Source organism: Heloderma suspectum, chromosome 2 (assembly GCF_057233095.1).
Source record: "Heloderma suspectum isolate Gila_16-S chromosome 2, 16-S_ref, whole genome shotgun sequence".
In the NCBI taxonomy this organism is placed as follows: Eukaryota; Metazoa; Chordata; class Lepidosauria; order Squamata; family Helodermatidae; genus Heloderma; species Heloderma suspectum.
The window spans coordinates 70,482,528-70,957,470 of NC_139459.1; the positions used below are offsets into that span (position 1 = coordinate 70,482,528).

The window sequence follows — 474,943 nt, forward strand, 5'->3', positions numbered from 1 at the left end:
GTTTTGTTCTGCGATTAATCGTCTTCTTTCCACCAAAGTCTTTTGCGTTGCCAAGCGGCGGCTCGGCTGTGGGGCTTTCGGATTAGTTTATTTACAAGGGCTTGTGATCACGAAATGGCCTGCCTGCCCCCCACGGTTGGAAACTGCCGGTAGGTATCGGCCCCCCGCGGAACCTCTGCCAGCACCGACTGAATGCGGCAAAGCGATTCACCTGAAGCCTGTCTCGCGCCTCATACATTTGCAACGAGAGCAGCGGCAGCAACGGATCCTTCCCGAGCCATATTTCATTAACTGCTCTCAAAGGGCGGGCATATCCCCCTCTGCCAGCAGCTGCATTTTTATGGTGCTCTACCAGTGACTCTCCCAGGTGACCTTTCTCCAGAAGGCACGGGAAAAGCGGCGTATTTACACACGAACCACACATCACCCTTTCACATAAAACCACACCCTGCTGAGGCCCAAAGTTTAGGAAAGGCAACTGAAAGGACCAGCCCAGTGGTGGTGTATGCAATCCATCGAAAGTAGCTCCAAGGGAGGATGGAAGTCTTCACTGGGGGATGCGGGTCCCTGGGTCCCTTTGAGTTAGTCTTTCAGCACCCTAAAACTTCGGAAGAGAGACGCACACATTTGGTGTCCCGAATCTTTGGGGCAGACAGAGGTTCCCTTCCCTCCTTTGAAACGGGAGAGTGACTTTTAGTTTGGGGCGAAATGTTTTCCAGGCATGATGTGGCTATATCTGCGGGGGGGGGGGGGTTGCAGCAGCAGCAAAAAAAAAAAAAAAAAAAACCCGCCTCATCATGTTCTGTAGTCTTTCATCCATTTGGATCCCTTCTCTGCGACTCTGCTTTGTCGTGGCTTGCTTAGTGCTTTTCAATCGTTTGAAAGTGCCCAGACTCCCTCTAGTGGCGAATTGAAAGGCCGCAGTTTATCTAGGTATTTCTTAATGAAACCAATAGGTAATTGCACGTCACCCACAAAAAACAGTTCATTTAAACCAGTTTGGAGGTCCGGGCTTTTCCAAACAGCAACAAAATCCTCATTCCTGGTCTCAGGACCACCATGTCTATATATAGAATGTTTTTTTGTTGTTGATTGTTGTTGAACCATATAAAATTAGGTGTTTCAATTGGCCTAAGTAAGCAAGCTGATGAGTTACTAACTACTGTAAGCAGTTAGGCACTACTTAAATCCCTATCTGTGGAAGTACAAGGAGTGAATGTGAATCGAGATCACAATAGGTGCATCTTGTGGTGATAAATATTTGTGTGTGTTTGGGGATGGGGGAGTCTATCATGATATGTTGCATTACGAGTTTCAGTATTACTGTCTGAAACAGATTACTTCTTCCATTCTAGTCAGCTCTAAAGTGGCCAGAGTAGTGTTAGGAAAGTACAAGTAATTCATTGTCAGTCTATTCCCACCATGCCTCATCTAACACCACTTATTGCATAAGAAAATAATGCAATAGTTAATTTGCTGGTGAGAGCTGTTACTCTCACAGCGGCTCCACAACAGCTCAGGTCAGCTCACCACAACACATTGTGACTATATCTGCACCACAATATGGTACAGATTCCACTATTACAACTGCAGAAATGATTCCCTGTGCACAGTGGAGATTGTACAAATTAGTTGCTCAGACTATACTTGATATCACATAAGATGCTTGTTAAGTATTTTTCATTGGCATCATTGGGATGGTCCAAGTTTGGAAACCATGTGCCAAGGGGCAAAAATATTGCTGTTTAATACTGGCATCCCCAACATGATTCTTGTGGGTGCTGCTGCCTGACAGGTTCTCACTACTTGCCTTTGCTTGTTAATCTTTTATAGAAGTGAATGGAATGGAGTGATTTCTCCATTCATTTGCCCAGAAAGTGGGAGCTGTAGTGCAGAAAAATGGCTGTTGGGGGTAGCCCAATCTTTGCCAAGAACCCTTTTAGAACTTTCCCTGTCACAAGCCTTTGGGGCAGTGCCACTCTCCCCCCCAAAAAAAGTAAGAGAATGGGGGGACCACTCCTTTGAGCTGCATAGGGAGAAAAATGCTGTATGTGTTTGTTTTCTTTGTGTAAGAGAGAAAACACAGAGAATGAGAGCAGGGATGCTCCCAAAATGTTTTGACTCATGGCAACCATTTTGTCACTAGCCACACTCACATACCCATTTTGAGGTAATGTCCATGACACCTTTCAAAAATTCCAAATGTACCCTGGTTTAATATTTAGAGGTACATCCTTAAAATATTTAAGGGAAGTGGGGCTTAATGTTCTTGTAATCATTGTGGTGTTCTTTCATTGTTATATTTTACACTGGTATAATATCCTGTTCATGTAGCTTATTCTTTCATTACATACAAAAGCATGTCCTGTATGTATAAAACCATCAAATAAGAATATCAGTGTAAAAATGTAATAGTAACTAACAGGTGTTAAAGCGAGTCAACTGTTGGTAAGAAAAAGAAACATGTGTCCCAGGCCTTATTTTGCAATCTGTAGGTAATTGTATTTGAATAATGTACAGATGCAGCAGACACAATAACTTTGGATCAACTACACTTGCTTTTTTAAAAGGAAAGTCAATAGTTATCAGCAGGACTATTGAATTAGCAAATGTCATAACAAAAACAATTCATAAGGGCACATTGACTATTACATCCAATCAGATAACAGCACATTTGATGTCCCCTTTCGTGGTGACATAATTAAACAATTATCGATGTCAAAGTTATAAACTACTTCTGCATGCCAATAAACACCTCTGACCTTGGTCTGTAATTAGTGGAATCATAAGGGATATGTACAAATGCCTTGTTCAGCATTAACATCCATTACAGAATTTGAAGTGAAGAATTTACACTGAGAATATACAAGCAAATATAATTGAATAGTCACACTGCTTCCTTCATAGACTTATTGCCTTTCTGTAGTCATTAACAAATATTACTATTCTGTATAGCATATTTCTTTTAAAAATGGCCATGTGATAGGATTGTTATAGCCAGGGCATTTCATAAGTGACACTGAAAATGGCTTGTCTGGAATGCATCACCTATGCATTGATAATGGAAAATAGAATGTGGAAGGCATCCATTTTAACACTGAATGTGCATTATAGCCAATATAGCTTGAATAATAAACAGAAGAAATGCCTTATACTGAGTTAGACTATTGGTCCATCTAGCCCATTATTACCTAAATCAGTATTTATCAACGTGTGGTCCACAAGTGTTGTTTCAAGTGGGCCATACTATTCCCACATACCTTCCCTCACAGAAAATTGTATGTGTTTCTAGGCACCAGCTGGTTTCTAGTCTAGCTGCCACAACTGCACTAGAGGAAGGGAGGGTGGAATAAGCAGAAGGGATGGAGAAGGAAAGATAGCAGGTGGTAGAAGCGAATGGCAGGCAGCCCAAGAGACAGCACAGATCACACAGCCACCCCCTTGGTGCAAGGAGAAGGCCTCCTCTGATATGGGACATGTTTCCAAGTCAAGGTAGTTTAGGACCTGCAGGTAGGTAGGTAGGTAGGTAGGTATTTCTATACTACCCAATAGCCAAAGCTCTCTGGGTAGTTCACAACAAAAGTTAGACTTCACTCTGCTTGTAAAGCAGCGTGTGTGAGAGATTCTGTTCTGTAGAGGACAAGCTGGAGAAGCACACAGAAAACCAGGGAAGCAATGTTGGTTTGGGTAGGCTCTCCTTTCAGACTTACCAAGGGAGAAGCCACAGGTGTCATTTGTGCAAGTGAGGCAGAACTGCAGGGGGAACACTAGGGTGCCTAGTGTTGGTAAGGACAATCCTGCCCGAATGTGGGCAGGAACAGAGCAGCTTGGTGAATTAGTAAAGGGAGGAGTTGTGCTTCAGATGAAACTTTGCCAAGATCTATAGCAGTAGAGCTGCCTGTTACTACTGATCTCTGAGTATGTTGTGCAACTCACTGTTAAGCATGCACAATCTAAGGTGGGTCTTATGTTTCAATATTTATTTTTCCTGAAGGTATTCTTCTACGAATCCAAGACAAACCATTCAACATCACAGTAATTCAAGTCTATGCCCCAACCACTGCGGCCAAAGAAGCTGAGGTTGATCGGTTCTATGAAGACCTACAACACCTTCTAGAACTAACACCAAAAAAAGATGTCCTCTTCATCATAGGGGATTGGAATGCTAAAGCAGGAAGTCAAGAAATCACTGGGATAACAGGCAAGCATGGCCTTGGTGTACAAAATGAAGCAGGACAAAGGCTAATAGAGTTTTGCCAAGAGAACACACTGATCATAACAAAACTCTTTCCCAACAGCTAGGGATGGCGGAGAATTCCACCATGGATTATAATGAGGCTGAATGCACTGGCATTCGGCCCCCCAAATCCCGTGGCAGAACGGCCTCCCACCCCCCGCCCCCCCACGGATTCCCCCCCAGGACGAAGCTTACCTGGGGAGGATGTTCCAGTGGCGGCAGCGGCTGGTCTTTCGATCGGCTGCTGCAGCTGCCATTTGCGTCTGCTGTTTGCCGTGATAGGCTACATAAATACTTACATAGCCTATCACGGCAAACAGCAGACTCAAATGGCGGCTGTGGCAGCTGGTCAAAAGACCAGCCGCTGCCACCGCAGCCGTAACATCTGCCCCAGGTAAGCTTCGTCCCGGGGGGGAATCCACGGGGGGCGGGGGGGGAGGCCATTCCGCCATGGGTTTCGGGGGGCCTATCACGGCAAGCAAAAAAACAGCGTACGCAAATGGCGGCGGCTACAGCAGTAGCCATTTGCGTTTCCTTTTTTTCACCAGTTTAGGCTATGTAAATATTTACGTAAGCTATTAAGGTGAAAAAAAAAGGGGAATGCAAATAGTGTAGTGGGCGCTATTTGCGTTCCTTTTTTTCTCCGTAATAGCTTACGTAAATATTTATGTAGGCTAAAACGGCAGGGGGGAAAGGAACGCAAATGGTGCCCACTAAGCTATTTGCATTCCCTTTTTTTTTCACCTTAATAGCTTACGTAAATATTTACATAGGATAAAACAGCGAAAAATAGGGAACGCAAATGGCGGCCGCCGTAGCTGCCACCATTTGCATACACTGGTGGGAGGGGGTTGGCCTGCCGTGATAGGCTACGTAAATACTTACGTAGCCTATCACGGCAGCCTGGCTGGACGCAAATGGCGGCCGCTATGGCAGCCGCCATTTGCATCCACAGCAGCCCGTCTGCGGCCGGAACTCTGGCTGTGGATGGCCCTGGTCCGCGGAGCCGGCCGGGCAGGTTTCCAGGGGGGAGGACCGGATCACCTTCCCCCCCCATCGAGGATTCCAGAGGGAGGGACGGAGCGCCTCCCCCATCACCATGAATCATATCCACGAAAAGGTAAGTGACTTTCGTACATCCCTACCAATAGCACAAGAGGCGACTCTACACATGGACATCACCAGATGGTCAATATCGAAATCAGATTGATTATGTACTTTGAAGCCAAAGATGGAGAGGCTCTATACAGTCAGTAAAAACAGGACCTGGAGCTGACTGTGGCTCAGATCATGAGCTTCTTGTTGCAAAATTTCGGCTTAAACTGAAAAATGTAGGGAAAACCACTAAACCATTCAGGTATGACCTAAATCATATCCCTTATGAATATACAGTGGAGGTGACAAATAGGTTTAAGGGATTAGACCTGATAGACAGAGTGCCTGAGGAACTATGGACGGAGGTCCGTAACATTGTTCAGGAGGCAGCAACTAAATCCATCCCAAAGAAAAAGAAATGCAAGAAAGCCAAGTGGCTGTCTGATGAGGCTTTACAAGTAGCTGAGGAAAGAAGGGAAGTGAAAAGGAAGGGAGAAAGGGGAAGATATATCCAACTCAATGCAGATTTCCAGAGAATAGCAAGGAGAGATAAGAAGGCCTTCTTAAATGAACAATGCAAAGAAATCGAGGAAAACAATAAAATGGGAAAGACTAGAGATCTTTTCAAGAAAATCAGAGATCTCAAGGGAACGTTTTGTGCAAAGATGGGCATGATAAAAGACCAAGAAGGCAGGGACCTAACAGAAGCAAATGAGATTAAGAAGAGGTGGAAAGAATACACAGGAGAACTATACAGGAAAGATCTGAATGTCCCTGATAGCCATGATAGTGCGCTCACTGAACTTGAGCCGGACATCCTAGAGAGTGAAGTCAAGTGGGCCTTACTAACAACAAAGCTAGTGGAGATGACAGTATTCCAGCTGAGCTATTTAAAATCCTAAAAGATGATGCTGTTAAAGTGCTACACTCAATATGCCAACAAATGTGGAACACTCAACAGTGGCCACAAGACTGGATAAGGTCAGTTTACATTCCAATTCCAAAGAAGGGCAGTGCCAAAGAGTGCTCAAACTACCGTACAATTGCGCTCATTTCACATGCCAGCAAGGTGATGCTCAAAATCCTACAAGCTAGGCTTCAGCAGTATGCGAACCGAGAACTAGCGGAAGTACAAGCTGGGTTTCGAAGAGGCAGAGGAACTAGAGATCAAATTGCTATGGCAAACCTAGACAGCATAGTAAGAAGCAGAGACATCACCTTGTCGACAAAGGTCCGTATAATCAAAGCTATGGTTTTCCCAGTAGCAACGTATGGCTGTGAGAGCTGGACTATAATTTATTTATTTATTTATTTATTGCATTTATACCCCGCCTTTCTCCCTCTCGCGAGGAACTCAAGGCGGCTTACATTATCCTCCTCCTCACCGTTGTATCCTCACAACAACAACCCTGTGAGGTAGGTTGGGCTGAGAGTCTGTGACTGGCCCAAAGTCACCCAGTGAGCTTCCATGGCCAAGTGGGGACTAGAACCCGGATCTCCCGGCTCCCAGTCCGTCACTCTCACCACTACACTACACTGGCTCACTGACTATAAGGAAGGCTGAGCGCCAAAGAATTGATGCTTTCGAACTGTGGTGCTGGAGAAGACTCTTACGAGTCCCCTGGACTGCAGGGAGGTCAAATCAGTCAGTCCTAAAGGAAATCAACCCTGAGTGCTCATTGGAAGGACAGATACTGAAGCTGAAGCACAAATATTTTGGCCACCTAATGCGAAGAGAAAACTCCCTGGAAAAGACCCTGATGCTGGGAAAGATCGAAGGCAAAAGGAGAAGGGGACGGCAGAGGATGAGATGGCTAGATAGCATCACCGATGCAATGAATATGAACTTGAGCACATTCCGGGAGGAAGCAGAGGACAGGAAGGTCTGGCGTGCTATGGTCCATGGGGTCACGAAGAGTCAGACACGACTGAACAACAACAAATTCTTCTTACTCTGTTCTAGACAAAATAGCAGAGACCTGTGGCTCCTTAAGGACTTATTATGCATTGGATGAAGTAGGCTTTTACTCCCTCTCGCCCACTCCACTTTCACGCTTTGCTTTTGGGCGGGGTGGGGGCAGCAAGTTCTCCAGACCCTTCTTGCCTCATGTCTTGCACCACCATGGCCAAACATATTGGATGTCCCCACACCTTGCTGCAGCACAAGAAGAGAAGAGGGAGTGGATGACACCAGCAGCAATAGCAGCACAATGCCTTGTTGCTGAGGCAGCAGCAGTAGGGAGACACAGTGGGGAGCTGCAGGGGACAGGGATGGAGAGAAAATAATTTCAAAGGCAGGTAGGGGGCTTGGGGGCGGTTCTCATTTTGTCCTCACAACAATCGTTAGAGCTTGGCTAGGCTGAGAGTGACTGATGTAAAATGACCCAATGAATCATCACTAAAGAGCAGCAGTTCCCATGTAGGCTTCCATTTTCCACTCACAGAAGATGCCTCCACCCAATTTCCAAGGATCCTCCCTTCTCCCTATGCACTACAGCACCCCGCTCAGCAGGGTTTCCAACCCTCTGTGTAGCATTTGGGGGGACTGGAAGAGCTGCCATGGGGAACAGGGGGCAGGGAAGTCCATTTCTGCCAACCCCACTACCTGCATCTACATTTAGGTTCAAACTATTTTATTGATGTGGTTAACTTCCTTGCAGAAAAATATTAATGAAGCTTTTGTTTAAAGGCTGTTTATTACTGGTATAGTTTTTATTGCTGCATATATACTTGGAATGTCTGTTTTAGGACTGCACAGACATCAGGACACCTTATGCTTTGACTTCTTTTTTTTGATCCCCTAAACTCATTGCTAAAAATGGCCTTTAGAAAGCAGTTTGAGAGCCATGGCTTGAACATTAACGATTGCATGGCATGGCTGATAGTTATAAATCCTCCCTTATTTTGTTTTTAATACCATACATGTTTAAGGTGTTTGTTTTTTTTTTAAGGAACAAAACACTAAACTTGTTGTTGGGGTCCATCAAGCAAAAGGCCTGTAAAAATGCTAACATTACTACAGTTTTCTTTAGAGAGAAGGATACACATGGCCCGATTCCGGAGCACACAAAGATTTGTGAGTTAAACGTGTTTCTCTGAATAGTTTCCACACATTCAGGATTTGCACGATGCAACTTGATGCTGAAGTGAAAGGCCAGAGGTTGATGATCCTGGATCCTCAGAAATCAATATAGGTCCATTTGAACACCAGAAGGACGGGTTATTTCAAGTGGTGTCATGGGAAATTTTGAAGGGCAGGTGCTCATCATGACAGAGGAGAGAGAGTCCAAAAGTTCAGGCAGCTGTGTTGTTCCATATCAACAAACCTGTTCTAGCAGTTTTCATTTCCTTCAGAAGCAGGTCTTTTTGTAAAGCTAATGGGTTTTAATTGCCCATTCCAAACCAAGCCACCCCAGAACACTTTGTATTACAACAGGGAACAGTATATCGCTGCTGGGAAAAATACTACCCCACTCCATCCCCGCTACTGTAAGGATTGCAGCTAAGCACAGAGGGACCAGGGAAATTATGTGTGGTGTGGAGAAAGCGGATAGGGAGACATTTTCTCTCTCTCTCCTAATACTAGAACCCTGGATCATCCCATGAAGCTCACTGGTGGGAGATTCAGGAAGTACTTCTTCACACAGCACATAGTTAAACTATGGAATTCGCTACAAGATGTAGTGATGGCCACCAATTTGGATGGATTTAAAAGGAGATTAGACAAATTCATGGAGGATAAGACTATCAGTAGCTACTAGTCCTGATGGCTATATGCTACCTCCAGTATCAGCGGCAGGATGCCTAGATATACCAGTTGCTGGGGAACATGGGTGGGAGGGTGGCTGTTGCCCTCTTGTCCTACTTGTGGGTTTCCCATGGGCAGCTGGTTGGCCACTGTGTGAACAGAATGCTGGACTAGATGGACCCTTGGTCTGATCCAGCAGGGCTCTCCTTATGTTCTCATGTAAACGTAAGGGGGGTGGCAGATGGTGGCAGGATCCCTGCTAATCAGAAAGTGCTGCCGCTGCACTATAAGCCTGGTTCCCCTAGATCACTACTTCTGTCAAGACAACAAAATAAAAAGATAAAAGAGCCTTCTACAGGCCTAACTCTGAGTGTCCTCCTGGAGTAAAAAGTATTATAAGTGGACACCAAGGCCCAAGGATCACGTCTGCCCATCCCTGGCACTGACAATGCACAGCAACATGACTTCAGCCTTGCTGTTCCCAAGCCATCGCATGAACCAGCATGTAACGAAAGCTGTATGATGCCCCTTTGCCTCTAGCTATTGCCTCTTAATAATGCCATCTCTTTTTCTCCTTGACATGCAACAGCGGTGCTGCTACTGTGAATTTAGCTGAGACAAGAGTAATACATAAATCATGCATCAATTTCCAGGGAACCTCTAGAAGGCAGCACATGATAGAGCTGCTCTCTCCTCGTGATTCCCAGTCTCCTGCTATCTTTAGAAATTCTGATGGAGGGAAGAACCATTCAGCCTGGCCCAAATTTCCATTGGTCAGAGAAACTATATATGGTACAACTCTGCTGGAGGCTGGCAGCCAAATCCAGCATTAGATTTTTAAAATGTATTATTGCATTTATATCCTGCCTTACACAGTCCTCCTCCTCTTCTGTTTTATCCTCGCAACAACCCAGTGAGGTAGGTTAGGATGAGAGTCAGTGACTGGCCCAAAGTCACCCAGTGAGCTGCATGGCTCAGTGAGAACTAGAACCTGGATCTCCCGAGTCCAGGTCCAACACTCTCACCACTACACCACACCGGCTTGAGTCTTCAAGATGAGCCATAGGTCAGGTACACGATACGAGTCCAGTTTCAAGGCATTGATGCTTATTACCAGATGAAAACAGACTTCTCACCGGACTGATTGGCAAAACACTCTATTGTGAAATGTGGTTGGGGACCAGGGGCATGCAGAGGCACTCAGACCTTAGTAGGCAGGACAGTTCAAGACACATCAGTAATACATCTTGTACCCACACCTCTCCAGATTTCCAGGCCTGTTTAGTATCTTGCCCTGATTCATCATAAGGTGGCCTGGTGTCCTCTTTTAAAGTCCTCTATTTGAAAGGCTTGCAGAGGACTGTCCTCTATTTTGAAAGTATCCTCTGTTGAAAGGCTGTCCAGTCCAATCCAAGTCAAGTGTGAAGATAAAAAACCATCCGAAGGAAGAGCTGGGCCTTGAAGTTGCCCATCAACAGCACCCGGTCAGCAAACTGAGCAAGGCACACAGGTAATCAGGTCACAGCTTTCCACACTATGGTGAGATATACTGTATTTCTATTTAAATTATCAAAATTTGCATCTATACACAGAATTATCAGAATTTACATCTATTCACATAAATTAAAGCATGCACATTTTATACAAAACTGTGAAAATTAGGTGCTGCTTTTCCTTTTTTTTGGCTATTCATACTTGGCCACCCAAATCTTTTATTGAGTCTAACTATATAAAGGTCTCAACTCTGCCAGATGCTGCATAACACTGAAGCTAATGAAACCAATCTGGGGGGGAGTGGGGGAGAGCTGGGTGTAATCATGCTAAAAGTCACTTTTGAACAGAGGCTGAGTAATTGCAGATTTGAAGTTCTCACACAGAGTCTCATTGGTGGTGGAGCAACATAATTTGTTTACTCATCTGCTGGGAGGATAGAGGGACACCCAAGCAGAAGCAAAGATGCCTTCTTCATTTGAATCTTGAAAGAGGTGCTTTACATCTTCACGCATCATTTCAAAGTGAAACAGTCATCAGAGCTTGTAGAACTGAAGTGCTGATTCAGAAAGAGTAATTCTGAGATACATGAACATTCTGAAGCTTCACAGAACATTAGAGCACAACAGTCAAAAGCTATATAATGACTGACAAACTGTAAAACAGAAAGTTAATTAAAGGAATTCACAAGGCAGGCATCTAAATGAGAACTGTAGTCACTTTTACAAAGCTGAGCGTTTATCTCCTTTATGAAAGCATGTATACATCATCTAAAGAAAGAGAATTCTCATTTTACCATTGCAAAATCCCTCATCAGAAGGAGATCTAGATGAAGCAGTCGGTAGAAAATAATTTCACTAAGAGGACATGGATGACATTAGGTAATCTTCTATCTCTTATTACAATATAGAGGTTTTTCATAAAACAACAACAAACTACTGATGTTATCTACTGTGCAAATATTAGCACATCTCCTGATAAAAGGAAGTATAACCATCCTTTCCACAATTTTATTAGAATCCATTTTTAAGAATAAGAACAGGATTTTTTTAAAGGTCGCATAACATTTTCAATATATATTTAAGTTCTCAATATTACAGTTCTTGCCTTCTACATATTAGGGTATGATTTATTACTACAGTTTTGCCAAGGGACATGGAAACTTGCATATTACAATGGTCTTGCTTCTCTTGTCCTTCATTCACATAGAAACATGGGAAGCTGGCTTATACTGACTCAGACCATTGGTCCATCTAGTACACTGTTTACACTGGGCGGGTTCATATGATCATGGAGAGAAAATAAACCATAGTGGCTAATTTTCCCTTCCCACATGTGCCTGTCGCAAGCCTCATAATTAGCATAAGTACCCTCATGGGGTCACGAAGAGTCGGACACGACTTAACGACTGAACAACAACAACAACCCTCTCTGGGCATGGGTTATCATGACATCTGAACCTGGCAAGGGTGGCTGGTTGGCATGGTTTATAAACCACCCTGCAAACCTAGAACAAGCCTTGGGTTTCAGGGTGGTTTGTAATCCACCCTAGCTACCCACCCTCACCAGGTTCGGACATCACGATAACACACACCCAGTGAGGGTAATTATGCTAATTAGGTGGCTCACAACCAGCAAGTGTGGCGAGGGAAAATAAGCTTATTTTCCCTTCATGATCGTGTGAACCCAGTCACTGACTGGCAGCAGCTCTCCAGGTTTTCAGGTAGGATTCTTTCCTAGCCCTACCTGAAGAAGACAGGGATTGAGCCTTGGACCTTTTGCATACAAAGCATGTGCTCTACCACTGAGCTACACCATGTTAAATTCTGCTACCAAGGATTACTCTAAGCATAATAAAAGTGAACTTTATTTTGATGTAGAGAAGAAAAAGTAATGTGGGCCCAGATTTTATTTGAAATGGTATTATTATATGCAACACTGAATAACTGAAATACAGAAGACACACAGTGAAATCCTATCCATGTCTATTCAGAATTAAGTCCCACTAAGTTGAACACGGTGGGATTTACCTCAGAGTAGAATGGATAGGATTGCACTGTCAGTTCTTCTAGCTACTGAACCTGCTGATATGTACTTAGTACCGCCAGTCCACAGCAATATTTGAAATTTTTCTGCAGGCACCTTTCATCCAAGAAGTTTAAACCTAGATTACATACATTTAGCGCCCTGTGAACTTGTTGAGCAGCAGGGTATAAATCCCTAAGGTATATAAATACCAATAAATAAATGTGACAGAGGAACATAGCTGAAAGAGTAAATATGTACCAAATGCATGCAAAGAAGCAACTAAAGAGGATTTGAATTCCTCATGAGAAAAACTCTGGCAACCAGGAAAAAGCAGTGGCAGCCCAACTATATCATACTGGTCTACAACAGAAAGACTTCTTGCAATTTAAGTATCTCACAGCATATGGTTAGTCACTGCTGTGCAGCTTTTTAAGCACTTCAGCAGTAATTTTGTTCTTGTACTCATGGTGTAAGTTACCGCATGTACAAACTAATTTTAATAAATATTACCACCCACTGCTGGCAATTATTGCGGCATTAATTTTTGTTTGTTTTGGAATCAAGCGTGTAGCATATAATATTTTAATAAGACAGGGCAGAGGAACAAAACATCGCAGAATAAAACAATAGACACAAGCCTGAGAATTTTTAGTTTGTAAGGATATAAGGTAATTTAGAACTACCAAATGATTAACAAGTTCAATTTTTAACTCTGAAACAGTTATTATGGCTCCCACGTCATCTCTTGGTTTAAGAGACTTTTAGATTTTATTTTTCAGCAATCAGTTCTTCATCTCTATCAGATAATCAGAAAAACAATGGGTCCAATGACAGACAAAAGTTAAATGTGTGTGCCTCAAGGAAGTCTGAAGCAACTAACAATAACATAGCAAAACAAACACAATAATATTTTTTAAACAATCAAACAATATGAAAAAAATACATTGTTATAAAGCAGATTCATTGAAGCCTCTCAGGTCTCCTACAAAGTGAAAGAATCTAAAGTTTGGATCCTTAATGTTTGCCAGCAACTGCTGACAGAATGACTGATTTAAAACAACAACAACAACAACAACCTTAAAAGTATGGTCCAGCTATTGCTTTTCACTTTTAAATCCCATTTATTGCAATGTGAAAGTTAAGCATATGTTTAAACACTTTCCACTAAGATCTTCCACTGTGGCTGGACTGGGTTTTTAATGTATAGTTTTTTCAACTTAGGGCACAATCCTATGCATATTTAGACAGAAAGAAGGCCTACAACTCTTGGGGGGAATGCTGGGAGTTGTAGGATTTTTTCTGCCTAAACATGCATAGGATTGCACCCTTAATGTAAATATGATGTAAATATGGTGATAGTGCTGAGAATTAGAGCTCCTTATTCCGCCTCATAGAACTATGGCTCCAGTTGAAATCTGTGGTCTAGATACGCCTATTAAATAACTGTGCTGTGCTTACTGAGTCATGTCACTAGATGTTGTTCCTCTTGTATGAGACTGAACTATTTGGATCTTTTTTAGTTCCCTTTTGATATTTTCATTACTGTATAAACAAATGTGGCTACCATATGGCAGGATGCATTTTTAAAATGTCAACATGAAACTTAAAATAAGCCACTGATAGTTTTGCTCACAAAGATACTATATACTCAAGTTTTCCATTGTTGGCATTTCAGTCTATATGGTAAAGCCAGTCCCAAAGATTTAAAACCATTTCTTTAGTGATCGTATTGTATTACATATGTTTTCTTTCTTTCTTTTTTCTTTTTTGTTTCCTGTATTTTTAACTTTATTTCAAAATAAAATAAAATTTCACAAGAAAAGCACATTGAATACACATTCATACATTCATCAATTTGACGTCTGTTTGATAATCGTACATTGTTCTCATAATGTTTGGAATATTGTTTTATTGCTTTCTAGCATTGCTATTGCTCAGTTCATGTTCCAAGTTGTTCTGCTTAAAGAAAGATGATGTCTTGACTTATGATTAAAAAATTCTGCCTTAGTATTTTTGCTCCTGACTTCAACAGACTCAAAATTTTGCCCCTTTTTTAAAGAGAGATAGTATGCCCTATCATGTCACCTCTAGAGTATTTCAATAGTTAGGTAAAAGTGGTTATGTCACTATTTTCAAAGTGACATCACATGCTCTAAGGGTTAGTTAAAGCCATCCCATCCATTGGGCATGTAGAACTTCAGTGTCATGGAATAGCCAGCTACCAGACAATTCGTTCACTACTGCCAATTCCAGCTCTGAAGCAGCCGGTGAGAGAGGAGGAGACACGGACTCCCTTGGGAAGAAAGGTAGATAATAATAATAATAATAATAATAATAATAATAATAATAATAATAATATCTTTGCAAGGAAGGGCAGGATATAAATAAAAAATATATTATTGAATTTGGAGAAGAGAGCCCTGGACTAGGGTTCTCATTGTATTCTGACCACCTTGAGGAAAATAACAAACATGGAGAGGCAAGGGAACTTAGGGAAATGAGGCCAGAAAAGGAAGCTAGCTAAAGGGGTGGGGGGTATACGTGGTTTGAGACCCTGAAATACCTCAGCACAATATCCTTGGCTCCTAGCTTCCCTATTCAAAACCCCAACAGGCTTAAAAGTCAGCAGCTCATAATGGTGACATTGCTTTCTCACCCACAGCAAAGCATGGCTCTCTGAGATTTGGACAGGCATTTGAAAGGTCAGTGGTCTCAAGACTGTTGTTGTGTATGTAGTACACAAGGCCTTGCATCCCCCAGGCAGATCTTTTGAGTTCACAGTGTGATTGGGCTGCACCAAACGGATGGAAGCTACTTGGAAAGCCACAGTGGCTGCTTCACAGACGCTAAAAGTCTATTTGGTTATACAAGATAATGGATCTATCTGGGCTTACAAGTCAACACAATATGGCCCTGGAAAAAGAACCCTCAGAGACTGAGTCCTCCAGCAGCACCTCAGAGGAGGAGTCAGACCCAGTCCCCAGCTCCGTTCAAGTTGGGCCCCCCACCATGGCTCCCTCTCTCCAGCCACTAAATCCTGGAGAAGTATTGCTGCCCTGTTATTCCAAAGAGTGGACCACAGACTATTCTGGTGAGCAGGAATCTTCTAGGGAGCATTCTTAAACAAATACGCGTACCTTAGACACTCACCACCACCAAAAGTAGCCAGTGACAGCAGAAATGGCTCTAGTCCTTTAAGAAACCCTGATGCAACACTTGAGAAGCTCCCAGAAGGATTATCTGACCCAGATTATAAAACAGGGGTGGGCAACTGCAGGAACTCCAGAGTCTATTTTCACTTCCTAGACTCTCTCCCCCCACACCTCAGCAGCCCCCTCCACTCTGTGGGGCACCATACAGTCTGCAGGATGCCCTGGGGAAAAATATTGACAGTTTGCCACCGAAATTCAGTGGCAAAGCATTCTATAGTCCTACAGAGTGCAACAAGGGTTAAAGTTAGCTTGTTTACAAAATAACTGTAACCCTTCTTGCAGTCCAAAGCAACTATGGAACATTAAAACAGTCAAATTTAGCTTTCAATCAAGCTAAAATTGACCTTTGTACTGCTCCATAGTGCTACAGCATATGTGTGTGTGTGTGTGGTCCCTGCTGTCCTTAAGGAGGCAGTAGTGTGGCCACTCCTGAAGAAGCCCACTCTGGACCCAATGGTATTAGACCACTACTGCCCAGTCGCAAATACCCCTTTCTTAGGGAACGTATTTGAGAGGGTTGTGGTGGAGGAACGGCAGGCACTCTTGGAGGATACTGAATATCTAGACCCATTCCAATCTGGGTTTTCATCTGGTTATGGGACTGAATCACCTTGGTCTCCCTAATGGATGACCTTTATTGAGAAAGGGACAGAGGGAGTGCAACCCTGTTAATTCTGCTCGACCTCTCGTCGACTTTTGATACAATCGAACATGGTATCCTCCTGGATTGACTCTGTGGGATGGGTATCAGGGGCTTTGTGTTACAATGCTTCTGGTCCTACCTACAGGGCTGATTTCAGAGAGTAACATTGAGTGACTATTCCTTGGTCCCTTGGCAATCAAGCTACGGGGTGCCGCAGGGTACCATCTTGTCCCCAATGTTGTTTAACGTCTATTTGGGAGCAGTCATTAGGGGATTTGGAGCCAAATGCAATCAGTATGCTGATGGCACACAGCTCTATCTCCCTGTCGAATTTGTCTTTTAAAAAAACATTCTAATTGTTTTAACCTCGTGTTTTATTCTTTTACCTTTGTTGTTCACTGCTCCAAAATCTTCTGATGTGGAGCGGTATATAAATTTTGTAAATTATATATATGTACACACACAGGCATATTCGCCGCCACCAAATTTGGTAGGGCTTGGCAGAGCCTGCACCAAGAGGCAGCAGGGGGCACACGTGTTGCACGCCCCTGCTATAAAACCTTGTAATTTCTCCAGGCCAATGATGCTGAAGGATTGCTAGCCATGGTAGTAAATCCAAGCGAATCATCTCTTGGGCCAAGTACTGCAGTACTGTCTATGGTCCTGAACCTGCTCTGCAGTCAGAGCAGAGTTCACCAGTCAGCTGCCTTGCCTCATGCCCTTGCATGAGCTGTTGCCTCACTGGGATTATGGAGTCTGTGGTGAAGCAGGATACAGCAAAGTGGTCCCAGTGAGGGAAGGTGAACTCTGGCCTTGGAAACTGTCAGGATTACTTTTTCTCCCACTGAACGTCAAACGCCAAATCAAACCCAAACAAGAGGCTTCAATCTACGGCTTGTAATCCATTTCTTCAAAGGGTCATACAGATGCAAATTCTCAGTGACTCTCAGACAACAAGAAAATGCCTTCAGGGGGTTCAAAAGATAGCTACAAAAGTTGCCCACGATTTGAAAGGAAAGCAGTCTCACTCACTAGCCTAACTTAAGGGGGGGGGAGGTCTCTCTCTCTCTCTCTTGTGAGGTCTCTAGGCGCAGCTGTTCACGCAAGGCCAATTGGGTAGACTAAGTTCCACCCCATCCTCCCTCTTTGCTCTGCATCTGCATCTGGCATCTATTAATTCAGACTCCCCAAGCCCCGCCTCTCCCTATTCGCTATCTCTCACAGGGTGTGTGTGAAGAGGGACCCTCCTCCTGCAGCTGGACCTTTGAAACCTAAGAAGCCTGCCTAGCCATGTCTGGACTAGCCTGGGAACATACCTCCCCCATGTCTGGTGGTTCTTCTTCAGAATCTGAGCTACTGTCCCGCTCCCTGCACTCAAAAACACTCCTGACAGAAACAGGGGACAGGCACCAGCGGAAGAGAGGGAGAGTGCTAGGAAGGATTATGAGGAATGGACTCTGCACTGGCTGAACTATGAGTGGATCTTGGAGCTGTGGGAGAGAAGGTGTGTCCATGCTGGGTCCTACAATGAAAAAGTGTGCTGGGTGCCTGAACTCAGAGACACACTTATAGACTTTAGGTTGGGAGCATAAAAGAGCAATAACTGTGGGTGGATTCAGGATGGGGAGAGAAGAAACAGCTCAGTAGATAGACTGTGGGGAATGAAAGGAAACCTTCTTTTGGATTCCTGGGTACTTGACTGAATTAAAGCTAACTAAGCATTACTAATGCCATGCTTCTGACAGAGAACTAGAGAGAGGTACATAGGAAAAAGTGTACCATAAAAGGAGCCCAGGAGGTGCTTTAACCTTCTAATCCATTTTGAGCTGAAGATGATCCAGGATGGAGCATATTTCCTGCCAAGGCTTTAGATTGGCCAATTTAAAGGTATTCTTGTGGGTTACTTGGCTAGGGTGCTGAACTGATAGATAGGAAGGCATTTACACTTATCTGGAGCTCCCAGACTTTACATATTACAGTAGGACAAATTTCATTTAACTCAATTAAGGTAGAGGACACACCGGTCATGAACTTCAAATACAATAAAGGTGAGTAGCCTAGCATACTATGGCCAGGATCCTCTTGCTCTTACGTAGATGCTATAAAGATCCCCATGGTTATGCAGCCTTACCAGAACAAAAGTCATATTAAACAAGATTCTAGGGCAGGGGCCTGTGGGCACTTTTGCCTGTGGTCCTGGAAAATAATGGTCACTTGTCTTTTTTTCTGGTGCGCGGACACAATTGACTTTTGTGGGGGACCTGCACACACATATTTTCTTGCCCTCCTTCCAGGATTCCACCTTTTCTTTCCCCCCTTATCCTTCTCCCCTGCCCCCTCCACCCTCCTTCCCATAGCACAGTTAAACTATGCTACCACAAGATGTTAGTGATGGCCACCAAAGGTGGTTAGACAAATTCCTAGATGAGAAGTCTATCAATGGATACTAGGCTTGAGGGCGATGTGCTACCTCCAGTACTGGAGGCAGTATGCCTATCTACACCAGTTGCTGGGGAACATGGGTGGGAGGGTGCTGTTGCACTCATGTCCTGCTTGTGGTTTGCTGGTTGACAGCTGGTTGTGTGAACAGAAGGCTGGACTACACGGACCCTTGGTCTGAATAAGCATGAGACGTAGAAAACACATAACAACACTTTTGTTTTCCAGATAGGAAAAAAACTATGTTAAGGGACTTGGAAAATATGTCCTCCTCTCTTCCTGTGCCAGACTATTCAACTTTGATAAATTATCTTATGCCTCAAATAATAAATACAGACCAAATTATGAGGGGTATTTTTTTATAGTCAGGTTATAATTGTGTTTTTAATGTCATCTTATTTCATTTCGTTCTTTGTATCAATACCAAAGGCAATCCATCTTCATCCGTGGTGTTTAAATGCTTGTTTTTTAATGTTATTCAGAGATGCTCTTCTAGGCCAAAGTGCTCCAATGTGGCATTGACTCTGTCTCATAAGGCTCCATTGATGTGACCTGGCCCTTGGTGATTATTGTTGTTAGTCTACAGAAGGATAAGAACAATTATATTAAGCTCTATGTACTTCAACTAATGCACTGGTGAGGTCATCAACAAAGAAATAGTGTAAGTGCATTTCTCTTACCATACCACATTGAGGAAACAACAAAGTCAAAACCTTAACAACAACAACAACAACAACCCTACATTCAGCCCAATTATTCTGCCCTGATTCTGAGTTTCTGAGAACACTGAGGTCAGGCATTTGCTACAGCCACAATGCATCTTAGTTGGAGAAACTAGTAATTGGCCTATATACACAATCATAACAATACTTGGCATTTACATATTGCCCTTTGAGTGTTCAAACCATTTCACAAATTCTCTGGGGAAAAATATATATCATTAAGCAAGGACTATTCTCATAGTGCAGAGAATAATGGCTTGCCTAAGGTTGGAAGCATACATTAATGACCACTGGATAACACAGTCAGAATGTGTGATGTGATGTCCTCTTGTTGTGAGTTTTCCTCCCCTGGCCCCATTTTGTTAACTTCTTCTGAGGATGTGGAAACTCACAACATGACTGCATCACTTTGCCTATTTTTCCTTACTAAACATTCAGAGGAAGAGAAGGAGACACAGGTTGCTGCTTTGTTTGTGATCATGCAGAAGCTGTAATGTGTAGTTTGTCAACCTAAGACCACCTAGTTCCTCCTTCCCCAACCTGGTGCCCTGCTGATGTGTTGGCTATTCTTGCTGGGGATGATAGGAGTTGAAGGCCAACACATCTGGAAAGCATGAGGTTGGGGAAGGCTGATCTCGCATGTTCATGGCAGAGGTATGATTTGAACCATCTGCTTTCCTGCTTACACTCTTCGCCATTATTCTCAACTGGATGTGGGTAGGGATAGTGCAGGCACCCGATTCCACCTGGGAATCTAGTGGAAGTGCCCCTGCCTGTACCCCCAAGCCCTGCTTGCTGAGCCCCGCCCCTGCTCACCCCCTGTCCATGCTTGGCAAACAGCCACACTCACCTTGGCAGCCTTGTCAAGCTTCACGATTGCCATTTTTTGAGAAATAAAATGGCAGTCACAAAAATGCACATATTCGCATGTGCCCCAAACTGCACATTTTTGTGAATGCACATTTTTACGCATATGTGAAAATAAGCATTTTCACGCATACACAAACATGCACATTTTGCGGTTGCCATTTTATTTCTCAAAAAATGGCGACCACGGAATTCAATGTGGCCGCCGGGGTGAGTGCGGGCTGCTCGTCGAGCATGGGAGGGGCTCAAGTGTGATCTGGGGACCGGCGAGCGGGTGCAGGGGCTGGGTGGGCACCCGGAGAACCTGGATGGGGGTGGGTTCACACAGCCCTACATGTGGGTACTGTCTACTTGGAAAGCAGTAGTGTGGCATTCTGGGAACCAGTATGATGCATTTTCAAGATATTTTCTAACACAGGAGTAACAATTTCACTCCTGCATCTTGAAATTTCAATGGAGGCAAGGACGTGTACCAATTATTTTTGTATCTAGGAGAAGAATGCATGCTGATCAACATAATTTTAAAGTCACTGAGGAATAACCAAGATCAGAGTCATTCATGAGCTCTTTTAAAAACTGGTGCAGGCATATAAAAAGCATCAAGTTTACCCTATTTTGCTATTTCTGCATATTAAAAATATACTTTTAAATCACAGATCAGACTTCTTTGTCTATCCACTAGCTTAAGGGCGAAAATGGGTTAAATCAAATGTTTGGGCTAGGATAGAGACTAGATTTTTTTGGCTTCTTTATTGAGTCCCATGCTGTTTGTTGTTTTGCATTATATTATATTTTATTCTTTTAAATATTTGTATTGTATTTTATATTTTTAACTGTTTCTATGGCATTCTAGTCTTTTAACTCTTTGTACTCCACCAGAAAACACTTGTTATTGGGCAAATTATTTATTACATTCCTAAATACACATTTCAACATAATAATAATGCCACTTTATTCCTATCAATTTGCCTTTTGTTTACTTAACTTTGAATCTTAACATATATTAACAATATATCATCTGTGAATAACTTATTTTCATAATTATTGTTGATATTTTAACAGTATAGTATACCAAAAATATCTCTTCTCTTCCATTACTGAATAAATGTTACCACTTAGGGGTAATTGATACACATCCATAGAAATCGACACATCCATCAACCACTGTGAATTAGCTCCCAGGATCCACACTGAATCTCATAGAGATTTGAACATCTATGTTCCACATCTGGTCCTTGAAGATCACTGACATATTGCTAGAAAGATTGTTCTGGTCTGCCTTGAACTCAGTTCTGCATTCTATCTGCTTTTGTCTTTAGGAAAAATAACAGTATATCTAGCAAAAGTTAGAAAGATCAGCAGACATTAACAACTCATAATGACCCCTATGAAAATGAGCATGTAAAAATCATTTAGACTTTTTTGACAGTCTGTCAAGTTTTTTGGCTACACCAATAAGAAATCTAGTGAGACAACAAGAATTCATCTCTGGGCCTTTCTCTTAAATGCAGTAACATTCGCAGAATCACGGTATCTGTCCCGAGTGGGAAGCCCCACACCAGACACATTCCAATAGTCCATCTTAGAAATTGCAAAAGCATGCACCAGTATTGCAAGGTCCCTTATCTCTTAAGAAGGATAATGTCTTTGCAGTTGTTGCAGTTGATGAGGCATTCTTAGCGGCCACTGCCACTATTTATCCAGGAGCAACATGGGATCTAGGAGCACCTGCTTGGATGAGGAAATAATAACCCCATCTGTCAAAGCCAGTTTATTTCCCTCCAGAGCACGGGCATCACCCAGCATCACCTCCATCTTGTCTGGATTAAATTTCAGTTTCTTTAACCTCATCCACCCAATCACAGCCTCCAGACACTCATTTAAAACTGAAACAGCTGCTTCTGGTGGTTTAGTTAATGAAATGTAGAGCTGGGTGTCATCAGAATTTTGATTAGGGAATCCAGATATATAAATGGAAGTAGTGGTTTCAATCCTCACTTGGTCTCAAATTGGGTGGGTAGTCATCTCTAGACCAGTGAGCTATAAAAGGAGACCATTAGCTGGGAAAGAGAAAGCTGCAGTGGCAGTAGCCACATGACTCATCAGAGGACCACAGCCCATAGAAAACTAATACAGGCTTTACTTCATCTGCCCAGTGGGTTGGAAGCTGCTCTGTATAGGCTTTAACATGACAACCAAATATAAATTTAGGCTGCAATCCTGAACTGAACCTGTGATGAGGTCACCCACTGAAACGTTGGGCTATACTTGCTTATATGTCACCCGTCCCGAAACTAAGCTAGAGAAGGAGGCAAAGTAACTAGCCCAGTGTCCAAAGAAGGAACATGCCTGTTTGGCAATTTTTGTTGTTGTTGTTCAGTCATTCAGTTGTGTCCGACTCTTCGTGACCCCATGGACCATAGCACGCCAGGCCTTCCTGTCCTGCGCTCTCTCCCGGAGCGTGCTCAAGTCCATATTCATTGCATCAGTGATGCTATCTAGCCATCTCATCCTCTGCCGTCCCCTTCTCCTTTTGCCTTCAGTCTTTCCCAGCATCAGGGTCTTTTCCAGAGAGTTTTCTCTTTGTATTAGGTGGCCAAAATATTTGAGCTTCAGCTTCAGTATCTGTCCTTCTAATGAGCAGTCAGGGTTGATTTCCTTTAGGATGGACTGATTTGACCTCCTTGCAGTCCAGGGGACTCATAAGAGTCTTCTCCAGCACCACGGTTCGAAAGCATCCATTCTTTGGCGCTCAGCCTTCCTTATAGTCCAGCTCTCACAGTCATACATTACTACTGGGAAAACCATAGCTTTGATTAGACAGACCTTTGTCGGCAAGGTGATGTCTCTGCTTCTTACTATGCTGTCTAGGTTTGCCATAGCTTTCCTCCCAAGGAGCAAGTGTCTTTTAATTTCATGGCTACAGTCACCATCTGCCGTGATCTTGCAGCCCAAGAAAATAAAATCTGTCACAGCTTCCATTTCTTCCCCTTCTAGATGCCAGGAAGTGATGGGGCCAGATGCCATGATCTTCGTTTTTTTACTGTTGAGTTTCAAACCAGCTTTTGCACTCTCCTCTTTCACCTTCAACAAGAGGCTCTTTAGATCCTCTTCGCTTTCTGCCATTAGGGTGGTATCGTCTGCATATCGGAGGTTGTTGATAATTCTCCCAGCAATCTTAATTCCGACCTGTGATTCATCCAACCCGGCGTTTCTCATGATGTACTCTGCATATAAGTTAAATAAGCAGGGTGACAATATGCAGCCTTGTCGTACTCCTTTCCCAAGTTTAAACCAATCGGTTGTTCCAACAGTTCCTACTGTTGCTTCTTGACCCTCGTACAGGTTTCTCAGGAGACAGGTAAGGTGGTCTGGTACTCCCATCACTTTAAGAATTTGCCACAGTTTGTTGTGATCCACACAATCAAAGGCTTTAGCGTAGTCAGTGAAGCAGACTGTTTGGCAATACTGTCATGTAAACAGCCAGCAAAACCCTGGTGGTCCTCCACTCCCCTGCATTCATGCGTCTTTGGATTCTGGCCCAAGAGTTTGGAACTCATCAGACAAATAGAGAAACAGCAATTAACATGCGTTAACACTATCACTTCCAGAGAATGATAATGAATGGACTGGAAAAGTCAGGCATGGCAATTTGTTTTATGATGAATCTTCAGATCACATGTTCAGTGAAGAATGCTGACAGCAGCACTTTGTGAAACAGATGGTCGTGAACACAGAAGAAACCCGGAGCTAACCTCCAAGAGAGATAATTAATAACTGGTATGTAAAATAAAGTAAACAGCTACAAAGGAAGTAAACCTGACACTCTTCAGAGGTTGCCCTAGCTCAGGAAAAGGAGCAGGGTACACAATGCTTTTCCTCTTTGCACAAGGAAGAAAGTCGATCTAGCACTCCAGGCAATGCTATATTAAATATTGATGGGAATTCACTGCATGTAAGTTATTTCACTTTTTCTTTCAAGGAATTGTTAAATAGTTGATGAGAACTTGGGAGGAACATTCCATTCCAAATGGAAAATTTCTTCAGAAGTATAATTCCACAGGATTTTTTTTTTAATTTACACATAAGAAATGTGCATTGATTGCTGAATACTAGGTGATCTGAACACCTGTGGAAACTTTTAACACCTCATCAATAAACAATGAATAAGGAATTAGCCTACACCCACCTAATGAGCTGTTGTATTGGGAAGTCACTGTCATAACAAGACAGTGATCATCTGCCATGTGCTAATCGAGGCCCATGTCTATGAATTTGCTTTTTCCGCTTGTGAAAGTAAAAGCACACTCAAACACAGGACAGGAAATATAACCATTTTACAGAAAATGAGTCTACACCTTTTACTTGAGCCAACTACTGTCAGTTTGGGGACTAAACATTTTTGTACCTGATGGTCAAATGTGTTGAAATAATACACAGAAATAAGAAGCCTGGAAGCAGGAAAGTGGCACAACACACAAACACACAAGGTTTTTTCCTTTTCACATGAAAATGTGAAAATGCAGGGGGTTGGACTCGATGGCCTTCCAACCCTACTATTCTCTGATTCTATGATCTGTGTGCATTTTCATGAATATTTTTCCAAATGTACACATCAATTGTGCACATCTTTGAAATGTACACATTCTTCTCCCATTGATTAAACCGTATTTGTGCACATTTTTCAAAAGTACACATTTTTTGTGTGCATTTTTCAAATGTACGCATGCTATTGAACATGGGTTTTTTGGTCCACAAATCACATTGCAAGCTCAGAAATGTATGGACTTTACAGATGGTGTCCAAGTCTGTGTTCTGCCCAGAAGGTGCAAATTGGGTAAATGCTTATCAAAAATGAACTGAAACACATTTCTCATACATCCCTACTTCTGAAAAGTTTGGTGTTTCCCCAAGCTGCTGCTTCCCTCTTGTGCATGTGTTGTGCCATTTTGACTACATAAGCAAGAACACTCCCAGCCTGAACATCAGTAATAGAGGGAATGATAATACAGCATTTCAATTTTTACACAGAACTTCTTTTCAGATTCAAGTAGACCAGCAGGGGCGGGGGCAGGGGTGGGGAGGAGAGGAGAGAAAAGAAATACATGTTTCTTTGTCAAGGCATGATCTCATACTAGCTTCTTCCATGTGTGTGTGTGTGTGTGTGTGTGTGTAGAAAATTATGGCAAACCACATGCAGCACAATCCTATGCATGTTTACTCAGAACTACTTCCCACTGTGTTCAATGGGTCTTACTCCCAGATAAGTATGTTTAGATCTGCAGCCTTAGGGCGCAATCCTATGGGGATAGGCAGCCACCTCCGAACTCAGAGGTGACCACCTATCCAATGCAGGGCAGGGGAAGCGCAGAGGGGGTCATCCCCTCCACGCTTCAGCCACCCTGCATTTGCGGCTAGACAGCCGATTTCAGCGGTCTAGCTGTGGGAAGGTGGAGAGGGGGAGGAGGCTCCCGGACAACACATAGGATGTGTCGTACCGGCATTTCTGCCTTCTCTGCCCCAGAACGCCCCCTGGAATGCCCCATTTTGGCTGCTCTGTGCTCCTCTTCTGAGCATGAAGTGCAGGGCTGTTCCACACTGCCTTGGTGGGGAAGGTTGGGGGGAACTGTAGAGAAGGTTAGTTCTCTGGGAACTGACCTCGGACCACAGGCTTTGAGGTCGGTTCCTGGAAAACCACATATCCTATGGCCGTCTAGCTGCTGACTAGTGGCCACAGGATTGCTCCCTCCATTGCTTTATTTTTATTTACTTTTTTATTATATGTTTAATCCACCATTACATTTTTAATCCCAACGTGTTCTCTAAGATGCCATACAAATAGTTAAAATATAAAGCACAATACAAAATTTCAAAAGAATAAAACAAGAAACAGCCCAGGAAGAGCCTTCAGAGCCAGAATGTAATAATTTTTCAGGTTCCACAAAATCTTCCTAGGACAGAGTGGTAAACTAATTTAGTGAAAATGATTGTGTGTTATCTCTAGCACTATTTGGAATTTACACATTTGGGGGCAGCAGAGAACATTTCTAAAAAGTAAAGTATTGTTGTTGCTATATCAGCAAAGTTGGAGATTATTGTTAAAAGTAAACTTGATACAAAGCCAAAGTAGATAGCATTATCTAATGATGTGAGAACTTGGTGCTATATTCTTTTAAAGTCACATATTCCCTACATTTTGAAAAAATGAAGATGGCAAACATATTGGACCTTCCTCACCCTGTTATACAACTCCCCTTTCATAATATCTCCCTTGGTAGGTCAGAGTATTAGAGTGCAATCCTATGGATAGCTCTACTGTTAGAAGGATGTGTCCAGTCTTGGAGGCTTCTGAGTATCCTATACCCTGCCGGGCTGCTGCTGACAGGACAGGAGGAGCAACGGAGGCAATTTTCACCACTCAAATTGTGTCCTCCTTTTTTTGTTATCCTCTAGACAGGCCTCTGTCTAGACCCCATATACAGGAGCCACATTTCCGGGAGGATGGCTAGGGTTGAAAAGGCCACAGGATTCAGCAGATCATGGCCTCTGCCCTTCCCTTCCCTCCCCTCCCTGCCCACCAGAATGCCCCCTTTTTCCTCTCCCCCAGGACATATTTGTGGCCTCAGGAAGCAGCCACATTGGTACAAGCAGGGAAGGGGTCAGAAGCCAGTGTCCCCCTCCTGAGGTGATAGCAGTGTCTACGGCCTTGGGAAGGGGACTCAAAAAACCCTGTGGACACTCTTGGCCACATTTTTAGCTAACTGAAATTTCCAAATGATCTTCAAAAGCAGCCTCATGTAACACATGTTCCACTCTAAACATTAGGGGAAAATGGTGACCAGATGATCCTTTCATAGGAGTAGCCATAGCTGGTGCACTAGCTGAAGTGTACTTCCATTCAGTATATTCATTTGTCACTATTCTCCTTTTCACATGATCTTGTTTAATGAAAAGGGATGTTTACAATCGCATCATTTAGAGTTATTCACACCAAGGTCTAGTCCTTGACAAGGAGTCTGAAATAAACACAACTTCCGTGAGTTTATATCCCAGTTATTCAACAAATTGAAGGTCCCATTAAGTGGGAATTCAGTGTCCACTGGGCTGCTTCAAGGCCAGTCCAATCATGTCCTTTTTGGATTTCTTCTCTCTCTTGAAGGCCACATCCATTGGATTCTTACATAATTCAAATTATTTAGTTTCCTTTGGCTGTTGGTGCCTGACTTAAAGCAACATCCTTTTCAATTTAAATAACTGCTTTACACGTCCAAACAATACTAGTAGTATACCAAATATTGATTTTTCTCTGGAGCCGGAACGGTGCAACAATGGTTGCATATTTAACATCCAAACACTGCAAATTCTTACTCCAAAAAGTAGATTCAGTTTGCACTAGTTTGTCCCAGTTCTTCCAAAACATGTAGACTTCTGTGTACTGTTACCTCATTTGTGCAGATAACCTTGAGTTCAGTGTTACTATGAGTAGGTCAGAAGATTAAGGAGGGAAATTAATTTCTAGCTCTAAACAAACCAAATATACTTTTTTCTGTACCAAGGCTTTTATCAGTCCTTGCTTTATTTAAAATCAATGAAACCCTTCAAAGTTTACTTTTCCTGGGGAAAAACTCTAGAGTTTGAAATGGTAAATATGTGGGAGAAATCACTATAATTGATCCATTCTATTATAAGCCTGCATTATTCATAACACAAACTTCTGTATTTTTATTTTATTGGAGAACTGAACATCTTTTTAATTCTATACATAATCTATTCATATGGGTGAAGTCCCTGACACTGATTTCCTAGGCATGCACTGAATGACTTTCAAAGACAGGGTGAAAATATTGTCAGAGAGTGAGAAGTTGTGCACACCTTCATTGCCATCACCATTTCCATAAGCAAATGACATACCCCTGCCCAAAGGGGCTTGCAAACTATATTTAGACAGTGCGGGCAGAAGGAAGAGGCTAGTGTAACAAGGAATGAATGTGAAGAAATGCAGTTTGATATATATTTAGGCTTCATTTCAGCTGGCAAAGAGGGTGTAGTAGCATTGCTTGGCCAGGAAAATGACAGAGGAAATGAAGGGTGGGGGGTGGGGGCATGAATGTAAAATGGATAGTCTCCTAAAGTTTTCAATTTCCGCCAGAGGCATTCAGCTTCCCAACAGCATAAGAACAACATAAGAACAACAGCAAAAAAGGCAAATGCTCTTTTGGGCTGTATTAATAGAAGCATAGCTTCTAAATACCAGGAAGTACTAGTCCCCCTCTACTCAGCACTGGTTAGGCCTCATCTGGAGTACTGTGTCCAGTTCTGGGCGCCGCACTTTAAGAAGGATGCAGACAAACTGGAGAGGGTTCAGAGGAGGGCAGCAAAGATGATCAGGGGACTGGAAACAAAGCCCTATGAGGAGAGACTGAAAGAACTGGGCATGTTTAGCCATGAGAAGAGAAGACTAAGGGGAGATATGATAGCGCTGTTCAAGTACCTGAAAGGTTGTCACAAAGAGGAAGGCCAGGATCTCTTCTCCATCATCCCAGAGGGCAGGACATGGAATAATGGGCTCAAGTTGCAGGAAGTCAGATTCCAGCTGAACATCAGGAAAAACTTCCTAAATGTTAGAGCAATACGACAATGGAACCAATTACTAAGGGAGGTAGTGGGCTCTCCCACACTGGAGGCATTCAAGATGAAGCTGGACAACCATCTGTCAAGGATACTTTGTCTTAGATTCCTGCACTGAGCAGGGGGTTGGACCCGATGGTCTTATAGGCCCCTTCCAACCCTACTAGTCTATGATTCTAAGAAGGAATATCAAAACAGAAGTCGTGAGCCAGGCCCCGTGACTACTGGGGGAAAAGACCCAATAACAGAAGACAGGGGAAAATTGAAGGTGGAAACTGGAGGGTCCACAGAATGGGCGGAAGCAACAGATGAGATTAGGGTGGGAGAACACTTCTGAGAAAGCCACAGCAAGAAATTACCATAGATCACAGAAGGAGAAAGAAGTAGAGCAGTGTACAATAGAGAGTGAGCAGTGCTGAAAGTGTCAAGGTTATATTTATTTATTTTATTACATTTCTGTACCACCCATTAGCCAAAGCTCTCCAGGCAGTCTACAATACAAAGCTAAAACCATAAAATACAATACCATAGTAAAACATAATATAAAACCATAAGTTTAAAACAGAATAAAACCAAAGTCGTAACCAAGATAAAACCAACCAACCAACCAACCAAACAGCAGTGCAAAGATCGAAAACTGCACTAACACATTTTTTACAACTGTAGGGATAAAAACTCCAGGAACAGTCCCACAAAGGGAATGCCACAGCAGAGAAGTCAGAGGTGGAACAGTTCTTAAAGGAGACAAGCTCAAGAGAGAACCCATGGCCGGGCCCACATATACATGGCACCGATTTCATTGTTTGCTCGGTAGGAGCTGCACAATATTAGTGCTGCGAATTAGCAACTGGGGCGGTAGATGGGAGGGTTAAAGTGGGCTTCCCAAGCTGGGAACAGCAGAGAGCGCAGAGCTGGGGAGGAGGGTGCACAACTAGCATGTAGGTCTTGCTTGCAAGTAGATGTTCCTAACAAACCCCGCATACACATTTCTGAGGCGGGCATGCAAGCAGGCAGCCACTGCCTCTGGAGACTGAGCCCATGCTGAGAGCACAGAGCACAGGGCTGGGTTAGCATGTAGTCTATTAACAGCCTAGTCAACACGCTCCCCCGCCTCCCCCCTCCAACACAAACACAGGCTCAATGAAGTGTTTCCGAGTACATGTTTATGAAAATAATCCGCCCTGGCACCCACCCTTTCTCAACTGCGCAGCTTCGAATCCACAGGCATCCAGCTTTTCTCAGCTGTGTTCCTTTGTAGCTGAACAAAGGAACTCTCAGGCTTGATACCTAAAGTGAGAGAGGCAGCGATGTGGAGCTGAAGGCAAGGAGTTCCTTCCCGGTAGACATGTTTGCCGCTCTGCTTTCCCCCCGCTCCCGCCCCAGGCTACTTTCCCTGCCGCCAATCAGCGCAGCTTCCACCAGCCCACTTCTTCATGCCTCTGTAACTGCGGAGCTGCGAAGGAGGAAGGGCATCACTGACGACGCGGTGATTTCAATCCGAGGAAGGGACAGCCAGCTCAGCCCCTGCAGTGAACCCGAAGCAGGTGGAAATTTCACAGCAAATGGACTCTGAGAAAACCCGGATTTCTCTGTGGAAACCACGACTGGGCGCGAAGCGGAGACTGCGTCATCTGTCGCAAAGATCTTCCCTTCGAAGCAGCACCGGGACAAATGGCTCGTGTAGATGGGGCCCATGAATGCGGGAGCTCAGAGAGTTCTGAGCTCAGAGAGTTATCAGCACTGGTGCTGAAATCACCAAGAAGGGTGAGAATACTGGCAGAGAGGAAGAAAGCAAGCCACGCATCACAACTGGAAATGAAAACTGAGATGGAGCCAAAGGGACAATATATCAAATCAATGTGGATAAGCAGAGGTGAATATGTAGAGAAACAGTGGTATGAGAGGATTAGCAGGGGAAGGTGTGTGAGAAGGAGACTGCAAAGGAGACGGCAGCATCACTGTTAATGTCTCGGGGGCACGTTTGAGGGGAACAAGTCTTGGAGGGAATGAGAGATAAAAGGCCATGGAGGGTGAGGAAGTAGTCATTCCAGAGGAAGAAGGGAAATGATGGCAAGTGGGGGGAGGGGAAGATGCAAGTGGTGCAGTGAATAGGAGTGAGGTTTGCGGAGAGAGATCATTAACCAACCATAGCAGCTGGAAATTCTGTATTTGAAAGAATGTGGTCTGATGTTCTGTACAGAACCCTATACTTGGTAGAATTTGAATTTCTGAAAATCTCAATTCTGTTTTTTAAAATTCAAGTTTCTAGCCCTCTTGGATGAGAAGATAAGTTGTTTCCTATCCACTAATGCCCACTCATCTTATTTTGTTCTACCATATGCAATGCATTGCATTTATAGCTATATCTCAGTACAATCTCTATAGAATCCCTTCCGACCTTGCCTTGCTACTGAACAGAGACACCTCTATGTCTATGTGCATTTTCTTAATTTATTTGATCTGCACTCAGCCCACACTACTGAGGAGAAGAAAGTGCATATGTATGAAATGTAGACTTAATACTTGGACCTCAAGAGACAAAGTGATATTAAATAAATGGGCTAAGATGGGGAGCTGACGCAGTCATATTCCAAGATGGGTATGCTGTCCACTTCTAATAAAGATTATAACTATAAGTACAAGTATAAGGAAGTATAAGTGCTATATCATTCGAGAAGGGAAAGGCAAGGGAAGTTTACCATGTTCTGTTGTCTTAATATCTTATAGTAACAAGACAGAAGGCATCAGGGACTGCTGGTGAGCAATTTCTATTCATTTCAATAAAAGAATCCGAAGTAAGACCCAGTAAGATGAATGGAGGTTGCACAGTTAGTGATTGGTGGATAGCACTGATTGACAGTATGCTAAGAAGCTGAAGAAAGCCCTCTATCTAAAATGACAACAATAAATAAAACATAACAGTGAATAGCAGATCAAAGTATGCTTTACTATGCTGGCTTATGCTACATTGGCAGGTTCACAATGCAATCCTATATATATATATCTACTCAGACATAAACACCATTGAATTCAACGGGACTTACTCCCAGGTAAATATGTTTAGAATTGCAGTCTCACAAATATGAAAATTATCCTACTTTCTGAATGACTTTTAAACAAATCAAAATGGAATGTATTGCTCTTATTTTTGTGGCCCTCTATACCATTAAACAAACATATCTATAACTAATTTTTACTAGTTTTGTGAAAGACTTTGGCTGCAGCCCTATGCAAACTCACCTGGGACATAGATCTAATGAACACTGTGGGTATTCTGAGTAAACGTGCAGTGGATTGCGCTGCAAATGGATTTGTGCATACTGAGCTGGAGGAATGACACATTCTGTTTACTTTACATACGGGGGTGGGGGTGGCAATGTGCCTTAGATTTATTTATTTATTTATTTATTTATTTGATGTATATCCTGCCTTTCCACTAAAATACTGCTTAAGGAAAGTTGCTAGGAGGAGGAGTAGTTGTGCCTAACTTTGGGCTAGTTCCTGTGCAGTAAATGAAAAAAGACAAACAAAAACATTCTTGACAATGGTTTCCAAACAAAACAAAAAGGGGCTGGGAACAGGAAGAGAAACAGATGCATTTCAGGCTTGTCCCTCCTCCCTAGTATAAATCCAGGGCAATTCCATAGGCATGATTTCCTACCAGTCATCAACAATCAACAACTGACTATACAAGGCCTTGACAGAAACAAGTTAACTTCTGCCCTTGGAAATGGGAGAGGATGGGATACCGAATCTGATGGCTGAAGTTTCAGGAGTAATTAAAAAAAAAATGGTTGCATGTGACATGCATCTTTTGTAAGCAACTTCAGTCAGAAAGGCATCCCAGAAACAATAGAGTGCCTTTGTTCATATATTATGCATGCACCTGCATGTTTGTGGGGGTTGATGGGAGGGCAAACAGGAACAGTAGTGCAAATAGACCCAAAGAAGCAAAAGCTATACCGGCAGGCAGAAAGCTTTCGTATCAGCCGCTGGAGCTGCTGGAACTGATACTTTGAGCTAAGGTTTCTTAACTTTGAGGCTTCTTTCCCCCTTCCTGAAGCCTGTTGTGTGAGCCAAGTTATAGGTTTAAAGTCATTTAAAATCCAGCCTGGTGTCACCTATTAAACTAACAGATGTAGCTACACAGCTGGATAAATTACTATCCCCTTCAACGATGCTTGATTCATCTACAGGGATTGAGGTGTTGTGTGATGGTTGGGTTTTTTTCTATCTCTCTCCCCCATTAGCGTTTTCACATAAGACACATTTTGCAAAGCACTAACTCTCTCGGCCTTTTGTCTCTGTCAGACATTTTCTATTAAAAATAAAAGATGATCCTAACAAGATGATACCAACTGGAGAGTCAGCACCAAGAGAGGAAAGTTTTGTGTGTCTGTGTGTGTTTTCAGGCTGATCTCTCACCATTTATATTGGACCTTTCAAAAAGAAAAGTGGTGCAAAATAAAATGACTACATCAAAGATTTGCAAGCTTTTAGAAAGTAAAATAATTCCAAGCAGGCATGTGAAGGTATTCTTATCACACAAAAGTCATAAGGAAACAATTCACACAAACTTGCCTTTTTTCAACAAAGTTTAGTCAGAAAATGGATTGACAATTGTGCATTGTAAACCTATGCATGTTTACTCAGAAGTAAGTTCAGTAGGACTTACTTCTAGGTAAGTACACATAGGATTGCAGCCTCACTTTCACAAAAGCTGAGAGGAACGGACCAAACTCCTTGTTCTCTCCTCATATTCACACCTTATCAGCTAGAGAAGTAAGGCCGCTGAGTCTAGTGAAACATTCATACTGCAAAAATGCCCTCTCTTTTCACAGGTGTTCACTTGGGAAACTCACAATCTTTCAGTTGAACCTACCTCACAGGATTGTCATGAGGCTAAAATTCTGCTTTGGAATCTTTGGGGGAATGGTAGGGTACAAATATAATGACAACTCACCAAATGACTCCAGTTTAGGTGGGTGCAGGAATAAACAGGGTGGGAAAGCAGGGGTAGGGCATTTGATCTGTTCTGACAGTCTGTCAACCATCCATGAAACTGAATTAAAAATGACCACAGTATAACTGGCTCCATCGCCCAACCTATTATTATAACTGTACTTCCCAATGTAGGACAGTTTGTGTGTGCAGGAGAATATTATATATTGAAAGAATGGTGGGGAAGGGGGCAAATTGACAGGAAGAGTCCTTTCTGGTTCCTTGACAGCTGCTTAAGTCTTAAAGGTAATCAACTGTAAACAACTAATGAAGGTATTACTCCTTTGCTGAGGGAACTGCACTGGTTGCCTATTCGCTACCGGGCCAGGTTTAAGATTTTGCTACTAGTGTATAAAGTCCTAAACAACTTGGGACCAGGATACCTGAGAGAGCGCCTTCTCCTCTATCAACCTGCTCGGTCACTGAGGTCAAAAGGAAGTACTTCTTCACGCAGCCCATAGATAAACTATGGAATTCACTACCACAGGATGTAGTGATGGCCACCAATTTGGATGGTTCTAAAAGGGGGTTAGAAAATTCCTAGAGGAAAAGGCTATCAATGGCTACTAGTCTTGGTGGCTATGTGCTACCTCCAGTACCAGAGGCAGTGAGCCTCTGTACACCAGTTGCAAGGGAACATGGGTGGGAGGGTGCTGTTGCGCTCATGCCCTGCTTGTGGGATCCTGGTCGACAGCTGGTTGGCCACTGTGTGAACAGAATGCTGGACTAGATGGACCCTTGGTCTGATCCAGCACGGCTCTTCATATCAGATGGCTTGCTCCTGATGGTTCCACATAGACCTATGGCCCAATTGGAGTCCACCTGGAGAACAGCCATCAGTGTGGTGGCCCCCTTTCTTTGGAACTCCCTGCCTCTGGAGGTCAGGCAGTGCCAACACTGTTGTTTCCGGAGCTTCCTAAAAACATCTTTATTCAGGAAGCCTTCCTTGAGCGGCCACGGTTTTATTTTTACTCTGTTTTTGAAAATAATACTTTAATATTGTGTTTTACCTCTTTTCTCTTCTTTATCATTTTATCTTCTATTGTTCACCACTCTGGAATCTGTATGGATGTGGGGTGGTATATAAATGCTGTAAAGAAATGAATGAATAAATAAAATATGGATTTTGATATTTTCTATATGCCAATTGCTAGGGAACATGAAGAGGAGGGTGCTATTACCCTCATGTCCTGCCTGTGGGATTCCCATGGCCATCTGGCTGGGCACTGTGGAAAAGGAATGCTGGACTTGCATGACCTTTGGTTTTATCCAGCACAGTTCATATGTTCTGAATTTTTCTTCTGGAATTTTTATTTTGGCCAGTATGACTACCTTCACGTTTCTGTGACCTGAAGAATACCAAATTTAGCCATTCAACAGTGGAATCATACCCTGGAGGGAGATGATTTTATACTACCTGAAGCTGGATCTCTATTCTTGAGGCTACAGTCCCTCCAACTACTAGGTAAAGTTACCCAATTTGGCTTCCATTGATGTGTGTGTGTTTTTACCTAGTACATGATCTAAAATTATTTTTAGCTTTGTTAATATAAAAACTGCCTAGTTTCTCTCTACTTCTGTTTTCCACTACCAAGGAAACTGTGTGTTTTGTGTAAAGCTGGAGTAACCGCTGCATTGTATCTGTTCAAAAATGGAAGATCATCCATTTCTTTCTTCATTCCTTCATTCTTCCCAGCAAGCCTTGGGATGGTTCCAGGTTTGACCTGAAACCATCTCTGTACCTGGTACAGCCTCCTCTCACTTTCCATATCCAGGGCATTATTCTATACTGCCGCTGTGCCTCTGCAGGTTCTCTTGTGCAAGGGGAACCAACCGCTCGCACAATGGGAACTAGCAGTTCCCAAAATAACCCCGGAAACTATCACCAGTGCTAGTTTCCGGAACAGAGTAGGTCCGAGTAGGTACCAGAGCTCCGTTCTGTGAGCAGCACTGACCTGCCCTGTTCTGGAAACTAGTCGTGCTGCTCATTTCTGGATGTCCCTGAAACCTTGATTTCTCATTGCACTAGCCTTCGGTTCCACTAGTGGTCGGTTCCACTAGTGGTGAAACAGTATAGGATGCTGTTTTAACACTGTAACCAAATAGAGACTCCATAGCTTGGACATCAGCCACTCTGACCCACCACATTTGCTTTGTTTGCTATCTTGCCTGATGAAGAGTTCTGGAGAACTTGAATGCTTGCACAGTATTTTCTGGCCTTTACCTAGTAAAGGTATTACAGTGATATGGATTTTGGAAATTTTCTTTTGGAATCTCAGGTGAAGGCACCCTCCCATTTTGTATTTTGAGTATGAATTAAAGAGGAACTGCAAGTCTAAATGTCCCTAGTGCAAATTATCCAGTAGGATAAACAGTGCTTTTATGACATAAACAGTCCAGTGACTTAGCAAAACACAAAACTCTGCATGACAAAAAAAAATGGCCCACTTCAGCTGCCTTCCTTAGCCCCTGATAAACAAATCCTTCAAGACACTTGACTCTACACCCCCTCCCAACTGCCTTTCCTCACATAAAGCTTACTTAAAATTGCTTCGGTACGTTCTCTCACAATTATATATTCCTCTTTCATTTTAAAATATCCACATTTCCAGACTGTACCTGACTTGCATCTATATAACAGTCTGTGGAGGAAAATTACTTTCAATAAATGTCAGTACAAAGTGTCTGGTTGATTCTGCTGTGTAACATTTTGCCTCCACTAAGCAATTTTTAAAACGTTTGAAACTGGTAACAGCCTAGATTATTTTTATGCTGAAGCAAGTTCAGGGGCAAGTCAAAGGCCACTTGCACTGGGGTAGTCCTACTGTCATCCTCTAAGCTAACTTGATACCATTTTATATAGTGCAGAAGAGGCTCAGTTGGTTGCCATCTCAAGGGAACTCTGACTCATGGCATAGAGTAAAAGTGTTCAGACAGATACAATCACTCTCTCCAGTTACCACACAGGAGTGGGTGGGAAGAGTTGAAAAGAACCTGAGGAGAAAAATTCCTACTGTACATTCCCCAAACTAGGTAATTATCATATGTGGCCTGTGAAAGGTGCCTGCATAGACGTCATTATTTCTGTGATTACTGCATTGGGGCAAGGCGGGGAATACATTTCTACCAATCAGACTAATGGCCCATCTAAGCCCAGTAGCTCTTCAAGGTCTTGGGTTTGTCTCTAAAAAGCTTCTTCCTACTTACTATAGGCAGGGAACTGAAACATGCTCAGATTTAAAGCAGCCATAATGCACCCTGGAGTTATTTGGCTCACAGATTCTTTGACTGGAAATTGCAGGGCTTACGTGGCACCTATGCATTAGGTTATCAAAACTGCACGTGTGGAATCATAGGGCACTATCCAATGCTGTTTCAACTAATGATGTTGTCCTAGCATAAACAAACTCTCGCACAATAGCACTAGCACTTGCTAGGCAAAGTGGAAAATCAGCAAGTCGCTTTGCGACATGCCAACCTCACAGTTCAAAAAAATAATTTCAAAATCTTAAGAAACAAAATAAAAATCAGGAAGGTCAGGGAGCCCTGATAGGCACTAAGGGAGGTGTCCTGGGGCCCCACATTGAAGACCCCAGTATAGAGATTTATAAAATTATGCATGTTGTGGAGAAAGTGAAGAGAAATACTTTTTTTCTCCCTGACTTATAACATTAGAACCCCATGGGGTCAGCCAATGAAGCAGAATAGTGGGAGATTCAGGACAAACAACAGGAAGTACTTCTTTACATAGCACACAGTTAAACTATGGAATTTGCTATCACAGGATACAGTGATGGCTACCAACTTGGACTGCTTTAAAAGGGGATTAGAGAAATTCATAGAGCAGAAGGCTGTCAGTGGCTAGCTCCTAATCATAATGGCTACGTACTATGTCCAGAATCAGAGGCAGCATCTCTCTGCAATACCAGTTGCTGGGGAACAATAGTGGGACTGGGCTGTTGCCCTCATGTCCTGCTTGTGGGATTCCCATTGGGGTATCTGACCATGGCAGGTAACAGGATGCTGGGCTAGATAGGCCTTTGGTCTGATCCAGAGGGGCTCTTCTTTTGTTCTTATGACATTCAATAATAACTGAAGAATTTAGTGACTAGTTCAGATAAAAGGAACATCCTTGGTTCATTATTCTTTGTCTAATAGTGGCCACCCAGATGCCCACCTCAGCAGGGCATGAGGGCAACAGTGTTCCCTTGTTGGTTTTCCCCACCATCTGATAACCAGAGGTATACTGCTTCTGAATCCCATTTGGCTATCATAGCTTGTCACATTTGTTGTTTATTCACTCAGTCGCTTCCGACTCTTCATGACTTCATGGACCAGCCCATGCCAGAGCTTCCTGTCAGCCGTCGCCACCCCCAGCTCCCCCAAGGTTGAGTCTGTCACCTCCAGAATATCATCCATCAATCTTGCCCTTGGTTGGCCCCTCTTCCTTTTGCCTTCCACTTTCCCTAGCATCAGCATCTTCTCCAGGGTATCCTGTCTTCTCATGATGTGGCCAAAGTACTTCAGTTTTGCCTTTCATATCCTTCCCTCAAGTGAGCAGTCTGGCTTGATTTCCTGGAGTATGGACTGGTTTGATCTTCTTGCAGTCCAAGGCACTCCCAGAATTTTCCTCCAGCACCACAGTTCAAAAGCATCTATCTTCCTTCGCTCAGCCTTCCTTATGGTCCAGCTCTCGCAGCCATAGGTTACTACGGGGAATACCATTGCTTTAACTATGCGGACCTTTGTTGTCAGTGTGATGTCTCTGCTCTTCACTATTTTATCAAGATTTGTCATTGCTCTCCTCCCAAGAAGTAAACGTCTTCTGATTTCCTGGCTGCAGTCAGCGTCTACAGTAATCTTTGCGTCTAGAAATACAAAGTCTGTCACTGCCTCCACGTTTTCTCCCTCTATTTGCCAGTTCTCAATCAAGCTGGTTGCCATAATCTTGGTTTTTTTGAGGTTTAACTGCAACCCAGCTTTTGCACTTTCTTCTTTCACCTTCGTCATAAGGTTTCTCAGCTCCTGCTCGCTTTCAGCCATCAAAGTGGTATCATCTGCATATCTGAGATTGTTAATGTTTCTTCCAGCGATTTTAACTCCAGCCTTGGCTTCATCAAGCCAAGCACATCGCATGATGTGTCACATAGATAGGCCTATAATACATGTCTATATTTTTTTTACAAGAACATAGCCTCGTAGATATAGCATATAATTACAATTGCGAGTGGAGATGGGTTAAAGAAGACGCAGACAATAAGTTTTTGGGTTGAAAATCGGGCCACATTTATTGAAAATATCTGCAAAGGAGTAACTAGGACGGGCATCTAACTGTGTCAGTGACTAGCTGGCATTTCTTGGGCGAAAACACACCCAGCCTGAGGGGTGGCGGGAATCTTGCCATCCCTCCGGACTGCCCCTTCTGGGAGAGGTAGACCTTCCCCTGTCACCCCCTCCCGGTGCCGCATAACACCTGGGTGAGTGAGGAGGGTTGGTCTCCCAGGCAACCCTTTATCCCCACGCCGAGCTGCACAACCCATTCGGGGGGCCTCAGGCGTCACCTGCCACCATAAGGTGCCTCTGCATGCACACCATCCCTAATCTCTTTCAGCTTTTGCCCGTCCTAGCCGCCACAGGAGTCACAAGCCTATTGCTTGTGAAACTCCCCTCACCTGCAAAGAAGAATTTCCCACAGGCCCCTTTGTAGATCAGACAACAATATGTCGTTCCCTGCATCGGACAGGTGGACACCATCCTGCCTGTAAAGCTCCCTCCTTGTCCACAGAATTCCCCTGTGGGTGATGCACCCATCGCCATGTTCCGATAGCCCTCGTGCCAGTTCTTTGTTCGCCTTCCGCCGTGCCCATTCCATGGCAGCATTACTCTGCGCCCTCCAATTAATTCTCGGTAGCGTTGAGGACCACAATATGGTCACCCCCGGCCAACGATATCAGACCAATGCCTGCTCGATCAAGCCCTTTCCAAGCTTGCAGCCCAGATGCAGCACCAGGACCTGTGACCAAACCTCGATGAAACAGGGTGGGAAGAAGTGAATCCCATCGCATACCCTGCCTGCCAAGCCACTGTATCGACACCTGTTGGGGAAACTGCAGCTGGGATCCGAGGGCTGATGTAGAAGCCCTTCGAGCAGCCCAAAACACCATACTGTGCCCACAAATGAGCATCCATACCAGCGTAGGTCGAATCCAATCTAAAGAATAAAACATCGGGGAAGGCGGAGAAAAGCATTATGAAGTAGCGGGCAAATCGCAGATGTAGGACCAGAAAGCTCCAAAGTGCCATCTCCCTACAGCCATCACGTGCCTGGGTGAAAAACCTGCGGCGACTGCCGTAGAGGCCACCCCAATGCAGAAAGAGTGGATCCCAAAATGACAATGACGAGACCCAGCGTGGCTAAGGCCGACTTAGTGGCTGCCCAGAATTGAAACTTTGTCAATTTCAAAGTTTCTGCCATACTGGTGAACCATCAGTATGGCAGAATAGGGGACCACTGCTCGCCCCGTGGTGTGTCAGAAACACCTGCAAGGCCCTGAGGGGCATAACTCCTCGGCCTGGGCTCATCTGAGGGCCACCAACACACCCTTGCCAGACTGATCAGTCTTTGAGTGTCGAATGCGGAAGTGGATCTGGTTGGGATGGACCTGCACATCGGAGTACCTTAAGGCCCTCCTGGATGGGTCAGATTTGGAAGCCCAGGCCAATTATGAAATCCTAAGGGCCCCAAAGAAGGCTGTTAAGACTGCAGCATGGAAAAGGAAAGCCTCATATGCGGAGGAACAGATTGGTCGCCTTGGTAGATGATATGAGGAGGGCTCTGGATAGGGGTGAATGCTCCTTCCTTGTTCTCCTTGACCTCTCAGCGGCTTTTGATACCATTGACCACGGTATCCTCCTGGACCGCCTGGAGGGGTTGGGCATTGGGGACACCGTATTGCGGTGGTTCCGGTCCTTCCTCTCCGGCAGGTACCAGAGGGTAGCACTGGGAGAGGAGGTTTCGGACCCGTGGCCACTTACTTGTGGGGTGCCACAGAGTTCCATCCTCTCCCCGATGCTATTTAACATCTATGTGAAGCCGCTGGGGGCTATCATCAGGAGGTTTGGGGTGCAGTGTCATCAATATGCGGATGACACGCAGCTCTACCTCTCGTTCAAATCTTCACCAAGGTTGGCCGTAGAATCCCTGTCCAAATGTCTGGAGACAGTGAGTGGCTGGATGGGGAGGAATAAGCTGAAGCTGAACCCTGACAAGACCGAGGTACTTTTGGTGGGAGACAAGAGGAGGCTGGGGGATGTTGACCTGGTGTTGAATGGGGTACGGCTACCCTTGAAAGACCAGGTCCGCAGCCTGGGGGTCATTTTGGACTCCCAGCTGTCCATGGAGGCTCAGGTGTCAGCTGTGAGCCGGACAGCGCTGTATCAACTCCATCTGATACGGCGGCTGCGCCCCTTCCTTCCCGGCCATCTGCTCCCATCGGTAGTACATGCCCTGGTCTCCTCTCGTTTAGACTACTGTAATGCGCTCTACGTGGGGTTACCCTTGAAGATGGTTCAGAAACTGCAGCTGGTACAGAATGCGGCAGCTTGCCTGATTAAAGGCAGCCGCCGGCGAGATCACATCACTCCAGTGCTGAAGGAGTTGCACTGGTTACCAGTTGTTTTCCGGGCCAAATTCAAGGTGTTGGTTTTGACCTTTAAAACCCTATATGGTTCCGGCCCAGCCTATCTTAAGGAGCGCCTCCAGCAGCACCAGACAGGCCGCTTAACAAGATCAGCCTCGGATGGCCTTCTGTCTGTCCCATCAGCCAGGACAGCTAGACTGGTGGAGACGAGGAAGAGGGCCTTTTCTGTGGTGGCCCCCACTCTGTGGAACTCCCTCCCTAGGGAACTCCGTCATGCCCCCTCTTTAATGAGCTTCCATCGTGCATTAAAAACGTGGTTGTTCAGGCAGGCATTTGGGGTGGGTTAGGGTATTTTAGGAAATGTTTTTATTGTAGAATTTTATTGTTTTAAACTGTTTTATTGTATGTTGTACATCGCCTAGAGTGGCTGGGTGACCAGCCAGATGGGTGATTAATAAATTTAATAATAAATAAATAAAAAGTGGAGGGCCATAATCTCCAGAGCCAAAGAAGGATATCTGGAGACAAGAGGCACCTAGAATCTGGCAGAGTGGGTGACATCCAAGCCCAACCTTGAACCACCCACCTAACATGGAAATCCGAGGTGGAGTCGTCACCCCTCACACTTTGGCCCAGAAGGCCAAAGCGGCAAGCCTCCCAGTAATGGTCCTAGTGGATAGTCCGTTGTTACATAAATGTACACAGAATTGTAACAAATGGTCCGCAGGCAAGGGCCATGAGTCCTGTAGCTGAAGCCTGTTCCTGAAGGCACGAAACTCCCTACCTGCTCTGTCGTAGGCGGCCCTAGTGCTGGGGGCTATAGAATTCATGATAGCGTGTTCAACTTAAGAACACCAATATCCCATAGTCTGGCTGGCATGGGGTCTGGTAGTGGATGTGCCCACGAGGCTAATGCACAGAACCTGTCGATCTGGTTTTGCGACAAAGCATCGGCAATTGGGTTCCTCAAACCCAGTACATGGCGGGCACGGAACCAGATGTTGTGGCATAGGCATTGGAGGGTAAATGCTCTGACCAAAACCATGACCCGCTGGTTTCTAGAGGACAATGTGTTAATGACGTGCACAGTGGCCATGTTGTCGCACCAAAAGAGGGCGACGGAATTGGCCATCAGGTCGGCCCAAATGTGTACTGCTACATAAGCGGGGAAGAATTCCAGGAAGGTGAGGTCCTGACAAATACCGGTGGTGGCCCAGCTTTCCAGCCATTGGCCAAAGCGCCACCGATCCCACCATATTAGTCCGAAACCGAAGGCGCCAGCGGCATCCGAATGAATCTGCAGGTCAGCTTGAAGAAGCAACTTGTGCCTCCAGAAGGAGACGCCGTTAAAATCCCTCAGGAACTTACACAATACCTGCAGGTCCATGCGCATGACAGAGGTAACGCTCCAATGATGCGAGCGTCGAAGACCCCGCATTGCCCAGCAGAGCCATCGGAGGAAGGCGCAACCAGGGGCCACCACCCTACAAGCGAAGTTCAAATGCCCCACTGCTTCTTGCAGAACTCTGAGGGAGACCTTACGAAGCTGCAAGGTGGTCTGGAGCTTCTCCCTTAGGAGCTCTTCTCCCTTAGACCAGAAGTTTGTCCAGAGGGAGGCGAGAGCATTGTGTGAGGGTATCCAATTCGATCCCCAAGAATGTTAACATAACAGACAGGCCCACTGTCTTTTCATGGGCCAAAGCACCCAGGTCGGAGGAAAGGGATACAAATGCACTGATTAAGTCAGAGCATTAACTGCTGCCCCCAGGTCCGGCAAACAGGAAATCATCTAAATAATGAATCATGTTTCCGGAGCCCATCCTATCCCTCATGGCCCATTCAAGAAAGGTACTGAACCTCTCAAACATGGCACAAGAGATGGAGCATCCCATGGGGAGGGCGCGGTTGATACAAAATTTGTCCTGGAAACAGAATCCCAGCAAATCGAAGTCCGCAGGATTGATAGGCAAAATGCAAAAGGCAGATTTAATATCACACTTGCCCATCAATGCCCTGTGGCCGAGATCCCAGATCATGGCCACCGCCATATCAAAGGAGGTGTAACGCACGGAACACAGATAATCCGGGATCTTGTCATTAACAGACTGGCCATTGGGGTAAGAGAGGTCATGAATTAACCTGAACTCCCCAGGGAATTTCTTGGGGGCTATTCCCAAAGGGGAAATCTGAAGGTTGGGTATTGGGGGGGGCGGAAAAGGGGCCTATGACTCAACCCGCAAGAACTTCCTTGTTGATTTTATCCTGAACCAGGCACTGCATGACAAGGACGGACTGGTGATTACCAGTGAAACACTGCCTATGCTGACCCCTGAAGGGGATCCTAAAACCCTGCGTGAAACCACATTCCAAGTACCCTAACCCCACGGTTAGGGTAACGTCCTAAAAGCTGAAGGAGTGGAAAGATCTTAACTGGGCTGGGGCCCTTTGGGAGGGGGCTGATGCCCGCCACCCGGTTTCCTAACACCATGGCCCTCCTTTGGGGGACCCCTCCATCCTCTGGCCCTCGGGCAGGAGGTGCAGGAGTGCTGCCCGCCACAAAGGGAGCATTTGTGACAGAAGCAGCACGGGTTTCGGAAGCAGGAGCCCTTGGAGCTGAACTCCTGACACAGGCAGTGGTGTTAAACCCCTGGACCCGCAATAGGCCTGTAGGCCATTGCAGGAGACAGCTTGGTGAGAATGTGGCCACTGTCAGATCTATCGCTGAAGCCCAGCCTGGAAGGGGTCATAAACTGGAGCCAAAGGTCCTGGTCCTTCAGATCCCAGCACATGGAAGTGTCGATGGCAGCCCTCTGGCAGAAGGCCTCATCGTAGGCCAGCCATGCTCTCCCTTCATACTCAGTGTAAGTTCTGTATATTATGTCCAGGTATTTGGTGAGGACCTAACCCCTTTTGGGAAATCTCTGTTGGAGGATGCCAGTGTGAATTAAGAAACCTGGCAACCAGTTTGCCCAGGTGCATGGCACCTTACGACCCTTACTCCTATCAGGTTCCTTATCGCGGTTTGTATCTTTGACATTGGAGTCGGGCTCCCAAAAGAGCAGGGAAAAGACATCTATAAATTCTCCCATCAAAATCTTTTCCCTGGTGGCAACAGTCAGGTGGAAGCCAATAGGGGAAGAAATAGCACCAGTGGGCATGGCTCCCCTTCTGAGGTTAGCACATGGATCGGCCAGAGGGATCTGCGATGTCGGTAGTGGGGTGGCGGGGGGAGCAAGGGGTCCTGAGCCGATCTGGCGGGTCCCTGCCAAACGCTGGCACAAGCGACGTTAAGCGGCTGAGACTGGAGTGATGGTGTGGGTGTAAGGGAGGTGTCTCCCATAGACACAAGCAAGGGGGGTGAGGTGCAGAGCCCCACAGAAGTAGGGGAGTCAGGTGTGTGTGCAGTTAAATTGGGAATCGTGACTGGAGCCATGGGCTGAGGAAATGAGGACTGTGGGGGCCGCTGTGACTGAAGGCAGAGGAAATGGGGGGAACGGCCATCCCTGAGGGGTGAACCAAGGCATCCAGCCCCAGGGGCTGACACGCCCCATGCCCGACCAGGCGAATTGAGGTGCAAAGGCAGTCTCACCTGAACCCGATGTAGCCATGTTCTGATCCCCAACTGGCAAAGCAGATGGCGTCACTTGGGTTACAGGGGATGAGGAAGCCTCAGGAGGGAGGAGCTCCTCTGGGGGCGGTGGGCTCTCGAGAAGAGCTGGCGAGGAGGAGGTGGAAGCTTCAACGGCACCCAGACGTGCTGAAATAGAAAGTAGCAGTGAGCGTTGGGTCTGCTGTTGCGTTCTTTTGGGTTGGACGGCTGTGGTTTTCTTAGGCCTGGCTGGGGGAGGAGGAGGGATTCCTGAGGAACGCTCAGCAGCCTCCAGGCGAGCAAGAATTGATGCCAATACTGGGCCTGCTTCCTCCTCAGACTCGGGCCTAGGCTGTGGTCTCTTGGAGGGGAGACATGGGGCCCTACCCTTGCCCTTCTTTCCACCCTGCCCTTCTTGGGGGGCATGATGTAAGAAAGGTGGGGTTTAGGGGTCGGTGCTTGCCATCAGGCTACCTGAGGCCCAGCAGCAGGAAAGATAAACAAGGACCCAGGTCCCAATGCAACACTCCAACCACTACACAGGCCAATCCCTGTAAGCACAAATGCAGGCAGGGGCCTAAACCCACTGCAAGAGATCCTAGAGAGGGCTAACCAGCAGGACCCCCAGGTCAACCGAGGCGGCACCTATAGCCTTCTACTGTAGGGCGGGGGCAGGCCGAGGGTACGAGTGAGCCGGATGCCTGGCAAGCGCAGGCTGGTTACTGCCCACTACCCTCAGGCAAGGACAACGCCGAGGGTGAACGGCCGGGAGGGAGACTCCTTAGTCGTCAGTGAGGGGGCAGAGAAGGCACGCACCAAGTGCGTCACCCACCGGGATCGCCTATGCCCCGCAGCAGCGAGCGCAGCCGGAAGGAGCAGGGTCACCCACCGCATCCGCCAGCGGGCGGAGAGGCGAGGGGTGTGCGCGCCACCGAAGGAGAGCCGGCGCCCCCAGAGGCGCGGCAAGAACCGGCGAGAGGGCCGCGTCCCCCGGCGAGCTGGAGGCGAGGGGTGCACGCGCTGCAGAAACGAGCGCTGGTGCTCCTGGAGGTGCGGCAAGCGCCGGCGGCACCAAGACGGGCACGCCAGCTGTGCGCTGAATCCAGGTGGGAGCGACAAAGCAGGTCTCTGTCGAAAAGTCAGGAGTCAGTTGTCGCTTCCAGGTCAGTCGCATGAGCAAGAGAGCTGAGATTGGGAGGGGGACTGAGCTTAAGGCAACTCAGCCTGCCCCTCCTTGCATTGTGGTGCCACTGGGGCGCACCAATGACAGGCTCCTACATCCTCTCACCCCACCCACCCGCAATGCCCCCCCATCAGCCAGACAAGCTGGCGCCGGGGTTAGGGCATTATTTGGAAATTGATTCTAGAAGTTATTATGCATTGTGTGAAGGATGACTTCCTTTTGTTTTCCTAAACCTTCTGTCAGTCAATTTAATTGGATGACCTCAAGTTCTAGTACCTTGAGATGAAAGAATGCAGGAGTGTGAAATTTCTCATCCCTTGAGCCTTCTTTGTAGGGATGATGGTTTGATCATTCTAGTTGTCCCTTTTCTGTCCCTTTTCAGTGGGGCAACCAGAGCACCTCACAGGATTCTAAATGCAGGCGCACCATAGGTTTGTGTAATGGTTTTGCTATGCTTGCCATTTCATTTTAACTCATCTGATATTTTCCAGCACTGACAGCACAACCCTATGCATGTTTATTTGGAAGTAAATCCTACAGTTTTAAATAGGGCTTACTCCCAGGTAAGTCTGCATTGAGTTGCAGTTCATTGGACACAGTGGGACACAGTTCTAAGTAAATATGCATAGGATTGCATGGTGAATTTCCCACAGCATACTGAGCTTTGGTTTTAAGCAAGCTTTCCTCTATCACTCCAAGGTCATGGAGTGCAGATGAAACTTTCATTTTGCGATCGCCCTGACTCATTAATGGAACTTTTCAGGGGGTCCAGACAATACCATCTCTGATTTCTAACCTTCCTGTGTCCTCCCACTACTGCTTCAGTCTTTTATCTTACCAGAAAAAGAAAAAGAAAACTTTAAGGAAAAAGAAATGGAATAATTCCACAATGCCTTTGATTGGTAGGCTAGGAGCCCTCCACCTGGAAGCATGGGGCTTGGTCCTGGACAGTTGTAGCCTGTTTGGATCCCATTCGCATTTATGTGAAGTTGCTTTGCCCCAATTTGTTTGTTACATTTCTATTCCACTTTTTCCCCAATTGGTGCTCATTCGTTGAACACTTTCCACTTTGATGCTCATGCTCATCTGTAACGTATTTTGACCATGTGCCTAAACAATTTGTTTGACAAGGCTTTGGGATAGATTTTCAATGCTACTGACTTCTTAATATCTGATCTGGGTTTTTTAAATGTTATTTTGATGTTACTAGTATTTTTTATTGTATAGTTTTTTTACATTAAGCTGCTTTGTGGGTCCGTTTCAGACTGAAAGGGCAGGTTACATGTTACGCAACACATTTTATTGACTTCAGCCATCCCATCTGGATCTTTCTTGAGTTCTTAGTCTGTTTGGAATTTTGCTATCTTGAGTAATCAATTCCTGCACCCTCTTTCTGTCCTTTTTTTTAATATCCCAAGAGAAGGTTACCCATATGTCCCTTGATGTGAGGTGTATGAGTTTCACGGGCATCACATTTAGTGGCTGCATAGGAGTAGGAGTTTGTGGTTATCTATATATTTTCCTAAATGGTTTTTAAATGCTGTCACCTGCTATGAGACTTCAGAGATAAAGTAGGTAAAAAATGGAGTGGAAATAAATCAAGGCACCAGCTAAGGCAATGCAGAGCTTGTAAAGCCTATCTAGGGAATAATATATTGCCAATTTTAAAACCCCTTTGGGCAATTTTGTTCTAATAGTAGTGTCGTGGGCAACTCAGCAAAGAGGTCATAAGTACTTCTTGTAATTGCAGCCCTCATCAGAAAGAGGTAATTAGGCATGCGGATAAATTGTACAAGTAAAGGAAATGCACCAAGACCCAATTTTCTTGCACAAGTGACTGCATGCTTTCCTATTTGTTGTCAAAATATTTGCCTTTTTTTAAAGTAATGCTAAAAGGTGTCATGGTTTGAATTAAATAGTATGCAGAAAGTGTGTGTTGATGTCCACATTTTATGGAGACTTATACTAAAAGCTAATGATATATATTTACAGCACAATGCTATACATGTGTGCCCACAGCTTCACAACTTCAAATCTTCCACGATCATGCCTGAATTAGAAAAAAAAAACACACCGCGGAGAAGCCCCGATTCTGCGAGGATAACGCCTTAATTTTTTAAAAAACATCCGGAGCGGGGGATAGGAGGGGGTAAAACTTAGTCTCCTTTGAAGGGATAGATCAACCCCCTGCTCAATGCAGGAAGCCTGATTCCCAGGTGGTCGCCCATCCAACTACTGACCGGGGCCGACCCCGCTTAGCATCCGAGATCAGACAAGCGCGCGCAGGAAAACAGCACAGCGCTCAAGTGCGAACCGAGCTCGTGCATTCGATGAAGCTCTGCAATGGGGAAAATGGGTGAGTGTGAATAATCATGTTTTAATGCGAGAGCATTTAACCCGACGGGACACCGAATTCATTGCAACAGTGGGCGCGATATAGATCGGCCCCAGGTAATGTTTGGTGTTCTTAGGCATAAACAGAACACTCCAAATACAAGCAGAAGGAGTTGGAGAGGGTCTGACAATCTTAACAGTAGTTGTGGTGCCCTTTGTTCAGGAGTGTCACCTTTTTCCCAACACTGTATGTAATTTTTCATTGACTTCCAGTTGTAGCCACGTACTTTTTATTAACTTTCTATGAGAATCTGCCATGCATGCCTCAAAGAATATATTGCTCATGAGCTGAATGGAGAATGTGCACCACACACTGGCCATTGTGAATATTCACTAGACAAGACCCCGATGTCATGGGGAATGTACATAAACAAACAGAATCAGAGGTGAATTTGTATATTTCCCAGGGAATGTGCATGCTCTCCAAATGATGTTGGAGGAGGCAATGATTTCACATGTTGGCTGGTGAATGTGCATAACATCCAAGTGGATAATATGAATATTGACTAGGCAATGTATGGAATGCTCAGTTGATGCTGTCAAGTTGTGCAAGTTTCCCAGTGTAGATGGAGACTATACATATACACTGACAAAGTAACATGCAAAATCCTCTCTTTATGTTGATCATTTGTTTACTTTCTCCACAATGTCCAGTGAATATGCACATGGGCTGGTGTTTATATTCATTATCCATTCAACTCCCTAAACTTCAGCTATATGTATATACGTATTTGCATAATTTATTGGAATCCTATTTCCTACACTTATAAAAATGTGTCTAACATCTAGTTCAAGGGAAGTATTCCTCACAGTCTGGTGAAAGCATGCAAACAGGAAATGTATCATAGTCATGAAGATATAACAGTAGAAACAGTTTCTAGGATAGTTTAAAATGTATAAGAGGTACTGGGCTGAAGCCTGCTTAGAACTCAGAGGTGTCCAATCAGGGCAGGAGGAGTGGCAGAGGCAATCTTCACCTCCCCATCCTCGCATCCTGCAGATTTCACTAGACAGGTTTTTTAGCTGGCCTAGCAAGGGCTCTTCAGAAGGGGAGGGAAGGAGGCTGGAAGAGCCTCAGAATAAATCATATCCTGGCCTGTCCAGTCTCCTCCCCTCCCCACCCACCAGAACACCCCCTTTCCTCCTCCTCCTCCTCCTCCAAGGTCACGTTTCCGACCTCAGAGGACAGCCAGCATGGTTCTTTTTTGCACCCAACTGCGAGGGGGTGTAGGTGGATTTCCAACTCCTCCTTCCGAGGTCAGAGCACTGTCTCCAACCTCAGATAGGGTAATTTGAACAATCCTATGGTCCCTAAGACTCTTGCCCAGAGACCTTAGGATTGCTCTCAAACTCTCCCTTTCATTTGCTCTCTAAGTCCTAATGAACACACACACCCCTGATATAGCCACCAACTTTTTTCCCTGTCAGGGTTCCTGTAGTTTTAATAGCTGCTGCTTACATGTAGAAATTTAGTACAGCTTTTCCTAGCATGGAAATGAAGCTTTATTTCAAATGACCTGCTAAATATCTGTGTTATCACTGATAAAAGCGGAGAAGGAGCCCTGCCAGAAAAAACAGTGGCAGTCATACCCAGAATTTTTTTTACTAATGTTTCGTTCCAAGCATAATGAAACAAGAGGTGGAAATGGGAGAAACAAAGCAACAAAAATAGAAAATTAAACTAAGTTTTCAGACTCCTGTAAAGGCTGAAGATAATGTGCCACAAAAACAGGCTGCCCTCAAAAATGGATTCAGGTGAGTCTAATGTGTAAGTTTCTTTGCACCTTTTAACTTGAATTTCCTTGGAGCAGGAGGTTTGCTGCTGGTGCTTTAGAAATAAAGATCACCTGCACACAATAGCATATACACATAAGAAAGGTTAAAGAAGCAACAAAAATATCTTTATCTTTTATCTATGATTAGGAATAGAGCCTACACTGAACAATAATAATAACAATATATTTTTTAAAAATATCTCTAGGCAGCAGTCAGTGTTGTAGTCTTCAGAGAGGAATTGCTGGAATTGTGCTTTTAAACTGGCTGCTTGAAACCCCAGGGGCGCAAAGTGCTTAGAAGTGATTATCTCGGATTCTGTGAGAAGTTTGCCTTTCGGACATATTGGAGGGCAAAGGGCACTGAGAACAGCTCTGATCCGTTGTACCATGCTTGAAACATTCAGTGTCAGGGGTTAAAGGTTGGGATCTAGCCAGATTTTAAAAAGAAAGAAAGGAAACAATAGAAGATAAAAGGATGCTTCTCTGAATACGAGAGAACCTATTTAAAACTTCAGTTTACCGACATAGTTTGTAAAGCATTGGATATAATGAAGCAAACCATTTCTGCTGAGACCAATTTTCTATCTGAAACCATTATATATAAAATATAAAATACATGCATGCGTGCACACACACACACACAATCTTTAAACATCACTGACTAGCTGAGTTCACTGCAGTATGCAGTGCTTGAGAAGGCCACTTCCACAATTATAGCAGCTATGTGAAGGATTATGCTAATTACCTCTAATTTGTAGACCCATATATATGAAAGAATATTGCAGATTGCTTATATTTATTATATGAAGAAACATCAGTTAGGGGTTTTTTTAGTTGGAAAGGTCACCATAAAGATTAGGAGGATGAGGAACATATCAGATGCTACTATATCCTGCACATACTATATTACAATGAAGTTACCTCCCATTTCCAGTTTAATTTTACATCATATTATTAGGGCTGTAACATTGGGCAGAGCAATCCTAACCCCACTGGACAGCTATTCAAAGAGACTTAGGAGGCAATGGAGACATCCCTCTGCCAGCATAGAGAACTCTGCCAGTGTGAGGTTTGGATGTCAGAGAAATCTGCAACAGATTCAAATGAGTTGATTTCTGTGAATCCGACCTACGAATTCTGCAGTGGACTGGCTTTTTTCAAGTTGCATGGATTACAGTGGACTTGCAAATCCTGTTTTGTTTTTGTTTTACTTGGGGGGGGGGATTTGTGCAAATGCACATCTGTGCAAGTGTGCACTTCTGCAAATGAGCATTAATGCAAGTGCGGATTTGCAAATAGGAACACACCCCTACAAAATATATCCCTAAAAAAATCTCATTCTGTCAATGAGCAGATGACGGAACAAAAGATGCCTGACAATCCATGTAACACAGACAGAACTGATTTAACAAATCTGCACATCGCCTAGTGGGCGGCCACGTTTTCCCTGGAGGCCCACGTTACACCCACTGAAAGTTCTGCCAGCATAAAGCTACTGCCACCTGTATTCCCTCTACTGGTAGGCTACAAGATGGGGCATTCTGTTCCCCTAGGAAGAGGTTGAATCAGGATTCTTAACTATGTTGGCCTGCTGCAGCTGGTGTAGTTAATCCATCCCCCAATTCGTTTCAATGGGGGATTTTATTTTATTATTAAAATATGCTGCCAACCGCTGCTCCAAAATACAAGGTAAGTCCCCATCCCGCCAAAACATCCTACCCTGGCCAGTATGAGCTAGCAGGGCTTTTGAAGTGACTGGATCCACAACTTTGCTCCCCACACTGTCCTTGTCTGGCCCACTTAGGATTCCTCACTGGATGACTTTGGGCCAGTCACTCACTCTCAGCCCAGCCTGCCTCACAGACTTGTTGTAAGAATAAAATGGAGAAAAGGAGGATCATGTATTCTGCCTTGGGCTCCTTGGAGGAAAGGCAGGATATAAATCTAAGAAATTTAAACTAAATAAAATATTTTCCGGAGGGTTCCACTGCATGGACATCTTCTTGGTTTTGCCAGATGTCATTTTTTCAAGTGCATACAGGGTATGTGTGTTGGCTTGTCCTGTTCTCACTGTATTCTCCCCCAACCCCCCCCCCTTTTTTTAAGAGAGTGATTTTATACTCCCTTTGGGAAAGATTCAATTTAGGATGAGAAAGAATAGCGATACTGGTGCTCACTCAAACGATAACTCACCCAATTAAGCACCTGAGTAGAGTTAGACTATGAATATGTTATATATACAGCCAATTGCTATCAATCACTTCCTTTTTCAAGGTATCTTTGCCAAGACATGTCTGTCTAGGAGATGCTGCTCTTCACTTTCAGAGCGCTACAAAAAGCATCATTTGTCCCATTATGGCAATTCTGCACTGGCCTTTTGCATGGCTCTTGCATGACCTCATTTAACACACCCAGTTGTTGCAAACCACATGGGACCTGTTAAAATTTTCAAGATTATTTTTTTTTTTGCCCATCCCTGCTTCTGTGCTTTTAATAGCCACCAGAATGCTCTGGTTTCTCTTCCGATCATATCATAACAGCCACCTGATCTGAAGACACAGCAAATGATAACGCTTGACTCTATGCTACCTGCTGATTTCTGCAGATCAAACAGTTATTAAAGGCACAGGAGCAGCCTAGAAAAAGGTTTTGTTTTTGTTTTTCTCTGGTCATACAGAAAAAAAAAACTCATACAAACTGCACAGATCCTATATATACACATACAAATACACTCTCTCTCTCTCTCTCTCTCTCTCTCTCTATATATATATATATATATATATATATATTCATATAACGGACATGGGGAATAGAGAACAGAAGAACAGAGCCCTGCTGGACTGGACCAATAGTCCACATAATCCAGAGTTCAGTTTCTAAACGTAACTAGCAAGATATTTTTGGGAAAATTTATAATCAGGGACATGAGACCAACTGTATTTCATATTATCCGATCATGTCTCAACCTGGAGCTTCTATGCAGAGCACCACCCCCATGTGAAGTCCAGATGCTGATAAGTATTGTTAGTCAGGGCAGCCCAGAGGGCTTATGGGGCCTAGGGCAGGGGTGACGTTAGGGGCCCTGCTAGGGATGTACAAAACACTTACCTGTCTCTGCGCTGGAGCATCCACAGTGGGGGGGAGGTGCTCCGTCCCTCCCCCCAGAATCCTCCCCGGCCGGCTCCGCTCCGCAGCAGGTCCACAGAGCCACCAGCCGGGGCCAGCCGCAGCCAGAGTTCTGGCCACAGCTGGGCTGCTGTGGCCACAAATGGCGGCCGTTGTAGCGGCTGCCATTTGTGTCCTTCCAGGCTGCCATGATAGGCTACATAAGTATTTACGTAGCCTATCACAGTAAAGGCAGCCACGCAAACGGTGGCCGCTACGCCATTTGCGTGGCTACCTTTACCGTGATAGGCTATGTAAGTATTTACGTAGCCTATCAAAGCAAACAGCAGGGGCGCAAATGGCGTAGCAACCGCCATTTGCATCCCTGCTCTTTGCCATGATAGGCTACATAAATACTTACATAGCCTATCACGGCAGCCATTTGCGACCGCAGCAGCTGGCCGAGAGACCAGCCGCCGCCGCTGCCGGAGCCGCCTCCACCCCAGGTAAGCTTCGTCCCGGGTGGATTCTGCAGGATTGCGGGGGAGATTGGGGGGGGAGGCCGTTCCGCCATGGGTTTCGGGGGAGATCCGTGAGATCTGTGGTGGAATTCTCTGCCATCCCTAGGCCCTGCTACTGCTCCCCTCTTGACCCATTCATGCATGGCGTTCTGGTGAACAATGTGAGGGTGGGGAGGGCCAAAGGTATGCACAGGAGATGAGCTCCTCACGATGGGGGGGCATGGAGCAAATTACAGTTGCCTCCCACACGGCAGCCCTGCTGTTGGCTTATACACACACACACACCCCACTCTGTGAGTTCGATCAAGATTCAGTCATAGTTAAAGTAGACCCATTAGGATATAGGCATTGCATATTTATACAGCATTTTCTTGGAAATCAGTATTGCAACTATCTATGTATGATAAACTGTTGGACTGCTAATCTATTGTTTCAAACTTTGTATGAAATATTAGTTTTTATATTAAAATGTGTAATATGTTCTATATTTATATATATTTAAATATATATATAAATATATATAAATATATATAAATATAGAACATATTACACATTTTAATATAAAAACTAATATTTCATTTAATTTTCCTTAAAGTAGATCCATTGACTTCAATGGATTTTTAAGTCATGACTTTTAGGTCATGACTAACTTAAGTCTAATTGATTTCAATGGGTCTACTCTAAGTATGACTAAATCTAAATCCATCCCCGAATGTGCTTGTTGTCCATCAACAAGGACCCAGCATGTTGATGTCAATGGGTGTTCTCGAAGTATGATGAAATCTGGATCCAATTCTGTATTGAACCTTCCTCTTCCCCCCCCCCTCCAGTACTGTTTCTCTCTCTTTTGTGTTACAGCAGGGATGGGCAGAAGGTAGATAGGGATTCAGTGGTAGATCTCTGGGTGATTTGCAGTAGATCAGCAAGGATTTCTGACTCCCCTTTGGTTAACAATAAAAAGGTAAAGGTGTCCCCAACCAGTCGTGTCCGACTCTAGGGTGCGGTGCTCATCCCCGTTTCTAAGCTGAAGAGCCAGCGCTGTCCGAAGACGCTTCCATGGTCATGTGGCCGGCATGACTGAACACCGAGGTGCACGGAACGCTGTTAGCTTTCCCACTGAAGCGGTACCTATTTATCTACTTGCAATTTCTTGCTTTCGAACTGCTAGGTTGGCAGGAGCTGGGACTGAAGACGGGAGCTCACTCCGTCACGCAGCACTGGGGCCTTGAACTGCTGACCTGCCGACCTTCCAGTCTGCAGTTCAGCATCTTAACCACTAAGCCACCGCGGCCCCTTTGGTTAACAATAGCAACACCTTAACCGTCCCCTCGCCAAATATAATTGCTAAAAAAGAACAGCTGGGGAGAAATCAGGAGTGGATATTTGTGTGAAAGGACTTGTGAGGTTGTTTATGATACTGATCACCAAATCTTGGGCTGACCATAGGCTCAGAGGCAGCCTGGTCCTTAATTCTTAGTGAATGTCTGCCCTGCTAAGCCACTATTTTACACCTAGCTTTGGTTGGTGGATCTCAAGATTTTAGTAAAAAATGAAGTAGATCCTACAAGCCTGAAGTCTGCCAACTCCTGTGTTATAGGCAACTGCATGACAACAAGGAATGTGTGTGCTTACCCTTAACATCTATAATGAGGGAGGGAAAGGACCATAATTCAGTCGTAGGGCAACACCAGTCTTGCATGCAGAAGGACCCAGATTAACTCACTGGCATCTCCAGGTAGGTCTGGGAAAGACACCTGCCTGAAAATCTGGACAGCCACTGGCAATCAGTGTACGCCAGCCTTCTCCCACCTGGTGCCCTCCAGATATGTTTAATCATAGTGTCCATCATCCCCAGCATGTCTGGGAGTCATGGGAGTTGTAGTCCAATGCATCTGGAGGGCACCAGATTGTGGAAAGATTGGTGTAGCTTTCTGTGAGCACTTTAAAAAATGTCTTGCACTGCAAATACCACAGTTTTCAGCCTCTCCCATTGTTCTTACACACTAGAAAAAGGCAGGGATCTAATACCTGTAGTAAGATTCCACTTGTCATATGTTACTTGCACCCCACCCTTCTGTGTTAAGGACACTCCCATGAAACTGATTAATGCAAGCGAGGACATTTATGATTGTGCCTCAGTTCCTAGGTTCACGTTTTCAGCTTTTAACATTCTCACTCCGTGCATACTGATCACATTACCTCTGGGAAAGCTCTTATTAATCTCAGTGTCAGAGCTGTTTCAACAAATCTGCTGTAATAATTAAAAGTCATCTTATCACATTCTCTTCTCAGTAAATTTACTATTCTTTGATAAGGTTGCAAACAACTGGTAAGTAATTGATCTGTAATTAGTGTGGCAACTGCACAAGATAGACTGCATTGGGATTTCCTCATGTATCTGCTGGGTGCTGTGCATTCTGCCTGGTAATAAATTATGCAGCCTCTCCTTTAAATACAAATGGTTTCATGCAGTGCCCCGTTATTTAAGGCACTTTCTGGAGGTGGGAATATCATTTAAATTTCTGATTATCCGTCACCAATGGAATTCTTGCAGGAGAGATCTTTTTCACACACGACTCGCCACGCAATTACTTAGCATGCCATTCCCTGCCTGATTCTTTGAATGGAAGACCAAGAGGGGCTCTTTGATCTGTTCCCGGCTTGCCCCATTTATCACTTGGCTGAACTGAGCTTCTTGATAAATGTCATTTGTGGAGCTCAGTTCTTCCAGTGCTGCCCCAGCAAAGGAGAACAGCTACAGTCCCGTATGGTATTATCAGCAGAGATTTTTCCATTACTAGAAAAAATTTTTAAAGGTACATCAGTCACAATATTTTCTATAGGAATACGCTACACATCACAGCTCCAGTGCTGGCCCAGTGACCTAATGGCTTCAGGCCTCAAGGCTTTGATCACCATAAAAACAAATCAGCCACTTACAGCTGGCCTTTTTCAGAACTGAGGACGACTCCTTGACAGATATTTAAAGAATGACTATGGGTCATTTGACAAGTCATGCAATGCCCAGGGAAATGCTTTGCCAGTGTTGAGGGAATACCCCGCTAATGCCCGGTGAGATTTGGGGAGACAACAGGTGCTGGCGGGATGAGGACCTGCTACTTTCTTCTGGCAATGGGAGCCTGCGTTTCCCAGCAAGTACCAGCTGTTCACTGCCAACAGCTGATTCACAGGGATGCACACCGCTGGTACGTCCCCACAGGGACAACACTGAAGATGGTCTGGGAGATTATGGACTCTTTTAAATGTGACTCTTGCGTCTGTTTTGCATTCCCTCATGTCTGTAATACAAATGGAAAAACCTCAACCTTGGCTGGAATGCTATCTAAGATGGGCAGCTTTCTGCTTCCTGTCCTGAGTGAACAGTATTTACACCAAATGCCCTGAAAGACCTCAGAGGCTGTTTAAGCATCGCCTAAGAATGTAAGAATTGCTGGATCAGACCAAGGGTCCATCTAGTCCAGCATTCTGTTCACACAGTGGCCAACCTGCTGCCCATGGGAAACCCACAAGCAGGACATGAGTGCAACAGCACCCTCCCACCCATGTTCTCCAGAAACTAGTGTCCATAGGCATACTGCCTCTGATACAGGAGGTAGCATATAGCATCAGGACTAGTAGCCTTCTCCTCCAGGAATTTGTCTAACCCCTTTTAAAGCCATCCAAGTTGGTGGCCATCGCTATATCAGATTCAATAATTTAACTATGCTCTGTGTGAAGAAGTACTTCCTTTTATCAGTCCGGAATCTATCACCAGTCAGCTTCATGACATGACCCTATATGTTCGGTGTTTAAGGGAAAGTGTGTGGAATGTGAAAAAATTAACTCTGTAAATCACTCTTAGGGTGTTGTGGGTGCATATGAATTGGTGTGTGTGTGATTTGAGAGGTACACAATGTGGGGGTGTCTGTATAATGGGACTAAGAATGTTTGCAGCATACTTAGAGGATTATGAGGCAAAACAGTGCAGTCTTATTAATCTAGACCAAAGTTGGGCAACTTGTGGCCCTCCAGATGTTTTGACCTATAACTCCCATGATCCCTCACCATTGGCTATGCTAGCTAGGGCTGATGGGAGTTGTAGGCCAAAACATCAGGAGACCACATGCTGCCCACCCCTGATGACTTATGAGAAAGAGCAAAACATTGACTGACAGGACAATTTGGAAAGCGAAGGAGGGGGAACATATGAAAGGGAGGTTGCTTTATGTACAGTTCTTCCCTCCACCAAGTGATGACAGTTCATTTACAGAGTACCATCTCTAACTTTACTCGAGCTCCTTCCTACAATATTCCCAACTTGACCAGACACTTTATATCTGTTGCATGTATTGCCACCTCACTGTTCTATTCCTTTTTCCAGGTCATCATTATTAAATGTAATATGATTAGTTACACTTTGGTATCCCATGTGCATCAGTGTCAATCCTTTATTAAGTTTAAATAGCAATTTTTCTATATTAGTTTCCTGTATACTTGAGTCTGTGATAGCATTTGTTTATTATTATATCATGTTATTTGTTTAGACATCTCACCCATACATGTAGCTGAGATGAAAATGTAATATAAAAATTACTTTTGTGTGTAGGGTGGGTTTATCCCTTTCCCATTCTGAGCTCCTTTTACATTCACCATATGACAAATTACAACAGATCTTCCTGTAGCATATTATTTTTACTATTCTTATTATTACCCCACCTCTCTGTTTAAAGAATTCTCAAAGTAGCTTACAAAAACTTAGAAACAATTTAAAAGGAGTGCAAACCCATCTATAATAGGTTATATAACCTTACTTAGGTCACCAGGTTTCTTAACCAATGGTACCTCCAGATACTGGGACTGTTCACATAAAATGACAGCCCACCATGAGTTATTTAACTCATGAAGATCATGAATATGCAACCCTCACATATTGTTTAAACCTTGCATAACCCATGTTCTGTTTTAGGATTATGTGAGGGTTGTTTAACCCTCACATAACCCATGCTCACCAGGTTCACACAACATGACAACCCACAAGCGGGGGTTGCATATGCAACCTGGTGCCTGTAGGTGCCAAAGTTCATCATGGGTTAAAGCTCACCACAATGAGCTGCAACATGTTGTCTGAACCTGGTCATTGATTTGTCACCTCTACTGCCCTCCCTAGGATCAGATGTTCGGAAAAAGTGGTAGAACCAAGCATCATCAGCATACTGATGATATGGAAGCACCAGCCACAATGCCATGCTTCCATGTTTCCAACATGAACTTGCCCAGAATGAGAACCAGATGTACTATTACTGTGACAGACTTCAAGTATGAAACCAATAGAGTTAGGACCCAATATATGACTCAACAATCTCTTGGTGCAGTGTGGAATGAAGTGCAAGTGGGGGTGGGGTGAAACTTTAAGGAACTTTAATTTCTCAAGACTTGTTTCACAATATAGTGTAGTAAAGAGATACAGTTTGGAAGCTTAAGAACTGGTGAGATTTGAGTTAACACACACATCAGTGAGTTTCTTTAAAAGGGGAAATTAAATGAATGAAGCTCTAATGATATATACAGTAAATCTGTTACTGGGACCAAGATGCTTAGAATGTTGAATTAGACTAGGCGGGGGGAGGGAGGCTTTGAGGTTGAAATAGTTCAAGCTGCTTTGCCCTTTGCTGTTCCCATTAGAGTTAGCTGAGATCAATATATTTCAGATCTGGCTGCATAGAATATCTGCCCTTCTGTGACTTCTTTGGTGTTGCTTGTTCAGAATTCCATCTCAAAGTCAAACAGCTATAGAACCCCATTAATTGGTAGAAATGGGAAATGGCAAGGAGGAATCCCAGGGTGTTTCATGTAGGACTGAAAAACGTCCAGCAAACAGCCCTCTGTATGTGCCAACCATCACCTCCTGCCGCAGGAAGAGCAGTGGAATCTAACAGTGAGATATGACAGTAATCGTAGACACCTCTTGTGGCCAGCCAGGCTGGGCAGGACTATGAAAACTTCCTTCAGACTATACTTAAAACCACTAAGGAGCCAGAGCAAGAAGTGAATGAATGGGGTAAGGTTCTGTTCCTTGGCCTCAAGGGGAGTAAAGAACAATGAGCCATTCTCCAACTCTTTATTATAGGACTTTAAGTATTGTGTTGTATACCTATCATGGCCCTAACTAGCAAAATTTAGGCTATTACCCAACTTCCTGTTTGATGTGGTGATGGTTCTTGAACTTCCCTGCTGAGCTGAATTTGGCTAGGAATGGACATCACAGGTTTTAGGAGGAAAGACACGTTTCTGAGCAATGTTTACAGGCCTGAACTTTAATATATTCAAGTTTAAGTTCCAATAATAACATAAAAGTCAGCAGAATATTTTAGAGAGCATTTGTATGCTTCCTTTTTTTTAATTCCTCATCATCGCTATAGCAATGTAATCCCACATCAAACCACCACCCTTTTAAAAACAGAGGATTTGTGCCTTTGGGATGTATACCTCTGACTTAAACTGGGGCCTGGTGCACTCAGGCCCCACACTAACCAGATCTGAGGATACCAATATGACTCAAGTCCACCTGTGTGAAAGACTGACAGACTGTATTGATGGAAAATGGATGCAGAGGAAGCAAAAGCAAAGAAAGCTTACGCACACCCTTAACTCTCGGCTCAGTCGCTCTGGTTCCCAGGGGAATGATGGGTGCCATCCCATGAGGCTGACTATTTGAGCAGGTGGCATGCCTTCCTCCTCTCAGACGAGAACAGGTAGCAGGCCAATCTGCTCAGGGTTTTACAGCACCTGGACTCATCACTTAGTTCAAACTATCAGAAAACACACACATTTCTCACCCAAAAGGAGAAAGGGGGCCTTTCTCTCTTGGCAGCAAAATAAGTTTCTCACAGTACAGAAAGAGCATCCTTATCAGCTAGAAGTTACAAATTGTACAGCTACCACGCAAAGAAACTACGGTGCATTGTTTTAGCTTCTGTTAGTAGCAAAAAGTAAGGCCTTTACTATATGTGAATACAGCTATGAGAACTAACTCTAAAATCATGAAAATTGCCAACAGCTCTAGTAAATTAGTGTTTTTATGTTGTTAAACACTACATTAAATACTGCACATCTCTGGGTAAATTCACACCTGACTGTCCTCCATTCTTCTGAAACCAAATCCAATACAACGTCAAACATAAGAACCTTGCTGGATACATGGGGGAAGGTATGGCCGCTGTGTGGCAGGAACCACACAGACAGGTACGGAGTTGATCCCTGTGGTGGTCTTGCAGTCCACTCACAATGCACAGGATGGTTGTCTGAACCCCTATAGTGAACATTTATTGAGAGACTCTGCCCTGAGGTGAGTTCAGAGAAAAAAAACCTGGTGAGCTGTCCACCACCTAACTCCTGTTGTTCTACCAGAGGTGCCCTTCCCTTCCCTCAGGACTATTCAAGAACCATCTTGCTGGGAAGTGAGGAAAGAGAGAGAAGACCAATGGAAGGTAGTGGCTCCGATATCAGTGGGGCAATGAATCCACTCTGGGTTTCAGGCAGAACCAGGCAGAACTCTAAAGGAGCTACCTTGGAGAGCTCCTTTAGAGTTCTGACTGGTTCTGCCTGAAACTGTGAGCGGATTCATTGCCCCACTGACATCAGAGCCACCAGCCTCCAGTGGAGAAGACAGAGCTTGGTGGGAAAGCACTTGCTTTGCATGCAGAAGTTTCCAGATTCAGTCCCTGGCATCTCCAGATAGTGCTTTGCTCTGATCGCCTGGATAAGCCTTGTGAGCTGCCCGCCACCATCTAGCTCCAGCTGAAGTGGCTGTCCTGCCCCCAGATGCACAACAGAGCTGCTCAAAAACCGCCCTGCCTTGAGGGAAGGAGAGAGCCGCTTTCAAAACGTGTTTCCCCTTGTCTTTATTGTTTCCTTATATGTACCTTTTATTGATGTTTATTGTTTTAATGTTTTTATGTAAACTGCTTTGTGAGGAACGTAAATACCTTACATAACTAAACAGCACAATTTGATTGTTGGGAACAATAGTTACTCTTTGCAGAGACACAGTGCAGAGACCAGAAATTTAAGGAATAATCCTTAAATTATCCCTGAGGAATGATTAGGTGTAGTTTGAGATATTTGGGGGCAGGGAATATACACCCCTCCCTAAACAATATCCCTAGATATGTATATATAGATGTATGGGACCATGGAACTAGTAACTGGAATGTGAGACCAATCACATCATGATGACTGAAGCGTTTCCTTCACTTCCAACAGAAATTGTGGAGATGCTTTTACGACAAGTTCTGTTTCTGGGGTTGGATTCAGAAACATCCTTCCGCACGCAGAAGGCTACCATTTGCGGAATGGGACTTCTGCATCCTCTCTCCCCACCTGCAGTTCCTCACATGCCCTCCAAATCTCCTCCAGAGGGTTCCCCAACCCTCTAGACCAGACTTAGAGGTCGCTTGGGTGGCTACATGAAAGTACCCTTCCACTGGCAGAATGACAGTGCTAGATCCAAGCCACCATTTTTAGTATATTGTTGTATATTTTTAATTCGTATGTTTTAAATTTGTTATCTTGTGTTTTTACGTTTTCTAAGCTAGAATGTTATTGTCAAGGCATACATCCACCAAAATAAATATGTTTTCTTGTCTTGATATAGGAGGCTCAAGTACTGATTGGTATAATTAGCATTGTATCAAGAAATTGTTGTATTCTAACAGCACAATCCTAAACATGTCTACTCAGATGTTTCAATAGGACGTACTTCTAGGTAAGCGGATACAGGATCGCAGCCTAAGAGCACAAAAAATAAGATCCATCCTAACTTTCCTCATCTATATCCCCTTTCCTATCTCATCTTTCCTCATAGACTTTCCTCATCTATGATTGTTCCAGGCCCAGAGGACTAAAAGGAGTGATACACATCTTAAGATACAGCCATACAATGAAAGCAAGAGTAAACGTGCGCTAGCATTTGGGTGTTTCAGAAGCCAGATGCACAGAACTCTGTGAGACCCAGATGTAGATGGAGCTTCAGGTTAAAAAGAAATATACAAACAATTCTACAAAAAGCTATCAAGAATCTAGTGGAACATGAATTCGAGGACAGTTACTCCCTACCCTTATCTTAACAAGTCTGGGCATTCAGCCAAAATGCTATCTTGAAGGAAAGAAGAAGAAAGAAATGTCATTTTAAAAAGAGGTTTGAAAAAAGGGGGGATTTATAAATGAATAATTAAAATGAGTTAAGAATAAACTGTTGTTTAATATAAGTAAATAATAGATAATTTTCTTAAATACTTTTTCTCCCCTTATATTCTGGGAAAGACTAGTGGTGTCAAGAGAAAGATGCAGACTTTGGATCCAAAGTCCACCCCTTACTTCTGGTTCAAATCTGGCCTTGTGCCAAAGTAGCTTCTAAGAATTATCAGACTTCCCAGTTCAAATCTGGCCTTGCATGTAAAAATGACTACTGGAATAGTCCCAGATTAATAAAATACAATACTGGAGCCGTGCTGTCACCTTGGCATAATATCCAGAACAACAAATTTTGTTCTAGAGAAATAATTAGATTCAAAAAGCAGTATAACTTCCTCAGGTTTTAGGGAAAGTAGCTTCCACCCAACTCTGCTGCGCCAGAGGAAAGCTCTACTGACAGGCTGTGGGTAAGATCTTTTTGTATTGGCATTAGACAATATATTTGAACTCTAACTAGCAGATTTTCTATTAGAGTATCTTGCATGTCTTAAAATTGCTTATTCTGAGTATGTTGTATCTACTTTTCTTAACAGAGAATAGTCAGTTATAACTTAACTACATGAGTTGAGCCTTCTTCTATTTATTGTGTATCCAATACTAACTTTGATTAGTAGGCATCCTATAGCCGCTGGGAAAGATTGAAGGCAAAACGAGAAGGGGATGGCAGAGGATGAGATGGCTAGGTAGCATCACTGATGCAATGAATATGGACTTGAGCACACTCCGGGAGAGAGCGGAGGACAGGAAGGCCTGGCATGCTATGGTCCATGGGGTCACGAAGAGTCGGACACGACTGAACGACTGAACAACAACAACATCCTATATCCTCCTCTCTAGTGAGATATTGCAACACCTGTGTAGCAGAGGTGGCCAAGTCCCCAGTACAGCCACAGGGACAAAGGAAGTAGTGAGACTGTCACATGGTAAACATGCCCAGTTCCTTCTTCTCTTCCACTGTATCTTGCATTCTAAACACTTCATCACTTTGTCTGACTCCACCCAAAGGCATCTTAATTTGTGGCAACCCAAACTGAACATGATTGCCCAACAGAGACCCTAAGCAGTATTGAATGGAATGGTGGCATTATCTACTCCCCATTACACGCATGCCATTTTTGTGCTAATTTATCCCCAAATGGCATGTGTCTTTTTTGCAACACCATTAAACAATTCAGGGCACAACTGTCGCATCTATTTTTCAAAGAAAGATAATAGGCAGAGAAATGTGTATGTAGGTATACAAAAATGTTATATATTAGAAGAGTGAGGACTGGTAATAAAGGTATACAGTTCTTGGTGGCTAGGTCCCTAATTTCAATCCAACTCAGAAAAGGATGGACCACATTTTTCACTCCAAATCGTCTGGGAAGTCTATTGCAAAACACCCACACCTTTGTTTGGAAATCTCAACAGACAGGTTAAAGATGGACAGAGCATGGATCATAGAGATTCCCCTGGGGATGCTGTCAGTCAACAAAAAATGACTGTTAGGCAGTGTCAACTGCTTCTACAAGTGACTTGACTTCTCTACAGAAATAGAACGTATCAATCTAGCATCTTTCACTAGCAGAGAATTTGATTTACAGCCTATCTGTAGATAAATTCCACTGATTCCACTGTTACAGCTATATGGGAGTTTATTTTTCATTTTTTATGGTTTCTAAACTGTATGCCGGGGAAGGTTTGGGTTCCTCAGAAGCTTGTTGGGGTCCTTAGTGAGAAGATTAGTAATGGCAGACAAAGCTTGTGTCTGCCACTGCTGACATTCTCCTTCAACGTCCAGCCACAGGAACATGCTGAACTTTTCTGAAGCGCTCTTGGTTCAGGCAGGGTGACTCTCGGACCCAATAGGACTGGCAGTACCCCATGTGAACCTGAGAATATGCCCCATAATTGTTTGCATAGGGGGGTTATGTTTGAAAATCACTGTATCATTTACTATGGTCTTTCTGTAACCAGTATGGTTAAATTTTGTTTGTTTGTTTGTTTGTTTGTTTGATTCCTTAGCCGCCCATCTGGCTGGCTACCTGGCCACTCTAGGTAGCATACAGTACAAATAACAACACGAAATGTTCATACTCAACTGAACAAAACAACATTGTTCTAAAAAAAATCCTAGCCCACCCCAAATGCCTGCCTGAGCAGCCAGGTTTTCAAAGCCCGGCAGAAGCTCATCAAAGATGGGGCATGGTGGAGGTCACTAGGGAGGGAATTCAACAGAGTGGGGGCCACCACAAAAAAGGCCCTCTCCCTAGTCCTCACCAGCCTAGCTGTCCTGGCTGATGGGACAGACAGAAGGCCTTTCGTGGCTGATCTCCTTGAGCAGCATCCTTGGTGTTGTTGGAAGCGCTCCTTAAGATAGACTGGACAGGAACCATATAGGGTTTTAAAGGTCAATGCCAACACCTTGAATTGGGCCCAGAAAACAACTGGTAACCAGTGCAACTCCTTCAGCACTGGAGTGATGTGGTCTTGCTGATGGCTGCCTTTAATCAGGTAGGCCACCGTGTTCTTCACCAGCTGCAACTTCCGAACTGTCTTCAAGGGTAACCCCACAGAGAGCACATTACAGTAGTCTAGGCAAGAGGAGACCGGGGCATGAACTGCTGATGGGAGCAGGTGGCTAGGGAGATAGAGGCGCAGCTGCCGTATCAGATGGAGTTGGTACAGCGCTGCCCAGCTCACGGCTGACACCTGATCCTTCATGGACAGTTGGGAGTCTAAAATGACTCCCAGACTGGGGATCTGGTCCTTCATGGGCAGCTGCACCCCACTCAACACCAGGTCAACATTCCCCAAACTCCCCTTGTCTCCCACAAAAAGTACTTCAGTTTTTGTCAGGGTTCTGTTTCAGCTTAGTCCTTTCCATCCAGCCACACACCGACTCCAGACACTTAGGAAAGGGTTTCTACAGCCAACCTTGGTAAGGATTTAAATGAGAGGAAGAGTTGCATTGATCTGCATATTGGTGACACTGCACTCCAAACCTCCTGATGATAGCCCCCAGCAGCTTCGCATAGATGTTAAATAACATCGGGGAGAGATGTTATTTAAAACCCCACAAGCCAAGGGTCTGAAGTCTCCTCCCCGAGAGCTACCCTCTGGTACCTGTCAGAGAGGAAGGACCGGAACCACTGTCATACAGTGTCCCCTAGGCCCAACCCCCCCAGGCTGTCCAGGAGGATTCCGTGGTCAGCGGTATCAAAAGTCACTGAGAGAGCAAGGAGAACAAGGAAGGAGCATTTGCCCCTATCCAGAGCCCTCTCCATAGCATCCACCAAGGTGACCAAGGCCGTTTCTGTCCCATGCCCAGGCCTGAAGCCTGGCTGAAATGGATCCACATAATCGGCTTCTTCCAAGTGTGCCTGCAACTGTAACGTCACCACTCACTCAATCATCTTGCCCCAAAATGGCAGAGTCGAGACTGGGTGAAAGTTGTTCAAGTCTTAGGGATCCAAGGAGGGCTTCTTTAACAGTGGTCTTATCACTGCCTCCTTGAGGACTGATGGCATCACTCCCTCCTCAAGGGAGGCGTTCACCACCGCCTTGATCCCTTCCCTAAATCTCTCCCTGCAGCTCATAATGAGCCAAGATGGGCAAGGATCGAGTAAGCGGGTGGTCAGCCTTACAGGTGAAAGCACCTTGCCCACTTCCTCAGAAGGAAGAAGCTGGAACCGATCCCACACAGCCAGTCTGCTGCTGGCCGCCCCTTATTCAGTGCACGGAATAGTACTCCTGATCCAGTCGATTTTATCCACAAAGTGCTTTGCAAACTCATCACAGGAGGCCTTAGAAGGCTCCACTGGTTCTGGAACAACTGGACTAACCAGGTTCCGGACCACTTGGAACAGCCTCCTGGGACAGCACTCTGCAGACACGATAGAGGCAGCAAAAAAATTCTTTTTTGCTGCTCCTATTGCCATGTGGTAGGCTGAAGCTATAGCTCTAACCCATGTCCGATGGTCTTCGGAGTGAGATTTCTGCCACCAGCATGCTAGTCATCTCACCTCCTGCTTCAGAGCTCGCAACCATGGGGTGAACCATGGTGCAGTCTGAGCTCTGTTCATGGGGAGAGGGTGTCTCAGAGTCACCCGGTCTAATACCCCAGTGATTGCAGCATTCCAGCCATCCATCAGGGTCTCAGCCAAGCGGCCATTTGCATGCTCCAAAGAATCCCCAAGCCCAGTTAGGAATCCATTTGGATCCATAAGACGCCTGGGGCAGACCACCTTAATGACTCCCCCACCCCTGTGGAGGGGTTGTGGAACCAAGAAGTCCAACCCCCACCAGGTAGTGATCTTACCATGACAAGGGTGGTGGTGGTGGATATACCCCTGATTTCAAGATCACTCCCCACGTCTCCGGAAACAAACACAAGGTCTAATGCATGACTGGCTACATGGGTGGGTCCAGTTGGAATAGGGTGCAGCTCCAAGGAAGTCATGTTCTCCATGAAGTCCCAAGGCACCCCCACGAGGATGGCCTCCAAATGTAAACTGAAGTCCCCCAACACCAACAAGCTAGGGGACTGCACACGCACATCAGAGACCACCTCAAGCACCTCGGTGAGGGAGTCTGTCATGCAGTGGGATGGGTGGTACATGAGCAGAATCCCCAGACTGCTCTTTGGGCCCAACCTCCAGGACATGCAATCAGCAAACCCTGTTTGCCTGCTGTTAGCCATGTCACAGCTTAAGGCCAGCATGAGTGGGAGGGTGCTCCCTCTTCACTCTTCTGTTTGTTTCAATCACTTGAGCAGGATGAGCATTGATTGGTGAGGAGTCCATTTTGCTTGGCCACCTAGGGTTTTGTTTCATTGGGTGTCATTTAGCTGAGCTGAGGTAAGTTTGTGCTCAGTCAGTACCTCAACTGATTCTGCTTTAAGGGATTTTTCTTTTTAGAGAGATAGGCAAGAGTTATATCCATTAAGTGGCCATGGCATAATACCAAAGCCTACAGGCTCGATTTGTTGTTCATGAAAATCGTAAGCAAGGTTAAAAAAAAAAAAAAATGCCCGCAGTCTCATTTTGAAGGTGTCAGGGCTGAGCCCTTGGCAACTGTCAGAAGGGAGCTTAGGGATGGCACCAGGAGCTAGAAATTGTGCCAGGAGGTCAGAACTGAAGGCCAGGTCAAGAATCGGGGCTGAAGCACACAGAGAAACATGGATTCCAGCATCCTGGCTCACATGGAGAGCCTCCACAGAAATGGAAGCTCTCTTGTTCAGACAACTGCATGAGTACAGGGTGACAGAAATGTGCAAGGAGGGGGCAGGGCTAGCGTGTTCCCTCTCCTCACGTACTTCCTATGTAGACTGAACACTGGAACATAGCTACAGCCGAGCCAAGAAGACTATTGTTGCTCAGGTGAAGTTCCAGCCCAAAGAGGATTTTTTTTCTAATCCTTCCTGGCTAGCTTTACATTAAAGAAAAAATCCACAGTCCTACTATTGTGGAGCCTTTCCATGTTTACAAGGGGCTCCCAGATGGCAACGACAGGATTGCTGAGAGGGGAAGTTTTTAGTTTTCAAGGGTCCATAGAACATAATGAAATAGTGCTATCTAGTGGCTATTTTAATAGTGCAACAATCCAACGTATTTTAATTGTTGTTGTTGTTCAGTCGTTCAGTCGTGTCCGACTCTTCGTGACCCCATGGACCATAGCATGCCAGGCCTTCCTGTCCTGCGCTCTCTCCCGGAGCGTGCTCAAGAACGTATTTTAATACTTCATTATTTATGGATTTGTTTAACATGGAATAACCAGGAAATACCTCTGGGTGTGCCCTGGAGGTTGACAACATCATGAAAAGGACCTGCAAACTTCTGTGAGTGAGCAATCTCAATAGCAGGATAAAAGTTCCGTGTGAAGAAGCCCCCTATCTAGGAGTGCCCAATAGCCAGTCTAGGTGGTGGAGCCAGTCCAGAGCCCGAGAACATTTCCAGGAAGATGCTCCAAACTGTAGTTCTCTCAGCACAATACATGGGGCAGCTGTATAGATAGCCAAATATTCCAGGTTCAGAGGCTCATGACAGAAGGATAACCAAAGATTGTGACAGGATCAGATAAATTCCCCAGCTTGCTACATTGTTCTTTGGGTAGTGTATGTAATCCATCAGACAATGCGTACTTGGAGATTTATTACAGAACCTCACTATTCTGTTCAGCAGCCAGGTTTTGTAACAAAACGTATTTATAGTCCCCAGAGCACTGTCTGGAGAAGAGAGTTGGCTTTCCCCTACCAATGACATGAGAATACCAAGAAAAGTTCATTTCACACTAGAGTGTCTGCAGTAGAACCATATTTCTTATTTTTCCCCTCTTTTTTTGTTTGCTTAATCCAAAATAATAATTTTAATCTTGTGTTCATGTATGGCAAATGATGTGCACTATTATTCAACCACCACTTCATAATACACACATGAAGGTAATATACAACATTTTCTACTTCCGATTCCATGCTGGGGAAGCCACACCAGGGTTAATGACAGAGCACAATACTCTGGTTTATATTATATTAGAAATAGGAGGCACAAATAAGAGAGGATTGCAGCAGAAATAAGCAAGCATATGGACAGGATATTTTAGTGAGAGAGAAATGAAGCCAAATTCAATTAACTTTATTTTAATTTTCTTTAGCTCTGTGTCTTATGCATAGCCCAGGAAGTGGAATGTACCAATCTCACCAGCAGCAGCATCAAGAAAGGTATAAAATCTTCCCAAGCTGGCGGAATTGAATACAGCCAGTACTCCATTTAATCTTCCCCTCCTGCAACATCCTTCCAAATAAGACTCTTAACTCCTCTGATGCTTTGACAAGGACTAATAAATGAACAAGAAACATGCAATTCAGTAAAGCACTTAAAATGTGAATATTTGTGGCAGAAAGAGAAGTTCACTCAGCAGAGAATTGTGAAGCACTGGGGGGTACTTTTTTGTATTAACAAAAAGAAGCACTCTGCCTCTCCTGAATAAAAATATTTGCTTTATTGGAAAGCTTCTCAGTTCATTGTTATACCATTTGATGATATCCCCCTGCTGAATGATATGGGACTATTATTAGAAAGCTTAGAGGGTAGGGGATTTAACTGAGTTCCTAAGCAAAAAGGTCTGTTTCTGTTTTATGAGATAGTTATCTTGTGGATGCATAATTATAAATACTATTGGTGTCTTCTTAAATTTTCACACATAGAGTACTAATTTACACTTCTACTGCACCTTCCTTCTGAGAATCTCAAGATACTGTGCATATATTAATAAACAATATCCAATTGTAAACTCATGTATTTAACCCCATTTTACAAAATTGGAAACCAAGTACAGAAATGTAAAGTTTATTCTGAACTATGTTTTCTCTATAGAGTCTAGTAATCCTGACTCTTACTGTCAAGTCGAGATTAAGAGGCATTTATGTATGGACTACTCATAGCTAAGATAAATTTAGCAAACGACTTACATTTTCTCTCTCTTTTTTTGAGCTAGCCAGAACCCATTCTGCAAATTGGAAGCCAAACCAAAGGGCGGGAAATGTTGCCTCTTCCTCCTACTAAGTGCCACAGATAGACGTAGGTAGGTTTGGGTGAGAGACGACACTTGAAAGGGAAGCATACTCTGGCCTCTGCCTTCGAGGCAGTGCCCCTGCCTTGCAGGAACAACATTGCAGCAAGGGGGAACTGGCCTGGCCCTGTCCATGAGACAGAGAAGGAGCTGCTGTTTCAGGCATGCTTTCCTCTTCCCACCCTGTTCCTTTTTCCTTTTGTATCATGTCTATTGAATGGTGAGCCTATTGTCCAGGACTGTCTTATCTTTTCATCTCTGAAAATTTTAGGTCCTTTATCATCAGCAGCAACATTCAAAAAAGATATCTGTGTGAAGGGGCTTGCATAACTCAGTGAAGCCATAAGCTATGCCGTGCAGGGCCACCCAAGATGGACAGGTCATGGCAGAGAGTTCTGACAAAATGTGGTCCACTGGAGAAGGAAATGGCAACCCACTCCAGTATTCTTGCCATGAAAACCTCATGGAACACAAGGCTAAAAGATATGATGCCGGAAGATGAGCCCCTCAGGTCAGAAGGTGTCCAATATACTACTGGGGAAGAGCAGAGGGTATTTCCAAGTAGTGCCAGAAAGAGTGAAGCGGCTGGGCCAAAGCCGAAAGGACACTCAGCTGTGTGATGTGTCTGGTGGTGAAAAGAAAATCCGATGCTGTAAAGAACAATATTGTTTAGGAACCTGGAATGTCAGATCAATGAATCAAGGTAAGCTGGAGGTGGTCAAACATGAGATGGCAAGATTGAACATTGACATCTTGGGAATCAGCGAACTAAAATGGACAGGCATGGGCGAATTTAATTCAGGTGACCATCATATCTACTATTGTGGGCAAGAATCCCTTAGAAGAAATGGAGCAGCACTCATAGTCAACAAAAGGGTGGGAAAAGCAATACTGGGGTACAATCTTAAAAATGATAGAATGATCTCAGTACGAATCCAAGGCAAACCATTCAACATCACAGTAATTCAAGTCTATGCCCCAACCACTGATGCCAAAGAAGCTGAGGTTGATTGGTTCTATGAAGACCTACAACACCTTCTAGAACTAACACCAAAAAAAGATGTCCTCTTCATCATAGGGGACTGGAATGCTAAAGTAGGAAGTCAAGAAATCACCGGGATAACAGGCAGGCATGGCCTTGGTGTACAAAATGAAGCAGGACAAAAGCTAATAGAGTTTTGCCAAGAGAACACGCTGATCATAGCAAACACTCTTTTCCAACAGCACAAGAGACAACTCTACACATGGACATCACCAGATGGTCAATATCGAAATCAGATTGATTATGTCCTTTGCAGCCAAAGATGGAGAAGCTCTGTACAGTCAGTAAAAACAAGACCTGGAGCTGACTGTGGCTCAGATCATGAGCTTCTTGTTGCAAAATTCCAGCTTAAATTGAAGAACGTAGGGAAAAACACTAAACCATTCAGGTATGACCTAAATCATATCCCTTATGAATATACAGTGGAGGTGACGAATAGATTTCAGGGATTAGACCTGATAGACAGAGTGCCTGAGGAACTATGGACGGAGGTCCATAACATTGTTCAGGAGGCAGCAACGAAATCCATCCCAAAGAAAAAGAAATGCAAGAAAGCCAAGTGGCTGTCTGATGAGGCTTTACAATTAGCTGAGGAAAGAAGGGAAGCGAAAAGCAAGGGAGAAAGGGGAAGATATATCCAACTGAATGCAGATTTCCAGAGAATAGCATGGAGAGACAAGAAGGCCTTCTTAAATGAACAATGCAAAGAAATCGAGGAAAACAACAGAATGGGAAAGACTAGAGATCTCTTCAAGAAAATTGGAGACCTCAAGGGAACGTTTTGTGCAAAGACGGGCATGATAAAGGACCAAGAAGGCAGGGACCTAACAAAAGCAGATGAGATTAAGAAGAGGTGGAAGGAATACACAGAAGAACTATACAGGAAAGATCTGAATGTCTCTGATAGCCATGATAGTGTGGTCACTAAACTTGAGCCGGACATCCTTGAGAGTGAAGTCAAGTGGGCCTTAGGAAGCATTAGTAACAACAAAGCTAGCGGAGATGACAGTATTCCAGCTGAGCTATTTAAAATCCTAAAAGATGATGTTGTTAAAGTGCTGCATTCAATATGCTAACAAATTTGGAACACTCAACAATGGCCACAAGACTGGAAAAGGTCAGTTTACATTCCAATTCCAAAGAAGGGCAATGCCAAAGAGTGTTCAAACTACCGCACAATTGCGCTCATTTCACATGCCAGCAAGGTGATGCTCAAAATCATACAAGCTAGGCTTCAGCAGTATGCAAACCGAGAACTACCGGAAGTACAAGCTGGGTTTCGAAGAGGCAGAGGAACTAGAGATCTTATCGCCAACATTTGCTGGATCATGGAGAAAGCAAGAGAATTCCAGAAAAACGTCTATTTCTGCTTCATTGACTACGCTAAAGCCTTTGATTGTGTGGATCACAACAAACTGTGGCAAATTCTTAAAGTGATGGGAGTACCAGACCATCTTACCTGTCCCCTGAGAAACCTGTACGAGGGTCAAGAAGCAACAGTAAGTACCAGACATGGAACAACCGAGTGGTTCAAAATTGGGAAAGGAGTACGACAAGGCTGCATATTGTCACCCTGCTTATTTAACTTATATGCAGAGTACATCATGAGAAATGCCGGGTTGGATGAATCAGAGGTCGGAATTAAGATTGCTGGGAGAATTATCAACAATCTCCAATATGCAGACGATACCACCCTAATGGCAGAAAGCGAAGAGGATCTAAAGAGCCTCTTGTTGAGGGTGAAAGAGGAGAGTGCAAAAGCTGGTTTGAAACACAACATTAAAAAAACTAAGATCATGGCATCTGGCCCTATCACTTCCTGGCATCTAGAAGGGGAAGAAATGGAAGCAGTGACAGATTTTACTTTCTTGGGCTCCAAGATCACGGCAGACGGTGACTGTAGCCATGAAATTAAAAGATGCTTGCTCCTTGGGAGGAAAGCTATGGCAAACCCAGACAGCATAGTAAGAAGCAGAGACATCACCTTGCCGACAAAGGTCCGTCTAATCAAAGCTATGGTTTTCCCAGTAGTAATGTATGGCTGTGAGAGCTGGACTATAAGGAAGGCTGAGTGCCGAAGAATTGATGCTTTCGAACTGTGGTGCTGGAGAAGACTCTTACGAGTCCCCTGGACTTCAAGGAGGTCAAATCAGTCAATCCTAAAGGAAATCTGGGAGAGAGAGCGCAGGACAGGAAGGCCTGGCGTGCTATGGTCCATGGGGTCATGAAGAATCGGACACGACTGAATGACTGAACAACAACAAATCTCATTCTTACCCCAGAATGTATTTATTATTTATATTTGTTTGTCACCTCATAAAATACATTCTTCGGGCAATGAACAACAATTATCTTTGTAGATAGATTCAATGTACATGTTTAAGGGCGCAGTCCTATGAGTTGTGCCCTCAATGGTCGTAAGCCCCTGAACTTGGAGGCTTATGAGCATCCCATGCAGGGCAGGAGGAGTGGCGGAGGTGATCCGCTCTGCATTTTTGCTAGACAGGATTTTTTGCCCGTCTACCTGGGGCATCTTGGAGGGGGAGGGAAGGCGGCTGGAGAGGCCTCAGGCTAGCTTGTATCTTGACCTCTCCAGTCTCCTCCCATCCCTGCCCACCGAAATGCTCCCTGTTTCCTCTCTCTGAGGCCATGTTCCTGACCTTGGAGAGGTAGCTGCATGCTTCTTTCCGCACCGATGGGAAGCAGGGAGGGGGGTCAGAGCTCTGATACTCAGCTCCGAGGTCAGAGCACTGTCCCTGACATCGGAGCTGGGAATCCATAATATCCCATGGCCCCTCAGACACTGTCTAGGGGCACAGGATTGCTCTCTAAAGAGATTAAAACGTAACATACAATAATGTGACTAAATTCCACACTAAAATCCAACACCTTCACAGAGGATAAAGCAAACACCAAGCCCAGTCAAATAACCTGATCACATTAAAAAAAATAAAAAAGCTAAAACAATCTTATGTGGGCCAAAACCAAGCAACTGCTATGAAAACAGAGATTATTAATATTAATATCAATCTAAAGATAATAGAAGTAATGTTTAAAAGCTTTAAGAAGGCCTGGGAAAACAAGCAGCCTGGTGTTGGAATGGCATTAACGTAGGCACCATCATTAACTTTGTTCTGTTCAGTTTCCATGGCAATTTGTGAATTTAGTTTTTAAAAGTCCATGCAAAAATGTGTACACATTTTTGTGTGCATTTCTGCTAATACATATTTTTGTGCAGTTTTTAAAATCTATTTATTCCCTCCCCCCATTCCATATAGTGATTTTGTACGTGCATTTCCTTAATATGCACATTTTGTGCTCACTTTTTCCTAATACACAGTTTTTGTGTGCATTTTTAATTGACAAACTTGATAGCAACATTTGGAAATGTGCAGATTTCAGAGTGCAATTGCATTCCAGTTCATGTATAAACTCAGGAAGTGTGAATCTGGTACGTTTGCATCAAAATCCAAGCCGAATGAAATGCTCATCCATCCCTACTTTGAATGGGGTCCAGAAACAAATCAGAAGCCAGTGAAGCCAAGGAAGGAGTTTTCATGCCAGCAGTAGTAGATCCCAGCAGTGTGGAGCGCTGGCACAAAGACTTTCCATGCAGTTAGAGCAATTGACAAGTTGAATGGATTTCAAACTTGCTGCTGTCGCAAAGCGGTGTTTCCAGCAGCCTCTATGTGGTTACAGTAATATTTCATTGTCTGAAAAAATGAGTAACATCCAAGTTTTCTGGAAGTGTCACCAGAATATTTTTTCCCCCTAATTAAAAGACCCAAAGAAGGTAGCATTAACCTTATTAGCAGACTAGCAAGTTTAACATAAGGGGTTGGATCTAGATTTAATCATGCCACCCAGTCTTTTGAACAGAGGGGAAGAGAGAAGGGATTGTTCGTACATCTGCATGCTTGCTGTATATATTGTTGTTAGACCTAGAATTATTGTCTTTTGGTGGGGAGATGTGTTTCTAAAAGGTACAGAGAGAGGGAGGGATACAAGAAGCAGCCCTTGGAACAGTAGAGGGTAGAGGGAGATATGGGGGGCAGCTGAGTCATTATGGGGTTGGGGAACACAACAGGGTGTTAGTTGCTCCCAGCTGAGTAGTATTGGTGAAGTCCCCCTGGGTTGAAGACACTGCTGCTGAATGCTAGGTTGGTGAATGGGAAAACAAAAGTCATCCAGTAACTGAACCTAGATGAGTGTGCTGACTTGGCCTGTATCACAGAGACCTGGTTGGATGGGACTGAGGGAGTAAATCTCTCCCAGCTTTGCCCACCTAGGTTCTCCATGTTGTATCAGGCAAGACCTGGATGGGGGGAGGCAGTGTTGCAGTGGTCTGTCATGATTTATCCCCCAATCCAAGTGCCCCATCCTGTAATCTTCTAGTTTCAAGTGTGTGTATCTGAAGGTGGGCTACTGGTCTGTATCTGGGCAGAGTTCAAAGTGCTGGTTATGACCTATAAAGCCAGATACGGTGTGGACCAGGCTACCTGAAAGACTGCCTTCTCCCATACAAGCCTGCCCAGTTCTTAAGATCTTTGGGAGAGGCCCTTCTTTTGAAACCACTGCCGTCAGAGGTGGCTTGGTAGCTACGTGAAAGAGAGCCTTCTCAGTGGCCGCTCCCTGGCTGCAGAACGCCCTGCCAAAGGAGGCTAGGTTCGCTCCCTTCCTGTTGTCCTTCTGCCGGCAGGCAAAGATCACTTTATTCAAGTGGGTCTTTGGTGTGTAAGCGGATCTGTTGAGCTGGATGCTGTTTTTGTTCTGTTATTGTTGTGTTTTTAATTGTGTTTTAATGTATTTGCTTATTAGTGTTTTATCCAGTTTTATGAGTGATTGTAAGCCACCTTGAGTGCCATTTTTGGTAGAAAGGTATGGTACAAATCAAATAAATAAACGCTTAGAGGAGAACCATTGAAATCAGTGGGACTGAAGTTAATTATGACTACCTTACATTCTACTGATTTCAATGGATCTACTTTAAGCATTACTAAATCCATTTATAACCCAAGGAACTAGTGCCCATACCGCTGTACTCACCATTATGAATTACTTACATAGCATTTTTAGGCTGAAAACTCAAGCACACTTTCCTGGATGTAAACTTCGCTGAACATGGTGGAACTTCCTTCTGAATAAATGTGCTTAGGATCAAACTACACGTTATGTTAATTACGTAGCATCCCGGTGATACTCTTGTGTTTTGCTTTTGAAAGTAAGTGTGGGGCCCCTCAATCTGGATTAGAACCACCACAGATGGGGAAATGAGATTTAAAACCTCCCCCCACCCCAGCCACTTCCTTCCTGAAATGTTCTGTCATGCACAGGGGTTGTGTGTTTGTAGGGGGGGGGCTCCATTGAACCCCTGGACACATGTGTGTGGGGGGGAGTGTTGCAGAAAGTCCAAATAGTTGCAGATAGGCCAAAATTGTATGATGGATTTTAATCAACTACTTGATTTTGACCCATGTACATTCAATGTTATGCATACAGACCATATTCGAATGGAAGTCTGCCCATGTCAAGAGATGGAACTGGCATGTTGAGTGGGAGGGGAGGCCCTGTGTGCTCTTAATCTCTACTCAGTGGGCTGGATTGGAGAAGAATAGTCCTGACCGCTCTTCAGTTTAGCTTTGGGCTTGGAGTGCTGCAAAACAGCATTTTCTCTTGTTTCGAAGAGACCTTTGACATCAGAATTGAATTGAAATCATGGCAAAGCTTTGTACTACTCCTTTGCACAGAATTAATTTCAATTAGATTTTTTTATGGTGATCAAGATTCTAGCAGATATTTAGCACCATGATGTACTTCTTGCTTTTACAGTTTCTCCAGCCCAGCCCACCAACTCCCAACCTTACTCAGAGTACAAGTACTGTAAAGGATTTCCATATTCATACTTACTATTTTATGATATCTCATTAATGGCTTTTTACAGCTAAGATGTTTGCTTAACCTTCTTCCCACATGCTGTTAAATCCATGCTGTTTTAATAGCTGCAAGTCCACAATATCAGATCACTCCTTAGGAGTATTTATATGTATAGTAAGATTATCTAATTTGCCAACAGATGAGGTTACAGTGCCTAGTTAAGTCACTCATTTTGATGTGTATTTCTTCTAGAATTATTCCCAGGAGGTAGATCTCCTTTGCCCCAATCAGATCCTGCTTTTTCTTCCTGCAAGCTTTTCCACCCTCCTCTACCACTGATGTTTGGGGTTTAAAAGAGATTAATTAATGTTTCTCTTTACAATACAGCTAATGACAGAATGGCAGCTTTAAAAATGGTGTCTAAAACCATATTACAAGTAATAACAGGCTAAAATAAGCATTAAAATACAGGGCTGTGTAGTGGTCTTGAGTTTTAATTTGAGGGAAGAGTAATGAATGTCATATTGTGTATAGCAGGGCTTGAAAGAGGACAGATTGGGATTTATCGGTTGACTTCTGGGTGATTTGCAGTTGATCACCAAGGATTTCTGTCTCCTAATGGTTTAATAGTGAAAACAAATAGCCTCCCCCCCCCCCACATTAGGCTGCTAAAATCAAGAAAGATTGGAGAAAAACAAGGTTAGACTTGTGAGTGAAAGGATCTGTGTGTGAGCGTGAGCTCTGGTACTGAAACAAACTGCTGGGCTGAGCATGTGCTCAGAGGCACCTCCTTCCTCCTGCCTATGCCCACCTTTGTGAGCCTGGCTCTAGGTGGTAGACCTCAGGGTTCTAGTGAAAAACAAAGTAGATCTCACAAGCCTAACCTCCGCCCACCCCCATTGTATAGTTACTTTGCATGAATGGGGGCGAGGCACAATTTGGGTCCGGGTGCTAGTGTAGGATTACACAAGCAGTTCAGCAAAGGTGTACAGCTTTGTAATTTGGAGGTCTGTAATTTGGCATCTTCTGCATATTGTATAAATGGCAACCAAATCATAAAACATCTGTTTATTTCCCTGAGTCTTTAAAGGCTCTAACCTAATACGTGGCCTTTGCTTGGCAAGGATAGCTAATACTTTATTGAGCCCTTGTCTTATGGAGGGCTCCTGTTGCGATATCCATTTTGATAATGAACATAGGTTTTGTACAGAAGGGGCCGTAGGTCAGTGGTGAGCTCCTGATTTGCATGAAGTCGTCCCCAGGTTCAATCCCTGGCATCTCCCCGTAGCGCAGAAAAAATTCTTGTCTAGAACCCTGGAGAACCACTGCCAGTCAGTGTAGACAATAGTGGGCTAGAAGGACCAATGGGCTGATGGTATACAGCAACTTCCAATGTTCTCAGAGACCAACACGCTGTACAGCACTTCTCAGTGTAGGTATCCTGGGTCACAGTTATTTGATTTGACTACTTAGGGCAAGTTTAAGATTACAAGTTATTTGGCTACTAGTGATTTTCCTATCCCATATATATCCAGGTAGGACTGGGAAAGACCCCTGCCTGAAACCCTGGAAGTGCCAGTCAGCATTGACAATACTGGGTTAGATGGTCCAATGGGCTGACTCAGTAGAAGGCAGCTTCGTATGTTCCTATAGCGATGGATCATTTTTTCCAAAATGTTTATGCTGTGGGAGAGCCTACGACATGCAATGCAGTGCCTTCACACTGCCACTCCTTCCAAACTGTGGGCTGGTGCTTTTTACTGCATTTTGCAAGTCTCACATACCAGCACATAAATACTTTGCATTGGCAAGCCATTCTCAAATGCATGTGCATATGGACGTTGAAAGCTGAGATTGCAATATGCATTTCTCATCTTCCTTCTTCCTCTGTTTTCAAGGTCTGCCTGCTACAGATGCTATGCACGCACAACGCACTTCAGACTTGGCAAGTTTGGGATTATTTTTGTTTCCGGGTAACATATCATAGTTGCTGCCTGACACTTTGTTTTGTTGAGATTATCATCCAAGATGATCAGTTGATGTTTCATCAATGGGGCTAATGTCATGAGAAGGTCTTCTGATGGTTTGGAAGCTCAAGCATTTGAAATATATTACCCATCAAAGCTTGGAGACATTGATAATCCTGCACCTGGGGGGAAAGATCAGAGAAACAGGGCAAAACATTCATTTTGACCAAAAAAAATCATTTTGCCCTCTCCAGCCAATAGCAGATTTGGGGGAGGAATTATTAGCACTGGGAGTGTTGTAAAGGGTTATGCCCCATCACATGCTATGGCCCTGATCCAAAGTGAGAATCCCTGAGGGTTCTTTTAGAAGAAAAAAAATGGCATTGGGAGATCAATTCCAGGCTGTCCCATGCAACATCTAGTTAGGCTCTGAGATGTCTTGTTCTAGTTTTCTTATAATGCCAGTGGTGAATTAGATCAGTTCCCCATTCCACAGATCCTTAATCACACAGTGGGAGACTGTACACATTCAGCTGTGTGGTGAATTCTGCCTCCTTGCCAGCCAAAGAGGTGGCCGCCAGTGAACTGGATGCCTAGAAAGTAAAGTATGTTTAGAAAAGGGCCCCTGAATTCAAAACATTTGAGAAGCACTGATTTGAGGCCTTTATTGCATTGCTAAAAGAAACAGAAGATGTGAAGGAGGCCTGTTTAGAGAGCTTTGCGCATTTTCAATTCTTTTTGAAAGATCATGGAGATTTAAAGCTGTCATGCAGCGCAAGAGCAAAAGAAAAAAAGAAAGAAAGGAAAAATATTAATAAGGGTAAACCAAGGACTTGAGTGATAGAAACCAGTCCAAATGTGCATAATTAGATAGTCTCTGCCTTGTAACACTGAAGCTGTAAATAAACCCAGTGGGGGCACTGCCAGAAGGCTGAAGTGTTTACAAGACTCCAGATTTTTTCACCAAGTTCATCATTCCTGTTGCCACAACTATTGCTGTTATTGCTAGATGTGTTCATTAAAGCCAGAAAATAATTTGTTTCTGGATCTTTTTTGCTATCGCAGACAGTTCCTGAGAGGGGAGTGGGTGTGGAGCAACATGATTTTAATGCCAGTTTATTACACACTGTTTGACTGCCAAGTCAGAAGAGTTCTGAAGGGTATATTTATAAATTGCTAATGGTATCTCTACTGAGCTGCGAATGGCCACTTCTCAAAGCCATATTGAAGCATTTAGCAACAAGCATAATTCATGAGAAAGGAAATACATGAGGTAAGTGAAACTCTTCACTTCTTGCTGGAACTGTTTGGCCTTTCGGCTTCCAGGCAAAGAGTCTGTTTCGGGTATGTTAAGAGCAAAAGGTTGGATCCAGACTATGTCTGCTTAGAGCAGACCCACTGAAATCAATTATACTTGATTTGGTTGTGGATCACATATATGAGCCACAACCAACCAGGTGCTCCTGAGAGTTCCAATTGAATTGAGGGTGTGTGGCCTGAGTACTCCCAACAGCTGTGTGGGCAGAAAGTTTCAGTCTGTTTTCCACTGCCCAGCTGAGCACAGCAGCGCAGAGCAGAGCAGAGGAAGCTGCTCCAGCTGGTCTAGGGACTACAGAAGCAAGCAAGCTCCCAGAGAGAGAGAGCAATCAGAGCAGGCAAATGGGGAGAAAACAGGGGGAGAAAACAGGAGTTGGCCAGGGGAGTTCGGCAGGGGAGGTCAAGGGGGAGACCCCCTAACGTGTGTGTTTTTTCATTTCTTTTTCATTTTTAAAAATTTCTTTTTCTTGTAACACACACTTCTATACCAGTGGGCCAGTGTTTTTAACCTCCAGTGAGTAGAGGACCAGGCACAGGCTACTCTAGAACTATCAGAAAGCTAGACACAAAAAGGGAATAGAGGCTATGGAAGGACAGGACTCTCCAGTGGTGGTGACCTGCAATGTTTGTGCCATGTTTGTTTTCTTGCCTAAGAACAACATGGCCTACATGTGCAACAAGTGCAAGTTGATCACACTGTTGGAAGAAAAAATACAAGGACTGGAGTGGTGAGTGTCAACCCTCTAGGGAATAAGAGAACATGAAGAGTTCTTGGACAGAATGTGGAACTACAGCAGCAAAGTGAAGAACAGAAGCTAGAAGAGCAACAGCAAGCTGAGGCAAAGAGGAAACTACTGAGGTGAGGAAAAATGAAGTAGAGCATACTCCTTGGAAACAGATGACAGTTAGGAGAATAAGAACTAGAAGCCACTCTATACCAGTGGAAGCAGTGGAGCTATGAAACTGTTTCCAGGTACCTGAGGATGAGACAGCCTGCAGAGAAAGAATTACAAGGGAACCTGTGTGAGAGTGAGCAAGAGGCTGAAGGTCAGACAAGCAGAGGCGATGAAACCCAGGCCTACAACTACAAGAAGAGAAGAGCAGTAGTAGTGGGAGACTCCTTGCTGTGTGGGATCAAAACCCAAGTATGTCGCGAAGACCCGTGGACTTGCCAGATATGCTGTCTCCCAGGGGGATGTATTAGAGACATGACTGAAGGGTTGCCTACACTCATAAAGCCCACTGACAGGTATCCCTTTCTTCTCATCCATGTGGGAACAAATGATACCACCAAGCGGAGCTACAAAGAAATCACATCAGACTTTGAAGCTTTGGGAAGGAAACTCAAGAACTTTGGGGCCCAGATAGTTTTCTCATCCATCCTTCCAGTAGTTAGAAGAGGGACAGAAAGGGAAAGAAAAATACTCCAGGTGAATGACTGGCTACGAAGGTGGTGCCACTGTGAGAGATTTGGATTCTGGGACCATGGGCTATACTTCCTGGAAGATGGACTGTTGGCAAGGGATGGGTTGCACCTCACAAGGGCTCAGAAGAATGTGTTTGGCCACAGCATGAAGAACTTCATCAGGAGGGCTTTAAACTGAATCCTATGGGGGGGAGACATAAAGTTGGGGGTAACAATGGACAAAGGCTCATGCACCACAACGGAAGGACTAATAGTGCCCAATAATAGTCTTCAAAAACATGTAGGAAGAAAGCCAGACTATAAAGCACGTGGTCTTCAATGTCTATACACTAATGCCCAGAGTATGGGAAACAAACAGAACGAACTTGAACTCTTAATACAGGGGGGAAATTATGACCTGATAAGTGCAAACTGAAAATTGGTGGGATGACTCCCATGACTGGAATACCGCAATTGAAGGATATAACTTGTTCAAAAAGAACAGGAGGAACAGAAAGGAAGGTGAAGTTGCACTATATGTTAATAATACCTATATCTGCACAGAAATACAGGAGGATAAGTTTGGTAGCCCCATCGACAGCATCTGGGTTAAAATAAATGGAGCAAAGAATAAAAGGAACATGGTGGTCTGAGTCTACTACCAGCCACCCAATCAAGGAGAGGACGAGGATGAAACTTTTGAAAAGCAAATAGCCAATGTTTCAAGGAAGCATGATGTAGTAGTAATGGGGGACTTCAATTTCCCCAATATTTGTTGGAACACAAATTCTGCAAAACATGGCCCCTCCAAGAGATTCCTGACTGGTGTTGCTAATAATTTCCTCCTACAGAAAGTAGAGGAAGGAACTAGAGGATCCAGATTTAGAGCACAATTTAGTTAGGATTCTACACAAGCAATTTATTGCATGCTCATGACAGGCTATTCACGGACGTTTGTGGGTCCTTTACATGATGTTGTCTACCTCCAGGACATCTCCGGTGCTTTCCTCCTTTATCCCAGTTTCAAAAAGATCAAAGATAAAGCAACAAGGGATATTAATCCATTCTATCTGCTGTGTGTAATGACGGCAAAGCACTATTATCACAGCACCATCTAGTGGCTGTAAAATGAAACGTATAGAAACATATAGAATTTGCTCAGGAAGGGCTTCTCTCAATACAAACCATGTGTCCATCTGTGTAAAGGAGCCAGTTGTAATCCTGCAAAGAATCTGGAAGCAGAAAGCCCTGGTAAGAATGTGGGATTTCAGCCTTGTGTGATGAACCTCTTAGGCATGTATGACTGGGCTGGCAGAAGCAGATAACCCTGTCCCTTTGTTCCCATGGCAGCCCCTCCAGCCCCCTGAAAATGCTACATAGAGAGTCATGGGACCCTGCTGAATGAGAGGAGCTGTGGTGCGAGGGGGCTCACCAAAATTGGGAAGGGCACTTTCCACGAGCAGAGTGGAAAGAAGATCCTGAAGCCAGCCCTTTCTGTGGGAGCTAGGCCATAGGGGAGGTATTGTCTATGAGTACTGGCTTCCCTTTAGCCATGATTTATCATAAGGGGACTTGAAAGTCTTATTTAGCGCCACCATTAAGCTTTTCTTAGACTGGATTTGGATGCTACAAAGCAGTATCACCAGGTACTTTTTGTGGTCCCTTCTGCCATTGATAGATAGTGCTTGTTTGTAACAACACCCCAAGAGGGAACTTGTGTAGAATGATAATCTAATAATATTTTACGCCTTCTGGGGGTGGAGGTAGCTGTGTTAATCTGTTACAATAAAGAGTCTTGGAGCACCTGAAAGACCAACACATTTATTATGGCATAACCTTTCATGAACTAAACTCGTAGGAATATAAGAAGCTACCCATTTGTCAGACTTATCTCCTGTGTTGTTCCCATACTCTGTAATACACTCCCTGTGGAGTTTCGACTGATCCCCACTCGCTCTGCATTCAGGAAGGGAGTCAAGACATATCTTTTTAACTTGGCTTTTTAAATCATTGTTATGGTTTTTAGTGTTTTTCTAAATTCATAGAATCATAGTAGGGTTGGAAGGGGCCTATAAGACCATCAAGTGCAACCCCCTGCTCAGTGCAGGAATCTAAGACAAAGCATCCCTGACAGATGGCTTTCCAGCTTCATCTTGAATGCCTCCAGTGTGGGAGAGCCCACCACCTCCCTAGGTAATTGGTTCCATTGTCATATTTGCTTTAACAGTTAGGAAGTTTTTCCTGATGTCCAGCCGGAATCTGGCTTCCTATCACTTGAGCCCATTATTCCGTGTCCTGAGCTCTGGGATGATCGAGAAGAGATCCTGGCCTTCCTCTCTGTGACAACCTTTCAAGTACTTCAACAGTGCTATCATATCTCCCCTCAGTCTACTCTTCTCAAGGCTAAACATGCCCAGTTCTTTCAGCCTCTCCTCACAGGGCTTTTTTTTCAGTCCCCTGATCATCTTCGTTGCCCTCCTCTGAACCCTCTCCAGTTTGTCTGCATCCTTCTTAAAGTGTGGTGCCCAGAACTGGACACGGACCTTAGGGATGTTCAGCCAGAATCTAAAGTCTTGTAACTTCAGCTTATTATTCCATGTCCTGCACTCTGGGATGATCAAGAAGAGATCCTGGCCTTCCTCTCTGTGACAACCTTTTAAGTCCTTGAAGAGCACTATCATATCTCCCCTCAGTCTTCTCAAGGCTAATCATGCCCAGTTCTTTCAGTCTCTTTTCATAGGGCTTTGTTTCCAGTCCCCTGATCATCTTCATTGCCCTTCTCTGAACCCTCTCCAGTTTGTCTGCATCCTTCTTAAAGTGTGGTGCCCAGAACTGGACACAGTACTCCAAATGAGGCCTAACCAGTGCTGAGTAGAGGGGAACTAGTACTTCACGTGATTTGGAAGCTATACTTCTCTTAATGCAGCCCAAAAGAGCATTTGCCTTTTTTGCAGCCACATCACATTGTTGGCTCGTATTCAGCTTGCGACCCACAACAATTCCAAGATCCTTCTCACTTGTAGTATTGTTGAGCCAAGTATCACCCATTCTTAATATGTTTTTATTTGATTGTGGTTTTTATGTTCTGAACTTTTTGTAATCCCTTGGTTGGCCCCAGAAAGGTGGTACAGAAATACAATAAGTAAATTATACCTTATTCCAGGTGAGACAAATGGTCCTAAACTAGACAACCTTTCACATTTGAACATGGAGTGAATCTAAGAACTGCCCTCGGAGTTTTGCTGAAAATGCCTTTCACAATTCAACATGTTGAAATTTGAAGTGTTGGACTGGGACTCAGGAGATCCAGGTTCTAGTCCTCACTCAGCCTTGAAGCTCACTCGGGGATTTGGGGCCAGTCATTGACTCTCAGCCTAACTTAACTCACGGGGTTGTTGTGAGGATGAAATGGAGAAGAAGAAAACATGTAAGCCACCTTGGGCTCTTTGCAAGAAGAAAAAAAAGGCAAGATATAAATATAATAGTAAATAAGCCAATAAATACAATAGTATACAGGGGCAGCTTGCCCCTGTTGCAGGCTGTCGACAGGGTTTGTGCTGTCTTTGGAAAAGATCCATAAATCTGTGTTTAGGTTAAGAAAGCCTTTGAAGCCATTTGCCTCTTGTGTGTGAGCTGAGCCTGAAGGTTTCACTGTTGCTGTATGTAACACTGAGTGTGCTAAAGGCTCAATCTTATGCATGTTTAGTTGGAAGGACATCCTACAATTCCCAGCATTCCCCAGACAGCATGGTGACTGGGGAATGCTGAGAGTTGTAGGACTTCTTTCTGTCTAAACATGAATAGGATGGCTCCCGAAATGGCCCCGCCCCAAAACAGAGGCATCCCTGCTGGAGTTGTTCTGCTAACCTGGCATCAGTTATGCCAAAATAGTTTCCCATTAATTCTATCTGAAATGCAAAAAGGGTGCCTGGATTTAAAACACATTGTACCCTGAGCTCTGAAAGATGCTGCTTCAGGGTATCTGTGCCTTCACGCTGTTATTTTGGTGGGTGCAATCGCTTCCTAATTTCTAAAGCAAGCAAGCAAGCAAGAAAAAAAAAACCCCAAACAGCTGTGACAACTGAGAGTGTAGGGCAATAAAAAAAAAAATACACACCACACAATGAAAGATCAAAATTATCCACTCCTCATGGCGTTCACGATCAAAACCTGACCATACTTGATCACTACTTGGGGAAGGAATGCTAGGCCCTCCATAAATACCTTGTTTGTGATAGCTGCTATGGGAGCCATGGCTCCAGCTGACACAAATGAAATTCAATGAGAACTGCTGCTGTTTTGGCAATGAGGAATTAGAATGAATTCTAGAAAATAGAATAACCAATACTTTCAATTTTATAGCACTTCAGAGTGCTCAAAACCCTTGGTCCACAAGCATTATTTTAGGAAGAAATAAAGGTATGCACAAATTTATTTCTTTGTTTGAAGTATTCCTTCACCACTCTGGACAGTTGACAAAATCAAACAATAAAAACAACAAGATAATACAACAATATACATTTTTAAAGATCACAGCAGAGCAGAATAAAATGTCAGCATAAAAACTACTACCTACAAATTAAAAAGAACCTAAAAGATCTGGAGGGAAATTAAAGGATTAGACCTGGTGCTTAACAGGCAATGTGGCAACCTCCCTGGGGAGGCATTTCTCAAGTCAGGGTACCACAGCTGTCTCTGATCACCATCTACCTTATTTCAGAGGGTGGAAGGACCCAGAATTGGATGGTGTACATGGTCCTTTTTATCCTCCCAACAACCCACTGAGGTAAGCTAGGCTGATGGAGAGTGACTCTAGGACAGTGGCCCCAGAACAATCAATGAGCTTCATAGCTAAGTGGGAACAGAAACTTGGTCTCCCCAGTCTAAGGGCATAAGTATATGAAATGGTGATGGGGGAGTGTCAAGGTTCCACCAATGACCTGGACCCCCTGATCAACTTCTTAAGGATCTCTTGCCTCCTTAAGAGTCCCACCTTCCTTCTTTTTCCTTCCTTTCCCAATAACATGACTAGGGATATCAGAGAATTCCGCCACAGACTCCAGTGAGGTCGGATTCTTTAGAATCTGCCCCCCTGGAATCCGTGGTGGAATGGCCTCCCCCCTGCCACCCCGCGGAATCCCCCCGGGACGGAGCTTACCTGGCGGTGACTCTGGCGGTGACTCTGGTGGTGGCAGCTCCTCCGGCTGGTCTCCTGGCCACTGCCAGGCTGCTGCAGCCGCAAATGGTCGTAGCGGCCGCCATTTGCGTGGCTGCCTTTTTCGTGATAGGCTACATAAATACTTACGTAGCCTATCCTGGCAAAGAGCAGAGGCGCAAATGGCAGCTGCTACGTCATTTGTGCTCCTGCTCTTTGCCATGATAGGCTACATAAGTATTTACATAGCCTATCACGAAAAAGGCAGCCACGCAAATGGCGTAGCGGCTGCCATTTGCATGGCTGCCTTTTTTGTGATAGGCTACGTAATTACTTACGTAGCCTATCATGGCTGGAAGCCACGCAAATGGCAGCCGGTGTAGCGGCCGCCATTTGTGGCCGCAGCAGCCTGGCTGCGGCCAGAATTCCAGCTGCAGCCGGCCCCGGCTGGCAGCTCTACAGAGTTGCCGCAGAGCGGAGCTGGCAGGGAGGATTCCGGGGGGGGGGCGGTGCGCCTCCCTCCCACACAGATGACCTCAGTGGAACCACGTGTTTCGTACACCCCTAAACATGACTGTAGACATGGAGTGATTAGTATTTCAGAGACTTGGGTTTTAACCACAAAAGTTTACTGGTAAATTAAAGCAAGCAAATTACAAGTAAAGGTATTTACAGAATAGAGCTGAGTGATACAAAAGGCATTAAGGGAAAATAACCGTTGCAAAAGCACAAGTTCCTCCACCCTAATTGCACTTAAGCTTCTCCAGGCTGCTTCTTCCTGCTCCAGTCTTTCTGACTCTCTAGTCTTCCTGTCTCTAGTCCCCCTCTCACTGGCTTTCTCTCTCTCTCTGGTCCCCCTCTCTCTGGCTCTCTTCCACTTTATATCCCCTTTCCCCCTCTTTCCCCCAAACCGAAAGTACTATTTCAAGCCTGGAGAAATGAAACCGAAGTCAGGAAAATAAAACTGAATTGGGGAATTAAACTACTCTTCTCGGGGATACCGCCTCTCAACAGAAAACTCCAGGCCTCTAGGCCTGACTTTTTTCTTTTCCTTGCCTTTGTAGGCCTCAAACCTTCACAGGGAGACTACAGCATTTTTGTTTTATTTATTAAAGAGCAAATGCAGTCATGGAACACCTGCCTCCCTGATCCAGGTTGGAGCCACAACGGGAGGGAGGAAGCCTTTTCTGGCTGTGCCATTTCCCCAATCCAAATAATACACACAAGCACGGGAGCTGCTCTTTTCTACCTTTGAGCTGGGCAGCTCAGCAAGGTGATGCCCAGCATATCGTACTGCTTCCAAATGACACAGATGTAGTACCTTTTAAGGTACGTGACAAGGTACCTGAGGAAGGAGAGAACACGTGCCACCGCTGCCATATCACACCCCTTTCTGCTGCATCATGTCCACCTTTCCCTTTGCTGCCATGTCAGCAATATGAGGAACTGTGCAGCCAGAAGTGGCGGTGGGGCTCTCGCATGAGCCTGCCAGGTCTCACAATACCTCTTGTGCGAGCCCCAAAAGTGCACAGAGCTGACGCAGCAGCAAAAGTAAGGGGGGCACAATGAGGGAAACAAAGGGAGGGTCACTGCTCCAGAGGGGCCCACCAGCCGCTCTCTTGCTGTGGCAAACGCTGTGGCAGGAAAGCAGCTGGTGGAGCTCTCCAGAGCAACCGCTGGAAGCAGCGAGGCTTCCTGAGGGGAGCGGGGAGCAGCACAATTCGTCACTCCTCAAACTCCACCACCTGAGGTGGGTGCCTCACCCTGCTTCATGGGAGGGCTGGCCCTGGCTTAACATCAAAGGCCTAACAAAGCTATGGGCTCTATTTGAAACAGGGATAAAAAGATGCTTTATCCCTTCGCATCACCGTCTGATCAAACTTGAACCTGAGCTGTGAAGTGTTTTGGTAGAAGCTCACATTTTAACTGGAAGTGATGCTTTGAGCAAGCTTGGTAACAAACATACAACACGGGTTGTGCTCTGTTGCCGACGAATTGCTGCCAAGCACCCAACCAGGAGAGCTTTTGCTGCTGTTTGTAAGCTGCTGACAATTCTGCTCGGAAACGAGCATGTGGGGATGAGTCTCCTCATGAACCTTGTTTCTCAGAAGAACTGAGCTCCCACCAGCCCACCGGACAGCTATTTGGTGAGCTGGCAGGAGGAGAAATGGGAAATGGGTGTGTGAAGAGACTCATTCCCGTACTCCCTATTTCTGAGCAGAATTGGCTGATTCAGCTGAGAAACAGGAGATGCAGGTATTGTCCTCCCTGCACACTTACGTTCCAGCAGAACTGAGAGCACTGGGAAGGAGGCTGTGTAAGGAAAATCATCCCTACATGGCTTCTTTCCCACCACAATTGCTGGGAAGAGGGCAAGGGTAAAGTCTCTCTCTCCAGCCAGCAATCATGAGCAGCATCACTGGGGTGAGGACGAAGCTAAAGCCTCCCCCCAGCAATCTGGATATATGTGTGTGCGCATATGTGTAATGTATGCACACACATGCCCTTGGGTGTGCAGCCCCTGACTGTCCACCCAACACTGCACATGGCCTTCGAACTAAAGGAATTTGCCCAGCCTTGCACTAGACCATACTGGTGGTAACAGCATCTAGTAATAGTTTTTTCCTATCCATCTTGACTAAAGATACCTATATTTTGCCACCAAAATGTACTTTCTATATGTACATGTTCATGGGTTTTCGCATATCCCCATTTATACATCAGCCATCTTGGAAAATGGTAGCTACAGAATTCATGTAACAGAATAGGTCAAGCTAAATGTCTGCCTACATGTGCCTGAAATACATAGACACTTCAAGATTCTCTGCACTTCTCTTTTTTATGAGGTCTATGGCAGATCCTTTTCACCAACTGTCAAAATTGAGCTTCCAAACTCATTAGGGGAGAGCCCTGTATTTTTTGCTTATGTTACTCTGTAAAGTGTGAGTAACTTTATTGTGCGAGTTGCCCTGAGAACGTTTTGCTATAGACTGGCGTAAAAATTAAAGAAAGCAATTTTAAAAAGTGTCATGTACAATGATAAATCCCAGAGGGGTAGCTGTGTTTTCATTGCATTTCATTGCAATGAAAATAACAAAGACACTTTATCTATGGATTGGATGCAGATGGAGGGAGCAATCCTATGGCCCCTAGACCATAGGATTGGCTTTTATTGTTGTTTTATTGTTGTTTATATTGTATGACTTTTAATATTTTAATTATTTTAATGTATTTTATTGTTGTAAACTGCCTTGGGAGGGCTTCCGCCCTGAAATGTGGCCAATAAATATTTTAAATAAACAAACAAACAAACAAACAGAGTCTGGGGTCGGAGGCAGCGCTCCAACTTTGGAGCCAAGAGTCCAAGGTCCCGGCACCATCTCCCTTCCCCTCACAGCCGGCATAGAGAGGACCGCACTAGCTGCCTGCACTGGCTGCCTCTTCGAGGCCACAAATGCAACCTCAGGGAGGAGGGAAAGGAGGTGTGCTGGTGGGCAGGGAGGGGAGGAGACGTACACCATATCCCCAAGTTTCCCCAGCTAGATAGGCAAAAAAGCTCATTTAGCCAAAATAAAGAGCAGGAGATCGCCTCTGCCACTCCTTTCACTCTGCAATGGATGGCTTACGGGCATCCCAATAGGATTGCGCCCTGAGTTAGTCAGCTGGCCACAGGGCACCTGGTTAGAGATGCTGGAGAAATCCAGTGCAGGCCCAAATGAGGCTGGATTCCACAGTGGACCAGCACCCCCTTACCTCATGCATCCACTGCAGTTCATGGGGCAGTTCTCTGATTCCCTAAAAGGCGTGATACACTAATGGCAGTCGCCATTAGCCTATCATGGGAAAATTACAGCCGTAAATTGCGTAGTTTACAGCATGTGTGGTCATAAAGCACTTCCTTCTATGTAAATTGCAGTGTAAAAGGCTGCAATTTACATAAAGGGAAGTGTTTTACAGCAGCAAATGCCATAAACTACGCAATTTATTACCGTAATTTTCCCATGATAGGCTAATGGCAGCCACCATTAGCCTATTGCACCTTTTAGACAGCCAGAAAGCCACCCCACGAACTGCAGCGGATGCACCAGAGCTCTGGGGAAATCCACAGGGCCCTAAGCAGCCCAGATTTCCTTTCTGCGGATCCCTCCCCCCCCCCCGACATTGGGGGTTCGCCCATCTCTACACCCAGTGACCTATAGTGTTGATTTCAGTGGGATTAACACACGACTAAGTCTGGATCCAACACACTTTATCTATATCCTAAGGGAGCTCTTATCCGTGAAAAGTCATGTTACAATAAATCTGTCAGTCTTTAAAGTGCCATAAATCACTTTGTTGTTCAGGTACACTGCTGGTTGAGGAAATCTACAGTGACCTGGCTATGTAGTCACTGTAGCAACTGGATAAGAGCCTCACAGTGCGCTGAACTACAGTCCAGATGAAGTTGACCCATAGTTCGTCATGCAAAAAGAGTGGTCTGAACTAGGTCTAAGTCAGCTGAATAGCAGCTTGTTTGTGTTTGCTAGTAATTTGGTAATATGAAATAGGTCAAACATTTATGTTTGGGCACACAAGAAGTTAAAAAGGAAGAAAAGGCAAAAGGGAGGGAGAAGACAAAAGAACTGGCAAAGGGCTAAGCAGTTTACAAATTTGATGCTCTGCTGTGTGAAACAATTTGGCAATAAAAATCAAATGTGACAAGAAATTAATCCATATTGCATTTTAATTACTGTTTGAAAAATGGAGGAAGTGTAAGACGTCTGAGTTACTTAACTCTGAAAGATGACTATTACAGGAACTTTGTATTTACTACTTTGGGTAAGAACATTTACAACTCTTTGATGTAAATTGCTTTGGTTGTTTTTAAAATGGCAGCCACAGTGATACTGAATCTTGGCATGTAGTGTTTTCTGTTTTCTGCATTTCTTTCAGACTTCTCCCGTAAATTTTGTTCCCCTATGGCGAGATGTCTATGTTCTAGGAATAGACACAGAGCCTGCACCTCTCCATTTCAAAGGATAGAAAGAAGCATGAAAGACAGGAAGTAAGGTAAGGTAAATAATTCACCTTGTTAACTCCTGCTCTCCCATATTCTGAGGGTTGGATCCAGGATTTGCCTTCTGTGAGAGGAAGGGACCTTCCTTGAGTGCTCACAGAAGGTCCCTCCACCCAATTTTGTGGATGCCCCTCTTCCCCGCATTACAGTTCACCCCATTCATCAGGGGCTCCTGACTCTCTGTGTAGCGTTTTCTAGGGGCTGGAGGGAGGCAGGGAAGTCTCTTTTGCCAGCTTGAATCTGAATTCAAGCACATATGTCCAAAGCTGCTCAATCAAAGGCAAATGCTTTGTAAACCAAAAACCATTCATACATACCATGCCCCCACACATACACCCTAACAGAAATCCTAACGTTCAAATGCCACTTGTATCCTTGTGCTTACATGACAAGCTGTTACCGCAGACATGTCAACTCACCTGTGAGGTGCTCAAAAACAAAGCGATAAAAAGCACATCCAATTGAACGCACAAGGAGTGACATGAAGGTTATGAATCAGGTTGACAAACAGTCTGCTGACACCAGGAGTATCAAAGTGACCCAACACAGGACCTTGAGGAAATAACTTTGTAATTACGTGCTGAATGGCTCCAATACTAGGGCAAGTGCCTTTCACTCCCCTGCTCTTGGGCCTCCTGATGATTTTAGTGTTGTGAAACGAGAAGACTGGAAATGAAAAGTCAGCCTACAGCAATGTATGGATTAAACATCTTGAAATGGCTGTTTTCCGAAGCAGACATCAGCAGAGGAGGGAAGGGTTAAATTCCCCTTCCACACCCCTTGCAGTCCAGATCATTATCTGCCCACCCCTTACTATTTTCATTTGTGCATGTATGGAAAAACTGTTCTTTAAAAAATAAAACATGCCAGAACATTACATAGTGGCGCTCTGCCAAGTAGCACAGGCGTGTTACCAATGCAATGGACAAGGGAGTGGCTATCACATGTGAGGGATATAGTTAAGTCCAGGAGAGACCATTGGAGTCCTCTTTTTCTATGCAGGACAGAGGGATCAGAAGGGTGCAAAAGGTCAGTCAGTGATAGGTCAAGGGGTGGATATTCCATAAACACTAATTGGTCTTTTAATTAAAGGTGATGAACTATCAGTCTGCCAAGATGCAATTTTTGACTGGATGGGTTCATGTGTGGCTGGAATGAATAAAAAGCCAGACACAGGCCACTTGGTCAATGCTGAAGAGAGAGCCAGATTCGAGACGAATCCTAAGCTGAGCTGAGCTAGGCCAGAGCAGACAGTAGAGGCAGAGCCTGTTAGACTTGGCATTAATGAACTTATATGATTAGGCACAAGGAAACATTAAAACTACCACAGACTCATAGTCAACTATGGAAAGATTTGTTAGGATGGCAGGATATGAAGGGAGTAGGATAAATGCATAGAGTATAGGTGAGGCAATCTTTGTATTGTAAAAAGATATTGATGACAGATGGTAGTGAATGCATTCGCAAGTCGTCTTATTGTTTATTAATGTCTTACTTGTTAAAAATAAAAAAAAACTGTTAAAAAAGATAAGAAGTCAGAAGGGCAGCTGAGGGTTGAATTCATGTAAAAGCTGGGGAAGATGGAGCTGAAGGAAGAGGAAAACTTCTGAAGCAGCCCTTCAAGAGAGCCAAAGCTGTGCCTCTCAGCTATAAGAAGTTGAACACAAGAAGCTGCAGTTTTTTCAGAGAGTAGCAGCTTGTAAACACCTTCTGTTCTGAATCTTCATCAGTTTGACCCTGACCAGAAGGAAGCAGTGGTGGCTGAGGCCCACTGGGTCTGGTGGGGTGAAAGGCAGCATCAGCATAGGCAGACAGTAACACAGACAGAAAAACAGTCTTTCAAACCCAGTAGTAAGTCACTGCAAGCACTTGGTTGTAGGATATGTCCTGTTTAAAATTATGCATCATCTTGAGGGGCCTGGTGGGCAGGAAGGCAATCTATAAATACTTTTAATAAATAAACAAATAAATAAATAGGCTCAAATTCACTTAATTCTATTTTGCACTATGAACATTAAATGTATAAATGGTAACTTGTGTCTATGATGAGAGAAATGCTAAAGCTGCTGAGATGTTTCTTTAAAAATATATATAAGGGATAGTCAAATCACCATGATTCTCATCACAGTGAGAAGCAGTGGCTCATGATTTTAGGAGATGTCATGATAAAGTTGAAGATGTTAGAGATTTAGTTTGTAGCACATATGATGGTCCATCAATATTAATTTAAAATATTTGTCTGCTGCCTTTCCACAGTACAATCTACAAAGGAAAGGAAAGGTTCCTCCTGTGCAAGCACCGGGTCATTCCTGACCCCTAGAGGGACGCCTGCTTACGCTGGCGTTTTCATGGCAGACTATAGTGGGGTGGTTTGCCATTGCCTTCCCCAGTCGTGACTACCTTTCCCCCAACAATCTGGGTACTCATTTTACTGACCTTGGAAGGATGGAAGGCTGAGTTGACCTGAGCTGGCTACCTGGGACCCAGCTTCCGCTGAGATCGAACTCAGGTCGTGGGAAGAGTTTCAGTTGCAATACTGCCGCCTACCACTCTGCGCCACACAAGGCTCACAATCTACAAAGCAGCTAACATAAACATATAAAATACAATTCAGAAAAAAAAAACACTAAACACATTAAGGGCGCAATCCTATTCAGATAGGCGGCCACCTCCGAACTCGGAGGTGACCACCTATCCAATGCAGGGCAGGAGAAGCACGGAGGGGATCGTTCCCTCCACGCTTCTCCTGCCCTGCATTTTGGCTAGACAGCCAATTGCGGCTGTCTAGCCATGGGAGGGCTGAGCCGGGGAGGAGGCTGCCGTACAACACATTGGATGTGTTGCACAGGCAATTCCACCCTCCCCACCCCAGAATGCCCCTTTTTGGCTGCTCCGCACTCCTCTTGCAAGCACAGAGGACGGGGCTGTTCCACGCTGCCTCTGAGGCAGTGCAGAAGTGGTGGGAGGTCAGTTCTCTGGAAACCGACCTCAGAACGTGGGCTCCAAGGTTGGTTCCCAGAAAACCAGATATCCTATGGCCGTCTAGCTACTGGCTGGGGAGTGCTAGGAGTTGTAGGCCTTTTCTCTGTCTAAACATGCATAGGATTGTGCCCTAAAATAACTAAACCTATATAGACAGCAGCAGCAGCTAATAAATATAAGCAGGTAGAAGGATCCTTGTTAAAAGCTCTTTCAAATCAAACCGTTCTAAATAATGAGCAAAGAGCAGAGCCCTCTTCATAGATTCTTCTCCATGTGGGCAAGTCATGCTTTGAGAAGAGGAGAGTGGGATCACTCTACTGGCCCTGCCCCTAACATTGTGCTCATTGCTGGCCCCTTGAGTTATGCACATGCAGCACAACATCCACAAAGGGACACCTACTCATGTTCAGCTGGACATGCATGAGAAGAAACTCAGAGCCAACATGGATTTGTCAAGAACAAATCCTGCAAGATGAATCTGATCTCATTTTTTGATCAAGTAACCTCCCTTGTGGACTGTGGGAATGCTGTGGACATAATATACCTTGACCTCAGCAAAGCTTTCGACAAAGTGCCCCATGATATCCTGATGAGCAAACTAGCTCAAAGTGGGCTAGATGAAACAATGATCCGGTGGAGCCACAGCTGGCTACAGAATCGGACTCAAAGGGTGCTTATCAATGGGATCTTCTCAAACTGGGGAGAGGTAATGAGCAGGGTACTGCAGGGCTCAGTCCTGGGCCCAGTGCTCTTCAACATTTTTATGAATGACTTGGAGGAGGAGGTGCAGGGAATGCTGGTCAAATTTGCAGATGACACAAAATTGGGCGGGATAGCTAATACCCTGGAAGACAGAAACAAAATTCAAAGTGGTCTTGATTAACTGGAGTGCTGGGCAGAAAACAACAGAATGAAATTTAATAGGGATAAATGCCAAGTTCTGCACCTAGGAAAAAGAAACCAAATGCACAGTTACAAGACATGGCTCAACAACATTACAAGCGAGAAGGATCTTGGAATTGTTGTAGAACACAAGCTGATGTGATGTGATGTGGCTGCAAAAAAGGCCAATGCTATTTTGGGCTGCATTAATAGAAGCATAGCTTCCAAATCCCGGGAAGTACTAGTTGCCATCTACTCAGCACTGGTTAGGCCTCATCTGGAGTACTGTGTCCAGTTCTGAGTACCGCACTTTAAGAAGGATGCAGACAAACTGGAGAGGGTTCAGAGGAGGGCAACAAAGATGATCAGGGGACTGGAAACAAAGCCCTATGAAGAGAGACCAAAAGAACTGGGCATGTTTAGCCTTGAGAAGAGAAGACTGAGGGGAGATATGATAGCACTGTTCAAGTACTTGAAAGGTTGTCACAGAGAGGAAGGCCAGGATCTCTTCTCGATCATCCCGGAGTGCAGGACACAGAATCATGGGCTCAAGTTACAGGAAGCCAGATTCTGGCTGAACATCAGGAAAAACATCCTGACTGTTAGAGCAATACGACAATGGAACCAATTACCTGGGGAGGTGGTGGGCTCTCCCACACTGGAGGCGTTCAAGACGAGGCTGGACAGCCATCTGTCAGGGATGCTCTGACTTGGATTCCTGCATTGAGCAGGGGGTTGGACTCAATGGTCTTGTAGGCCCCTTCAAACCCTACTATTCTATGATTCTATGAAGACCCCTTTGCAGAAGTCACATTGAATCTGAATATTTTAAGGGATGGGGCCAGTGATGTTGGTTGACATCAGGGATGGTGCCAGTGACCCATTACCTGCCGATGCATTATTTGTATGAATGTATGAATTGGGCTTGAGTCACCAGCAAATGTTTCTATGGATGCCTTACCCAACCTAGGCACCACCCAGGTTGGGAAGAAGGCCATCTTTCCCTATGGGACAAGGCCTTTCCCCCATTATCTTGGCCCTAGGCTGTTTTGGGCTTTAGAGGTCACATGAGCCAGAGAGTCTCAGTCAATGAGCACACAACACCTTATTAAAAATTATCTAAGTATTCTCACACTGTTGTTCCTAAGGAGTATCATATTCCTTCATTCTTCTCCATTTCTCCTCTTGTGATCTCTTATCAACAGTGTCTTTTCCTAGCATACCATTATGGTACCTTTCAGAATTTACTGACGTTAGGGACAGTTCCAACACAGAAAGCGCTTCCATGTCAAAATTAACATAATAAAATCCACATGTAGATTGTAAAATGTGCCCAACCAGTACATGGGATATTATTCACTGCCTTCTCATACCTTGTGTGGGAACTGTGTAACATGCAAAGCAGTCCTTAGCCTAGGCTACATGCAAAGGTGAAAACAGGAGAGTTTGCTGGGGAATGAGCAGGCAAAGGACAATATAAGAAATGTCAGACAGCAGCTGACACAAGTCTCTGGATGTAAGGTCCCAGGCCTGTAAGCAAGCTAACAGTAGCTGAGAGAGGCTTAGATATCCATAACGCTCTCTGCTTTGGTTCATTATTAAGTGCAATTTCCTTGCAAGTGGGCTCCTTGGCTTGTAAGATGAGTCAAAGATCGATATGGCCACCTCAGCACATTCCATGCTAATGAGCTCTGGTACCATTTATCTTATCAGAGTCTCGGATAGTGGAGCTCTGTTTGTCTTAAAGCTATAGGTGTCTGTGCTGGGAACCAAGTACTGTTAGGCTATGCTGGGAAAGTTGCAGATGAACTCTAATTAACTCTTGCTGCTGTCATGCTGCATCAATGCTAACATGTATGGTATAAAACCCATCTTGCACCATACCTCTTGGTTCAGAGAAGCTGTCTGATCCAACCATTGGGTATGCCTGTGTGCTTCTTGTAAGTAAACCTGGATCTGGCTTATCACTTTCTCAGCACCTCCAAACCTTAGCAGCCCATGGCTGGGGCATACACTGGACTGGAGGCAAAGAGGTCAGCAAAGAGCAGACTTGGGAGAACAGCAGCTTGGTTTTACGCAGGCCAAGAACTGAGTGCAGTATATAGAGGCAGACAGCATGGAAGCTGGAGCATAGTATTCACTAGTGAATGAACTTTGAAAGCAACGATAGCCATGCTTCAAGAGGTATGACCAGGAACATGACAGGTGGCAAAGAGCTGAACACTCTGCAGTTCTAAACCTGCCAACATAATGAGAATAAGAAACATTGGAAGCCCACCCCATAAAGCTGCTCAGTTCTATGAAGTATGAGTAGTGACTGCAGCCAAAGCACAATCTAATGCCCGAGAGATGAGGCAGAAGCTGGCTAAGTCTGTCCAATTTTCCAGATGGTCTTATTGTTAGAACCTCTGGCAGCAACAAGAAATAAAGCTAAGTGCTTTTTGCGAGTTGAGTAGTGATTCCATTAGCCATCACTCTGGTCTCTGCACATTTTAGGACAATCTAATCCAGTCTTCCCCAACCCAGTGCCCTCCAGATATGTTGGACTATACCTCCCATAATTTCCAGCCAGTATGGCCAATGACCATGCTGGCTGGGAATTACAGGAGTTGTAGTCCAAGATATCTGGAGGGCACCAGGTTGTAGAAGGCAGATTTAATCTGTCCCATACCTTTCTTGACCCTTGTCTGTGTGATGGGTCCCAGAATTCACCATCACTCCTATATAACCTATCTGCATACTCAGTGACTGAGTTTGGATGACATGCCATGGCATGTTGTGGGTTATTTAACCCATGATGAGTCATGGCATCTATGGGTGACAAGTTGCATATCACCCCTTTGGGGGTTATTGTATCATGTGAACCTGGCAAGTATGCGTATGCGAGGATTAAACAAAACCCTCAAACAGACCATGGGTTATGCAAAGGTTGTCTAACCCTCCCATAACCCACGCTGAGTTCACACAATACCACAACCTCTGAGCAGGGGTTGCATACACCCCGCATGCACCACAGCCTCACCATGGATTAAATAACCTATGGTGGGCTGAATGTCATGCTCGATCAAAACTGCCCACCATGGATTGTTCAAGCTGCAGCGTATGCCATCATGTGCCAAGCAGGATTTGCATATTTAATGCCCAGCCATAGCTTGTCATGTCATATGAACCTGGAGCCCATGGGTTATGCGAGGGTTAAACAACCCTCACATAACCCAACAACAGACCATGGGTTATGTGAGGATTGTTTGAACTTTGCATAACCCATGGTCCCTAGGTTCTCATGACACAATAAACAACCATTGGGCACTGAATATTGAAAATGGCTGCTCACACATGCTGCAGCACACCATGGCTTGCTTAAATAAATAAAGAAATAAGCAAACCACGGTGGGCTCGTCAATCATGTGAATTGACCCAATGTGTGCAACAGAGCATACCCTGTGTGTTTGCTTCCAGTTCCCATTGGCCATTGGCTAGTTCCTACTCTTCCTGTCTCACCTTTGACTCAGATTTGCTTATTTGCATCTCCTATGCCTGCTTTAGTCCAGCCTGTTTGGGCTACTTGGAACTGATCCTTGCCTATTGGACTACAAGTTTATCTAGCCCAGCTTTCCCCAACCTGGTGCCCTCCAGATGTTTTGGACGACAACTCCCATAATCTCTGACCATTGGCCATATTGGCTGGTGATGATGGGAGTTGTCATCCAAAACATCTGGAGGGTACCAGGTTAGAGAAGGCTGATCTAGTCCCTTAGTCTACTCATACAAAGATATAACTGGGGGGGGGGGGGCTTGATCCTGAAAAACACCAATCCCAACTAGTATGGGCACATTCTCCTCATACTATTTTTTTTCTGACCTACATAGCTTATAGGGGACCCAGACCCTTCTTATCCAGAGTGGTGTGGTGGTCCTTGCTATCCTGTGAAAGTACTTTCTAGTAAGTTCAGATTATTAGTGCCAAAGCCTGCTGCTGCATCAGGCCTAAGTCCTGTGCTGGCTTGAGGGGGGAGCTGTACTCTTGTGCCAGTTCTAGGATCACTGTGGGTTCTGGAAGCAGTGTACGCATAAGAACATAACAACATGAGAAGAGCCATGCTGGATCAGACCAACGCTCCACCTGGTTCATGCAGTAGCCCATCAGCTGTCTGTGGGAAACCCACAAGTAGGACATGACTGCAATAGCACCATCCTGCTCATGTTCTCCATCAACTGGTATGCAGAGGCATACTGCCTCTGATACTGGAGGTAGCCTTCAGGACTAGTAGCTATTGACTGACTTATCCACCATGAATTTTTCTAATCCATTTTTAAAGCCATCCAAACTGGCCCCTATCTTGTGGAGCAAATTTCATAGTTTAACTATGTGCTGTGAGAAGAAGTACTTCCTGTTAACTGACCGGAATCTCCCACCAACCAGCTTCATGGGATGACCCTGGGTTCTACAATTGTCCGGTTCTAGTGTGCTGATTCAAAACATGGGAGCATAAGGAAATGTAAATTCTACATAGCAGAAAGGAAAAGCATCAAAACCTAAATCTCTTCTGTTACTCAGAATTTCTTGTAGCCCACATTGCGTCCTAGCAGTGTCTTTTGCGTCTTTTTTTTGTTTCCAAATTCTAGTAAATATTGTAACAGAAGAAACAATAGTCATTACAGTGGAGGAAGTAGATTGTAATGGGGGAAATCCTGTTAAGAGATTAGAATTCAATTTCCACTCAACCATTCAACTGATTTCCAATTTCCATTTCCTTGTACTAAGTAATAACCTAATTTGTGGTCCTGGAAATATACATTGTGGCTAATGTAATTTTTACTTCAAAAACATTGCATTATGAGATCTCTAGCTTTAGAAACACAAGCTCAAAACTACAAACAGAACCTTCCACATTTGGTAAAGAGTCCTTCATAACATTACATTATGTTCATAACCATGTTTGTTTTAGATCTTGTGTTCCTCTCCAAAGGGGCTCCTGTCACCTTGGCCCTGGTTACAAAGGATACCTACATTAGAGCCAAATATATGTAAAATGTGGCCTTTTGATCTGATCTTGAAACTGTACAAATGCCTTCACATTTGTTTAGCTGCATAACTGTAGCTGGGCAGCACAGCCAGAACACAACTTGGTACAGGGAAGATGGGGTTGCTTCAATGCCTATTCCAAAACAAAACACAAAATAAAACACAAATACCACCCGCAGGAAAATATTTTAAAAGCATTTTTCACTATACACGTGAGCTAAAATCTGTCTTTATTGTACTCTTTCCTCCTCATCACTTTCCCTTTTGTGCTTTTTGAAGCATCTTGCTTAATTTTGCTATAGCACCTAGTATATTTTAGATGCGATATGATGATGATGGTGTTTCATTGTTTCTCTCCCATCCTTTCAAAAGCTGAGCTAGTTGGCTCATATCACTTGGACACCATGGACTGAAATTATCATTTATAATTTCTTGAGCATTAAAGGTATGGATCTGCCGATGGTGCAGAACCTGGCTGTTAACAGTGCATCCTTTGATGGTTGCCAGTCTACTGACTAATAAGACTGTCAGTCTAATAAGAGTTGGGTTAGGTCCTTATGCAGCTGTATATTATAAGTAGCTCCACTGGTTTTGACTCTGCAGTCCGATGGACAAGCTCTGCTTTCTGTTATACTGCTGCATGTATGATGCAACTCCTCTGAAACCAATAAAGATACTCTGGATTTAGATTTGTTAATGGGTTTAAAGATATTTGATCATTAAGAGGTATGTTATCTCCTTGATCCATGCATGTAATTTTCCTTTACAACTCCTGGAGAGGTGGGGTCATTTCACCCTGACATGAAAATAGGCATTAATATGGTTTTATGTGACCTTTCAGGGGTACCATATTTTGTCATGGTGCTCTTTCATTAGGGCTGAAATTGTAAAGGAGAAAAATATACTCCGTCTTTATAACCAACACTATAGAGATTACTATATAAATCATTTCCCAAAAGTACAATGGAACAACAATTCTTGCCTGTTTACTCTACAAATATAAATCTTCTTTGGAAAAAAAAATCAACCCCCACCACAGGAAAAAAAACCCTGATGAACAAAATGTGCTACATGGTAAACACAGAGCTGTATTTCAGGAGTTTCATGGCTTGATTGATACTCTGAGATAAAAATCATTCCTCACACTTTGGGACAAAAGTAAATGGCAGTTTGCAATGTTAAGAACCCCTGTGGAAATAAGATGAAATGAGACGAAGCTTCCAGACCTGTGAGAAAAATCAATCTGATGGAAAATTGACAAACTTGTTCAACGTGTCGGCACAGGATCCGAGTGCTGACCCGTAGAGACCTCCACTTAGACACACTGTGAAGTTACTGTCAGTTCTCTTAATCTGTTCAATTACACAACAGGATCTCAAAGGGGAATTTTTACCAAACATCACTTTAAATTAACTTTTTCTCCTTTGTGTTTTAAACCTTCAGCCTTCTCTGCCATCTAAAATAATGCCTCTCCAGCATCTCAAATGAATTTTTTTTTAAAACAACAACAACAACACCCCAATTGCTTGTCAATGAAAATTTTACAGGAAGATCGATTTTATTTATCTATGTGGCTTTATTTTAAAAAGAACCAACACATCACAACAAAAACAGGAATTTCAATATTTCATGACAAGTTTACCCCTGGTGAACACCACTAACTCCTCAGCTATCACTATTCAAGGATGGGAAAATTATTAAGATTTACATTATTTCTCCAGTGTGAATAAAAGAAATATCCTTTGGCATAGCTACAAGGCAAAACCACAGAAGTGTCTGAGAGAGAAGGAAAATCTAGTCTAGGCTGCTATCAATTGCTTCTAAATACTCAACTTTTCTTACTTATTTTCCCCATGCCATGGGACAACTGAAGTTATGAAATGAGGGCTGTAATCCTAAGTGTACTAACTATAAGTCAAATCCTAATGAATTCAGTAAGACTCCTGAATAAACATTTTTGCAGATCAGGATGCATCAGGTATTGAAAGATCAAACGCTGTTAAGAGAAAGTAGCTATAAAAGTAGAGTATTGAAAAGAAACTGGCCTTGATTCAGAAGGACAAATTTCACAACCATATGTTAAATGAGAACACAGGAATGCTACATTAAATAACTAAATTGGTCTCTAAACATGGTCTATAATTGTAAAATAAACTACAAGGAATTACCATTTATAGCAAAAGCTTGGTAACCACTCTCTATTACTTTTTATTAATCTGTAAAGTTGTATGCATGAGTTTATTGTTCAAATGCAAATTGAAGTTGTGATGACAATTATATTGACCTAATAAAGCACGTAATGTATAAAAAGGCATATTTTATAGTCTATACACTAGCCGTTATCCATAAGAAGTGTGTGTCATTGCTGTTCTTGTGAAGATGGTCATTTTCAGCTAATTCAAAACTTCATCACAATCTTTGGAGACATATTCAGCAGATCAGTGCACAGGAATCATACATAGTAGCACCCAGGGAGTGTATGCGTGTGCGTGCATGTGTGCTGTGAGTGTGGTTTCTCAACCCATGATGGTACTGTTTTGAGTGATGATCTAAGTGGTGCAGTGTTCAGCTAGGTGCACAGAAAAGGTATCAGGAAAGACATAGACTTTTATATAAGGGACACCACTGCACTTTTTTGTGAGAAGCCAGCCAACTACAACCAAAATTGGTCCATTATGATTTGTAAACTGCATGGACAAGTGTAGGGCAATCCAGGACTAGAACGTATCTTGGGTCGGATCTAGACTTAGTCATACTTAGAGTAGGCCCACTAAAATCAATGGGACTGAAGTTATTCAGGGCTAATTTAAGTCTCATCGATTTCAATAGCTCTACTCTAAGCATGGCTAAATCTATATCCAACCCTCTAACTTACATGGATCAGGTGCTCTGAAACAGTTTGTCTGAAACAGTTACTTTTAAATCACGGTGGCTTGCATGTCTCCAAGACTGAAAGAACAGTTTCCTTACCGGGACAAGAAAGACAGACAGATGTATGATGACATATTGGCAACATATTAAACCACACTTTAAATCTTGAAGCAAAGGAACAGTTACAGAGTCTTTATAAAACTAGGACACAACTGAGCAAAAGAGAAATTATCAAATACCTGGATTATAAGGACTATTTCTAATGATGGCAATGGAACATGCTCCAGAGAACCAGTGATGACCGTAAAATCCGCCCATAAAGCTCTCTCCGCCTCCTCACTGAGCCTTAGAATCTCTCTCTCCCTCCCCACCCTCACATGCAAAGCAGCACTGAGATTTTCTCATCAAGCTCTTTCAAACTGCTGTATGCTGAGTGTCTGTCACTTGGTTGACAATCTTACATTGTTCGGATTATTTCAATTAACCTTGCATTTTATAATGTTTCACTTCAGAAAATATTGTTCGCTTTCAGCTATGTGATTTTGCCTGATGCTTATTCTGTGTATCAGGTAAGATGGAGGAAGGGATCAGTCAGCCCTGTGACAGAAGAAGCACAACATGGCTGGAACTGCTCTCCATTGGAACACTGAAAGATACAGATGGCCTTTACGTATTTCCTGAGCCACATGAGAACTGTTTTACCATAAGCAGCTCCCGTGTGGTTAGGATCACTTTTTAATCACCCAGACACGTAGGTGGGGATTGATTACATCAGGGGTTGGCAACTTTGGGAGGTCTGGGAACTAATCACACCCACACACACACACAGGTTGCAATATGCCAGGCAATCTGACAATGCATGTTTAAAAAAATTAAGGAAAAATGGCATCTGTAGCACTTCAGAACACCCCAAAGGTCAAATGTATCTTGTTTGCAAACTAAATTTGACACTTTTAGAGTTCTGTAGCAGCTACAGCACCATAAAAGGGTCAAATCTAGCTTGAAAACTATCTTACTATCATTACACCATGTAATCCAGGAGTGGGCAACATGTGGCCCCAGGAGCAACATGCAGTCCCACCCTACCCCTGGTGTTCCCCTTGCTGATCCCACAACCTCTCGTACCCCAAATTTTTAAGGGAAAAAATGGTGTCTGTAGCACCCAAAAGGTCAAATTTAGCTTTTTGGTGCCCATAATGCGATGAATGTCATTTTTAAGAACATATTTTCAATGTGGGGAACATGTTTTTTCTTGACATTTTGCTGTGTGGCAACATTTGATTTGTACAATGAAGCAAAAGCTGGAGTTATGGTTTTTTTCAGTGGGTGAGATAGTTGCTCATTCTTTCATATTATGGAATGCAAATTTGAATTCCTCACTCATTAGCCTGGTTACATCATCTGTTGCAGCATATTTTGTTTTCAAAAAGACCACCAGCGATGTTGCTATTATCAGGTTCTGCACACATTGTGAACACAACAAATCTCTAGAGTTACTCAGTGATTTTTTAACATCACTGAATCATGTGTCCATTGTGTGTGGGGGGCATTCAAGAAACTGCCATGGGCACCACCACAAAATGGCTGCCATGGGAGGCATAGATAGTCACAAAGTTACCTGCCCAAATGACTGTGTATAAGGCAGAGGTTGGATCTGAACTAAAACACACGAAGCTCATTTGAACTCACAGTTTTCAGCACCAACAGAAACCTATTTCACAGAGGGCAAATTCTTTTCCTCTGTCAGCCAACATATTCCCCCTGCCCCATCTCTTCTTCACTCTCACTCTGGATCACCACTCATAGATGCACTTTCTCTCCCTCTCACTTTCATTCATATATATATATATATATATACACACACACACACACACACACACACACACACCATCTATCCATCCCTACTTCATTTCCTAAGAATGTCTTTGAACTCCATCATGGAGCCTAAAGTGTTGATGGGAAATGAAGATCGAAGGAGCTGGCATTCTTCACTTTGCTTTGATGTAATCCCATCATTGCTTTGATGTAATCCCATCTCTTCTCGATCATCCCAGAGCGCAGGACACGGAATCATGAGCTCAAGTTACAGGAAGTCAGATTCAGCAGGAATCTGACTTCCTGTAACTTGAGCTCATGATTCCGTGTCCTGTGCTCTGGCATGATCGAGAAGAGATCCTGGCCTTCCTCTCTGTGACAACCTTTCAAGTACTTGAAGAGTGCTATCATATCTCCCCTCAGACTTCTCTTCTCAAGGCTAAACATGCCCAGCTCTTTCAGTCTCTCCTCTTAGGGCTTTTTTTCCAGTCCCCTGATCATCTTCATTGCCCTCCTCTGAACCCTCTCCAGTTTGTCTGCATCCTTCTTAAAGTGTGGCGCCCAGAACTGGACACAGTACTCCAGATGAGGCCTAACCAGTGCTGAGTAGAGGGGAACTAGTACTTCACGTGATTTGGAAGCTATGCTTCTCTTAATGCAGCCCAAAAGAGCATTTGCCTTTTTTTACAGCCACATCACATTGTAGGCTCATATTTAGCTTGTGATCTACAACAATTCCAAAATTCTTCTCACTTGTAGTATTGTTGAGCCAAGTATTCCTCATCAAGGAGCATTTATTTTTTACCCTCATGTAGAAAAGTGTTCTCCCCACACTAGATATGTGGAACTCCTGCTAAATGTGAACTGAGTATGTGCCCCATGTTCAATAAACACAAAAGCCCTATTATACAATCACATGACTTACTACAGAGAAATTAAAACTCTAGCCTTCATTGTACCTTAACCCAGAAGTTAAGTCAATGAGATTCACTTTAAACTAAACAAGCTTAGGATGGGCCTTAAGCTATCTACTTTTCAAACTTCCCACCCAAGTCTGGCTGTTATTATTCTAACAGAGAAGATTTGGGGGTCATCTTATGAACATAAGAAGAGCCATGCTGAATTAGACAAAAGGTCCCTCTGGTCTGGTATTCTGTTTCCAACAGCGGTCAGCCAGACTCTTCTTGGAAGATTAACATAGGGAGCTTGAAGGCAATAACTCTTCCCTGCTGTTTACCTCTCAGCAATTGGTATTCAAAGACATTCTAGCCCTATTCAATTATTTTAAAATGGAGGCTAGTAAACATGCAGGGAGGGAGAACATGCTAATCCCTCCATCTCTATTACCTTCTATCACTGGAGGATCCCCGCATAAACCCTGAATTCCCAGGACCACCTTCCCTATGTGTTCTGTAACTGTAACTGAAGCCAAGTTAGCTCTATGGGAGCTGCTAACCCAGTAAAGGTCTAGGAAAGATGGGCAACTTATATGCCAGCTGTCCCTGATTCACCAGTTGCAGCGGGGTTTGCCTCATCAGTAGGTACAGCTTGGTCTTCCTTCCCCTGAGTAAACCATTGCTCCTGAGTAGACACTTCCTCACAAGTATATCCTGAGCAAAAGGGTCTTCTGTCAGCCAGCCAGGCACTCCAGGCTCTTAGCATCCCACCTGGCCCATCACTGCCTGTACTCTGATAATCTGTGTGGCATGGGTGTGCTTAGAACAGGGTTGAAGGGGTTCTTGGGGACCTCCTGTGAGACATCCCTGCCACAGGATCCCTCTGGTTGCTCCAGGTCTACTGTAGGTGAGGGTGATGTTGGGAAATTGGGCTGCTGCTCCTCCCCCAAAGATCTATCCCCTGGGCTTGGGTCAGCCAGGAACCTGACAACATGTAGAAGGTGGCTGAAATGGAGGGAGAGGGGCGAGAGCACTCTCCTTCTATGTGTGTTTGTTATACTCCATCTTAGAATGCCTACATAAGGTTACTGCCTTTGAACGAAGAGGTTTCTTTTAGCTATCATGGCTAATAGCCATTGATAGCTTTGTCTACTGTCAATTTGTCAAATCTCCCTTTAAAGCTATCTACACTAATGGCCATCTTGTGGCAGTGAATGCCATCAATTAATTATGTGTTCTGTGAAGAAGTGCTTTCTCCTGTCTGTCCTGCATCTGCTACAATAAATTTCATGGGGTGACCCTGAATTCTGGTGTTATGAGAGACAGGGAAAAATCTCCCTCTATTCAGCCTTCATTTTATAAACCTATATCATGTTTTTTTTTTGGTCATCTTTTTTTCTAAACTTTTTTTTCTGTAAACCCACACACTTGCAGGAAGATGCTCCTGCTCCCTGATCATTTTAGGGCGCAATCCTATGCATGTTTAGACAGAAAAAAAAAAATCTTACAACTCCAAGCATTCCTCAACCAGCCATGCTGGCTGGGGGATGCTGGGAGTTGCAGGACTTTTTCCTGTCTAAATATGCATAGGATTGTGCCCTTTCTCCTCCTCCTTCTAGTGCTACGACATACGTAGTACATAGTAAAAGGTGGCTGCACCATACATTTTTATACAGGCATCATGTCATTGGCCATTTATTTCTAAACAATGTTATTTCCAGATCAAGAGCGATTTTTTCAAAGCTATATTCATGTCTGTGGGTGTTTTTGTTTTTTTTAAAGAAAGGCTGTCTTGTCATAAATGTATTCATCTCCATTCTTCCTTATTTGAATTATGCTTGTGAAGTGGAGAAAAAGGCAACTGAATGATCAAAGGATTGGAGGAACTCCACTTTGTGGAAAATGTACAATACTTGGGGCTTTTTAACTTAGAAAAATGGCCAAATATGGGAGTGGGGGGACATGACAGAGTTGTATAACATTATGTATGGTGTGGAGAAAAGTGGGGTCATCCAATAAGCTAAATGGTGGGAGATTCGGGACAGATAAAAAGTACTGCTTCACACAGTGCATAGCTAAACTGTGGAATTTGCTACCACATGATATAGTGATGGGTGTCAACCTGGATGGGTTTAAAAGGGGATAAGACAAGGCTATCAGTGGCTACTAGTCATGATGGCTATATGCTACCTCTGTTGTCAGAAGCAGCATGCCTACATATACCAGATGCTGAGGAACATGGGTAGGAGAGTGCTATTGTACTCATGTTCTGCTGGTGGGCTTCCCAGAAGTACCTGGCTTGCTCCTGTGGGAACAGAATGCTAGGCTAGATAGGCCTTTGATCTGATCCAGTAGGGCTCTTTATACGTACCTATGTTCTTGTCTAAGCAAATTGTAAAAGAAGGGGAATGGGGACAATAGCACAGGTCTTCCATCCACATTCTGTTTCATACGGATGGAAGACTTCAGTAATGGTACTGGAAAAGGACTTACAAAGAGTACTGTGCTAAGGATAAAATGCCATTAAGGTCCGCTTTGATTGATGAAGTGGACAAGCCCTTGGTTGGTGCCAACTGACAATAACTGCCCAATAATTCAATCATTGTCTTTTCTTGATTTTGTTCACGATGGAGATGCTTATTTCTAAAAATACTTACAAGACAATGACTTTTTTAAAAAGAAAGAAGACAAACACCAAAAAGAAATGCAAGTTGAAAAGAGTACATCACTCTTTGCCTTACCATAAAATGAACAACAACAACAACAACACTGAACTGGGGATGACTGAAAATATTTTAATATATCTCTTGGGGGAAGGGGGAGCATTGCACCAGCTGGCAACTGCTATAAAAATGCCAAGATATTAGTAGTGGATTTCCTAGGAAGGGAACAAAGCTGAGCAGAGCATCGATAACAAATGGCAGGATTTCAGTGGTGGCCAACGGCAAGCCACTAAATACAAAAAGGACGACAATCCCTGCTTCTGGTTTGCCTGTCAGGGAACTGATTGATTGTTGCACAGGCCCTTGAATCCCAATCTTGTTGTTATTTCCCTCATGTTTATTTAAAGCAGAATTCAAGTACTTTGAATGCACAGCAATCACAGTAGCATCAGGAGCTTTCAGTTAAAAAGGCAGGGAGCAGAGGTATTTAGTTGAAGATTACAGCCAAGCCTGTGAAACTTTGACTGTTCTTGTTTGGAAAACATAGAGCAATTCAGCTTCTCCCTCCTGCCACTTTGGGTATGCTTAAACATTACCCAAGTTTTGGGAAGCAAGAGAACACTGTAAGGTGCTTATTACTGTGGTATCAGATCCTGCAATCTAGGAGAGGGATGATGATTTTACCTCTCCTCCCATCCCGAACCCTGCCAAATTTTAAGCAAGGTATGCTGACAAGGTTTCCTGACATCTCCAAAGTAAAAGAAAGACCAGGTTTTAACAACTACATTGGTAACATCAGTGGTTAATAGCCAACTGTGCCCCAGCACCAGTGGCATTGAGCTCGTGTTAGCTAATGCTTGTGCAACATAAATAGCAGTTGTCAGGGCAATGGGCAAAGCAGCAACGTGGTGGCAAATCACTGCTTTTTTTATACCATTATCATAATCATGATCGTCATCATCACCATCACTAATTTATACTGCGCCCTATACCAGAAGGCATTCCAATTAACTCAAAAACATACAAGACAATAATATAACCAAAGTCAATCATTACACATTAAATAAATTACTAATCAAATTTTTAACTACTTACAACCAATCAGTTAAAACAACCAACCAACTTGAAACCCAATTACAAACTGATTGTTCCTCGCTCCATACACCAACGCCTACAGCTCTGACTCAAACAAATATGTTTTCAAGCCTTGTTTAAATTTGTCCAACTCTGGCTCCATATGAAGGTATAAAGGGAGAGAATTCCATGATTGCGGGGCAAGATGAGAAAATGCCCAGAGGCTAGAGTTTGCCACCTTAGTCTAAGAAACCACCAAGAGTCCGGAATCTGCGGACCAAGTTCCTCTAATGTGGCATATGCCCTGGCTCTGAGATTCTCTCAGACTGCATTGTCAGTGCGTTGGCAACCACTGATCACCTGTCTACTGTGTATAGAGTCAGATTTCTCTTACAACCAGATACCATCTAGAGCCAGTACTTACTTCACTCAGTGATACGGGTACTCTGATATGGGTAATACAGAATTCTAGTTCTTAAGAAACACTATCTCAGACAAGATTTGTCTTTTACTATAAAGTATTAGCATAACAGTAATAAATACAAGAGCTTATACATGCATAAATTCAAACACATGAAACATCTAACATCATTCTTCAACAAGGCTGCTAAGCAGAGTGAAGTACATTTGCTAGTTCTCAATGATAATCAGTATCAAGCTTACCAGGTTGATTCTACAGGCAACACGTTAAGGAAAGGTGATCCTAAAGGACAGCTTCCACTGTTGCATGTTCTGAATCTCCTTTATATATTTTTGGGATGCTATAAACTATGTCTAAACTATTTTTTACTACAGTTTATATTTCTTATCCAAGAATTCCGAAGATAACCTCTCTACTCTAAATCTTTATATGTCTAAATAAGACTATCACTTTTTGAAATTTCTTATCAAGATTAATGTGCGTATCAACATATTTTAGCTTTCTTTGACATGTTACAGGTATGTTTTTGACACAAATATATTTACTTGACATCATCATGTCTTGTGAGCATGTATTTCTTACATATTTACGGTCTCCAGTGAGGCCTCTTGGTCACTAATCTGATGGCCCATCTGACATAATAATTTTACGATACTCTACTAAGTGAAAGTCATAAACTATATTTAACATTGACACCTCCTTATCTGGATTCCTTTCTAAACAGTAAAAGGATAGTAATGATCTATTTCTAATGGCCTGGTACAATTGTCTCTCCTCTGGCAAACCTCAGAGATAAGACGTTTTAATTACTCTTGGGTGAGAAGACCATACTGGGTGGTATTAGGCATTGGAATCCCATTTTTAATTCCAGAATTCATGTGGAGGCATTTGATTATAGAATTTCCTAATCGAGCAGCAGGGGTAAGATCATGCAAACATGACAGATTTACTTGATCTGTCACACTAAGAGCAGCATGTCACACAACCAACTCTGCCAAATAACTGGGAACGGAAAGAAGCAGGGCCTTAAAAGTCAAGACAAGGAGTTTAAAATGTGTCCTTACCCTGACAGGCAACCAATGCAATGCCCTGCGACAGTGGGAAACATGGTAATGGGGCAAATCTAATACAGCATGTACAGCACTGTTCTGTATTAGAATAAGAGAACAGAGCAAAGAAAGAAGACCCGCCAGGAGACCAGGGGGGTGTCTCCATGGGCGATTTGCTGCGAGCTGGCTGAGTTTGGAGGTTGTTTGGGGCACATGACATCGTGGCCATCCTGCAGCCACCCCGGAGCTTATTGCAAAAAAAAAAAAAAAAAACCAAACAGATTTCCTGAGGCTTAGTCCGATTCCTTTCCTTAAGTCAGGTTCTCTACGCTATAGGTGTTGTGTACCCCAACTCCTGCATTTATTTTGGGTATGCTTGCCCTGCCCAAGGGTGTGCCTTTCACCATGACCCCAGTCAAGGGCTGTTTCCTGTCCCTGTGTTTCCCATCCCTGTCTTTCCCAGCACAAACATGTGTGTGTCTACTCAGAAGTAACTCCCATTGTAGTCAATGAGGCTTGTTCCCGAAATGCACACTCCCGAAGTTACTGAGATTCCCATGCATTGAAATAGGGCATTTAGGAGCCATAAAGTTATGTCGAAGCTGCGTGTCTTTGAGGTTTGCTTCCTTGCTCGTCAGAAGTAATTAATTTGCAGCTTCGACCCTTCGCAGCATTGGGAGCTTCAGGGGAGGGAGAAGGCTGCAGTTGTGTTTCTTTAATGTGGAAGTCGGACACGACTGAACGACTGAACAACAACACACTGCAGGACTGATGTAAGCTACTCCCCTACCCTCTTCAGCACTGCCTTCCAAACTGCAGTAGGGGTATGACTGAACTATAATGCAGGGTTGTTATAAACCACTCCCTCAGCTTCAGCCCAACTGTCAACCTGCAGTAAGGGTCTAATGTTTCCTCTGGGTAACACTGCAGGGTTCAGAGCCTGTCCTGCTGTATTCAGTCTGAACTATACTGCAGGGCTGTTATCAGTCACTCTCTTCCAAGCACAGTCCCTTCCATCTGTAGTATGAGGATACTGAACTGCTTTGGAATTTGCATCAGCATACATACATACATAACACTAAATAAGAACCAAGTTAGAAAGAGCAAGAACCTTTTTCTTTGTTGCTACCTTTGGTGAACATTTTGGGTGGGGTGTAGTGACACACTGGTCCCCAAGCCTAACTACATTAATACTACATTTCTTTTTATAACAATAAAGAAATACATAAATGCATAAACACTAAAATCATTCTATATACTACAATATGTCATGTAACTTACAAATTATTCAGCTTATAGCAATTTTCTTTTCAAAGTAATGGTATCTCTCTAAAATGAAAGGTGATGCATCGGCAGTCTTCACTTACATAGGATACAAATGGGAACCAAATTTCCATAAAGGAATCTTGTTTTGACAGCCCTCAAACTTGCTGTCTTGGTGCGTTAATTTCTCTAAGAAAGCAACCTGTCACACTTTAGATAGCTAGGGGTTTTAAAGGTGTAATCCTATGCATCTTTAGGCAGAAAAAAATCCTACAACTCCCAGCATTCCCCAGACAGCCATGGCTGGCTGGGGAATGCTGGAAGTTGTAGGGCTTTTCTTTGACTAAACATGCATAGGATTGCACCCTAAATCTGGTGCAGAGCCTCCATGGATAGAAGTGGCTCTTTGTTGCGGACAGTCACTCTCTACCTGTGAAGAGATGAGAACGGTAAAGAAACTTGCGTTTTGCAAATTTCATTGTCTTTTAATGCGTTTTGTATCACTCAGCTCTATTGAGTAAATACCTTTACTTGTAATTTGTTTTAAATCTACTAGAAAAGTGTCATCGTTATACCTTGTGGGGTGACTGACCCTCTAGACACATCCATTTTTAAAATTTATTTATTAATCGCCCATCTGGCTGGTCACCCAGCCACTCTACAGCCTAAACCCCACATTATGGGGAAGTTTAAAAGAAGGAAGGTGGGACTCTTGGGGGGCAATCCTATCTGGATAGGCAGCCGCCTCCGAACTTGGAGGAGACCGCCTATCCAATGCAAGCCAGGAGAAGCACGGAGGGGATCATCCCCTCTGCCCTTCAGCCGCCTTGCATTTACAGCTAGACAGCTGATTTTGGCTGTCTGGCCGCGGGAAGGCAGAACAGGGGAAGTGGCTGCCAGACGACACATTGGGTGTGTCATACTGGCATTTCCACATTCCTTGCCCCAGAATCCCCCCCCCCAAACGCCCTGTTTTCGCCGCTTTGCACTCTTATTCTGAGCGCGGAGCGCGGGGCCATTCTGAGTTGCCTGCTAGGCAGCACGGTGGTGGTGGGGAGGTTCTCAGGGAAACTAGGTCAAAGTGAACAACCATCAGGTGGATCCACAGTTGGCTACAGAATCGGACTCAAAGAGTGCTGATCAATGGGATCTTCTCAAACTGGGGAGAGGTAACGAGCGGGGTACCACAGGGCTCAGTCCTGGGCTCAGTGACCTTCAACGTTTTTATTAATGACTTGGAGGAGGTGGTGCAGGGAATGATCAGATTTGCAGATGACACAAAATTGGGCGGGATAGCTAATACTTTGGAAGACAGAAACAAAATTCAAAGTGGTCTTGATTAACTGGAGTGCTGGGCAGAAAACAACAGAATGAAATTTAATAGGGATAAATGCCAAGTTCTGCACCTAGGAAAAAGAAACCAAATGCACAGTTACAAGATGGGGGATACGTGGATCAACAAGTGAGAAGGATCTTGGGATTGTTGTAGATCACAAGCTGAATATGAGCCAACAATATTTTCTCTGTATATGCTTGTCACTGTAAAACCAAATGGTCAAAAGTTCGGTTATAGTTTTACTAAACTTCTGGGCCACCAAGTCTACAAAGCATGCAAGAGAACAGATGTTTAGAAAGATAAGGATCCTGCAGAAGGATTTTTATTTACACTGTGGTGCCTTAGGGGATTGCAGTTTTGCAAAAAGCAGTTTCAGTTTTACAGAAATGTGCGCAAAGAGCTCAGTAGGAGGAATTTAGGGTAAAAGTGAACCCTCCTGATTGGTCAGAGTTAGAACAGCATAGCCTAACTTTAACATATATAAAATGGTTGTCAAAAAGATAATTTTAGAGAGGACGGCTGGAACAAAGGAAAAGGATAAAGATAGCTGCTTGGGAAAGCTGAAAACTCTGACAGTATGATATTGCTGGGAAGATCTTGGATAAAATAGGGACCGTCTAATTAGTGTTAGATAGATGCATTCAACCCTGGTTATTTTCTTACCCCTTTGCTCTTATGGTTTTCTGTGTGTGTGTGTGTGTCTTTGTGAGTCTGTTGTAACCATTCAGATGTTAACATCCTTTTCCTAATAATATTTTTTCAGTAAACATTTAAAAGTTTGATATTCAAACTTTGCAGTCTTTTGTTGTTGTTGTTGGATTATTCACCCCACACCTAGAAGCCAAACCTCATACTACCTAAGAGTATTTACAAGAGACCCAGGAGATTTTTAAGGCTGTTTGGTGGAGGTAGCTGGGGAAAATAAAAAATTCCACCTGATGGCAGTGGAAAGGTCATAGGAAGGGAAGGGCAAACAGGAGTGGGACTCTATTTGGCCTGGTCTCCCTTCTATATGCAGTCCTGTGACAACGTTATGTCCAAATGTGGGGAACTGTGGTTGCTCTATCCAAAGTTAGTTTAAACAAACCAGTATCAAACTGTAGTTTCAGAGCCTGGGTTCATTAAGTAACTTTGGTAAGCATAGTTCCTAGAGTTCAGATATAATGCAGAATCATGATTTGTGTTGTGTGGAAGGGGGAAGAGATGGAAGCTCAAGGTTTCCCACAGCTTCTTCCCATCCCACAAACCATGGTTGATGTCAAGGATGGGGAACCAGATGGTGTTGGACACCAACTCCCATCAGCCCCAGCCAACAAGGTCACTGGTCAGGGATGATGGGAGAGTTGTAGTCCAACAATATCTGGAAGGCCAAAATTTCCCCACCCCTGGTGTATGTGATCATCTGAACCAGGCCAGAGACATGGACATTGTTTCACAGTTTCAATATGATTAGACACTGAGGGAAGTTTGTCATCTTGAAAAGAAAAAAGAAAAGTATGTGAGTTGTTTCTCTCAATGAGAGACAAGTGGATTATATTGTTGCAATATTGTTGCAAGGAGGTACAAGAAGCTCATAATCTAAAATGGAGAATTTCAGTAACTGATAATTGTGGCAATGATGCCCCAGAATCATTCAGTGAATTCTTGAACTCATCTTGGATATCCCTTATACAGGCCCTACACTAGATAAATCTAGCCCAGAATCTGTTGGAATCTTACTTAGAAAGGACTGTGAATGCTTTAAAATTTCCTCCTCTCTCTCACCTGTGATAACTACAGTAAATAAATATGCTGGAGAAGCTACTTGAGATTCATCTCAACTTTTGTCCTCAGAAGACAACGACCAGATATTCACCCATATTTATGATACTATATAAAAAAGGGAGGTATAGCTCATTCTTTAATACAAATATGTTTTGGCACCATTTCATTTTAAAACCTAATATGATTAATATGAGAATCTCAAAAGATGCTTATAGTTCTCTTCCAGTCAACATTCTCTGCTCTCAAACTATGTAGTGCTATACATAAAAATAAGATGTTACTCCAGAGTTGACATCAATCTCCATAAACAGTTGCTGATTCACCAACTATTTCCCATTGGTTCAGTCTATCCATGATGGGAAGACCCCAGAAGGAGAAAATTTTAGCACTATGCCTAAATTTTGTTTAGATTGCCATGTAAAATAGCTCCCACCTGACTTTTCCATATTCTATTGCATCCCCATGTTGGAATAAATGAACAGCACCTGGAGTTTTCAAATATGCATAGGTTATAAGGAACAGTGGCCCTATTTCTCACATCACTCAACCTGGGTTTATGCTGAAGTTATTTTGAGGACTGTGGCCTACACAGCCACATGAACTTAAGTCAGAAAAACAGTCACTGACGATGCCTGAGCTGTTTAATGCACCCTGAAAGATCCTGGGCCCACAAAGTAATGAATAGATTTCCCCCCTATTTATTTCTCTTTGTCTGGCTAACACAATTCTTCATGTACCAAACATCAAATGCTATGAGAAAAATGCCATACTTAGCTGTGTTGTTTCATCAATAATAGTTTTTAAAAAGCCATAGTAGGGTAATACCTTTATTAGGACCAGCTAGAGCAGCCCTCCTTCACTCTTCTCCCCTGGAAGGAAGCCTGCCACCCCAGCTCCAGATGGAAGTAAAGAGGAGGAAGATGAGGATAGAGAGGCCATACAGCCAGCAACTCCCTATGTGGTGGATGCATATTGCCACAAGGGACCACCAGAGGGCCCCATCCTGAAGGTACCCTCAAACCTGAAGCTGGTCCTGCAAAGGGTCCTGGTTTTATGGACTTTCCCTTCTTACCATCTGGATATAGTGTCTTTTCCATTTGTCACTTCCTTTTGCTTGCTTGATTGTTTTGATGATGTGGGGCTTACAATTACCTGGCTAGGGTGATACATTCCTTAGGTACATCATGTCTGGATTACTGCAATACACTCTACATAGCGCTAACTTTGAAGAGTATTCGGAAGCCACCGTGGGTTCATAATGCAGCGGCCCGGTTGTTAACAGGGTCCATGTATAGGAAGCATAGGATTCCCTTGTTGAAAGAACTGTACTGGCTTCTAATTTGGTTTTGGGTACAATTCAGTGACAGTGATGTCCTTTAAAGCTCTGAATGGTTTAGGATCAGGATATGTGAAGGACTGCCTTCTCCCATATGAGTCTGCCTGCCTACTGAGATTATCTTCTTGTATGTCCTGACAGCTCCAGAGAATACGCTAATTTGGGACTAGGGAAAGGGCATTTGCGGTGGCTGTGCCTAGTTTCTGGACCTCCCTTCCTCATTAATGACCTCCTAAGAAGGAACTGGTAAGTAGTTTTAATTGTAATGTCTTGGATTTTTTTTAGTTTTAAGGTTATATTTAATTCTTATATTCTTACATTTATCATTTTTGTTGTGGGTCGGTCACCTTCAGCTCCCAGGAGGAAACGCAGGTATACATGTTTTAAAATTATATAAATATACATATAGATATACTGTAGTTCCCTTCCAACTGGCGAACTCTCACCCAAGCCCTTTCTGTTAAGCCGATTGGAAGGATTAATCATAACTGAAGCAGCAGCAGAAATACAACAGGTAATAACATTGCCAATGCCACTAGATGTTACGTGCTGCTAAGTGGTCAGCTTTCAGGCAGTCTTGCCACATAAGCTGGAAATATCAGTGGCCATCGGTGGCCAAGGAAAAAAGGGTATCAAAATTTCTGGCTGTCCCTAGCAACAAGGTTTTTTTTATCATAGTGTTGAACCATTTACTTAAATGCTGATGTTCCTTACCTGGGCTTTACTTTTATCTGCAGTGCAGCTGGTCGGTGCAATTTAAGACATTAGAAAGGAACCAGTCAGTCTAATGCACCCATACTTGATTGACTGCAAAATACGTATTTCTTTCAGGAAATAGTCTTGCTACCTTGATCTTTGGTTGTGATACAAGACTTCACCTGTGTGTTCTTGGCTTTGCGTTAACCCATCAAAAAGCATATGTTTTTTTAATAGCCTTAGTTCCAAAATATCCAGGACTACCCAAATAGCTTTCTTCAATTCAGATTCCAGTGTCAAGCCGTTTGATGGGCAGTATCCAATGCTGCTACTGCACCTCTGGTGTTTGGGTTACACCAGCAGAACCAAATATTGGAACAAAAAGAAGCAAGCACATCCTAGAATAACCCTGGAAATGAGCTGAAATGCTAATTTCCACAATGGGACAGGTTAGTGAAGCTCCCTTTTGCTCATCCTGCTGACCTGTTCTGTTGCAGTAATGAGTGTTCCAGCAGAGAGGTCCTTGTGTGCGTCTAGTAGGGTATGCAAAACATGAGCTCACTGATGTTCTTTTATTTCCACCATGAAGTTTGTTCTGACTTGTATCAGATTGCAAGCTTTGACTTTAATTTTGCATGACAATTTGTGCATATTTTGTGCACATTTCCTCAAATGTATGCATCAATTCTGTACATTTTTCAAATGTACACATTTTCTCCCATTGACTTAAAGCATGTCTGTGCACATTTTTCAAATGCATGCTTTGTTGTGCGAATCACAATCTTGGAAATGTATGGACTTTAGACTGCAGATTGCATTTGTATTTGGTCCCGAGAGGTTCGAATTGGATATATTCTGATCAAAACGGAACTGAAACCAACTTCTTACACATTCTAGCATGTAGATGGTACAGATGCTGGTCAGCACTGAACTTGATGGATACACTGACATGGATGGCGATGCATACATTAACAAGGACCACTAGTTCCGCAGTATGACGAGAGCTGGATCGGGCCATTATTTGTTGTTCTGGGTTTTTTTTCCAAGTGAAAAGACTGTAAAAAAGATTTTTAAAAGGAGGGTGGAAGATTTATTGATCCATGCCTGTACATAAAGCTCTTTTTCCTCCTTCTCAGACTATACCTTGTCTTTAGCTCCATGCCAGTTCCCAGTGTGAAACTGTGCTGTAGAGAGGAGGTGATATAGTAACCAGAACATAGTTATAGTATGAAAGATGACAGGTGTGTATACTTAATTTTGACAGACTTTCTAATCACACCTATGTAAAGTTTACATATAAATAATTTTTAAAGGCACAGTTCAGCTCCAGAGTTTGTTATAAACATAACACTACACTGATGTTTTGTATGAGGCTGTATCCATTGGTATTCTGTATTCTGCTAGCACGAAACTTGTACCGCTTTCAGAAACCCTGTTTTCATAATTGCACAAGTGTCACATCCAATACTTGGATTCAGCTTGTCCAAGTGTTTGTGTAAGACATTGCACAAGTGCTTTCACAACTCATTCTGATTTCATTACACTAGGTGCTATTTGTGCTAGTTGTTCTGATAGCAATTGTACATCTGCTAACAGAAAACGTAACCACTAGCAGCACACCAGTTCTTGTACTTTTTCCACAAGTGCCACGTTGGATACAACCCTATGCTTGTTGACTAGATTTAGAGGCTGGGCTAAATTAGTCACGTAACTGCCCCAATTCCCCTTTTGTTACTTGTTTTCACACGTGGCTAACTCAAAAGCAAATCAGTTGACAGTGAACCCACATAAGACTCAAAGAGCAGATTAATACAGAAACTTTCAGAACTTTCCCTGAAACTTTGATTACAACAAGTTACTTCACTCTAAAGTCTCAAGAGCAGATGCAAGACTTCAGACAGCATTGTTTTTCTTACCAAGGGATTGCCTAAGTCATCTTAATATCTGTAGGTCCATACATGCACCCTTGGCAATATTGTTTTAAAAATAAAAAGGATAGAAAAACATGTTCCCTGCCTTGTTCAGTGCAAATTAGTAATTGCCAGCAATATATTTCTTAGACCATTTGTATTAAGCTTCAACAGACAGTTAAATTAAGACTTCAGGTTAAAGTGGTCTAAAAGTTGCCCATTTGGAAACTACTAAACTAGACTGTAGGCTGAGATAAGAATATTTTTTTTAAATGGCACAAAAAGCATATGTTGTATTAAATTGCAAGGGTGTTTGGAAGCAGTTAGTGAGGGCTAGGGGAAGCTGAGGTGTTTTGTTAGAGTAAGAATGCCAGTAATGACTGGGAGGTATTTTGAGGTATGCTGTGTCATTTACTGAATTTGTGAGGCTATCTCATGGATATTTGCGAAGGTGGTGTGTCTTCTATTGAGTGAGTGCTCTAAAAATGGGCTCATTTTGTTATAAAGACAGAACAACAATAGTTAGAATGATGGGATAGCTGGAATCATTTGAAGCTATGCAGAGACTATGAGTAGCTGAAATCTCTGCAGTCAATAATAGGGGGGTTGAAAGGCAGTGTGTGAATGTGTGTGTGTGTGTGTGTGTGTGTGAGAGAGAGAGAGAGAGAGAGAGGAGGGTGTATAATGAACTCAGGAACCACTATTAACATCCTTCCACCATCAGTTCTGAATAGGTTATGAAGCCTAACTTCTCCCTGCTTATTTTTAGGAAGAAAGTCTGCGGAAGCCAGACTGGGGAAACAGCAAAATAGTGATAGCTGTTGACTTAAAGGGAGGCTGAAGACACCATGGTAGGTAAATCAAGTAGGTTGGTGGATTAGCAAAAAGTACAAATAAAGGAAAAATATTAAAACAATAGGATTGAATATGGGTGTCCCATCCATAAAGTTTGATTCCTGATAGAATGGATTCAATAAATTATTTATCCTGAGTCTAGAATACATGAAAGGCATTTTTGTGGAGACGGCCTATGCATAGTTCAGTGGTAGACATATGGTTTACATACAAATGTCCCAGGTTCAATCCCAGGCATTTCCAGTTAAATGGATCAGGCAGGAGGAGATGAGAAAGGCCTTGTTTGAGCCCTGGGAAAGCTGCTCTCAGTCAGAGTAAGGCTATATTGGACTAAACTGATTCAGTATAAGGCAGCTGTATATGTTTTGAAGTTATGCATTAAAATAAAGCCAGCAACTTTAGTCTGTTTCTCCAGAAGATCTGTGGCAAATGTCTTTGCTTCCGTTCGTTATAAGCTTGTATAAAGATCCGATTGCAAGGGTCAGGGTAGGCAGCTGATCAAGACAATATATTGACTAAAACTCCTTCTTCATAAAGAATCATTTTTAGATTCTTTTATCACCTATCAAGGGGGAAAGCAGGTATTTTAAATGTCTGGATACATAACAGTTGTGGTTCCATATGCAACCCCCACCCCTCAATCCACAAGGGTAGCTCTTTAAAAATTCTGCTGCAGCCAGCTCACCTGTCTCAGCAACTTGTTTTGAGGGGGAGGGGAGGATGAGTGCATGTAAAAAATGAAACTATCAACATTGTGCTGAACCATGCCCGTCTACCAAATCTTTACACTGTGTCAATCTATAAAAAAATGCATACATAAGTCTGGAATGTCTTGTTTGTATGATTGCACTTTGAACAACAGACTCAGCAATTTGTGTTCTGAATTCACTGATAACCAAAAGGAAAACAAAACAATCTGTCTGTAATGTCAGTTATGTAAGTGGAGAAGTTGGAGAAGTTATTTCCTCATTTGTCAGGGATTTGGGGATTGAAACAGAAAAATTCAATAGTCCATTACATTCAGTATCATGAGAATTGAATGAGTTAAAATTCACCATCAAGCAAAATTTTAGGGAGACTTGGCTTTATTTTAAAGTTGTTTTTAATGCAGGGCTGCCCTCTTCCATAAGGACATCCAGAAGACGTAAAAAACTGTGCCAATTCTGCCTGCTTCCTTTTCCAGCTCATTCTTTGCATGCAACTAGATTGAACATGGTGGCAAAGGCTGCAGATGTGTGTCTTTTCAGCTGATGCTGTGTTGGATTTTGGAACTCTGAGGCCAATAGACCAACCACAACTTTTCACATGCTTTCTACTTTCTGCTTCCCTGGGTACCTCCCATGTAAATTACAAAGCACAGTTGTAGCCCATGCAATCATATTAACTCTTTTTCCTCTTCTCACCCATCTGTTCCTTGACCTGGTCTAAAAGAGACTGTCACCAGGTGAACTACTATTCTGTTAACTTTGGTACAGCTCCAAAGAATACGTATATCGCATATACTTCGGGGATGGGGGAATTGCTACATTTCTCTGTAGAACAGACATGGCACCTTCACAGTGCTATTTTTAAAAAAATACTCAGACAATCCCCACTCTTTAACAGTTCCATGGCCTTTATAAGAGTGAGAGCTGTATTAAACTGTGGAAGATATAACGTAGGAAGGAGATATTGTCATGTGTGATGGTTTTTAAAATGTTTGATACATAGTAACAGGGTCACAAAGAAGAATAACTGTTTATGGGACAAAGGGTTACAAGACACCCACAAAAGAGTTCCTAGTCTTATCTTTCAATGAAGGTAGGCCTTCACAGCAGGTGCTGAGAAAGTGCAAAAAGGCTTCATTCATGTAAGATATTCAAGTGAAATGTCCTTTCTGGGTTTGGAAGGGTTAGTAGCTTGTTTTGGGCATAACATTAAACCATAGTTTAGTACTATGTGAATGAGCAGAAGACAGTCTCTGGCTCACGTGTTACCCCTTCCATTCTCCTCCTCAGGCATGGCCACGAGGAGGTAGGAAGCATCTGCTTCCTGTTTAACCAGTGTTTTTTGTTACTTCTGAAGGAGTGTGTGTGTGTGTGTGTGTGTGTTACAACACTGGGTAGTTTATATTGAAAAAATCCAGGATCAAACCATTATGATCCTGGCTTGTTAACAAACTATAGTTTACACTAATTTCCAATTTGGATGTAACAATACACTCTGGTTAGTTTAAATAAGAATTGGGTGCTTCTGATCTTCTTGGGGCCATGGTGGAGAAGGGAAGGGACCTCCTGTAAACACGAGTTTCACTTCTACTTGTTATGTAGCATTAAACCATGGTTTAGCATTACATCCAAAATGGGCCACTGTATTGGAGATGGAGGAATTCTTCTTTGCAGTGCTCCATGTCCAATGCTGTGATAACACTTTTACAGGATATCCTGAATATCTGCAATGAGATTTTGGTAAATCCTTCACAGGATAAAGCAGCGAAGGAGTTCCTGTGCCTTGATTTTCTGCCTTATTTGGGAGAAAGCAATGTAGTTCTACCCTGTTTTCTTTCTTTTTTTCACACTAGAAAGAACGGAAATGATTTCAGTGTGATTACCTGAAGTTATTTAAATATGGATTTTGCATTGTGAGTTATTGAAAATTAGCTTTAGTCCTTGATTTTCGGCTTTTACTAGCTAGAACTGTATACTGATTCTAAGGTTTACTGCAGTCAACAAGTTTTCAGGAAATAGACAACTAGACTCTGACCTCTGAAACAGATAATAATACTGACAGATCTCAATGGCAGGCAGGAGGCAGGCTGATGAGCAGAAAATGTGAGAAAATGTGGAGTAATAGTGCAGTATGACTATTAAAGAAACCTAGGTAAATAAATAGCCATCTTGTTGTTTATTCGTTCAGTCGCTTCAGACTCTTCGTGACTTCATAGACCAGCCCACGCCAGAGCTTCCTGTCGGCTGTTGCTACCCCCAGCTCCCCCAAGGTCAAGTCCGTCACCTCCAGAATATCATCCATCCATCTTGCCCTTGGTTGGCCCCTCTTCCTTTTGCCTTCCACTTTCCCTAGCATCAGCATCTTCTCCAGGGTATCCTGTCTTCTCATGGTGTGGCCAAAGTACTTCAGTTTTGCCTTTCATATCCTTCCCTCAAGTGAGCAGTCTGGCTTGATTTCCTGGAGTATGGACTGGTTTGATCTTCTTGCAGTCCAAGGCACTCTCAGAATTTTCCTCCAGCACCACAGTTGAAAAGCATCTATCTTCCTTCGCTCAGCCTTCCTTATGGTCCAGCTCTCGCAGCCATAGGTTACTACCGGGAATATCACTGCTTTAACTATGCGGACCTTTGTTGTCAGTGTGATGCCTCTGCTCTTCACTATTTTATCAAGATTTGTCATTGCTCTCCTCCCAAGAAGTAAATATCTTCTGATTTCCTGGCTGCGGTCAGCGTCTGCAGTAATCTTTGCACCTAGAAAGACAAAGTCTGTCACTGCCTCCACGTTTTCTCCCTCTATTTGCCAGTTCTCAATCAAGCTGGTTGCCATAATCTTGGTTTTTTTGAGGTTTAACTGCAACCCAGCTTTTGCACTTTCTTCTTTCACCTTCGTCATGAGGCTCCTCACTCCTCCTCACTTTCAGCCATCAAAGTGGTATCATCTGCATATCTGAGATTGTTAATGTTTCTTCCAGCGATTTTAACTCAAGCCTTGGCTTCATCAAGCCCAGCACGTCGCATGATGTGTTCTGCATACAGGTTGAGTAGGTAGGGTGAGAGTATACAACCCTGCCGTACTCCTTTCCCAATCTTAAACCAGTCCGTTGATCTGTGGTCTGTTCTTACTGTTGCTACTTGGTCGTTATACAGATTCCTCAGGAGGCAGACAAGATGACTTGGTATCCCCATACCACCAAGAACTTGCCACAATTTGTGATGATCCACACAGTCAAAGGCTTTAGAATAGTCAATAAAACAGAAATAGATGTTTTTCTGAAACTCCCTGGCTTTCTCCATTATCCAGCAGATATTGGCAATTTGGTCTCTAGTTCCTCTGCCTTTTCTAAACCCAGCTTGTACATCTGGCAATTCTTGTTCCATGAACTGCTGGAGTCTACCTTGCAAGATCTTGAGCCATCTGGATGGGGTATAAATCCCTAAAGTAAAAACCACTAACAACTGATATTCTCAGACTCTGATTGCTCTGAGATAAATAATACAACAGGAGTTAGTAGTTACTACTGATAGTGTGCTTCATAGGTTTTGAACTAGCAGAAAAGTTAGAGTAACTTTATACAGTAACTTTAGAGTAACAAATTGTTATCATTCACAGCTGGGGAGCTGGCATAAAGAAAGGAATATGCACTCTCTGAAGAGTCTCAAGTTCCATGACATCATCACAGAAGAGACATTCTTTCTGGGAACCCCACGGTAGAAATACTTAAATGTAAGGAAATTAGAGATAGATAAGTGAGCACTGCCTTTCTTTTTCCAAACAATTAATTGGGCTGTTCAGTTGTTGAAGTTGAACACTTGACACACCTCAATGGATTTTTTGAGTGTTTGACTTGAATGCTCAAGCAGCCCAGTTGCCTCTTTCCCTGCTCCCCCACCCTCTCTGACAGTTCCTTCCTCCCCACAAGAAAAATATATCCTTATTTGAGGGAAGAGGTAACAGGAGTGGAAAGCAGGACAGTGAGCTGCAAATGACAGGGTCCATGTATCTTTTTCATGTGCAATTACTTGACTAAAAGCTCCATGTTTCTTAGCAGGCAATTATGCATGGAGACATTATTTGCAGCTGAAGAAAAGACCCACAAGGCCTCTTAGTGATAAAATTACACACTATGTGATTTTGTGCTGGCAGATCATGGGGTGTGTAGTCTAGACTGTGAATGATGCATGAAGTAAGTCATTTGCTACAAAGGAGAGGTCCCGCCTCTGAATGTAGGGGAGAGTCTAGCAGGGAGTGCAGAGGAGTGGATAAGGTTGGAAGTGAGTACCATTTTGAGTTTGGCTCAGCATGAAGGAGTTTGGGCTCTACTTGAAACAGGATCACCCTGAGTGGGTTTTTAATTTTATTTTCAAGTACCCCCTCTCTGTTTCTAATACTCACCTCATTCCTAAATGAAATGAGAGCAAAATTTCCTAGGTAGTCAAAAGAAAGTTTCCATTGTGTGCTTCTTTATTTTAGTGTACCTATTTACAACATCAAGATTATAGAGGAAAATGGAAATGTATTTATTATGGACATTGGTGTACTCCTAACAGTGAAAAATGCCTAGGCTTCTTTTTTATTCATTGTCTTTATTTGTGAAAATACTGCCACTATTCAAGTGGATAAAAAGCCCTGCATTATATGTATTCACATGTATTTGTGACATACCAAGCAAAATCCACTGTATAGTTTTTTCTTTTCTTTCGCAAAGGCTTTTAGTCTCAATGTGAAATATCTAATAAGAAAACATTCAAGGAACTGTCACAAAAATGACATAGCAAGCCCTTTCTGTCATTGTCAGAAATGGATGCTGTGTGACTGGACATGTGGTTTATACAAACATACTAATGCTGTTTTCCAAGTTATGCTGCCTAAAGTCTTCAAGATTAGCCAAACATTTTGACAATAATGGCAACTCTTCAGATCAAACCTGAACATTTGATATTTTGGATTAAAACACTTTAACCTTTAAAAAACAAATACACAGTGTTACATCTATAAAAAAAACTCCACAGAACACCCTTTATCAAATTGTTACATTCTAAAGGTTACCTACTGCCTTGACTGTTTTCAGTGTCTGCTTGTCAACCATCCTGAAATTTAACCCCTTACAATACAGTTCAACTCACATAAAATTGACACTTTTGTTAATATATTCTAGCAATTTTCTGAACATGTTCAATCTGTTTTGAATTACAAATCTTTTTACATTATAACAAATTCAGGTAGACTTCACCAGGAGGGATACAAATATGAAAAATATATAGTACAATTCAAAGAAATGAGGAATTCCCCCCCCCCCCCGTAAGTAACCTTATATAAAGACTGATTCTACAAAGAGAGTACTTTGTTGATGTTTCTCGTCAAATGACAATATGTCTAGCTCAGAGCCTTGTCCAACCTGGCACCTTCCAGATGTTTTGGAATGCAACTCATATAATTCCCCACCAGCATGCCCATAACAATGCTGGCTGCGAATTGTGGGAATTGCAGTCCGAGACATCCGGCGGGCACCAGGTTGGAGAAGGCTGAACTAGCTTCACCCTGAACGGGCCAGGTTTCAGTACTGGGTCTTTAGCTAGCTTAGCTAACAAAAACTTAAACTTTCTTTGCTTTAATTCAGCATTCAATGAAGATGTCAGAATAACAGTGCAATTCTATACACACCTACTCAGAAGTAAGTCTGACTTAGTTCAATGGGACTTGCTCAAAGATAAGTGTGTATAGGACTGCAGCCTAAGATAATTTTCTAGTAAGGGCCACTTTACGTGGGTACATGTCTCCATGTGTCTATGAACTCAGATACACAGAGAAAGATTAGTGTGCATAAAGAAAGAATGGTGTGGTGAACTAGCAGCCATTTTTTGGCTCTGGAAAAATATAGCTAAGATGGATACTGGTTTATTGTGTTCAGTTCACATAACACTTTTTCGACACAGTGTGAACCTTCATTCATGATTGCATGGAGGAATTTAACAATGTGAACCCACCGTAATGTGTTTGAATAAGCAGTTTTTAACTACATGTGTGTGTGTGTGCGCGTGTGTGTATATATATATAATCCAAGAACAATGCACATTGTTCCATGCACACTGGAGGTTTCATGCCTCTTCCCACTGCCATCTCCATGCATTCCAAAAAACTATGCAAGGTATGTGACCTACAGCTTGGCAGAAGAGATTTGGAAGCAACTGCTCCCCATGCCTTCCACTTGTGCACGTGGCACTTTGGATACAAGTCATAGGTTTGGACATAATGAGAGACTATAGATTCCTGCTATATGAACAAACCACAGTGAGCCTCAAGCTCACATGCTCAGGGAACATCAGAGAAGAAGGCTGGAAGCACTCACTTCCACTTTTAAATAAACCACAGCTCCTTGTTACATCCAAACTTGGGAAGCTGTGTTTTGTTTAAAATGAACTTTGGACTACAAGTCCCAGAATTCCTGACCACTGGCCATGCTGGCTGGGGCTGATGGATGTTGAAGTCGAAAACATCTGAAGGGCACCAGGTTGGGGAAGGCTGTCTTAAACTATGGGTAGCGAACAAGCCACAAACAGAAACCACAGTTTGATTCTGGCTTGTTTGTACCAACCATCATTTAAAATTTAAACTAACCACAGCTCCCCAAGTTCAGATGTAAAAGGGAGCTGTGGTTCATTTAAAGCAGAAGTGGATGCTTCCAATCTCATCCTTTGGCATGCATCAGAGGTAAAAAGGGGACTGTATAAGCCTGAGGCTCACCATGGTTTACTCACATAGTGGGAAACCATGGTTTATTGTTGCCCTCTAACCAGCCATTTACCTTTTACATATGCAGTTTTTCCACTGATTTATTTAGAGAAAATAGTTTAAAATGAAAATGAAAGCACTGTTTGTTCATATACTGCAAAATTGGAAGAGGCAAACACATAGAAACCCAATCAAGGGCAGAATCAGCAAGGAATGTCCACTACAGAAGCCCCTCTGAAAAAAAATAGCACATTCACAAGAGACTGCTACAGGGCAAAAATGTTACTTTGGCAGCACTAACAGAAACCAGCAGGATCACCTACTTAAATATATATTACATACATGTCCAACATTTATTAAAGATCCTAATCAAAATAAAGATTTGTCATCAAAATGTTATATTCTTGTATATCATTTGTGGATTTTCTTAACTGTGCATCTCAAAAACACACTCATGTAGGTAACATCAATTTAGATAATCTTCTTTAAGATTAGTCTCTAATTTAAGTGGAGTTGAGGAAAGGAGTTGCCACTTGTAATCTAAAAGGAAATATGCACAGCTAAAATAAAGAAATAACATGAAAGAAAAAAAGGCATAATATATTACACTGCTGAAACTACCCACAGAACTATCAGGAACCCACTTAAAGAAATTTGCTGAAGGCTTTAAAATGTTGGATTCATGTATACAAAAATCTTACAGTACATCTCTAAAGAGTTGTTTCTACCATGAACATGTAGTTGGAAAAAACATCCAAATAGTGTTTCTATTTTATGTAAACGTACAATTATATTGCATCAAGAAAAGTAGCCATCCCTCTGCAAAATTTTAAAAGACTTGCAGATGTTTAGGTTGACAAATAAACATTCAGAAAAATTAAATATATCTGACCATATTTCTCTTCCAATATTTCCATTAATAGACTGAACAGACATTTACCACTGCATTAAACAAACAAATATATATATATTTTCGGAATTGAAAGCCTTATACTAAAATGGAACATATATTTAATAAAAAGCAAAAATATTAATAAAAAACCTTAACGATGTTCAAATGTTCAGTCTAAGTCTGCTGACTATTTAATATCCTGTCATGAATTAAGAGGCGGTGGACATATTGGGTGTCCAGCCCATCTGGTATGCCCGTTCCAAGGTCCTCTTGCAATCTTGTAGTACAGTACTGAAGGTGATGTGTGGGTGCTGCTGTACTAGTTGTTCGACAGTCACTTCATTCACCTACATATAAGAGAAATAATTTTGTATTTTATTTATTTATAAAATTATTTATGAGTTGCCTCTTGGCCCAAAAGCCATCCCCAAGGCAACTTACAACTGGCCCACCTAAAAGTAAAGAAAGATGAAGCCTGTCTAATCTCCCTAGGGAGGAAGGTCCACAGTTGGGGTGCTGCCACAGAAAAGGCCCAGTCTTGTGTTCCTACCAGTCTAACCTCTAATGGTGGTGGGACATACAACAGAGCCTCCAAAACAGATCTTACGCTACAGGCAGGTTGATATGGAGGAGGCAGTCTTTTAAATATCTCCAGGATAGGGTGCAGCTTGAGGACCAGCTGAAGCTGGAGAAAGGCGCTCATGGCTACAAGAGCTGTATGCCCTTAAAGTAGTGATGCTAGGTTCAGGAGCACCCCCCAGGCAATGAACATGATCCTTCAAAGAATCCAGAACAGGCTGTACTCCCAATCTGTCACTCATACAATGGTCAAGAAAAAGCAAACTATGCATGTGAATATAATGTGGGTTATCTATGTTAACAAGAAACACATTGATCTTCTCAAGATGGCTTTGGTGGCAGCTTTTGTTTTAAATCACTCACTGAGAACTAACCCATATTTAAGGTCCTCCTTGGGTAACAGTTGAAATGGTGGCAATCAATAATTAAAATGTACAAGCCTAATAGTTCAGGAATATCCCTGCTAGCCCTTAACCAGAGATACCACCTTTATTCCTTGATCATGCAAAGCAATCAGAAAGGCCTAACTAAACTTCACACCTTTACAACTGCTATGCTGTGAGGGGATTAATTTGTCAATTATTTTTAAGCTGATTGTAGTTCATATCACAGAACCAGACAGCTTCCATCATCCTTTAGATAAATAAAAGATTAACCTAAGAACCACAACTTTTAGGTAGCTTTCTTTGGAATCTTTATTGAACATTGTAAAATACATCAATATTTAATTTAAATACTTAGCAGCCTATTCTGACAGTGTGCCCAATGTTACAACCACTCACTTTGTATTTCCATTTTAGTGCCCCATGTTCAACTAAATGAGATCACAACCCTAATAACCACAGTGCACCTTCTGTTCTTTCTACAAATAAGTAGTCACCTTTCTTAAAATTCTTATTGGAAAAAATGTTTTTAAGCACAACATATACACCTTGAATATCCATCTACTATCATCCTTCGCCCCCTGCCCTGAACTAACCCTCAGCTGAAACAATTGTGCTAGGCAGTGCAGAGAATGAACAGTGATTGCATTTTATGACAGGGATAAATGACGGGTTTAATCTACAGTTCTTCTGCTTTGATAATAGTAACACTCAATCTTCATTGGAAGATTTGTCACCTGAAGAGCAACTTGGATAGAAAATGGGTTTAACTTCTTTTCCAAGTATACAGAGATCTGCAAGCTCTAAACACTTCTGTAAACAGCTACATAATACAACTTTCATTCATATATCCTCATATTACATATATTTGTATTGTTACCTGACCCAAACCTGTGCAGCTTTAAAATATTAGCTATTAAAAATTAGCTATTTAAATATCTAAATCTGATTTATAACACCTAGAAGCTTGAACTCAATTCCTGAAGAAGTTGATGGGCAGAGCAATCCAACATGGAGCTCCAACATTAAGAGCGCTCTGAAAGTCCTATAGTCTGTTGGCAGACACCTGGCAGAACAGGAAGAGCAACGGAGGTGATCTTTACCTCTCTGTCCTCCTTTCTGTGGATATTCCACTCAAAGTACTTTTGAACACATCTAGTGGAGTCACACCAAACTGGGAATTCTGTATACATAATGTATACACATGTACACTTGAAATGTGAGATATTTCTTTCTCAAAAAAGGGGAACATCAAATGGAGTTTGTATGTGTATGGATGGGCGCTACCTGTTTTACATTACCTCATATGCACAGTGGAAGGAGTTTATGTCCACTGCACATACAGGATTCCCAGTTCAATGAGTATGTGATCTAGACCTGTAAGAGAAGGTTATTTTACACATCTTGCTTTTCCTACACAAAATGTCTTTTTGGAATGAAACAATATAGAGATTTAACTTTGTGCACACATGTTGGTAAGCCACAATAGACTACACCTTGTTAGAACTCATACACTGTACATACATGCAGTCATCATATATACCATGCAAGTTCTATCCACTACCTCACATGGAAGCATGTTCTATGTACAAAAATGTAAATGTAGAAAGCAGCCCTAAGAGAGAAATGCCATCTTTAAGTCTGAGAAATACTAAAAGGATTGATGACTAAATGCCGGTGCTGATTACTAGCCAATGAGAGCCCCATGGAAAACTTATCTTCAACAAAAATTATACTGACAAAGAACATTTTTGTCAACACAACTCAAGAATAACTATGTATGCCAGGATATGATATACAGAAAGCACTAGCAGCCATTCAGTCCATAGGCAGAAGTAAACCAGGTTCACCATGCAGGCTCTTGTGGTAATATTTGATTCTAATCAGCACCAAATATTCCTAGTGAACTCCTCTGAGAAATATGTCCCATGTCCAACATTTACAGGCTGGAGACCTTTTTTGCACTCACCACCTTTCCTTTGTTTACAATTAACGAACTAGACAGGTTCATGTTCTGCCCTGATGTTCTATATATTTTAAGTATTTCTCAATTCATTTTTAAAAGTATATTTAACAACAAATGTTTGACTTTTTTAACCTAATAGTTGAATTAATGACATTCTCAAGTGGCCCAATTATAATTCCTGCCTGTAGCTACAACACAATGAAAGGTTTGTGGAGTCATTCTGTATGAAGTGCTATGCACTTGATCTGCTAAGGCCGTTACGTTCCACAGTGTTTCAATGATTACCTCAGTGCTCACGGGCTTAGGACTAGTTGAATAACATACACAGAGCACAACATCTGCATCCTGGATTTCCTGAATGTTAAGGCAAACAATGTGCTTCGATTTAAATTATGGATTAAAAGCAACAATGGACTGGTAATGAATGCACCTGGCAAGGCCGGCATTCACAAGAATACTGATGCAGTATTCTTGTCAAAATGAATTACTTAGACCCAATTCCTACAGTATTCGTGTGGAGCAGAGCAGCTCTTGCATGATCTAGTCCCACACTGCACCTGTAGCACCTGGAAACAGGTTAATAAGTGAGATGGGCAACTTATGCGGTTATGTGTCACAACAGCTTTGCTCCTCTCCTCGTGGCTAGCAACCGTGGACCAGGATGTAACCAAGCCAGCCAACTGATCTACATGTCAGACTGTTTATAGACTTTAACAGCTGTGTGATGGGAACACCTACAAGTGGGTCCTATGTTGCAAGGGTAATGAAAGAATGGGGCTGAAATATCAAAATGACCTTAATAGCCATTAGCCAATGCACAGGAAATTCTGGATTAGCGAACGAGTAATAAAAACTGCACATGCGACTTTCTGTCTCAGCAGAATCAAATTAAATATATAAATATCACAGTAATTATCTGGACTCCTGTTCTGACATAGTAAAACCATCTACTGATAAAAGTGTTAGAAATCCAATTTTGTAATGTATGAGGCTTTTTATGCTTGATTAAGCTCAGACAGATATGCACTGAAAAGATGGGGGCCCTCTTATGAATTTTCTCATGCTTGTGCACAGTGTTGTTAAGAGCTCAGAATAACTATATCATTAAGTAAAAGGGAGACATTGGTGTCTCCAGCAGCAATTGTAATGTTTGGAGCTGCCGTAAGAGACACATAGATTGATACTAATGTCTATAGACAAACTTTTCTAAGATACTCTCTAAAGCACTGCATGTTTATGTAGGTCATTTTGTCATTATTAGGCTTGTGTATTTTCTCCACTTCACTTCTAATTTATGAAGTGGAATTTGTGAATTTCATCTCTAGTGAGAATTGGAAGCCTTAGGTGATTTCTAAAGTTTATGGATCTCCTCTGGCTGAGATTCACAAGTCCCTCTTCCCATGTTACAACAGAAGCAAGGAAACAAGGACAAGTCACGCACTAACATCTTGTTTCCTGCTTATAGGTAATGCATGAAGAGGTACTTCTTAAAAATTATCAGCAATATGGGAATGAATTAGTTAAATTGGAGACATAAAATAATCCATCTAAAATATTCCTGAGCAATTCAGCAAGTACTTTTCAGTCATAGGCTTAATAGAAAGCTTCTCAATTTCCCTTAAAGCATCTTTTGTTCTATCTTTTAAAAAGCTAATGTTGCAAATCTAAATTTAAAATAAGAGCATGTTGGATGGGGTTGGAGTGGAAGAAAGCAATGAAGTAAATTGTTTTCTAATAGGATTCTCTGAGTTAGAGGACCAGATATTCCTAAGATTACACATACCACTTCAAAAATTCAGAGAATCAAATATGAAACAACATGATTTGAACAAATTACAGTCATTTATGGGTTCTGGGGATAAATGCTACATACGTAAGAGCATGAGGAAAGATTAGGTTTTCTAATTCTCTTTAAAAATCACAAGCTGTCATTTCAGAGCTTTTAAAAAAGCCCACTTTGAAAGCCATTTCGGACATACTGTTTTATTTTAATATTTACCGCCTTTCTGAGGTAATATGAAGGAAAGTTTTGTACTATCTAGCATAAATGTCCTGATGACTTGATCATGACATCCTTACTATTTTTAATAGCTCTTTGGTCCTGTATCAGTAATATGGCAGAATTATAAAAATGGTCAGTGAATTATAAAAATAAGTCAGCTCAAGGCTGGTTCTGAGAACCTTTAAAGTTAAAGTTAAATTTGTTAAAGTTAAATTTGTTAAAGATAAAGATAGACATCCTCCACTGAATCAATGGGATACTTTTAATGCAGCTGGGAATGAACATCCCAATCCATGGCTACTAGTTTTTGCATATAACTGCAGTTATTTGGGGATCAAGCTTTTCTCAGGAGGCCTTGCTTAGAGTTCTACACTGGTGAGAGGTTTGAGCAGAGCCATCTCTGCTATGGTGATGCAGTTATGGAACTTGGCTTTCAGAGAGCACCAGTAAGGTTAATCTCTTTATAGCTTTGGATCTAAACACTGGATACAAAAATACCTTTATATGTTTGTTTCTAATTTTTGTCCTGCCAGGACTTTTCGGAAACTCTATATAGCTGCCTATTTTTGGATGAAGACTTTTTCAGGGTTTACTGGCATGAGTTTCTTTTTGCTGCCTATATATATTTATTTATGGTTTACTGTATTTATGATTGATTTTGTGGGCATTTTTATCTTGCTGTTCACTGCTTTGGGCATTCCATTGAAATAGCACAACATTTTTAAATAAAACAAAACAAAACAAAACAAAACATAAAGCTGTGTATCAGTTATAGTTTAGTGATGTCTGAAAATGTAGAGCAGAAAAGTCACTCTTTCAGAAATGACACATAGATGGATTCTTTTTTTCCCCAGAGGGGTAGCCATGTTAGTCTGTTGCAGCAAAAACAATGAAGATTCTTGTGATTCCTTAAAGGCTTTAATTTATTTAATTTATTTTAGCATAAGATTTTATGAACGCTGTCCATGTCATCAGATATATGGAAGACTTCCCAAGTAGCACGGAGGTCAACAGAATGCTTAGAAGTAGACACATGTAAATTCAGGTGCTTAACACTGCAATCCTATACACACTTTCCTGGAAATAAATCCCACTGAACTCAATGGGACTTACTTTTGTGTAGACATGCATGTAACTGTAAAATACAGTCTGAAGTATCTTCAGAAATAGTATACCTGGTGAGAGTAGCTGAAAGACTCTGGGTTTCTAACCATTTCTTTTCTGCACAGATTTTTGATAAGTATGTCAAATCAAGAGGTTTTCCTTTTATTGTTTAGACTTGCCACTTCCAGAGAGCTTTGGCTATTGGGCGGCACAGAAATAAATAAATAAATAAATACACAAATAAAAATAAATAAATAATAAAAAATACGTTCTTCTACAGTGTTCTTTCACGTATGCTTCATCTTAATGTTTGCAACTCTGAAACTGCCTGTTGCCCTTCACTGAGCTTGGGCTAAACAAAGGTCATGGGAAAACAGACAACCAGCCCGCAAACAAAAAGGGCCGATTAGGGCAACTTAAAACTATCCATACAGGAATTTTTTTAATCACAGTCACTCCAATCTTTCAATTTGCTGTGGGTCAATGTACACATGGGTTCTTCGGTTTACAAAGCCAGCCTCTTTCACCCGAGTGGTGAAGGGCAACTCCATAAATACCTCTCCTCCATCAGGGCAGTGTCAGTGTTGGGCAACTGTAAGGGCCCCAACAGGGTCCACTACTGGTGCCTGCTGTGGGCCTCCCTTTTCCAGTATTTTTTCCAGGCCTGGCACCCTGAGCAGTGCCAGGCAGTTATGTCTAACCATGTATCGCTCCTAGTTTTGCTCTGGGACACTGTAGGAAATCAAAACGGTGTCTGGACCCAGCTGCCTGGTGCTGCTTGCAGCACTGCTGCCCCCTGCTGCCACCATGCAAGCTCACCAGTGCCCATTGACAGAGGAGGGGGTCCAACAGAGGGCACTCTGCCCAGGCCCCCTTCAAACCTGGAGCCAGCCCGGCCCTCCATTGAAACTCAAGGAAAATGCACATACATGATTCCTTTATGCACACCAAAATGCAACTGAAGTGAAAGTCTCTCACATGTGTTAGTTGTAGGTTGGCAGTAAGGTTCATAACTCCCAATGATTTTGGCTGATTATTAATTTTAATTAATATTTTAACAATAGAAGCTTTATTAGTCAACTTGTCCTTTGGTTAATGATCTATTTATTTGTTTTAAAAATGTATATCTTGGCTTTTTGCCTGACAACAGCTGTTCAAGGTAGCTGACAATAAGATAAAATTAACATGCAATACACATAATAAAATTGGGGGTGGGGAGGGAAAGGCAATGGTGACTGATGAAGACTCTGGGGGGCAATAATGTAAAACTTCTCAGTCCTTAGATGTTACTACTACTGTTTCTGTTCCAAATGCTGCTTTTTGAAGGGGAGGAAATAGTGCTGGACATGTGCTCCCTAGCAACCAGTAACATGAGAGGTTTTCATTCCAGAAGCAGGACATCTCCTCACCCAGGGAACTGTGTGTGGCTCCTGGCTCTTTCCAGCAGCAGCAGTAGTGACTGATGCTCCTGTCCTGCCCAAGCACCACAATGACATAAAATGTCCACTCCTCAGTCCTTAGATGTTACTACTCTTAAGCAGAAGCCTGCAATTATATATCTTAATTGGAAATGATGCTTGGAAACCTTGGAAATGATTCCCACATTAACAGATAATGAAACCGGGTTTTGGGAACACTAGATTTAAATGGCTAAAACAACACGTAAAAGATTTCAGAGATGCAAGACTGCCATTTCTCATGATGCTAAGATTATTAAACTACTTTATTCCTTAAATTAGTGGATGTGTTGCTTCCACTTTGCACATGGAAATAAAAAAAACACCACAGGAATGGCAACTTGATGAGAAATGAATTAATTTGATTATTTTCATGGTGTGGATCAATAGCACAGCCACTAGTGACATCTATAGCCTACAGGCAGTTATATAATCGATGGAATCAAACAGAGCCTGCCTTTACCCAGCCCTGCAATTTCTCTGATCTTTTTTGGCAACGTCCTCGATGCTGTTGTAATTCTAAATTTATGTCAAGTACATATCAAAGAAATTCCAAAGAGAAGATGTCATGAAGAATATTTTGGTGGAAACTGCTGAAATCTATTGCTGTATGTTCCAGTATTTCTTTGTGTTTATGAGCTCCTTTCTTGTATGTCTAGCAATATTATGTAATGTGGGATGGCGACTTGATATGGCAACATTATACAACACTTTGGGAAAAGGCGGTGGCAGCAGGGGGGGCGGAATTGGGCCCCTGCCCAACTGTATGGAAGGACATTTTCTGTTACAGTGGCATTTGAAAGACCTTCTCTACTTGCCAAGATTTTTTCAGTAATGATGCTTTGGACACTGGTAGTTGGAAAAAGAAAATAGTTCTGCATGAAGTTAGAAAAGTGAAGGAAGTGGTTCTGTATCATAACTTCTCTATTCTCTAGCTGTGGAAGAGGGATAGAGCTCTTAGAGCTGCCAACATTGCATTTTAAAGATTTTAAATTCAGGATAGAGCTTCTGAAAATTTGTTCTTTTTATGTCTACTTTCCTCATTCCCTTGCACACAGAGGTTTAACAAGCAAGTTAAATGACCCCCAGTGGTACCCCTAATGCCACGCTTTACAGCATTCTCATCAAGATACCCAATATATTTTCCCCATTAATCAGGAACAGTTTTCCCCATTTGCTCTGCAGCTGTCTCACAGATTTTTATTCCTGCTAGCTCAGTTGTCTCCCCACACAGCATGCAGTCCCTTTGTAGGAAGTCAGGAAAGCATAAGCCAGCAATCAAAGGAATATAGACTATACAGTATGCATGGTTTAACTGATGTTGCACGAAACTCTGTTTTCAACATCAAGGTCATTGATTGTCTTTAGCAGCTCAAGACAGGACAAACATGGCTTTTTTGAAAGTCTTTTTTGATTGTACAAGCAATTTTAGCTGAACCCATAAAAGAAATATATGTAAAATTGATCAGGTGATTCAGGGTCTGATCTAAATCTCAGGGTCAAGTAACCCTTTGAACAGTCTAAGCAGATAATCTTAGCCCAATTCATCAAAGGGGATTTTTGCACATTTTTCTTCTCTTGGTTCTTACAAAACACTCAAGTTTATGGTATTATGTTCTGTCAGTTCACAAAATAGTGGTTCTTCAGCTTATTTTTAAAAATAGCTTCATCTTTAGAATTTGTTTTTGTAAACAGAAAATGCAGTAAGCAGGAGTTTCTTAAGGTGTTTTTGAATGGGCAAGATAATATATGGAAAATTAAATAATAAAGGCATTAGGGCTGAAATATTTCTCCTCTGAGTGAGCTTCTTGGTTCATGTGTTTTTACAATGAGGATTTGTAATCAAGGGAAGTGAGCTGAAAATTATTTCTTTGGAAAGGCACACTGCAGCGTTTTTACTATTACTGCACTTTGTGTTTTAAGACAAGGCAGAAAGCTATATTAATGTCATGACCCACTAAAGACAGCGATTATGAAATTTGAAAAGTATTTGCTGTTCAAAAAAACATGTTGGCATCACTGGCTCAGTATCAGAGTCAGATAAGGACAACATATGCATTTGCTATTTTCCTTAATAATTAATAATGTGAATGTAACATGTGGAATAAATGGACATAGTCTTTTACACAAAAGCTTCTTACCTTATCACATCTCATCAGTCCCAAGTATCTGAGTGATTTACTACTTTGAGCAATTTGGGTGGCTCCCTGATCTGTGATTTCTTTGCACCATCCCACATCCACAGTCTCTATTGTCATACTATATCGCCCAATGGCTATCAGTGCTGTAAAACATGAGAGAAACCAAGCATATGGGTGAAAGATAAATCAGAGGAGTATTTATTATTATATATTTCTTAACAAAAGCTTTATACATGCTGAAAATTTTAAACTGACAGGGAGAGCTCCCCCCCCCGCCCCATCCCACCCCTTGCTATTCCACTGATGGAAATATCTGCTGGATCTAACAGCATTCAGTCAGCAGAGTGACACCAATTGGATACAACCCGTAATAAAGAAAGTACACAATACAATTATTTTACCATTAGGCTACCTAGATTTTTCAGTCTACAATAGCAGTAACTGGGGAGAAATTTTGCTTAAATTAGAAGTTCTGTAAACAGAAGTCCATATAAAAGTCAGGATGCTCCTGGAGTAAAGAAGTTAAATGGCTTCATCAGTCTACATTACAGCAGAATTCATGTGAAATCAGAGCAATATAAAGCAGGAAGTCAGAAGAATTTTCTCCATAGGCTTTATGAGGTCTAAAACAAAGTAGTTTTCTTACTGGTTTGACTTCCTACACCACGATCTGAGCCAAGAGAAGCTCTGTGACTTATTGACTCAGTTTGCACATGAAGGCCAATTCCTGGGTTGCTTAACCCAGGAGTTGGTGAGGGCATGCAGAATCGAGTGAGTGTGCTGGCTCCTGCCTGCTCGCCGCTTCTGCTTTCCATTAACAACCCACGAATGCCTCATGAGAACCTGGAAACTCTGTGTTGTTTAGGGGTTAAATATCCTAGAGTTAACCCAACAACAAACCATGGTTAACTCTGGATTGTTTAACCCCTAAACATCCCAGAGTCTCCGGGTTCGCAACTTCACAAAACAACGCAGAAACAGGGTGTTCCTGGGTTGTTACGTGAAAGTCGAAGCAGGTGAGTGGCAGGTACCACCACTCTTGATTGCTCCCATGCATGAACAACCCATAGTTAACTAATAAGCTAGGGGTCCCCAACCTTTTTGAACCTGTGGGCACATTTGGAAATTTGAGAAACTGCTGTGTTTTCAAATTTTCTTAACCGCCACAACATGGCTCCCACAGAGGATGTGGCTAGTCACATAATGGCTGCCTTGGGGACATGGCTAGTCAAAGACAAGCAAACTGCATACAAGCAGAAGAAAGGTCAGAACTCCAAAGCAAATGCACATATTTGACCCCAGAGACACAAAAGCCGCATTTAAGGTTGCAATCCTACCCATGCTTACATGGAACTCAATGAGAATTACTTTTGAGTAGGCCTACATAGGATTACTCTGCTCATTCTATACACACAAGCACACACACACACACACCTTTCCTCAGCCCCAAAGGAAAGGAAACTGCCCTCAGCTCTAAAAGGAAAAAGTTTTTCCTACTTTGACCCCAGACTCAGCCACTCCATTTCCCACTTGATGACCCTACCTCCTCCTCTGCCATCAGAGTCACCACCTGGTGTGTGTGTGTGTGTGTGTGTGTGTGTGAGAGAGAGAGAGAGAGAGAGAGAGAGAGAGAGGAATGAGAGAAGGGGCTGGGAAGGAAGAGAAAGAGCAATGCTAGGGGCTTGGAGGGAGGGGGAAATAGTGAGAGGAAGAGCAAGGCTACAGGCCAGGAGTGGGGAAAAACAGGAAGGTAAAGAGGTGGTGATGGGGAAGTAGTGAAGAAACAGGCAGGGAGGGACGGGGAAATGGCAAGGCCGGGGGGGGGGAGAACAAGGCTGGAGGCTAGGATAGGGAAAAAACAGAGAGGTAAAGAGGTGGTGGTGGGGGAAATATCGAGGCTAGAGGCTGGGACTGGTGTGTGAGAGAGAGAACAAAGAGGAAAGGTCTGTGTGGGTAGAAGACTGGGCAGCATCAGGAAGCAATTCTTTCCTTCTCTTCATGCCCATCGAACAGGTGATCAGTGGCAGGTTCAGAGAACCTGAGGTCCTAATATTTTTCATGTTGTTTTTATTAATTTTTTCAAGGGGGCAGGGAGTGGAAAGCTTCATGGAGGCCATTGGAGGTCCCCGCGGGTGCACTGGTGCCCATGGGTGCCATGCTGGGGGCACCTGTAATAAGTAGTGACAGAGATACTGAAAGTTCCCCAGCAACCTCAGTGGAAGACAGTTGAAACAGATGAGTGGTTGTCAGCACATCATGCACAGTTCTTTGGGCTGCTAAAATTTATTGTGTCAGCAGTTTTTAGTACCTCGTTTTTTTGTTTTTTTTAATGTAAACAGTGTAAGGAAAGTACATGCTACTGCCTTTAAATCATTATACGTATTCTTACTAAAAATCTTCATAATATAACACTTAAATCACATTAAGCATGCTTTAATTCCCCCCCTCAAATGTTTCAGGTCAAATACTCGGGGTATATTAGGACAAAAACATTGTATGGGGTACTTTGTTCTTTACTAAATACAAATAAAACAAACATGCTAACTTCACTTTCTAAGGCATCTGGAAATTATCTAATACAAGGGACCCTATGCAAATTACCTTAATTCAAAATTTTCCAGAAACTCCACATCACTATTTATGAATTGCCAAAAAAGAGGAAATGCATCACCAAAAAAGAGGACAAAAGAAGACACTGATTTGCATAACCTTTGCATATGCTAATTCACATGTATAGATGCAAATTTAGAAATTATTATAATTTGAATAGAAATACAGTACATCTCACCACACTGTGGACTGTGGCCAGGTGATCTGTGTGCCTGCCTGTCCAGGTGCTCACTGTTGATGGGCAACAGTTCTTATGGTTTGTTATCTTTAATCTGGAATTGGACAGGACAGCCCTTCAAACAGAGGACAGTTCTCTGGCAGCCCTTCAAACTGTCCTCTATAAAAGAGGATATATGGCCATTCTATTTAGAATACTGAATTTGGGCAATCCATGAAAACAACTGAAATGGCATTTCATGACAAATATTCTGATACATTTTGTCAAAGGATACTACAAAAATCTGGACAATAAGCCACAGAATACACCTTTTGTACAATTTATTTTTACCTTCCTTAATTTGCACCATATTGCAAATTCTGTACCACAAGAATAAACTTTGTATTTTCTGGCAGAAAAGCAAGGTTTTGCAGTGGGTTTTTTGGGCCCAAATTCATGCCGCAAGCTTATAAAAAGTTCCTATTCTATTATGTAATGGTGTAATGTATGTTAATGGTGGTATATAATTAGTCATGGCAAGTATGAATTGCACTCCACAGATGGCTTTTCCATGTCTCAGTTTTCAAAATGAAACATGAGAAATGCATTTTCATTCTTATTGTGTTTGCTAGCCAGATACAGAAAGGTTCCTACTATGCCCTATGCCAGCCTTTCCCAACCTGGTGCCCTCCAGTTGTGTTGGACAACAACTCCAAGTCAGCACAGACCACCAGATTTGGGGAAGGCTGCCCTACACTACCCTGTTCAGGACCAGACATATCTAGAATTGCCCAACGCTTTACCTAGATGCAATGTAGATTTACAGACAGGCAAGGATGTTTAGAAATACTCTCCCTTCATCCCTCTTTAGATTCCCACTTTTTCAAATCATCTTTGGTTTTTAAACCAGCTGGTATTAACCTGTCTCCTCTCTACAGTTTCCTTAACCTTGGACAGTCCAACATGGTTGACCTTATTTGTAATGGAAAGCAGCCTACTATATTAATTACCAACAGCCTTCAACTAGGTATTAGGTATCAAGGGACCATTAATCTATTTAAAACTAGCCTGGATAACACTAGCATAAAATCTTTAATTTTTACTAAACACTATTCAAGTCTTCTCTGAATGATCATGGGAGGGACAGAGGGATGTGTCAGTCTCCAGGAGACTGAAAGACAAATTTTACTCTAAAGTAAACATAATTATAGTAGTTATATGTGACGCTGCCCCACAAAAAACATTTTCAGAAAAACAAATACATTTTCACAGCAACTCTTTTTCATTTAAATAAATGTTACCAATGGAGAAGTTCAAAGGTTTACCTAAATTAGTGTCTACAGATATGGTTCAATGTACGACATTGTAGTATTAAACCCCTTGTCATTTTCTGAATGAGAAAAATTACTAAAGCCCATCTAAAAGCCAATTTAACAATTAACTAGGATAAAACTCAGTTACTGTCTCAGGGCAAGAAAAATCCTTCGCAGTACCCATAGAGAAAATGTATATTTATCCTTGGTTTGGAACACACTGTCTCCTGGCTAACAGTTAATCTGTCTAGTAAGCCACTTCTACAACATTATGTTTTACAATGTGATGCCATGAATTGTTGTATGCAAGCTGAACCGTAGTACTCTATTATTTGACAATTATATATTTCAAACACATACAGTCACACATTCTTGAAGAAAATGCCATTAAAATCATTGATACTGTCTAAGATTTTTTTAACATGTCTGACTGTGTGTCTAACTGTATGCCTGCATGGATGAGCAAAACCAGAGAATTTTCCTAGCTAGAACAAATCAGTAACAGACAATCAGCAAGACTTTAAAGATGGGAGTGCTTGCTAAGAGAATTCACATGATAGGAGATAACCAGTGTTAAATGCCAAGTCTTACCATGGACTGCTTTACCAAGCATGTTAATATAGGAAACAAGGCTATGTTTATCTTTACCTGTTTAGTGTAACTCCCATCAAAATCTGGATCTGATATTTACATTGAGGATGGGGAGCCAAACACATGCTAGGTTCACAAGACATAGTTCCCTGTGGATATCAGAACCAAATGGTTGCATATATATTTTGAAACAGAAGAAAAACAGTCATGTGAGTCAACCTATATGTTGACCCAGAAGACCGTGTCAAAGAAATCTGAGGCTGTGAAGACTCAGGTTATTATTTCTGTGTAGACCGATAGGTAATTTCACCCTTACAACTGCAGCAGCACTAGCTTGATTCAGCATTGGTAGCTTAATAGCTGTACAAACATAACAGCTGAGGAAAAGGAGAAAAGGAAAATGTCTTGTGGGAGAAAATGTCTAACTGCAGTTGCTTGCGTTGGTCCCATACAAGTCAATGGAGTAGTGGAATTGACAACACCAGATAACAGACAGCTTCTGATTTAGATGATTTTATGCCTACAGAAAACCTTGGACCTTTTTTTTTTAAAGGGCTACATGAGTAGAGCACCCAAGTGATAAACACACCTCATTTCATGTATTAAAACACCTGCTCCATGCACCAAGGAAATGTGATATGATAATAGTTACAGACACAATTAATTAGGTGCATTCAAATTAAGACAAATTATAAGTGCAACACATCTATCCCAGCAGCAGCATTGGCCATACTTCTGGGGGCTAGTTTGAGCTTTTCCAGAGTGCAGTAACCACCGTTATTGCTTCTGAGGGAGGGTGAAGGAAGCGGCCAGGAGTTACTCTGCCTGCTTTATTACAATGAGACTCCCAAGGCAGGGAGAACAAAAGAAAGATTGTTTAAATGACACAAATCCTGAAGCTTATTGTTCCACAGGGCTCTAAGGAATAACACTTTTATCCTTCTTGGATGTGGCCTTATTGTGCCCAGTCTAAGGGGGATGAACACGATTAGCACCACCCTGCCTGTCCTTGTTGCCTCTGCTCTCACACTGCACTTCCTTCATCAGCCTCTTGTAAGGGGAAACTGGTGGCAGCTACGGTTCGGTGTGCCTGTGTCCACCAGGAAATAAGCCTAGTCGTAAGGGTATGGGTCATCTCCCGTGGGGCTGGTTCCCTCTCTGCTCTGCCTTTGTATGGCTTGCTGGGTTTCCTGTTTTGGGACTGCTGCTGCTGAGCCTGCTGCCGCCTCTGCTATCACCTCTCTGCTCTGTGAGACGGAGGTCTTTTAAAGCAGCTGTGCCAGAGGTGCTTGCGCTCGATTCTGCCACTGCTGCTGGCTCTTGCTGCCACTGCTGGCCACAAAATGCATACTTGATTCACAGCAGTGACCCCCACAGCTGAAGGGAGTTCTGGCACTGGTGGAGTTTGTTATTGGAGACCCCTCTTGTTGCTTCCTCCTGTTTGTCAGAGCTCGCTCCCAAGAGCCCTGTTATACTTCAGCCTGAAGATGAACTGCTGTAGGGAGATGATAATACACCTACATCTTGTTGGAGGATTACAGCTTATATTAATATGAGTCATTTTAATATAAGATGTAACCCTGTAACAAGATGTAGCCGTACTGCCATTCACTTCCTAGCAATAGCCAGAGCGTTTGCATTTGTTCGGTTACTGGTCAGGAGTATGGAATGTCTAAAAATAGCTAATTTACACTGAAATGGACTCATTATACATGTGTTTTTTTAACGGCAATATGGCCTCTGCAGTATTTTCTGTCATTGGCAAAAACCTTCAAGATGAAAGTCAGAATTTTGTAAAGTTATGCATCAACTAGAAATCATTCCTCCCACTAAACAGTACACAGTAACGGCTTTCTTCTTATGGCGCTTGTCATTAAATTTTATTTCATGTATTCACAGCTTGGCCAAGGAAATATAAAATGGCCTGTGATAACCACTTATGAGCAACTGCAATATTTTAGTACAAGGAAAACTGAAAATTGTTTAGGGAAGACCAGTGGGAATAACTGATGTAATAGAATTAAAATGAACAAAGGAAACTGTAGACTCAATATTAAGAACATTTTGTAAAGGATCAACTGGACAGTGGAATATTAATCTCTAGGGAAGTGGTAAAATTCTCACTGCTCAAGTCATTTAAAATATGCAGGGACAATACTCTGGAGATATTAGACAGAAAAAGGCCGTAGTAGCAGGTTCTGGACGAGATGATACAAAATAGCTTTCCATCTTTATTTCTGTTAAATGAAAAAAATGTGCACAAGGCAGATTCATACAATCTGGTTCTTGATGCGGGCTAAATGCTAAAAGGAAAGCTTTGCTTGTATGATTAAGAGGTACAGCTGTTTGTACTAGTAAGTCAGAATTAGATGCTACTTCTAAGTAGATCATAGCCTAGCTGATCAATGCAATGGAACAGTTAGGGTATAGATATAACATCCACACCTACTGCAGGTCTACCAAAAGTTATTGAGATGATCAGGCTGTTAAATCCTAGCCAGTTTATTTGAACCCTAGACAGTTTTAAATTAGCATTCCCTCTGTTTGTGAAGTTCAGGGGTGAGTGTTGATCCTTATGTAGTCAAATGGCACCATCTAAAAGCATAAGGATCAACACTAGCCATAAACAGAGGGAATTATCATTTAGGGTGCAATCCTATGGGGATAATCAGCCACCTCCAAACTTGGAGGTGGCTGACTATGCAATGCAAGGTGGGCGGGGCACAGACGGGATCTTCTCCTCTGTGCTCCAGCTGCCCTATATTTGTGGCTAGACAGCTGATTTTGGTTTTCTAGCCATGGTGCCTCGGAGCGGGGTGGTGGGAGGCCAGATGGTGCATAGGAAGCATTGTACTGGCACTTCCACGGTCTCCCTCTCCTTGCCCCCAGGAATGGCCCCTTTTCGGATGCTCCGTGCTGCTGTTACAAGTGTGGAGCTGGGGAGGACCCGTGCCTCCTACGAGGTGGTGGGGGAGGGGACTCAGATTTCTGGGAACCAAGCTCAGAGCACTGGCTCCAAGCTCGGTTCCCATAAACCGAAAAATCCTATGGCTGTCCAGACGCTGTCTAGCAGCCATAGTATTCTGCCCTTAAAGGGTTCATATAAGCTGGATAGGAGTTAACAGAAGTTTGTTTCCAGAATACAAATACTCTTTAGGGGAGGGGACTTAGCAGGGGAAAGCCCACCCTCCCAACAGCCCAATAAGTACTGAACATGCTCACTGAACCTGGAATGTTGACTCACTTGAAAAACAACATGGGAAAGACACTTGTAATCTGGATTGTTAAATCAATGCACAAATGTAAATTTCAATGCATTACAACTGATTTTGATATAACAGAGATAATTTGGGTATAGGAGAATATTGGGTAAAGAGCTCCTCTTCATCTTTGCAGCATTAGAGTGCCAGCCACTAGCCTCAACAAATCTTGTCCTTCAGTTTAACTAGCTAAAGGATTTCTGTGCTCCAGACTTAACTCATTTAAATTCCCATCTATGGACTATGAGAGAGTTATTCTGTTTAGCACTCCAATATAAACAAATCCTGGCTATTTATGTTCTAGTCTGTGTGAACATTCCAGAGAACTTAACCCAGCACAAAGCCCTGTGCATATGGTGTTGTACTCAGGCCTGAGGCCCACCTAGACCTAGAACTGTCAACTTCACAGGATGGAAGATTCACAGGATATGGAAATGGACTGACCAAAAATGTCAAATCACCCTGACCTAAATTAATGGTCTCCTTCAGACACACTTGCAGCTGTGTGGGAGCTGCTTCCCCAAGGTGCTGTCCTACGCAGCTGCAGTATTGGGTTTGAATACCGCAAATGTGTAGGTGGGGCCAACTGCATGTGTCTTTCCTATCTGATGGCTCCCATGAGGCTGTTGGGGCGTGTGAAGGGGACCCTATATTATCCCTGTCTTATGGCCCACATCACTTAGAGACATCAATTCACTATAGCAAGAATGTGCTTAGTCATTTTACAGCGCAATCCTATGCAGGCTTACTGAGAAGCATGTCCCATTATGTACAAAGAGACTTATCCCACATACATGTGTATAGGATGTGAAGACTTAACTAAAGATGCAATACACAGAAAAGAGTCACTGTGGACTTTCTGATTTGAAACCTAAATACAAAAGCTCAGTTATTATTTTGCGTATTAATGTAACTTATAATTGAAAAAGTGATATTTCTTACAAACTAAAAAGAACACAGAAGAGCTTAATATTTAAATGTTGTTTTACCATGAAAAAAAACTTAGGTAAATAGATGAGATATTTCCCCCTTTCTACATCCACTTTCATAGCAGAATTACCACCTTTGTTTTGAGATGGGAAGAATGCCTTTATAAGAAAAGCTGTATGTTTTTTTTACGCCACATACCTCAGGCTGCTGCGAGGTCTCCTGTGATAATTTTGTAGTTACACATTTGTGCATATGTGGATGTACCGCATTTTGTAAAAATGAAGTATGGGACCGCAGTGAAATGCAGAGGAATACAGGGGCACGACTATGCTTGGAGGCCAATATAATATGATGCCCTGAGGACATGAAAAGGAAGTGACTCACTCTGCATCCCTCCAGCAAGTCTGGTTTTTTGACGGCTTTAGCAAATCTAGTTAAATTCCCTCTATCTTAATACATACTTTGACTTTCACTGTAAAACTAGATGACAAACTTCTCAACTAGTGGGCAAGTAGCAATTTTAAAAAATTAAGTTTGCCTTGAAGAATAAAAAAAGCAACTTACACACCTGTAATATACAAAAATATACAGGCTCAGTAACCAGACATCTGTTGAAACTAGTATAGTAATTTCAACTGTAATTCCTTCAAATAACTCAAGATAACGATATTGTATAACTCATTCTATATTCTAGTTACAGAATGAAAAGACATAATATAGAAATCCTTTACAATGTATCTGTAGATCTTAGGCAAGTAAGAACAAATCATACGCCTTAATTTTTACATTTTCTTGCTTCTGACAGTATCACTCTAAGCCTCATCATGAGTTAATTTTAACAAGGCTTTGTATTTGTTCATAACCCCATGTTCAGTCAGTCAGTCAGTCAGTCACACACACACACACACACACACACACACCCCTCTAAATTGAGGGGCACAGCCAGTGACCATGGCATTGTATCTTGCCATTAAGTTAATTATGATTAACTAAACTTGAGTTGATCTCATTTGCTCATATAAATCAACATAAATGGATACTTAGACTGTGCATTATAGAAGCTCTGGGAAAATTGAACAAAATTAAAAAGGGCTTCACACTGTGACTCATCACAAGCAGATTTAAAAAGTAATGAAATAACTGCCTTCCAGACACCCCTTCCAGAGGTTCTCATTATTAAACCTTTCAGTTTTTGTCCCAGTTAAACCAGTAGAACTACTGAGGCCATGTTACCTATGACATATGAGGGAGAATTTACGCCACCGTATTTTCAGTGGACTCATCAAAATGGTTTCAAATAATGACAGTTACAACACATATCCCAGGATAAGGTGCAGCTGGATAGATATACCTTAATTGCATCTACTGTAGAATAATAATGCTTCCAACATTAATTAGCTGTCCAGTATAAAGAATGGGATAAAACTTTGTGAAAATAGTTGAGTGTAATCACCCCGGGAACTCTTTAAACAGTAATTAACATGATGGAAATGCAAATAAAAAATGTAGAGTCTTAAGGGTTTGAAAAAGGCTACTTTCCCCTCAAGTATTTTTCAGCACACTTCAAATTTAGCAGCATAATTTCAGCCTTCAAAATATTCACTAATAAGAATCATATCCTAGGGGAACATGCAGAAAAGCACTTTAACATGGAAAAATTATTCTTTAAGAAGAGAGACAGTAACAATGTAGCCAGTGATTTTATAATGCTTAAAGGACAGTCATTTGGCCAAACTTTGGTGGCAAGTGACAGGGCAGTAATACATACTAATTTATCATAGTTTATATAGTGTGGTGGTAGGAAATATACAGATCTTTGTAAGCCTTTTCAGCTGAAGTGAGGGGTGAAATACTTTAAATAAATACACAAACTAGATCACTATTCATTGTTTCAACCATTCGTCATAATACTTTCAACTAAAAAGAGAAATAAATGCATCATGTAATGCAGATAGGGAAGCATATCACCAGCTGGTACAAATAGCTGTTGCACATGACTATAAGAGGCGAGTGATATTAAAAATGTCATATCCAGGAAAAAGGGTACTATTCTCAATGCGAGAGGCATGTGGTTCATAAACAAGTTACAGTTTTAAAAGCATTAATTTGTACAAATTTACTAGTACACACACAGGAGAAAGATGCTCAATTTTATAATTTCTGAAGTACTGGTGGGGAATTCGGCTCATAGCCCTTTTCCTGCTTATTAACTGTTATACAAATATAGTGTTTACATTCACTGATCGTAGGCTAAAGTAAACTGTATACAAGTCAGCCTTTCCATTAAATGAATATGATGGACTAGTAAATCCATGCCTTCATAGGGATGAAGAACTGGAGAAGAACAATAAATGCAAAACTAGTGCCATGAAAATCTGAAGGCGCTTACCTTCTGCAATTCTTAGGGTTTAAAGTATTAATTAAGTTAGACAGCATCTTTAAAATGACCTTGCCCATTCCATAACCTAGCAGGTTTTCATAGACCAAATCTATTGTCAATGGATAAGTCACTAAAAATATTTTTCCACAGAACTTTTTCCATTCCCAAACTATTCTTATTGTCCTAGTTTAAAGATAATCTCCTGCTGTTACATTGTTAAAGCACTGCTCTCAATATAGCTGAAGTTAATCATGACTAAGGCCCTATATTATTTGTGACTAATTTCTTACACTGGTACAAAGGGGACTTAGTCCAACCTTCCTCAGCCTGGTGCCCTCCACATTTTTTGGACTTCAACTCCCATAAGCCCCAGACTGCATGGGCAATCATCAGGAATGGCAGGAATTGTAATTAGGGATGTACAAGAATTTCGTTTCAGTTCACAAATCACTAAAAAAAAAAAAGCCTATTTGCAACCCCAATCGTGAAAGGGAGTGCATGTTCTCCAAAAATGCTTGCAAATTTCTGAACTTTAAAAACACACACACATTGAAAAATACACAATTTTAAAATGCACAATTTAAAGTGTCCATTTTTAAATTGCATTTTTAAAACTGCACAGATTAAGAGATTCCCACTTTTAAAAATTCATAATTTACACTGTGCATGTTTAAAAGTGCATTTTTTAAATGCGCACTTTCATACTTCAGTCAATGGAGGAATAATGCATGCTTTTGAAAAATGCACATTTTCCCTGTTTAAAATGCTCATTGAACCGAAAAAACAGTTTGCAAATGAGAAGAGGAGCCAAACAGAGCTTTGAAGTGAAGTTCAAAGAATTCTGGCAAGCTCAAGAATCCCTGGTTCTCCCATGCCTAGCTGTAATCCAAAACTTCTGGAGGGCACCAGGCTGGGGAAGGCTGACTTAAGGGTGCAATCCTATGAAGACAGTCGGCAGTCTCCGAACTCAGAGGCTTCTGAGTATCCAGTGCAGGGTGTCTGGAGTTTTGAGGCGATATTTGCCTCCACTCTCCAACTGCCCTGCATTTCTCCTAGATGGGTGATTTTGCCTGTCTAACAGCAGTACTTCAGAGGGGGAGGGAAGGAGGTTGGGGCGGCCATAGGAAATGTTGTATGGCCACCTTCCTAGTCTCTTCCCCTCCCTGCCCCTGGGAACACCCCTCTTCCCATCTCTGCACTCCATTTCCGAGTGTGGAGAGGTAGCCAGCACCGCGCCAGATCCGAGGAGGACAGGTGGGGAGCACGGTTTTTGGGCTCCGAGGTTGGAGCCCTGTTTCCAGTCTTGCAGCCCAGTGTCAGGATTGATTCTGAGTGCAGGGAGATAGTTAGCAGCTCAGATTCAGAAGAGGAGCAGCCAGAACTGGGGGACGTTTTTTCACAGGCCAGTTGAGATATGGATAGGTGTGCTTCTCAGGTTACCAGCTCCCAGATGGCCGGACATGAAACCTCATCCTCATCCCCCCCTCTGTGAGAAACAGTAAGTAGTAGTAGTAGGAACTTGAGGTCTGTGACCTAAGGGACACCAGGCGGAGACGCAGAGCTAAGAGGGAAATGTCAGGGGCGGAGCTTAGACGTTTGAACCAGTCAGCAATGCTGTCCAGGGAACACAGGATTGTTCCTTAGTCACTGGTATGAAGGGAGCTTCAACAAACTTCACTGGACTTGGATCATTACTTTCTGGGACCCAGATATTTTTCTGAAGACACATGATGTTTCTACACTGTTAAAACTAAGCAGGTCTTGGCTTTGTTAGTGCTTAGATAGGAAACTGCCTAGGAGCCCCCTGTAAGCTAACTGAAGGAAGGGTATGATAAAGGTGAAATACACTAAAACATTCTTGTAATTCCCTCACTGTCTAGGCAAAGGAATAATTTATATTCTAATACCTTTGGACAAAATAGTGGTGTATTTAATTGAACTCTGAGATTAATAACTTCATATACCATATTAAAAGGATCAAATATTAATATGGAAAAAATCAAGACTTCTGTAAAGCATAAGATATCATCCATTCAAAGATTATTCAAACAGCTGTTAATTCTATTTAGTTGTTAATTCTGTTAGGATCAACTTTTGGACCCCAGAGACTTGTGGTGCCTACACTGAATTTGTTAAGGAAACAATTTTGCTTCAAATGGCTACCATGTTTTCCATTAAAATGAATAGGAATTTCTACCTATATAATGCAGGAAGACAGCTTGCCCTTTGCTCTGTAATATTCAAAAGTGATCAGGAGTTAAAAAAAAAACCCAAACACCTCACCATGAAATGTTCACAGAATGACTTCTTTTTACCTAACATATCAGAAATTGTACATTTTTTCAGCTTGTAGGATATTTGCAGAATGCTAGTGAGAATATGCCAGTGCCCTAAATTACGGAACATATGCTGTTCACTTGTGCTTCTCCCATTCTTTTCAAAAGGGCCTGTCTAGGACAATGTCCTTGTGAATTGTGACCATAGTCATTAAATGTAATTGCTGTACACATATGACTATTCTGAAATTAATGTAGATAAATGTAGATGTTATTACACCCAGGTTTTTATGAGAGCAAGACTAAATTATTATATAGGTGAAAATTTTGTTCCTCTTTACAAGGAGTAAAGACAGGCAAAAGCTCAGAAGGTGAGTAGACTTACTGCTTTAAACTTAAAACCCATGTATCAGTTTACATGGACAAAACATTTTTTTCCAAAGAGCTATAAAAGTAATTATTTTTACTCTGCTATTCTGGAGTTTCAGTGAACATTGCTCACCGACAGCAACTGTCCTGGTTCAGATAATTTTCAACACTGAGTGCACCTTTGTGCATGTAGTGTAAAAAAAATAATTTTGATTCTTGAGATGGATCAATACTTCTTTGTTTTTCTCAGCTGAAAGCATTGGTCTTGTTCTGGACATTTCTTCTATAGTACTATATTGTTGGAATTCTATCGCCAAACCTGAGATGGGCTTCCACTATGATTTATTGTTATTGCTGTATGTCTTAGTTAACCTCTCCTTCAGTTCTCAGTCACATTGATACAATAGTTCTCCAAAAGTTCAAACACCTTTTAACCTCAAACACCTGTTAACCTCTTTGCTACATCTGTATCTACTGGTTCCACATTATGCTGCAATTATTTCCATCATTTGCATCATTACTTCTTACAATTTTGGTCACTTAGGGCGCAATCCGATGCAGATAGGCGGCTACCTCCGAACTCGGAGGCCTATCCAATGAAGGGCAGGAAAAGCAGAGAGGGGATTCTTCCCTCCGCGCTCCTCCTGCCCTGCATTTTTGGCTAGACAGCCGATGGAGGCTGTCTAGCTGGGGGAGGGCTGAGCAGGGGAGGAGGCTGCCATACAACACATGGGATGTGTCGAACAGGCATTTCCGCCCTCCCTGCCCTGGAATGATCCCTGGGAATGCCTGATTTTGGCTGCTTCGCGCTCCTTTTGGGAGCGCGGAGCACAGGGCTTTTCTGCGCTGCCTACAAGGCAGCACGGAAGCAGGGGAAGGTCAGTTCTCCGAGTGCTATTTTTACTTTGGAAAATCCATTAACTAATATTCAGATGGAATGGTTGTTAGCTAACTATGAACTTTGAGTCTTTCTTCTTGTCCTATAAAGCAAACAATTTTGGATAAGAACAGAGCAATCCTACCAGTTTATACCAATCGTCCACTTAGCTCAACATTCCATCTTTCATAGACACACTGGGTGTGCAACTAATATACCAAGTTCCATTCTCTCTGCCCTCTTCCCACCACCCATTTTCCCAATATAGCCCTTGCAGTTGATCACACATCCTGGAAAACATGCTCAAAGGATAAGGAAATAGTAACGTATTTGAAACACAAATTCACTAAAACTACCAAATATGTTGCTAATGAGTATAAAACATATGTTATATGCTGATTTTTAAAAGAATGTAACTACAAATGATTCTCTGCATCTCTTGCTTGAGAATTGTGCATTTAAATTGGAATGGTCATCTCTAATAGATTGGAAAGGGAATATACACTCAAACTACACTTGCCTGTGCCTAGAAACTGTAGCTGCATTCAATTACATGCATTCAGAAAAAAATGGTTCCTTTGTAACTAGTAAGGTTGTCTCTTTCTTTTGTTTGTTTTTAAAATCTGGCACTAAGGATAAAATGGGCTGAACATGTGAAGAGGGTATTCCCCTCTGGAGAAAAGCAATTTACATTTAAGCCTACAGTTATTCTGAACATGCAAAGTGCCTACCCTACGAGAATGTACATCTGAAAAATAATCTCTGCCCACCCAGCTACATGCAGTTCAAATCCATATCTACAAGTACACTTGCATGCATATGCGACTGAATAACAGATCCACTGCTCGTTATAGGCAGCTTAGATGCAGGACTTGCCTCAATTTAAAAGCAACTTTTCCAGCTCTAAGGACAATGCTCAGTCAAATATTCAGACTTGGCTAAGTACATGTTCTTAAGGAGTGGGGATCACAATGGAAGAAAAGGGAAGGCCTGACATACTTTGAAAGGTCTATTCAGTTCCTTGCGGACACGGAATATTGGATTAAAAATAGATGGGATATTCCTGGCACTAATGGTTACCATTTCAAAAAACACATATTTTATGAGGTTTATCATACAAAGTAACATTATTTTTTCTTCCATTTTAATTTGATATTAATGAGGATACATTTCCTTCACATTATGCATATTTCACCGTATAGCAGCAATCAGATACAAGTTGCATCTTAGGCCAAGTTATAATGAATGCCTTAAACACTGACAACATGAATACTGTTGTGGCTAATGTATGCTATATTACTTAGCATATTACTTAGCATATATTAAGAGATCCTAACCAAGATCTCTTAAAAGCTGAACACAGGACCCCAGTTCATGGTCCTCTGTTCATCCTCAAAAACATTAGCTGAACTCAGAAGATACAAAAGTGGTCTGCCATTAGGATATCTATATATTTATTTAATATTCTGAGGGATCAGGAAGCCCAGAATATCTGATTTGAGCAAGTGACAGAAAAGCGTAAAACAGGTAAAGACAGAATTGATGCATCTGTTTGTGGACAGTAGACTAGCACTGAAGGAGCATCAGACAAGCATTTGCTGTCAGATAAATCTGTGAAGTCATTTTTCTGTGTTAGAGGGACATGTTTTACCTACCGTTGAATGATGAAACAAACACAGAAACAACCGATCCTATTTGTGTGTGAAGAATGCATTCTTCAGCATTGCTACTGTAGACTAAACTGAGAGCAGGTTCAGATGGCCTCCCCATGTTCATAACATAACATAACTAGTTACAGTCCTTGACTAAGGATAAATCAACTGCAAGGGAAGTGAAAGTTGGTTTAAGAATAATGAAAAGGGACAGTTTGGAAGAAGTATTCACCACTCCCTTTGAATTTCCATCCCCCAAAATAGCTAAGACAAGAGGAGTAGGTCTGGGAACAAAATCTAAACTTTGTAAAGGAAATCTAAACTTTTTAAAAGGACCATATTCTACAGTCTTAAACACGTTTAAGTCCAAACAGATAAAACAAGGAAAACCAATTTAATGTTTTCCCCAATATCATCAAGTGGATTAAAAATAAAATACAAACTCAATCAATCCAAGTACAATTTGAAAAGTTCTGTGTGACATGGAGAAGTATGGGTAGTGACATGTAATGGTCTACCGTGGAAGCCATGGGACTTCCCATTTCATGTCACACTGCAGCTTGGGGGTGTTTTTCATCAGGACATTGGCACAGAGGGAAAGTTGGCTATGTAGTGTACATAGTGGTACACTCCCAGTTGGCTATGTAGTGTACGGGGGGGAAAGCAAGCAAGAAAAGAGACACACAATTGCAAGTGATGCATACAGTGTCCCATGTACTTTACCCTCAATGGGAGTTTCCCTCCCAATATGAAAATAGCAACTGGGGGATTTTCATTAGGATTGTGAGGGGTAAGGGTTGACTCCTCCTCCTGTCCCTCACAGTCCCACTCCTGAATCTGCCCCTCCCTGTGGCTGGTATTTCCAGTTGTAAAAAGAGTCATACAACTTTATGTGACATGTCTAGTGTCACATGCACCTTGACCTGACATGTAATGGGTTGATATTTTCTGGAAAATAGCCAGGAGCAGCACTGAATTTGGACTAGTCCCAGTCACGACTACCACTTGTCTAGAGCACACTCGCCTTTCCTTTGGAGCTATTTCCAAACATGCTGGTGTAAAAATGTTGCCACGAGATTTGGGACAATTACTCTTCATGCCAGCATTGCCTTTTCAACCGCATAAGCCCAGTTTAACTTTCTTTCTGGGCAATAAATAAATAATTCTGTGAACTGTTCTTCACAATGATTACATCATAGAATATCAGTGTCACATGCTTCCCCTGTATGATAAATAAAATATTAAAATTGCTCCAGTAGCTGCTTTTCCCAGCAACATACTCAGAATTTAATCTCAGGGTGTTATCAAAGGTATATCACTAAATCATGCCTCCCTTTTCTACTAAGGATTAATTTACTTTTCAGTCACTTCTTATTGTGTCTTGTCAAGCTCATACTCTTCTCTCCAGATAATGAACAGAACATAACCTTGTAAAAATCAACAAGAGATGTCTCAAGCAGAATGTAATGTAATCTTCAGAATTTTTATATGCTTTGTGAAGAAAGTAGTGGATCAAATATGTTGTCTTATGCTAAATAGGCTATTACTCAACATCAAGTACAATTTACACAAATTAACAGTAATAAATGTTAATGATGAGTATGCACCATATATTGACTGAGTCTGAATAAGTCAAATAAGACTTTAGATCTGTAAACATTCCACGTATCAAAGATTCAAAAGTATGTTTTTTGAAAGTTTTTCAAGTGTAAAATCTTCTGAAGTAAGTGCCTAACAAAGCTATAAAACCCACTGAAAAGATAAATGTAGTGTTCACTAAGGAAAGGAGTTTAAAAGGTCTCCAAAGAAAGGTTTGTCAGTGCTAGAATATTCTATTCTGACTTTAGAGGCATGGAAATGTTTTCCATAGCTCCATTAGAAGCTTTGTAAGTTCATCATGATGGAATTACTCCTACAAGAAGCCCTCTTGTTTCCATAGGTTTCCAGCATACATTTTACACATCTTGACTCTGTTTCTCCCCTCAATAATATATTATACAGGCTATAAATGTAGATAGAAAGTTCAGATGAATCACCAGTTTTATCTGTTCAGCAGTTTGCAAAACGTTGCTCTTGGGATTATGAACTAGTCAAGCTAACAGATCCATTAACTATGCTACAAGGCTGATAGCTACAGAAGCCTCTTAGATACTGAGAAAAGATAAGGATCAACCTTTCACTGCAAACTATATATCCTATATTTGAACTTAAGTGATAAAAAGAGATTATCATATGGGTATGGTGCATTTGACATGAATTTGCCCCCAAAACAGTTAGAGGCAGGCAGCATATCTAAATATGGAGGTAGTGTGATGAAAGCATACAATGTTTTTTAAGGGTAAACAATAACAGACAAAATAGCAATCAAAATATTCAATAAACAGAAAACCTACTGTTTACAAAAAAACAGCTTTCAACCAATCACCCAACTGCAGAGGAACTGTGAGCTAAGACTCACAAGCCTTAACACCACATCCACCCTAAGGAGAAAGAAAGTGCAAGTGAAATTCTCATTCTTCCAAAGCAGATAATCCATGTGGACGGGATGGAGGATATGCAAAGCTGACTGTGGGGTTGTGGAAAACTGACGATGAGCACATAAGGAAGAATCCTCCTTGTCAGTCCACAACATCATATATCTAACATTTAATAAACAGAAAACCTATACCATGTATTGAGAACTGATTCTGGAGTCCATAGAACTGCTTTGGCGAATTCAAGATTTGTTAGTTGTCTCATTTGGTTTAAGATAGTCTATTTAAAGTGCTGCACCTGTTTTGAAATCCCTTGGTGGATCACATATGTTCTATCCTAATTCTGGTAAAGAGGATGCCAATGGCCATGGGAATGCTGGAAGTTGCAGTCCAACGCAGCTGGAAGGCATCAGGTTGGGGAAGGCTGCTCTAAAAAAAAAGAAGGGAAGTAGGTGGCCCTAAGTTGTTCATCATCAGTTTTCCACAAGCCCATAATCACCTCTACATATCATATTCTCCATCCTGTCCACTTGGTTTATCTGATTTGGGAGAATAAGAATTACACTTGCTGTTTTTGTGTCCTTAGGGAAGATGTGGTGTTAAGGCTTGTGAACCTTAGCTCACAATTTCCCTGCTTTTTGGTGCTTGGTTGAAAGCTGTATACCCTTAATTTTTTGCTTTGGTCAACTGTAGGCTTTTTTCTTATTGAATATCATGGCTTTGTGTAACAGACAAATTCAAGCCAGTGGCAGCCAGGACATTACACTATGTCAACATCTAATATAAAACTAAAGCCAGGGTTGTGAGTTCAAATCCATTTTTAAATTAATAAATGAGCTCCAGAAGTTATGCTCTCTCTGAGCTGCAACTTGATGATACTCATTTGAACTTTCCAGTAGCCAGTGTCAGAAGGAGATAAAAGCTCTTGAAGAATACCTCATGAGAAGGAACCATTTTGCCTTTTGTGTCTGTGTTTGGAGACTGCTTGAATGACTGTTGTATTAGAATTAGGAAATTCAGGATAAACTGCTTGGTTCTATGGCATGTGTCATCTTTATCTTCACAACAGCCCTCTGAGGTAGGTTAGGTTGAGAGTCTATGAGACACTTTTGACAGAAGGAGTTTGTTTTTGCTTTAAACTGCTCTTTCTCCCTTAAATTTTCACCAAACATTCTGAAATTTTCTGAGTGTGTAAAACCAACACTTCTTTCTGACACCTATACATTTCATGAAGATTGCTCAAACCATTTTGATTTTATAAAGGTTAGAGCACCCTTCCTACACATTATCATATAACAGCGCAGAAAGCTCAATTTATTGATGGGCCTTAACATTACTGTCACTGCTGTGACGGTAATAATAACATGGGTGGCTTGCAAAAATCAGAGTTACTTTGCAACTTCGTTATATTTAGTTTATTATATTAGCAGGAAAGCTACTGTAGCTCAGAACAGTTATAGTCTAGATGAGTTGAAAAAGAGACCTGTTGATCACTGGGGCCAAAGTCTTAGAGATCTAATTTTCATAGGAACAATTCTCAGCTATTGTTGGATGGCCAGGTGAAAAAGGACAAGGCTCTTTCAAGACGAAAGCGACACCTGCTGAATTTCCCTCCTCTACATAACTATTAGGACCACGGTGGCTTAGTGGTTAAGACGCTGAACTGCAGACTGGAAGGTCGGCAGGTCAGCAGTTCGAGACCCGAGTGCTGCGTGACAGAGTGAGCTCCCGTCTTCAGTCCCAGCTCCTGCCAACCTAGCAGTTCGAAAGCAAGAAATTGCAAGTAGATAAATAGGTACCGCCTCAACGGGAAAGGTAACAGCGTTCCGTGCACCTCGGTGTTCAGTCATGCCGGCCACATGACCATGGAAGTGTCTTTGGACAGCGCTGGCTCATCGGCTTAGAAACGGGGATGAGCACCGCACCCTAGAGTCGGACACGACTGGTTGGGGACACCTTTACCTTTTTTTTTTTTTACATAACTATTAAAGGTGTAGGGGCCCTGTCCTCTTTTTCACTGGGCCACCCTAATTACTATCTATTCAACAATCCTCTACCACACTGTTGTAGACAATCTTCAGGTAGAGGCAGGCATAATAAGAAAACATTTTATTAAGGTGGTTCTCTTCCAATATTGTTCACTTCAAACAACTTCAAGACCAAAAAAAAAAAATTGTTTTGGTCAGGATTAAAGGGCTGAAAAGTTTTCAGAAAAAGACAATCCCTTCTGTCCCACAGAATAGCTAAAAGGACCATCAGGCTGAACAGACTTTGATAGACAATCTTAGTACTGTGCAAAGCCCCAAGGATGTGTGGGATAAAAATGAAATATCAGTTGGTTGAATATTATGGAAAATAGCTCTGCCTACACTTTATTTCAATAAGATAAAATTGACACTACTTTGTATTTGTGTCAACACACACAGTTATGGTAAAAATGTTTGATAGTATTATAATGAAAACACTTCATCTTGTGAGAAACGTAAAGAAAAGTTTGACTAATATAAAGAAACATGGACATGTTTTGAAGATAATATAACAGCTCTTATTCAGACTAACTGGTGTCAACTTCAATACTGGCTGGAACAAAGAGACAATTTTGATACTGCCAAAGCTTCATTGAATGTATGAAAGTATTGTTTGATTGATTGTGCAGATCAGTAGTAACTGTAAGATCTGGTGAAGCACACTCAGAGCAAACCTTGATTTTAATTCAAAGAAAGGCAAGATATATAGATATATAGACATAACACATCCTATGGATGTTTACTCAGAAGTCAGTTCCTTAGTGTAAGCATGTAAACAGGTAAACATATACAAAACTGAACTGTAGTCTTTGACTGTAACCAAAGAACATTTACTAGGAACTAAATCCCATTCACCCCTTCATGGATCACTGCCTTGTTGTGGCGAAGGGGCTTGCGTAACTCAGTGAAGCCATAAGCTATGCCGTGCAGGGCCACCCAAGACGGACAGGTCATGGTGGAGAGTTCTGACAAAATGTGGTCCGCTGGAGAAGGGAATGGCAACCCACTCCAGTATTCTTGCCAAGAAAACCCCATGGAATGTATCACAAGGCTAAAAGATATGACGCCGGAAGATGAGCCCCTCAGGTCGGAAGGTGTCCAATATACTACTGGGGAAGAGCAGAGGGTATTTCCAAGTAGTGCCAGAGAGAGTGAAGCGGCTGGGCCAAAGCCGAAAGGACACTCAGCTGTGGATGTGTCTGGTGGTGAAAAGAAAATCCAATGCTGTAAAGAATAATATTGTCTAGGAACCTGGAATGTAAGATCAATGAATTAAGGTAAGCTGGAGGTGGTCAAACATGAGATGGCAAGACTGAACATCGACATCTTGGGAATCAGCGAACTAAAATGGACAAGCATGGGCGAATTTAATTCAGGTGACCATCATATCTACTACTGTGGGCAAGAATCCCTTAGAAGAAATGGAGTAGCACTCATAGTCAATGAAAGGGTGGGAAAAGCAGTACTGGAGTACAATCTCAAAAACGATAGAATGATCTCAGTACGAATCCAAGGCAAACCGTTCAACATCACAGTAATTCAAGTCTATGCCCCAACCACTGAGGCCGAAGAAGCTGAGGTTGATCAGTTTTATGAAGACCTACAATACCTTCTAGAATTAACACCAAACAAAGATGTCCTCTTCATCATAGGGGATTGGAATGCTAAAGTAGGAAGTCAAGAAATAACCGGGATAACAGGCAAGCATGGCCTTGGTGTACAAAATGAAGCAGGACAAAGGCTAATCGAGTTTTGCCAAGAGAACACGCTGATCATAGCAAACACTCTTTTCCAACAGCACAAGAGGTGACTCTACACATGGACATCACCAGATGGTCAATATCGAAATCAGATTGATTATGTCCTTTGCAGCCAAAGATGGAGAAGCTCTATACAGTCAGTAAAAACAAGACCTGGAGCTGACTGTGGTTCAGATCATGAGCTGCTTCTTGCAAAATTTCGGCTTAAATTGAAGAACGTAGGGAAAACCACTAATCCATTCAGGTATGACCTAAATCATATCCCTTATGAATATACAGTGGAGGTGAGGAATAGATTTCAGGGATTAGACCTGATAGACAGAGTGCCTGAGGAACTATGGACGGAGGTCCGTAACATTGTTCAGGTTGAACATTGTTCAACTAAATTCATCCCAAAGAAAAAGAAATTCAAGAAAGCAAAGTGGCTGTCTGATGAGGCTTTACAAGTAGCTGAGGAAAGAAGGGAAGCGAAAAGCAAGGGAGAAAGGGGAAGATATATCCAACTGAATGCAGAGTTCCAGACAATAGCAAGGAGAGACAAGAAGGACTTCTTAAATGAACAATGCAAAGAAATCGAGGAAAACAACAGAATGGGAAAGACTAGAGATCTCTTCAAAAAAATCGGAGATCTCAAGGGAACGTTTTGTGCAAAGACGGGCATGATAAAGGACAAAGAAGGCAGGGACCTAACAGAAGCAGATGAGATTAAGAAGAGGTGGCAAGAATACACAGAAGAACTATACCGGAAAGATCTGAATGTCCCTGATAGCCATGATAGTGCGGTCACTGAACTTGAGCCAGACATCCTCGAGAGTGAAGTCAAGTGGGCCTTAGGAAGCATTACTAACAACAAAGCTAGCGGAGATGACAGTCTTCCAGCTGAGCTATTTAAAATCCTAAAAGATGATGCTGTTAAAGTGCTGCACTCAATATGCCAAGACATTTGGAACACTCAACAGTGGCCACAAGACTGGAAAAGGTCAGTTGACATTCCAATTCCAAAGAAGGGCAATGCCAAAGAGTGTTCAAACTACCGCACAATTGCGCTCATTTCACATGCCAGCAAGGTGATGCTCAAAATTCTACAAGCTAGGCTTCAGCAGTATGCGAACCGAGAACTACCGGAAGTACAACCTGGGTTTCGAAGAGGCAGAGCAACTAGAGATCAAATCGCCAACTTTCACTGGATCATGGAGAAAGCAAGAGAATTCCAGAAAAACGTCTATTTCTGCTTCATTGACTACGCTAAAGCCTTTGATTGTGTGGATCACAACCAACTGTGGCAAATTTTGAAAGAGATGGGAGTACCAGACCACCTTACCTATCTCCTGAGAAACCTGTACGAGGGTCAAGAAGCAACAGTAAGAACCAGACATGGAACAACGGGTTGGTTCAAAATTGGGAAAGGAGTACGACAAGGCTGCATATTGTCGCCCTGCTTATTTAACTTATACGCAGAGTACATCATGAGAAACGCCGGGTTGGATGAATCACAGGTTGGAATTAAGATTGCCGGGAGAATTATCAACAACCTCAGATACGCAGATGATACCACCCTAATGGCAGAAAGCGAAGAGGATCTCAAGAGCCTCTTGTTGAGGGTGAAAGAGGAGAGTGCAAAAGCTGGTTTGAAACTCAACATTAAAAAAATGAAGATGATGGCATCTGGCCCCATCACTTCCTGGCATATAGAAGGGGAAGAAATGGAAGCAGTGACAGATTTTATTTTCTTGGGCTCCAAGATCACGGTAGACGGTGACTGTAGCCATGAAATTAAAAGACACTTGCTCCTTGGGAGGAAAGCTATGGCAAACCTAGACAGCATAGTAAGAAGCAGAGACATCACCTTGCCGACAAAGGTCCGTCTAATCAAAGCTATGGTTTTCCCAGTAGTAACGTATGGCTGTGAGAGCTGGACTATAAGGAAGGCTGAGCGCCGAAGAATGGATGCTTTCGAACTGTGGTGCTGGAGAAGACTCTTACGAGTCCCCTGGACTGCAAGGAGGTCAAATCAGTCAATCCTAAAGGAAATCAACCCTGACTGCTCATTGGAAGGACAGATACTGAAGGTGAAGCTCAAATATTTTGGCCACCTAATGCGAAGAGAAAACTCTCTGGAAAAGACCCTGATGCTGAGAAAGACTGAAGGCAAAAGGAGAAGGGGACGACAGAGGATGAGATGGCTAGATAGCATCACTGATGCAATGAATATGGACTTGAGCACGCTCCGGGAGAGAGCGCAGGACAGGAAGGCCTGGCGTGCTATGGTCCATGGGGTCACGAAGAGTCGGACACGACTGAACGACTGAACAACAACAACAACAACAGGAAAACTGTTATGCATCCCTAAACTAAATCTTTGTTTGGCAGTTTTTTTGACAATTGTGTAGGGAGAAGAAGCCATTGTGGCTTCTCCCCTGCCCCTGTGCACGTTACATGCGCAACCACCATTTAGATAATTATTTTGGTTGGTGTGTCGTCTGAATCCGGCATGGTGGGGGTGGCTTTGTACCCACCTTGCAACCTCTACTGCACATTGTGCAGTATGAAGCCAGCCCCGCTGCGCACTAGGTTCGGACAACATGCCAACCCACACTGTAGCATGGGTAATTATGTAAATGGTGGCTGGGCACACAGCACATGTGAGAGCAGAAGCCACTATGGCTTCTTTTCCCTATGCAATTGCCCAAACCCAGTCTTTCCGTGCATGCTGGCATCAGTTGCTTCAAAGTGGATTCAGATGGCTTGGTCAGAGTTTCAGTTTGGTGTTTTAATGAATGCGTGTATGTTTTGTCATATGAATTAGTAATAGGTATATCTTTTTCTACCAACTAATTGAGAAAGCACAAAAAAAATTATGGGACACAATCTGGTTTTTATGCAAGGGGCAAGATAAGAGTTTACACCTGCATGCCAAACAACTAGCCAGATAACATAATGGTTCCCCTACAGCTCCTATTGGGACCTTTGTGCTTACTGGGCTAGGGATGGAGAGCTGGGAGGACAGACAGAAGAGTCAACAGTATGAGTAACCACTCTGAATCAAGCCATCACAGTTCTCAGGGAACTTGAGCATGCTATCAGGCAACTTTCTCCTTTGTACCAGCAATCCTAATTCCAGCAAGGAAAATAGAGCAGAATCCCCAGACACATATCCTCAACCCTTTGGTAAAACCTACATCACTAGAAGCTTACTTTATCTGGGTTTTCCAAAAACTACAGCCATTAAGAATTCCATGTGCTGGAACGGAATAGTATATAAGATTGGATGTCTTGGGGGTGTGGAAAGCATCCTATTATGATACCACAGCTTGGTGCACAGTGGCACACCTGACTCACAGTGGCAATTGTACAACATGGTTTTTGCGCACATGTAGGCTGATGGGACTGGATGGAAATTTAGGCAGCATATATGTACAGGGCTGGGTGGTACTGGCTTTTATTCACATACAGAAGCTTCCACACATTGCTCTTTTCAACTGTTGACGTGGGCTGTATTGTCCTCATGATATTAAGTGCGCTGAAATGCACCCTATGTTCTTAGGAGAAAATGTTTCTGTGATATGAACACCCCCACTATTACTCTAATAGTGAATGTTATCCTAATAATGAGTGTCTCCTTCAAGCCATCAGAGTGCCTAGTACTACCATTTAAAATATTAAAAAAACCTAAGGAACCAATCTCAAACTCATTTTTCTTAACATTTGTGCATTTAGGATCATACTCCAGAAAATAAAGAGGTTAAATTAACCGTTCAAAGTCAAAGTCACTGACAGCAAAGTCATACACCAAGCCCTGGAAAGAATTACAGATAAAGTATAGGTATTCCCATTTATAGTTTTATGTAGACTTTTGAAGTGCTATCTTTCTTAAATGTGATACATATGCATTTACTTTCAACAAATTATGTTCATATTATGACATGCATTTCACAGTCTGAAATTCTTCATGATTTAGTATCCTTTGATTTTATGCTATGTCTTTGTCTTCAATACACTGTTGCTTTATAAGCTGCTGCAGAAGGCCAAAATAATATATTAAAAACCGTAACAATCACTTTGTCCCACTTTCAAGTGACTCATTGCTGTTTTACAACTTTTAGTACACTTTAAGGGTGGCAATGTGAATTATACATTTCACATATGATTTGAATCTAATCATATTGGTACTGAGGAGCATAAATATTAAGTACATATGAATTAATGGCTGCACCTTAAAGACCAAGTGCCTGCAGAGGACATGGAAGTAAATTTCAGCATTGTACTGGAAAAGCAGCTCTTGTGGCTATCTATATACCCATGGCAAAGGAGATTCTAAATAAGAAGAGGTGTGAGAAAATATTGTTTCTTTGACCACTGGTACAGAAAACTGTGGTATAAGAAGTCTGGTGCAGAAGACTCCCCTGGAGAAGTAAATAATGGAAAAACAGGACAGCTGTAGAGCACATTCAGCTCTATGGAGCTGCCTTTCTCTAAGGTTGAAAAGGGAAATGAAACAGAAATCTTTGACCAGCTTTGCAAGAAAATTATATACAGTAGCAATCCATTCCACCCTTGATACTAACCCTATATACTTTGAAATGTGCATTCATTTAGTGTAAATGTGATCCTAATGTGGAGATCAGTTAGCTGATCTTAAGGGTTAAAAACACACACACAATTCAAAAAGATTTAGGGACCAATTCTATGTGGATCGACAGTTGCCTCCAACCCCAGTGCAGGGCAGGAGGAATGGTGAGGAGCAGATCTCCTCCTCACTCTCCTCGCCTGATTTCAGGTGTCTAGCCATGGGACCTCAGAGCGCGGGAAGCTGCAGCCAGACAATACATAGGTTGTGTCATACCAGCATTTCCGACCTCCCTGCTCTGGCCTGCCCCCGGGAACTCCCCGTTTTCGCCGCTCTGCACTGCTGTTACAAGCGTGGAGCACGGGGCCAATCTGCGCTGCCTACAAGGTGGCGCGGGAGGGGGAACACGGGTTCCAAGGTCAGTTCCTAGGACCCAACCTATCCTATGGCCATCTAGCTGCTGACCAGCAGCCATAGGATTGTTAATCATTGAACAGTTTGCACTAGTATTAAACTACCTATAAGGCAGCATCCTCATGTTGCAATTAATCTGTAATAGTTATTTTTATTTAGTAATGGAGATTCCAAGAATTTTATTTTTAAAAAGTCAATGATCTGCCAAAATGTGACCTTACATTAGATGAGACTAATGGGTAAAATTCGTACCTCTCAAGTTCCCTATGACTTATCATAGATCAGATAATTCAAGTTCAATTGACATGAACAAACCACATGGTTTTGGGGTAGTAGTGACTATCCTAGGATTGTAGTAGTGACTATCCTAGGATCAAGCCCAAACGACGTTCTTCCTTTCCACAATGAAATAATTAACAGAAAAATATAAAAACCCCTGCTGGTTTGGGGGTAGAAATGTGAGGGAAAGCGGAAATGCATCTTCTACCACTGTCAGTCCTATTTAATTTTCTCAAAACTGTATCTATATAGATATAGGAAGTCACTGAAGTACTTTTAATATTTAAATACTGATGATATTTCATAGGGCACAACCTAGCAAAAATTTGTGAGGAGAAAACGTGGGGACCATATTCAGTGCCCTGAGCTCCTTGAGGAAGAGCTGGATAAGAATTAAATAATAGTTTTATTCAAATCTAGCTCTCCATAGGCCACATTTTATATTTTATCTCTATGCATTCAGTTCATTACAGAACAAAAAAGCCAAAACCGTGAAGAAGAACTCTCACTCTGTGCAGTATCTAAAAGAAAGTAGCAATATCAGTATAGAAACAAAGTTCAACTGTCAGTTCAACATAATGCAAAAACTAAACAGAGACACTGAAATATTTACACTTTTGAGACTGAACAATCTATTTTCAGTCTGCAGTCTTAGGTGTCCTTAAGCTTATACAGAATGTTAACTTGATATAAACGATATCACAGCTGGACAATTATTCATAGTTATTTTTTGGTGGGAATCATTCTTAACATTACACTTCACACATTTAGAATATATATGCTCAACCTCTGTTAAATAATTTGTCACATATGATACAACTCTTATAGAAAATTCAACTCTGTGTGTATTGCTTATATCTCGAACAACAGTTTATCAATTACATGCATGTGTGTACTTGCCCTGCCTTCCTCCACTGTGTCACAAGATTGGAAGCTTTCATTTCTGTTTCAACTAACTGGTTTGTTGTTATGTCCAAACCCAGAACTAGAGAAATAAGTGAGAATCAGAAACCATGGTTGAAGTTAAGACTAACCACAGTTTGTCTGGGTTCAGACATAAAGGCAAACTGTGCTTAATTGAAAATGGATGCAAAAGTTTTTGATCTTGCAGCTGCAATTGTAGAAAGAAAGGGAAGGGGGAGCTCCTAAGTATGAGGCTCATTCATCAATGCTAAACCACTGCTTAATGTTAAATCCAAACACAGCCATTTATACTCTTTAAGGCTCTTTAAGAAATGAGTCATCTCAGCAGATCCAGACCACTCCCTGCTATTTTTAAGTATTACTTCCTTTACAATGATGAACAATTATCTGAATATAAAAATGATGGCACCCAAGGATGGCCAATTCGAGGTGATGAGTGGCAGAATGAAGCAGCAACAGCACATGCTCATAGGCTGCTGAGAATGGAACAGATGAAGTTCTGGCTACCTTGCTCACTCACCCCACAACCACACGTTGTGGTAGCTGAGCAGCAGTGGCACTGTGAGGAGGGAGCACCAATCTAGGAGCTCTTGATGATCTGGATACTAAAGGAATGTTAATAAACCTGAATTGCAGTGGAAACTAGTGTAGTAGTGGCAAATAACCCCCCCACACACACACGGGGGGGGGGTACTGGCTTGTAGGGACACAATAGGCTGAAGAAAACAGAAGGAGGGAGGCTATGTCAGCCTGTAGTTGAGTGTGCAATGTTTACAAGACCCACAGCTTTGTGGTTGCCTGATACTGTGTTTGTGTTCATAGCTGGAGCCTTCTTTTTCACTAAGAAGGTTGTATGAGTTCATTTTGCAAATTATCAGCCCTCCTGAAGGGCTCTTTCTTTACATATGCACTAAAACACGTGGCTATATATGCCTAAATCATTTTAGGTATAGGAGTATGTGTATAGACATCTGTGCATTGGATCCAGCCCAGAAGCCTGGTCGTTGTTGAGCAAATAATGGGTTTCTAGTTTACTGGACAAATCAGGTGTATTTATTTTCATCTAATTTGGATCCATATTTTTGAGGGACTAAAATAATTCTTCTTTGCTGTGTATCCAAATTGTTGGAACTGTCATTTGTTGAATAGGGTGGGTATGCATATCTGCAATATTTCATTAATCTGTTTTTGTTGTTGCTGAATGCACACAAAGGTTGTGTCTATCTATTCAGTCTATCTTATGCTACACTTTTTTCTACCTTCCTCATCAATCTTTACACTATATTCTTCTCTTTCCCCATTATTCTGAATTTTAAAAAAACAGTCAGTTTGACCAGCCATTTCCTTGGCTCCACCCAGCCTCACATGACCCCTTCTTCCCCCTTCCCATTTCATGCTTATCTGCATCCTCTATAAAAATGCCTCCCTCCTTCAGTTAATGACCCCATTATCTTAAATCTACTCCTCTATCTGCCTCCCTTCTCATCCATTCATCTTCAGATCATACCTCCACTCATGTATCTTTTCTCATGCCTTCATCCTCCCCATTCTTGCCTCTTTACATCAGTCATATCTTACTTCTTTGAAGCAGGAGGTCATAAAACAAGACTGTACACCCCCATACGCACCCCTCTTACATGCAAACACCTGTTATTTCTACCACAGATTCAAGTGTGCATACATTACACTGCATACAGTTAGGAAAAACATGTAACCCCAGTCCTCACATCAACACATGGGGACAGGTTTAGCTGATGTTGGTATCTCCATATCCAAGCTCTTGGAAGCTATCATGAACAAGTGTGACAAGATTTCTCAACCTAAAAGCAGGAGCTGTGGCTATACATGTATAGGTCTTGTATACGGACAACCAGCTCACTGAGAACTGTGAGTTATAGATTTAGACCCAGTTACACTACTCATATTTTTAAAGAATTTTATACATTAAGTTAATCTCAAATTGTATGTATCTTGCATGCATCTTAGGTCTTAGTGAGGATAGAATTGGCAATAGACTGTGCTTATAATTGAAGAGATGTCCAAAATGCCATAAGCACTACCCATAATAATACCATCAGTGATGGCATCTGTCCAACCTGCTTGTATAGCAAATATATGCTTGATGAATATCCCAGTACTTCAGTCAGATCTCGGTGTTCAAGTGTATGTTATGAACAAAGGTATAAAAACAAACAAATAAACAAAACATAGCAAACAGGCAAGTTAAAACAAAGGCCTCACTTTATTAAACCAAATATTTATCTATATAATTTAAAAGAGTAGGGCATGGCAGTACAGGGGTACACACACAGAGCAAACAAAAGAAAGCAGGGGAAAGCACCCATAACCTACTTTGACAGAGAGTTTGACATGGTTGATAAAGACAGTAACTATGGTGTAGCGGATGATCCTAAGTATGCCGTGTAAGATTACACCCCATATCCCATATAATGTTGTTATTCCCATTCATCCCAGGTCTCATCCTGCAAGATAATTGATAATGATAAAAGCAATGAAACAACTGCAGGACACACAATATGTTATACGGTCACTATTTCTCCCATCTCAGTTTATGAGGATAACAACTTGGTTACTTACATGCTCCATTCCAAGTACTACTGACAAGGAGCCCACCCAAACCAGTGACATGGTGTGGGGAGAGGGAATGTTTATGTGGCTAATTAAATCTGCTCCTAATAGTCCAATTATAGAAATGGGAAGCAGAGATAAACTGCCATTACAAAACCCAGGTCAAATTTCAAAGAGATCTTTCATCGGCCACCATTATAAACATCAGTTGATGCTTCATAGCTAGTGTCTTTCTTTCATTCTCTGTTCCCACTCCCCTGCTTCTTGTCACTGTCTACATCTTTCCCTCTCTCATTGGTAGGGATGGTGCAGGCGCCCAATTCTGTCCAGGAATCCGGCAGAACCCCCCCCCGCCTGCAACCCCGAGCTCTGCTTGCCGAGCCCCTGCCCCCGCTTGCCCCCTGCCAGCACTCACCCTGGTGGCCTTGTCAAGCTCTGTGGTGGCCATTTTTTGAAAAATAAAATGGCAATTGCAAAAATGTGCATATTTGCATATGCAAAAATGCGCATTTTCATGCATATGCGAATATGTGCATTTGCAAAATACTCATTTTCATGCATATGCAAATATGTGCATTTTTGCGATCAACATTTTATTTTTCAAAAAATGGTGAACACAGAGCTTGACAAGGCTGCCGGGGTAAGTGCGGGCTGCTCACCAAGCACAGGAGGGGCTCGAGCGCAGTCCAGGGGCTGGTGAGCAGGGAGAGGGGCTGGGTGGGCCGTCTGGAGAATCCGGTCGGGGGTGGGTTCACACATTCCTACTGACTGGGCATGGAGAAGCACAGAGAACTGGCCCATAGTAAAAACATGTAATTTGCATTTAGCACTGTTGCTATGAGGAGGAAAGGAACTACCCAATCAGTATTTTGGGTAGTTTCTTTGCTTGAGCCTCAGCAGGTGGTGGTTATATATATATGGTATATATCACAATTGCAGAAGGTTTTATATAAAATTTCAGTATACAGTTCCTATGTGATGCCTATTCCCAGGTCTTCAACTTTAGCTATGACATGCATGTGTCATACTAAAAGAAGAAGAAGAAGAAGAAACAGCATATAGGAGACAATGATGCCCCTTTCCCATTTTATCTTTTGCTTTGTGCATCTGTCATCTACAGAATTTTTATTACTTCAGTATAATTCATATTCATTCCTGAAATTATATTAATATATATATTTGTGGAGCATGCATTCTCTTGTAGAGTCTTTTACTCTAGGAAAGGGATCTGTAAATTGGGATTGTCACAGAAAACTATGTACTGTTAGACTAAGAATAAGAAACCGCATTTTGAATTTTATGGTTATAGTGATTTTTTTTTTTGTCCAGTAGCGTGTCATCTTATGTAAAAAGCATTACAAAGCGTAACAGAAGAGCCTGTAGCTTAGCGCTATTATTGTACAATGTGACAACGGGCTGCTTAAGAGATGAATGAGACTATCCTATTGATAAGGTCACAATCGATCTGAAGCAGGCTTTTTAAAATTAGCAAAAAGTTGCAGCACTTTAGTAAGTGTCACCAACAGCTCTCCTTTGTGAAAAATGTCCTGGCTTGTAAGAAAACTGTAATTTATAATTTTAAAATAAAAATTCTCCTCATAATGGCAGTGTTGTCTTTCACCTTGGAATTACAGCTAGGTCTTGCATTTTCTTTTGTTTGTTAGCAAAGCTAAACTTGAATTATACTCTCCTGAGATTATTTTCATATTCTTGCTTTTTAAATCTTTCTTCTCTAAGCAAGACTCTATGGAGAGTGCGCCTGCCCCAAGGGTGGGTATATTAGGAAATACGATTTCAGGAACCAATACTAACTACATTGAAGTAATAAAAATCCTGTAGATTACTGCTGTACATAGGAAAAAAGAAAAGTGGGAATGGAGCACCATTGTCTCCTATCACCTAGAGTACAAATATGATGGTCACCTTTAAGCTTTTCAAATATATGACGGCTGGTGCAACTAAGAAAGCATATTTACTACAGCCTTTTATGCATTCAGTAGTGATGGTGACTAATGTTATAACCAGTATTATAAAGATGTTTACATAGATGTTGGAAAAATCTAGGTTCCTTAATGAAGGATTAAGATACAAAGAAAAAGAAAGCTTGCCTCTCACAATGGGGCTGAATCAAGGCCATGATGGGCTCGGGGCTAGCTATCTTTAGTGGGCCCCCTACTTTTCCCCCAATACTGAACACACACCCAACATTTGCACGCACACACACACAAACGTACACACACAGTCAGCAATGCACAATAATAATGGAAAAAACATTTTTCACAACATACTTTAGTGGAAATAATCTTCCATGCTTTCCTGGAAGCAAAAGACTGATATCTATTCTATGGGAGAGAACTTAAATACAAACACAAGCTTCCCCTTCTACAGCACACATTACATAGACACAGAAAACATAAACACACATCAAAGCTCTCTCTCTCTCTCTCACACACACACACACATAACACACACTCTCACACACACACATGCGCACACTCAAGGAAGACACAGACTGACTCATTTAGGTACAACAGCCAAACAGGACACACATGCACAGCCAGGGCTGGACCAGGACATTTTGCTGCCTGGGGAACACAAGTAAATGTCTCCTATTTCTCACTGAATGATCTGGGCCAGTCACTACTTCTCGGTCTAACCTACCTCACAAGATTGTTGTGAGGAAAAAAATGGGGAGATCTTTAGCTCCTGAAGGAAAGACAGAACAGAAACATAATAAAGTCAATAACTCTATACTAGAAAAACACTATGTTCATAATAAGCCTCCCTAGCATGTAAAATGGCCACCTGTGCATCGCATTATTGTGTGCACTCATTTACACGTATGTACACCTGAGACGGATGGATGATATTCTGGAGGTGACGAACTTGACCTTGGGGGAGCTGGGGGTGGCGACGGCTGACAGGAAGCTCTGGGGTGGGCTGGTCCATGAAGTCATGAAGAGTTGGAAGCGACTGACCGAATAAACAACAACAAAACAACCCCAGAGACAAGATGCACTGAGTTTCCCACTTGGAAGTTTATTTTATAGAGATCCTGAGGAGGGAACCTGAAGACTGACATCAACTCTAATAACTCATTTTAAACATTCAACATTCGAAAAACATCCTCTTGCTTCTGATATGCCTCACTTGTATGCCCCCATCTCCTGCATGAACATCAACTCAAAGAAACTTTATTCACAGCAAAAACAAAAAGTTTTTTGGCATGTTGAAGACTTAACACATTCATTTTGGCATATGTTTTCATGGACTGTAGCACACTTCATCAGATGCGCAGAGTATTATGGAGATTTTCAGGTTTATATATAGTTCATATGGTGAGGGGTGGGGGAGAACTGTAAAAGTGAGGTTTTGAAAAGTGAAATTCTGAAAAAATGATTTCAGAAGGAAATCAAATGTAAGAAGTATTTAATGAAGGAAACGAAGGCAAGTATCCTTCTGACCTCACTGTTTGCAATTCTTCCCCACCTCTCACCATATGTACTGTATATAAACATGAAAATCCTATAACATTCCATGCATCTGATGAAGTGAGCTGTAGTCCACAAAAAATTATGCCAGAATAAATTTGTTATTCTTTAAGGCAGGGGTCCCCAACCTTTTTGGACCTGTGGGCAGATCTGGGAATTTGAGAAACTGCTGTGGGCACCATCACAAAATGGCTAATCAGTGGATTGCCACTTTGGTGTCTACCTGTTGCCTCTACGGATCTTAGGCTGAATCTTATTCACCAAAAACTTTTGTTTCATGTCTACTGGACAACACAATGTCTCTTTAATAAGGGATTGTCTAATTCAGCTAATTGCTGGCAATGCAACACAGCTAATGCTTCTTTTAAACGTATGTTTTGGTAATGTCCATTAGTTGCTTCTGGGGGGCGGGGGGAGTTTATTACACAGACAAATTTTGTACTGGAAGAGTCTTTAATATTTACTGACGTACAAGTTCTTTTGCTTCATGGAAATTAACAAACGGTCAGCGTAAATGGATTCTCTATACCCTGTTGACAGTTAAAAGAATATTACAACATTGGATATTACAACATATTACAACACCTCCTACAATGCAATGGATTGAGGACCTTACAACACTTTTCATATTTGAATGGGTGGCATATAGGCGCCACTTTCAAATAGATACTTATATCTGGTCTGCTTTTGTTGAAGCCTATGTATAATTGCTAGAAAGTTGTACAAATTTCATACAAATTCATGTATGTTTATTAAAAAACCGGGGAAATAAATATTTTTCTGGGTGCCCATGGGCAGCATGTTGAAGACCCCTTTGTAGGCACCACTGGAATGCCCCTGGGTCCCATGGCACCTGTGGGCACTGTGTTGGGGACTCCTACTTTAAGGTGCCACAAAATTATTTTGTTATTGATTATGATGCAATGAACTAGCACAGTTTACCCTATGGAGTTTATTAACAGTGCAACTGTACAAATGTCTACTTAGAATCAAGTACCACTGTGTTCAATGGGGTTTACTCCTAGGTAAGTTATGTATAGGACTGCAACCTTACAACACAATCCTATGCATGTCTACTTAGAAAAAAGTCCCATAGTGTTCAATAACACTTATTCTCAGGTAAGTGTGGATAGAATTGCAGACTAAATATTTCCTTCCTTCAGGTTACTGTAAGACACAGAAAGAACTCAAGGGTAAAGAAACCTGGTCTGAAATACTGAACGCCCTTACTCACTGGGAAGCTGGTGTAATGGGTAGGGTGTGTGTGTACACAGACAGGTAGCTGACTAGGGAGAAGAATATCTGTCAGCAAAAAACTCAGAAAGACTACCATTTCAAATTGCCATGCACTCACACACAGCTTCCTGAGAAGGGAAGGCAAAGTTTCATGGCCAATGACAGTCTTAAACTGGGTGTCAGTAATGGGAGGAGGCAGTAAGATAGCCAGAGAATATTCTTAAGGTGGATTGTTTAAGGTGCAGCAGCTGAGCTGAGCTCAGGGGAACAAACAGGCAGTAAAAAGAATCCAGTCACTACATGTTTATTCAGAGATGCAAGATCTTGAGCTAAATGAGACTTACTCCCAGGTAAGAGGATATATTCTGTATCCTCTTGCTGTTGTTGTTTATTCGGTATCCTCTTACCTGGCACTAAATCCCATTTAGCTCAGTAGGGCTTACTACTCTGAGTTATATGGAGACGACTGCAATATTATTACAGTTTATGCAAACGTTCTTCTAGCCCTCAACGTCACAGCCACCCCAGACTGCATTTCCCTAAAAAGAAAAGCAAAAACACACACACACACAAAACCAACCCAGTAGCAGACTAGATAACACTGCAGTGGTGTCATACACTACTCTCTCTACCACCAATATGAATAGAACAACAATGGACTTTTTTGGTTATGATTACAAATGCAGTAAAAACATTCACACATGCACATTTGTGTGTGTGTGCATGAAATAAGACCTGAGCTAGAAAGAACATGAATTCCTGTCATTCTTGCTACCCATTGTTAGGAGCTGGATATGCTACTGCCCAATCACAGCTACACTAAAATCCTGGATTTCCCATTTATTTTCTATGGGTGGTAATCACTATTCCATGAGGGTAGACAAGAAAAAAGAGAGGGAGGGTTCAAAATGAACCAAGAAGACCATTCTTCAGACAAGTGGTCATTCTAAATTTATCTCTACGGCCAAGTGTTGATCAGAGCTGTGACTTCACTTACTGGCTAAACAGAGTGAAAGTGGTAGCAGGCTCATTTCTCACAAAATGACTGGACTGTGCCTGAGCATTTTGTCTTATATCTCATGTTCTACATGGGCTAGAGACTTGCTCTTTTTTAATGTGAAAGCTGGGAATCTGGACTAGCTATTGGGCTGTGAGCTGCGACCCCCTTGAATGTGTGGTTAATTGGGCTATGTCTCTCAGTGCAAATGCAGTCTTTGGTAGACCCCTCTGAAATGCTCTTTCTCTGGATAAGTGAATGCCTCTTAAATGTCCTTTAAAAAATGTTTTTTAAACACTGGAAACCTAATGGTCAAGTTGACCTTGACAGCACTATCCTGATTTCCTAATCATGTTGCCTTCTTTACTGCTCTATTTTTAAAAGCTTGATTTTTGTACTACTGTGTTGTTATTTTTTTGTTAGTCACTGAGAGGCAATAGCCTGAAGAGCAGGTTATATGTTTTCTAAATAAATAGATAAACATCTTGTGCCTATGCAATAAAATAAAATGCTGATTTCCCTTTCTCTTTTAGAAACCATGATCAATTAACGTGCAAGACTTTCCTTGAGCAACAATGCAAATTCTAGACTGTAATTAATTATTATATGTTACTTGTCTAAAACAAAGAAGGATGACTTAGTCACCAGCAACAGCCACACTGGAAATGTGGCAACAGTCTCCCAATTCATAATGCATTGTATTATTTATGTACAAGTCAGAGATTTGCAACGAAACTTCACATTTCATAAACAAAAAAAAGTCGGACAAACCATGCAGTTGTGTATTATGGCGTCATTTCAGTTGAGGATTATGGATGCAATCCTATGCATACTTACTGGATATATGCCCCCCTGGACACAGTTAGACTTATTTATTTACAATATTTATATACTGCTCCACATCAGAAGATTTCGGAGCAGTGAACAACATGGTAAAAGAATAAAACAGCAGGTTAAAAGAGTTAAAACATTTTTTAAAAAGACAAACCCCAACAAAGTGGAATTTAACAAACCACAGGTGGACATGCGAGTTAGTATTTATTTATTTATTTACTTACTTACTTACTTACTTACTTACAATATATGAATAAATATGTATAGGATTGTACTGTCACATATTAAACCAAAGGCCTTGTGGCTATGATTTGCCAGTAAATACCATTCCAAAGCTGATGGACAAATTGCAAGTCGACAGTACCATTTTTGCGGATGCTATAGAAATGCTGTCCCCAGGGTTTTGTCACTTGTTAATGTCCTACCAAGGCTTGCTTAATTCTCAGTGGCTCCATAGAATATAAATGTAGAAGAATATAAACATGCTATCTCAGACACAGTTGAGAAAGGGCAAAACTCAATGCTCATCTGTCAGGTGAAGCACTGGGGTCACCAGGGATTAGAGGCAAGTTTGGCCTCCAACTTAACTGTATCCCTGATTACAGCATTACTTTTCCATTCTACCATATAAGACAATTGGGAAAAATAGGGTGCTGTACATGGGGGGTCAAAACCCACCCTCTACTCCTGACATTGAGTGTGGTTTGTCTTCTACTAAGAGGGACTTCATGGGGTGGAACAAAGTCAATTCTGCATATGTCAAGTGTCTCTGTAATATACAGGTCTTCTCTCTCCACACACATACACTTGCCATAATAACATGCATTTTGCTAGTGTTCACAATTACTAACAGTAGGTTTCAGCAATGTAGATAGTGAGAAAAATTTTAAAATATAGCTGCAGTGAACTCTCTTGGTATTCATACATATAGCAAAAAGTGTCGCTGATACCAGGTGATGAAAGTGGATTACATTTTCCTGCAATTCACATAAATTTACATTGGAATTCTAAATAGTGATCAGTGATTTCTATTTATTCTGTACCTTCTGGTTCTTGGTCCACTTGCACCAATGGATGCACGTCTTTATTCTTGGAAAATTCCAACCGCATTCTTCATTGCTTGTCAAATTTTATCAAGCGTTTGTATAGGGTTTCATTTTAGGAAAGCCCATTCTGACCATCTAAGTCTTCTATCTAGATGAGGTAACCAAAGTAGCTTGATACTACTACATCCCAGTATTTAGAATAATGTCAGCCTTGGAAAATCAGAGGAATCCTGTGAGTTGCTGAGCTTTTAAATAATGTTGCACAGGAAATCTTGAAAGGATTAGGATTAGCAACTAACCCTTTGTAAAAAAAAACAAACCCTGCAAGTAATGGTAATTAATAGGATGCTATACAATCATGGCTCATACGTATATACCCTTGACCCTGCGCTAAACAAATGCTATGTGAGACACTATACCAGAGATGAGGAATCTCCAGCCTGTGGTATTCTTCATCCAGTCTGCAAGCTAATGCCGCAGGCCCTGCCCCTTCTCTCTCAAGCTCTGCGCAGGGAATCCCTGCTCTTATCTCTGATCACTGATCTGAGTCAATTGTTGGGATTACCCTGCTGTGTGCTGAAGATTAGAGATAAGAGCAGATTTAAAGGCATTTAAACTTTAAATATTCTGCCCTTTGAATACCTTTTAAATGAAAGAGAAAGGTATTTAAACCGGTCTTGTAAAGAGAAGGTGTGGAAACCTGACGCTTGTGTTTTAAAAGTCCGTTTCTATGGCTTATTTCTGAGTACACAATAATACAAATGAGTTGTACTTTGTATGCCTGACATCTGTTGCACTGGAGCTTACTCCTGAGTAGACTTGCCTAGAATTGAGCCGTGCTTTGTATGCCTGAAAGCTGTTGCACTGGAGCTTGGTCTTGAGTAGCCACTGAGCTGTGCTTTGTATGCCTGAAAGCAACTGCACTGGGGCTTACTTCTGAATAAAAGAAGCCTAGAGTTGAGCAATGCTTTGTAGGCTTGATGGGAAAATGTTCAAACTAGTATGAATTAAATCTGGTCCCACTCACTTTGCTTTGGCCCTGCCTACTTGGCTCCACCGCCTGTGCCCTTAGCCCCACTCACTGCTGGTATGCAGCCCTGGGCTGGAAAGGTTTCCCTACCCCACAAGAGGAACTATAGTGCCCAATCAAAGACAAAACAAGGCTTGTTTTGTGCTCCCAATCAGAGGCAAGCAGGCATGGCACAGAGAGGCCACATTGACTCAGAAATGCAGAATGACCAGAACATGCACAGAAAAGCCTTGTACATGCTGAGGCAGGTATGGGTCCTTCAGTTCCTTGTACAGGTGCCAGGAAAGCACTGATGGGAGCACCTTCATTTCATTTATTACATTTCTATGCCACCCAATAGCCAAAACACTCTGGGCAGTTTACAAAGATTAAGCCCTAAAAATACAATATGATAATATAATATAAAACCATTAACATACAAAAATATAAAAACAATATTAAACAATCAACAATAAAAATTCCAGGACATGTTAAAAAGCTTTAATATATGCTGTCAAAAGCCTGGGAGCAGAGGAAAGTCTTAACCTGGTGCCAAAAAGATGACAATATTGGCACCAGGCAGACCTCATTGGAGAGAACATTTCACCATTGGGGGACCACCACCGAGAAGGCCCTCTCCCTTGTTGCCATCCTCTGAACCTTCCTCACCAAGTTGGAGACCGCTGTTATAAACTATTGTCTTAAACAGGTCCCATGTTCTTTTCACAGGCAAGAGAGACTAAGCTATGAATCAGGAAATGCCTGGTTCAAATCTCACTTCTACCACGAACTCATGATGTGCCCTTAGGGAAGCTGCATTCTCTTAGCCTCAGTCCCAATACTAATCTATTTTACAGGGTTGTTGTAAGCATAACCAAAAAGATACTGCATGCAAAGCATGTTGAACAGTCAAAAGTGCTTGTGATGTACCCAGGATGTTTGAGAAAAGTCATTGGGTAAGCCAATTTAAATGGGCTTGGGGCTGCCTCAGTTTACTGCTGGGACAAAACCTAGCTTAAAATATCCCAACAAATTAGTAGATGCCACCATATACTGAAATAATAGAGCAGTAGGACTCTGAAGTATCTTGTGGGGAGAGATCTGACTGGAATACCGAGTCATGACCTTGCCAGTTCCGAGTCTCTGTCCTCTCAACTCTCTGAAGGGTTTATATATACCAGTTCAGTAGCTTGGCTGAGACGCCCAAGGCAACAACATGGGGTGACATATATGCCATAGCTGGTAGAATAGGCATAATCCAAGATGTTAATACAGGGCACACAGTTTTCACTTGAATAAAACTGCAAGATCTTCCTCCCTTACCATATAAACAGTCAGATTCTATGCATGCTTCCTTAGAACTAAATCCCACTGATTTAGATTGGACTTACTTTCAAGTAAGCATGCATAGGATTACAGCCTAGGGTTGAAACAACATGCAGACAAGGTCTTAACTCCATGTCTTGAGAGAGAATGAACTATTTTTTTCCTTCAAAAAAAATTCTTGAACATCCAGCCTGAAGAGTTCTGTGTACCTCAAAAGCTCACATACTGAATTGCTAATCCTAAAAGAAATATTATTTTACTGATCCTATGCAATCCATAATTATATATTTACACCAAAACCTAGCTGTAGCACCTATTTTCTCTCACCAAGTATATCACTTTGTAACTTATTTACTACACAGTTGAAATGTTTTCCCAATAGTCCTTCCTCCACACAACTAATTGTGACCTCTGAAGATCTCATTTTACATAAAAAGAAGGAACCACTGCTTTTGCTCAGGTAAACCAATGAACACTAAGCTGGCAAAAAGCTTTAAAAACACATAATCTCTTTTTATATGGATTTGGTCAGGGATGACTGGCTAATAAGGGGAACACATGAAAGCACATCACTATCCAATTAGCACTTCAGTGCAATTAAATGGAAGAGGCTTTGCTATTCTGTGGAGATATGGCTTTGATCTTGCAGTGAAAAATGTTCTTCTTTAAAGCTGCTGTTTTGATTTCTCTCTCTCTCCATAATTAGTGCTAATTGTGTGCCCAAGCCTGACCCGCCACAAACAGAGTGTTTTGCTGCATTTGACACAATGACCTTAGATCAGTGTTCCATTTTGTCTATATTGTACTTGCTTATTATATACACCCTGAACTACTGTGTTAATTGTTAAATGCACAGTATAAATGAAGATACTAAAGTCAGATGAAGCAGTTTCACTGGGTTTATGGACTCGGGTAGATATTTTTCACTAGTATTGTATACATTTAGGATTGTTCTAATGTTGAGATGCATTCTTTTTGGCTGCCCTCCTCTTGGGGACTTGCCAAAATCCAACACAGAGCACTACAAGACTGTTTTGGCTAGCCTTTACTGGCTTGCCTGAAATTAGTAGTAGAGGTAAGACCTAGGGTTTTTCCCCCTGTAGTGGTTTCATCATCTTGATTTAATGGCTAGAGGTTATATTTTTAAAAGGATTTATCTTTCTATTTTTTAAAAAAAATAGTATGACATAGCACATAGGACAATATGTAAGACATATCCAAATAAAAGTAGGTGTACATGAAAGAAGTATGCAATCCCAGCTTCCTTCAACGCAATGGCAAAGGAATACCTGCTGATTTATAGTTATCAGAATCATATCAGTCTTGCATCAGTGCATTATAAATACTTGCCATTGTATAAACCATGCCTTTGTTGATACACCCAGTATACTATGATGGGTGCAAAGGGAGCTATTATTGATGCCCTGTGCTGGATGCCTATGATCTCAAACCTGGTTTAAGGTGCTAGGTGAGAGATATACATCTAAACAGCCTAAGCCCTACATATGCAAATAATCAGTTTCTCCCCTCTGTGTCATCATGGCTTTTAAAACAAATTGAGAGTGCCCTCCTAAGTATACCATGCATAAACAAAGGGCATTTGAAATGGCATTTTTAGCATCTGTTCCCCTAAGATTATTTTCCTCTTGAGTTTTGGCAAAGCTCAAGCATATTCCACATTTATGGAACATTTTATGTTTTAGTTGGACAAATATTTAGCTGACAGACCTTTACACCTGTTAAGCAGTGCTTAGATAAAGAAAGCGGCCAGCCTTGATTGACAGTTCCTATCTACAGAAATTTGGGATGTTTTCACAATACAGCAACTAATTTGATCTAAGCACAGAACATAGATCAGATTCTTACTTTTGAATTCAACAGCATGTATGTGTGAAAACACAAACTTGAAAACAAAATCTGAGCTAATGCTAGTCAGGTTTAAGGCTGAAAAAGAATCATGCAGAATGCAAGGCAGTTGTAAGAATGTTATTGATATCATTTTTTGTTTTAATCTTGCTTTATGTGCTACCTTGGGGCTAAGGGAATAAGGTAGGATAAAGTATTACAAACAAATATGATCCCCCTCAACTTACAAGGATATTCTTTGGGACATTAGCTAAGGCATATTCAGAAATAAGTGCATTTACTAGTCTCTGAATGGTTGGCCAAATGCTAGTTTTGCCAGAGCTGGATATGTTGATTTCTCCCAAAGGCAAACCAATTAGGGCCTAATCCTGCAACAACTGACGTCAATGGGAGTTTTGCCATCAACTTCAGTGCAGAGAATAAAAGGCCATTAAAACATAATTTTACTTACTATCAGTCTTTATACAAATTGATGGAATGACTCACTCAAATATCCAATTCATTACCTTTTAAGCACTTATATATTTGACAAGGCTTTAAAATAATTAGGTTTTGGGAGTATCCTTTAAAACAATATTTACCCTGTTTGAATTGGAATTAATCCAGCACATCTCTTAGGCCTTAAGTCCTGGTGCATCAATGCTGGTGAAATATGAACATCATGGTTTGGTAAGAAATATATGTGCCATACTTCAATAAATTAGATTCCCAAATTTCTCTCTAATGTAATTCCAAGAATTCTATTGCATTAACATATGTACTATTCAGCTTACTGGATAATGCAAGTGTCAGAACATTGGGTTGGATCCAGACTTAGTCATGTTTAGAATGCACCCACTGAAGTCAATGGGATTTAAGTTAGTAATGAATTGTCCCATTGATTTCAATGGGTCTACTTTATGCATGACTACGTCTGGACCCAACCCAGTACTTGTAGAAACTAAGTCTGTACTGGCTTGGTTACACATCCGATTAAAAAAAGAGCTCACATGCCCTGTGTTGGCTTTGTGAGAACACACTTCACCGGTCTGTCCTTGGGATTGTTTTGACATCTCTGCAGGAAATGATTGTTGAGCAAAAACCTCAAGCAATGCATTTATTAATGGATACCATGATACTTTCCACTACAGCATTAGTTTCCATTGCACTGGGGTGAGAGAAGAGAGTCTGGAGGCATTTTACAGGAAAGATTTGTCTTTGGTAATACCTATCTATTCCAGATTGCTACTTCTCTATATTAATAACTATTCTTAGTTTTTGCATGTTGTGTTTAATATCATTCATATATTTGTAGATATTTTTAAAATGAAAATGGAATGTCTGCTCTCTACCTTCCTATACCTATCTAACCTTGCATCTATCCACTACTGTACTTGATGAAGGTTAAACCCAGTGAAGGCTGGTGGCTCTGATTTCAGTGGGGATGTGAATCCATTCTGTGTTTCAGTCAGAACCATCCAGAACTCTAAAGGAGCTATCCAAGGTGCTGAACCTAATTGGGGAATAGAGTTCAGCAACATGGACCCAGCACAGTTGCTTTCCAAGGGCAAATTCTAAAGTTATAAGCTGACCAAGAAAAGCCAGCGCAGCGCAATCCCTGTGACACAAGCAGCCTTGGGAAAATATTTTACCTCAATTTCACTGGCATATATTCTCTTCCAGCTGCTGGGACCACTTCATGGAGAAATAGAGTTCTTCTTACTACCTGGATGAACTTCTTTATTCTGTCTTAAATGGCAAAAATGAAATCTCATCCTAAGAAACAATCCTATTTTATCTTATAATTCAAATCTACCCTCCCCACTTTCATTAAGGGCAGATTCGGGTAATATAACATATCACAAAAGAAAATGAACCCTTCCTGTTTGGAAACATGCCTCCTCTGATATTGGGAACTAGTAATAGGAAATTAAGACCATGGGAACTTTTCTTTGGGTTCTGGCTTGTGACTTAGAGAACTAAGCTAAGAACCACCAATGTTCTAGATGATGTAGGAATTCTTACAATCTCAGGTAACAACTACAACTTCTGTGGAACACTTAATTGTTTGAAAATGCATTCAGCGAGATTCATCACATGCACACAATATTTTTGTCAATATGCAGATTAATAAATTATATCAGTGATGGGCAAAGAGTAAAACGTGTGAATTGTCTTTGAAGATGTATTTCCCACTTCTGATACAACTGTAGGAAACATTTCCAAATAATGGCTCCCAATCATATGTTTTCAGACTGAATTATCCCTTCATACACAATCCATCTACTCTTAGAATTGAAACAAATTGTCGATATTCTTACTGTTTTCACCAGATGAGGTTAGGGAATGGCTCCTTTACAGTGTCACAATTAAAATAGTTAATATTTGCTCTTTGGAAACATTGCTGCTGAATAACAGAGCAAGGGAAACAAAAAGAACTTGTGAGAACTGACTCATGCATCAAACACAGCTGATGCTATAAACATTAGACAGGAATGTGCACAGCACATGCTGCGTACAATGTAGAGGCAATGTAAAATATACATTTATATGTGTGAATGATAAATCAATTTATTCTAGAATCTGCATTCAAATGCTCTTGAGATAGCAAATCAGATAGCTTTGCAACTTGTGTAAGCAAATGTTTGGACCCCTTACTTCACATTCAAGAAGCAAATCACTTTCTTAAGGCACAGTGGCCAGACAGAATTGTTAAGATCCTCATGGTTTGATGATCTCAGCTTGACACCTACAGTTATTACTCAATGCGCTCAAAAGATAAAGTTATGAAAGCGAGGATGAAATTGCAACTATGAAAAGTCACAACAATAAAAAGAACCACAGTAGTTCCTTATAAATATATAAGGTTTACTGGTTTTTTACTATAAAAGTTAAAGTTCACATCTAAAACAAACTTCTTTTTTTAAATATCATTTTACACATAGTCATTTGGGTTCAGTTTGAATGTCTGCAATTAATTAGGTTGCAGGGGAGGGCCAATTGTGAGATTAATTGCAACTGGATCCATTTGCAAGATCGATCTATGCCTATCACATTCAGTTGGATTTGATCATGAAGGGATTGCTTACAATCAAGAATGTGATCATGTGAATTATTAGTTGATTTTCTTCTTGCAACAGGTAAGATCTACAAGTAATGCTTTATTTCTTTTTAATTGTGTAACCAGCCTTCCCCAATGTGGTGACCCTCAGATGTCTTGGACCTCAACTCCCATCAGCCCCAGCCAGCAGAACCAATGATCAGGAATGCTAGGGGTTATAGTCCAAAACATCTGGGGAAGATTGGTATAAAAGAATATTTAAGAAAATTACTGAAGTGTTCCCTTTATGCAGATTGAAGAATCTTGTAGGGAAAAAGACAGGAAGTCATTCCTGCTTAGGTTTTCATGACTCAGGATGTCTATGGTTCTATAGATCGGGGTAGGCAACGTAGTGACCCTGGGCACCAATGTGCCCCCAGACACCTTTCTTGGTGCCCACCAAGGTGTCCTACCCATTCCCCTGCCTTTTTTTATTAACACATTTTCTTACTGGCAGCTGGGATTGCTATGAAATAGGTTTCTGCTGGTGCTGCAAACCTTGGCTTTAAAGGAGTTTTTTGTATGTGTGCTGGGGCTCAGACCACACCTCTGCCTTGTTGTACTCAGTCTTTTGGGCACATGACTTGTCCTTTGCCATGCCTACCAGGACAGCCATTTTGTGGTGGTGCCCAAGACAGTTTATCAAATTGCCAAATGTGCCCACTGCACCAAAAGGTTGCCTACCCCTGCTATATATTAATGCATGCATCATCAGAAAAACCGGAAAACCCTAAATGTGTTTCATTTCTTCTTCTACAGATTCATCATGATTTATTCCTGGCGTTTAAAATCAAAATTAAATAAATGGACGAAGTTCTTAAAATGAATAGCATTCTACATAGAGGCATGGTGCGAGGAGGCTTTTTCCTGTAGTTTATTCATTATAACCCAGATTAGAAACACTATTTTGTCACCTTTAACTTGTGAAATAGAAAGGCATGCATGTTTCCATTGGAAATTTAATAGTAATTTGTATTGTTTTTTATAGTAACAGCAATAGGATATTCCACTAGTAAAGGATAAAGTAGATATGTACTGAATGCAGTACTACTTGGCTAACTGATGGATCTTGCAGACAACATTTCTATAAACTGCTCTTAATGAGGACATGTACCAATTATAATGTCATGCTAAAAAATAGGCCACAATTTGTCTTCCTGTCATATGCAATAGATTTTCAGCAAACAGCCTACAGGTAGTGCTTGTAACAGGCTATGAATAATAGTGATGCCCTGTAGCATCTTCATAGTTAAGATTCCATCAGCTTTTCCATTAAATTCATTGTATATCTAACTCAGATGTAAAATAGTCCATGCCATGGAAGGCCCCCCAATTCATAGGAATGACCACTTATTGAATAATATGCCACTCCAAATACATTTCACCCATGCTTTACCTCACACACCAGGATGAATGAAGTATGATCAAAAGGTGGAATTTTACCATTTTAAAAATGCAAATTTATATACTCATGCACTCTCAATTCCTGAACCATGCCAAATGGATCAGAAATATGTATGTTGTATGTTTTGTATGTTTTCTCCAGCCCCTCACTTGTCCATTGTGAATTCCCTCTTTTCCCCACCAGACTTAATAATGCTTAAGGCTTACATCAGCGCCAACCCTCACAATGTTTAATGCTCAATCCCGGGTTTCAGATCCTGATTAACAGTACACCGTAGTTAGCATTAACAATGGCTAATGTTGGCGTTGGCATAAATTTTAACCATGATAAACCCAGAGGGAGAATTTGTGCTAGAGAAAGGGGGAAGTATATGTTCCTGCAGGGTGCTCCTGATCACTTAACCCATGGCTTAAAAGATCAGGAGCATTACATGTACCCTACGTGTTCTGTGGTGAATTTAATTCATTCTAATGAATGCAACTTGATTGCTTTTAAACTATCAGACCAAATTAGAATCAAAATGGATACTGATCAGGTTTCATGTTGCACCATGAGAAAACAGCTGCTTAACAAACCAAGGACAACCACATCTTTCCTTTTAGCAAGCAAATGTGTTGTTGTTGTGCTCACAACTTGTCACACTAGATCCACCAACTGCAGTGATCCAAGCTTGTCAATGGACAGAGTGGATTCATTTAAATCAAGGTGATTTAAATCAATGATTTAAATCAAAAAGAAAAATGGTTCATTTAAATAAAATTTCCTATTAAAACGTTTTCATATATTTCCTGAACAATGGTGAAAATCTGAACACGAAGCCATGCTAATTTGCAACTAAACAGAACATTATTTACACTGTTTCATTCTTAGAAAAACACTTTGCATCTCTTTGTCTTTCCTTTTTTTTTACCTTTTATATTTTTTAAAATATTCCCATAGGTCTTTCTTATGACCATTACAGTTTGAGGTTAACAGCACAAAACATGTCTACTCAGAAATACGTTCCACTGAGTTCAATGGGGTTTACTCCCAGTAACTGGGTATGGGATTGCAGCCTTAGTATAGGAAATAAGAATACAGGAAGATGCACTCTTGACAGTTTTGTCTTCTCCTTTTCTTTCTAGTATTGTTCCTTTCTGCTTCATTCTATCAGGCCCAATCTCGCCATCACAAAAAAACAAGAAACAAAATTAAGTGGCCATGATTGATAGGTCAAAGGAAGGTTTGATAGTTACTGGGCAGAAAAAAACTAATTCACGTTTTTAAAAATCTGATTCTTTGATTTTAAATCATATTTTTATTCATCCTGATATATTATCTTTGTCTTAACTAACTCCTCTGGCTCAACTCCACCACCACATAAGCACAGAACAACCACCATCCTATCTAGTCTGTGTTTTTGTGCAAATGTGACTTTAGTCAAAGAAAATGAAAGCCCAGAACATTGAAGAAGCAAGAGCTGGTAGTTAGGCTGGACAGTGCCATTTTCATGAAATGAAAAACTAAAATGAATGGCCATGTTTGATTGATTGACAACTTCATTTTTATGAGATGGTTAGTGTAGGTTTCGCATGTTTGTGGTAAGATTTAATTATAACTGTTTGGGGGTTTTTTAGTGAGAGAGAAATTTAGTATTGTATCTATGATTTCAAAACACACACCAAAAAACCCATTTAAGGGCAAAATCCTATTGGATCCACACTGGGTACTCATAAGCCTCTGAATTCCGAGGCTTATGTGTATCCAATGCAGAGCGGGAAGCGTTTTTGTCTGTCTAGCAGAGACTTTGGAGAGGGGGAGGGAAGGAGGCTGGAGATGGCTGCGGATAGCTTGGATCTCTGCATCCCCAGTTTCCTCCCCTTCCTGCCCACCGATACCCCCTTTCACCCCTCTACAAGCTCCCGTTTGCGAGCTCATAGAAGCAGCTGGCATAGTTCTCTCCACGCTGGCTCCGAGGTGGCAGGGGAGGTGATGGTGAGCTCGGTTTCCTGGCTCCGAGGTCAGAACGCTGTCTCCGGCCTCAGGTCCAGGAATCTTAAATATCGTATGTTTTCCAGACGCTGTCTAGGGGATACAGGATTACTCCCTAATTTTTAAAAATCTGATTTTTACTTTTTTTTTAAAGGATTGATTTTAATCACCCTGTCAATTGATCATTCCTGCCATCAATACAGCTCAGATTGCATTGTCTTTCTTCCACCCAGTTTCTGGCAGAGCCCTACCATCTCTGACCCAGGTGGAAAAGAAAATCCATAAAAAAACCTCAGTTATAATCCCATCTAAAACTCAGTATGACAAAATGGCTTGAAACTAAGTCTATATAGACCTTTTCCCATTTAATAATCCATGTTCAAAAGGTCTAACAATCGTTATGTAACAGAACAAAGATCTCAGAGAAACTCTGACCAAATTAGTAATAACTGCCTCATTCTTGTGATACCTAGCACAGCTCTTGAAAGGCTGAGATGCAGTTTCATAGCAGTCTATGCATAAGGATAATTACCTGTTGTACTCCTGGCATCAGGTTGATTATATGGCATTGTGCCAAATGTCTTAAGAGGATGTTCAGTACAAGTAGTACAGACAGTGAAGCAATTCCACAATTACCTCTGAGAATACTCTGACTTTTCTGCTGAAGGCCTGTCATTTCTTGATTATATGCTAGAAACTACTGTTGCTGTATCTTGTAAAATTGGTCTCTCATCTCATTATATCATAAACTGATTAGAAATGCAGCAAGATCTCCATTTTTCTAATTGAATAACACCTCTGCTCATGAGTAGCCTCTATTTCAAGTGGCTTATGTATTTTACTCTAATAAATACTTTTAAAAGTTCAAATAAAATATGCCCTAAAGACATTTATAAGTGACTATTGCTTTGGAGTCCAAGTTCAAGAGGAATCAACTAAATAAAGTGAATTACCATTTGATTTCAAATAAGTGATAGGTAGGCATACCATCTACAAACTGTGGGCTTTCTTTCCAGCATTCAGGTTGATGCAGCCCTTTCCCCCCTGAAATTAGTATAAGCAACTCCACATAACCACTCAATGCAATAAGCAAGGTTTTCCTGCCTCAGTTTCCCCTGATTAAAATATTAGCATATTTTGAGCCTAGGGACCTTTTGGTGACCATCAGAAATACTTAGGATGTGCTTACTCAGCACATCCTAAGTCAAAGCAACCACCATTAGCTAGTTCATCTCAAAATCCCTTAAGCCACACAGTACTTTTAGAATTCAATTTATAGTGAAAGAGGGAAATAAAGATAAGAAGTATAATTTGAATAGAAAATAGATTATAGCAAGAGCATAGGTTATATATCTACAGTGCAAATTCCACGCACACACAACCTACAGTTTCTAACTTAACACTTCGGGTGCAATCCTATGGGTTCCACACTCATTAGACAAAATCCTCCAAACACGGAAGCTTCCATGGATCCAATGCCCTGCTGGGTTACAGATGGCAGGACAGAAGGAACGCCAAAGGCGATTTTCACCTCTCCGTGCTCCTGCTGTTTCGTTTTTACTCTAGACGGGCCTGGGAGCCCGTCTAAAGGAAGTGCATTGATGGGGGCAGGAAGGGGCTGGAGAGGACAGAGGCTTCTTTGTATCTTGGCCTTTCCTGCCCCCTTCCCTCCCCTCTAATTTCTGCCCACTAGCATGCCCCCTTTCAAACCTATCTGAGGTCACTTTTGCGATCTCAGAAAGCAGTGGGGGCAAGGAAGGGGGAGGGATAGGATGCCACTCTCCCAGGTTCATAGGATTGCTCTGTTAATCTATTGTTTTGGAGTTCCTGCAAGCAAACATCTATGCTGTGAGGGAGTGATAACATCAACTAGTACTGGCAGCAAGGGCTTTTCTACATGAAGCTTTTAACCTGTCACTTTACCAAAGTTTCTCCTTCCGGATTCTTACAGGATTAAGATCAGCTCCTTTACATGGTTTTTCTTTCTCTTCCTTTCTATATATTCCATTATACAACAACTAGGTGGTGCTGTGGTATAGCAGAATTGCACAATTACACAGGATTTCTATGGTCATTGAGAAAATAAAACCAGACTTTCCCCATTAAGGAAAAAACCTGTGGTAATGGTTGCAAAGCACAGGAGAGACCCTGGAGGATGACGATGTCGTGTAAAGGACCCTCAAACTACTATGAGTAAGTAATCGCAAGTGCACAACAAAAGCTTTGTGTAGAAAGGCTCCTGTTGTAGTGCACCACCCATGTAAAGAACTATTAATCTCTGTTATATCCACATCTTTATGGGATAACCTGTTAATAAATGCTACCCTTTATGAAGCCTACCTAACGTCTTTGTCTGAACCCCACTGAAGCCCTAGCTATGCCAGAGACTCTGTACCAGCGAAGAAACTGACCTAGTCTGAAGTTGAGACTAAATAACTGGCTACTAAACTGTATGGATAAATCACACCTGGACCTACTACAGAGGAAACAAAATCAGTTTCAGATTTGAAGGAAACCCCATATGGGATGTGAAAATTAACTGTGCAACTCAGGATTCATATAATATGAAGCAAGAAAGACAATGTGGGAGATATTGCATGCACAATCAAAGTCTGCAGCTTCCCACTGCTCTAAATATAAGAAAAGCAAGTAAGGTTATCCACATGCTTCAGAAAAAGCCACTGTGCTAAGATGGGAACCAGCAACTTGGAAGGGGATGCCAATACAGGAATGATGCATAAAAATGTGGTGCACATAAAACATGCCACTATCATCAGCCATTGTAAGCGGAAGTTTTATCTATTGCAACTGAAAGAAAATAGTTTAAAATTGAGAAAGGTATAAGAACAATTATTATGGATTTAATAGCAAGGTGCACACTGACAACAAAGGTCCGCATAGTTCAAGCAGTGGTATTCCCCATAGTAACCTATCGCTGTGAGAGCTGGACCATAAAGAAGGCTGAGCGAAGGAAGATAGATGCTTTTGAACTGCGGTGCTGGAGGAAAATTCTGAGAGTGCCTTGGACTGCAAGAAGATCAAACCAGTCCATACTCCAGGAAATCAAGCCAGACTGCTCACTTGAGGGAAGGATATGAAAGGCAAAACTGAAGTACTTTGGCCACATCATGAGAAGACAGGATACCCTGGAGAAGATGCTGATGCTAAGGAAAGTGGAAGGCAAAAGAAAGAGGGGCCGACCAAGGGCAAGGTGGATGGATGATATTCTGGAGGTGACAGACTCGACCTTGGGGAGCTGGGGGTGGCAACGGCCGACAGGAAGCTCTGGCGTGGGCTGGTCCATGAAGTCACAAAGAGTCGGAAGCGACTGACCGAATAAACAACAAACAACAAGCATGCTATTCTAAAAAACAGGTTCAAACTCCACTCCAGTTTCTAAAATTCCTTCAATCTTTGCTCAGTTTCTAGGCCTCTTCTACTGTGCAAGGAAGAAGTAGATGGAGTTTTATTTAAAATTGTCAAAGCATTTGCAAGGATTGTTTTCCAGAAGAGAAAGAAGAAATAGTCAGCCTGCAAAGTACTGAATGGTTCAGAGGCTACAGCAAGAAAGGAAGAAACAATAATGGGAGCACAGTCAATATTATTTTTGAAGGTAAACTGTACTGACTTTCCTTGACTGCTTTTGTTTTAGGGCCAGGAAGCAACATGTAAGGGCATTTGATCTGGATTTTTGGCTACTAGCAAACTGTTAGAATTTGGACATGGGCATCAATCTATGGTAAGCAAGAAGCTGGAAATTAGAGGCTACAGACAAAGCCAGTAGTCAGGACTAAAGAAAAGTCAGAACTAAAGGGCAAATCAGGAGGTAGGATCAAGAAAGAAGACAGAGGTCAGGACTGAAAGCACATCAGAATTCAAGGACAAACCAGAAGGCAAGATCAATGAGCAGGTCAGAAGTCAGACCAAACAGCAAGACAGGACTGAAGGATAAACCAGGAGGGCAAGATTGAGGAGTGAGCCAAACAGCAAAACCAAAGGATAAAGGAATGTGCCAGAGCTCTGGAAGATCTTGCTACTCGAGCAAGACACCCTTTTATAATCCTTTCCAGGAGGACCCAATGGCCAGCCTGAATGGCCAAGGCATGAGGATACTTCTCTGAGGAGCTGCCACCTGTAGTTCAGTGGTTCACCACATGGGGCAGCTGCCTACAGATCCCAATAGCTTCTGATACTGGTCACCATTTCCCAGTCAGCTTCAACTGTTGTCTTTAAGGTAGTTCCACTAGTCACAGAGCTAGTGAAAAGAACATAAATTAATGTGGTTGCCAAAGGCACTGCTTTTCTGTTCTGCTATATTGACAACTCCAGATTACTTATTTGATGCAATCATAATCAAATCCATCATATTAACGCTTCTGTTCTTCACTGAAATGGAGGATTCACTTCAGGAAAAGGAGCTGAAGTTAAAATTTGGACTGCTTTCCTTGCACCTATGCAGTCTTTTGGTCAGTCATTTCTTTCCATCTATTAAACTGTTTTTGCCCCACTGTCAATGGTTATGTTTTATTTTAAATCAGGAACTGTTCTGTTGTCTCAGGAGTATTTTCTGAGAAGCCTACAAATAAACCCAGCTATGATTTTAAATCAAAACTTCAGGAAGCTATTTTCTTTGAAGAATATAGAGTCCATCCCTCATTGCCCTCCAACAGCTTTACCATCTATGTAATTTCTCTCTGCAACTCTTTCCCCATTTTGCAGCCTCTATTCTGACAGTCCCTTCTCGTTAACTAATATATTCAGCAAAACTGTTTTACAATAGTTTGTTCTGACTGTTCTGCTTGGATCATACTATAAGTTGAATCCATTCTTCTTTCTAGATCAGATACTGGGCAGGTCAGCTCACCTAACTGGAATAGTCTAATGCAGAGATACCTTGAATGCATTGTCATTTTCCCTATTGTGTTTAAAAAAAATATTTCTCAGAGACTTACTCTGGGTCAGAGGAGTGTAGAAAAACTATCACTGTTGCCCAGTGGCTTTCTCCCCCATTGGAAGGCTTGAAAAATTGCTTTCATGGTTTCTTTACAACATTTTTGGGTTCAATGCTTTTGAACGTGCACCAAAGATCTGCATCTCTATTCAAACAGTACTTTATTTGCAGATCTAGTGAACATGCGGAGCTGCTTTTTTACCATTAGCTCTTTAGACAACTAGTGAAATAAACTATTTTGATAGTTTTCAGATTTCATTTAAGTATATAGTCAAGCATGCTTTTAGCATCCAAAAGTCAGGCCATATCTCTTCATTTATACTATTGCTTACCTGAAACCATAGATATTTTCCTATACAATTGACTTTATTGAGTTCTACTCAGTTTTCATTAAGAGCATGGAAGTAATGGATTGTTGAAAGCTCTAGACAAAGACTACACCCCTGCATTCTGCATATATGGAGTGGTCCAGTATAGCACGCCGCTTCCTGCCCCCGCACCTTTGCCAAGTGGTTGCTGTGCTGAGCCCACTACGGCTGTACTCTGACACAGTCAGACAATTCATATTAATAAAGGCTCTTCTGTACCTCACCAAGAAGCATTCAGAAGCCTATGTTTCTTAGGCACACGGGCTGGCAGCCACTAAGGATATTTATTTTAATGCTTGTCAGATGAATGTTGTTGAAACGTATACCATAGAGGTGCATGATAGGGGTAAATTAAAATTATATTTAACATTATTTACCTTTTCACTTCTATAGCAAGTTACAGAAAGTCTGATAAAGTGTACTATCCTAATGAAAAATCAAACCAAGTTCAATTTATTTCTGAAATCCATTTCATCATTGTTCATTTCTGAAATACCTAACTTGCACAGCTGTTGTGAAGAGCTCGAAAACAATCTCTCCAAACTGGGAAAATGGGCATCTAAATGGCAAATGTGGTTCAATGTAAGCAAGTGTAAAGTGATGCACGTTGGGGCAAAAAATCCCAACTTCAAGTATAGCCTGATGGGATCTGAGCTAGCAGTGACCGACCAAGAAAGAGAACTTGGGGTTGTGGTGGACAGTTCAATGAAGATGTCAACCTAGTGTGCAGATGCTGTAAAAAAAGGCGAACTTCATGTTAGGCATAATTAGAAAAGGAACTGAGAATAATAAAACTGCCAATATCATACTGCTCCTATACAAATCTATGGTGCGACCACACTTGGAATACTGTGTATAGTTCTGGTCACCACACCTAAAAAAAGATATTGTAGAGCTGGAAAAAGGGCAGAAAAGGGCAGCTAAAATGATCAGGGGGCTGGAGCATCTCCCCTATGAGAGAAGGTTACAACAGCTGGGATTGTTTAGCTTGGAAAAAAGGAAGGTAAAGGGAGACACGATAGAGATGTACAAAATTATGCATGGTGTGGAGAATGTGGATAGGGAGACATTTTTCTCCCTCTCTCAAAATACTAGAACCCGGGGTCATCCTATGAAGCTGATTGGTCAGAGATTCAAGAAAGAAAAAAAGAAGTTCTTCTTCACACAACACATAGTTGAACTATGGAACTTGCTACCATAGGATGTTGTGATGGCCACCAATTTGGATGGCTCTAAAAGGGGGTTGGATAAATTCCTGGAGGAAAAGATTTTAATTGGCTACTACTCTTGATGGCTATGTGCTACCTCCAATACCAGAGGCAGTGAGCCTATGTACACCAGTTGCTGGGGAACATGGGTGGGACGGTGCTGTTGCGCTCATGTCCTGCTTGTGGGTTCCTGGTCGACAGCTGATTGGCCACTGTGTGAACAGAATGCTGGACTAGATTGACTCCTGGTCTGATCTAGAATGGCACTTCTTATGTTCTTATGTTGAATTATGGAAGTGTGGGGGCTGCATAGAGGAGGGGGAATTGCTGAAAATTACCCTTTTTGTGGATTCTTCCCATGATTATTTTATTGAAAATTTACAGCATTCACATCCAGATAGTAAAACAAAGCTTGGGTGATTACTATACTAACATTGTAAAGAATAAACTGTGTGTATATGGGGTTGGGAAGGGGGTCGTCAATGTTTTTCTGCACATGTTCATACAATAAACACGGTCTAGTGAATTAAGGAACTGTTTCTCTCTGTTACTAGATAAATGGCTCTTGTGACAGAAAACAAACAAGCACACAACTGTACATGCCTATATATTAAAACATAATGTAAACTATGCAGCTAAAAGGACTTCAAGTAAGACCTAACCATGAAGCTGAAACACTGCTTAGAACAGATCTTGCTCATCAGATTTGAAAAATACAGATATTTAAGCTTTACTGAATCTTAATGTAAGCTGAGAAAATTAATATTGTGTTGTTTCATGAAACAATGTGAGGACAGTTGTAAAGCTGATAACATGAAAATGGCAATACTAATGGAGTAATCAAAAATCTTCAGGGACCTGGCAGGTTGAAAAATCCAGATAAATAAAAGTACTTGACACAATCATTACTTATATCCAGCATCTGTGAAACAGCTTATTGTATTCAGAGTTTTATTGACTTCAAACCTAGAAAAAACATCATGGTCTGATTCTATTAAGAAGTATCAGACTGCCTTGAGAAGCTTCTGCCCTCTGCAAACAAATGGTCAGAAGGTACTGGTGTTATTTCACCCTGAAGTGCAACATGTCTGGGGGTGGCCAGTTAGTTCATTGATGTACAACAGTGGTTATACAGGATTTAACAGGATTCTTCCACTGGATAAGATGTCTTCTCTGGATGGAAGGAGCCCTTCTCTCCACAGGAGGCATATTCTGAATCCAAACCATTATAAGTAAACAAATTACAAGAAAGAAAGAAAGAAAGAAAGAGAGAGAGGGAGAGAGGGAGAGACAGAAAAAACTCATCCTCACTAACACAACGGGCAGTATCCAACAGGGTGCTATGCCCCCACTGATTCTGTTGTGTTCTGCTGATTCTGTTCCCCAAGCGGTTCTCACCATTTGTGCAGTGGAGATTTAGCACTTTGGGGAGCAACTGGAAACAAGCAGAAATGCTCGTTTCTGGAATGAGGCAAGTCAGAGGAGCTTGCATAAAGGAGCTCCGCTGAAATTGCCCAAATCCCAAAACGAGCACTTCCGCTTGTTTTGGGGCTTCCACCAGCAAATGTTAAATTTCCATTGCGCATGTGGTGAGTCACACTTGCACAATGGAATTTGCAGGAGGGCTGCTCGTGGAACCAAACTGGTGGGGACATAGTTGAATCAACAGGGTCACAGTGTCCCATTGAATACTTCCCAATGAAAAACACCGTAAAAAGAGCCACCACCCGAAATCACAAGAAACTAACAGCATTCCAAATAAAATCACACTGGGAAGGACATCTGTGTTAATAGACCATTAGCAAAGCAGATTAAAATAGGGCAGTCAAATATAAAATCCAAATGCCTTTCTAAAAAGAAAGGTGTTTGCCATATGGGGAAAGGCCATAAGAGAGGAATAAGGAGGAAACTTGGGAAAGGACAGGATTCAAATGTACAAATAACTTTGGTTTCAACTGGCCAGTATCAATGGTCTCAACTTTTAAGATTTTCTATATCCCCTGGAAAAACTAAAACATTTCCTACAAGTAAATGCAGCTAACTTACTATAAGAACATAAGCCTTTTCAAGCAACAGATTGTTGTAGGCATGACTTCCTAATCTGCATACTGTTTGCCTAGGGGTGGTAAGGTACAGGCAAAAAAGGCAGCTACACCTGGTAGATATAAGGCATGAATTCTGTGCATGTCCCAATGAATTCAAGATGCCAGTACTACTTCAGATAATACCGGAGAATGGACATAACAGAACCTTATGCATTGACAACACTGCAAAAAAAAAAAAGAAAGAAAAAGATAATGATGTAAAAAATCTGTGGTGCTGCATGGTTCATTTCTGCATCACTGATACAGGACCTGGTTTGTATATGAGAAAATTGTCTGTTCTTCAGATTACTCTCCAGGAAAATTAAGTAATAAAGAAAACCAACATTTATTATTAGTCACATTTTTATCCTGCGCTTGTATAAATAAGTTCAGAGTAGCATACCTAGAGATGTGAAGGCCTAGAAAAAAAGATTTGGCGGGGGGTGGGGTGGAAACAGAGGCCCCTTTTCAATTTTTCCAAGGGAAAATTTGTGGAAAAATAAAACAAGAACCAACAACTTATGAACTATTTTCTCTTTTAGAATACTGCTGAAATGCTTTTAAAGCAAGATTTTAAAATATTGTGTTAGTTGCACTTTAGTACTTCAAAATGGTTTATAATATAATATACAGTACTAGGAAATTGCAGTTCCTGCATAATGTAGACATGTATAACTCAAATCTAATTTTGTAAGCTAGAGGGAGACAAATACTTCTTTTTAAGAGAGCTGGAAACAATTTGAGTGAGGGATCATTGCTTACTTTGTGTATATTTATACTTCATGGAGTTACAAGGATTTTTTTTTTTTTGTATTGTTTCTTCTGTTTCTGGATAATGCTGACTGTGGGGCTGTTTCTAAGCCCAAACAATTAAAAATGAATCTTCTTTTTCTTTACTACATTTTTTTTTTGCTACCTGGAAAAAACTAATATATATTTGATACCTAAGGCTGGAACCTTAGGAATCAATGCTTTCGAACTGTGGTGCTGGAGAAGACTCTTATGAGTCCCCTGGACTGCAAGGAGATCAAATCCCAATTCTAAAGGAAATCAACCCTGACTGCTCATTGGAAGGACAGATACGGAAGCTGAAGCTCAAATATTTTGGCCACCAAATGCGAAGAGAAAACTCTCTGGAAAAGACCCTGATGCGGGGAAAGATTGAAGGCAAAAGGAGAAGGGGACAGCAGAGGATGAGATGGCTAGATAGCATCACCGATGCAATGAATATGGACTTGAGCACACTCCGGGAAAGAGCGCAGGACAGGAAGGCCTGGCGTGCTATGGTCCATGGGGTCACGAAGAGTCGGACACGACTGAACGACAACAATGCTGGAACAGCTTGTCCTCCATCTCTAACACTGGATATATTTGCAATTATTGTTTAAATATAACAAGTACAATTATAACAAATACATTTAAAAAAAACACTGTTTTTTCATGGCTTCAAAATCTGATGAAATTTTAGATCTCTAACCATACCTGATGTGATCTCATTTTATCCTAACTACTCTGTGGGGTAGGCAGCTTAGGCAGCGAAAGAGTGACTGGCCCAAAGTCACCTAGCAAACATCATGGCCAAGAGAGTTTGAACCCAAGCCTCTCTGATCCAAGTCCTACACTTTCTCCACTTACGCTATACTAGCTTTCCATTTTCTCCCCACTATACTGTATTAAATTTCCATTTACTATACATTCACATGTAGTCAGAATTTAAAGACCGCTCAGGAAATGTCCAGTTTTACAAAGATCTCCCTTTTCAAAAGAAATCTACATTCTTATATTTTGTAATTTCCAGGCCAATATTCCCTCAAATCAGATACTGTTGAATCTATTTTCTTCATTACTGGAATTTCAAAATCTTCTGCTTGAGAAATTCTCCCTTTTGGTGTACTAAGGCCCAAGTGGTTACATATTTATAGAAGCATTTCATATGAGCTCTTGGCATTTTGTAATTAGATCCAATGGGTTTCAGTATGAACAGTTAATGAATAAGCAGGAATAGGGCACTGGATGAATGAGAATTGCAAATAAAGTAGGCCATTTACTTAGCTAGGTCAGAAAGATCCCTGACATTCCAGAAACTAGAACCATTCCACTTGACATATGGAAGAACTATAATACGTACATTTAAATTACTTTGGAAACAATTTTTTAAAGGCACTAAGTTGAGCTCTGTGGTTTCAGCTCAGGAAGATAAAAGTCAATTCACTGATAGTGCTTACACCTGAATGGTAGGATTTCTGAATCACAACAACTGAGAGGCCTCAGGGCCACTTCACATGTTGCAAGCAGCAGCAAAAAGCAGCCACACAAATGCACTTGTTTATGCCTGCTGTCACATATTGTAATATGCACAGAAGAAGTTTGCACTTTTCCCCATTTGGAGATCTACTGTAAACGAAAGGTTGTTATGATGAGTGATATCAGAGAGTGAATGTATTTTTAACAGTTGTAAATTATAAGATGAACAGGATCTGCTTTTATAAAACTCAGCTTTACTTTATATCTTATATTGTATCCATCTGTGTCTGTCCACCAGCAGAACGGACACTGCTGGAGGAACAGATTCCCCTCTCCCCTGTCCAGCCCCCAAATCTGTTCCAGAGGGTTGGTTGTCCCTCCAGATCAGATCTGGGGGTCATGCAGGGGTAGGAGTGGGGAAGAGGAGGAAGGAGAAGTCCCATTGCACGAGTGGAAGTCTGCTCACATGAAATTGGATTAAATATACATATTTATTTACTCTAGTTATGTCTTTGAAAGATTTATACGCTGCCTTTTAGGGTAAACCCTCCTGTAAACAAAACATAAAACCACAAAACATAATAAAACAATAAGAACAATAACACAATAAAATTAACAACTAAAACCAGTCAGCACCACATACACAACATCCCCAATATAATCCCAAATCAATTAAAGACAAAGGTAAACAAGTGAGTGTTTAGGGCCACTTGAAGGCCTCTTAACGACTTATGGCAGACATACGTTGGAACAGAGTTCTACAAGCAGGGGACCACTTCCAAGAAGGCCACATTCCTTGGGCCTGCCAGCCTTACTGATCTTACAGGCAGGTGCACAAGTAGGGCCCCCAATGCTGATCTCAGCGTGCCAGCAGGTTGGTTTGGGTAAAGGTTGCATCCTTCATAGCCTGGATCCAAACCATTTAGTGCTCTGAAGCCAATACTAGCATTTTAAATGGGCCCCAGAAATACACTGGCAACCAGTGCAACTGGTATACTATAGGCATAACATGATCTGAATGCTTAGCACCTACCAGTGCTCAAGCGGCTGCATTTTGTACCAGTTGAAATTTCCTTTTAATGGATTAAAACAACGTAATAAAGGGGTAGTTTGCAACATAATATAAATAAGCTGCTTTTGTGGGATGGCACTTTTGTCCTTAGCCAGCTATTTTCATTTGCAAGTCAAAGTATAAGTTGCCTTATACGTACTTAGACCATCGGTCCATCTAGCTCAGTATTGTCGACACCGACTGGCAGCAGCTCTCCAGGGTTTCAGGCAGGATTCTTTCCTAGCTCTACCTGGAAATGCCAGGTAACTGCTTCTGCCTCATCCCCTGAGTGATATCAGCTGTGAGGGGCCACAAGAAATTGCCACTCCCCTACACAACATATCCCTAATCATATTTTACCTTTTAATGGATTTGAACTATAAGTCATTTTGAGAGACAGATTTGACTGAACAGCAGCGTACAAAAAAAAAAAAAAGAAAATGACATAAAAAGGTTACTTTTTTCTGAGACAGAGCAGTTCCTCAGTTTTCATAGTAAAAATTCTTATTCTTTAAAAAAAACAAAAACAAGAGCTATTATACATTAACAATACTTCCATTTTGAAGAGGACAAAATGTCAAGTTAACATTTAATGCTGTATTTTGTATGTTTTCAACTATATGTTTTCCCATTTGCTATCCAGGAGGCAAAACAAACCCTTGGAGCAGAGCAAGAATTCACTTTAGAGGAACTGAAGGAAGGCAATGGATGCCTTTAAACAGAAAGGCACAAAGTGAAGCACAATATATCAAGAGTTCTGGAATGTGAATGAACACCTCAGAAATGATGGAGTACAAATCACAGGTGAGAGAGTAGTGGTCTGGTTTGCGCATGGTGAAGAGTTAGTATTTCTAAACACAGTTTCTTCTAACCAGCTATTTTGCAGTACACTGACTTGGTTGGGGAAGAGGGTGGTCATAATGGGTGCAGTACATCAATTTGCATGATATAAAAATTAAAAGTTTAGCTTACTGCCTTCCTCAAACAGAAAATCCCTCATTATGTACTATAGGGCAAAAGATTTGAAAGTCTATAGTGCTGGGGTATATGCTTTGCTGTAATTAAACTATCCGTATGGGGTTTTGAGATGCACAGTGGCTTTCCAAACTGAATTTTAAAGAAAATTGCCTGGAATTTTCATGACATTGGGGGTATTCTTAAAAGTTATTTAAAGAAAATTGATTTCTGATAGTTATGAATTACATATATAGCACTGACAGATGGTAGAAAATACTCTTTTTGCATGAGTCATGGTTAAGAATACTGTCAACAAAGTTTGAAAATAACTTTCTTTTTTAAGGGGTGATTTATATGATTTACGATCTGATTTAGATGAGCACGCTCCGGGAGAGAGCGCAGGACAGGAAGGCCTGGCGTGCTATGGTCCATGGGGTCACGAAGAGTCGGACACGACTGAACGACTGAACAACAACAACAACAATTTATTTGTCACACTCGTTACCTTCGAGTATGCTATGTTCCTGTCAGACCTTCACAGATTATTTCACTCTGACTGGGTTCACTATACATGGGGTCATTCATATTAGCACCATTCATGGCCAGTAGAATGTATATTGAAATTTCTAGTATGCATATCTCTGAATAAAGATACTATTTGGTTTTCTGACAGTCTGTCTGAAAACAAATGCCCAACTGGAAAGTGTGCAAACCAATCCAATGGGACTTGGGGCTGGTTCATACACACATGCACATCCTTTTTGGGTCAGTGGGCACATTTGGAATTTTGAGAGTGGTGTGGGTGCTCTCACAAAATGGCTGCCATGGAAGCATAAAATGGCTGCCACTGGTCACAAAGTACAAATTTCCCATAAGGCAAACTGGTGAGACCAAAAGAAAAGTAACTTGTCCAAGAACCTAATACAAGGTAGAGGTGGGGTCGGAGCTCCAAAACACAAAACCACTCTCTTGAACCCAAATAAAGGTGGTGCTGGAGGGCAGCCCTTTGCTCCGCAGCATGCCAGCTTCCCACTTTAAACAAAATAATTTTAAAATTCTTAAGAAATAAAATAAAAATAAGGAGAGGAAGGGAGCCTGGGAGGTACCAAGAAAAGTGGCCAAGGGCACATTGTTGGCAACAGGTACCAGGGTGGAGACCTGTTGTGCATCAAATTATAACTCACAACTGAACATGTGCGATATCTCCACTGAAAAGCATTAGGGTCTGAGGCTACATGAAATTCTTTTGATGCAGTTTGAACTATGATGGCTCATTATCACATTCCTATTCTCCGTGGAGGAAATTAAGTAAGAGCTCTCACTTAAGATCACTTAAAATTAAATCAATTACTCTGAAACATTCCTTGAACTACACAGATGTATTCATAATGCAATGCTCCCTTAATTATTTTATCATATTCAAAATCAATATAGTTAAATTCTTTCCGGCATCTCATGCATGCTTATGGATGATATAAGGATTCCAATATTTTTTTAAGCAATTATGAATATGGAAACAAAGAGTAGCATTTATTCTGTATTAATTACCACTGAGAACAAGGGTAATCTTCTATTTAAGAGATCTAGGATGGAGGTGGTGTTTAAGATCACAGGGGTCTAATCGAAAGGCAGTTGCAGAGACGTTCATGTTATAATAATATGAAGTAACTGTTACTAAATTGCTGGCACTCTTCTCAGCAATTCTAATGTGAGCATTTTTTTTGTTTTCTATATTTTTAAAACTGTCATAGCCTCAGTATATTCTTACACATTATTTCATTATTGTTTTAAATCATTTAATAGTGACAAGAATGACTTTGTTGTACAGGTGTTCACAACACAGATAAATTAATCTATATCTACTGCAACAACAACAAAAAGGAAATAATTTTGTCCACAAGTAGGTAGGTATCTAGAGCTGCTGGTCAAGCATTTAAATGCTTATGTATTGTACTGTTCTGTGCCATTACATGGTATAATATTCAGAATCATTAAAAAGTTGATACATACTTAGGGAGCAGTCCTATAGCCCTTAGTGTCTGGGGGGCCATAGGATTGTTAGGCTTACTGGCTCTGAGATCAGAGATGGGACTCTGACCTTGGAGCCAGTAAACTCTGTTCCTCTCACCCTCGTAGCTGGTGTGGAGAGAACCATGCCGATTGCCTCTCCACACTCAGACACCTGAGTGCGGAGATGGAGAAAAAGGAACAGTCATGGGGGTGAGGAGGAGAGGAGACTGGGGAAGCTGCCTTACGCAGCTTCCTATGCTTGCCTCAGCCTCCTTCCCTCCCGCTCCAAAGCACCATGGCTAGATTGGCAGAATCTCCTGTCTAGCAAAAATGCAAGGTGGCCAGAGCACAGAGGCAAGGATCATCTCCATGCTCCAGTTACCCTGCAGTAGGATACTTGGCAGCCTCCAACTTCAGAGGCTGCTGACTATCAACATAGGATTGCGCCCTTGTTTAAATAGAATAGCCTTAGAAACTGAACACAAGACCACCATGCGATATCACAACTGTTGCTGACAATTCAAAGTGCTATTCAGAAACATAAGCCCAAAGCTTCCTTGGGGTTGCACAGAACTAACTACAAATTTGAAACTATATAATTTGAAACTGATAATATTATCAATTTGAGTATTAGATTAAGTTTTACACTACTTATTTGAATATTTTCGACATGGGGAAGAGGGCAACAGACATATATTCTGATAGCTTGTATCAAAATACATTTTCATCATCACAATTTTGTTTGTTGTTGTTGTTGTTCAGTCGTTAAGTCGTGTCCGACTCTTCGTGACCCCATGGAGCATAGCACGCCAGGCCTTCCTGTCCTGTGCTCTCTCCCGGAGTGTGCTCAAATTCATATTCATTGCATCGGTGATGCTATCTAGCCATCTCATCCTCTGCCGTCCCCTTCTCCTTTTGTCTTCAATCTTTCCCCGCATCAGGGTCTTTTCCAGGGACTTTTCTCTTCGCATTAGGTGACCAAAATATTTGAGCTTCAGCTTCATTATCTGTCCTTCCAATGAGCACTCAGGGTTGATTTCCTTTAGGATTGATTTGACCTCCTTGAAGTCCAGGGGACTCGTAAGAGTCTTCTCCAGCACCACAGTTCGAAAGCATCAATTTTTCGGCACTCAGCCTTCCTTATAGTCCAGCTCTCACAGCCATATATTACTACTGAGAAAACCATAGCTTTGATTATACGAACCTTTGTCGGCAAGGTGATGTCTCTGCTTCTTACTATGCTGTCTAGGTTTGCCATAGCTTTCCTCCCAAGGAGCAAGCGTCTTTTAATTTCATGGCTACAGTCACCGTCTGCCGTGATCTTGGAGCCCAAGAAAGTAAAATCTGTCACTGCTTCCATTTCTTCCCCTTCTATATGCCAGGAAGTGATGGGGCCAGATGCCATGATCTTCGTTTTTTTAACGTTGAGTTTCAAACCAGCTTTTGCACTCTCCTCTTTCACCCTCAACAAGAGGCTCTTTAGATCCTCTTTGCTTTCTGCCATTAGGGTGGTATCGTCTGCGTATCTGAGGTTGTTGATAAGTCTCCCGGCAATCTTAATTCCGACCTGTGATTCATCCAACCCGGCGTTTCTCATGATGTAATCTGTATATAAGTTAAATAAGCAGGGTGACAATATACAGCCTTGTCATACTCTTTTCCCAATTTTGAACCAATCGGTTGTTCCATGTCCGGTTCTTACTGTTGCTTCTTGACCCTCGTACAGGTTTCTCAGGAGACAGGTAAGGTGGTCTGGTACTCCCATCTCTTTAAGCATTTGCCACAGTTTGTTGTGATCCACACAATCAAAGGATTTAGCGTAGTCAATGAAGCAGAAATAGACATTTTTCTGGAATTTTCTTGCTTTCTCTATGATCCAGCGAAAGTTGGTGATTTGATCTCTATTTCCTCTGCCTCTTTGAAACCCATCTTCTGTCATATAAGGTTACTTCTTGCTTTAATTTCATTAAAACGAGCCCCATTTCTAAATGCAGAACAGGTTCGGAAATTTCACAACCCGTTCTACATCCAGGAGAGCTTTGAACCTCTGTTTCTTGAACAATAAATCCCAATGCTGTTCAAGCTGTTTTTTGAAACTAAGTAGATTCTCAAAAGGAGTTTTGATATAACATGGAGGAGTGCTTAAAAAAAAAAAATGTAAAAATCCCACTGGACATACACTATTCCTTGGGGTCACATAAAATTGTTATTTGGATCCCTGGCATGATTTAGTTTGCTCCTTAGTCCTGAGAAATGTATGGCTGGGATACAAAGCGTTATGTTAGGCAGCCACAAAGGGTTAGGCATGCCTACTGGGATTTCTGCCTTTTTTTTTTTTTAAAGGACAGAAGAACACTATGATACTAGAATATGCTTTTGAAAGCCACCTCAATATCAAAAGTGGTTTGCTATGTGGCACACAGGGACTACTTTTTGAGCAACACAAGCTCAAAGCCTTCTTGACATACATAACCAGTCATGCAGTTCTCTGGATTCCAGCATATATCTATAAAAATAGATTACTACACATTTCATTAATTTTCTTAAGAACACATGTATTTTTTCATATAACCAACCTGTTCTAACTATAGGAAATAAATGCAACCTGGAAAACGAATTAGCAGCTTGACTCATTTTTCTCCTGTGAGTCAGGTTCAGTAAACTGAACATATCTGGGTCATATTCAGTTTAGACATAAACTTAATTTGGTTAGGCAGCAGCCCCCTGCCCCATTTTGTGTTCCAAGCTTGTTATTTGATGCTAGAAGCTGCCAAAATAAGAATTCCAAAGATTTACCTGCTTATGAAATTAACTGGGTTTTCTAGAACAATGGTTCAGTTCAGACCTTACACCAAATCATGGTTAAGGAAGCTTAGCTATGATTAAGACTGCTATCTGAATTGATAAACCAGTTATGGCTATTGTTCCATCCCTGGAGGTAATTGCATCTAGAGATAGATGCAGCTTTAAATTATGATTTACTTGTAAATTTGAACAGATCAAACCATCATCTGGCATGATGTCTGAACTGAGTAATCGTCATTGCTTTCCTTTAATTTTACCATGCTTCCAAAGACATACCATCTAAATCTCAAGAACATTTCAATATTTAATATTCACTATTCATTTCAGCAAGGATAGCATTATTGGGCTCATCTTTTAAAACTGTTTTAATTTAATACTTCATCCTGTAACTGCTTCCAAATCAGCTTTGAAGCTACAAATGTTTCAAATAATGAACATTCCGTCTACATTTTCAGAAAAGAGAAATCTAAAAAATTCAATTATAAATAACTTTTCTTGAAGGCAAAAATAGTTTGTAAAAGTAAGTATTACATACCATAGTCTGTGATCTTACATGACACCAAGTACAGTTCTTTCAAGTTCTGTCCTTCTTTAGCAATGACCTCCACACATCTGGAATACATACAAATTTGGATTTTAAAAGTGCTTATACACATTTTTATATTAATGAGATACGAATGGCTACTATACTTTTATAAAGTCATGGAGTAATTGATATAATTAAAATTTAAATTAATTGTGAACATATCCAAACCTATTTCAAAGTACATTAGATGCTTACTTTTCAATCTGAGTTTAATAATTTTAGGAAGCATCTTCGATAAAAAATAGATATTTAATAACATAAAGGACTTGTATTAATGCATCATGTCTCACTGTATTCTTAAATCGGAGATATTACAGAAGTAATAACTGACAAAATGCTGAATAGAAACACAACAGGACTTCAGATACTACACACAACAATTGTAAATCTGGGACCTTGATTCAATCCTGGATGTCCAAATTGATTATTACAGGTGTCAGCAAACATCAGAGCATGAAATATCATCTACCACTTGAGCACAAATATTTAGCTACAGAAACATGCATGCATTAGAATGGAGATTTCAGTTTTAATGTTTTTGTTGGTTTCTAACAGAATTATATGACTGCATTTTTAAAGAATGGATTCTTTTCCCTCAACATATCACAAATAAAAAAAAACAAAAGTAAACACAGACATTAAGTTTGTATAATATAAGCAATTTTCTTTGTTTTACACATTTTAGAAATTTAAACATTTGTGTATTTCAGAAGAAACATCGTAATTTTATTACCAAAATGATCAGATTGTAATTGGCAACATTTATCATTAATCACTTATTTTATCATCTTGTGAGTTCCCTGTACAGTTCTCATTACTGTATCCTGAAAACCACACAAGTGAGTCTGAGTATAATTGATGCCTGAACTGGCACAAGTAGAGAAACAAGCAGCATTGCTCTCAATGTCACAAGCCGAATGACATTCACATACCAAGATACTCACATATGCTCTTTGTTACTAAAATTATTCAGTGTAAAACAAAACACCAGCAGTATTTTAAGTTTTGCACAACACTGCTTTTCACCTGGATCATCAACCCTAATGATACCAATTGTAATCTAGTCACAGAATATAGTACAGTATATATTTACAAACAAACTATAACAAAAATGCACCTCAAATGCAGAGCAGTGAATACCACTATGTATTGTCACAGAAGAAAACAGAGCAATAAAATTAATTATATTGAGATTATCACACATATTTCTTTCTCTGGCAAATGTGTTGGTAAACATTTCGGATCAACACTTTCATTTTGTGTACATTTAAACACTTTAATAATTAGATTATTATTAACATAATAATTTAAATACTAAAGTAAGTTATTTAAAAATCAAATTTCCATTACAATTTGTTCACTTTTCCTAGGAAGTGTCTTCCTAATACTCTGTGTTGAATTCGGGTAAAGGTTAATTAATTAAACTGTGTAAACTACAAGCTATCAAGTGAGTTCAAAAGGACCATGAATTATGGAAAATAATTGTCTATTCTACATGCATACATCATTTTTATGTTTTTGGTCTACTTTGCAAAAGCCTGGAACATGGCATTAGTGACAATTGAAACGAACTAATGAGGAAATATGACTACACAGCTTGCAAGAAAAGTGGTCCTTGGAGACCTTGTTACTGTTTGTGATGCACTTGAGCTAATAGGAGCTGCCAGACATTAGTTTAGGATATCTCACTTTAAAGAACGGAGTTTCAATCACCTTAAGAAGTATGAAAGGAAATGACACCATTAGAGACACAGTCTGATCAGGATTCAATATCACAATGAATATCAGAATGTACTACCAGATCACTGTTGCATTTGAATGATATAAATATTTTTCTAAGCAGAAAAAATGTATCATCATTTAAAATGTAAAAAAGAAATCATGAAAAGATAACTGCAAAAAAGATTTAACTATAAAGATGCTGAAATGCATGAGCCAGGAACAGCTGCATAGTTTGAGAAGAATATATGTGCAGATGATTCACAGCAGATGACTGTAAAATTACTGAATAAAAGCTTAATGATGGAAGACATAACCACATTGAGAGCAATATGATTAGCATAAACAACATGTAGGTAGATAGTACAAAAGTATGAATATAACCAAGGCGTGAAAATATTATTCACAGTGGGCATGATCGAGACATAAGCACTTTTAAAATTCTACTGATTATAATGAGAAAGAGCAAAACCTGTGTGTAAAAAACCTGAACATTCTAATTGAAATGAATTATTTAAATGTGCTTAATTTTGGCTCATGTGCATAATATTTATTTATCACATGTTTATCCCATCATTTCTCCAATGGAATTCTAGGTGGCATACAGGGTATCTCTCTTCCCATTTTGTACTCATAAAAACCCTGTGAGGTAGGTTAAACTGAGAAATGGTGGCAGGCTTAAATTTGCAGAGTAAGGTTTATGGCCAAGCAAGATTTGAGCCCAGTTTTCCCCCAGTTCAAGTGATCACTATTCTTTATACCACACTAGCTCTCAAAAGAGAATTCAGTAGATAAACTGTATGAACAAGGATATGAATATTGTTGCTAATATTTGGACACATGATATGTATCCCCTCCCCCAACTGTGAATGGAATGAGTTAAAAAAAAAAAATCTAATCTGCATGACAAATAATGAAAAGCTCTGAATTGTGCTTAGTACTGAGAGTTGCCAGAAAACAAACAACAAAGAGAAAGCAACAAGCTAGGTTTGTTATTTACTGAAACTGATTTTTGAATTATATAAATGGTTCAGTGAATATAAATTCTACAAAGACTGTTACTTCCCTAAACACGTCTAGCACTGAAGATTTGTTTATGATTAGATCACATATGGAAACTGTTTGTCTTCACTTTACAATTATTTCACAACAATTCACAGGTAATTGTATCCAGACTTAGTCATGCTTAGAGAAGATCCATAAAAATCAATAGGACAAAAGAGTCATGACTCACTGATTTCAACGGGCCTATTCCAGTGGTATTAAACCTCAGGCCCACCATTCTGATCACCTCTCTATTTTTAATGCTGTTCTGTTTTTACACTTCCTACTTCTTCTGACTTGCTGTTTCTAATCTTCTTGTCAGATCATGTCTTCTGTCTGATCGATCCCATATCTTTCCCTTGGCAATTTACTTCGGCAATTCCACTCTCTAGATATCCACATTGTTTAAACTATAGCAATCTTTTTAAACTTCTTAAAATTTTCTTTTGTCTTTTATGTTTTTTTTTCTAATTCATCTCCCTTTTTTATGGCTCAGTGCTTCATTTCCTATTCTCAACTTTCCTCACTCTCTTACCTTTACTTTCCGCATATATAGTGCCTACTTCAGAATATAAACTAGCAGACAGGGACCGTTTCTAATTACTTGTTCTATCTATGTATGGCACCTGTAGGGGATTGATAAATATTAAGTAGTATTACATGTGAATGTAGTCTCTGTGTGTTACAGTATTAAAGTGGCCCACATACTCCTGAGTAACTTAACCTCCTTCATTTTTGATGGAATTACTGTTGTGGATCTTCAGCGCACAGCACTACTGCTATCTCTTCACTTTAAATTTAAAAAGAATACTGGGCTCAAGACTTCAAGTGAATTTTATAGAACATTTTTCAAGTTAAGATTTAGGAAAACCCGATACTGCTATTGGAGGTACTGATTTACATTGGGAAAGACTACTTCATTTATTAACTACAGCGACTTTGTTTGTTTGTTTGTTTCAAGTACAGACTTTTCACAATTCCCAGTGCTGGTTTATTCAAACAATTCATCAAAGCCATTTTTCTTTTCCCAAAAAGAGTCTTTTGCAGGAATTAGCCAGTTTTTTGAAGCTTTTTCTGAATCAAATTCCTCCAGCGAAGAACACACCACAAAATGCTTTCTGTACCTTTACACCTAGTGATTATGATTTTTTTAAAACCTATCAGCCAAATATCCATTTTTAAAATATATATATATATATATATATATATATATATATATATATATAAAAATAAAAATGATGAGGTAAAATAATCTTTTAGGGTGTAATCCTATGAATGTGATGACAGAAAAAGTCCTACAACTCCCAGCATTCTCCAGCCAGGTATATAGGATTTCTTTCTGTCTAAACATACATAGGATTGAGCCTTTAAAGATTTTACCTTGTCAAAAGTGAACCCAAAGAATCAGGCCAAAGTAAAAAGATGAATACATAGGATTTCTGCAAATAAGAGCACCATCAATTCCAATTACCACTGTCAGCTACTTTTACAGGAAATCCATTTCCCATAGGTGCCAAAAATTGTAAGTTACATCCAAAGAGATGCTTGTGCAAATGGTAGGTACTTCTGCTTATGCAAGGGCAGGGGTGCCCCTGATTTTTGCCAACTTACCCCTCCAGCTGCGACCCATCTCAGTTTCCCCAAGAATGACAGAAAAGTCTCAGTCTATGAGTGGAACTGTGCTCATAGTTCTTAGAATCCAACCAACTGCCTACTACTTGTATCATTCAGCTCCTAAAAGGTGTTTACAAAAATGGGTTTGGCTTAATGTGTTCAGTATAATAGCTTACGTTGTAGCTAATTTGAACCTAAGATGGAAAAACAGCAAAAGCATTTTTGACATGGAGATACTCATATTCAAATTCCTGCTCAGTTCTGTAGGTCAGCCATTGGATGTCTGTGTCAAGGCACTATCATTCCATCACAATCAGAATGTTGCAAGAAAAATATGAAATATGCTGTAAACACTCAATTCTGAATATTAGGTCCCTCTGTCTTACAGTCTTTTCAGCTTAAATATCCAAGTTTTATTTGACCTATAAAAGTATTAAGTGCTTAAGGGGTTATGGTCATTAGGACTGCGGGATCCTTCCTTTTCAGATGATAGGAAACTGAAACTCCCCTCCACCTCCCCCATCAAGAGCAAATGAATGCCTACCTACCATTGCAGGATGGATGAATTTCGTTAACAGTTTGTGTAAAATTATTTGCTCATGATCTCAACGAAGTGTTAAAATGGCAAAACGTATTTATTTGTAGGCAATTCTTTTTAACAGAATGAAAGGCAATGGATCACAAATCTTTAATCAGCTTTTGATTACAAGTCTGAGAGCGACATCCAATATGAACAGACTTCCGTTCATGTAATAAGTGTTCCCCTCCCTCTCCATCTCATCTCCACCCCATGCCCCCTACATTCCAGAGCAGATTTAGGGGAGACATAATCCGTTCCACCAACAGTGTCCATTCTACTTGCAGATACCATTAGAGTTCTCCCTGAGATTTAGACAAAAAGGTTAAACTGACTGTAAAAATTCTGAGGAATTATGCTAGAGCCTTTTGAAAGAATAGGCATGATGTAATTAAGATCTACTACCAGTCCCTTAGATCCTATTTACAGTATAATAGTATTGTATTTGCAGCTGGATTGTGGACATGGTGTAAATCCGGTGGGACTTTCCCATACTCTCTTTCCCCTGCAGCCCCCCACGACCTATAAATCTGCTCCAGAGGGTCCCCCAATCTTCCTGAGCAGATTTAGGGTGGACAGAGGGCTGCAGGTAGGAGGAAAGTTCATTCCACTAACTGGCAGAATGACACAGTTGGATCCAAGCCTAAGGCATTTTGAGATTAATTTCTATAAATGAAAAATTATTTTAATTTGATAATCACCAAATTGAACTCCAAAGGGTGAACAGATAAATGTTCTTTATTGGGCTCAGAATGTAGGGTCCTTTCTGTCTTGAGCACTCACCAGAGCCAAACCCTGAACGCAGCTCAGAAGAGGTGCAAGACGTTTCTATTTGGGAAGGAATATGGTACCGTTAAATGTATCTATTTAATATATCTCATAAATCAAAGTGGTTCACACTGCAACAATTACAAAAATATAAACTTGTACCATTAAAAAAAGAAACAATCTTTAATTAAAAACTCAGTAGAAGAGAGGGAGAGGGAGAGAGAGAGAGAGATGGAGGCTTTTATTCTGCTTTTTAACAATGAATGAATTCAGTTGTGGACACAAACACACAAAAACAAGGCTTAAAACTAGTCACAACATTTAATTATATAAATCCGCTGATCCAACTTCCAGTTCATATACACTCAATTTGAAATACTGAAATCATCATAATCAGACCCTTGAGACATACCTCTGGGAGAAACAACTTCATTTTTAGTTTCAAATCACTGGGGAGCAGTTTCCCTTAAGGAGTCCTAAAACATATCCTTCTGGCTATATTTTAATTCCTATGCTGGGACTGCCAGTTGCAACAAAAGCCAGCAAATGCCTGCCATAATATGTTGCTGAAAGGAAGGCAAGTCTAATACCCTTAGTCAATTTGAGAACATTTCTTTTCCAGCTCTGTCAACTACAGTTTATTTGTCTACTCTCAGTAAACAAACTTCAAGTGGGCTTTATATAGGTCATCCAGCAACAATCTACTTCCTACTGTGCCAATGACTTAGTTTTCACTAGAGATCCCTCATGTTTTTCAACATCTACACTGGGAGAGGTTACTGGGATGTGGCCATCAACATGTGGATAACACCCAGTGGGTGACATTCAGCTGATGACAGCTCTACCTCTCCCTTTCATCTAATACAGGTGAGGGAGTTGATGTGCTGAACCAGTGCTTGGGCAGGCCAATGGACTGGACGAGAGCCAATAAACTGAGACTCAATCCAGACAAGACGGAGATACTTGTTCTGGGTGGTTCATCAGTCCGGTTACATGGTGTTCAGTCTGTTCTGAAGGGGAATGCACTCTCCCTGAAGGAACAGGTTTGTAGTTTGGGGCTGCTCTTAGATCATCATTGTCAGTTGAGCCTTGATGGCTCAGAATGTCTTTTTATCAGTTTAGACTGATATACCAACTACATGGACTTGTGATAGTTACTCATGTTCTGATTATTGCAATATGTTATATGTGGAGCTGGCTTTGTAAATGGGCTGGAAAATTCAGTTAGTTCAAAATACAGCACCTAGACTGCCAACCAGTACTGGGAGATGTGATCATATTCTGCCACTATGTTAATTTTGTTAATACCCCATGTTAATTTTTTGTCCCAATACACTAGAAGTATTTGATGTGAAACATTTGAGGAAAAACATTAAAGAACACTTAGGACACAATCCTATGCATGTTTAGACATAAAAGAAGTCCCGCAACTCCCAGCATTCCCCAGACAGCTGGGGAATGTTGGGAGTTGTAGGACCTTTTTCTGTCTAAACATGCATAGGATTGCACTCTTAATGTGACCTCAATGTTCTATTATGTAGACATTTTTATTGTACTACTTGTACTAAAGACAATGGCACATAATTCTCTTACAACACTTTATTTTAAGGAAAAAAACCCCAAAGGTAATGAAAATGGTTGATACACTAATGAATTTTGGCAACCCAAAGAAATGTGCATGATATACTGACAACCATGCATCTATTGCAACAGATGTCCGCTCTCTTCCACTGATGTTTTTGGGGCACCTTCAGTTTCCCTCTACCTATCTATTAGTTCTACTTCACACGGAGACATATATGTATTTCAGTGACATTTATGTATTCTCTCACTTAGTTGCTAGGGAAAATCACATAAAAAACACTAATTACAACTTTGAAACCGCCAAGCTTACCAAATATTGTATTTGCAGTTAGCATCCATTCACTGTTATGCATGAACTTTTGAAATGGGAAATGTTCTGTGTAAAAACTAAGTACTGCAAAATTTCTATTTTGGAAAATTTTCCAACCCATATCACTGACTGCAACATTTTAAAAAGATTTCTTTTCTGTTATTAAAGCCATGTGTTTCTCTCTGTGTGTAAATGTACAATTAAAATCCTTTTTAGTTGCAACAAAATAATAATAAAGAGATGAATAATTAGGTTCTGCCAAATTCTGTCCACTGTGCTTTCTGAAACGATCTTTTTCCTGAGTCAGTATGATGCAACAGTAGCAACTTATTATGGTCTCTGCATCCTTGTGATGTAGGAGCTGGGGGCTAGATCTTTGCTAACAGTTCCTGTAATGGCCTTTGTGGACATTTGGGTTTGATCCAGACATAGTCATACTGAAGAGGAGGCATACTTTTTTGGGCTTGTCAACACATTGGGAATATCAAGAAAATGCCATGGACACCATTACAAAATGGTTGCCACTGGGGTTGTGGCAAATCACAAAATTTACTACTGCGACAAAAATATCTCTTTCACCAAAAGGCAAAACACAAAGCCACAGTTTCCTGCTCCAGCAGAACACCTATTTCACAGAAAGGCAATCTGAGGAGGCAAAAAGACAAGTTACTTGTCCAGGAACCTGAGAAAAAGGCAGAGTGGGAGTCTGGTCTCCAATTGGAAGACCACATATTTTTCCCCACAAAGCACAACAAAATATCCATTTCACAGCAGGAAAAATGATGATGCTCAAATAACCACACACAGGCAAAGCATTACCTCACAAAAAAATCCACAAGCACCCTAAAATCCCACAAACACACAACCCACAAAAACCAGACATATAGAAACAGAGAAGCAAAACACGCCCCCCAATGCTCCCTGCAACAAAGAAAAGCTTTCCCTCCCATACAAACACACAGGCAAAACACAAACGTACATTCCAAAACAAAATACAAAAGAACCCACAAGAACACCCACACCCAAAAAACAGGTAAAAGCACCGCATAGACCAAACACCCCAACTTGCTCTCCCCAGCCCTGTTTAAGGCAGTTTTAGCAAGTGGCTGGGCAATTTGAGAAAGGGAAAGCACCTTGCCTATGGATCTTTGGGTCTCTGAGGCAGGCTGGTCTCCTAAATGCTCCTGAGCACCAGTTTGGAGATCCACGTTACAAAATCTGAGTGATACACCTATCTTTTGGAGGAAGATGAATGGAAAAAACCCTCAAGGATACTCAATCCCCACCTGCTGAGCTTTGTTTTCAAAATGGAGCAGTTTTGCAGCCCACTGAAAAAAGGCACAAAACTTCCACATGTGGCTCAACGGCTCTGGAAACTGCCACTGAACCTCTCCTGTGCTAACATATAGCCACTCAGTATACTCCAGTGTTTTCCCTAGCAGGCTGCTCCAATGGCTAATCAGACAGAAGGGGAAGGTATGCCAAAGTCTTTGGACATGCCTAATTACCTCCTTGGATCTTACTTATGTTATTGTTAGAGATCTGAGTAATTGGTCCATTTTTATATATTCTGAAATATATAACTATCTGATAGATTGAGGAAAAATGTTCCGAGAGTAAATAAGACGGAAGGACCTGCAATTGGCCTACCCAGAAGTACAAATAAAGAAAAGTCCAAGATGTTACCAGTAGCAAGACACAACGGTAATAATTTAACTAATCATTGGGGAGTAATAGTGAGTACATACAGTCAATACTTCATCAATACAGGAAAAAGCTTTTCTGTCTATTGTTACAGTAAATTTCTAGGAACACAAGTACAAATTACAGAATGGGTTTCTTTTACGATATTCCTGCAGTTTATTGAAGTTCTCTGCCAGGAGTAGCAATTACAGCTTTGCAGAGTGTTGATATTTCTTTTATTAAAATGATACACAGGACTGTATACATACTTTTGAGATGTCCTTATAATGCAGCAATCATGTGCATGAGCATCTTTAGCAATATGCTGAAATTACGTTTTACATTTATTTTTAATTTTCATTTTGTTGTTCTGAATCTTTACAATATACATTGGCTTCTAACACAACCATGAAGGCTTATAAAACAAGTTTGCATATATAATCAAATATATTATTTGATTATATATTTCAAGAAAGTAAGTAACTCTTTCAATGGGTTCAATCTAGCTTTTATTCCATCAGTGGGATAAAAGTGGAGTTCTGCTCAGAATGCTCCTGCTGGAAGGGGGGCGCAGCAATCTTCAATTCCCCCCTCCCTCTGCAGCCCCCATCACTACCTCCCCCACTGTTCAAAGCATCCTCCAACCCTCTAAAGCTGATTTTCAGGGGGCAAAGCAGATTCCCCTGTTAGATCAGAAGTCCCTTGCAGATGGAAGGAGCACTTCTGTCTGTGGAAGGCTTATGCGGGATCAAAGCCAATGTCCTTATTTTTGAACCATTCTTTCAATGGCAGTTAACTTTGTCTCCTAAATAAATAGCCATATCTCAGTGAATATCTTAGTATTAAATGTTAGCAATTTTTAGGCAGGCAGCATTCTTTATGTGATGATTATAAAACACTTCTCCACCTCTGTGCCAACAAACATTTTGCAGCTCTTAACTGATTTCACCCTAGGTTTTTTTCACCATCGAAATAAGTATCCAACTGTCCTAACAAAATTACCAAAGAGTCGTGAGATATTGATTGGTGGATCATTAATGATATCATGGGACTCACTTCTTCCCCCAAAATGTTTGTTGTTGGCCACTCCCACCATGTAATCGGCTCTTAATGAACCACATCTCTAACATGGGGTTGGACTCGATGGCCTTGTAGGCCCCTTCTAACCCTACCATTCTATGATTCTACCATTCTATGATTCATTTATCTTCAATATCAGGGTAAATTTTACTTAAACAATAAGAAGTTAAATACCATTGGTACAAAAATTATAATTATTTTCTCTCATATTAATATGTGGCGATAATGTAAATTTTAGGGTATACATTTTCTGCCAGCCTGATCTGTAATTTGGGGATCTAAAATACCCTCCCATTTCCATTAAAAACTTATGCCTGGCTGTGTTTCTAGCAGCAATAAATATAAATTCTATTTGTACATTTATTTTTGTACATTAAAAGTCGAAATGCTATTAAAGTTTACTGAAGGGGGTGGATCCAGATTGAGACCATGATGTGGGAGAGCTGGCTTTCATTCTTAGTCCGTGTTGCAGTCCCAATCCAAATTAGCCCCCCCGCCCCGGTTGCTATTTGCTCCAGGAGGGAAGCTGCTATTGGCGCCAATGTCAGCTTCCCTCCTGGGGCAAATAACAATGTATGTGTTCCAACTGGGGCAGACTGGGAATGCAGAGAGGATGCTTTAAACCCATTTCCTTATGTTGCAGCCCCGATCCAGATTCTTTCCCCCCACAGGTAGTCTTTGTAAAGAAAAAAAAAACATGCAAGGATCAACCATGTGATTCCCACCACATCTAGTCAGATCTTAAGTCAACCCCGAGTTCAAATCAGAACACTGGAGGCAAACAGGGAAAGGTTTGCTATCTAATTAGTCATTAATTTCTCAACAAGAACCACCACCTTGGTTTCTTCATTACAAGACAGAAACGGAATCAATTTCTTAACTTAGTGTGTTGCAGTTAACTAGTTAAAAATAATCCACAATTCTATACACTGTGGCAAACACTGAGAGCCTAATTGGGGGTGCACAAAAAACCTCTTTAAAAAATCTGCCTGCAAAATTTAAATGTATAATTACAGGTTACCTAAGACTAAATGGCCAATGTGGCCATGTGGTTTCTACAGCTATTTTGTGTGTACAAGCACCGAGGTTTTAGAAATTATTGCATTGGGGTTTGTGAATTATCAAATGCCTCCTTGTTTATTACAATGAGCCTAATTTGCACAACAACTACTAAACAGAAACTATTTTGAAAAGTAGAGAGAGATTAATTGATTTGGCTCAAAGAATGCAATGTGGTACATATATATTGTTCACTTCAGCGTTAATGCCCCCTAGAGCATAAAGCCAATTAGCAAAGTAAAATAGGGATGCAGACATTTAGGAATGGATTTCTGCATTACACAGCATTTTCTCAGGCTGCGTATAAGCACCACGCATTCTATTTCCCTTCTATATCTTTGGAATATTGTGATTGAGAATGTGTTCTCATTTTATGCCATAGTATTTACAAAGTTGTGATCATCAAGGATGATGAATCACACTCACAAATGATTAGGAAGTGAATGCTTATTTTCCAATCTTGCTATTTGTGCTTCTATATTGTGTTTTATATCTTTAAATAGAGAAGGAGCTACAGGCCTGCTGACAGCTAAAATAACACCAATGGTGCCCCAACCTGTACATGAGTACCTTTGAAACAAGCATGCTACCTTGTAGAACAGAGTAGATGCTAGTGTCAATTTTAAAACCTAGAGGGGCATCAATAAGCTTTCTGTAGGCAGCAATATACTTGTGCTGAGGATTTAGAGCAACTCTGCCTTTAGCTCCCACAGGTGTCAATATTCTGACAGCTTGGAAGGTGTAGCATCTAGAGCCACTGCAAAAGGATCCTGGACTAGGAAACATGTTGTGGTGAAAAATTCATTTGGTATCACAGCACAGAAAATGAGTTGCTATGTTATCTAGGAAAGATTAAAAGATATCTCTGAGCTCTCTATAACTTCACCAGTGCTACAGTCACACTTAAACATTCTTCTTACCTCCTTTTGCCTCTGGAAACTGCTTTCTGTCATCACTATCCACATTTGCTTCCTTCCCTTGCTATCAGTATGCTGGCTCACATATTGGTGAACAAGAGTATGCACATATATAAACATTCGTAACTGACTTATCCGAAAAATTTGTTTAACAGTCAGAGGTTGAATAATGTATTTCTGAGTTGTAAAATAGCCAGAGAACTAACTGTCTGTTTTAAAGTATGGTATTAGGTCAGGGAAAAAAGGTACAAAACCTGGGCATATAATGGATGTCTGAGAAGTAGGTAATTATTAGGAATGAATCTGAGTGTGTAGAAATGTGTAGCACCTCAGATTCAGAATGGGAACTGCCAGAACAAAGAGAGGCAATCTCCCCAGTGAGCCCAGATATGGCAAGACTTTCTTCCCAGGCCTCTGACACACAGATGGCACAGCCTGAACGGCTCCCCCCGTTCTTCCACCATGAGAAGAATTCCCCACCATTGTGTGGGGGGGGCGAGGGTGTGACTTGAGGGACACGAGAGTCCATCGCGGACTGAAGCAGGAAAAGTTAGGGGCAGAGCTAAGACGCTCCGCTAGGTTGGCCGCTCCTGATAACCAACATAGGAGGGAGCCACCCTACGGGAGGGGCATCTCTGAGAAGCTAGTCTGGCGGTGAAGTTGTTGCCCAGACTGCTGGCAACTTTCCTAACTTCCACTTCCTATCCTCTATTGATATTTGTAGATGTGTGGATTAGCTAGTTCACTGTAGTCTGAGAGTTTCCTAGAGTTTGCATTTGTAATGAAGATAGTCATTAACCAATAAAGTAGTGTTAGCCTGGAGCTTTGTTTCCTGGAGTGTGCTGATTGCGAAGGAAGAGGCCAATCATAACCACATTCCGCTCACCTTTTTTTTAACATAAAAAGGGGATGAGATAAAATGGGAAGGGGGAAAAACAATGGTCGGGAGGAAAGGAATTTTAAAACACCTGACCAAATAACTCATAGTGCTAAGGAACATTGTATTAAAGTCAATACTTTTATTATTTAAAATCCTAATCTTAGATTTTAAAACTTAGATAAGGAAGTCTGATTGGGATAGGATATGGCATTTGCTGCACAAACTACTCATATTGTCTTCTGGAACACACCACATTATTGCTGGCCATTACAAACATATCTTTAGGACAAGCTCTCTCCACTACGAAATTTAGTAGTAGGAGCACTTATGGATTATTAACTTGTAAAAATAAGGCTAGTGCAAGCACAAAGTCAGAATGGACGTATGACCTGAGGATACACTGTCGTGGGTTCAATCCAGCAGCAAAAGGCTTTAGGATTAAATCTTCGCTCACAATGCTAAGCCTCTCGCCTGCATATTCTCTAGGGAGGTGTTGCATCTTCTGGCAGGACGGGAACGTCACTCCCCCCTGTGGCTCCCCAAATCCATCATATAGTACATTTCACTCAGACAGCTCACAGAACTCCTTCATATCACTCCCCCCTTCCTCCCTCTTTATAGCTAAGTTCCTGACTGTTTCCACCTAAACCAATGGCAGCCCAGACTTTCCCCAGCTCCTAATGGAGATGATGAGGCTTGTGGGCATACCAGTCTTTTTGCCTGTGGTCACTGATGCCGACCATCAACCTTTTGCAACCCCTATCACCATCGGATCCTTCTCAGTGGCCTCACCAGACCCCTTAAGAGGTCAAGGCTTCATCTGGACAGCCACTAATATCTATGTGAAACATCCACAACATGTCATAAATCCCCTCACAATCAAATTCAAAGTTGAATAACTGTCTGAATAGCAAATATTTTCCTATGAAGCTCCTAATATTATTAAAGGACTGATTAAGCATTTTACTCTGTTTCAGTGACAAAAGTTGATCAGGTAAACCAAAGAGACTACCTACACTTCCTTTTTACTGAAACATTCACACAATTCTGAGTGGGCCATACATCCTCAATATATCCCCAAATTGTTAAAACACTTGGCATACCAGTTAAGTATGCATTTCTCATACACTTTGTATAGAACAACACTTCACAGTATAGATTTGAAAACAATGAATTGCAAATGCTCTCAGGCCTTGTGCATTGACCACACACAAAAAATCTTTAAAGAGTTATGAAGTCTTTGTACTTCACTACTCAAATTGCCAGTGTCCAGACAGCAGGAGGTTCTTGAAATCATTAATATGGAACTCTTTAAACAGAATGTGGTGCTGAGAGCTAAAGAAGATGGTAAACATACCAGTTTTCATGTTGATCTTCACTGAAAAAAATCCTGAAAATTCATTGTTTCTGTCAGTTACTGCCAAGCAGAAAATTTATCTTTAATATTGTTTATAAAGTTGCTTTTTTTCTATGTTATCAGTAAAAACATTGACCTTCCTCTGAGAAGGTTAAACTTCCTGCTTTGTTTGAAACACCAGAATGCCTTTTCTCAGAAGAAATGCTACATGTTCATGCCGCAAGCAAAGAAGAAGAATACACTATCGTTCCAGCCCTTCATTAGTCAGAGGATCTTGGCAACAGCAATGCTGCTTGAATACGATCCCTGCATGAAAAACTGTTTTCAAACATAACCTTGCCAGAAGCTATGTTCTATCTTGGCAAAAGGAAGCAAACTTTACTTCTTTACCTATCGGCTCAGTCTGCATGAAAAACAGGTGTTGTGGTAGGAAATGGGGTTTGAACAGACAACAAAATAAAATTATGTACAAAAAATATTAGGAAAAAAAATGAGATAACACTGCAGGGCCCAAGTGTTTCTGCAAAATGCAAATCATGAAAACTGGTTAAGGGATTAAATGCTCTTTTGCAAAAAGTGACCATGGAGATTATAATCATTAATTAAAATCATGTAAATAATGTTCTTAAATAACCCTTTCTTTTATCTCACAGATTTCAAAAAGCCTATTGCTAAAAAGGTTTAGTCTCAGAAGAGCTCCTCTAATTAAAACTAAAACTCTAGTATAATTGATAAGTGTCAGAAGGATGGCAATCCCATTCACTAAACAAAGGCAAATTTTTGAGCGCTGAAGTCATGTATGAAACCCACAATTTTTCAAATTGTAGAGTGAAAGATACCTAATTTACATTTTCTATCTCTCTACCAAATATGTACCAGCAATCCTTAACTTTCTCATCTACCCAGCCTCAATGATCTGTTGTAGAAAACAAGCTGAAAACAATCATCTACATGTATTGTTTGTCCCTATATAATTCTACACAGTTAGGCTGCAATCCTATACACATTTATCTGGGAGTAAGTCCCAATGAACTCAGTGAAGATTACTGAGTAGACATGTATATAGGATTGCACTATTAAGCAATTAAATAGTTTGATTTCTTTTACAAAACCACACATTGATATTTCAGAAATTAAAGCTTAATTCAATATTTTTATGTCTACAATAGAATGGCTCATTAATTAGATTAGACTTACTTTTCATTTCTAAAGGACTCAATATGTATTTGTATTCCAGTACAGCTTTCTGAAATACTCGAAACAGTTTTAAGAAATTTTATTTTAATTTTTGTAGAGTTAAATGGATTAAAAGACAAAAGACGTACATCAAGACTTGGATCCAGACTTTGCTTCTCATGAATGGAAGGGCTCCTTCTGTCCATGGAAGGCTTTTGATCCAGCAGAGGAATCCCACTCACAGAATGCGGGAGAGGCGATTTTTCTTGATTCCCCCTCATCCTGCAGCTCCCCATGTTTCCCAGACATATGCTCCAGAAAGTTGGGTAACATTCCAGAACAGTATGAGAGGTGGCATTGGGAGTTGGTGGGGGAAGGGGAAATGGATGAAAATGCCCTTCTCCCTCACCCCCAGAAAAGAACTCTACCCTGAGGTGCTCCCACTGGTGGATATAAAGGGCAGTAACGAATGCAGGAGGTCCGTAACATTGTTCAGGAGGCAGCAACTCAATCCATCCCAAAGAAAAAGAAATGCAAGAAAGCCAAGTGGCTGTCTGATGAGGCTTTACAAGTAGCTCACGAAAGAAGGGAAGCGAAAAGCAAGGGAGAAAGGGGAAGATATACCCAACTGAATGCAGAGTTCCAGAGAATAGCAAGGAGAGACAAGAAGGCCTTCTTAATTGAACAATGCAAAGAAATCGAGGAAAACAATAGAATGGGAAAGACTAGAGATCTTTTCAAGAAAATTGGAGATCTCCAGGGAACGTTTGTGCAAAGACGGGCATGATAAAGGACCAAGAAGGCAGGGACCTAACAGAAGCAGATGAGATTAAGAAGAGGTGGCAAGAATACACAGAAGAACTATACAGGAAAGATCTGAATGTCCCTGATAGCCATGACAGTGTGGTCACAGAACTTGAGCCGGACATCCTCGAGAGTGAAGTCAAGTGGGCCTTAGGAAGCATTACTAACAACAAAGCTAGTGGAGATGACAGTCTTCCAGCTGAGCTATTTAAAATCCTAAAAGATGATGCTGTTAAAGTGCTGCACTCAATATGCCAAGACATTTGGAACACTCAACAGTGGCCACAAGACTGGAAAAGGTCAGTTGACATTCCAGTTCCAAAGAAGGGCAATGCCAAAGAGTGTTCCAACTACTGTACAACTGCGCTCATTTCACATGCCAGCAAGGTGATGCTCATAATCCTACAAGCTAGGCTTCAGCAGCATGTGAACTGAGAACTACCGGAAGTACAAGCTCGGTTCCGAAGAGGCAGAGCAACTAGAGATCAAATCGCCAACATTTGCTGGATCATGGAGAAAGCAAGAGAATTCCAGAAAAATGTCAATTTCTGCTTCATTGACTACACTAAAGCCTTTGATTGTGTGGATCACAACAAACTGTGGCAAATGCTTAAAGAGATGGGAGTACCAGACCACCTTACCTGTCTCCTGAGAAACCTGTACGAGGGTCAAGAAGCAACAGTAAGAACCGGACATTGAACAACCGATTGGTTCAAAATTGGGAAAGGAGTACGACAAGGCTGCATATTGTCATCCTGCTTATTTAATTTATATGCAGAGTACATCATGAGAAACGCCGGGTTGGATGAATCATAGGTCGGAATTAAGATTGCCGGGAGAATTATCAACAACCTCCGATATGCAGATGATACCACCCTAATGGCAGAAAGCGAAGAGGATCTAAAGAGCCTCTTGTTGAGGGTGAAAGAGGAGAGTGCAAAAGCTGGTCTGAAACTCAACATTAAAAAAAACTAAGATCATGGCATCTGGCCCCATCACTTCCTGGCATCTAGAAGGGGAAGAAATGGAAGCAGTGACAGATTTTATTTTCTTGGGCTCCAAGATCACCGCACATGGTGACTGTAGCCATGCTCCTTGGGAGGAAAGCTATAGCAAACCTAGACAGCATAGTAAGATGCAGAGACATCACCTTGCCGACAAAGGTTCGTATAATCAAAGCTATGGTTTTCCAAGTAGCAACGTATGGCTGTGAGAGCTGGACTATAAGGAAAGCTGAGTGCCGAAGAACTGTGGTGCTGGAGAAGACTCTTCTGAGTCCCCTGGACTGCAAGGAGGTCAAATCAGTCCATCCTAAAGGAAATCAACCCTGACTGCTCATTGGAAGGACAGATACTGAAGCTGAAGCTCAAATATTTTGGCCACCTAATGCAAAGAGAAAACTCTCTGGAAAAGACCCTGATGCTGGGAAAGATTGAAGGCAAAAGGAGAAGGGGACGGCAGAGGATGAGATGGCTAGATAGCATCACCGATGCAATGAATATGAACTTAAGCACACTCCAGGAGAGAGTGGAGGACAGGAACGCCTGGCGTGCTATGGTCCATTGGGTTACGAAGAGTCAGACACGACTTAACGACTAAACAACATTAATGAATGCAGGCCTTGCCCAGGTAGCCCAGAGCTGCCGGCAGCACATGCGCAACCCCTACCCCTACCTGGCAGTCTCAATGTCGTGCTTCTGGGGCAAGTACAGAAATGAGTGGAAATGCTAGTTTCTGGAAGGAGCCCTGGGCGGTCTTTGCAAGGCCCGCGTTGGATACTACCCAAAGTCTGGACCCAATCCCTTGTCTTTAATTTTATGAACTCTACATGTATTTTAAACTATGTTTTTCCCATTAAAAGGAAAATATCAAATTTCATTCAAAGTTTTTCTCTTTCCTGAAAATCCACATAAGAAACAATTATGTTCTCACCTCTGAACAAATACTTCCTTGCAATGTTTCAGAGTAACCAGGGAAATATTGGCAATACAGACACTGACAAGGAAAATTGCAGTTAACTGAAAGCAAAAATATTTAAAGCAAAACAGCCAGAGAGAAGAAAAAGGCCAACTTTAACTATTGCAAATTAATTCTCTCCTACTCTAAAGTACTGATATTCAGCGAACCAGTTGCTTGTTACATACGATTTAAACTTCCATATGCTACAGTTTTGAAGGGAGTTTATAAATATAATTTAAAAATATATTACATATTAGTGCTTCTTAAACCCAAAGTGGGATCCTCCTGTAAATTTAGTTCAACCTTTTGGGACCCACTTGTAAATTAACTCCACCTCTTGAGCCTCGCTTTCCCCTGTATAACAGAAAATGCAAGAATATAATATCAGTGGTTATCACTGAACAGGTTCACATTTCATTTTTCATGATAATATAGGCAGTATGTATTTGAATAGAATAAAAGTGTGAAATATACAGAGGATGGATGGAGCCATCTCTTAAATGGCTATGTTCCTGGATACAATGGAAAGAAAAAGGCACAAAGCACAATCTCTGGACCCCCCCCCCCCCCAAACAATCTAGCATGATTTTCTTTCAGTCATTATTTTATACAAATTAAGTGCTATGAGACCAAGCTAAACCACTGGGGTGAGACTCTGGCACACAAACAAGTTACAAAAGTCCCCAAGGTTTTTAATATACAAAATTAATTATATGACTATTTATATGCCTTGCATATAAACACTTTTAAAGAAATGTGGTACAAAACTATAACTTCTCATGCATTATATCTATCAAAAATTCTTTAAATGTTCTCATTTATGAATACCATGTAGAAAGTCTACATAAATATTTCTACTGTAGAATAAGTTGCTTTTTTCTTGACTAACAGAATTTATTTTAAAAATATAACAACACAGCAGACCACATTTAAGTCCTGTTACATCCTGCATGATGGAAATCACCTTCTGGATATAGGGCACCTTCAAAAGGGGCCCTATATTTGCATCCCAAGAGCCACAGCATACTGGGAGGCTCTGGATACATGGTGTGTATCTGTCTGGTTCTGCTCCTGGTGGCACAGTCAAACTGCAGGTGCAGGATCCCCTTAGCCCTGGCTAATGCCACTACTGTCTGAGCTAGACTCCCAATTTCTACATAATAATGTGCCCCTTAAGTCTACTTTCTGGAAATTCATGGAGAGTCACCCTCTGATTATGGAACATCAACCAAGTCTACTTGAGACAGAAAGAGGGCCATGGCAATCCATTGTGTTATTTTCAACTGGAATATGACATGTAATAGTGACCAAATAATGCTCTTGACAGATGATTGCACCAAATGAGGTTTGTTATCACCAGCAACTACAATTCTAACTGAAGAGCAGAACTGTTTCTGGCCCACGTTACATGAGTACCAGCAACATCTTTATAATATTTTGTGTGTGTGAACTGCCCAGGGAGCTTCAGCTATAGGGACGTATAGAAATGTTATAAATGAATAAATCTGATATCAGAGGCCAGACAAAGGCATTTTGGCATTGGGCACAACAGGCACATTTATTTATTATTATATTTATATCCCACATTTTTCCTCTTGCAAGGAACTCAAGGTGGCTTATAAGGCTCTCCTCCTCTCCCTTTTATCCTCACAACAACCCTGTGAGGTAGGTTAGGCTGAGAGTCAGAGACTGGCCCATAGTTACCCACTGAACGTCACGACCCTTTATTATCTGACAGCTTAAGGAATCCCTGAGAGAAAACCATAAAGTATGAAATCTGGAATCATTACCTGCTCGTGTAAAAAAAAAAAAAGTTGTTGCACTCTTAACATTCCTCCATATCCTCTGAGCTCCTTGATGAGAGTGAAAGTGATGGAGCATACCCCGATCCCACAAATAATTCCAAAATGGGCTCTCTAGCTCTGCTTTCTACACATAATGGTTCAGATGTAATGCTAAACTAATATTTAGTGTTATGGTTCAAGGCTCAAGCACTCTCCCATCTCCACTCTTTTCTAGGTTGGCTATGGGATTGAAGGCTTTCACTTCCATTTTGAATTAACTGTAGTTTATTGTTATGTCCTAACTTGGAACTGTGGTTAAACCTAATTAAGGTTTAAGGAAACAATCCATGATTGTAAGCCACTGTTATTTCCTAAACTACAGTTAAGACTAACCACAATTTGTCTAGGTTCGGTCATAAGAAGTAATATTGTGCGTGCTTTAAAAATCAATAAAAAACCAAATTTCTGTCTCATTTAAAAATATCATAATTAGAATTAAATCTCATCACATTCATGCTGAAGCAAACAATACTTACAGCATCATAAAAATGAAGTTACCTGCCAATCAACCACAAGAATTTATTTCATTTTTTCATCTTGTGAAAAGGCCTGTCTTGCTTCTTGAAAGTTCTGGGCTTTCAGTTTGTTTCTCTGACTAAAGTCACATGTGTAAAGGCACAGATTGGATAGGATCATTGTGTTTCGTGCTTACATGGTGGTGGAGCTGGGCCAAGCATGGCAGAGGAGTTAGTTAAGACAGAAACACAATATAGCAAAGGTTGTTTGAAGGCAGAGTAGAAAGAAACAGTAAAGTGGACTGGAAAGAAAAGGTACTGTAATTGTGTTAGTGCATGTAATTAGTTCTTACCATTCCTAATGTACTTACTGCCAATGCATCTACAATTTGACACAGGTAAGGAGTACTATGTACTGTTTCCTAAAGTAATAAAAACCAAGTTACCAAAAAAATTACACAAACTACCCTCCTTGATGTTGTAAAATGCTGTACTGAGGTGTTAGACTTAATTGGACTACGCCATGTTTAGTGCAAAAAAGAACTCAGTTTGCGCCAAAAGCTTCCCCCACCCCTGGAAAATAAAATCCCTTGGCTATTTCTTTCTTTCTCTAGCACTAATCAGAACACACAGATCCCTCGTGAGGCACTAGCTAGAGAATCAGTTTCCTTTTGCCTAGAGAGCAGACTCTAGCTCAGCCTTCCCCAATCTAGTACCCTCCAAATGTTTTGGACTGGAACTCCCAAGCTTCCTGTCCACTGGCTATGCTGGCTGGGGATGATGGGAACTGAAGTCCAAAACATCTGGAGGGCAACAAGCGTGGAAGGCTGCTCTAGGTTGTTGTTTTTGTTTTTTTTAAGATAGCTGATATTCTCAGGATGCTGCATTCTGGGTAAATATCATACCATCCACTTTCACAGAATCCACACTATCACAAGCTGACTTTCCATTCGAGGAATGGATGAACAGGGCTGCAAGATGAAGCAGACAGTAGAAGGTACAAATGAAGCTCCAAAAGAGTGAGCGTATAACAAACAGGCTGATAAAACAAAAAACAAAACAAAAAAATGCTTTGTCTTGAAGAATTATTTACACACTTAAGATACAGAGGTTACCGCAGGGCTAACATAACAATCCCTATTTATGCAAATCAGGGATCAGATGGATTCTGTGCAGACATAATTCTGCCCAATCTCTTAACCATGGTTAGGTTTTGGAAAGCTTTTGGAAAGCACCTTCTCCAGTGTTTCACCATACCACTTTAGTTATCTTGTGGTCCTTCACTGGCCATTTTATTTCTCTATGGAACTGAGGAAAAGCCTTGCTATTGTTTTCATAAGCCTTTATTTCAGGATGAAGGAGTGGTGAACAAGAGCCTGTGATCTTGCCAGGCATTGACTGGTTTTCAACTCTTTTCAGCCTCTGCCCATCCTTTAGACATACAGAATGAAGCAAATTCAGGAATCATTGTTAAGCCACAATATGAGTCCATCCAAAGGAGAGATTGACTTCTGATTTATTCTGAAACCAACAGAAGTGCCACTGAAAACTGAGGAGGCATTGGAGACATAGATGTGTCACAAAAGATGAATACTATTGTAAAAATCCTTTTTACAGCTATGATGCTAATTGCAAATAGCCAAAAAGTGCTTTGCTGCTTTCCATGTGTAACTATATCTAATATATGAATTTGCTCTTACAGCTTTTGATGTGAAGACAGGAATGTTATCAAATAAAATGGAGAGAGGCTATGTCATCCCTGCATCAAATACTTGTTTGAGGGCATATTTAGAGGCGGAGGCATTCAAGGACCTCTTTAGAACTTTGTTTGAAATGTTTAATTATGAATGGATACCACAGCAAACAGACAAAGAAATTCAATGTGTGTATACAGACCTAATGTTAGCCAGCCAAGATTTAATTTCCAAAATGACACAGAGGCTGCTCACTGAACAATGCCTATGTTTAGCTCATCATACTGAGACAGTACTTGTGCCAGCTCACTTAAGCTTTTTGCTGTTCTACTATTCATTACAACAGATATCAATATTCTTCAGTTCCTGCCAAGGTTGAGACAGAGCTCATTCAGCATAAGCTGAATGTTAGGCACAATCAAAGGCGTTGAAGGAAAACATGAAAAAGTGTTTTGTATGCAGACTTCAGCCTCTGGCAGGGTGCATTAATATAGTACTGTTTCCAGCTAATTCTATTCATTTAAAGAATGTGGCTTTTCAGCTAAATTGAGTTACCTCTCTTCTTGAAATTTTGTTATTAGTGGGGGAAAGTGTTTTTAAAAATTGAGTTCAAAATTCTATATTTACTTAATCCAAATATTTTCTTTACATTAATCTACACTAGTAGAAAAGTTGGATTCCCTCCCCCTTTTCACTATAAGATGTGTATGGGGGAGGGAATCCAACAAGTGAACTCAGTAGAGAAACTGATGGAAAAACAACAACTTTAAAACATATTATGCAGTGAAAAAAGATGAATAACCATCACAGTGCATTCAATTAATTATTGTTAAGAACAGATAATATATTAAGGAAAGGAAAGGTTCCTCCTGTGCAAGCACCGGATCATTACTGACCCCTAGAGGGACGCCGCTTGCGCTGGCGTTTTCATGGCAGACTATAGCGGGGTGGTTTGCCATTGCCTTCCCCAGTCGTGACTACCGTTTCCCCAGCAAGCTGGGCACTCATTTTACCGACCTCGGAAGGATGGAAGGCTGAGTCGACCTCAGCCGGCTACCCGAGACCCAGCTTCTGCTGGGATCGAACTCAGGTCATGGGGAGAGTTTCGGTTGCAATATTGCTGCCTACCACTCTCAGGCATTAAGGATTAAAACTGTGGTCGGGGTGAGGGGATGCACACAAGCCCCACCCCAACATCCCTGTGTGTTTTGCTCCTCTGTAGATCTTTGAACACAAAGATTTGCAGTGGTTATTTTATTAATTTATCTGAAGTATTTCTATGCCGCTCTTCAGCAAAAAAGGCTCCCCGAGTGGCTTACATCTAATCAATTAGATTAGACTGATTAGATGTAAGCCTTTTCTGCTGTGGCGCCCCGGCTGTGGAATCAGCTCCCTAGTGAGGTTCGCCTGGCACCTACATCATATTCCTTCCGGCGCCAGGTGAAGAACTTTTTATTTTCCCAGGCATTTTAGCATTTTAGGCTTCTAGACCTTTAGCTTTGCTGTTTTAAATCTGTATTTTAAATCTCTGCATTGCTGCTAGGTTTTACGCTGGTTTTATTCTGGTTGTATTATAATATTGTGGTTTTAAATGTTTTTATGTTTTATATTGTTTGACTATGTGCTTGTTGGTTTTAATTTCTGTGAACCGCCCAGAGAGCTTTGGCTATTGGGCAGTATAGAAATGAAATAAATTAAATGAGCTGTATCCAATGTTAGTCCTACTTAGAGTATATCCATTGAAGTGAATAGGGCTTAACTTAGGCTAAGACTGGATACAACACAATATGCTTATAAACTTTACCACATTTGGGAATGCTAATAAGGCAGGGTTACAAGTGGGGTGTGTGGACTTGTAAGCATGTTCAGCCTCTCTGCAGACCTTTGCACTAAATGCATGAATCTCTTTAGAGCTGCCCATATGGCTGGGGCCACTGCAGGCAGGATTCCCATGCACACCCTTCTCCACCCTTTTAGCCCTCATATGTGCAGGCTGAATACCTGCATTGAGTTAGAGAATCAAGAAAACTGGTCATTACAGAAATTGCAGAAAAAACTATTATTAATAATTATATTGGGTTGGACCCATACCAAGTGAGTTGCACATAGGCCCCACTGACATAAAAATGTTAAAACGTAATTATAATTTAACTTACATTCCAATGATTTCAACGGGGCTTACTAATTGAAACTAACTTAGTCTGGATCCTATTCTTTACAGATAATATTGAGTGACATGGACTCATATCAATAAATCATCATTTGGTTGTGAGCAAAAGAGTGTAACAATCTTGGAATTACAGCATTAATTCTTCAACCAAAAATATTAATCTAAGAAAGGTTTTCAGTAATTGTTATGAATCCAGCTTATGTTCATTTGTCATTGAATTTTTGTATTATTATATATTTAAAAACTAATAAACAAATATATTTTTAAAAATTCTAAGGAAGATTTTAATTCAGATTGCCCACTATCAGAAGATAGTGGATTAATATGTGCCTATCCATCTGCTTATTTCTGAAGTTCTTGCTTCAGCAGCTTCTCCCAAGAAACCATAAATGTGCTTTTAAACATTTGTCATCTGGCCCAAGGTTGTGGTATGGGGAAACTGCTGAAACAAAGATGACAGAAAAGATCAGGATGTGCACTCACCATTGAAGATCACAGCAATAGTCTGGCACACATGTCACAGTGTGCTCCAAGACTTACTTCGTATCTACTACTAGGCCAAATTGAAGGAACCACCTGGAAAAACTGCATTGGATTGTACTGTGAAGATGCAATAGTGATAAGAAAAAAATACTTCTTTGCCACCATCACCACCACAGAATAAACTCAGTAGTGAGATCTTACTTGTGTTTCATTGGACTCAACACAAGCTTTCCTCCACTTGCGTTCTAGGTGCCTCCCAACCTGCTTTGTTGCCTCAGTCCAGGTGAGGCAACAAAGAGCTGAAAGAGCTCTGCTCGACAGTAAAGGGTGCTTGGGAGTAGGGGTGGATGAAAGTCCCTTACCTGTCCTCGAAGGACGTTCGCGGTGGGGGGGAGGCGCTTCGCTGGTCCCCCCGCGAAGTTCCGGCCGGGGGGGGGGGAGGCTTCCCGCCTCGGCCCAGCCGAAATTCAGGCCGGGGGGGAGGCTTCCCGCCTCGGCCCGGCCGAAATTCAGGCCGGGGAGTAGGCTTCCCGCCTCGCCCGGCCGTGAACGCGAAAGTTTAAAAAAAAACAAAAACGCCCCCTGATAGGCTACGTGATGATTCACGTAGCCTATCACGGCTAGATCTGCAAAGACAGCCGTGATAGGCTACGTCAATCGTCACGTAGCCTATCACGGGTGACTTTAAAAAAAAAAAAAAAAAAAAGCGCGTACACTAATGGCGGCCCCCATAGGGAGCCGCCATTCGCGTTCCTTATTTAGTCGCTGTAGTCTACGTAAATGTTTACGTAGACTACGGCGAAAATAAGGGCAACGCAAATAGCGTTGCCCTTATTTTCGCCATAGTCTACGTAAATCTTTACGTAGACTACAGCGACTAAATAAGGAACGCGAATGGCGGCTCCCTATGGGGGCCGCCATTATCCGTACACACTTTTTTTTTTTAAAGTCACCCGTGATAGGCTACGTGACGATTGACGTAGCCTATCACGGCTGACTTTGCAGATCTAGCCGTGATAGGCTACGTGAATCGTCACGTAGCCTATCAGGGGGCGTTTTTGTTTTTTTTTCTTTCATTGCAATGGCGGCGGCGGCAGCCGGTTGAAAGACCGGCTGCCGCTCCCGCCCCGCTCGAACACCCGCCGAACCGCTGGCCGGACCCGCCGCCGGGAGGGACATTCGGCGAAAGTAAGTCCCGTCCCAGGGGGGGTGCGGGGTGCGGGGGGGTGCAGAGGATTTCTCCCCGAAACTTGTTCGGGGGGGCCGAACACGTTGGCACTCGGCCCCCCAAAGTTTCGGGGAGAAATTCTCCGCCAACCCTACTTGGGAGTAATTGTGTCAACTGTGCAAAACACCTCTGAGTTCCACAGAGCAGCCAGGCCTTTGACAACACCACCAGCTATACCTGAAGGAAAATCTTTCAGGGTCCTCAGAAATCCCTTAGATTCCATCAGTCTGCAAGAGCAGACAGTCTAATAGGTTCTCCACCCCTGGAAAGAGGCAAGGCCACTATAAGCTTAAATCTCAACAGAAAATGATGTATCTATAACAAGTGAGTAGATGTAAAACCCTCCACTTTCAGACCACCACCCTCCTGCTCAGTTGAGAAAACCAGATATTCTGCTCCATGTGTTTGGGCCAATTTTGGGACAGCCCCACGATTGGCATGGTAGCTAATCAAGGCAGTCCCAGCATGAAGTCCTCAGCAGTAAATCCAAGATCACCCCATCAGCTCAGACAAGGAGACTAATGGGTAGCAGGGTGGGTGGTACACCAACAGAATCCCTAATCTTTTGCAAATGCCCACCCAACACAAGATACAAACACTGAAGACTGGCATTCAAACTGAGAGGAAGCCTAATGAGGGAGAGGAAGTTTGTATGGTCCACAATAACCCTGAACCCCTGACCCTGATCTGTGGTGTTGCTGAACCCAATACCTGGGAGGGTACAGCTGGGAGAGAACTCACCCAGCTCACTCACCCAGGCCAGCTCCTTCATCAACAAAGGAGGAGGGAGATTTTATTTGAACCTGACATTCAACAGGAGTACCAACAGAGCCAAGGCCAGACTGGTTAGGCAACTTGGGACTGTGTTCTATGAAATATAAATGTTAGAGAAAGAAAAGAAGCTACCAGTTTGGAAAGGGAGCAGCCATACATCAAGTGATAGTCAAGCAAGCTTTATTCATGCTTTCTTTCACTATTGAGACTTATTTTTATCTTTGTATTTATTTATTCTGAGCTGAGAAAACATAGTGAAACATTTCTGAACTGTATAACAAAACCATGAAGTGTACAATAAAAATATGCATGGTCCTCTAATTCTAAGTCTATGCCAACTGTTACAAACTGGAAATGTACAGAAATGCTAGTACTGAAAAATAATGAAAGCCCATCTAGTTCTTTCTTAGTTCAACAGTATATATTTTGAAAGCATCACCTGTAATTAGCAGTTAATGCAGTTAAAAATTCAACTTGACTTTGCTAGGCAGAACTGACATTAAAAAGGAAAAGCAAACCTATGCATGAAGTACTGCTAAAAGCTAAGGCCACTTTATTGATTTTCTCTTATAGTAAATACTGCAGGATGAATAAATCTAACAGAAAAGTTAGCACTGTTGGCACTTCACAATGTGGTTTACAAATCTATGCATTTTTGCCAATCCCAGCTATAAAGAACTTTACAATCACCTATTGATTCATCATATGTAATAACCTTTACATATTTGCTTATCCTAAAACTATGTTTGATTTGTTAATAACTTAAGTCAATCATTTCATTAGGCTCCCCAGTTACATTTTCTGATTTTTCACAAATACTGCACAATATTCAATATAAATAATAATTTGCTTTATTATTACATATACACCCTTCCTCTTAATGACAGGGATTCATCCATGAGGTGGCTATTTATCTTAACTAAAGCATCTTAACTATCCTCCTCTTCAACATCAGCATATACATTATACGGGAGAAAAGGAGAGCAACTAGGGGTTTAAACATGATGTGGTTATCATAAATGTACAGTTTGAATATAAGAACATCTTCATTTCAACATAGATTCAACCACAGAAAGCTGTGTCAGTTGGACAAGTTTTACAATAGTCAGGTGCACATTCAATTCCTGTTGTCCAGGTTGTGCTTCTCTTCACTACAGAAAGTGGAAAGGTAACAGTTTGACTTCAGAGAGAGCAGCAGGCACAGTACAACTAACGGTGTAAGGAACTTATGAACCATTTTATTTCTTCCTTATGAGTTTGAATTTGAGAGGAATATTGAGGATACAAAGAAGCCACATATCAATGACAATTTAGAGGATTTATTAGAAGCTACAAAGTGAGCAGATGCTCAACTGTCATTCCTGGATAGAGGCCTGTTGGGGTAGCACGTATAAAAGACTTCTTAAAGATCCTCAGCTTTGCCATGTGTTTAATGAGAAGGGAAAGATTATTTTTTTGGTTAGTTTTCAGAGATGACTGCACCAAGGAAAGGAAGGAGGATAGCTATGGTATAATTTTGTCCCATAATGCAGCAAGAGGGAATTATGTGACATCAGACTGGGTGAAGGAATAGGAGAAGGGACCTGGTGTTTTACCAACAGCCCTGTTCAGTCGTTCAAAGCTTGTTTAACAAAGTATGTGTGTGTGTCGGGGGGGGGGGGCACTGCAATGACAGGCTCTACACCCATCTTTGCATATTCGCTGAAGCCTGAACAGAGCCACTACATACAACTGTACACACTGGGATTCTGTTCATGCATTCAAAAGCACATGCATATGTCAGGACAGAGTCTGGTGCATCTCTCCCACCAATGTATATTCAGTGAACGTACTTTGAACAACTGAATGAAGTGGACTCTAGATCATGAAAGCTTATGCCATAATAAATGTATTAGTCTTAATGGTGCCACAAGACTGTTGCTTTTGCTGCAACAGATTAACAGGACTATTGTCTCCTGCATCACAGCCAGAAGTGAGGCCCTTAAAAACATTTGGGTTTGATATCCTAAAGCAAGGTTGGGTTAACTAGCCTGGCATGGTCTACTTTTCTGTACTAGAGTATCCAATGTGTTTTAAATTTACAAAGCAAAAGTGCATACTAAATATATTTTTTAACAGTTAACACATAACAAACGTGTGCTAACAGTTTATGAATTAGGAATGTAATAAATGCCTTGTTGCATCAGACTACGGTTAAACTAGTCCAGTATTCTTTACAATAATTTCAGCACAAAGTGGTCCAGCACAAATTGGCCGGTCATCCACTGAAAAAAAAGAAAGAAAAAAAAAGTATACTTTCTGTCCCTCTCTGTTCAAAAGCACATGTCATTTGGGAGTACAATCAAAGCCAGAGCTCTCTGATTTCCTTACAAAAATCACTGTGCAGCTCTCACTTCCTGCATTATTACTGGTGTTAGGAGTGCCATTTCTAGAGCTCTTATGGAGGTAGAAAAACACTAGTAAATCATGATTTAAACACAATCTTAGCCCTTAGAAAAATATCAGAAATTAAATAAAACAGAAATGCAATAATTAGAACATTCATCCACAAACTCAGTAGTTCATGTCCTGTGGATTTTTGTCCAACCGACCCCAAGGGAAGTTACAATATAATATTACCTTAGTTTGTAATAACAAGCACCCTGTATGGTAGATTACAAATACAGACAGGGATAGTGACTTGCCTAAGGCTATCTATTCAGTTCAGAGCTGAGGTGTAGCAATTGTTATGGCAGTCACAAATAAGACATTTCTATAGACATGTTCCACACCATCCCAGGATACAAGTTGCTCATTCACAAATAATGTACAATACATACAGTTTCTTGGTACAATTTATTAGAAACAGAGTGGAAAAGTTTGTCCTAATTTCTCCACTACTGCTGTAATTGGACTACACTGCTACTTTTGTGACATACTGAAATATTTGGGGTGTGTGTGTGTAAATGTAAATAGTTTTTGCCATTCTCATGGGGAAATAGCTTTCTCAATTTCATCCTGGTATTCTATATAGATGTGCCAATTTATAGGAATATAAAATTCTAAATCTCTTCTTATGCATCAATTATAACTTGCACAGCTCCCTGAACAGCATTTAAAACACAAAGAACCGAAAACAATATTATATTTGCTGACAGTACAGAAAACTACCTTACAGCTTCAGAAGTTGGTTTGCTATTAAATATTGTAAATACCTGTTCCCCATAGGGCTGACTGGTTCAGGAAACTGTTTCAGCTCTCTGATTTTCAATCATGTGGAGGTGGTTCTAATCTCTTCCATGCTATGATTATCCTAAGACGGCACTTGTTAAAAGCTAAACATAGCATAAGATTCTTGGGGAGGTGGGGAGGTGAGGAGATATAGAAAATTACATTGTTCTTTTCATTTTTAAAAAAACAATTTGCATAGTTGTTCATTTCCTTTTTACAGTTTTTTTCTTAAATATTCCTCCACTTAATATACTTGATTTGTTGTTGTTCAGTCGTTAAGTCGTGTCTGACTCTTCGTGACCCCATGGACCATAGCATGCCAGGCCTTCCTGTCCTGCGCTCTCTCCCGGAGTGTGCTCAAGTTCATATTCATTGCATCGGTGATGCTATCTAGCCATCTCATCCTCTGCCGTCCCCTTCTCCTTTGGCCTTCAATCTTTCCCAGCATCAGGGTCTTTTCCAGAGAGTTTTCTCTTCGCATTAGGTGGCCAAAATATTTGAGCTTCAGCTTCAGTATCTGTCCTTCCAATGAGCACTCAGGGTTGATTTCCTGTAGGATTGATGGATTTGACCTCCTTGAAGTCCAGGGGACTCGTAAGAGTCTTCTCCAGCACCACAGTTCGAAAGCATCAATTCTTCGGCGCTCAGCCTTCCTTACAGTCCAGCTCTCACAGCCATACGTTGCTACTGGGAAAACCATAGCTTTGATTATACGAACCTTTGTTGGCAAGATCATGTCTCTGCATCTTACTATGCTGTCTAGGTTTGCCATAGCTTTCCTCCCAAGGAGCAAGCATCTTTTAATTTCATGGCTACAGTCACCGTCTGCCGTGATCTTGGAGCCCAAGAAAGTAAAATCTGTCACTGCTTCCATTTCTTCCCCTTCTATATGCCAGGAAGTGATGGGGCCACATGCCATGATCTTAGTTTTTTTTAATGTTGAGTTTCAGACCAGCTTTTGCACTCTCCACTTTCACCCTCAACAAGAGGCTCTTTAGATCCTCTTCGCTTTCTGCCATTAGGGTGGTATCATCTGCGTATCTGAGGTTGTTGATAATTCTCCCGGCAATCTTAATTCCGACCTCTGATTCATCCAACCCGACGTTTCTCATGATGTACTCTGCATATAAATTAAATAAGCAGGGCGACAATATACAGCCTTGTCGTACTCCTTTCCCAATTCTGAACCAATTGGTTGTTCCATGTCCGGTTCTTACTGTTGCTTCTTGACCCTCGTTTCTCAGGAGACAGGTAAGGTGGTCTGGTACTCCCATCTCTTTAAGCATTTGCCACAGTTTGTTGTGATCCACACAATCAAAGGCTTTAGCGTAGTCAATGAAGCAGAAATAGACGTTTTTCTGGAATTCCCTTGCTTTCTCCATGATCCAATGAATGTTGGCGATTTGATCTCTAGTTGCTCTGCCTCTCTGGAACCGAGCTTGTACTTCCGGTAGTTCTCGGTTCACATGCTCCTGAAGCCTAGCTTGTAGGATTTTGAGCATCGCCTTGCTGGCATGTGAAATGAGCGCAATTGTACGGTAGTTGGAACACTCTTTGGCATTGCCCTTCTTTGGAACTGGAATGTCAACTGACCTTTTCCAGTCTTGTGGCCACTGTTGAGTGTTCCAAATCTCTTGGCATATTGAGTGCAGCACTTTAACAGCATCATCTTTTAGGATTTTAAATAGCTCAGCTGGAAGACTGTCATCTCCGCTAGCTTTGTTGTTAGTAATGCTTCCTAAGGCCCACTTGACTTCACTCTCGAGGATGTCCGGCTCAAGTTCAGTGACCGCACTATCATGGCTATCAGGGACATTCAGATCTTTCCTGTATAGTTCTTCTGTGTATTCTTGCCACCTCTTCTTAATCTCATCTGCTTCTGTTAGGTCCCTGCCTTCTTGGTCCTTTATCATGCCCATCTTTGCACAAAACGTTCCCTTGAGATCTCCGATTTTCTTTAAGAGATCTCTAGTCTTTCCCATTTATTCTTTTCCTCGATTTCTTTGCATTGTTCATTTAAGAAGGCATTTTTGTCTCTCCTTGCTATTTTCTGGAACTGCATTCAGTTGGATATATTTTCCCCTTTCTCCCTTGCTTTTCGCTTCCCTTCTTTCCTCAGCTACTTGTAAACCCTCATCAGACAGCCACTTGGCTTTCTTGCATTTCTTTTTCTTTGGGATGGATTGAGTTGCTGCCTCCTGAACAATGTTACGGACCTCCGTCCATAGTTCCTCAGGCACTCTGTCAGTCAGGTCTAATCCCTGAAATCTATTCCTCACCTCCACTGTATATTCATAAGGGATATGATTTAGGTCATACCTGAATGGTTTAGTGGTTTTCCCTATGTTCTTCAATTTAAGCCGAAATTTTGCAACAAGAAGCTCATGATCTGAGCCACAGTCAGCTCCAGGTCTTGTTTTTACTGACTGTATAGAGCTTCTCCATCTTTGGCTGCAAAGGACATAATCAATCTGATTTCGATATTGACCATCTGGTGATATCCATGTGTAGAGTCACCTCTTGTGCTGTTGGAAAAGAGTGTTTGCTCTTGTGCTGTTGGAAAAGAGTGTTTGTTCTCTTGGCAACACTCTATTAGCCTTTGTCCTGCTTCATTTTGTATACCAAAGCCATGGTTGCCTGTTATCCCGGTGATTTCTTGACTTCGTACTTTAGCATTCCAATCCCCTATGATGAAGAGGGACATCTTTTTTTGGTGTTAGTTCTAGAAGGTGTTGTAGGTTTTCATAGAACTGACCAACCTCAACTTCTTCGGCCTCAGTGGTTGGGGCATAGACTTGAATTACTGTGATGTTGAATGGTTTGCCTTGTCGTACTGAGATCATTCTATCATTTTTGAGACTGTACCCCAGTACTGCTTTTCCCACCCTTTCGTTGACTATGAGTGCTACTCCATTTCTTCTAAAGGATTCTTGCCCACAGTAGTAGATATGATGGTCACCTGAATTAAATTCGCCCATGCTTGTCCATTTTAGTTCGCTGATTCCCAAGATGTCGATGTTCAATCTTGCCATCTCGTGTTTGACCACCTCCAGCTTACCTTGATACATTGATCTGACATTCCAAGTTCCTAAACAAAATTGTTCTTTACAGCATCAGGCTTTCTTTTCACCACCAGACACATCCACAGCTGAGTGTCCTTTCAGCTTTGGCCCAGCCGCTTCACTCTTTCTGGCACTACTTGGAAATTCCCTCTGCTCTTCCCCAGTAGTATATTGGACACCTTCCGACCTGAGGGGCTCATCTTCCGACGTCATATCTTTTAGCCTTGTGATACGTTCCATGGGGTTTTCTTGACAGGAATACTGGAGTGGGTTGCCATTTCCTTCTCCAGTGGACCACATTTTGTCAGAACTCTCCACCATGACCTGTCCGTCTTGGGTGGCCCTACACGGCATAGCTTATGGCTCCACTGAGTTACGCAAGCCCCTTCGCCACAACAAGGCAGTGATCCATGAAGGGGAATATACTTGATTACTGTTCTACAAAAACTGAAGAAATATTTACATAGGAAATACTCACATAGCACAATATTTGAAATAAAACTGGCCATTAATATTCATAGAAATTTAAACTGTTATGAAAATATGTGTGTCATGAACTAGTACCCCGAACCATCATCCTCAGAAGTTTCTGACCCTCATCTCCAGAAGAGGCTCTGGAGTCAACAGAAGACTCAGCCACGGAAAAATGTTGCAATGCTTCCATCTACTCAGGATCACCCTTTCCAGAGGAACCCCGGGAGCAGTTCCTCTGTATCCAGAGGAGGTGGCATTACCATTCTCATATTCTTGGGGACTCAGGTCATGAAGGCACTAGCATGCCATAACCACTCCCATGACGTCACACAATGGGTTGTCGTGACATGCGAATCAGGCCTATATCTACTACACTGAACCCATTTCCAGTCATAGACTGTAAATGGTTTTGGTGATTTATCCTCTGACACTCTATCATACACTCTCTTAAAATAAGGTTTCAAAGAGAGGTAATATCAGGCTTCTCTTGCAGGACTGTTTCTAATTATTTTTGTTTTATTGCTTATATACGTTTACAATTAAATACTGATGCAGTATCTTACAGTTTAATTGTTCAGTTAAGTAAGCAACCAATTCATGTCAATCGTAGTAAGGATGGAAAGGAACTATTAAAATAAAATAAAAAATCTTGTTTCCCCCCTAAAATTATGTTTACTTGTTCTGTCTTTTCATAATCCCCCCTATTTTGAAGCAAGCATAGCATACTAGTGTTGATCATTTGACTAGTCAAATATTGCTTAAGTATTTAAAGCATTACTGTATTAGAACTGTAACAAAGACATGCTAATTACATGCTAATTACAAAAACTACCAAGCTAATGAACTGTTACAAAACACATTATAAAACACTGTAATTGTTACTTAGAACCAGAAATTTATCAAAACATAAATGTACATAAATGTAAATCATATTCAAGTGTGAGGATTTGGCCCTGACCAGTAGGCCCTGTTGCTTATAAATCAAAGTTGGCTTCAGCTCTTAATAAGCATAATGTAGAATTCAGTGCAACCATGAGAAGGTGGCTGCCATGAAAATTTATCACTGTTCAACTTCTCAGCTAATTACAAGTGAAAGGAGGGGTAAAATCCTACAGAGTCAGTACGCCTAATCTAACAGCTGCATTTTGGACTTGAGCTGATTTCTGAAGCATTACCTAAGAATCTTCTATGGGAATTGGGCATGTGGGGAGAAGAATTGTTTAGGGGTGTATCTCAACTCATAGCATCAGCCCAAGAGGGCAGGGCAGAGATGCCCTGGTTTAACGTATTGATTGTCTGTAGGTCGAAGGCCCTGGCTGAGACAGAGTAATTATTAATGAGTTTAGCAGCCACACCCGTTTATAAGCTGTTGTACACACAAGAGAGCTTTGCGGGTGCCAACGTCTTTCCTGATCTAGAATTCTTCTTCCTCACCTACAATGGTTTTCCTTTTGGCTGAACATGTTCTGCTTGGTCTGTTCGTGCTTCCAGAGAAACTTGTAAGTAGAAAACTTATGCTGTCAAGGAATGCTACACCAGAACATTGGGACTCTGTCTGGCTTTCTGCAAAGGAATACTTGTTCTGACTTTTCCTGCCTGTGATACCTTCTGTCTGGACTTTGCATCAACTGGAGTAATGACGTGTTCTCTCCCCTGGACTTGTTATCTTCTCTAGGACTTTGTCATTTGAACCCTGGTACTGTTAAAAGCTTTTGTGGAATATAATGTCACTCTTCTCAGAGACCATGGGCTAACGTGTGCCAAGAACCGAGTACCTGTGTTTTGATGGCTCAGAATGTCTTCTGCTTTGGACTCTTAATGACTTTTAAGACTGTGGTTTTTCTTTGATGCCCGTACATCAAAGATTTCCAATGCAGACTCTGTTGTTGGACTTAATCTCTGCCCATTGGCGTGTATTTCAAGCCTTGTTTAATTCCAAGCCTCTCTCGAGAACTAAGATCTGCAAAGGGCCATTTTCAGTAGAAACTCCGGGGGAAAAACTTCCCTACTGCTTGGGAAATCCTTCTTGTCTAGTCTATTCCATAGGCCCAGTTAGACTTGGACTCTGTCAGGGTTGTATCTGAGCCCATAGAGTCCCAAAGCAGCTCTGATTCTGAGGAGGAGAGACAACTTGTGAGGGAGGAACTCTCTCAGATTTCAGAGGCGCAGCTGGAGGGGGAGCTCCCCCTGCTCACATCCCTGGGAGCAACAGTGAACCAGGCGTGAAAAGGGAGGGACAACCTGAACTTTTAGACGTGAGGCGCAGACGCAGGCACAAGCGAGAGATCACAGGGGCCGATCTTCAGTGCTCAGCCCAACTGGCTCGACGTCAACAGCTGTATCCAGAAGCATCATGGGAGAGGGGGAGATCTTCCCTTCCCACCCCTTAAGTTCAGAGAATTCCTGCGTTTTTCCCAAACAGAGATCAACTGACATCCTAACCCTTAGAAACCCCTAGATGGCTGTTCCTTTGTAGTTTCTCTGAGTCTCAAGCAATTAGCATCTGTATGCCTCATTAGGATAAATGGAATTAAAGCCATGGAAAGCAGCCCTTTTGTCTGAGTGTTGATTTTGGCTATTGGAGGATTCAGTAGGCAACAGGGGAACCTTGACAGACCCCTGCCACGCAAGATCCTGAAATATGGACCGTCTCCCAACAGGCCAGGACTATGCCTTGTCACAACTTAGTTCTTGTAACTTTGAACCCAAGTCAGCTTGGGGAGACCACATGGAAATCCTTCTTTGGGGTCTGTTTCCATCATCTATTTGTTCTTGAACCCCTGCACTTAGTTCATCTGGGAACCCCTGCCAAGTAGCAATCCTGTCAAAGGGGCTACCCCAAGAGCAGGGGTAGCTGTAACTATTCCTAACCCTGAACCCAAGTCAACTCAATCTCCTGCGCATGGAGATCCCACTGTTGGCAATCGTCTCAATTTTTGCCTGGTGCTCTCGCTGTAACTCCTCACAAACTGTGAACCATAGCCTGTTTTTGAATCTTGTATCATAAACCTGGGTCTATAAATGCTTTGAACTACTAATATAGTTCTAGGACTTAAGTCTTTGATGAGGACTATGTATTTGTTTCTGGAATGCTTCTTAACTTAAGCCTTGGGCAGTTAGCTTTTGAGTTAACTGATCTGTAGCTTCTAAGATTAAGTGCTGTGACTTCTGAACTGAGATCTGTGTTACCTGATTCGCGCTTGACTGAAGCGAAGCCACTGAATCTATGTTTCTGTCATTTGATTCTATGGTGAGGGAGCCAGGCTGAACCTGAAATCAAGAGATTAAGCAGTTCTGTGTGGCTTTCATCCTAGAACCTCAGAAATAGCACATTTTTAAATGAAACTAAACAAGTACAACATGTATAGCAACTATAAAAGACAAAGGTCAGTTTCTCAATGAGGTTATAGTTAAAGTGCCACGCAGGACATGCCTACTCTTAAAGAATGTTATGTGCCGTTCTGCAGAACTGGGGATCATGAAGACTTCTTTTTGTCCTTCACTATTGGATAATTAAAAAGACAGGTGACCATCTACACAGAGGCATTCATGGCTTCAAGGAATACTTGACAATATCTGACCAGAGTCAAATAATAAGTGGTCAACTGAAAATATTTGGCCTGTCAACTGACAACCATTCCAACCCTTCAGTTAAGAGACTTACAGCACAGTCCTATGTATGTCCATTCAGAAATCCCACTGAGTTCAGTGGGTGTTACTTCCAGATAGGTGTGTATATTGTTCACACCTAGTCACACACTTAAGTGTTCACACTTCTCATAACAGGTTATGCACTTCCAGTTTGGTCATGTTAAAGCAGGATGCTACATTTATAAAGGTCATTTGCGCCCCTAGTTACAGAAAATAAACTAATCTAATCTGGATGTAATTTTGCAACTATCCAAAAATAATTTAATGGGTTGGTATTATCTGGACAACTGAAAAGGGGAAGAAAAGCTCTGTAATCTACTTAATACCAGATAGAAAGGAAAGGAAGGCAGGTAGCTGGTTAACAACATTATGGTACAAACTAATGGTCTTTTAAAAAGCATAGAAAGAAAAACCTTTTCTCATGGTTTAGAGATAAATGGTTCATAATACATTCTAGTGCAATATGATCTCCAGTTGTGTCCAAACCTAGTTTAAAGTAACATAAAACATACAGCCGTAATGCTTTAGTGTTCACGTGTCTCACATTTCAGATAGCCAGAGGTAATTCCACAGCAGCCTGACAAAATTTTAGTTTTTAAAAATACCTTATGACAGAAATCCTATTATGCAGTTTTTCCTCTCCAAGACCACAGACAGAGCTCTCATCTCATAGAAGGAAAACTGAGTATGGACATTCTCTCTCAGCCTTCTCAGTCATCATACAAATGTCTGTGGTGGATTCCTTCTTGAGGTCAGAACTCCAACCCCAGGGAGGGAGAAAGGGGCATGTTGGGGGTGGGCAGGGAAGTTGCAGCTGTGGATCTGAAGGAACAGCTCTCCAAGTTCACAATCACACCCCCCAACATAAAGAGGAATTAATACCAGCTCTGAGGCTGGTCTAAATGGATTCCCTCCCATTTCAAGGAATTGTTGAAAGTAACTCCACAGAAGGTGAAAAGTAGGCAGGCGGCGTGAATGGGAGAGAACGGCTTCCACTGGTCCTTCCACCCTGTGAACAAGAGCCAGGCAGGGCTTTAGACAGATCAGAGCCTCTGAGATCAGAACTTCCATGATTGGCGCCTCCGATATCAGAGAACTTTATTCACTGGACACCCCTTCCTTTAGGATTGTGCTCTAAAGCAGGAGTCCCCAACCCCTGGGCCACAGACCAGTACCAGTCCGTGGCCTGTTAGGGACCGGGCCGCAGTAGGGGTGTGGGACCCCCCCCCCTTACCTTGGGTCCGCGGGAGGGGAGGCGATCCCCCCGCCCCAGAATCCTCACCGGCCCTGGCTGGCTCTGCTCCGCAGCAAGTCCGCAGAGCTGCCGGCCGGCTCCGGCCCTGTTCTTTGCAGTAATAGCCTATTACTGCAAAGAATAGGGATGTAAATGGCGTCTGCTACGCAGCTGCCATTTGTGGCCCAGCGGCCGGAAGTCCTCCCCCGGCCGGAGCCGGCTGGCAGCTCCACAGCGGGTCCAGGGCCGGCAGGATTTTGGGGAGTGGAGGGGACGGATGGATCCCCCCCCGCGGACCCAAGGTAAGGGGGGTTCCCACACCCCTACTATGGCCTGGTCCCATCCCCCCCCCGGTCCATGGAAAAATTGTCTTCCACGGACTGGTCCCTGGTCCCAAAAAGGTTGGGGACTGCTGCTCTAAAGGAAACAAGTTAAGAAAGGAAAAGAAATTGACCAAAAGAGCTAAAATCTTTGAGATGAAATTCACCTGTTTTGAGAGAGAACTACCACTGAAGAGTTCTGTACCGTGCAAGGCTAGTTTCTCTACACTAAGAGTGATTGGTCTGCAGACTGGCATATAGCTTTGGGAATCACAAATTTATTTATTATTTATTATTTTTATTTATTAAATTTATTAATCGCCCATCTGGCTGTTCACCCAGCCACTCTGTGCGATTTACAGAATATAATAAAACAGTTTAAAACAATAAAATTCTACAATAAAAACGTTTTCTAAAATACCCTAACCCACCCCAAATGCCTGCCTGAACAACCACATTTTTAATGCACGATGGAAGCTCATTAAAGAGGGGGCATGGTGGAGTTCCCTAGGGAGGGAGTTCCACAGATTGAGGGCCACCACAGAAAAGGCCCTCTCCCTCGTCCCCACCAGTCTAGCTGTCCTGGCTGATGGGACAGACAGAAGGCCATCCGAGGCTGATCTTGTTAAGCGGCCTGTCTGGTGTTGCTGGAGGTACTCCTTAAGATAGGCTGGGCCGGAACCATATAGGGTTTTAAAGGTCAAAACCAACACCTGGAATTTGGCCCGGAAAACAACTGGTAACCAGTGCAACTCCTTCAGCACTGGAGTGATGTGATCTCGCCGGCGGCTGCCTTTAATCAGGCGAGCCGCCGCGTTCTGTACCAGCTGCAGCTTCCGAACCATCTTCAGGGCTACCCCACGCAGAGCGCATTACAGTAGTCTAAACGAGAGGAGACCAGGGCATGTACTACCGCTGGGAGCAGATGGTCGGGAAGGAAGGGGCGCAGCCGCCGTATCAGATGGAGTTGATACAACACTGTCCGGCTCACAGCTGACACCTGAGCCTCCATGGACAGCTGGGAGTCCAAAATGACCCCCAGGCTGCGGACCTGGTCTTTCAAGGGTAGCCGTACCCCATTCAACACCAGGTCAACATCCCCCAGCCTCCTCTTGTCTCCCACCAAAAGTACCTCGGTCTTGTCAGGGTTCAGCTTCAGCTTATTCCTCCCCATCCAGCCACTCACCTTCTCCAGACATTTGGACAGGGATTCTACGGCCAACCTTGGTGAAGATTTGAACGAGAGGCAGAGCTGCGTGTCATCCGCATATTGATGACACCGCACCCCAAACCTCCTGATGATAGCCCCCAGCAGCTTCACATAGATGTTAAATATCATCGGGGAGAGGATGGAACCATGTGGCACATCACAAGTGAGTGGCCACGGGTCCGAAACCTCCTCTCCCAGTGCTACCCTCTGGTACCTGCCGGAAAGGAAGGACTGGAACCACCGCAATACAGTGTCTCCAATGCCCAACCCCTCCAGGCGGTCCAGGAGGATACCGTGGTCAACGGTATCAAAAGCCACTGAGAGGTCGAGGAGAACAAGGAAGGAGCATTCACCCCTATCCAGAGCTTATCCAAATTGGTGTATATATTGCCCTTCAGCAGGACAGTATACAAATTCAATATAAAATATATACATAAAATATAATAAATAATATGTTAAAAGAAATTATACATTTTAAAGCCTTGGAAAATGAAAATATATCTGCCTGACACTTAAAGGATAACAATGTTGGTGCTAGGCAGCTCCCTCACTCCCAGAAGGGAATTCCAGAAATGAGGGGTCATCACTAAGTTGGTTCTCTTTCTGGTTGCCACCTGCCTTATTTAGGATGATGGGGGCACCTGGATGCATGGGCAGTTAGTATGGAAGCAGACATTTTTTCAGGTACCTGGGTTGTAAGTTGTACAGGGCTTTGGAGGTAAGTAGCAGCACTCTGTATTGTGTTCAGAAATGGGCTGGTTAATGAAGTTCTTTCAACACTGGTGATAAATGTTCTCACCAACCAGTACTATTCAAAAGCCTGGCAGCTTTTATTCTGAACTTCAACAGCAGCCTCATACAATACATGACAGAAGTCAATACTACCTGTTAACACGAGTGTGGATAACTGCAGCCAGGCTACCTATGTCCATGAGAAGCCACAGCTGCACCCCAGCCTAAGCTGATGAAAAGCTCCACAGAGGTTAACTGGGTCTCCAGTGAGAAAGATGGATCTAGGGGTATCTCTGGACCACGAATGTGATCCTTTAGGTAAGCAACCTGGCCCCCTTCAGATGTTTTGAACTACAACTCCCATCATCTCTGACCACTGGCTATGCTGACTGGGGCATATGGGATTTGTAGTCCAAAACATCTGGGGGGGTGCCAGGTTGCCTACCCCAGCTTTAAGGGAAGTATAATCCCACGCAGAACAGGCTGAACACCATGACTCTGAATCTCTGCCTTATCAGGACTGAGTTTCAGTATATTGGCTCTCATCCAGCCCATTACTGATTATTGGAATGAGTTCAGTACTTCCACTAATTATAGCCTGGAGAATATATAAGAGATAGTAAGGGTGCTGAATAGCTAGGATAGATTGCTGGGAAAAAGAATTTTGTATTGCATGACAGTGATGAAAACATGACTATATCTATGGGATGAATTTACTAAGAATCAGCACACTAAAATAATGCATAAAGGGATATAAAAGCCATGGTGGCACAAGCAAGCATTCTGGACTTAACATTTACCTGATTTCAACAAGTTATAACTGAACAGAAAGTGGCCCAAATTTGAATATAACTCCAAACCATGGTTTTAGACTATGCAAACAATCCTGCTTGCACCACTCCACCCCACCCCACCCGGCTTCCTCCAGTGCTCACCAGAAGAAGATATTAGAAGTATTCCTTTTCTGGCTTGAACTAATTGAAATTTGTTGTTACAATATAGAAATGAAATAAATAAATAAAGATTTATTTGGAAAACAAGCCAGGATCAGAAACCATGGTTTGATCTTATCTTGTTTCAAAAAACTATATTTTAACCTAACCACAGTTTGCCCCGGCTAGGCATAATGATAAACTATGGTTAGTTAAACTTGGAAGCAAGAAGGTCCATCTTCCTCCTCTGGCATGCAGCACAGGAGGGAGGGAGGGGTAGGGCTCAAGCAAGTTTGTTCCCATAGCATGAAACTATGGTGTTACTGAGGAGCTCAGCCTTTCTGCCATTTGGAATATCACCCTATCACCTTGTCTCCAAAAATCTCCATTTTGTCTGGCATGGATAGACTATGCTTAAAAGAGGAAAAGAAAGCAGTCACAATTCTTAATGTTTCTGTTTAAAAGTTCTATAAGCCACATTTGACAGCAAACCCTCCCAAGACAGCATACAACAAAACTTAAAATCACAACACATACTAGAATGATAAATGACGATAAAACAATAATATATTAACATAGAGCACAGGAATGACTCTCACCCTAATATGTAAGGGGCCTGAGACCTCTGCAATATGCAAATGCCTTACAATCTACCAGGATCCTACCACAGTCAAGCCATCCAAGGAACGCCCTCATTTAATTGGCTATGCAATGGCTCAAGAAGGGAAAGCTCCATGCCTAAGGTATTGCCACCACCAGTAAACACCTTAGCACACATTAGTGTTCAGCAAGGTTACGAACCTGCACCCAAAGTATTTTTTTTAATATATATTTAGGAATGTATATACTGCTTTTCAAAACAAAAGTTCTTATGTCTCTCCTCTTGTACATTGTACTTTTGCACGCATCACCTATATCCCCTTTGTCTCTCTTTTGATCTAAGCAAATCCCTTCCTCATGTAACTAAAGCTTTAAGAAAGGATTCAGACTTCAGAAGTGAGCAGTCCTTTAGGAGTACTATCAAGTTCCATTTTACTCAGAACAGAAAAGGGATAAGCTTGCCCTTGCTCCTCAATCACAGGTTCACGAAGGAGAACCTAAGCAACTCTGGTGGCCTGGCAGCAAGGACAACATCCTGAACCACTGCATCCTCCCAAAGAAGGCCCCCCTTTTCCTCTTTGCTTTGGGGTTTATAACAAATGTACTCAGGTTTCCTTTTCCTGCCTGCTTCCACTTCCTTCCCACCTCTATATTTCCAGGTAGGTTAGCCATGCTGCCTCTAACAAAGCACGGAATATATTCCAGCTCCTTCTAATCAACAATATGGCCCCATGCATGTCTATCCAGTATCTATCACCCCCCCCACCCCCGCATCACCTTCTCTTTATAGGGTATCAGCCTCCTCCTGCTGCTTTTTGTATCAGAAGTATGCCGCTCTTCCTTCCTGATCTTTCTATCACTTACCTTCTCTCTACAAAATTAATCAAATCATTACTGGTCCAGTTGGAAAGCTAATCACGTACCTACTTTCTATATTCTGAAATAAACCATATATTCAATTTTTGTAATACTGGTTTCTTGCCTTGTTGCTAATTCACCCTATTTAAAAGGATTGGTTTCCTCATGGCGCACCATGACTCTTGGTTCAAGACCCAAACATGTATTCCCCCTGTATATGTGTGTAGTCACTGACACATGTAGCTTAGGATACATGGTAACAAGTGGTTACTGTTAAGTCTGAACTTGGCCAGTGCCTAACATATTGCATGGATTAATCTTACCTAATACACTAGTTTGTTTCATCAAAACTGAATAGTGAGCCCTGAGAACAGAAACTGTCAAAGAAATCCACTTGACAGCTATCAAACCTTGAAATGAAGGAAGTTTACAGAAAATTAAACTCTTTAAGATTAAAAAAACTTTTATCTCAGAATTTGAACAGAATTCTCTAGCATAATAGAGAAGAGAACATACTACCCAATAGCTAAAGCTCTCTAAAGTTCACAAAAATTAAAACCCTAAAATACAACATGATAAAACAAAATATAACACTTTTAAAATTTTATTTATTTTATTTATTTATTGCATTTATACCCCACCTTTTTTCCTCTTGCAAGGAACCCAAGGCGGCTTACATTCTCCTCCTCCTCCTCTCCATTTTATCCTCACAACAACAACCCTGTGAGGTGGGTTGGGCTGAGAGTCTGTGACTGGCCCAAAGTCACCCAGTGAGCTTCCATGGCCGAGTGGGGCTAGAACCCGGATCTCCCAGCTCCTAGTCCAACACTCTTGCCACTACACCACACTGGCTCTCAAAAGTTTAAAACAGAATAAAACCAAAGTAAAAACCAGAGTAAAAGCCAGCAGTGTAAAGATCTAAAAACACAGTGACATATTTAAAAACAAAGTGCAGGACTAAAAACAGCAATGAAGAAAAACATTGCTACAAACCAAAGATTAATCAACAAAAGGATCATGTTCTACAACTTACTCAGATGGGGCAAGAGAGTCCACAGGTAAATTCCAGGCCATTTTGAGTGCAAGAAACAATTCTCAAATCAAATAGATGAGGCCACCAGAATTTTGTGCAAATATATAATGTTGGATCCAAGAAAATGAATTTTCCCCAGTTGGGAGACCCCCTGGAGCAGATTTGGGGAGCACACTGCGGTCTGTAGGATGAGGCGAGAATGGGGAAGTACCATTGTGCAAGTGGCCATCTGTGTGCACAACACTGGATCCAATCCATAGGGTTATATCCAATAGTATTCTTTCACTGATGGAATGCTCTTTGATCCAGCAGAGGGTTCTGTCACCAGAATGGGGAGGGAGGCGGTTTTCACCAATTTCTTCTCTACCTGCAGCTCATCTGCCAAGCTTTTCTAAAGGATCCCCCAACCCTCTGGACCAGACTTGGTGAGGGGGAATCTGCAAAAATCACCGTCTTCCCCATTCCACTGACAGATGTTTCCACCAATCAAACAGCTTTCCGTCAGCGGAGGGAGTACGATCCATAACATGGGCTCTTTCCTTCTTATTTATGACACAGTTTTGTCATACTACTCTTTCTTATTACTCACTACAGAATGGGATGTGTTTTTTTTTTCTTTTTCCCAGTTGAAATTCAGATGCTGGCCAAACCTCCAGTTTTTCAATTGTGCTCATCATAGTGGCTCTGAAGACTTTGTAAGCATTAATTTATCTTCATAATATCCCTTGCAATAGAAATAGTAATATTTCAAACATGAAATGTAAATATAATGAGACTACGGTCAGAATCAAACGCCCTAATTTGAGAGGTTTGGAGCCTAATTTCATGGTGGTTTAAAAAATACAATCTAATATGATCATACAAGAGTAGGGGTATTTGAAACTATGAAAGCTTACAGCTTCTGAAACCAGACTTATTTATGCCAAGGAAGAAAGTCACAGAGAATAGGTGCCTGAACCAACAATAGTTAAATCTTTATGGTGACATTGTGTAGATAATACACTGATTATGTAGCTCTGGGAACATCAGTTAATCACCTTCATTCACCTGGGTAGTTCATCCTTTTGCCCAATTGAATGTATTATTTTATAGTTCTCTTTGACTAGCCCCTCCCAACAATCTACACAAACAGACTATGCATGCACTGAGCCACCAAGGCAAAGGGTCTCAAGTTGCCAGTAGGTTTTAGCATGTCCAGTACAGCCATATGGGAGAAAGGAGTGCTGTAAATAAATATTGTGATGGGCCTCTTTCTCCAGTCTTAGCATGTGAAGTGGCAGGTTTGTAGCTTAGGATTCTTATGGAACACCAAGCTAACAGCTTGTAACCCATGAGCAAATATGCAGACCTGGAATGTCCTGTATCTATGGGAAGATTTCTATGGTTGCCCACACAAATGAACTTTCTGATGAATATTCAGTAATTTGGAGGACAATTAATTATGAACTCTACACAACAGAATGGTGGGGGGAATTGCACAGAAAAGTGGAAGGGATATGGGTACTGTTAAAACTATCCTTTGTGGTTTGTCTGATCCTTACTGAATGGTGCAATTCCTATGTCAAATGAAGGAGATCAGGTGCATTTATTCTAATAATTAAACAATGACATAATCACGTAATTGTAAGGATCTTTGAGAGACAACTACTGCTCTGTTCAAGATGGGACACAATAAAGATCACACAAAACCATTCTTTGCTACATCATCTCTATAACAGAAACACTAAGACACAAATGATTTACTCTACCGTCTTTTTATACTGTATTTTACATCTTTAAAGTTTTGTTTCTACTCTGTCTATGAAGTGAAATACTATTTCTGTGAATACTTCTAAAACCAGTGTTTTGCCATTGCTTGTCATATCTTTTTAGTGTCATATTCTTTCATTAAAAAATCGAAATCTCAATATTTCACTGATCAGAGCTCCACCTACTGTTCAGTATGACCTTCTCCAATGCTGGCTGGTTTTCACAGTAGAATCCACCTATGTGAAATAGCATCTCATGTACAATAGGGCCCCTTGTCTCATTAAACATATGAAAAACAATTTTCTGTGGACCTACAATGATGAAGTGTTTTAAATGCCTAAAAAAGAACATTTTAGACAACTCAATATAATCAAGTACACATTGATGATATGCATACTGATATATATATGGTCAGCAGAACTATATATGCAATGTCATTATTATTCATAGCTTGCTTTTATCCTCAAATTTGAAACTTAGATGGCTATAAATAAATTTTAAAAACTGTCTCCTGTCACCAATAACAGCCTATTAGGAGGGAAACTGTTCAGTGTGTCTGAAAGGGGAAAATGTTGGGGGCTATCTTAGATTAACATTTGCTGAGGGGAAAATGTTGAATAAAAAGCTATATTGTGTGTCTTCATATATACTCTCTCTGGTTCTTCCTCTTTCTGCATTAATATAAGAAAATAGTTAGTTTTGTAATATGATACATTTTCCTTGATAATTTCTTCAAGGAATCTTTGTAAGAAATAGCCAAGTCTGATTTAAAATTAGATTGGGCACCAGACAACATAGCATCAGCATCATCACACACACAATCCTGTAAATTCCATGTGAATACATATGGGTATAATTCTACCTGTGCACATGCTATCTAGGAGTTCTCAACTGTTTCAAAAGTTTCAGTTTTCTTCTACAAAAGGTCCATAGGAAGCCTAGGGCCAAATACTGCTTATGACAGAAGGTACTGAGCAGGATTTGTGTGTAGCAGCGTCCATTTGCTATAAACAGAATAATCTGGACTAGTTTATAAACAAAGGAACACCACTGGTGAGAGGCTCCAGTTTCCTCCTGGCTGGCAGGATCTTCCATCCATGCCGATAACCTAGCTTAGTGGATTCTATGGGAAAAGATCACTAAAATGTCTGACTGCAGTGTTAGTTTCACTGGTATTGACAGGACTCATTCTACTATGACACAAGCTCAAGGTTTTCTTCGGAGCACAGAACTAGTTGAGCGCTTCACTAAAATCCCTGCCACAGCATAGAACAAGTGTCTATAGCCCCACCAAGAGGTGTCTGTAAGGAGTCAAATCCAGTTATTTTCAACAAGCAAGCTGTGCTTCCCATTACAGGAGAATGTAAAAGTCACAACAGTTAATGTGATCCAGGGAAAGTTGTTTTTCAACCACATATGATTTACGGCTATTAAACAATGGCTTATAGCATAACTCATTATTAAAGTCTCCAAGCCAAGCCTTATGCTATAAACGATGTCTCACAGGAAGGTTTAAAAAACAATAGCAACAGAAAAGCCAAGTTGAACAAGGATGAGCATTCTTTCTCGATTTCAGTATGTCATTCTGTAACCTTGCTGTTTTTCAGGAACATTCCAGTATTTTCTATCACACATTTAAAATGATTCACTACATCTAGTTTTGTACAGATTTTGGATGATCATGTTGGAATAATCTGAACAGAATTACATTATATAATTATTATGTAATAAACTTTGCATGTGCAATCACGTCTTTACCATATTGAGGCTTCCATGCAATAGCCTAGTTCAAGGTGAATGTTTCTAAAGACTAGATTACCACATCATAGAAACAGACACTGTTCATTGGAATACACATATTGTTTTTTAAAAGCCCAGTCCTATAGTGGAAATTCAGATGGCCTGTTGTATAACCAGCCCTAATAGCATACACTGTGCCCTGTGAAGGCAAATTAGAATCTTAACTACTTAACTTAATATATGAACTTAAATGTTCATATATAGAGATTTAGAATAAAACATCAACATTCCTTTTATATACATCTTATCACTTTTGTATGGGCACTCAAACTCTAAGAAGCTACACACTTGTTATAATTACTTTGCATACAATTTTTTTGCTTCCTTTGTAATCTTTTTGCAAACAGTAATTTTTCAAAGACTGTTTAGGGATTTTCCCCACTTTCAACTCCCAGCAGCAGGTGATTTTTTAAAGGGGATTTAATGAGCTCAATCTGTAGTCATACCCAGAATGATAAGGTAAAACTGTGAAATAATTTGTGTCTAAAACTTACAGATGCTCCACATTGTGTGTGTTTTCTTTCTTCTTCTTTTTTACAAAAAAGTCAGCTGAATCCAACAGTCTTTTGCCACTCCAGAGAAATAAACCACAAAATAACACACCATTATAAATAAATGCCAACTCCCCCCCCCCCGCACACACACAATAAGCTAATTACTTTTATCTCTGCAGTTTACATAAATAATGCTAATTGCAGTCTTTTGGAAAGTAATTGCAAGTTAAAAAACATAAAAGACAAAATGAACATTTAAACAAGTGTTTTTGTTTTGTTTTATCTGGCACTTCAGTGTTCTTTTAAAGAAGTAAAATCAAAACAGGAAGTGGAAACAACTCTTCACAAGTACTAGTTATCTCCTTTATTTTGAAAGGAGATGTTACAACTACAGTGGCCAATTTTCTGAAAATTGTTGTCAGTCCTCATGATGCTATGTGATAACTGATGTAGCAACGATTTAAAATATTTCCTTAAGTAAGTGATGGGCCACACAGATATGAAAACAATATAACAAGTATTTCTCAAAAGACTGACCTAAAGTAACCTTAATTATAAGTCTCATAAATGTGTGTTTTAGACACTTATTAACCTCATATTCAGGTTCACAATGTATCTGTGTAATTATTATAAAAGCCTTAGGGATATTAATGGTCCATTAAGCTGATCATGTTTTCCCCCATTTTACATATTGTTTAATAATTTTGTAATGACTTATAAAAAGAAATTGGCAGATATGAATAACCTAGGAGTTTTTAAGCGATACAAGTTGAGCTCAATCAGATAGCATGCATTCTTAATATTTCATCAGTTTTTGTGAAACGCTGGACTATGTCTTAAGCCAGTGGTATATTTAAATGTGAGCTCTAGTTTTAGTTTTTTCTTGCTTTTTTACAAATAGTTCTATGAGTTACGCAAAACATAACTGAGTTCTTTTAAATTATTCAATTATGGGTGCCCCCTCCACACCACTCAATCTTTCATTAAACTATGACTCATGAAAATAAGTGACCAGGATGGGGGCTATCTTAGATTAACATTTGCTGAGGGTAAAACCCATTGGAGGAGAGTAAACCCATCACTGAATTAGTCACACAAACATGTCCCCAGGGTGAGTATACCTGTGTGAATCTGTCACAAGCACTATTGACCCTGTAGCATGAGAAACATTTCTAATGGTTTCAAGCAAGTACAGGCAAGAGATGTTTACAATTAATAATTATATTAAATGGAGTTCCACGGGGAGATGAGGTTCCCTGGGAGATGAGGTTCCCTGCATCTTCCCTGGGAACAACACTTAAATGTTATTTTTAACAGATGTGTCATGGGACAAGGAAATTAAGGACAAAAGTAATAGTGCAACTTGTATTTTTATCTGGGCAGCAGCAAACAAATGCTTCCTTCAATATATATTAAACATTAAAACTAGTATACATATCAACCAGTGTTAAAGCAATCTTTAAAAAAGAACGAAGAGTCAAGACCGCAGAACATCATTCTTCACTCTATAGAATACATAACAATAGGAGGGTCAAACAGCCATCTGACACATCCATTTCTACTCATTATAGCTGCCAGGTTTTACAGTATATGAATCCTGAGAAGACACACACAATGAAACACCGTGCAATTAATAGATGTTGCTTAGGGTTATCTTTCTACTGCAGTACCAACTGTCTGTAATGGAGCGAGTCTGAACTAATACCCAAGATTAGATTTATATATCCTCGAAAATGTGTTATACGCTGATGCACAGCATAAAATTGACATAATGACTCTTCAAGGCCACAAATGTAGCTTTCCCCAGTTTAATTGGTGACGATTGGATTGACCTTTTCTCTATAACTGTAATGATAGTAGAGCAATTAGAGAAACCACCACCTCTACTGTTTCACACATATATTATACCAAAAGAAGGAAGAGATTCCCAGTTTCAAGCTTTGTATTGGAGTTGACATAAAACAGAACTGAACAGAGTCAATATACTCCTATATATGAGAAAACATTTTATTATACCATATACTTTAATTTAAAAAATCCGAACATTACTCTGTAACACTTATCACTGTGAACATCTCTTTATCCTGTCACAAATGTCTAACATTGTATAGAATTAAAGAGATGTTGTTATATTTTTCCAACAAACATTATGTCACTTCGTATAGCTGATACTTTAATTCTATAATTGTAACAACTAAAAATATTTGATATTTCAAATGGAGAACACTTTTATACACTTCTTATACCGATTCAGTATTTTTCAAGTTAACAAGCTGGATTGCAAAATAAAGGTAAAGGTAAAGGTGTCTCCAACCAGTCGTGTCCGACTCTAGGGTGTGGTGCTCATCCCCGTTTCTAAGCCGAAGAGCCAGCGCTGTCCGAAGATGCTTCCGTGGTCATGTGGCCGGCATAACTGAACACCGAGATGCATGGAACGCTGTTAGCTTTCCCGCCGAAGCAGTACCTATTTATCTACTTGCAATTTCTTGCTTTCGAACTGCTAGGTTGGCAGGAGCTGGGACTGAAGACGGGAGCTCACTCCGTCACGTGGCACTCAGGTCTCGAACTGCTGTCCTGCCGACCTTCCAGTCTGCAGTTCAGCATCTTAACCACTAAGCCACCGCGGAAGGATTGCAAAATACACACACACAAAAGTTGACAATAGAACTGACAATTATAGTTTTGTGCTTAGCAATGAATGCCTTGCTGAAATGATTTCAACATTTTGCTAGTTCCATGATTTCACAATTTTACATTATCCCAATTGTGAAAATAGTTACTACCACTGCATCTGTAGCAGAAATGGGGAATGCGTGGCCCTCCAGAGACTTTTGGACTGTAACTCCCATCAGTCCTAGCCAGAGTAGCCAATGGCAAGGGATAATGGGAGCTGCAGTCCAACAGCATCTGGACGGCCACACATTCCCAGCCCTGATATATAGTTATATACAACCCTCTTTCTTTCATGATCTTCAGAAGACGCATAAGATACTGAACTTTGTTAAGTAACCAGCATTGGGAGTTTTCATCCAAGAAAGGGGAATGAAATCTACCAGTCTAGTAAGCAAACATACTAAATAATGCCATTTCTAATACAGAGTTTTGGAAACCCGATACTTATTTCCTCCCTTTGCAAGAACTGTCCTTTACTCCTTCCTACCCTCAGCTTCCTGCTCTTCAACCTGTTACTGATCCAAAAGAGTATGGTCTTCTTGTTCAGCAACAAGTTCATCCCTGACAAGTGAACTCCCACATGCAGACATTATTGTTGTAGTTTACAGAGTGTTGGGCTGTCATTGAGAACACCCACATTTGAATCCTCCACTTAGTCATAAAGCTCACTAGTTGACCTTGGACCAGTCTCTATCTCTCAGCCTAACCTACAGCACAGGGCTGTTATAAGGATAAAATGGAATATGGGGAGGAAGAGAAAGATTCATATACGTTGTCTTGATTTCCTTGGAGAAAGGATGGCATTAAAACATAGGATAAATAATTAGCAAGAATACAAGGGTGAATACACACAAGAGAGAGTGGGGAGCTGGACTAAGGCATACATAGTTTTTATTATTGTGATTTTAATGTTATACATCTCTGTGGTATTTTTATGTTCCTTTTCATTGGAAATCTCCTTTTCATTGGACGGCATCTGCCCAACAGGCTTTCGAGGAACTTAAGAAGCTTTTTAGTTCTGAGCCGATCCTGTTACATTCTGACCCGAGGAAGCCTTTTGTGGTGCAAACTGATGCCTCTGACTTTGCGGTGGGGGTGGTGCTTTTTCAGCCAGATCGGGCGGGCGGCGGGTTGCAACCCTGCGCCTACCACTCCAGGAAGCTGAACATGTCTGAGAGGAATTATACCATCTGGGAGAAGGAACTGTTGGCCATCAAGTCCGCTTTGGAGACCTGGTGTCATCTGCTGGAGGGGGCACACCACCCAGTTGAAGTTAGAACCGACCATCGCAACCTGGAACATCTTCAGACAGCCCGTGCTTTAAATCAGAGGCAGATTAGGTGGTCACTTTTTTCCCCCCGGTTCCACCTTAAGATTTGCCATGTGAAGGGCTCCAACAACCTACAAGCAGATGCTCTTTCTCGTAAGCCAGACCTCCAGCCAGGGGGTGAGGGAAATCCCCCCCCCTCTGATTCTTCCCCCCCCCCCCCCAGAGCCTGGCAGCAGCTGTGGTGCCTCACTCTTGGGAGGAGCTCCTTCACTCTGCACAGGCTCAGGATGCTTTTGTTCACACAAAAGTGGAGGAATTGGGGCTAGCCTCTCCCCCCCCACTCTACCCCTTCTCTTTGCAAGGTGGCCTGCTTTACTATTCCGGTTGGGTCTATGTGCCTTCTAGACCCCTCCACGAGAAGGTCCTCCATCAGTGCCACGACTCCCCCACTGCTAGGCATTTTGGCTTCGCCAAGACCCTACACGGAGTGACGCAGGATTTTGGTGGCCTCGTGTGCGTCGGGACATCAAGACCTATGTTGCCTCCTGCCCAACCTGCCAGTGGGCGAAGGCCCCCTCAGGCAAGCCCACAGGCTTGCTTCACCCCCTGCCTACTCCCTCAGGACCGTGGAAACTGCTCTCCGTTGACTTCATCACTGGCTTGCCTGCCTCACACGGTAAGACCACCATTCTGGTGGTGGTGGATTTGTTTTCTAAGATGGCCCATTTCATCCCCTACTCTGGGTTGCCCACAGCCAGGGAGACGGCAGAGCTGTTTTTGGCGCATGTTTTCCGGCTCCACGGATGGCCCGAGGGTCTCATTTCGGATAGGGGGCCCCAATTCACTGCCCATTTCTGGAGGGAGCTACTTGCGTTGCTCCATGTGATGCTCCGACTTTCCTCCGCCCACCATCCACAGATGGACGGTCAGATTGAGCGCACCAATGCGACTCTGGAGCAATATTTGCGCTGTTATGTCAATTACCAGCAAGATGACTGGTTTTCCTTGCTGCCTCTTGCAGAATTTGCTTATGACAATGCCTGCCATGCTTCCACCCGCCAAACTCCATTTTTTGCCAATTCTGGTTACCCCAAGGCTTTCCCATCCACCTTAGCTTCCTATTCGGTGCCAGCGGCCCATGACTTTTTAGACGAGTTGCGAGCAGTACACCACCTCTTACGGGACTCCTTCGAGCAAGTCAAGACAGCCTACAAGGCCTCTGCAGACCGGCGGTGCCAGCCGGGTCCGTCTCTGCAACTGGGGGACTAGGTTTGGTTTCCACCCAATACCTCCCCTTTCACTCGTCTGCAAGGAAGCTTGCACCTCGCCACACGGGGCCTTTCCAGATTACGGCCCAGATTAACCCTGTTGCTTTTCACCTGGCTCTTCCCCCCTCCATGAAGATCCATCCTGTTTTTCATTGGTCCTTGCTGTTGCTCCTGGTTTCTGGCGACCCTCATAGCTCAGCCAGCTCCCCGCCGCCAGTGCTGGTGGAGGGGGAGGAGGAGTTTGAGGTCGCGGAGATTCTGGACTCCCGCCTTTCTCGCGGCCACCTGCAATATCTAGACGACTGGAAGGGGTACAGGCCAGATGAGCGAACCTGGAAACCCACGGAAAATGTGCATGCTCCGTTGCTGCTGAGGCATTTCCACCAGCTGTACCCCCACAAACCCGGGGCCCCAGGGGAGGAGCACAAGGGGGGGCCTCATGGAAGCGGAGATGATGTCAGGGTGGAAACTGAGCCAATAGAACCCCAGAGCAGTTCTGATTCTGAGGAGGATCACCAATCCATGCGAGAAGAGCCAGCTCATCCCTTACAGGCTCAGCACCTGGCAGAGATTCCTCCTGCCGGCATTCCTGAGATAGATAGTGATCCTAGCAGTGAGAAAGTGCAGGAGGGGGGCTTGCTAGACGCTCGACGCAGACGCAGGGAGCGATGAGCAATGGAGGGCATGGAAAGGAGGCATAGCACCCATTTGGCACGCAAGCAATGGCCGCCTCCCGTGGACCCAAGGGAAAGAGGGAGGATCTCTCCCTAGCCCATAAGTTCAAGGTCTTCAAGTGATTCTCCTTCAAACGGGGATCAACTGCCTACTCACAGCATAGGCGACTCTGCTGTTCCATCCTTATTCGCTGGTGATTAGCATCTGAAAGAGCCATTAAGTTGTAAAAGGATTAAAGCCTTGAAAAGAATCCTTTCGTCTGTGTCTTCAGTTGGCTATTGGAGTCTACTGAAAGAGGCCGCTAGGGCTCTCCTGATAGTCTGGTAAACAGCAAATACTGGCACCCAAATGAAGACAGGGAGGCGTGGCTGGATGGGATGAAGGGAGTTCAACAAACTGAGTCATTCTTGAACTTATGCAACTTATTGGCTGAAGCAGTGCACTGTCTCAAGTTCTGTGCATGAATCTCCTCCCAAACCTTTTCCCTGGGACTTTGTGGCCAGAGACTGAAACTGAGACCTCTTGTCTGCTAAACCTATGATGTTTCACTGAGCTACAGCTCCACATACCCCCCCCCTTCAATATCCAACTATACAAGCTGGAATCATCTCATATATGTGGAGGGTAGGCTGGAGGCAGCGTATCAGGTCATTACATTGGGAAATAGGAGATATGGCTTCTATTTCCACTTCCATGTGAACCTGACTGTTGATTAATGTTCTTGGTCCCACAACCTTGGTGGTAATTGGGATGGCAAGTGGGGATAGGGACTTTTCAGTGGTGGCACTGAAATTTTCTCCCCAGAAATACTTTGTTGACTTTTAGGTGCCAAGTGAAGAATATTTTATTCAGTCAAGTTTAGCCTACAAGGCTTGGGCAGAAATATAGCCCTGGAGGCAAAGAAGACAAAGTAATGGAGTCTTGCTGCTCGCTGGGAGCCACATCTTCAGGGACACCCCAAGCAGCTTACAAAAACAGAAGTACCTTCTTAAAAGAAAGAGTATTAGAATTCTGCATAATTTTTGCATTTCGGAAAGAGAAGGGCAATCAGAACTGGTTTGACATCAGAACTTGAATGCTTGAGTATGCAATCTATCCCTGCTATCACCTTTTCTCTTTATATGAAAAGTGTGGCACCCTCATATTTGATTTTCCATTTACATATAGATACACTACATTGTCACATAGCTGCTTATCTGGTTCCTTCCCTGACTTTCATCTTGTTCATGTAATGATGTTATCCTATGATGGATACCCTTAAATATAGTCAGTCTCAGCTTTCTTGTACAATCTGTTTTATCTAGAATTCAGATGCCATTCAATTGCTCTCAAATAATCTCTAAATCATAATTATAGTGAATTATACTAGTTTGGTTGCAATCATGTATATGTTTACAATGGGCAGTATTCAATGCTTCCCATCCACACATGGGGCCCACTGCCACTTTTGTTCTGCATGCCGCCAGCCTCCGCCAGCTTACCCTTTTCTAGAAATGAGCATTTACACTACTTTCAAGTTGCTCCTGAAAGCGCTAAATCTCTTTTCGGCAAGCAGCAGGTGCTGCTTGCATAACGGAATTGGTGGGGCTGGCCCTATATTTATAAATATGTATATCACATTTTGGCCATAATGGTTTTTAAAGTAGCTCACAATAATAGTAATGAAACAATTAAATCATAAAATCTACAATCAGGGATTAAGACAACATGAACAACAAATAAAATACCAGCAGAATGTAAAGCACCAGGTAAAATCAAACAGAAACGGCTCAACAAAATAAACTGACCTTTATTCTTCTCCAAAGGGAAAGGAGGGAATGTCCTAACCTGCCCTCAAAGGGGAGGGAATTTAACAGCAGTGGGGCCAAAACTGAAAAGGCCGTGCTCCCCGTTGCTGAACATCTAAACTCTACTCTATTGCTATTGTTTAAAATTACAACAGCCAGACCAACGTTTCTAAAATCTGAAGTTATACTATTGATGAGAGGCCACTGTTTATTTTAAGACAAAAAAGACAAAAGGCAATGTCCCCCACCTCTTTTTTAAGGCTGTCTTCTACTGACTCTGAACAGTTCATCTAGCTCAGCCCTATGTACTGTGTGACTAATACTGGGTCTCCAGACTTTAAGCAGAGGGCTTCCCCAGCCATGAAACCTGAGATCATTTAAGCAGAGATGTTTAGACAGAATTGATATTTACATTTTAAGTCACTTTTATACAACAGACCAATGCAAAGATGCTCAAACAATGAAACTGCTTAAGTAGATCTCTAGGGCTCAGAATTCAGAAAGTCAATGACAAAGAGAGGCAAGACAAGGAAAGGTGAAGTCTAATGTCATGGAATTTCTATTAGGCCCAAGTAGTTACTCTGTGTAGAGTGGGAGATCACAATGAAGATTTTATACTACCTAAATGAATGCTCAAGAATCACCTGACAAGCCTGGCTTGGGAATACTTCATTGAATTCTCAACCTACAAACTCACTACTAAGTTTGACTGATGGCTGGCTGCTACAATTCAAAACACAAAAGCAGTTCTTTACACATAATACTGTGCTTTGCAAATATGTTCTATCTGAGCAGATTTAAGCAAATAAATACACTGCAAGGGGATATTTTATTGGAAGGCTATAAATCACTAAAAGCTTGATTACAGCAAATCAGTTATAGCCCAGGTTATGCATATATAAAGCATTGCTTCTTAACATATGTAACCCTGTATCAATTTATATTTATGTAGAAAGACTTAAGGGTTTCTTTTTTTGGCTCAGCACTTGGACTAAAAGAGCCTTTAAGACAGAATATGTTCCTTATGTTGACATTCCATCAACTCCAATATTTCCTACAGTCTTAGGCTGTTATTTTTAAAAGGTAGTTCATAGCTTTCACACCTTTATTCTGATAAAGTGCAATTTTGTTGTTGTTGTTCAGTCGTTCAGTCGTGTCCGACTCTTCGTGACCCCATGGACCATAGCACGCCAATATCACATTACAAAAAACACTACTTTACAATAATATCAATGTTATCAAAAGCCATTAATAGCTCTAAATACATGGAACAATGTAAAGATGTTCGAGCAATCTAATTCATTTTAGAATAATAAAAAAGGAACAAGAAAAAAACATATCAATGTTTTATGGACACATTTGACAATGTGACAGGTTGGTCTCCTTATGGTGGCCAGTTGTTATGGGAGGTATGAGCAGAATATTCAATGTTTTTATTCGTTTAGGCTGCAGTCATATTCACACTTAACAAGGAATAAGCTCCACTGAATTCAATGAGACATAGTTCTGAGTAGACACACATGGGAGTGTGCAAGTTAGTATACACAATTATGAACTGTGATAGAAATTCTTGTGTTTCATATGTTTTCCATATAGTCCTAATGCTGTTTCTTTTTAAATATCTAACTGGTGAAAGTTGTATATTAGCAAATGGAAGCAAAGTAAGATTGTTAGGGATTTTAATAAACAGTTGGCTCAAGGCAAGGACTCCTTTGAAAATTGGCAGATCCACTACCTGTGCCATCAGCAAGACATTTGACAGTTCTGCCTGCTTTGCCCATTTTATTTTTCTCCATCCTTTAAATCCCTTTGTGTATTTCTTCCTTGCAGCCTCTTCTACTTCCCACTTCCTTTACTCTCATTCTCTCTCTTTGAGCTAAGCCTGCTGGCTGTATCTGATTTTCAGTTTGCCTGTAACCATATCCACAAATCACTATGACATATATTCAACTTATCTAGCATACATAATTTTTGATATTCATTTGGGAGCATAATTCTCAATATTAGACAACAGTTCCCTTCAACCAGGCCTTAGTAGTTAGCGTTATTTGATCAGTTTTAATTTGATATTGCTATCAAGGGCCAAAAGAGACATGATGCATAATATGCATAAACATTCCAGATACAGCTCATCAAGTTCAAATACAAATACCCAGACCATTTGCATGTAGAATTTACATGCCAATAGTGCCTGCCTGGGTCACTGATTGCTGGAATGTTAATGTTATATATGAATTGGCCAAGGTACTTAAGTACATGTGAAAGTGACATGCATGTGCTATGTTTACAGAGATAAGCAATCTACCCATGACCAATGTCACATCTGCTTTACCCCTTATTATCAATACCAAGCTGATGTTGCAAATTGAAACTGAACTGTTTGTCAACAACTGATCTGATTGAGATTACTAAATTTACTATGTGTTCTAGTCCACAAGCATATATACGTTTTGTATATATTGCGGAGGTTTATTACTCATTTGAACTGATCCCTTTTTTACTATTCTGAACCTGCCAGGAATTCTGAACATACAAGCATTCCACATACAAGCTTGCCATTAAAAAAAACACCACAAGATACAGGAGATACAGGGTTAGCATGTGCTATGTAAAAGATTCCCAGAAATGGAATCACAGGCATGATGTAAATCAGTGCCAAAGTGATTTAGTACTCCTGTTATGTTGTACTTCATCCAGCTTCTTCCCAGACTATGTTAGCTTCTAACCAATACTAATCCCTCATTTTTATGGAGAAGCACATTTCACATGTGCACACATATACACACATTACAAAATAATTTACATTTCAGCTGAAAACTCATGTGCCAAGAGAGCACCCAAGGCAAATTTAAAAGATGAGTTATGCAGCCTTCAAAAGTGTTGTTTATAATGGAAATACTGACAGACTCTAAACAATATAGTCAGTGCAGTAAATCATCACGACAGCCATCACTTTCTCTTTTTCTTTTTTAAACTGAACGTCCAGGCTAGCTGCACACTAAATTAGAGACGGTATCTTCAAAATATAAAATAATTACAATAAAGATTATATCTTGTTATCAGTGCCCTAGAAAAGCACGTTTAATAGTTTTGTACTACTTTAAAATGAGAAGACCATAAATGTTTTATCTATAGTAGAATGATTCATATGAAGACTTTTCAGTTTTTATTGTGTACTGAAAACTTCACTTTATAATGCACTATGTCATGCCGTCTATCACTGCTATCTTTCTTTAATTTCTGTATAGACTGTCATATAGAAAGTAACATGGAGCCTAAACTTATGCAGATTTCTCAGAAGTAAGTCCCATCCAGTTCAATCAGATTTACTTCTGAGTACATGTGTATATATATGATTGCAAGTCGCATTTGAGTCAAGTCTGCTATTTTTGATTACCACAATTGAGCCCAAGTAATTTCTGCTTTGATTTAACACCTACATACCTATCTTCCAAAAATATTTATGCCACAATTCATAAAACAGTGAAGGCTGATGCTAAATGCCCTGTAATAAATAACTAATCACAGGAGATATTTATCAGCTCAAGCTTCTGACATGAATATTGTCAGAATTAATCACCTTCCTCATATTTTCACTGTTTACAGTACTTCATTTATCAAACACTTTAGCAGTTGGACAACAGTGAATGATGTTAACTACCTTCCACAATTTGGGGGAATAAAAGACTCTCAATATTCAGTGGTGAAAAAAGGCATTCCTCTCTACCACCACTACCACCATCATCATACACCATACTCTCTTATGGTGTAGACTCCATATTGGAGGTATGACTGATGCCATTCTACTGTGTTTCCTTCAATAATTTTCAAATGGTTGCTCCTGCTGATAATGGGGTGTTTGGAGAAGTGCAAGCAATCACATGCATAGCTTGGGACTTGTATCTTGGGAACTTGCAAAGGCGGGATTGAATAGTCTGAAACCTTTGACATTACAGGTCATGCACACAAATTTAAATGAAAGACTAGCCCTATGCAGGCATTTAACCATGTTTCTTGCAGCAATATCAGTGCATATTTAGATAAATATTTCATCAGCTCAGTATCCTGGGCTCTAGCCTTCCAACCAGCTATATTCCATGACACGACTCCAACAGACTCATTGGAAAGCTTGTAATCATCCATTTTTGGCTTCAAGGAAATCCTCCTTTAATTTTCTCCTGCTGGTAAATCTGGGGTGGGGCCTTTCAGTTTATGATCCTGCTGTTCGAGTTTTCAATGTATATAACCCAGCTTTATCATCTGCACTTCAGATAGTTCTCCCTCCTCCTCCAGCTGTTCGATTACATCAGTTGTTGGACTCAACCTACTAACATTTGAAAGTGCTAGACACACGCCTTTTATTGGATATGGGTCAAATCTGATGTGTCTGTGGGGAGCCTAATTCTTCATCTTCCAGATATCTCATATTTGCCCATGTAGATGTTTTTAAATCCACAGAATTTGCAGTGGGTGCTAAACATCCTATTTCCCTCCTATGGCATCTCTGTTCAATCTTACTTAGTGGGTTAATTTCTACTGCCATGAGGCAAAGCAATCTGCCCTTCCCTATCCCAAGAGGCTCCTGCACATCTCCATCCATTCCATTATGACTATTGTCCTGCTGGGCTGAACTGTTGTCCTCCAATGGCCGGAATGCCGCTTCTTTATTATCTGTACATCTCCCATTCCCTGCCTGAATATTTTTCATCTGGTCTTTCAAGGAGTCAAATCTGAACAGACCCAGATGTAAGGGACTGAGCTGCAGGACCATCTGTATGTTCAAATTGGGGTTCAGCATTATCATACTTCTTTTCCTTTTCCTCACTTTTCTTCCCCAAGTTCTGTTTTTTGTTTAATGTTTTCATCCAACAGTTTGATGAGTTTTTTAAAACTCCATTTTCTTATAGGAGGGGTTCTTTGCATTTTGGATGTTTTTACACTTCCTTAATTTACACTTTCCTTCTTCCTGTTCTCCCTCATATAAATCTTTCTATCCATCATGTTTGGCTTTTTTATTTGAGACCTGCATTTGCTGATATCACTTCCTAAACCGAACTGGCCAGAACCTGAGCTAGCCTTTTTATGCATTTCCACAAATGTAGTCAGGAGCTCATTACATTCAGACAAATAGGATTTGACATGTTCAATGTTCTTCATAATCATAAACAAACATCCCTCAATTGGTAGGTTGTCCCCATTCATTGTCTCATTCTGGCTGGAAAACTCTTCCTTATTTGCTTTTGCACTGCGGGCTAGCTCAGAGATTTGTTTTAACATCAGCTCATTTAACATTTGTTCATTTGGCTGTTTGTCCTGTACCAGTGGCTTTATTTCCTCTCGGGTTGCCTTGGACTCAGCAAGTGCCAATTCTGGAGCAAGATTTACAAAGGATAAATGCTCTTCATAGTCTTGAATATCACTTTTGAAGTCCACAGACCAATTCTAAGATGGGATTTGGGTTTGTGAAGATTCAGCTTCCACCTTTTCATTTTTGTTTTCAGCCCTGGCTGTAAAAACCTGCAAATTTTCACCTGGCCTTTCTTTCCATTTAAAGGGGAACCCCCAGAAGTGGGTAAAATCCCCAAAGTTCTATATGCATTTCTGGTGAGCATCATTTCTGCCAGTTTATATACAATGCTGTAAAAAGTAAAATACTAACTCCCAGATAGTAATTAACACTGAAACTCCCAGCATCCACAAGTTTGTACTTAGTGCCTCAGGCCCGCCAGGCTTCACAGATGTCTCTTCAGAGTTTCACAAAACTCTCTTCCCCCCTCCCGTCAGAAGCCTTATCTCTTTCCTCTTCTCTTCTCTGTATTTGTTAAACTTCCCAGGTCTCTTCCTCCCTCCTCTCCTCTGTTGTGACTCCAGATAGAAATAGGAGTAATTCATGGAGGTATAATAAGGAATTAAAAAAATAGATACTAAGGAGGCTCATAGCTGCCAATAATTATGCAGAAAAAAAGGGGGGGAACAGTCCTGATGACTCCACTTTTCAAAAACAATGTAGAAAGAAGATAGTAGGCAAAGGAAATAAATGCAACTTGCTGAAAACATTCTTCTTAGCCAAAACACCAACAGTTAATTAATTAGCTGTAGCTGCGGAGCTCCAAACAAACATACCTTGTCAGGATGCCATCTTCCCCAGAAGTTCCTGCAGGGTGGGAAGAGGATCATTTAGCCTGCTCATGTGAGGACTAAGGGTGGGGAGGAGACATTGGCATGCATGTAACATCCCCATCCCCGCTACTCTGTTCCTGACTTTACTGTACTGAGAGAAAACCTCTTGCCCTATATCCAAACTCATATTTAAAAAGTAACTTTGGCCTTTTGCAGCTACTAAGCATATTTCTGTTTAATTAAAATTCTTTAACTGTTTTGGGCTATATCTGAGGGTTCCAGAATAAACTTAACTGTTCAGTCTCCTCGATATCATTCACTTTTATTTGCATATCTTGCTACTTCCAAATAATAATTAATTATAGGTCTTTAGGATTTAATTTCATTGCTCCATAATGATGGTGGGGTTGCACTGTATGTGAAAAATACATATCTCTGCACAGAAATACAGGAGGAGGAGCTTGGTAGCCCCATCGAGAGCATCTGGATCAAAATAAATGGAGCAAAGAATAAAAGGAACCTGGTGGTCGGAGTCTACTACTGGCGACCCAATCAAGGAGAAGACAAGGATGAAACTTTTGAAAAGCAAATAGCCAGTGTTTTAAGGAAGCATGATGTAGTAGTAATGGGGGACTTCAATTTCCCTGATATTTGTTGGGAGACAAATTCTGCAAAACATGGCCCCTCCAGGAAATTCCTGACTTGTGTAGTGGACAACTTCCTCCTACAGAAAGTAGAAGAAGGAACTAGAGGATCGGCTATCCTTGACTTGATTCCAACCAACAGAGATGGCTTAGTGGATAAAGTAGCAGTTACGGGAACTCTGGGGAAAAGCGACCATGTTGTACTTCAGTTCTTGTTTCTAAGGGAAGCAAAAGCTGAGCGTAGTCAAACGCGTACCCTGGATTTTAGGAAAGCTGATTTTAATAAACTCAGAACAATGATCAGGAAGGTCCCACGGCAAGCAACTCTAACGAGAAAAGGAGTCCAAGATGGGTGGGAGCTTTTAAAAGAGGAAATTCTCAAGGCACAATTACAAACAATTCCAACACAAAGAAAAGGCAGAAGACAACAGAAGAAGCCAATGTGGCTTCACAAACAGCTTAGAGATGACCTGAAAACAAAAAAGGACACATATAGGAAGTGGAAAGAAGGTCAACTAACAAAGGAAGAGTACAGGCAGGTAGCACAGAATTGCAGGGATGGCGTCAGGAAGGCTAAAGCTGAGAACGAGCTGAGGTTAGCAAGGGATGCTAAAAACAACAAAAAGGCTTTCTTCAGCTACGTGCATAGTAAAAGACAGAGGAAAGAAAGGGTTGTTCAGCTATTAAATAAGGATGGCAAAACGATAACAGATGACAAAGACAGAGGTGCTCAATTCCTACTTTGGCTCAGTCTTCTCCCAAAAGAGGATCTATGACTCCCCTGGCAAAGGCGAAGTACAGGCTGAAGGGGCAGGATTGCAGCTTGAGATCGATAGGCATATGGTCAAGGAACACCCTATTACTTTGAATGAGTTCAAATCTTCAGGGCCAGATGAATTGCATCCTAGAGTAATAAAGGAACTGGCAGAAGAACTCTCAGAACCGCTGTCTATTCTCTTTGAGAAATCATGGAGGATGGGGGAAGTGCCAGATGACTGGAGGAGGGCTAATGTTGTCCCTATCTTCAAAAAGGGTAAAAAGGAGGAACCTGGGAACTACAGACCAGTCAGTCTGACATCAATCTCTGGGAAAATTCTGGAGCAGATGATAAAGCAATCCATCTGGAAGCACCTTGAAAACAATACAGTGATTACTCGAAGCCAACATGGATTTGTCAAAAACAAATCCTGCCAAAAGAATCTGATCTCATTTTTTGATCAAGTAACCTCCCTTGTGGACCGTGGGAATGCTGTAGAAATAATATACCTCGACTTCAGCAAAGCTTTCGACAAAGTGCCCCATGATCTCCTGATGAGCAAACTAGCTCAAAGTGGGCTAGATGAAACAACGATCCAGTGGATCCACAGTTGGCTACAGAATCGGACTCAAAGAGTGCTGATCAATGGGACCTTCTCAAACTGGGGAGAGGTAACGAGTGGGGTGCCGCAGGGTTCAGTCCTGGGCCCAGTGCTCTTCAACATTTTTATTAATGACTTGGAGGAGGAGGTGCAGGGAATGCTGATCAAATTTGCAGATGACACAAAATTGGGCAGGATAGCTAATAGTTTGGAAGACAGAAACAGAATTCAAAGTGATCTTGATAGACTAGAACGCTGGGCAGAAAACAACAGAATGACATTTAATAGGGATAAATGCCAAGTTCTGCACCTAGGAAAAAGAATAAACCAAATGCATGGGTTTATAAACCAAATACTCGCTGCATGGGACAGACTTTGATAAGAAGTCTGAGTCATGAGCCTTTGTCTATATATATATATATATATATATATATGTGTGTGTGTGTGTTCGTAATAAGTGCAATTGTGTCTGCCAGTTCAGGATTAAACAGATTTATGAGAAACCTCAAAAGCTAGGGGCCCAAAGTAAACCCAGCTGTATATCCATCTGCCATAGCAGGCAGGCAGGCAGAGCTGTGTGTATGAGAGAGGGAGGGATACGGGCATGGCCATTATTTGGCAACATTTGACCAGTAAACTGATTATATATATATTTGTTGTTGTTCAGTCGTTTAGTCGTGTCCGACTCTTCGTGACCCCATGGACCATAGCATGCCAGGCCTTCCTGTCCTGCGCTCTCTCCCGGAGCGTACTCAAGTTCATATTCATTGCATCGGTGATGCTATCTAGCCATCTCATCCTCTGCCGTCCCCTTCTCCTTTTGCCTTCAGTCTTTCCCAGCATCAGGGTCTTTTCCAGAGAGTTTTCTCTTCGCATTAGGTGGCCAAAATATTTGAGCTCCAGCTTCAGTATCTGTCCTTCCAATGAGCAGTCGGGGTTGATTTCCTTAAGGATTGATTGATTTGACCTCCTTGCAGTCCAGGGGACTTGTAAGAGTCTTCTCCAGCACCACAGTTCGAAGGCATCAATTCTTCGGCACTCAGCCTTCCTTATAGTCCAGCTCTCACAGCCATACGTTACTACTGGGAAAACCATAGCTTTGATTAGACAGACCTTTGTTGGCAAGGTGATGTCTCTGCTTCTTACTACGCTGTCTAGGTTTTCCATAGCTTTCCTCCCAAGGAGCAAGCTTCTTTTAATTTCATGGCTAAAGTCACCGTCTGCAGTGATCTTGGAGCCCAAGAAAGTAAAATCTGTCACTGCTTCCATTTCTTCCCCTTCTATATGCCAGGAAGTGATAGGGCCAGATGCCATGATCTTCGTTTTTTTAATGTTGAGTTTCAAACCAGCTTTTGCACTCTCCTCTTTCACCCTCAACAAGAGGCTCTTTAGATCCTCTTCGCTTTCTGCCATTAGGGTGGTATCGTCTGCATATCGGAGGTTGTTGATAATTCTCCCAGCAATCTTAATTCCGACCTGTGATTCATCCAACCCGGCATTTCTCATGATGTACTCTGCATATAAGTTAAATAAGCAGGGTGACAATATGCAGCCTTGTCGTACTCCTTTCCCAATTTTGAACCACTCGGTTGTTCCATGTCTGGTTCTTACTGTTGCTTCTTGACCCTCGTACAGGTTTCTCAGGATATATAAATATTTAAATAACCAATCACTAATTGATAGTTAACTTGTGTCCTGTTTATTACCAAAATATTTTAGCAATGTTTATCATAGTATTATGAGTATATATTCACCATATTTATCCTTTAAAACCTATGTGAAGCTGGCAGGTCAAATCGTATGCAAATAACAATCATCTCTATTTTGCCTTTTCTACCCACGAACAGCAATCTCAAATGTGACCCAGTGCCTGCCATTGATGGCATCTTAGATGAGAGCTAACAAACTGAATCCTAAGAAAGAAGCAGAGGTTCACAGTACAGGTGATCATTTCCCCATTTGAAAGAAACAGGAATTACACATGATAATGGAGTTAGAAGAGTTGCATACATCAACTATTAAATCCAATTACATCAAAATCATAATTCCAAGAGAAGGTTAATTCATTTTATGCAATCTGCATCAACTGATGATTAATATAAACAATTATTTGCTTTTTATTCTGGTCTAGACTCCACATCGATGTCAATTCACTGAGTAGCATGTTTCCAAGACCATTTATTCTGCTATGTGTTCAGGAATTTATCCTATTTCATCCTTTTACAGTAACTGCTTCATGGCATCCATTTTTGTCCTATTTTGCTCACAAACAATTACTGGAATTTGACAGATGGTTCTTACCCTGCCTGCAGTTCTGGCAAAGACAAGGGTTTCTGTGGATTGCTCAATGGGGATTCTCTCTTCAGGAATACTGTTTTGAAGATGATACAGCCAAGGTTCTCTTGCTGGACCATATTCCGATCAGAGAATGTAAGGAATCCAGAGTACACAAGAATGAGTGTAGTGATGATTCTTAGCAAGCCAACATCAAATTTAACACTACAAAGTGGTATGAAACATTTCACAAAAGAAGCAATTAGCCAGTCATTCAAAGTCAAGAGTCACGGCAGAAATCAATTCCAAGCAAAAACGCCAGTGTAACTAGAATAAAGATGGCGAGCTTAAGTAGTCCTGCAGCCAAATGGGTGTCCAAACTCTGCCTTCTCAGAAAACTGCTTGGGCTTAAAGGTAAAAAAAGGTAAAGGTAAAGGTGTCCCCAACCAGTCGTGTCCAACTCTAGGGTGTGGTGCTCATCTCCATTTCTAAGCCGAAGAGCCAGCGCTGTCCGAAGACGCTTCCGTGGTCACGTGGCCGGCATGACTGAACACTGAGGTGCACGGAACGCTGTTACCTTTCCCGCCAAAGCGGTACCTATTTATCTACTTGCAATTTCTTGCTTTCAAACTGCTAGGTTGGCAGAAGCTGGGACTGAAGACGGGAGCTCACTCCGTCACGCAGCACTCGGGTCTCGAATTGCTGTCCTGCCGACCTTCCGGTCTGCAGTTCAGCATCTTAACCACTAAGCCATTGCGGCCCTGGGCTTAAACGGCTCATGCCCTATTCCAAAGCTACATGCTTGGGTGTGATTGGGAAGCCTCCTTCTGCCCCTGGATGCAGTGTGAGAGTGGAAGTGTGCCCTACTTAGCAGCAGGTGGTTCTGAGGACGAGTCCTCTCACTCGGAGGATGGGGGCAGTACTACCTCCTCAGGCACAGAGATAAAGGTATTATTGTCTGCTCATGTTCCTCCTCTGGAGGAGAATCTAGCAGGGTGGTTATTTCCATTGCTCTCTCCTGAGATTATTCCTAAATCCAGTCCTCCGAATCGTTTGTTTCACCAGACTCCTCCCCTCTGATAGCCCCCGCGCCTGGGGGGGATGGAGATTGAGTCCTGGGTTATGATATGGGGAAGTGTAGCATGAGATTTTTCACTATCATGGTAAGCCTTACAGACACATTCAATGACTAATAATGGAAAGTCAGGGAAATTATTTATATTTATTACATTCAAGATCCCATTTTTCTTGCATCATTGAACTCAAGGAGGTGTACACAGGATTCCCAAGCCATCTTCCATTCAGGCACTGACCAGATCCAGGCCTGCTTAGCTCCAGCAAGGGTACTACATCACGCAACTACAGACCCTGCTCTGATATCTACCAAGTAATTGCTTGCACAACAGAATATTAGGTCATCTCCTATGGATACATTAGGAAATGTTCACAACATCAGTGCAGCAATTCTCAACATGTAGTACAACAATTTTACACAGTGCCAGAGCCACAAATCCCCCCACTTACATTTGTCCCTAAAAGTCATCACTTTTAGGAATGCATTAAAAATTTCTAAAGAGAGTATTTGTAAAGATTTGTCACAGCTATTCCAATAAAGGTTCCCTACCAGATTTACAACCATTTTACATTGTTTCCAGATGTGAAGCAACAAATTGTTTTTGCAATTTTATTTACCAAAATGGTGCATATGCTCTTTGCATATTTAGAAGAATATAAACACCTGCTGAGACATTCAGCATAGTTTAGGCTGCCCTAATAAGCCATTTAAAAAATAAACTACATTAAGGATATTTTTTATTGCTCAACATCTGTGAAACATGTTTGCTCATCCTGATGAAAAACTAGTTTTCTTTGCCCATTAAAAATAATTCAAAGCTATCTTGCATGAACATGCTTTAGCTTTAGGTAAAAATAAATTAATTTTCACTACCCCACACTTGCCTTGAAGTCACAGATGTTTTAAAACAAAACAGCTTTTAATAAAACATGAAGTATCATCAATGGTTCTTTTATTAAAGAGAACTGCTTAGAGTCACAGTGGCAAAATGCAAGCATATGTATGACAAGCTAGAACCCAGCAGAGGTCAGCAGCTATTGAAAATGAGAAATTCAATGTGAGTAGCAGAGCACAATATGATGCTGTGCTGTAAAAATGCACAGGACATTGTGTGGATGAATTGCTCTAATGTAGAAATGTTAAGACAATTATTTAACTACAGTATCTAAAATGCAGTATAATAACTTTGGATTCAGTTTTGTGTGTAAATTCAAAGTTTACTTAATGTACCATTATGTTTTATTCATATAGGATAGAATGAACATAAACCACTTCCATGCATGCATAGGGGCTGTACCAATTTCCCTTTTTGCCTGCAGCCCTTTATGCAGTCAATTGCTACTCCAGAAGATGCCCTTATCTTCAGGATTGTTTCTTGGAGTGCACAGTGGAAAAGGAATCCTCAAAGGCCCTGGTGCACAAGTAGAAAGCTGTTTGAGGCCTTCTGGATTTAGGTCATTGTACAGATCAATAATCAAGCCACTGGCTTTCATTTTATGCTGTGCTGACATATTCAGCGTGCGAGTTACCAGCTCAAGATATTAATGGATCTTTTTAAAAACAGTAACATATATATGTAAATTAAAACAAAGAACAGCCCAGCAAAACTTCAATAATGTTTTGGTTCTGATATAAAACTGGTAATCTGACCCCAAGTTCTCCTAAGGCTCTATTCTGAACAAATCCATGTTTGCAGAACTTCATGTATTTTAAAATGAAGATGTAATGATTAAATGACAAACGTTGTTAGATTACTGTCTCACATGTTACCCTACTTACAAAATAGGTAAAACTATCTTTAGCAAGCCTTTCCATTGAATGTTTTAATTATATAAAGTTTGTAAATAGCCATTTCTCTGATTGCTTCTAGCAAGAATAGCCTCTTTATGAACAGGTAGGGAATATTCTTTCCTTTAGCTCTTAGTGTACAACATATGACAACTAGCATAGGTTTGTGCAGCCAAATGGGCTGTTATGGTGTTTTGGTGGCCTAGTAAGCTGGCATGATACATGTATCTGATACTAAAATCCTGAATATATTTACATTCAGTTTACTGCGTGCACATTATGTTTAAAATAATTTAACAAGAAAAAGGGACATAATTACAAGACATTAGCCGCTTGCCAGTTTAAATCAATACATTTCTGGTGTGTGTGTGTGTGTGTGTGTGTGTGTGAAATATACATGTACATACACCATTTGTACAATAAGTAGCCAATTTGTGGCAAATACTGAAAATGTAATTAAATCTATGAACAAATAGATCTATACCATTACAATTAAAATAATATTTCTTCTTGTAGTTAAACGGAAACTTAAAATACAATGAAAGAAAGTTTGATCTTAAGAAATAGGATTTCATCTTTGGAGCCTTGTGACTAAGAATACACCAATTAAAATGAATGGGACTTAACTCAGACTACCATTGGATACAACCCATTAGGACCAAAAGAAATCTGTCCAAATTTTTCCTTGTGTATTTTGCTCTTCCAGTAAGACATCAAAAATAAAATACAGTGAATCCTTAAGCTACAAGAAAAGCTATTAAAATTAAATGCAGTCAGGTTATATCAAGAATCTGTTGCCAGACTATCAGGAACATTTTACAGTTCAGTCTATCACACTGTTGTTTTTATTATTTTTATCACTTTTAATATTTTAATTGCTTTTATGTATTTTATTGTTGTAAGCCACCTTGGGAGGCCTTCTGCCCTGAAAGGCAGCCCAGAAATATTTTAAATAAATAAATAAACTATCTCAAATTTATTCTCATTATCCAGTCCTCAATATGTTACAGTATGCTGTACACTGAATAAATATTTCAGATTTGAACTTTAATAAATCCCACACACTATAAAATAAAAGGAGCACAGACAGAGTCACAGCTGCATTCCTGAGAAGTGGGGTTGGCTACTGTGACACATAATGGGGTGTTCGTGAGATGGGGCTAATATTTCTCACCGCAGCTATAACATCTAGGACTGTCACAAACAGGGAAAAGCAATCAAATAGGAAACATGTTAGTCCTTAATGTCAGGGTGGAAAGAGCCCATAGAGCCCCAGAGCAGTTCTGATTCTGAGAAAGAACAGCTATCTGTGGGAAAGGAGCTCGCTCATCTCTCACAAGCACAGCAGCTGGCAGAGATTCCTCCTGCCAGCATTCCTGAGAGAGATAGTGACCCTGGCAGTGAGAGAGTGGTGGAGGGGGACTTGCTGGACACTCGGTGCAGACGCAGGGAGAGGCGACAGATGGAGGGCGCCGAAAGGAGGTGCTCCGCTCGTTTGGCACTAAAACAATGGTCACGTCCCGAGGACCCAAGGGTAAGAGGGAGGCTCTCTCCATAGCCCATAAGTTCAGAGTCTTCCCGCGGTTCTCCTTCAAACGGGGACCAACTGCCTTACCTGGAGCTTAGGCTACTCTGCTATCTATCCCCAGTGCAGTTCCTTGCTTAGTTGCTAGTGATTAATATCTGTAAGAGTCATAAAGTAATAAAGGAATAAAGCGTTGGAAAGAATCCTCGTCGTCTGTGTCCTGAGTTGACTATTGGAGGGGACTGTAAGAGGCAGCTAGGGCGCTCCTGACACTTAAGATGCTACAAGACTCTTCGTTGTTTTTGCTACAGATTACACAGCTACTCCTCTGGAAGCAGGGACCAAGTAAGATTTACTTCAAGATGTACTCCTCTAATAATAGCTGCTTTACCATGATTTAGCAAACACATTGTGTGTTTGCTAAACAAAAAATTATTTTGTTTGGACTAACCTTTATGGCATAAATAAAGCTGGTATGGAGGCAGCAGGGAGTTTGCTGATTGGCACCTCAATTCTAAATATTTGCACTGGTGTATTTGCTTTGTGATTTTATTTGCTGGCATGCATCTTTGAATCAGCTAATTAGTACAGCTGGAACCAACAGGACTAAATTATTTTAACTCTGGATATTCAAATTATCTGTATATCCTAGGCTTTGTTTTCAGCCCTTATCTGAGCTTCCAATGTAACAACAACAACAACAACAACCCTCCTTGTTTCCACTCTGAGAACATGTTTTTAAGACTTCAACTAAGCCTATATCAGATCTTCTTTAAAAGTGGAAAGCCTTCTACCGTTTCACTTTATTGATTTTAAGTTATACTTTCATCTGATAAAATACCTTTCCCAAAGCAGTAGCACACAATCAATAGAAATAAAAAACCAATATTTAACACACCCAGCCAAATCCCTTCCCTCAAGACAAAACACTATGCAATTGCTGCTCCATTCCTATTGTTAGACTATTGTCCTAACCGAAGATCTAATGTCCAATCATTTAAACCCATTGCTTCTTGTTTACTTTTAGTGGATCAGATGAAAAATGGTTCCTCCTCTTGTTTCTGACATCATCCTTGTGAACACTACCTGTGTATATAGTCAAGCTAAACACAATTCCTTCAAGCTTTTCTTCATATGATATGGATTACTAACCTTTAAGCACAATTCTTCAATGACCACATATAAAACGTTACTGTGCAATGTTTACTTGGAGGCAAGTCCCGCTGTATTCAATGGAGCTTACACCTAATATGTATTTTTACGACTGCATCCTATGTAGGTTTTTTTCTACCCAGCCTCTGAACAGTGTTAAATAAATATCATGTAAGAGTAGACTGAAATCCTAAGTGAAGCTTATATATAACATAATTACCAACATTCTACCACATATTCAATAAGCTATTCTTGACATACAAACTCAATACATCTGGTATGATGTATGTTTAATAAAGCCATATTGCCTTCTACAGTCACTTAATTTTCCTCAAGGTGCCTACATATAATTTGGTTATTTTCTAGTATCTAATGTTGGTACTTCCTTGCTCTATTCCTTTTGTTTAGGATATCAAATTATTTCTTTCCTTGTTCTTATTCCAAAGTAGTTTCTACCTTCACATTCTTATTTTTTTTTTCTATTCAGCAAACCAAAAATCAGGGAGATGAGCCATTGGCTGTTTCAGTGTCCACTAAAAACCAGAATGGCATCAATCAAAGTAATGGATTCCCTTCCACCCTGCAGTCGTCTCCCCCAACTCTCCAAATCTGCTCCAAAGGATTGGGAGACCCCCTGGAGCCAATGGAGGGGGCACTGGGAGCTGAAAGAGGAGGAATAGAAGCGACAAGTCTGTTGGATGTCAACCTCACAAACAGATTGTGGTCACCAGTGCATACTAGGCACTTCGAGAATACTCTGCATTTTGCTGTGCTTTAATTCTGACAAATATAAAGATATTTAAAGACTACCTTTACCACTGGTCTTTTAGCTATTTTTATTATCTTCACAAATAATGTCCCAACTTCTGGTTCTGCATGATTGCATAGTCTGGTGCAAGCTTTCTCAAATTTCTATTTTCTCCATCTTGTCCTCAACCCCATACTCACAGGATTTTGGCATATCCATCATCACCAGAATGTAAATAGTGGTGTTTATTTTACAGGTCTTCATCCTTGCCTCTTTTCCTTTGTTATGTCTTTCTGGAATAATCAAAAAGCCTCAAGGCTAACATTTCAGCCATGAGAGTTTTCTAGTTGCAGTTTTCATGATGCCCACTAGGCCACCATTATGAACAGAGGGAACAACCTCTATTTCATCCTGCATGTTGCACATATTCCTTCTATTTGCATTCAAGCATAACATATGATTCACTCCAAAAAAATCCATTTCAAGTATGTTGGAAATAATTCCTATGAATCTTCACTGGGTTGGATCCAGATTTATGCTCAGTGGAGTTCTGCTGGCTCTGGAAGAAGGGGTGGGCTGGTTATTTTCTCCAATTCCCCCTTTCCCCTGCAGCCTCCAGCCCCACCTCCCACACTGTTCTGGAGTGTTTGGGGATTCAAGTTCCCTCCGTGAATGGAAGGAGCTTTTCAGTGAGTAGAAGGGCATGTCTCTGGATTCAACCCACTGTTTCCTATCCAGAAAATTTTTGTTTCCAGCAAGAACTATTGTGCTCTTCCTCATATATTAAAAGGCAGTTTTGAAGTTATAAATATCCAGCAGTAATAGCTAGATTAGCCTTCCCCAACCTGGTGCCATCTCAGCACAACTGACCATTTGCAATTCTGGATGGGGCTGATGGGAGTCAAAGTCCAAAACATCTGGAGGACACCAGGGGAAGGCTGATCTAGGCAATATATATGCAACTTGCCTTTTTGGCAAGAAAATTCAAAACAAGAAGCCTAAACTTAAAAACCAGACCTACAGCATGGATTTATCTACAATCAGGTTTACCAATATGCATATTTATTTTTAGGAAAGTATCTTCTTGCTCCAAAACAAGATAGCTAATGTCAAAATGCACTAAATGTAGATAGCTATATGCATCTAAAAACTACTTTGCTGACTTTTAAGATTCATTTTTCCCAAGCTTCTGAAAATTATCAGTTACTAATAATATTTAACACAATGGCTTGAGTTTGCTTTTCTATAATGAAGTTACCTGTCATTTATAATCCAGTTCAGACATAGATTGAGGGAGGTAAGGTTTTTGCATCTCTTTACTATCTCCATCACTGTTTCATTGTCCAGTTCTGTGATATGACGTAGATCCAAGCTGGAAAGGTTTCTTAGCTGTTAAGATAAATACAATGGCAAGTATTGTAATTCATATATAAATATTGAACTGTTTAAAGACTTATTTGCAATTATCTGCTTAAGCCTGTTTTTGTCCTATAATATATACTGACATGTTCTGTTATTCAAAAATGAAGCTGCAAAAAGAATAATTCGCATCTAAAAAATTCTCATTTCCATTGAAGATAAAACTTGTTTTTTATTTATTCTTTAAACAAGTATCTCCAATTGTCTTGTTCACCAATAATTGCAGTTTAGTTAATGTAAAGGTTAATCTTTTAAAAAATGTTTTTAAACTTTTGAAACCAAGTCACTAATTAAAATGTCTTGATAAAAACTGAAAACATTGGGTTGGATCCCACATTTGTCTCCCACAGATGGCATCTACCAGAATTTCTGGCGTTTCCACTGGCTGTATGGAGGAGATGATCTCCATTGATTCCCTATCCTTATGCAGTCCCATATGCCTCCCCTGAAAATCTGTTCCAGAGGGTTGGGGAACCCTCTGGAACAGTGGAGTTGGTGACACCAGGGGATGCATAGGGAGCAGGAACTGGCAAAAATTGCCTCTGCCTCCTTTCTGCCAACACAGCATTCTGGGTGGAACTCTACTCAGAGCATGCTACTGCAGTGGATTAGAATGCTGGATCCAGCCCACTGGGTTGGATCTAGATTTAGTCATACTTAGAATAGAGCCAGTGATATCAACGGGACTTATGTAAGTCATGACTAACTTAAGTACCACTGATTTCAGTGGGTCTACTCTAATTATGACTATGTCTAGATCGAACCCAATATTTTTTTTAGCCACAAAATTTAGAACAGCCTTTTCTAATATGCATGATACACAGTAATGGATGAGGGGGAACCCTCATCTCTCTTCCCATACCAGTGGTCAGTCATACCGTTAGACACCCCTGAAAAGTTAAAAGTTCTTGTGAAAAATTGTTATTCAAAAGTAATACACATACGCACCCCTAAAGAGAATGTGCTGGCAGTTTTATCACAAAGATATATAGTTGTGTACTAAAGGTTAATGCATTTAGTTGTGTACTAAAGGTTAATGCAATACAAAAGTCTGCTTTAAGATCCTTACTGAGTTGAATATACCATATGATTAGTTCTCTACCTAGATGACTCCACTTTGCTGCAAATGGTCACTTTTACACAGTAATTAAAGATGACTTGTGAATCAAAGACTTGTGAGTTTCTGCATTAATTCCTGTTTTTCCAAGTATGGATGGTAGTCATACTGCATGGATTAATACAAAGAATTTACACTATCAATTGTACAATATTACAAGAAACATGATGCAAATGAAAACTCTCTTAATTCCACTTTTCTAAATAAAGACCAATGAATGACATAGCTGGAAAATAATCAAATTTTTATACACCGCCATCAAATTTAGGCATCTACACTACAAGGAACATGATATTTTCCAACCAAGTAAAGGTATTCTTATTGTCGGCTTTTAAACACTATAGTTACTCTTCGGTTTTGTGCTAAAAACAATTACTTTGGCTGCTACCCTTTTTAATTTATAGCCTGTTTCTATTAATAATCTTCTATGTTTACAACAAGTTACCATTCAAATAAGATGCTAGGAACCAGTATTGTAAAGTATGCCACTTATTTTGAAATAACTTCATTGAACACAAAACATAAAATAAAAGGAAATAATTCCTTTATTTCAGAAATTGAGCCAATTCACTATGTATTTTATTTCACTCTAACAATTTTGAATACAGTTGTGGGCATGTAAGGTTTAAATGATGAGGGCTTAAGGAGGAAATCAGTTGGGAAATTAGAACAAAGATGTCTACCTCCAACTAGATGTAGGGTATAAGAGATGGTATGAAATTTGCATTCTCTCAAAAGAGACGCAGAGACCCATTACTACCAAAGTGGGGACAGCCAAATCCCAGGCTGCTGGCAGTGGTAGGGCAGGCAGATAAACTTGTTTATGTTGTTTCTTTGCCTCCTTCTTTTTCTTCCTTTTTTGCCCATCTAGGGATGTTTTATGCTCTCTATCTCTCTTGGAGATCTTTTTTGCTGTAGCAAGAGCCAAGGAATGACCTGATGTTGGGGGATCTATTCAACCCAACACCAGGGCTGAAGGTCCCAGGGAAGCTGGAGCAGGTGGAGACATTCTTTCTGATTGTAAAGGGTGAGCCTTGGCCTGCTGTTCAGCCATTTTGGTCATGTCCACTGCTTTCAGTACCCTTTTCTACAAGACGGCCTTGAGGCGATCCGCTCAGTTGCAGCAAGCTTGTTTTGAAAAACCTAAACAGTGCAGACAGGCCTCTATAACATGGGACTCGCCCAAACACAACAAACAGAGTGAATGCCCATCTGTTGGTGGAAGTTTACTGCCGCACTTTACACACTTTCTGAAGGGTGCCTTCAGGGCCAAATGCAGCCCACTCATGATCTCCAATCACCTCAAGAAGTGAAGAAAAAACATGAAAGCACTATTTCTTTTTTTTCTTCTGTAGACAAACAAGAAGAGAAAAAGATGAAGATAATGCAGAGCAGATTGAAAAAACTTCCCCACAAATACTAACAAGCACTCTATGAGAGAGAGAAGTTCCCTAAGAAGCAACCACTATGGCGGTTGAAAAGGAACTGAGGGAATGGGCAGGAACTCGCTAGGGCTTGCGCAGTGGACAATGGGGGAGAGTTCCCACCAAAATGCTCCTCTGCTATAGTAGTTTCCCAAAATGAGGCTTCATGCAGGTGTAGAACCCATGTGTGTTCTGCACAGAGATCATGAAGAAGAAGCAGGGTATAAGAGATGGTGTAAAATTTGCATTCTCTCAGAAGAGACTCAGAGACCCATTACTACCCAAGTGTTGACAGCCCTGGTCTAGGGCTGTCCCCACTCCAAATCCTTACCCCAGCCCATGTGCGGGCAACATGGAAAATACAGTTAGATGGATAAGGACCAGAGCTTCTCTTGTCTGTGATTCTACTGATTCACAACAAAAGGACTATATAAACTACTGGAACTGGGCTGTTGACATCCTGCTTCCCTAGCCACTTCCAATATTACAAGAAAGCAGCACAAACTGTTAACGTTTTTCTGACAGTAACATTTACCTAAATGAAAGCTGGTTACACAATGTAAACACAATCTTTCCAATCCTTAAAAAAATCCTTAAAAAAAAAAAGTTAAACCCAAGCTTCCTAAATTAATTTGGTTTCAGTTTTAAAACCCTTCCCTCCTTGAAATTATTCGTGGTATGCCTTGAAACCATTTATTGCATTTAAGTAGCACTGACATTTTAATTAAAATGCACTCTCTCAATATGAGAAAATAGTGATCCATTCAGTGATTTAAGCTTAAAATGATTAAGAAAAGGTTTGCTACTGAGATCATATCATTGGTCCACTTCAGTCACTTTAGTTGTTGTATATTTCACATAAAAATACGTTCTGCCAACTGGGGACATTGAATATAGGTCAATCTGTTTAGAATTAGTTTACTATTTTATTTCAAGAAGCAAAACTGCGTTATAAAAAAGCCTAACATTTCTAACATAACATTAGAAAAAACCCCACTGCATATAGTACTTCACTGTTAAGAACAGAACTGTAATACTAACGTCTCTGTTTCAGGGCTTACCAGCTCCCAGAACCAGAATCAGACGAGACCTCATAAGAGGAGAACCCTCCCATGAACCAGGACTAGGGGGAGATAGTGCATCCTGAGGGAACCCCAAGGCAATATGCTACCATGATAACTTAAACAGGGGAAAGAATCACTGAAACTCACATGCCTCAACTCTGGGCCCCCACAATAATTAGTGGAACCTCAAGCATCAAGTTGACAATGAGCCTGAATCAAAGTCTGGACGCAATGGTGCAGTTCTCACCTGGCAGTAAAGCCATGGCATTTCAGAACCCTATTCAGGAGGAGGAACCCTTACCTTAAGTATGGACAGAATCAGTGCCCCATCAGGAAGGGTGGGGTTGCAATACTAACTATACTACACAAATCTTTCGTTGCTGTCTGGAAGCTGCTGCTTCAAGAGCTCCATGGACAAAATCCTAGTTCTAGCTGCGTCCTGCTGTTAAGAGCTCAGTCCTCTGACTTTCTCTTAAACTTGCTGACAATGCTGGACAGCTCCTCAGTTAGTTGATTCCATGCCAACCAGTTCTTCACAGAATCTCACTAGCTTTGCTGGACCATTCCCCTGCTTTACCCAGAAGGTTGGGAACACTCTGAGATGTACCTTCTTGGTCAGGACCTATCAAAGCTTTCTTGATACTAATTCATTAACTGGTTTGGAGAAACTATCAGAAAGTTTTTTTTATCTTTAAGATGCTTTCTCTGACATTCTAAAGCACTTACTAAGTTTTATGAGAAATAAAAAAATACTAGTTGAATATGAGGAGTTGGATAATATGGCATAATGCAGATCCTTCTTGGGAAGGAAACGATCCCTTGTCTGGCTAACTTCTCTCTGCAATAATAGAGGCTAGAAACTTACCTTATTATATAAATAATAATAAGGACCGTACGCTTCATTTAAATGTAAAATGAAACAACCCTACGGGCACAAAAATCATATACATTTCTCACCAGTTCCACCCCATCACTGTATTCCAAAGCCCACTGCACACATTCAGAAGGAACATGATATAGCCCTCCTAGGACTACTCAATATCAGAATGTAGGTGGAAAATGCATATTTGAATGCACCCCAGCTACAAAGCTCCCTGCAAATAGAAAACTAGTTCATCTAGAAGGAAACAAAGTTCAAACCATTCATTCTAACATGCTAGCATTCCATATGCAGGGAATTCTTAAAGTAGATAAAGCAAAGTTTTGAAGCAACTTTCCTTGTGCTATGCAGCAGAAATTAGACTGTGTTGCTGCAGACCCTTGGTTTTAGATTCAGATTATTGAAAGTATTGAAAGTATTTTATGTCTTCTATAATACCAAAGCCAGATGATCCATCTAAAATAGTTGGGCATACTAGGACTCACACCTATGGTCAACCCACTGAAGGTAAATTATATTAATTTAAAGTGAACTTGAGCTTTAAATCAAAGCTGTAGACAGTGCCCAAGTCTGAAAGCTATACTTATTAACAAGAATCAAAATATCAGAGAGCAGAGAACAAATAATTGCTTTGTGGAAGCAATGCAATAAAACAAGGTATGACACACAGAAGTTAATCCTAAATGTACCCATCACACAAAAAGTAGATAGTAAAATTGTATTATATTAAAAGGTATGTTATAAAATATGGAATTATTCTGAATAACTATGTGGTGTTCTATTCTGGTCAGGGTTGCTGGAATGTGAACTGGGAGTGCTCTAGTCTGCATGCTGGTACCCTTTATGATGACCAACTCAAGACAGCAGTATGGAGCAAAAGGATGCTGTCTAGGGTCCAGAATGGCTCTGTCCCCAGATAGTCATGGCTTCTCCCTACCCCTCTGCCTACATATGCTTACAGGTAAGACCTGAGCCTTTCCTGAGCAAAAGTTAGCCTTGGCCTTGCGTGTATGGCTCTCTATCTTCTTCCTGCAACCTGGTCCCAGTCTCCTCAGACAGATACTTGAGCTTAATCCCAGCAACTAAGTAACACGGTTGCCATATTGTGGTTGAGCTAGTTAGGTGCCTACAGAAGTAGTGTAAGATATATATGACTAAAATAAATCTGAAAACTCTAGGCTGCCAATTCAAACAGGAAGAACTGTGAAACAGGTCCTTCTCACACAAAGGCAGCATCCAATTATGATTACTACAAAAGAATGGAAAACATCCTTGTCAAGGTGAACCAAGAACTTCTCTAGAAGTTATAATTAGAGGAAGCTGCTTTAAATGTCAATAAATATATATGTTAACTATATGGGGGGATCATTTGAGAGTGAAATGCACCTAGAAAGGGATTTTCTACCACAACTATTTAAACTGAGTAGAGAGAAGAGATTCTTCACGTGGGGGTTGTAAATAAGATTTTCAGAGGCCCATTAGGGTTTTGCAAAAAGAACACTCCTATGTTGATATTCACTTCAGATTGTCCCGTGAACTGCACTATGTCTGTGTTAGAGAACAGAGATTGTTTCACAAATTAGGAAGAATAGTTTAAGTGCAGCAACTGAAGACAGAGAGGCTTGGTTGAGAGCTGTTTGCCATCCAACTCCCAGTGGTTCCAGCTGCAGTGCTCCCACCCCCACCCCCAACTGCAACGATAAGGCTACTGAAGAACCACCATGCTCTGAGAGGAGAAAGAAGACAGAACAGTCTGTCAGATAACATTATTAAGCAGACCAGCATGAAAAGAGTAGGTTTAAGCAGGGATGGGCAGAAGGTAGTCAGGATCATAAGAAGCCGCCTTCTACTGAGTCAAACCTTTGGTCCATCAAGTCCAGTATTGTCGACGCTGACTGGCAGTAGCTCACCAGGGTTTCAGGCAGGAATTTTTCCAGCCCTACCTGGAGAAGCCAGATATTGAACCTGGGACATTCTGCATGCAAAGCATGTGCTCTACCACTGCGCTATGTCCCCCTTCCCAAACTTCAGCTCCCAGAAGCCACTGCCAGCATTGCCAATAGTCAGGAATGCTGGAAGTTGAAGTCCAAAAATCTGGAGATCTGCTTTCTGCTCATCCCTGAGCTAGAGTATATGTACTTCAACCACTGATTTAGCCTGTGAAAAATGGAAGACAGCTATGGCAAAAACAGTTTTCGTACCTGGTATTTTCATTGTACATTGCTACAAGCAGCTTTTTTTTAAAAATGGAGACACAACTATAAGTATAATCAGTCAGTCAACCAATCGAATACGGAGGTTATTAGGACAGCTATATTGTTTAAAAATGAGCTTGAGAGGGCTTTGATGCAAGTGGCTAAGTTGCAAGGAGTGTCTTGGCTATCTGCCACCAAAAATGAATCCCAACCTCCCCCTTCTGGCTCCAAAGGGGAAGGTTAGGGCTAGGTTTTATGGCAGTAGCCACCCATCACCAAAACAAACCCCTGCTAGTAATTTTATGATATCAGTACAAGTCAAATTGGGCAGTTTCAAAGTTGTAATTAACTCATTTCAGCTGACTATCCCTAGTGTGTGTGTGTGTGTGTGTGTATTAAAAAAATATATTACACACACACAGGTCTATGCATTTGTAAACAGACGGGAGAAAAGGGTAGTAAACCAGAAGGTGAATCCAAATATTCTAAAGCAGATCCCAATCAATTTAAGATATTAAAAGCACACCAAAATTTTCCAGAAAACCCACACAACAGTCTCCATATGCAACATTTCCTTGATGTGCTATATTTTCTAAGTATTGACAACCAATTAGTTCCAGAAGCGTCCTGTGTGAGCAGAAAAGCAATTCTGCTCAGCCAAGGTAGCCCCCCTGAATTCACAAATCTTCCACTGCCTGCTGAAGCCCCCACACTCCACCCCAGATGGTCACCTACCCTTGAAGAGCAAATGTTCAGTGAGTGTAGGGAGCTGCAGTAAGGAGTGGGAGTTAGAAAACCCTGTTATATGAAAATAACTCCTCTCAAGTTTCTCTGGATCTAACACCATATGTTTTATTCTGTTACCTTCTTTCTATCCTTCTTCAACGGATGCAGCATCTATTTTTTCACATTTTGATTACTGTGACATTGATGTTGTTCAGATGTAACAGTTACATCCAGCAGCAAATCATGGCTTTTTCTTGGGTTAACTTGGGGTTGTTTAACCCATGAACAACCCCAAGTGCCCCTGTTTGGATGTCATGGAAACAACCCTTGAAGGCGGCATTTGAGGGTTGTTAATGCCAACGGAAAGTGGTGCACATCAGTGCAATTCGTAGGTTAGTAAACCCATGATTTGCTGCTGGACACTGCCAAGACATCCGAACAGGGTCACTGACTATTTACCAGTTGATAAGTAACTTTGGGCAAGATCGAAAGTAACTTGGGGCAAGATCCAAAGAAGGAATTTATATTTGTGTGAAAGGACCATGAGCAAAATCTGTTCTTTCTCCTCACTTTTCTCCTTCTTCTCAAGTATGGATGCTATGTAGTTATCCTAATTAGACACATTTTTGTCTATATGTAAACTACCTTTTCTATATTACTTCTTCCCAAGTATTCCTATTATGTACAACTATCCCAATTGGAACTGTCAATCGGAAACCTTGTTACTGTACTTACATTGGTAAGGTGTATGACTCCTTTAGATGTAACAGAACAGCCCATAAACCCAACATACTGCAACTCAGGACAGTGTTCAGCAAATGCTTTAACAGATTGATCTGTCACCTGCACAAAGAGAGAAAAAAGCAATTGAAGGTGACACTGAATACTCAAGTACAACAAAGTCCAGGGGGCATCTCTGCAGTAGTGGCAAGTTGCAGGTTCAATAGTTTCTTCTGTCTTAACAGCATGAGAAAGAGTGTCTAAAAGGTCTTTGGATAAGAAAGAACAAGATTAAAAAGGTTCCTCTCCTCCAGCAAGTGCCTGGTAATGAAAACAAAAATTAAAAAGTATTGGCTATTTCTGCAGGGATTATTAAAAATCTATTCTTTGTTTTTATCGAAGCTTAAAACCATAACCAGAAGGTGCATCCTGCTTCTGTCCCCTGAGTATTGAAAAAGTACATGAACTAGGTTATATTTCAACTACTTTTTAGAATTCAAGACATTCTAAAAGCAATACACATAAAATGTTTTCACAAGAGTACAACCCAATTTCTAAATCAAGTAAAACATATGTACAAGCTAGCAACTGAAATGTTTTCTTCTGCATTTTGCACAAGAAAATAATATTGCAGAGAGGATTGTATCAAAAAGTTCCCTTTTCCAATGGAAGGAGTCCTTCCACTGATGGAAAGATTCATTTTATCAAGGATCTTCTGTTGGAGGAAGGAAATTTTTGGATTCAACCAAGATATAGTTTATTTTATTATGCTAGCTAGCACATATTTACTTTTAAGATTTATCTGTGCATATATTTATGTATACATAAATACATAGTATCTAAATATTAAAACAGCTTCAACAAAAACACCATTTTCACTTGATCCTTATTTTTACATAAATATGAGATGGATTCAAAAATGTAACAGAAGGAAAATAGCCATTAGAGTGGTTCTACAAATGCTCATACTACAGTTTGTCCAAGAGTCCATGCAGTACTATTATTGATAGGGATTTATAGCTGTTTTCGCAACCTTCCATTTGTTCAAGAAATTGAGCAAACTCTTGCACACGTAGAAGTTAGGTTTTGGGGTACATGGTTTCACTGAGTTTAGGGGGAATGGAGAAAATCACAACTCTGCTCTCTTACTCCAGTGCCAGCAGAGCTCTGCTGAGCACAGGTCTGGATCCTACCCATTATCTTGCAGCTTTCCTCCAATATTTAGAGATGCTGCTAACAAAGCCAATCTCAAGTATAACATATTGACAGGATAGTACAAAAGATACTTTAAAAATAAACAAACTTAATTTTCTAATAAAAAGAAACATCTTTCTATTGCCTAAACATAGTAAAACATAGCTTTAATGAGCTTCCGTCATGCATTAAAAACGTTGTTGTTCAGGCAGGCAGTTGGGGTGGGTTAGGGTATTTTAGAAAATGTTTTTATTGTAGAATTTTATTGTTTTAAACTGTTTTTATTGTATGTTGTACATCGCCCAGAGAGGCTGGGTGACCAGCCAGATGGGCGATTAATAAATTTAATAATAAATAATAATAAATAAATAACAGTGCATCTGAGTTTCTAGCAGACGTTTAATATCTGCAGCCTTCTGGCCATCAACATACAGCCACCAAATCCAAAACACATTTACCATTTGAGAGGCAAAAGAATTCAAAATACACCTGGATGCAATAACATCCATGAGGCAGAACTGCAGCAAATGGAAAATTCCTCACTCTGACATGCCTTTTCCTTCAAAAGACAAAGACCATTAATGGGCTTCATTTCCACTGTGACCAAATAACATGCACTCAGTTTCCCCTCCAAGGTCTTTCTGTTATACCACAATTCCCAAAACAGGTCACCTTAAATGCTGACCAGCAGCAAGCACAACTACCATCACACCCACTAGAATGTCAAGGTAAGCCCTCCATTCTTTTGGCAATTTGTCGTAAGTATTGTTGTCCTTGATCATACAAATTATTTGCAAACATTTACATTTTTACAAGGCATAATCACTGCATTTAGTTATGCAAAAATGGAGTATGTTTCTTGAACAGTGAGACAGGCCTTCCTCACTGTACTATTGTAACTGTACTGTTACAGCAGGCAGTGAAAGACTTGATTCTAGTTCATGCCCCAATCCATTTAGCAAAGTAAGTTATACCTACTTAGTTAATTTCTATGGCACCTTTCAATATAAATATTCCACCACAAGTTAAAAATACAATAGAAACCAAACACAACAGTATGACAATAATGATTAAAATGCCAAGAATTGATAAAACTGGCAGGGGTAAAATCACCAGTAAAAATCACTAGGAACAATAGCTTCCTAAGTATTACATAGTCTAATACACGTGAAAGTCAGTAGAACAATTCATTGCAACAAAAATGAAGTTTGTTCCTTTTCTTGGGTCCATTCTTGGGAGACAGCTTTTCTATTATCTGCTTGTCTGCTACATCTGAGGTTAAGATGACCTCTCCAATCCAATTTGTCCTTTTGTCAAAGCACCACTTCACATGTTGTGTTTTTAAGGTACAAACCTCATGTAGGTAAAAGTATAATATGCGTGTGAGACAAATTAATGCACCATACAGGTCCACCACCAAGTTTTTTGAGGTGTAATACTTCCAAATATAACTATGCAAAAATATGAGATTTTGGGCTCAGTTCTAAATTCTTTTGCTGCTAGCCAGCAGAAAAGATACAAACTGCATGTTTAGTAGAATCTGTAAAGAAAAATAGTGCAAAGTTTTCTCAGTCAGCACCTGCAGTCTCCTTGTCAGCATTTCTTACCACACTAATATAAAAAATTAATGTATTTTCACAGCACAAAGCAATGGATATTTTAACTCAGTAGTGTCTAGTGAAGTGCCCAGGGATTTCACTAGATATTCCAATGCATCATCATTCTATCCCGACTGTAGTTTGACAGTTTCCAAATTACTTGATTTATTTGTTTTAATTCCGAATTGTGTTAATGAAGACTGGGACTGTTATAAAGGAAAGCTAGTAATCTTCTACAAGACTAGAAGTTTCTGGTGTGGCAGAAGCTATATTGTGCTAAACACTGGAGTGATTCTTTTTGAAATCTGGCCATAATATTTCACTCCACTAATTTCAAGATTTTTTAATTCTTAAGCACCTGAAAAGATGTATTTATCATATTGTAATGGACAGCTGGTGACTTCATAGAAAACTGGTTTCAACACTGTCAAGAGGCGACATATTTAAGGGCACAATCCTATCTTGACAGTTGGCAGCCTCTGAAGTCCAAAGCAGGGCAGCCACCCTGCATTTTTGGCAATTTGGCCTGAGCTTTGGAAGGGGGGGTGGAGGGAGGCCACGTGGTGCATAGAAAGCTGTGTAAAGCAGCTTCTGTGGTCTCCTTCCCTCCCCCAAGACCACCCCCTTTTCCCTGCCTCCTTGCTCCATTTCCAAGCACAGAGACAGGGAAGAACCACACCAGCTACAAGGGGGCAGGGGAGGAGAGCACATGATCTGGGCTCCAAGGTCAGAGCCTGGGTTCCAATCTCAGATCCCAGAAATCGAAATATCCTACGTCCCACAGACACTGTCTAAGGGACATAGGATTGCACCCTTAGGCAGTTGTTTTTCTGCTCAAGCACAGCTCCTTTCTGCCAGCCAACGATCAGATTCACTCATTTTCACAAGGTCTTAAAAGGAGGAGAACAAGCTAATATATTTTTTAAAAATATAAATATAATATAAATATAAACATATAACGATTCCATTACTGCCTTTGCCAAGAAACAAAGCTATGTCCTTATGTGCATATCAGGTTTTGTTTTTTTGTTTATAGGATCTTACAAGTGGAAATCTGCAAAATACACATTTTTAAAAAGTATAACTTCTTTGTTCACACTCCATGTTGTCTCACATACACCACTCACATTACTTCCCAATTTACATATGCACATTAACCACAGAGCAAAAATTCACCCATCACAAACAGGGTCTACCAAACCCTGTTCACACATATAGGTACCACTAATTAAGACACGCAACAATCACACACACACACACAGAGATATCCCAAACCATTTGGGTAGGTTTCAGGTACGCCTGTTCATTCTTTTTCTAGTTTATGATCTGCTTCTCTATTTTTCTTGAAATTTAGGATATTGATGGTTCTTGCCAATAACATCTATGGAAGAAGAAAAGATTGGTACGGGAGAAGGTATGCATTTAAATAACTCGATCTCATGCTATACAGGGCTTTATAGGTAAGCACCAGTTCTTTAAATTGTACTTGGAAACAAACTGGCATCCAATTAAATTCTTTCAAGACTGGTGACATATGTTCCCACCAGGCTATCCCAATTAAAATGCTAGCCACTGCATTCTGTACCACCAATAATTTTCAGGCTGACTTTAAGGACAGCCCACATATAACATGTACACAGAAGTAGTCTAAATGGGAGATTATCAGAGGCAGTATGCCTTTGTACACCAGTTGCTGGGGAACATGGGCAGGAGGGTTGTTGCACCCGTGTCCTGCTTGTGGGTTCCTGGTCGTCAACTGGTTGGCCACTGTGTGAACAGAATGCTGGACTAGATGAGCCCTTGGTCTGATCCAGCATGGCTCTTCTTATGTTCTTATGTTACCATAGCATGGCTAGACTATCCATGTCCAAGAGAGGATGCAGCTGGCACACCAGTCTAAGATAGTCAAAATACATATTATAGCTCTATATTAAAGCGTTTATACCTCACTCTTCAGTCAGAAGGCTCCAGCATGGTTACACATCGATCATGCACATTTATGCTGCTGAAGTCACTCGGGCCACTAGAGAAAAAGATGAATCTAGGAGTACATCCAGATTGCAAACCTGATCTTTCAGAGAGATTGAAACCCCATCCAGAAGAGGATGGGGATACCTGGATTGAAGTACTACGTGAGAAAAGGATCTAGTCGATCACAAGCTGAATCTAAGTCAGCAGTGTGATGTGACCGCAAAAAAGGCAAATGCAATTTTAGGTTGCATCAGTAGAACTATAATTTCTAAATCATGGGGAGTAATAGTTCCACTTTGCACTGGTCAGACCTCATCTTGAATACTGTATTCGGTTCTGGACACCACACTTTAAGAAGATTTCAGATAAATTGGAACAAGTTCAGAGAAGGGCAACAAAGATGATCAGGGGACTAGAAACTAGGTCCTATGAGGAAAGACTGAAGTAACTGAGTATGTTTAGCCTTGAAAAGAGAAGACTGAGGGGGGATATGATAGCACTTTTCAAGTACCTAAAGGGTTGTTACACAGAAGAGGGCTGCAACTTGTTCTCTATCATCCAAGACCATCAGATATAAAATAATGGGCTTAAGTTACAGGAAGGCAGATTTCAGTTGAACATCAGGAAAAACTTCCTAATGGTCACAGCAGTCAAGACAATGGAACCAACTGCTTAGGGATGTGGTGGGCTCTCTGTCACTGAGGAAAAAACTGGAGAGCCATCTGTCAGGAATACTTTAAACTGGATTCCTGCACTGAGCAGGTACTTGGGCTTGATGACCTAAATGGTCCCTTCCAACTCTATGATTCTATGATCTTGCTGGACTCAGCAACCATCTACCCACAGAATCTCCATCTTGTCAGAATTAAGCTTTACTTTATTGTACTTCATCCACCCCATTACCAAATACGTGCACTTTTAGAGCAGTGTAAACTATCCTCACATTTTCATTCCTTGTTATCATCTAATGGACCAAACTAGCTTTGTATCATTTGTGCACTTTTCCCCACTTACAGTGGCATGTTTACTTTCTTTATTAAGATTAAGCCCAGTGGTAATCTGCTACCAGTGCATCATATAAAATAGGCATAAGATGAAAATGCTTCATGTTCTCTGAAAGTGAAACAGTATGGGTCAAAGGAAAAACTTAGCAGGACAAACTATGGGTAAAATCCAATTAAGTCCTACTTAGAAATGACCCACTGAAATGAACAGGACTTAAGTTAGTCATGATTAACTTAAGTTCCATTCATTACAATGGGTCTACTCTTAGTAGGACTTAACTGGATTTTACCCAATGTATTTGCAGGATAGAAATTAGGGGGTTACAGCTGCACAATTACCCCCTCCTTTCCACCCAATTTAAAGAACAGTTAACTTCCATATATACTTTACCTGTAGAACTGGTATTACTTAGTAGTAGTAGTAGTAGTTTATTAACAACGATCCACCAACCACATACATGGTGCTATTTAAAAGCATCACCACAGTACTGTCATGTCATGGAGATAATGGTAATTATTACTCATTAATAATTTAATAGACTACTATTATTGAAAATGAAACTTTAATATGGAATTTAGTCACCACACTTTACCCTGCACCACCTGGCTAAATCAATCCAAACTGAGCAAAGAATATACTATACTTGTATTAAAAATGAACCCTTGTTAATGTGAGCACAGATATTCACAACTAATCACATTCCAAAGGTCCATTAGTGTTCACTGAGAAATCTGTAATAATTTGATTGCCTGTTCGACCTTCAGCGACTTTCTTTCATTCTGCCTTATATTATGTTAGCCTTGCTTTGAAAAAGTCATATAGGCTGATGAAAAGAGATTTATAAGCTATGCACAAAAGCACTATGAGTAGGAAAGACATCAGCCTGGAACTAATGGCACATATATTAGACACCCAATAAAAAAGAAACTATCATGAGTTTGGCCATTTTTCTTAAGTGTTTTTGACTAGTTTGTTATTGCAATTTTGGATTACATTATTGAAGTTCAATATTCTGGGAATTGTGGACTTTTTTTCTTGTCTTCAAGTTAGCCCAAAGAACTGTGATTAAGTAAATGTAATTGTATAAACTAAGCTACCTTTTGACACTATCTATAAGCAATATAAAATTAAATGCAAGATTTTTCCAAGATAACTTTGTTGCATTACTCTACTGGTGAGTGTAGACAAACTGGAAAGCATCCACCACACATCTACAGAGAAAGAACGCATCCCAAGATGTTGGAAAATATAACATTATTTTCAATAAAGCCCAACGTGTTTTGGCCTTGATATTTTTAGGGTCTACAAAAGAGACAATACTCAAAATTAAATTTCTTAAAATGAATAATAAACAATAAGCAAATAAATCCAATACAAATTGTATACACCTTTGTACTTATTAGCTTTAAAATTGTTTTCTGCGAACTCAGAATGATATATCTCTTCAACACAGTAACTGGTAGGTAAAATTATTACTGAAGGCATCAGACCATATATCCTATACATGAGTGTTCGCAGTCCCTCACTTAGATGCTAGCAATTTCAGAGAGATAAGAATTCGGTGATTGTTCTGGTTATCTAACTACAGAGAAAAAAATAAAGGGACTGTCACCAAAGGAAAAAAGCCTCAATTATAGTAGAGGAAAGAAATCTAGTTCCTCATTAAGGCCTTGTGGAGCCAACATTTTTAGCCATAGAATCCACTCCATTTCCTTTCTGTATAGGAACTTACCATTTTCTGTGTTTAGTTTTTCTACTGCCCAGAACCTCATATCCAACACAGTATGATTTTTTCCTGTAAAATGACTGATTAGTGGGTACCCAACCTCTTGTTTCTGATGTTGCAAAGATGTTCTCCTATCCTTTTCTTGATGAGCCTTGATATTTTTTCAACATAAAATTTCTTACATGGACACTGGATAATATATACCACATTACTAGTGTTACATGTGGTGAAATGTCTCAATGAATATTGCTTACACAGTGCCCACAGGAATGACGACCCCTAGACATTAATACTCCTGGTAGAATGTACGGATGTGTCAACTGTTCTCACTAAATTCACTCCTGAACATTATGTCTCTCATATTTCTAGTTCTCTTAAAGGGGAACATTGGTTTTTCTTGACATCCAGATGTTTCTTCTAAAATGTGCCAATATGTTTTTACATTTGCCTGTAAACTGTTAGTAACATGATTGAATGTTAAGCTACAATTCAAATGGCGAGATGGTACCTTATTTTGTTTTTTAGAAGATCACCTCAAAAGCTACAAAAGTGGCTCGTCCCAAGCTATTAGACACCACTCTTTTCAGATATCCCCTATCAATGAGTTGTTTACTTAATATTCAAGATTCACACAAAACGCGGTTTTCAGAAGAACAATTGCATTTTCATCTGAGAAACTGTCCATAAGATAAAGTATGTTTTAGGGATTTGGAATGTGAGCTATCATACTTTAAGTGCATGTTTCTATCAAATGGTTTTCTGTAAACTGAAGTGCATAGATGATTTTTCTCTTTTTTAATAGTTAGATTCAAAAATATTTCATTAGGATTATGGTGGGTGTCAAATTGGATATTCTCATCTTTTAGATTCACCCACCCAAAGAATCTTTTTAGATCTGATTCACTTCCTCTCCAGATAAGAAACACATCATCAATATACCTCCACCAGCTTATAAGATATATAGAAAAGGAGTAAAACATTGTTTTCTCATCTGTTTCCATAAATAAACTGGCCACCTCAGGTGTCATGGGGCATCCCATAGCCACTACTTTGGTCTGCCAAAAAAACTGATTGTCAAGTTTGAAATAGTTTTTGCACAATTCCAACTCAGCTAGCCCTACAAGAAAGTGAGTTGGAGAGTGTCTGACTTCTCTCAACTGGGTTTTACTGAAAATAAGATTGTATTTACCACCAGCATCTTGAGATGCATTCTCTCTCTGTAGATCTCTACTGGTCTACTGCAAAGATAACTCCAAAATGCAAAATATTATGAGATCACCAGTTACAGAGAGTGACAAACAATCAGAGGCTGACAAACAAAAACTCATAGGATCTCTTTTTGCACTTGTTCGTAGTATGTCCAGTAGCCTTCAGTGGTATAGGAAAGGAACTATACAACTCTTCACAGGCCATGTCTTCTTGGTTACACTAACATGCTATATCTGTTCCTGGACAGAGTCCTAACACTGAAAACAAGTTCTGGGGCTGAACAATGGCTAACCTATCCCATGTAATATTTTGTTCTTATATAAACTATTTAACTTAACCTCAGCAGCTACACTGAATGTGGCTTTAGACATAAGACAGAGAAATGGCCAAAGTGAGATGGGTGGTCCTGGTTATCTTGAAGGAGGCTGTTGCTAGGCCACTCCTAAAGAAACCCTCCCTGGAAGTTTTTCACAATTATTGACTGGTATCTAGTATTCCGTTCCTGGACAAACTGTTTGAGTGAGTGCTTGCCATGCAGCCCTAGGGATCCCTGGAGGAGACTGGATTATCTGTTCCTAGTCTGCTTTTGACACAGAAACCACCTAAGTTGCCCTGATGCTTAGAAAGGGACAAGGAAGTGTTACCCTGTAAATTCTCTGGGACCTCTCAGCAGCTTTAAGTATCATAAATATTGGTATACTTCTGGATAAATTCTCCACATTGGGGATTGGGGGTATTCTGCTTCTGTGATTTTGTTCCTACTTGGATGGTCAAGTCCCCAACAGGAGATATAATGAAAAACAAATCAATGCCCTATACAGCTTTGCCTCACTGTTGGTTCAAACCTTTTCCCCTCTCCGCATATACACACATCCTAACAAAGTCATACATACACTTTTTTCCTAACCCTGTCACAGATCTTATTTAAATAAACATTTTAGTGCAGTCCACCCTCATGCAAGCTCCGCCCAGTTTATGCAGCCCGTTAATACTTAATATCCTAACAATCCCTTATCCCATCATTTTTATAGATATGACATTAAAACAGTGGGGAAAATCTTTATTATATCCAGTCCTAATCTGTTTTTGTGCCAGGATGCCAGACTGGAAGATTGCCTCTTTCCTGTTCTGCCAGCAGAAGTGCTTCACTGGGTCAAAAACCTTTCAATGACAAAAACAGCCTTTCTATCCACAAGAGGAATACTCTGGATACAAGCTATTATTAAGGAATCTTGTCTAAATATGGACACCCACTAATTCAAAAGTTTTCTTATATATACATACACACACACACACACAACCCCTGAGATTAGATCAAATCCTTATCTTTACTAACTAGAACTGTTATAAAAAGATTAGATAATTATGACTGATAACACATCAGCATGATTAATGTATTTTGGGGGAAAAAACAGTATATGAACAACCAGTAAATTTAGGGTGTCTCAAATAGCAAGTTTAATCCAAAATTAATCACAATGTAATACAGCAACACTGTAACACATCCCATTATATAATCCTATCATATCATCCTGAAGTATTTTATACATAAGATACAAAGTCTGACAACTAATTTAAGGGCATAATCCTATGCATGTTTAGAATGAAGTCCTATAACGTCCAGCATGCCTCTGCCAGCTCAAGTTGTAGGACCTTTATCTGTCTAAACATGCGTAGGATTGCACCCTAAAATATAGCTTTTGTGCCAAATTATTCATTGTCAAAAAATTGTTTATTGAGGATTTTTTAAAAAAATACTGCTTCAAAAGCATAATATTTAAAGTTCCCTTAGAGTACAATTATACAGAAACCTGCTAAGTTTTGGAACTGTAGGAAATTTGTTTTAAAATTAAATTGCAGGTGGCTGGCAGCAATGTGTTCAAAATGATCTGCAGAGATTTCCAAGCAAGGTACATGATTTATTCACTATGGACTTGGGGAATCTAATGTCTGCAAAGTGAATACCTTAGTTAACAAAAGTATTCTGTGTAGATATATTAACATAGTATACATTGTTTTGATTATTGTAAGCCATCGTTTTGCTTATGTAGACAAAACGTATAAGAATGTCAAGAATATGAAACATTCTCTAATGGTTGTTTTTCCCAAATTAATTCACCTCATGCTGACATATGTTGCCATGCACTTTGAGAATTCAAGTATTTTATACAAACAATTAAACATTTGTTAGAATCCCAGGAGTCTTATAGCCTGCCCACTCTGCAAATCTGAACAAAGCACTCTACATAAACTCTTCCCAAAGTCAAACTGTTACACTGGAATACAGGAGTACCATGCCTATATCCACTGAAACAGCCTCTTTAATGTTCAACATTCTAGGTCTGAAGAAAAAAAGCTGGCAACATTCAATCTGAGGGTTACAAACTGTCCAAAGCGGCCGAAGGAGCAGCAGCAGATGGAAGAGCTAAGACAGTACAGAAGCAGGGAGCATTACAGATACAGGACTGTGAAATTTTATTTATTTATTTATATTTCATTTCTATACCGCCCAATAGCTGAAGCTCTCTGGGCAGTACACAACAACTAAAACCACAAAGCGCAATGTAAAACAATATAAAATATGAAAGCTTAAAACCACAAAATAACAGTACAGACAGCAATGCAGCAGATTGAAAATACAAATTGAAAACACCAAAGCTAAAAGATTAGGAAGCTAAAATGCTAAAATACTGGAAGAATAAAAAGGTATTCACTTGGTGCCAGAAGGCATACAACATAGGCCCCAGGCGAAATTCTCTAGGGAGCTTATTCCACAGCCAGGGTGCCACAACAGAAGAGGCCCTCTTCCTTGTAGCCACCTACCTCACTTCCTTTGGCAGGAGCTCCCGGAGAATGTTGACGATGATCTTAGGGTCTGGGCAGGCACATATGGGAGGAGGCGATCCTTCATATAACCTGGCCCCAAGCCATTTAGTTCTTTGAATGTAGATACCAGCACTTTGAATCGGGCCCAGAAAAGGACTGGCAGCCAGTGCAGCTGGAAAAGTACTGACATAATGTTATCTCTTTGGCCAGTCCCTGCTAACAATCTTGCTGCCCTATTTTGGACTACCTGAAGTTTCTGGAGTGTTTTCAAAGGCAACCCCACATATAACACATTGCAATAATCCATGTACAGTCCTATATCTGTACATGAGAGGTAAGAAATATTCTGTCCATGAAAGGCAAATGAGAAACATTCAAGGATAATAGAAGCATTCAAAAGAAGATTCACTTTGGGACTGATGTTGCTACAAGCAGGAACAAATAATCCATCAGTGGTAAAGATATGAAGCCTTAAATTGGTTAGTTAGTCCCAGTTGCTTATTACCAAGGAAGTTCAAAAGAGAGCTGAATGAGCAGTCACAGTAAATAACTGAAGTTAGCTGCCTTGAGTGTCATAGCTGGGGTACAAATCAAATAATAAATAAATAAGTTTAAGTAACCCTGCACCCAAAACAAGCTACCTCATAAGCTTTTTCCATGACCGAAAAACTGTCCTGTCAAGATACATAAGAATTCTCTCCAATCCAACCTATCTTTTTGCACAATGCTCTTTAACATGAACATTCCATATGACAGAAATAAAGGAAACAGGGGAGGGTGTACCCCGTATTAACCTTTGGGCCACCACAAATCACACACATGCACATAAACAAGCCCAGAGAGTATCTTCTACGAGATGCCCTAGCATCACATCAGCAAGACCAACTCGTCATTCTGGCATGAAACTGTGAAGTGCACTACCTCCATGTCAGTACATGATGATGATGATGATGATGATAATGAGGAGGGGGAGGAGGAGGAACTAAGGGAAGCACATTTGACAGGGCCTTCCACCAAAATGAAGAGCTGAGCCAGACTTGATGCTAGGGTGCCTGATAAGGAACAGTATCCTGGTTACATCAGTGCAGGATTTTGGTTGGTCCGAAGTATATTCTGGGTCACACAACCCCAGTTCCTTATTCATTTATATGTATATTGGCTATTATTTGAAAAGGGTTAGTGCACTTGACAGTGACTTATGCCAAAACAAAGCATTGGGAAGGACATAATGCTGAGGTGTCTTTTAGAGGATACTCTGCTGGAGGTGTGAGTGTATGATTAGTTTGGGGTGCACACCCCCATTCTGTATTTATAAGCAATGTCTAAGGTCATCATGCATTAAGGAACATTGCTAGTGTACCTTGAGGTGACAGATAACTGATCATAGAGCCATATAATATGGGGTAATCTGAACCTTATGTTGGGTTGCAGGGACATATAAACGTCTGTTCCTTATTGAGGCTGTTAATTCACCTCTGATACAAACTTTTGTGAGAATAAGGAATAAGCATTTGGGGGGTAGTAACTAACTTCAGCCTCATGGTAAAAATAGGAATTCACAAGAGATTTCATCATCTAGAAAGTGCACCTAGAAAGCGTGTACACAGGTTTTCTGTGCGTGCACATGACACTAAGAAATTCTATTTGCTAAGCAGATCTATACTTGTAACGTTTCAAGACTTGATGCTAGAGTGCCTGATAAGTATCCTGGTTGCATCAGTTCAGGATCTTGATCTAATGGTCTTGATATATATATACAATTGCTATTATTTTCTAAAAATATTTCAAACAAAAATGAGTTACAGCCTCAATCTGAAATTAACTCTTTTTGAAGTTGTAAAGTGCCTGACAACTCTTTAGTATAGCAAAATTGTGGCTTGAGGCCTTTTCTTTCTAGTATCCCAATCAGAGCTTTTTGTACCTTTAAATCAGCATTCCCCTTCATGGATCACTGCCTTGTTGTGGAGAAGGGGCTTGCGTAACTCAGTGAAGCCATAAGCTATGCCGTGCAGGGCCACCCAAGACGGACAGGTCATGGTGGAGAGTTCTGACAAAATGTGGTCCACTGGAGAAGGAAATGGCAACCCACTCCAGTATTCTTGCCAAGAAAACCCCATGGAACGTATCACAAGGCTAAAAGAGATGACGCCGGAAGATGAGCCCCTCAGGTCGGAAGGTGTCCAATATACTACTGGGGAAGAGCAGAGGGAATTTCCAAGTAGCGCCAGAAAGAGTGAAGCGGCTGGGCCAAAGATGAAAGGACACTCAGCGGTGGATGTGTCTGGTGGTGAAAAGAATCAAGGTAAGCTGGAGGTGGTCAAACATGAGATGGCAAGACTGAACATCGACATCTTGGGAATCAGTGAACTAAAATGGACAGGCATGGGCGAATTTAATTCAGGTGACTATTATATCTACTACTGTGGGCAAGAATCCCTTAGAAGAAATGGAGTAGCACTCATAGTCAACAAAAGGGTGGGAAAAGCAGTACTGGGGTACAATCTCAAAAACAACAGAATGAACTCAGTACAAATCTAAGGCAAACCATTCAACATCACAGTAATTCAAGTCTATGCCCCAACCACTGAGGCCAAAGAAGCCGAGGTTGATCGGTTCTATGAAGACCTACAACACCTTCTAGAACTAACACCAAAAAAAGATGTCCTCTTCATCATAGGGGATTGGAATGCTAAAGTAGGAAGTCAAGAAATAACTGAGATAACAGGCAAGCAATCACCAGGATAACAGGCAAGCATGGCCTTGGTGTACAAAATGAAGCAGGACAAAGGCTAATAGAGTGTTGCCAAGAGAACACGCTGATCATAGCAAACACTCTTTTCCAACAGCACAAGAGGTGACTCTACACATGGACATCACCAGATGGTTAATATTGAAATCAGATTGATTATGTCCTTTGCAGCCAAAGATGAAGAAGCTCTATACAGTCAGTAAAAACAAGACCTGGAGCTGACTGTGGCTCAGATCATGAGCTGCTTCTTGCAAAATTGCGGCTTAAACTGAAGACTGTAGGGAAAACCACTAAACCATTCAGGTATGACCTAAATCATATCCCTTATGAATATACAGTGGAAGTGAGGAATAGATTTCAGGGATTAGACCTGATAGACAGAGTGCCTGAGGAACTATGAACGGAGGTCCGTAACATTGTTCAGGAGGCAGCAACGAAATCCATCCCAGAGAAAAAGAAATGCAAGAAAGCCAAGTGGCTGTCTGACAAGTACAAGTAGCTGAGGAAAGAAGGGAAGCGAAAAGCAAGGGAGAAAGGGGAAGATATATCCAACTGAATGCAGAGTTCCAGACAATAGCAAGGAGAGGCAAGAAGGCCTTCTTAAATGAACAATGCAAAGAAATTGAGGAAAACAATAGAATGGGAAAGACGAGAGATCTTTTCAAGAAAATCGGAGATCTCAAGGGAATGTTTTGTGCAAAGGCGGGCATGATAAAGGACAAAGAAGGCAGGGACCTAACAGAAGCAGCTGAGATTAAGAAGAGGTGGAAAGAATACACAGAAGAACTATACAGGAAAGATCTGAATGTCCCTGATAACCATGATAGTGCGGTCACTGAACTTGAGCCGGACATCCTGGAGAGTGAAATCAAGTGGGCCTTAGTTACTAAGTAACTAAGTAACATTACTAACAACAAAGCTAGCAGAGATGACGGTATTCCAGCTGAGCTATTTAAAATCCTAAAAGATGATGCTGTTAAAGTGCTGCACTCAATATGCCAACAAATTTGGAACACTCAACAATGGCCACAAGACTGGAAAAGGTCAGTTGACATTCCAATTCCAAAGAAGGGCAATGCCAAAGAGTGTTCAAACTACCGTACAATTGTGCTCATTTCACATGCCAGCAAGGTGATGCTCAAAATCCTACAAGCTAGGCTTCAGCAGCATGTGAACCGAGAACTACCGGAAGTACAAGCTGGGTTTCGAAGAGGCAGAGGAACTAGAGATCAAATCGCCAACATTAGCTGGATCATAGAGAAAGCAAGAGGATTCCAGAAAAATGTCTATTTCTGCTTCATTGACTACACTAAAGCCTTTGATTGTGTGGATCACAACCAACAGTGGCAAATTCTTAAAGTGATGGGAGTACCAGACCACCTTACCTGTCTCCTGAGAAACCTGCACGAGGGTCAAGAAGCAACAGTAAGAACCAGACATGGAACAACCGAGTGGTTCAAAATTGGGAAAGGAGTATGACAAGGCTGCATATTGTCGCCCTGCTTATTTAACTTATATGCAGAGTACATCATGAGAAACGCCGGGCTGGATAAATCACAGGTCGGAATTAAGATTGCTGGGAGAATTATCAACAACCTCAGATACGCAGACGATACCACCCTAATGGCAGAAAGCGAAGAGGATCTAAAGAGCCTCTTGTTGAGGGTGAAAGAGGAGAGTGCAAAAGCTGGTTTGAAACTCAACATTAAAAAAACTAAGATCATGGCATCTGGCCCTATCACTTCCTGGCAAAGAGAAGGGGAAGAAATGGAAGCAGTGACAGATTTTACTTTCTTGGGCTCCAAGATCACGGCAGATGGTGACTGCAGCCATGATATTAAAAGACACTTGCTCCTTGGGAGGAAAGCTATGGCAAACCTATACTAGACAGCATAGTAAGAAGCAGAGACATCACCTTGCTGACAAAGGTTCGTATAATCAAAGCTATGGTTTTCCCAGTAGCAACACATGGCGGTGAGAGCTGGACTATAAGGAAGGCTGAGTGCCGAAGAATTGATGCTTTCGAACTGTGGTGCTGGAGAAGACTCTTATGAGTCCCCTGGACTGCAAGGAGGTCAAATCAGTCAATCCTTAAGGAAATCAACCCTGACTGCTCATTGGAAGGACAGATACTGAAGCTGAAGCTCAACTATTTTGGCCACCTAATGCGAAGAGAAAACTCCCTGGAAAAGACCCTGATGCGGGGAAAGATTGAAGGCAAAAGGAGAAGGGGGCGGCAGAGGATGAGATGGCTAGATAGCATCACCGATGCAATGAGTATGAATTTGAGCACACTCCGGGAAAGGACGGAGGATGGGAAGGCCTGGCGTGCTATGGTCCATGGGGTCACGAAGAGTCGGACACAACTTAATGACTGAACAACAACAACAACAACAAATCAGCATTACTGAAGCAAAAATACAGAACTGTAAGAGCCAAATAATCAATTCTTAAGTTCTACACATTATCGAGCACATCTTGGGTGCTAAGAAACTGCTGAATAATGTTTCTAATAGAATGACTGTTTCAAATACCTTTAATCTCACTGTCTTGTTAATGATACAGTATAGTATTCGTTAAAAATTCTCATAAACATTTTTTCCTATTGAAAACATTTGTTTGTTTGTTTGTTTGCTGTGAGTGCCTTTATTCTGTAGCTGGACTTTTCAAACAACTGATCTTGATCTAATGGTCCTTAAACTTTGACCAAAATTAAGGTGGTCCTTGACATTTTTAATATAAAGGAAACATGAATATATCTATAGGCTTTTTATCTAGACTAGTTGTGGTGGTGCCAATTGGCTCCACTTTTTCATGTTTTCCTGTGTATCAATTTGTGATGTCTTAAGCATCTGGAGGGGGAAATCAAATATTGTGATGAGCTGATTACATCACAGCACACTAAAGCCTGCATACATCAAATGTTATATGCCTTAACATGCCAACAATTACCTTCTGCAGTCTACATACCACAAACAGGTCTGCTTCTATGTAAAAGAATAAACAAGCACAAACTAGACATTAAAAATTAAAATACTCAGAATCCAGTGGAAGAATTTCTGTGAACCCTGCCGCTAACCTGAAAATCAACTTTCATCAAAAACTTTAAATGGAGAAATTGCTAAATTAAAAAATATTAGTAATTTTTATTCTCTAGATTTAGGACTCAATCAACACCAAGGTGTTCTCTCACACTATGAATATGAAATTAGCATAGCTAAGATAGGAAGTCTATGTTATTGCCAGTTGCTATCATTATGAAAGTGAATGGTCATTAGACTTTTTTTGTAGAAGCTTTGCATCAAAAAGTCACAGACTTTATCTCTTGCATTTCATGGCCTTTTGGCTCCATTATTTACATTTTTTTCCATACCCGTGTGTGTGTGTGTGTGTGTGTGTGTGTGTGCACGCATGCGCACATGTCTGTATATGCAATCTGCCTACTGAGAACACACTATACATCTGATGAAGTGCCACAAGACTCCTTTTTGTTTTTGCTCGAACAGACTGCTGCAGCTACCCCACTAGCTCATACCCAATTATAGCTTACAGGATTTTTTAAAAGTAGAATCAGAATTTGTATTTAAAATATTTTTTCCAAATACTTTATCACAATACTAGTTATTATTTTAAAATCAGAGCTTTAATATAAAGTGTTGTTTCTCTAGTCTAAAACTGAATTAGAAGTATTGTTTGTTTTCTCCATTTCCTTTTTTATTAAAAACATTCTTACTCTAAATAGATCACTAAGCTGGGCATCTTTTTCTCTGGGGAAATACAACCTAAAAGGGAAAAAGACTAACCTCTCATAGACCCAGAACGACTGATTTATTTACTGTACATTACTAATGGATAAGGTTTAAGACTTTGATACACCCCTAGTACTCACTTTGATGTCAGCAGTGAAAAATAACAGCTCCTTTTTTTGCGCACTTTTAAAGAGCTACATATATTTTTAATGCCTTTTTGACAGCACCGGTATTAGTTATCAGTTTTCATTTTAGACAATGTTAAGTTATAGGATGCATGTAAAATTGTATTAGCTGCCATTGTTTGCTCTTCCTTGTTTCAAGATTTTAAAAAATTCATTCAACACATTTATCAAAATAATGAAAAGATGTGGTTCAGAATAGGTAGACCCAAACAATGGGAGCTTAACTTTTAAAATGCTTTAAGCTAATTGGAGATTATCATCAGATATATGGGAATGATGTTTAAAAGTTGCTGCTACTCTGTATACCTTGCCTCCTTGCAAGAAAATATAGAAGCAACAGAGCACACAGTTTTCTAACAGTACTGTTGGGCAGTATTACATTATACCACACCTGAGGGACAGTAATGCCTGGGCATTTGCCTTCATAAGCAAAAGGTTTCCAGAACTGAGAAGGTTTGTGGTAGGCCTTCATGTATGGCAGAGGAGTGGAGACGTCAAGCTTGTGGGATCTACTTTATATTTTACTAGAACCCCAAGATCCACCAACTAGAGGCAGATTGTTTTGGAATTACCTATGGAGCCAATTGCTAATTGTCATCAACTATATGGTTTCTGAAGAGTGTAACCATTAAGCTTTTACCATGGGATTGCTAAAATAAAAGAAACTCACTGATTTGGGGTGTGCTGTGTCAGAATCCCAGAGATATGTATGCCTTAGGGACTGGGCCCATCACAACCTTTACCTTTTATAAAAGTTGAATATCAGTACAATGATCTGGCCATGTCCCTCTACAGCAGGCGAACTTGGCAGAAGGCAGAAAAGAGATAATTTTTAAATGCAACTAAGGAAAAATGATGCCTTGGCATTGCATTTACAGTACAGAGCTTGCTACTTCCACTATTAGGAAGGTTTATGGTGAGGGCATATATGAATGCAGCAGGTGCATCATGATGAAAATGTTTGATATCTATAATATGAGGAAGAGGGTACAACTCATAAAAACAATGACTTGCAGCATTATGTACAGTCATGCTACAGGAAAACTACTGAAATTCAGAATTTAAGTTGTAATTATTATAGTCTCAGGAGAGAAAATTTGAACCTTATATCAAATTTATTCTTTGGTCTCTACCATTTCAATCATGGTTTGTGTCTAGGAGGTTTACTTTTAAATATGATTCTGAATAACAATAATTTTGGAAAAAAGGATTAATTTATATGATGTTGCTTACTTTATTTTAGTCTGAACCTATGAAGACATCTATTCATGTTAAGAACAACACTACAATCCTCCCTTAAATCCTCCATTCTGAAATTAAGGTTTGACCAAGATGTGTACCAGAGATGAAATACCTCAATTTCCATCTTTTCATAGGCTTTGTCAATTTGTAACTATGTTAAAAGTATTACATATGACAAAGGAGACACACTTTAAAGGACAATGAATGTCAGTAGTTTAAAGAAAAGTAAAGTGTGGAACACTGAACAGAACCTAAGTGGTGGCCAAAGATCTTTGAGTAATTTGTGAACAGGACTTCCCACAGTAAGCTGTCATATGGTTAGGCTCCAGTGGTTAGATAACAGAAAAACAGCATGAAGTGAAGGGTGAGAACTGACTAGGAGAAAGTGCAATTGCCTGGTTCTCCTACAGAATCACAGATTTGGCAGAAAAGATACAAACATCAAGATGGAAAGGAGAAGATCCCATCAGAGCATCCATAAATGGCCAGGGTCCACTGCCAGGTATGGGAAGACCATTCTATCCAACAGATAGTGAGGAATCTCTAGGAGGCATGATCATCTGAAAGGGGGCAAGGGCACTATGGGGAAGGGGAAGAAAAACATTTAAAACTTCTGTTCTGGAGCACGAAGAAAAAGGATGGCTATTGCATATTTCTCCACAATTCTGAGATGTCTGCCAAGTCACTTCTTTAGGATTCATGGTCAAGATCCAAAGAACAGCACAATGTCGTGTATTCCAAACAGCAGCCCACCATGCGACGTAGCACATCGCTTTTGAAACTGAGGTATGTTCCAAAAGCAGTTTGTGATATGGCAGGGCAATCTTCTGTTCAAAGTGGGGGGGGGGGTGTACAAACTCCTACTGAGCAAACTGAAGCCTTTCAGCACTCCTAAAGCAGCTCTTTGGATCCCACAGCCTGTGTCTTAGTGTCTCCTTAAGTAAAAAAAAAACCCAGTTGTTACCCCACTAACCTGCATTAACAACCAGAAAACAAATGCTCAAAGAGAAGCTGTGTTGGTCTGCAACAACAAAAGGAGAAAACGCCATGGTCCTTGGCTGGAGGCTAACTGGTTTACTATGACATAGAATATAAAGAACACAAGCAATGACCACGTCTTCCAAAGGAGCAGCCATAGCAACTCAAACCATAGAAGCCTGTGTTTCATGCAATTCTCCCATTGTTAAATTCTGATACCTCAAAGAGGATTAATTTATCAATATTTACACAGTGCTTTCAAAATATAAAGTATAACAACCCAGATTACTTCATAGAGGTCACACTGGGGTCACCCAGATTACTTCATAGAGGTCACAGTGGAGTCACAGAAATGGTGACCTTTCCTAACCATGAAATTGCCAGTCCTTTCATTTTCCAGATCTGGGCATGCTCAGGACCCCAAGAAAGCAGAAGTCTTTGGTCATACCACTAGGAGTTGTGTAACATAAGATGGTCAAGAAAGTAAATCTACCCTTATTCTCAGTTTTTTATCCTTCTTAAATTGTGTAATCTCTACCCACTCAATGAGGTAAATGGAAAATAGGGGGAAAGAAACTATGAATGGATGTCAGGGGAGGAAAAGAGCCCTTAGATTATGTGAAAAGAGGGACTAGAGAAATACTGTAACCTCTTCTTTATTACTCCTCTGATAATAAGGCAACAATCTTGGGATGCCACAAAATCATGGTTTTATACCATTTTGCATCAAAAGTCACTAAAACATATCGTGAAAAAACCTTGGTCTTCAATAGATTGGACATTAATCAAAATAAGCAAAGGTGTTCCTTCTTAGAACCTGAACTTTACTATAGGATGGCAATTTCTAGAAGCATGATATTGACACTTTTTTCATAATAATTATCGGAGCCTAACTGCAATGTTTTATAGATTCTGTAAAATGGAATACTACACTACAATTTAGATTGCAACCAACGTTAAACAAACCATTGGGCAGTATCCAGTGCTGCTGCCCTCCTTACACAATTGACGTAGCATTAGCATAAGCGACCTCTAGTGCAACACCAATAACACATGTTGCCATGAGTGGTTTTCCGGGTTTCCGGGTTTGTTTGAGAAGTTCTGCAACATATATGATTGTACATTAATGTCAATATCCCTTTCCAGAGGGTAGCCATGCTATTGCAGCAAAAGCAAGAAAAAATCTTGCAGCACCTTACAGAATAACCATTTTAATCCAGCATAAACTGTCCCACCTGATGTAATGTACATATACACCTGAAACTCTCGATAGTACTCCATGTATCTGATGAAGTAGCTATAGACCACTGAAGCTTAAGCTAGAATAAAGATATTAGTCTTTAAGGTGCCAGAATAATGTTCATTGTTTTCACTATGTTCAGTTATCTTTTTGATACTTATTTCATTTATAAGTGTATGCATCTATTTTTTATTTAACATACAACTAAAGCACCTAAAATTAGGAAACATTAGCATAAATTACCATTAAACAACAACACAGTTGATTTCCAAAATCGCCAATAAAATTGGAAATTAGTAACAAAAACTGGAGAAGGCCAGGCACCTTTCAAAAGTACAAAAACAAACAAGCTGGCATATCTATAATAACAAAAGAGGATCTGTGGCTTTCTGCGCCATAGCTCCAGGACCATGAAACCTAGACAGGTAAAACTTGGCATGCCTATTACAGGCATCCTAGGGGTGTGCACATCAAAGTTATTTCATCTTTAAAATGCATCACTTAATTTTATTGATTTTAAATGTGTCCTGAGATTTGAAGCCTGCAAGTACCATCTTCAGTAATTATGTGGCAGGTTTCCCTATCCAACATATAGCTTTGCAGTCAATGCTGTCTGAAGCCGGGAATAGTGAGAGGAGCAGACAGGCCCAGAATCAGGGGTTGGCATGGGTGGACAGCTGCTGAGAGCCAAGAGGCTCAAAAAGGCCCATCCCTGCCCCTGAGTCTATCATGCCTACCATAGCTGCTACCATCCTTCTCCTCGTTTGCTCACCCACTGTGAGAAAGCACCATGAGTGAGCCTGCAGTCCCTATACAGCTCCAGTCCAGGTTATCTGAAAGACCGTATCCTCCCTTATGAACCTGCCCGTGTCCTGAGATCTTCTGGGGAGGCCCTTCTCTCAGTCCCACCACTGTCACAAGCACGTTTAGTCGGAACCCGGGAGAGGGCCTTCTCAGTGGCTGCCCCACAGCTGTGGAACACTCTTCCCAGGGAGGCTAGGATGGCTCCCTCCTTGATGTGTTTCCGGAGGCAGACTAAAACATTCTTATTCCAACAGGCCTTTGGGACATAGTTGGAACCTGGGGGTAAGCTGCTAAAATGCTGTTTTAAAATGCTGTTTTAATGTTTTAATATAGTTTAATTGTATTGTTGTTTAATTATATTTTAACTTTTGTATACTGTCATATGTTTTAATTGTATATGTTTTAATGTTTGTAAGCCGCCTTGTGTCCCAGTACTGGGAAAAAGGTCGGGAATAATAATAACAACAACAATGGCACCCAATCTAAAATTTCTTCAGCAGCCAGTCCACAGGTGGGGTAGCAAGCCAGTTGGTAGATGGTGAGTGGTAGGTAGCTTCAGCAGCCTGCAGGCAGGCAGGAGGCTTCGGTAGCAATGGCAGACAGTGCAGCAGGGGGCTTTTGACAGTGGGGGGGGGGAGCCTCAGCGGCAGCAATATTTAGAGAGCCGCAGCCCTGGGGACATACAGCTGCCACTCCCCCCTGCTGTGGAGCAGCCCCTCCTAAGGGGAATGGAGTGGAGAGACCCTTCCCTCAGGGGGTCCATACCTAGGGCTGCCAGTGGCTGTGGCTTCACTCAGACAAGGCAAGCACAACGTGTCCAATTCTGACAGCTGCATAACTTTGCCTGAAGGCTTCTGTCAGGGATGAGTTCCAAAAATTGAGATGTCTGACAGCTCCAATTCTGAATCAGAGTTGAAACAGCTAGATCAGAGGCCAGGGAGGGACATTACCTAGAGCCACATGACACTGGGAGAGATACCTCTGAAGTCCTTGACAAACAGAAGGCCCAGGCTGAGTCACTGCCCCATCCCTCCACCTTCAGAACTCAAGTTTCTGAGGAGGAGGAGGAAGAGGGGCGTGACTTGAGAGACACTAGGGCGTGTCACAAAGCAAAGTGGGAAAAGTTAGGGACAGGGCTCAGACACTCCGCCAGGATAGTCACTTGTAGAAGCCAATATAGGAGAGAGCCACCCTAAGGGAGGGGCATCACTGCGAAGCAAGTTTGGCGGGGAGGTTCATGCCCAAACTGTCAGCAACCTCTCTACCCTTCTGGTTCATCTCCTATGATTAGAGATCACAGATCAGTTTTTTAGGGCCTGGGGTATTCTGACAGCTTCTTTGTATCTGCATTTTTAGAAAGGCTAGTCTTTAGCAAAATAAAGTCATATTAGCCCGAAGCTTTGTCTCTTTGTATTGTTGATTGAGAAGGGGAAGGATAATCCAAACCTGACAGCTTTGCAGTATTAAACTGAGGACTATTCCGTCCCACGCGAACCCACCATATATTTGAAAATCATTTGGTGATATCCAATGCTACACAAGTGCAAGTACACTAATGGAAGAGACATTCCCCACTGAAGCCCTCTGTGAACCTGAAAAGCCTTTCCTGAGCATTGGACAATCCTAAGGAAAGACTTAGCGGGGGGTGGGGGGTGCAGTATGGACAAGTGGTAGGGAATTCCTCTTCCATGACTGTCCTTGTAGTTACAAGGTTACAGTTTTTTAGTCCTTCTTCTTGGAAGAGCAGGAATTCACCCCACCTCTTTCCTTGGCTCCCCCAACTTGGTGTATTTTCCAAAATAAAAACTGTATGCCATGTTACTATATTAGACAGGTATATATTGACATAAGAAAATCATTTTTAAACAGCAACTGCTGTCTTGGTGAAAATTTTAATCATCTGCAAAAAGGACTGTCTTGAAAAGCTATTTATCAGCAATGAGAAAAAGAAACGAGTCATGATCCAGCCTATCTGCATATATGGAGAAGCATACATATGGAGGTGAATTCTTTGGCCCCCATGGTTGTTGCTATAATATTGGGGGAAGAGGAGGGGGGAAGTCACCAGATCATGTTCCAGAAGTTGGAAGAGAGCAGGAAGAGGCTGAGTAGGCCACCTTCTGCATTCTGGAACCAGGGAAAGGCCCAAATGCAGCTAATCTACTTAGCAACTTCATACCTTTGGCTAGTGGGCATTATATAGAGATATGAAGGCCCAGAAACCACCCACCCACCCTGGGAAAAACCCATTATTATAAAAAAAAAACTATTTTACACACACAAAAAATTGAACAGCTTTGGATTATGAATTTTTTATTTTCAAAATGATGAATAAAATATTTAAAACAAGGTGTTTATATACTGGTACCCACCCTTTACTTCCCCCCAAATTTTTCTAAAAATGAGGTAATAAGAAGACTTCTATAGAAAGACGAGGGATGTAAAAAGTCTGGAAATAATGAAGCCATGGTAGAATTTTTTTTTAAAACCTCTCTGTAATATTCCCTGCATAGTTATTTTCTCCATTCCTTATTAAAATTGTTGATCTAGTATTTCTTTTACTGATAGAAATTTAGGGATGTTCCAAGTCATGCTCAGTTTCCCAATGTGTGAGTAGAGACACCACAATATGGAAGAAAATATACGTTCTTGACAGTTTGGGTTTTGTTCTATAGAGTCCTGTGTTTCTGGGCTTATTCTGATTAGATGCTATAGCAGTCCATTAAAGTAGTTCTAATCTGAATCCCACATATGAAAGAAATACTGTAGGTTATCCTGCCACTGCCACCAGATGAGACAGAACAGTATGTGGGTTACCCTACTAATGATTTTTTTAAAAAAAAAATAACTTCGAGGTTTGGATCTATGGAACTCACTGCCACTGTTTTTAATGAAGTTCCAAATTACACCTTACCACTTGGGAATGCTGCCTTAGCTATAAAACCTTTCACTGCTGCCACTAGAATAAACCCTCTCTCTCTATCTAAAAGAAACCCAGTAGCCTGATTCCTATGGCATAGGCATGGGACTGACACCATAAGTACATAAGAGGAGCCATGCTGGATCAGAACAATGGTCCATCTAGTCCAGTGTTCTTTTCACACAGTGGCCAACCAGCTGTTGACCAGGAAGCCACAAGCAGGACACACGTGAAACAGCAACCTCCTGCCCATGTTCCCCAGCAATTGGTATACACAGGCATATTGCTTCTGATACCACCACTAGAAACAACCTTGGAAACAAACAAAAAATAAGATGTTTATTAACATAAATTATTCACAAACAAGAATAAAATGTCAGTCTTCAAACAATAGGCTGAGACTGCTTAAAGGTTCTTAAATTAAATATGGTTGCTTACCATTCCTAAGAGGTGAGTGAGTCTTTCCCAGCTAAATAAAATACCTATAGCTTTTCCTTACGACCAGATTTCTCTAAACTCCACCTCACGAACAGGAACAGGTTTAGGAATTTCCTTAAATTTCCTTACGAACAGAAAGAGATGCTGTATACCAGTTTTCCTCTGCCTCCAGTTCTTCTGGCTTCTAGGATGATCCAGAAGTTTCAGGGACTACTTACTGAAGTTCCCTCTGGTCATACATAAAATAGAAACCTAAAATGTATTATGTATAACTTGCTTTGCTCATAAAATATTTGGTATAATAAATGTAAAAGTATCGTTTATTCAGATAATAATTAGAAATTCAACGAGTTTCCTTTTTAAAATTTTTAATTTTAATGGTAATCTTATGAGCAAACAAAGTTATACGAATACATTTTATGTTCCTAAAGCAGCCTTCCCCAACCTGGTGCCTTCCAGATGTTTTGTAACTCCCAGCGTTCCTGACTTATTGGCCATGCTGCCTGGGAATGATGGGAGCTGAACTCCAAAATACATGGAGGGCACCATGTTGGTAAGGCTGTCCTAAATCAACAAAGTGATGTTAGATCTGTAAAGCTCTAAAACAATAAGTACTGCATATTATTCAATTTTCACCCACATTTCCATTTTTTTCTGGAAAAGAACTGTTTTTCCCCATGACTTCAACATCTATGGAAATTTACATCTCTAGCAGTATAAAAAAGTAATGAATAAATAAATAAATACCCCTGGGGCACATTCTGGTAAGTCTTCCAGCAAAGAGTGCAGAAAGCCTGCCCAATCCCATCTAGCAAGATATAGTCTCCATGCCTAGTCTCTGGATTGATTTTGTACACACCCCAAGCAGTACGAGACTGCCACAATATGGTGTGAAGATGCATGTCTGTCTCAACCGTGATGTATTTTTGACAGGGATTCTCAAAGTATTATGTATCCCACCCACCAAATGGTCAAAAAATCAGTCATAAGAATTCTCTACTCCTTGTTTACCTATGAGGTCTTTAGGCTCTTGAGATTAAATACTGCTGAAATGACAACCTGTCCAGTATTCACCTCTTGAATAATGCCATCTTGAAGGATATAAAAGTACGAGTTGAAAACAAGGTAATAAAAATGCAACATGAAATTTAAAAAATTCCTAATCCAAGTAATGCTAACAGAGATCTGGATGCAGAGAGAAAGTAGAGGAAGGTGTTTCTTTCAATTAACTTCCAAATGTCACGGAATCAAAGAACCACATCCAAGTTTTCAATCTGAGTAACAATGCCCATCTTCTGTATACTTTGAAGAACTAAGTGTGACAGAAGTAGCCTAACTCAAGGACATAATCGTTTAAAAGGTGCTCGTATAGATTTGTTACAACTGTCAAGAAAAAGCCATAAATCATTATGTACAAAATGGCAGATCTCACCAACGATCAATTCAAAATGATAGCAATTATTAATCATTTTGTGTGTGCTTTTCAAAGTGTGGATCATTAAAATTATGTGCAAAAATAAAATAAAACAAGGTGGTACTGAACTCAAAAGCCCAGTATTCTTATTAAGTGGCATGCCCCAAACACCTCACTAGCAGACAGTATTTTGAGCTTATTTTTTATTTTAATAAGACCTATGCTTATTAGTCAATTATTTAAATACTACTTAAAACTAATTGCTAAGAACTGCACAAAGTGTGCTCTCTCTTCTTTTACTTGATTATTCATAAAACCCATAGAAAGGCCACTGAAAAATAAATATCAACAAAAATTTAAAAACACGCTAGAGTTACTGCTATTAAATGGACTGGTTAGCATATACCAGGGAACTGAGAAGTTAATTTCACCCATTTAAAATTATTTTATATTTAAAAACTACTTATCGATATCTAATCCCCAGAATCTTGGAAAGGGGAGGGGAAGAGAAATGTTAAAGAGGAAGGGAGTGAATCACCACTGTGATTGCATAACTCCTACTTAAGAGTTTTCCTAGTGGAGAAAAAACATAAAACTATTTAAGCTCAGAACTTAGCTTAAAAATGTATTTGTTACAAAGTATTATAAAGAGAAGTTACAAGCCCACAAATAAGACAAAGAAAAAGACATTTTTAACACAGCCAAGGGTCAAAAAGGTGTCTGACCTGATAAGTAGCTGTCTCAGTTTTTCAATGCAGCTAACTACAATATAACAACCATGATATTTGAAATTCCTCATGTTATTTCCAGTATAATGGAATCCCAGGGTACATATTTTTGTAAATTAATCTATCCTAAACCAACTGGAATGCTATTACTGCTTTATTTTATTTTATTTTATTTGTGCTTTTTAGACTATTTCTTTGAGATGTGAAAATAAAAACAAATATATATTGTGTACCTGTCTCGCAAAATACCAACAATTCAAGACACAATGACAATAAAGATGCATACCCTAACATCCCACTGTAGCCATATAAAAATGCATAAACATGGTCTGAACATGCAAACACTTCTTCAGTTTCTAAGCAAACAAAAAAATCTGATTTGATAGTTTGGAAAGTGTATGTTCTGCACTGTTTAGGTATAAATACTGGTATCTCTTGATTCAGCCATCTACAGAAGTTTCAGCTGAACAAGTTTTTCAATTTAACAAAATTGCAGTATATAATACTAACGGGACAATAACAACATTTCAGCAACCCTACATTATTAACAGATTTTTTTAATGGGTATAATTCTCAAACTGTACTTTTTAAATCAGGTACAAGTTGTTTATTTCTCATGATCATGAACACCAAGTTTATTAATAGTAAAAGGCATTTTCATCAAGATATACATGTCTTTTATTTTAGCAAAGTCTAATACTTGAACTTATGTAGTATATACACTAAATCTTTGTCTGATGTTCAAGTGAGAAAGGTGTCCAATTTATAGAAATCATTTAATAAAAACATGACTACTGGGATTCTATATCTCGCTTAATTCCACTTCTCACTTCAATTCACCAACAGAAATACAAACCTTTCACATAAAAAAATGCCTGATGTTTAACATTCTTTAAAACAGATAAATAGTTACTGCTTAAAAGCATACAAATTAAACTGTTCAAGGAAATTCATATGTTGAAATATAAATCAGCATTCAGGCTGATTCAGAGTATTCTATGTGTATTCATTTGGACCACAATATATATAATCATTTGTTAACATCCTTGGAATGAAACCATGTGACATTATGAAAAGCACATATTTTGTGTCAAATAATAGATGATGCCAACATTCTAATATAAACAATATCTAATATAAAGAAATACGGATCAGGAGGAAATATTCCCTACATTATCATTATAGAATACAATAAGTTCTATTAGGAAGCAATCCTATTTCCCCTAGACAGCGTCTGGGGGACATAGGGTTTTTCGGTTCCCTGGCTCCACTAGACAGGGCTCCCAAGCTTGGAGCCAAGAAACTGTGCTCCCCTCCCTTTCCCCTTTATAGCCAGTGCAGAGAGAACTCCACTGGCTGCCTCTCGATGCTCAGTAAACGGAGCGTGGAGACAGGGGAAAGGAGGTGTTCTTGGGGGTAGGGCAGGGAACAGGCTGGGGCAGCTGGCTTATGCCTTTTCCTGTTGCTGCCTCAGCCTCCTTCCTTCCCCCTCCCCGAAGCCCCTGCTAGACAGGCAAAATTGCCTGTCTAGCTAAAACACAGCATGGGAAGCACAAGGCGCCTCCCTCTCTGCATAGGATACTTATCAGGGGCTTATGCGTACCCAGGGCACAAACCATAGGATTGCTCCCTTAATCTCAAACATTTAGAGCACAATCTTTTGCATGTTCAGACAGGAAAAATTCCTACAACTCCATGGCTGGCTGGGGAATGCTGGGAGCTGAAAGACTTTATTCTGTCTAAACATGCATAGGGTTGTATCCTTAATGTCTTCACCATCAACTTACATTCAAAAAATATTCAAACAAAATATTTTAGAGGATACTTTAATTATTAATATACTATTCAGGTCTTAAACTTTGTATTTTTTTCCTGGCATGGAGACTATCCCTTCTTCTTGGTAACAAACTTTATAATTCCTTCATGTTGTCCTGTAACTCAGTTTAAGAAAGTTATGCAGTAGCGAATGAGACAACTAGTTTACACAGTGTAATTCTTTATTCCTTTAGAAATAGCTTCTACATTACACCCCAAACGTTACATAAAATATTTAGGGTCAAAATGTTAAATAATGAAGAACAGGTAATAATATTCCCAAGACTTCAGAAATTCAGAAATACTTTAAAAAGATCAAAACACAAGAACCAAAACACTAAACACAGAAAATGACATTCTATGTCATAAAACCTCAAAAACCAATGGCCAAACATTGCAACATTGTTGGACCCTGTCTTTTTTTTAACTTAATTGTTAAGGAAACTGGCAAGACCATTTGTCTTTTTTAAAGTTATCTTAACATGCAGAACTAAGGCATGCTACTATGGAATCACATTTAGGTTCTATACAACAACAGTAAAAGGGAAAAAAACATTTTTGAATCATTATCTTTTGGGCAACTGTAGTAAGGCAGCACAACACAATTTCAAAAACATGCTTAGATGTTTTAAAAAAATGTTCAAAAATGAAGTTGGACTTGTTAAGTAAGGGCCCACATCCTTGCTGGTCCTTTAATATAACTATAATCTATGGGCACATAAAACATATTAGGAGTTTCAGAGGACTGGGCCTTCAGTTATAGTTGTATTCTAACAGAAATATTTTATTTTGTATTATCCCTGTGAATATTACCTTTTCTGGTAGAAAACAGTCACAACCTGAGAATTTCCATGTGCCCACACACAACAATACTAAAGGACATACTACTTGTATCTTCATTACTTTCATTCTTATGGACTAAAATAAAAGAAAATGCCTCCTTCAGTTGTTCACATTTGGTCCTACGAAGTGCTCAAAGCTAGAGATTTTGATGTCAAACTGCTGACCCTTTTTAAATTCCAACAACAGAATTCTACATTTATCTATGTTTAATATTCCTAAAACAACTGAAAGATCAGAATATACATTCTAAAAAAACCTCAGACATTAAAAAAAGAAAAGAAATATAAAATCTGCCTAGGTGGAAGATAAAAATGGGAATTCAGAACGAAGTTTAGGGGGAAACGGCCATAAGTTAAAAGAAAACTGTGGGGTAGGGAGAGCCAAAATGTGAAATCATGCATCCGAAACACAAATACTAAATGCATACTTTGCGTTAACATTGCCCATTGTAGTAAAAAAAAAAAAAAGTAAAATAATCCTGTAATTAAGAAATACAACAAAGCTCAGTTTCATCACAATTTGGCCATTTCTAGATCTCTTAATCATTTGACAGTACATCATCAAATGTCAGGTAACAAGAATAACATTTTAGTCAATAGACTAAAGTAATGATTTTTGTTATAAACAGTCAAGCATATCTTTTAAATAACAAATTATTTCATACTGGATTATGCTTGTGAAAGCAGGCACAAGTCAGAAACATGATGTACCATGAGAAATGGTGCTTTGTGAAGAAGAAGAAGAAGAAGAAGAAGAAGAAGAAGAAGAAGAAGAAGAAGAAGAAATTGTTCTTAAACCCAATTCTTAAACCCACGGCACTTACTGAATGTCCATTCTCCATTTCCCAAGGAATGCACAGTTACTACTTGGAGGGTAGGGAAAAAGAATACTGAAAATTGCAGACTTCAAGAAGTCAGCTGCAACCTAATTGCTGTCTTACACACATACATTACAATCTATTCTCTCCATTTACTGACAGCTCTAATTTTTAGTGAGTCTGCCCTGCTCTTCACCATTCAGTAGCTCTGAACTAATTTCAAATTGATCTACTCCTCTTTCTGATGTATGCTCTTGACACCATGTCTCCATGGTGAAAGAAGTGTTTTGATTCTACCAGATAATAAATATAAATCCATGGAAAGAGTTTACTTCTACACTGCAAAAGTATGTTTATGGCAGCAACGAACTGATAAGATAGCAAGTTTAAAGCAGTGAATCAATTACTTAAGAGTTTGTACCTCACAGAGCTTAGAGCTTTTCAGATTTAAAAAAAAATCCATGCCGAAAGCTATTTGAAAACTAAGTCGCTTTCCACAAAATACTAAGAGACAGAAATGAAATGACAGACAATGCTTTCCATTTAAAATATATTTTGTATAAAACATTTAAAAGCTTAAGCCTATGTCCTCAAAACAAGTGTTACGTAAGACCAACTAAAATGAGGGAAAGAGACACATTTGGTTTACAATTAAACTTCCTTAGCATGCAACACAAAATTATAGTAATATAAATAATGGATTTATAGAAAACAACTGACATTCAAACTTGCAAATTCACACCACTGTTTTCTGAACACGTAATCCCTTGATAGTTTTTGATTACACAATCAACATCCATGTTTACTGTTTAAGCATACAGACAAGTATAGATTTCCCTCTCTATCACTTGCAGCACATGAAGCTGCTAAACTGCAGCTACTCAGTCCCCATACCATTTTTATCTATACTTAAAAAGGATGAAATATCCATATATCAAATATATCCATTTGTGGCAAGATGTGAAAATTTCCATTCATCATGTGATCAGATGAAGCATGACCATGAACTAAGAAAAATCTGACAACTTTTTCTGTCTTTCTGATTTCTGGGATATATGCATTCTGGATTTTATGCATGTGGCCATGTATAAAATTGATGAATTACGTAAATCTTCCTTAAAATCCTTTTCCACTGAAGGGAGAGAAAAAGTCTGCTTCACATTAATATGGCCAAATATGAGATTCAACTATCTATATCTGTCTTACAATAATCCTTGCATTAATGTATGACAACATATTTGAATAACAAGAAACTTTAAAAGAACTGCAATAAACGTACGCAACATGTTTTTGAAGTTACATTAAAGGAAGCTAAATTAACAATGAGCTGAATATTTAGAATTATTAGCATTTACTGTTATAATGTACATTCAGTTGTAAACGCTAATAGAAAGCCACTTGATACATTATGGTTATTCATGTGTTGTATATAGAAATTTTCAGTATTAGGCATAGAAATAATGCAATAAAAAGATACAGATACAGATACGGATCTGCATGAATTTTAGAATGAAGTATTTTCAAAGTTTGGTAAAAAATATTCATATTTCCCTGCAGCTCAGTTACTTATAATTGAGATTATTATGTATATTGTGTACATAATATGCATCTGTGTACAAAGAACATATTTCATATATTTAATTACTACTATGACATTCTATATGCAAATGAAAAACACTAATTAAGAAACATAACCTACCAGAGACCATTATTTACTTTTGTTTTCATATACTCTATATTCCCCCCCCTTAAACTGCTTTCATTTGCTGCCTTCCTTCAGTTAACAGTACACAAGCTGACCATAAAGTGAATGGCCTATTAAGTCTGGTCAAAGAATGACAAGCTATTGTTATAAAATCTAGTTATGATCTGGGGGCGGGGGGGGGGGGAGGATTTTTTCCCCAAGAGGGAAGTATGCCAGCTACTGTAACATCTCATATGGATACACCCTTGAAACCAATCTGCTTCTCTCTCATTCATCCACTGTAGTCCATCCAGATAAAGAATTTAAACAGGACTCCAAACATTTGGTGCTTCTCTGGAATTCAACTGTTATAAATAGAGTCTTGAAGTAAGCTGACTACACACCAGAGCTTTCCTGAACCTTAAACCAAAAATTGTTTTTCCTCACTAGTTTATGAAGTTTTGGATAAGATCCATTTCTTCCATAATAGTCTGTTGTGTATATTCTAGCAGATTTGCTTTCTGCTTCTCTCTTATTGTCCTATAAAACTGTTTGCCAGTGCATAATTGCTGCCAGAGTGCTTTTTAACTTTTTTAGTTCAGTATTTATTACCTACAGTTTAAAAAAGAAAAAAGAAAAACTAACAAACTTAATTTAATGTTCCTGTATGCTGGAAATACAGGAAATCAAAAGCAGGCATTTAGAACTCATATCAGCTCTCTCTCTCTCTCTCTCTTAGAGACAGAGAGAGAGAGAATATCAAGACCAAAAAAAGGTGGAAATTGGAAAATTAATACCTAAACTGCAATTGCTTAAATCATTAAGAGTACACTGTTATATGGGAAAATTAAATTTAATGTTGCCACAATAGCTTACCTTGTGTGAAACAGATACAAGCTTATCTTGTGTGAAACACATGCTAATTTTCCACCATCATAAATATAATGGTGCCATCCAACAGTAGAGCAAGATGACATATCCCTTCCATATTAAAGTAACTACTTCTAAAGAAAAGATGTGTCACAGATAAATATTATTAAGAAGTAAAATAAAAGTAATTCCTTGGTTACATTCTGTCGAGTTTGCTCCTTCAGAGCCAAAGACCCTGATTAAGAGAAGCATTCCAGCTTTGGGAATTAATCCAGCTCAGCTCACAATTAATTGTATTATCTTCTGATTATCATTAAATTATCTAATCAGCACCATCAATTTTTCAGATACTGTATTACTCATCAGTTTCCTTTCTTTTTACCTATTTCTAGTTGCTGCTCCTATCCCCCTACAGCTAGCTTGTAATGTTACTCTGGTGGTGCAAGTGTCTCAGCAAAGCTGCTCCTTCCCACACCACTAGGTAATGGAAGCAGCCCACGAGCACATGCTACAGTTCCTCCCCCACATCAGTATTAACCTTGTTTCCTGAGAGTTGACATTGGCATAGGAAGGAGCTGCAATATGAATTCTTCTCATGTGGTCCCAAGACCAATGTAACATGAATATCAAGTTTTTCTTGTCCAAGGATCTGGCAAATATAACCATGTGAAAAGCTGACCATCTACAGATTCCCATTTCATGGTGAGTTGAGCATTATTATGTTCTCTGCTTCCCCACACTTGCAGAAGCATGGCAATACTCCACTAACTGCGAAACTTACATCCACAAGCACATACTTTTCCACATGGTTAGAGTTACCACATGGGACATTTAAACTGTGAACGCTCAGTGAGTGATCATGTATTTCCATCTGCCTGTGGCTGAGAGAAGAAAGGATAAGTTCAATCACGTCCTGCAGAATTTTTAAGAAAATATTATATGCCTGTAGAAATACTGTGGAAGTATTGCAGATAAGGTGAACAAAGAATGACTGCATTACAAGTTTTTTCTTAAGCATCCCCTGGCAAGTCTATGACTATTTGTCCTCCACTGCCCCAGGTCAATTCATTCCTAGTTTAGAAATCTCCAGATTTAAATAGAATATTTATTACATTTATAACTTGCTTTTTAGCCAAGATTTTCTCACACAGGCTTACAATTTCAATCCACAAAAAGGTGCAATTAGGGATACGTGGAGGTACCTATTTATAGCAGTCTCTCCTGGTTGCTGGAGGTTTATGATATAGTTCAGGTTCCAGGCTTTTCCCTCCAGATGTAAGGGCCAGAAGGAGGTAGCCACAAGTTCTCCTGCTGACAGAACTGCTTCCATCAGAGAAACAGGGAAAGGGGCAATTCCACTTCCACCTTGCAGCCCTTCATGTACACTCAAAATCGGCTCTACAGGGTTGGGGGGACTCCCCAAAGCAGATGGGGGGGCAGGGAAGAGGAGAAGAAAATCCCATCGCATAAGTGGCATAAGTGGACTTTCACTTACATGACATTGGATTTTGCCTAGAAGGAGCTACAGGGGTTGGCTGATGTAAAAATGCCAGCCCACAGAAACAGCCCTGACCTTCAAGTTGTCTAGAGACAGCAGTTCAAATGCCTACTCTGGATAAACATGCTAAAATAACATGTAAAAGTAGATGGTATATCATCCTTAATTTAAACATCTAATGAAAAGAATTCTTCAGAACAGCTTAGGTTGTAGAGGATGGGTGTGAAAGCACTCCAAAAAATGTAGATAGACCCCTTTCAGTTATAATTTTACATATGTATGCCCAGCCAAGAACAACCAGACAAGAGTATGTTTTTAGATGTCTGTAAACTCACAACTATGTACAATGGCAGCAATCTAAGCTAAATGGAGATCATAGGATATCCAAAGCAACACAGTATTTATACATTTACACAGGAAGTCTACAACACATATAAACAGGAGAGATTTCCATGAAATTCCCACTTGCCTATTATGCGAATCACAGTACTTAAGATGCCATGCCATCACCCTTTCAATACCACATAATGGCCTTCTGGTTACATGGATATGCCACTCGGGGCCCAAGAAGCAAGCACTGGACCAGCAGCACAAACATCTGCTGCATCCTGAAGCATGTCTGCCAGGTTCCCATGTTAGCACAAGATAGTAGATTCTCCCAAGGATCTGGGCATCAAATCCAGTGAACCACTGTGCTTTCAGCATCCCCAAAAATGTCACCTTACATAGGCAAAGGATATAAGCAAAACCTTAACCATGTTTTGCCAATGCCATAATAATCAATTTTCCTTATAATGAATTGAACCAGATGATATATATCTTAAATGTTTTGTTTTAAATAGTGAAAGAAAAAACTAAAATTGCTACACAAGTAACAGCAATTAATGGATACGATCCAGATGGGAGACACTGTGGGTAGGTGGTTCTCAGGCTAGGAGTCGGATATGCAACCTAATCTATAATGGGCTGCACTCCCTCTGAAAGAGCAGATTTGTCACATAGGGGTACTCCTTGATCCAGCTTTGTCACCTGAGGTCCAGGTAGTCTCTGTGGCTCAAAGTGTCTCTTACACACTCCAGCTGACCATTCATGGACAGGGATACCCTGGCCATGGTAGTCCATGCCCTGGTAACCTCCTGGTAGGACTACTGCAATGTACTGTATGTGCGGCTGACACAGAACATTCAGCTAGTGCCAAATGCAGCTGCTAGAACTTCAACTGCTATAGTGAGGCGGAATCCATTACACTGATTCTGAAGGAGCCGCTCTAACAATCTATTAGCTTCTGAGCCCAATTCAAGGTCCTGGTAATAATCTTTAAAGCCCAAAATGGCTTAGAGAGCAAGTATCGGAAACTGTATCTCTTCCTATATAAGCCAGAGATTGCCCTAAGATCATCAGGGGAGTTTCTTCTTTATCTGACAACAAGGGAGGGAGCCTTCACTGGTGGTCATCCTGATTGTGGAACACTCTCTCTTTACAGCAGGGATGGAGAACTTCCAGTCCACCAGATCCCACCATCCAGCCCATGAAGGCCTCAGGCAAGACCCCTCCCCTCACCCCCTCAGAGAAGGGAGGGGGCAGGAAAGCATCTCACAGCTGAGCCATAGTCTCAAGAACCACTGCTCAAGGCTGCAGCTCAGTCAGCTTCACTCCCTCTGCACCCTTCCCTGACTGGGAAAGGTGAGGGGGGAGTAAGGCCAGTTATCAACTGAGCCACTGGCTCTGTCAGAAGCCAGACTGGGTCCTCCCCCGCCCAGCTGCCATGATGGGAATGAAAATGCCCCCCTCCTCAGTTGATCTGCATAGATACATTCAGAAGCAGGGGCTGGAGGGTAGTCTGAATGGGATGAGTGAATGTGGGGGTAAATTAGGCCTTTGGGCTCAAAATGGTTCCACAACCCTGCTTTACAGTACGTCAGGCACTGACATTGCAATCCTTTGGGTGCCAGGTCAAAATTGTTCTGTTTGCCTGGGCATTTTAAGCTAGGTTGTTTCTTTTATTGTACTGGCTATGTCTTAATTATGCTGATGATCGTTTGTTTGTTTTTATTGTATTGGCTTCCACTCATTTGCTTTAATTGTGTTTTTTTCTTCTTCTTTTTTTGGATTTATAGACTCATTATAGTTATACACCATCCTGGTATCCGTAAAGATGATGGGTAGTTTATAAATTCTTTTAATAAATGTTTATTAATACATAAATACAAAAATAATGCTTGCAAAATGAAACCATGTAGCAAAAAAAAAAAGGCAAAAGGTAACAAAAATACCTATCAGTTTACAAATTCTGGCAATGACTTACAATTTATTCTGCCTTTCACTGATGAGTATTGAGATAGGTTAAGCAGGTCTGAGAATGCACAAATAATTTTTGTTTTAGATTTTCAGTAATGCTGTTTAAGGGCGTGATCCTATGGGGATAGTTGGCCACCTCCGAACCTGGCGACCGACTACCCAAAGCAGGGTGGGAGGAGCACAGAGATCTTCTCCTCTGCACTCCGGCCATCCTGCATTTGTGGCTAGACGGTAGATTTTGGCTGTCTAGCCAGGACACCTTAGAGCGGGGGCGGGGGAGGCCAGACAGCACACAGGAAGCATTGTAACAGCTCTTCCACCATCCCCTCTCCAAGGAATGCCCCCTTTTTGGCCGCTCCACACTGCTCTTGCAAAAGCGGAGCCGGGGACAACCCGCGCAGCCTACGAGGCGGCGGGGGAGACAGGGAGTCAGTTTTCTGGGAACTGACCTGCACTGGCTCCAAGGTTGGTTCCCAGAAAACAAAAACTCCTATAGCCGTCTAGACACTGTATAGAGGCCATAGGACTGCGTCCTAATTGTATGGAACAGTGAAAATTTAGTATTTCGTTACCATAAATGTTATTATATGCCTACTCTATCATAGTCCCTAATTAAGAAAAAAAATAAAGGCTTCAGTGTATGTACACAGAACATAGAACACAAATAGAACTCAACTTTACCCTCCAAAATATTATTTATCTGTTTACTAGCAAATGGACTCAGCTTCGCATGGGTTGAAAAGAGCCCTTAGCTTGATACAACAAAGCCTTATACACATGTCCGAGTTGAGACATTGTGCCGCCCCATCTGAGTGATGCTACGCCCAGTGAAGCCATACCCACTGGCACCCCTAGGCATGGCCTGTGCCATGGTGTACCCCAACAGTCCCCCGAGGGGGTCTGTGCATTCTATTCGGGGGGGGGGGCTTCCCCATAGCAGAGAGCAGAGGCAGGCCTGTAATTCTGTTCCTCAGTCTACTAATCTCCCCAGACATCAAACTGTGTGGACTGCAAAGCAACTGTGTGGTTGGGGGAAGTCTGCCCTTACTCACTGAAGATTTTACTGCAGGCTTCAACCATGTGGACATATTTAATTTACAGTGGACATACCTCAGGCATCCACATGGAGGGGGCACAGTAGATTCAAATGCTCCCTTTCTTCCTGGATGTCCGTGCTAAATTGTGAATTTAGTTTTAATGGAGATGGGTGAACAATATAAAAAAGGATTACAACTTGAAGTGGAAAAAGTTACCTGTGCATTGTATTTATATTAGTTTTCAGCCAATTTAAGTTTTTGTTTACTAAATGCTATTAATGTTATAGTGCTTTTTGTACAGTTAAAATTTGCTCACCAGTGCTGAATCATCATGCCAACTTTGGTTGAAATCAATCAAAGGGAACTTAAGGTATAAATATTTAAAAATTTCGATCGGCCATCCTTTTGTTTTAAGATGGCGGACAAATTTTGTATGGCTATAATCTGCTCACTGCAGTGCTGAATCATGATGTAAAGTTTGGCTGAAATCGATCAAATGGTATTGAAGCAGTAAAACTTAGGTTGATACACTGAAGTCTTCAAGCAAACTTATACAGCTGTAGAGTTGGACACAGTGTGCCTGCCCCATCTGAGTGAAGCCATGCCCACTGACACCCCTAGGCATAGCCCCTACCATGGTGCACCCCTACAGGCCTGAGGGTGGGGTCTGAGAGGGGCTGTCCCACAGCAGGGGGAGCATCAGGCGTATCACTGTGTCCCTCAGCCTACTAATTTGTTGCACCTTCAAACTGTATGGAGTGCAAACCTATGTGCTAGTTAGTGAAGTCTGTCCCTAGTGGCTGAAAATGTAACTGTAGGCTTCAACCATATGGACACACTTAAATTAATTAAAATTAATGCGTTTTTAAAACACAATAACCCTGAAGTTCACATTCCTAGAGTCACCTAGAGTCGTGCCACATTTCTGGTGCCTAGCTTTCATGGCCTTGCAGCTATGGCAATGATGGAAAGACAGACGGACAGAGACGCATCCTCTTTTATGATTCTACATAATCATATGGTTAAAATGTATGGTTAAAATTTGCTTGCTGCAGTGCTGAATCATGATGTGAAGTTTGGTTGAAATCAAATGGTATTGAAGGTGTAAATCTTTAAAAAAATTGATTAGCTGCCATTTTGTTTCAAGATGGCAGTCAAATTTCACTATGCCTAAAAGTATCTGAGATAGAGGTAGAACAAATCCTAAAAGTTTCATAACAGTTGGATGTACGGTTTTCAAATCCATCGAGGAAATACAAACAAACACTTCCTTTTATATATAGAGAGAGTGAAGCGATTATTATATTTCTATCTCACCTTTTTTCCTCTTGCAAGGAACCTAAGGCGGCTTATGTAGCTCTCTCCTCTCCATTTTATCCTTACAACAACCTTGTGAAGTAGGTTAGGCCAAGAGTCAGTGACCGGCCCAAAGTCACCCAGTGAGCTTCATGGCCAAGTGGGGACTAGAACCTGGATTCCCTGAGCCCCAGTTGAACTCTCTAACCACTACACCACACTATATACAGGTAGACATGAGCTTTCTTTTATCATACAGCACTGAACAAACAGACATGTACATAAACCAGTACTAATGTCTAAAGACTTACATATACACACACATCTTAATATGGTACTGATTAGGCAGGCAGTCACTTTCCACATACATAAATTATACCTTTCTGTTTAGAGCACTTGTAGGATTATGCTGAAACACATAATGAAAGCACTAGAACCAGAAGGAATTTAGTGGATTAAAACAAATTGGGCACAGGAGTGGATCCAAATACCCACCTGTGGATACGGGGCAGGCAGAAGCTGACTCTCCTACCCTCTCCTTTTCTTTTCAGCCCCCAGCGCACCCTGAAAATGTTCCCTTGAAGGTCAGGGGTCCTGATGAGTGGAGTGGGCTGTAGCACAGTGGGCTGAAGGGGAGATAGAGGAAAATCTGAGAGTATCACCTTCTGTGAGTGGAGGAGAATGTGCTCCATTTTCCAGAATCTCCCCCTTCCTTCTCAGTCCCATAGCCCAATCCATTCAGCAGGATACCCCAACCTTCGAGGGAGCACCGTAGGACTATTTTCCATGTGTTTGTTTTAATCCTGCCTGTTTTTTCCTATGGACAGTATCCAATACTGCCTGCACATGACAAGGACCCACCACTGGTGCAATGGGAAGCCAGCAGTGCCTAAAGTGACCAGAAACAAGCCAAAACACTTATTTCTTGAATGAAGCAGGGCAGCAGAGCTCATAGAAGGCAACTCCCCTGACATATCCCCTTCCTGAGAAAAGCATTTTGGCTCATATCCGGGTTTGCTTTAGGAAGTGCCAGCTTCCTATTGCACCGGTGGTAGGTCCTGCTGGCACAACATAATGAGTGGAGGCACAGCGGCACTTTGGATGCTGCCCTATGTGCTTGTTTAAATAACTTCTACTGTGGATGCTTTCTGTGTTTTTTGCAGTCCAATCTTATTTGTGGTTACTTGAGAGTAACTTAAAAGCTCTAACATGGACCTGCGGACATATAACCAAGAGTATGTCCAAAACCCAGGTCAGTCTTTGTATGATAATTCCACAACAGCTCTTCCTTTAAAAAAAATATTTCTCACAAAACAAGGATGTTAACTATAAGAGGAAATCTTCAAAATGTACAGACTGCATAATAATAATGTCCCTAGTAATAATATTGTGTGTACAGTTCCCATTTTATTTAGCAGTTCTCATTCACTTTACATATGCTGCCCAAGTCTGGCCATTTCACACTTCGTTGAAGAAATGTTTATACATCTTACAACAGGAGCAGAGCCAATGTCAGTGTCATATAGCAAAAGCACATTTAACTGCTGCAAAAGAAAAAGGAAATCAAAATCTCCAATTCATTTTCCATCTTTTCCCATTCACTGTACATCAATGAGAATCAGCTCCACCTGACACACAAGGCACATTTCCCCCTCTGATCAGGCAGGTGTCAAGGCCAGAAAGCAAGCCTATTTTCCACAGCCCCGTTACCTTGTTTGATCACTGGTTACTTTTGATCTGACATTGCCCTCACTCAAGTAATGACTTCCACCTCATAGAACTTACCTCACATCTGTCAGAAAGAATAAAGGATCTCAAACTGAGTCCTGACAAGGCCTATGGGGCATGAGTTGCACTGCCAATGGAACATTCCCCAGCTCCCACAATTTCCAATTCAGTTTCTTTTGTTCTGGTGGGTACAGGGGTTAGGGTACCATTGAGAGCATGAAGGATTATACACACACTGTGAAGCCAAGTCGTCATGAATTACTATCTTTTCATGTCAGCTTCTCCATCCTTTTAAATGCTGTGAACGTCATGGTCGTTACTATGAAACACAGATTCTACAAATACGGTTATGGAAAGTTTGTTTAAATCTTCTTTCAGATACTGAATGTCCTGTAGTTGAACTATGTATGGGGCTTTTTAAAAGTTTTCAAACAGTCATGATACTAGATCACTGGAAACCACCTGGTAGTTACTAGTGAATGGACCACTTTAAAGAACGCTATAAAATAAAAATACACCTTTAAAGTATTTCCCTTTTTAATTATGATTATGGTCAGTTTATAAAATGAGTAAGTTTAATGAAAAAGCAAATAGGCTAAGCCTATTATTTTGGCTTAGTAGCCTTTGTATTTCAAATAATTATTTAAGCTCAGGAACTATCACATAAAAAAAGGATAAACTTGCCATGTTTGTTTAGTTAGTTAAAATAAACTCTCCCAAAATTCATATATTACTTGGACAGAAGAAATAAGAAGGAAGCCAAGAGATACCAATGATAACTGCTTACAATGCAATTATGTTTTTTTAAATGTTAACACAGAAACTCTGTTATCAGTACAACGAATACTGCATTGAAACCATTCAAGCAGTAAATTAAGCACACTTCCTCTAATCTGCAAGAAAAATAAAATAAAAATCTCACTGAAATTATAATACTCTAGGCTTTACACATTTTTGTTTAATCATCTTTGAGATTTCAGTAGTAGAAGTTCATGCTTCTACTACTCTCATCCTCAAAGGCTATACATTTTCCAAGATAAATCCCAAAAGAAAGGTTAGTGAATGCCACTTTTTAAACTGCAGAATGGCTTGTCTTTTTGGCAGTGGGAGCTTCACGGAAAACACTGTAAGCAAATGTGCCACTGCAAAAAGCTCTGCCTCACATATATGTTTCCATTGGAATCACAGTCCTGGTGTACTATTAGCAATAGGGTGAAACATTTTTAAAATCTCTTTTAAGGCTGGAATCCTAAACACATCTCCTAAAGCATTAGATGCAATGAACAGAGACTTACTTCTGAGTAAACATGCATAGGATTCTCCTATATTATAGATGGTCAGCATAAGCCACAAATAAACATTAATTTGGTTTGGGTGCAAAATCTTGGACCACCAGCCCTTAATCTTTAATTTGTCCTTTATTTATGCATTCAAATGTATTTTCATTCAAAAATGTATTTCCTTAAAACATTAGCAGTCAAAACAATGTTTTAAAGTTTGATTCTAGAGGAACCATTAAAATAGCCATTTGAATGACTAGTAGAAAATAAAACAATTTTTAAATTCTACATCTTATTAAGAATATGGAATCCAACAGTGAGCCATTTTGAGACAGGTAATGAAGTGTTTAATATTTATCATCAATCTACATGCTAAAATTACTTCTGTTTAATTTATTACACTACAAAGCAACTGTAGTACAGCTAATACCATCTGTAGAAAGTAGACTGTATGATTTTCCTCACCAAAGTATTTAGCTCATTAAAAATACCAAGTAGTGTAGCTAGTACTAGGTTACTGCAGTAAAGTTATTTTTCTCTTTAATCTCAAAATTGACACATTAAACTATGGGAAGCCTTTGCCAAATCTGCAGTATCATCTTGCAATTTAGGAATAACAACACTGACCTTCCTGATGGGAATGTATTTATTTTATTTATTACTTTTTTTATAACACCCAATAGCTGAAGCTTTCTGAGTGGTTGTAAGGATTATTTGGTTAATAGATATAACATTATCTAAATGCTCAAAAATTGCTGTTTATTATCAGATGTATTATTCCCTGCTTTAAAATCTGTAGTAGAGTCCTACCTATTTATAATCCCTTACCGTTCTAATTTTCCAGTATAAATATGGTTTTATCTGCTGATTTTGTTGCATTTTACTGACTTTTTGTCAGTTTTAAATTTTCTTTGTAAACTGCTTTGAATGATGCAGCTGTTGAACTAGAAAGGTGGGATGTGTGTATTCTTAATAAATTAATAGTTGTGAATAAAAAGCCCTTTAAATTGTGATCTATGATTGTGTGATCAGCCCTTAATCTATGGCAAATGGCTATCTGTTCTTGTCTGGCAGAAGCAACTATTTGTATTACTGTTAAATGCACTAAATGGAGTGCAGTCTTCTGTGCCTTCTGTCGAAGGAGCAGCTGTTCAACTCTGGATACAGATGTAAAAGAGCTGGTACAGATGTAAAATTGCCCAAACTCGTTAATCTCCTCCCTTGTCTTTGCAGCATTACCCATGGTGCAAGACTAAATCTTCACCAACACTAACCATGGTTAGCTGGTTATCTCAGTTTGAAACTAGTTTGGAAACTATGGTTAAAAGATAACAATGGTTAGTATTAGCTTTTGTGCAAGCATAACATTGCCCCAGGTTTGTTTTTATAATGAAAGCACTCTTTATTATAGTATTTTGTTATTCAAAAACAATACTAAAATACCCTATTAGCCTTTTCCATTCAGCACACAAATGTTCCATTTATAAACACCTTGAAGCATGCGACAGACCAACAAATAACATGCAACAGCTACACATATCACACATGGGAGACACATTATCACGTGAATGCCATAAGCAACTGACACACATAAGAGAGATACACAAACCAGACATGTACTCATGCACATGACCCACCTAAAACACATGGAACACACAAGACATGCACAACATAAAACAAACAATACACTCCTATACTGTAATAGACATGCATGAGATGTGAAATCAAAGTATGCAACACACACAATGCAACAGAAGCAGATATGCATGACAGGCAAATGATGTGCACAAAGTGAACTTAAATGTAAAATGATGTATATGCAGTTATATTGATTAGTATTATTATTTATTAACAACATATACCGCTTCTCATTTGAAACAAATCCCAAAGCGGTTTACAAAAGAAAAACAAAACAAGCAAACTAAGAAGACTGCACGCGCATACACACACAACAATATCATGAAGCTGGTACAAAGTTAGCTCATAGATGGGGGAAAACCACAGCAAACAGATGTTTTCAATAAATGCTCAAAACACACCAGCACTGAAGCCTGACATACTTCAGATGGGAGACCATTACAGAGAGCTGGTGCCACTGCAGAGAAGCCCTGTTTGCTCTAGGCTGAGCTGCAATCCTTACAGTAGCTGCGGGATATGGATTTTCACACAATCAAAATAAGCCACCATGGTTTGTTGACTTGGAGATAAATTGTTTCTCCCTGGTGCTGGGAAAAGAAACTCCTGGAAAATCGTGAGCTGGTGGTCTGGCTGTTTGCGACATGTGCCACTCCAACACTGATACCTGCCACAGTTCCCTTTCCTAACTCAGTATTCTAGGACTGCCACCTGCTCCTCGTAAATTGGGTATTATGCTATGTGCTGCTGCTCTCTTCAGGGGGTGGACCAGTTATGTGTGTACACACAGAGATATAATATTTATACATATATGCATACACAGATGTATCAACTCAGCTGTCTGCATTTTTAGACTATCGTTGGGTCTGTGGCTATCAAGACTATCAAGAAGTGTGCTTGCACATCAAAATTTACCACTACGCCACTGCTTACCATTACATCTGCACCACTGTTAACCCCAACAAGGCTTCCTCTTAACCCAGGATTTGCAAACCGATTTCAAAACCTGGTTAGCTTCCTTGCAAATATATGCTAAACCATAGGTGAGGCCACCAATGGAAAGGAATTCACATGGTAGAATTAACATGCATGTTCCCAAGCTCTTGATGTGTTATGCTTACGATGAGCCACAGTTTTAGAAGCATACATGAATGCTATTTACGTTCTAAATCCACAAATGAATGGCCTATTGTGTATAACGTTACCAAGTCACACATGCCTCTGTTAGGGGTGACACTGCTGAAGTACAAACTTGAAAGTTCTGGGAGAAAAAAAGAGTAATGGGGAAAGTCAAAGCTAAATGCTATGGTCTTCCCATGTGCTCTTCAGTGTAAGATTCTCTTTACTACAAAACATGTTGTGCTGAAATGGCCCCTAAGACATAAAAAAGAAATCAGGTATTAGAAATGTAGTAATGTAGATGAGCCTAAAGGAGAGATGTTTGGCCCATCTACTCCCGCAATTTTAAGAGAGTGCAGTACGGTAACTCTAGAACTTTGACATAACCAGTATTAAAGACTGAACATCAAACACTTCAACAGCTGGAGCTATATATGCCCCACAGCAAAAAGCCAAGAATAACGTGATACTTTATTTAGCCTGTAGCAGTGATACAAGTAAAATAATTCTGAAAACATTGTTAGGAACAACAATAGCTAGGGACAAGCAAATACTCTATATCAAACATGGACAGTCTTTTGACTTGCAGGATCTATTTCCACCCACCCACCCGCACCTTATTATCTACTGGCCAGAGACTGTTGCAACTTGAAGGCAGAGCCAATCACAAAATGGTAGCTTGGAGGCACCCTCACCTGCTCATTATGACACTTGCTTTTCTTATCATTTGTTCTTTATGTTGTTCCTAAATAATTGGAAGATGCTAGGAATCTGGTCTAATTGTTTCACCTCTCAGGTTCTTGGTCCACAGATCAGGTGGGTCATATGGCAGAACAGTCTGCAGAGACTATATACCTGAAGCATCCTTTTATATTATTTTATTATTTATTTCATTTCTATACCGCCCAATAGCCGAAGCTCTCTAGGCAGTTCACAAAAATTAAAACCAAACGGCACACAATAAAACAATATAAAATATATAGAACATTAAAACCACAATATAACAATAAAACCACAATAAAACCTAGCAGCAGTGCAGGAATATAAAATACAGATTTAAGTCAACAAAGCTAAAAGTCTAGAAAGCTAAAATGCTAAAATGCCTGGGAAAATAAAAAGGTCTTCACTTGGCGCCAAAAGGAATACAATGTAGGTGCCAGGTGAACCTCACTAGAGAGCTCATTCCACAGCCAGGGTGCCACAGCAGAAAAAGCCCTCCTCCTAGTAGCCACCCACCTCACTTCCTTTGGCAGGGGCTCACGGAGAAGGGCTGCTGGGGATGATCTTAAGGTTCAGGCAGGCACATGTGGGAGGACGCGATCCTTCAGATAACCTGGCCCCAAGCCGTTAAGGGCTTTAAATGTTAATACCAGCACTTTGAATCGGGCCCGGAAATGGACTGGCAGCCAGTGCAGCTGGAAAAGTACTGGCTTAATATGAGTTTGTTGGCCAGTCCCTGTTAACAATCTTGCTGCCCTATTTTGGACCAGCTGAAGTTTCCGGACCGTTTTCAAAGGCAGCCCCACGTATAACGCATTGCAGTAATCCAGACGAGAAGTTATCAGAGCATGGATAACTGTAGCTAGGCTATCTCTGTCCAGATAAGGGCGTAGTTGGCATACCAGCTTAAGCTGATAAAAGGTGCTCTGTGCCACTGAGTTCACCTGTGCCTCAAGTGACAGTTGTGGATCCAAGAGCACCCCCAAACTACAAACCTGATCCTTTAGGGGGAGTGCAACCCCCTCCAGAATAGGTTGAATATCACCTAGCCGGGCAGATGAACCACCCACTAACAGTACCTCCGTCTTGTCTGGATTGAGTTTCAGTTTATTGGCCCTCATCCAGTCCATTACCACGCCCAGGCCCTGATTCAGAACAGCCACTGCCTCACCTGGGTTTGATGAAAAAGAGAGGCAGAGCTGGGTATCATCTGCATATTGATGGCACCTCATCCCTCACCTCCGGATAACCTCCCCCAGCAGTTTCATGTAGATGTTAAACAGCATAGGGCATAAAATAGAGCCCTGTGGGTCCCCATGGCACAATTGCCATGACACAGAGCAATAATCCCCCGGCACCACCTTCTGGAATCGGCCATCCAAGTAGGAGCGGAACCACTGCAGTGCAGTGCCTCCAGCTCCCAACCCAGACAACCTATCCAGAAGGATACCATGGTCAATGGTATTGAAAGCCGCTGAGAGGTCCAGGAAAATCAACAGGGTCGCACTCCCCATCCCTCTCCTGGCCGAGGTCATCCCACAGGGCGACCAAGGCAGTTTCCATTCCAAAACCAGGCCTGAAGCCCGACTGAAATGGATCTAGATAATCCATTTCATTCAACGGTGCCTGGAGCTGTCCTACAACCACCCGCTGAAGCACCTTGCCCAGGAAGGGGATGTTGGCCACTGGCTTATAATTGTTAACATCCTCCGGGACCAGGTTAGGCTTTTTTAGGAGTGGTCTGATTACCGCCTCTTTTAAAGCGGCGGGCACCACTTCCTCTCTCAAGGAGGAATTTACAACCTCCTGGACCCAGCCGGACATCCCCTCCTTGTTTGATTTAATAAGCCATGAAGGGCAAGGGTCAAGCACACAAGTGGTCAATCGGACTTGGCCAAGCACCTTGTCTGCATCCTCAGGCCTCAATAACTGAAACTCATCCAATAAAACTGGACCAGACGGTGCTCTGAACGCCTCTACCAATGGAACTACATTAATTGTGGTGTCCAATTCATGACGAATCTGAGTGACTTTATCTTCAAAGTGCCTTGCAAATTCATCACAACATGCCACCGAGGGTTCCACCATCTCTCTCCCTGGCCCAGAATGTAACCGGCCGTGAACCACTCGGAAAATCTCCGCTGGACGACACTGAGAAGACGCAATGCTGGTGGAAAAGAACTGTCTCTTTGCCACTCTCACCGCCACAGAGTAGGCTCGATAGTGAGCTCTTACCTGTGTTCAGTCAGACTCAGCATGAGTTTTACTCCACCTGCATTCTAGCTGTCTCCCCTCTTGCTTCATTGCCCTCAGCTCAGGTGTATACCAAAGAGCTGGTTGGGCTCTGCTCAGAGGGAGAGGGTGCTTGGGCGTGATCATGTCAACTGCCCGAGTCATCTCTGCATTCCACAGAGCGACCTGGGCTTCAACAGGAGCACCAGCCATACCAGCAGGAAAATCCCCCAGAGCCCTCTGGAATCCATCGGAATCCATTAGCCTCCAGGGGTGGACCATTTTAATAGGTCCCCTACCCTTGCAGAAGGGGAAGGCTGCCAAGGGTCTAAACCTCAACAGGAAGTGATCTGACCATGACAATGGGACAGTTGTTAATTCCTCTACATTCAGATCACCATCCTCCTGCCCAGTAAAGAAAACCAGATCAAGTGTGTGTCCTTTTATATGTGTTGGGCCAATGACATGTTGGGACAGCCCCGTGGTTGTCATGGCAGCCTTGAAATCCTAAGCCGCCCCGGATACAGCGGCCTCGGCATGGAAGTCGAGATCCCCCAGGACCATCAACCTAGGGGTCCTCAACTCCAAGTCCGAGACCACATCCGTCAGCTCAGGCAGGGAGTCTGATGGGCAGCGGGGTGGGCAGTACACCAACAGAATCCCTAATCTGTCCTGGGTACCCAACAAAAGGTATAAGCACTCAAGATCTGCACTCAAATGAGCAGGAAGCCTAGAGAGGGAGATTGAGTTCCTATAGACCATGGCAACCCCCCCTCCCCGACCCTCGAGTCGGTGTTGGTGCTGCACTGAGTACCCAGGACAGCACAGCTGGGAGTGACCCCTCCCAGTTCCCCCACCCAGATCTCAGTAATACATACCAGGTCAGCCCCCTCATCCACAATCAAATCATGGATGAGGGAGATTTTATTTTGGACTGACCTGGCATTCAGCAGCAGCACCACCAAAACCGAGGGCAGACTGGTAAGGCCGCCAGGAACCATCAGGTCGGGGAAAGAACCAGAAGAGGGGATAGCAATAAGGTGTCTAGCCCCGATTCTCCTCAGCTGGCCTGTTAATCCCCCAATGCCATACCTCCCACTGCCCATGACCACAGTTATGGTGGCACCTGCCCGACCCCCTGAATTGCTCAATGGTCCTCCCAGGAACATATTGAAATGTCAAGATATAAAATATACAACAGTATAATCCTTGGCAAACATGTATAGCTGTAACAGGAAATTATATGCACACTGAGTCTAAATGTTCCTTACATCACACTCCTATGCATATGTAGTTGAAAGTAAGCCCCGCTGAAAGGGAAGGACTGTAGCTCAGTGGTAGAGTGGCTGCTTTGCATGCAGAAGGTCCCTGGTTCAATCCCTGGCATCTTCAGGTAGGACTGGAAAATAAATCCTGCCTGAAACCCTGGAGAGCTGCTGCCAGTCAGTGTGGACAATAATGGGTTAGATGGACCAATGGTCTGACTCAGTATAAGCCTACTACCTATCTTCCTATCTAACACAGTGGTACTTCTTAGTTAACATGCATAGAATTCAGCTGTTGAAGTTTTCCATAGTAAGTCAGGGAGAGGAGTGGAGGGTCTATGGTATTTATGCTTGGGTTGGAGCCTAGGGAACAAGCCTGGCTGAAAGTATGTAGATGGGACAGGCAGTAATAGCATACTGGTGGCAGGAAGAGAGAAGTCAAAACTGTTCCCTACCCGCTCAGGTGCATCATTACACAAAACAAGCACAGAAGTGTCTTGAGGCAGTAGTTCCTAATAGAGATGTTTCCACCCATCTCCCTTCCGTCATGAAAGATGGGGAGAGAAAAGCATTGGAAGGAGGCATCTTGAGAAGGAAGCTCCTGACAGAGTGCAGTTTCCTCCCCTCACATTTCCATCAGGAATGACGAGGAGGTGAAAGCATTGGAAGCCAACACTTCAAGTGTGGAGGCAACTTATTTATTTTTGTTATTAATATTTCTATACCACCATTTTTGCCAAAAAGCCACCAAGGCTGTGCACAATCAGTCTAACATAAAAACAATCTAGCAATAACAATTCATTAATAAAACTATTAAAACTAAATGGTTTACTAAAAATATGTTTTTAGCACACTAAAAATATGTTAAAACGTTAGGTTAAACACATGCGTCTTAACACCTTTTCTGAAAGCCAAGAAAGTGGGGGCCAATCATAACTCTGGAAGGAATGCATACACAATTTGAGAGCAACACAGGAGACAGCCCTTTCCTGCACACTGCCAAATGGGCCTCTGTGGGCAGCTGTGTCCTCAGGAGGGCATCTCCTGCATATCTAAATAACTGCACAGGTTCACAACAAGACAGACAGCTCCTCAGACTCTAAGCTGTTTGGGGCTTTAAAGGTTAAAACCAACACTTTGAACTAAACCCAGAAAAGAACTGGCAACCAGTCTTTCAGTATTAGTATAATATGATCTCGATACTGTTCACTGGTTACCAACCTACCTGCTGCATTTTGCACCAAACTGATACTTCTAGACACTTTTCAAGGTAGTTTGCAGACCAATTTGGCCTGAGGGCTGGAGTTTCCTCATTGCCAAATTCCAGGAAGTTCAAGCCCATCCTCCACACCATCTCTATTCTGTTTTAGCCCAGCCGAAGCTCACTCACTCCATAGGTATATCCACTGTTCTCCATTACTCTGATGCTGCTTTCCATTCCTCCACTCTGCCTCCAGGGAGAACTGGTGCAGGGAAATTGAGATGGCTGGGAGGAAAGCTTATAGGAGGCAAGGGTGGGATTGGCTAAGTAGAACCATCGAAATCCATCTGGAATAGCCCTGTGATGGACTGATCAATGACGACAGACCTCCTGCCTACCCCTGGCCCAGAATAATCCCTATAATGTTCTAGACAAAAGTAACATATATTTGATTATGGTACTAGCAAAAATGTGCTATACACCAATAAGAAAATATTTGAAAAACATTTGTTACTTATGTTTACATTTGATGTTTGTACAACCATAATACTTTAGTAATTCTTAAATACATGAGCAGACACTGGCTATAAAATGCATTCAGTACCAAAATGAATACAAGGATCTTGTACCAAAATGAATACAAGAATGTATACAAGAATACTACAAAAGGTAACTCTGATCAAAGATTTGTTTAATTTAAGGAATTTTCAGTGCTTCCAAATCGGTAGCGATTACAGAGACAGTTTACACAGAGCTTTAAGGAGACATTTAATCAAAGAGTTTACATAGTAAACAAATATGGATCAAAGCCTGACTCAAGACCTACTTCCTTCATCTAAACAAGCAGACACTGACAATGCAAATCCACTCTGAACATACAGTTAGCAGATCTTATTCTTCATTTAATTGTTCCTATGTGATTTGAGGTGCATGCATCAGCAGTTCCTGGGTAATCGCCAACATTTGCTGGATCATGGAGAAAGCAAGAGAATTCCAGAAAAACATCTATTTCTGCTTCATTGACTACACTAAAGCCTTTGATTGTGTGGATCACAACCAACAGTGGCAAATTCTTAAACAGATGGGAGTACCAGACCACCTTACCTGTCTCCTGAGAAACCTGTACGAGGGTCAAGAAGCAACAGTAAGAACCGGACATGGAACAACCGATTGGTTCAAACTTGGGAAAGGAGTACGACAAGGCTGCATATTGTCGCCCTGCTTATTTAACTTATATGCAGAGTACATCATGAGAAACGCCGGGTTGGATGAATCACAGGTCGGAATTAAGATTGCTGGGAGAATTATCAACAACCTCAGATACGGAGACAATACCACCCTAATGGCAGAAAACGAAGAGGATCTAAAGAGCCTCTTGTTGAGGGTGAAAGTGGAGAGTGCAAAAGCTGGTTTGAAACTCAACATTAAAAAAACGAAGATCATGGCATCTGGCCCCATCACTTCCTGGCACAGAGAAGGGGAAGAAATGGAAGCAGTGTCAGATTTTATTTTCTTGGGCTCCAAGATCACCGCACACGGTGACTGTAGCCATGAAATTAAAAGACGCTTGCTCCTTGGGAGGAAAGCTATGGCAAACCTAGACAGCATTGTAAGAAGCAGATACATCACCTTGCCGACAAAGGTTCGTATAATCAAAGCTATGGTTTTCCCAGTAGTAACATATGGCTGTGAGAGCTGGACAATAAGGAAGGCTGAGCGCCAAAGAATTGATGCTTTCGAACTGTGGTGCTGGAGAAGACTCTTACGAGTCCCCTGGACTGCAAGGAGGTCAAATCAGTCCATCCTAAAGGAAATCAACCCTGAGTGCTCATTGGAAGGACAGATACTGAAGCTGAAGCTCAACTATTTTGGCCACCTAATGCGAAGAGAAAACTCTCTGGAAAAGACCCTGATGCGGGGAAAGATTGAAGACAAAAGGAGAAGGGGACAGCAGAGGATGAGATGGCTAGACAGCATCACCGATGCAATGAATATGAACTTGAGCACACTCCGGGAGAGAGCGGAGGACAGGAAGGCCTGGCGTGCTATGGTCCATGGGGTCACGAAGAATCGGATACGACTTATGACTGAACAACAACAACAACAATTGGCACACTCGATAAAACAAAATATTTCTTTCATATTATTGAGGGAAATTTCATGAAAATATCTCAGTTTTTAAGATGATGCTGGAAATCCAATACAATATGCAGCTGTTTTAAGTTTTTTAACCAGCAACATCCATAAACCCTAGAGAAATATCACTTAAAAAAATCTCACCTGATATGAACCATAAGTAGTTTTCAAACTCTGTTCCTTCAGGTTGGGCACTGGCCAGGCCTCTCGGTCGCCCCGTTTGAACTGAATATGTGACCTAAAATACATCTAACAGTCTCCGGTAGCTGTACATTTGCACAGGGAAGAGCAGCTGTGCTGGGCAAGCTGTCTTTAATGGACATGTCCACCATTACTGATTTACCCACTGAAGAACCATAGAGTAACCAGCAGCAGATTTTGAAACCCACCCTACCACACTATTTTATAGAATGGATTATGATTATGTATTTTTACAATTATATATCTTACTGTAAATCATCCTTATAATTTATGTGGAACAGCAATATAAATTTCCTCATGCTGTGATCACCATTTACACCAGCCTAAACAAAGTTCTTACAGTGCTTCCAGAAAACTCTCTGGTTTGGACTTGGTTCAACCTCCAGAAAAACACAGTCTTACACACCCATATCACACAGACATCATGCACACATGAAATAATAACTGGTATACTAAGGACACAATCCTATGCCTGTTTAGACAAAAAAAATCCTACAACTCCCAGCATTCCCCAGCCAGCATGGCTGGCTGGGGAATACTGGGGGTTGTAGGACTTTTTTCTTTTAATGTATTCTTTTAATGTAATGTAACCTTTTAATGTATTATTTTATATTGTTTTTACATTGGGTTTTTATATTGTATAATATGTATTGCTGTTGTAAACTGCTTAGAGATTTTAGGATATTAAGTGTTATAGTAATAATAGTATAAATAAATAATAAACAATGGTGAATTTTCGATGGAGGGGACTGCTAAACATAACACTGGGGCTAAAACAACCTCTGCAATATGACAGGCATGATGATCATATGATTTTAAGGATTCTGGAAAATGGCACAGCAGGAACACTTCAGCATTTTATTATAGGCCCCGCTCATTGGGGCCAGCAGGAGCTTTCCTCCCTAGTCAAGCAGCAGGTATAGAATCCCTAATCCACATCAGGACCCCAGTTGGGTAGTATAAAGAGTTACAGTTCTCCTACCACTACCACCCCCATCTCATGTGTGCATCTCCAAGAGCCACCAAATGCACTGGATTATACTCGTGTATTTTTCATTCATCTGGAATTATGAATGCCTCTTGTTTGCATTCATCATCATTTCCCACCTTACTTCAAGTGCAACAGGATTAAAGAATCCCCAAAATAACTGATCTGCACTGTGATCTTCGAGTATGCACTCTACAGTCACACTGGGGTTCACATCTACACTATGATTTTGAATACTGAGCATGGGTGTATTACTTATTTTTAGTTATCTAACACAGAACAAGAGTGTGATCTTATGGCTGCAGCATTACCCACTAAACAGTGAGATACTAGAATGAATATAACAAAATCTTCTAATGCCAATTCATTATTCCTTCATTCATCTAAGGTTGGATCCAGCATTTGGCTTCCACACATATAAGAGCTCCTTCTGTCTACAGAAGACTTCTGATCCATCAGAGTATTTCTAGTGGCAGAACAGGGGACACAATTCTTGTAATCTGCCCTATAGTCTCTCAGAACAGTGCAGTGCACCTTCCAAAGCAGGGGGGAAATTGGCACTGGGGGCTACAAAAGGGTGAATCAGTGAAAAGTGCTTCTTCCTCACCCCGTTTCTGCCACCAGGTGTGTTCTGAATGGAATTCTGCTCAGGGGATACTCCTGCCAGCAAATGAAATGACAGATCCAAGCCATAGACTTCATCTGAGATTTGGGACTCATAAATGCCTCAGTATGTGAGCACATGTTGCTAAGCCATGTAGGGCAGAGCCACAGCATATGGCGGGGGGGCACTATATTCTCAATATTTTCAGCCGTTAGAGCTGGACACGCTTATGCTGCTCACAGTGTGCACAGATATGCAGTCTTTCCCCCTTGCCTGCTGCATATACTGGGGGGTGGAGAGCAGTGTTGTGTCATGGTATGCACAAATAGGTGCTCATTGAAAGTGCCTACACACTTAAGTTCAACAAATTGTAATAATTTAATCCCCTTGATGTATAACTATCTTGAGGGGACAGGGGGAAATGCAGTTTATTACTGCTCTATATTACTAGGAAAACACCTAGGACAAAGTACAAATCAGGGCCAATATCCCTGCTTTGGAGATAATCAGACCACCTCTGAATATGAGACAACTCAAGTCCAAAGCAATCTAAAGCAAAGTGGGCTTGCTTTGGACTCACCTTAGAGCCTGAGGTGTGTGTTTTTTTTATCCCAATTCATTATACTTTTGAACCTCCCAGAAGCAATCCATAAAAGGAAAATGGCAGGTATGGGGAAGAGGGGAAGGGGGTGTAGTTTGTGACTGACAGCTCTAGCTTCCGATAAGCAAATGACTTTACCAGGGCTCTCCAATCACAGTTGGGAGAGATGCTGAAGGAATGTATCAGAAGCTGCTGGTGAATTCTCTGTTCTTTGCAAGTTGTAGCTGATACAACCCAGCTACAATTCACTGGGAGATGCTGCCTGTTAAGCAGATAGCTGCAACCAAACTCTGTCAACCTTTGCCACCTTCTGAATGACACTCTGCCTCTTGAGCAGCCTTCCCCAACTTGGCATCCTCCAGATGTGTTGGATATCAACTCCCATTATTCCAAGCATAGCTATTGCCTATGCTGACTGGGGAAGGTGGGTGTTGTAGTTCAACACATCTGGAGGGCAACATACTAGGGAAGTCTACTCTCGAGCATCAGGTATGCAGCATTCCAGTCCCTAATATCTTGAATCAAGTCCTGCCCACCAGAGCTCCAGCACTTTCTTCTTAGCTGCCATAAGGATAGGGAGGACACTAAAGGAACAGACGGGGTATCTGGGTGTGTCTGTTCATTATCAAGCTGTTACTGCCTCTTGATGGGGAAGCTTTACAGGCTACTGAAGAGCTTACCCCTCCCACAAGGAGTAAGAAAGACCAAAATCCCCTTTCTAGTACCACCTGAAAGAGGAAAAGGATTGGAGTCTGGGAGCTTCACAAGCAGGGAGGGAGAGCGTGCATGCACATGCGTATCAGAGGTTGCAATCCTATATCCACTTACCTGGAATGAAACCCCACTGAAAATGCAACTTTCTTCTGAGTAGATACTTATAGGATTGTGCTGTCAGTCACACAACACAGACACTGGGCCAGTTCATACGACCGCCACAGTGGACTGTGGCATATGCCAAGGGGCATTTTGAATACTCAAACCGTGGCATATGGTCACCATGGCTTATCAGGTCATCCAAAGCTGGCAAGGGTGGGTTGTTGCCATGGTTAACAAAATACCCACAACCCTAAAACAGCCCATAGGTTGGCTGTTAACAAGCCATGGTGAGCTGCAGTGATTATGTGAACCAGGTCACTAAGACTTACCCACCAACCAGTGTTCCAAGTGAACAGATGTTTTGCCTTGTGCCCAGATCCCGGTCTGTAATCAGGTTTTCACATGCAATGCAGGTTTGGTGTTAATTGAGCAGAAAACAGAACAAAAATAATTGCCTTAACGTTCAAATACTGCTTTTTTACTCCCTAACCCCTGCGCCTATCTTTCTGAAATTTTGCAAGAAATGTACAACACAGAGGTGCCCCTTGGTATGTCATATTCATAGAAACTGCACACAGGTAGGGCATCTTTTTTTAAAAACCTCAAACTTTAAAATCACCTAGAACAAAGCCCACTGCACCCATTTGTCTTAAATTTCTGGGCTTCATTATCCTGGAAGTGGCTACTATGCCTACAACTTGAATCCCAAAAATGTTGGTTTTCCCCATTATAGTCAATGGAGAAGACATTCAAGAATCCAGCCAAAGTGTAATGTCATTCTGAAGCTCCAAGTGGAGGCAGAGCCCTATCCAATCCAACAAGGCAGGTTCTGAGATTAATGTTTTCTCCTGTGCACAGCTGTAATTATTACTACTCATTTAAAAACTTTTCTAGTGCTTAGTTTAATTTTCAGTTGCCTAGAGGGCCTCTGGTGGACCAAAAAGGAAGAATATAAGGTGTGGGTTGGGGAAACCAACTGTCTATATTTGCCTACTCTATTTTTTCTGATTCTAGTTTTACCATGTTGCTCTGATATACAGGAATAGAACAGTTTAAAGCCACGTTAAAGACAAAAAGGGAAATGTCTAAGGCCACAATTCTATACTTGCTAGGGAGTAAAGAATTGCCAGGGAGCTCCATTGATTAGTGGGACTTGCTTCAGATTTTTAAAAATGTATTTTATTTTCCCATTTATCAGCTACCCCGTAACAAGAGTTCTCTGGGTGATGTACACAATAAAAATGCATAAGATTGCACGTCTTCGGAACTAGCTGTTCATCTGAAGATAAATTAGAAAGTATTTCCTGCAGTTACAAGGCACACTAAAGACTACTGCTATCCAGCTCTTTTGTTCTAGACATGTACTTTATACTTTCTTCCATTCTAGACTTGGTGGGCTATTCGAAATTTTCAGAGAATAATACCACTGTACGCTGCTCAATTTACTCATTAGTAGATGTACCACCTTGTGTGCTTTTATGTAACATAGTTCTATTAAACAACTTAAAGGGACAAGCACTACATTAGGACGACACTCAGCATCACCATATGAATGGGCAAAACCACTCATTAACTTGATATATCAAGAACAAGTTGAAAAGTGCCCATTTAGGGTGAACAAATTAAAGGGGAAAGTTTATTGCATGTTTCCATTTAAGAATCAAGATGCAGTTAACCCATGCAAAACATACAGTACCAAACATACACTTTATGAGTGACAATTTCCAGTTCGGATTTTTTTATTGCATTAAATGTTTCCAGCTGTCACATTACAGTTGCGTGCAGCAGTAACTGGCATCAGGAGACCTACACAGCGCTGCCTACCGGCCCCGTCCTCTACTATTTTCCTTCTAGTGATTCCAAGGAGTGCTTTAGCTTCAAGCACTTCAGACAAGAAGAGAAACTGCTAGATCCATGTGAGAGCTGTGCCACCAGTTTCTTACAATCTCCTTGCAGAAAGCTGAAGGCAATGCTGCATTTTCCTTGCAGTTTACTGAAAAAATGCATATATAATCCAAGCTGATTATTCCATTAAGGGTTCAAATGAGTACTTCACACACACATGTACCCTGCTATAACAATATTGTGTTACCTCATTTCATGGCAGAAAGTCTCATTGGGCCAGCAGAATCTGAAGAACTGAGAGTGTTAGGTCTTACCAGGTGTTTAATACAAAACTGAAAGCAGATACAAGGGTGCAGTTTAGTTTTAAGAGAGGATTTCAGCAATCCAAACTCTATTCAGAAGACAGAGAAATGTCCTATAAATTGGGAAGAGGGAAAATCTGATGTCAGGCTTGAAGGTAATGGGGAAATAAGGTCCTCACAGAACAGGAGAAGTGGTGAAATTTTATTAAGTCCGACTTTCAGGCTATAAAGCTTGCCAAACTCCATGTACGAGTACAGGGTGTTTCAAAAAGATGGACCCGATTTGAAATTGCTATATCTCTGCAACCACGAATCACCCATGAATGAAACTCTTACCACTTGAAAGGGTGGGGCATAGAGTTTCAAATGATTACCGCTAGATGCCTCTCTCAGCGCACAAACAGCCCCTGGCCTCAGTCATTCGCAAGATGGCGGCCCTGCAACACAAGGCATTTTGCGTTCTGCAGTTTAGCAAGACTGAATCCGCAATCACAGTGCAGTGTGCGTTTCAACAGCGTTTTGGCATTGATCCGCCAGTGCCAAAGAGCATTTGTCATTAGTACCGACAATTTGAGGAAACAGGCCGTTTATGTAAGGGGAAGAGCACAGGGCGACCACGCACTTCGGAGGAAAACGTGAGAAGAATTCAAGAGAGTTTTCAGCATAGCCCGCGCAAGTCCACTCGTCAAACTTGCGATCTCTCATATGACTGTCTGCCGTGTGTTAAGGTGACGTTTAATCATGAGGCCATACTGGTTGCAATTGGTACAGGCTCTTCGTGTAGGTGACAAAGGAAAGCGTGTAGAATTTAGTGATGCAATGTTACAGAACATGGAGGACGACAGCTTCTTACTGCATTTGATTTTTAGTGATGAAGCAACGTTTCATCTAAGCGGTAAAGTTAACCGTCACAATGTGTGCATATGGGGATTATGGAATCCACAAGAAACAATAGAGAATGAGCATAATTCCCCGAAAGTGAACGTGTTTTGTGCCGTTTCTCAAAAAAAGGTTTATGGCCCTTTCTTTCTCGAGGGAAACACTGTTACGGGGGAAACGTATCTCGAAATGCTGCAGAACTGGCTCTTTCTACAACTTAATGAAGATTCCGATGACTTCATTTTTCAGCAAGATAGAGCACCGCCATATTGGCACCTGCATTTTCTAAATGACACACTGCCTCAATGTTGGCTAGGCCGCACGGGATCCCAAGACTTGGCGCTACACTCTTGACCCCCAAGATTTCCAGACAGTACACCCTGCAACTTTTTCTTGTGGGGATATGTCAAAGAACGTGTTTTTGTGCCACCATTAGCGACTAATCTGGATGACCTCAAAAACAGAATCACGGCAGCGGTGACTTCAGTGGAAGAAGACACTCTGAGAGGCGTTTGGGACGAATTCAAGTATCGTCTCGATATTGTCCGTACAGCAGGTAGAGGGCACATAGAGCTTTTATAAAATGGTTAGTAAAACTTGATAACTCATTAAACCGTTTGTAACTTTTGGTGTAATTATAACATGTTGCCATCGTGAAATATACGGCTCTGAAATTGGGTCCATCATTTTGAAACACCCTGTATTATACAGATTGCAGAGCTCTTAAGATGCCTTCAGTTTAGTATTTTAGGGGCCCATCAGTAGTGTTCCTCAATTCTAGGCTACTTCCTTGCACTTCCACCAAATAAGCTCCACTATGTAGTACCATGTTCAAGCTAGGAGAGAAGCAACCTAAATTTGACCAGGAGTGGGCAACTTGTGGCCCTCCAGATGTTTTGGCCAACAACTCCCATCATCCCTCACCACTGGCTATGCTATCTACAATGCAAGTTGTAGGCCAAAACATCTGGTGGGCCACAGGTTGCCCAGCCCTGCTCTAGTCTATTCTGAAGTCATCCTACTACCCATATAAATACCAGAGAAACTGCTATATCATAAAGGCACTGAAATGCAAAACTAGAACAATTTGAAACAAGCAAATCCAATTACGATGTTCGCTAATGTTTGTTTTGCAGTAGCTTGCTCTCAAATGTAGTTTTTTGCTTAAAAGGTAGCAGGCAACATGCAATACTTACCAATCTGAAAGTCATACAATAAATTTACAATTAGTCTGACATATTGCTTAGTGAGAAATCTTAAAGCACAAGCAGCTAAGAGAAAGTAACCAAATAGCTGTGCACAATATACTTGAGTACTCTTTAATATATTATGAATCATGTTCTCTTTAGAAAGAGGAAGTCAGGTTTAAGAAGTTATATATACACAAGTACATGATAACATTCCATGGGTGAAACATTCTTTCCATACTCCATTAACATGAAAACAGCCATATTAATCTTGCAGACCTCAAGCATATAAAATAGACTTTAAACCTTGTATTATGTTACAATGCAATATTAAGAAGCTTGAACCAGCTATTACAGTGTTGGAATTTAGACTCAAAAGGCTGTATCTTGGGAGTTAATTCTGGCATAAATCCACAGACAAAAAAAAGGACCAACTATTTGACAGCTGTGTTCAGAAGAAGGGCTGAACTGATGATTACAGCCTGCTTTTTGAGGTCTGGGAAGGGCACATTTACCCACTATTGAACACGGGTGAAATCTCTCAAAGGTTCGACTCCAGGACTCTGGTTATAGCATTGTAGGTGGGGAGGCAATAGTCAAGCATGAAGGAGCTTGCACCGCAGTGGCTCATGTTCACATGATTAGTGAACTAACAAACGAAAAAGAATTAACTTTTCACTGAACTCAAACTGGGATATTTTGCAAAGAATATAAACCATCATTTTACACGGGATCAACCATATTCAGTGTAACTTTTCAGGTTGGTGTAAACCAGCAAATTAAAAGCTGCAAAAGATTGCAGTCATGATGCATCTCCTGTGCAAAAAGGAAATTTGCTTTAAACAAACTGAGACTGTTTCATGAGTTTTATAGTTCATGGCACTATATTAGATCTATAGACGCTGCTGTCCAAGTCATTTAGGAACTGCTCATTCCATCAAGTTAAAATGGCAGAAACTGCAGTCACACACATGTAGGCTGGCCATTACGGGGGGGCGGAGGGAATCTTCAAAAAACAGAAAAGCTTAGTTTTATGCCTTAAGAGTAGCTTCTGAGCATTAAAATCAGTAACTCACACACACTGATCCTTGTGAATAAGAAAATTATGGCTACATAGTATCACTGTTACTGTATTTGCAATCTGTTTCCAAGCTTTTCATTGTTGTACCAAGGACACAATGGTACGTTAGTAGCATCTCTAAAGTCAACACTGCCACCTAAAGGTCAATAGAAATTGATACATTTTTCCTACAATATTTACAGATAACAATTAACACTTAGCACTTTAAGGACTAATACCTTATATCTGTTGCCAAAATAGATAGAAAGACACAATGTATTAGTATTAGGGGAGGATGAAAGAAATTATAGAACTGACTGTTACTAATAGTACTGGTTTAACAAGATGCAATATCCAGCATACTTTTATAAGCATTCACTGGACTCCACTCCTATGATATTTTAAATAAGAGTAGTTGGATTCTTGTTTTAATTAAATTAAATCAGATTTCCAGGAAAATGGTTTCCATTTCAGTTTGGTGCAGTAGAACAACAAAACGTTAATGCAGCCAGCAAGCCTCCATAGATTTTGGGCAATAAAATAACTGTTACCCCCAGCGGTTCACTGTTTTCATTAAAACATTTCTTTTCCTAACATCGAAAAAGAACACCTTCTCAAATTCCTAACTCTTATTTTGCAGGAGCTGACTTCTGCAGTGAGAAGTACTACATAAGGTGTGTGTGGGGGGGTGGATGAGGAGAGCAGAAGGAGTCAGCTGGTTAAAGTGATACCATTTATTTGATTATTTAAAAGTGCTCATTATAACCCAAGCTGTGCAATTAAAGTTGCACAAAAAGTTCAAGTGCAATACTTTGGACAGAAACAAAACTAATTCTCAGGCTGATCATTCCTGGGGATAGGCAGGATTGTTCTGGTGATGAAACTAATCCCAGATGCCAGTCCAGCCCCTTCACGTTGCCACTGTCTACTTTGAATGTTTTAATCTCATTAGTTTCCAAGAGATTCTGTACAGTAAATGGCACTGGAATTGAGAAATGTTCTATACAATCTGAATAGCATAAGGCAGGGGTGGGCAGAAGGTAGATCTCCAGATGTTTTGGCATCAACCCCAAGAAGCCCCAGCTACTATGGCCAATGGTCAGGAATGGTAGAAGCTGAAGTCCAAAACATCTGCCCATCCCTGGTATAAGGGGTAAGAGGGAGAAGCGTACACAAATACAAACAAACCAAGAATACCCTAGGTAGCCAGTATCAGGAGTGTCCAACAAAAGTTAATAAAATGTGGGGAATATCATATTGGATTAAACATATCAAAAGATATCAAAGGCTAACCATGGCTAAAAGTGATCAGGGCAACACAGATTCATACGTTTTTTGACTTTCACATGTATTTGCTAGTATACAAACCTTGTCATAACTGCTTAATTAATGCATTATCACTCTCACTTTAAGTGAAGCAGAAGGACTTTCAAATGTAAGCTGAAGTCAAGACCAGACGGTGCCATAGGTCCTGTATCACCTTACACAGCAGTTTCTTCATGTGAGCTCAAATGGATCTGAAGAACTTGCTGGTAAGCCATGGAGGGAGCGATCCTACGGCCGCTAGTCAGCAGCTAGATAGTCATAGGATACGTGGTTTGCCGGGAACTGACATCGGAGCCCATGCTCAGAGGTCAGTTCCCTGAGAAACGACCTTCTCCCCATTCTGTGCTGCCTTGCAGGCAGTGTGGAATGGCCCTGTGCTCCACGCGTGGAAGAGGAGGGTGGAGTGGCCAAAACAGGGCATTCCAGGGCAGAGACGGTGGAAATGCCGGTACGACACATCCTGTGTGTCGTCTGGCAGCCTCCTCCCCCACTCCGCCTTCCCATGGCTAGACAGCCAAAATCGGCTGTCTAGCCACAAATGCAGGGCCGGAGATGCACGGAGGGATATGTCAGGGTGGAAACTGAGCCCCTAGAGCCCCAGAGCGGTTCTGATTCTGAGGAAGAACAGCAATCCATGGGAGAGGAGCTCGCTCATCTCTCACAAGCACAGCAGCTGGCAGAGATTCCAGCATTCCTGGGGCAGATAGTGACCCTGGCAGTGAGGGAGCGCTGGAGGGGGGCTTGCTGGACGCTCAGCGCAGACGCAGGGAGTGACGACAGATGGAGGGTGCGGAAAGGAGGCGTTGTGCTCGTTTGGCGCTCAAACAATGGTCACGTCCCAAGGACCCAAGGGAAAGAGGGAGGATCTCTCCGTAGCCCATACGTTCAGAGTCTTCCCGCGGTTCTCCTTCAAACAGGGACCAACTGCCTTACCCGGAGCTTAGGCTACTCTGCTATCTTTCCCCAGTGCTGTTCCTTGCTTAGTCGTTAGTGATTAGTATCTGAAAGAGTCATAAATGAATAAAGGAATAAAGCCTTGGAAAGAATCCTCATTGTCTGAGGCCTGAGTTGGCTATTGGAGGGGACTGCAAGAGGCAGCTAGGGCGCTCCTGACAGGATGATCCCCTCTGTGCTTCTCCTGCCCTGCATTGGATAGGCAGTCACCTCCGAGTTCGGAAGCAGCCACCTATCCCCATAGGATTGCGCCCTAAGAACATTTTAAAACAGTAAGGGCCTATACAGATGTAACAGTGGCAAAGCGTAGGTTAATTAATTAATGGTGCATGCCACCACCATTTTGAATATGCAACCTCTGATCAGCCCAATCAGAGGTTGCTCTGTAACATCTGAACCCAGACACTATGGGTTAATCTTGGGTTAAGCAACCCAAGGATAACCTAACTACTAATTGTAGGTTAATTGTAGGTTATTTAACCCACGATTAATCCATAATGTCCAGGTTCAGACATCACAAAGCAACCTCAAATTAGGCCAATAGGAAGTTGTGCATTTAAAGAGACAGTCCAGAGCACACTGCAACAAACTGTGGGTTAATTAACCCACAAATTGCCTCCATTATGTGCAAACCAGGTCAAAATATCTATTCTACAAAACTGTCACTTTAAAAATGGCAAATTATGTAAACAACTATTACATAACAAATTTGTGTTAACAAATACAAGATTTGTGTAATGGGACACACCAAGCTCAAACATTCTGCAATATTTTAGGGATGGTTAACAACCTGTACACATAGTTGCACAGTTGCTCCCCACTCCCAACCCCAGGATGTGCCTACAATGATCTGTGCATATATACAAGGGAAGGATGATTTTCTCCCTCAAAGCCTGGTTGGAGGTTAATTTTGTTCAGGAAACATAAGCAATAACTTTAATTTCTGTCTACTATAAACACTCACATTTCCAAGAAACACAATGGCTACTAGACTGGGCCACGCTTAAGCTCAAGGCACAATGACTGAAATCTGGGAAACAGAATTAGAGCACTGACAGGAACCTGTTGAAGCATTACAGAGATAAGATACAGCATGGGGTGGGGTGGGCTAGGATTGGAAAAACCCAGGTTTAAATGCCCTCACTAACGTTCAGTAACTGACCTAAGATCATCTAATATCTCCTAGCCAACTTATCTCAAAGGTTGTCATGAGGATAAAAATGGGGATGGAGTATAACTATGTACATCATTCTGAGTTCTTTGGACAAAGGTCGGGATATAAAAAAATAAAAAAGAATACTAACAAGGAGCAAAATAATGTCACAATAAGCTAAACATACATTTTCAAAATCCAATTTTTTTCGTGCTCTATGAATCTAGGCACACTTGTTTTATGTTTTACATCTAAACATTTTTCTTAATATAAACCTTACTTAAGATATAGAATTGTCTTCTAGATAGTCACTGCACTTGACTAATTGAGACTGCCTAACTTCTCTGCTAACATGCTATGCTGTGATACAAAATGACTCAGCTGGAGGATGTTGCTGAAGAAGAATGCCCTTAGGCTTGAAAGAAACTGATAAATCACTGCACGTACAGCACTCTTTCCTAGCAACTGGATATGAAGAATTGTTTTGTGACAATGATACCTTGGCAACCTCCAGGCTGAAAAACCTGAGAGCCTTCATGACATGTCAGCAACAAGCCACTGCATTTTTATTATACACACACTTTTCTACAGTGCAATGTACAAATACATATATATTCCAGCAGTGAACACATCAGTGCCAAGAAGAGGCAACATAGCACACACCTCTGATACAGAAAAGGGCCAAAGGCAAAATGGGTCATTATCTGTACATTAGAATACCAGAAAGGCAATGGGTCTCTCTCCCTAATCTTTAAAACAATCCTCAAAGCCAGGCCAGCATTATAATTCCATATTCATTCATAAGATTTCTATCCCACCCCATAGGCGAAGCTCTCTGGGTGGTTCACAAAAACCTGGGGTGGCAAACACTGATTGTGAGAAATAGTAATTTACCTAATCTAAAGGCTGGCAGGTTTGTGACTAAGGCAATATCTATCTGAACCACGTAATTCCAGAACTCAGCTCATATGTGGCCACTAAGGTAGCTCTCACTAGCAAGGAAATACATTTGTACAGAAACAGCAGCGTACCTAAATTTACTCCATGACCATAGTTCCCCATTAGGAGAACAAGCCTTTGACTCACATGCTTCCCTGCCCACTATTAACTTTGAATAAACCAATTTTCCCATTATGCCCCAAATAGGGGAAACTGTGGTTTATTCTGTGATTAGTTAAACCAGGATATCAAATAGATGTTAGCTAATCAGTTAGAATAAACCAGTTTCCCCTAATTGGGCATAACAAAGGAACTATAGTACATTCAAAAGCAAAGCTCATCACAGGAAGCTCACAGCAGTGCATTCTCATAACAAACCATTTTTTTGGTTATACCTATGCAACTTAACTGTAAAATTTGTGTTGATTACCATTTGGCACAGAATATGCACAACCTTTGTTTCTGCTCTATATAGTGTGGCAAAGTTATGGGAATGTTTTCAATAAGCTTAAGTAGTTAGGATGCTAACAGAGAAATGCTAAACATAAGCATTGGCCATCTAGCTCTCACAGGTTTGCTGCCTTTTTTATATGCAAGTATACGTAAGTACACATCTTGAACATCTGGGGCAGTTTCCAAGTCTGGCCTTGCAATTAAAACAAAATCCCTGCCACAGAAAACATTAACAGACTTGAAGTAGAACAGTCCAAGTGGAAGCCCATTAATTGCCAGTGCCTTTTCCTTAATCTGAAAGTGTTGTTATAGCCTTCAGAGTTTTAGTACTGAAAAGGGAAGAGGATCTAAAGAGCCTCTTGTTGAGGGTGAAAGTGGAGAGTGCAAAAGCTGGTTTGAAACTCAACATTAAAAAAACGAAGATCATGGCATCTGGCCCCATCACTTCCTGGCATATAGAAGGGGAAGAAATGGAAGCAGTGACAGATTTTACTTCCTTGGGCTCCAAGATCACCGCAGACGGTGACTGTAGCCATGAAATTAAAAGACGCTTGCTCCTTGGGGGGAAAGCTATGGCAAACCTAGACAGCTATGGTTTCCCCAGTAGTAACATATGGCTGTATGAGCTGGACTATAAGGAAGGCTGAGCGCCGAAGGATTGATGCTTTTGAACTGTGGTGCTGGAGAAGACTCTTACGAGTCCCCTGGACTGCAAGGAGGTCAAATCAGTCAATCCTAACGGAAATCAACCCCGAGTGCTCATTGGAAGGACAGATACTGAAGCTGAAGCTCAAATACTTTGGCCACCCAATGCGAAGAGAAAACTCCCTGGAAAAGACCCTGATGCTGGGAAAGATTGAAGGCAAAAGAAGAAGGGGACGGCAGAGGATGAGATGGCTAGATAGCATCACCGATGCAATGAATATGAACTTGAGCACACTGCGGGAGAGAGCGGAGGACAGGAAGGCCTGGCGTGCTATGGTCCATGGGGTCACGAAGAGTCGGACATGACTTAATGACTGAACAACATTTTGTGAAAGTTGAATACAAAGGTTAAGACTTCTAAAGTACAGCCACATAATTGGGTTGCTGTGGCCACTGCACAGCTCTTTAAAAATCCCAGCCAGTTCTTCTTAGCTAACAGAAGCTCTGAACTGGTACCCTTCGAATGCTACAACATGAGGACATGGTTTCAGTACTTGTATTTTTGTTATCTGTATCCTTTGGTGGTGGGGAATCAAGCATTCAAAATACTCGCAAAAATTAAGGTGCATGCACATTAGCTGGTTTCTCAGGATATACCCCAGGAACTACATTAGGAACGTAAGAATATGCTTTATATCAGGTGAGACCATTGGTCCATTAGTTCAGTATTGCCTGAACAATAGTGACAGGCAGTGGCTCTCGAGGGTTTCCTGAAAACGCCAGGGATTGAAACAATTTGCATACAAACAGTGGTGTAGTTGAGGCAGGGCTCTCAGGGCCAGCACTTTTTCATTAGCAGGGACTCTGATGTCATCTTCCACCCCCTTCAGAATCCCGTTCCCTCTGAACTTAGCTGCGATTCTCACTGTAGCTGTGGGGGGAATGAATTTTCCAAGCAACAATATATTGTTCCATGTTGGAATGCAAAGTATTTGGGATGACTTGGTCTGGAATGGGCAGTTAAGACCTATTGGCTTTACCAAAGAAGTGCTCCTGATGGAGATGAAAATTCCTAGTACTGGTTTGTTGATATGGATTGACACAGCTGCCTGAAATTTTTGGACTGCCCTTGGAGTCTGTCACAGTGATCCCCTGCATTTCCAAATTTACCACTACACCACTGTGTGTGTGTGTTTGTGTGCACGCATGTGTCTGTGTAGTTCAATCCAGCTGGGTGTGTGGCCATTTCTGTTGGAGGGGGAAGGGGGAGATATAATGAAGAAGCTTAGGGAAGGCTAATGGGTAATGTTGGGATGCTAAGGGGGTGTGCAAGGGGGCTGTTTAAACGAGAAGGGATTTGTCCATGAGGGCTGAGGTGAAGCTTCCACAGAGTATCATATTTTGAAAACCTAAAATGTTTGTGAATGAGTAGGTGAAAAAGATTTTAACACCCTTGCATTTTTTCTCAGATGTCCAATTGAAATACCACTGCTTTACTCTCAGCTGTACTGTTTTTGGATCCCAGTTGAAGGCTCTATATCTTACAAGGTTGTATAATCTTAGAAGGGGCATGGCTGTGACTGTCACGAAGGGACCCTGCACTTCTGAATTTGCCACTACACTACTGCATACAAAGCATGTGCCCTATTAATGAACTAAGGCCAATTGGTGCTTTTCAAACCACATCTGATGTGGCATCATGTTCACTCTGCTTCTGGGTTGGTTGCAAGGAATGTGGGTTTCTTGTTAGGGGAGGAGCTTTTTTCCCCTGCAGTGTTGGTCAAAATATCTGAACAGAGTGAGCAATTCTGAGGAAGCTCATAGCTCATTTCTCCTCCAAGAACAGAGGAGGAGAAGCACGCACAAGGCTTTAAGATGTTTATTTTGCAATGAGACACCAGTGAAGCCAAGTTTAATGTACTTCTTGAGTGCCTTGACAATTATACAGTGGTATTTACTAGGCTTTTTAGAGACTGGAACTTTAATGGCATAATAGAACATGGAACTGTCAGCCTCTCCAACATGGCCAATACAAAGCTTATTAACAAGACCGCTGAATAAACGCAGAGTGTGCATGCCATTGGCAATACACTTACTATGTATTAAGTGTATTAAGTAATAAACTTACTATGGAAAGAACATTGGATGAATACAAATTATAAATTTTCAAAGGTGTTCTAGCAACATTCTGCTTTTCTTCCTCAGATAAAGTCGTTCATTAACTCATACAAAATTATTTGAATAAAGTGTGTTTTGCCTGGTCAGCTGCAGTTTCTCATGAATAGATGCATCAAGTACACTGGAAAGAGCGGGTAACCCAAAAGCTTCTTCCACTGAAGTGCTGTTGAGGGACCCACCTGGAAAACTTTACATCAGAATCAGAAGTCCATGAGAGTTTTCCATTGCACATTATTTTTCCACTTCTTTTTAAAGGAATTAGTTCAAACAATGCCTGTGAAGGCAAAAGTGTGATGTCAGAACCAGACCTGATTGCAATAAGAAGAGCTGCAGCAAAATTTGTAGCTTATCATGAAGGAACAATTTCATGTAAAAGGGGAGAAGAAGTGGGGTAGTAGTTAAGAGTGTAGGACTGGGACTAGGGAGATCGGGGTTCAAGTCCCCACTCAGCCATGAAACTCACTGGGGGATTCTGGGCCAGGGTTGTTGTGAGGATAAAATGGAGATGAGGAGGATCAGGTACACTGACTTGGGCTCCTTGGAGGAAAAGGCAGGATATAAATGTAACAAATATAAATTTAACAAAATAATAATAAATCTTAGGGAAATGAGAAAATATTGCACATGAGAAAATATTAGATCTCCAGTTTCATTTGTTGACACTGGTACAAAAAGCATCTCATTTAAATGCGCCAAGTTTTACAACCAAGATCCATTATTGCCAGTCTCTTCAGAAATATCACAACGTTATAATAAGTCTTATTTATTTTGTAGAATTAATAAAAACACAATTGCCTTGCTGATTCAAACCAAAAGTCCATCTAACCCAGGATTCTGTGTTTAATAGTAGCTAGACAGATGTATTCAGGAAGCTCAAAAGAGAGTATGTCTGCGACTACCAGCCCTGTTTGGACCCAGTATCTTGTATTCAGAAATATACTGAATCTGTATGCTGAAGTTCTATTTAGCTATCATAAGACCTTTCCTCCATGAATGTATCTATTTTTTATTTATTTTTCTAAAACATCCAGTCAGTACTGACCAACATCAAGTATTGCGATCATATAAACCAAGCCATATAAACAATGCATTGCACTGTGGAAGTGCACAGAACTCTTCAGAGAATGTTGTGTGCCCACCAGGAACCCAGTTCAGAAATACTTGTACTGCCAGATTAGTTTCCAGCACTGCTTTGCTAGCAGTATTTGTTAAGTTTATATTGACTACTAAAACACACCAGACAAGAACAGTTCTTCAATTACCTTGAGCTAGCAGACCACCCTTAATGGTACCAATTAAGTATGGGCCATATCTTGAGACTCAGTTTTTAAATCACCATGCGCATTGTAGGCTAACATTATCAGAATGTGAACAAGTTTCTAACCAGAACACCCGCCAAAACTTAGTTAGCATACACTAATAAATCTTTGGAGTGGAGGAGCAGCTGAAAGAATGTGCAGGCATTTTTCATTTAAATACATGATAGCAAGTACTTACTAATTTGTTTTCCTGCATGTATATTCTCTGTAACTTCAGGCATCCTTTAGCTATAATGATCATTCCTTCATCTGAGATCTTGTAACACTGCCCCAAATGAATATCTTTCAGTTCTCTGCACTCTGAGCCCAGCTGCAAATGAAGTTAACATGTGCATAAATATAGCAACAGAGTTGTTATATATGCTTGTCTTCAAGCTACACGATACACACAATTATTTTGCTACAGAGTGATTTTAGATTTAACTATCGTTAGTTTAGAAGCAATACTGTTCACAAAATATGAAGTTTGTGGCAGTATAAATTTCAGCAGTTCAGATTGGTCATAATGCAAGCTAGCAACCTTGATTTATTTTCTGCTATTATAAAAACACAGGCTTATTAGATTTTAGCTATCTCGAACGTGTAGAAAACTAACAGAAACAAACTGTATTACATATTCTCAGGAGGTCAACTCCAGTTATCACCCCTACATTAATAAAGCCACTTTACCTTTAGAAGCTAAGAAACAGAAGTTGTAAGACAGTTTTAAGTTGGGAGACAAATTTATTTAAAGTACTTTTAAGCTGCCTTTTAGGGCTGTGCCCTCTCAAAGCAACATATAAAATGTTGCAAAAGACAAGTTAAAATTTAAAGGTGATCACATCAGATCAGTTGTCCAAAATTACCTTACAAAGCAGTTCATAAGTTACTGTATCAAAGGCAGCCTTGAAAAATCTTCAAAGCTACATAAATGCTAGTGTAGAAGGGGCACGGCATGGGTCTACTGGCAGGAAGTTGAGGGTTTTAATGCTTTTAAGACCATACTGGTAGCCAGTGCAACTGTCACAAGATTGGAGTTGTATTCAGATTTTCTAGCCCCCACCAGCATCCAGGTGGTCACAACCTGCACCAGCTATAGCTTCCAGACAGACCTCAGAAGGAGTCCCATGTAAAGCATATATTTATTTACAGTATTTTGCCCCGCTCTTCAGTCAAAACCAAGTCTCCCAGAGTGGTACCAGTCTAGTTTGGAGGTAATCAGAGCATGGGTGCCCTTGGCCAAGTCTGACTTCTCCAGATAGGGCTGCAGCTGATGTACAAGCCAGAGCTTTAAAAAAAAAAAAACCTCCTGACCACTGCCATCACTTGTGCCTCCACAGACAGCAACAATCCAGGAACATCTCCAAGCTGTGCACCTGGTCCTTCAGAAGGAGTGCAACATCATCCAGACCTGGTTGCACACTACTATCCAGATCAACCCACAGAACTGCCATCTTTCCAGGATTAAGTTTCAGTCTGTTCTCCCTCACTCATCCCAGAACTGAATCCAGACACCTGTTCAAAAGTTCCACAGCATCCCTGGGATCCTCAGGTGGAAAAGAGCAGAGCTGCCTAGCATGAGCTGACAGTTGACTAACAGTTAAGTGCCAAGGTAACCAATGGGGAGAAAGGGCAGGGCACGGGGGACAGAAAAGATGGCTGTTGAGTATAATGGCATGCTTATTGCAGACCTAGATTCCAAGTATACAAACACTGGCAAATGCAACCCAGCTTGTAATGGGACAGTTTGTCAAGAAAGGGTCAAGAAGTGTGCCAACTTTCCAGCATCATACTGTGGTTCACTAGAAAAGAATGTGAAATTATGCAACTACTTACAAAGTAAAATATCTACAAGGCACCCTTGCTAAATACAGGAGAGATACTCATCACTAAAAAAAAAAGCAAATGGAAGAAAATACAGACTTAAGCGGTAGATGGCAGAGTACAAACAATGAAAATAAAATGAAACAACCACTAGCTAAGGGAGCAATCGTATGGGGATAGGGGGCCACCTCCGAACTCGGAGGCAACTGCTTATCCAATGCACAGCGGGAGGAGCGCAGAGAGGATTGTCTCCTCCACACTCTAGCCACCCTGCATTCGCAGCTAGATGGCCAATTTGGGCTGTCTAGCCACAGGACATTGGAGTGTGGGGAGGGGAAGCTGGACAACACATTTCTGCACTCCCCACTCCCAGGAACACCCTTTTCCCCACACTGCTCTTATGAGTGTGGAGTCCAGGGATAATCTACGCTGCCTATGAGGCAGTGGGGGAGGGGTGGGGAGGCGGTTCTCTGGGAGCCAACCAATCCTATGGCCATCTAGCCACTGTCTGGCAGTCATAGGATTGCACTCTAAGTTGCTATGTCTTGACATGTTCAAACATAATGGGCAGTATCCTATTCAGCGCTAGCACTAACATAAATTAGTTATGCTTACCAGTGTAAGATACCTTTAGTGCAATGCCAATAGCATTTGCTGGCATGATGGGTTTCTCAGAAAAACCTGTCATACCAGCAAACACTATTGGTACTATGCTAGAGATAGGTTATGTTAGCACTATGTAATTTATGTTAGCGCTCCTGCCGAATAGGATACTGCACTTTAATTCCCAAGTAAACAGATGTCATTGAACACTGAAAATGTCCGTAGAGTAGCTGTGATGAGATGCAGGCAATTGTTTAACACAGATAAAAACTCAAAGGGGATACAAGGAAGTATGGATAACAACAGGCCAAGAAAAGAAGAATCTCATGTAAAACAATGGAGACCATTAGCTATTGACAGAAAAAATGACACAGAATAACGTGGTGGGATAAGAAGTTCACATTTAAATTAAAAATGACCTGCCAAAACTGCAGGCCTATAATTAGCATATATTGCTACTGCAATCTGGAAATTCAATACAGTGAATGCAGCAGAAGTAGGGATAGGCCGAGAAAACAGCCAAAAAGGAGCTTGCTTACACTATCTGCCACAAAAATCCCAGAAAACAGTTTATTTGGTGTTGTTGGGGTCCATGCAGGACACAGCTATACCTACTTTTGACTGACTGTACTTAAGAGCTATGTATGCACAGCTAAAGAACTGTGCACATAGACAAGGGTCTTTCTGGAGTTCTTGCCAGAACAGAAAATATTGACTAATTTTGTTTTAGCCCTTGCACTGTACTTAATATTGTACATCCCCTTGGATGCCTTTGGGTGCAGTGAAAAGTAATATAAAATATATTTTGTTTTGACACCAACAGCCCACTCCTATACACATTTATTCAGAAGTAGATACCACTGAGTTAGGGAAGGTTTACTCCCAATTAAGTAGATATAAGATTGCACCTTAAGGTTGCAGTCACATACTTATCTTGGAATAGGTCCCACTGAACTCAAAAGGACTTACTTCTGAATAGACATGTACAGGACTGCAGCATAAGTGATTTAAGGACAACTTTCTCTGTTATCAAAAATACCTTCACTAATATTTAAAGCTTACCTTCTTGAGTCCTTCATCAGTGAGCCGATCTTGGTTGCCCACATGTACTTTCTGCAGTTGAGGGCATTGTGAGGCCACTGCAATTATAGATGTATCAGACAGCTGTTTACATCTGTAGGCTGTATACCTTAGAAGTCCAGGACATTTAGATGCTAGCACACATACTCCTGTATCCGATACATTACGGCAATCTGAAATATTGATTTCAGTTATATTTTGGCTTCTTGATGCAATTCTTTCCAGTAACTCATCAGTGACCTGCCAAACAAAATCCAATATGTAATGTTAATATTCCCATAACTTCTTTTTTTTAATTTCATGAAAAAACCAAATGGAAGTATCAACAAGTCCGAGATACTTAAGATTTCACTACCAAAAAGCATTTGCACAAGCAAATACCTTCACTACAAGTTTGGCCTCTATGCCTTCCTGTCCTGTCCAACTTCAATTTTAGGCACCTCCTGTTGCTATTAATCCCGCATGCAGCACTATGTCTGCTCAACATATATGGAACCAACAGCCATTCTGGATCTAGTTCAATCCCTGTCTGTCTCTACCACATCCACCAAAAAACATCCCCTGCTCAACACAGCTACTGATGGCTGTTGCAGCACCTACACAGGGCCACAAACCCAACGCTAGCACAAACACATTGTTGTTCCTTTGCACTGGAACTGATACCTAATCCTGCGCATTGCTAGTTCAGTGTTCAGATAATCAGGCTCGAAGCTTCTTTAGTCTGTTAAGAGTGTTGTGCAGGTCACGCCTAATTGTCCATCATATAAATATGCATGTAGTACATCACAGTGAGCAGCAGGTCTGGGAAAGATTTCTGCCCATGTCATTGACTGGAATTGGTCTCCAAAGTAGACAGCACTGGGCCAGTGCTTTGACTCAGCATAAGTTTCATATGTTCAAGTATGTTCCACACAACTGTTTGGAGAGAGACCACCATAATCTAAGGGAGCAATCCTTACCACAATAAACTAAGGGAGCAATCCTATGTCCCCTAGACAGCATCTGGGAGACATAGGATTTTTTTTATTGGCTCCGCGCTTGAAGACAGGGACCAGGAAACTGCGCTCCCCTCCCCGTTGTAGCTGGTGCGGAGAGAATAGTAAATGGAGTGTGGAGATAGGGAAAAGGAGGTGTTCCTCAGGGTGGGGCAGAGAGGCAGTCAGTTTATGCTATTTCCTATCACTGCCCCAGCCACCTTCCCTCCCCGTCCCCGAAGCCTCCACTAATCAGGCAAAATCGCCCATCTAGCTAAAATGCAGCAAGAGAGGTACAAGGCACCTAGAAATACACCTCTCTGCATAGGATACTTGTAAGCCTCCAGGTCTAGGGGCTTGTGAGTACCCAGGGCACAACCCATAGGATTGTGCCCTAAGTAATTAGGAAAACACATTGCATTTCTTGTATGACAACTCAGCAGGATGAAAAGTAACCACAGGTATCACTTCCAGCATCTGGAAGACAAAGGAATTGTTTTGACATGGTCCAAGGTATTCATTTTGCAATGTGGCTTCCTTCATACCTGCTGACGACTACTGAGATCCAATTGCTTCCAGAACTGGAAATCTAAACAGAGGTCACGCCAATATTTACAAACCAACGATGCTGAAAGACATCGCTCATTCAAAGACAAGTTGGAAAATATCTATGAAAAGAAAAAAAAGGTGTAGTTAAGAGAAAGTCAATACCTCAAATTTCTTTCCTATTATCCTGACAATTTCTTGTTGTGATTCTTTTTGTAAGCTTTAAACAAGTATCTTTAAGGCAAACACATTTCCTCTAGCTATTCATTCATCACAGCTACTCCACTGATTTTTACCATTCCATTACATATTAGCCATAGTAAGCATTTAAGTGAAATAGCTGCAGTCAACCTGTATATTAATTATCTTTCCAGTCCCATGCAAATGAGCAGATCATGTTGTGTGAGAGGCTTAATGCCCTAGTGAGCAACTAGCTGTCCTGGACAGCCAACAGGCCAACACTTCTGTTGTCACAGACACCATTTTCTCATCTCATGTTCCTATAGTCTGGCAACTGAAAGGTTGGGCAGCATTCTTTGGAGGGGTGCTTAAGGGCTTTCTGTCTACCTCATCTATTTTAGGAATGGGGAGGGTGGGTGGGTGGGTGATTACTGCAGTATGTGTCAAAGAAAGGAAAAAATAAAGCTACTCCAGAAAATATTATGGATCTCCATTTGTAAATGTGTGTACTTCAACTACTGTGGGCACAAAAAAGCTTTAGGTTGGGCCCCTGAAACATTCTGGCTCTTCAACATTTAGATACTGTTAGTAGGTAACAGCCTTCCAAATTTCTCCTACCTGCTTTCCACAGTATCTTCCTCCATACTGTTTGGTTTTCTCATACTATTGTGAGCTAGTGCTGGGAAAACAGAGAGAAGACTGAAAACATCCCCAACAGGAAGCAATGTAGATGAATTTGTTGAAGAAAAAAAGTAGGAGAGCAACTTTCCACCTTGAGCCCCCATTCACAGCTCTTGAGAATACCTCTCAGAGTAAACCTCCACAGAAGTAGCTTATTATCTCGAATAAGCCATATCTGCAGAAGTTATTCTGTGTCAAAGATCCCAGCTACCTATTTTTATGAGAGATGTCTGCATTTTGATGCAAAACAGGCCTCTTAAAGAGCTTCAGGCACTGAAGCAGGATTTAATACTATTGGGAATATGTGCTGGAGGCTCTCTTTGCCTCTTTACTTTTTTATATTCTGTACAACACAGGACGCACCAACTCCCAACTTTTCAGACTTCCTCCTTCTTTACCTTCCAGTGTAACAGCATGATGTAATACTAATATGAATCCAGAGGAAGCTCTAAGCTACAATTTAAACCATAGCCCATAACATTTGCTAAATACCACTCAGCTATTCCCCTAACACTGATATCTTTCTTATTGTAAAGGAAGGGTTACTAGAAAGTGGAACTTCCTATAGGTTATTAATTGTCATTTGCATGTGGAACAATTCCCTGTGGTTGCAACCACTAATAATTATTCCAGATTAATTGATGTGAATATACTCTAAAAGCACTCTGTTCTCTCAAGGTAGAGACTCAGCCTCAATATGACTACTTGTGAACAATCAAGAATGGGAAGGGCCATAGTAGAGCACATACTTTGCATGAAGAAGGTCCCACCAATCCCCACCATCTCCAGATCACGATAGGAAACAATCCTGCCTGAAACTCTAGAGAGCTGGCTGCCAGTCATTGTCAACAATACTGAGCTAAATGTACTTGGTAGAAGGCAACTTCTTGTGTTCCTAAGAACTATTACTATTTTGTCTTCAACTGGGTTACAATGTGATTTCTTTAAAACACCCTCTATGCAAGGGCTTGCCTACATGACAGATTCCCACATTCCTGGTTCACTGCCGACTCCTCGCAGAAGAGAATAATCTGAAGAAACATTCTCACATCAGAAGCAACACTGCTGTCCCTAGATTACACTGACCTGACCCATATATGAGGAACAGGTACACTCAGCGAGTGCCACATCCAACAGAGGCACCTGAGAAACCCACAAAGATATCTCCTTGCAGACCCTCTGAGGGGGGGGGGGAGAAGAGAGAGAAAAGATCAGACTGACAGAAACTATGCAAGCACAGGTGTCAATAAGTGGGTATTCCCCACATACCTTGGGAGCCTCTGGATCGCAGTTACCTGACAGCACCACCTTTGACTGCCTGTACTCAGCAAACCCACCTTGAGTAGGATGGAGGGCGGCAGCTGGTTGATGTCCGGGGATGGTGGCTGTGGCTCCCGGCAACAGTCGCCGGGGTTCTCGGGGGGTTCCTCACAGTCTGGTTCGCGGAGCTCGTGCTTCTCTCTCCCGCCGAGCTCCGGCAGCTGCGACGGGGAGCCTACCGGCGTCAGCCCCTTCCCGTCTCCATTCTCTTCGGCGGGGTCTCTAGGCGAGCCTCCCCTGGCGCGCTCCGAGGCGCAGGGCAGGGGGCAGAGGAGTTGCTCGGGTAGGAAGCCCGGCGGGCAACCGGCGGCCTCGGGCGGCGGCGAAGGACTCCCGGTCCCCGCCGCCGCAGTCTCTGTGATGGTGGCGCAGCGAGGCAGCTTGCGGGGCGGGCAGGCGGGCAGCCCCACTCCTTTGCGTTTGCACACCATCTCCGGCGGAGCCTCGCCGCTCTCCAGCGCAGGCCCGAAGAAGCCCCGGCGCGCTGCAGGCGGCGGCGGCGAGAACAGCAGGCCGGAGAGCAGCAGGCGGCGGCGGCGGCGGCCCCGCTCTTCCCAGGCGGCCACGGGCGACAAGCGCAGCAGGCGGCGGGCGGCGCGCTCCTCGGGGGCCTGCAGAGCCGCGTAGAGAAGCGGCGGCGGAGAGGAGGAGTCCCGGCGAGCGGGAGGCTGCTCGCGCGCGGCGGGCGCGTTGGCGTTGCGCACCAGGAAGCAGAGCATGCAGGGCCCGCGCAGGAAGCAGCTCCGGTTCCGCGGCGGCACCTTCCCCCTCAGGGGGCGACTGCGGGGGCGGCGGGGGCGGCTCTTCTCCGCTTTCTGGCTGGTTCCCTTCCGCGAGAGAAAGTGGCCCATATAGGAGGCAGAACCGCCGCCGCCGCCCCCGTGCCCAGCAGGGCCTTCTCTGCGCGGCGTCAGCCCAGCCTCACGGCGACATGACTCCCCGGGCCCGTCACCGCGGCGGCGGCGGCGGCCGGCAAAACTCTGAGGCCGGTTCCTGCAGCACGGCTGGTTCCGGGACGCGGGCGGAAGCGGCCGCCTCTCTGACCCCTCACCTTGAGTTGATATCTATATCTATGCGCACGCGCGCATAACCAAAACAAACAAGAGGCGCCGTACAGCCCTCACTTCCGGTTCTGATTACCACGTTCCTAAGAGTGGCGGAAGCCTGGGGAATGCAGTGCTTTGCAAAAGTCATGCCCTCACCAACCCCAGCCCCAGTTATGGACTTGGGTAGAAGAGCTTGGAACAGGAGGAGGGATGTGTGTATGTGTTTTAAGTAGTTAGGCTGTTCGTGGGTGTGGGCGGGAGGATTTTTTTTTAATGGCATTCAGTGAATTCGTTTAATTTATTTTTGTTCATAAATAAAGGTGCAATGCATGTTTAGGCCGAAAAAAGCCCAACGACTCTCAGCATGTCCTAGCCAGCATAGCTGGCTGGGGCATCATGGGAGTTGTAGGACTTTTTTTCCTCTCTAAACATGCATAGGATTGCACCCTAACGGGACATACTAAAACAAATGACAGTACTTGCCCGTAGGAAAACTATGAATGCCCACAGGGAAACATAGGCTTCTACCTGCCCATAGGGAAATCCTGAATGTCCATAGGGAAACAGGCTTCTACCTGCCCATAGGTATATGCCCGTGTTTCCCTATGGGCATTCAGGGTTTCCCTATGGGCAGGTAGAAACCTAAGTTTCCGTATAGGCAGGTAGAAGCCTATGTTTCCCTATGGGCATCCAGGTTTCCCTGTGGGCAGGTAGAAACCTATGTTTCCCTATGGGTATTCAGGGTTTCCCTGTGGGCAGGTAGAAGCCTATGTTTCCCTATGGGGATTCAGGGTTTCCCTATTCCCTATTTCATTGTGCAGGGTTCCACCAATAAGAAAAAACAGTTACTCCTTCTGGACTACTTTTGTGATTAGAAGGCCTGATTATTTCAATTGCAAACTGCAACTGGGAACCGGGTGTCTTATTAGAGAGTCATTAAGGGAGCAATCCTATGGCCGCTAGTCAGTGGCTAGACAGCTGTAGGATACATCGGTTTCTGGGAACCGACCTCAGGGCCCACGCTCCGAGGTCGATTCCCTGAGAACCAGCCTCCCGCCCGCCCCCCGCGCTACCTTGCAGGCAGCTCAGAATGGCTCTGCGCTCAGGAGCGCAGAGCGGTGAAAATGGGGCATTCCAGGGGGCGTTCTGGGGTTTTATGTAAAAGCGGAAATGCTGGTACGACACATCCTATGTGTCACCCGGCAGCCACTTCCCCCACTCTGCGTTCTCACAGATAGACAGCTGAAATCGGCTGTCTAGCCACAAATGCTTGGCGGCTGAAGCGTGGAGGGGACCCCTCTGCGCTTCTCCTGCTCTGCATTGGATAGACGGCCGCCTCTGATCCCGATAGGATTGCGCCCTAAGACTCTAGCCTTGGATCCTCACAAACAGCAGGCGGAGCGATTGGAGGCTCGTTTCCTCTATGTAAGCGAGACGATCAACTCTGTTGCGGCGACATTGCCACAGTGCTGTCCCAGTGCGGCGTGGGAGAGAAACTGTGCCCTTCCCACTCTATCTTCAGCTGAGGCAAGGAGAAATTGGCCTAGATCCCATTCCTTTCAGAAAGGCACCTTGCACATTAGTTTCATCCTGTGCTGTTTTACCTTTTTTATATGTTTAATGTATATTTTATATTTTAAAATCTATTAGTAACCATCCAAAGAATTTTGGTTATTTGGTGGTTATAAAATGTAATAAATACATAAAACAGCATAAAATATAGTCATACTCTGACATATTTACTTAAATATCCCCATCTCAGTGGCACCAATCCAGCACAGAACGAGGCATGTTTTCCTTAAAGGCACCTAACTCAGTGCTAAATATTTGTGGCTGTATCATCTGAACAATATGCAAGCATTTGTCTTGTTCCTTGCATCCAGCCATCTACAGCCCCATGTGATCATTCTGATCCAGAATAAGAGCTTGGTATTTAATTGTGTTTTTCTAAGTTCTTGCAGTTTGGGCTTATGAAAAGAGCCAGGACGCCAGCAGGCTGCAATATATATTCACATTTTAAAATAAACTATACTCAAGATGATCAGGCTGAAGTTGATTCTTGGTTCCCAGTTACTTATTCAACACAGAGGTACAGGAACAGCTGCTCTCCAAAATAATGTTTGAGCCACCTCAAATTGTGTTTCACCACCACATTTCAAAGGGAGCGTTCCCCTGGTGCCAACAGGGTATTATTTCGCATAGCCCAAGGAAAGGCTTATTTCAGGATGCAACACACACACACACACACACACACACGCACACCCCTTTTCCCATCCTGGTAGATACAGTCAGGGGCAGAAATATTGGAACAAGGATAACTGTTTTGGCAGTTGGCCTCTGTACACCACCACATTGAAGTTGAAAGAAAAGACACCCAGACGGGAGCGAAGTCAGGACTTTCAGCTGTAATTCAAGGGGTTTGACAAAAGTGGGGCACTAACCATTCAGGAAGGACAGCTAGTGGCATACACACACACCTGTCGTTGGTGGTTCATAAGTAATGGAACAAACCAACATCATCTCAAACTTAAGGATCGCCTTTAATACCTGGATGAAAATCCTTTGCAGTCAATGACTGCCTGAAGTCTGGAACCCATGGACATGACCAAATGCTGAGTGTCTTCCCTAGAGATGCTCTGCCAGGCCTTTACTGCAGCTGCCTTCAGCTGCTGCTTGTTTGTGGATCTTTCTGCCTTCAGTCTTGTCTTCAGTAAGGGGAAAGCATGCTGTATTGGGTTGAGATCAGGTGACTGACTTGGCCATTGAAGAACATCCCACTTCTTTGCCTGGAGAAACTCTTGGGTAGCTTTTGCTGTATGTTTTGGGTCATTATCCATCTGCAATATGAAGTGGCGTCCTATCAATTTGGCAGCATTCAGCTGAACCTGAGCAGAAAGTATAGCCCTATACACTTCAGAATTCATCCTGCTGCTTTTATCAGCAGTCAGGTCATCAATAAACACCAGTGACCCGGTTCCATTGGCAGCCATACATGCCCATGTCATAACACTGCCTCCACCATGTTTGACAGATGGTGTGGCATGCTTTGGATCATGAGCTGTTCCTTTCTTTCTCCATACTTTTCTCTTCCCATCATTCTGGTACAAGTTAATCTTGGTTTCATCAGTCCAAAGAATCTTATTCCAGAACTGGGCAGGCTTTTTTAGGTGTTTGCTGGCAAAGGCTAATCTGGCTCCCGGTTCTTAAGCATTACCAGTGGTTTGCACCTTGTTGTGAAGCCTCTGTATTTACATTCATAAAGCCATCTCTTGACTGTAGATGATGACAATGACATGCCTACCTCCTCAAGAGCATTCTTGACCTGGCTAGATGTTGTGAAAGTGTTCCTCTTCACCATGAGCAGCATTCTGCGGTCATCCACTTTAGTTGACTTCCATAGTCTGCCAGGCCTTTTGCTGTTGCTGAGCTTGCCAGTTAATTCCTTCTTTTTCAGGATGTTCCAAACTGTTGTACTGACCACTCCCAATGTTTTTGCTATCTCTCTGATGGGTTTATTTTGTTTCCTCAGCCTAATGATGGCCTCCTTCACTCGCACTGACACCTCTTTGGACCTCATGTTGGGGGTTCCAGTGAACAGCTACCAAATGCAAATGTAACACTCAGAACCACCTCCAGGCCTTTTATCTGCTCGATTGGTCATGGGGTACCCAGGAAACAGGCCATACCTGGCCATGCAGCTGCTTGTCAGCCATTCGTTCCATTACTTATGAGCCAGCAACGATGGGTGTGTGTGTATGCCACTGGCTGTCCTTCCTGAATGGTTAGTGCCCCACTTTTGTCAAGCCCCTTGAATTACAGCTGAAAGTCCTGACTTCGCTCCCATCTGGGTGTGTTTCAACTTCAATGTGGTGGTATACAGAGACCAACTGCCAAAACAGTTATCCTTGTTCCAGTATTTCTGGCCCTGACTGTATATTGGCTTGGGGACATCATGGTTGAGAGCAGATTGTGCAAAAAGGAAACTTTGGGCCAGACATGATGCTACGACACCTCAAACGAGACCAGCTCCCATTGGTAGGCCTGTATGGTTTGGGGTGGCCTATGGCTCACTTTGGGCATAAAGACAATTCTTTATTCATATAATAGAATCACAGAGTTGGAAGGGACCTCCAACTCGATGTCCTGGTTGGGGGCATCTTAGGTGAATGCACCTTGCATTCCACAGAGCCGGTATGAGAGTAAGGCATCTCATAGGCTATGGAGACAATCTCCTAGAAGCAGACATGTGTGATTCGGCATGGCCCCAAAATGATGTTGGGAACAGAGATGTCAACATTCAGTTATCTATATTCAAACTGCTTCTGCGCCTCTGTATTAAGTAAGGGGATTGGGAATCTTCCTCCTTGTCTCAACAAGTGTAGTTTTCATTGGGGGTGGGGTGGATTGCCTTCAGCCTTCTGAATTCACCCTTGAGCTCACTTGCAAGTTAAAACTTGTGCTACCATGGCCACCTCTGACCTCTAATACAATGAGAAAATGATATATTTGCTGCACTAGAAGCTAGGAAAGGTTAAGTCAGTAAGGGCGTAATCCTATATTGATAGTCAGGAGCCTCCAAAATTGGAAGCTGCCAAGTATCCAATGCAGGGTGACTGAAGCACAGATGCAATCCTTGCCTCCGTGCTCCGGCCACCCTGCATTTTCCCTAGATGGGCAATTTCACCCATCTGGGCATGGCTTCAGGGATGGGGAGGGAAGGAGGCTGTGTGGCGCATAGGGGCCTGCTTAAAGCAGCTTCTGCGGTCTCCTCCCCTCCACAGGGATGCCCCCTTTCCCTTGTCTCTGCGCTCCATTTCCGAGCATGGAGACATAGCCAGCCTGGAGAGAACCACACCACCTATGAGGGGGCAGGGAGCACTGTTTCTGGGTTCTGAGGTAAAAGCCCTGGTTCCAACCGCGGATCCCAGAAACCAAAATATCCTATGTCCCCCAGATGCATGCTGGGAGTTGTAGTCCTTTTTTCAGTCTAAACATGCATAAGATTGTGCCTTAAGGTCTCCACAATCCGCAGGCTTGGGTTTTTTCAACTTGGCCTGTGTGATCATCTTCCTTTTCTCTCCCCCTCCACACCTTTTGTTTTTGTTGTTAATGTTTAACCTCTATCCTAATTCCGAGCTTTTTATGAACTCAAAAGTTTGCTCACTTCTTCGTGACCTTGCAGGTGATACTAATAAAGGCATTACCCTACCGCTGTTTTGGGATATATATTTTCCTAATCAGCGAACAGTTACCTGCAATTTCTGTGAAGTTTCTTGTATGAAGGACAAATGCGAGCCCATGGCTTGTAATGTATCTGCTTTGTCCCTAGATGGCAGCATTGTTCCAGGCAAAGTGAAAGCTTTTAGAAGAATGAGAGCCTGGAAGCAATCAAGGAGTCGTTTGCAGAAAAGTCTTCATTTTTTCATTATTTTAATTTCAGCAGCAAATTGTAACTAACAGTGCATTTCTACAGAATTATTAAATGTGTAGGATGGAACTGAAGACCATGCTCCAAAATCAAAGGCTGAGTAACTTTATCTTGGTCAGCAACATATACTGGCAGGACATTTAAACAAGTCATTATGTTCTGGCTGTATTCATAAAGGAAATTATTGGTTATACTGTTAAAGGAGGGCTGAGGAACCTTTTCTCTATGGATGGCTGTCGACCCATAGGAAAAATCAGTTGGGTAGGCAGAGCCGACTGCAGACGGACTCAGAGACAAAAGTGGGTAGTGCCACCTTTTCTCTTTTTCTCTTTGTGCCAACCCCTCCTCCCTCTCTCTCCCTTTCTGCCACTATCTCTCACACTATTTTCTGCCACCCTTTCTCTATTCCATCACCATCAACTGCCCTCTCCCTACCTACACACACAGCTGAATTGGTGGGATCTTCTCTCTGATCTCATGCTGCATCTTTGAAATGCATCATGGGGTCAGGGACTAAAGGAAGCACCGTTGCCATCCCCCTGCAGCCCAGAGATGGCAAGGAGCAATGGAGGCATGCTGGGGGAGTTTGCCTTCAACTGCCCAGCGGATGTAGAGATAAACCTCCGTGCCTCTGCCAGCCTTCTCCAGCTCAGAGCCAGGATGGTGGAGACGTGTCTCTCTGCCTGCCAGGTGATTGGTTCTCCAGTCACCCAGCAGGCATGTAGGCAGATAAAGCACCTTCAGGAGTGCCTTTAGGAATTGCTGACCAGTACTCCCCTCACTCAGCCTTTCTCAAAGGAAAGGCCAAGTGCGGGACAAGCTGTTGCACCTGTGATTACAACCCTGTGCACCTTCAGGAAGCAGCATCCAATGCTGCTCTCCAGCTGTCTATTGCCTGACACTTTGTCAGATTCAAAATGGATTGGGACAGATTACAGAAATCTGATGTCCAAACCCACCCATTTTTGGATTCTGTCCCATCATTATTTATCTAATTAATTAAAACACGTTTAGTTTTTCATTTAAAAATAACCAAAGCAGCTTACACCAGGCCCTCTAACCCATATGACGAGTTATAGCTGATAAAAGCCCTGTTCATATATTTATCTGAATGCATGAAGGGGGGGGGGTAGAATCACACATACCTAACCTCTGTGCATTCAGTGTAAAAGAGTTCCACTTGGAACACTGTAGATGTGGAGCCCTCCCTCTCACCACACAATCAAGATCCCAGAATTCCATGGAAAGAACATTCTGTGTGTACCGTTGTATGGGTGTGCAGTTTTTCAGTCATTATGCTAAATGTATATATTGTAATTTCATGTGTTGTAATCCTTGTAAGCCACCCAGAAAACTTCAATTATAAAGCAACCTGTAAATTGTATAAATTAATAAATAAAAACAAATATCATGTACATATGATCCTGCTCCCACATTTTGGAACACTTTGAAGATTATTGAATACAGTTTTGGTCAAATCTAATCTAACTATGTGGAATCCACACTGATTACGTATGATCCGGTCCAAATTTGTTTGTATTTAAAGTGTCCCAGAATTGCTACAACAAACTATCAAGTTACCCTTCTGGAATTTGTCACAGGGAATTATGTCGAACATGGACCCAGGCACCATCCCTCGGTCAAAAACCCTATCCCACCCTTTTGTTCCCATTCTCTCTCTCTCTCTTTTTTTTAAAGGATGTGTGCATCATCTTTCCACAAGAAGTATTCTATTCCCTTCTTTGTTTTTATACATACAAATGTAGAAACATCTTTAGGAACTCCACCCAGAATTGCTGATTAGAATACTTTTATAATTGGGTTTCAAAACGTTGAAGCTTTAAAAGAAATATTCAAGCCAATACACTGTTATTGGGATTAATGAAATGTTCTTAGGGCTTTGTCATGCCAAGTTGGTGAAACACTTTTCATCTTTGAAGATGGAAAGCAAACAGTTCCCAAATTGAGGAGCTTTTAGTTTGAGACCTTAGGTGATTTTCTTTTATGACCTGCCATACAATTTGTGAATTATCATCATGAAAGTTTCCAAACTATAAGGAAATGGAGTTCTAATTACAATACAGAAAGAAAATACTAAAATCCACCATAACTTCTTATCCCTTTTTTATTTGATTTGACATGATTCTAATAATAATCATAAAAAGAAAACATTCTACCAAGCTTTCAAGTTTGTCTAATTCTAATCTTAAATATAATCCACCTTCCACCCCTGCTTCAATAAATTTGGGAATCATAGAATCATAGAATAGTAGGGTTGGAAGGGGCCTACAAGGCCATCGAGTCCAACCCCCTGCTCAATGCAGGAATCCGAGTCAGAGCATCCCTGACAAATGGCTGTCCAGCCTCGTCTTGAACGCCTCCAGTGTGGGAGAGCCCACCACCTCCCCAGGTAATTGGTTCCATTGTCGTATTGCTCTTACAGTCAGGAAATTTTTCCTGATGTTCAGACGGAATCTGGCTTCTTGTAACTTGAGCCCATTATTCCGTGTCCTGAACTCTGGGATGATCAAGAAGAGATCCTGGCCTTCTTCTAGTAGGGAAGAACTACTAATGATGGAATGGATATTGCCAATGTATTCTATAGTCCCACCTCCTCTCAATACAGGAATCTCTCAATTTTCTTTTATAGAAAAACATATTTGCCTCTGGATTTTTGTCACAGAACTGTAAGAGTCTATTTGTAATAGCAGCTGATCCTGAAACTGAAGCAGCCTATTTCAAACAATAGTTTTCCCCTTATAATCTTTGACAGCAAAGTACTGAACTGAGCATATACACAATACAGTTTATAGGTATTAACTATAGTTCTGCTACATGCACTTTGTAAAGTTTGCATATGAACTAATATTTAGATTAGCCTGCTGATCGGAAAGAGGGTTAGCAAATTAAATCTGGAACCAGAAGGGAGACAGGAAATCTCCCAATTGATTCTGTAGAGATAGGGTTGGGTTATAGATGTACAACCCAATTGATTCTGTAGAGATAGGCAAGTCCAGCCTTAGGAGTGGGCGAGCTTTGTGCTCGCTTGCCCAGGCCACCAAGCTGAAGACGGTGCTGAGCTGAGCTTGGTGACTCGATGTTTGTTGAGTGTACTGTCTGCAGTGAACTAGGGCCAACAAAAACAGTAAAGGCACAAGCCTATCCATATTTAGGTGTGTTAGAAAAAGAGACTCCCTAACTGTTGGCGTCTCAAGTTACATAAAAGCCCAAGAGGTGAAAAAATGTAGGCAGAGCAAAAAGAAAATCATACTGACGTGCTCATGACTAACAGTTTGGTATGCTGATACTGACTGTTTATTGGCTATTGACTTGGTGAGCCGATGTACTAACTGTTTCATTGGTTACTGGTAAGAACAATAGAAGCAATATGGTATAAAAGGCTTTTGCACACATGTCTCGGGGTCCAGACTGCTCTGCACCCGTTTTGCAAAACGTTTCAATAAAATAGTGTTGGATCCACTGCTGCCTGCCTGGCATCCTTTCCTTCTAAACCGAAAGCAAGGACTATTTTTATCTAACAATTTGGTGCCGTGACTCGGATCCTGCTTCGGGGCGCGTCCCCTTCGCGCTGAGCCGAGGGGCCGCGGAGGAGAAGTGGCCACAGGCGGTTGTTTTACACTGCCTTCTCCTCACGATGGCGGCGGCGGAGGCGCTCGGGGACCAACGCCAGAGGAAGAGGGAGATGTGATCACTCCTTTTAGGCACCGGCAGTGGATCAATAAGCAGCTGGACGCAGCTGCGGGCAGGACAGAAGAGGCTTTTGGGGTAAGTGAAACAGCTTACATTAGGGGATAAACGCGGGATGGTGGTGTGTTTGTGATTGTGTGAGACGCCTTCGGGCGAAGCGAGTGGGGAGCCCCAATCTGCATTTCCCTACCCTGGAGACAGGCTGGGTCAGAGGAGGGCGAAGCGCAAGAATTGCTGATTGAAATTCCCACCGTCATGGGCGGGTCCCAATTTAAGTCTGCGAAGAAGTCCCATACGCCCTTGGAGTGTTGTTTGCGCAATTGGTCACGTTTTAAGCAAGATTATAGAACTAAGATGACAAAGGATCGTCTTGTCTTTTTTTGCACTCGGGAATGGCCAATATTAGAACCCAAATGGCCATCTGAGGGGTCTTTTGACCCAACCTTGGTATCTGATGTGCGAACAACAGTAGCACAGAGGGGAAGTTGGGACCAGTTCCCTTATATTGATTTGTGGGCAACTTGTGTACCCCTCGGCGGCAGGCCCGCCCCATGGGTAATTAAATGTATGTCCTTGGCCCTCCCTGTGATAATTAAGAAAAAATTGACCTTCCCTATTAGAGAGGTCCCCGACCCTACTGCCCAATATCCTCAAGGGACGTTGTTTGTTTATGTCCCATTCACGACATCTGACTTGTATAATTGGAAACAATTTAACCCCTCCTTTGAGGAGGACCCCAGTCCATTGTTGTCCTTAATAGAAAATGTGAGGCTCACACACAATCCTACCTGGAACGACACACAGATGTTATTAAACACTTATTTCCTTAGTCACAAACCGAGTATTCTTGCCGGCGCGCGCCAAACTTAGGGAGGAGCTCCCCCTTGTGACCGAAGATCAGATAGCAGCAGTGTTGCCTTTAAGACAGCCTGATCGGAGACTAGCCACCGCTGCACAAAGGCAGAGGCATGCCGTATTTTTGGCTCATTTTAGCAGGCATGAGACAAGCCGCGCGGAGGGCCCCCAATTTGCAAAAAGTCCTGACTTTAAAACAAGACAAAAACGAGCCTCCTGCCATGTTCCTCCGAAGGCTAAGGGAAGCCTTTACCAAGTATACTGATGTTGACTTGAATGACCCAAATAATTTAAAGATTCTCACGACTCAGTTCGTGAGAAATAGTTGCCAAGACATCAGAAAGAGAAACAGAAAAGGGCCTCCCTTAGGAAAAGATCAGTGCCTTCTATAAAAAGATTAGACACTGAAAGTGAGATTGTAAAGCCCTAAAACAGAAAGAGAAAGAAAGTAGAGGGGAGGAGCAGAGAGAGTTCTGTATAAACAAGAAAGAGATTAAGACAGATGGGGCCCGGCCCCCTCTTAGCCGTCTCTGAGGCAAGACGGGACCCCATGGTCAAAATAATGGTTGGGGGCCGCTCTTACAAAGCCCTTGTGGACACAGGGGCCACCCTGTCCGTCCTCCCCCTCAGTGAGCCCCCAACGGGAGGTGGGGGGTTCACCACCATAATGGGGGTCGAGGGAAGGGCAACCTAAGTGCCCCTCTCTCATCCCCTGTTCACCAAAGTTGGGAAAACACACCTAGAACATGCATTTGTCTGTACCCCCTCCTGTCCGGTGGCATTGCTAGGAAGGGACTTATTGACTAAACTCCAAATTGAGATTGCTTTTACTCCTGACGGAAGGATGGAGATACGGCTCCCTAAACAGCAGAGTAGTAACTACCAAATGGCTCTTTTAAAGGTTGCAGAAAAATCCACCCCAGAGGCCACCGAAGACTGGAGCCTAATAGAAAACAGAGTCAACCATCTAGGGGGGGGTTATAAAGTGTCAAAAGAAAAAGTACAGTTGGCCCAACCAACTGTAAAATTCCTAGGCTACCACTTAACTAAAGGGATTCAGAGCCTAGGGCAAGAAAGAGTTGAAGTCATCCGTGACACTCCTGTCCCTAAGTCCCCCCACGAATTGAGGGCCTACCTGGGGTTGACCAGATTCTGCCGACTATGGATAGCAAACTATGGGGAAACAGTGCGGCCGCTGTATGAGGCGCTGCAGAAAGATAGACTGGATAAATGGAAATGGACTAAGGAAATGAATAAGTCTTTCCTCAGTCTTAAAGCTGCTCTTGTGTCACCACCCGCACTGGCCGTACCAAATCCCAGCCAGCCATTTAGACTTTATGTGCATGAAAATAAGGGCATAGCTTCGGGAGTGCTTTGCCAGCGAAAAGGGCCCTCTTGGAGACCAGTGGGATATTATTCCAAAGTCCTAGATGTCGTAGCACGAGGATGGCCAAGTTGCCTAAGAGCAGTAGCGGCAGCAGCTCTGATCTGTACCGAGGCCGAGAAAATGACGATGGAAGGACCCATTAAAGTTTGGGTGCCGCATGGGGTGCCACAAATTTTGAGATCAAGAGGAGGAAGCAAATTTCTCAACCCGGCCCAGCATTCCCAATATGAAATAGGTTTACTAATGTTAGAAAAAGACTGTCCTCTTATTCTTTGGCTGTCAGCTCTTTGCTAGACCTTTGAGCTATTAGTCATAATTATGAGCCCACCGGACACATGTCCAGTGGCAGTGTACATCTGTTAAAAAGGGGAAGTCTGATGAGACAGTCACATAAGCATAATCAGAAATAAACATGTTGACACAGTCGTGCTCTAAGGAGTCAGCTAACAGCTCAGTCAGTTGACATGTCTTGTGGCTAACAGAAAATTGTAAAGGGGAGGGGGTATAAAAAGACTTATGCTTGCTTAGCTCGGGGTCCAGACTGCTAACTGCTCTGCACCCGTTTTGCAAAACGTTCAATAAAATAGTGTTGGATCCACTGCTGCCTGTCTGGCATCCTTTCTTTCAACCAGAAGCAAGAACTTTTTATCTAACAATTTGGTGCCGTGACTCGGATCCTGCTTCGGGGTGCGTCCCCTTTGCACTGAACCGAGGGGCCGTGGAGGAGAAGTGGCCACAGGCGGTTGTTTACACTGCCTTCTCCTCACGACGGCGGCGGCAAAAGCGCTTGGGGACCAACGCCAGAGGAAGAGGGAGACGTGATCACTCCTTTTAGGCACCGGCAGTGGATCAATAAAGCAGCTGGACGCAGCTGCGGGTGGGACAGAAGAGGCTTTTGGGGTAAGTGAAACAGCTTACATTAGGGGATAAATGCGGGACGGTGGTGTGTTTGTGATTGTGTGAGATGCCTACGGGCGAAGCGAGTGAGGAGCCCCGATCTGCATTTCCCTACCCCGGAGACGGGCTGGGTCAGAGGAGGGCGAAGCACGAGAATTGTTGATTGAAATCCCCACCGTCATGGGCGGGTCCCAATCTAGGCCTACAGGAGAGTCCCATATGCCCTTGGAGTGTTGTTTGCGCAACTGGTCACATTTTAAGCAAGTTTATAGAACTAAGATGACAAAGGATTGCCTTGTCCTTATTTGTGCCTGGGAATGGCCGGTAGTAGAACCCAAATGGCCACCCGAGGGGTCTTTTGACCCAACCCTGGTATCTGCTGTGCGTATAATAGTAACACAGAGGGGAAGTTGAGACCAGTTCCCCTATATCGATTCATGGGCGACCTGCGTACCCCTTGGCGGCAAGCCCACTCCGTGGGTTGTCAAATGCATGTCTCTGGCCCCTCCTGTGATGGTCAATAAGAAACCAACCATCCTTGCGGGGGCACGGGCCAGGTTTAGAGAGGAACACCCCCAGGCAACTGAGGATGAGACGGCAGCAGCTCTGCCCACAGGACGGCCCGATTGGGGGGTAGCCATGGCGGCACAGAGACAGCTACATGCTGAGTATTTTCGGTTCGTTTTAGCGGGCATGAAGCAAACTGCGCGGGGGGCCCCCAATTTGCAAAAAGTCCTGACTTTAAAACAAGACAAAAACGAACCTCCTGCCATGTTCCTCCAAAGGCTAAGGGAAGCCTTCGCCAAGTATAGTGATATTGACTTGAAGGACCCAAATAATTTAAGGATTCTCACGACTCAGTTTGTGGGAAATAGTTGCCAAGACATCAGAAAGAAGTTGCAGAAAGTTGAGAGAAGATTGGTGGCTGACCTAAGTGTTTTAGTAGAGCCCAGAAAGTTTATGAAAGACAAGAGGCAAGCGAAGCTCCTCGCTGCGGTTCTCAGACCCAACAAAGGAGGAGCTAAGAAGAGAGGAAAAGGAGGGAGGAAGGGGTCCTCCCTGAGAAGAGACCAGTGTGCCTTCTGTAAGAAAATTAGGCACTGGAAGCGTGACTGTGAAGCCTTGAAGCAAAAAGAGAGAGAGGAGGGTGTGGAGGGGGGGGGCAGAAAGGATTTTGCATGAACAAGAAAGAGACTAAGACAGACCGGGGCCCAGCCCCCTCTGAGCCGTCTCTGAGGCAAAGACGGGACCCCATAGTCAAAATTAAAGTTGGGGGCTGCTCCTACGATGCCCTTGTAGATACAGGGGCCGCCCTGTCCATCCTCCCCCCTTAGCCAACCACCAACGGGAAGTGGGGGATCTACCACCATAATGGGGGTCGAGGGAAGGGCAACCCGAGTGCCCCTTTCTTGTCCCTTGCTCACCAAGGTTGGGAAAACACACCTAGCACATGCATTTGTCTGTACCCCCTCCTGTCCGGTGGCATTGTTAAGAAGGGACTTATTGACTAAGCTCCAAATTGAGATTGCTTTCACTTCTGACGGAAGGATAGAAGTACAGCTCCCCAAGCAACAGAGCAGTAACTATCAAATGGCCCTTTCAAAGGTCGCAGAGGAGCCCGCCCCAGAGGCAGACGAGGACTGGTGCTTAATAGAAAACAGAGTCAATCCCCTAGTTTGGGCCAGGGTCGGAAGGGCCTCTCGTGCCAAGTTGGCAACACCGTCAGCTGAAGTCCCTACAAGATAAGGTCTCCAAGGAGGAGTTCATCCGCTTGGCACAGACCCTCAAGTATTACAGCTATCTCAAATTTGACCCCTGCATCACAGACTTCCCCGAAAAGGGCTGCCACATCATTGTGGGGGCTGAGAATAGTAAGCTGAACTTCCAGGTCAAGCTGCCCAATGACCAGATCAAGGAGGGACGTTTCAAGGTGACCCGAATGCGCTGCTGGCGGGTCACTTCCTCGGTCACTGTGCACAACGAGACATCAGGCCCTACCGCTGGCAAGTCAGAGGTGAAGCTAGAACTTGCCTTTAAGTACCTGATAAATAAAGACTGCCTACAGTGGGTCACAATCACCAGCCTGCAGGCCATAATGCTGAGCACCTGCCTGCAGTCTATGGTGGATGAACTGATGATGAGGAAAAAAAAAAAATCAAGAGGCAGCATCCGCAAGATGTTCCGCAGGCAAGTCAATAGAGCCCTGCAGCAGCCAGGCACCCAGCAAGCAGTAAAGGCTCCCCCTCTTTTGGATTCTCCTGATGCAAGCAGGGAGTCTATTGCAAAAGTCTCAAGCAAATTGGGCTCCGTCAGTCTGCGTGCCATTAGCCGTTCCAGCTCTTCTGCTGACATTGGGGCCAACTACACCTTTAAAAGCATTGGTGATAAAGACCTCTAGGGGCCCTGCCCTGACGCAACTCTGTGGGATATAAAATCTCCTCCTGGGTAGATCTCCATGTGCCTCAACCCCAGCCAGCTGCCCACCCTCTTGTCTACATAGATGGGGAGACGGCGCGACCGCTGTATGAGGCACTGCAAAAAGATAAATAAGTCTTTCCTCAGTCTCAAAGCTGCCCTTGTGTCGCCACCTGCCCTAGCCATACCAAATCCCAGTCGACCATTTAGACTCTATGTGCATAAAAATAAAGGCGTAGCCTCGAGAGTACTTTGCCAGCGAAAGGGCCCCTCCTGGAGGCCGGTGGGATATTACTCCAAGGTCCTTGATGTCGTGGCAAGAGGCTGGCCGAGTTGCTTAAGGACAAATGAGGCCGCAAAGAGGGCAGCCAAAGAAAGAATCCAAGAGACATTTCTTGTCTTACCCAGAAGAGAGGAGCCCCCACATACTCCCCTTCCGAGTTACAGATGGCACAAGAACACAGAGTAAGTCCCCGTGGCGACGGATGGATCCAGATGACAGATGGGAGACTGCTCCTACCGCAGACCCTGCAGGGAGCTATCTTAGAACAAGTGCATCACTCTCTTGGACATCCTGGGGCATCAGCTATGATTGACCATTGCAAGAGGCTGTTCGTCTCTCTTGGCCTAACTGTACGTGCCCATCGATTAGCAGCAACATGTGAGGTTTGCCAGAAAATTAATTTCCCCAGGGCACCCCCTCCACCAAAGGGAGGGCGACCATGGGCGTAATATCCCTTCCAGAGGGTGCAGATTAATTTTGCTGAAATGCCACCGTGTAGGGGTTGCAGATACTTGCTTGTAATAGTGTGTCAAATGACAGGGTGGGTAGAGGCGTTTCCATGCAGAAACTGTAGTTGCTAAGTTGTTACAGGAGGTGGTGCCCCGGTTCTCCCTGCCTGAGGTTCTAGAGTCCCACCAGGGCTCACATTTCACCTCAGCTGTTATGCAAGGGTTGGCACAAGCTCTGGGGGTAGAGTGGCACTCACACTGCCCTTAGAGACCCCAGGCGAGTAGGCAGGTTGAAAGAACTAATCGGAGTCTCAAGGAGACTCTAACCAAGCTCCAGCAAGGGGTAAGACTCACTTAGGTAGAGGCTCTGCCAATAGCTTTGACAAAGCTTCGAAAAATGCCAGGAAAAGACATAAAGCTGTCCCCCTTTGAGCTAATGTTTAGGTTCCTGCCTCGGGTACACTGCAGAAGGAGGGAGGAAGTCAAGTGGGAGATAGGTAATCAGATGCTAAGAGATCAGTTGACTTCTCTACAGTCTGTTCTTTCACAGCTACGAGCTTATTCCGTTCCGTTCCAGAGATTGCTGTTAGATGCACCTATCCATCTCTTCCAGACAAAAGACGAGGTGTTGCTGAAAAAGTAGAATAAAAAAGCTTTAAAGGAAGGGTGGGAGGGGCCTTATTTGGTGGGACCAACCAGCCACTCGTGTATAAAGCTTGTGGGTTCTAGCAAATGGACACATTGCAGCCGGATAAAGCCATTTAGGCGACCCTTGCTTCCTTCTGTCACCTGGAAAGAACAGGAGGACACGGGCAACGGTCCTCTGCTCCCTGGCACCCGACCGGAAGCTGCCAGGGACACAGGCGAAGAAACCATCCAAGAGCCACAATCGCCTCTTGTTTATAAATCCCAGCAGTTAATTGAAACTGCTCTGTCAAAACAAATGCTCTTGCTTTATTGTGCTGATAGAGAAACCCCGTTTTAAAACGCTTTAAGACATGAGTAAAGACTTAAAGGAGGGAATTGTTAGAAAAAGACTGTCCTCTTATTCTTTGGCTGTCAGCTCTTTGCTAGACCTTTGAGCTATTAGTCATAATTATGAGCCCACTGGACACATGTCCAGTGGCAGTGTACATCTGTTAAAAAGGGGAAGTCTGGTGAGACAGTCACATAAGCATAATCAGAAATAAACATGTTGACACAGTCGTGCTCTAAGGAGTCAGCTAACGGCTCAGTCAGTTGACATGTCTTGTGGCTAACAGAAAATTGTAAAGGGGAGGGGGTATAAAAAGACTTATGCTTGCTTAGCTCGGGGTCCAGACTGCTAACTGCTCTGCACCCGTTTTGCAAAACGTTCAATAAAATAGTGTTGGATCCACTGCTGCCTGTCTGGCATCCTTTCTTTCAACCAGAAGCAAGAACTTTTTATCTAACACTAACGAACGAAAACCTCACTTTTAAGGCTTGCTCTAGTTTTAATATCGCCACACTACTGCCAACATTACTGGGCACAAACAGATCGGGACTTCCAGATCATGACTGCCTTGAAGTATTAGACCTAAACACCAAAGGCCGACCAGACCTTGAGGACGAATCAATAGAGGGAGCCAAAGACCTGTTTGTAGATAGGTCTTATGCTAGATGGAAGGCGCTACACAGGAGCGGCCCTCGTTACTCTAGACGAGAATGTGCACGAGGAAAGGTTGCCTCCTCATTTCTCCACCCAATCCGCTAAGTTGGTAGCCTAAAAAGAGCCCTGCAGGCAAGCAAAAGGAAGCGAGTATACCGATAGCAAAAATGCCTTCGCCGTTGTGCACGCTCATGGGCAACTGTAGAAAGAGAAGGGATTCCTTACAGCAAACGGATCTCCAGTGGCTAATGGCGGCCTAATAGTGGATCTTCTAGATGCCCTCCAGCTACCCTCACAAGTGGGTGTTGTCCACGTCCGAGCCCATGGGAAAGAAAAAGAAGAAAAATGAAGACAGGGAAACCAGAAGGCAGATGAGGCCGCAAAAAGAGCAGCCAGAGAGGGAATCCAAGGAACATTCCTCATTCTACCCAAAAGAAAAGAGCGCCCCACATACTCCCCTGCTGAGTTACAGATGGCACAAGAACACAGAATAAGTCCCTGCGACAACAGATGGATCCAGATGACAGATGGAAGACTGCTTCTTCCACAGACCCTGCAGAGGGTTGTTCTAAAACAAGTTCACCATTCTCTTGGACACCCTAGAGCATCAGCCATGATTGACTATTGCAAGAGGCTGTTTGTCTCCCCTGGCATAACTGTATGTGCCCACCGACTGGCCGCAACCTGTAAAGTCTGCCAGAAAACCAACCCTCCCAGGGCACCCCCTCCTCCAAAAGGAGGGCGACCATGGGCCTACTATCCTTTCCAGAGGGCGCAGATTGATTTTGCTGAAATGCCACCATGTAGGGGTTACAGGTATTTACTTGTAATAGTGTGTCAAATGACAAGGTGGGTAGAGGCGTTTCCATGTAGAAACTGCCAAGCTAAAACTGTTGTTGCTAAATTGTTACAGGAGGTGGTGCCCCGGTTCCCCCTGCCCGAAGTTATAGAGTCCGATCAGGGCTCACACTTCACCTCAGTTATTACATGGGGACTGGCACAGACTCTAGGAGTAGAGTGGCATTTACATTGCCCCTGGAGGCCCCAGGCAAGTAGACAAGTTGAAAGAATCAATCGGAGCCTCAAGGAGACTTTAACCAAACTCCAACGAGGGGTGAAGCTCACTTAGGTTGAGGCTCTGCCAATAGCTTTAACAAAGCTTCGAAGGATGCCAAGAAAAGACATAAAATTGTCCTCCTTCGAACTGATGTTTAGGTTCCCGCCTCGGGTACACTGCAGAAGGGGGGAGGAAGTCAAGTGGGAGATGGGTAATCAGATGTTAAGAGATCAGTTGACTTCTCTACAGTCTGTTCTTTCACAGCTACGAGCTTATTCCGTTCCGTTCCAGAGACTGCCGTTAGATGCACCTATCCATCTCTTCCAGACGGGAGACGAGGTGTTGCTGAAAAAGTAGAGTAAAAAAGCTTTAAAGAAAAGGTGGGAGGGGCCTTATTTGGTGGGACCAACCAGCCACTCGTGTATAAAGCTTGTGGGTTCTAGCAAATGGACACATTGCAGCCGGATAAAGCCATTTAGGCGACCCTTGCTTCCTTCTGTCACCTGGAAAAAACAGAAGGACACGGGAACAGTCCTTTGCTCCCTGGCACCCCTCCGGAAGCTGCCAGGGACACAGGCGAAGAAGCCATCCAGGAGCCACAATCACCTGTAATATACAAGTCACAACATCTGGGAAAAGCTCGGGATCGAATTACAAAAAAACTTGTAATATGAAGCAAGTATTGTGGGTGGTGTTGGTAACGTTAGTCAAAAAAATATTAACATAGATAGTGATACCTCAAGGACTTGGGCTTGACAGCTTTAAGATAAAACCCCGAAATGTCACACCTACAGCCCTCAAACCACTTCTGGTACAGATCCCCAAGAAAGAGAGGCGTCCCTAAAAAACCAGGTTAGGAATCCCAATAACAGAGGAAACTAATAATGTGTGGTTAGAGTAGATAAAGTATACAGCCAAGTCCTTAAATAAGTCTGACTGTTTTGTTTGTGCCACAGAAAAATCAGTAGCAAAGGTGCTGCCTTTTCCTCTAAGGTGGGACACTCCTTCCCTCCTCATCTGTGTGATCCGTTTGTTCCAGCACCCTAACGCATGGGGAGAAAAAAGTGCCAGACTCTCAATAAACTATACCCGTGATGCTATAAAGGGATTGGCTGAGCAACTAGATGCCACTAGCCAAATGGCCTAGGAAAATCAGCATGTTCTTGATATGATGTTAGCGGAAAAAGGGGGGTTTGTGTCATGCTAAGTAGATGGTGTTGCACCTTCATCCCTAACAACACTGCCCCAAATGGCACAGTAACAAGGGCTTTGCAAGGTCTCAACGCCTTGTCTGAAGAATTAGCCGAGAATTCAGAGATTAACAACCCCGTGACCGCCTGGTTAAAAAAAAAAGTGGTTTAGAAAATAGAAACACCTAGCAGCCTCAATCCTTATCTTGCTTGTAGTGGTAATAAAAGTTCTAGTATTATTTGGTTGTTGCATTATCCCCTGTGTTAGAGGCTTATCCCAGCGATTGATAAAAACCGCTCTGTCAAAACAGATGCTCTTGCTTTATTGTACCAATAAAGAGGCTCCGTTTTAAATGCTTTAAGACATGAATAAAGACTTAAAGGAGGGAATTGTTAGAAAAAGAGACTCCGTAACTGTTGGCGTCTCAAGTTACATAAAAGCCCGAGTGGTGAAAAAATGTAGGCAGAGCAAAAAGAAAATCATACTGACGTGCTCATGACTAACAGTTTGGTAAGCTGATACTGACTGTTTATTGGCTATTGACTTGGTGAGCCGATGTACTAACTGTTTCATTGGTTACTGGTAAGAACAATATAAGCAATATGGTATAAAAGGCTTTTGCACACATGTCTCGGGGTCCAGACTGCTCTGCACCCGTTTTGCAAAACGTTTCAATAAAATAGTGTTGGATCCACTGCTGCCTGCCTGGCATCCTTTCCTTCTAAACCGAAAGCAAGGACTATTTTTATCTAACAGGTGGAAAAAAGTCCCATAACTCCCAGCATTCCCCAGCCAGCTAGGCTGGCTGGGGAATGCTGGGAGTTGTAGGGCTTTTCTCCATCTAAACACGCATAGGATGGTACCCTAAGTGTCTTTAACCTTTTTTACTCAAAGTCCTACAGGTTGTTTATAAGTCACTATAAAAATGAACTTCCGTCAATTAGTTTTAAAGTACGTTCCCTTTTCACTTTCCAGGTTAATGTCATTTGTTCTGGATTAAAAATCAGCAGCCCCTTCATGGATCACTGCCTTGTTGTGGCGAAGGGGCTTGCGTAACTCAGTGAAGCCATAAGCTATGCCGTGCAGGGCCACCCAAAATGGACAGGTCATGGTGGAGAGTTCTGACAAAGTGTGGTCCACTGGAGAAGGAAATGGCAACCCACTCCAGTATTCTTGCCAAGAAAACCCCATGGAACGTATCACCAGGCTAAAAGATATGACGCCGCAAGATGAGCCCCTCAGGTCAGAAGGTGTCCAATATACTACTGGGGAAGAGCAGAGGGAATTTCCAAGTAGCACCAGAAAGAGTGAAGCGGCTGAGCCAAAGCCGAAAGGACACTCAGCTGTGGATGTGTCTGGTGGTGAAAAGAAAGCCCGATGCTGTAAAGAACAATATTGTTTAGGAACCTGGAATGTCAGATCAATGAATCAAGGTAAGCTGGAGGTGGTCAAACATGAGATGACAAGACTGAACATCAACATCTTGGGAATCAGCGAACTAAAATGGACAAGCATGGGCGAATTTAATTCAGGTGACCATCATATCTACTACTATGGGCAAGAATCCCTTAGAAGAAATGGAGTAGCACTCATAGTCAACAAAAGGGTGGGAAAAGCAGTACTGGGGTACAATCTCAAAAACGACAGAATGATCTCAGTACGAATCCAAGGCAAACCATTCAACATCACAGTAATTCAAGTCTATGCCCCAACCACTGAGGCCAAAGAAGCTGAGGTTGATCGGTTCTATGAAGACCTACAACACCTTCTAGAACTAACACCAAAGAAAGATGTCCTCTTCATCATAGGGGATTGGAATGCTAAAGTAGGAAGTCAGGAAATCACCAGGATAACAGGCAAGCATGGCCTTGGTGTACAAAATGAAGCAGGACAAAGGCTAATAGAGTTTGGCCAAGAGAACACGCTGATCATAGCAAACACTCTTTTCCAACAACACAAGAGGCGACTCTACACATGGACATCACCAGATGGTCAATATCGAAATCAGATTGATTATGTACTTTGAAGCCAAAGATAGAGAAGCTCTATACTGTCAGTAAAAACAAGACCTGGAGCTGACTGTGGCTCAGATCATGAGCTGCTTCTTGCAAAATTCCGGCTTAAATTGAAGAACGTAGGGAAAACCACTAAACCATTCAGGTATGACCTAAATCATATCCCCTATGAATATACAGTGGAGGTGAGGAATAGATTTAAGGGATTAGACCTCATAGACAGAGTGCCTGAGGAACTATGGACGGAGGTCCATAACACTGTTCAGGAGGCAGCAACGAAATCCATCCCAAAGAAAAAGAAATGCAAGAAAGCCAAGTGGCTGTCTGATGAGGCTTTACAAGTAGCTGAGGAAAGAAGGGAAGTGAAAAGCAAGGGAGAAAGGGGAAGATATATCCAACTGAATGCAGAGTTCCAGAGAATAGCAAGGAGAGACAAGAAGGCCTTCTTAAATGAACAATGCAAAGAAATCAAGGAAAACAATAGAATGGGAAATACTAGAGATCTTTTCAAGGAAATCGGAGATCTCAAGGGAACGTTTTGTGCAAAGACGGGCATGATAAAGGGCAAAGAAGGCAGGGACCCAACAGAAGCAGATGAGATTAAGAAGAGGTGGAAAGAATACACAGAAGAACTATACAGGAAAGATCTTAATGTCCCCGATAATCATGATAGTGTGCTCACTGAACTTGAGCCGGACATCTTAGAGAGTGAAGTCAAGTGGGCCTTAGGAAGCATTACTAACAACAAAGCTAGCGGAGATGACAGTATTCCAGCTGAGCTATTTAAGATCCTAAAAGATGATGCTGTTAAAGTGCTGCACTCAATATGCCAACAAATCTGGAACACTCAACAGTGTCCACAAGACTGGAAAAGGTCAGTTTACATTCCAATTCCAAAGAAGGGCAATGCCAAAGAGTGTTCAAACTACCATACAATTGTGCTCATTTCACATGCCAGCAAGGCGATGCTCAAAATCCTACAAGCTAGGCTTCAGCAGCATGTGAACCAAGAACTACCGTAAGTAAAAGCTGGGTTTCAAAGAGGCAGAGGAACTAGAGATCAAATCGCCAACATTCGCTGGATCATGGAGAAAGCAAGAGAATTCCAGAAAAACATCTATTTCTGCTTCATTGACTATGCTAAAGCCTTTGATTGTGTGGATCACAACAAACTGTGGCAAATTCTGAAAGAGATGGGGGTACCAGACCACCTTACCTGTCTCCTGAGAAGCCTGTACGAGGGTCAAGAAGCAACAGTAAGAACCGGACATGGAACAACCGATTGGTTCCAAATTGGGAAAGGAGTACGACAAGGCTGTATATTGTCACCCTGCTTATTTAATTTATATGCAGAGTACATCATGAGAAATGCCGGGTTGGATGAATCAGAGGTCGGAATTAAGATTGCCGGGAGAATTATCAACAACCTCAGATATGCAGACGATACCACCCTAATGGCAGAAAGAGAAAAGGATCTAAGGAGCCTCTTGATGAGGGTGAAAGAGGAGAGTGCAAAAGCTGGTTTGAAACTCAACATTAAAAAAATGAAGATCATGGCATCTGGCCCCGTCACTTCCTGGCATATAGAAGGGGAAGAAATGGAAGCAGTGACAGATTTTACTTTCTTGGGCTCCAAGTTCACGGCAGACAGTGACTGTAGCCATGAAATTAAAAGACGCTTGCTCCTTGGGAGGAAAGCTATGGCAAACCTAGACAGCATAGTAAGAATCAGAGACATCACCTTGCCGACCAAGGTTCGTATAATCAAAGCTATGGTTTTCCCAGTAGCAATGTATGGCTGAGAGCTGGACTATAAAGGAAGGCTGAGCGCCGAAGAATTGATGCTTTCGAACTGTGGTGCTGGAGAAGACTCTTACGAGTCCCCTGGACTGCAAGGAGGTCAAATTAGTCCATCCTAAAGGACATCAACCCTGACTGCTCATTGGAAGGACAGATACTGAAGCTGAAGCTCAACTATTTTGGCCACCTAATGTGAAGAGAAAACTCTCTGGAAAAGACACTGATGCTGGGAAAGACTGAAGGCAAAAAGAGAAGGGGACGGCAGAGGATGAGATGGCTAGATAGCATCACCGATGCAATGAATATGGACTTGAGCACACTCCGGGAGAGAGCACAGGACAGGAAGGCCTGGCGTGCTATGGTCCATGGGGTCATGAAGAGTCGGACACGACTTACTGACTGAACAACAACAAAAATGAGCAGGACATATCTTTACTTTGAAACAACATTACCAAGTGGTATAAGAACCACAAATATTATTAATGTCGAAACCTGACTTCCCACAGCTGAGGCACAAGTCTCAGTAAAACCCTTTAATGCAGTAATTAGCTATAAGCCTTTACAGTCCCAATAAACGTCCACAGTTAACAGATTACAACGTAGTTCTTTGACAAGAATCAGTTCAATCAGCCCTGGATTCAGCACACAGAATAAATCCAAATAGGTTCACGGTTCTAGCGAAAGCTGGAAGCTTTCCAGGTTACCAATACGTTGCTTCTAGCAAAGTCTACTGCCAGTTCTCTGGTTTAAATATAGGAGTGCGGCCGCTAAACATCACTATGAGACATTCAGACCTGGCAGGGAAACCTGGCAGTTGCTACAGTTTTTGTGAACTGCCCAGAGAGCTTCGGCTATTGGGCGGTATAGAAATGAAATAAATAAATAAATAAATAAATACAGCTCACCGGATGCCTCAGAACTGCCCTCTTTCGATGACGACGCACCAAAGGAGACACCTCCGAAACTCCTTCTCCAGCAGAGACCTCCTGCTGCTGCCCTCTTCCCATGAAAGCCATCCCTGGTTGAGAAGCAGGGGCCTTTGTCAAAGTCAGGTCTCCCAGCTGTGGAAGATAGGCCGAATCAGCGGCCTGCATCTCACCCCCTCCCAGCTCATAAGCCAGTCAGAGGCCCAACAGAACTGAGTTCTGAGGTGCCTGGCTTCCCATGACTAGGCCTGACTCTACAGCTTCCCCATCTGACTCAGAATCGGTGTCACAGGCTATAGCTCCCCCTGGATTGGGGCACAATTAAGGGTTATAGGTAATAATAGAAGAAATGGTAAGCTATGGGGGGCCTCTTCACCCAGGGTGCTTTTTACCCTAGGACCGGCCCTATCAGATGGGAAATGAATGGAAATGGTAGAATGAGAGAAAGAGAGGAGCTAGCGGGCTTATGTAGTCCTAATGCGAGCACAGAAAATACAGGACAAAGTAAGAAGGTATATAGTTGCAGGGCACTTAAACCAGAATACATGAGAAGCTTTATTCCCTTGATACAAAACTGAAGAGAGCTTAGGCCTAGCTGAACTCAAGGGACTGAGCATATGTTGGGTGTAAACAGGGGAGGGGTATGTGACAGAAGCCAAAGCTCTCCTCCTTCCTGTCTCTTTAAGATTTATTGTGCCCGAGGACTCTTCCATAAGAGCAAAAGGGTGCAGTCACATCTCAACCAACCCCATTTCAGGTTATACAAAAAGGACATCTCTTTCTTGGTTAATCCAGGCTGGCAGGAAACAAAGAGGAGATTGCTCCCACTTACACCTCTTGGCTCCCCTCCCTGGATCATTGGCAGGTGCTGATGTCAGAGGCAGAACCCCCTATCTACTAGGATGTCCCTCAGGTGTCCCAAGGAAAGTTTACTCCTCTCCTGATTGGCTGGGTCCCCTTTCTCTCCCAGCCCCTCTCCTCAACCCCCAGAGGCAAAATTTTCATGGCAAACCGCAACAGACGCTGAAAAGGAACAGATTTAGCTTGTTTAGCAAAATTCGGCAGTACAGCAGAGGCTGCACCAGAGACCAGAGGGGCTGCGTGTGACTGGCCCGCCATACATTGCCCACCCGGCCTACCCTGACTGGGAGCAGTTCTCTGGGCTTTCAGGCTGGAGTATTTCCCAATTCTACTTAGAGACGTCTGTAATTTCAAGATTATAAAGTGAACCACAGAGACTGAATTATCAGGAATGAACTTTACTTAATAGTGAGCTGCTACCAAACTATATACATGATTGGAAGTAGTCAGATACCGCCAGGCAACCTGTTCCTGCAGGTGTCACCCAAAACTGATTCCCCCCATACAACCATTTCTAAATCACTTTAGTTCCTACTCACATTACACTGTCAAAGATCGAACCTGGGATGTTCTTTATGCAAAGCAAGCCCTGTTCCACTAAGCGATAGCCCCTCCAGTCTCCATAATCAGACCCTTGTAAATATCAGCAGCTAGGGATGACCAAGACAGGGTGGTTATTTCCATTATGACTTGTTTCTTAGCTTCCCAATGCTATCTCATTTGCCTCGGTTCGAATACTGGACTTGATAAACCTTTGGCATGAACCAGCAGATCAAAACTTACATTACATAAAATGTTGTATAGGCAATTGCTTTAAAATGTGGCAAGGTTTCAAATCGATCAACATTATACATTTCTTTCTTTCTGAAACAGTTTGGGAATGGTAGTCAAATAACCTGCATACAAGATAACATCTATCAAACAGAGGCAGGGGTGAGGGGTCAGTCTTTTTCCGCTAAGGAAAAAAATGCTTTGGGGGATAGACAAGTGCAGGCTGTAAACAGTGCATTAGTTGGTGTTTCTGTCTAATGGCCAGGAACACTGAAACTGACAAGGTAACAACTAGCCATTCTGCCAAAGGTGCCACATAATTTGTTGTAGCCCAGCAGCTTTTTCACTAGGAGACGAAATCCATTAGTAATGTTGATGTGGGGGAATAGAGGTCAGCGTATAACCGTCTCCTTTCCAAGTTCATGGTGCTTACTTAATGGGACAAGACAACCTCATTAAAACTTTTAATCTTTTTGAAAAACAAAATGTAGCAGCAATATAATCTGAGTCTCTATGCTATGGAAAATGCTGATTTCCCTAGTAAGATGTTTTAAAAGGTCCAAATAAAAATATAGTTAGCTAAAAGGATAAATATTTAACAATACAAATTCCAGTATGTGGTGGCTGTGTTGTATAGCATCCCAATTTTAAATCCTTGGAGAATCAAGACTTAAATTCAGAACAAGACTACAATTCCTGGTTTCCCCACCAAGAATTTAAGAGTATTAACAGCTTCTCCCATTGTTATTTCTCCTGCTGAAATGTTTTAACTCCCTTAGGACACAATGCTATGCATGTCCAGACAGAAAAAAAGTGCCATAACTTCCAATATTCCCCAGCCAGCTATGCTACAAATGAAGTTGTAGGACTTTTTTCCTGTCTAAGAGCTTCTCCACATGGAGGTCTTTTGTCCTGCGATTTTACCAAGGCCTCAGCTTCTGGAATCTTTCCTGGATAAAGATAAGCCCTTTACAGGCCCTTCCCTTTCCCCCCTTTATGCGCAAGTTCTATATGTTTCAATTCTACAGCTACTAGATGACGCTGTGGTCTAGCTCGTCTTATTGCGGGATTTCCTCTTTATATGTAGAAATGGAGAATGGATCTATTTGTTCCTGGACAGGTCCTGGATCTATGGTCCTGAACAGGAGGGAGTATAAGGGGGCTTCCTGTTCCAGTTGAGCCTGGCCAGAGCAATATGGTCTCCCTGAGCTTTGAAGTGTTCCTGTATCCTTTGGTTGCTCTTCTGTCCTGCCCCCTGGTTCCTTTCAGTCCTGCCATCTTAGGTCCTTTGGTTCTGGCTTTCTCCTTCACTTCCAATTCCTTGGCATGACTGCTGGCTCAACTCAGCCCCGACAGGGAGGTACACATGGGAGAGCATGCTGTCTTACATTTCCCAGACCAAGACCAGTGGTGGAGCTACGGCAGCCTTGGGGTCAAAGTCCAGGGCTTTGCAGCCCAGGAGGGCCCAAATAACCAGACAGAGAGTACCAGATGATGGGGCAGCAGCAAACATGTCCAACACCTGGGCCAGCAGGGGCATATTGGGGCCCACAGGGCCTGACACTGCTCACTGCAGCATCCTTTCTTCTTATTTTAAAAAAGTTGAGGTAACACATGGATATAGATGCTCATTGTCACATTAGAATTACATTATTCTTTACTACTATTCCCAAGTAAGTGCATCTAGCATCAGGGCTGCAGAAGCAAACTCCATTTTATTCCCGTAGTCATAATAGTGCTATAAGTAAATTAAAACTGCAGAACTGCACGTGCTCAGAGTTTAATCAGGGTTTGGGGTTGCATGTTTGGGGCTGTTGTTGGGGTTTTTTGTTTTTGCTCTAATGTATCAGGAATGTAGAACCAGTTGTGGTGCATGGAAGGGCAGAATGGGGAGAAGAGAAATGATAGTCGTGTATATCACAAGTAAAGTAATATACTTCGCCATCTAAATCCCTACCACCACTGCCGGTGGGGGTAAGACCATTGAGTCTAAGGTCTAAAATTACTTAGCTGCACCACTAACCTAGACTGGACAGGGCTTTAAATGTCAGCAGCAGCATTTGAATTTAATCTGGAAATGAATTGGCAGCCAGTGGAGTTCAAACAGGATGGGTGCTATATGTGTGAACATGGCTACAGGATAACTTAGGAAATGAGTTTAAAATGGTTTTCCATCCATGTATCCAGATCATGGCACCACCAATGAAAAGTTATTGGGTGGCATTTGGAAAAAGGCAGAAGCAATTCTGAGGGTCAACATGAATATGTGATGGAGGATTTTCACTCAACCAAACGTCGGCGTCATCGCCATATATCATGTTGAGATGGTTGGTGTAGTTTTTAATTTATTCAGTCAAGCTAAGCTACAGTGAATAATTACATACCCTGGAGTGCCTTCAGTCCAAAGAAGGATCAATCAAGCTCAGTCAAACATTTGCTGTAGAGGAACTGTGAGGAATGTGACATTAGTAAACGTATGTTCCTTACTGTGCATTTGATTTTAATGGTGTCAGCTGTGGGTGAATTCAGGCTACAAAACTGATGCTGGGCTGGACACTCTGCACTTTGTGACTGGTGAGGAGAGTTGGAGCTGGGGGAAGAGGACTGTTTCACTGCTTTACAACTACCCCCCTGCCCTCCAGGTAATTATCCCTTGTGTTGGGCTGACATCAATTGCTGAGTGGGAACACCTGCCAGAGAAACCACCAGGCCAAGGCAGAGTGCTATCTCTGAGGCATTTGAGACCTTTAGGTCCCTTAGAGATATAAGCAGTCCCACTGCAGGGCAGCGGCCACCACTGGCAGGGTGCCCCAAGAGGGGCATCCCCGAAGGAGGAAACACCAAAGGTGGGGCACCCCTTCGGTGCACCCCTTCAGGATGCCACAAGAGCAAGGGCACCCCCCCCTCTTTGTTTGCTTGTTCAGTTTAATACCTGTTGTGTCAGGGGAGATGTTCCTGGGTAAGAATAGGGACCACCTGATGATAATTGTATCTGTCTTCTGCCCTTGCAGGTTTATGAGCTATTGTCCACCCTGGGTGAGAGACCGGGGTTAGGGGCTTTGTATGCTAGAACTGCTTCTTCTTCCCAAGGTGGGAGCCTGTGGTGGCTAGAAGGGGGATTCCATCTGGCCAAAAGCCAGGGAGGAGAAGCATTTGCTGCACTCCAGGTGAGAGACGGAGTGAGCATGAACTAGCAGGAGTAGATTTGAATGGCTAGGAAATACGTGTTTTAGTTGTTCTCTGTGTTGCTTGGTGTATTGGCAAGCCTGAGATTCTATATGTGACCAGTGGCTGGTTATCACCACAAGCTATAATCTGTGATTGTGTCAGGTTGGCTGTGTATGATTGGCTTGATGAATGGAATGTATGAGGTTCTGAGTGTTTGTAGATATGCTTGAGTTGTGAGTGTGTGCTGAGAGTGTGTGGGAAGTTTTGGTGTGGTAAGGATGGACTTAAAAAACTCTGACACAGGGATCCATGGAGGTGGTACTGCTATTCCAGTGACTTGGGGCAGAAAGAGATATGACAAGAGGAAGGGGTCAGGACATCAGAGTACAATGGGTTGCAGATGTTTATACAGTGTCCCCCTTTGAGCCCCGTCCCGCAGTTCTCACATATCTGGTAGCTCATTCACTGAGCCCTCCTATTGTATGGTGCTGCTATTTAATGCCAGTTTGGTCTGTAATAAGATCGCACTTATTCATGATTTAATCATGGATGAGGCCAACCTGGTGTGTATTACTGAGAATTGGGTGGGTGAGCTGGGTGGGGCTGGGCTGACCTGACTCAGCTCTGCCTAGCTGGGTACTAGGTGCAGCACCAACATAGCCTGGAAGGCTGGTGTGGGGTGAGTCACCATGGTTTACAGAACTTCCATCTCTCTCACTAGGAAAGCACTCTGTCTTGGAATGGGCCTTCAGGAGTTGCACCTGGTGTTAGGCCATAGAAACAGACTGGGGATGCTGCTGGTGTACCTCCCATCCTAGCACTCTTCAAGTACTTGAAAGGTTGTCACAGAGAAGAAGGCCAGGATCTCTTCTTGATCATCCCAGAGTGCAGGACACGGAATAATGGGCTCAAGTTACAGGAAGCCAGATTCCGGCTGAGCATCAGGAAAAACTTCCTGACTGTTAGAGCAATACAACAATGGAACCAATTACCTGAGGAGGTGGTGGGCTCTCCCACACTGGAGGCCTTCAAGACGAGGCTGGACAGCCATTTGTCAGGGATGCTCTGACTTGGATTCCTGCATTGAGCAGGGGGTTGGACTCGATGGCCTTGTAGGCCCCTTTCAACCCTACTATTCTATGATCCTGCTCCCAGCGACCTCCCTGACTGAGCTGGCCGAGGTGGTGTTGGAGGAACCTAGGATGGTGGTTCTGAGTGACTTTAATTTCCACACTGAGGCTGTCTCTGGAGCTCCAGCTCGGGACTTCATGGCCTCCGTGACAACCATGGTGCTGTCTCAGTTTGTCATTGGCCTAACACATGAAGTGGGGCATACCCTTGATTTGGTCTTTGCTCCAGGCTATGAGATGAATAATCTGAAAAGTCAGGGGGCAGTAACCCCATTTTCATGGTCAGACCATTTCCTGGTGAGATTTGAACTCTCACCATTACCTCCCTCCTACAGGGGTCGGGTACCCATTCAGATGGTCTGCCCCAGAAGACTGATCGAATCCAATGGATTTCTAAATGCTCTTGAGGATTTTCCAGTGGAAAGAGCTGGTGATCCAGCGGAGGCCATAGTTTCACTGTGGAATGGTGAGATGTGGAGGCCCATCAGCTTGATTGCACCTGAGTACCCTCTCCAGCTCTGTAGAGCCTGCTCTGCTCTTTGGAATGCAGGAGAGCTGTGATCAGTGAAACAGGCTGGATGTTGGCTAGAGCACAAATGGTGTAGGACTCAAAGTTAAGATAACCAAGCATGCTCTAGAGCACATGATCGTGCTTATTGCAAGGAGGTGCAGGCAGCAAAGAAGGCTATCTTTGCTGCTTCCATTGCATCCTCAAGTAGTTGTGCAGCAGAGCTCTTTTGGGTGGTCTGGGGTCTGTTAACACTCTACCCAGTGGGGGCCCTGATCCCCTCAAGGACCCACTGTGACCTTTTTGCATCTCACTTTAAGGACAAAATTGCTTACCTCTGCAGAGAACTTGATGCTGTTGTTAGCACCACTCAGTCAAGGTGTCTGACTTCCACTATCTGCCCAATTTTGTGGGATCAATTTCAGTTGCTGCAGCCCAATGACATGGACCGACCACATGCCCTCTCAATTTTTGGCCCTTCTGGCTAATAAAAGATAGCTGATAGGATATGACTGGGTGGATCCAGGGAGTAGTAAATGCATCCTTGCATGACAGGGTGGTTCCTGCTGTCCTTAAGGAGACAATAGTGCTCCTGAAGAAACCCACTCTGGACCCAATAATATTTGACAACTACCGCCCAGTTGCAAATACCCCTTTCTTAGGGAAGATACTTGAAAGGATGATGGTGGAGCAACTACAGGCACTCTTGGAGAATACTGAATATCTAGAGCCATTCCAGACTGGGTTTTCATCTGGTTATGGGACTGAATCAGCTTGGTCGCCCTGATGGATGACCTTTATCAAGAAAGGGACAGAGGGAGTGCAACCATGTTAATTCTGTTCAATCTCTCATTGGCCTTTGATACTATCAACCATGTTATTCTCCTGGATCGACTCTGTGGTCTGGGCATTGGAGGCACTGTGTTACAGGGGTTCCAGTCCTACCTGTGGGGTCGATTTCAGAGAGCAACATTGTGCTTCAGAGAGGACCATTCCTCAGCCCCTTGGCAATTATGCTATGGGGTTCTATAGGGTACCATCTTGTCCCTAATGTTGTTCAACATCTATATGAAGCTGCTGGGAGCAGTCATTAAAAGATTTGGAGTCAAGTGCCATCAGTATGCTGATGACACACAGCTCTATGTCCCTGTTACATCTGAATCAGGTGAGGCTGTGCAAGTCCTGGATCAGTGCCTAGACTCAGTGATGGGCTGGAGGAGGGCCAATAAACTGAAGCGGAATCCAGGCAGGACAGAAGCCTTGTGGGTGAGTGGTTCCTGAGTCTGGTATATAGGCTCATTGCCTGTTCTGGATGGGGTTGCATTCCCTCTGAAAGGTCAGGTTCGTAGTCTAGGGGTACTCCTAGATGCATCACTGTCACTAGAGACCCAAGTGGCCGTAGTGGCTTGGTGCCTTTTATCAGCTTTGGCCTCTCCTGGACAGCTTGGCCACAGTGGTACAGGTGCTAGTAACCTCAAGACTGGATTACTGCAATGCGCTCTATGTGGGGCTGCCCTTGAGGCTGGTCTGGAAGCTGGAGCTAGTGCAGAATGCAGCAGCTCAGCTGTTGTCAGGAGCTGCCCCTTTTCAGCATGCAAATCCTTTGCTGAGGGAACTGCACTGGCTGCCTGTTTGCTACCAGGCCAGGTTTAAGGTTTTAGTACAAGTGTATAGAGCCCTAAACAACTTGGGACCAGGATATCTGAGAGAGTGCCTTCTTTACCAACCTGGCCACTCACTAAAGTTATCAGATGGCATAATCCTGATGGTTCTGTGTAGCGAGGAGCCTTCAGTGTGGTGGCCCCCTTTCTGTGGAACTCCCTGCCTCTGGAGGCCAGGCAGGCACCAATATTGTGCTGATTTTGGCATCTCCTGAAAACATCTCTATTTCAAGAAGCATTCCTTGACTGACCAGCCACGTTTTTTATTTGTCCTTTTTTAAAAACAATTTTTAATATTATGTTTTATAATTTTTATCTTGTATTGTTCACTGCTCCAGAATCTGTCTAGATGTGGAGCGGTATATAAACGTTGTAAATATAATAAATAAATAAAATAAAATATTTTTCTTGTGGTTCCAGTGACAGAGGGAAATGGGCCGGCATTTTCATTCCACACCGTTCCCATCCTTTGCGAAGCCCTGAGAAGGCACATGCAAAAGCCTGAACTAGATTTCGTGATGACAACAGGCTGTATCTCACAAGTCAGTGATTCCACCCTGCTCAATCAGAGGCTTGTTGTGAAAATGAACCCCACAACTCTATTTATTAAACAGCTTATTGATTGATTGATTTTTAAATCCCTGCAGTTGGAACCATCACACACACATAAAATATTTATGCAGTGGACAATAACTGCCTGCTTCTGTCTCTTAAGTAAACAAGGCAGATACTAAAATGTATAATACACAGGATATAGTCAACATTTTTATTATAGCTAATTAAGAGGAAAACATAGATCTATCAAGATAGCCAGCAGATCATATTGAATTTAATATGCATAATCATATTACGATTAGCTGCACCCAATTAGAGATCCAGTGTGATGTAGTGGACAGAATGTCTGGAGATTTAGACTGAGGAAATCTGGGTTCAAGTCTCCACTCAACTCTGAAGCTTTCTATGAAGATCTTGGATCAACCACGCTTTCTCAGCCTGACTTACCTCAGCTTTATTGTGGTGTGCATGTGCAATTCTTTGAAGGATTACTAGAAGTAATTTACACTGAGTTCAATGAGACTTACTCACCCGTAAGTGTACATAGGATTACAGCCCAACCCTGTGCACATTCCCTTAGACATCAGTCCCACTGTTTTCAATGGGGCTTCCTCCCTGGTAAGCATGTAGAGAGTTCCAATCTTTAAGATGATGTGGGAAACAAAATACAGGATCCCTTGCAGTTAAGTGTTAATAACTGGGGGAAAGGTGATTTAGATCAGGCCTGTGGCACAAGGGGAGGGGGGTTAATCATTTTGCTCATACTGTTTTCTCAATTAAAATTCCTCATGAAATTATTACATTTCTCTAATGTAATAAATGTCTATATATTTCTATGATACTATTCTATCATGTCGAATTTGGCCGTTTGTTCCCCAAAACTTGACCCTGACTCATTTTCTACCACCACCCCATTTTATACTCTCAAAAACCATTCCTTTCTCTGCAAGTGTGGAAGTGACTGATTAATCAAAATTCGCAGATACTGCTTAACAACTTTAGCCCAAGTGAGAACGGTTTGTATCAAATCAATATAAAATGGCTTGGAAGCTGACAACTTTGTTATCATAATTCAATCTTCCTGAACCTGGTGCCTTTCAGATGTTTTGGACTACAACGCGCAGCATTCCTGACCATCAGCCATGTTGCCTGGGGCTGATGGGAGTTGAAGCCCAAAACATCTGGAGGGCACCAGGTTAGGGAAGCCTGTTCTAATTCATAGTTTAATACATGAAGCTTGGTGAAATTTGGACTGCAGATATCTTGCCACATCAAAGCTCTATATCCTCCTAAACTTATTTGTTGCATCTCTATAAAGTCTTGGATAACAGTTTATGGTTTAGCCACAATAAAAGACTGTGAAAAAGCCTATTAATTTTGGTTGGCTTAGGGTGCAATCCTATGCATGTTTAGACAGAAAAAAAGTCCTACAACTCCCAGCATGCCCCAACCAGCATGGCTGGCTGGGGAATGCTGGGAGTTGTAGGACTTTTTTCTGTCTAAACATGCATAGGATTGCACCCTTACATGTGCATAACTTTGTCTTGGACAGTAGCCACACTGGCTGTGGTTCTCAAACTTTTTACTACCCGCTGCCCCTTGATTTCTTATTATTATTCAGTACTTACTTGTTGACTTTCCATGTATGTTTCATTTAGCCCCCTGCCTGGCATCAATTGCTAACAACCTACCCACAAGGCTTCCATGAATCATGGTTGAGTCTTTAGCCATTTCCAAATGGTGGGATAAGATGTTAGCGTCTTAAATTATCAATTTCCAAAAGGAGGATGAAGTTTTAAGAAGCCAACATCTTGACAATGTTTAGAATCAGTTTTGAAACTACTATAAGGTTAGAACTAAATATATGGGTTGTATCCAATGTTAGTCTAACTTACATTCCATTCTTTTCAATGGGTCTACGCTAAGTAGCAGTAACATTCGGATTAGACATTGTGTAAATAAGCCTGTGAATCCTCAACACTCCTTACAATAGGAGTGTACCACAACTATCACCGAGAGCAAAAGAACTAGCCTCAGAGCAGCAAGGAAGAGTAGGACCAGTGTGGGTTGTAGTTCTAGGGAAATTGTTTGAAATGGATGCCTGCAAAAATGCAGAGAAAATAAAATGGCTTTAAGCACTTCTATCAACTGCATTCCTTTAATTAAACTTCAACCCCAGTTTCCTGCATTTAAACCCACTATTGCAATTCTAGGTTAAAATGCATCCGAATTCATAACTTAGAAGAGATCAATCAAAAGGCCATCTCATCCAATCAACAGCTAGGAGGCAGGACCAACCACCTAGTTTTTATTCCATAGCAGCCCAGCATAAAAAATAGTGATATATATACAATCCTGTCAGTGGCTGGGTTCAACAACACAACAACTCACACTCAAGGTTGAGCATGGGTTGCCATTGAACCGTGGGTGGTTATTGAAACATGGGTTGTTGTGTTGTGTGAACTCAAGTGTGATGAGTTATTAACTGCGAACAACCCACAAAGAGAACCCAAGGTTTATTGTTGGGTTGTGAACTGTGGATTGTTTTTGGTTAAAAAAATATGGTTTGTTAGCATGGCTGGGTTCACACAGTACAACAACCCACGGTTCAGCAACAACCCATACTTAACCTTGAGTGTGGGTTGTCATGTTGTGTGAACCCAGACAGTGTCAGGCACTGGTAAGCCACTGGTTTCAAAGAGAGAGTTAGGCACATGTTTAATTCTGTCCCACTGATATCAATAGTACCCTATGTTGGGTTATGTCCAATGTTAATTATTTATTTAAGAGTATAAGCAGAAACTATCATTCAGGGTTGATAACCAAGATGTCTCTCTTGTATCCACAAAAAGATTACTTGGACTATGACTAAAACAGTTAATGGGAATCATGTTTGATATATCAACATGAATTTGAGTACAAGTCATAATTAAATTATTATTCTTCATGTTTCTGTATTGGTCCTGTATTGGATCATTTGAGGCAGGCTGCACCTAAATAGAAACATGATTCCTTTGCAGTAGTTCTTTTGAAGCCAGCAGGAAAACTCCTAAGTAATCTGAAGTAAGTGAACTGAAGCCCGACTGATTAAACTGGATTGTCCTGTTTACAGGAGTCAAGACTATCGCGTAAGCACTTTCTGGATAGTGGTGAAAGTTCTGGGGAAAACCAATTTGCTTGCAAACTAACCCGAGACTATGCATACATCCCTGGGTGTAAGTCCTGTTGAATTCAATGAGACTTACAGTACTTCCAAGTAGACATGCATAGGATGGGTTAAGATGTTTTCATGCCTGGTGATATGTGTCTACCTTTCATAACGCCAAGAAACATATTAATGTAAAAGGGTAAAATGGCTACTGTTGTGCCAGCTTTCATGAAAATTGACTGAAGATCGAGAATAACTAATCCCATCTATGTCTAATGCATTTTTTCTTCAAATGTTCAGGTTTAGTGGTATTCATTCCTGACATTTTAGGTTTAGCAGGAGGTTAATTACACTCAGTTTCAGTACTGCTGAGATGCTTTAGGGCACAGCGCAACGGACCCGTTTTTAAATGTCTGTATTTTAGAAACCTCAGGAGATACCAGCATGAAACCTGTAGCAGATTGAAACCACAGCTTCTTCTGTGCAAATGTATTGAGTAGAACAGAATTTAGTTCCCTAGTATAAACTCTAATTGGCCAAAGTTGTGTTAATGATGTGCTCCTGAAGGGGATAATGAAAAATCTGACTTTGTAAGCGTGGCTTTGTTTTAATATTATAGCTTTCCGGCACAATGCAAATGTTAATATCCAGATGTCCATAACCAACAGGGATCAAAGATTTTCATGCTGCATACAGACCGTTGGCCACCTTGGTTCCTACGCTTACATTTACAGTTTATATGCTTGCATTTGGACACTTTAAAAATACAGAGTAAAGAACAAAGAGTGCTGTGACTTTGACATGCTAATTTGGGGTAGCGTATGAACATTTTTGGTGTTTGGCCTCAAAGGCAGAAAGATCATATATCAAACCACTCTCTTGTGAAAGCAATGACGATATCTGTTGCTAAAAAGCAATAGAGGAAAGATCACTGGATTGTTCCTTTTTCCTGCAGAAGGAAGACAGTTCTGAAGACGCTGCTGAACTTATTATTTCATTTTTAAAGATATATTCAGGGCCAGCGTCAAGGGTAGGCATGGTTGGGCAGGTGCTGAGGGCCCACAACCCAGCAGAGGCCCACTGACAGCACCCCCTGGAGTTGCTCCTCCTCCTCGCAGCCATTTGTAACCTATTCATTCACTTGCATCTCTCTCTGGCCCAGAAAACAGTGGTGGAGAGGAGGAGGAGCGGGAGATGCCACCGCCTACTAGTTCACTGGCTCTCTGCCTGTCAAACAAGTAAGTGGAAACAATGATGAGAAAGGTGATGAGGAGGTATACCAGCTGGTGACAATGGCAGTGAGAAGGTAGACTCACTGAGGGAGGAGGCCTGTTGAGAGTATCTTGCCCAAGGATCCTCAAAAATCTGAAGCCAGCACTGGTAATCACTCATGCCTTCAATTTGGACTGGAAGTGTATTGGCAGCCAGTGCAGTTCCTTTAAAACCAGTGTTATATGATTTCTATAAGCTGTACCTGACATCAGTCCTGCCACCGCATTCTGCACTAGCAGAAGTTACTGTGTCATCCTCAAGGGCAGCCCCACACAGAGCAAGTACAGTAATCTAATCTACCTATACTATCATATGCCTGCATGTGAATTTAAGCTCTTAAGCAAGCTCAGCGTCTCATTTCAAAGTACCTTCACACTACTAGAGAGACACATGGGAACGTCTGCCTGTCTTTTGCTCCTGTTACGAACCCTTGAGCTAGCATCTTTAAGATGCTATGCAGGCAACCTGTATTATTGGCACATCACACCTGTACTTCAGACACCTTCCAAAAGCTCTGTTTGGATTCCCTGTGTTGTGTGTGCTCTGCCACAAAATTCATAATCTTTCCACACAATACTGCTATGATTTCTGTAGTAGGATGGAGACTAGCAGGCTGGGGGAGGGTGGGGGGGGGTGTTTCAGGCTAGCTACATTTCAAACCTTGTATAATATTAATACTAATCAGTGTTTATTAAAATTCAGACATGTTCACAACTGTTCTAACAGCTGAGTGCCTGTAAGCTAAATTGTTTTTAGCCCTTAGACACCCATTAACAGCTCTGCTTCCCATTTAGATAATGGAGTACAGTTGTTTAGGGGTGTTTGTGAAATGGCATCCCTTTGATTTATAACTGACCTTGACTGAATAAAGGTGGGTGCATGCTAGCATTTGAATGAACACAGCCTCATTTGATTACTGAGCAGTGGATGTGACTCCTGAGACAGCACAGAGATCTATAAAGACCTTAAATATCAGTTTCCCCCTCAGTCCATCATTGGTTTGGCTGGAAGGTTTAGCTCAGGAAAAAGGAAACTTTTGGGGCCTGTGGGCACATTTGGAAATTTGAAAAACTGTCCTGGGCACCACCACAAAATGTTTGCCGTGGGAGCCATGGCTAGTCACAACAGACAGGTAACCTGCCCAAAAGACTGAGTACAAGGTAGAAGTGGGGTCTGAGTCCCAACACAGTAAGCAACTCATTTGAAGCCACAGCTTTCAGTGCCAACAGAAACCTTTCACAGAAGGCAAACTCTTTTTCCCTCCCCGTCTCCTCTGCCAGCCATCTCATTCCCCTCTGTCTCTTTCTGTCTTTCACTCTAGATCATCACCCATACACTATCTTTCTGTCTCTCATACACACACACACACACACACACACAAGCCTCCCATGTATCCATCATGCATATATACATAACCCTCCCTTCTCCTCCTCACTGCAAGCACATGAAAAACCACACTCACTCTTTTTCAGGATTCCTCCACAATTGCCCCTTTTCCTTCTCCCCATCTTTCTCACACTCATGCAGCCCCCATCCATTCAGACCAATAAGCACACAACCCTCCCCGACACCTTAAGTTCCTCCCACCTGGCTCATCCAGCCCCCACTGGCTTCCTGCGCCCCCCCCCCGGCTTCCCTGACCCTCTGCAGTGCTTACCACTGCCTTTCCTAGCTCCCCTGCTCTCCCTCACCCACCACTGCTCTCCTTAGAACCCCTCCCTGCCACACACACCCCATTACCAGACACAAGTGGCAGGAGTCCTTTCTTCTCCTCCCCCACCACCCTTCTCTTGGTGGCTAAGCGCACTACAGAAGAAAACATCGACCTGCAGCAGACTGCCATCCTCATTACCTAAGAATAAGTCTCTAAGTGTGGCCCAGAGGCATTCATGGGAAATGAAAATGGCAGCAGGTGGAGGCCCTTACTTTACTGTAATCCCACCTGCCAATGAAAAAATGTGATAATTTTGTTTTAAAAAAATTGTGTGGGAGGGGTAGTGCACCTCAGCAGGCACCAAGAAAGGTGTTTGGGGGCACAGTGGTGCTCGTTGCCTAGCCTTAGTTGAGATACTGAAATCCAGTGTGGTGCAATAGTTAGGGCATCGGATCAGTACTAGGGAGACTCAGGTTCAAATCCCCATTCAGTTCTGAAACTCATGAAGCAGCAGTAATAACTTTTATGGTTTAGCTATAAGCCATAAGAAAAACAAAGGAACATTCAGAGTCAAGCCACAAATTTAGCTCTCAATTTCCTGGCTGCGAGTGCAAATAAGGAAATACACATGGTAATACAGGACTTTTCTACATGAGGCTTGTAACCCATCACTTTACTGAAGCTTCTGCTTCCATATTCTTTGTGGGATTAAGATCGGCTCTTTTACACGTGTTTTTTCAGGGGCGTTCTTTCTCAGCCTTTCTATATGTTCCATTACACAACCACTAGGTGGTGCTGTGGTATAGTGGAATTACGCAAATATACCAGCATTTCATGCTGCCATTCATGGATATAATAGACTCTCGTTTAAAAACACACCCACTCTAAAATGGTTGGAAACAATGGGAGAGGTCCTGGAGGATTACAGTGTCATGTAAAACACCCAGAAATTCCCCTGCATAAGGAATCACAACTGCCTCAAGTAGAAAGGCTCATAATTTTCATAACTAGGTGGTACCCAAGTTTTCACAGGTCTGATCCATCATGGCTCAGAATAGGGCCTTAGTATCATAGCACCCACGCTCTTGAACTCCCTATCACTACAAATAAGGCAGATCACAACCCTTCTGTGTTTTTGGCAGCTGCTGAAAACATACCTTTTCCTTCAACAGACATTCACAAGAAGATAATCTTGTCCTCTTGTTTTCGTACATTGCTTAGAAATTTCTTTGATGTACTTGATTCATAACTATGAAGTAAATAAATGAATAAATTTTCATGATCAAATAGCAGAAAACATGCAAATTCACTAGATGTAACAAAATTCTTCCTGAGCCCATACTCAGACAAATATTTTTCATGTGGATCCTTATGAAGAGAGCATTGGGCACAAGGTGATTTGGGGTTAGTCACCATTTTTCAGCTTAACCTACCTTATAGGTTTGTTGTGAACATTAAAGAGAGTGACAGACAATCAAATACACACCAAGCTAGATTCTTAGGAGGGAGGAATTATCAAAATTTGATTTTGTAATTTGTGTTAATTCTGAAAAGCTCACATAGATCAGGCTTCAAAGAAGTTGGCAAGAAACCAAGATTTAGGGTGCCCCTTACTGCAAGGGCTGTGTAGAAGGTGTATCATTAAGGGCCCAATCCTATGGCCACTAGTCAGCGGCTAGATGGCCATAGGATAGGTTGGTTCCCGGAGAACCTACCCCCGCCCCCTCCCGCACTGCCTCATAAGCAGAGTGGATTGGCCCCACGCTTGTAAGAGCAGCACAGAGCAGCGAAAGCAGGGCGTTCCCAGGGGCAGGGCAAAGCAGTTGGAAATCTGGTACGACACATCCTATGTGTCGTCCAGCCACTGTTTCCCACGCTCTGAGGTCCCGTGGCTAGACAGCCGAAATCGGCTGTCTAGCTGCAAAAGCAGGGCTAGGGGAGCAAGGAGGAGATCCACTCCTCAGCACTCCTCCCGCCCAGCACTGGATAGGCGGTTGCCCCTGGGGTCAGAGGCGACTATCAATCTTTATAGGATTGCTTCCTAAATATACTTATTTAGAAAACTCAAGGAAAACCCACTGACATACAGTATACAGCTTGTCCTGACAATAATGCCTTTCAGGGTTGTGTGTTCTTATTTTAAACACATATCCTGTTAATTATTTAGTTTGTGGCTTCATGTATTATTTAAACACTTTCTCCCAGGATATCTTTGACACATCACAGCATGAGCAGAACTGTCTCTCTTGATGTGCATATTCAGGACATTCTCTGAACACAGACATTGCAGGGGCAAAAATGGTAGAGCGGCTCATGAAGAAAGATGTTGAATGCTGTATGTGTACGTCTTTGTAAACATTTAAAGTAGGGCTGTGCAGGGACCCCCCGATCTGACTTGGAAGCCACTTTGTGGCTTCTGAAGTGGTCCCGACTCAGCTCAGGCAGATTCAGGGGGGCCCCGACCTGCTTTGGCCCTGAACCCGAAGCCTCAGGAGATGGCAGCAGCGGTGGCAGCTGGCGGCAGCAGCAGGCAGCGGTGGAGAAGGCGGCGGCGGCAGAGAAGACGGCGGTGGCGGAGAAGGCAGCTTGGGTAAGGACCTGGAGGCACTGGGGGGGCTGGGCCTAGGGCTGAAGCTGAAGTTTTGAAGTGCACCGAGTGCTTCGGAGAGCCCCTGACCTGCTCTGGGTCGCTTCATGCCCCCTCCGCTTCACCTCGGAAGGGGCACAAAGTGACCCAAAGCAGCCCGCTTCGACTTGGGGTTCAGGCCTTGGGCCAAAGTGGTGCACAGCCCTAATATAAAGCATCCAAAGATACTCACTGCTGGTTGCACAGTGGCTCTAAAGTTTTAGCCAACACTTCCTTTAACAGAGAACTACTCAGGCCAAGGTGTCCCACCAACATTGCTGCCCATGGGATAAATGCATCCTGACTCAGCTGTAGCTGCTTTATGTAGCTCAGGAAATATTTTGTCATGCCTTGTCACAGCCAATTTGACAATACAAATGTATTTGGAAATAAATGCCACAGAAATCGATGTGGCTCACGTCCAAGCAAATGCAGTGATCTCAGGTCCTTTGCCTTTATTCCAATTGTTTGTAGTTCTCAATCAGATGTAAAAATCCTACAAATAAGGATGAATGCCATCTGCTCAGGCGGTGTGCCCCGTGGGTTTATGGGCATGTTAGGAACTAATTAGGGTGGCCATTTATTCTTCACTAAAAAAGAGAAAATGCATCAGAAACACACACACACACACACACACCAAACAAAAGAGCACACAGATCTGCATAACAAGCAACTCAACCATGTGGAACCTATGGCCGGATAGGAGTCCACCAGGAGAAGAGCCTTCAGTGTGATGGCTAGGGATGGCGGAGAATTTCTCCACGAATCTCCGGGAGGCCAAATGCCAACGCATTCGGCGCCCCGAAATTGGTGGAGAAACGGTCCCGTCCCCCCCCCCGGAATGGGACTTACCTTTGGCGAATGTCCCTGGCGCTGGCAGCTCCCGGCAGCGGTTCGGCAGCGGCGGCAGCAGCCAGTCTTCCGACCGGCTGCCACCGCCGCCATTTCCCAGTAAAAACAACAACAACAAACGTGATAGGCTACGTAAAGATTTACATAGCCTATCATGGCTAAATTTTCAAAAAACATTGTGACAGGCTACATAAATCCTTACGTAGCCTATCACGGCTGACTTTGGAAAAAAAAAAAACGTGTGTACGAAAATGGCGGCGCCCATGGGCGCCGCCATTTGCATTCCTTATTTGGGCACGTGTAGTCTACGTAAACATTTACGTAGACTATGGCGAAAATAAGGGCAACGCAAATAGCGTTGCCCTTATTTTCCACCGTAGTCTACGTAAATGTTTACATAGACTACACGTGCCCAAATAAGGAATGCAAATGGCGGCGCCCACGGGCGCCGCCATTTGCATACGTGCTTCCCCCCCCCCAAAGTCAGCCGTGATAGGCTCTGTAAGGATTTTTCTTCCCGGCAGAAGACGAGATTCACGGCTGGAGGGACGGGGCACCTCCCCCCCGGCCAGAATTTCGGCCAGAGGGACGGGGCGCCTCCCCCCCGGCCAGAATTTCGGCTGGAGGGACGGGGCGCCTCCCCCCCGGCCAGAATTTTGGCGGGGAGGGATGGGGCGCCTCCCCCCCCACGCAGAATTTCAGGGGGAGGGACGGAGCGCCTCCCCCCCACCGCGAAGCAAGCTGCGGGATAAGGTAAGGGACTTTCGTCCATCCCTAGATGGCCCCCTTCCTATGGAATTCCCTGCCTTTGGAGGTCAGGCAGACGCCAACATTGTGTTGCTTCCAGTTCCTCCTGAAAACATTGTTATTTTAGGAAGCCTTCCTTGAGTTACCAGCCATGTTTAATCAGAACTTTGTTTCTTTTTAAAAATAGTAATTAGGGGACTAGAACCTGGACCTCCCAACTCCCAGTCCAACACTCTAGCCACTAGAGTGCTCTCCCTTCCTATTTATTGATTTAATTTGATTTGTACCCCACCTTTCTACCAAAAAATGCATTCAAGGCAGCTTACAATCAGTAATAAAACCTGATAAAAACAATAAGCAAATACACTAAAACATGATTAAAAACTATTAAAATAATTAAAAACACAACAACAGAGGAAAAACAGCATCCAGCTCAACAGACCTACTTACCCACCAAAGGCCCACTTGAATAAAGCCATCTTTGCCTGCCGGCAGTAGGGAAACAGAGAAGAAGCAAACCTGGCCTCCCTTGGCAGAGAGTTCCACAGCCAGGGAGCGGACGCCGAGAAATCCCTCTTTCATGTTGCCACCAAAGACTGCCTCTGAAGGTGGTGGTCTCGAAAGAAGGGCCTCTCCCGAACACTTTAAGAACTGGGCAGGCTTGTATGGGAGAAGGCAATCTTTCAGGTAGCCTGGTCCCAAATTGTATAGGGCTTTATAGGCTATAACCAGCACTTTGAATTTTGTCCAGAAACAGACTGGTAGCCACCAATGAAGCTGTTATAACAAGGGAGTCGTGTGTTCCCAGGAACCAGCCCTGTTCAATCATCTGGCTGCAGCATTCTGGACCAGCTGAAGTTTCAGAACAGTTTTTGGGGAGTAGGAAGATCTTCATAACAACAGAATGAGAAGCATGTTGGAGTATTACCCAGATTTTCATGGAATCAGCTTTGGCCTGTCATGGACGCACAAAGCAAGATAAGCTGAGTGTACCATGCCTTTAAAATCCGGTTTTCAGGTGTCACATAGTGCTCAAAAGGAACATTCTTCCAGGTGGGATGGGGGGCATAGAACTGAACATCATCAAACTGGTAGGGGCTCCTGAACCAATGGTAGAGGCTTGTTTCTCACCCCTATCCAGGCTCCCCCTGCTACTACATTATTATGAATGGAGAGCAACTAATTTTTTCCCCCATGTGTGCAGATTTCTCTGAAAAAGCGGAAATTCCCCATTCTTGAGTGGCGCATCTGAAGGCTCCCCCTGAAAACATGCCCCCCCAATTTGTCTGCATTCCAGCAATCTGCTGCAGAGTTATTGCTTCAAAAAACCCCACCCATCTCCCTTTCTCCTTCTCCCTGTTCACAATGAGAAGCTCCTGTAAACTCAAAAGATCACTACTGTGATAAAGCTCTTCACATCCGAGAAGGGACTTTACATAACAACAGAGAAATGACTTTATATCACAGAAACTACAGAACATTAAAGAAGCACAGCATCGAAATAGAGATTTAAGAGAGCATAGGACAAGTGAAAGAGCACGTTAGGGCAGGTGTTGGAAAAGCAGTTAACTAAAGTTCTCCTTTAGCCCTTTAACACTTTAGCGCTTTAGCAAAATACCATGGCTCCAAATGCATAGAGATATGTTAAAGATTCTCTGCAGGGGAGCGAGATTTATTTCTTACTTCCAAGTAAACATGCACAGAAGGGGGTGCTTTACAGAGACTCTCATACAGCATTGGAATATGTTAAAGATTCACTGTGGGGGAGTGAGATTTACTTGTAAGTAAACATGCACAGAAGGGAGGAGCTTTACAGAGAGCTGGGGGAGAAGTAACTAGTGGGCTACTGCAGGGCTCAGTCCTGGGCCCAGTACTCTTCAACATTTTTATTAATGACTTGGAGGAGGAGGTGCAGGGAATGCTTATCAGATCTGCAGATGACACAAAATTGGGTGGGATAGCTAATACCTTGGAAGACAGAAACAAAATTCTAATTGATCTTGATAGACTGGAGTGCTGGGCAGAAAACAACGGAATGAAATTTAATAGGGATAAATGTCAAGTTCTGCACCTAGGAAAAAGAAGAAACCAAATGCACAGTTACAAGATGGGGGAGACTTGGCTCAACAATACTACAAGTGAGAAGGATCTTGGAATTGTTGTGGATCACAAGCTGAATGTGAGCCAACAATGTGATGTGGCTGCAAAAAAGGCAAATGGGCTGCATTAATAGAAGTATAGCTTCCAAATCCCAGGAAGTACTACTTCCCCTCTACTCAGCACTGGTTAGGCCTCACCTGGAGTACTGTGTCCAGTTCTGGGCACCACACTTTAAGAAGGATGCAGACAAACTGGAGAGGGTTCAGAGGAAGGCAACAAAGATGATCAGGAGGCTGGAAACAAAGCCCTATGAGGAGAGACTGAAAGAACTAGGCATGTTTAGCCATGAGAAGAGAAGACTGAGGGGAGATAGGATAGCGCTTTTCGAGTACTTGAAAGGCTGTCACAGAGAGGAAGGCCAGGATCTCTTCTTGATCATCCCAGACTGCGGGACACGGAATAATGGGCTTAAGTTACAGGAAGCCAGATTCCGGCTGAACATCAGGAAAAACTTCCTGACTCTTAGAGCAATACGACAATGGAACCAATTACCTGGGGAGGTGGTGGGCTCTCCCACACTGGAGGCCTTCAAGATGAAGCCGGACAGCCACTTGTCAGGGATGTTCTGACTTGGATTCCTGCAGTGAGCAGGGGGTTGGACTCGATGGGTCTTATAGGTCCCTTCCAACCCTACTATTATATGATTCTAAAGATTTACTGGGGGAAGTGAGATGTATTTCTTATTCATGTGTACCATGCACAGAAGGGGGGGATATGTTAAAGCTTAAAAGCAGGCTAGCTAAGGTAAATCAGTGTCCCCACTACTGTGGTAATATGAGGGGTCGGTGCTGTGCTCCTGGGGATTTTCTCATTGGGAAATACTACTTCAGTTGGGGAAACAAGGGGGATTGGGGCGTCCCACCCCCTTGACCACATCACTGCCAGGTCACAGAGGCATGCCTAGGATTTTATTTGGGGGCAGCGGGAGAGACATGGTGCACTGTGGCAGAACTGCCAGGGAGCTGCTTTAAGTAAAAGAAGTTGGAGTACAAGGAATTTCAGAAAATGCAGCTTTTCAAGAGGGAAGCGGCTGGTTGGCAGCGGATTGGTGATGACATCACCTGTCGACAGGGTCCTCAAACTTCTCTAACTTAGCACCAAATCACTCAAGAAGACAGCCCCGAAGGCAGCCCCACCTTCCTATGGTTCTTTATCTTTAAATCAGACCTGGACTGGGCAGCCCTTCAAACAGAGGACAGACCTCTATAAAGTAGGACACATGACCACCCTAGAACTAAAGTGCCTCTGAAAATTCTGCCCATTTGCAGTCAATATTTCACACAAAGAGCTTCCCAGTTAAATATCTCTCTGGTTCCTGGTTTTGGCGATAGCCACATTGTTCAGGCAGGCAGACCTTCCTAGTTCAGTAGTCAGTTCTCTAGGATATTGATGCATAGTCTTCTCATAGGGAACAGAATGGAATTCAAGGGAGCAGGCTACAGAAAAAGTATTATCAACATACATTTCAGGAACAAAGACTGGCTTGCTTTGGATGGAAAGCATCACACACCCAAACCTGATGCAAGCTTGGCATCAGTGTTCTTGTGCAATTGCCATCCATTCCAATATGACTTGAGCAGGAAACGTATCCAGTACACTGTGCCATTGGCACAGAATTCAGATCTAGGCCCAGTTCAGACATGGCTGCCTCTGGGAAGTAATGCCTTTCACATGGCAGGGACTGGAACTAGGGCTCAGGTGGATGTGTGCCTTGTACCACCTGAAAAACATCATGTACAAATGTACATGCATACCCACATGCGTGATCCTGATTGAAAAGGGGAAGGACCACACACATGAAGTGCATTGTGTACACGTTGGTATGTGTCATCATTCTGCTGATACAATATATCATTTGTGCGGCACTAAGCAGGGGGACTCCTGAGCCCCAGCCCCAGTCTGCACCATGTGAAGTTCCCCTCCATCAACCACAGGAACAAGAATCACCTATTGCTATTCAGCCAGGAACACCAGCAAGGGAAAATCAGCCCGGGCAATTAAATGCCCACTTATAGCTTACCACCTTGTTCTGGCCTGGAAAAACTGGCCTCCCAGCTCTTCCTTCTCTGTCACTCCTCTTCCCTTGTGTGTTTTGCTGTTTTAGTTTGCATGCCTGATGACAGGGCCTATTTATCTTTTTTATTGCTGTGAGCTGCGTTAGAAGATGTTAGCTGGCTGAATGTTAAGTAAGTAAATAAATAAATATCTGAGCCGGGCCACAGAACATGTAAAACCTTGTAACAACCAAAAATGTCTCTATGACCTTTGCAGTTTGGGGTATTGCATCTGGAGGAATTAAGAAAATATATTAATTGAATATATTCAATTCCCCCCCACACACACACACACACAGAATAGTATGCCTGAATTAGTGCAATTCACTTACCTTAATCTTTAAAGTTCTAAACAGCTTGGTATCAGATATTCGAAGGACCACCTTCACCTATTCAATCCCGCCTATATGTTAAGATTTCCCTTAGGGATCCTTCTTGAGTGCCCACTGTCGATTAGCTAGATTGGCTTGCAAAAGAGATAGGATCTTCTTGGTGGTGGCCCCAAAACTGCTCAACTCCCTTCCTGTTGACTTGTGCCTTGCTACTTCTGTAGAGGCATTTAGACAAGGGTTGAAAATCTTTATCTTCAATGCTGTCTTTACCTGAGATCATGGGCTTCGCTACACCAAGGTTTTATCCTGCCCCTTTACCAGGGCTTCTGCTTCCAGATTATTTCAGGATTAAGATTGGCTCCTTTACATGTGCTTACATGTGCTTTTTTCAGGGATTTCCTTTCTCTGCAAGTTCTATGTTTCATTATATAGCCACTCGATGGTGCTGTGGTATAGCAGAACTGCAGAAGTAAATGCAGCCACTGCAGCACTTCATTGCACTTCTAGAAAAAATGCTGGACTTAAAAAAAAATGGGATAAAAGTTATAAAGCATGGGAGAGGCTCTGAAGGTTGACAACATTGTGTAAAGGACAAACTTCTGTGGGTGATCTATCACAAGCGCACAATATAAGCCCAATATAGAGATGCCCCATGATTAGCTTTTGTGTTTTAGAGCAGCCTCCCAATGTGTTATATATTAAATATATGTATTAATTGATTAAATAAATATATAATAAATAATAACTCCTGAATTTGAAAAGTGAGAATCTAAGAATTGTATGAAGGAGGGTGTGAAAGGAGAGGCTGAAGTTACAGCATGTGTTTTTTCCACATTCTCATGATTGAGCCTTTAGGCTGTTTTACATGCCAGACCATGGCATCAATCCATTGCTTATACTGGCAAAATATATTTTAAAAATCTGAGATGACAGCAAAGATATAATGTACAATAATCAATCTTCTGAAATCGCTAAAAGAAAGTAGGGCAGCCTTTGAGTCCAGCCGTTGTCTGTTTATGAGCTAACACCTGTATCCAGTTCAACAGCAGTATCTTTAAACTGTAGCCAGCACCAAACTCATGTCACATTCCAGCACTTACTTCAGGATCCTCACCTCTAAATTATTGTGAAAAGTGATTGACAAATAAGCTACTCTGCGGCTCTGGATAATTGGGTTGTGAATTTTGTATTGTTACCTGCAAAGCAGGCAAGGCAGGGAGGATACGCACAACAAAATCAAGACACAGTGGATTTTCTTGGGTTCCTTCTACCAGCTGTGTACGTTCACCCAATAACAGGAATAAATGTTTATATCAAGCTGTTCCCCAAGCTGCCCTTCCCTACGAATATTATCTGCTTTAAAATGGCTTGTGGAGAGCTCCCACAAGCAGCATTCCAGCTAAAACTAAACCAGTCCGTGGTTTCTGGGTGGCTTGTCAACCAACCCAACAACCCACCCTCACTGGGTTCGCATGTAATGAGAAGCTATAGCACACCCCCACCACACTCCCACCATGCCCCAAATATTAAAAATGATGGCTACTGCCACAATAAGAAACCCTGCGGGGAAATTCACCCATGGTGGCTTCTCATTACATGTGAACCAGGACAGAGAGACATTGGGCCAATTCACACGATATGACTGAGCCATCATGGGCTATTTAAACCACAATGAGCCACTGTGCATGCAGAGCGCATGCGGCCACCATTTTGAATATGCAACCCCCAATCAAGGGGGGTGCCATGTTGTGCGAACTAGGGATGTATGGAACACTTACCTGCCGTTCCGGGGAAGTCCACAAGGGGGAGGTGATCCGTCCCTCCCCCCAGAATCCTAGCCGGCCACCTCTGCTCCGCAGCAATTCCGCGGAGCCGCCAGCTGGCTCCAGAGCGCCAGCAATACGGCCACCATTACCGTATCGCTGGCTGATGCTGACTCCACTCCGGATGCAAATGGCATCCAGTACGCCATTTGTGGCAGTAAAGGTCTTAGATTAAGCTAAATGCAGCCATAACTGGCCCTCCTTCTCCCTGTTCACTCTCTCTCACAGGGATAGGTGAAGAGGGGCCCTCCCCATCCAGCTGTGCCTTTGAAGCTTGAGGAGTAGGCCTATCCATCTCTGCCCAGGCCTGGGAAATTTCCTCCCCCACGTTTTGCAGTTCCTCTTCAGACTCTGAGCTACTCTGCCAATCACTGTGCTCAGGGGCAGCCCTGACACCTGGCATCACCTGTAAGAAGGATCAGGGCCCTGTTTCCACAACAAGGGAAGGAAAAGGAAAGAGTGGCTTACTCGCATTTTCTAGGAGCCGCTTTTGGTCCAGGCAAGGCTCCACGGGGGTGTGCATCACCCCATTTTAAGTCGCTTCTCCTAACATACTTCTGGGGAGGGGTCTTGGAGTGAACATCATCTGAGAGGCAGGGGCTGCTCAACCAACAAGAGAGGCTCCTCCCGTCTAGGCTCTCCCCCCCTTTCTCCCTAATGAAGGTGAAAATTAGAAGTAATTACTTCCCATGTGCGCAAGAGAAGCCTTCTAACAAGCCCTAACCTTTCTCTCCTGTTGCTGCACCTGATCGCTGTAACGGGATGGGGGAAATGAATTGCTTCCAATGTCGGCATTTGGGAGAGAAGCCTCATTGAGCACAGTTACTTCTGAGTAGACACTAATTGGCTTGTGCTGGGAATCACAGGGACAAGAGAAAGGAAATGCCCCTTGACTGAGGTCAGGGTGAAAGGCACACCATGGGCAGAGCTAGCCTCCCCGAGGTCAATGCGGGGGTTGGAGCACACAGCAACTATACCGGGGAGAACCCGACTTAAGGAAAAGAATTGGACTTTAGGCAGTTGCAGGAAATCCAGTTTTTCCCTGATAAGCTCCGGGGTGGCTGCTGGATGGCTACAATGTCATGTCTCCTTAATGACCTCAACACACAGGTGGCTCGGAGTAAATCACTGGTGGAGACACAGCCCAGGTAGCAGCAGCTGCTCCACTTGAGACCCTGCAAAGCCACTGCCTGTCAGAGTTGGGAATACTGGGCTGAAAACATGAATTCTCTGACTTGGGGTAGGGCATCTTCCTATGTTTTCTCCAATCAATACTGGTGGGAAGACACAGAACAAGAGAATGCATAAACAATTTGATCCACAGATGTCTGCTAAAACTGATTCTCATCAGGTTCTCCCAAAGCTAAATCCACATGCTAAGTATCTGGCTCATGTCTTAAATATCAGGAAGATTTTATACCCCAGATTCCATGAATTAATGATATTACAATTGAAATATTGTTCCTGTGGGCATCTTCATCTGTAAGAGCTTCCAGCTGCTTCAAGCTGCTGAGATATAAGAGAGAAAGGCAAGCACATTTGACTCCTATGAACCAACTGTCTGTCAAGACTACATTGCTTGTCAACTTCATATACTTCCTTTAAGAAATTCTCAGCATAATAAGATTTTAATGAATTTATGTCCTCCAGAATGACTGTGAACTTCACTTAACGAGTCTCATCAAGGCCAAAGATAAGAAAGCTGCCATTTATTTTCTTGCCTGTGTTTGACAGGCTGGTTTTTCTCCTTCAGTTACAGGAGAGAGCCGTGGATGAAATAGATGTTCAAAAGGCAGCTCGTTAAGATATTTAATTTCGAAAAGAAATCTGAGTAGCCTGTTGGAAGTGGCTTTCCCCACCCCACTCCAAACAATGAGTATCCTAATCATTTTTCATATATTACAATATGCGAGATAACATGAGAATGTTCTTGTATTGAAGAACATTGTATTGAAGAGCTCTTTCCGGCACCAGGTGAAGACCTTATTTTCCCAGGAATTTTAGTCTTTCAGTTTCTGTTGTTTTAAATCTGTGACAGTATTTTAAATCTTTGCATTGCTGCTAGGTTTTACTTTGGTTTTTTACTTCTGTTTTATACTGTAGTGTATCTTATAGTGTATCTTATGTTGCATTTTATGGTTTGAATTGTTGTGAACTGCCCAGAGCCTTCAGCTATATAGAAATGTAATAAATGATAATAATTATTCATTATAATAATTCATTAATTTCATTGATCGAGGAGGCAATGGATTTTGGTCTGCTCCAGTGACTCATGGCGATGTATGGACAGGTCAACTCAGCTCTATAAGATCTGGACAGTAAGACTCTTTATCTTCATTTGGTTCCCTGCCTTGAGATTTTTTCTTTTTTGGAAATGGATTTTTATTCTCTCGGCATATTTGGTCTACCTGTTTATATGCTACGTGTTCGCTTGTTCACTTAACCAGTTGTATATTTGTCATTTAAAGATTTGGATAAATTTGTACCATCTATATATATTAATAAAATTTAAATTTATTAAAAATATATAAATTAACAACAACAACAATAATAATAAATACTGTGGCTGAGACTCTGGTGAGTTACCATTTCAGTGCAAGTTAGATTGGTTCCAAAAGTGTGTGTGTGTGTTGCTTTTTACTTCAACAGCTTTGGCAGATGTTCTTTCTGTACTCGGAGTACTGCTTTTTGGTCCATTCAGTTAAGAGAATTGCGTTAAGATGGGCCATGGAAGAGAGGCTGATTGTGGCATTATTAATCCGAGCAGGGGTAGGGAGCCTCAGGCCTGGGGGGCCCCATCTGGCCCTCTAGGGTTCCCCAGAACACCACACCCCCTTCTCCTGCTCTACCCCCTTTTCCCCATCCACTGAACATTTGGTGGTTTTCCAGCTTTCCTGCATTTTTCCCCATTCTAAAAGGTTGAAATGTCTCTCTGTAAGGCTCAGTTACTGGCAGTAAGAACCTTAAGCTAAAATATGCTTGTATTTTATTTATTTTTTTTTGCCCCATCCCCTTTGCCTTTGGCCCTGCCCACCTCTGAAATGCACCCCCCCCCCCCGAGAGCTTCTTTGAAATTAAATCTGGCCCTCTGGTCAAAAGAGGTTGTCCCACCCCTGAATTGGAGAGACAATGTTGATCTCAAGTAACTTTTTAGTCTATTTTTCCTCGTTTGGACAGAGAGATGGAGTCTCAAGTGCAATAACCAGAACTGTCCTCTGATGCCGACTCATCAAAATGGTTATTAACTGGCCTGTGAAAACAAGATGCAATGGGCTGGTTTGGACAATCTTATCTCTGTTTAACAAGCCAAGATATACATAAACCTTTTGCCTGAGCACACAGCCCCATCTCAGCTGCCTTTGCGGCATGCAGCAATTCAACCTGGAAATCTCCAGTTAACCATAATTTTCCATTTTGTCAAAATGGTTACCAGGCTCAGAAGAAGCCAAGACTTAAATCATGTTTTGGAGTTGTTTTAAAATCCTGGCTTGTTCTGAACCTGGTAACCATCATTTCTTGGTTCAGGTTATATGGGAAACTATGGTTAATTACAGACTTCCTGGTCTACTGAAGTGTGCCATGATGGGAAGAGCAAAGGAGCTATATGCACAGGCAAAAGGCCCATTCATATCTCTGCTTATTAAGCTCAAATATGATCAGCCAAGGCCCCATCTACATGGAGATGCTTTCCAACATGGTTCCATTTAAAAGTGGATTTTCAAGAAATTGAATTAGCTCCTTCCACAGCACTCGGAGCCAGTAAAGAAGTGTATACATTGCCAGGGGCCAACATCCCCTTCCTGGGCAAGGTGCTTGAGCGGGTGGTGGTAGGACAGCTCCAGGCACTGTTGAATGAAACGGATTATCTAGATCCATTTCAATCGGGCTTCAGGCTTGGTTTTGCAACGGAAACTGCCTTGGTCGCCCTGTGGGATGACCTCTGCTGGGAGAGGGACAGGGGGAGTGCAACCCTGTTGATTCTCCTGGACCTCTCAGCGGCTTTCAATACCATTGACCATGGTATCCTTCTGGATAGGTTGTCTGGGTTGGGAGCTGGAGGCACTGCACTGCAGTGGTTCCGCTCCTACTTGGATGGCCGATTCCAGAAGGTGGTGCCGGGGGATTATTGCTCTGTGCCATGGCAATTGTACCATGGGGTCCCACAGGGCTCTATTTTATCCCCTATCCTGTTTAACATCTACATGAAACTGCTGGGGGAGGTTATCCGGAGGTGTGGGCTGAGGTGCCATCAATATGTGGATGACACCCAGCTCTGCCTCTCTTTCTCATCAAACCCAGGAGAGGCAGTGACTGTTCTGAATCAGTGCCTGGGCACAGTAATGGGCTGGATAAGGGCCAATAAACTGAAACTCAATCCAGACGAGACGGAGGTACTGTTAGTGGGTGGTTCGTCTTCCCGGCTAGGTGATATTCAACCTGTTCTGGAGGGGGTTGCACTCCCCCTAAAGGATCATGTTCGTAGTTTGGGGGTGCTCTTGGATCCAGAACTGTCACTTGAGGCACAGGTGAACTCAGTGGCACAGAGCACTTTTTATCAGCTTAAGCTGGTATACCAACGACGCCCTTATCTGGACAGAGATAGCCTTGCTACAGTTATCCATGCTCTGATAACCTCTCATCTGGATTACTGCAATGCGTTATACGTGGGGTTGCCTTTGAAAATGTTCTGGAAACTTCAGCTGGTCCAAAATAGGGCAGCAAGATTGTTAACAGGGACTGGCCAGCGAGCTCATATTATGCCAGTCCATTGGCTGCACTGGCTGCCAGTCCATTTCCGGGCCCAATTCAAAGTGCTGGTATTAACATTTAAAGCCCTTAACAGCTTGGGGCCAGGTTATCTGAAGGATCGCCTCCTCCCATATGTGCCTGCCTGGACCTTAAGATCATCCTCAGTGGCCCTTCTCTGTGAGCCCCTGCCAAAGGAAGTGAGGCAGGTGGCTACTAGGAGGAGAGCTTTTTCTGCTGTGGCACCCCGGCTCTGGAACGAGTTCCCTAGTGAGGTTCGCCTGGCACCTACATTGTATTCCTTTCGGCGCCAGGTGAAGACCTTTTTATTTCCCCAGGCATTTTAGCTTTCTAGACTTTTAGCTTTGCTGTTTTAAATCTGTATTTTAAATTCCTGCACTGCTGCTAGGTTTTATTGTGGTTGTATTGTTATATTGTGGTTTTAATGTTCTATATATTTTAAATTGTTTTATTGTGTGCTGTTTGGTTTTAATTTTTGTGAACCGCGCAGAGAGCTTCGGCTATTGGGCGGTATAGAAATGAAATGAAAAGAATAAACGAATAAATGAATAAATAAATAGCCCACTTTCACGGGGCACACGGCACCTGAAACTGCATTTGTTCAGGGTTGGGTGGGCGGAGTCCTGTGAGTAGGACGGAACAGCATCAGCTGTGTTAGGTGTGCTGCAGCGAATGGGCGGAGGCTTGCTCCCGACCCCTCTCTCTGCTCCAGTGCTCAGTGAAGTACAACTGAAGGCAATGAGTTACTTCCGAGTAGACATGTTTAACCCATTCCTCTCCTTGTGTCCACCCTTCCTCTGCGGGAGTAAGGGTCAATTGGGGGCGATAACCTTTAAAACTCATTAAACGTCTGCGCACCTACTCTGGTCCGGAGATGTAAACCGACGGTCAAAGGAATTCTCCCAAACCCTCAGATTGCTCCTGTGCTCAGTGGCATGCAATTGAAGGCAATGAGTTACTTCCGAGCAGACATGTTTAGCCCGCTCGTCTCCTTGTATCCACCCTTTCTTGGCAGGTGTAAGAGTCACTTGGGGGTGATCACCTTTTAAACTCATTTAACTTCTGCACACTTCTGGATGAATGAAGATTTAAACCAACAGTCAAAGGAATTCTCCCGAACCTTCCCTCTGCTCCCATACTTGGTAAAGTGCAATTGAAAACAATGAGGTACTTCCAAGTTGACATGTTTAGCCAACTCCTCTCGTCTTGTCCACCCGTTCATGATGCAGCTTTCCCTTCTGCCTATCAGAACTGCTCCCCACAGCCCAGGCTGAAGCCAATTGAGGTCACACAGACTCCCAAACTGTACTGAAGCTGCCATGAGGGGAAAATCCAGTGCAAAACGACTTTGCAAAAAAGCGGCTTTTTGGACAGAAAAAAACATGTTTGATGTGGAGTGGGGGTAACGTCAGTGGTGCAGTGGCAAATTCACAAGTGCAGGGCCCATTCGTGACAGTCACAGCCATGCCTCCTCACAGCCACGCCCCCTTCTAAGATTATGTAACCTTGTAAGATATACTGCCTTCAACTGGGATCCCAAAACAGTGCGGCTGAGAGTAAGGCAGGGGTATTTCAATTGGACATCTGAGAAAAAAGGCAGGGGTGTTAAAATCTTTTTCACCTACTCACACACAAACATTTTAGGTTTTCAAAATATGATACTCTGTGGAAGCTTCACCCTCTCAACTCAGCCCTCCTGGACAGATCCCTTCTCATTTAAACAGCCCCCTTGCAGACTCCCTTAGCACCCCAACATTACCCATTAGCCTTCCCTAAGCTCTTTCATTATATTTCCCCCCTCCCCCTCCAACAGAAACATCCATACACCCAGCTGGATTGAACTACACAGACACATGCGTGCACACAAACACACACACACAGTGGTGTAGTGGTAAATTCAGAAATGCAGGGGATCACTGTGACAGACTCCAAGGGCAGTCCAAAAATTTCAGGCAGCTGTGTCGATCCATATCAACAAACCAGTTCTAGGAGTTTTCATCTCCACCAGGAGCACTTCTTTGGTAAAGCGAATAGGTCTTAACTGCCCATTCCAGACCAAGTCATCCCAAACAATTTGCATTCCAAGATGGAACAATATATTGCTGCTTGGAAAATACATTCCCCTCAAAGCTACAGTGAGGATCGCAGCTAAGCTCAGAGGGAACAGGGAATTTTGAGGGGGGTGGCAGATGACATCAGAGTCCCTGCTGATGAAAAAGTGCCAGGGCTGCTGTATTGGCCCCAGGCCTGTAGTGTTAGAGGGACCTAGAGATCCATAATGCTTTCTGCTTTGGTGCAATTCCCTTGCTAGTGGGCCTCTTGGCTGGTAAGATGAGTCAAAGGTTGATATCACTACCTCAGCACATTCCATGCTAACGAGTGCTGGTCTTATCAGGGCCTAGGATGTGCCTGAGAAGGGAGGCTATGTTCATGCCGAGCTACAGCTGTCTGTGCTGGGAAAGTTCTGATTGTTTTCCCTCTGACCAAGCAACTATTTAGCCTGTGCTGGGAATGACTGCTAATTAACGCTTGCTGCTGTCATGCTGCCTCACTGCTAACATGTATGGTATAAAACCCATTGTACCCCTTGGCTCTGAGTTCAGGGAAGCTGTCTGATCCAACCATTGGGTACACCTGTGTGCTGTAAGTACTCAATAAAGTCTCCCTGTAAGCAAACCTGTATCTGGCTTATCATTATCTCGGCACCTCCGAACATTAGTAGCCCATGGCCAGGGCATACAGCTGTGTCCCTGCGAGCCCTGCCTACACTACACCACTGGGTAACCTCATCTGCCACAATCGTTTGTGAGGTGCAGTTGAACCAGAGTAAATCCCCCATGTAGATGGGGCCCAAGCGTGGCCAATGTTGAAGACAGAGCAAATAGTACAAACAGTGCTAGCCACAGTCATATTTTCTTACACTTCATACTAATATGCCTGTTCACTAGAGTCGGAAGTGTTGTGATCGACTTTGGAAAACAGAGTATGTGTGTGTACGAAAGGAGGTGGGGCCGCCTGTCGTAATAGGGAATTGTACCATTTTGTGGAATACAGGCTATGCATTGATGAAGTGTTAAAATGAAGAAGTCTTATGCTAGCATGTGCATAGTTGGCTAGAAAATTCTCCAAATAAAACCCGGAAGGCACATCTTTAGCTTTAGCAGGTAACAGGGAGAGGAAAAAAGGGTCCTTGGTAACTGTCGGGGAGAGCACAAACAAAAGAAACTCAACCACAGGTGATGCAAGATGATAACATCCACATATCTCAGAAGGATGAGTTCCGCTTGAATTTTTAGAATGGCATGCATTTCCCTGTGTCTCTTTCTCAGTAAAATTGACCCTTTTTCCTCCCAAGCAAGATCTGCAGCTTTGCAAGTATTATTCTGGGAGGGGTACAGGAAGCCAGACATTTAGGAGACAACACCAGGAAGATGTTTGCAAGAGCTCACATACACAATTCTGCCTGAATGTGCCTAGCCTGTCTTTTAATAATGGCAGGTTTCCTTTGTGCTCTTCCAGAACAGAATGGAGCCTTTTTTCCCAGCACAGTCTACCATTCAGAAATAGCAAAATGTAACAGGATCAGAGCCCTGTTTGGATATTATGCGAACATGTAGAGGAGGCAGGTGGATCACATATGCCCAACCTTCACACATTTATTATAAGGTCTGAAAAAGCCCACACATGTGCATCTGTACATATGGAGGTGTCCAGGCAGGGTAAGTATGTCATATTTTTCCTGTGCAGTTTGAACATAACAGTAAGAAGGGAAAGGGGAAAGGTGACAACTGGCACTTTTCTGTTGCTAGAACAATCTGCAGCATGAATAGATTTGGCGACTGCTTAGTCTTCTATGCATAGAAATGAGCTCTGTTCAGATGTAGATGAACACATGGAGGGAGGGAAGGAGGGGGATCATGCACACCTGATCATGCATTCCTTATAAGAACGGGGGAGGGGGACACACACCTCCATGCATATTTGCATGTACATCCTTTGTACATGCAAAGGACGGTGTGTGTGTGTGTGTGTGTGTGTGTGTGCATGAAAGTGAGGTGGTTCTTTTAAAAAAGCAAATAAAAATATTGAATGCTGAAGCCTCTTTGAACACTGATGTTTCAGAAGTGATTATGCTGTTGGCCACAAGGTGGTGTTGATACATTTGTAAAGCCTGCCAAGGAATTACCGAGGTGCTCATATGATCCTTTCAGTATTCTGTACTTTCACATCCAACACCACTGTGGAAGGCCAAAATTAAGATGTTCTAGACTATGTGTACCCAACACACCCTACACATTGCTTGCTTGCACGTTCATACACTACTCCCATCCCCAACATACATCAGCCAATTAGCCCTCCAGCAAAACCAGGGGAGTTCAAAATGAAGCAGATCTATGCTACCGTATCTCCTCCTCCTCATTATTCTCTGTGAGTTGTATCCAATGTTGTCTGTCTACCAGCAGAACAGACTCCACTGGTGGAACAGATTCCCCCTCTCCTTCCGCAGCTCCCTTCCAAGTCTGCTCAAGGAGTGTGTCCAGGGGGCTACAGGAGAGAGGAGGAGAAGCCCACTGTATGAGTGGATGTCTGCTCACGTAAGATTGAATGTAACTCTATAGTATTTATTCCAAACACAAAAATGTGGATTACCATCTGCTGTGCACCTGTTGGCTGGGAATTATGGGTGTTGTAATCCAACACATATGGAAGGCTCCAGTCCACGTTGGTGTAGTCTGATCTAAAATGCATGTGTAGCTAAAAAACAGCCATTTGGCAGACCCCTGACCTTACAACAGCTAGGAAATTCCTTGAGCCTAGTAGGTTTCACAGTCCATCCAGAAAGGCACAATTAGTTAAGACTCATGCCTGTCTTCCTGTTCCTGTCTTCCAGCCTTTGTTTACTTGATTTGAAATGCAAGTTGTTACCCTGGATCCTGCCCTTTTCTTTTTCTTTTATTATTGCAACCTTGGGTTTCTGCCCTGTGCCAAGGGGAAGAACTGGTTGTTACAAGAAATGCTGTTATTTTCTCACCTCCTCCTGGTAATATGTAGCATAATCCAACGTGCAATGTGATGTCATCGGGCTGTGCACTCCCCATGCTCAACATCAGTAACTAATTTTGGAGCTGGGTAAAATGATGGCATTGGGTTATATTACATTTTACCAGGAAGAAGGAAGTGAGATGCAGAAATTCCATGTTTCTTGTAATGTCAAGTCCCACCACCCCTAGTTTCAGTCTGAACCTCATCAGCAACTGAGCACTATCTGCTTCTGTGATCTGCCACATTTATTTAGTAGATTTGTGTACCTGATCCAGCTCCAAAACATTTACGACAGGAGGACAAAAGCACAATGCTCACTCCAGTAGGGAGGGAGACTGAGGCCCTTTCCCTTCACCGGTCCCCCCGCAGCCACTGTGCCGCTGCAAGAGACCAAAGAGACGTGGAGGGACAGGTGACTGGCTGGGAGAGCTGAACAGAAAGGTGGGACTTCTCATTCGTTCTGCATCAACTATCCTTCCATTTGTGGACAGGGGGTGTTGATTGCGGCAATCAAGAAGCACCTCCCAAGCCCAAGCAGAGCGGGGAGAGAGCGAGGGAAGGTGAAACCGCAGAACAGGCTAGCAGTGAGCCATCCTACAGACCCCGAATCCTCTTGACATTCCACTGTGGTAGATGCTTGCACCAGTAGTCTACCTCTACAGCTGCAGCTTCTTCACCTGAGGGAGCACAGCTGCCTAAGGCACTCCGAGCAGGAATAAAGAATGAATGCATCGTCACCTCAGGCTCGTCCCTTTTCTGTTAGCTCCTGTTAACGCACGTGCCGGCTGGCACACATCTGGCTGCTCAGAAGTTCAACATGAACATGTGTAGGGGATCTGTTATCTTTGAGCCACCAAGCACTACTGAAAACAGGCACCTTCAAATCAGAGGAATCAAGAAGCTGGAGATGAGGATTTTTAAAGTATAATATGAAGGGTTTATTAGAATTAAAGCATAGAAATTTCAACCATTTATTTAAGGTTACAGGGTTAAGGAAGTCCCCAAATACCATAGGCCAGGGGTAGGCAACCTGGAGCCCACCAGATTTTTGGACTACAACTCCCATCAACCCAGCCAGCATAGCCAGTGGTCAGGGATGATGCAAGTTCTGGTCCAAAAACATCTAGAGGGCACCAGGGTGCTTACCCCGTCATAGATGTCATAGAATCATAGAATAGTAGGGTTGGAAGGGGCCTACAAGACCATCGAGTCCAACCTCCTGCTCAATGCAGGAATCCAAGTCAGAGCATCCCTGACAGATGGCTGTCCAGCCTCGTCTTGAATGCCTCCAGTGTGGGAGAGCCCACCACCTCCCGAGGTAATTGGTTCCATTGTCGTATTGCTCTAACAGTCAGGAAGTTTTTCCTGATGTTCAGCCGGAATCTGGCTTCCTGTAACTTGAGCCAATTATTCCGTGTCCTGCACTCTGGGATGATCAAGAAGAGATCCTGGCCTTCCTCTCTGTAACAACCGTTCAAGTACTTGAAGAGTGCTATCATATCTCCCCTCAGTCTTCTCTTCTCAAGGCTAAACATGCCCAGTTCTTTCAGTCTCTCTTCATAGGGCTTTGGTTCCAGTCCTCTGATCATCTTTGTTGCTCTCCTCTGAACCCTCTCCAGTTTGTCTGCATCCTTCTTAAAGTGTGGTGCCCAGAACTGGACACAGTTCTCCAGATGAGGCCTAACCAGTGCTGAGTAGAGGGGAACTAGTACTTCCCGGGATTTGGAAGCTATGCTTCTATTAATGCAGCCCAAAATAGCATTTGCCTTTTTTGCAGCCACATCACATTGTTGGCTCATATTCATGTTAACAATCCTAGCAAGTGTATGCTAAATAACAGGTAACAGAAGAGCAAAACATGTGCTGTATGGGTAGCTAGCCAGTGTACGTGACTAGGTAAACATGGAAGGGAAGCAAGGAAGATGGGCACAATCATGAACCAATTGGAGGATTTGGGGGATTGTTGCTGCAAATGAATGGGTTCTAGGGCAATATGAGTAGTGGAGTTTAGAGTGGGTTTGCGGGTACAAAAAGGTCATAGACTGATGTAAACAGGGGAGACATTTGAGGACGGCGGAAGTAGTAGTCATGGGTATAGAACGAAGTTTAAGTCATGGGAAGCAAAGAAATGTGGGGTGGAAGTTATGTGGTAGCGGTTCCACAGGGAGCTCAGACCTCATAAGGGCTATGGTGTTCAAATCTTAGCGATCGCCTTCATTCTCAAATTATGAGAAGGAGAGAATGCTTGTTCTCAAACAGCAAGAAAGGGTCAGTCAGCCAATGCTACAACTTCCTTGAATAACCAAAAGGAATGGACGCTTCAAGTATCCTCTGTCTCAGTGTTCAGCAATGTAGGCATTCCCCAAAGGGAAGGTTGGAAGTGGGAAGGTACGAACTAGCCAGATCTCCCTCTGGTCAACAAAAACTTGGTGAAAATATTTTTAAAAGCCCTGGCAGAACCACCCATAGAGCTTTGGCTATTGGGCAGTATAGAAATAAATAAATAAATAAATAAATATTAAAGAGACAGAGAAAAAGAATTCCAGATAGTTAATTTAGAAAAATAGACCTGTCCTTAGTCTGCATGGCTTGAGATAGCTGTAGACAAGCAGCTTTTCTACATGAGGCTGTTAATCCACTGCATCCACTTTAGGTTTCATTGCAGAACTGAGATCCAAGCACTATACGGGGAGCTTTTTCTTTTCCTGCTTTTTCACTACATAACCCCTAGGTGGCACTGTGGTATAGCAGAATAGCACAGATACACAAGAGAAAATTGCACTTTCTTTCACTTTCACAATCAAATGCTGCATTTTCCCTGCTGTAAAAAAAGGGTTTTTTTTACAGCAGGGAAAACCCTTCTAAAAAAAGGGTTTTTTACAGCAGAGGAAATGATGGCTAGACACAGAAGTAAAACTGGAGGGTCACAACGTTGTCTAAAAAACATGTAAACAACTGTGAGTAGGGAATGATGAGCGTACGATAAATGCCTTGTGTAGAAAAGCCCTAGGATTTCCAGCAGCAGCAGAAAAAGGGGGGCAATTTAGAAAGGCAGACTTCTACAAAATTGCAGCATCTCTGTGAGGATTCTTGGAAGAAAATATTCCTAAAATTTTAGTAGCTTGAAGCCCCATTTTTGTCTCTTGTTCTGGGGTTAATGATACCAATAAAGACAATAGTATATCTCCATTTCCCTGCTGTTTCAACAGAGCCTTGGTTACAATGTTAAAAGAATTTAGATACCATCCCATGGAAGGAAGAATGACCTTGTGACGTTCTCCTTCTGAGTAATGATTGTCACGTAAAATCATATAATGGCCCCCTTTGGGGGTGAAAGGGTTCCTGGGGTTTGAATGGAGGAAAGTTACCACAAGAGTACAAAGTTAGGAGAAGGAAAAGGCTGAATAACTGGAAAAACAGGTGTGTGTATGTGCAGACCTGACTAGGGAACGTGAACAATAAGATGCAGGTCATCAGTGGAGTTTGGAAGGGGAAAACAATGGACAGAGACTTCCAAGATAAGCCTAAAGCTTGAGGCAAAGGTCACATGTTGCTAGCAGGTAAGTGGCAGTCAAGGGAAAGGTGATGTCCTTTTGCATCAAAAGGGGAATTTCTAAAAAAAGATGAGCTCAGTTAATATACAACCAGGTAATCAAAAGGCATGTTTTACCACATCGTGCAAAGACTTAATTGGGGGCCGCGGTGGCTTAGTGGTTAAGACGCTGAACTGCAGACTGGAAGGTCGGCAGGTCAGCAGTTTGAGACCCGAGTGAGCTCCCGTCTTCAGTCCCAGCTTCTGCCAACCTAGCAGTTAGAAAGCAAGAAATTGCAAATAGATAAATAGGCACCGCTTCGGCGGGAAAGGTAACAGCGTTCCGTGCACCTCGGTGTTCAGTCATGCCGGCCACATGACCACGGAAGCGTCTTCGGACAGCGCTGGCTCTTCGGCTTAGAAACGGGGATGAGCACCACACCCTAGAGTCGGACACGACTGGTTGGGGACACCTTTACCTTTACCTTTTTGCAAAGACTTAGGAAAAAGCTCATTTAAGATACACGAAAATCAGCAGAACTCTGTGAAAACATGAACACGAGAGAAGCAGCCTGCATGCTAGCACACCTCCTGCTTCTGAGTGTATGACATGGCCGGCCACCAGGCTCAGTTGCTCCAACACCGGTAACTATTTGAGTGAATGTGGAAAGTGTGAACTGCATTTTATCTAAATAAAGGTGTTCTAGAAATTGCATTTAGGTTTTGAATCTCAATGTGTATCTCATCCTGTAATTTCAGCAATTTATAACAGATTAAGGGAGTTTATTTTAATGTACAAGAATACATTCCTGGCCAGATGGGTTTTTTAGAGGAGCCATGTCCTCTTTAACTCTTAGCAACTGTTATAGAGGAAATAGCAGGATGTAGGAGGTGGAGACAGGGGAGACAGAAAAACAAATGAGTTAGCCAGGTGTTGCAAATATGGCAAGGCTGAGGTGCGGTTTCTCAGCCCTTGCAATGAAAACTGCTCCTCATCATTTTGAGACTGGAATGGGTCCCCCTCACCCAGGTCCATTCTAGCCATTCTAAAATAATGGTAGGGTTTGGTAACACCCTAGGACTAGTGAAGGAACTTTAGTTGCCCTGTCTGGGCTTGTGAAGAAACTTAGCCCAGTGGTTTCTCTGGTAATCCCTGGGCTAGTGAGCTAATTTAGAGAGTAATCCTATGCCGACCAGATAGCGTCTGGGTTGCATAGGATAGTTTGGTTTCCGGGCTCCAAGCTTGGAGCCTGGAAACCAAGCTCCCTGACCCCTCCCCATCCCTTTTGTAGCCAGCGTGGAGAAAACCGCACCAGATACCTCTCTGTGCTCAGAAAACAGAGCATGGAGATGAGGAAAAGTGAGTGTTCCAGGGGGCTGGGAGGGGAGGGGACCGGGATGGCTGCCTTATGTGGTTTCCTATGGCCACCCCAGTCTCCTGCCTTCCCCCTCCAAGGCACTGCTGCTAGATGGGCAAAATTGTCTGTCTAGTAGAAGAAATGCAGGGCTGCTGGAGCACAGAGCCACCACCCTCCTCCCGCTCTGCATTGGATACTCAGCAGCCTCCAAGTTCGGAGGCTGCCGACTATCTGGATAGGATTGCGCCCTTAGTCATGTTCTTTTTCCTGTTGTCTTCTCTACTGGATTTCACCTATGAATCAAGCAAGGGGCAGACCCAGCCAGATTCTCAGTGGACCCACACACCACCTAGATAGGATGGAACCCCTCTATTCACGAGCAGCGATGTAGCGGGGGCGGGTCATGCCAGGGCGTTGCTCCGGCACTTTTTTCGAAGCCAGCCCCCAGCCAGGTCGCAGTCTGCTGGGAAAGGAGGAGGGAGCAGAGGGGGTGCAGGCAGCTGCCTCTTGGCTGCCACAGAGCGGGCCAGACAAAGGGAGCAAGTGAGAGGGAGCTGCCTGAGGGAGCTTGGCAGCCTCCTCTCGGCCCCCTTCTCCACTTCAGCTCTTGGCTTCTCCACCTGTCCCTGCTCTGTGCCTGCGCACTCGGTGCTGCCCTCATCTCCTGCAACACCGGCCACCTGTTCAGAGCTGCTGCTGCTGGCCACAGCAGCAACGGGGGGGGGGGCGCTGCCACCATTATTTACTTATGGGGCAGGGCGGATGGCTGGCTGCCATCCAAAAGGATGGCTGCCTTTTTTCTCAGACGTCCAATTGAAATACCACTGCTTTACTCTCAGCTGTACTGTTTTTGGATCCCAGTTGAAGGCTCTATATCTTACAAGGTTGTACAATCTTAGAAGGGGGCGTGGCTGTGAGGGGGCGTGGCTGTGACTGTCATGAAGGGACCCTGCACTGCTGAATTTGCCACTACGCTACCACTCACGAGGAAGGCATCTGAAGCGTCTGGCACATGCAGAGTGCAACAATTTATAGCTTGCTTTTTGACTGGACTCCTCAAAGTGGATTACCACATTTATAAAATGCAATGGATACATTAAAAACTGTACACTCGAAAAGAGAAAAACAGCCCAGCTGGAGCAGGAACAGTTACTTGATGTTCTCTTTGCCTGCACCCGCCTTCCCTCTCTTGGGTTCTCCCTCACAAGGAAGGGGGTGTTAGAAGGCCATATAGTTAGGGGACAGTCAAGCTAGGCAGGAGCAGGCCTTTGTGTTTCTTGCCACCTGTTTCCCTACTTCTAGTTCATGTCTTAACATTTCCAGTCTCTCCTGCTTCCCCCTCCAGCTTGGATCCTTCCCTGAATCTTCTTCTGCCTACAACTACACTTTCCTCACCCATGGACCTATCCTAACGCCTGGCTCAGATTATGCATGGACGTTGCTTATCTAATTTCACTGTATGCCATCTATCTGGGGTTTTATTACAGCCTTATTTTAGGTTATCCAAAGTGCATCTAGATAGACTGATTATGGACCTTTGAAATCCAGTAACATTTGCTTCCTGCTCAGTGGGTGATTCCTGCAGATTTTGCTAGAGGAATTGCAAGACTAGATGTATATGTGGCAGTTTATTAACACAGAAATGACACTAAGCTCTCTTTATCATATATTCATATGACCTGCACTGTGCCCTTTTTCAGCTTTGCCAATATCCAGACAATATTTGCACTTGAATGAAGCTACTTGGCAAAGTCTGAATTTCTGGCTGTGCTCTGCCTTCGGTGCTCCTGCTTGTTTTCCATCTTGCCCCTGGAGTCAACGTACTTGTTTTCCATCCATTCGCTGCCCCCTACTCACCACCTTCCGCCTTGCCAGTGTGAGGGCTTCTTCACACAGATCTTTTAACCTGCTATTGAGATTGCTCACTCACTGAAGTTTGAGGGCCCTTTAGATGATGTTGTTAACCTCCAGGGCATCTCCCACACTAAAGGACCTTTATTCCATTTTTAAATAGATCAGAGATAATGATAATTACCCCGCTTGTGTTCCGCTTGAGTTCCCTCCGTGAAAAAGGAAAGCCGCAAGAACAAAAGTTAGATCAATGAAACTTATGGAAGACTCATACAAACAGTGGGAAAGGGGAGTGGGGAAAGGAAGCATGCGTAAAGGGAGTCCGTCGTGATCCTGCATTTAAATTGGGACCAGAAAGCCCTGTTTTAAATGCGGGATTTTAGGCTGGTGTGGAGATGCTCTGAGTTTGATACAGCTTTGGATATGGTGGTTCCTCCACAATGACTTCCCCTTCCACCACCCTCTTAGGATTGCTCCATTAGGAAATGTGGTGTCCCAGAACAGAACAGCAACCTCAAGGGAAGGCATGGTGGGACTGCAGACAACAAATGGGTAATAACTGTGTTAAGCAAATATCCAAGGCAGCTTAGGTTGAACAGTCAGAAATATATTAAAGCACATCACGGCCTTGGGAGAGACAGACAAAACTGTTTCTCTCCCCCCAAAAGAAAACAGGATGCATTTATACAGACTGAAAGTTGGAGAACAAAGACAAACACACTATGCATGCTCAGAACCAATTAGAACTCAGCACAGTCTTATCAGCACAGTGGCCTTCTTTTCTTTAGGGAGGAATTACTTAGGTGGATAGGAATTTCTTGCTTATGAGCAAATTATAACTACCTTCTCATGGTCACATGCGTGCGCACACGCACACACACAGACACACTCAATCCCATCAGGCACTTCGCCTAAACCAAACTACTTACAAGGCCTAGTCAGGCCTACTTTCACAACTGTATTGGTTTTACTGGGAAACCTCTTGAAGCAGCACATTGAGAAGCAAGCAACAGCATGTCACTAATTCAGCCAACAATCTGCAAATGCCTCAGGCCTTCTTGGATCTGGAGCCTTTGACCGGATTTGGATGGTGGGCCTTGGCATCCGCGGGCACCAGGTTGCATATGTAACAACCATCTGGGGTTATTGTGTCTTGTGAACCTGGCGAGCAACAGACCATTAATTATGTGAGGATTAAACAATATGCAGGGGTTGCATATTCAAAAATGCAGCTGCAGACACGCCGGCCCCGCCGTGGTGGGCTGTCGTGTCATGTGAACAGCCCCTTTATTTCTCCTAACGGTGAAAGTCTGACTATTCATAAAGGAACAACAGTACATTTACCCACTGCAAGGTAAGTGTAGTGCACAACTTACAACTTTCTCTCGTTCTCTTGACTTGTGTTTCACATACATAGTAAATGATATATACAAGACTGAAACAGCTGAGCTATTGATAATACGGGAGTTAACGTTTCTATCAGTAATGGCCAATACAATTTGTCCCCAAAAGAACTTGAATATCAAGTGAAAATTATTTGACTCTATTTTGTTGTTGTTGTTGTCGCTGAATTTATAAATGCTCCACATCAAAAGATATCAGAGTGGTGTACAATAAATTAAAACACAAAAAGTTACAATAAAAGCAAATCAATAAAATCAATAAAACAGTGGCTGGAATTTAATCAGTCAGCAAACACCAAAAACAAAGTCGCAGAGGTACATCTCACTTGGAAAGGCATTCCATAGGGTGGGAGCCAGCCAGGTTTTGGAGGGTCCTTGGACAAGACACCCTCAATGGGCCCCATCCTTCAGTGAGGTTACCTTCTCACCGCCATTGTCACCAACTGCTATCGCTCCTCATCCTCTTTCTCATCTTTGCTTCCACTTGCTTGCTTGACAGGCAGAGAGCCCATGTGCAAGTAGGCAGTGGCATCTCCTGCTCCTCCTTCTCATCACCACTGTTGTCTGGGCCAGAGCGAGAGGCAGGTGAGCAAGCAGGTTGCAATGGTGAAGCGGAGGAGCAACTCCAGGAGGTTCTAGTCAGTGGGTCCCTGCTGGGGCATGGGCTCTTGGCAGGTGCCCAATTATGCTTAGCCTTGATCACACCAAAGGCCCTACTCCTGGTGGTTTCCAAATGGATCTCTGTCCTATGTGGCACCACCAGGAGAGTGTCTTCAGAAGACCTCAGTATCAGGCAGAATGATAAAGGAGAAGGCTGACCTCAAGTATCCTGGTCCCAAGTTGTTCAGGGTTTTGGCCAGATGACTGCAATTGTGTCTGAGATGGTGCATAGATATAACTGGTCATTTAATCGATATAAAATATGGTGGCAGCTTTGATGAATGATTTTATATGGGGAATATATTAGAAAGAGTACAAGCATCTAGAATAGTGCTATGCAAATGGACTGCTCTTATTTATATTTTTCTACTGTAGCTGATCTGATAGTCCTGCTTCACTAATTCCCAGCCGACATAAGGTCCTTCGTAGGCCACAGCCAGGCCAGCTGGTGTAAGTTAGGATCCTAAATCATGCCAATCCTAATGTTGCAGCCAAAGACAGCTAATGAATCTGGTGTTTATAACTGGCTGCCTGCCCAAGTTCTAGTGCACATGAGGATCTGTTCCCAGGAGTGTATAAACGGAACAACTTTGCAACAGAATTACATGAGCTTAGTATTTCCAGATTGAGTCTCATTTCTTCATATTGTTTTCTAGTTTACTGAAGGCATAATGATGACCAACGGGAAAAGAATTTCCTGGCAGCTAATGCTGGGATCCACATCCAAGGCAATGCAGCCATTTCAGATGGTCAATATCTGCCAGGAAATACCTGACCCTGAGGTCACAGTTGCTGGGAAATGTGTGTGAGTGTGCATCAGTGCAACCAACGTAGGCTGGTGGCTTCTATTTCGGTGGGGCTGTGAATCCATTCTGGGTTTCAGACAGAACCAGCCAGACCCCTAAAGGAGCTATCCAAGGTGTTGCACTCTATAGCCAAAATAGGTTCAGTACCTTGGATAGCTCCTCTAGAGTTCTGGCTGGTTCTGACCAAAACCCAGAGTGGATTCACAGCCCCACCGAAATCAGAGCCACCAGCCTCCCCTGAGTACAACCCTATACTTTCCTATTCAGACAAAAGTCCCTCTAAGTTCAATGGGACATACCTGCAGGGAAATGGGTAAAGACTTGTAATCTAACAGTACAATCCTACACCTACTTACCTAGGAGTAGGCCCCGTTGAACTGAGTGGGATGTACTACTCAGCAGATATATATAGGGGTGTGCTGTACATTAATTACAAATGGGGTTCCTGAGCCTAATGCTAGCTGTCAATCATCTTCTGCAAAATATCACTTTGTGAAGTGAGTTTTCTATATCAGGCCCCCCAAAATAGGCCCCATCCAGATTTTGTGCTGTCTTCTCTATTGATAAGAAGCCGATCTGTCCTTAAACTCGAATGGCACAATCCTGTGCATGTTTAGACAGAAAAAAAACCTACAACTCCCAGCATTCCCAGCCAGCCATACTGGCTGGGTAATTCTGGGAGTTGTAGGGCTTTTTTCTGTCTAAACATGGATAGGACTGCACCCTGAGTAAATTTCAGTTAATTGTTAAATAAGGTTTAAAACCCAGCAGAGGTTATTTAGAAACTAAAGTTTCTCTGTCTGAATGGTCTGAGACGCAATGTAAGATTCAGAAGGATGGTCATCATAACTTACATTGGAAGCTTGCAAATACTCTTTTTAATTAAAACCCTTAATTTTCAATACTCTTTATAGCTGATAACCTGTGGAACTGTGCTGTAGAGCTTATTGCATTGTAGATTCTTGTACTGAGCTAAACAAGCTCAATTATTCTTTAGAATAGAAACATAAAGCCAAAATAAAAAAAAAGTGGCTAACCATAGATTCATGAGTCAAACATCCTCACAAATCACCAGGGAAGACTGGTGGGACAGAAGTGCTATAAAATACTGAAAGATGATTGAATGCAATATTTAATCAGTCACTTGTCTGTCTTCCTAGTTCAATGAAGACTTGTATCCTACTCCGCTATTGTAGCAAAAAAAGAAAGTCTAATTGGAACCAATGGACCAACCTTCGGAGACCTTAATTAAAAAACAACAGCATGCTATTGAACATAATAGAAATTGTGTACGATTAAAGGCAGTACAAACATTAACAATCTGAGATATGCAGATGATACCACTTTGATGGCTGAAAGCAAGGAGGAGCTGAGGAACCTTATGACAAAGGTGAAATAAGACAGTGCAAAAGCTGGGTTGCAGTTAAACCTAAAAAAACCCAAGATTATGGCAACCAGCTTGATTGATAACTGGCAAATAGGGGGAGAAAACGTGGAGGCAGTGACGACACTGACTGCAGCCAGGAAATCAGAAGACGTTTACTTCTTGGGAGGAGAGCAATGACAACTCTTGATAAAATAGTGAAGAGTAGAGACATCACACTGACAACAAAGGCCCGCATAGTTAAAGCAATGGTATTCCCCGTAGTAACCTATGGCTGCAAGAGCTGGACCATAAGGAAGGCTGAGCGAAGGAAAATAGAAGCTTTTGAACTGTGGTGCTGGAGGAAAATTCTGGGAGTGCCTTGGACTGCAAGAAGATCAAACCAGTCCATACTCCAGGAAATAAAGCCAGACTGCTCACTTGAGGGAATGATATTAAAGGCCAAACTGACATACTTTGGCCACATCATGAGAAGACAGGACACCCTGGAGAAGATGCTGATGCTAGGGAAAGTGAAAAGCAAAAGGAAGAGGGGCTGACCAAGAGCAAGGTGGATGGATGATATTCTGGAGGTGACGGACTCGACCTTGGGGGAGCTGGAGGTGGCGATGGCCGACAGGAAGCTCTGGCGTGGGCTGGTCCATGAAGTCACGAAGAGTCGGAAGTGAATGAATGAACAAACAACAACAAAAGGCAGTACAATTTAACAGTATTCTTGTAAACATGCGCCTTGATTGTGCAAACTATGCTGCTTCTCTGTTTTTGTATTGATTGGCAATTGAGTTTGACTGGCCTTTGAGTGATGGCCTCTCCAAGTCACCACCTTTGATCGTGCACAACTCCCAATGCATTCAATAAGATTTTTAAAAATTAAGGTCTTCAGAAAGAGATTATCTTTAATCAACAAAGTGACTCATGTTATATCATGTGGATGAACCTTGGTATTCTGCAGATTTCACAAAAAGAAAGGAAGACATATCTGCATGTACCGCATGAAACACTGTTCTCTATTGGTTATTTCCAGGCAGCAGAGTCATGCTGATTGATCACATGAACCAAACCTGTACTAGAAGGATTTTACTGTCTTGATCTTCAGTTGACCTTTAAAATAATTAATTGGCAGAAATGATCACACAATGCCTAATGGATAGTCTCTGTTGCTTATTATGGAATGAGTGAAGTGAAACTGTTTCCAGCACCATATGTAGCTTTTATTTTAATCATACTTGACTCCATTCCTGTGTATGTCATTTATCATGTGGAAAAAAATGGCATTTCTTTGTGAGTGTAAAGTGATACTAGGAGATCACTTAGAAGGTGTGACAAGATGTGGGAGAGGTTGGCACAACAGATTTGGAGAACTGACTGCGTAGGAGATTTGAAATTCATACTATCATGGGGTCAATGGGTTGTATCCAATGTCAATCCTACTTAGAGTAGACCCACTGAACTGAATGGGGGTTAAATTAAACTAACTTTGTGCGCAAGTCTGAACATTGACTATGCCTCTGCTTCACCTAGAAACATGAATGGGTATACATTTTTAATAAGTAACATAGGAAGATGCCTTATTCTGAGTCCATCTAGCCCAGAATTGTTGACATTGACCGGCAGTGGCCCTCCAAAATTTCAGGCAGGAGACTTTCCAGCCCCACCTAGAGATGCCAGAGATTGAACCTGGGACCTTGTGCATGCCAATCATGTGCTCTACCTCTGAGCTGCAGCCCCTTCTCTGTAATATTTTATATAACTCCTATGCGTCAGGCTCCCCAGCGACCCAAGGTCAGAGGAGACCTCTTTGTAGGAGGACAATTCTGATACCTCAGCACACCTCACTCCTGCAGAAGACATGGAGCAACCTGAGGAGTCATGTTGCAGGGATGCCTCCCCTGAGGTTCCGAAGAACTCCTTTGACATCAGCCTTGCTGTGGTTCCTGACTCTCCTCCCAAACCCCACAGCTCATCAGAGCACCAGCAGAGACAGACTAAGTGGGACGCTCAGTGTTGTAGTCAAAACGCCTGCATGGCTGCCAGAAGACCCTTTCACCCAGAGTTTACTCACAAGGAAGGGTTTACTTGGAAGCAATGGTCTACTCATCAGGAGGAAGACCCAGTTGTAGCCACTGAAGAAGCAGGCACAGCTGCAACTGGTGAATCAGGGACAGCCAGTATAGAAGCCCTCAGGATTTCCACAGATGTTTGTTGGCTTAACAGCTCTCACCGAGCTTCTGGTTCCAGCGGTGTGCTCTGGACACTATGTTGTTTCGCCACACCCACATAGCTCCTACATTCCTGTTTCATCCACAGCATGGAGAAACTAAACCTGTGGCAGCCAGGGACATGCCACCCACACTCCCTTTCAGCTTTTCCACAGCTGATTCATACAATAATGGAGTGAAGAGGCTGGATTGCCTGTTGCTTTGGCCACATTTGAATAACAGAATCGCATGGGGCAAGGGAATTGTGGGAGAATTCCCATATTAGCAGTGCTAGTGTGCCACAGATGTGGTCATTCCCCACATACCCTGCCCATCCCACACGCTTCTCTTATTCAAACATTACCAGAGGAGCATGGTGGGAAGGGGGAGATTCAGTTCTGTATGAGACACAGCATAGGAGCAAGCAGTCTGTTTTGCAGTGGGCTCATTCTGTGAGGCAGGCATACTCAGATAGGAGTATATGCCTAAGCCCTGATTTATACCAAATGTTCTTGGGGTGGGGGTAGAAATTCATGCAAGCCCCAGGCTTGGTCCAGTGCCTCCTGCCTCTAGAACATGTAAGGCAGGGCTGTGTGTGAACGGGACTTCTGTTTAAAAACGATGACTCAGTATAGGAATGTTTCTAACATGTTGGTTTCCTAGGCTTGTTTTATTTCCAATATTCTGCTTTGGCTCCCTCCCATAACTCAAAAGAGTGGAGTTCTGACCAGATGGTCAAAGCACAGCATGATGGAAAGATCAGTTTAATTAGCATCACTTTAATTCACAAAATAGCAAATGTCCATCACTTTGTTCGTACAATAATCTGTTAGGACTATGTAATGAAGCAAGTGATTCCCTCTGTGTTGAAGAGAGAGAGAGGTGGGGGTCTAGTAGAGAAAACTGCCTCAAGTGGTTTGTTTCATTGCTAATAGAAATGGCTAATTTGGAGCTCAGAGAGCAACTTCACATGTGAAGGACAGGACAGAGTTAACGGTGGTGTCACCTTCAACCTGAACTTGTGATAAGCTCTAGGACCCAAACCAGGGTAGATGCAGGATCAGAGTGAGGGAGCCAGTGGAGACCAAGCAGCCAGTCCGGGCATAGGGAGATGCTAGTTCTAGATAGTTCTTAGAGCAAGAAAAGTCAGCGAGCAGGATGGCTAGAACCTCTAAGCAGAGATGTTGGCATCCAGGAGTCTGTGCAGATGGGAATTCATGTAATAATAGGAAGAAATGGAACTTGGCCAAACCTTATGCAGCTTGATAACTCTATGGACATGCACCTGTCTCTCCAGGTAGGGCTAAGAAAGACCCCTGTCTTAAACCTTGGACAGCCACTGCCAGTTAGTTTAGACTGGCCTTCCCCAACATGGTGCTCTCCAGAGGTTTTGGACTTCAACTCCCATCAGCCTTTGCCAGCATGGCCAATGCTCAGGAATCCTGGGAGTTGTAGTCCAAAACGTCTGGCGGGCACCAGGTTGGGGAAGGATGGTGTGGACAATACCAAGCTAGATGGACCAATGGTCTGACTTGGTATAAAGCAGCATCCTATGATACGCTGAAAGTTAGGAGGTGACACATTCTCCTCCTATGCCAGGAAAAGCTTCACTTGCTTAATTTTTGTGTGTCCGGCTGTGGCTAAAGGCATAGGAGCAGGGCCGATACAAAACAACAACGTGGCCGCCCTAGATTTTTCTGAGCCAATTTCAGAATGCTGATGTTGATATATAAAGCCTGTCACAGAGTGGGCCTTGCAAAGCCCTCCCCTGCTTCAAGATCACAGCTGAGTGCCTGCTCAGAGTCCTTTTGATGAAAAAGATGGAAACAAGATCAGCTTTCCAGAAGTGGCCCCAAGGTCATAAAGCATGGTCCCAACTTCAGGTAATCACTGGTGACCCTTTCTGCTGTCATTTAGAAAGAAACATACACGTTTTCATGATATTTCTCACTGATTTCTGATTGCCTGTTGCATTTTAGGAGTTTTATTGTGTCGGATGCTTTAATATATTGTATAAGTTGCTTTGAGCAGAGAGATGTGGTCAAATGGATTCCCCCTCCAAATTAAAACATATTAATATAAATGATAAATAAACAAAGCAAATCTGCATTTCTGAATCCTCCCTTGCAGAGCAATTGTAACCTTCAGATCTGCTGGTTTGGAGGGGCTTAGGATGGGGCACTGCTCCTTGGGAGGAAAGCTATGGCAAACCTAGACAGCATAGTAAGAAGCAGAGACATCACCTTGCCGACAAAGGTCCGTCTAATCAAAGCTATGGTTTTCCCAGTAGTAATGTATGGCTGTGAGAGCTGGACTATAAGGAAGGCTGAGCGCCGAAGAATTGATGCTTTCGAACTGTGGTGCTGGAGAAGACTCTTACGAGTCCCCTGGACTGCAAGGAGGTCAAATCAGTCCATCCTAAAGGAAATCAACCCTGACTGCTCATTGGAAGGACAGATACTGAAGCTGAGGCTCAAATATTTTGGCCACCTAATGCGAAGAGAAAACTCTCTGGAAAAGACCCTGATGCTGGGAAAGAATGAAGGCAAAAGGAGAAGGGGACGGCAGAGGATGAGATGGCTAGATAGCATCACCGATGCGATGAATATGAACTTGAGCACGCTCCGGGAGAGAGCGCAGGACAGGAAGGCCTGGCGTGCTATGGTCCATGGGGTCACAAAGAGTCAGACATGACTGAACGACTGAACAACAAAGGATGGGGCACAGATGCCTCCCTGACACCAGAGAAGAGTTCCTCTGAAGGTGGGGGGCACATCCACTCCAGAGGCCCCAGTTATGCCTGCGGCTGCCATCGTTGTTTCCACTGGTGGTAGTCCCTGAAATGAGGCATTCTGGTGGTAGGTCAGAGGTAGCCTTAACTCCACTGGATCCAAAGCTCTTTTGTTCTCCTGGAGCCCCAGAATCAGGCTTCAAAACCAATGGAAGAACTGAGAAAAATAACCACTGGAACAAGGAAGGGAAAAACCATCCCCTCCACCTCCCGCCCTAGCTGGAACAAGCCAGTCGTGCTTTGGAAGTCTTGGATCCTCACCACTTTGTTAGCATTGCTCAATGGGGCTTACTTCTGAGTAGACATTGTATAAGATTGTGATGCTATTCTTTCAAACAGTCCGTCATAACATTAGTGTCATCCTGGTTTCTTCCAAGCAGCAACTGACCTCTTCCTTTCTCATGTCATCAAGAAGGCCAAGGACAGACTGACATGCTGAATTACCCTTTCACAAATACCTTTTAACAACTATTCTCAACCCCCCCCTCCGCTTTTCTTGTTTAGTGCAGTGTACAGTATACAGGTCATCCGCTACTGAACAGCAATCTTTAAGTGATAAAAATAGTTTGCTATCTAGAAAGGAAACCTAATTTCAAGCATAAAGCAACAATGAAGTATAAACCAAATATAAGCCATACAGTGTATTTAACAGTGTCTAATTTCTTCTCCCAACATCAGCCATTGCAACTTGAGATATGATTTTCTGGCCTGGTGGGAACAATACAAGGCATGGCAACCAGGATAATACATATCTCTTGCTGGTACAATCAGTGGCTGCTTCCCCTGTAAGTAAAGAAGTTTGAGAGAATCTTTGACAGCCAGTGATTTTGAACATCCCTAACAAAATGGGGGCATTGCAGGGCAGAACAAAACGAGTGGCTGTTTGCTGTATAACTCTTCAAATGCCATATGAGTAATCGTTTCTAATTGTTTTATGTAGTTGCTTAATTTCTGTATCAACATTAAGGATGCCTTGGCCAGGCACTTTGCAGCCTGACAGGCTCTCAAACACACACACACACACACACACACGCATGCACGCACGCACGCACGCACACACACACACACACACTTTGTAACAAAATCAGCAATCGCACACAGAATCAGCCAGCTCTACCCAGTACGAAAAAAACAGCCAGTGCTAATGGACATAACAAGATGTCCAGATAACTCTCATGGACCCTCCCCCAATAAAAAGGTCTTTTCACAGGGAGGCCACACGTGGTGACAAATCTGAACAATTCCAAAAGAAGGGAGAGGCTTGTGCTGTAAAGTCTAATGTCTCCCCAGCAAACAGCCGTGCAAAAACCTCCACTCTCATAAAAACAGTAATTATTCAGCCATCTTGCTGCATTTTATATCCAAGGATTTTTCTAAGCACTTTATGAAAGAGAACATCCAAAAAGCATAGCCCCCATTCTGCAATTTGGGACTGGCCTGTGTGTGTGTTCACTTTAAAGTGGGTAATACAAGGTTTAGTGCTTTGGGAGGGTACATTTGGAATGAAAGCATAGTTCACTTCCAAATAGCCTCTGCAAAGACACCTACTGTGTTCCTCCGGTTGCCATTCTCAGTATGGATATGCATGGACAGTTGCAGCCAAGCCATGCAATGGTCCATCTATCCCAGTACTGGGGCTGGGTCAGCAGGTGCCAGTCTTGCCCAGCCATGCTATTGGAGAGCCCTTTAATTCAGGGATGAAGAACCTGAGGCCCTGGGGGCCAAATTCTGCCCTCGAGGGTTCCCCAGATGGCCACACCCCCTTCCCCTGACACGATTCCTTTCCTCCAACCACCATTCATTTGGTGGTTTCCTGGCTTCTGTGCAGTTTTGCCCTTTTCTAAAGCACTGAAATGCCTCTCCTAAGTGTCAGGAACGAATCTGAGCCTGTGGAGATGTCTGGCAGCTCAGATTCAGAATCAGAATGGGAACAGCCAGAACAGAGGGAGGCACCTTCCCTAGTGAGCCCAGATACAGCAAGACTTTCTTCCCAAGACCTTGACACACAGATGGCCCAGCCTGAACAGCTCCCCCATTCCTCCACCATGAGAACTCATGTTTTGGAGGAGGAGGGTGAAGGGCGTGACTTGAGGGATGCTAGGATCCGTCGCAGAGTGAAGCAAGAAAAGTTAGGGGCAGGGCTCAGATGCTCCACCAGGTTGGCCATTCGTGGAAGCCAATGTAGGAGGGAGCCACCCTAAGGGAGGGGCATCCATGCGAAGCCAGACTGGTGGTGAAGTTCATGCCCAGACTGCTGGCAACTTCTCTAACTTCCACTTCATCTCCTCTATTGATATTCGTGGATGTGTGGATTAGCTGGTTCTATGCAGTCTGAGAGTTTCCTAGCATCTGCATTTGTAGAGAAGCTAGTCAGGTAACTAATAAAGTAGAGTTAGCCTGGAGCCTGGTTTCCTGGAGTGTGTTGATTGTGAAGGGGGGGGGGTGGATGGAGGAACGTGAGGCTAAGGCTCAGTTACTGGCAGTATGAGCTTTAAGCTACAATATGCTGGTATTTTTTGGCATTTTGCCATGCCCCTTTTGCCTTTGGCCCTGTCCACCACTCAAATGTGGCCCCCAAGAGCTTCTCTGAAATGGAACTCAGCCCTCAGGATGAAAGTGGTTCAACACCCCTGCTTTCACTGAAGATGCCAGAGATGGAGCCTGGGAGCGTCTGCATACAAAGCACGGGCCCTGTCAGTCAGTTCTCTGGTCCCTCACATTCAGACTGTGGTTAAATAGAAGCAACATGTCCCATGGGAACTTATGGATAGCCTTCCTGCTTTCTCCCATGGACCTATGATAACTAACAACAATTTTATCCCTCAAAGATATACATATTCCTGAGCTACCTCTAAAGGCTAGCTGCACCAGCTTCTTAGCACACACAGAAGAATCCTTCTCTCCATGGTACTTCTATGCCCCAAATACAGGAGGTATTTACTATCGTCAAATAGCCAGTGTAGTGCAGCAGTGAGAGTGTTGGACCGAGAGTGAGGAGACCTGGGTTCAAATCTCCAGTCACCCATAAATTTAACTAGGTGCTCTTGGGCTACTCACTCATTCTCAGCCTAACCTACCTTGCAGGGTTGTTTTGAGGACAAAATGGCAGGGGACGGATGGACCGTGTATGCTCCTCTAAGCTTCTTGGAGGGAAGTGGGATTAAAACGACATAAAACATTGTTTCAAGAAGAGAAGTCCCTTATACCAGCTTGTTTTGCTGATGCAAAGGCTGCCAATGCTGGATGTTAACAATAAACTTTGTGAGTATTATTAATACTTTATGATATAACCTCAGCCGCCCCTTAACTTCAGCTTTGAATCATCTTTACACCTCGCTTTGTAGCTATAATGGGACTGCTGAGTTTAATTGCTTTGGGTGGGAGATGAGACAGACCCACACAGCCAAAGAGCACGATCACGTCACATTGCTCCTCCCCAACGTCCATACATCCCCTCTGGGATTTATGCTTTCTCTCTCACACTGTGTGGGATGGTGTAATCAGCAGCTTTCCTCCTGTCAAAAGCACACACAAGCTTATAACCAAGTGCAGTAAAAGCACGGGGTGGGGGGACATAAATGTTATGGTGTGATGGGTTTCATCTCCACTTCTTACATTTCCCTTCCCTTTTCTATTTCTCCCACATTTTAGCTGGGGGATTGTTTTTTAGCTGTTTTAACAGGAAGCTTGCACAGCTAGTCAGGCTTTTCTCAGCAGCAACTAGACCTTTTAATGGCTGATAGTCTGTTAATGACTATTAGTAGGGATAGTTGCCCTGAACAGTCTTGACCAATAATTTTAAATATATAAACATTTTGATGGAGCCTCATTGTCAGGAAACAGTATATCTCTGATTTTTGTTTCATATGGTTAGTATGTGTGTGAGAGAGAGATGCTAGGTGAAATATCTCCCCCCATCTTTTGCAGGACCATTAATTCCCCCCATTCACACACACACCCCCAATGTCTTGGAGTCGAGTGCTTTTTACCTTTAGTATGAAGTGGCTGAGGATTTTTATTCTTTATTTCTCTTCTCAACAACAACAACCTTGCTGCATCGTTCCCATGGGCCATTCTGTCCCAGGAATGCAGCTGGGCTGCTGTTGACAGCCAGAAGTTTTGTTTTTCTTGATGCAAACAATAAAAAAAGAGAAAAACGTTGACCACTTCCCATTTAAAGATTGCAACACCCCCCTAAAGATAGCAACAAAACCCTCTTAGAATTTGCTCACTCTCCAAAGATTAATCTAATGGGTGGGGGATGATCATTTTGCAAGTCCTGATTCAGATGGAGCAGTTCCTCTCCAACTGATTTATTCATGTCAGAAGCATCACAATTGAAGACATACTATAACACATAACATTTAAAATATAAGATGTAGAAGCTAAGATATATAAAAGTTAGACAAATCTTGCCACCAAACTAGCAACATTAATTGTGGTCTGTTGCGCTATCATAAGGTCCTCATGTGTGCACTGGTCAGGGCACAAAGGGCCAGTATACATATGTGTTGTTGTCTGCAAGTCTCCGCAGTCGCATAGGGCAGAGATCACTGGATAGCCCCATTTATTTAGAATTCCTCTCCAATGAAAAGCAGGACAACCAACTGCCCCTATTTTTATTGGCTATAGGCTCAGCCAACATGAATATTAATCTAGGATAAAGCTGATCTTATTCTGGGCTTATACAATGTTATAAATGTGGTGCGTGTGTGTGTAGTTCCTGTACTATACCTTAGATATAATACCTAAGGACAATCAGGATTACAACACAAACCAGAAGCAGAACTAGAGAGAAAACTAGAAGTCAGGACCAAAGAGCAGACCAGAAACACAGAGACATGTTGGATCTCCAGTAGACCTCATTGCTCAAGTAAAGCACCACCGTGAGAAGAAGCCCTTTTATAATCTTTCCTACCTAGGAAGAGCCAATGACCAGCCTGTCTGGGCAGAGTTAGCAACTGGAAGAGGCTGCAGTTATGCAGTTCACCACATAGGGCATAGTCAGTGCTTCTTGACACTTTCTTGAGAGGTGCAGTTATGTGGTTTACCACATGGGGCAGTGGTCAGCAGTTCTTTACACTAACAGGACATTTCACGAGCAGCAGCCACTGTGCCGGTGGAATAGCTAAAACAGGACCGACTCTAGAAGACATGACTGGTCATATGTAACTCAGGTTTGTCAGGATTCATAGTAATTGCCTATAAGTTTGAAGAAAAGTACAATACGTAATGCAAAATAAGAATCTGCTCCATTAATTCTACAAATGTAAGAGACAGATTTGGAACTAAGCCTTCACCTTCTCCATTTTTCACCCCAATAAAATAATAGAATTCATTTACAGGGGAAAATAAAGTAATTATTACCTATTAAATCAGAAGAGGAAATATTCAGAGAGGTGAACATTCCCATTTTTAAGAAATGTGGGCTGCTGAGTACTTTAAACTTTTTATAGACCTAATGCTGATGACACCTGTAGTATTTCTTAAGCTTCAGTGACACAGGGCTGTTCTCATTACTCTTCATCTGCATCTCTTAATACAGGATTTCATTCTGAGCTCTCCATGGCCACTAGTGTCTTTCAGCTGCTTCAAAGTAATTAAAAATCCCGACCTTGAAAAATACGTCATAAAATCTAAGTTGTCTGGGAGGAATTACAAAGAGCTAGTTTGTACCCGCAAAAGTACTTTGCAATTTGCCCACTGTAAGGCTCAACACCAATTATCTAAATGAAGATAATCTGAACCAAGCCAGTAACAAGATTTAAGATTAAAGAAATCAAGAATTTATTTCCACATTTGATAGTATCTATTTCCCTCATAAGCCCACAAGTGAATTTAGATTTATATATGAATGTGACTTTGCAGCATGCGGCAAAATTATGTTGGATTCCCTGAAGTGCCCTCTTCTGACAGCTGGCCCTATGCAAGTATGAGACTGGATTATTAACTATATACATAGGAAATGCAAAATGAAAGGTGAAGACAATGTTCAGAGCACATTGCTGCAGAAGGGAGGTTAACAATGCAGAAATGGAAAGAATGAGTATTCTCAATTTGGGACCAACCAGGGGTGCCCTGCATCAAACCTGACTCCTCATGGGGTGGCACCAGTTCAATCCTGTTGCCGACCTAGGGTTGTTTCCAATGATAGTCTAAGTTAAGTACCAGCCATTTCAGTGGACCTTCTCTAAGTAGGACTAACACTGGATACAACTCCTAGAAGTGCAAACGGTAGAAATATTTAAACTTAACGAATTACTGACCTGTTTCGCACGTAACAACAACCCACCACAGGTTATACAGCGTGATGTCTGAACTTGGACTGCTGGGTTGTTTAGGGGCTAAACCCAGTGGTTAACCTATGGTTTGTTGTTAGGTTAACCACTGGATTGTTTAGCCTCTAAACAACCCAGCAATTCGAGTTCAGACATAATGCTGCACAACCTACGAAGGTGCCAATCGTGGGTTGTGCAATAATGGCGGACCTAGTCCAAGCGCTGCTGTGGGCCCTATAGTTTTAGAGTCAGAATCTGATCCAGAAGTGGACTAGGAAGGTTTAAAATCCAGTCCATTCTCACCCTGGGGCCTGAGAGTTTAGCTCAGCCTTGTTTCTAATCTGATGGAAGGCCGAGGAATAGGGGCTGATTTGGGCCTGCTCAGGCTGTGGAATGTCAGAATTGTGAGAGCCTGGCTTGGCCTGGCCTTCCCCTAATTACACGCTGAAGGGAAGTGAAATTCCCTTTCAGCCACACCTGCAAGATAAGGTTTGAGTCAAAAGCCTCTGATTTCCAACCTGAGAAATCTTCTGTGGGAACCAGGCAGGGTTGGAATCCAAAGGGGAGGAGGTTTGAGAGGTGTCACTCAGGTTAAAATGTCAACTCAATAGGGAAGAACAGAGATGCCATCTTTGGCATAGGGCTCATTTATGGGCTAGAATCTCTTGTCAGTTTGATTATCAGAACGACTAAAGCGGCCCTGCCCTTACATTTAAGCTGGCACTGAAACTAGGGAGCTTTTGCAGGGAACATCCATCTTTTCTTCCCCAAAGCCTTTCTGCCTGGACTGTCCACCATCTGCCCAAAACATTTTCTCACCTGGACTTTCCATCAAATCTGGACCCTTGTCTGTTTGAACCTTGTTTTGCTGAGAAGTTACATGGAACTTTCCTGAATCCTGGAATTAGTCTGTCTGGGAGCATGGATTATAGAGGCCTTTCATGGGAACCTCTCTACTGCCTGGTGCACTCTCTCTTGCCTGGTCTTACCATCATTTAAATTGCCCAAGAAACAGACTTACCTGGACATATCATGATTTATGAACTTGAGACTCTTGTTTGCTCTGAACCTGTACCAGGAGCCAGAACAAAGGACTGGTGATCCTATTTTGGAAATGTTGTCTTAAAAGCCATAATACTCCTTTGCCTGGACTTATTGTGACCCTTTAGTCTGCCTTGACATACGTACCATAGAGATTCTGAAGTGGAATCTATTATTGGACTCAACTATGACTGTGTGTAAATTCTAGTGTTGCAACCTGCTCTTGAACTACATCTTGAATTGCCTGGAATGTTATCTTGCCTGGAATTATCATGACCCTTAACCTTGCCTTGTATATAGAATTGTAGAAATCTCAACTTGGAAATTATTGTTGGACTGATCTGTGACATGGTTGTAGTTTTTTTAGGTTTTGAACTATATCTTGAACTAAACCATGTGCCTATAGCTATTGTTTAGCTATATGATTTCTGGACAGTGGTAACCATTAAGCTTTTATTGTGAGATTTGCTACAATAAATAGTCTCATTGATTTTGGTGACCTGTGACAGAGTGCCAAAGTGTGTGCCAGAAAAATGGTCATTGACAGATAAAACAGAAGAGGCAGGCGCACTGCAGGCAATGTGCCCTCTCGTACACAACAAACCAATGGGTTGCTGTTATGTGTGAACAGGGCCACAGATTTTGTTCAGCTCATTCATAGACACTGAATTACACCGGCACTGTTGGTTATGAGGAAATCACAGATTTCCTTTCATTTCTTTGAAGTCCCATCTGGCAAAGTTGCAGCCCCACTTTGCAAGGAAGTCTGTGACTACAGCTCTTGGAAAGAGGAGGATGAGTCCCTTATGAAGCTGTGGTGGCCAACAAACCCACCTCAAAACTAACATTGAGAGATGGGGTACAGAAAGTAGTCTGGTTCACCCCCTGGGACCCTGACTCTAACGCAGATGAAGAAGGGCCAGCCAGATCACTTAGATTAGTAGCACAGGAAGCAGAAATGCTTCTGGATACCTATCAAGTAGGGCTGTGCACAGACCCCCACTCCACTTCGGATGCTGCTTCGGACCCTATCCACTTTGACATGGATCCAGATCCAAAGTGAGATCTAGACATCCAGATCACTTGTTTAGGGCATTTCCCAATTGACTTGCATGGGAAAACAGAAATGGCCATAACTTTTTCTACTTTTATTATACATATGTGAAATTTGGAGACCTCTCAGCTGCCTTGGAGGGAACCCGACCTGCCAAACTTCAGACAGTTTGGCCCAGGGGTTTTTGGGCTAGGCAGCGTTAAAATTTGATTTTTTTCCACAAAAACTCTCAAAGCGAAGAGCTACACCTTTTCACTGTTTCCACAGAAGTGCTTGAAATCTGGCCCCTTCTCAGCCCCCTGGAGGGCATCCCACCTGCCAAAGTTCAGACAGTTTGGCCCAGTGGTTTTTGTGGTACGCGCAGGTGAAATGTGCTGTTCCCAGAAACTCAGACCAACTCAGAAGAGACAGTGTGTTGAAATGGAGGTCACTATCCCTAATCTCTGCTGTAGGTTTCTTTGAAGTGCAAAACAACCCTCGCAGGCTCAGCCTCTCTTTGGCTGAATACACACATTACCTGGCAGGCAGGCTGGCAGAGTTATTTGTTTTTTTAGTGATTTGCTTCCCCCACCCCCAACACACACAAAATGAATATTTTATATTTATTTCATATTTTAACGTTTTGTTTTGGCCACACCACTCCTGCCAAATTTTAAACAATAAAAAATGATGTAAGAAAACTGAAGGAACAGAGAGTGTAGCAAGTGCACATCATTATTTACTTTAAACTTTGCCATTGGTGATCTCTGATGACCTCAGGCTCTCAGTGGTCTTCTGACAGAGGTAGCAAGACACAGCAACTCTGCCAGGCAGGACCTGTGGTAGTTCTAGACCTAATACATGGTAACGGGTGCTGACTATGGAAGAGCGGCCTGGGGCTGCAAACTAATCAACAATGCCTTGCCCACTAGGGCATGTTAGGGAAGAGCAGCCTGGGGCTGGAAACAGATCAACAGCGCCTTGCCCATCAGGGCATAGTATAATTATTGTCATGCTTTGGTCACTCTAGATTGAATGAGTAAACTCTTAAGTCCTTCAAGGAGAAGCTACTGAAGGGCAAGTGTGGTGCACACTGTGGTAATGCCAGCTCCGATAGCGTATGTTGAAGTTGCTTCAAAAAATGCTTGTTAATTATGTTTATATATTTCTTTTCGTAATAAAGGAAGAAAGGAAAAAGTAATAACAAATCAACATTGCCTTGCCCACCAAGGCATACGGAACAGTGGTGCTGGAGAAAAACCAAAGCCAAGCCCACCAAGAGGGCACATTCTGTAACAGGGGAAGACTGTGAGGGGTGACTGGGGCTTGACTGCCCTGGGGCAAACAGAAAGAGCAAATGAAAAGCAGATACAGAAAGAAAACTCCCTACATGCCAAAGGGTTGAGGGAAGGGAGTAACAGTGCATTACTCATTGGGACTTGAAAATGGAGAATCTGCACCACTCTTGTGCTGAGAACATCAGATACCTCTGACATAATGTCCACCTTCCTGGAAACAGAAATCCATCCATGCCAGGAGGGTACATTTGATTGGACAAGAACAATGACAGTTGTCTTGATGGACTGAGGCGAGGGCACTGGCACATGGCTAGTGGGGAAAGAGACACCCGTCAGTGCAGCGGGGTGCCCATAAGCAATAGGCCTGTGGTGTCAAAGCCACCAAGCCCCGCTATTCCACCCAGGCATGGGGTAGGCAGGCAGGTAGAAGCAGGCAGAGGCTGGGGGAGGCAGGCAGGCAGGCAGAGAGTGTGAGCGAGAGAGAGAGACCTGTGGGTGCAGCAGGGTGCAAATATGCAATAGGCCCATGGCATCAAAGCCACCAGGCCCAGCTATTTCACCCAGCCATAGGTAGGGATGGATGGATTCCCTACCTGCCGGTCCGTGGGGAATCCACCCCTGTGGGGGAGATGATCCATTCCTCCCCCCGGAATCCTCTTTGGCTGGCTCCACTCCGTGGCGATTCTGTGGAGCCGCCAGCCAGCTCCAAAGCGCCAGTGATACGGCCGCCATGCTGTATCACTGGCTGAGGGGTATTGACTGCAGACACAAATGGTGTCCAGGCGCCATTTGCGGCTGTAAAGGTCTTAGTTTAAGGTAAATGCAGCCGTAAATGGCTGCATTTAGCTTAAACTAAGACCCTGCTTTTTTTTCATGCAATAGGCTATGGAAATATTTACGGAGCCTATCGCGTGAAAAAACAGGGCCGCAAATGGTGTCCAGGATGCCATTTGCGTCCGCAGTCAACCCCCTTCAGCCAGCGATATGGCATGGTGGCCATATCTCTGGCAATCCAGAGCCGGACGATCTGGCTGAAGAGGATTCAGCAGGGAGGCAGAGGTAAGTGTTCCGCTCTGCCACGGACTCCGGGGGGCTGGATTCTTTAGAATCCGGCCTCATTGGAGTCCGTGGTAGTATCCTCCGCCATCCCTAGCCATGGGGCATGGGGCAGGAGGGTGACCAGGTTGATCTTGCAAGGCTTGTGCTGAAGGAGTTGTACAGGTTACCAGTTGTTTTCCAGGCACAATTCAAGGTGTTGGTACTGACTTTTAAAACCCTACATGGTTCTGGTCCAGTCTATCTTAAGGAGTGCCTCCAGCAACACCAGGGATGCCGCTCAATGAGATCGGCCTTGGTAGGCCTTCTGTCCCATTAGCCAGGATAGCTAGGCTGGTGAGGACTAGGGAGAGGGCCTTTTTTGTGGTGGCACCCACTTTGTGGAATTCCCTCCCTAGTGACCTCCACTATGCCCCCTCTTTGATGTGCTTCTGCTGGGCTTTGAAAACCTGGCTGTTCAGGCAGGCATTTGGGGTAGATTAGGTTTTTTTTTTTAAAGAGCAATGTTGTTTTGTTGATTATGTTGTATCTCGTGTTATTTGTATTGTACACCGCCTAGAGTGGCTGGGTAGCCGGTCACATGGGCAGCTAATAAATCTAATAACTAAAAAATAACTAAAAATTGTCTCAAAGGTCAAGCCATGCATAGACATAGGAGTTACAGTGAAACTGGGAAGGCTCATTAAATCAGTTGTGGTTCCTTTGGGTGTGGTGGGCAGGCAGGCAGGCAGAGGCTTAAATAAAGTAATAATAGGAGTAGTAATAAAAATGTGATGCCCTTGCTGACTTAGACAAAAACTAGTCAGCAGAAATAAAAAGAAACAGCAGGGTGAGTGAGTGTGCTGCCCAGCTGCCCAAGGGCATGAGGGTGGGGTAGCTCAGCAGGGGCAGGTTAACTTTGAGGAAGACCAGCTTCTTCACCAAGTCAGGCTCTCTGTGGCTGAATGAAATACCCACTCCTGACCTGGGGAGGTAGTGATGACAAAACAATACAGGACTCTTTCGCGGCACAGTCATTGGAATGCATGCACTTCCTTTAAATGAACATCAATGGGAGAGCAAGTCTGGTGCCAAGGAGTTAGTGAGGGGAAAGAATCCCGGACTCTATGTCCAGTAATGACTCCATGGGAAGGGAATGGAGGAGATTAAAACAATACAGTGCTCATAAGGCCCTGTAGGACTGAGTACACTGTAACTCCTTTAACGAACATCCATGAGGGCAAGTCTGGTGCCAGGGAGGTACTGAGGTAAAGCAATCCCGGACCCGACACCTGGTAATGGGGAATGAATGACTACATGAGATGGAAAATCTGGTGCAAGCAGCCATGCTGCTGGATCTTGGGAAACAGTTATCAGCGCCTCCAAGCCCAGCCCAGCTATTCTACTCAGACATGGGAGGGTGGGCTGGCAACCTGGTTGATCTTCGTTTTTATATAAGGATCTGCTCGTATATTATAGTTGCTGCAGTTTAAAAGATTGTGCTTTGATCTTGGGAACACTTATTTCTTTATAAATATATTTGCCCATCAGGGCAAATTATTCTTGAAAGAGGACAGTGCCTAGCCCACGAGAGCAAATTATTCTTGAAACAGGACAGTGCCTAGTTCACCAGGGCAAATTTATTCTTGAAACAAGACAATGCTTTGCCCGCTTTATTGCAACATGGACGTATTACTTTGCTTGACCACAAGTACTGAGAAACACACACAGAGACACACAAGAGCAAAACAAAAGCAAATACAGAACCACATACAAGCAAAGAAAAGGGTTTTATTTATTATTTTAGATTTCATTTTTTAAAGGAAAACATATAAAGTTCAAGAAATACAGGAGGGTGGCGGGGGGATAAGAGCCAAGAGCAAGCAAAGAACAGAAAAAAACACCTTTCTTTAATTTATGTGTTTTTGAGCATCAAGCCAGAAAACATACAGACAGTTCATTTCAGAAGCGGGGGAGAGCCAAACAATAAGGCAAGGCACGGGCAGGCTGCTATACTAATATTTCTTTATTTTATAATTTAGATGGAAAGAAAAAAACCTAAATGGTTGAATATTAAAAGGGTGGCAGGGGGAGCCAAGGAACAAGCCAAGATGTAAATGTTTGTTTTTAAAAATCTAGAAAAGACTGTTTTTTAAAAAATCTGGAAAAGACAGAGTTGAATGGAGAGGGACTAGGAGGAAGGAATAAGAAACTGCAGTGAGTGCCAAACTTAAAAAAACTAACATAGCTCTCTCCTGAGTCCCAACTGACCACTTCGTGCAATGAGCAATGAACAATGAAGGGGGGGAGGAGTGAAGGAACAAGCCAAGAAGAAGCTAACTAGTTTAAAAAAAAAAATCTAGAAAAGACAGATTTGAATGGAGAAGGAATATAAGAAGCTGCAATGAGTGCACACACACACCCCAGATCTAACCAAACAAACGCACCCCTCTCCCAACCAACCACCTTGCACAATGAACAAATGCAGCCTTTTGCCAAACTAAATATGCCCCCACCTCTACCACTGTTTCTGATTGGAGAATGCTGGCATAGGTTCAGCCCTAGAGTTCCCATTCACCAAAGTACACTCCCCCCCCTCTTCCTCCTCCTCCTCCTCCTCCACGTGATCTGAAAAATCAGTTGATACATTTTGGATTGATACAAAATGTTGATACAAAAGTTGATACATTTTGGAGACAGCCTGTCTGGCCTGCTCAGAAGGCATAAGAGCAGCTACGAATCTCCGAGGCAGATGAGGCACCTCATGGAGGAGCTGCTTTGCTTTGGAGCGCCTCAGTGCTGGTCTGATCCATTTTGTATCACAACGAGGCACCTCTGAATCAGCCCACTTTGCCTCATTATTCGGGCTTCGGACCAAAGTGTTGCACAGCCCTACTTCCAAGACCCCAACTTCACACTTCAGCTTGAGCCAGAGCCTGTTAGCAAGACCCCCTCAAGTTAGGACCTCTGAAGTCTAACTAGCGGAAACAGTAACCCCTAAGTCTGCTGCCCCCCACAAAGGAACTAGCTCACTCATCCCATTTCTGCCCATCCATGCAGGCAACAAGCCTGAAGGAACTAACAGAGAAGATGTAGAGTGCTAGTCTCCAGGCCAGAGACCTGCCCCTTTAAGGCCTTCCACTGCTCAGGGAAGCATGATCTGGCCCTGGGAGGATAAAAGGCCTCATTTCAGCCCTACCCATTCTCAGAACAAGTTGTTCACTTGGAGCTCGCTGGGGTTCTGCATTTCTGAGCTGCCTTGCTGAGTGTGCCTTGTGAGCTTCTGGTCAAGGTCATGTCAGGAAGCTCAAGCCTATGTTCCTCTTCTTCCTCAGTAGTCCTGCCCTCAGTAGCTGTGACAAGCACTAGCCTGTTATTCCCTGCCCTCATCTCGAAGTGGCCTTCCTGCAAAACTAGCCGCTGGCTGGAGTTATGAATTGAGAAAAGTTCTGCAATTCCTTTTCCAATTTTACCTGTGCAGTTCTGTTCTAAATTTCCCTTAGGAGTGCAAATGCCTAGATTGCAATTGACTCTAGTAAACTTCACCACTTCACTGACCAGTAGAGGGCTAGAAAAAGCAGTTACATTTGCAAATCTGGATAAGGAATTCACAGGTTCCCCTCCCTAGTGAGTGTCCCTCCCCCATTATGTTGAACAGTTATCAAGCTACCGATGTTACATTTAGATAGTGCTACAAAAGCATTACAGGGAAAGCTGCTACAAATGCTTCATGATTATGTGTACATAGGTAAAGAATAAGGCTCATTCAAACTCATTCTCAGTGGGGCCCAACTAACTATAATTTGCCTTTGCTACAATTAGTCATAACAGCTGCTTATATAAGGATCAAATAATTTAGTCCACGGGCATGTTCAAAATAGCACCATTTATTACTTTTCCTCCATAGTCATACATAAAATTATAATGTAATGTTCCATCCACCTGTATGTGTTTACTCCACAAAAGTAATGATAGTTTGCTGGTGTACATCTGCATCAGATTACTAAACAACTTTCTGATACTCAGATAAATACAGAATATTTCATGCCTTGAAAAATGTCGAGAGTAGTATGGTGTGGACTGTGCCATTGATAACCAATGTTGACAGCTGAACAGTGTTTTTAAAGGACACTTTAAGAACAAATGCATATCAAAAAGATTAAAAGAGAGGAGATGTGCATGAGCATCTGTTTTGACTATTTAATAGAATCCATACAGTTGTTGAAATCATTTGCTAGAAATGTTAAAGAAATTTTGCTCATGAGCAATGAATGAAGAATATGAGCATAAGAGCCCAACAAGCAACTACTGTATATCATAGTCACTACATAGCAATAACATAGATCCCTCTCCATAAAATAAATTATACATAGTAATGCTAACCATTTTCTCACTGAGATACAGCAACTGCATACTAAGCCACCATCTCTGTTGACAGACTAGTTATGCCTATTCCATCTAAAAACCTGTTGAAATGCATTCTATACTATAACATTATAGTTACCCATGATAGGATAGTTCAACCTTCTTCAATGTGGTGCTCTCCAATTGTTATGTATGACAATTCCCATCAGCAGTAGCCATCATGAGATTATGGGAGTTATAGTCCAAAACATTTGGAGGGCATCACGTTAGGGGAAGGCTAGAATAGCTTGAGGATGCTTGAATCTGTCACCAAAATGGACCCAACATAGGACATTTGTGATTTAACTTGTGATATATGAAAGTAGTTGTTACTCATGACCAATAATAAGGTAGCTGCTGAATTCTGTAAACAAGCAAACAAAATTGGAATTCAGAGAAGAATTAGTGAGGGAGGTGGCAGTAGCAGTGTAGAAGCATCTTATGGTGAGAGGTAAACCTACAGATTTAATGGAGTTCCACCAAAACTGTTTTTGCTTCCCTGAAGCAAGGAGCCGTTCAAACCTGTTTGGCTGGTTAGCCACTGGGGCTGCTTACAGACTGGTGGCTCCTAGCATTACTAATCACTGGATCTTCCACTGTAAGCTCCAAGTGGAACTGCAATTGACTTTCCACGCTCTCAGGGGTATTGCACTTTTTCTCTTTGTACATCCTGCTATGCTTCGGCCACACCAGTGGGTGTGACGTAGCTGTTGTGGATAGGAACAGCACTATCCAATTCTCCTGGACAACCATTTAAAAAATCTGAGTGATCTTTAAAAAAAAAAATTTAATTAGCATAAAAATGCTTATTCATTTAAGCCTGATTGTCCAATTACTGACCATGGTGGTGACCAGAAGATCTCTGTGTATGTGGGTATTTTTAATTTAAAAAAATTAAATTAGCAACATAGGTTATCCCTAATACAGTCGGCAGGCTATATTGATTAGTACATATGTAATTTCTGCTTATTTTCCTTATTTATGCAAAAATGTATACCCTGCTATTTCCCTACAAAAAGTGGCTTACAAAATATAAAAAACAGATGCAAAAATAATAATCCATCATTAAAACACAATTACTAAACCAAAAGCAGCATCAAAACAAAAAGCAACTACCACGACACACACAGAAAGAGTCAAAACTAACCATCAATAAACTAAATTAGGCAACAGAATCAATGCTTGTTTAAAGAGAAATGACTTCAGTTGCTGGAACACATATAGGGAGGAAGCTAACCTAATGCCTTGAAGCAGGGAGTGCCACATTCAGACCACCAACACAGAAAAAGCCCCCTCGCATGTTTCCACCAACCGTACCACAGAAAGCAATGGCATATCCAAGAGGGGCACAAGAGCTGATCTTAAAGGCCAGACAGATTCACATGGGAGGAGACAATTCCTCAAGTAGCCTAGTCCCAAGCCATTTAGCACTTTAAAGAAAAGAGTCAGCAACCTGAATTGCACATAGAAACAAAATGGCAGCCAGCGAAGCTGATATAATAAAATGGTCACATGATTTCAGCACTTTGCCCCATCCAGATATCTCTTCCACGTTCTGCATTAGCAGTGTTCACATATGAAATGTATACATGCAAGAGAGATGAAAACCTGCCATTGTCTTGATATGTGAAAACAGGCGGAGCTTCTTGGGTCTCCCTTTCCCAATTCCTTTGGGAAGGCCCAATTCTGCCTCAGAACTAATGTTACCTGTGCTGTCTGATTATGCTTTGGAGTCACTATTGCAGAGGTGGGGAACCTCAGGACCATGGGCTGAATCTGGCCCTCTAGGCTTCCCAGATGATCATACTCCCTTTCCCTGGCCCCGCCTGTTTCCTGCAACCACCAATCAATGGTTTCTTGGCCCGTGTGGAGTTTTTTTCATCATTCTAAGAAGTGAAAATGCCACTCCTAAGGCTTGCTTCCTACCAGTAAGCTACAATACGGTGGTGCCCTTTGAATTTTTGGCCCCACCCTTTTCCCCTTTGGCTCTGCCCATTGCCTTCAGCCCCATCCACCACTGGAACACAGCACCTGAGAGCTTCTTGGAAACTGAATTCAGCCCTTGGGCTGAAAGAGGCTCCCCACTCTGCACGTGCTGCTACTTCTGAACTATTCCTTTTGAAGCCCTAAACATGTCAATAAACCGTTTTCCATCAAGACCCTATTAGACTCCAGTGCTGCATTAAAGACCAACCAACCCTGCGAAGGCTACCCAGAACTTTTGAGGAAGACATTTTCACAGCCTGAGAATAATCTAGGACCACCTTTAACATTCTGCCACCTTTGACAAACAATCAACATGGAGCTTTGCATGCGAGCACACTCACTCCTCTACACCTGTTTCAGTTTTCAGAAGTGTTGCATCCCATATTGTCCAGGGATCCAATGGCTCATTCTCCAAGAACTGAGAAAAGAACAATTCTGAAAACTCTAGAAGGGATGCAGTGGAACTCTGACAAAGATTTCTCCAAAAGGAATCTTTGGCAGCACATGATGAGTTTTAATCGGTCCTGGATGTGTCTTTAGTTATGACTGACAGTTCAAAGTTGTTTTTAGTTCTATGTTATTTGTGTATAGAATCACAGAATCATAGAATAGTAGGGTTGGAAGGGGTCTACTAAGGCCATCAAGTCCAACCCCCTGCTCAGTGCAGGAATCTAAGACAAAGCATCCCTGACAGATGGCTGTCCAGCTTCATCTTGAATGCCTCCAGTGTGGGAGAGCCCACTACCTCCCTAGGTAATTGGTTCCATTGTTGTATCGCTCTAAGAGTCAAGAAGTTTTTCCTGATGTTCAGCCAGAATCTGACTTCCTGTGACTTGAGACCATTATTCCATGTCCTGCACTCTGGGATGATCGAGAAGAGATCCTGGCCTTCCTCTCTGTGACAACCGTTCAAGTACTTAAGGAGCGCTATCATATCTCCTCTCAGTCTTCTCTTCTCAAGGCTAAACATGCCCAGTTCTTTCAGTCTCTCTTCATAGCGGTTTGTTTCCAGTCTCCTGATCATCTTTGTTGCCCTCCTCTGAACCCTCTCCAGTTTGTCTGCATCCTTCTTAAAGTGTGGTGCCCAGAAGTGGACACAGTACTCCAGATGAGGCCTAACCACTGCTGAGTAGAGGGGAACTAGTACTTCCTGGGATTTGGAAGCTATGCTTCTATTAATGCAGCCCAAAAGAGCATTTGCCTTTTTTGCAGCTACATCACGTGGTTGGCTCATATTCAGCTTGTGATCTACAACACTTCCAAGATCCTTCTTGCTTGTAGTATTGTTGAGCCAAGTATACCCCATCTTGTAACTGTGCATTTGGTTTCTTTTTCCTAAGTGCAGAACTTGGCATTTATCCCTATTAAATGTAATTCTGTTGTTTTCTGCCCAGTGCTCCAGACTATCAAGGCCCCTTTGAATTTTGTTTCTGTCTTCCAAAGTATTAGCTATCCCACCCAATTTGGTGTCATCGGCAAATTTTATCAGCATACCCTGCACCTTCTCCTCCAAGTCATTAATAAAAATGTTGAAGAGCACAGGGCCCAGGACTGAGCCCTGAGGTACCCGGCTCATTACCTCTCCCCAGTCTGAGAAGGTCCCATTGATCAGCACTCTTTTGAGTCCGATTCTGTAGCCAACTGTGGATGCACCGGATCATTGTATCATCTAGCCCACTTTGAGCTAGTTTGCTAATCAGGATATCATGGGGCTCTTTGCCGAAAGCTTTGCTGAAGTCAAGGTATATGATGTCTACAGCATTCCCACAGTCCACAAAGGAGGTTACTTGATCAAAATATGAGATCAGATTCATCTGGCAGGATTTGTTCTTGACAAATTCATGTTGGCTTCAAGTAATCACTGCATTGTTATCAAGGTGCTTACAAATGGATTGCTTTATCATCTGCTCCAGAATTTTCCCAGGGATTGATGTCAGACATTAGCCCTCCTCCAGTCATCTGGCACTTCACCTGTCCTCCATGATTTCTCAAAGATAATAGTGGGTCTGAGAGTTCTTCTGCCAGTTCCTTTATTACTCTAGGGTGCAGTTCATCTGGCCCTGGAGATTTGAACTCATTCAAAGTAATTAGGTGTTCCTTGACCATATGCCTATCAATCCAAAGCTGCAATCCTACCCCTTCAGCCTGTACTTCGCCTTTGCCAGGGGCTCCTCTTTCAGGAGAAGACTGAATCAAAGTAGGAATTGAGTACTTCTGCCTTTTCTTTGTCATCTGTTATCATTTTGCCATCCTTATTTAATAGCTGAACAACCATTTCTTTCCTCTGCCTTTTACTATGCACATAGCGGAATAAAGCTTTTTGTTGCTTTTAGCATCCCTCACTAACCTCAGCTCGTTCTCAGCTTTAGCCTTCCTGATGCCATCCCTGCAATTCTGTGCTACCTGCCTGTACTCTTCCTTTGTTGCTTGGCCTTCCTTCCACTTCCTATATGTGTACTTTTTAGTTTTCAGGTCATCTCTAAGCTTTTTGTGAAGCCACATTGGCTTTTTCTATTGTCTTCCACCCTTTGTTCTTGCTGGAATTGTTTGTATTTGTCCCTTGAGAATTCCCTTTTTTAAAAACTCCCACCCATCTTGGACTCCTTTTCTCGTTCGAGTCGCTTGCCATGGGACCTTACTGATCATTGTTCTGAGTTTATTAAAATTGGCTTTCCTAAAATCCACGGTATGCATTTGACTACACTCTGCTTTTGCTTCCCAAGAACTCAAGTATAATATGGCCACTTTCCCCCAGAGTTCCCATAACTGCTTCTTTATCCACTAAGTCATCTCTGTTGGTTAGGATCAAGTCAAGGATAGCCAATCCTCTAGTTCCTTCCTCTACTTTCTGTAGGAAGAAATTATCCACCACACAAGTCAGGAATTTCCTGGAGGGGCCATGTTTTGCAGAATTTGTCTCCCAACAAATATCAGGGAATTTGAAGTCCCTCATTACTGCTACATCATGATTCCTTGAAACATTGGCTATTTGCGAGGATGTCCGGTTGGAGCCATGACATCCAGCAGTGACTTGCAGAGTTCTGCAGGTTGCTTATCTCAAAACAGCTGAGAAAAGGTTGAGAAACCTTTTTATCTTCCCCTGGAATTAAAAGGGGAAGGTTATGGTACCATCCGGATGAAATCTTGGAAGAACAGCAGCTTCTGTGAAGAAACAGAGGAGCTGAAATCTAAGATTAGACACCAGAGTGTCATCTACTGAATGCTGTTTAAAACTCCTAAGCAATTAGGAGACACAAGGACAAACGGCTCCAAATAGCATTTATGAATTTAAACTACCAGCAATATCTGAGGACTTGTAATTAAATCTGCATAAGTGTTTGGTTTTTTGTTTCTACAATTATACTTGCTTGTTGTGCTTTGGAAAGTGGAGGATGGCAGTACCAAAGGAAAAAAGGAAAGGCTTGAGAATGCCACCTACTGCTTCCTCAGCAAAGGTTTCTAGAAATGCAGGAGATGAAGAGGAGTTGCTTGCTCTGATAAAAACTATGTCTTCTCAGCTACCAGAGCAGTCAAAGAAACTTGAAACAATTCAGGACACAATTACTGCCCTTCAGGGGGCTGTGGATTTAATTAATATCTCTTTTCAAAAGATGGAAGCGAAGGTTAATGATCTTGAAGATCGGGTTACTGCTCATGAAACAGCCATGAAAGTGTCTCACAATGTTTTGTCTGCTCGAATCTCTCAACTGGAGGCTTTCACACGCAGAGCGAATCTATGTATCCTTGGTATTAAAGACGTGGCTACTGATACAGGTTCAGCTGAATTTATGGATAAACTTTTGCATGAGCTATTTGCTTTACCATCTAATTTTTTTACTTGATATTGAGCATGCATATTGTGTTCCTGGTTCAATACGTAGCACCAAAGGGACTTTTGGGACTGTTATTGTTCAATTTTCCTGAGTCTCCACAAAAAATTACCTTATGCACCTGGCAAGAGAACGAGGGGAGCTCGGGTGGGGACCAGCAAATGACAAGATTATGCTCTTTCATGATTATGTTGCAGAACCCAGAGTCAGAGAGACCACGGAGTGAAGGAAAAAGAGATTCTTTATTTAACGCGCGGGCTTAAGGCTGGAATCATTTCCAAAGAGCCAGAAGCCCCGATTTACATTAGCACATTGGTTTTATAGACATTGTGACACATATGAAATGGCTCCTCCTCCCCCTCCCGCATGGGGTTGCAATCCTCAACATTTTTCCTCCTAGCACCATTGTTTATAATACAAGAACTGGGTTATAGGGTAGCCATGATAAGGAGAGAACAGAAGAGAACAGCAGAGAACAAGATATACAATTGTATGACCTTTGACAAGATAAGGAATTCCTGTGTCTCGTCAGCTTACAACAATATATTCAAGGGAGAAAGAGCTCAGCAAGAACATGAAGCATGAGACTGCATGAGGCTACTTAGTCTGACCCCCGATATGGCTGCTACATTCCCCCCTTAAATGCATAATTTCATTACAATTATAGCATTTCTGATAACTATACAAAGCTTTTTGTGACATACATATTACTTAGCCTCTTGTTGGGCTATTAGAGCATAGAGGGCAGCAGTTTTACTAGCTGAGACATAAAACAGATTGGTTAAACAGCTCATAAGACAAGGAACGCAGAGACATAACAGAACTTTATGAACAACACTGGTAGAATTAGGATGAACAATGCTTTCAAGCTAGCTAAGATCTGGAAGCCAAGGGGTTAACTAATTTAGCTAATTGTTTTGTCTTATTGTTTTGTTAGCTACTATATTGTGCAGCTTGTTGATCTGTTCATCTACAGCATTGCCATTATCAGTTAAGTTAAAACAACAGAGCTTTTGGTGTGTCTCACAACTTAAATGATGAAGAAGGAAGAGGTAATCTATACCAGCTCTGTTTTCTAGAACTGCACCTTTTAGATCACGCAGCTTTTTATTTAACAATGACAATGCTCGTGAGGTGGCATTTATGCTTTTGGCTAAGCTGCAAGCTAACCGGTTGATTTCCAGACCATCAGCCAAGGCTAAACCTGGAACCTTAACCAGTGACATTGCTAAGGCCAATTTTTCTGAGTCAGAATATAACTGCACATGACTATTACAATTTTTAGTTAGTTGGAGTGCTCGAGGCTGCCGTTGACGGATTTTCTCGGGCTACAGGGGAAGAATTGGCACCAGTTCAATTGGCGGCTGAGGCAACATGGGTGGTTATTAGACAAGTTGGCAGGAATGAATGACCAAGTGCGGGAACTACATGTCTAAAACCATCCATGAGGCAAAAGTATGTGGGCATTATTAAAAGATATGTTTTGAATTTTATTACAGTGGAAGGGGGCCAGGGATAGCTTTATATTTTCTGGAAAATTTTTGACAATTAAGCATTCGTGCACACATAGCATTTGTTTCAGCAACGATGGGGGTGCATAGAGTGAACTCCGTAGGGGGTAGGATCTTTGCAACTACGCCCCAATTAGCATTTTGGGAATAAGTTAAACTTACACCATAAACTCTTAACATGGTATCTTTTTGAATTTTCCCAGGATGTCTACAGACAGTTATTAGGCAAGAGCTAATAAGCCTGTTTGCAGGTATACCTCTTGGCAAACAAAAATGTTTTACTCTTGTGATGTTAGCCAGGTGAAGCCAGTAATTATCAGCAAATCACTGGGACAAACTTCTTTTTCCAGGGGCAGACCCCCCTTTTTGCACCTTATTAAGGAAACACAATGCAACACTACTAACACTACAACACGCATGTTTGATCTTCTTTGGGATCTGACCGTACGCTGGGCAGCTATTCACCTGGCAAGCTGCAGTAGGGTCTAGTCCCCTTCTTCAATTTTCCAGTTGCAGGTCTGACCGTACGCAGGGGGACAGTTTCCCGGTGTGTCCACAGTAAGGTCTAGCCTGAGTCTTCTTACTGCTTTTTCAGAATGATTTTTAAAGGATTTTCAGGATTTCTGTTTACAGTCTACTCTCCCCCTCTCGCTCTCTTGACTCGTGTCCAATGTATCTAGGGTTTAACTCTAGCTGCTTTCATAGCTGCGGGGGTGGAAAGTATGACAGTTCTGAGTTCTTTCCATCTGGGAGTCAAAGGGTTATTTTTCCCTCTTTAACTCATACTTTAACTCTTGGTTGGAAAGGATGAACTTCTGTGATGGGAATGGCTTATTTTTTTAAGACAAAGCTACGCTGGGCTTGAAGAACTTTGTTTAGTGTTTGGACTTCTTGTTGCTTGCTTTTGATGCTGCTCCAGTGTCAATTATGAAGTCAATGTCACGGCCCCTCACAGTCAATGTCACGGCCCTTCTCAAGCTGTCTCCCTCTTCGCCCATTCTGGCCCCTTTGTTTTTTTCCTTTGTGTATTTGATTTATTTTATTTGGGCATTCATGCCACTAATGTCCATCTTGTCCACACTGGGCACACTGGTTCTTTTTTAAGAATCTTCTGCCTCTGCCAGGTCTTCTTTTTTTTTCTTTCGTCCACGTCTTTTTGGGCCTCTGGGCTGAGGGAGGGGGGTATACTGGCGATAGGCATTTGAAAGATGCTCCAAGTACGCTCTGGGGCCTCGGTTGCACCTTGCAGTACTTTAGACACTTTGGTCATATTAACTGACTTCTTTATACCTGCTTTCATGGCTTCTAACAGCAGGGTTTGATACTGGGTGAGGCGCTCTAGCCCCACTTGTGTTTTGGGATTCCAGCGAGGGGGAGATTTATTTACAAGGAGACTTTATTGGGTAACTTACAGCACACAGGCGTACTTAATTGTTGGATCAGACAGCTTCTCTGAACCACGAGCTATTGGGCTAAATGGGTTTTTATACTATACATGTTACCCATAACACTAGCAAGCATTTTCAGCATAGGCTAGAAGTGTTTGGTTCTCAGGCACAGCTTCCTGTAAACAACTTCGCTTCCCAAAGTGCTTGATAACACTTTTTATTTATTAGTATGGGAAGACAAATTTTTTCTCTTTCTTTTGCTTTCTTTTTCTTTGCTGATCTGCCTGTATTGCAGATCATGTTTCAAACTTTTTATATAAAACTTTCTGCTCCATGCACCAGCCTTGTCTCTTTATTTGTCTTTTTCAAGTTAAACTTACTTAAACTTTTCTGCCTTACACTAGTCCCACTGACACACATTTGGGATAGGCTCTTCTTCTCCTTCTAGTTACATTTTCTTCATTTTAAAGAACTATTACATTATTGTGGCTACTTTACCCCAGGTAATAAGCTCCAGGCACAATCAGCTGCTTTTAATTTACCCTGGGGGCAACTATGGCCACGCTTCTTTTTTACAAATGTTTTTTCTTTGCCTTTTGCCTTTTCTTTTTCTCTCTTCTCTATCTGTCTTCTACTTTCTCTATTCCTTCTTTTCTACTTGCTTTTGTCTTTTCTCTTCGTCATCCATTGGGAACCACACTTAGTATCATTTGGAGTTGCAACTAACACTAATCTGCAAATATCACATATACTTTATGATATCTAAGAAATCATAAAATATATACAACAAACTTTTTCTGCAATTTAACACAATGAATGGAAAACACTTCTTGCATGGTAAGGCATGATGGAGCAGATCCAGCAATCATACTGGTCTTCTGGCTGAAAGCTCAGGGCTCATTAAAATCAAGGGACGGGCATACCCACACACGCAGAGTTCTAGGTCACCATTTTTGCATCGGCAACTCTATGCTGCATGAGTTCTGGCAGAAGGAAATCTAAAAGTTATAGATCAAACTCAGCCTGCTGTACACTGAGCTGACTACAAACATAGACACACGGTCCACAGCGATGAGAGTTCAAGTTTATCAAAAGCTTCATAGCACTGTCCATGGCAAGTTTGTGACAATTTAAAATTTTAGTTCATGTGCAGAGTGTCTCTAAAAAGCCCAGACATTGATGGAAGCAAACAGAGACGGCTCTGGGCAATGAAGATGTGATGTTTCCAGCAAAGGCTCTCTACTTTTGCATCAGTTTAAAAAGGGGAAGTGTGGCCCTACACCCCTTCTGACAGACAAGGGCCTTTAACTTTTTAGCAAGGCTTCTGTTTAAACAGAGCGGCACAGCTCAGCTCTCTAGCCATGATGCTTTAACTTGGGCAACTCCTCTGTAAATTTTATTTTACTTCTGTCAGGTTCTCTCACAGACATTTTAAAAACTTACTCTTTTTTTTTCTCTTCTAACCTGGTACACGAAAGCACTGAAACACTGAGTGCCGAAACTCAGGACGCTGGGGGGTGATGGGCATCGCTTTATACTTGCATTTTTCAGGCAGCCATTAATCTTCGGGGAGGCGGTGGGGTGATTTGCAGGACTTCAAAGGCAAGCTTCTCAGTTTGTTTGTATTTGTAAATCCCAAGCTCAAAACAGGACACGATGAGGTACAGGGCCACCAAATTCTTGCTTTGGCACGGGCAACAAATAACTCGGGTTAGCTTTCTTCGCTGGGGTCTCAAACAGGAAAACAGTCTTAATTTAAAGTTGTAACATCACTGACAGCGTCAGCCAGCCAGCTACACAGATCTCATTGTTTTTTAAGACAGTTGCTCCAATATTTTCTTCTCAATCAGGTTGGGTCTTTCAGCTTACACAGTTTATTGCAGCTTTCAGGAGCATGGCAGTAGCGTGATTTTGGCTTGGCCAGGAACATGCTGTCTGGTTTCTCGGTCTCTTTAGCACACACACTTAGGCAGTGTAACACTGGATACTCAAATCAGTGAGATTTCTTCATTGCAGGGAATCCCACGGCAAAAGCTTAATGGTTACGCTCTTCAGAAATCATATAGCCGATGGTCAGTAGCTACAGGCTCTATGCAATTTTAACACAGTTCAAAGCTAAACATGGTTACCTTGACAGAGATCTTCAACGTGGTCTCTCCGCTTCATTCTGCTTTGGGACAGTCTTATGGCACACTTTTCACTCGAAGAGGGGTCTAGCCTGTGCTCTGGGGGCTGATTCTTCACCTTTATTTTCTATTTTGCCTTCATCTTCTGGGTCTTCATTTTCAGTTTCCATTTTTTAGGGATTTCATCTCAATTAGGCGAGGTGATGATGTTGCACAACTCAGAACGTTGTGGGCAATTTTCCTGCCCCCCCTCTCTCGGCGCGCTAGGCTAACAGCTACGTCTTCGGCCTTACACTCTCACGCTCCCACGCTTTGTTAAAAGCCAGACTGTCCTGCAACATTTTTTTAACAAACAGCCTCAGATCTTGTTTTTTTTTCCTCTCAGCTCGACCTTGAGCTTTTTGCTGTTTTCTCTCTCTATTCTGAATCTTTTTTAAAAAAAACCTTTCTCCTTCTTTGTTTGACATACATCTCAAGGGGGTGCAAGGTTTGCTTCCCCCACCACCCATAGCCTCCCTCCTAAATTGAAGACAGACACAATTAGGGAATGGGAATTGGTCAGTGAGTAAGGGGTCTCACTGGCCGACACAAGAGGATTTTACACACCACGCACTTTGCTACTGGCCTGGGCACTCGGACGGTCAACGGTATGCTTCAGAAACCGCAGTAGCCACTCACACAATCATCAATCTCTCCACTACATCCATATGTCCCTGCCACCCACTTTTCCCACTTTTTACCAGAGCGGAAAACGGCTTCCCCAGCTTCCTCAGCTTCCTACTGAGTACTGGCGTGCTAGGTACTGGCGCCCACTCGGGGGTGTGATCAGGCCCCCCTTCTACCCGCAAGGAGTAGGTTCTTTTGTATACGTATACCACCAACACTGACCTTCTTCATAAGGCGGGGCCCTCTTTTTTTCTGCCCAGTGGCCTTTCTCCCTAAAGGCGGGGCCCTCTTTTTCCCATATACTTGCCTTTCTCCTGAAGGCTTCCAATGTGGGTTTCAACTCAATTGCAGCTGCGATACAGGCAGGGCTCAAGTTCCTTCCTCCGCTTCCCAAGGTTCTCTTGCCGCTCGCTGCCGTTTGGGCGATCCCGGTGCAGGCTTTCTCCCATTTACCCGACAAAAAGGTCGGTGGCGCCAAGAAAGGGAGGCATGCGCCGAGCTCGTCTTCCCGGTGCGGCGATCAAGAGCAGGCAACTGCCACCTGTCTGGCTCAGAGCCTGCCACATCCGAGTCACGGCACCATTTATGTTGCAGAACCCAGAGTCAGAGAGACCACGGAGTGAAGGAAAAAGAGATTCTTTATTTAACGCGCGGGCTTAAGGCTGGAATCATTTCCAAAGAGCCAGAAGCCCCGATTTACATTAGCACATTGGTTTTATAGACATTGTGACACATATGAAATGGCTCCTCCTCCCCCTCCCGCATGGGGTTGCAATCCTCAACATTTTTCCTCCTAGCACCATTGTTTATAATACAAGAACTGGGTTATAGGGTAGCCATGATAAGGAGAGAACAGAAGAGAACAGCAGAGAACAAGATATACAATTGTATGACCTTTGACAAGATAAGGAATTCCTGTGTCTCGTCAGCTTACAACAATATATTCAAGGGAGAAAGAGCTCAGCAAGAACATGAAGCATGAGACTGCATGAGGCTACTTAGTCTGACCCCCGATATGGCTGCTACAATTATACTAAAGAAATCGCTGACAGAAGGCAGCAATTCACCAAGGCAAGAAGTTTGGCAAAGCAAATTAACCTGCAATATAATCGGGCTACATTTTGTATTCTTTTTGAAAGCCAGATGAAAAGATTTTTGGATCCTGTTGCTGCAGAAGCATTTTTAATGGGTATTAAATTTAAATTAAGGGAACCAACTCTCTCAGCCTCTGGAGTTGGAACTTAGCCATTTTTACTGTTCTTCTGAAGTGTTGCTTGGGCTTTAGCTGATAAGATGTCTAGGCAGCATGCCAAAATAAATGTTTGAATTTTTTTCCTTTCTCCTCTTTTTAATGATATATTGTAATAAAGTGCATATTTGTGTGTGTATGTGTGTGTACACATATAAATATATTTTTACATAGGATATTACTTAAAATATACAAATAATTTGCTCCTGTTTTTATCCTTCTCTTAAACTTCCCTTTCCCTCCCTTTTTATTAGTATTATTAGTATTAATATCATTATGGGATTATTATTATTACTATTCCTTGTTGGCTAAACCTTTAATGTTTATTAATACGTGTTAACTGAATGGTAATTTATGGCCAATGGAAATGGACTGTTTGCTGTAAGACTGGATATTTGGTTTGTTCTTATTGAAGTTTAATAGAATTCTGTTTTTTCTTTTTTTCTCTTCCTTTTTTTGCTATCCTCCTTTTTTTCTTTTTCTTAGAATACTGTAATGTTGGAAACTGAAGATTCTGATTATATTGTTGGTAGTCTTTATTTCATTTATAAAAATAAAATAAAAATAGATTAAAAAAAAGAAACATTGGCTATTTGCTTTTCAAAAGTTTCATCCTCATCTTCTCCTTGATTGGGTGGCCGGTAGTAGACTCTGACCACCAGGTTCCTTCTATTCTTTGCTCCATTTATTTTAACCCAGATGCTCTCGATGGGGCTACCAAGCTCACCTCCTGTATTTCTGTGCAGAAATATGTAATTTTCACATACTGTGCAACCCCTCCTCCCTTTCTGTTCCTCCTGTTCTTTTTGAACAAGTTATATCATTCAACAGCTGTATTCCAGTCATGGGAGTCATCCCACCAAGTCTCAATTACACCTAACAAGTAATAATTTCCCTCTTATATAAAGACTTCAAGTTCATTCTGTTTGTTTCCCATTCTCTGGGCATTAGTATATGGACATTGAAAACATGTGTGTTTATAGTCTGGCTTTCTTTCTACATGTTCCTGAAGACTATTATTGGGCGCTATTAGAGCTGTTCTCTCCATTGTGGTGCACGAGCCTTCGTCCATTGTTACCCCCAACTCTACATCTCCCTTCCCTGTACCATTCAGTTTAAAGCCCTCCTGATGTTGTTCATGCTGTGGCCAAACACATTCTTCCCAGCCTTTGTGAGGTGCAACCCTCACTTTGTGAGGTGCAACCCGTGAAAGCAGTCCATCTTCCAGGAAGTGTAGCCTGTGGTCCCAGAATCCAAAGCTCTCGTGCTGACACCACCTTCATAGCCAGGCATTCACCCAGAGTATTTTTCGTTCCCTTTCTATCCCTTTAACTTCTGGAAGGATGGATGAGAAAACTATCTGGGTCCCAAAGTTCTTGAGTTTCCTTCCCAAAGCTTCAAAGTCTGACATGATTTCTTCGTAGCTCCGCTTGGCAGTACCATTTGTTCCCACATGGATGAGAAGAAAGGGATACCTGTCAGTGGGCTTTATGAGTGCAGCCAACCCTTCAGTCACGTGTCTAATCCATCCTCCCGGGAGACAACATACCTGGCGAGTCCACGGGTCTTCACAACATACTTGGGTTTTGATCCCGCACAGCAAGGAGTCTCCCACTACTACTACTCTTCTCTTGTTGTTGTTGTTGTTGTAGGCCTGGGTTTCATCACCTCTGCTTCGCTGACCTTCAGCCTCTTGCTCACTCTCATGCAGGTTCCCCTGTAATTCTTCCTCTGCAGGCTGTCCTCCAGTCTCATCCTCAAGTACCTGGAATTGGTAGCATAGCTCCACTGCTTCCACTGGTGCAGAGTGGCATCTGTTCTTCTCCTAACTGTCACCCTATTCCAAGGAGTATCCTCTACTGCATTTTTCCTCATCTCAGCATTTCCCACTTCTGCCTCAGCTTGCTGTTGCTCTTCAAGCTTCTGGTCTTCACTTTGCTGTTGTAGTTCCACCATTTTGTCCAAGAACTCTTTGTGTTCTCTTATTCCCTGGAGGGTCGACAGTCGCCACTCCAGTCCTCTTTTTCTTCCAGCAGTTGTTGCGCTTGTTGTTGCGCCTGTTGTTGCAGGTGAAGGCCATGCTGTTCTCAGGCAAGAAAACAAACATGACACAAACATGGCAGGTCACCACCACTGGAGAGTCTTGTCCTTCCATAGCCTTTTTCCCCTTTTCGTGTCTAGCTTTCTGAGTGTTCTAGACTAGCCTGTGCCCGGTCCTCTACTCACTGGAGGTTAAAAGCAGAGTCCCACTGGTATGGGTGTGTGTGTTTCAAGAAATAAATAAATAAATAAATAAATATATTTTAAATGTTAGGGCCTCCCCCTTGATCTCCCCTGCTGAACTCCCCTGGCCAACTCCCATTCGCGTACTCTGTTTGCTCGCTCTCTGGGAGCTTGCTTTCTGTGTATACAGTCTGTGTGCTTTTATGTAAATGGCTTTTAAACTCTGTATATTGTATTTTAATGTTTAAACTTCTGTAAACCCCCCAGAGAGCTTTGGCTATGAGGCAGTATAGAAATGTTAAAAATAATAACAATAACAACAACAACAACAACAGCGGCACTTGTAGATTCGCAGCGGAAATTTGCTCTGGCCTGGCAATGGCAGTAGAAGCAGTTTACTGTACTTGTATTCTGGAACACTTACCCCGCTGTTGGC

General features: G+C 42.3%; 2 protein-coding genes, 1 long non-coding RNA gene and 1 pseudogene across 11 annotated transcripts; 3 read left to right on the forward strand and 1 right to left on the reverse strand.

Moving 5' to 3' along the window:
• Nucleotides 1-63,797: 63,797 nt before the first annotated feature.
• LOC146352329 (uncharacterized) lies at nt 63,798-126,554 on the forward strand. Its single transcript, XR_014787681.1, has 6 exons — nt 63,798-63,977; nt 70,204-70,270; nt 92,814-92,930; nt 118,457-118,561; nt 121,691-121,772; nt 126,094-126,554. It is a non-coding gene; the product is annotated as an uncharacterized LOC146352329 (long non-coding RNA).
• FBXL17 (F-box and leucine rich repeat protein 17) lies at nt 115,809-369,303 on the reverse strand. Of its 9 annotated transcripts, XM_084833837.1 has the most exons (9): nt 368,255-369,303; nt 366,056-366,178; nt 364,519-364,776; nt 361,229-361,360; nt 290,166-290,273; nt 281,864-281,994; nt 207,660-207,736; nt 139,738-139,880; nt 115,814-130,452 (listed from the first exon to the last, which is right to left on the reverse strand). In XM_084833837.1, the coding sequence occupies exons 1-9, from the start codon at nt 369,086-369,088 to the stop codon at nt 130,315-130,317; spliced, it is 1,944 nt and encodes a 647-aa protein (XP_084689963.1). In that variant the 5' UTR covers nt 369,089-369,303; the 3' UTR covers nt 115,814-130,314. The 9 variants fall into 9 exon arrangements, with proteins under 9 accessions (XP_084689962.1, XP_084689965.1, XP_084689963.1 ...); XM_084833836.1 differs by lacking the exon at nt 290,166-290,273 and having other exon boundaries at nt 115,809-130,452; nt 368,255-369,295; XM_084833839.1 differs by lacking the exon at nt 139,738-139,880 and having other exon boundaries at nt 115,813-130,452; nt 368,255-369,293.
• On the forward strand, nt 349,313-350,418 carry LOC146352331 (uncharacterized; annotated as a pseudogene).
• Nucleotides 369,304-375,263: 5,960 nt separating the features above from the next.
• On the forward strand, nt 375,264-383,956 carry LOC146352332 (sorting nexin-17-like). The gene is made up of 3 exons (XM_084829653.1): nt 375,264-375,432; nt 383,244-383,745; nt 383,830-383,956. Exons 1-3 carry the CDS (start codon nt 375,264-375,266, stop codon nt 383,954-383,956), a joined length of 798 nt encoding a protein of 265 aa, XP_084685779.1.
• Nucleotides 383,957-474,943: the final 90,987 nt, after the last annotated feature.

What these genes read in the sequence shown, in the direction of transcription:
- LOC146352332 (XM_084829653.1), top strand. Translation starts at nt 375,264, where the DNA reads ATGGCAAGGAGCAATGGAGGCATGCTGGGGGAGTTTGCCTTCAACTGC. An exon ending in TCCAGTCACCCAGCAGGCAT is followed by an intron (nt 375,433 to 383,243) that starts GTAGGCAGATAA and finishes AGTTTGGGCCAG; the next exon opens with GGTCGGAAGGGCCTCTCGTG. An exon ending in ATCCGCAAGATGTTCCGCAG is followed by an intron (nt 383,746 to 383,829) that starts GCAAGTCAATAG and finishes TGATGCAAGCAG; the next exon opens with GGAGTCTATTGCAAAAGTCT.
- FBXL17 (XM_084833837.1), bottom strand. Translation starts at nt 369,088, where the DNA reads ATGGGCCACTTTCTCTCGCGGAAGGGAACCAGCCAGAAAGCGGAGAAG. An exon ending in CGCCCTCCATCCTACTCAAG is followed by an intron (nt 366,179 to 368,254) that starts GTGGGTTTGCTG and finishes TTCTTTTCATAG; the next exon opens with ATATTTTCCAACTTGTCTTT. An exon ending in CTGATGAAGGACTCAAGAAG is followed by an intron (nt 361,361 to 364,518) that starts GTAAGCTTTAAA and finishes CTTCATTTGCAG; the next exon opens with CTGGGCTCAGAGTGCAGAGA.